The sequence below is a fragment of the Falco punctatus genome, assembly GCF_963210335.1.
Source record: "Falco punctatus genome assembly, chromosome: 8".
Taxonomy (NCBI): Eukaryota; Metazoa; Chordata; class Aves; order Falconiformes; family Falconidae; genus Falco; species Falco punctatus.
Genome location: NC_137588.1, coordinates 44597612 through 45096206, shown reverse-complemented (window position 1 = coordinate 45096206; position 498595 = coordinate 44597612). Strand labels below are relative to the sequence as shown.

Genomic DNA, 498595 nt, shown 5'->3' with positions numbered 1-498595 from the left:
TTTTCTTGTCCTGTTGTGAATTTTTCCGTTTGGGGGAAGAAAATTTAAAAGGCCACGTGTATAGCTCTGGTCTAAGAAAGCAGAATAACCCTTACTAGTTACATTTTCATTCACAGAAGTTCCTGCTCTTGCATCTCCATACTTGAGGGGCTAAACAGGGGAAAGTGCAAAGCCACACCGAGTCTTTCATGGATCCAAAGAATGGTTTGGGATGGAAGGGACCTTTCAAGTTCACCTAGCCCAGCCCTGTGCCATGGACAGGGACCTCCTTCACTAAGTCAGGTTGCTCAAAATCCCGCCTAACCTGTCTGTAAACTCTTCCAAGCATGGCACATCCACAACATATTTTGAAAACCTGTTCCAGTGTCTCACCACCCTATTTATAGAATGTTTCTTCTTTCTGTCTAATCAGAAACATCCATCTTTCAGTACAAAACCATTGCCTTTTGCCCTTTCACAACAGCTCCTCGTAAAAAGTCTCTCTCCATCTATATTATAAGCCCCATTTATACATTGAAAAGGAACAGTAAGGTCTCCCAAGAGCCTTCTTTTCTATAGGCTGCAGAATCTCTAACTCCTTTAGCCCTTCCTCAACAGCAGAGATAAATGGCCAAAAGAAAAGAGGCAAAGAGGCACGGTCATCTTACAGAGCCTGGGTCATCACATGTTCTAGCCCTTTGACAATTCATTTGACTTTCTCTGGACCTTATGTAACTGGCCCATATCTTTTATGACTGTGGGCCCCAGAGTTGAGCGCAGTCCTACACCTGGGGTCTCATGACAGCAGAGTAGAGGGGGAGAACCACCTCCCTCAGCCTGCTGGCCACGCTACTTCTTATGCAGCCCAGGATGTGTGATTGGCTTTCTGGGCACAAAGCCCACTTGGCTTTGCTGAACTTCTAGCCTGCAAAACTGTCTCCGGATTCCATCCCTTCCCTTGAGTAAGTCAACTCACCTTCAAGTCATCTCCAAATATGCTGTCATTGATCCAAATTGCACTATGAACTTTATAAAAGAGTACTCATCCAGGTACAGACTGTTGAGGGACACCACATGTTACTGGCTTCAACTTGGACATTGAGCCATTGACTTGAACTCTTGAGACAGGGCCATCCAGCCAATGATCTAACAGTCCCATATTTCTCCAGTTTAGCAGGCAACGTATTTTGGGGGACTGTATGGAGGATACCCTGCACATCATCTCCTACTATCACTGGGTGTTCAAACCTTGCTTCGGCTGGATTACCACTCTGCACTTTGAGGACTGCAGTAGGGATGGTCTTCCTCTTTCTCACTACAGACAAGTGCGCCTCTGGGAGCACACGTATGCCTAGGAAAGCCTTCCTCTTTACAGCTCTCAACATCAAAGGGGTGTATGCGATCTGAGCCTGCACTCAGGGAATTGCAAGGGAACTGACCTTCCCTATGTCATCAGGCACACTGACGTCAAACTCTAGCTTGTGACAACAAGCAAGGCAAGAGTCAGAAACATGCAGGAATGAAAGCATCACAGGGAATAGCATTTCTTAGGCCACACTGTCTGAGAAGCAGGAAACCCAGTTGCACACATGGTACACCGTCAGGCACACAGCTGTGTTAACTATGACAAGGAAAGAAAATGACCATCTGTTCTTCTACAATCTCACACACACAGCTCCCCTCTCTTCTCTCCAACGGTACACAACTGGTGGGTTTGCTTCTGGCCTTCTCAGAGTTGAAAAAGACATACCGTGCTAATACAATGCGCTACAATCTCACCAAGGGTGGAGTTATGTTTCCTCGCCACAAGTCTGAGAACAAACATAAGGATTATAAAGCACATCATTGAAAAAAGGACAAAATAAAAGAGGAACATCCCTCCAACAGAGTCAGGGTCATCACACTGTCTGCTGAGGTGGAATCTCCTCCCCTCTTTTAACATACGCACTATTCCACAGAAATGTGGCTTCCACTATGGTCGTGTTTAAAGAGATTCCTCCCAACAAACACAAAGATACTCTGACATCTCCTGTCTTTCACACTTGCTGTAGCATGGACAAGAGGCACTAACACGTGACACATTGCTAAACCAAGCTCTGCTGATAATGACAAGTAAACCTACATGCACAGGAAACCAAGAAAAAAAACCCATAAATCAACAGAGCAAGGCAAGGAAGCATCAGAAGACAAAGTGTTGTCAGAGAAACGCACCAGGAAGTCTTCTTGGTCTTCACTTCAGGCATTGAAATTCCTCCCTGACAGCACCTGGAAGTCACACAGATCTTAATCTGTCAGTGTGGCCCTGAAGTCTCACTCTGGACTGCATAGTACTAGGGGGGTCATTTTAAGAAATAGTCATCAGCTCCCAGAAACCTTTTTTTCTACTGAGTGGCCCGTTCATCTCCCACAAATATGAAGCAATAAGTGTAAACACCTTATCATCGATCTCTTTCTCATGCTTATTCTCCTGGGCTACTACAGCAGACTCTCTTAGCTTCTGCTTGCTTTTCCTCACAGGCAAAAGTCTGTCTTTGGTGGCTGAAGGAAGTATTTGCTGCAAAATGCCACGCACAGTTTCAAATGTAAAAGCACTCTGCAGAAAGGGGGGAAATGAACCACGACCTTCCAGGACACAAAGGCCTGAAAGACAGTGTCATTACAACTATAAAGAAACTCCACATCGCAGTGTTACAGGGACAGACAGATGGGCAATGCAGTTTCACAGAGGAATTGAAGCAGTTCTTCCCGTGCATGATTGTGCAACACAAGCAGTTCCTGTGCAAACTGCTAGAGGACCGACATTCCCTTTCAGGACAGGGCAACCAGGACCACTGCCTGAATGGCACAGGCCTTGGCAAAAGGCACAAAATCAGACCGTTGCTTCAGCCAGAACCACGTTGACCCACCAATTTCCCTGGCTCCAAGCTGCCCTCCCACCCTCCTGGCTCTGCGCTCACAGCCTTCAGTCGCACCACGGACAGTAACCAGTGTTTTGGCCACGTGTCAGCCACAGGCTAAAGAGCATGTCATTTGGTGGCACCTTAGGGAAACAGAAGGGCATCAAAGTCTTTGCCTTGGCACCTGTACACCTTCACGGTATGGATGGGAAGTGCTTTGCCAGCCCAACAACTAGAAGAGACCTTTAAATGTTGTAAGGGTCACCAGACGCAATGACGCCCAGCTTTAGGCCTGGACAACCAACAAGGAAAGAACGAGACATCTGCTGCAGAGAAGGAATCACAGCTTCACAGTTCAGCCCCTGCCAACTGCAGAAGCTATGCAAGAAGGGTATCTAGTTGGTAATAAGCACGTGAGTGGCTCTCACCAAAGACCACAGCCACATTTCCTCAATGGAATGTCTTTGCAGAGTAGAAGAGGGAAAATGCATGGAACCACAGCTGTGGGCTCCCTGTAACAACTAGGACAAACTGAACTTTTACAGCACCATTACATCTTCCAGACATTTCAGATGTCAGGCACAGTAACCTTTTTCACCTGCCCGGTCCCTGGACAGGAAGAACTTTTCACCCTGCCCAAATATTACACAACGGGAAGGCTACCTCTGCAGACAGACAACACTGAAAGAAAAGTTGCACACCAACTTCTCCTTACTGAAGAACAAGGATCACAACACAGATGCATGCAAAGGGATTTCTCCGCTCATCACACTGCTTCTGAGAAATTTCTCAAGTCCATAAGCGATATGCAGCTCCGATAGAGACCCAGTCATCCAAGGATCACCTCAAAGATACAACAGTCCTACTACAGCACATGGGCACCTTGGAAGATAGACGATTCCCAAACCATGACATAAAGTGTACGTCAATGCTCCATAACTGCCATGTACAGCACACATCACTCAACAGGAAGAATAAATCGATGAATGCAGTATAGCCTGTGAAGTAACATAACACTTCTGTTGTTTGTGACAACTAAAAGCATTTCCTCCAGTAACATTTTATGGAAACACAGCTATGATTGTCTTCCTCTTTACAGCAGTGACCATCAAAGCCAGGTATGTGACAGTCAGAGAAATGTAGCAGATCTGATCTTGCACACGTTATCAGACATGATGACCCACCTCCAGATCATCACAACGAGCATGGCAAGAAATTAACCCGTGCTGAACTGAAGGGATCATGGTATTCTCTTCTTAGAGCACGGCACTTAGGGTCAGGAATTAATTCAGGTATTTAGTAGGGAATGAATATTCAGTTGGCTCCTCCCAAATCTCTTGTAATGGCTCTTGCCGTAAGCACATAATTAAGCCATTTGTTAAAAACACTGCGACAATGGGCGACCACACAGAAAGGACCTCCCAGGGCTCGCAGTGCAGTTGGAATAACATTCCTTTGGCCAAACGATGTGTCTTTTGCCCTTCTACAGCCCCTCAAGGACAGTTCCCAGGACGCTCATCAACAGCCCCTCACAAGTCACATAGTGTTCTTGGACCCTCCTAATGCGCCAGCACCTCTTACCAAACTGCCAGTCCCCCAGGCCATTTCTCTGTGACATAAGCCATTATCACGCCTGGGAGCATTCCAAGAAGGGAGGCGTATGCTCTGCAAGGCTCTCTAGAGGAGCCTCGGGGCGGAAGCCGAGAAGCAGGAGTCCCGAGCCCTCCTTCAAGGCCATGCACCTCCACACACCCCCGCGCCTGTCCTGCTGCGGTCGTGCCTACGCCTCCTCCCCCCGCCAGCCCCGCGAGAGAGCGCCAGGGACCCTCACCGCCCCTGCCTGCCACCGCAGCCGGAGCGCCGGATGAGCCAGCCGGGCACGGGCCCCGCGGGAACGAGAGGCAGGAGCGCACCGAGGCCCTGTGCCCGCAGCTGCGCCGGCCTTGCCTGCGCGCGCAGAGGGAAGGCAAGGGGCAGCGAGAAACTCCAGAGCGGCAGGAAGGAAAGGCAGCCAAGCGCGGGCAGAGGCACTCACCGGGGGCGCGGCGGGGTCGTCGCCGAGCAGCGGCGCGGGCTCGTCGGGCGGCGGCCGGGCCGGCAGGGTGTCGCAGCAGCTGCCGGCCGACAAGCGGAGCTGGCTCTTGCGCGAGTCGGCGGTGAGCGACACCTCGTGCGAGTAGGAGTGCAGGAAGGCGCGGACGCCGTCGATGCCCACGAAGTGCGAGGCCGGGACGCCGCGCGCGGCGCCGCTGCCCGCCGCCAGCAGCTGCGAGCGGCGCCAGCGCCGCAGGCGCAGCGCCAGCAGCAGCAGCAGGAAGGCGAGGAAGAGGCAGGACACGGCCGCCACGGCCACCACCAGCCAGCGCGTCAGGCTGCCGGCCGGCTCGCCCGGCGCCGCCGCCGCGCTGCCCAGCTCCGAGAGCAGCTCGGCCACGCTCTCGGCCAGCACCACCGTCAGCGTGGCCGTGGCCGACAGCGCCGGCCGCCCGTGGTCCTTCACCACCACCACCAGGCTCTGCCGCGCCGCGTCGCGGGCCAGCGGGAAGCGCGCCGTGCGCACCTCGCCGCTGTGCAGCCCCACGCGGAACAGCCCCGGCTCCGTCGCCTTGGCCAGCTCGTACGACAGCCACGCGTTCTGCCCCGCGTCCGCGTCCACCGCCACCACCTTGGCCACCAGCGCCCCGGGCTCCGCCGAGCGCGGCGCCAGCTCCACGCCCGCCCAGCCCGCGCCCGGCGCCGCCGGCGGGTACAGCACCTGCGGCGCGTTGTCGTTCTCGTCCACGATCACGAGCCGCACTGACACGTTGCTGCTCAGCGCCGGCGCGCCGCCGTCCTCCGCCCGCACCCACAGCCCCACCTCGCGCACCTCCTCGTAGTCGAAGGAGCGCAGCGCGTACAGCGCGCCCGTCTCCGCCTGCACCGACACGTAGGACGAGAGCGGCGCGCCGCGCACCCGCCCCTCCGACAGCCGGTACCGCACGCGCGCGTTCTGACCCCAGTCCGCGTCCGCCGCCCGCACCGTCAGCACCAGCGCGCCCGCCGCGTTGTTCTCGGGCAGCCGGGCGCTGTAGCGCGCCTCCGCGAACACCGGCGCGTTGTCGTTCACGTCCAGCACCCGCAGCGCCAGCACCGCGCCGCTCCACAGCGACGGCGACCCGCCGTCCGCCGCCCGCACCGTCACGTTGTACTCCGCCACCTCCTCCCGGTCCAGCTCCCTCGCCGTCACCACGCGGTAGTAGCCCTCAAAGGACTTCTCCAGCCGGAACGGCAGCCCCTCGCCGACGCTGCACCGCACCTCGCCGTTCGCCCCCGAGTCCCGGTCCTGCACGTGTAGCAGGGCCACCACCGTCCCCGACGGCGCGTCCTCGGAGATCGCGCTCAGCGCCGACCGCACAGAAATCTCGGGCGCATTGTCGTTCACGTCTGTCACGCTGATCGCTACTTTGGCAGTGTCGGAGAGACCTCCGCCGTCCCGTGCCTGCACCTCCAGTTCGTACGACTCGGCTTCCTCGAAGTCCAGGCTCCGCACCACCGTGACCGCTCCCGTTTCGAAGTTCAAATCGAAAATCTTCGAGGATTTCAATGAAGCTGTTTGATACGAATACTTCACGTGCCCGTTCAGCCCCTCGTCGGCGTCGGCGGCCGTGACGGTGAGGAGGACGGAGCCCACGGGCACGTCCTCCGGCACACGCACCGTGTACTCGGCCTGGCTGAACTGGGGCGCGTTGTCGTTCGCGTCCAGCACGGCCACGCGGATCCGCGCCGTGCCTGTCCGTGCCGGGTCGCCGCCGTCGCTCGCCCTCAGCACCAGCTCGTGGAACGCCGCCTCCTCCCGGTCCAGCGCCTTGGCCAGCACCAGCTCGGGGCGCTGGTCCCCGCCGGGGCCCGCCTGCACGGCCAGCGAGAAGTGCTCGTCGCCGCTCAGCTCGTAGCTCTGCAGGGAATTCGCTTCCGCGTCCGGGTCGTGAGCCCTGGCCAGGGGAAACCGCGACCCCGGCGCTGTCGTCTCGCTCATTCTCTCTTCCACCTCAATTTCCTTGAAGCTTGGCGCGTTGTCGTTAATGTCCGTGATCTCCACATCGACGCCGTAAACCTTCATTTCCCCGTCCACTATCACCTCACAGCGCAGCACGCATTGCTGCAGACCCTCGCAGAGCTGCTCTCTGTCTATCCTCTCCGCCGTCACCAAATGTCCCGTTTTCCCGTGCAGGGCGAAATACTGCGCCTTACCTTCGCAGACAAAGCTCACGCCGCGGTCGGGGAGCGCGGGCAGCTGCAGCGCCAGGTCCTTGGCCACGTCGCCCACGAACGAGCCCTTCGGCACCTCCTCGGGAACCGAGTAGCGCAGCTGCCCCCACGCCGCCTCCCACGCCGCCAGCAGGACGCACCAGAGCAGGGCTCGCTCCCGCCGGCCCCAGCGCCTCCCCGCCGCGCACATCTCCGCCGCGATACCGCCAGCAGATCCCCGCCGCGGCACGCCGATACGAGCACGGGTACGGGCACGGGCACGGCTCGCTTATCTGGGCCGCTGCCTCCGGCCCCTCTTCCTCGCTGCAGAGCGGCTCCGCACCGCGGGGACGCTCGCACACCGCCCGGCCGCCGAGCCAGCCAGCGAGCGAGAGAGCGAGCGAGCCGGGCCGCAGCGGGCGGGGCTGCCTGCAGCGCTCCGGCCTTCCTCTCGCTCCTCCTCGGTCAACAGCGGCGCCCGCAGCCTCCTCCCGGCACTGCAGGCACCGAGCGCTGCCGAGCGCGGCCCGCCCGGCCTCCCCACGGGCAGCTCGCTGGGACGCGGCACTCGCCGCGGAGGCAGCGGGTCCCATCCAGCGGGGATCTCCGCCGTCGCCTTCTCTCCCGCCCGCCCCTGCCTGGCTCCCCGAGACCATCCCGGCCAGGGAGACAGAGCGCGCCTCCTGCGGCTCGCCTGATGCTACCACAGGGCGATGATGACTTCCTAACGGGTATGGATGCAGAGGAACATCTATTTTTCTCGAAATACGGCGCTCAGACTATTAGTCCAAAAGCACAACCCCCACCACTGGCTTCTGTAGCCGATTACCCTGGAACGACCGGTACAAGGACAGCAAGAGCAAACAGGCTCTGCAACACAAAACGCAATGTCCAGAGCGTCCCCCGGGAGCCAGAGGGATCAGGCTCATTCACCCAGCCGCCAGGAACACGCCCCAGATTAAACACTCCGCCACAGCTGACGGTCATTAGGCAGTTAAAGGCTAAAGGGGGTGGCGGCCATCAACACAGAACCTCAGCGCCCCACCCCCGCCCAGCCAGCCCCTGACGAGGGGGGCTACTCGGGCACCTGCACCCGCTCTGGGATTTCTCCTCGCAAGACCTAGGACAGCTTATGTACATTCACATTTATCCAAGACATTCGATAATTCGATACTGATAATTCTATAATCGGTTTCAACGACGGCGCAGCGGCTTTCATCTTCTCAAAAATCACGGTGTAAGAGCTGGATGCGTGGCAGGAAAACACTCGTCTAGTTCGTGAATCTTCCCGGCCGTGGGACACACCTTTCCCACTAAATGCTGTAGGAAGCAGAAGAAGACAAGGATGGCTGCAAACCCTAAGCCACGTGGACGAGGCGCAAGTGTGCAAATGCACTTTAGTCGAGTGCCCAAGTGGTGTCGTTTTGCGTACCTGATTGTAGTCTTAGGTATGTTCTCAGGATGGGAAGATAGGCTCTGAAACACAAGAGGCGACTTTTTTCGCTTTCTTTTTTGCCGTTCTACACCTGCGCTTGTCTCAGACAAACACACAGACAGACGAGGGCCAGTAAGGAGGAGGGAAATACTAGCCAGGAATAAGAGAGAAGAAATAATAGCGCACAGAACTCGGGAAAATCACGCCCTGATGAAATTTATCTGCCCCACGAGTGCAGCCGTTCCTGCAGCCTTCTCCAGAAGATGGGAGGGCACCTGGTGGGAGGAGGGAACGGCTCCCTGGCGGGGAACAAGCGCCGGAGTAACTGCCCCGGTCACGGCGCCACGCGCACCTTCCTGTGGGAAAGAGCATCAAGGGGCAGGCGGAGAGCCCGTGCGTGCCTCCGTTCCCTGGCGGGGACACGGCCCAGCGCTGCCCCTGCACCCCCCCGCGGGAAGCCCCGGGGAACAGCGGTCGGCGGCTCGGAAAGGCTCGAGGGGAGGAGCGCGAGCGCGCGGGCTTACCGACCTGCGGTGCGTCGGCGTCCACGGTCGGCTCTCCCGCGCCGGCGCTGCTGCTCGGGCACGGCTTCCCGCAGGGCTCCCCGCCGAGCAGCTCCTCCGCGGGCAGGCTGGGCAGCGGCGGCGGCAGCCAAGCGCCCTCGGCGACGGCGCGGCCCGGCGCCACGCACAGGTTGTAGGAGTAGGGCAAGGTGCCCTCGCAGAAGTCGGCCGGGAAGGCGGCGCCGGCCACGGAGAAGCGCTGCGCGCCCAGGCAGCGCAGGACGGCGGGCGGCCCGGCGCCGCGCACCCGCGCCACCACGGCCAGCGCCACGCTCAGCAGGAACAGCGCGGACAGCAGCGCCAGCGCCAGCACCAGGTAGAACTGCAGCTCCGCCGGCGCGTCGGCGCCCGCCGCCCGCTCGCTCAGCTCCGGCAGCGCCTCCTGCAAGCTCTCGGCCAGCACCACGTGCAGCGTGGCCGTGGCCGACAGCGCCGGCTGCCCGTGGTCCTTCACCACGGCCACCAGCCGCTGCTTGGCCGCGTCCCTCTCCGACACGGCCCGCGCCGTGCGCACCTCGCCGCTGTGCAGCCCCACGCGGAACAGCGCCGGCTCCGGCGCCTGCACCAGCTCGTACGACAGCCACGCGTTGCGCCCCGCGTCCGCGTCCACCGCCACCACCTTGGCCACCAGGTACCCGGCCTCGGCCGAGCGCGGCACCACCTCGAACGGCCCCGCGCCCGCCGCCGCCTCCGCCCCCGCGCCCGCCGCCGGCCACAGCACGCGCGGCGCGTTGTCGTTGCGGTCCAGCACGAAGACGCGCACCGTCGCCGTGGAGCTCCGCGCCGGCGCCCCGCCGTCCTGCGCCCGCACCGCCACCGCGAACTCGCGGCACTGCTCGTAGTCGAAGGAGCGCTGCGCGTACACCGCGCCGCTCCGCGCCTCCACCGACACGTACGGCGCCGCGCCCGCGCTGCCGCCCGCCAGCCAGTAGCTCACGCGCCCGTTGGCGCCCGCGTCCGCGTCCCGCGCGCGCACGCGCAGCACCGGCGCGCCCGCCGCGTTGTTCTCCGCCACGTAGGCGCTGTAGGCGGCCTCCTCGAACACCGGCGCGTTGTCGTTCACGTCCGACACCTCCAGCACCAGCACCGTGCGGCTGGACAGCGCCGGGCTGCCGCCGTCCCTGGCCACCACCGTCACCCGGTGCTCGGCCGCCTGCTCCCGGTCCAGCGCGCTCGCCGTCACCACCTTGTACGAGCCGCCCGACGACGCCACGATCGACAGCGGCGCCTCCCCCGACAGCTCGCATGACACCTGACCGTTCTCCCCGGAGTCCGCGTCGTTCACGTTCAGCAGGGCCACCACCGTGCCGGCCGGCGCGTCCTCGGGCACCGGGCTCGACACCGACAGCACCGTGATTTCGGGTGCGTTGTCGTTCACGTCCAGCACCTCCACCTCCACCTTGCAGTGCGCTACCAGCCCCCCACCGTCCCTCGCCTCCACCAGCAGCGTGTAGCTTCGTGTGTCCTCGAAGTCCAGCGGCTCCTGCAGCGCAAGCCGCCCGCTCTCCACGTCTAATACGAACTTCGCAAGCACCTTGGCCGGCAGCTTCCCGAAGCTGTAGGAGATTTGGGCGTTAGTGCCGGCGTCGGGATCCGAGGCGGAGACGTTCAGCACTGTCGACCCAAGCGACGCGTCCTCGCGCAGACTCGCGTGGTACCGCTCGTGCGTAAACAAGGGGGGGTTGTCGTTGACGTCGGTGACGTTGATCCAGAGCTGGGCGGTGCCGCTCCGGGGCGGTTCTCCACCGTCGAGCGCTGTCAGCACCAGCCGCAGGCTCTGCTCACGCTCTCGGTCCAGTGCGCGGCGCAGCACCAGCTCCGCGAACTTGCTGCCGTCCTGGCTCTCCTTCACCTCCACCGCGAAGTACTCGTTGGCCTCCAGCTCGTAGCCCTGCAGCGAATTGCTGCCCACGTCCGCGTCCTCAGCCATGCCCACGGCAAAGCGAGCGCCGGGGGGAGTGAGCTCGTTGATCTCCAGCTGGAAACTGTCTTGCAAGAATCGCGGCGCGTTGTCGTTGACGTCGTGGATGGCGACGTCGACGTGGAAGACGTTGAGCGGGTTCTGCACCAGCGCCTCGAAGCTGACGGCGCAGGACGGCGACTCGCCGCACATCTGCTCCCGGTCCAGCCTCTCGCTCACGTACAGGTTCCCGTTCTCCCCGCTCACGCTGAAGTATTTCAGCTGCCTCTTAGCGGCAGACGCCACCCGCAGCTTGCGTGCCGGCAGCTCGGCCGGGCTCAGCCCCAGGTCCCGCGCCAGCGGCCCCACCAGCGAGCCTCTGCCCAGCTCCTCGGGGATGGCGTAGCGGATCCGCTCCGGCGCCGCCCGGCAGCACAAGCACAGCAGCACGGCGGGCAGCAGCGCTCGCCCGGCCGCTCGCCGCCGGCTCGGCCCCGGCCTGCCCGCCATTCTCGCCAGCGCTCGCCGCGCTCCTCCCTCCTGCCGCTGCCCTCCCTCCCTTGCAGCCCCGCTCCGCCACGAGCGCGGGGGTCGCCGGAGAGCAGCGATCTCGGCGCCGGCTCGGACGCCGCTGCTCCCCACGCCGCCTCTCGCCGCTGCTGCCCGTGCCGCTGCCGCTCTGGCCGGCGCCGTGCGAGCCAGCAGCCCGTGGGGGCAGGACGCTGCGGCGGCTGCGGCTGCAGAGCTGATCCGCGTCGGCCAACAGCGGCACCCGGAGGCGCCACGACGCCACCGCAGCCGGCTGATGGCTGCGCTCCGCGGGGCGCGGCGGCTGCGCCGGCCCCGGGGGCGTTCAACGCTCTGGCAAGGCACGCTGCCAGGGGCTTTCGGGTCACCTCCCCCATCCTGAGAGTGCTCAGCACCCGATACGCGCGGCAGAGCAGAACACAAAGGAACTCTGCCGCTCTTGGTGAAATCGGCGGCAACGAGAAGAGCAACACACCGTTTGATAGCTGTGGAAGACTTCATTCTCCGTTCTGCTTTCCTTACCTGGGACGAGTACCATCAAGGAATATTTCGTGCTGGAGTACTCAATGAGGCATCAGAAACAGAATGAAGCAAAACCTTCTGCAGTCCTGTCATGGTAGACCTGCAAGAGGTCTCCTTTGTTTTGTTGTTAATTCTTCTCTTAGGAAGAAGAACAATTACCCCGAGAAACATATCACAGAAAGGCCACGTGTATAGCTCTGGTCTAAGAGAGCAGAATAACACTTACTAGTTTCATTTTGATTCACAGAAGTTCCTGCTCTTATATCTCTGAACTTGAGGGGTTGAGCAGGGGATAGTGCAAAGCCATACCGAGTCTTTCATGGAACTGAAGAATGGTTTGGGTTGGAAGGGACCTTTCAAGTTCACCTAGCCCAGCCCTGTGCCATGGACAGGGACCTCCTTCACTAGGTTAGGTTGCTCAAAGCCCCGTCTAACCTGATCAAGCACCACCCTCATTGTAAAACATTTCTTCTTTCTCTCTCATTAAAACCAACCCTCTTTCAGTAGAAAACCATTGTCTCTTGCCCTGTCACAGCAGCCCCTTATAAAAAGTCTCTCTCTGTCTTTATTATAAGCCCCATTTATACATTGAAAAGGAACAATATGGTCTCCTTCTCTTCTCCAGGCTGCAGAATCTCAACTGCTTCAGGCCTTCCGCAAAGAAGAGATAAATGACCAAAAGAAAAGAGGTGCAGTCATCTTACAGAGCCTGGGTCATCACATGTTCCAGCCCTTTGACCATTTAGGTTGTTCTTCTCTGGACCTAATGTAACTGGCCCATGTCTGTGGTGACTGTGGGCCCCAGAGCTGAGCGCAATCCTGAAGCTGGGGTATCATGAAGGCAGAGCAGAAGGAGAGGACCACCTCCCTCAGCCTGCTGGCCACGCTACTTCTTCTGCAGCCCGGTATGTGAGCGGCTTTCTTGGCACCAAGCCCACATTGCCAGCTCATGTCCCATTTGTCACTGTCCTGGTTTCAGCTGGGATGGATTTAACTGTCTTCTTAGTAGCTAGTACAGTGCTGTGTTGTGGCTGTGATGTGAGAACTATGTTGATAATGCACTGATGTTTTCAGTTGTTGCTGGGTATTTTTTATGCTACGTCAAGAATTTTTCAGTTTCTTGGGACTTGCCAGCCAGAGTGCTGGAGGGGTGGTCACAAGAGAGTGTCAATGGACACAGACAGGTCAGCTGACCTGAACCAGCCAAAGAGGTATTCCATTCCATGGGATGTCATGCTTGGTATATAAACTTGGAGGGGGAGGTGCGGGGGGAGTCATTGCTCAGGGACTGGCTGGGCATCGGTCAGCGGGTGTTGAGCAGTTGTACTGTGCATCACTTGCTTTCCTTTCTCCCTTTTCCTTTGGATTTTATCCTTTTCCCAACCTTCTTGTGACGACTTCTGTTATAATATTATCATTACTATTATTGTTAACTTTTTAAAATTCTGTGTAAATTATTAAACTGTTCATATCTCAACCTCGAGGTTTCCATTTCTTTCAGACTCTCGTCCCCACCTCTCTGGGTGGGAGGCAGCGAGAAAACAACTGTATGGTTACCAGCTGGGATAAACCTGCAACAGCCACCCACCAGTACCCAAAAGTTGTTCTCAATCCACCCTTCCCCCAGTCTGTATTGAAACTGGGAATTGCCCAGACCCAGTTGCAGCACCTTGCACTTGGCTTTGCTGAACTTCTAGCCTGCAAAGCTGTCTCCGGATTCCATCCCTTCCCTTGAGTAAGTCAACTCACCTTCAAGTCATATCCAAATATGCTGTCACTGATCCAAACTGCACTATGAATATACAAAATAGTACTCATCCAGGTACAGACTGTTGAGGGACACCACATGTTACTGGCTTCCACTTGGATGTTGAGCCATTGACTAGAACTCTTGGGACGGGGTCATCCAGCCAATGATCCCATATTTCTCCAATTTAGCAGCCAATGTATTTTGGGGGACTGTTTTGAGGATACCCTGCACAGTCTTCCAACGATGCACATTTTCTCCCACAGGCCCCAGGTGTGCTCATGGAAATTTACTTGGGCTGGGTCGGAACTCTGCACTTTGAGGACTGCAGTAGGGATGGTCTTCCTCTTTCTCACTACAGACAAGTGCGCCTCTGGGAGCACACGTATGCCTAGGAAAGCCTTCCTCTTTACAGCTCTCAATATCAAAGGGGTGTATGTGATCTGAGCCTGCACTCAGGGAATTGCAAGGGAACTGACCTTCCCTATGTCATCAGGCACACTGACGTCAAACTCTAGCTTGTGACAACAAGCAAGGCAAGAGTCAGAAACATGCAGGAATGAAAGCATCACAGGGAATAGCATTTCTTAGGCCACACTGTCTGAGAAGCAGGAAACCCAGTTGCACACATGGTACACCGTCAGGCACACAGCTGTGTTAACTATGACAAGGAAAGAAAATGACCATCTGTTCTTCTACAATCTCACACACACAGCTCCCCTCTCTTCTCTCCAATGGTACACAACTGGTTGATTTGCTACTTGCCTTCTCAGAGTTGGAAAAGACATACCGTGCTAATACAATGCACTACGATCTCACCAAAAGGGGAGTTACATTCCCTCACAAGTCTGAGAACAAACAGAAGGATTGTCTCCAAGCCCACCATTGATAAAAGGACAAAACAAAAGAGGAGAAGCCACCCAACAGAGTCAAGGTGATCACACTGTTCGCTGAGGAGGAAACTCCCCCCTTCTTTTAGCACACATACTCTTCCATAGAGATGTTACTTCCACTAGGGTCATGTTTAAAGAGATTCCTCCCAACAATAACAGAACACAAAGATATTCTGACATCTCCTGCCTTTCACACGCACTGTAGCATGGGCAAGAGGTGCTAACACGTGACACATTGCTAAACAAAGCTCTGCTGATAATGACAAGTAAACCTACATGCACAGGAAACCAAGAAAAAAACCACATAAATCAACAGAGCAAGGCAAGGAAGCATCAGAAGACAAAGTGTTGTCAGAGAAACTCACCGGGAAGTCTTCTTGGTCTTCACTTCAGGCATTGAAATTCCTCCCTGAGAGCACCTGGAAGTCACACAGATCTCAATCTGCCAGTGTGGCCCTGAAGTCTCACCCTGGACTGCATAGTACTAGGGGGGTCATTTTAAGAAATAGTCATCAGCTCCCAGAAACCTTTTTTTCTACTGTGTGGCCTGTTCATCTCCCACAAATATGAAGCAATAAGTATAAACACCTTATCATCGGTATCTTTCTCATGCTCATTCTCCTGGGCTACTACAGCAGACTCTTTTAGCTTCTGCTTGCTTTTCCTCACAGGCAAAAGTCTGTCTTTGGTGGCTGAAGGAAGTATTTGCTGCAAAATGCCACGCACAGTTTCAAATGTAAAAGCACTCTGCAGAAAGGGGGGAAATGAACCACGACCTTCCAGGACACAAAGGCCTGAAAGACAGTGTCATTACAACTATGAAGAACTCCACATCGCAGTGTTACAGGGACAGACAGATGGGCAATGCAGTTTCACAGAGGAATTGAAGCCGTTCTTCCCGTGCATCATTGTCCAACACAAACAGTTCCTGCGCAAACTGCTAGAGGACCGACATTCCCTTTCAGGACAGGGCAACCAGGACCACTGCCTGAATGGCACAGGCCTTGGCAAAAGGCACAAAATCAGACCATTGCTTCAGCCAGAACCACGTTGACCCACCAATTTCCCTGGCTCCAAGCCGCCCTCCCACCCTCCTGGCTCTGCGCTCACAGCCTTCAGTCGCACCACGGACAGTAACCAGTGTTTTGGCCACGTGTCAGCCACAGGCTAAAGAGCATGTCATTTGGTGGCACCTTAGGGAAACAGAAGGGCATCAAAGTCTTTGCCTTGGCACCTGTACACCTTCACGGTATGGATGGGAAGTGCTTTGCCAGCCCAACAACTAGAAGAGACCTTTAAATGTTGTAAGGGTCACCAGACGCAATGACGCCCAGCTTTAGGCCTGGACAACCAACAAGGAAAGAACGAGACATCTGCTGCAGAGAAGGAATCACAGCTTCACAGTTCAGCCCCTGCCAACTGCAGAAGCTATGCAAGAAGGGTATCTAGTTGGTAATAAGCACGTGAGTGGCTCTCACCAAAGACCACAGCCACATTTCCTCAATGGAATGTCTTTGCAGAGTAGAAGAGGGAAAATGCATGGAACCACAGCTGTGGGCTCCCTGTAACAACTAGGACAAACTGAACTTTTACAGCACCATTACATCTTCCAGACATTTCAGATGTCAGGCACAGTAACCTTTTTCACCTGCCCGGTCCCTGGACAGGAAGAACTTTTCACCCTGCCCAAATATTACACAACGGGAAGGCTACCTCTGCAGACAGACAACACTGAAAGAAAAATTGCACACCAACTTCTCCTTACTGAAGAACAAGGATCACAACACAGATGCATGCAAAGGGATTTCTCCGCTCGTCACACTGCTTCTGAGAAATTTCTCAAGTGCATAAGCGATAAGCAGCTCCGATAGAGACCCAGTCATCCAAGGATCACCTCAAAGATACAACAGTCCTACTACAGCACATGGGCACCTTGGAAGATAGACGATTCCCAAACCATGACATAAAGTGTACGTCAATGCTCCATAACTGCCATGTACAGCACACATCACTCAACAGGAAGAATGAATCGATGAATGCAGTATAGCCTGTGAAGTAACATAACACTTCTGTTGTTTGTGACAACTAAAAGCATTTCCTCCAGTAACATTTTATGGAAACACAGCTATGATTGTCTTCCTCTTTACAGCAGTGACCATCAAAGCCAGGTATGTGACAGTCAGAGAAATGTAGCAGATCTGATCTTGCACACGTTATCAGACATGATGACCCACCTCCAGATCATCACAACGAGCATGGCAAGAAATTAACCCGTGCTGAACTGAAGGGATCATGGTATTCTCTTCTTAGAGCACGGCACTTAGGGTCAGGAATTAATTCAGGTATTTAGTAGGGAATGAATATTCAGTTGGCTCCTCCCAAATCTCTTGTAATGGCTCTTGCCGTAAGCACATAATTAAGCCATTTGTTAAAAACACTGTGACAATGGGCGAACACACAGGAAGGACCTCCCAGGGCTCGCAGCACAGTTGGAATAACATTCCTTTGGCCAAACGATGTGTCTTTTGCCCTTCTACAGCCCCTCAAGGACAGCTCCCAGGACGCTCATCAACAGCCCTTCATAAGTCGCGTGTTATTCTTGGACCCTCCTAAATGCCAGCACCTCTCACCAATGGGCCAGTCTCCCAGGCCATTTCTCTGTGACATACACAATTATCAGGCCTGGAAGCATTCCAAGAAGAGAAGCGCCTTCTCTGCAAGGTTCACCCAAGCAAAGCAGGTGAACTTCCTTCAAGGCCATGCACCCCCCCACACCCCCGCGCCTGTCCTGCTGCGGTCGTGCCTACGCCTCCTCCCCCCGCCAGCCCCGCGAGAGAGCGCCAGGGACCCTCACCGCCCCTGCCTGCCACCGCAGCCGGAGCGCCGGATGAGCCAGCCGGGCACGGGCCCCGCGGGAACGAGAGGCAGGAGCGCACCGAGGCCCTGTGCCCGCAGCTGCGCCGGCCTTGCCTGCGCGCGCAGAGGGAAGGCAAGGGGCAGCGAGAAACTCCAGAGCGGCAGGAAGGAAAGGCAGCCAAGCGCGGGCAGAGGCACTCACCGGGGGCGCGGCGGGGTCGTCGCCGAGCAGCGGCGCGGGCTCGTCGGGCGGCGGCCGGGCCGGCAGGGTGTCGCAGCAGCTGCCGGCCGACAAGCGGAGCTGGCTCTTGCGCGAGTCGGCGGTGAGCGACACCTCGTGCGAGTAGGAGTGCAGGAAGGCGCGGACGCCGTCGATGCCCACGAAGTGCGAGGCCGGGACGCCGCGCGCGGCGCCGCTGCCCGCCGCCAGCAGCTGCGAGCGGCGCCAGCGCCGCAGGCGCAGCGCCAGCAGCAGCAGCAGGAAGGCGAGGAAGAGGCAGGACACGGCCGCCACGGCCACCACCAGCCAGCGCGTCAGGCTGCCGGCCGGCTCGCCCGGCGCCGCCGCCGCGCTGCCCAGCTCCGAGAGCAGCTCGGCCACGCTCTCGGCCAGCACCACCGTCAGCGTGGCCGTGGCCGACAGCGCCGGCCGCCCGTGGTCCTTCACCACCACCACCAGGCTCTGCCGCGCCGCGTCGCGGGCCAGCGGGAAGCGCGCCGTGCGCACCTCGCCGCTGTGCAGCCCCACGCGGAACAGCCCCGGCTCCGGCGCCTTGGCCAGCTCGTACGACAGCCACGCGTTCTGCCCCGCGTCCGCGTCCACCGCCACCACCTTGGCCACCAGCGCCCCGGGCTCCGCCGAGCGCGGCGCCAGCTCCACGCCCGCCCAGCCCGCGCCCGGCGCCGCCGGCGGGTACAGCACCTGCGGCGCGTTGTCGTTCTCGTCCACGATCACGAGCCGCACTGACACGTTGCTGCTCAGCGCCGGCGCGCCGCCGTCCTCCGCCCGCACCCACAGCCCCACCTCGCGCACCTCCTCGTAGTCGAAGGAGCGCAGCGCGTACAGCGCGCCCGTCTCCGCCTGCACCGACACGTAGGACGAGAGCGGCGCGCCGCGCACCCGCCCCTCCGACAGCCGGTACCGCACGCGCGCGTTCTGACCCCAGTCCGCGTCCGCCGCCCGCACCGTCAGCACCAGCGCGCCCGCCGCGTTGTTCTCGGGCAGCCGGGCGCTGTAGCGCGCCTCCGCGAACACCGGCGCGTTGTCGTTCACGTCCAGCACCCGCAGCGCCAGCACCGCGCCGCTCCACAGCGACGGCGACCCGCCGTCCGCCGCCCGCACCGTCACGTTGTACTCCGCCACCTCCTCCCGGTCCAGCTCCCTCGCCGTCACCACGCGGTAGTAGCCCTCAAAGGACTTCTCCAGCCGGAACGGCAGCCCCTCGCCGATGCTGCACCGCACCTCGCCGTTCGCCCCCGAGTCCCGGTCCTGCACGTGCAGCAGGGCCACCACCGTCCCCGACGGCGCGTCCTCGGAGATCGCGCTCAGCGCCGACGATACTGTCAGTTCGGGCGCGTTGTCGTTCACGTCTGTCACGCTGATCGCGACTTTGGCCGTGTCGGAGAGACCTCCGCCGTCATATGCCTGAACCTCCATTTGATGTGAGGACATGTCCTCGAAGTCCAAATCCTCCTTAACGGATATTTCCCCTGTCTCAGGGTCTAGGTAAAAAAGTTCTGACGCTCTGTCTGAAATTCTTTTAAAACTGTATTTCACGTGCCCGTTCAGCCCCTCGTCGGCGTCGGCGGCCGTGACGGTGAGGAGGACGGAGCCCACGGGCACGTCCTCCGGCACACGCACCGTGTACTCGGCCTGGCTGAACTGGGGCGCGTTGTCGTTCGCGTCCAGCACGGCCACGCGGATCCGCGCCGTGCCCGTCCGTGCCGGGTCGCCGCCGTCGCTCGCCCTCAGCACCAGCTCGTGGAACGCCGCCTCCTCCCGGTCCAGCGCCTTGGCCAGCACCAGCTCGGGGCGCTGGTCCCCGCCGGGGCCCGCCTGCACGGCCAGCGAGAAGTGCTCGTCGCCGCTCAGCTCGTAGCTCTGCAGGGAATTCGCTCCCGCGTCCGGGTCATGAGCCTCGGCCAGGGGAAACCGCGACCCCGGCGCTGTCGTCTCGCTTATTCGCAGTTCTTTTTCTGCCTCTCGGAAGCTGGGCGCGTTGTCGTTAATGTCCGTGATCTCCACGTCGATGCCGTAAACCTTCATTTCCCCGTCCACTATCACCTCACAGCGCAGCACGCATTTCTCCACCAGCCGGCAGAGCTGCTCTCTGTCTATCCTCTCCGCAGTCACCAAGTGTCCCGTTTTCCCGTGCAGGGCGAAATACTGCGCCCTACCTCTGTCTATGATGCGCACACCGCGGTCGGGGAGCGCGGGCAGCTGCAGCGCCAGGTCCTTGGCCACGTCGCCCACGAACGAGCCCTTCGGCATCTCCTCGGGAACCGAGTAGCGCAGCTGCCCCCACGCCGCCTCCCACGCCGTCAGCAGGACGCACCAGAGCAGGGCTCGCTCCCGCCGGCCCCAACGCCTCACCGTCGCGCACATCTCCACTGAGGCACCGCCGGCAGTTCCCCGCCGCTACCCGCCGACACGGGCACGGGTACTGCTCGCCTTTTCGGGCCCCTCCGCCTCGGTGCAGCAAGGCTCCGTACCGCGGGGACGCTCGCAGACCGCCCGGCCGCCGAGCCAGCCAGCGAGCGAGAGAGCGAGCGAGCCGGGCCGCAGCGGGCGGGGCTGCCTGCAGCGCTCCGGCCTTCCCCTCGCTCCTCCTCGGTCAACAGCGGCGCCCGCAGCCTCCTCCCGGCACTGCAGGCACCGAGCGCTGCCGAGCGCGGCCCGCCCGGCCTCCCCACGGGCAGCTCGCCGGGACGCGGCACTCGCCGCGGAGGCAGCGGGTCCCGTCCAGCGGGGATCTCCGCCGTCGCCTTCTCTCCCGCCCGCCCCTGCCTGGCTCCCCGAGACCATCCCGGCCAGGGAGACAGAGCGCGCCTCCCGCGGCTCGCCTGATGCTACCGCACGGCAATGATGACTGCCTAACGGCCATGGATGCAGCGGATCGTTGCAGGAAAAAGTAATTTTTCTCGTAATACGATGCTCAGACTAGTAGTCCAAAACCACAAACGACTATCACGCTGGAACGACCGGTACAAAGACAGCAAGAGCAAACAGGCTCTGCAACACAAAACGCGACGTCCAGAGCGTCCCCCGGGAGCCAGAGGGATCAGGCTCATTCACCCAGCCGCCAGGAACACGCCCCAGATTAAACACTCCGCCACAGCTGACGGTCATTGGGCAGTTAAAGGCTAAAGGGGGTGGCGGCCATCAACACAGAACCTCAGCGCCCCACCCCCGCCCAGCCAGCCCCTGACGAGGGGCGTTGCTCGGGCACTTGCACCCGCTCTGGGATTTCTCCCCGCAAGACCTAGGATAGTTTATGCACATTCACATTTTCCAAGTCATTTGATAATTCGATACTGATAATTCTATATTCGCTTTCAACGACCGCGCAGCGGCTTTCATCTTCTCAAAAATCACGGTGTAAGAGCTTGATGCGTGGCAGGAAAACACTCGTCTAGTTCGTGAATCTTCCCGGCCGTGGGACACACCTTTCCCACTAAATGCTGTAGGAAGCGGCAGAAGACAAGGACGGCTGCAAACCCTAAGCCACGTGGACGAGGCGCAAATGTGCAAACGCACTTTATTCGAGTGTGCAAGTGGTGTCGTTTTTCGTACCTCATTGTAGCCTTAGGTATGTTCTCAGGATGGGGAGACAGGCTCTGAAACACAAGAGGCGACTTTTTTTGCTTTACTTTTTGCCGTTCTACACCTGCGCTTGTCTCAGACAAACAGACAGACAGACGAGGGCCAGTAAGGAGGAGGGAAATACCACCCAGGAAAAAGAGAGGAGAAATAATAGCGCACAGAACTCGGGAAAATCACGCCCTGATGAAATTTATCTGCCCCACGAGTGCAGCCGTTCCTGCAGCCTTCTCCAGAAGATGGGAGGGCACCTGGTGGAAGGAGGGAACCGCTCCCTAGCGGGGAACAAGCGCCGGAGTAACTGCCCCGGTCACGGCGCCACGCGCACCTTCCTGTGGGAAAGAGCATCAAGGGGCAGGCGGAGAGCCCGTGCGTGCCTCCGTTCCCTGGCGGGGACACGGCCCAGCGCTGCCCCTGCACCCCCCCGCGGGAAGCCCCGGGGAACAGCGGTCGGCGGCTCGGAAAGGCTCGAGGGGAGGAGCGCGAGCGCGCGGGCTTACCGACCTGCGGTGCGTCGGCGTCCACGGTCGGCTCTCCCGCGCCGGCGCTGCTGCTCGGGCACGGCTTCCCGCAGGGCTCCCCGCCGAGCAGCTCCTCCGCGGGCAGGCTGGGCAGCGGCGGCGGCAGCCAAGCGCCCTCGGCGACGGCGCGGCCCGGCGTCACGCACAGGTTGTAGGAGTAGGGCAAGGTGCCCTCGCAGAAGTCGGCCGGGAAGGCGGCGCCGGCCACGGAGAAGCGCTGCGCGCCCAGGCAGCGCAGGACGGCGGGCGGCCCGGCGCCGCGCACCCGCGCCACCACGGCCAGCGCCACGCTCAGCAGGAACAGCGCGGACAGCAGCGCCAGCGCCAGCACCAGGTAGAACTGCAGCTCCGCCGGCGCGTCGGCGCCCGCCGCCCGCTCGCTCAGCTCCGGCAGCGCCTCCTGCAAGCTCTCGGCCAGCACCACGTGCAGCGTGGCCGTGGCCGACAGCGCCGGCTGCCCGTGGTCCTTCACCACGGCCACCAGCCGCTGCTTGGCCGCGTCCCTCTCCGACACGGCCCGCGCCGTGCGCACCTCGCCGCTGTGCAGCCCCACGCGGAACAGCGCCGGCTCCGGCGCCTGCACCAGCTCGTACGACAGCCACGCGTTGCGCCCCGCGTCCGCGTCCACCGCCACCACCTTGGCCACCAGGTACCCGGCCTCGGCCGAGCGCGGCACCACCTCGAACGGCCCCGCGCCCGCCGCCGCCTCCGCCCCCGCGCCCGCCGCCGGCCACAGCACGCGCGGCGCGTTGTCGTTGCGGTCCAGCACGAAGACGCGCACCGTCGCCGTGGAGCTCCGCGCCGGCGCCCCGCCGTCCTGCGCCCGCACCGCCACCGCGAACTCGCGGCACTGCTCGTAGTCGAAGGAGCGCTGCGCGTACACCGCGCCGCTCCGCGCCTCCACCGACACGTACGGCGCCGCGCCCGCGCTGCCGCCCGCCAGCCAGTAGCTCACGCGCCCGTTGGCGCCCGCGTCCGCGTCCCGCGCGCGCACGCGCAGCACCGGCGCGCCCGCCGCGTTGTTCTCCGCCACGTAGGCGCTGTAGGCGGCCTCCTCGAACACCGGCGCGTTGTCGTTCACGTCCGACACCTCCAGCACCAGCGCCGTGCGGCTGGACAGCGCCGGGCTGCCGCCGTCCCTGGCCACCACCGTCACCCGGTGCTCGGCCGCCTGCTCCCGGTCCAGCGCGCTCGCCGTCACCACCTTGTACGAGCCGCCCGACGATGCCACGATCGACAGCGGCGCCTCGCCCAACAGCTCGCACGACACCTGACCGTTCTCCCCGGAGTCCCGGTCCCGCACTTTCACCACGGCCACCACCGTGCCGGCCGGCGCGTCCTCGGGCACCGGGCTCGACACCGACAGCACCGTGATTTCGGGCGCGTTGTCGTTCTCGTCGGTGATCTCTAGCTGCACCCTGCAGTGTGCCGTCAGCCCGCCGCCGTCCCTCGCCTCCAGGCCGAAGCTGTATTTACTCCTCTCCTCGAAATCGAGGGGACCCGCCGTCCTGACCTCACCGCTTTCGCTGTCCACGCTGAACAACGCGCGGACGCCGTCGGGGACGTTGCCGAAGGAGTAGGAGACCCGCGCGTTGGAGCCCACGTCCTCATCCGTGGCCCGCACCCGCAGCACCGGCGACCCCGGCGGCAGATTCTCCCGCACTCGCGCCTCGTAGACGCTTTTACTGAACGCGGGCGGGTTGTCGTTGGCGTCCGTCACGTTGACGCGAACCTGCACGGTTCCGGACCTGGCGGGGTCCCCGCCATCCACCGCCGTCAGCACCAGCTCGAAGGAGCTCTGCTTCTCACGGTCCAACGCGCGCTCTAGCACTAATTCCGGCTGCTTGCTTCCATCCCGGCTCTCCTTGACGGCCAGGCTGAAGGACGGGTTGCTGCTGAGCTGGTACGTCAGCTGCGAGTTGCTGCCCATGTCCACGTCTCGGGCCATCTCCAGCGGAAAACGAGCTCCGGGAAGCGTCCATTCACCGATGTCGAGGTGGAGAGCAGCCTTGCTGAAAGCCGGCGCGTTGTCGTTGACGTCGTGGATGGCGACGTCGACGTGGAAGACGTTGAGCGGGTTCTGCACCAGCGCCTCGAAGCTGACGGCACAGGACGGCGACTCGCCGCACATCTGCTCCCGGTCCAGCCTCTCGCTCACGTACAGGTTCCCGTTCTCCCCGCTCACGCTGAAGTATTGCTTGTCGGCGCTGAGCCGCAGCTTGCGTGCCGGCAGCTCGGCCGGGCTCAGCCCCAGGTCCCGCGCCAGCGGCCCCACCAGCGAGCCTCTGCCCAGCTCCTCGGGGATGGCGTAGCGGATCCGCTCCGGCGCCGCCCGGCAGCACAAGCACAGCAGCACGGCGGGCAGCAGCGCTCGCCCGGCCGCTCGCCGCCGGCTCGGCCCCGGCCTGCCCGCCATTCTCGCCAGCGCCCGCCGCGCTCCTCCCTCCTGCCGCTGCCCTCCCTCCCTTGCAGCCCCGCTCCGCCACGAGCGCGGGGGCCGCCGGAGAGCAGCGATCTCGGCGCCGGCTCTGACGCCGCTGCTCCCCGCGCCGCCTCTCGCCGCTGCTGCCCGTGCCGCTGCCGCTCTGGCCGGCGCCGTGCGAGCCAGCAGCCCGTGGGGGCAGGACGCTGCGGCGGCTGCGGCTGATGGCTGCGACTCCGGCTCCATCGCCGCTCCGCGTCGGCCAACAGCGGCACCCGGAGGCGCCACGACGCCACCGCAGCCGGCTGATGGCTGCGCTCCGCGGGGCGCGGCGGCTGCGCCGGCCCCGGGGGCGTTCAACGCTCAGGCACGGTGCCAGGGACTTTCGGTCACCTCCCCCATCGCAGGGAGTGATCAGCGCCCGATTCGCGCGGCAGAGCAGAACACAAAGGAACTCAGCCGGTCTTGGTGAAATCGGCGGCAACGAGAAGAGCAACACACCGTTTGATAGCTGTGGAAGACTTCATTCTCCGTTCTGCTTTCCTTACCTGGGACGAGTACCATCAAAGAAAAATTCGTGTTGGAGTACTCAATGAGGCATCAGAAACAGAATGAAGCAAAATCCTCTGCAGTCCTGTCATGGTAGACCTGCAAGGGGTCTCCTTTGTTTTTTTGTTAATTTTTTCTTCTCCTTTTGTATTTTTCCATTTGGGGGAAGAAAATTTGAATGGCCACGTGTATAGCTCTTTCCTAAGAAAGCAGAATAACCCTTACTAGTTTCATTTTTATTCACAGAAGTTCCTGCTCTTATATCTCTGAACTTGAGGGGTTGAGCAGGGGATAGTGCAAAGCCATACCGAGTCTTTCATGGAACTAAAGAATGGTTTGGGTTGGAAGGGACCTTTCAAGTTCACCTAGCCCAGCCCTGTGCCATGGACAGGGACCTCCTTCACTAGGTCAGGTTGCTCAAAGCCCCGTCTAACCTGACCATGAACCCTTCCAAGGATGGCGCATGCACACCTTATCTGTGGCAACCTCTTCCACTCTCTCACCACCCTCATCGTAAAATGTTTCTTTCCGTCTCATCAACACCAACCCTCTTCCAGTACAAAACCATTGCCTCTTGCCTGGTCACAACAGCCTGGGTCATCACATATTCCAGCCCTTTGACCATTTAGCTGGTCCTTCTCTGGACCTAATGTAACTGGCCCACGTCTGTTGTGACTGTGAACCCCAGAGCTGAGCGCAGTCCTGCAGCTGGGGTATCATGAAAGCAGAGTAGAAGGGGAGAACCACCTCACTTGGCCTGCTGGCCACGCTACTTCTTATGCAGCCCAGGATGTGAGTGGCTTTCTGGGCACTAAGCCCACATTGCCAGCTCATGTCCCATTCGTCACTGTCCTGGTTTCAGCTGGGATGGATTTAACTGTCTTCTTAGTAGCTAGTACAGTGCTGTGTTGTGGCTGTGATGTGAGAACTATGTTGATAATGCACTGATGTTTTCAGCTGTTGCTGGGTAATGTTTATGCTACGTCGAAGAATTTTTCAGTTTCTTGGGACTTGCCAGCCAGAGTGCTAGAGGGGCACAAGAGAGTGTCAATGGACACAGACAGGTCAGATGACCTGAACCAGCCAAAGAGGTATTCCATTCCATGGGACGTCATTGCTCAGGGACTGGCTGGGCATCGGTCAGTGGATGTTGAGCAGTTGTACTGTGCATCACTTGCTTTCCTTTCTCCCTTTGGATTTTATCCTTTTACCCACCTTCTCATGATGACTGCTGTTATTAATATTATCATCATTATTATTATTGTAGTTCTTAACTTTTTAAATTCTGTTTAGAGTTATTAAATTTTTCTTATCTCAAACCTAGAGTTTAACATTCCTTTCAGATTCTCCTCCCCAGTGGGGGGGAGTGAGGAAATGGCTTTATGGTTACCAGCTGGTGTAAACACACAACAGTCACACACCATAACATTCCTTTGGCCAAACGATGTGTCTTATACCCATCTGCAGCCCCTCAAGGACAGCTCCCAGGACGCTCGTCAACAGCCCCTCACAAGTCCCGTGGTGTTCTTGGACCCTCCTAATGTGCCAGCACCTCTTACCAAACTGCCAGTCCCCCAGGCCATTTCTCTGTGACATAAGCCATTATCACGCCTGGGAGCATTCCAAGAAGGGAGGCGTATGCTCTGCAAGGCTCTCCAGCAGAGCCTGGAGCCGAAGCCGAGCAAAGCAGGAGTCCCGAGCGCTCCCTCCAGTCCATGAACCCCCCCACACCCCCGCGCCTGTCCTGCTGCGGTCGTGCCTACGCCTCCTCCCCCCGCCAGCCCCGCGAGAGAGCGCCAGGGACCCTCACCGCCCCTGCCTGCCACCGCAGCCGGAGCGCCGGATGAGCCAGCCAGGCACGGGCCCCGCGGGAACGAGAGGCAGGAGCGCACCGAGGCCCTGTGCCCGCAGCTGCGCCGGCCTTGCCTGCGCGCACGGAGGGAAGGCAAGGGGCAGCGAGAAACTCCAGAGCGGCAGGAAGGAAAGGCAGCCAAGCGCGGGCAGAGGCACTCACCGGGGGCGCGGCGGGGTCGTCGCCGAGCAGCGGCGCGGGCTCGTCGGGCGGCGGCCGGGCCGGCAGGGTGTCGCAGCAGCTGCCGGCCGACAAGCGGAGCTGGCTCTTGCGCGAGTCGGCGGTGAGCGACACCTCGTGCGAGTAGGAGTGCAGGAAGGCGCGGACGCCGTCGATGCCCACGAAGTGCGAGGCCGGGACGCCGCGCGCGGCGCCGCTGCCCGCCGCCAGCAGCTGCGAGCGGCGCCAGCGCCGTAGGCGCAGCGCCAGCAGCAGCAGCAGGAAGGCGAGGAAGAGGCAGGACACGGCCGCCACGGCCACCACCAGCCAGCGCGTCAGGCTGCCGGCCGGCTCGCCCGGCGCCGCCGCCGCGCTGCCCAGCTCCGAGAGCAGCTCGGCCACGCTCTCGGCCAGCACCACCGTCAGCGTGGCCGTGGCCGACAGCGCCGGCCGCCCGTGGTCCTTCACCACCACCACCAGGCTCTGCCGCGCCGCGTCGCGGGCCAGCGGGAAGCGCGCCGTGCGCACCTCGCCGCTGTGCAGCCCCACGCGGAACAGCCCCGGCTCCGTCGCCTTGGCCAGCTCGTACGACAGCCACGCGTTCTGCCCCGCGTCCGCGTCCACCGCCACCACCTTGGCCACCAGCGCCCCGGGCTCCGCCGAGCGCGGCGCCAGCTCCACGCCCGCCCAGCCCGCGCCCGGCGCCGCCGGCGGGTACAGCACCTGCGGCGCGTTGTCGTTCTCGTCCACGATCACGAGCCGCACCGACACGTTGCTGCTCAGCGCCGGCGCGCCGCCGTCCTCCGCCCGCACCCACAGCCCCACCTCGCGCACCTCCTCGTAGTCGAAGGAGCGCAGCGCGTACAGCGCGCCCGTCTCCGCCTGCACCGACACGTAGGACGAGAGCGGCGCGCCGCGCACCCGCCCCTCCGACAGCCGGTACCGCACGCGCGCGTTCTGACCCCAGTCCGCGTCCGCCGCCCGCACCGTCAGCACCAGCGCGCCCGCCGCGTTGTTCTCGGGCAGCCGGGCGCTGTAGCGCGCCTCCGCGAACACCGGCGCGTTGTCGTTCACGTCCAGCACCCGCAGCGCCAGCACCGCGCCGCTCCACAGCGACGGCGACCCGCCGTCCGCCGCCCGCACCGTCACGTTGTACTCCGCCACCTCCTCCCGGTCCAGCTCCCTCGCCGTCACCACGCGGTAGTAGCCCTCAAAGGACTTCTCCAGCCGGAACGGCAGCCCCTCGCCGATGCTGCACCGCACCTCGCCGTTCGCCCCCGAGTCCCGGTCCTGCACGTGCAGCAGGGCCACCACCGTCCCCGACGGCGCGTCCTCGGAGATCGCGCTCAGCGCCGATGATACTGTCAGTTCGGGCGCGTTGTCGTTCACGTCTGTCACGCTGATCGCGACTTTGGCCGTGTCGAAAAGGGCCCCACCATCATGCGTCTGCACTTCTAGTTCGTAAAACTCGGCTTCCTCGAAGTCCAGGCTCCGCACCACCGTGATCGATCCCGTCTCAGCGTCCAGGTGGAAAACCTGCGGTGCCAGGTCCTTCGTTTTCTTCACTGAGTATTTCACGTGCCCGTTCAGCCCCTCGTCGGCGTCGGCGGCCGTGACGGTGAGGAGGACGGAGCCCACGGGCACGTCCTCCGGCACACGCACCGTATACTCGGCCTGGCTGAACTGGGGCGCGTTGTCGTTCGCGTCCAGCACGGCCACGCGGATCCGCGCCGTGCCCGTCCGTGCCGGGTCGCCGCCGTCGCTCGCCCTCAGCACCAGCTCGTGGAACGCCGCCTCCTCCCGGTCCAGCGCCTTGGCCAGCACCAGCTCGGGGCGCTGGTCCCCGCCGGGGCCCGCCTGCACGGCCAGCGAGAAGTGCTCGTCGCCGCTCAGCTCGTAGCTCTGCAGGGAATTCGCTCCCGCGTCCGGGTCGTGAGCCTCGGCCAGGGGAAACCGCGACCCCGGCGCTGTCGTCTCGCTCATTCTCAGCTCCGTTTCTGTGTCTTGGAAGCTTGGCGCGTTGTCGTTAATGTCCGTGATCTCCACGTCGACGCCGTAAACCTTCATTTCCCCGTCCACAATCACCTCACAGCGCAGCACGCATTTCTCCACCAGCCGGCAGAGCTGCTCTCTGTCTAACCTCTCCGCCGTCACCAAGTGTCCCGTTTTCCCGTGCAGGGCGAAATACTGCGCCCTACCTCTGTCTATGATGCGCACGCCGCGGTCGGGGAGCGCGGGCAGCTGCAGCGCCAGGTCCTTGGCCACGTCGCCCACGAACGAGCCCTTCGGCATCTCCTCGGGAACCGAGTAGCGCAGCTGCCCCCACGCCGCCTCCCACGCCGCCAGCAGGACGCACCAGAGCAGGGCTCGCTCCCTCCGGCCCCAGCGCTCTTTCCCCTCCGCCATTCTAAATCCTGGCAGCAGCCGCCTGCTCGACCCTCCGCCCTCCGGAGCCGGCCTGCGGTTCAGCTCTGCCGCCGCGCTGCTCCCGCCCAGCCTTTCCTGCGAGCAGTCCGGCTCGGCTCGTTCCCCTCGCTGCATGGGCTGGGGCAGTGTAGTCCTGCCGCTCGCTCGCTGCTGCTGCGGCCGCCGCCCATCTTCGGACACATCACGAGCCGACAGCGACACTCGCAGTCGCAGGCAGAAATTGCCGCGCTCTGGCGCAGGAGCCGCCCTCCGCCCTCCCGGCTTCTCGCTCCGGTTCAGCCCGTAGCACCTGCTGCAGCCCCGCGCTTGCGAGCATCCCTGATAGCAGTGGGAACACATTCACGGGACATGCACGCATTCAGGAGAGTCTCTCTGACAGGCCCTCTCCACCGGATTGCTTCACAGAATCATTGAAGGATAGAAAAGAATAGAATGATAGAATATAGCATCATAGATTTGTAGATTCATAGAACCAGAGAATCACAGTCTGTGTTCGAAGGCACCTTTAAAGATCACATAGCCTACCCCACACCATCCCACACCCCCCCGCAATGAGCAGGGATATATTCAACTAGATCAGGTGACCCAGAGCCCCGTCCACAGAGTCACAGATTGTTCGGGGTTGGAAGGCACAACTGGAGATCATCTAGTCCAACCTCCTGGTAAATCAGGTTCATCTAGGCCAGGTGTCACAAAATTGCAACCAGGTGGGTTTGAATGTCTCTAGAAGAGACTCCACAACCTCTCTGGGTAGCCTTTTCCAGTGCTCTGTTACCCTTAAATTAAAGATGTTTTTCCTCATATTCAGATGGAACTTCCTGTGTTCATGCCCATTGCCCCTTGTCCTGTACTTGGCTCCACTGAAAAGAGCCTGTCGCCATCCTCTTGACACCCGCCCTTTAAATATTTGTATACACTGACTAGATCCCCTCCCAGTCTCCAGGATAAACAGTCCCAGCTTTCTCAGCCTTTTCTCATAAGGGAGATGCTCCAGTCCCCTCATCATCCTTGTACCCCTGCACTGGAGCCTTTATCCCGATCTTGAATGTTTTCAGAGATGGGGCGCCTACAGCTTCTTAGGCAACCTCTTCCGGTGTTTTGCTGCCCTCATTGTAAAACATTTCTTCCATCTATTCTGAACCTACCCTCTTTTAGTTTCAGACTATTACCCCTTGTCCTATTGCTGCAGTCCCTATTAAAAAGTCTGCCCTTGTCTTTCTTAGAAGCCTCTTTTAAGTACTGAAAGGCCACAAAAAGGTGTCTTCAGAGCCTTGTCTTCTCCAGGCTAAACAACCTCAACTCTCTCAGCCTTTCCTCATAAGAGAAGTGTTTCATCCCTCTGATCATTTTTGTGGCCCTCCTCTGGACCCACTCTAACAGGTCCATGTGTTTCCTGTGCTGAAGACCCCAGAACTAGATTCAGTACTCCAGGTGGGGACTCACCAGAGAAGAGCAGAGGGGCAGAATCACCTCCCTCAACCTCCTGGCCACACTTGTTTTGATGCAGCCCAGGGCATGTTTGGCCTTCTTGGCTGTGAGTGCACGTTGTTGACTCATGTCCAGTTTTTCATCCATCAGTACCTCCAAGTCCTTCTCCGCAGGGCTGCTTTCAGTAACTGTATTGCCCTGGCAGTGGTGTAGGACCTTGCACGTGGCCTTGTTAAACTTCATGAAGTTTCTGTGTGCCCATTTTTTAAGCTTGTCCAGGTCCCTCTGAATGGCATCCCATCCCTCAAGCATGTCAACTGCACCACTCAGCTTGGTGTCACCTGCAAATGTCTACTGTCTATGTCACTGATTAAGATATTAAATAGTACTGGTCCCCATACAGACCCCAGAGGGACAGCACTCATCACTGGTCTCCATCCAGACACTGAGCCATTGACCACCACTTTCTGGATGCGACCACCCAGCCAATTACATACCCAGCAAATAGTCCATCCATCAAATCCATCTGTCTCCAATTTAGAGAGGAGATCATGTCAAAGGCCTTACAGAAGTCCAAATAGATGACACCTGTAGCTCTTCCCTTGTCCACTGATGTAGTCATGCCACCATAGAAGGCCACTAGGTTGGTCAGACAAGACTTGCCCTTGGTGAAGCCAGACTGGCTCTCAAAACACCTCCATGTCCTCCATGTCCCTTAGCATAACTTCTAGGAGGATCTGTTCCATGATCTTCCCAGGCACAGAGGTGAGGCTGACAGGTCACTAGTCCCAAGGTCCTCCTTTCTTCCCTTTTAATAAATGGGTGCAATCTTCCCCTTTTTCCGGTCACCAGGGACTTTACCGGACTGACATGACTTTGGAAATATGGAGAGTGGCTTAGCAACTACATCAGCCAATTCTGTCAGGACCTTGAGATGCATCTCGTCAGGTGTCATAGACTTCTGTATGTTCAGGTTCCTCAGGTGGTCTCAAACTTGATCTTCTCTTACAGTGGGAGGGACTTTGCTCCCCCAGTCCCTGCCTTCAGGTCCATCCACTTGAAAGGTGTGGGAAGAGAGATTGCCAGTGAAGACCGAGGCAAAAAAGTTGTTGTGTACATCAGCCACCTTCTCCTCTGTTGTTACCAGTTTGCCAGTCATGTACATTGGTGGAGATACTCTTTCTTTGACCTTCCTTTTCTGGCTGACACACCCATAGAAGCCTTTCTTACTATTCTTTGCATCCCTTGCCAAGGTCAGCTCCAGCAACACCTTGGCCTTCCTGATCCCACCCCCACACAACCGGGCAATGTCCCCATACTCTTCCCAGGACACCTGTCCTTGCTTCCGCTGCCTGTGCATTTCCTTTTACTCAGCCAGGCCAGTCTCTTGCGCTCCTTTCCTGATTTCTTACATGTGGAGATCTAGAGCTCTCATGCTCTGTGGGAAGTATCTTTAGAGATCTACCAGCTTTGTTCTGCTCCTTTGTCTCTGATGGCAGTTTCCAAGAAGGTCCCATTGACCAACCCCTTGAACAACTGTAAGTTTGCTTTCCTAAAATTCAGGGACCTGACTTTACCTGGCCCATATCCCATAGGACAGACAACTCCACCAGTGCATGATCACTGTAGCCCAGGCTGCCTCTAAGCCTGAAGCCTCTGATTAGCACACTTGCGTTGGTGACCAACGGGCCCAGAAACACATGCCCTCCGGTAGGGCTGTCTATTACCTAGCCTGAGAAGTTATCTTTACTAAAGGGCATCTCCAAAAAGCCCCTTGGGAAAGCTCAGCAGTGTGTTCAGGCCCTCCAATACAGGAAACAGCTTCCCCCTCTCACAGGGTAAAAAACTTAATAAACCATCTAGTTAACTGCATCAGACACACAAACCCTCAAGGTGGAACGACCCGAGAAGCAGCAGTTTTACACCCAGATGGGCTGGTTCCTTGTGATCTCAGTAAGGGACACATGCCGACTATCTCAGATGTCATCCACGACCCTGTTTATTATAGCTCACCCTATTGGAAGAGATTAGCATAGATAATCCTATGTCCCTTTAGATGCAGAGAACCCTCGGAAGAGCAGCTTCAAACATGACCCCAGCCATTCACAGTATGCCATGCAGACTGTGGTCATAGAAAAGAATAGTGTGCCCCTGTTTCAGTCATTCAAGTCATTACAGCACTTTCCTGCAACAAAGCAATTCTATTCATCATTTCTACTGTGCCAGTAAAAGAAGTTCCCATGCAGTCTTCTTGCTCACAGGTGCCTTTCTCACCACTAACAACTGGGAGCCGCCTGCAGGTTCTTTGGTTACAATGAGCTGACTGAGTTTATACTGCTGACCAGGGATTGATGCAGTACAACACAGCACAGCACAGCACAGGTGTGTCTCTTCCTAGATTAATGGGATACTGGATCACTCAGTCCTCGATGCACAATGGTTTTCAGTTAGAATCATTACACCAGCCTGTCCCCAGGACTTACCTTTTTCTCAGAATCTTTGCAGAAGGGATGGCTGTAGTTCTCTGCATTTCCAAGAGTGAATCCTCTCCCTGGAAGTAGTTTTCACCCTCCAATTAACCACCTCAAGCTGCTACCCCAAACACCTCTCCAGAGGAACACATATGCTTTGTGAAATCCATCCTCCAAAACCTTCAGAATAAAAATACTTTGTGCTCAAATGATTTACAGTTCCTAACAGCAGCTGGAGCCATTCGGACAGTGGGAAATGTCACTTTCCCCATCTCATTGCTTAGGGTAGGGGCCAGTTTCCCTGGGCCTGGAACTAACTGAGCCAAGTCACAAACAAAAGCTCAGAAGACCCGCTCCCAATAATTTCCCTGCATGCTTTATCAGCTGCATCCCCAGACTGAGGAAGTGTCCCCACTCAACTCTGCCTCAGCCAAGGGACACAGCAAGAACACCACTCCCAGCCTCTTGAAGAACTTTGACAGAGCTTTCCAGAAAGAACCTCTCCCAAAGACTGTCTCCGTACAAGGCATTCAGGCTTTCTCTTTATTTCACTATTACACACAAGGGTGTCCCTGTTTATAACAGAACAGTGTAATAACTGCAACACAACACAGCGTGAGGGTTTCCAAATATTCCGTGCCGCATTGCCATCATTCAAACAATCTGTTACTGTACATGGGGCAACGGTATTTCTGAAGAGGAACAGGCAGGACAACGCTCAAGCACAGTTCACAGGGAAGAAGGAGAAAGGGCAAAAAGGAGAATGCAAATGCTCTAACAAAAACCTAGAAAAAACATATCGGGACGGCTGTCCACTCCCACCAAGAAGCCTCTGATTTCAGGAACAACAAAGATGAGACCAGACTCAATGGCCCCTTTCCCTGTTCATCTTGATTCTACCATCAAAGTCCTCTGATGTAACTGGAGGCGTTTCCTTACAATGCACCCAAAAACAATGAGCATGCTTTCCCAGCTCTGTACAGTTACAGTCTATACCAACACCATTTGTGCTGCAATCCCAAGGAAACAGCCCACCCACCTCCCTCTTAGGGGCCCAGGGAAGTCCTTGTGGTGTGTTTTTGCTGCTCTGCCCTGGAGAAGAGGAGACTTCTGAACTCGAAGGATCAAAATAATGTTCTTGCTTGCTGAACTGTAATGATGCACATTGCGATGGTAAGATTCACCAGCCAGCCTTTGTGCAGCATGTGCAGACACACAACAGCTGTCCAGACAGACACCGTGGCAGAGCCCACAGGTCTCACAGACAGACATCCAGAATGCAGAGAAGAGCCCAGTGCTGGCACCACTGTGGTGCTCACCACCTCCTTGCCTCCCTGACCCGGGAGGAGGGCTACATGCATTTCAGCAAGCACCTGATTTTTGTGCCTGGCCATGCCAATGCATTACAGCACAGGATTAGAGGCCCACAGTAATGCCTGAGAGCAGGTTAGACAAGAACTTAGCTGAGGACCCTGGACCCCACTCTTGAAGCATTTCAGAAACGGCTGTAACAGGGCTGAAACATATGATTACCAGATTGAGGGAGATTTTAGTTCCTCTTATTTCTACTTTTGGAGGGGGAGACAATCTTTCTTACTTAGAATTTGCAGGAAATTGGTGATGCCTGTTGCAAAGGCAGATTTACTCTGGAGGAAGCATTGCAGATGTTGTAGCCCTGGTCTCTTCCTTTTGCAAGGCATGAAGCCCCTGGCTGTGCTGACTCCATGCTAGTTAGAGGAAAGACTACGGGGCTGTTCGGCAGAGAACATCCCAGGATTGCCTGGCACCACCTCCTCCGCAGTGGCAGGGCCTCGGGAGAAATCTTGTTCATCATGGGTGCCCCCTCCCAGGGCATGGTGCTGCGGAGGCAGGCTGGGGAGGATGGGCTTCAGGAATTTGAACTCACTGTTGCCCGAGCCCGTTGTGAGGCTGATCTCATAGCAATAGGCATGGGGCAGGGTCCCCGCAGTGGCCGCATCAGCCAGGTCGCTCTGCAAGTTGCCAGTGCCGTAAAGCACATGCCCATCCTTCAGCTCCTTTCTCTTGCACACCTTATGAGTGATGAAGGCTGCTGTGGACACAAGGAACAGGAGTGAGATGAAGACCAAGGAAATGATTAAGTATGTTGTCAGGGAGCCATCCTCATCCTCCGTGGCCTGGCTGCTGTGTGGTAGGCCCACATCTGAGAAGTCACTGAGCAGGAGCACGCTCAGTGCCGCTGTGGCTGACAGTGCTGGCTGCCCATTGTCTCGCACCAGGACAACGAGCTTCTGCTTCACGGCGTCTCGCTCGGTCACCGGCCTCCTCAGTCGCACCTCCCCGCTTTGGGCACCCACCACAAACAGCCCGGGGTCAGTGGCCCTCAGCAGGTGGTACGAGAGCCACGAGTTCTGCCCCGAGTCCGCATCGACAGCCACCACTTTGGTGATGAGGTACCCCGCCTCAGCCGAAACAGGCACCAGCTCATTGGATGGAGGGCTGCTGTCCTGCGAGGGGTACAGCACCAGTGGTGCATTATCATTTTCATCCACCACTACAAGGCGGACAGTGACATTGGAACTGAGGCGAGGAGAGCCTGCATCGGAGGCGCTCACCAACACCTCAATCTGCCTCACCTGCTCATAGTCCAGAGGCCGCAGCACAAATACATGCCCGTTCTCGGAGTTCATAGAGATGCAGGAGCAGGGAGGCTGCTCTGCAGAGCGGTGCGGTGCCAGGAAATAGGTCACCTTGGCATTGGGCCCCAAGTCGGCATCAGCAGCACTGACAGCTCCAACGAGCACTGTGGGGACATTGTTCTCATGCACATACATGGTATACGATGTCTGGTTAAAGACAGGTGCGTTGTCGTTGACATCAGAGATGTCCACCGTGAAGGTCTGGGTGGTTGTCAGAGGAGGTGACCCTGCGTCTGCTGCTATGACAGTGAGGATGTATCGAGCCATCTCCTCCCGATCCAATGTGCTCACAGTTACCAACTCATAGTAGTTCTTATAGGCTGGCCGCAGGGAGAATGATAGCTGGTCCTCAAGGGCACAGGAGATCTTGCCGTTGGCACCAGCATCCCGGTCCCTGACAGTGAAGAGGGCGACCACTGTCCCAGGTAATGCATTCTCAGGGAGGGGGCTGCTGAAGGAGCTGACCACCAGCTCTGGTGCGTTGTCATTCACATCCAGCACCTCCACCAACACCTTGCAGATTGCTGAGAGGCCCCCGCCATCTGTGGCCCGCACACTGAGCTCATGGTTCTTTGCCACCTCAAAGTCCAGAGGCTTTGTGAGTTTGATTTCTCCGCTCGTCAGGTCAATTGCAAATGCTGAGTCACTCTGGCCCACTGTTTGGCTGAACTTATAGGAGATGGCCCCATTAACTCCCACATCCTGATCAGTTGCCACCACATTGAGAACCACAGAGCCCTCCGGCGCATTTTCCAAAACCTTCACAACGTACCTCTCCTGTGTGAAGACAGGAGCGTTGTCGTTTACATCTAGAACGACAACGTGGATTTGGGTGGTCCCACTCCTGGGCGGAGAGCCTCCGTCCACAGCAATGACACTGAAATGCACCTCTGCCTGCTCCTCTCTGTCTAGCGGCTTTTCCAAGACCAGTTCCACGTATTTGTTGCCCTCACTCCGGCTCCCAAAGGAGACACTGAAGTGCTCGTTCTCGGGGGTGATGCTGTAAGCCTGGACGCTGTTACTGCCCACATCCAGGTCCCGAGCCCCCTCCAGCGGGAATCGTGAGCCCGGGTCACTCGTTTCCAGGATCTTAAAAGTGAGCGATTCCTCCGGGAAAACGGGCGCGTGGTCGTTGACGTCCTCCAGGGTCACCTCGACCCGGAGGAACTGCAGGGGGTTTGCCAGCAGGAGCTCGAAGGGCAGCGTGCAGGTAGCAGACTGCCCGCACAGCTCCTCCCGGTCCAGTCTCTCTGCCACTACGAGGCGGCCGGTGCCGCGGTCTAGGCGAAAGCGCTGCCGGCCGTCCTCCGAGGCCAGGCGGGCGCGGCGAGCCACCAGCTGCGCCGGGGCCAGCCCCGCGTCCTCCGCCACGTTGGCGACCACGGAGCCGCTCTCCCGCTCCTCGGCTACGGAGTAGCGGATGGGCTCGCAGCACGCGTGCGGCAGAGAGAGGAAAGCAGAGAGACAAAGCACTTGCCTGGCGATCGCCATGTCGGGCCGGCGGGCAGCCTCCGTCTCGCGGATCGCCGGTGCCGGGCGGGCGCGCTCCCTCTCGCCGAGTCCGGCTGGCGGCCCGGCAGCGGATTGCGCGGACCCCACTCGCCGCCGCTCGCCGCGGCTGCCCGGTTGCGCTGGGCAGGGCCGTGCTCGGCCGCCTCCCCGCCCTCCGCCGCTTTGCGCCGCCTTGGCCGGGAGCACCACCCTGCGGCCCGCGCCGGGACTGCGCCCGCCGCCCCCACCGCCCGCCGCCGGCTCGCCCCGGCACACTGCCCCGTGCGCACACGCCGCTCCCGCTCGCCCGCGTGGGGGCCCCGCGGCAGCACGCCGCGCCGCGGAGGGAGGCGCCGGGAAGGCGTGCCGGGAGCCCCGCGCGGCCGCCGCCGCAGCCCGAGCGCACGGACAGCGCCGGCAGCTGCCCCGCGCCTTCCGCCGCCTCCCGGGGCCCGCGGGCAGGCGGGCGTGCTCGGCTGCCGGGAGGCCGGGCCGGGCACTCCGAGAGGCGCGGCGGAGAGGCGAGCTCGGGGCGCTTCCCACGTCGCCGTGGGGCGGGGGCTCAGGCCGCGGGGACTGAGCCGCCTTCCCCGGCCGGAGGAGCCGGGCGAGAGCCTCCGCAGGGGCAGCGCGCCGGGCACGGCACGGCACTGCTGAGCGCGGGGAGCGGAGGCGGCTCCCAGCGAGCCTCAGGCATGGACGCGCCCGGCGGCCGGCCAGCCCGGTGGCGGGACGGCAGGAGGGGCCGCGCTCCCCGGGCTGCCTTCCCTCTCGCCAGCCAGCTGCGAGCAGCACGGCCCTTCCCCCTCCTGGCCAGCTCCACTTTCAGCGCTGCGTTTCAGGCAGGGCAAGACGGGCCTCAGGAACTGGAATTCGCTCCTCCCCGAGCCGGTGGTCAGGCACACTTCGTAGCGGTAAGCCGGCGACAGTGTCCCCGTGCCGGTCACGTCCACGCCGTCGGCGGCGAAGTCGCCGTCACCGTAGCTGGGGGCAGAAGGGGGCGACAGGCGTGCTCGGAGGCGGGCCTTGCAGAGCTTGGCCGCCGAAAAGGTGAGGACGGAGAGGAGGAAGAGCGACGAGACGCAGGCCAGGGAGGCGATAAGGTAGGTGGTAAGCAGATCCTCCTCGGGCGCCTGCGGCTGCTGCCTCCCCGCAGGACCATGGGAGAGCTGGAGGAAGGCGTCGGAGAAGCCGTCCACCAGGGCGATGCCGAGGGTGGCGGTGGCGGAGCGCGGCGGCTGCCCGCGGTCTCGCACTAGCACGACGAGCCTCTGCCGGGCCGCGTCCCTCTCCGACACGGCCCGCGCCGTGCGCACCTCGCCGCTGTGCAGCCCCACGCGGAACAGCCCCGGCTCCGTCGCCTTGGCCAGCTCGTACGACAGCCACGCGTTCTGCCCCGCGTCCGCGTCCACCGCCACCACCTTGGCCACCAGGTAGTCCGCCCGCGCCCAGCGCGGTACCAGCTCGCCCGCCGCCGCGCTGCTGTCGGGGGGTGGGTGCAGCACGACGGGTGCGTTGTCGTTCTCGTCCCGCACCACCACGCGTAGCACCGCCTGGGCGCTGAGCGGCGGCGAGCCGCCGTCGGCTGCGCGCACCGTCACCTCAAAGGCGCGCACCTCCTCGTAGTCCAGCGGGCGCAGTGCCCGCACGGTTCCGCTCTCCGCGTCCACGGACACGAATGATGCTGCGGAGGTTGCGCCCGGCGGGGGCGGGTCCAGCGCGTATCTCACGCGAGCGTTTTTTCCTGCGTCGGCGTCCGTCGCGGTCAGGCGACCCAGGCTCTTCCCCGCCGGCTCATTTTCGCTAAGCATCACAGTGTAAACGGCCTGGGCGAAGGTAGGCGCGTTGTCGTTCACGTCTATGAGCCGCACGAGCAGCGTTTTGGACGCCGTGAGCGCGGGGGAGCCCTGGTCGCGGGCCCGCACAGTCACGTTGTACTCTGCCACCTCCTCCCGGTCCAGCTCCTCCGACGTCACCAGCGCGTAAGCATCGGCCGGCAACAGCGTGATGCTGAAAGGCTGCTTACCCGGCAGCTCGCAGCTCACCCTGCCGTTGTCCCCTGAGTCCCGGTCCCGCACGTTGAAGAGGGCCACCACGGTGTTCGGCGGGGCGGCTTCCGAGAGGGTGCTGGTGAGGGAGGTGATGATCACCTCGGGGGCGTTGTCGTTCACGTCCTGCACCTGCACCTGCACCTTGCAGTGCGCAGATAGCCCCCCTCCGTCTGTTGCCTGGACGTCTATCTCGTAGGTCTTTGTTTCTTCATAATCCACCGACTTTTTGAGTCGAATCTGCCCTGACTCTGGATTTATTTTAAACGTGTGGCGATTTTCCTCTGAATTTTGCACTATGGAATAGGCTATTTCCCCGTTCGTTCCTGAGTCTAAATCTCTAGCGGACACTGCCACCACTAAGGTATCCTGGGAGCTATTTTCTAATAGCGGGACTTTATACAGACTCCGGCTAAATACCGGGGTGTTGTCATTTACATCCAGGACTACCACGCGGATTAAGGCTGTACCAGAGCGCGGTGGAGACCCGCCATCTACAGCCGTGATGGTGAACGCGATTTCAGCCTGCTGCTCCCGGTCCAGGGCTCGGTCCAACACCAGCTCGGCGTACCTCCTGCCGTCACTCCGCCTCCGGGTGTAGATACGGAAATACTCGTTCGAGCTGATACTGTAATGCTGCAGACTGTTGTTCCCCACATCTGGATCCTGAGCGCTTTCCAACAAAAATCGAGCCTCTGGCACTGCACTTTCCGGGATCTTTAAAACTATCTCTTTATTTAAGAACACAGGAGAATGATCATTGATGTCTGTGAGGCTTACCTCAGCTCGGAAGGACTGCAGGGGGCTCTCCAGCAGCACCTCGAAACGCACCAGGCAGGGCTCGTTCTGCCCGCACAGCTCCTCCCGGTCCATCCGCTCTCGCACCACCAAATCCCCGCTGTGCTGGTTCAGCTGTAAATACTGCTTTTCTCCTTCAGGAACGAGCCGAACTCGTCGAGCCGATAATTCTTCACTGGTCAGTCCCAAATCCTTAGCGATATTCGCCACAAAGGAGCCTCTCTCCGCCTCCTCGGGCGCAGAGTACCGGGCGGTTTCTGCCCTCATCCCTGACACGCAGAGGAGCAGGACCAGAGCCGCTGCTGGCCCTAGGAGCGGTTCCTCCCTCTTCGTCAGCTCCATTCCCTCTCAGCGAACCGATTTCTTCCCCCTGTGAGCTGGATGGAGCTGCCGAGCCAGCCTGCCGAGCTCTGAGCAGCGCAGCCCGGATGGTGCCGCCCCACCCGCCCGAGCCCCGGCGCGGTGGAGCCGGGAGCTGCGCGGAGCCTCCGCGGTCGGCAGCGGCACCAGGCGGCCAACCTGCGGAAAGACACGGAGATCTCCCAGCGCGGAGCCTGCGGGAGGGACACAGACCGTTCGATTTCTCTCTTACGAGGTCAAGGCATAAGGATTTAGCTGTCCATACAACCCTGTTCAAAGTATGGCCTCCGCTTGAGTGAGCAATGCTTCTCTTTACCTTTTATTTGAAAAGGAGATTTATTTAAAGCTTTTTTTTTTTTTATGTGTCCCCCCTATAACGGTTTGAACTGTTTATACACAGTGAAGAAATGAGTTTTAGCCCGTTTAGCTAAAAAAAAAAAAAGCTGTGTATGGCTACAGATGGCCGGCATCCAGAGTGAGCTGGTCCATGAACCACGCATGGCAGCGATGGCCATGTAGTAATTCTCGGTGGGTTTCTGGAAGGGACCGAGATTGTTCCCCCAGTTCACGACCTCTCACGGCTGGGAGCCCTCGCAAAGAGGCCGGAGGCAGCATCTCTCAAACCTCATCTTGGCTCAGAAAAGGCCCCTCCACCTTACTCTGGCTTCTGAGAGCAGCCTACTTTCCAGATCGCTCTGATTTCCCCTGCATAAATTCCATCCCAAATGCAGGGATTTATTCCCGAAATCCTGCTCTTTGGGGTGGCTATTTCCTCAGCGATGACTGTGAGAAGTGTTTTTCGAGACCGCACACTCACCTGAGGGACTTTCAAGTAGGTTTTATTGTTTTCTGTCTTCAGGCATTTGGCTCTAAAAAATGTGTGAGCGACGGGAAATACCACATTACTTTATAGAACAATACTGATTAATGGAAGAAAACCTGAAAGCTTATTGACGCCCTATATTCTACTATACCTTAAGTTTATTGTAAATGGTTTAGCCTACTTTACTGTAAAACTACAGACAGTATTTTTAATTCTCTACTACTGTATACCCCAAAATTCTGAAATGTTAATTTCAACTTCACGTTATGAAGGGAAAAAAAATACATTGCTCAAAGCCCACTCTGCAGTGTGGAGAACCTGTAAACTCTTGATCAAATACACAAAGTGTGCCACTGTCAGCCGTTTGTAATGTAATCAGCTTCTGCTTGTTATTAAGAAATTTTTTTGCAAGCACCACTTAATTTTGCTTAATATTGTTTGGTATTGAACAGGCTGCAGGAAATTAAGACATTATTACAGATCCCTCTGCATAAGAAAAAACACAGAAAAGGTGATGTAGAAAAAAGTTATCTTGAAGATCTGCTTCCAGTTCTCAGTACTTCCCTTAACATTTAGAAGCGGTAGCACTCTCACAATCACACACGAGGTCTAAGTGTAATCAACATGCAACACAGTCCTCGTCTTCCATCCATATCACAATTACAAAATACCTACATGAATAAAGTACTGCTCAAGAGGAGAGTGTTTTTGCTCTCTCACAGAGAAGCTTTGTATCTCCCTGGTACTTTTTTTGGTGGGTGTTTGGTCTCTTCGTTCACTTTTCCCCGTGAGCATGTTAGCCAGTGAGGACAGAGATGCTTGTTTTTCTCTTCACTTACTGATGGCTGACCCAAGGGTTTTGATCAGAATTGATATTTAGCTCCACCCCCTTGTTTGCAGAGCAAGCTGCTTCCGCAGGTCTGGGACCCGTGTCTTCGGGGAGGGGAGCTCTGCCCTGCAAAGAACAGAGAGTGGAGGTTGTCATTTGGGCGCTGAAGGTAAACAGGCATCAGCGAGAATCTTGGAGGTCACATCTTACACTACTGCATGAGTGACACCAGACTCTTCCCTATCCAGAGCCAAATAAAAGGTTGGACTAGGTGGTGGGTCTCTGACCTGAACAGGGAAAATCTAAAGCCAGAAACCATCCTCCACTGTGGACATCACAAAGGCACTAATGAAACCTTTTATGAATCTGAGGAAGTAATTTAAGGTGGTAAGAGCCCGAAATAAAACCACTTTCTCACAAACAGGAAATGTGATATATCAAGATGTGTCCTTGTCTACACTGAGGCCACTGCGACTGCGGTTCTGAGAACCGGCAGTAAAGTTAGTCCAAGTCATCAGTGGCGATGAAATACGAAAACTTTAAGGGGTAAGAAGGTGTGGGTAGGTCTTCAGCCTCATATATGTTCATCGTCTAGACTCCTGTGAAGTGCTAGATGGATCCCCAGAACTGGTAACCCCGTGTTTTAGAAGTCCCACTTGGACCCAGTGAGAGAGTGAGGGGAGAAGAAACTGTTTCACTGATCACTCCTTGCCTCTCCCATGCTCTTTGAAGCTGGAGGTTGACGGACGCCTCAGCTATGACTCTGAGTTCACAGCAGGACTGAAAAGAAAGGTGCTGGTACTGCCTGGGAAAGCCCGCCTGGGCCAGGAAAGGACTAGGAAAGCGCATTGTAAAGTCAGATAGCCACATTTTCCTGGCTGATACTGTTCATGCAAGCCACAAAAATATATGGGAATTTAATGGCAGAGAGCCCCGCCTCCATAGACTCCAGGAACTTGTAAGGCAGCTTGAGTTCAGCACCGCAACCACCCTGATGAACGGCACCTGGCAGCGCCGGGCACAGGCTCCTAACAGCACTGCAGGGGACACCGTGAGTGATGTGACTGCGCTTTGCACCATTGTCCCCACAGCCCCAGCTGACGCTGAATAGAACTCACTACATTCCCGGTGCTGCAGCCCCCGGGAGGAGCGGTGTCGCTCCTGCTCTGGGTCCCTACGGGCTCCACACAATGCATGGACAGGACCCGCTGTGTGGATCACACTTCTACACCTCTACTTCTCATCTTCTCATGGTCCAGCTGCCCCTCTTTGTGGTGAAGCCAAAGACTTGATCTAACGCGGACACTCAGAGCATACAGCTGGATGCAGAGAGGTGCGGTTAGTCAGAACTTAGGGAACAGCTGAGTCGTGCCGGATCCTCCTGGGAGGCCCCCGCCAGCGGCTCTGGGACCCTCTCTACCCTCTCCTCCCTCCCCAGTAGCTCCTCCACCACGATCTCCGCAACATCGATAGTCCTTTCTGCCAGGGATGACGCCCCACCCCCACCTCCGCACTACTCACTCCCTGCTTTCCCCATCGCCTCGGCACGGCCACGTCCCTCACCTGTGCAGCCCAGTCACCTTCTCCCCTGGGGCTGGCTGCCTCTTGTGAGCACACCGAGCTCCGCTGCTCGCCCGGGCCGGGGGGCAGCCCGGCGGGGAAACAGGGGAAGAGGGGCCTGAGGAACCGAAATTCGCTGTTGACTGTCCCGGCGGCGAAGCAGACGTCGTATACGTAGTTGCGGGGAAGGGAGCCCGCGTTGCTCTCCGTGGCAGCCTTCGGGAACGTGGGCAAGGGCTCCGCCTGGCTCCGCCTGGCCCGCCGCACCTTCACCACCACGGCTGCCACCGCGGTGGCCAGGAACAGCGACGAGACGCAGGCCAGGGAGGCGATGAGGTACAGGGTCAGTGGCCCGTCGGGCTCGGCGGCCGGCGCCTCCTCACTCACCCGCACATGGGCGTCGGAGAAGCCGTCCACCAGGGCGATGCCGAGGGTGGCAGTGGCGGAGCGCGGCGGCTGCCCGCGGTCTCGCACTAGCACGACGAGCCTCTGCCGGGCCGCGTCCCTCTCCGACACGGCCCGCGCCGTGCGCACCTCGCCGCTGTGCAGCCCCACGCGGAACAGCCCCGGCTCCGTCGCCTTGGCCAGCTCGTACGACAGCCACGCGTTCTGCCCCGCGTCCGCGTCCACCGCCACCACCTTGGCCACCAGGTAGTCCGCCCGCGCCCAGCGCGGTACCAGCTCGCCCGCCGCCGCGCTGCTGTCGGGGGGTGGGTGCAGCACGACGGGTGCGTTGTCGTTCTCGTCCCGCACCACCACGCGTAGCACCGCCTGGGCGCTGAGCGGCGGCGAGCCGCCGTCGGCTGCGCGCACCGTCACCTCTAAGGCGCGCACCTCCTCATAGTCCAGCGGGCGGAGGATATAAACATCCCCGTTTTCAGAGTTGACCGACACGTCGGGCTGCACCTTGCCTTCCTGCGGCACCAGCGTGTAGTTTACGCGAGCGTTTTTTCCTGCGTCGGCGTCCGTCGCGTTCACCCTGCCGATCCGGAGCATGGGGCTGCTGTTCTCCGCGACCGACATGGTGTAAACCTCCTGGGTGAACTCTGGGGGATTATCGTTCACGTCCGATATCTGCACGAATATGCTTTCCTGAGTGCTCAGCCGCGTCATGCCCCAGTCTGTGGCTGTGATGGTGATGTTATACAACGCCGTCCTCTCCCTGTCCAGCGCCTGGTTTGTTCTCAGTTCGTAGTAATTATCGAAAGTGGGGGTGAGGCTAAAGGGCAAGTCCCCATCTATCGAGCACTCTGTCCTGCCGTTGTCTCCGGAGTCCTTGTCCCGCACACTGAACAGGGCCACCACGGTGCGGGGCGGGGCGTCCTCGGGAACGGAGGCTGTGAGGGAGGTGAGCACTATCTCCGGGGCGTTGTCATTCATGTCCAGGACCTCCACCTGCACTTTGCAATGCGCAGACAGCCCCCCGCCGTCCGTGGCTTTCACCACCATCTTGTGCATTTTCGCTTCCTCGAAATCCAAGTTGCCCGCGACCCGTATCTCCCCAGTGGCAGGGTTCAGCTCGAAGAGCTGCCGGGACCTCTCCAATGTCTGCGTGAAGGCGTACCGCACTTTCCCGTAGGACCCTTCGTCGGGATCCGCAGCCGCCACTCTGACTACCAGCTGCTCCGGGGGGCTGTTCTCGGGCAGGCGCACCTCGTAGACCTCCTGACGGAAGACCGGGATGTTGTCATTGGCATCCACCACCACGATCCGGACCTGGGCCGTGCCCGATCTGGGTGGCGAGCCCCCATCGGTGGCGGTGAGAAGTAAATTCAGTTCTCGCTGCTCTTCACGGTCCAGCTGGCGCTGTAGGACGAGCTCCACGTATCTCAGTCCATCTTTCCCTGTTTCGAGAGCGAGGGAGAAATGCGAATTGGATTCGAGGCTGTAGTTCTGTAAACCGTTACTGCCCACGTCCTTGTCCTGGGCACTTTCCAGATGGAAACGGGACCCAGGAGATGCCGTTTCCAGGATCTCTAAAACCATCTCCTTCTCCGGGAACACGGGGGAGTTGTCGTTCACATCGAGAACCTCCACCTCCCCTCGGATCAGCTGAAACGGATTTTCAAAGAATATCTTAAAAAAGAGTGTGCAAGTATCGCTCTGCGGACAGATTTCGTCTCGGTCCAGCGACTCCTTTGCCGTCAGGGCTCCGGTGTTTTGATTGAGGCGGAAAAGCTGCTCGTTCCCCTCGGACACAATGCGGGCCTTGCGAGCCGCCAGCTGGCTCGGAGAAACCCCCAGGTCCTTTGCAATATTGGCGACAAAGGAGTCCCTCTCCATTTCCTCCGCCAGAGAATAGCGGAGGCTTTCGGCCCCGCTCTGACACACGCAAACGCACAGAATAAAGAAGATCACTTGCCTCTTGCTGTTTCGGCTCCATCCCACACACGCCATTACTCTCCAGAAAAGCCATCCACCGTCCTCCGTGCCTCCCAGCATTTTTAAGCAGGGTCCGAGGCAGAGCGGTGCTTGTCCGGAATCCGCAGGTAAGGGGGTCTGAAGCCTCCGAGCACCCCGACCCGTGCCCGCCGCGCTCCCCAGCAGCTCACACGGGTTTTTTGTTTCTCTGCGCCTGCAGACGCGGCGGGCAGAGCCACCGGCCGGTCCGTGGCCAATATCCCCACCCAGCGTCGCAAGGGGGAATAGTTCCCTCCGCACTCGGCGCATTGCTGCGGATTCGGAGTTTGCTGTTTGAATCTGCACTCTCCATGCCAAACCGAAGGCAAAAGGCGCAGTGTAAATGCGCTTCTCGCTTGGAAGCGGGCTCCCTCCCCCATCTAGAGCGCTGCTCTGGGCGTCTCTTCCCAGCTCGCAACCGCGAGCTTTTTATACACAACTTTTGGTTTTCCTCTGTGTTGTGTGGTCATTGCAAGATCTGCCACTTCCACAGGATGCACTGCAGGGTTTGCCTTCTCTTCTCCACTTGTTACTGAGCACAGGGCAGTTAGCAAGTGGGGCGAGTTAGAGAAGCACCGCTGTTGAATATGAGATCTGGTGCCAGAGAGCTTACAGGAGAAAAGGCCCCGTAAATAAATGCTTCACCATCACGCTAGCTCGCCACCATCCTAGAACGATAATGCTATTCTAGGACACATCACTCTAATGCTGTTTTCTTCACATTGTGTATCACACCCCACCCAAAGGACACACAGCTTTAACAGTTTTCTGTGTGAAAAGCGGATTTTTCCTTATTTGACAGGAATATTCTCCCCTCCTGCCTGTGACCCTTGTACCCATAAGATGTATCACTGTATAACACATGCTTGAAAAATGTCCCCAGCCACACACAAACGTCAAAATGCTGCAACCTGTTCTCATATTTTGGAGGTATACTGTCCTTCCTCCCCTAATGTTACCACACAGGCTTAGAAATACTTTAGAAGTTCCTGTGCTCAGAGGTCAAACCTCAGCTCCTATACCTGTGTAAGGATATATGGCCAACAGCTATTTAATACAGAAGGCAAGGAAACAAGCAGGAGAGCTCGTAAATTAACACCCCAGATACGAGCCGGAGCTGATGAAGCCAATAGAAAGACCAGGGATCTAACGACGCCGATCGATAGGCCATTAAAGCAACTACTGAAGTGTACACTCCAAGAGATACAACCAGAAATTCTGTAAACAAGAAGGGGGGCGGGGGGAGGGAAGTATTATCAGAAAGGGTCTAACAGGGAAGAGCAAACTGCTTACGAGATGTTTGAGGGGGGTTCTAGGAATATGCAAAGCACATTACGGGATTATTAGAGGCAGAATCAAACTCGGTAAAAGGGAGAGGTCAGGAGTGGATTCGGGAGGAACAACCGTGGGGACATGGAGGTGGGACGGGAAAGCGAGGAGTCCTAAGCAAGGCCGTGGTAGTGCGAACCAGGATGGGTGCCGGGGACCTGACAAAACCCCCAGGGTCAGGCACTCACCGCCGGCCCTGGGGATTGATTTAGACCGCGACTGCGACTGCAGATGCAGCGGTGAGCGCCGTCAGATCGCACGCGATATACTGGTGCTTCCAAGAGCAGTCTTCCTCTTGCAGAACAAAACAAAACAAAACAAAACAAAACAAAACAAACAAACAAAAAAAAACCTGGAGAAAACAAAATACAGCTTGTGCTACTTATTTTTGGTTCCAGCAATTTAAATTCAGCTTGTACTTTAAAAGGAACCACGGTATTTATATATATATATATATATATATATATATTTATATATATTTATATATATTTATATATATATATATAAAGTTTCCTAACCTCCTTGATTTTGACAGTTTTCCTTTAATTTCTTTGACGTTTTCTCCATATTTTTGTTTGCTGAGGGAGCTGACTATCAAATAATACTCACCAGGTGAAGTCCTACAAATTCGCTGATGCCTTGATTTGTTTTAAAATAAAAGCTTCATGACTGTATCAGTAGGAGACAGTAACAACCAGAATTGACTTTAAGATTCCCCAGAATTGTAGCTACTAGAGGACTTTGCGTGGATGCAGCCATTTTTGGTGATTTCTTCTTTTCGTCCTTTGACTTGGAAGCATGACAGAATGTAGAAGACTAACTTCCATCAAAGGGCAGGTCAGCTCTTTCTTCCTTTCTCCCTTTCCAGGGATGTGGCCATCTGCTGTTATCATCACCAACGCAGAAGTTTGATGTAAAACCAACCATAGGCTGAGTAAACCAGTTGATGCGCTGGGAACACCGTTTCTTTCCTCACCCGTGCCATGCAAAAATAACAGTGACACCTGAAATCCATCTGCTTTGTGCCTTTGCCAGTGCTCCTGCTCAGCTCTCGGCATCTCCGAGAGAGGAAGGTGTGTTTGCTTCTACATAACCTAATCTTTGGCACCCCTAGGCAGCAGGGAACAGACACAAGCTGAGAAATGCTTCCATAGACACTTCCCACCCTGGCTGCAGTAACCCGGTAGTTGTTACTCCCCTCATCTCAGAAGGGAAACAGTGTCCTTCAGCTTCAGGTGTAGAAGGGTGCAAGAGGAACGGTGACCCTTAACGAAGCTCTTGGCTGTAATAGTATCTTGGCACATCAGAAGAAGCTGCTTTTAGACTGAAGCTCGTTTTCTTTCAGATTTTAGAGAAACGCGAAATGAAGAGGCTCACTTACTGTGCACCACTGGATAGCTAACTAATGCTGGTGTTTGCTGTTGGGTCAAAATAACAAAATGAATATGTACGAGTAGAAAAAAGAATATGTATACTGCCAGATGAAGGCATACTATGTTTTAGGACAGACTAAGTAACTATAGCCACAATAAGATAAATGTGTCAGAGAATTCATGCATCTGCTTGAGCGCGTAGTGATGTCGCAGGCTTCCTCATTTTTTGGTTTAGTGATGACATCTTTATCCTAACAAGGTAGGTTAAAACGACTGAAAATCGGTTCTCCTCTTTACTCTGAAATTTACACCTTAACGCTAGAAAAGAGATAAAGCAACATGTTCTGCTCAGTTCCTGGTATGTCTCCATATTTCAGAACATAGTGTTCCTAAAAGAAGATTCTGCCCGCACTTCTACAGCCTGAGCAAGTTCAGTTTCCAAAATTCCCTTCTTGGTCTTCCAGCTAGGAATTCAGATCCACCGAGTGAAGCCTCAGAGGCCCCATGCCGCGTTTTGTTGCCCCCTTGGATATAGACTTCTTCCCCACCCCTGGAACCACTGCCCATCCACTCCAGCACACCCTAAGGGTAACAAGCACACCTTAACGAAGGAGCAGGTGCCTGCAGATCAAAAGCACAGATGCTTCCCCCAGTCACTGTGGTTTCCATGCTCTAATGCAAAGAGGGACTGACGTTCCTGTCCTCTCATTCCCAGCCAGCTCCCAGGACGGATTTCTTCTCTCACCTCTAGCACTGAGACAGCACCTGCATTCCTAGCTCTCCCGAGAAACTTCTGCCCTGAGATCTCAGCTGGCTGCAACCGTGAGGGAGGCTGAGAAGATCGTTCCAACATTGTAGCTCTCTGTTATACTGTAAATATCACTGGTACACGTCCTGTTTGTGGTTCATCTTCCAAGAGAGATACCGGCCTCCTCTTTCTGCCTGCATTCAGTCCAGTTAACGCTTTCCCCACCGCTCCGTTAAATGTAAAGCATTCCTTTTTTGAGGTATTAAGTCGGTGCTTACCAACCAACGGGCTCTGCCTGAGTCACCCCAGACCTGCGGCGAAATCCTCCCACATCCCTAGGGGCGGACATGGGACACCGTCTCCCTCCTTCACCTTCTCGGTTCTGCTTTGTGCTCTTGGAGTTTCCAGGCGTTTCTCCATGCGGAATTCCCAGCACGTCCCTTGGAAGGGCTTTGAATTTGAGCGTATTTCAGTGCAACCGAGACATTTCGGCTGGGCTCTCAGCTGATGTCAGCCATGCAGCATCTGACTTTGTGCTCACTGGGCTCTCCCTGCTTGGGAGCTGCCCGCCCAGCAGCACCAGTACACGCTGGCCAACAGCGGCACTGGGCGTCCAATGCAAGAACTGCACATGGACGTCTACCCGCACGCCTCAGCACACATCTCCTCCGTTAGGTTCTGGTTATTGCTACCGCAAATTATGAAACACATTTCCCACCTGATGTCTTTGTCAAATAAACTCACTTTCTTAGTACTTATTGAGACATTTGGTTTAGCACTAATAACACAGGGAAGTATGAAACGTCTAGAAGGCATCCTATACAAACCTTCTGTTAAATGTGCTTAATAAAGATGCAAGCTATGGGCAAACGTAGCAAGTATCGCTCACGTGTTGTGCACATCTTCCAGAAGTCAGAGACAATCGAGGCGCTTTCAAGCAGAGGCTGGTTGTGGAAGGCTCAGAGTTTTGAGTATTTTCTGTTTCAGAAGGAGAGCTCCAACTGTTGTACATCGTCTCCTGAAGTAATCTGAAGTTAGGAACCAATTCAGTATTAATAGCAGCACGAACCTCCATCGCCCCGTGGATCAGCTGCAAAGAATTTTCAAAGAATATCTTACAGAAGAGAGTGCAGGTATCGCTCTGCAGACAGATCTCAGATTGCTCCTTGATCCAGTGACCTTTACTGTCAGAACTCCAGTGTTTTGATTGAAACAGAAATGTTACTTATTCTCCTCAGACACAACGGGGGACACATATCTTCCTAGGTAGCAGTCCTTCCTGTCTACTAACATCAGTTTGTGAGGCTATCTGTTCTAAAATCTCCCCTGTATATCTACCAGCTTTGAAGAATAAAGGGAAATTCTCTGCTTCAAAAGTCTGAGTTCATATACCTTCTCAGAGACCTTCTGCACTCTCCAGTCTCCAAAGATAACGCTGGACAGAAGGTACCTGCTGGATGTTTACCCAGACCATTTCCATCCTACATCCTTCGAAGGCAATGAATTCTTGCTCCCTTCTCTATAGCCATGATAATCTCAGCACTTCTTGATAGAAAATAGATCCTCTGAGCTTCAACACTTCGCTACTACAAATGCCTTTTGAAGCCAAGTAATTATTTTCATCTTCACGAACATTGTGCTTATGGGATACAACTTTTCCATCCTCAACCTACTCCTATGTCCTGGTTTCAGCTGGGACAGAGTTAATTTTCTTCTTAGTAGCTGGTGCAGTGCTGTGTTTTGGATTTGGTGTGAGAACAATGTTGATAGCACACTGATGTTTTTAGTTGTTGCTGAGTGATGTTTATACTAAGTCGAGGAATTTTTGGTTTCTTGGATCCTGCCAGCGAGAGGGCTGGAGTGGCACAGATATTGGGAGGGGACACAGTCAGGACTGGTGACCCAAACTGGCCAAAGATGTATTCCATGCCATATGACATCATGCTGAATATATAAACTGAGGGTAGAAGAAGGAAGGGGGGGGACATTTGGCATTATGGCATTTGTCTTCCCGTGTAACCATTACGTGTGATGGAGCTCTGCCTTCCTGGGGATGGCTGAACACCTGCCTGCCGATGGGAAGTGGTGAATGAATTCCTTGCTTTGCTTGTGCCCATGGCTTTTTGCTTTCCCTATTAAATTGTTCTTATCTCAAGCCTTGAGTTTTACACTCCTTTCTAATTCTCCTCTCTATCCCTCCAGGTGAGGGGGAGTGAGCAAGCTACTGCATGGTACTTGGTTGCCAGCCAGGGTTAAACCATGACAAATACGCAGCAATTTTCTTCATAAATCCCTAGACACGTGTGTTTTCCTGCATCCTGAGGTCTCAAAAAGGCCTCAAATAGTATTTTTATTTCTAGCTCTATGTATTCTGGGGGAAAATGTAATCTACTAAGGGTTTTTTTCAAGTTCTTGTGTCCAGTTCCTGTATGACTCCTTCCACAGTTTACTGCAGCAGCTGTTTCTGTTGACTAGGAGGAGGGAGATTCAAATGGAAAGTCACATGATGAACAGTCAAGTAGCACAAGGTTGTCAGGCAATTTAAGTCCACAGTGTGAATACTCTTGGCTTTCTGTGTGCTTTTCATGAAGCAACAGAAAACAACATTATTTTTTCAGTGAGAAAAGAGACTTCAGGGACAGAAGTGCCACACAGGCATGTCATGAACAAGGACAAGAAACTCCCAGCTTGTGAGAAATGTTTCTACAACTGGCTACCTGGAGATAGTGACTAGAAGTGATTGAAGGAAAACAGTCAGCAATAAAGTAAGAAAGTGAGAAATAGCTAGACTGTATGCTGTTGTGGGCACAGAAATAATATATTTTCTCTTTGACAGGCAGGCCAGGAAGGAAAGGGTATGAGGAGGGTTTGGCCTTAGACAGGCTAATGTTGAAAATCTAACTGGTCATCTGAGGACAGAAATGGGGATTCAGCTGAGAAGCAGATTGGAAGTGAAGAAGAGAAAGGGAGGGCAAAAGGAGGGATAGCAATGGTTAGAGGAAGGAAAGATGCTATGCAAGAGGGGACAAGAGAGGACAAGCACAAACCTGTTCAGTTGACAAGGCTGATCAAAGAGGGTAAGGACCGAGAAACACATGTAGGATCCATCCTGAAAGCAGCTTAGGAAGAGCTTCCTGGTGTAGCACCTTTAAGAAAAGACTCACAATGGGCATTGATAAGGGGAAAGTGAGGTCCAATCACCAGAGTGAAAAGGGTACATGGAATTCTGGAGAAAAAAGGAAGGACAGTAGATGAACTTTGAAGTCAAAGCAGGTGTATGGACAAGAAGGAAGCCAAAACGGAAATAAAGAAGGAAGAAACAGAACAGTTAGGCAGGAGGAAAGGCAGAGATATGGTTCTTTAGGCTTGTGCCTGTCCTTTCCCCATTCTCAGTGTCTGGTTTAGGACCTAGATTTCCTTTTCTCCATCTTTCTCCCTCAGAATACCTCTCTCTCCACTTGGGGAGCAAGAAAATGATCACAAGGTAGTAGCAAACCAAAGGAAACCCTAGTACCAGCCAGTTTAACAGGATTAAATGCCCAGAGAAAGCAAGCATCAGTGCCCATCTTTCCAGCATAAAGACACAGGCTTGGCTCATCTTCAAGCCAAGTTCCCAATCCTGCAACCCTTGGATGGCCTGAACACATTGAAAAGGTGTCTCCAGTGCTGTGGACCAGTGCTACCTAAAGGGGAGGTCAGTGAAGAAGTGATTCAAGCACAACTTCAGGGACAATGCCGTCACTACCTAGAAGGAAAACAGAGCTTCTGAACTGAGGCTTTCAAAGCAGCCAGAGGTCAAGGGAGTTGTTACGTTTACTCATGTCACAGGTGAACAGAGAGATGGCTCAACATGAAGGGATTATCCCCCACTGCATGTCTAGTGCTTCTCAAGCCACAGTGACCAGTCCAGCAGTTAACTAAGTGGCCAGCACTGTAAACCAAATCGCTAAATGGTAAGGGCCATATAACTCCAGCAGAAGATAAATCTGGCCTATGCTTTACAAAAGCAGCAGAAATGTCTTACTTTGGTAGGATACTTGGGAAAACAAGGGCTTCTTATGCCCTCTGTTTAACATCCCCTGCCCTCAGCTGCAGATCCTTTCCTCTCACATTGTAGTTCCAGCAGCAACTGTAGACCAGGCACCTTCTGGGATCAAAGCATGGCCCTTGTGACTCTGATACAATTAAACTATTCCCAGAAATACAGTGTGACCAGTGAACTTCCTGGGACATCTTTTACACAAAGTAGTGAAGTTTAGGCTCTCAGTATCCTAACATGCCCTTGCATCATGACTATTTTGTTTTTTAATACCTGTTGTATCTTGTCAAAGCTGAACTGTGAAAAACCATCTTTCTGTCGGACAATGCTTTGACATACTCAGTACTGCTGAGCAACGACATGTAGATACTCCAAAGGAAAGGAGACTTATAGAACAGAAAGCATCCATCCTGTGGAGAGAAATCCAGAAAGGGTTTATTAAATGTTTAGGCAGCAGATATAGACTCATACCAGTATCACATAACGGAATGGACACACTGGCAATGAAAAACTGAATAGCAACTTAAAGATAGATGCACACACAGAGTTTCTAGTGAGTAATTATCAAGTAAACAGCTATGAAAGCAGCACATTTACCAAGTACTGCTGAAGGTGTATGATAGCTAGTTTACTTTCCAAAGAGTTTATACCTGGACAGGTACATCACACCTCTGGTGTCAAGATTCTTCTACTGCTGGGCTCAAATCTGAGGAAAAAAAAAGAAAAAATAAAGTAATCTCTTTCTGTATTAAAGATACTGGTTTCCATCAATGACGGGGAGGGCTAATGGAAAATGGCCTGTAGTTCCTGGGCACTGTCACATATAGAAATATTATCCGCTTAACCCCATCCAAGAAAGCGATGAGACTTGGGCACACTTTGGGATCACTTAAATGCAGTTTTTGTCCCTCAGCAAGTCGGCCCCTGGCCCAAGCTCTGCCCAGTAGGAGCAGAGGCAGCAGCGGTCGGGGGGACCAGGCGGCTGCAGTCCCCGCTGGCTGCCGGCAGAGGGCAGCCGCCACCAGGGAAAAACCGGGCGGCCGGCCCCCCCCCCCCCCCCCCCCTACGGCACGGCACGGCGCGGCACGGCGCGGCACGGCGCGGCGCGGCACGGCGCGGCGCGGGGAGCAGGAAACGGCCGAGCTCGGCAACCCCCGGCTTCGGCTAGGGCAAGGGAGAGTCCACCGCAGAGAGGCAGGTCTCTTTATTATCTGTCTATCTAATCTGTCTATCTATCTATCTAATCTATCTATGCATCCATCCATGTCTATTCCTTTATCTGTCTGTCTACCCGTCTAGTTACCTACCTACCCATCTGTCCATCACCTACCTATCTATCCATCCACCTATTAGCATCCTTGTCCACCGACGCTGGCTCCTGTTGTGCTGCTCAGCGCACTGGGGAAAGCAGCACACACTCTGATGCAGGGAAATGAGCTCAGACTGAGAGTTTTAGACTCAAAGCAGGAGGCTGGAGAAAAGGGACAGCTATGAGATCATTAGTGAGGCGGTGAGATTGTTAGGGGGGACCCGGCACTCTGGACTGAATTGGGTTTGGGAGGGGATGTAGGTCATGGAGCAAACATAGGGATCGTTTTATCCCTTGGGGTCCCTAAAGCTGGTGTTCTGCCCTTGCCACAGATCAAAACTGAAATTGCAGTAAGTATTGAGCAGTGCGCTGGTTACCCCCAGAACTGGGACTACAGGGCAAGTGAGGACAGCAGCTGGCTTAAACCCTGGGAATCAGGGATTGTTGTAGGAGACACCAGGGCTGAATAATCTCTTAACTTCTCTGTCAGGCCAGAGTATCTCTAATGCAGAAAATATTTCTACAATTTTAAATATGCTTAAATAATTGTGTTTACATTTGTTACTACATGCTTGTCTTCTGTTTTCATCTTTACAGAAGACAAAGAAAAGGGATACAGACACCTATTTAGAGAGACAGTTGTCAGGAATTAAAATACATATAGTATTACTAATCACACACGTGAATTTATAGTGAAATTCACAGATTTGTACATGACTGACTGATTAATTTAAAATACTTTAAAGAAAACACACTTTAAAAAGTTTAAGCCAGTATTTTAAAATAAAATTAGTGATGTGGAGGTATTCAATACCAAGAAGTTTCAGCCCAGGCCCAGAGAGCAAATCTGATTTTCAAGAAATAAGTATATTGTGCAGTACGGTAAGTCTCCCATTTAGATCCTTTAGGTACAAGCAGAATAATTTGCCTCTTGCAAATGAATGTCTAGTTTAAATTTCAAGTGTCTTTGCCTAACAAGTAGTGTGTTCTGTATTGTGTTAGAGGAAAATGAGTTTATATATGTCAAATTAGGCAGGTTCATAATATTTCCAGTATTGAAGAAAATTACAAGTATAGAAAACATGTATTTTACTCGACTTCACCAATCATCATCTGTGGGGTTAGGACTAGCCCTGAAGGCCCAGATGATGAGAGACTATTTAAAATAGATCTTAACTGGAAATTAATTACAAATTTCTTGAAGTGTAATCCTGAAAGCCCTGCTCTGTCTGTCCTGAATTTGGAGATACATTGCTGAAGAGCATTAGCTCTTTAACTGTAGAGTTCTGTAAGCCCACAAAATCCTGCTTCTGCATGTGCAGATGTGTCCTGACGTTACTAAGCAACTTGGTTGTTTCTTTAAGTGCCCTGGTGGGGTCCAGAAATTTGTGGTACAAAGTCTGTCTTCCAGAAGGGATTTGCTTCATTTGGCATTGAAAGAACAGACTTTGTGCAGAGCCTATGCAAAATGCAGTGCTTCTGTGCAAAGTACAGTGCTTTCTTTTAAAACTCTAAAATAGAGCATAATATAGTATGGGCCCCTTTTTCTCTAATACCATTCTATGTGTAAGGTTTCAAAGTCAAATTTTTGCTAAAAGGGTTCAAACTCATGTCTGGATATTGGATGATAGGAGCTTTGGCATAGGACTGGAGTGATTTTTAGCCTTCCTCTCAAAACATACATTATATTCATTAGCAGGTGGTAGTTAATGCCTAGATCAGTATCTCTTTACTCCCTCATTTTTTCCTTCATCTACCTCATTCTATTTCTTCCTATATTAATCAAGGTAGCTAAAGAAAGAAATGCTCAAAAAAACCCCTCCCAAACCTGGTACAAAGTCATGGGTGACTCCGAGAAATGTTAAGAATTAATACCAGTTGCTGCTGTGAATAAGAAGCCTGTCCCTTAAACTGAATTTTAAAATCCTAATCCCAAGTTTAAATGTGTATCCTTTTGAACATATGGAAAAAACATATGCACAATCATCTGCCATTCTGAGGGTAAAACCAAGGTATTGGATACAGTAACAGGAACAGATAAATGTTCATTACATTGGTGTTCAGTAGATGGAGTATGAGTTACTTTTACATAAAAATACTAAACCAAGAGACTCCTAGCTACCCAGTGCCTTTACTTATTGATACTTCCCACTAAATGTACATTAAAAAAACATCAGAGAAACTATTCGGCAAAACCTTTAAGCTGAACAGAAGAAATCTGTGCAGTGATACTTGCTTCGTACGTAACTTTTACTTAATTATGCACATGCCTCATGAGCAAAACATCAGAAAAATCAAGATAGATGTTGAACTGCACAGACAATTGAGTTCCAGCATTACTAGGATACAGCAAAAATTTTCTTCAAAGCAGTGTTGTTTAAAGGCAAACTATGGGGGGTAGGGGGGTGGGGGAAAACAAATATGGTAGTAGCCTTTTAATTTACGTAGCATTCAGACAAGTCAATTGATGTTGCCTCTGAGAATCTAAGATTTTTAACTTGCTCGCTTTCCTCCTTACCTCATTGATGGCTCAAATGCACTCCACCTTCAGCACAGTGAGACTCAGCTGGCTGAAAATACAGCTTCCATAATGAAATACCTGATATGTTCCAGGGTGTTGCAAAGGAGAAAGCCAGCAAGGCCTAGTAATGACAATAAAAAGTGGATTAGAGCAGCAGCTTATGTGATAAGACTGGAAAACTGATTTATTATCTTTCAAAACAACGGAAAATAGGCTTGTTTGTAGTTGAGGGGAAAAGTAAGAAATTCTGAGGAACACAAAATTGTCATACAAGTCTATTAATACTGGCAGCATCTGTTAGGCAACTTCTAACTTACAGTGTTCTTAGATAAGAACAGGTAACTACTTCAGGAAAAAGAGATCAGATTCTGAAACATGCTACTGCTTTCTGCTGTTACATAGAAGCCATCCATCTGTTGTCAAGTTTGTTAATAGTTTGAAATCCAGCTGTTATGTTACCACAATGAACATATGGCATATAGCATATGGGAGCAGTTAGCATGATACTGGGCACTAATTTTAGTCAGAGGTACATGAGCTATCACGACCCCATCACAAAGGTCAAGATCAGTAAGTACAGTCTACTTAAATAATCCCTGAATGGAAGATGCATCACATAATGTATCTTTCTGCATGTGTTGTAGGTTATTTCTAAAGCTCCCAAAGCTTTAGAGAGAGCTTTGCTTTGTACTAAGATGATGATTATATGAGGTATAATGAAATGCTGTCCAACAAAGAGAAGACACTTATAAATGCCAGGGGGATAACAATCAATGGGTCCTCAAGAGAAGTAAGAAGGAAGTGTAAGAGATTCTTAGAACTGGGTTATCATAGCTGAATCAGTTAAAACCCTAAAGTTTCCCCTGGAAATAAACTGTTGTGAGCTGACAGCAAATGGTGAAATCATAAAACCTTTTTCCCCCAAAAAAAGAGCCTCAAACAAAAAAAATCCCAAGCTGGTATAACTACCAATCCACTTGAATATCCAAATTACAGACTTCATACGAATGGACAAATGAATTCCTTTAAAAAGCCAAAGTACTGTTCTAATAAAAGCTCTTCATGCATCAATTGAATTTTCACATCAAATTTGGGGGGGACATGGGGGACACACACGGATGGGGCAGGACACGACACAAAACCCCTTCCTATCAGACAGACATTTGCACTTACCTCTGAAGGAAATATGTGCGACAATACACATAGTTAAGAATAAGATCAAGCTTGGAAAGCCATTCTTCTGTCAGCTAATGAAACAGTGGAAGACCCTGAGGACATTTCAGAGGACTGCAGGTACTGGTTTCTTGACCCATGGGAACAAAACCCTAAGAATATTCTGAAGCTTTCTGAATTAACACTGTAAACTTCCTTAAATGTATTGATCTAGATATGATATAACCAGAGCAGAAAAGGTATGCATAAGACTTTTTTTTTGAACTTTTCAGGGAAACTGGAAATGGCATTTCTTAGTGAAACAGTAATTTCCTAAATTCTTAGGACCCTTTAGCTTCTTAGGACTTTGTTTATCTACTTTTTCTCTGTTTGTTTCTTTCTTCTTTGTTTTGTTATCTGAACGAATGGAAAAGATAAGACAGAACGCAGGAAAACCTCTGAAAGAAAATTAAGGGAGACCACTGTACATTCCCATGTCGCTCATTACACCTTACATACAGACATACCTTCACCAGAATAAAAGTAAGATAGAAATTCTTAGATTTTGCTCAAGTGAGTGATATTCTGAACAAGGCCTCTAAAGGCACTCCTCTGCCAGAATAGATGATCCCACTGTGAGTCTTCTGTTCTTCACCAGTTACAATGGCTGTTGAGGGGCAAGACATTTAGCCAAATATTTAACCAAAACAGGTAACAGATTACAACTTGGCTCTTAGCTTTGTAACTAAGTAGATGAACATTATGAAAGGCCAAATTTTGCAGACATTCAATGACCATAACCATGTGATCTATTATTTTAAAAATGTTGTGGAAGTATATGTCAGTTTAAACATGATATTTTGGTAGTTAAGCAAAAAATGATTATAATTTTTTGGAAAAATATGCATGAAAGTAGTAAGATGGCCATGCTGGCAAAGACGACATATTTCACAGCAAAAGCATGCCATATTGTGGGCTTCACTTGCAGCTTCATGAAGTACTTCTCTAATAATCTTAAAATACTTAGGTGGTGGCTGTGTCAATGCCGAGGACCACCCTGACCTTGCCTCTACTGCTCCTGTCCTGCCAGTGCCTTAGATATTTCCTGGCTCTTGTCATGGATCCCTGTAATCCCTATGCAGAGATCCAGCAACAAATTTACCATTGCGTTGCTCCAACCTTTCTTGCAGGGCTCTGAGGCCTCCCACTACAGGTATTATGGGATTGCATGATCAGAATCAGATTTCTAAAGGAGATCCTGAATAGAAAGCATGTCAGGAGGTTCAGATGGTGTGGCCCTTACCACCCTTTCCAGAGGGTCAGCATCCATTCCATGTGGATGCTACCAGGTCATCCAAAGGGCAGAATGGGACCCCTTGGTGGAAGCTGTGAGGTCCAGTCACCTCTGAAATGGCACCTTCAACATGCCAGCTTAGTCATACTAAGACAGTGATTCAGATCTTGAAGATACTGCTGGGGCACAATTACAGGACAGAGTGAGCCTGCTGAGTGACATTCAGTGCCTAAATAGAGGCCCCTAGTGCTATTCAAGGCAAAATACATCACTGTACCTAGTATATATGTACATAGTATATAGGATGCCTGACTTTTTCTTCAGTGCCAGAAGTACATGTGTCTCCTGTAGAGGCAGTATTTCATCTTCCAGTGGAAGATCTGTTCTCTGTGGATATACCAGTTACTATTGCATGTGGTACTGGCTGCTAAGCAGCAGGTAATCTGACCTGTTCTTTCTAAAACACAATTACAGGACTTGGACAAAAGGGTAAACACATAGCAAAAGTCAGAAACAAGGGGCAAGAAGTGCTTTCAGACACCAGGAAGAAGAAGAAGTGAACAAGTTGCTGCCCAATTGCTACTGTATTATACCTTGTTTATTATTTCTTCTATATACTTCTCTCATCGTGTGGCAACAGCTTAAGCTCTCATCACAAATCTAATGAGGAGAGTGCAGCTTAATGGAAAGCAGATTATGTCAGAGAGATTTGATACCTTTCTCTGACAAGATTACAAATATGAATAATAATGGAGACTGTACTGCTGATATAATATAATTAGACTTTTTTTAAGACTTCTGTCTCTATGCCTCTAATATTCAGGTATAAAATGAAAGCAAGAGCATCATGGAAAATCAGAATGGCACATACTGAATCTAATTAAATTTGTCAAGTTGATAGTCACACTGAAATGAATGTGGATGCATCAAATAATTGCAATTAGACTAGTAGTGTCCTATAAAGACTCTCTTGTGCTCTTATAATCTTCTGCAGTGATATAGAGATATAATGATAGTGTAAACATACATTTATTCTTGGAAAGTTTTCAGGTTAATTGAATATTGGGATGGTGATAAACTAGAAAGCCAACGAGCAGTACACAGAGCTGTGGAATGCTTGGTATGGCACACCAATACACTTTACAGAACAATAAACCACAATGTCACTCCATCAGGAACAAAGAATCATATGCAGTGACCTGCCTCTGGACAGTGGTCCAGAAACCATTGGCTCTGGACAGACTGAAAATTTCTATAGGCAATCTCTTGAACACCACTGGAAAGGGTAACACTTTGATTATTACAAAAGAACGCTGACTAGAATTACAGTGTTTCTTTGATAGAAACCATTGTAACACAGCCTCCTTGTGTGCACAGTGAGAGTGATAACTGGTCTAGGACACGGAGACTGAAAGAGCTCCAGTCTCCAACTTATCATTGTGAAGTTATAGCTGATTTGATCAGACCCTGATGAACAGATACCTATTAGATGACTCTAACCTAGCAAGGACATCTGACATGTCCCTGCTATGATCTGGAAGTTAAAAGAAATGAAAATGGAATAAAGCACAATCTATCACAACAAGAGGACATGTCCGAGGCATACAGTATATTACCTCTCATTTGATACCTTCAAGCCAATAGGCAGGTTCTAAAGAGAGCTTTTAATTCTGTCACAAGTCAGTGATCTTGTTGCAGGGAGCAGGGGATATGAATAAATGGTGTATGCCCTGTACAGAGCAGATTAGATGATCACAAACATAATCTTGCATCTGTGAAATATATTAATTCGTATCTAACATGCTCCAGGTCATATATCAGTCTTCTGTGTTTAGTGTCTCCACATTTGATTCCCAAATACCATGTAACTTAGCTTTCAAAATCATCTAATATTTTAATTAACACTCAGGAATGTAAGTAAGGAATTCCCCAGGACTACATTTTTAAACAACAGAATGAACAAAATCCAGCTTTTACTTTGCTTTGTGCCCCTAATAGAGATAAAGGGAACTAGAGATCTTCAGAAAAGTTACTGAAACAAAGGTAAAACAAACTTCAAACTTCATACCTTTGGAAACACACACAAAGGGACTTGGGTTCCTTTGCTTCTGGTCAAGACATATGTGAGCATCAGATGTTGCTTCCTGTGAGTCCATTTCCCATAGGATTCTTGCAAAAGACAGACTGATCTCTGTGCTATTCCTCAGGGACTGCACACGTGTATTAGGTAGAATCAGTTGGCATGTTTTCTTTGGTTTTTACTATTTTGTCATTTTGGAAATGCTCATTTTGAATTCTAATTGTCTTCTGAAAGAGTAGATACCCTGCTGATTCCCTAGCTATATTTGGTTCTGCTATTTTTAATTTTTTTCCCTTTGAGATCTGTTGAGCCAGTTCTGCTCTGCCTGTTCAGTAGTGTAAATATGAACTGAAGTGTTAATGAAGATGCATCTGCAGAGCCAGATGCTGGCCTTAGTAATGGCTGTACCCAGTTACTTTGCTGTCTGTCATTGTATATTCTGAAATCCTTCAGAAGATAAAAATCAATATGTGTGTTATATATTTTATTTCCTATTGCACCTATCCACCAGACAGTGCAAACAGTTTGTCTCTAACCAGAAATGGTGTTTCCTGGCAATAGAAAATGTACTTCCTCATATTAGGAACATGTTTGATCTGTGTTCAGCCAGACAGCAAAAATGGGATTCTTGAGTCCTGCATTTACATCATTGATTTTTAAAGTAAAATATGAATTTAATTTGCCTTAGCTGGGCTAGGAAAGCCTTTGACATGTCCTTTGTCACTACAGCACCTGCCCCACTGAGCAGTGGGCCCCTGTTTTCCTTAGCCACTTTTTTCCTGTCAGAGTAGTACTAGGAGCTTTTCTGTTGCCATGATATCACTCCATGGTTCCCGCTCCAGCTCAGCTTCAGCCACATTGATTTGACCTCAGCACAGCCAAGTCAGGTTCCTATATTCCTTTCGAGCAGTATCTCCCCACTTTCAAAGAGTAACTCCTTTTTGTATTTGAGCTTAGTCAAATAAAGAGAAGACCAATTTCACTTTATAGAACAAATCAGAAACGTTTCAAAGATCTTCTGTTTTCTGCCAGCTAGTAGAAGTTCTTAAGGGACCCGAGTATAAATTTGGGACTGGCAGAGTGCAGCAGTGGTCTACTTTTATTATTCCCTACTAGCAGTAACTGGAAGCTTACATCAGCCTTATATTTTGCAGTGATTTCCCCACAGCAGTGGTTCCTCTTAGTTCAACACAGATCAGTAAAGCAGGACCTTTCCCAATCCCTCCTTCAAACTCTGAGTCAGTTTTGCTTATAGGTAACTTCATACTAGAATCTTTCACTTGTCAAATGATCTTCACTTGTTGATGATCTTCTGACCATTGACAAAGAGAGTACTTACTTTGTTTTTTTTACTAATACCACTGACCACAAGACAATATTGAACCATTTGGACACCTGGGCAGGAGAGGTGGAGGTCCATTTTTTACTTGAGGAGGAACTGAGCAACAACAATCCATGAACACTTGTTAATTTTGATGACTCTATTCAAACAATTTCCACAGAGGCTTTCTACCTTTATTACAATGTCATTTTCTCCCCTTCTAACAATAGTTGGTCTAGTCCCTCAGGAAGAATCTACTGTCTCCAAATACTAGCCACTAATCAAGTGTGTCCGTACCAAACCCGGTCACCTCTCTGTGCTCCAAAGGCTCCTCAGAGTCCCTTGCTTATTATATTCTCCTCCAAGCCTGAACAGTATGTAGCTGTCATGTACTGTGCTGGATGACACTGGGGAGTAGAGTGAGCTATGAACTTCATACACTTACTCTACATTTAAATTACTTCTAACCTCCCCAAAGAGGGTTTCTGGAAAGATCATGAAAATCACCAGAAACTGATAAAACAAGTAGAAAGGATCTGTAGGAAGACAGCTCTTTTGCTCAAATTTGATTTCCTAGTGAGCTTCATTCTAATATTCAGGGACCTTTCATGCTCCAAGATATCATGCATAGCTCGCTTACACCAGGAGGTATTATCTACCAGTCCCAGGTGTTGTGAGTGACACTTAGCAGCCTAGAAGAAAACCTCTCCAAAGCAGCCTCCTCCAAACCCTAGGCTGTGCAAGTCCCTCTGTTTCTAAAAAGTCAGGAGTTCGACACAGTGACAGTGTGATTGTTCCAGTGTGGCTTGACAGAATTTAATAAGGTAAATTGATTGCATTTGTAGATGAAAAGTTCCAGAAGATGTGAAAGAGCACACAATGAAGGTAGCAGACCTTTGGACACGTACCTGGAAACAAGAATGTCTTGGGCAGAAATCCTGTTTGAGAAATCCATAGAGTGGTTCACAAGGAGGATGTGAGACAAAACCAGCTGATGCTCAGGAGATGTTTCCTTGCCTAAAGTTTTGGAAGTCACATTTATTATGCTGAAAGGCACTTTGAGATTTGATAACTCACAGATTAAGGGAAACATATCAGTGAGGATAGACAAACTTCAAGTGTTGTTAGTTACTACTTGGAATTTCAGCTGATTGGTCAGCTGGTCATATTTTGTTTGTACCAACCTAGGTCTGTATGACCTTAGCCCCAGAATAAGCTTTCTGGGTAAATTCTTCTACCATAACATAGTTATTTATGCTAATAATTACTGGTTTGTCCAGTCCAAAGGAAATGCAAATCTATAAACCATTTTTCATTGTAATATAGAATCCATATAATTGTTATTTCTAGTTTGGGCAACATCTTTATTTATCATGCTGGTTCTGCAAATGCTGATTGTGTAAAACATTTCTGAAATATCCTGAAAACTAGTGTGTCATCTGGGCTGTTACCTTGGGTTTAGCCGGTGTAATCTAAGGTAAAAGGCAATGTACCCTGCAAGTCAACTGTGTATTCTTACATCATCACTTGCTACTTTTTTCATATATTTCTTTCTACTATCCACTATAAAAAGATAGACAGTTCAAATATACCTCTGCATCTCTGTACTTTGTTTAGTACAATGGATTTCCACTAAACTTCCTATTTTCTAAACAGCAAACATGAAGCTTTTGCAGTATTTTTAATTAACTACAGTTCCTAGGTCCATGTGTAATTCTGACAGATTTATATTCTCTCTGTTTCTATAATATCCGTTTTATAATAAACAGATGGCCACATTGCACAGGATAGCTCAAATGCAACATGTTCATAAACTTAGCCAATCCAAAGAAATATTATCAACTGATAAAAGGTTTCAAGGAAATTAAATGTGAGGAAAGAGAGTTTAAAACGTATAGCTTAGGGAGAAATAGATGAGGAGGTGAGATATAAGGCTACAAAAATCAAAAGTGTGTCAAAATGAAGCAAGAAATAGTGGAGGCACAGGGATACAAAACTAAGCATGTGCACAAAATGGCTTAGGGGAAGATGTAAACTGAATGCTAAGGAACTACTGAGTTTATTTACATATAGATCCCTGCAAGTCCAAACATAATCTCCATATAAAAGCACAACCTAAAATTGATTATAGCAGATCTTTTGTGAATATTCTGGAGTAAAGCTGAGAAAGAGAGAGCCTGAAAAAGAACAATCCCTTTCCCTGACCTACTTGATCATATGCCTTCTAATACCTTTGCTCCAACTGCAAATTGTATGAGAAAAATACTAGGTTTATAGGGAAGTATCTAAAACTTAAGAGGAAGTAGTTACTGAAACAGATTAGCATTCCTATTATCAAAATTCCATGTATAACCTCAGCTTTAAATTTATCCAGCTGTACAAAGATAAGGAAAGGTATGAGTAAAAGTTATGTTTTATCTCTGCCTTATAGTTACACCTTGTATTATATGTATCACTTGTTAAATGGTCATCATGATGCAAGGGAAGTTTGTGTTGCCACCTTATTTTTATTACCAGCAAAAATATAATATTTTTGAACAAGTTTGGTTCTGACCACACTGCATACATTTTTGACAAAAAGCCCATGCCCTGACTGTTCAGGAACCATGATATCAGCATAACTGACAACAGCATTTCAGCCACATGAGAAACAAGAACACCCATGGAAATTACTGAAAAATATATAACCATTAAAGTAAGCCACTTTCCCCAGGAACAGATGTTATTATTCTAAAAAACAAAACCTGCTGAAGAAAACTGGATTTTTGCCAGATCTGGTACATAAAAAGAAAGCAAGAAAGAAAGGAGAAAAAAAAAAGTATAAAAGAAAAAGAAAAAAAATAGAGCATTTGAAGATTATGCAACTGTGCAAAATGAGAAAGCCTCCTTCACTGAATCCTGAGGCAAGTACCAGAAGAACTGGGCCAATATTAGCATATGTATCCAATACACTTCTGGAAGTGAGAAGTTTAGAAAGATTCAAGTGTAACACCTGTCTTTTATACCAAGGAAAATTCAAGAATTAAAGAATGCAGGAAGGGTAACAGAGGACACCATTAAGCCAAGATGGAGCAGGCTAGCTGAACTGTTATAATTTAATTAAGGAGAGTTTGACTCACTGGGATTCACACATGGGAGATTATTCCTATAAAATCTGACATTCTATTTCACAGTGGTAACAAATATTACAGAGGGAAAGTGTGGACATAAAATGATTTGACGTACTGCATATTGTTACATCAGAAAGTTAATGATTAGGGTATATATAGCATGAAAAGCTTGCAAAAGGAAAAAAGCTGGCTTTGAATTGAGATATATGAAATAAAACTAAAGTGTAGACAATTTTAGTTTACTCAGCTTCATCACACTAAATATATCTGCCTACTCCTACTATCTTTTGATCAACTAACTATAGAGGCATAATACACCATTTTCAGCAAAGCATGGTTTCCCATCTTCTACCTAAACATGCATATATTGTATATTTTCTAAGCATGACCAATTCTTTCTTTGATTCTGGACTTGTCTTCTCTTCCTGGGAGCTCACTGTCATGATGCTTTATCAGGAATCAGTTTTCCTATCATTCACAGAGCCACAGAACAGCTGAAGTCAGAATTTACCCTGTGGAGATCATCTAGTGCAACCCCTGCCCCAAAGCTGGGTAAGCTAAAGCAGGTTGCTCAGGATCTCGGCCAGCTGGGGGGTTAATACCTCCAGGAATGGAGATGCAACAAACCCTCTGGGTGACCTGTTCCAGTGGTCAACCACCATTAAGAGTATGAAAGATTTTTCCTTCTGTTTAGAACTGAGTTTCATGTATTTCCATTCAGATGGTCTGCTTCGGTCTGCTTTACTCCCTCCCATCAGGTATTTGATTGATAACATCCACCACCACCACCACCCCACCACCCCCCCCAATCCTTCTCTCTTGCAGGGTGAGCCCTACCAACATTCCGAGCATTTCCTCATAATACTGACTGATCTCCAACTGGACGTCCTACCTCTAGTTACAGTTCTTTGAGCCTGACAGTTTGGCCAGTTTTTCACTTCAGCGCCCACTTATCTAGGTCATACTTTATCAGTTTGTCTGTGGGAATGTTACAGGAGACAGTACTGAAAGCCTTGTTAAAGTCAAGATAAACCACAACCACTGCTCTTCCCTCATCCAGTCGTCTAGCCATCTCATTGTAGAAAGATATCAGGTTGATCAAACACACTTCCCCCTTCATAAATCTATGCTTACTACTCCCAATCACCTTCTTTTCCTTCATATGTCTCAAAATGGTTTCCAGGATTCTTTGCTCACCATCTTCCCAGGGACTGAGGTGAATCTGATGGGCTGTAGTTCTGCAGATCCTCCTTCTTGCCAGTTTTCAGGAACCTCCCTCAAACACTTTTCAAAGACTGAGTGGCCTTGCAGCAGCATCAGCCAGGTCATTTAGCACTTGTGGCTGTATCCCATCAGTTGCCATAGACTTACATATATTCAGTTTGTTTAAATGTTCTCCAGCTCACCCTCTGCCACTAAGGGTAAGTCTTTATTGCTCCAAACTTCCCAACTGCTTTCAGAGACCTGGGAATCCTGAATGCAGATTTTACTTGTAAAGACCAAGGCAAAGGCGGCATCAAGTCCCTTGATCATCCATGCAGGCTTTCTGCCACCTTGGTTTTACTTACTACACATTGAGGTGGACCATTCTGGAGCTTGGAGTAGGTAACACTTTGAAATGTCCCGAAGGCCTCCCCAGGACCATCTCCTATGGGATTCTTACTAGCATGTCCCTGAATGGGCCAAAGCCTACTCTGCTGAAACCTAGGGTGGGGAGGCTGCTATCTGCCCAGTTCCCTCCTCCCAGAATCCTTAACTCCACCACTGTGTAGACCCTAAAACCAAGGCTGCCCCAACCTTCACACCCCAGACCAGTCCTTGCTTGGTTGTAAGTATCAGGTCTAGCAAGAAACTTCCTCTCCTTGATTCCTCAGTCACTTGTATCAGGGATTTATCACTCCAGAAACTTCCTGGCTTGCTTGTGTCCCACTCCACAGCCCTTTCAGCAAATATCAGGGTGGATAAAGGCTCTGAAAAATCTGTGAGCTTTTTCTGGCCATTGTTCCTTATGCTGTAGTTGTGTGATAACTGTCCCAGCTGGAGTGAAAGGACATGCAATGGTGCATAACTATACTGAGAATAAACTAGCAGATAATTAAGTAGGCACTAATTCTTCAGGAAACCCCCAGCCAACGAAGAGCCTTTCTATTGCTTTATCTTCACAGTGCTTTCTATGGCACAGAAAGGAAATTACTCAGCAGCTTCTCTTTATTTTTTAGAGTAGTTAATATGCTAGGGCTTAACAGGAGGGAGCACACCCTATGTTCAGCTGAATGCAAGGACTTAATTATAACCTAAAAGACCAGTAATTTTCTCTTTAAAACTCTCTGGTGGACTGTATCACTAGTCCTAGAACTACTACCCAGAAAGCAGTTCTAGCGGAACTCCAGGTCACTGCTTGTTGAAAAACTTCTTTAATGAATGCTCCTTAGCTCTAAAACTCATCTCCCTACTTGACTTAAAAGAAACAAAGTTTGGTGACTTTGGCCCCCAAACTGTACTTTAGTTACCACTGAACTTATTTGCACAAGTCCAAAATGTTTCTAGATAAAAGTTTGTTAAGGTTGAAAGCAGTCACTCTAGATAATATCAAGCAAATAACAAAGAATGTTAAAGAATTACTCATTTCTTTTACCAACAGTAATGTTTATAGCAATGTAATCTGTTAGAAAGACCATTTCAAAATAGCCTAATATTTGGAAGGAAATTAAATGCAAGCTTTGACCGTTATCTGTTCTGAAGATCAGAGCTGGGACCACACATATTGATTCTCTGTAATAACATTTTGAGTTCAGTTTGCAGACTCTCAGAGCTCTCAGTTTGGCAGCAAGAAGCAACACATTAATCTCTGCCTGACTGACACTGTGGTCATTTCATAGATGAAAAGGAAGATAGTGTGTTCCTTACTAAGAAAATGTAGTAACAATGTACATACATTAAGTAATGCTTGAAAAGTTTAGTTCTGTAGTTTCAAATACTTTGTAATACATTTTAAAACCCACATGCTAGCATGGCATTTAACTATATACTTTGTAGGATACATGGGTGAAAGCTGCATTGCATGACATGGCTATATCGTACAAGCCTGTGCCGGTATTTTTCCTCAGGGAAGAAGACAAATAAATCTCCTTTCTGGGGTGACATGTGAATAGAGGGAGGAAGCCAGAGGAGGAATGCTTCCATGTCACAGAGTTGTGGTGCACTTCTATACTGCAAATGCCTCCAGATGATTAGTGCTTGACTATGTGTATGGAAGTATGGCTATTGCTGAACAGACCTGAGAAGGGGATTGTGCAGAACTGAGTGAAGATCAAAACCTAAATCCCAGAACTGACTGTTGCCAAAGATGCCAAACCAGACACGTTTTCCTTTATGGCTACCATGGACCATACCACCCAACCCATCTGGGGCACCAGTGATTCAAAGCTTTCTAGTTGCACTGGCTCATCAAACCTGAGTCCTGAGTTCTGAAAGGAACTGAGGATCAGGAAGGGGCTAGATTGGACATAGGCTGTGAGCATAAAGCAAACTGGATTCCCCTGCTGCCCTAATCCCTATAAGAAAACTTCATCTCGTATCTAGATAGTGCACTGCCTCTCAGTACTGCTGCTATCCCAGTATCTCCGAGCACTATAAAAGCTGCCCCACTCAGTGTCTTACTGTAGCATATGTTGTTCTCAGAACTTCCTGGAGCATGGACATAGCCCAGTTAGCACTGGAATAGTTTTGCCAAGCCAGGCTAGGACTTTCCTGGGGACCTACTTCAGGCTATCTTCAGGAGGTCAAATGAGTTAGCATTAGCATTACCTCATCCCAAAGTTGTACCATTTGTTGTCTACTCAGAAATATACAGCTCTTCAGAACCTCACTGTTCCTGCGCTCCCCCCCTTACTGCTCTTCACGACATCTGTGTTGTGATGTATGCCATGGAGTCAAAATGCAAATGTGGAAAAACATATTTTGGTGCCTGACCATCTCCCCTAGAATAGTCCCTCTTTTTCCTCAAATCTCATCTACCTGATACCCCTCATACTGATCTCTACTGCAGCCTATGCCCAGAGTAATAGCAGGAAAAGCTTTCCACTTGTCCAAAATATCTTGATGTCTCAGCAGACACCTAGAACATTTATAAAGCCACCTCCTTATTTTCCTATACTTAAAGAAGGCTGTGTGCCTTTGCATATGTGGCTGATGAGCATTGACGTTTCTTACACCTGGTCACTTATCATACATGGAGACTGAGTTTATGCTGACTGGTGCCCCTGAAAGCAGATAAAGACAACCTAAAGGTAGGCTTCAGTGATTTGAAATTGAGATTCAACCCTTAAACATAAATTAACTACTGTGAAGCATCAAAAAGAAGGAAGATGTAGGCTGCTTTAAGTAAGAACAAAATGCCCTTGAGCAACAAAACAATGCAGAGTGAAGGAAGCATGAGCAGAACAGAATGATTCACATGAGAGACATTGTGAACTGTGAAGTAAAAGCTGCTTATTGTGCACAGGAGCATCCAGTTGCATGGGCACCAGTGGGTTTGGCTTACCCCACTGTGCTGTCACCCTTAATTACAAGGAACTTAAGTGACAGTAAATCCCAGACTGCTCTGACAGAGAAAGATGGTGCATAAAGGAGGGACCTAAAACATGAAAAGTGGCTACCTAATAAGCTTTCTGTCCTTTGCACAGAAGTACAATTCCCAGTATACCTTCCATTGGCAGTGATCCTGATTGGGCTTTTGACACTGACAATTAGTAGACAAAAATGGGAAATCTAATACAGTTTCATCAAGGGTTAAAGTCCTTAAAATCTCTCTCTGGTTTAGCAAATCAGCTTTGAAAATGTCTATGCAACTTAAAGCTTGCACTGTGCATAATCCATCTCAACTGCCATGCTTGCTATGGCGAGTGACATCTTTTTTGGAGAAGGTAAACAGGTATCCTACTGCTCTTTCCCATCATCTGGTTGTTCCTCTGTCATCCACATTTTCAATCTCCTACTACAAATTCCTTTGTCATAGTACTGAGGTTTCTGGCCTGTTTTCTCTGTTCCTCTTTTGTCCCAAAGGGAGTTTTTCCATAAGCAGGAGTTGGGGTCTATTTCCCAAACACACTTCTGCTGCTTTTTTCTCATTAAACACATGAGATGGTGTTTAGCAATTCTGCAAGAAGTCTTTTGCCTACAGTATGTCTTTGTTAACTGCTAATATTCCTCTGTTCCTCTTCCTTCAGAAAACTTTTGTGAATCTTTATGCCTGGTCTCATGACCTTTCTCTCTAGTAAGTTTTCTGTTCCCAATGCCATGTAGACCAACAGTCATGTTTTAATGACCTGTTACTCTGGCTTCTTCCTTCCCCCCTCTTTAACCTTCAACCTAACACTTAACTTTTACGTGCTTGAGTTTGCAGGTAAACTTCAAAAAGAAACCTGGCTACACCCTAGAAATGGTTTAGATTAAATCACTGTAAGGTTTATAAGTAATTGACTCTGAAAAAATTTAAGTGTTTAAACTACAGTTTACTGTCAGTCTGTAATGACATTTCATGTATACTCCTAAAGGAGTCTGTCATGCATCCAACTCTACAAAAACTGTTTTACTAGCACCTTACATGTTACTGTAATGCACACAAAATCTTAGCTGCTGCCAAATGGGGACAGAGAAAAAGGAAGCTTTTTGGAATTCAAAAGAACCTTGTCAGTTTGGGAAGCACAATCTGAAATAAGACAAAATTTCGTAATAACACATTCAAAAAGGTACAGTCAGGAAGGTCAGAACAAATAGAGCAAAATGGGGAATTAAGTGAGTGAGCAGTACTGCAGAAAATAACTAGGGTTATAGTGGTTCACAGATTATGAGATGACACTTTCAAAAACCAGAAAATCTCATTCTGGGGTATATTATCAGAAGTGCTGTATGTAAGACAAGGGAGGTAATTATTCTGCTCTACTTGTTACTAGTGAGAGCGTGGTTCCTGCTTTGAGCAATGCATTTAAAGAAGCATGGACATAGGGAATATCCAACAGAGTGAGAAAAATAAGGTTTTTCCAAAACCACGGTCTTTAAAGAAGAACTGTTTATATGGGAAATAAGGAGGTTGAGGCAAGGTGAGAAGTCTTCAAATTTGTCAAAGGTTATAACAATTAAGACAGTCATCAATTGTTCTCTGTGTCCTCCCGAGGAGGGTAGCAAGTAATCTGTTTAATTTGCAGCTAAGAGGATTTAGGTTACACACTAGAAAAAAATTGCTACTATAAGAGTAGTTAAGCTCTGGGACAGGCTGAATGGAGAGGTAGTAGGGTCCCTTCAACAACAAATTTTAAGAACAATTTTGGCTGATGTACCAGGGACAGGAGCTGCATGAATTTAGTGTTTCAAATGAGGTAGAAGACCATTTGGTCATCTCTTGCATCTGTGATGTAATGTTACCACTGCATTTACACATATTCTATACGTAATGATACTGGACCAGGCTGTGCAATTGACCTCACAGCGATGAGCATCTTGACTGCAGAGTTAGCAGGAATTTTGTGAGAAGCTTGCTAAAGCTTTGGTAAATGATATCACTGAGTATATTCCAGCCATCTTTGATATAATTGGCTATCACATGCTGACAAGGGTCATTAGCAGCACTATTTGATGATGGGTTCCATTACAAACCAGAAAAAAGCATGAAAATGATATATTACAGGGCAGACACTACTAGAGCTGTCTGACTTTGTCTACAGGTTACTACAGTATTTTTGACACTGGACTTTCTCTAAATTCCAAAATTCTTATATGTCAAATAATACCCACAGAGAGTACATCATACTTCTATTTTGAAGTGCAATGTTTTTACAATCGTGAATTTTAACCTATTGATTTTTATCTATAAAGCTCGATTATTTCTGCCTTGCCTACCTTAGCAGTCTTTTTTCTCTGCATGTGACAGTAAATGAACTGGTTTTGTACGTAACAACCTTTTCAAATGGGAGAAAACTGTTTTGGATATTGTTTTGTTGTTTGGGGTTTTTCTGTGACCTGCACATTGAATTCACCTCCTTCCTAGATATGACAAGACACAATGTTAGTCTCTCAGCATGTAATGTGGTTAGTGGATTTTAGTACACTGGACTTAGGAGCCTTAAACTTTGCAGAGGAATAATGAATTTTGTAGTTTTTTAAGGACACTAAGTTTGCTGGATTTTTATGTTTCAAAAAGATTTCTAACAGTGTCTAGTGATCCAAGGCAAGTGCATTGAGTAAATTAAATGTAAATAAACAGATAAATAATGCTTATACTGAGCTGTGATAATGACTTTGTCATCTATAATTTTCCTAATCTTTCACTTGCCTATTTGTGGGATTTTTATTGTTATGCCAGTAGCAAGCAGAGTTGTTAGAATTTTAAAAAATGATTACATGCTCTCTTTCCCAAGGATTAATAATTGCTTCAGCAGCTCCTTTCAAAACCCCAGTTCTCACTTTTGTGCATTGCCGTTCCCTTATTTTAAAAAGCAACCAGCGATGCACACAGCTAAGTGAGAGAACTGTACTTTCAACTGACATGTGATCCTGCAACCACAAGACAAAAGCTGGGACATGATGGACAAGTAAGAATGTCTGCCAAATATTACAACAGGATAGAAATTCAATAAAAGATTGTCCATCCAGATTTAATTAGATAACTACTTATCCTAAGACAGATCTGTCAAAAAGCCACCCCAAAAAGCCCAAGAATTACAAAGCAAAGCAGTCTGAACAGAAGGTGCACAAGACATCCTAGAACAGGCTGGCCTAAACAGAAGCCAGCTCAATTCCTGCAGTAATTAATGACTGAGGAGCTTAGAAGTTTATATATTGAACTCCATTGTTTTAAGTTTGTGAAAAGTCTATCCCATCATGTGCTCTCAAAGACCTCAGGTACCTGGCAGCAGAAAGTAAGTCAAAATGCTTTCTCCCTATCAACTGTAGCAAAAAACCCCAAACCTGATAGTGCAAAGAGCACCAGCAAATATAAGCTGTTTTTAAACAGTTTTAGGAGCATCTGTGCTTTGCTCTGAGACTAGATAGGAAAGGATTCCTTTTAAATGCTGAATTGCCAGTCCCTTTATAACATCAAAAAACAACCGCTCTGTTCCAATCTAAAAGTTTTCAGCTTTCTCTAGTATTTGAAGGTATTCAGAGAAAAACCAGCAGCAGCTCAGGAATAACGATGGGACAGGTTGGGAGACATGCACTTGACTCTCTTGCATGACAATAGGACTGAGTTCCACTGTATTTGTATGGTAGGACCAGAAGCACACACTAAGGTCTGCACAGGCCACAATGGATCTACCTCATGAGCCCTGGAAAGGACACACTGGGATTCTAGGCTTCAGAAGCTGGAATTGTTCAGAGAATCCAAAGGCACACTACTAGCCTGGTGGCAGAGAGGGAAAGAAAAGGGGGCAGAAAATGTTCTGACAATATTTGTAGTCTTTCATTAGCTATATCTTAATGTAATATTTACCATAATTTAGATTTTAAGCCAAAGAAGGCATATTGCATCACATTCCCAAGTTGTACAACAGGTCAGGGAAAGAGTGATGGAACTGAAATATATGCAAAAGAGTGTACCTTTTTTTCATTGAATCAGCAACCACCTGTGTTTACTCCATGCCTTTAACCACTCTGCATTCTGTTCAAGAACACTTCCCTAGAGTCTTTCCTAGTCCTTGAATTCTACCAGCTGTCACTTTAAATTTATTTCTTCCTTTGTCTGAAAGCTATTTTAGTGCAAATGCAAGCACAAGTTCTCTGAGCAAGTCTCCTAAGAGCAACCAGCATGACAGGTATGATCCTACATATGTGTATTGTCTTCTTTCAACAGGCTAGAAACTAGTGGCAGATGATTTGCTTTTTAATATATTTTTTGTTAATCAATAGCCTGTTGCAGTGTTCCTTTTCCCCACTGCTTCTGGAACCATCCCCTGTGGCATAAAGTGTTGGTCACAGCAGCTTGGTAGAGGTTAAGGTGGTACTGGGCTCACAGACCCTGGGGAATTTGCAGCACAAGGACCTGTGCTAGGAATCTTGTGCACAAGGACCTATCACAGGTCTCCTCTACTGCAGTCTTGCATGTCTGCATCTCTTGAGCTCCAACTTTCTCAGTCAGCAATCGCTTTTCAATCACAAGAAAATTAAATCTCTTAGGTTCGGGAGTCACACTGCCTCATTTCTGGCCTTCTCACTGCTCCCCAAATGCGTTGTAGTTTCTTGCCTCCCCTTATAGTGCAGACAATTACCCCCACAGCCACTTCTCAAGCACTATCTCTTTCTTTGCCTATTTGTCCTATATTATGAGCTAGTGACCTCTAGAAGAGCCTGAATTTCGTTCCATTAGTCATCCTCTCTTTTTACCCAGTATTGTTAAATGCATTGCCATCATGCCTTGCTCCCCAGAATAATAACCTATTAACCTTTTCATCAACATAGAAACATGCATTCCTCCTACACTCCCAGCAATACTCTGATGGGAGTGAAACCAGGGAGGAGGGGAGAGACCTAAGGAGAAGCAGAAACTGGGAGCACCGATTTAAGCAGAAAAAAAAGAAGAAAATAAAGGAAAAAATATTGCATAACACACCTACTCTGGACTTATTAATAACTAATCGAAATGTACTTGACCCCAAAAAATTGATTGCTTGGAGAAAGTTAAGAATAGCAAACAAGAGTAATCCAGCTGGACTTTCTCTGTCTAAAAAGAGGTTATATTAGCTTCCCCTGTGAAGAGACAGAAGAGGAACTCCGGCTAGAGGAGCTTCCAGGAGCAGACATCTCTAATAGCCAAAGGGTGAGATTCCCCTGTCAAAATGGAGACGTTTGGTGCACACTGTCGCCTTGGAGCCCATTGTCTGGCTTTCTTTACAAAGAGACAGAGATAGGCCTTTCAAGGGTCACCTCATCTCACTTGAAGATAGGACAAATGACTACAATTTCAGGAGACTTTATTTTGCTCCATTGAATATGAAAGGAAACACAAAGATTAGATCAGATGCAGATATCTATGCTGCAGACTTCTCAGATCAGGTGAGATGAGTCCCACTAGGTTTTCTAAATCTTTCCCACATGTCCTATTTGTCCTATGCAATATGAAATACATAAATACTATATATATATTACTATTAGATATTCTGTTCCTTCACTACTGAGAAAAAAACCTACTTAGTAGACCCCTTACCATGCTGTAACTGAGTACAGCTACACTAATTAGGGAAATAGAGATTGGCACATTTAGAAGACAGATAGACAAGGGCAGCTTTAAACTCTAAAGTCAACCCCACTGGACTCCGTGATATTAACAATACACATAGCTAACGTTTGTTGGTACTTATTAATAACTATTACCATGTATTCAATAAGTTGTAACAATCTTATTCTAGTTTAGCTGTAAGTGTACAGTACCATCGAAAGGCTGCTGTAGTCAGGGCCAAGGGCTCCTGTTCTCTATGATCTCAGTCCATGAGATGAAGGTGACCAGTTTTGAGAAAGGGGAAGCTGGAATCAAAAGGAAAATTCTTTCTTTACAACTCCTAAATTCAATTTTTCTGATTTTCTTTTTTCTCTCCTTTCGTAACTGTTTCAGTTTCCAGACAGTTCTTAGCTATTCATTTGTGCACTGCAGTGTGCTGGCGGTGTTGCTTTCCCAGGCTGCTACATGTGTCTTGGCCTGCTGCTTGGTTTTCATTTTGTGCTGGGATTTTGTGTGTGTGTTTTTCTTTCTTAACCTTTTGACAAGCTGCTGTTGTTGCTACCCTCCTCTCCCCCACCCCTGCTTTACAGCCAAAGCAGTCTTTCTCCAGCTTTCCAGGGTGTGCCTTTGTAATCACCACTGGCTGATCTCCAATGATCAACTCATTGCTGACTCATAGTTCTGGGGTCTCTGTTTCAACAGGTGCCCATATTCTCGAGGCCTTCTATCCTATGTTGAAATTGTTTGTATAGCTGAAGAGAATACTTCAAGCTCAAGTTCACACATAAAGTTCTTGCAAGTAGCTGCTAACAAACCTAACAGACAGGGACTGGAGTCTGACACAGTCAGTATGAAGCCCAAGACCTGTTTCTAGCAATGACAACACTACTTTTACTAGGGCACCAGGTACAAAAATGCTTATAGGCTGTTCAATAGTTACAGAGTATGAGTGTGCTTGTGTCTGAATTCAAAGCAAGCTGATATTAATTATATCCTGCTTATGGAGCTCCTACTTCCAAGAGTGTAAAAGGCCTCTGATTTGGTTACAGCCACCTTCAAGACCCAGAATTTTGGAAAGCCTCATCTTCTCTAGAAAGAGCTATCAGTCTCAAGTGCCTCACTCATACATACAAGTACTCATCACACTAAAGAAGAAACAGTAGCTTTATTGCCAGTTTACAAGACTTCATCCTTCAAGCTGCTCTGTTTGAATTCATGGTTGACACTATTGGTTTTTCAGTGAGAGGTCTATGTTTGCTTTTTTTTTCTTAAGGGCATAAAAAACTTAAGCAGCGGTTTAAAAAATGTTACAGAAAAGAAGAAAGAGTAATCTGGGAAGTCTGAAAACAGCTAACTGAATATAGCAGTCTTCAACAGCATAGTTTCACACCTATTATCTAAAGTGAAATTGTTTAGAGCAATTTGCAACGCTGGGGACTAAGTAAGCAAGCATAAAATTTCATGTATTTGGAAAGGAGGTACTTTCTTTTAGAATGAGTATTCAAAAATAACAAAGACTTCTTACCTGGTGCTGGTCATAAAAAAGAACTCAAAAAGCAGTGTTCAAACTCTAAATGAATGTCTAGCTATGTAAGGTCCCAGCTTAGAAATGCCCTTCTGAAATTTTTCACAGCAAGAGAAAACAACTAATTTCTTGAATGAAATAACTTCTGCATAATGAGGACCATAATCAACACCAAATACTACTTGAAACTTTTTTTCTGTAGTACAGAGCTGGTACTCTGTTGGTAACAATTTCCTGATTCTAATGCACTGAATTATCTACTTAGTCTTGTGACTTCACATAATTCCTCACACTTCTTTGATATGGTCTTTTAAAATGTATTTTCTTAAATTCAGAACTATTATCACCATCGTGGAGCTGGGTATAATTTTTTAAAACATCAAAAGCTATCTGGAAAAGCTTTGTCCTGTGTCTCTTCCCTTTTTCAAGAATCATTTTGGTTGGAAAAGACCTTTACGATTACCAAGTCCAACCATTAACCCAGCACTGCCAAGCCCACCACTAAACATGTCCCCAAGCACCACATCTACACGATTTTTAAACACTTCCAGGGATGGCAATTCCCCCACCTCCCTGGGCACCCTGTTCCAGTGCTTGATCACCTTTTCAGTGAAGAAATTTTACCCAATATCCAATCTAAGCCTCCCCTGGTGCAGCTTGAGGCCATTTCCCTTTGCCCTGTCGCTTGTTACCTGGGAGAAGGGACCGACCCCACCCCCCACCCTCTTCTTGCAGCCTCCTGTCAGAAGGATTAAGTTTCCCCCTGAGACAGTTGGTTACTTGATCTGAAGTAATCCTCCACACACACCCTCCCTTCTGAAAAGGGAAAGAAAAAGGACTTTGAACTTTCAGAAGAGAAGAAAGACCATCTCCAGGCCAGGACCCGCCCGCCGGCAGCGCTGCTCTTCCCCGCCGCTGCAGAGGCAGCCCGGCCAAGTGGCTTCAAATAAACAAAAAAAGCAGCTTTGAATAACTATGCCACTTTAAGATGCCTACAATTAGAAAGAAGAAATCCACGCTTTCACAGAGTCATACTTCTATAATTATTTTTAATTATAGGAACCACCAGGCTTTTTTTATTGCTTACCATGCCCACCTAATGCCTGGTTTCTTTTTGAGGCAGGAGTACTGGCAGATTTTGAAACAACATTTTGAGATTACACAGAAACAAAATTGTATCCTCTTTTTTGAAGGAACCATTACCCGTGAAAACTACAGACAGCTTGGTGGCTTTATTATTCTTAAAACTGAAGTTTCTCTCCTTTCCTCAGATTCCATTAAGTCATTCAGGGACGGGAACAAGCAACTCTTACCTTTCTCAGGCCGGATCCAACATGCTGTTTCCAAGCCTGACAGAAACATAGTGACTACTTGGTGTCAGTTCCGAGCACATGTTGCTCAGCTGTTTATCCCACCGTCTTTGCAGCTGCCCTCCCAGGCCACCTGCTCCTTGATGTGATGTGTTTTCTCTGCAATATTGCTACCAGACTTAAGGAGAATAAGCAAAAATAAATGACTCGTTTTCTTCAAATCTAAGATTCTATAAGTTTAGGCGAAAGTACTTTCTTCTTATTTTAAATTCTTTTTCCCCCTAGACAAAATACAGACTTCAAATGCAAAACCAGTTCTCCCCTGTTGCAGTCAAGAGCTGCTTCTTGCCAAAAAGCAAGAGCAAAGGCGGAGGTACAGCTCCAGCTCTCCTTGCCTTGCAGCATGAAATGCACAGCCTGTTCAGGACTGAGATTGCAAGGCAAGGTCTGTAAGTGGCTGATGCTCACCGATTCACCCTTCCTGAAATCATGTTTTTCTCTGACACTGCTAGTCTGGAATGGTAACTAGGGAGATGGCTATCACAGGATAAATTTTATTTTCTTCCTTCTCTCTCTTCCAAACAGCGACTGCAGAACCTAAATGATTACAAGCACTTGTGTCTTCTAAAAAAGGAGCAAACAAATTAATGTGATTCCTTTCTTTACCAGGAAGAGGGGAATAGGAAGGAAGATATTTAAGCATCTTCCTAATATTTAATACTAGAGCAACCCACCCACCCCAACACTTAACAAAAAATTAGGAATTTATCCTTGTAGCACAGCAAACAAGGAAGCAGGCTTACACGCACACAGATTTACTCAAAAGACCCACAGCTGACAGCACACGTCAGCTCTAATAGAAAAAGTCATCACTGGGTGAAAGTGAATTAAAAAAAAAATGAAAAAAAAAAAAAAAGGCAGAAAGAACAGAAAAGGAAAGCTCTCCTAGGCACAGAAAGAGCATCTCCCATGCAACAAGGAAACCCCAAGTACTTTCCCAGCTGTAACAGCATGGTTTCAGCAGGCCCCTCTCAGTCTCTCCATTGTCATTGTTTGGCTAATGGTGTTGATTGAAGCAGGCTTTGATGAGGTGCAGATGTTGCAGTCCTAATTGCCCATTAGGCTTTGTGCTGTCAATCACTGAGTAATGTTTATTAGTTTTTTGTTATGACGGATGACTCCTATCCTTATCTGCTGAGCAATGTGGTCCCTAAGTAGTTTCAGATAAAAGCTACAAAGCAGGAGGGGGAAAAGAAATTAACCCTTCAGTATCCCACCACAAATCCAAGCTATCAGACCTGACAGGTATTTATGGTGCCTAGTGCAAGATCTGGAGGGTTAGAGGACTTTAGGCGCAGAGGCCAAAGGACTGTCCCGGAGGCTGCAAGGCCATGCAGGAAAGGCTTCAGATCGCAAATATTAGGAAGTTCCTATTGCACAGGTAAAAGCACTGTGAGCAAATCTGCTATCTTTGTTTGGTTTGGAGACTAGCAATGTCTGAAGTTCAGCCTCCCATTAGGAGAACTACAAATAGGTATCTTGTGACTCAGGACAGTCTCTCTCATTAGAGGACATCTTATTTATTCACTCACCTTTCGGGTTTTGAGTGTTAGAAGTAGATCTTCACGTGTTTGAAAAATCGTTCTCCCAGGATTCAAAAATCTAACAAACTAGTTTCAAGTTCATAGCCATAAATATTGCTATCCTACACATAAATACTAAAATTTGAGCTACTACATTTTTAAGATGTGGAACCTCCAAACACTATCCGGTAGGTGTTTTCTTCTTTCTCTATTTTTTTTTTTTTGGTCCGAATTATTCTTTTACATTTTTGTTAAAAGCATTTTTTCCACTTTATCTATCCTTAGGGTTTTGACATGGAATAACCTTCTTTCCTAGTCTGAAATATATTAAGCTGTATAAGAAGATCAGCTGTCTGATAAATGGCAAAAATAATTTTTAAAATTATATGTTATCTGTTAAAAACTGTAATCTGTTAAAAAATTTACATGCCAAGAAGTGCATTAGATAAAGCATTAAAGGCTCGAATTTTAAAGTCATAAAAAGAAGAAACAAGGTTAGTAAAATACGTAAGATTTCTAACCTGAATCAAAATCAAAAGAATAAGCTCAGCTGAGCAATTCTTTTGCTCTCAGTGGTATTTGATTTCCAGATCAGTTGTGGGTTTTTTTGGGGTTTGGGTGTGGGTTTTTTTGGGGGTGTGTGTGTGTGACAAAAACAAAAAAAATCATTAAATGTGTATAAAAATGTGTTTCATTGTTCAGGGTGGGATCTCCCACCTTTGAGAAGGTATGCTCAGTGGGACTACTAGATATTTTCCAACAGTACTGAACTTTTTAAGCAGGCAACTACCTAAAATTGCCAGTTCTGGACCATTTCTTTAACAGTAGTATGTCCGTGCAGCAGCTTATGCACTCGTTTCTTTGTAGGATCTGTGTGGTCATTGCCCACAGCAGGAACATAGGAAGAACAGACGCTTTGTTATTAACGTTGTTCGGGTGGAAGGTGCCTCGGGTCTACACGTACCTTGTCTTAGCCGTATTCATAATGAGTCACGACGCTCTTATGTTACTAGGGGAAAAAAAGCACTGATGTGATCACAGTGACCTTGCTAGATGTATTTGAGAAAGAAGCCTATATATGCAACTGTAACAGAAAATGTCTTGTACTGACTGAGGAAAGCAGTGTATGTAATAATGCACTGTTTTCAAAACATGCCAGCAAAGGTAAACCTGCTCCCAGCTTTTATCCTGCTATGTTACATTTTGTTACATTAAAAGCTAGAGGCTGATGAAAGACCGTGTGCTGTTTGCCCACTGCATGATCAAATTCCTATTTTATTTCTGTTATTTCATGCTTGTCCTTTTCATACAGAAGATGATCTTGACAGCACATCTAAATGTTGAAGGGATTGTCCTCAGTCACCAGTCAGAGAAATGTGAACTGCCACATCTTAAAGAGCTGAAAATGGTGAAATGAAACATTCATAGTTAAAAAATCAGCATCTTTAACTCTTTCATTTCTCTTCATATTTAGAGAAAAGCTCCCTTATCTACTACTCCCTCTCACATTTTTTCATGTGTCAAAAGCTTCAATTCTTCTCTAATGATTTTTGATGCTTTCTATGAGACTGTTTACTGAGAATAGCACAGTCAGGGCTCTTGAGAAAAAAAGGAGAACTGTGTCTTGTATGTAGTTTCATATTAAAGCAAACAGCTCAGAACAACTGTACTGATTATGTGAACAATTGTAAATGAAAACACTGCAAAATTTCTGGTCTTTTGCACCAGGGACTGGGAAATGAGATACTTGAAAGTAGGAATTGGGACTCAGTTTGCAGCAGCACATAGCTGGCCTTGGCAATCAGATTTGTGACATTTCCCTCTCCTTCACTAAACTGCGTTTGGCAGAGGCATTATATTGAATATCACACTGTGACCCAAGTAAAAAAATTCATTAGAATCCTAGCTTCAGTCCACCACACCGTCAATATAAGGGTAACTATTTATGAGATAAGAAAAAAGCCCTGAGAAGCTGTGAGAGCTTCATTCTACAGGGCCTTGAAGGCAATGAGAAATTGCTAGATAAGGATCTGCCAAAAATGACTGTAAGATATGAGAACATTTCTGGACAGGTTTCTTATGTGCATGGATTTTCACTAGCAATTGCTATTTTATTGAAGTATTGGCTCAGAAGCTTCACCTGAAATTGTTGTTCTGCTATGTTAAGTATAAAATAAACCTCTGCTATGATAAGATGACAGCCAAAACAAATAAAAAACTATGAAGTGCAACAAGTGAGCATCTCTTTACATGTATTACATTTTTGCACGTGTAAGTGAACCTGGAGCTGATGGCAGATGAGATAGATGCCTTCTTCATTCAAGAACACTACAAGAACTGACTTCAGTGATTGATTATTTTAACACCTCTTGGAGCTCTGGAGAGAGACCAGTGAATGAGGCCAAATGGCAAGAGTTAGAAAATTATAGGGCAAAGGGCCCGAGATTTATGCCAGCAAAATTTAAGGAAAGACTGGTACAGTACGCAAACAGTAAAGACTGAAACTATGGTTTTATGCAAAATGGGTCTTGTCAAACAAATAGATCATCATTTTTTAACAGATCATTGGCCTGATTTATAGAGAAAACTGCTAACAAAGAAAGAGATCAATTTATGTGCCTTAGTTTTACAGTGATCATATATATTAAATCTGTAAACTGGCTACTAAATGTGTTGCAGCAGATAGAATGCAGCAAGTGTTTCTTTCTCTGGGATCTTCTGTGCATCTCAAGGGGATTTCTTCTCCACCAAATGTTGCTAAATTAATAATGTAGAAGAGGACATAGAATTATTTAAGGAAAAACATGCAGATGGCATGTGCTATTGGAATAGAAAATGAGACAGGTCAGTTATACAGACTAACCTGAACTGGTTGGGAGGTGGAGAGCAGATGAGACATGTATACTTTATCACATCAGAAGGCATTATTTTATATGATCAAGAATGTAGGTCACGTCTGACTAAAGGAATTGTATACATAAGAGCCGTGTATCAAAAAGGGCTTTGGACTAGTCAGCAAACCAGTTCCATTGAGAGCTTATGCTCAGTGTGTCAGCTGGGATTGTCCTTGGATATGTAAAGTTGCTCATGTATGCCAGGGAAGGGTTGGGACACTGGTTGATGGAGGTTGGGGATGTTAGCTGCCTTGATCTCTGTCAGCCCTTGGCAGCTCAAATTTACAAATGGCTAAAAGCTGTGAGCCATCAGTTACCAGAAAGGAAGGTAGATGGCTTTTCAAAACATTTTAAACAGTTTTCTGAAACAAAGCTTGGGGTAGGTGGATGGGTAGGCGAGCAGAAGAGAAGCAGACATGATAGCCTTAGATAGGAAGCATTTGGACAGTCTCTTCATTTTGAACATGTGTCTGGACATGGGCACAAATCCAGTCTTGCCAAACTTGCCCAGTTTTGCATTTTAAGACAAGTTTTGGGAGGAGGCTAGGGGAGCTGGACTAGGGCAGGAAAAGGTAGTACATGGTTTTCACCATGTTTTGACAGTGCATAGAAAATACAAGAAGGTGTAATAGCCTCCCCCGCCCTGCATTTAAAAAAGGACATAGGACTTGTGGTTGAGCTAATTTATCAGAGAGGAATGACCTCACCCAGCTGCACAGACATGAAGAGACCTTGGGAGCTTTCAAAATCAGTTCAAAAAAAAGCACTCTTTGCCATGTGAGTGATTGAGCAGCAGGGCATCTGTCCCATTTGCTGCCATAATCCCACCATTGATTGACTTGTATGGATTTGGTAGTCAGCCCTATACCTTTGACAGAGCATGTTCCAGCGGCCCAAAGCCCATTGTCAGCTACAGTCAACAATATAGATATGTATGGTGGAGCATATACATGACCTTGCAGACTGAGGTCAGGGAGCATGGACAAGAGCCTCTGGGGTTATAAGTTTTTAGTACATACCTCTGTGTTGAGGAGGGACAAGACTTAGCATAACATAAAACTTTTCCAGAGTCTAACCTGTGGAGTGTGCAGCCCATGCTTACACCTGCAGTTTGCCTGTGACCTATTTATTATCTTACACAGCTACATGATTCTGGTCGACACTGTGACAGTGAGCGCTTCACCACAAAACTCACTTGCTGTAGGGGTTTCACTTTTAAGTTAATCAATGAAGAACTAACTGCACCATCAATATTGATCAGGCTGTGAAGGCTTTGGCATTATAGCACTGCAATATCCTGCTGCTTTCCATTAGCTGTGTGCATACTGTGTGCCAGCACCTACGCAGCTTGACGGGTTAACAGGGGGCACCCAGCACTACACAATAAAGGCTTAAGCAAAGATAATTGATAGGATTTTTTATTTTTTCTTAGGTACAAACAACGGGAGCAATATAACTTACAGGTCAGCAGTTCCTGCTGTCAGCCAAACAGCGTATTTGGCAGCTTTGCAGATGATACGGGCTGTCCGTTTGTGAAAGCTTGCTTGACCTAGCGAGCCATTAGCAAGAACTGTAGGCAGAATAGTCCCTCCCTCTGACTGCAAGTGAGTGCATTTAGTGCCCTGGGTTGACTTGTCACACTTTGAATCTCTGATACCTTCTAATGTGGAAGATTTCTCCTACCACTTCTGGCTAATAAATGTCTCCTTGTTTGTGCTGCTGGCCAGCATCTGACCCTAGGTGGTCAGCTGAGACCTTCCTGTGCAAAAGGAGATTAAGGATAAAACTGGTTTCACGTTTTTGTGCCATTTACTCCCTGAGAGCAGAGGGAGGTACTTGTGCCTTCCAGTTCCCAGTGCAGTCACCCTTCAGGTAAGATGCAGCTCATCTTCACGATTGCAATTACACTGCAGCTGCACTTTGTGATGCTTAGTGGCAGCTTAAATTCAGTCCTACAAAGAACTTTCTGAGTGTATAGGTAGCTGGTCTAACGGAATTTACATACCCTTGGGGTTAGGCAGCTCCTTTTTATCAGGTAAACACCCATAAGCAGATTTGTGGTTCACTTTCTTGAATGTCAGTACCTAAATGTTGCATAATCCCCCTTTAGGCATCTAAGACAAACAGAATGTCATGGGTTTAGGCTAGTCCCTTATCTAACATGCATCCTGGTAATTTCCACACTGCAAGGTAGGGAGTTGAGAGCAAGTTCAACAAGGTTAAGGCCCTTCATCCTGTCCCCATGCAGCCCCGGTGCCAGCTGAAGCTGCCCACAGCTGGGGTTCAGCATCTGGGAAGGGCCAGGTTGGCACGGTGGATCTAGGCAGGGCCTGAGCCTCCTGTGCCAGCCCCCAGTACGTCTTGGGTCCTCACTGAGCCTAAGGCTGTTTGCACCACAGGTGATAAAGAGGAAGGGAGACAGCAGTCAGTAATAGCTTTGACAGTGTATATATCTGAGGGTGGGCGGTGGAGATGTTTGAAAAGCCACAGGCTCTGGGGTACAGAATTTATTTGATTCATAATTGCTTAGCACAACGTTTCACAGGTAGAGAAACTGCAGGTAAGATTCTTTAAAGACTGGTGGAAGTAAGTTCTTCTAGGCAGAGGATGATTCATGTCTTCCTAAAGGAGGGCTATGATATAATGGGGGCTTATTTAGAACATGGGATTATTTTTCAGTCCATTTTTCCTCAGAATTACATGCATTTTTCTACCGAGGCTGCACTGAGTGGAATTTAAGTCTCAGAAAAGTTGAAGGATTTATCTAACAGGAAAACTATTGCAGGATTAAAAGTCTAGGGTAGCTGTGATTGATGTGTTTTACCAATTACTATGTCTTGTCAGGCTTCTTGTATGGTGCCATTCCCATAATTAATGGGCAAGGACTTTCTAATTTTCCTTGGTACTGCTCAAATGGTGTCAAGACACTTGAAGTGTCCATAAAGTACCACCAAAGCAGCTGAAACAGGGCTGCCAGGGGCATCTCTAATATTATCCCATGTCAGTGCTAAAGCCTGTAATCATGTGTAACGCCCCAGCACTGATGCAACACCCACTGCTGATCCCATAGGGCAGCCCTTCGGGGCCTCACATTTGCTAGAAGATTCAGATATTACTCCTGGAATGGTGGATTCATGACATGGGCTTTCACATAGGTGTACCCAACACGCCATTTATGTGCCTTATTGCAATGGTAAGCCTATAGGATAACATTTCCCACCTGACAGTGTACATGGCATTATCTCTTCATGACATGTCCCACTCCTCACCCCCCCACCCCCCATAAAAGAGCTCATTATGTTGAGGAACAAGTGAGTTGAGTGGTGGGAGTGATAAGACTTATGATTGCTCTACTTGGTATGAAGGTCAGTTTAATACCTCCAACTCTTTGTCAGGGTCCTGATTTTAAAATCTAGCAAGCCTAGCATGTCCTATACTTCCCAGAGCACATATTTGCTTCATGCAGGTTAAACTATGTGTGATGATATCAAAAGGTTGTTCAGCTGTCCACTAATTTCCTCTTCAGAGACACATGAAGGAAGAAACCAAAGGACTTCAGTGTTCACTTATTCATCAAAACCAAACTTCTGATCAAAGTGAAACTTCTGCACGTTTACAGGAGCCTTAACAGAACGTGGGACCCTTGGCACTGTGTTTAAAAAGTTTCTGTGTCAAGGAACAGCCAGTAGTTTCCAGCAATTAAATAACAGCGAGATTGAGGAACCTACTTGTTCTTTAGGACTCAAATGAAGATAATGACTCAGCTCCTTCCTGAATGGATCCTAAATGGGATCCACAAAACTTGTTTCTAGGGTCAACTAGGATAAGGAAGGAAGACTGCACATGGTTTATTTTACTCAGTGGTTCACACACAAGCTTGGCTACAATTTGAATTAAAATGTGAGGCCAATTGTGTAAAAGAAAGCAGTATTTGGCTTTACATTTTAAGAATGTAATTAGAGTTTGAGAACAGCTCATTTTAGAAACACAGAAAACTCTGACTGAAGTGTGTGGTGGAATGATCCAGGAAGAAGCATGGACTCATTTTGTACCTAAATATTTTACATATAGATTAGGGAGCTAATAAAATGAGATTTCCTGGAGGAAATCTGTTTATTAGACCCTTGAGACTGTTATGCCCCAGAATGGGCAGGCCTAAGTTCTTGACCAGCCAACATGAGTAATATATGCTATAGAAATTGTACTAATAAGCACTGTTCTATAAAGGTAGCTTATGCACATTTCTCCTGGGGAGAAAGTCAATTAACCATGTAATGGCTTTTTCAAAAAATGGAAGCACATCAAATGAGAGAAGAAGGGGAAATGAAAGATGACCCTAAAAAATATCAAAGCTGGCTGCAATTAATTTCAGAATGGATTTTCATATATGAAATTTGGGAAATGCATTTTGGGTTCTGTGTTTTTCTCCTTATGTAAGATCATTGGAGAACTTTAATTCAATCCCCTCCTGTGATGTGCAATGACCCAAATACTGAACAGAAAGAAACTGCACAAGACTAAGTCTTAGAAACCTAATGTAAAATGAGATATCTTTTTAATGACAGGATGCAATTAATATACAACATAACTCTGGCTTAGTTGTTATAAAAGCCGAATAGTTTTGGCCACTGATCTTATACGTATAAAAACCAGACTTCCAAAGACAACATGCTCACAGAAAATATATGGATTATGAGAGAAATCAATTGTTCAACTGGTAAAAAGCCCCAAAATTGTAAATCCTTGTTAACAAATTCTGCAGAGTATTTTGTCTTGCTCGTTTCACTGTCAGCAAGATGATAAAAGAAACTTTTGTTTTTTTGAGTCTTGTTGGCTTTGGCCACCTCTGATTTCCATTTTTGTGTGGTATTTAAACAGTAACCTCCAAAGCTGTAGCAGAATGTGCAAACTCTGCCCCCTGCCCTGCACCCCCCTCCCCCAGTCCTCCACAAATACTTCATGCCAAGAGGTTCTCCTCCTCCTCCACATCCAAAATCAAAGATGTCAATGGTATAAGTTGTACCCCAGCTTTGAAATAGCCAAATTTCACTAAAGACATCTCAGCATTCCAGCTGTACTGGAGGGTTCAAATAAGGAAAAGTCTTCCAAAAATCTGGTGAGGTGCCTGATGCAGTGAAAACATAGTGAGTCTGTATAATGTCTATTCTATAAGTGCAATCCAGCCTCTATTTAAATAATTTCAGCAAGAGCATCTCTTCTGCTCCGAGAGTTTTTTCTGTTTTATCAGATCTCCATACTGGAATGCTTATCCTCAGATATTCTGCTTCTGTCTACCAAGTCATGTAAGCGTACAGTCCTTCTGCAGCAACGCGTTAAAACTTTGTGTTTAAACAGGCCAGTCAGAGACATGCTACAACTCCTGGTTCATGCTGTCTTGGAAGACCAGCTGTGTATGACCACTAATGAGAAATGAATTAATATGATTGGCCTGTATAGAGGAAATGCAGGCACTCAAAAGAAAAAAGAATTAAATTAAAATCTAAAAATAACCAAATGTTAAAGATTTCTGTAAGAATTAAATCTTTGTGATGAATTTTTGCCAGCAGCATTGAGGAGGACTACTTTATGATGAGTACAAAAGAACATTATCAGCCTGTTTAAGTTACCAGTTTATGAACATTTAAGGAACACCTGGATTACTCACCAAATAAAAAAGTAAGTCTAAATGTACTTGCATAGCACACCTGCGCAGAAGAACAGCTCCCTCCCCAAATCTTACAGTTTTTCTTCTTGACTAGTCTTTAAACCTGAATCAAGGATTCTCTTTCTCAAGTAGCATCTTTTTAACGGCCAGTAAAACAAGACTGGTAGAAAAAGAAAACTCTGAATAGACCACATGAGGCCATTGGTTGTTCATGCTTTGAGATATGAATTCTTTTATTAGAGTTCTACCTTCTGTGATGTTTTAAGCCTTGCTGCAGGTTCTTAAAAATGAATAGGAATTGTCCTATTCTGAACTGTCAGCAGTTTGGAAATTTAAAACATCCAGGACATGTCTCAAGAAATCCAGTTGTTCTCTTTGATCCTAGATTAAAGGGACTGTTAGAAATTTTAGAGCTATGTAGTTTCTTACAAAGTTCCAATTAATCCAACACTTGAGCTTTATTCTGTGAATGTACAATTATGTAGAAAACTCCTTGGAATTCCCTCATCAGCTACTCTATTTAAAGATACATGTATTGGTTTCATATCAACATCCTCAACCACTCCATTTATACCCTTAGGTTTAGTAATTCACAAAGCTTTAGCTTCACAGATTCTTACCAATAAATCCCAAAATGCATGCATGGCTTGGTTTAAGAAAGATATTTTACTTGTGTTTCATACACAAAAAACTGATAATCAACAGTGGCTTAAAAAATTAACACTACTCCACTTTTTCACAAGTGTACAAAAAAGAAATAATGAATTTACATTCAACAGTAAAGCTTAATGTCCACTCTAATAATAGCTGCATTGACATTCACATACACAAGCACAGAATAAATATTTCAGGATTCTTATAAGAGCATACAGCATACATACAGTACTTGAATTTTACATAATTAGTGTTAGTAGGGTCAGAAATTCATAATCTCATAGAAAAGTAAAACTAAAATCAGAAAAGGTGTGGGAGGTAACACCAAGGTACTGCACAGAGCTAGCAGGTTAGTAAATCCATTTCTGTGAGGAGTTTGCTTCTGCTTCTTCATATTAGGACAGTTTGTTTGCAAAGGTGTATTCAAAGTGCAGAGTAATGCAAAAAAAAGAGAAGATATTCTTGTATTTATTAATACATGCAAGAGGCAGCCCCCAAGTCACCCGACAGAATAAAGCTGTTATTGGCAAGTGGCCGATATAATACAGATGTTTCAGGCAATTTTTCTAAAGCACTTTAATAGCAGCAATTGTAAGTTATAATGGCTCTAGATTGACTTCTGTTTGGGTTAAAGGGCATCATATTTCTTTAACATTTACAGCTATATTTCTTTATAAATAAATATCTCAAATAACAAATAGCATAGTTAATGTTTCTTTTTTCTCTCTTTTGCATAAGTGTCGTGGAAAAACTCTGACCTTTTCAGAGATATAATGTGCAAAATAATGTTAGAGTGGAAATAGTGACACAGAGCATCACAGTCAGTTACATTCCTGGAATGTCAGCCCAGCCCTTCTTACACTCTGAGGGCTAGCCTTGCCAGGGTAATGCAGGGCTTTAAGGGACAATTTTCCCAATGGCTTGCTTGGTAAGAGATAAAATTTATGGTATCTTAAAGAGCTGTAAATGTGAGGTTTTATTTGCAGGAGTGTGTACAACACATCATATATAGGGCATATGTTTCCACGCAGTGACTTCTCAAGATTTGAAAAGTCTGGTCATCTCCTTTCAGACATTTCCTCCCCAGCCTGAACATCTCTGAACGTTTATATTCATTAGGTGTTTCTCCTGTTGCGTATTTACCAGCTCTTCTTGCAGTTTATAATCTGATCTTGTATCACCTAGCTGACACCTGCACACAAATATTTCCAATCAGATAGAGGGTGCACAACATTAAAACTTTTAAACCTGTCCTGTAAGTGTCATCAAGACAGGAGCACAGGAACCACAGTGCAGAGTCCAACCTCTCACTGGCTGTACTGTGAAGATTCTCCTTTTCGGCGTAGGAGAAAGGAAACTTGTGTCTGCTTTTTAGATTCTGAAAACAAGCCAGAGTGGAGAAAAAGAGTTAACACCAGACTTAATAAAGCTTTTAAGACAAAACCTGTTAAGCAATTTAGACAGACACTGTGAATTTCCTGCAGATTTTGTCAAGTCTGTACATACAGGAAATTTGTTAACAGTAGGAAGAAGTTGGGAGTTGCTACATAGGAGAAATCTGCCATTATTACAAAAACTGGCTAAGTGGCTTCTTTCAGTATAAACCCCTCACTGGTCACTGTTCTCAGTGGTGCTGTTGCCCTTTTCTTTTTTCTCCTGAGTCTTGTTTCCCTTCTTCTTTTTCTTCTTTTTCTTGGTCTCTTCCTTCTTGCCAAAGGTTATGAAGTCACTTTTGTCAATTTGGCTGTTTGGTGGCTCCTGCCGGATGGAGATGATTGCAGGAGATCCTGGGATAATGAATTTGTCTGGCAACTCACCAGGACCACCTTGTTTGGGATTGCCCGGTCCAAATTTAAAGGTCCAGCTGTTGCTGTTCACACCAGCTCCCACTGGGGGGGACACCTCTCCCGCCTCAGGTTCTGAAAAAGTCAAAACAGCAAGAAAAGCTTAAAGCACCATTAATTACAAGCACTCAGTAACAACTTCTTACTTGAAAACTATGGTTTTAGCCTGGCTCTGCACTGACTTTCAGTTGCCTGGCTGTTCATCTGGGAGTTATGGACTGGTTATGGTCTAGGCTGCTCAACACATACAACAGTATGCACGTACTCACTCCACATACTGGTGGCCTCAATATGCTCTGGATCCCATGCTGTGCCTTGAAATACAGTTGTTCTCTATTTCTCTTTTGAAGTGCATGGAATAAGAGATTGCTGTAATGCAGCCCACTGTAGTGTTTTATAGCATGAAACACAAGCATGTGTATCGTGTGGCACAAGGGCATGTTTGAGCATGTCAAGTCTTTTGGGATAGGGTTAGAGGAGTGTCCAGGGCAGGGGCAGTCAGCCTTGGCAGCATGCACATCCATTCTGTCAGCTGTGTCCAGGATTCCTTGTGCAGGCAATGAGGTGGTGCATCTCAGAGATGAACCTGAGAGCCAACCAGCATGTAGGTTTGTATGTACATGTGTATGCAATGTGGCAGACACAGACCTAGTATAAAAACAGAGGCAAACTGAATTGCCTGGGTAGAGATGCTGCATGACTCCATCAGTCAGATCTGGTCTCAGCAATATTCATAGTCTTCTTCACAGTGAGGCTCTAACAACCTGCTCCCTTTTTCCAGGAAATGGGATGACTCTTGTAAGAAAGTTGTAAAGTTTTTCTAAACTATGAACTTATGAGCACAATGGGAAATCAGAAAGAGTTGGTGCCAAATTTGTGGTAAGCTGTCAAGAACTGTTCAGAAGTTAATAATATTGCAGTGAGTTCTCACACTGGGAAAGTCCTCACTATTATGTTTCTTTTTTCTTATTGTAGTATCACAACACAAAGACTGGAAAACACCAGACTGGTGACTAACTCTTGGTTCTGTGAATTGATATGGTAGAATATAATATTTTAAACAGGCACATATGAAGTGAAGTTCTGTCCCAGCTTTAGGCTTGCAGTATGAAGCAAGTTTTGATTTTATTTCCATGATTTTGACATGATTGAGCTAATCAGATTGAAATGTTTATGTATGTTGCCCTGACAAGGACAATTTTTGAGCATAATCAGATGCAACACAGATTAGGTTCTTCTATGAGAAAAAATCCTAAAATCTGGCTGTTTTCTTTTTTCTTAAACTTTGAAAATTCTTTGTAATTTCTGTAACTCCCAATTCTGAATAGGAATAGCATATCCATTTTGTGTATCATTTTAAGCACTTAAAGGATTGTGATCAAGGGAAAGCTCACTGCTTATGTATTGATGCTAAAGCCCTCAAATCTGATGGAAACATTCTTATGTACATTCTAAAACTGCTGTATCACAAACATAGAACCTGTCACACTTGTGACGCTCCTAGCCGCACACAAATTCTTGCAATACTGCAAAAACAATGCCAATACCACTGATGTGATTAAGTCTCAGCATTGTGTATTCTGCATCAGAGCTGTCCATTGAATAGGTAAAGATGTTCAGGGTAAAGAAGGAGGTGAGACCTGCATTGCTACAAGGAAGGGTTGGAAAACCAGCTCCATATCCCTTGGAAGAGGAGGCAAGGGCACAGAAAGAAGAAGAAACAGAGAAGTCCTAGGTCTCCTGCAGGTGAAAGAGGGCAGGAAAACAAAGTAGACAGCCTAGAAGGAAATTGCCAACAATTTGACAGCCCAGACTGCTCCATACCCCTGTAGCGATAATGAAGAGTACTGCATTTACTTTAGCAGCCATTTCAGGAAATTAACAGCATCTCCTGTACTTCTTATTGTTTTATGACTCTTCATCTGCTGTGATGTTGTTCTTACAATTTTCTAATAAAATGTATGTCACACATATCGACATAATGCTCTCCTGGTTCAAAAGCTGAAGAACACATTCTGCTGCTTGACAATCTTTCTCTTGCCTGGCAGCAAAATAAACACCACTGGAAAGCATGATTCCTTTTTAAGCTTTTCCATACTTACGCAGTATGTCCATGTTACAGAACCAAAGAAATGTGTATATATGACACATCAGAACTGTCTCTGAGACCATCTGTGTAATAGGTTTTGCACAGGAAACTTTGTAAAGGAGGTGATATGACTGCTTTTATAATGTGATGTTTAATCAAGAATAAGAAGAGCCTGTATGCTTCTTTACCCCCAAGACTGTATTTAATGATGATGAAGATTTGACTTTGAGTTTATGGTCTTTGCAGGGATCTTCCCTTGCATCAAATACCTTTTTTGAAGTTGTTATTAAAGTGGAATTTCCTCTGTTTTATCAGTTGTAGCTTTTCTGTAAATTTTCTACGGTCTTAAACATCAGCTTCAGATTTTTCACACATCTGCCGCTGGTAATAGTAATGTCCTAGCAAGCTCTTTCATACTAAATTCATTAATATGAACCAGCTTTAAGTTCTGCTTAATAAAGTATTTTGGTCAGGTACCTTTTATACTGCTTTTCTTTCTTTGAGATGACAAATTACAAAGGTGAATGTTGTGTGTCTTGGCCTTTTCCCAAATTATTAATGAATTGTCTCCCTCTAAGAATACAAAAATGTGAGCTTTCATATTGTACATAATAAATTAAGCCCTATTTGACAAATAAATTATTTCCCCTTCCCAACAAGCCCATGCAACATTCATTCCCAACACCACTGGCCCACAAGCAATGCTCTTTTCCTGTTCTTGGCAGGAAAAAAACAGCTGAAGGTGACCCCAAACCATGGTTGAAGCTTCCTTGCTCTGACTGGGGAGAGCCCTGTAGCAGTGAATAGTCCAAAACCTGCTCTGAAGTGTACAGGGTTACAACACCGTCTGGAGTGCAGTGCCACCGCAGCACAGCTGAAACATCACGGTGTGTTCATGCCATTTTGGTACGAGCACAACGACAGTGACTTTGTATTTTCCATTTTAGCACACAAATACAGTAACATGCAAGAATAGAGGGTGTCCTTGAGGTACAGGATCTCTTGCATGGAAACTCCTTGCCAGTCTAACAGGGTATACATATATGTCTACATCCTTGAAATCTAATTCAGAACAGGATTTTGACCCTTTAATCTAGTTCTGCCTAAACAAATCTACTCACTCAATGATGTCAATAACATTTGTCCCAAATCCACCTGACACAATGTATCCAAACACAACAAACCCATCCTAATCTACCCTGGGATCAGGATTCTGCCAACTTAAAGACTTAGGGGGTTTACTTGCATTTCTGCATGTTCTTCCAGCCCCTGATGATGTTTGTTGTCCACACAAACTAAGCATTTTAATACTTGTTAATACTCACTAAGCCAAAGGACACTAATTATCCTTACAGCTGTGTGGAGAGCTCACATACAAAAAGACAGAGATGAACAGAACTTAATGAGTTAATAGCCAGCATTTCCTATGACTGGGGGTTCAACAATCTCAGAAAATCTCCCTTCTGTGCGGTTTGCCTGGTATCATGTGTGTTTATCTGTATTGGCAGGCTGGAAGGTCACAGTTCAGCTGTACTAACAATATTGTATGTTTAGGCATTTCAGATCAAGGATAAATGTCATCGCCTAGTTTCCAAAGCTTCCTTAAACAACTCTTCTGTTTCTTACCAGCAGGAACTTAACAACAAAAACTTTCCACTTAGATGCTGTTTTACATTTAACAGGATTAGTTGTACTTCTCTTGCATATTTTCTGGGTCTTATCGAATGCTTTACAGTTGTTTATTAAACTTAGAGGAAAATCTAAATAAAACAAGTCTACAAGCTATATTCATAACACTTAATTTAAAGCATTACACTTCTCATCTTTCTACAGCTACACAGGAGGTTTTTGCCAGGGTTCTTACATAAAAGCGCAGTCTGGCCGTTTCCTGGTGTAACTCAGAGGATTACTTTGGAGACTGTCCCTTTGCTTTACGCTCAATAAATATGGTGATCTTCATGTTCAATGACCAAATGATTTCTTTTTAAAATGCATGCATGCATCCAAAATCGAGGCTGCACCTGCAGCTCCTGATGCTGCTTCGCTTGTGTGTCTGTGTGCTAAAATGGGAAATGAACTTTTCACCCCTTCCATTTCCTCGTACTCCCACCAAAACACAAGTGTCTCAGTAGACTTTAAATGGAACCTAGAGCAACAGAGACTCTGCATTCAAGTACATCATATATTTAGTTGGGAGGAAAGGACCTCTAGGTTGTCTTTCAAAATAATTATTTTTCTATCCAGTGACTGTTGTCTGAAAATACATACATACAATAAAAATTACATACAAAACCCTCCACATCCTAAAATCACCTATCTGAAACTGGAAGCAGTAGGGTATGGTGCCCAGCTACCTTTTTATCTTCCAGAGGCATTTACGTGTCATATGCTGTAGCCCTCTACTTCTCACAGGACTTGAAAACCATATAAAGCTCTGTCAATAGGCACTTGTTCAGCAAGTCATAATTGCTTTGAAAGCACACGATTTCCTACACACTGTCAGATAGAAAGTGCCATGTGGATATCATAGGCTCCAAGATCCCAGAAAGGAAGCAGATTGCAGGGGAGCTGCGTCACCTCACTACACACCAAGCTTCTCGCTTGCATGCTCCGGGCACTCCTGATCTCAGCGCTGGGGCTTTGCAGAGGTACCTGACTCCTGCTGTGTTCTGTGCAGGGAGCCCAGGCACCTACTACAAAGAACAGGGTGACTAAATTTAAAATATAGTAGGTGTAGGCACCTAAATTTTTCTTTCTTAGATGTCATCCGCAGAGTAAGATATCACTTTTTCTGAATTCAGCCACCAAACAAGTATGCATTCAATCTGAACTGTCTAATTTAGTCCTTGCTACAGTCTATAGAGACTCTCAGAAGGCAATTCAGCCCACATAGCTTAAATGTCTAGTTTTAGATGCATTGAATTTTCTTTGTTCCTCTCCTTTCTCTGCTGGAGCTGTATTACCTTTGCTTCTTTAACTACAGATAAAGCCCAGACAGCCAGTTTAAACTAGACAGCTAACTTTTGGGGGACTAGTACAAAAGGAGTTGAATTCTGCCTTCAGGAGCAAGCTAAGCAGCATCACGGCTTGGGGGATGTTGTACCAATAACCATGCCAGAGTATTAAAAAAAAAATAAAAAGTTTGAAATTAATATGTTTAACAGTGACAGCCACAAAAATCCTGTACAACTATTTGCAAGATGAAGACACTTTCTCAGCCTTAATCCCTTCATGGGGGCATCTTCTGTTAAGAAACACCTGAGAAAGTTCAGTCAGGTTGTTACAGTTGCACCATTTTCACCCCTTAAAAGGCCACATTTTAGTTATGACAGCAATGACACCAGTACAGTTTAGGTCTTGAGAGATCTTCTGCTGCAAAACTCCAAAGCACAGGTCTCTCACTGAGATTTACAGAGTTGTCTTTTCAGATGCAGCATTTGTGAATTCACTCGATGGGTTGGCTTTCATCAGCTTGTAAAACCATCAGAGCTGTATGTAATACTGAGTGATGGGTACAAAAAGATTGAAACTGAGATGTCTTCTAAATTTGGGGCAAAATGCCTGCTCACAGAACATGTCATCACTCAGCCTACAAACTGATAGCCCATCAGTTCTGTGTTAAGACTGCAGTTTCTACCTCACTGATATTTTCCTCTCTTTTGGGGAGGCCACGTGTTTCTTTCCTGTCCCTGTATAGCCCCACAGCTCCAATCTGGTGTTTACTAGGAACAGGTGGTGATCACTTCCCATAATGCGAGCTGGCCATATATTCTAAGTGTCATGTACATCGCCTCTACCTCCTATGCTTCTGCTGCTTTCTTAAAGAACCTTTGTCAGAAGAAGGCTAACTTGTGTTAGAACAGATGTGTCCCTGCTCAAGGGGGAGAAGAGGAAACCATTTCTGTGCAGCTTTGTTTCCCTGCAGAGACATTTTTGACTGTGTGACATGCTCAGCCAAGACAGCAGCTTGCTTTCACTCTCTCCCTCCCCTTCACCCCTCCCTACTCAATGCTTTGTCCCTGTCTTTAAAAATTTGGTGGCTCAAGGACCCAGGATATCATTCAGTTAAAAGCTTTCAACTAAATAATCTATTATTATTAAGTTTAAAGGAAATATTTTTCAATGTTTTTTTTTTCTAGACACCAGAACATGCTGACTGAAGTCACTGTGAGACTAGAAATACCCCATCATTAGTCACAGACCCTTCTGTCCGCAGGTCAGAGTAGCAAAACACATTAATTAAATGAATTTATTTAAAACTGAGATCATGCAATAAGCAGGAGGCAAATCACAGAGAAAGCTAGTCATTAACCTGATTTCTCTCTTCCCTTCCTCCTCCACTGATGCTGTACTGACTGCAGCTTCTGCCTCTGGCAGGCTTAATGAATATTCACTGTTACAAAGAGTCTGACATTCTGCACTGATTCTGAAACAGCACATCAAATGCAAAGAGCATGCACTGAAAAAACCTCTCTGTGTCATCTGGAAGATCTCTGCAGACATTCTGGCTTTACTGATCATCCCTAAGCCTTTTTGAGATTAAAACACCCATTTAATCGTTTTTTAAAAAACAAATCAGAACAAAAAAAAACCCCAAAACCCACCCCAGAACAAAACCACAGCCAATAACACAACAAAGCAAGCAAATAAAAATCCATCATCAGCATGATAAAATGACAGATACTGAATTGAAAGAGAGAAATTATTCATTAGAACAAAGCTGAACCATTTTAACTACCAGTTTGCCAAACAATCCCAACCATCTCTAAGGACTATATTAATGTGGAGTCTTAAAGAGAAAAGAAATAATTCTCACTCTTTGCCCTTCCATCTGTTTAACCTGTTCCGCAGTAATGATTCAGAGATAGGAGGAATGACCAAAATGAAAACTTCTCTCCACCAGCAAGCCTGTAGCTTTAATCCATTGCTGGGATTTAAAGTCAGTAATGTTGAACGGGGTAATTATAGCACATATGTTGTGGGAGATCCGTAACCCCCCACTGCTCCAACATCCAGACACAAAGCAGGGTAAAGGCATGGAGGTCACTTCCAGCTCAGTCTCAGGTTACTGTCCATGCTGACATCAAAATTTAATTTAAACAGAGATTATTTATCTCATTATAAGAAAAACAATCTTACATGGCTCTGTAGTAAAGCAATTGTCTCAGCTCTGTCAGCATACTCTGAGAAACATGAAAGCAAAAATTGATTTGCTTGCTACCACAACCTGCTGTGGCTAGAGCACAACACAGGGTAAATGGCTTCTCGCAGTTGCTAAAGAAGCAAACAGAGCATGGTGGCGGCAGCTCCTCTCACTCTTTTCACTAAAAGAGGCTTTTCGTCCCACAAGAACATGAACTTTCTCAGGTAACATCCTTCCAGTGCTGTACTTGTGCCCAGTCCTGCTCCCACCAGTAAAATTTGTCTTGGAAAGCACCTGCTAGTACTCGGTCAGCACAAGCTTTAACCTTTTCTTCACTGAACTGAGGATTAATCTGCTGCATCACTGAGACAGCAAGTGCACACATCCAGGATGCTTTGTATCATCTTTCCAGCTCTAATCAGATGCTGGACCTGGGGGGTGCAGCATATGAATGTTTGCATTGCACAGAGCTTGTTAGGGAGAGACTACTCCTGCAATATAAGGTAGATGGATTTTTATTTGGGTATTTCACCATGTCTGCAGGCCCACAGAGACCATTCTCAAGAGTTCATATTTGAAAACAGCAAAAAAAAAACCCCAAACCCCAGATGATTTTCATCGTATAAATGCATTGTTAATATAGTGTGGGCAGCTAGAGCAGCAGTTGTTCTGCCCTTGCTTGGGGACTGCAGTGTCCCTCAGTACCTGGGAATGGAGAGGGGAGAGGTGGTGTGGGCAGCAGCTGGGGACAATGTTCCCCTGAGGCCCCCCCCGAGGTGGTTTGGCCCATCTGCCCCTCCACCAAAGAAAAGGCTTTTCTTTGCCTTCACGTCCAACCAGGTGCTATGCAGCCTCCTTTAGTGCTCTAAACTGAGCAGGCTGGAGGTGGCACACAGCCACCCAGGCCTCTGCCGAGGGCTGGTTTTAGGGTTGCCAGGTGACACATCCCAAAAATGTGGACTTTGAGACAAATATATAAAAACTGGGATGTCTGGTTTGTGGCTCAAATCTTCCTCTGGATGTGACCAGGAGGGAGGTGGCATTCTAACTGCTTTCAGCTGACCGGTGCTGTGTGTGGGTGCTGCCTCTATTATATAAAGACATGAAATATTGCAAAGAGAGCAAAAGCCATTGCAGAAGACAAAGCTCTGAATGTCAGGAGGATGGGAACAGATCTGTGCATTGCTTAGTCTATATTATGGGAAGCCAATTCTGGTTGCTGTGTTCTGTTAAATCTAAATTAAAAAAATATTTAATTCTTAGATATAAGCACTTCTATGTGAAAGACAACAGGCTCACAGACCATCATAAATCCTGCTGTGAAGATGAAAAGGAGGAAGCATTTCATGGCAGCTGTTGCAGCCTATAACATCACTCTGCAGCCAGCCAGCCCTCCCACCCCTTGCTCTCTGCTAGATGAGCTACTGAACTGAGGCCAAGAGCGCAGACGTGCTATCTGTCCGGTCCCCTCCTGCCACTGGAGGACAGTCTGCTTCCGTGGGGTGATCACAGGACTAGCAGCTTGGACTCCTATGCACAGCCACTGCAGCCACCTTCTGCCTCAGCCCCTATCTCAATGGCTGGCTGTGACTGATTCCCCAAATCAGGAAAAATTTAGGTCGGGGATTTCAGGTCACCTGAAGGGATGAAAGAAGCAGGATTTGATGTTCTTCTAGCACTGGATATCCTGGACAGGACTAGCTTGTTTTCATTTGGGTCCACCTTGGACAGTGAACACTCCTAAGAAAATTCAGTTAAATTCAGTCCCTTCTGCTTACCCTCAACAAAACTGGTTACCAAGTACCAGCCTCTACAGTCCATATTACAGCTGGTGCATAAAGAGGAAAGAGCCCAGCTTGGCTGCCAAAACCCAGTGCTGGTAGGCAAAAGAGAATCCCCTCATTTTAACTGAGCACAATCAATAGAAACACAGTAACTATGGAAACTTGGAGCACCAATTTTAATCTTTCGAAGCAGAACCTAATTTTAACCAACTAATTGGATGCTTGAAGAGGTAGTGAAAGAAAAAGGGCCACATTTATTTCCATGCTTTTAGAGGCATCTATTTTAAGCATGAATGGATGTGTGAGCTTCACCACTTAGAAATGATGGCATAGTAATGGATCACAGACAACTAAGGAATGGTCTTAAAAGATGTTTTTTGCTTTCTTCATCTACGCTTAGCTTACAGGCTTCAACCATCCCTCTTGTATATGGCTCCCATCCTAGAAGCCCAAACCATTGTAATCACCAGGCCAGAGGACCACAGTGTGAGGCATCCTGCTTGGATCTTCCTTTCAATGAACACACAAAGCTTTGCAGCGTGGAAAATGTAGTGCCTTGTCTCTCGGAGTTTGAAGGTGGCTCCATGCCCTGAACCTCAGAGCTTGAACCAGTTCCCTGGCTTCCTCTGGCTCAGATCACAATTAAAGGGATAATTTTACTGGTATTTTATGGATGAAAGCTGAAACTGGCCTTTTCTCTATCTGGACCCACAAAGGGAAAGAAAGGGTTCTATTACTGCCTTAGTTTAGTTTGGTTTTATTATTCTCAAGGGATTTCTTAATTTTAAAAGCAAACTATACCATACAGTTATATAAAATTAATTTAGACCTACAAAATCCTTTAGCTGACCTACTCTGACTAGTTTATGACTGAACCTCTGCAAACTTCTCCCTCCTCCAAAAGCCAATTAACTAAATACTAACCAATGTCTATTTTGATCCTCACTGACATGGCTGTTAGCCAGCAACGTGCCCTGAAAGAGGCATGTTACTTTAATACCTTCCTTGGGAAGGGGCTGTAAAACTGAAGACAATGCAGGCCTCAAACTATTTGGACTCTGTCAGTCACAGCACTCTTTCCCTTCCACAATATGTACGTCACATTAGCAGCTTCCTGACATCTCCTGTTAGGATCACATGCCATTATTATTCCTTTTTACTGATATGGGATGAATAGACCCAATAATATTTCATACCAGCTAAAAAGGAATTTTAATTAAATGTGATGAGTAACTGCTAATACAATATGATAAGCCCCCTGGATAAGCACGCTACACAATTTCTCTATTTTTTAGAATCCTTCAAACATCCTCTGAGGAGAAAATGGAGATGACCTTGCAATGACTCCCCACATCCATTCTCCTGCTACAGAAATCGCTTTGCTCTTTTGGGTGGTTGTGAGGTCCACACTTGGGGGACCTTTTCTTAGGTTGTAGGTAAATCCAGATATTATGATCATTTAGCGTCATCTTGATCTTTAACCTTTTAAAGCAGATTATTTTGGTACTAATGAGATGAACCAGACTGACTGACCTGGAAGTCTGGACCTACTGCACCATGGCACCAAGCCTTCTACCTGTTTGTCCTTCCCTGTGGCTAAGGGTGTTCTCTCTAAACTGAGAGGACAGTACCTGCTTGAACCGTATGATGAAAAGTTCACATTAGGTTTTCAACAGATGTGTATCTGTGTAGTTTTGCTGAATTTAATAGATCTGCATGCAGTTCTGCTCTGGCTGGCTGTTAAAAGCCAATTTAAATGTGCTGATGAACCTCCTAACTTGCTCAGTGCTTTATTCTATTTATTTGTGTAAACTGAAATCACAAACTGCTAGGTGATGTACTGTAAAGGCCATAAAACACTAAACCAAAATAAGTTTAATAAAGAGATTCCTTGAGGAGGGATAATACACAATTATGGAATATTAAGTATGGTTATCTAAAGATAAACTCAAAGTTGGCAGTTGCTTGAAATGGATGGCACCACATTGCAACAGCCATTTTAACAAAGCTGCAGATGTCTTTTGTGCTTTGTCTGTAGGAATACACTTTCTTAAATATTCATCAGAAAGTAAGTCTTGGAGGCTTAATACTTCTGCAAAAAGTGGGTAGAGCCATCTCTCTTAATTTTTGATCACTGTAACCTTTTCAGAATAGAGTCCTCATAATTCCAGTTTAAGAGTTGGTAGATGACCTATTCTATATTTCAATTATTTTAATTTTATAGCCCCAGTCATGCTTTCAGCCAAGAATTGTCCTCTCAATGGAACAACTGGAGAAACAGCTCAGACTTGTCCTTCCACGTAAAATGCTTTACATTATACCCAGGAACTGCTCATTTGCTAATGAACTCTCTTTCAAGAAAGGCATTGCTCAAACAGTTGCTGTAACATATCAGAAAGTGAGTTATATAATATGCCTGCCACTTCACTTCTCTGAAGGAAATGCTAAAAATGGAAGAACTGGCTTGAAATGAACAGAAAGATCAAATCTAGGAAATGAATTATTACGCATAAAGTGTAATGGACATAAAATGGATGTCTGAGAGCAAAGTAATGAAAATTAACTTCATTTCTACATCACTGCTTAATAGAGGCTGACTTAGGAAAAAAATCCTATCCTTTAAGTATTAGAAAATTCATATTTCTTGTAGCTGTGATCCCTTTAAATGAAAAGGCAGGGAGAAAATCAAGGACAGACTGTATCTGGATTGATAGCATAGTTATTTTTCTTCCAGGAAATGTGTCATATGCCCAGGTAACTAGGACAAGCTGTCAAAGAATACAGACGTTTAAAAGATCGTAGTGTTTATGAAAGCTAAAAAGTGATGTTATTGCTTCTTGAATTCTTCACTTCAAAAGGAATTTTGAGTTACTATCTGGTGGGTTTTACAGGTAGAATATTTAAAAAATACTTTAACACTGAATTAAACTTTAAACTTTTGTTTTCTTGTTGTAAGTGTGTGTATATACCTATATGGTAATATACAATTGGCTCATTTGTTTTTTATTTCTGTGATTGTTGAGGAGGTGACTGGCTTCTTAATTGTTACAGAGATGCTTTACGGGTAAGTGCACTCAGAATGATGCTGAGGGCAACTCCTGACAGCAGCAGGAAGTGGCATGGACACGAACCCAAACATGGACACTTCTCTGAACTGCAGCAGCCGGGGGCTGTGCAAGGCACTTTTTTAGCAGAAAGGAAAACAGTGGCAGAGGTGCATGCATTGCTATGTTCTTTGCATATATTGTAGCCTGCTAATAACTGCAGTAGCCCTTCCACAGAGGTGGACACGCATACTGTAAAGACAAAGTTTCTTTCAGAAACTGTAGGCCAAATCAGATGCTTACACCGCAGGAACACTTTAAAGATTGAGTTGGAAATATGAGGTAAGACCATATTACCTGCAATTCCATCAACGCCATATGCAACCAGGGTCTCCTGAACCAGTCTTTGTGCTTCCCAGCATAAGCCAAGCCCTCTCTCACCTCAAAGAACACCCCATTTCAGATTCTGCTTTCCCAGAATCTTTCCTCAGTCACAATGCTACCAATTCAGGTCATGGAGGAAAGAGCTTGTTACATTACTCACTCTGTGTCTGGAATAGTATCTTAATGGGTATTGTGTCCTGGTCCATTTTAATCCATGCAGACCACTGAAGTTCACCGAGTGCTGATGTGTGGTGTAGGAGCTCACATATGTCAGATCATATAATCATAAATGCATATTGCTGCCATACCAGGGAACACTGTTCTCCCACTTGGGATGCCAGGTGCCAGGCAAACCAACTGACCCACCAGCTCTCCAGATCTCTCTGCTGACTGCATTTGGCGTATGAGTTGGCAAACAGTAGCAATTCTTCATTGCAAAGGTGTGAGAGCAGCATGTGTCAGCAGGGGAGCCAAAAGAGCTTCATCTTCAGACTGTAAAACCTGACAGTTCCATAAAGTGGGATTTCTGCAGCTATTGCAATGTATTCCCTCACTGGAAAGTGTGTGTGTGTGTGTGGGGGAAGGCAACTTCTGCAGCAACATGCCAGTTGCCTGGACAGCTGGACAGCAGCAAGAGCAGCCATTCATATGCTTTCTCCCAGTAAGCACTAGGTGTAAATGGCTCCAGTCCTTAAATTGCTTCATATTCTCTCTATGATCCATGTACTGAACTGAACTTGGACGTATTCTCTTTGCACCAGACTTGAAGAAATAGCTTGGGGTAGCCAGTAGAAGCACAGCTCATGACAAGGAGAAAAAAAAGCTCTATTTATATCTCTCCCTGCTGACACATGGAATAACACACACTTCATTCAAGCATACATACAGCTGCTTAGCAGCTGGAATTTCTGCACTGGCTTAGAGACTGGAGGAAGTGCAGTCAAGGCACATATACTGTGTATTGCGGAGAAAAGGCAGCAAAAGGATGCTTCAAAATGCTGTGCTTGATCTAGCTCATTCTACTCACCAGAGAGGCACACAATTCTGTATTTTATATTCAAAAATGTGTGTGCATATTTACTGAAACTAGCACTAACATTTAATACCTCTTCCTGTAAAAACAGTATAATCATACATGTAGATCTTCGACAAGCAGCTATTGACAAATTTTGCATCAGCAATTATCCAATTTGCATCACTAGTGAAACAACTCAGTGAACAAACAGATTTGTATCTCTGTGGATGAGCAAATCTGCCAGTTGCTTAGAGCTAATGTGTCAGTCTTCAGGAGGGGACAATACCTGGAAAGAGGACAAATATTTAGGCTCAATAGCAAATGCTGATGTGAGCCGTATAGCCTTGCCTATAGTATCTGAGAGAAACAAATAGAAGAAATGAATTATGATGAATTTACTGTTTTTTTGCAGGGGCCAGAGCTTTCCCTTTGGCACATAAATATTATTTAGAGATACAGACACAATTTGAATAAAAAAAAAGTGACTGAGGAGTCAGCAATACACCAACAAAACAACTGTTTCATATAAATAGTATAAATTTCAGTATAAATACTGAAAATAACTGTTAATTGCTCAGCTGCTGCTCTCTTCAGGGCTCAGTCATTCACCAAAGTATACCAAATCATAGAATCATAGATTCATAGAATCGTTTAGCTTGGAAAAGACCTTTAAGATCATCAAGTCTAACTGTTAACTGCCCAGTCCACCACTAAACTACATTCCTAAGTGTCACATGTACACATCTTTTAAATACCACCAGGGATGGAGACACAACCACTTCCCTGGACAGCCCATTGCAATGCTTAACCATCCTTTTGGTGAAGAATTTTTTCCTAATATCCAACCTAAACCTCCCCTGGGGCAATTTGAGGCTATTTCCTCTTGTCCTATCCCTCATTTCTTGGGAGAAAATACCGACAGGCACCTCCCTACAACCTCCTTTTGGGTAGTTATAGAGAGCCAGGTGGGATAACTTTCCCCCTACGGAAGAAGCTGAGATAAACTCATTGACCCAAGGCTACACTAGGACCCAAAGTCATCTGTTTGGACAACTATGTCTGCAACTGCACCCAAACCTGCAGAGCTTTCTTAAGGCAAAACCCACTATTTTTCCCTTCTGTAAATAACTTAGGGATCAGTTCATACTCCTCCCAAATATCTTTCCTCCTTCTCCCTGCAGCTTTGATTTAGTGCTTGTCTTCAGAAACCAGAGTGAATCACTCATTTCCTTCCTCCTAATCTTCAACTATCACAAGCCTTTCTGCAGTTTTTCTGCTGTTTCTTCAGGTAATTCTGCTTTGGGCTCAGTACAAAAGCTGCATTAGGAAAGAAAAATGCTGAGCAGGTGGCACTGCCACAGTCTAACACACACCGAATGGAATCAAGTTTGTTCCCCTGGGGCTATTGTATTTTAATCACAACTAAATAATGAAAGAGCATAAACTACAGTCTGAATTTTCTCATGTAGCTTTTTCTACCCATGTGGGATTTTTGTGTCTCTCATCTTTGCACTGTGGGATCATATCATGCCCATTCATCCTGGCAATTGCCAGAATATTTGTCACTTTACTTTAGTATCAGTAGTTCTGTGATTTTGTGAGAATCTCAGGTTGCACACGGGGAAAAAAAGAAGTTGCTTTGGCTGCTAATGCACTAGAAAGCAAATGAAAGGAACCCATTCTTTGTTAAAAAAAATAATCATAATTTTTAAAACAACCTCCACTTGAGGCTTAAGTTTTGAGGGTTTGGGTTTGGCAGTATAGGACTGACCCAATGCAATGCCATGGTCTGCTTACCCATCCTGTTCTCTACAGCAGCTTGTATTTAATAACAGGTGCTTTGCCTTACCCAGGCATCTGCAACAAACAGAACATGCCGTGCATGCCGCAGAGAAAGCAACTGCCTTCATAAATCTAATTCCAGCCAATGAAGAGCTCATGTCTGAGAATCACAGAGCTGAGTAATCAATAATGATGGTCTGCAAGGCAGAAAAATATCTTCTGATGGCTTCCTTCAAAGCTGTGCATTGGTTTCTGGATTCTTTTTCAGTGCTCCAATATTACACTGCTTCCCTAAAGGCTGTGTGGACCAAACACTGTTATCCTGCATAACTGTATCTGGCACTTGACCTGAATATGTTTCTCCCGATTAGGCAGTGACATTCTCATCCGGAAACTCTGTTTATACATTCAAACTGTTGTCTCAGCATAAAGGCGTACCCAAGGTATTCTGAAAACCCAGCTGAATGTTTGCTAGGATGTACTCAGAACCTTGAGTGAATACTATGATTTGGAAGCTTTCACCCCCAGATTCCAGTATGTGCTGCAACTTGCACCTCCCTGCCTATGTGTATGAAGCGATGGGTCTCTGTCAAGTGGTGGGAGGGACAAGTCTCCACACCACAAATAACAGTTACAACACCTTTTTCCCTAACTGCCAACCTCAGCAAAGAAATAAAAGAATGATAAATAAGAAACAGCCAGCAGCTACTAGCTTTTATTCTTCCAGGTCAAAAATGAAACACAAGCAGGTCTGCAAAGGAGGTAGAAATTTTGCCCAGCACCTCTCCTCTGCAGTACATGGGAAACCTCACTGCCAGGTGCAACAATTTGCCTTCTTTCACCAATAACAAAATTATCTCAACAACCAAATATTTCCCTTACCTTAATCCATGTTGTATATTTTTCATATTTACCATCAGCATTGCACCGTCTCAGACCACATGCTCTGTATGAAAAGACCCTGTAACACTTGTTACTCTTCAGAGTGAATAAAGGCCATTCAAAACACAAACAGTCCTCTCTTGTCTCTTCAGTTACCTTGTGAAAGCAGAAGACTTTGTATACAGCCCAAAAGGCCAAAACCTCAGTATCTGGCAGAGCAGAAAGCAAGCTCTGCTCTACCTTTCTATTCTATATCTATCTATATCTATATCTATTCACCAGTTCCAAGAGTAATGCTTTCAGCATCTGCGCTTATCTTAACTGCTAACCCAATGTAGGAAGGGAGCAATTGTGCATCCAAAAGTCAGAAACAAGGATATCTAAAAATTATAGCTCATCAACACTATATGTTGAACATTGTCTTGACTAGTGTGCCAAAACTTTGTGGAAAAGTGTATTTTTATATTAATAAAAATTAATACCATGGCATTAATGCAGCTCCACTTTTTACCAGTAATTATTTTAAAGTGCAAAATGGCCAATCCTCTCATTTTATGCATGCTACATGATGGCTGCTAGACTTTTTGAAGGCTCAAATGCTGCTGCTCCAGCACTGTATAATCTCAGAATTACACAAACTCAAATCTATAATCCCTGTGGCTTTAGGAAAAGCTGATCTGTGTGTGTGTGAAGAGAAAAGAAAAAAGAATGATAACTGATGATGTAGAAAACCCAAGAAGTTAAATTTTTTAAAATCAGTGATCTTTGGATGTTTGATTGCTGTGCTCTGTACGTGGGACTGGTAATAATTAGCTTTCAAGTAACTTCTAAAGTATAACATTCTGTACGGCTCAAAGGAAAGGTTATTGCTGTGAAGCTGAAACAGTAAATATTTAATTACTATTTTCTCCAATTCCCAGCCTGTACCTGAAAAGTAGATGTGCAATAAGTACATGCAATCTTGTCCACTTTTCCCAGAATCCATCAGCATATTATCCAAATGCCAGGCAGCAGTATCAAAGACTGCTGAAATGTTTGGGTTAAAATAGTTTGGCCTTCCAGGCACTGTGAATCTTTAAGGGAAGGTATCAATTAAAACTGAGTTCATATCAAATAAAATTTATATCATAAATGAGCTAAAAAAAATTTAAAATATACAGATAATTAGGAGTCTCTAGTTAGGAATCTCCTCACCACAGCCCCAGCATTTTAGCTCTTCAACGGGAGCAGATAGAGGTACGGAGACAACTGATCAGCCCACGCAAGAGAACAGCCACTTGCTTGAGCAGTACAGAGCCTCACTTCCCATAGAAGGCACAGGCTAAACATGCATGTAAGATTTTCACTCATTTCCAGGATTCAGAGGAAAATCTGGGGCTCTCCCACAACCAGATAACCTGTTAATTTCAGTGCAAACAGAAACCAATGAAATTTCACAGAATTGCACGAGTCCAGGTCTCACTCGTTTTGGTCTAGGACTGCTCCTAGAGCATGAGATGCAGTGGTAAGTCTATGCAGTGCATGAACCACAATGGTTCAAAGACGCCATGAGGAAGAGTGTGCCAATGCAGGGCTGAGACTCCTAGCCATGAGCATAGCTATTCATCTCTCCAGGGGGAATGAAAGCTCCTGTCCTTGGAAAGGAATCCCCAGTGGCAACAAGGCAGCTCTTGCTTGGGGAGGACAAGCAGCACAAGCTGTGGTTCAAAGAGAACAAAATCTAAATACCATGATTTCTGTTCCCCTGTCAGATCTTCTGCCCCCTCTTTCAAGGAAGTGGCACAGATGGTAAAAGAATAGCTCAGAGCATTAAAATAATGCCGATTACCTAAAAGTGAGATACAAGTGCATGTAAATAGCACTGGCACTTCAACAGGACAGGAAAGAAAGAGGAAACTAGAGTAAGATACTACACATGTGGATTACAGAAAAAAAATCATGGCTATGTAGATGAAGAATTCACTAGAAGTGAAGGATCAATACACAAGGATTTCCTCTATACTGACAAATGATCAGAAAACCTACAGCTAAAAGGGTTAATAGCATAGGAAGTAGAGTGGTTACATGCAGGAACTCTGAATCATCAATGGGGTTTTTACTCTTTCAAGTATCTGGTCATGTTGCATTATTGCAAGTCAACAATCTGAAGGGCTTCCTGGATACTGATAGGGAAGTACAGAATTTGGAAAGGCAGTTGGTGACACTATAAAGGGTTACATCCTTCTATCCTGTGGTCTGGGCTTGTCTACTCAGGGGCTCAGTTTCCTGAGGACTACTGGAGTTTTCAGATGTTAGCATTATTCAGTATAGGATTTCTTCTGCCTTTTTCATCTTCAGCTTGTCTGCCTGGCCAAATCTTCCTGTCTTGGAGCACCTAGATACACTGTAAAGCTGAGTCTGCAATGAAAGGGAGATAGCTGGCTATATCCTTCCTACATTCATTTCTAGAGGCATATCTAGGGTATGATTTGGGGATTTTTCTCTAGGCTTTATTTCTTTTTTGTGAAAATGGTAATTCAGTGCAATTTCTTTAAATGGGTGCCATTCCTTTGTCTTGGAGTTCCTTTATTGTCTGCATATATCAATACTAAAGATCTTTCAATCCCTAATGCCCTTAAGCATTTAGTCTCAGAAATGTGTACCAGAAGCTGAGACAAAGGCAGTCAGCCAGTCTGACCAGTTCTCTCATTTTGTCTGGTAGAACACAGTCCTTGCACCACAATCAGAAAAGAACACTTTGGGCAGATCAGTTTGTCCTCAAATGGTAGAAATAGCTGATTTTTTTTCAATAAGTTGTTAATGCTGATTCTCAGTTTACCTGCAAGTTTGTAAATAATTATTTGGCTGTTGATCTGCTTTTCTAATTTTAGTGGCTATAACAATTTCTTTTTTTCACAGACTGTTCTTGCTACAGTGGTATTACTACATCTGATAGCTGCAGTACATCTACATCTGATAGAAGATACTACATCTACATTTCAAGTAGTTTCATGAATGTCACAGTGGATTCTGTTTTGACTTCAGCTTGCTCTTAGAAACATCCTTAGAGGGTGTGGGAAGGACAGGAAGAACTTACAATGAGTTTTCAGTTCTCCCTTATGAATACATATGCTCATGCAACACTGCAACCACATGCAAGTCTTACTCAGCCTGCTATGATGAACTCCAAGCAATAGTGTCTCATGGTTAGTGGGTTTCTTCTCAACAGCCTGCAATTGCCCACTAGCCATCAAATAGTTCTGTTAATGCAACACAAGCATTTGGTCATTTTCTCTAATACAATACTGCTGCTTATCAGTATTGCTGATTATATTGCAGCTGGCAGCACAGTCCACCTGAAATGGAATTGGTCATTGATCAAATAGACTGGCTGCACATATGGCAGCTGAATGCCTGGCAGGTCTTTCTGACTAGCTATCTACGGAGAATGTCGGTCTGCTACAATGGTACCATAGGTCTCCTCTTCATCCTAAATTTCCACATTACCAGGTGGATTCTTGTACCTAGTTTTAATTAGGTTGGATGGATACAGTATCCAGACTTAGAACAATTTTTTTCCATACACAGTGTCATTGCCTGTCTTTCCCAGCACAGGGCAGAGGTTATAGTCTTATCTAAGAACACAGAAGTTATGTATTTTGGCCTGTATCTACAGAACAGATGCCAGCATTTCCAGTAGTCATGATAAGCCTATCATTTCACTCAAATAATAGTGAAAAAGGAACTTGATGAACATAATTCAGCTGACCTGTTTCAGTTACCTGCTCTAGAAAGCGACAAACTAAATGTAACATGTCATTTCTCTCCACCAGAATTTGCTTGAGCCTAAAAGTTTGTGTGACCAACTGGGATGCTATCATTTACACCACAGGTCACTAAAGTTAAAACAAAACCCCATCCTGTTTTTTTTCCTGATTCTGTTTCTTACATGTTGACCTGGTACATTTGTCTTGTGTTCAGAGCAATCAAATGGTGATTTGTCTCCTAAAGACCTCAGCATTTCTCTGATGTTGTATCTGGTTGGTTGGGTTGGGGTTTTTTTTGAGTGGCCCCAAAGCCAGATTCACTGACTGATGCGATAGTTACCTACACCTGAGGCTCTGCATAAGCAAACAAGGCAGAACAAATGGGAGAAGTGCTCAGTATTTTTGCAAGTTCACTGCAATATGGAGGAGTCACGCATGCTGAGTGTAGCCTAAACTGTTGCTATAGTGTAGCTGTAACCCTCATCTCTAATTTCAGAAATCACTGTCTCCAGTGCTGGAGTTCTATGTTCTTCATGCAGATATCTATTCAATATTCTACTTCAATAATAACATATTTTAGAAGAATTAATTCTGTCAGGGGATTACTATAGTTCTCAACCCTCTTATCAAATGCTTCATTATTCTTGGACATAGTATCTCTCATTGTTTGTGTTCTTGCTCAGTTAATGAAAGTCCTTATCTTCCTTTTCTCTTCATTATCTGTTACAATCAACTCTACAACAAGATCATTTGTTGCCTCTTTCTGCCACCATGTTCTCACAAGGTTGATTCTCTACAAGCACAACAGCCCTTGTTCTGAAGATGCAGTACCAGCATTTAGTCTGTTGTATCCCTGCCCCTTTTTGTGCCAGCATTAGTTCTCATTAGCAGCTAATTGAGTTGAAAATTAAGTCTACGAAAGCCTTTTTAGGCGGATCAGCTCCCTGAACCAGCTAGTTCCATAGTCCGAGGTGAAACAATGCTGATTTGAGAGAGGACTGGAAAGTATGGCAAGAACTAGAAGAAAAAGCAAACCCCAAAATGCCAGATTTAGACTGGTGTGAGTTGACACGGAACAACACAAAGCCCATCCATCTATTTAGTCCACACAGGCTCCCTGAAATGCAGGCAAGCTCTTCCCTTCTACAAGCCTCACTATCTCCCCTGCCAGCTGCCCCCATGTTTCTTGGAATACAACCTAGGGAACAGCAGGGAAATGTCCCATTGTCTTAAAGCTGAAAAGTAACTCTTTTTTAAAATCAAAATTACTTGCAGTAAGCCTGTAACACAGGTAGTACTCCAGACATCAGGAAGAGATCAGCTTCCTAGTGCTTCCTCCAGACTGCTTTGTGCAGCCTCTCTTCTTTCATCCTCCACAACCTTGCTTAACCATCACCAAAACAAAAAACCACCACCACCAAAAAAAGAGGCATAGCAGCAAAAGTCTGTCAAGTTCATGATATTACTGTGCTTTACAAAGTAGGGATCTGGGGTTTGGATTTTTAGTTAGGTTTCCCAGCAACTCTGTGGTTTTGTACTGACCGCTAGTTAACATAGGGTTCTTGCAGACCTTCTCAAAGAGACACTTTAGAGTTTTTAACTGCCTCTTTCTGTCCTTTAATGCACAAGTGGAGTGCTCTCTAAGGCTGCCTGGAAGACAAGTACGAAGAGCAGGAAGAAACACCTACATTTTACTTTGACCTACATTTCATCCTCTGATGATTTTTTACTCCACATGAAGGAAATGTGAAAAGCTCTTTAACTAGTATTTATTTCAAATTAATCAGGGGGAATGAACAAATGGAAAGGAGAATCTGCAGATTAAAGTTATCACCAAAGATCTCCAACCAGGGCTGACCTCACAGCAAAGCTATGAAGGACGCAGATGCAGCTTCTACAATGTCTATTACAAACACTTGCCATCTGGGAATGGTAAAAAGATAAATACCAGGCAAGAATGAGGTTAATTGCAAACCCTGATGAGGATTACACTTTAAAAATTATATTTGTCATACAACTCAAAGATTCATAAAAATCCATCAAGAAATAAACACTTATAGCATCAGTAGTCATGTCTGGGGTTATACTTTCCACTGAGAACAGCTACAAAGCTGGCAGAAATGCTCTGAGCTTCCCATCATGCTGTCTAGCCCACATGCCTCAGAAAAGATGAGAAGCTGACCTGCATGGATTTAGTCTGCACGACCCACTGGCCTCCCTGCTGGAGCTGCCAATTAGTTTCAGTTGTGGTAGTGTTTGCTCCAATGTGGGAAATTGCCAGTGGGGAACTGGGTTAGGATCACCAAATTATTTTGCCTGTCAGCCCAGAAGTAGTTCTCTTTCCCAATAATGGGTCTTCTAGATAGGTTTAGCTGCAGTTTAAAGCCTGTACACTGAGATGAATATACTGCTTTACAGTGTGGAACACCAGAATTGTACTTTGTTCTGTCTCCAAACTTCACTGTTGAAAATAGTTCACTATATAACTGCACCTGCACTCCTCAGAGCGGTAAGGACAGGGATCCAGAGTGGGCCATAGCATGTGTGGTCTTTGTGAAACTCTGTAACCTTTCTTGCCCCACAAGAAATAAGCTCAATGAAAAGCAAAAGGTGATGTTCATCATGATGCTTTATTTCTCCAACTGGAGTAAAGCCTGGGAATAACTGAGGTAGATAATCTGACACTAATGTTATTAATTTATTTTAATTCTTCTGTTTCCAGCTACACATGTGGGATACTCTGCTACCTACTTAGCATAAATTTGCAGCACAATAATAATCTACCCAGAACAGGTAGTTTTTGCCACAAAGAGATGACATTATACATGGTAACTAGAGGGAACAAATACCTTGGAAAGCTAATGAGTAATGTGGTGCTAGCACACTCCTGCTGATAGTCTATGCATGCCGCAGTTGCAGGTTACGTCTGTGGGTCAGCTTATCCTCTATATGTGACTGAACACATTTGACTCCGGGCGTTTGGAAAGGACACTGCTTACCATTACAGTCTGTCTGCTTATACTGAGATGACAAGATGACAACAGGAGCAGTTCAAAATGTTACAGTGAACAAGGAAGACAAAGTATTCAGTTACTGTAGCTATTAATTATGACCACTTAAACACCACTATAGGCAAGCAAGTTGATTTACCCCCAAAATGACAGCCTCTTGCTCCTGGGAGCATGCAGGATCATGGAAAACTAATATAGCACATGATAGTGAAAAACTGAGAGCAGGAGGGAGGAGAATGTAACTTGCAACTGCAGATCCTGAGATGTGTTTGATTTGTACTGTTCCTTGGTACTAAAAATCCAGTTTGGATTTTGTGTCTTAAAAGCAATGTTGTAAGGCCTGCAGGCAGAGTTTGATGGAAACATGGGGGAAGGAATTATTCATTCTGCATTTTTCATTATTATTATATTTTTAATACTGGGTTTTGCCATTTTTCACTCATTGCTTTTGTTTCAAACCCCCTCAGATTTTATTCTCTTACAACATTCTGTTCTCCCTTTAAGCCCAGCTGCTATATTCAAGTGATTATGTCCAACAAAAATATCAGAAAATTGAATCAAGATAACTAAAGACGGTTCAGGACTTCCCTGTTTGTTTTTAAGTTCAGTTGATGGTTTCTTGGTTTCCAAGTGCTTTCCAGTGTATTAAAAATCTGAATTTGAAAATCTGCTGAAATTACTCAAAGATCAGAGCTTGCCTCTTGGAAATAACTAGGTATTTCTTTTTCAAGGTTTTAAAAACCTAGCTAGAATAAACTATCCATAGGATGAGGCACTAGGCCAAGGAGGTGTGACCCAAGTAGGTATAACCTAAGACAAAATACCTCAGCCAGCTCTAGTAACCACAGGGACAAATCCAGAGCAGGAAGGGCAGAGGACCTCTCTTGCCACTGATTGTCTAAGTGAGCCTAAGGAGATTAGCTGCACAATTAGGTATTTAATCAGTGCCACTCCCAGCCGGGGCAGCAGGCTGTCTTGTGTGTGCTTCAGTATTATATGCCTGAGGTCTGACCTTTATGTGGAGATTGAACTCCCTTTGCAGCCCCTCAAATCCCACCCCACATATGCAACAGGATAGCACACAAGCCCCTATAGAGCCTGTGAATCCATCAGCACAGGATTTACTTGCCAGCCAAAAAATTACTTGTTTTTTCAACGGTTCTTTTTCCTAACAGTCAAAAAACAAGCCATGGGATGTCAGCACAAAACAGAACTGGGCCACTAACGACAGCAAATGAAGCACTTGCTCTGTTCCTAGTAACCAACTCAATCAAAACATAAGCAATTTAATTTCATCACATTCAAACCAACACCAATGAATTCTGTTCTAGCTCCAGTCTCCTTGATGGTGTTTGTTGTGGGATGGGATGAACTGCTGATGTTAACTGTTTTGCTCTGGTTGCCTCTTGGTGTCTGATGCCAGCACTGCATGCTGAGAGCTGGGGCAAGCAGGCTCTGCACAAGGTCCTGCAGGCTGCACCAAGTCTCCCCTGCTTTCTCTAAACCTGCCTACCTGTGCAAGCAGAAGCAGCAGACCGTTTTTCTCAGCATAAACACATAGCAACAATTTCCACAAGACCACAAAGGGTTTGTGGTATTTTTTTTTCTTCCTAATCAACTCATTTATTTTGCTAGCTGTGTGTGCATGCTAAGAGGGGATGCTTTTAAGTATGGGTGACACTAATTATACACGACAAGAGCAGAGAAGCTGCATCCAGATTCATTCCCTCTACAGCCAGAGCCTTGATTTTCTGCGAATTAAATCCCCATGATGAAGGGGATGCCTTTGCATGCTGCTATTACTGTTTTACATCTCTCATTACACCCTGTGAGTGCACAGAAGTAATGACCGAATGCGTTCAGAGTTTAGCTCTCAAAGTAAATTCAGTACCTCTAGGTCAATGTTACATAAATACTCAGAATGTGTGCTGGAAAAATATACACAGTATTGGAGTATTGTTGTCCCTGCTTTGTGCAGCCCAGTTCCCTGGCAGTCCCACCGAAGCAAGAATACAGCAAATAGATCAGAGAGGTGTGAAAGAGAGAAACATAATGGCCAAAAGGAATGTGAAGCAGCCCCTACCTGCCTCTTTAAAAGCAGGGCTTGTGAGCTGCTAAAGGTCTGGCATAGCAGGTAAAGGGTCTGTAAGCACCGCAGTGAGACATGAAGGCTGAAACAATGATCACGGAGTGCTCAGGAAGCCCTGACCCAGCTGGCTCGCGGTGGCTCAGCAGGCTGCAGAAGAGCAGAGAAGGGTGGCCCAAAGCAGGCTCCCAGCTCCTGTTCTCTGCTCACTCCAGCTGCAGGGAGAGTTGACCCTCACCACCACCACAGAGCACTCAGTGATAAGAATAATTTTAATTTTTCTGCACCTTTTTTCTCCCTTTTTAAAACAAGCTAATGATCATGTCCTTTGCCTTGCGCTCCCAGACTTCGTCTGCTCTGCTCATATAAGTCATTAAGTTCCTTAAGGCAAGACTTGTCTTTTGCTATTTGTACAGGTTTTGTGTAGCACCGTCTGAGCTGAGAGGCACTGCCACACTGCAACACTGGTGACAGATGCTGAAGCAATGCCTGGTTACAAAAATAAACACATGAAAAATACATTCATGACCCTGTGCACAGCAAAGTGCTGCATACAGGCAGACATCCATTAGGGGAAGATGTAATATCACAGAGTGGTCTGCACTTCCTCAACCTCTTTGTCTCCTTCTACTGCTTGCAATATAAATACATTTCAAATCAAGATTTCTTAGAATTGCTTAGAACCTTCCTTATTTTATCCAGCTGTTTTCTATCAGATAGTGAATTGTATATTGCAAGAGATAACAGGGTTGAAAATCCTTTAGGATCATGAATATCATAGGCTGTTTCAATATTAACATGAGTGTATTTTCTTTTTAAAAAGTCTAAAATTAATAAAATTAAGACCACAGCAGTAGAGAAAGAGAAAAAAACAAACCCAAACCACACACACAAAAGGGAGGCACAACAGGGAGAAAATCAAGCAGCTGTAACCTCATGTGGAATTAGTTTGATTACCATCAGTTCCCTGAAGTACTGACCAGATAAACACTTGTTTAGCTTATAAATTCTGACAAGTTCTGACAAGACCACAACCCAAGGTAGTATAGCTGCAAATCAGTGATTTTCCTATATATTTATTAAAACCTCTGAGAAAATTAATAACAATGGGAATCAAAATCCATGTCTTCTGCAGAGCTACAGAATGCCACCAGCAGGCATGCAAGACAAACTCACTGGATTACCAAGATCACAAAGAAGAACATGCCTAGAGCAATGGGCAAGCAAAAAGTTGCTTAGGCTTGATAATCTGATTATTTTTTACAAAGTATTTCCTACCATATGTCTAGGAACTAATCACATCACTGGGCAGATCTATTTTTTCGTAAGAAGCATTGTGTCATGTTCTCCCACTTTTTGCTCTTACGGAGATGGTAGGTTAATCAGGGTGGGAAACCTGATAAACTAGCTGGAGTTTTTGGTCTTTGATTCAAAAGAGTTAAATGATTGGCTGTTACAGATGTAACAAAATTAACCACAATCAGAATCAAGTACTTGTCAAGAGAAGTTACTTTGTTCTTAAAACAAAAAGTAGATTTAGTAACAGCTATCAAATGAGAAACATTTTTTAGGTGCAGCTGTAACTTCCATTTTGAGGAACAAAGAAATTATTATAGGAAAGGATGAGTTAAGCAGATAAGGAGTTATTGTCATTAAACTTTCTCCTAGCACCTAAATATAGAAATCATAGCCAGCTAGCCAACTAAGCTGCTTGTGTAATATCTCTTACTTTATCATTCCTTAAAATGACAAAGGCTTGAGCTGCAGCAGCTTTTGTCCACAGTTTGGGAAGACCTGCTTCTTATTATTCAGCTACAGAAAACCACTAGCCTTTCACCCCCATTACTTTACTTTTTCCTGGTTTTAGAAATTTTGTTATTAGTATCTCAGCTGGAGCTATCAGTCTTAAAAGAACCTTCAAGAAATCTGCATTGGAACAGTAACTCCATGCAGAGGTCAGAAGCTGGACATGGTCACCTCCACTTCAGCAAATTCAACAACTGGCTCCAGTCAGGGACAAATGTGGCCCTAATCTAAATGGAAGGCCTGCACATGCACAGGGGTGTGACTAAATAACAAGATGCACAAATGTGTTGCCTGGAGCTAATGAGAAAGGTTGATCCTCCTCACAAATCTTTGCAGCTGGTGGAATCAAGAATTATTCTCCACAGTATATGAAGACATAAACTCTTCCAAGACCATTCTCTTGCATAATCAAAATGGGGGGGGGGGGGGGGGGGAAGCTGCCTCATTCAAATATATCAAGACAAACAGACCACACAACTTTGAAGTTTCCAGCACTAGCCTTTTTTCAAATTCTGATGAGTCTTTTTTTTCCCCCTTACACTAAGTCTTCAAGGACAAAGGTATCACACACTATTAAATCTCTCATCCACATCATCTAATTTACTTGGTACACTCCACTGAAAAATAATGGACCCCGTGATAAAGATCACAAATGCTATTTCAGGTCAGTCATGGGTTTTTTTGCAGCTAAGAGGAAAATAATAAAATAACAGAAAGTAAATTTAACATTAGCCAAGTCATGACTGCAATTCCTGTATAATATAATGTATCTTCCTCTCCTCTCTTTGCCTGCTCAGCTGAACAGAAATCTAAAACTAACCTATTCATTTACCTAGTCCTGGCTGCAAATACTGAAAGCCCAAACTGCTGGCTCAGCTATAGTTTGCATGCAGTAAGGCTGACAAGATCCTGGTCAGGACAGTCAACAGCTTCCAAAAAATAGTAATCAGTATGTCAAACTGCATCTGCCTAAAATTATTTCTTGTTTTGACATGTTTTTTGAAAAATCTTTCTGATTTCAAAATGCTTTTCTCCTGCCCATCTGAAATTCTCAGTTCTCTCCAGTTTCCACCAGGCTGTCAGAAATGAAAAGCATTTATCACAGAAAATTCTTAGTCCCATGTGAAATATCGAAACGGTGATGTGTGGCCAAGCCAGTGATCTACCTTTGAGCATTCCTGGAACAATTATGCAGAGGGGAGACATAGTGGACAGATGAGCAGGAAGAGACCTGTGTCATTAGATGAAAGCAATAAACAAGCTTCGAAAAGAAATAGGGAAGCGAGGTGCATACTTGGCAAATTGGATTGGTAACAGGAAAGGGGTGAAAATGGAGGAAACAGAAGTGGAAAGGCAAACAGCAGGAAGTATATAAGGAGTATCCTAGGAATACAGAACACTGGGAGTAGGGGCAAAACTGAGGACTATGCATCACACTGAAAGTTTTGACAACCAGATGGAATTGAAAATTCAATGACCAAGGTCAAAACATGAGATAAAAGAAAGGGATTTAGTCTTACATGCTGCTTGCAGATTATTTCTATTTCCGTATGGTGACATTGCTCTGCATCTGCATGAGAAAGCAGGCAGAATTTCCTGCTCCAGACTCTACGAGCTGGTAGAGACACTGCAGCTTTAAATAATTATTTTAGTGTGCTTTATGGGGATGATTTTTTCCATGATTACAAGAGGCTGTGAACCAAATCTCTATGATACTTTACCACATAGGTATAGGAACTAGTTATGACCTTCATGTTGGGGATTTATTAAATCACTGATTTAAAGACTAGCTTTTGTGAGAAGCATGAATAACTTGACTGTTCTGTATTTTCCCTATTTTCTCCTTTAAAATATTACACATATTATCACTGTGCTTCTTAGACCACTTAGAGTATTCTGTTTTTGAAAGTTGGAGTTATGAAATTCCATAGAAAATCGGTTATTAATTAAAATATAAAGAGAGGATATACATGTGCACAGCTGCATTTTCTAGCTCCTTCTATTTTAGACAGCTGCAGCATTCTACAACAAACCAAGATCCCAGTTTTGTATTCTGGGTTGCTAATTAATTATCTTTTATAGCTTTAATCAATGAACAGCTAAAGCTAAGCCAGACCAGTGTTCTCTGCTGTTATTTGTAAATTAACCTTTAAGAGTCTCAAAGAAGCAGCCCTTCCAGCGCCTGCACATTCTTTGCAACAACTGCTTTAGGAGTCTTAATTAGACTGATTTTCTGTAGATGAGAAAGGTCATTTGAAGAAAGCGAGTAGAAATCACTGACATTTAGGAAGAAAATGTTCTCCCTTTACAGCCACAATGTAAAGCTACATTGTATGAAATACACTATACCTCAGGTCTCATAACCCTCAGAGTTATTTTCTTAGGTTCTTTCTCTTTAAACTGAACTTGTAGAAAAATGCTTCAGAGGCCAAGAGCCTTGTGACAGTACTGTGACCCTCTCTGAGATTTTACTGGAGTGTTACGCCTGCTGAATTTCAAGAACAGTGTCTGTTGCAACAGCGAAAGAGCCAACCTGGGGGAAAAAAAAATCATTCATTCCTTCTGTGCTGATGTTAAATGGACTCAAAGACACATATAGATCAAATGATTATTCCATGAAAAGAACAACTAACTGCAGTGTGGCTTTCTGTCCCCCTTCATCACAGTCTATTGCCCAGTCTCAGTGTGCCAATCTTCTTTCCAGTGACCTATGCTCAGTAGTCACTTAAGAGCCTACACTGTGCCATTCCCAATGCTATCTGCCTCCTGTAGACCTTCTAGCACCCTTTTCCAATTGTTTACCTCTACCAAATCATCTGTGCTCACCCTCCTGTTCCAAGATTTTTACTGGTGTCCCCCCTCATCTTCTTAGATTTCTCTGCTCAGCTCTCTCCTGCTTACACTAATGTCCTATCTCTCATCTGGGCCCTTCTCACACTGCTCCACTGGAAGAAAGTATCTCTTTCTGACAGACTGTTCTTATTCAAGTAGGATTTACTTGTTTGACATACAAGTTTGTGAAACAAAGTATACACCAGGACTTACATTAGATAATGACGATAACAATAACAGTAATAACAACAATAATAATAATAATAATTTCTTCTCCTATCAAGGCATTCTTAGACATTTTTATTAAAATCCACACAAGCATCCCCTTTCCTTTCTTCACAGGTTTCCCACAGTCATTCCACTCACAACACTATATCCCAAACCAGCAGCACAAAACCTACTGGGAAGACTGACTTTACCTTTCAGATAACTTGGTTTATTTGCCATATTTATAGTTGCTTCTCATTTAATTTTCAGTATTCATCACTTATTCTACAGCCCATGCCCCTTCAATGGACCCCTTTGGCATTCCAGCTGACCACAGCAGGAACCATCCTCTGAGAGCAATGTAAATCTATTCCAGAACAACTGCAGTTCCCAGCGTAAATCCAGGACAATCTGAAAGTATATGGGCATGGCATACTCCTAGCCCACAGGGCATATGTAAAAAGGTCACCGAGTTAGGTGGGAGGCAATAAACAGCACGAATAACTGAATAATGAGAGGAAAGCTGTGAGAAATGATCTTCAGAGGACAAAAATTGTAAGGGTCAGAACTGGGGTGACAGGACACAAGGAGCTATGCATCTTTGTATAAAGGTTTTATGTATATACAAACCTATCTATATATGAAAAATAATACGTACATACACACATACATATATATATAGCACATACAGTTCTCTTCAGACCTAGAGTTGATCTCTGGGTTTCTTGGTTAAAATATTCCCCTGATTTTTTAAGTAGCTATGAAACCCACAGCTAACCTGTCTCTCCTGCTTATATCCCTAAAGGAACAGCAGCCAATATTACTACTGCTGTTTATTTGGCTAGTTCAAGAGATAAAGACATGCACCAATAATGTCAAGCATGGACGACTGCCCATGTTGAGGTCAGTACATTATCACACAATATAATTGCCTTTTTCATGAGTGGTTTAAAAAAACACAGCTACCACCTCTCTTCCCCAGATAATTACCCGTGAAAATGCAAAAAAAAAACCAAACCCAAAAGACAGATATACTTAGAAGAATTTTACCACCGCAAAATCAGAAGTGTAAAATTAGCGTATTTTAGGATGGCATTTGCCTGTGCAACCTTAATTCAGTCCCTTGTGCATATTTGTAAGGCTAGACACTGAAATCCTAGCTTCTTGAAGGCAGAAGGCCATGCGCTTCAGAGATGCCAGTATTTCACCCACAGTCTTCACCTATGGGCTTACAAATTTCAGATGCAGATTTTTTCATTAGGTCCTTTTCTCTTTTGTTTACAGAGCTGTCTGAATGGAAGTATTTTTTCCCCCTCTGTATATTTGGTGTGTGGCCCAGTGCCTTATTTACTGTACACATATAAAGCCTACATTTAATACAGGATTTTAAATTCTGTAATTCATCACAAAACCTCATCATTCTCCCGAGTCTTACACAAGCTATGAAAGCATCTTTAGACTGTTTTTGTGAAGCACTTGCATTATTCATTGCATTTTGTAGAATGGAACCAGGAGCACAGAGAAATACACATAGATTTGTCTAATGCCCACTAATTCTAAGCTCTGAATTATGCATAGATCTAATTTATTCAGAAATCTTAGGTGTTGTATGTTTAGAGCAAAGCTTCTCTTCACCTTAGTTTCTATTACGAGCTCCCACCATTTCTGCAAATCAAGCTCCATTTATTCAAAGCTAGGCATCCAAAAAAGTTCACTCAGATTAGTGATCACCTATAGAAAGCCTGATATAATTGGACATAGAGCAGAAACCAGAAATTTGTCTGCATTTACTGGACTCACTATATAGCATATGGAGGACAAATGAGATGCCCCCAAGAGCTAAACCCAATGCTGTCCTCCACCCAGAGGGAGTTTGAGCCTTCTCGTCCCACCTCAGCTGGAAGTATCCTGATTACAAACCTACAATTATTGGACTGGTGCATAAGAAAATGCAAAGAGAATTAAAAAATGCCAGAGCCGAGATTCACTGTCCCCTGCATAGGTGAAATATGCAGTAAAGTCAATAGGAGTGCTGTCAGACAAATGAGGACCAGGTTTTGCTTGGGCAATACGTATTTGCTGAAGCATCATTTGGTGTTCAAGTACAGCTATGCATTAGGAATTAAGGATTTACTGATTTAACACTTGACTTGTTCATCCTTCTTAAAGTGTCCCTATGACATCATCTTTGAATGCTCTCATTGATTAACTCTCTGAATCTTTGTGAGGCATCTTACCGGTGGCTTTTGTGGATTGTTAAATTAAATGAATGGTTTAGTGACAAACTGATTGAGATTAATCAATTGACTAAAACAACTGTATGGGGAATGTATGCACAGAGCAGGCTTGGAAGTGTTTTCTAGTAATCAGAAGCATAGATCTGCAGCCACCACAGTCTGCTGATGATAACAGAAAGAACAAATAGCTTATCTAGGAGTTTATCTGGACCCAGGTGCATACCATTCATATGCAAATGTTATGTTAGAGGCAAATGCATTTGTTGATTCAATCGACTGCAATTGACCATAATGAGTTGAATCTCTTCTGAAAAGCATCAGTTGTGCATGTTAACCTGATGAAAAATTACAGGTATTGAACTTTAGCCAGAAAAAGAAATAAGCATTGAAATAGATATTTGTGGGAAACTGCAGATAGGATTCTAAAATAATGGTAGTAAATTGCTGAAAATGTGATGCATAGTGATGTTCTTAAGCTATGAAAATTAACACAATCATTAATCCTTGATATTTCTCTATGAATTGCTTGTTTGCTATGAAGGACCAGGGATATCTGTAGCTTTTGCTTACAAAGAGTGAAGAATACCTGAAACTCACTAAAAAAAGGTCTAATTAATGTTACATCAGAGTCACTAATCCCTTGGGAGTGGACAAAGACAAAACAAATTAGTCTTTGTTATGCAGGAAAAAATATTCATTTACATGGAACCTGATTCACAAAGATTGAATTTAAAGGTAGCTATAACTAGTGTGGATATTCCATAATACAATTTTAATTAGTCACATTTTTCTGTATGGCAGAAAAAATTCCTATTGCTGAAGGTATTTCTTACAACCTGTTTGAATACATTACCTAGAAGTAAAAACCACAGAGAAACAAGTGATCTACAATGCTCAGTCCAAGGGCCAGAGTATAAAGCCTTGGTACTTGGACTCTCCAGCTGCCCAGCTCCACAGGGCCCCCTGCCAGCTCCTCTCACTATGCCCTACCGTTTTCTCCACCCTACATAGCCATCAACACACAGAGTGACATGCGTGACAGGGATGCATTCATTGTACAAGTACCTCGTTGCATGGTCATAGAGGGAAAGAGCAGTAACAGTCAAGGGTTACTGCTGCTTCTCAAACAAAGAGATGTTCATGTTCCCAAAGTGAGTATTAAAATGATAAGACCCAACAAGAATAGCAGGGAGGAGTCCAGCTAGCAGAACACAGCTCTGGGACACAAATGCTAATGGACATCCTCAGAAGACAGGACCATCCTAGCTTTGCATTTACATTCAGGTACTTAGAAATCTACATTACCAACCAGTAAGTAAACATCTGGGTGCAGATTTGCATCCACATTGAACTTGCTACAAGGTGATATACTAAATATTCAGTCAAGGATGATTAGTGCAGCTGAAAGCCTGAGGGGATCCCTTGCAAAGGTTAGAGTGTACTTGTGATATTTTCAAATGTAAGCTCAACAGTTACGCACCCTTCATTACATGCACAGGCTGTAAAGATTTCCTGCAAAGCTTTCAACAGAAAAGAGCACACAAACCCCAGGTAATTATAGCCCAGGGACCTATTATATTAATTTCCAAATCTGTTTCTGCAAACAAACAAACAAAAACCCCTTCTGGAACACCAGTGCAGGTTTTGCTGGGCATCATTAATTCATGGATATGTTGTAACTGTGACTGCAAATCCTAAAGTTGCTCCTCAGCCCCTATGTTCAGGTAAAATTCCCATTTAAGACAAGGGAAAGTTTTGCACCAAAAAAGTATTAAATAAAGCAGCTCTCACATCTTTGCTCCTCGAAGACCCCACTTCTTAGCCTTTGCCCTGCCTCTGTGATATGAGCATCACTCCTCATTTGAATTTCTGGAGGACTCAGAATGTTCACCGAGCTGTCATGCAGTGCTCACAACCCTACACAGGGCATCCACTAAGCTGACAGTTTGGTTTGGATGTGACTGAAGGCTGCTGCACTGCATCTCTAAATTATTCCTGCTCCAACATAAAAAGTGAGAACATTTCATTGCCTGCACTGCAAAAGATACAGGTGATTTTTATTTTTTTTTAATTAACTCATTGAGAACCTTTGGCCAATTCTTATTGACTGATGTGAAGTCATCAGTCAGTGACTGACTAAATGAAGCTACATTCCAAAATGTTCAGTTTCCATCATCGAGTACTAGTGAACAAAAATAACTAGCAAAAAGAAATAGGTCTGATTTCACCACAGCAAATGAGCAGAGACATTCAAGGAGACTTACTGGGTTTGTAAAAATAACAAAGGGAGAACTGATAAGCTCCTACCCTAGTTATACTGTTCTTTTGAAATGCAGGGCAGATCAGCCCTAGACTCAAGCATTTTGAATCTGAATATAAATGCATCAGAACTTAAGCCATTCCATTATTTCATTACACAAAGCAATAAACTCCAAAAGCATGGTGAAAGCTGGGACCAAGGACCCTTATCTCCAGTGCTCATCTGAAATTGAGTAAAGAAAAAGATGTATTTTATACTTTATTATTCCACTCTGTTTAGATACCACAGATTAATTTACAAGAACTTCACTCAGAGACCCAAAACAGAAGAAAAACTAAGATGGAAGCATTAGGAGATCTACTTCAGGTAACATTAGGTCCTCACATATATTCTGGATTTTCACACTCTTACCTGGAGTAGCACTGGAGACTGTTGGCCACTGCTGATCAGGCCCTCCTGGTCCTCCACGTAGGACTCCTGCCTCTTCCATATGCACAGCACTGAGTAAGTATATATCATAGTTAGATTATACAGTTCCCCTCTGCCCTGGGCTTTATAACATTTCCCTTTCTTGCTACTCGTCAAAGGTCACACCTGTTTGTCGCTGTGCAACTATTACTATAGTATTGCATGATACTCATAAATTTCTGCTGGAGCATTGGATAACTAGCTGTCTTGACTTGCAAAAAATAATAGCTTTATTTACTAAAACACAGTTGTGGCATAATGTATAAACCAAACACATGTGCAGGACATTTTCCTTTCACTAATTAGAAGGCACTAACAAGGAAGTTACACACCTTTGCTGTTACGATGTATTAGCATTAAAGCAAATGAGAAAAAGTTGGTGGAGTTCGTTCTGAGCTTCTGTCATGCTACTTCAACAGTTCCCACCTTCCCAGGTTACAGTACGCTTCTCGTGAACAATTCAGAAAGAGAAATACATTTTCTCAACTGCAGAAACTAACACAGCGGATTTTACAGTGTCACATCACACTTGGCCTTGAAAGCATCAATTTGGATATTAGCCAGCACCTTACGTGGAAGGAAAAGAAAAAAATCTGCCACTTTTAATGCAAAGCTAGGCACATATTAGTGTGCAGTTCCTTACAGAAACAGGATTCTGTGGCTGTGTCCCTGTCTCTGCTCACCTGCTACTCAGCTCCCTTCTACACTCCCAGTTAAACTTAATGGGCAGGTTCAACCAAATGTAGCAGATGTCAAGGGTCCTATGGATACCAAATTTCTACAAGTTTTATGATGAAAATCATCAGCTGGGCAAGTCACACAGGCTCAGAATCTAAGATTTCAAGTAAGGATAGGGGCTCCTGATGCGAGAGAATAGAGGAACACATACAACTTCCCACAAAGGCTTCAGTAGCTCCCCTGCTTGTGAGATGAATTGCTTTAAATGAGCTCTGACTTCTCATTCATTGTTCAAGTAACTTGAGGCAACATCTTGAACTCTGCATAAAAAGGAATATGGATCCACAGGATCCAGTTGGGAATACACAAGAGTGTGCCTGACTCTGTAGACCAGTACTTAAGAAGCTCAGGTAGGCAGAAGAATTCCTGCTTCAGGATCCTGCTCCCAGACTGTTTATCCATTTTGCAGTAAGCAGTCAGGGATTACAAAGTAACCAACAAAACAGCAGGAAAATAAAAGAAAGAAACCAGTTTGCCTAACAGGCCACAGAAACAAGCGTGCTCTTTCTTTCTGTCCTTCTGGTGCCTTGAAGTTTAAGTTCGTTTTTATACAGCAGCCCAAAGCCAGCTGGAGCAGCACACTGCCTTCACACACATGGAGCACAGTCTCAGGGACAGACAGTGTGAATCTGAGTTTTGGTCTTCAATCTAATGAAGACTCCTTAGCCTTATGGATAATGGATAAGACGATGACGATGACTACAGTTCCCTTGGACCAACAACTGTGGGAAAATCATACCATCCTGCACTTTTGTAGTGCCACTAGGAACTACTGCAGCCTTGTAATTCCATCTAAACCTGTAAGGTAGCCTTATGACTTACATCAGATTATACCTGAAAATAAAACCAGATTTCTAACCTGCTCAGGAAGGAAGAGAAAAAAATGTAGTTTTGTTTAGGCTCTACAAAAACAAATTTAGTATAATTCTCTTTTTCCATGTGTACTGATAGCAAATTATAGCAGCAGAGACTGCTTGCGATTTTAGGCAGAGGACTTTCAAAGATGTATATAGAGATTTGGACAGAGCCTCATTTTTCCTTCTTTGAAAATCCATCTCATATCTTCAAAATATCCTTTAAACTGTATTAATCATCTTGATTGCACCATGTAGTTAATAGACTGACTACAGGAGCAGCATATTTTTATGGTAATGAGAGACAACAAGATGGAAAACACATCAATGCTACAGACAGTCTATTGAAACCTATCAGCATTGATGATTACAGGGAGCTTTAAAGCAAACAAAAAGTGTGTAATCACAGTTAAATAATTCAACAATTGTAGGAATTATGCCTTGACAATCAATGTATACAAAGGCAGTAGGTAAACACAAAAACCCCACAGATGTACAGTAGTACCGGTAATAGCATTAAGATGCAGTCGGACTGCATCTGTAACACTAGGAGATAGGCAGTGACAGCAACAGAACTCAGGTGCTTTCCATCTCAGCGTACAGATATCATCAGTCTTCAGAGGAGCCAGACAACTTTGTCCTTTTCACAGAGGACAAAGACAGAATTCCCCTTCATGTGGGGAAACAACATACATACCTTTGCATTCCTGCCCTTAGGGATGCAGAGTAGCGCCAGTCAGGATTGGGGTGTTTTGGCTGTAGAAACAAAAGCCCAGGGTAATGTTAATGTATGTTAAACGTGCTGAAAAGCATATACATCTGGCTAATTTTGTCAGAAGGGTCTATATGGAGCTACTCAATTTTTGTGAGCATTCAGAACCGCCAAATCTTTCTGCAAATCTAAAGAAATTTTCAAATGGACACACAGAGAGTGTCTGTAATAAAGTTGTTTGTATGGCCTTTGGCTAGAGGTGACCTCTATGGAACGACATTTGATGCTGGAAACCTAAGGACAGTTATTTCATACATCCACCAGCATTCTGGGCACAGGAAAAAAACCGCATCATAAATCCATAAAACATACTGTTTGTTTACCTGTTAAGGCCAGGAGAGACTCGAGCTCCTGCATGGAAGAGCATCTGCCTGAGGACATGTCAAATACAGACCCCTGCGAAGGGGAAGGGGCGTGTGGGGTAGCCTGTCTGCTGTGAGGTTTCTGCTGGCATTCAGCAAACTGCAGAGGACTGAGCTAGACTGAAGCAGATTTGCAGGCTGCTGCAAGTCTTTTACCAAAGGCAGACATGTTCTTTCATACAAACTGCTATGTTCTCTATATTCCTGAGAGGGCATCAGAGGTGGAATAGGAAAACAGCTAGCAATACCCTTTGACCAACAAACCTCAATATATGCTGATGTGCTGCAGAATGGCTTGCTAAATAAGGAGATAATTAAGAAATTCTCTGTTGCTCAAAAATTGCTCCAGAAAATCTATTTTGCATTGTCAGGGGACAATCACAGTGATTTTCACCTACAGCCAATGAATGCAAGTTCAGGTTCTTTAAAATTAGGCCCTAAGCATATATCAAGGTTATTTCTCACTATTCTCACGACATTCTGTAGGTGGTATCACAGCCAGTGCTTAACTGCAAGCACTGGAATTCAAAGACATAACTTGTGTCCAGAAGCATAATGGACTATACTAATTCCTAGTGTGTCTTGTACAGTGCTAAGCACACAAATAATACATGACAGTAATGGTTTAATTCTTTTCAAGCTATTGGAGGCAGATCAGAAATTAATTTGGCCCCATTGTTTTGAAGAGAAAAAGAAAGTGTTGAATGCTCTGAATTATTTAAATCCAACTGTCTTTCCTCTTGAGGTTGGGGTATGCTTTTCCCTGGATCAATAGGTTATATTAAAAAAAAAAAAAAAAAAAGGAACAATTACAACTTACACTAGCTCTCTACCACCATTCCGGGTCCAGCATCACTCAAGAGTGAGATGCTCTTGGATGATGTGCATCCTAGTAGTCTTTATGGTCTGAGTTACACAAAAGGGCGGAGAGGCTGCTATTTGCAACCACATATTAAACATCTATGCTAGCAATTTCCTTCCCATTTAGCCCCTAGTTCTCTGGCATGCTCAGGTTCTGCTGAGTTTAGCAGAATGCAGCGTGAAAAGGGGCCCATTATACATGGTTCCAGTATTTTCTGATTCATTCCATTTTGGCCCCAGTCCCAGGGATGTCAAAGCAACTCTAAGGTCAACCATGTAGTAACAGTCAGTGAAAGCAGGTAGAAAGTAATACACACTGATGAGACCCACTTCTGAGTTTGCCTTTCTTGATGTATGAAGGGTGCCAACACCCCAAGTTTTGGCTTTTACTCCGCTGGAGATTTTCTTATAGCAGGGGAACTACTGGACTGAGGGTGGGGAAAAAGCCTCTTTGCTCTTTTTTGCAATGGGAGAAGTGCATGTTCCCAATTTGTACAGGCTTATAGGCAGTGTGAGGAGGAGGAATCTTACTGCAGTTCCAGGAAAATACAGAGGAAGTGAAATTATATCAAAGAGCTGGAAAAGTCTGACACAAGTTGGGTAGGAGTGAGAAAAGGGGAAAACGGCCACTTGCTTGCAGTATATAGATTTTTGTTTTCTAGACGAGAGCTGGAAAGCTCTCAGCTGAGAAACAAAAATCTATGTTCTGTTGCAGTGGGAACTTTCAGGCACCAGATCATAACTGGGTGATGATGGCAGCAGAAACTCATCAGTTAGAAATTCATCATTTATTCACTTCACATGCACAGACCAACATTCATCACATCAACATAACAAACAGCTGCAACTAGGAGGTTGTGGTATTTTCAAAGGTTACTACTCAGAAGCTGTGGCATCTTATGGCTACTCCCAAACAGTTCACTGTTTGCTATTACTCTTTAGGCAGTGCTGTAGTGCTGCTCCTGCAGAAGCAGAAAAAGGAAGATGACAAGATTGGGAAAATATACTCTGGAGATGGAAAGATCTACTGCCACAGTTGATCTTCAGATCTTTCAGGGACTGTTTTTTTCAGGGGCTCAGTTTTTAACTGTGAAAAAGTCAGCGTCTGGGACTTCTCTACTTTCTGATGTCTTCGCAGGAAGAACAGGCAGTTGGGCAGCAGCTTGACTTTGTCCAGACCTATTCTCACCCAGTTTTACTATGTGGACACTGCTTGACTGGGAATTTTTAGACCTCAGCAAAGCTGAGAAGCACATTTGCCCCACACTTGTGTTATCACAGGACAATGTCCTGCAACTGGCAAAACTGGTGAAATTCCAATTCTGTAAGCATGGCTGGCTTCTCCTTTTGTCCTGCTAGAGACTGAAATTCTTAAGATCCTCTGGTCACCAGAGAAAAGTTATTTCAATATATCTTTAAATGAGATTGGGAAATGAGGAGCAAGAAAAGCAAAAAAGCATGACCAATAATAGAAGTGACCGCATAACAGGAGAAGGAAACCTGTTCAGTAATATCTTTCCCCAGATCAGATGCAGCAGCATTGCTTATAGAGCCACCAGGCACTCACTGTCTGCATGCTTGGGTTGGCTTACATCTCTGGTTACCAACAGTCCACCTTTACCAGACCACCCACTGAAACCTGCCACATTGACAGGTGCTGTCACACAGCATGCAGTCACTGTGCCATGACACAATATGGCCCATCTCAAAGAGAGATGTGTCTTCAGCACAGTCCCAGGGGACAGAAGTCTGCACAGCAGCTCTCAGTGGGCTCCTCGCAAAGCCCCATCACAGGCTTTGCTGTGAGAAGTGTAGCTGTGTCATAAATCACCACCACCAGGACAAGGTACAGCTGCCAGGAAGCACGAGTACAGAGAGGAATCACAAAGAGGAATACAGACTCTGAAGAGGTCCATTTGCTTCCTGGTTGTACATCCCCCTACTCTCACTACATCACACAATGCTGACAAAGATAATGTTGTTCCTTTTATCTCCCCAGCTCCCAATATTACAAGACCTGTTTCTCACATGCCAGCTCATTCTACGAACTTTAACATAATCTTAGCCTCACATTTCCCTCAGAGATTTGTGGAGGCCATGTATCTCCTTCCCACTCAATCAGTGGAGATGAGAAAAGTCACACAATACGGCACAGAAGTAACCAACTATTCCCTGTTTCTCCCATCACCTGCTTTTTCTGATTTAGTAACAGTGCACGTCATCATAGTTGTGCGATGAGTCAAAACCTATCCAGGTGCCTACAGAAGTGGTTGTCATTGCATCAGGTAAACACCTCATGGCAACAGTTTGCTCCTGCCGGTTCTTCCAGGCACCAGAGTTGCATTCTACCAATCACATAACCACAAGCATTAATGTGCCCAGTCATAAAACATCCAACCCTATTGGAAAGTCTGATAAGCAAAGTGAATGTATAATATACAATGGAATCATCTTAGCAGCAAAAAAGCTCATGCAAAATTCCACACAGTTGTTCTTAAATTGCACAGCATGGGTTAATTTAAGAATAATTTCACTGTTCATGGAAAATAAATTCAGTTGAAAATACATTGTTATGAACATTTTGCTAAGTTATCTTTGTTTTAGCTAATACTTCAACACAGGAAGTTTCCCTGGGATAGAAGGAAATTCCAAATATTTTTAATGTTGTCCTAATCCTGTATTCATGAAAATCAGTGCAAAGGCTACCATTCACTTCAGTGACTGTTAGAACAGGGCCTGCCTGAGGCAGAGTAGTGTGAATCAAACATTTACAAAGAGTTACCAGGTGATGAGACTGCTAAAAACTTCCCACTCCATTCCTATTTCCATATAAATGCACGACAGAATGACAAGGTATACTATCAAATACATCCGCTTTGAAGCAATAATAAAAGGCGTTTTAAAACCCCTGACCGCATACAGCTCTGCTTATTTTCCAGTGAGACAATGCTGACAGATGTGGTGAAACAGAGGCTTCTATTCCTGGTTTTCTTCTGTAAATGTTTAGAATTAATTCTATGTGGAGAACAAACTATTTATAGACTGAACATGTGTTTATCATACAAGAAATCAGAATGGAAACTGGAAAAGAGTGTAATTCAGAAGCCCAAAGATTTTCTTCCTGGAGTGTTCATTTGCATTCCTCACTCTAAGAAAACTAAGGTGAAGGGAACGGGCAAGTGCTTCTGTAAAGTATATTTAATTAATTCCAAGAGAAGGAAAACACTTCTGCTTAATATTGAATGCAAATTTCTGCTGGCACAGCAGTAAGCATCGAACCAAGAGTCTGACTGCACGGAAGCACAGAGCACTGACCCTGCTTAACAGAATAGGTTCAGATACTGCTACTAAACAAAAGAACAAACATTTATAGTTAACCTTTAAAATGTCAGTGGGACTGGAGAAATTCTTAAAGGCTTAAGTTCTTGAAACGAGATTGTAAGATATTCCACCATTAATACCTTTAAAGCCTCTGAGAAATCTCTTGGAAAGACTGCTCCAGACAATGCTGCGGGTTTACTAGATTTAGACACTTCAAAACATGCTTTCATTTTAAAGCAGTATCAAGATGTGTTCAACTCAAGTGTTGTTTGGGTTTTTTTCTGTGTGTTAGCAAGCTGGTTTTGAAGTGCAAAATGCAGAGAAAGAGCCAGAAGCAAAGCAAACAACCATAAAACTGCAGTGAAACCCTGCGTTTTACCATCACTAATATGCAGCTTTTGTTTCACTTTCTGAAAAGTGTCCATAGAGTACCATTCAGATTTTTTTCTGAACATCACATGAAACATCATATTTTGTCAGCCACGTGTCACCACACAAAAAGGGGTACAAGGCAATGCATAACAAGAACAGTTTTCATCTAGTTCTATCAAGTATCCAGACTGTCCACTCATCATTAGGAATGTGCCAGGCTGCCTTCTGGAGCTGAAATCTGCTGTTAAAACATATGTTGGTTTGATTGTTATTCCCTGCATTGAAGGGAAAAAGTTGTCATGAGATGCAAGACATAATGAATGAACTTATCCACATAGAATGTAAGAACAAGACGGCAGAGATGACAAGGACCAAACACAACCCAGACATTACTCAGCATCTTCACAGGCCTATAAGGAAGGGGACTCCAGACTAAAGCACTGAAACCTTTCCTGAAAATGATGGATCATCGCTACAGCAGTGCTTGGTAACTAAATCACATCTCCACACACCCCCTTCACAGCTGTGGGCACCCTCTTTTCGGAAGGCAGGAATCCAGGCTGCCCGTAACCTCACACAGCACCAGCAATGAAGCCACAGTATTTTGGTGTCCCTATATTCTGCCTGTGCTGCCTGCCTGGTCACCCTGCAGCAGCCACCTGGCCGATGAGAGAGCAATACCCATTAACCCCGCATTTGGATCCTTATTACCAGGCTCCTGCCAGCAATAACTGTTTCTAAGGTTTTCAGTGCAGCTGTAAGCATTAGTACCTTTCTTCTTTTACAAAACACACTTGGTTTGAAATATTCTTAAGAACCTATAAAGCAGGGGTCCTCAAACTTTTTAACCAGGGGGCTGGCATGTGGATGAAGTGGCAGGCAGTCATCTGCGGCTGCTTGGTTTCCCCCCCAGCCCCCAGCAGGGTGTGGGTGGGGGTGTGGGTGGGGGTAGGTGGGGGTGTGGGTGGGGGTGTGTGGGGGTGGGGTGTGGGGTGTGTGTGGGGGGGTGGGGTGTGTGTGTGTGGGGGTGTGTGTGTGTGTGCGTGCGTGTGTGTGCAAATCCCGTGGGTCATAGTTTGAGGACCCCTGCTATAAAGGACCATATAGGCAAACAAGGTGAATGCAGAAGCACCGGCTGTCTTGGAGACACCCTCAGAACACTAGCAGTACAAGTCAGAACACTCACACAGGTATCAGCACTTCAACAGAGACAAAGATTTCCCTACCTAACCTTAATACACAGAGCTTTCTCTTCCATTGCATTGTTCTAATTGCCCAAGGAAATCAGTCACCACTTAGTGTAAAGTAATTAACATCTTTGACCTTACAAGGAAATATGAAAAGGACCTTATTGCATCAAGAATTAGGGATATTTATCCCAAATAATTTTGAAATATTTTTCCTCTCACTGTAAAAGTATTTGCAAAATATTAGTATTTGTGAAACCCTATGTACGATACGCACTCATAGAAAGCCCATTCATCTGGCCCCATCCTTATCACTTAACAGCTATTAGAAGATCAATTTCCAAAAACTGAAAAAAAAAAGTTCATATGATCCAAAAGTAACATATACATCAGAGATTGATTATGTAAACCAATGCAAGGACAACGATGCCTGTTGTTATGCTTCACAGGTGAAGGCATGGGCTTTTAAAGACTAATTAGAAGTTCCCTTTAACTGAAAAGAGGAAGAGTTCTCTGAAGATCTAAGAATACAAAGATCATTACCCTTATAAAGTAGAATTCAGTGTTGCTAAGCAATGGATGGCGTCTCCAGTGCATATGCTGAGTTTGAAACAAGGGAAAGACATGGTTTTATAGTATGTAATTAGCTAGGAACTAGTAATTAGTGAATGCCATTACATTCACCCACTTTCTCATGTATACCTGGCATCGATACATCTTCATAGTATGTACTACCATGGACAGTTTAAGAAGCAGAGACCCAAGAAAAGAACTTGTGATGAGTAGAACTTGTCAGAATGTCACTTCGGTTTAAATCATACAGAACTATTTGAATAATTGATTCCTCTTTTGGATCATAGCTGCTCACAGACAGGCATTCATTAGTCTGTTCTATACATCTCTTTATTTTTATATCCCAAGTTCGGGCTGGCTTTGCTGCCACTGCCCGATATACACTGGTGTTCAAAAATTGCTAATTCATTGCATTCAATGGATTGATTCCCAAAATGTGATGGGAATCTGTCTGTTACACTAATTTACTACTGTCCTTGCTTCCAAAGCAAAGCCATTTTCAGCTATTGCTTCTCTTCCCCCTCCCCCAAAAATCAGATGTGAAGTGTTTATTTCACTCTGATTCTTCAGCATACATGCTTATAGAGTATGTCTCAGGTTCCCTCCTGTATCAGAGACTCCAGGCATTTTATTATACTCAGAAAGATTTTAACGTACAAAAACTGTGCAGAAAGAGAAAAAATACTTCCCCCATACCCTGCCACTGTGATTTACAAAAACCTCACTGCATTAATTTTAAATGGCTTAATTTTGAATGGATGATAATTACTCTCTAGAAGCATTTTAATGGAAGATTTGCTAGCCCTTAAGATTTGTGCATCTTTGTGCAACAAAACAACAGTTGCAAAAGATGCCAACATCTTTATATGTGAATAAGTGTAAGGAAATAAATTATATTTCTGTGGCAAGAACACACAAGTCAGGCTCCTTTCTATCCCACCACAGTTACTCCTCCAGCTTTCCCATGTCTTGAGGCATAGCACACATTAATGCATGAACTGATCTTATGCCTGTCACAACTACAGGATACAAGCAACACACAGTAATGGCAAAATTTTCCTTTTGTAAATGAGAATTAGTTTCTCCTGTGTGTGCTTCTGGGTTTAGCTTCAACATATGCAGAAAGGAAATTACAGAGCGTGTAAACCACACACTAACTGCAGAGTGCCTGTGTGCTACCATAAAGCAACCATTAATTCTTCACTGTGGGAAATATTGAAAAGGTTAATACACTGCTGATCAAACCATAGGTATTAAACAATTTTCAGTAGCAACCCAGCAGGTTAGAAGTTATCACATTGTAACATAATGATGGTAACTTGCTGTAATTCTCTACAAAGATGTCACTGGATTTTCACTGTCCAGGAAGCATGAAATGCAGAATTGGGTTGAACAAACATTATCAAAGGAGGTAATGCAGTTTTCAGACAACTAAAACACGCCCACATTAGTAAGCAAAGCATATTATTGCAATGATCTACATTCAACAGCTTTGCCTAGGTATAAAGTCAATGAAGTAGCAAACATCTATAACTGCCATAAAGTTAGCTATTGATTTCCAGGATAATAACTTTTTTTTAAATTACTTTTTCCTGCAATACTAGTTTTAGCATTAAAAATTTAAGACCACATGTGTCATTCCCTAGCACCCTGTGGCAGGAGGCAATTTTAGATCTGTAAGAGAAAAGGGGAAGAAGCAATACTCTATACAGCATACACTGCAAAAATGATGTGAATCCAAACAACAAATGCATGTACTGAACTTACCAAGCAGACCCTGAAAGTCCAAATATTTACCTAGAAACAAAACGCATCGCACAGATTAGATTCATTAGAACCATGTTTCCTAGCTGTATGTCAGTGAGCCCAAAAGGGAATATGCTTAATCTTTGAACCTCTGCTTAAGTACAGATTTGCTCAGAGCACTGTGCTGACCATTTATCAACGTAGCCTCACCTCGTTAGGAGTAATGGAGTCATTTTTTAGTATGATCAGGTTTTGTGCACTCTGCCCACTCTGTCCTGTCAGATGCCTCTCAGTCACCACTGCAGAGGGACCAGTAGTTCCTGTTGGGCCACAGGTATTGTAAAACATAAAAGTGTCACTTCCTGATCCTGCAGTTAGGCATGCCTTATAGCAGTAGGTCTTAGTGAGAGACCCATTGCCCCTCACTTCAATGAAATGTGGTTGTACTTTTAAACCGTGGGGCAACCTAGCATCGATGTTGTTGTTGGCCTGCTTGTACAATTCAGCAGGGCACCGTTCTCTGACCCCACAGAACCCTGCACAGCAGGAGTCCCCATACAGACTGTATCTGTAGCACTTGATAACAGTAAGCCCAATGATCGTGAAAAGGAAAACGAAGGAGATAGCGCTCAACGCGATAATGAGATAAAGAGTGATCTCTGAGTAATTGCTCGGACTTCTAAAGTGCCTTCTTGTATCAGGGATGATTTTTGAAACTCTGTCCACCACAGCAACAGTGATGGCTACTAATGAGGACATTGGTGGCTCTCCATTGTCTCTCACCTCCACCGTCAGGTTGAAAGTAGGCATGGTGTCCTCCCCCAGTCTGCGAGTAGTCCTAATCTCCCCAGTATGTAGCTCCACCCTGAACAAACCTGGATCTGAGGTTTGCACCAAGTAGAAGAACAACCAGGCATTTTGTCCTGAGTCCCCATCAATGGCTATAATTTTGGTGACCAAATATCCAGCATATGCCGAGCGTGGGATCATCTCCAGGGCTGTTGAAGTGTTGGTTGAGGTAGGATACAGTATCTGTGGAGCATGGTCATTCTCGTCCATCACATAGATGTGGACAGTGACAGTGCTGCTCAGTGGTGGGATCCCGGCATCCTGTGCCTGGACAATCACCTGGAACTCCCTTAATGTCTCATAGTCAAAGGACCTGACAGCATACATGTTGCCGCTATCGGATTTAATAGAGACATAGGAGGCGACAGGTAGCCCTTCAATCTTCCCATCTATTAAAGAGTAAGACACATGGGCATTTTCGGCGACATCTGGGTCGGTAGCTTTGATGGTGCACAGCAAGGCTCCAAGGGGGTTGTTCTCAGGGATGTAAACCGAGTACACAGGTTCCTCAAAGTGTGGAGGATTATCATTGATGTCAGAGATCTCGACATGGATCACCTTCTGGGAGGAGAGAGGGGGGCTTCCAGAGTCGGTAGCTGTAACTGTGATGTTGTACGCTGCTGCTTTCTCATGGTCCAGTTTGCCCTGGGTGATCAAGGTGTAGGAGTTCTTGAAAGAGTTGAGCGTGAAGGGGAGGCCAGGGGGAATACGCAGACTCACTTGCTTGTTCAGCCCTGAGTCCTGGTCAGTGACGCTCATCAGGGCCACCACAGTTCCTGCTTTTGCATCCTCTGGCACTGGGCTGTACAGGGAGGTCAGGACCACCTCAGGAACATTATCATTAGCATCCACAATGTTGACCAGCACCTTGCAGTGCCCAGCCATAGAGACAGGGCCCTGATCAGTGGCTTGCACATAGATCTCATAGGAGGATGCCTCTTCATAGTCCAAGGTACCATTAACACGCACCTCCCCTGAGTGTGGGTCCACACTAAAGAGCTGCCTCACCTTCTGTGGGGTGTAGCTGCCAAAGGAGTAGATCACATCCCCGTTGGAGCCCTCATCAGGGTCTGAGGCATTGAGCTTGACCACTAGGGTGCCAGGTGGGGCATTCTCCAGAAGGCTCACGGTGTAGGTGGAACGGTCAAAGGCAGGTGGGTTGTCATTGGTATCCACAACTCGCACAGAGATCTGGGCCGTACCGGACTTGGGGGGGTCCCCACCATCCACAGCAGTGAGCACCAGCTGCTGCAGGGCACTCTGCTCCCGGTCCAGCGGCTGCTGCAGCACCAGCTCCAGGAGCTTGCTGCCACTCTGGAAGCCTTTAAGGTCCAGGGCAAAGTGGCGGCTGGGGCTGAGCTGGTAGCTCTGCACAGAGTTGGTGCCCACATCAGGGTCCTGGGCGCTCTCGATGTGGAAGCGGGCCCCGGGCACAGCAGACTCACTGATCTCCAGCCGGTAATCCTGGCGGGGGAAGCACGGCGCGTTGTCATTTATGTCCAGCACCTCCACCTCCACGTTGTGCACCTCAATGGGCTGCTCGATGACCAGCTCCAGGCTGAGGAAGCAGGCGGGGCTCAGCTCGCAGAGCGCTTCGCGGTCCATGCGCTCCCGCACCAGCAGCGCGCCGCGGCCCAGCTCCAGCTCCAGGTACTGCCGGCCGCTGCCCGAGGTCAGCCGCGCTCCCCGCGCCGCCAGTCGCCGCGGATCCACGCCCAGGTCGCTCGCCACGCTGCCCACGAACGCACCGAGCGGCAGCTCCTCCGGCACGGAGTAGCGGAGCGGCCCGCCCGCCGCCCGCCCGGCGCACAGCCCCAGCAGCGGCAGCAGCCCCAGCGGCAGCAGCCCCAGCGGCAGGCCCAGCACCGCCGCCCCGCCGCGGCTCCGCCGGGCAGCCGCCGCCATGGCCGGGGCAGGGGGGGAGCTGCCGGAGCCCGGAGCCGCCTCGCCCGGCCCTGGCCCGGCCTCACTCTCCGCCGCCCAGCCGCCTCATGCAAGCGGCGAGCAGCAGCCGCCCGCCGCCTCCAGCGCCGCCGCCGCCCGGTCCATGCTCGCCGGTTGCTCCGAGGAGGAGGCGGAGGAGGAGGGAGGAGGGACCGGGGCTCGCCGGATCCGCTTTCTGCTGCTCCAGCTGCCGCGCGGGAGGAGGCGGGGGAGGACGTTAAGCCGCGGCCGGCTCCGGCTCAGCACCTGGGCCGGGAACGCCGCCCCGGCGGCCGCGGAGCCAACCCCCGCCCCGGTCTCACCCACGTGCTGCGGCCCCTGCGCGGGCCGGACCCCCGCTGCCGCCGGCCGCGGGCTCCGTGCGCCGAGCCGGCCGGGGTGAGCTCCCTGCCGCCGCCCCTCGCCGCCGCCCCAGCTTCGCTGCTGAAGCTTCGGGGCGCGGGGAGGAAAGGGGGTGGGGTGGGGTGGGGGTGGGCGCGGGGAGGGGAGCGCCGCAAACCGCCCGCACTCCCGGACCTGCTGCTGCAGTGCTGAAGTACATCCGCTTGGGAGGGTTAAATCAGCGCAGGGCTCCGGAAAAAAACGGGCCTCCAGCCAGGTCTGGTGCCGTCTGTGTGTTGCTGCAGTGTGTTTGACGACCTCCTTCTTGGAGACCTGCCCCCCTGCTCCCTCGGAGATTCATCCTTGCTGCAGCACCGTCCCTTGCCCAGCCTCCGCGGAGCCCCCCAGCCCCGCTTCCACCCTCCTCCCGCTGGGCTGGCAGAATTCTGCAAGTCACACCCACGAGTTATGAGCATTTAAGGTGGGCTCCAGTTTCTCATCCAATGCAATACACAGGCTCAAGAGGGATCAAGTGAGCTGGAGAGAAGATGGAACGCAATCAGTTCTCCAGTTACAGTTTTTTCCTCCTCTACCCTTGTGATGGAGGACTGACAAAAGACAGGGCTGTGAAATTAAACTAGCGCAGCAGTGGGGGTGAGATTGTTGCAGCTGCTATGAGTTGTACCCCAATGCCACAAACTTCAGCAAAGACAGACTTAAGCATTCATTCATACAACATCTAAATTACTAAGCTGACATATTCAATGAGACAAACCACAGGACATAATCCTCCAGGCAGGCAACTGTTACATCTACTACCCAGTGCAGAAACTGCTTCCCTGCTAGTATTTCTCTCCCTGTTGTTTTTTTCCTTGCTGATGCCACAAAGTCTTCTGGAATGTCCAGTGAATCCTCTCTGGATCAGGCTGGTCTATCAAGGGAGAGGGTGACCTCAACATTCAGCTAAAACCTATTTTGTTGCCTTTTGTGGACCTGGGCACCCCTCATCATGTGGGATGACTTTTGAGAGCACAACCATACGCTATAAATCCTGAAAGTTTTTACTATAATACCTGATGCACAAACCCCAGAAAGCAATTGCCCTAACTCTGACCCTTAGCACTGCTAAGAACAATTGCCCATCCACCAGCTTTTATCAGTGGCCACCATTATCAGAAGAGACAATATTAAGAGCAGGATTACCTGACGCGTATTTTGGCTGATGAGTTCATTTACTTCTCAGCTCACTTTTGTGGCCCAAATATTTGCCCTCACATCTATTCTAATGTGACCAGTACCCCAGTGTCTGCAAATACTGCTGTGTATTTGAATAAAAAAAACCCCAAACCTGTTTATCTTTCCAAGTATGATAAATGTAGGTCTGTGTGCAGACCAAGAAGGGCAGATAGAGATGCCAAGTGCCTAGAACATCTGGAAAATTGCCCATTTCATCCAGTTGTCTAAACAGGAGCCAAACACTTTAAAAAAAAAAAATCAGCTTCAAATTTTTGGCTACCCACCCACCTTTAAGATCACAATATTCACAGATTTAGAACAAAATGCCCTGACAGTCTCACAAAAATAAAAGCCAAAACAAACAAAAAAAAACCCAAAACAAAACCTACACCCTGCTAAAAGCTATAAAAAAGCTACAGCAGCAGTAACGTACATGGATTATGTGACTGTGTGCCAAAACAACTTGCAGTCATCAGGTAAAGCAAAAGCCTGAAGGGTCACACCCTCAGTGTTCCAGACAAACAAACAGTGGTTTCATCCACAGTCCACGGATCATTTCTGCCTCACACCTCCTATGTGTACAGCCAGAAAGTCCTCTAAGAAACATACAGCACACCAATAAAAGACCAAAAGCCACAGCAACACTGGCAACATCTAAGGCCCTGCCTTAAGGAACACGTTTGTAGAAACTCTCCTGGGAACAGAAAATGCCCATTCTAAGAGGTGGTGGGTGCTAAGAACAAGAATCCTCTCGGTAGGCAATGCCTTTCTAGCCACAAGTTAATTTTATTCACAGTGTGTGAATGAAACACACCAACCACATCCAGGGGCTTTTAATACCAGCGAGGGATCTTTCACACTGTTCCTAGACCCCAGTCAGTTACTGTTAAGAGTGTTACATGTTATATGTTATAGACATTCAGGCTCTGTTCCAGTACATTCCAGCAGGTCCCCCAGCAAGGAAGGGCTGATGAACACTCAAATCCTGGCCCACTTCAGCATTTACATGCTACCTAGGTCCATCTTTCGTCACGTCCTGTCTCTCTGTGGACAGCTAAGACTGTGTATATCAGAAGTTTTGCAAAACACCACAGAATGTAAAACTGAACAGAGATATCATACACACATGTAACCAAGCCATTCTAGAACATATTCCATAATATTTACATTCCCATCAAACATGGTTCTAAGCCTCAGGTTCTTAGAAAATTTTCCTAATTTCAGAATCATAACTCCTGGCTCCTTGCATTTTTGTAAGTTTTCTAGCACCAATAAAATAGGTACTCTGATTTTCATTTTACAGACTAATACTGTAACTTGGCTTATTTACAGTACCACTGTACAAATGTAATAGCCTTTCTCAAAATGTTAGCTTTATACAGTTTTTCTGGCTATGCAGTTTATAAGTGATATACTGAAACTGATTAAATGTTCCCCAAGTCCCTTTAAAACTGTACAAACATTCATTGATGGCCACAATAATTTTAGTTATTTCCATCAGCTTTAATGGTAATTCTGAGTCAGTTCTGCAGGACTCAATTTTCAATTCAGGAAAAACTGCCATTGAGAAAACATTTCAGGATCTGGTCTGTAGTAATATTGATTTTTCTAAGTGAAAGGAAAAAATTGAAACATAGAAAAACATAATTTTAGTTTCAATTGAATTGAGGCTTAGGGGCACTCTAGTTTTCTTTTCCCCAGAGTTTTGTTTTCCAGTAGTTTCTTGAAATTTCATGTAAGCATCAGATTTTGAAACACCTTCAAGGCTCACCAAATAAATATGTACCCAGTGGGTTCAGATTAGTGCATGTGAGCAAGAGAATAAGAATCTGTCCCTGCAGCAAAAACAGTTGATAAAACATACCAGGTCCAAATATCCATTTGCTGATAAATCTGATAACGCCTGACGTGACTGGATACTCTCTGTGTGCAGTATCTATACATACACAGGCCTATTGGGCTTTGCTGACATACAAAAATTGCACCACTTTAATTAGCTTGGTTAAATTAAATGGTATGAGTCCTTTAACATGAGCATAAATGTATGGGTGTAGCAAAGAATACACTGATTTTATCAAGTCCTGCAGAAGAAAATTGAATATATATCAAAATAGTAATACACCGATACATACCTATACCAGAGGTTGTAGTAATATACAACTATTTTAGTATGAAAAGTCCTCACATTCCTATGTAAGCCCTTCTTGAAACAGTCTGACCTATAGGTATGCCTGAATTAGTAGCAGTGTAACAGTGTCACAGAAATATTCCTGTACTGATATTTCTCTTGGTAGCAATACAATTACACACAGATAGAGTTCTGTAGGTATTTAGGGCCTTGAAAAGCTCATCCATTTCAAATACCACCTGTACAAGGAATGCTTTTATATAACAGTGTAACTATAATCACTAAGTTTGCCTGAGCAGCAATAAATCTGTGTTCAATTTGCTTCATTGCATAACACTATGCAGGGTCCTTCCTCTGGCTATTTTTGAGTGTCACAAAACAAAAGGAGAGAGAAAGACATATTAGAAAACAGGAATGTGAAAATACAACATGTTAACTGAAGAACTCTAAGCTATTTCAACATCTGAGACTACATTTCACTTCTTTGTAAATAATTTCACCCACGGTAACTCCCATCCCTCAAACATAATAACCAATGACTCAGTGTCATGATGTAGCTCCTTCCTGAACTGGTGAGAAGTCACCAGCTCCAAGGACCAGGCCCTAGATTTTGCAGGTAGTCTTGTCAGCATGTTGTTTTTTAGCAACAATAAGATTGCTGGCATACTATATAAATGCACACACAATTTCTGCCTACTGATAAAACAGTGTGCAAAAGAATATGGAGACAAATCTAGAGAACCCATATAGTTTAGTCATTAACAAGCAGGTAAGCAGTGTCATTCTCTAGAAAAACCTAGTTCCTCTATGTGCCTGCTTAGATGTGGCGCCTGCTTACATGTGTGCCTACAATTTGTCTGCCTTACCTAGAATTAAATCAAGTCTAGAGGAAAGGAGCATCCATCAGTCACAGGCCAGGTTACATCAACCACATTGGAAAACAATACCCGCAAACTGTAAGGGAATGATTCAGATTTGTGAAGTTTCTTATATATAGTTTTTGCCAGTGAGACGGTGGACTGTAGCACCATCTTCTAGACCACAGGTACTCATGAGATCTACAGAAAAACCATCATGATAATTTCAGGGGATGCTCACACCATTTCTTCAGTCCAACCCATCTTTCACTTCACTCTCTTGGGATTCCTGCATTCTTCCAAACTCTGCTTACTTCAGTCATGCCCCCTCTCCGCTCTTCTCTGAAGGAGAATATGTACAAGGTTGTTTCTGGTGATTTCCCATGTCTCAAGTACTATCTCAAGAAGATACTACCTAGAGATGATAAGGCAATGTAAAGGCACAAGTTAAAGGGACCTGTACTCTACAGCAGCTCCCTGCCTGACAAGCCTCCATCAGTCTCAGTTTAGCAATGTGAGCTCAGAGATCCCAAAATATGACAGTAAGTTTTGCAGTCAGAACAAAGCCAACGAGCAACCTCTTAAATAAGGCCCTGCAACTGAACCAGATCTCTTCCAGTATATGGTTTGCATTCTCTGTGTGGGATTTTCTGGGGACATGGGATTCTCCTCCTTCCTAAAAATACTGCAAAATGCCCAACTGCATAATGTAAAACCTACTGTTTCTATACACAGCTGCTTTGCTCCTATGTTCGAGTCACCTTCCACATTTGAATTATTTGTTGACAAGTCATCTTTTCATATGCAACTTGCCTCCTCCAGTGTTTGAAACAGGCCTGGTGCCAAATTGCTCAGTTTGATTGGCTCTATTCTTTCATATCTTTCCCTAAATCAGTTTTTCACATTGGTATGAATTAAACTGGTAAGAATTTTTTAATATTTTTTTTTTTGTACCACAAACTTCTGAAGGCAGACTCTTTAAAACATTGCTGTTATGGGAACCAAAGCTGCTAAACATCCAGAAAAAATCCTGTTTGTATTTAGGTCACAATTTCTTTGCAGTATACTACTACTTATTCTAGAAAATAGTATGTTCAGAAAAAAATGGTGGTGAGTTGGGGTATGGAGAAGGGTCTGTGTTATAAATCTGAATTCAAATAAACCACATATAACAAAGATACATAGAAAATACATTTCTTATTCTTCTGGTCACCAGTGTACATTCAATTACTTCTCACTACCAGCCTACAAGTTAGGGATGGATATGTCTCTGACTCATTCTGTTTGTCTTTGGCTATATTTTTATGATGACTTAAAAATCCTTTCAGTAATTTATTGACCATAATGTCACATACTGTGCCTTTCTAAATGGAAGGACATTAACAACTTGGACATTGAGAAAATAACTTTCATCTTTCTAAACTCACCACAAAGCCTGTAAGTGCTATTTCTAGTGCCAAAAGCTTTCTTGAAGGTTTTGGTTGGTGTGCTTTCCTTTACCACCATTGTCTCTCTTCAGAGCTGCAGTCTTTGCCATCCTTCTATGTGGGCTGTGATTCTTCAGCTCAAGCAATTACCACTAAATTTCAGCTCAATTAACTAGTTGAGAGACACATTCTAGTCACACAAATCTCTTCCAGACAATTATAACTGAATTTGTTTCCCTACCTCTGGCCTACTGCCTTACCCCATGCTTATATTCATGTGTTGCACACCCCTCTTTAGAGTTTGAGAACTGGGATGAAGTTACAAGGTAGCTGCACCCCTCTTGAAACTGTGAATGTGTCAGAGCAGTTGCACAGAAACTGAAGACTCAGTTTCATTTTCTGCTTTAAGAAGTTCAAACTTCTTTCCTCACCTCCCTAGAAAGGGCCTTCATCAGATGCCACAGGATGGCCTCTACCTCCATATGGAAACATGGCAAAAACTTATGCCATGCTAGGTCAAAGAGAACAGCAAGACAAGAAGCACGATCCTGCATTCTATACTGAGGTACTCACTGGAAAGGAAGAACAGATGGTAGAAACCTGTTTGTGCTTGAAGTTTTATTAACTTCATACTAAAACACCTTGGGATGATATAATTCACAGTAGAACTAATTCCAGCCTTTTATAACTTTTGTTGCTTCTTATACACACATATCTGGGTTTGTTAGTGATGATAAACTATCTTCGCAGCATTGAGTCCTCCCACTTCAGGCTCATTGTATCAGAACCCGATGACAGTGTCATAGATAATGCATAACCAGTATCATTACATGTGCAATAGCACCCTTTATTCTTTGCTATGTTTTTAATCTTTTGTTTCATACATAAATGTCGAGTTCTATGGTTGTAATTTAGTTTTACTTATGTCATCTTTTTTCCTACCCTATCCACAAAATTTAATTATTAGTCAGATGGTCCTTGATCTGTTTTTTGGGGACCCTCATTCATACCTGCAGATGAAGCTTTTCATACATATTATTATCATATTAGTATTTATGTATCTCAGGCATATTAGTATTCTGTTAACTTTACACTTCCTATGTGAAGATCTCAAATCTGAAGGGTCTATTTTCCACCTGTTTCTCTTGAAACCATTTCTTCTGGAAGATTTTCTAACTTGTCCAATGTCATGCAGGTATCTGCCAGTAAGTCATATTTCTGAGGAATAGGTACATTCTGGCACAAGGTTACTGCAAAGACTGCTTTGTTTATCCTGTTAAACAAGATCTTCTACTAACTTGCATGGTCCTGTCTGTTCAAGTCTCTACTAATGGCTCCTGAGCTCTCCTAAATGGATATCCAAGTTGGACTGGCAGCTCTAAAACTGACAGTGTTGTCAACTTGCTCAGTCTGATTCTTAAATCCATCCTTTCTTCTTTTCCTTTTTATATTATCTTTTTTAAATATTCATTCCATACGTGGTTTTCTTTCCTATTACTAGCCACAGCTTAACTTCAACTTTCCATCTTTTATTTATACTATCCTCCCCTTTTTTCATTTTGCTCTCTATACATTTCTCTATCTTGCCTCTTTCTACCGAATATTCTCTTCTTTCCTTTCCATCTTCCACCTCTAGTCCATTCAGTTATTTTCTACTCCATTTTCAGTCAGTCCTCCTACCTTTTTCACTCTTGCCTGGGGTCATCCACTCACTTTCTCTCTTTATGTTGATCTTCCATATTTCTTTCCCCTCAATGTTCTAGGACTTTTACATTTGTCCTTCTGGATATACAAGAAATTTACTGTGTTCCAAAATGGTGCTGATAAGGGATGCTGGTGTCTCCTTTTCCCTTCGTTTTTGTCTACACAACTCAGATAAAGTAGGAAGCTAAGCACCAAACAGTGGCACAGAACCAATGGAAATAGATACCTAGGTATAAAAATAGACAACAAGAATCAAAGTACATGCAAGGACTAATATGAGGACCAGTCACCTTCTTCACTGCTGAGAAAGACTGACAGCATTTTCCTTAGAGCCTGTCAGTGCCTCTCTTTTAATAGGCAAAAGAGGTCATGTCTGCATTATAAAAGCTATACAAGTACCCAAGTACTGTGCATTCACTCTCTTGAAAGCATATACTGAGTTATATCTATTAACTTAATTTCTGCTCCCTGTTTCCTGCCAAGTGTCTCTTAGAAGTTAACCACCTAAACCTGAAACCACCTAGTCTGCATCTGAAAAGGAGCTGGCGATCACATAGCTTTGTTATCACACTGTTTTAATGATGACCTACGTTTGCCTTTGAGAGTGTTAGAAGTATTGACTGTCAATGCCCTAACTATAACCTGTACATCTTGTGCTATATCAGATTTTGCTTTTTGGAAGGTTGTGCTTTCTCCTCCTTCACTGGCACTTTTCTTTCTTGCTCTGCTGTTCACCTAAAGACTATCCCAGGTTTGTTGCATTTCCTAATAGAATCTCCATGAACTCTTTTAATTCATGAAAGCACATCAAGTTAGAAAATTATGAATTAAAGACACAAAAGCCTATCTTAAGCTTTAATTTCAATGTTTAATTTATTGAGCCCTGTACCTGGGCAATCATGTCCAATTCAGAGCCACAAAACTGCACAAAAAGACATTGCGAAGATCTTTTCTCAGCAGAGTTGCCCTGCTACAATACTAACAGGATTACCACTTGTACTAAATGGTTAACTCGTGCTTTTGTTATTGAAAGATTCTTTCACTGCACCTTTCTTTTACAAGTCTGCCTAATCCATCCTTGACACATCTCCAAGTTAACTAAAATGTTGCAGACCTTCCGCTGACTAAAGAAAAAAAATAAAAAGAAAAGAAAGAAAAAAAACCCCAGACTCACCTGTCTCACACCTGCTGTCACTCTGCTTCCTGGTATTTTCAAAAAATACACACCACCAGGTGAAGCATGCATTAACCTATCACACTGGGTGGCTAACACCAAGTGCATTTTCTCAGCAAAGAAAACCTACGTGCAACTTCAGTCCTGTGTGACATCTTAAATGCAACTTAAGGTTTTGTGTTTATTTCCTGTACAGGAATGCATTCCAATATTCCTTTGTTCACCACAACAAAGCCAGGTTGGGTACAAGTTATATTCAGCATACCTGCTGTGACAGAAGAGCCAGATATGGTGTGGAGTGAATCTCTGCACATCTGGTTCCAGCCTTTCACAGCATTCTCAGGATTAGTCACTATTTAGACTTGCAGTTCTCTATATGGTGGGAAGAAACTTCACACCAAGAACAAATGATTGAGGAAAGTCTCCATCCCAGAACCTACCCAGCTTTTAGCACAAATGGGAAAGACTTTATGCAGCAACACAGACAAACACCAAACAACCTCTAGTCCTACCACCCATGCGTTGCACTTTCGGCTGCAGGTCTTTGCCTACAGTTCTGATACAGGTGCCATGATCTCAAGTATACAGGCAGAAAATGAAAACCCTTCAACTGTTTTAAATAGCAGCTGAGAGCTATAAAGGGGGCAGGAATGTATTAGAGCACAGGCCCCCAAACCCATAATGAGTCTGTGAGGATTTTTTATGAGACCAGTATGCTGCTCCACAGCTTTCTGTATTTCATATATCTGCACAGGAATGGCTGAGCAGGGAAAATAGGGCAGGAAAATATTTCGGTTTGTCTGCTAATTCTCAGCAAGCATTTCTGCTCTTAGAAGATTTTTACCTCAAACCCTACTACAAAAAAAAAAAATTCCATCTGCCCACACTGTGCTGTGCTTGGACTATTTTTAACCTATAACCACATATATGATGGGCAAAATGTTGATTCTGCAGATTCTGCTGACATTATCTGACCTCAGGGCAAGTCCCATTGATTTTCTTACTCAGCAGAACCAGAAACAGCATTTGACCCTGACTTAAGACTCTCTGGCAATGATTTTGTTTTACATTTGTGTTTCTCTTCAGGGTCCTGGCACACAGTGGGATCCCCCATCCTCCTTGACCCCCAACTCCCTCCTAAAGAGACATGTAAAACTTGCTCTTTTTTCTCTGTTGACTTGTAATCTACGTTTCAGCCATTTAACGCCCTTTACTGTACTTACACAATCTCAGTCATATTTTCCCTTTAAAAAGGTTATCAGAACAGCACAGAGACTTGGATTCTAACTGTGCACTTACAAGTAGTACCTGATAGCATGCCAAAAGATTGTCTGCCAGTAATTCCATGAAACAAAACAACTAGCAATGATTATGTTCTCTCACTGCTTGTTAAATACTTTATCAATAGTTGGAGTTCATTACCCATAACTAATTCGAATTCTTCCTTTCTGTAATCCATGGTATTTCACCTGTGCCCATTTGTTACCTTTCCTTTCACATGTAGAGATTTGCAAAGTATATCTTTAAAGCTAGTATGAATGAAGTATAAATAAGAGTGTGTGCACATGTGAAACACACAAAGAAATACAAAATAAGCATTAACAGAAAAAGTATGCATTAATTGCTACAGAGCACCCTATATGGGGATTTAATCCAACTTAATGAAGAGCAAAAAAATGACTTAAAATAAGGTGTCAAGAAGAATGGAGAAGTGAACTGGAGCCTTAAAATGCTCAGCCAAGGAATACAAGAGAACTGTGAAATTAAAGAATTTTACCTAAGACTAAGAGGAATGAGACAAAATAATGACAAAAAAGGCCCCAAACAGCAACCAATTCTAAAAGGAAACCATGGCAAGTCTTAGATCAGTCTATTATCACCAATGAATGAGAATCTGTGAGCCAGTGACCCTTGTCTTCTGCACTGCACACAAGTGATCCTGGTCACCAGTGACCATCAGGCACATGAGGTGCTGCATGTGAGTACATGGGTGAGTGAGCAAAATCTGTGAGAACAAGAATGGAAACTAGAGATTTTGCAGAATAACTTTTTTCCACAAGATCTTGCATTCCGTTCTGTTATACTAATTCCCTACACGATTCCAGATTCTTCTGTGCAAGACTCATATTTGTACACAAGTTCAGATCCTGACAGGGTAAGGGTTCAGTCAGAAATGATGAGACGTAGCAATAGCCAGAAGATGCTGTGAGGAACAAAAAGAAAACAAAACCAGACAACACTATGTGAAGGGCCCGGCCCAGAGAAGAAAAAGCAACGATAAATTTTACAACTCAGAGACACTTTAAGAAAGAGTTGAGGGCAGAGCTGTATTAACTTTCTGTTCCAGGTTCACTTCCCCACCTACATACAGACATCAGCACCAGCTCCTCCATTCTTCTTCACAGTTCCTCACAGCCTCTAGCACTCACTGCTGCTATTGCTGCTGGAGAACAGGACTGACTCCAGGCAGCTGAAGGGGCTGTGAGGAGGAGAGAAGTCAGCAGCATCTCTCAGCTCACTACCTGGATGGGGACAACAGCAGAGAATGAGGCAGTAGTGAACAGACCTTCATAAATATAGGAACTGTAATGATGCCCACAGTATTAAAAAAGGATTAGGCAGCACAGCATGAAAAAAGCCCTGTGTCATGCAGGCTGACAGGCACACATCTGGGGGAAACAGTGGTAAGTTATTAAGAAGATGACAGAAAGCCACTGATGACAGCTGTCTGGTTCAGCGCCTGTATGCCCATCTGACACAGCTCTATTCAGATTCACCAGTGCAACAAGTTCATCTCTGAATTACAGCACATAAGAGCATCTGACAGTACTTGAAAGGGGAAGCAAAGAAAATGGGAGATGCAATGTATGTGGTGAGGCAGGAAAGGACCAAGGAGAAATGGCTCTCATGCAGTAACAAGAAGGGGACGAGAATTCCCTGGAGCTAAGTTGGGGCTTTCAAAAACGGGACAAGACAAAAGCAAGATGGTGACAGAAGCAGTTGATCATGTCATAAAATCAGGAAGTCAGAACTGGGTTCTGTTCACGTTACATCAAGGGCTTCATGATTTTTGGCAAGTATCTTCATTGGTTGCTAAGATGTCAGCATTATCTGGGCTCAAACGGCCACTGCAAGGCTTAAAGCACTACTGTAAATGATACTTGGATATTTTCAAGGGAAAAGGAACATATACATATGCATAATTTATTTTGTTTTGAATGCTGAAGGGAGAGATCAGTTTGGCTTTTTTAAAGTATACATTAAGCAAATCTGCTTTCAAACTTCTCTTCAGAATTCTTAAAACCTCAGCAACACAAAATATCTATGGTTTGAATTTAGTAAGAGTTTAATATTTCTTTCCTTGAGCACAAAAGTTCTTATTAAATAGGTCAGAGTCACTGACCTAATACAATATTCTTTTAAAAGCTAGACTATATCCAGTGTTTAGCATTAGTACTATAGTATTAATGCAGATTTACTTTATGTATTTTGTATGGATCGTACACATGGCAAACTCATTCTTCAGTACTGAGGGAAACCCACATTGTGTGTGCCTGCTGCTGCAGTAGCTGGCAATGGCTCCGTGATGCAGAGGGCAGGGTATACTGCTGGTCCTCAGCTGCTCTTTCAGAAGGGCACAGATCTCCCACAGGTCATATCTGCCAACCTTACAGAGGTACACCTGTTAGGCCTGATATACTTCAAATGACACCGGCCTTGGAGCTTTTAACAACTCAGCTGAGCTCAGTGTATTTCTTCCATCCTTGAACAGAGAAACCACAGCAGGACATGTGAGACTGACTGATAAGCTGTGATGATGATATCAAATGTACCCACTGAAATAAATCCCTCTCCTTGTACTAATCAAAACATTGTCCTCCACAACCAGATAGACCAGCAAAATCTCAGTGTGATTCTTCTCATTTAATATTCTTTTTCAACTGTCCTGTTTGGAGACAGATTTCAGGATTAAGCATTTGGAATAAAAACTACTGCTGGCCACGTGGTTAGGAAAAAACTTAAATAATATCCAGCAGCAGCACCAGTGTTCCTCCTCTGTTTCTTTACCATGCTGAACAGTGGCTGAGGGCACAGAGTTTAGAGGCCTTCAAGTCCAGTCCACTGTGAAGGCAGGCATATCCTCCCAAACCATTACCACAGTGGTCAGGGGAGGCATTCCTGTAGAAACAGGGAAAGTCTTTAGCCAACAAAGTCAAGGTTCATGAAATCAGAAAATGTAGCCTGGTTCTATGTCCTGGAAAGAATGCAGTAGGAACAGGAGACTGGGTCAGGTCCCTCTCTCAGGGGGTTATATATTTTAAATCAGAGAACAGTCTGAAAACATTTCTGCAAGTAGGAACTAGATTTCAGAAGAAGGTGAGGAAAGAAGGACAAGCACTGGGGAGGACAAAATGAAAGCACAGAGTCAAAAAGAGGTCTGGAAGGACAGAAAGGCACAACCCAGTCAGTCTTCCTATCCTTTGGATACTTGGTCCTGCAACCATGAACACCATAGTTATCTTCCTGCTGTATGTACACCAGGAGCAATCTTGATATTGTATTTTCATCAAAGACTTTTAGTTCTTTTTTAGTCCTTCGTTCAAGAATTCTGGCACATAAAATCACCCACAATAGGAACTCTGCCAAATGTTAATACTGCTGAGTTATTTTCTGGGGTTTATACTGCTGTAATACAAAAGCCTTTACACTTTGCAGTCTTGCTAGAATCTCTCTGAAACAAAGCATCTGCAATCCAGGTAAAAAATACTAAAAGAAAGAAGCTATTAGATTCCTGAGGTATCAAACATTTTATCTATTATCTTCTATTGTGATACTTCTGTTTAATTACAATACTGTTGCATCATGCAATGACTTATTCAGGCTCTGTTTATTTCTTCTCATCTTTGATACTTCTGACGTGTTCAGTTCTCTACTCTTAGTTTCTTACACTCCTTTACTGTGTTTTTAGTGATATTGTGAAACTAGTCCCCCACATGAAGCTTCATATGGCCTACTTGTTAAAGAAGTAAGGTCACATTTTCTACTGATGAATACCCACCATGTGGTAACTGACCCTCAATACTTACAAGCCTCTAAAGTTTTGAACCAATTTTTCCTCCTAAGATAGATTTAAAAAATAATTGTCCTTGTCAAGCCAAAACACATATCCAGTCATTGGAAGACACAGAGGACAACAGTGTAGTAAGTATTCAGTTAATCTAATTAAGTATTAGTTACACTACTGTCCTCCATTTGTATATTCCTAAGGATTAGATTTTTGGTTAGCAATTAATCTAAACCTCAAGCACTGCATGACCCAAATACATATTTCTAATATATTTTTATACCTTATAAAAGTAACCCATTAGAAAAAAATACAGGAAACAAATCTTAGAAATTAATGCCAAACTCTGCAAAGGTGGAGAACAGGACAGTCCTAAGATCGAGGACTCTTTTTTTCCATATGAGCTCAACTCTCTTCTACATGCAATAGGACTGTAAGACTAGAGGGAGAGGTTGGGCCTTTTGACACTTTCTCCTGAGATACCAGGTACCACTTTGTATGATGCTTTTCCTACCTCAGGTTTACACCCTTATCAGCTGCAAAGTCCCAGTTTGCCTGCAGTTTCTTGATAGCACATCAGTTAATGGGACTGACGAGGTTTGATTCTGTTACTGGTTTTGTTATGCTTAATGGTCATGCTTTATATCTCCGTGTGTTTGCCTCCCACCCTTTCCTTATCATCCCAATATAGCAAGGTCCTTAGTCACATAATCCTGCTGGAAACACTCCACATATTCTTATCAATTAGAGTGACTGACCAGATTTGTTCTTATCAGTACCTCCCTTATCATTTGTCTGTCAGGTTTGTCTCTGTAGGTTCTTGTTTATGGGTCCTTGGACCAGGTACCTTCGAGGTGCTCTCCTTCCACATTTCACTTGAATCCTCCAGACTGTGTACTCCTTTCCTGTGTGCCAGCACTCCTCTCTAGAAACAGCATCTTCTATACTTCTGTATTGGATAAACCATACTTTTTACTTTTTCTCTTGTGAACTTTCATAAGGATCTACTTTAGAAAAAAAATCCCTCTGGACAATTTCCTCTCTAGTAAAAGTCTCTGGTATTTAAAGTCAGTTTATTTCTCTGTTCATCATTATCATCTCTAGCTTCTCTAATAGTTTCCCATGTAGCACTTGATAAAGTTGTTCACTAGTGTCCACATAAATGGCTCTTTTTGTAAAGTTCTACACACCACTACTACTGACTACTGCAGTCAGTCAATGAAATCTTCATAAAGCCTCTTCCTTCCACTCCATAAGAAGACAATATAACAGCTCTCCACGTATACATACTACTCTGGATTTAATGAAACTTTTAACATAACTAGCTATTGGATTTGGATTCTCATGTGTCTTCTTTCTTTCTTTCTTTTTTTTTCTGCCTCCTGTTCCACATTGTTCTTTCCTCCCTTCAGCAGTTTCTTTGTTAGCATCTCCAAGTCATCTCCCAGCTTTCTCTCTTCCTCCTGCCAGTTCTCATCAGACTTCCCTGAAACACGTAATATTCACCAACACTTAGCTTCTGTTTGGTACTTCACTTTGGAACATCTCAAAGGACTTCACAAAGGAAGGAGTCAGCACAACTGACATAAATTTACAACAGGGAAAATGACTCACAGTGGTAGAAGGACATGTCAAGACTGTGCAGCAGAACCAAGACCAGATCCTGTCTGTCTCCCACAACCCAGTTCAGTGCTCTGTTCATGGGATCACTCTGTCTCCTCCTGCGCAATCCAATTCTACACCTTCTGAACTGAAAATATGGACCTTCCACTTCCTTGCATTGTTGGGTCATGGGGTTTTTTTGCTCCCAGTCTTCCTGTTCTCAGCTCCAACCCAGCCCCAGCTTTGGTCTGGGCCACAATCATACAACTGCAATCATAGGAAAGTCCTGCCAGGTCTAGGGCTCTATGCTGACAGGACTCAAAGGGAACTGAGCTTTCCAGCTCTTACAAGTGTCCATCAAGTACAGCAAGCAAGAATTTCTCAGAAGCTTGTAATTCAGCCAGCCTTAGCAGATCTTAATGGCTAACAAACATGGCACAAAAACTACTTCATAAAAATATCAAGTCCTTTTTCCAAAATATACTTCAGCAAGACTTTTAAAGGAAAGATCAGACACATTTTCATTATAGGCAAAAAGAATATTTTTTACTACCCTCCATCTGAGGAATGACAAAACTGTTCAGTTGAAGTTGTCTAACAGGCAATCCACAGTTCACACCTATCATCACCCTGAGAGACTAGAAGGGGTTTTATAATGAATAGCATCAGACCTAGTAAACAGTGGTATGAACACAGCCTGAAACGTTGAAAGGTTTTCATTCATTCAATAATGGACAGACCTGGAAATATAGAAGCCCATAGCTCCAAGACAATCAATTATGATTGCATTCATTTAGCAAAAAATAATTTGAAAATTGCTCATGCTGCTGAATTTCCTTCTAGCTGTCACTGAGGGGACACACTTCTCTTCAGATGGCACATCAACCTATCCTTTCGTTTAAGCAAAATATCCCCCATGTAAACAATATAGGTTTGCTACTAGAAGCAAATTCAGTTTGAACACAAGATGCTGCTATATACAGTAGTTACAACTGTCCAGTTTCTCTCTGTGAAAATATTTTAGAAAATATTCTTTTTGGAAGAATTAATATTAAATTTAAAATGCACGATATTAAGTGACTCAACACTACTTATAATAGTAACTAAAAAGTGTCTTTCAGGCAGAACACTTTTATATATAAAAGTCTTTACTGGAAGCAAACCAGGCTTGAGCATTAACAGCAGCCAAATATATGCTTGGAACAGTCTAATTGTACAGCATCATGGCACCAGAAGGATAATATTGCTACATTCGTTGAGATGGCTGGAAGCCCTTGGTATAGGGAGATGAAATATATTTTGAGATAATGTATTATACATTCATTTAGGATTTTTAATGTGTTTTAAGTAGCCACAAGTGATGGAGATTTTCCAGAGCACACATGAAAAACACGCCAAGACTATGATTTCTTTAGAGCCATTTTTTCGTTGTTGTTACAAATGAGAAAAAAAAAACCATGGCAATGCTTTCAGGAAACAAACAATCCACAACAAAGCCATAGCTATTGTCACTTCATTCTTCAGCTACTTCTGTTCTACAGAATCAGGAGGGAAAAGGGACAGTTAGAGATATCTATGACTTTTTCAATGTTTTGGACTACCATGAGATGAATCCAGGACTCCCCAGAGTCCTCCAATGTCAGAAGTAAGTGTGGTCTCATTAAACAAATTATCATCTCCCTTCCCAAATGACAGAACGGCATCAATTGTAGTCCTGAAAATCTTCAATCTGTCTAATCTTGAATACTAGATCCAATGTTAAAAGTTAAACTTCTCCGTGAGTCTTACAATAGCATAATCTCAGATAAGAACTGGGTTCCTTAGGCCCTTTGTCCAGTCAAGCTTTGAATATTTCCAAGAATGGAGATCCCAACACCTCTCTGGGTGCTGTCCCTGGGTTGCAACACTCTCAGGACACTCCTCATGTCCAGCAAGAATTTCTCTTGTAACCATTTCCTCTCTTTCCAGCAGTGCAATGCCCGTTAAGGTAGTGGAAAACTACTGTTAATTCCACACACAATTTTTTGGGGGGAGTGGTTTTTGATTTTTTGGTGGTGGATTTTTGCAGGGAAGTGGGGGGGGCAGTTGCTTTTTGTTTGTTTTTTCCAACCAAGTTAACTTAAATATTGGCTGTTTTCTTAGAAGCTAAATTATGTTTACTAAGAAGCTAAATTACCTGCATTAAAGAACACTGGCCGCATATCCTAGGTGATAACGCAAACAATTAATGCAAAAAAATGCAAACAAAAAGAGAACCACCTGGTGATGAACTACTGATTTATACAATGATGACCTATAGCTCCAGGCCTCAATGGTTCAATTCAGATTTTATCCAAAAACATCTGGATCATCTTTGAGCAGCTTGAGTGAAGAAAAGCTTTTTCATGAAACATAACATTACAATAGTAAAGGGCCACATTAAGAGCTACGAAATGATAATATTCTTCAGTGCAGATTTCTATTTTACACCTATGTTCTGACCAGGATCAAACTGGCATCTTTCCATGTTCTGTGTTAGCTTGGGTTAATTTTTCTTGTATTTTTTTGAATAAGGTGAGATGCATGAAATAGATTGAATGCATTGTAAGAGGAGCATGATGTTGTAATAGAGAAGACAGGAACTCTCTAATTCTAATCCCTAGACAAATATATAATAAGATTAAAACAAAGATGAAAGTGCAAATATCATCCCTAAACCAACAAACCAAAATCCTTTGAAGGTATTCCAGCTGGCAACTCAGATTAGACAATTCATTTGCCAGGGTGTTTTTACTTCAATGGCTCAAAAAAGGTGAGACAAGGTGGCAGTTATAACTCGCCTGCCTGGAAGGAAGAAATCACCGATATTATATTGAAAACAGCTTTAGAGTTCGATTATCTTCAGGGTATTCATAATTGCCCAACCAAAAACCAGCACACCTTCCCTCCCTAATAAAAACACACATTCAACAACCCTTCCCCACAAAAAAAAACCCTAAAAATACCCACAACTCCAAATAAGAATTCACTTGAAGGAACATATATAGACAATAGAATTTATACAGGCCATGCTCCATGAGACTAGGATTCTACAAAGAAGAAAACCAAGACAACAGAAGGAAACACATTTACAGCATCACATTTTAATGATTCCTGAAGTATTCCAAATTTTTCTCATGAGGTAAACCTATTGGAGATAAATAGCAGGCTGACAGAGCGGAATTAAGATGACTTGAATAAATTTGGCTAGACTTTCTTCTTCCTTTTTTGGGGACTGGAGGTGTGACAGGTACAGGGAGAATGGGTAATGCAAGCAAATGGGCTTCTGCCTACAAACCTGAAAACCTAAAAAACCCCAACAACCAACCACCAAACCACAAGACAAAAATCCCAAATGCCTCAGACTGCATTGTTGCAGGGATCATAGTTCTGTTTCAGCACCTTTAGCATTCTTGTGCTCTTTGCAAGACCCATGCCCTTTCACAAGATTTAGTCACTGAACATTCAACTCAGCAGTTACTCTGAGTAGTGCTTCTACTGGCATTTATCAATATTCCTAAATTTTGCATTTTCAACTAAACAAAACTCAAATTCTGCAGTTCTTTTATGACTAAACAGGTGTTTTGAGCCCTTGGTATCTTAAGACAAGTGAAAATGAAATCCACAGAAAAGGGCTTCCTGAGCAAATATGTAATTGAAGGTTTGGGGTTGTTTTGTTAGGGCTTTTTCCCTTTTCTGTAAAAAAAAAAAAAAAAAAGATTCTCCAAAGTAAATGCAAACAAAAATTGACTCATTGAAATCTATGGAGTGTGATGTTTCACACAGAAATTCCATGGCACCACAGATCCTATGGATAGGTCTTCCTCTCACAGAATACCTAGGTGCCTAAACCTTTATTACATTAACCTGTTCTCCCCACTTCTCCCAATCTCCACTGCACTAATTTTGACTGGGCAATAAATGTCCAGGAACATTGCTTTTTATAGACCAGCACACCTGGTCCATGTTGTAAGCACACACGTTAAATCCAATAGTTTTCTAAATCCTGCAACTTTTAAATGGCTTAATTTAGTTATTACCATCTCAATTACGATAAACCAACAGCTTAAACTTGTTAAATATATTTTTAAAAAAATATAAATCTCTGCAATGTCTCTCTGAAATCCTCAAGCATTTACCTTAGCAACATCTATCTCACATTTTTAACCCAGCACCACCCTCTCCCCTAGGAACTGCCTGTGACTAATTTATCCCATGGAAATCTACTAGAGGATATACTTTGCAAGCTGCACTCCATCATCATCACAGAGCTCAGTAAGGTAGGGCACACTCAGCACACTCCTCCATTAAGGACAACACAGAATTACAGACTGGTCAAGACTGGAAGGGACCTCTGGAGATCATTTTGTCCAATCCCACTATTTAAGCAGGCCCAACTAAAGCAGGTTGTCCAAGACCATGTCCAGACAGCTTCTGAATACCTCCAAAGATGGAGACTCCACGACCCCTTAGGTAATCTGTGCCAGTGTTCAGCATACTTTCAGTAAGAAAAAAACCCAGCAGTTTCCTTACACTTACTTAGAATCTCCTTTTTTTTCTCTCACTGGGCACCACTGAAAAAAGCCTGGCTTTGTCTTCTTTATACCTTTCTTTCAGTTATTTACATACATTAATGAGATTTCCTTCCCGCCACACTGAGCCTTCTTTTCTCTGGGCAAAACAGTCCCAGCTCTCTCAGCCTCTCCTCATATGAGACATGCTCCAGTCCCTTAGTTATCTTACCAGCCCTGCGCTGGACTGTCTCCAGTAGCTCTGTATCTCTCTTGTACTGGGATTCACAGAGTGTCACAAAGTTAGACTGAAATCAGACTTACATTGAAATGTCTGATCACAACCCTGTGAATTTAATAGCATGCAATAAGAAGTGCTGTAACCATAAAGATATTGCACCAATCTCCTCATAACTACTGGCTAGAAAGAAAAACCTAAAAGCTGTCTAAAATAGATTCCCAAGACACATAGGAAAGAGCTATGTAGTTCAAAAGATGAAGAGCCCATTCAGACATAAAACTTCATTGCTTGGCTTCTGCCCACTACAAAGGAATTGGGAAAGGTTAAGGAAAAACAGCACAGAAATTTTGGAACCAACAGCCTCAGGTTTCATGAAAGAACATCATAAATTTTGCAGACCAATTGTACAAAGATGTTTGACTTCGGGAAGACAGCTTTTGCAGCATAGGAAAGAAATTAAGAGCCACTAAATGAGGTGTCAAGACCAATCAGGCTGGGACAAGCCCAGGGGGAGATGGAAGAACTAATAGATCAAAATATAAAAATCATTCCTTTGGAGAAGAAAGAATCCAAAGATCAAAATGTGCTCATTTTCCTTAGAGAGAGTACTCAAAGACTAGAGACTACAGACCTCTTCTTTATTTCTTAATGTACCTTCTTTCTCTGATAATTAATTTCTACTTGCCATATTTGTCAAATTTGCTTTTATTCTTCAAATGTCTCCAGTAGAACCAAATCTTTGAGCTGTTGCACTGCCCTTTTCTTTGCCTTACAAATCTCAACTGAGTTATCTTAATTCCCCATGTATCTACTTGCCTCCCTTTTCAGTTCTGGTGTTGGATTTTGTTGCTACTCTTTTGATGAATCATGATTTTAAACAGTCCTCAGCAAGCTGCACTCTTCACAGAATTCCTTTCCTTACATTAAAACAAGGTAACTGTAATCCAAAAAAATACATAGCATGAGTACAGTTATATTGGGCTACATTAAACATCCAGCAACCTCTCTCCAACAGGGTACCGAGGTTTCACAAGCCAATAGTATGAAAATATGGCACATGTGGAGCAATCAGCCTCTTGAGACACCATCCCATCTCACGACAGCGAATCCGTTATTTTCCTCTATTTTCTGTATCTTGAGTGTGATGTTGACTATGTGACAAATAACTCTGAGGGAACAGAAACTGCTATCACCAAGGCAGATATTAAAATGTTGGGAGTTCACATCCTCAAATCCCCACTACCTGATTTCCATCACAGATTTTTAAAAGAACCGACAAATAAAAGCAGATTGAGGAGGGTTTGGTTTGGGTTGGGTTTTTTTTGTTGTTGTTTTTGTTGGTTGGTTGGTTGGTGGTGTTGTTTTAAGATAAACCTGTCAAGCTTGGAGTAGAATAATCAGATTGGAGAAAAGCAACTGCAGTGCCAGTAATTTAGAATGGTAAAATGCATCCAGTGTGACCACAAACCCACTACTCTGCCTGTTTGGATAAAAATTTGGTGGAAGGAATAGATGAGAAATGAAGGTACACTGAAAAGGAAGAAAATTCTCAGATTCATCAAAGACAACTATTTGCTAGACTGGTTTTCAATTCTCTTCAATGAAAACATAAACTGAAATTCATCTAATCTATTCCAATTTCAGTAAAACATTCAGTACAGCTCTACATCAAAAAGTTTAACAATGGCACAATAAGTTGGGCTATTTAATAACAGTCGCAGAAAACAAGCACATGGCATCATTCACTGCAGGAACAACTTGATGCCTGTCACAGAAATGGCCAACATCTAATAACCCAAAGTGCAGACTCCCATAAGGTACTACTAATAACTAGTTTCAGTTATTTAAAAGTTGTGCACCTAGTCTCAGCGCTGTTTGTAGACTATGTCTAAACTCTTATGTCTAAGATGAACAGGATGACTTGCTCTCAGCAGGTGGCTATGATTTTTTAACATCTGAGGTTCAAACATCAAGCATTTAGATGAATGAAGTTAGGCAGAAAAACCACCATCCTGGGAACCAACCTTCCCGAATCCACCTCTACCCCAAAGAAGTGCTGCAATAATACTTCCGTGACTGATCATTCAAGATATTACAACGATGGAGAAGGCAACTGCCATGCCAAGAATTATCAGGTGATGTATTCCCTACCTCCTGGATCACAAAGTATTCCTATCACTGTATAGAAGGCCCTTTGAAATACTATACATAATTTTGGTCACATATTTGCAAGATATCCACAAAGGAAGAACAGATGTAGAGAAGGGACAGTAGCATGATCAGACAAGTGCAGAGGTGACCGTAGAAAAAAAAGACTGAAAGAGACTGACTTGTTTAGCTGAATCAAACAAAGGCTAAGAAAAGATGTGATTGCCCTCTAAACTGTGAAGAAAGTAAGCCCCAAAGAGGGAAAAGAACTACTTGACTAAAAGGACATTGCTGGCACAAGAACAAATGTCTACAAATTCATAGCAAATAACTGTTGACAGAATGTCAGAAGGGGGTTTCAAAGCCTTAGAGGAATAACTTTCCAATAGGAATAATCAGCACAACCTTATGAATCTTACAATTTAAATTAGTATTTTTACAATTTAAATTTAAATCTTTGAATTTGAAGATTTAAGATTAAATGGTGGCTGATAGAGGAAAGGACTGGACTTGATTCATATGTTTTCATACAAGAATTACTATGCACGTCTACTTTCCCTCAGCCCAGGTCACCACCCCATCTCATCCTTCTCTGCCCATCATTGCCTTTGCCTTATGCATCTCCAAAACCAGTCACATTACTTTCCACATACACTCAAACCCTTTGTCTCAAGCTACTCCTTCTGTCACTTTCCCTTCCACTACCTCTAAAAGTAATACTCCAGGGCAGATCAGACAAGCAAAGTTTCAGTCAGGCATTTGTAGCCTTTCCTGGACAGTGTTCTTTTGTTGAGGTTGGGTTGGGGTTTTTTTTTTTAAGATTTGTTGGGATGCATTGGAGCTGTATCTTTCTATTTGGAGTGGCCAGAAAGAGGGAAAGCTACAGCAGTTTCCCTTGCAATTTTATTTTTTTTTTATCATCTCTCTTTCTAGGAGTTTCTTGGCCTGACCTCAGGAGTAACTTCTGTAGCCAAGAAATCTGCCTACACAACTGAATTCTTACAATGTGGGCATAAGACCGCTGGTTCTGGGCACATTGTTATCAGCACACACAGAAGAAATTGGGAAGGTGTTTCACCCTTATATTTGGCTATGTGGTGGGGCATGACCCCATCAGAACAAGATGCAGGGAGGGCTTACTCACATGGCTGGTCTTTACTTCTGCGAGTAAGCTACTGATGCTTAGCCTGAGGCAGTTCAGCCTAAATTGCATGCCACTGTCTCAGTGTAAGTGCATCCATTTTAGTCAGTGGAAAAGCATGCCATGTTGTGTAAAATTATTCCACTCTTACTACAGTTTAGCAAAAACGTTCTCCATATCTAGGTTCATGTCTATTTTTGGATGTAACCTAAATATTGAATGTCAAGTCACAGAGAGGTCATTATACTCTGAATGTAGATATAACTTACAGATCTTGTAAGCACAATGGACAACACAAGCAAATGAAAGAACTGCAGCAATGCATGGCCACATCCAAATCCCAGAAATACTCAGTGTACTGCTGCTTACTTTAATAACCCCAGTAGTACCTTTGTCTCTAATCAGCACAGTAGCATAGCTGTGTAACATGCTTGTCACTTATGCTACATTGCAGAAAGACACAGCAAAATACTGAAAGAGATACAATTACAGTTTACTGTATCCCTATTATGGCCATACATAGTTCTATTTTTAGCTCTAACCTAAATAGAAAATGTAAAAGCACAAAAGGGTCTCATTAATCTGCATATGTAAAAATCATTCAAGCCTATCATTTAATTCAGTAGCAAAAAACAATCAAGAATAAAGAAATGAATGTACTTTTTGAAAATACATTTGATTTCTGGAATATCAATTAACTTCTGATACATGTAGACTTTTTCTATCTTTCACGTACCAAAACCTGCAATCTCCCCCTCAATTAAAAAAGGTAAATAAAAATCAGGGATATTTAAGTTCTGCTAAAATTGTAATTTTGGAGTAATATCCAGTCCCTTGAATTACAACTATGAAGTTGCTCACAGTGCCTTTTAAATATTTGATGCTTTCTTTTCATTACATTTATATTCTTAGGGAGCAATACAATGATCCCTCCTCTAAAGTTCAAAGGGTAACTCATGTTTATATTTTTAACTCCAAATGTGTCAGTCAAAAAGCACTTAAAGACAAAATTTAGTCAACACCCAAACTTAAATTTTATGTTTCACTGAAAATTCTATTGGCAAACACTGAAAAAATATAACGCGCTCATTTTAATATAAAATGAATGAAAATATTCTTCACTAATAGTGACTGTGATCTTTCTGCGTAACAATCACTAAGTTCGTAGGGATTTGGATTTAAGCAGTAGTTTTCAAGAATGAGTGACAAATCTCTTTCCCAGCTCAGATGACTAGAAACTATCTTCCAAGCATCTCTTTAACATAATTATACTTTTATTTTAAATCTTGGTGAATCTAAAGCATGTATACATGAAAGTACAGAATCTGCAGCTTCTGCCCACTCCTGATTATTTGAATAAGAATGTCACTTTAATAACTTACAAATTTTGCAAGAAATATGTAAATTGTATATATACGCATGTATGTGTGATACATATGTAGTTGATTCTCCAGTACACTAGCCACTGGAATCATCAGCACCAGATTAATAACAACTGGCATCATTTTATAAGGGTAGACAAGTTTTCACAGTCTCTGCCTCTGCTCCCCTACTCAGCCTAATTAATGCATAGCCTTTGGACTTTCCACATAGGTCACATCTATGGTTACCCATCTCTGCATATTGGGAGCTAAAGAAATAAAATTGCCAAAGATGACATCTGGGATTTATTTTGCCCGCTATCAAAAGCTCCTAAGAAGGTGTCTCATATTTCAAGTTTAAAAAATCACCTGAATGACTGATATACAGTGAGATGTAACAAGATACATTTTAGTTGCTCTCACTATAGAGATTAGGGATACTTGTGCATTTTCATTATTATTCAGTCCATTAATATGTTGGTAATCTGAGTTTCAAGATATTGCTTAATAGGAACACAGAAATTAGTTGTGCCAGGGTTTTTTTTAAATCACTGTTGTTATGGAAGCTTTGTGTTTAGGAAAGGGGGGTGGGGGGGGTGGGGGGGGCTGGGAACAACCCACAAACCCATTTCACATTGCCAACAGGTAAATAAGAGAAGGCATGATAAACTAAATGCATAGTCAAGAGCAAATTAGGGATCTTTTCTAGAACAAGGGAAAACTTACTAAAAATCACTACTTGGAAATTCCAGTTATAAAAGGAAGTGCTATATAGCTGAATATGTATTTTATTATCCAAAGAAGTTGCTGAAGCTACCCTTACATCAAGGTTCAAAAAGAGGCTGGCCATTTACATGTATTTAAAAATACAATAATGATTTCAAAATTGAAAATAAATATAATGGTTACAGACTTAGGACAACCTCTAACAATTTTAAATTAGGATAAAAACAACTGCAGGAAGCAGATTACACCATGTCTGTCTAAGATGGGCTCTCATATTTTCCTTAGAAGCATTCGAAGTAGCTCTTACTACAGACTACTGGCCTGGACAGAGCCAACAGTCGTTAGTTACTGTTATGTACACTAAGGAAATTTGACAGTTTGCAGGCAAAACATCTCAAAACTTCATAAAAATATAAAGATGACTCACAGCACATATTAAAATACAACCAGTGTTATTCTGCATATAAGAAAACTGAATCTTGGACAAGCGACACAGCAACACCCGGTAAATCAGACCTGCAGACGTATCCCACTTGTAGCCCTACGCTGTGATCAAAAAAAGGTATTATCTCCTGCAAAGTCACCCATCTCACTACTGATAAGAAACCAGCTTGGCTGGAGGCTCAGAAGATAAATATTTTATATTCACAAGACCTGTGGATTGCTTGGAAAGAGAGATGAGCACTACAAATCACATTTCTGAAAGAGGTGCTGGATATTGAATTCCTGCTGTTCCACTACAGGCTTACCCTGGGCACTGTAAACCTGTATCTCAGCTCAGCAAACTACTCACCACTCAGTGAAATGATCTCAGTAATGAGGCGGTGGTGGGGATAAAAAGATATTTTAAAAAATAAATCACAGTCTCCATTCAGTGTACATTAGAATCACCCATGGATTAGACACTTAAATGGACTCTTATCATGCCCCTACTTCACCATCTGAAGACAATGGCATGGCTTGCAAGATAGTTTTCACTTACATCTTCTTTACCTTCAGTTATGTCTGAAGGTCATAAATATTCATGAAGAAAAAAGTATTTTGTCATCCCATGACTATATTTCACTCAAAAAGATATAAAAGAAACTGCAATTTCCTTCAGGTGCCATGAAATGATGCCTGCTCTCCTGCAAGTACCCTCTTCTGCACTGACAGCAACCCAGTGTAGACAGAAGGCTATGTGCCTGGGAGGAAAAAAGTGAAAGGAAGATGTACTTACCACAAGGACAGCACTCAACCGATCACTTTGAACCCGCTGCACTTGGATGCAGGGTCCTGGCACTTGTAACCTTGAGCCACTGGGAACATTCCCAGCATCACCATTTGGGATGCTGCTGTTACTAGGCCCAAGACCTACAGATGCCCTGTACAAGTAGGTATGAGTCAGTTTACCCATGCCAGTGACCTCCAGCATGTCCGGTGGGAGGTGGGAGCTAGGAAGCATGTGCACGCTATAGCAATACTTTTCATACTCATCAGCTGGGCGGCAGCAACTGCTGCAGCAGCAAGTCCGGCAATGGCACAGCCGCACAATGGCAAGAAAGAGGAGGAACGCTGCAAAGATGCAAGAGACACAGGCAAGGGAAACAATCAAGTAGATGTTTGTAGTGTTGAGCAGTGGTGGTGGCTCCCCGCTGTCATCAAAGTCTGGCAGTGCCTGGGGCAGGGTGTCAGCCAGCAGGATGCCCACTGTCACAGTAGAGGAAAGTGGTGGATCCCCATGGTCCCGCACCACCACAACCACCTTGTGTTTGAGGAAGTCAGTGGAGCGCATGGAGCGCATGGTGCGTAGCTCACCAGAGTGCGGTGCCAAGTGGAACAGAGTGGAGTCAGAGGAGTGGGCAAGGTGATAGGAAAGCCAGGCATTCTGCGCATTGTCCTCATCATCTGCCACCACTTTGGTCACCAGGTAGTCCTCATCAGCCAGGCGGGGCACAACTTCCACAGCTACTGAGCCATTCTGGCTGGTGGGGTACAGGATAGCTGGGGCATTGTCATTCTGGTCCAAGATGTAAACATTTACAGTTATGGCAGCACTCAGAGCTGGTGACCCATTGTCTTTGGCTTCCACTTGAAAGCAGAAGCTCCTAAGCTGCTCAAAGTCAAAGGCATGTTTTGCATAGATGCTCCCATTGGCCAAGCTCACAGACAAAAAGCTGGCCAGGGCACTGCCTGCAACTGTGGCATTCCTGAGCATGTAGGAGACGCGGCCATTCTCCCCCATATCACGGTCAGATGCTGAGACCTGGTAGAGGAAAGCACCAAGTGGATTGTTCTCCTCCATGAACACATCAAATGTGTCAGCGCTGAAGACAGGGGGGTTATCATTCACGTCAGAAATCTGTACCCAAAGGGTCTTCTGAGTGGTGATGGGTGGAGAGCCCAAGTCTGTGGCTGTAATGGTGATGTTGTACCCACTGATCAGCTCTCGGTCCAGAAGCCCACTGGTGATCAGGCTGTAGTAATTTTCAAAGGAAGGCTTTAACTGGAAGGGAAGGTTATCAGGGATCTGGCAGGTTACTTTCCCATTCTCCCCAGGGTCCTTATCCAAAATACTCAGCAGAGCTATCACTGTGCCAGGCACAGCATCCTCAGGAACAGGACTGGAAAGGGATGTAATTGTTATCTCTGGGCCATGATTGTTCACATCAGTGATTTCCACCAGCAACTTAGCTGTGCTGGACAAGCCAAATGCCCCGTTATCCCTTGCCTCAATAAGCATCTCAAGGAATGATCTCTGAACAGCTAAAACACCATTGACTGTCACCTCCCCAGTGTGCGGGTGAATTAAGAACATTTGCTGGAGATCAGCAGAAGTAGCATTGCTAAATGAATACCTGATCTCTCCATTTGGACCTTCATCCAAGTCCGTGGCATGCACTTGCACTACCAAAGTGCCACTGGGGGAGTTTTCCAAAATACTCGCCCTGTAGACAGAGTGCTCAAATTTTGGTGCATTGTCATTGGTATCCAGCACAGTCACAATGACTGGGACATCACTGGACTTTAGAGGATCCCCACCATCCTTGGCTGTAAGGACAAGTCTGTGAGTAGCTTGCTGCTCCCTGTCTAAGGCTTTCTTCAACACCAATTCAGGATATTTACTCCCGTCCCCACGTGTCTGCATTTCCAAATGGAAATATTCATCAGGGCTCAGAGTATAGTTCTGGACACTGTTCGTCCCTTCGTCAAGATCTTGGGCGCTGGGGAGTGTAAACCGTGCCCCCGGTGACAGGAACTCAGGCACATTTATATGATATTCACTTAAGGGAAAGCTGGGGGAGTTGTCATTTATGTCCAAGACTTTAAATTCCATCCTATAAAGCTCTAGAGGGTTTTCTAACACGAGTTCATAATTCAGAAGACAGACAGACTTTAATTCACAAAGCTGCTCTCTGTCTATGCGCTCACTAACAGACAAAGCCCCCGTGCTTGCATTTATATTAAAATATTGCTTACTTGAACCGGTGATCATGCGAAATTTCCGAGCTGAAAGTGTAGCTGCGTTTATTCCTAAATCCTTCTCTATGTTCCCAACAGACGCTCCACGCTCTGTTTCTTCGGCGATGGAATACACTACTTTCCCATTCGCGGTGCAGCAGATAAGGCAGAAGACCATTAAATAGACCCGCATTCTTCCTCCCCGGCTCAACTCCCTGCAGACCGGCTCAGCAGGAACATAATCCAGAATTTCAGCAAACACCCGAAGTTCCCAGCGCGACGCGAACGGGCAGCACCGGGGCGCGCCGGCGGCAAGGTGACAAGTTCGCTGCCGGCGCGGGAGGCGGCCCGGCGGTTCCGCCGGCGCAGTGCGGGGAGAGGCGGCAGGTCTCTGCCCGGCGCTGGCGCTGCCCGGCGCTGGCTCTGGCGCTGCCCGGTGCTGGCCCTGCACGGCGCTGGCCCTGGCGCTGCCCGGCGCCACCCAGAGGCCGCCACCTACGCCGCCGGGGAGGGGCTGCGCTCCCCCCGCCGCTGCCGCCCCGCCGGCCAGCGGCTGCTCCCGACGGCTTTTTTTTTTTTTTCTTTTTTTTTTTTTTTAACGCTCCGACGGAGATGCGGGGGGACCCCGGGTGGCCGAGTTGGCAGCATGGATGCGCTCCCGCGAAGGGGAGATGCAGAGCTGAGCCCCCTCCCTCCCTCCACTCCTTGCAGGAGAGGATGCGCTGCCGCACGCTGTCAGTGTACCGCGGCGGAAGAGAAACACGTATGAGAAGTGACAGGCATCGGCTAAACATGGGTCAGCACAGTCCAGGCATGCTCCGGCTGGGCATAACGTTTCCCCAGCGGGGTTTTAAGAGCACAATTAAAGGAGGCAGTCGACTCTGCCCCTGTTAAACTTTAAAGAAAGAAAAAAAAAAAAAAAAAAGGAAGAGAGAAGTTGGGGGGGGGGGGCGGGGAAGGAAAAGAAACAGTCTCTTTCCTGCTTCCCCTTCTGGACAAGGTAAATTAACACGAATTATTGGAGAGCAGGATCTCTCCTCTGACAGCTCCCAATCGGTTCACCCGCAGCCACAGACGAGCTCCCATCCAGCCCACCAAAGCAGGATGGGGATGGCTCCGGTGGGGGGGAGAAAGTGGGAGAAAGCAGAAAGCATTTCAAAATGTCCTGCTGGAAAACCTTCCTGAAATGACCTTCGGCAGCAATTTACACAGATGGGCCTCAAGCCCTGACAACCCCTCCAGTCTCCTCTGTTTCCAGTTTACTTCTGTGAGAGTTTATTATCATGAGATCCTGATCAGTCAAAAGCAATAGGCTACAAATGTGTGACAAGGACAGATCTTAACCCTTCTTGTGCTCATTGTGTTTCTTTATGCTGCTGAGAGTTTCCAGGCAAGTGAAAAAGAACATTTCAATTATACATAGTATCAGGGCTTTTAAAATTGGAGAAAATCAGGAGCACATCCAAAAGTTTTGCATTTCCCTACCTGTAAAATCGATACATCAGTCTTTATCCTCACAACTCAGCAAAACCTCCCAGTGAGGTTTGTATCCTGCCCACACCAGAGCAAGCCTTGGTCAGCCCTAGCACCAATATCAATGGATATTATGATTTTTTTAAACTCCAAGTGTCCCTGGCAGTACCTGAATGTTGCATTTCATTTCTACTGCATTGACGTTGCCACATCCATGGGGGGGGGGGGGGGGGGGGGGGGCGGGGGGCAGGGGGCTGAATGCAGGAACTGTAGAGGGGGTGTGCACCTACCTTAATTCACACACTACGTAAATTTGTACCGTTGCACACAGTATGCAATATAAGTATTTATAGTATGCTGTTTTTCTTTCTTGTTAACTGCAGAAATCCCCAGTTCCCCCTGAGTCAGCATAAAATTGTCATCCAGACTCCCCCTACTCCAAATTTGCCCTGGACTCCTGCCAAAATATGATGTCATCTACAATACATGATTAAGTTCCTAGTTTTACTGTTCTGTAGTGATGCACAGTCATTTTAAACACACTGAACAATGCAGTGACACCTATTAAAGTCACAGCAAAGACTGATAAATTTCCCCGAATGTTGGCCTACAGCAAACATAAATCCATCTGTCTGGGAAAGTTCAGCCAGCTAGGTGTTGTGTCCCAGGTGCACACACAGATTCTACTCACCCATCTAGGACTGGGTTTGCATTGAAGAAACTCGAGAATTTTGGGCCTAAGATCCTCCTTCTGAACAGGTAAACCAACTCAAAGGCAGATTTTCTTTAAATCTTAGTATTAGAATAACAATCTAGGGATATGCATACAGGTGCCTGAAATACCAGCACTGCTAGCAGAAAATTGTTAGAAAATTGTTAGTGAACAATTTTCAGAAATATCTGGCAGCCTACACTGATGTTGTCTTTAATTCTCTCATTTACTACCCATTTACTATCAAAATAACTTCTTCAGCTTTCTGCTACATCTCTTTAATTCTGTAGTATTGCCTACTGTTTGTTTACATGGCTCTAAAGGGACTTACCTTCAATTCTCTTCCTTTTTATCAACATTTTTAAACCTTCCACAACACTGCTTCAGTATTTTAGCATTCCTTGTCCTATTGTCCTTTTCCACACTCTGCAGTCAGCTTCACCCACAAGAACATGTGTTGCTGGCATCATCTCAACACCCATCTCCTACTGCACTGCATGAGTGCCTGATCCACACACTGCTCAGGTAGACAGCTCTGGGCACAGTCAAAATCCAGTGCTTAGTAATATTAAATATCCAGGGCCAGTCACACCACAGCCACTCCTGCTGTGAAGGCAGTAACACCATTGTGCCGTGGGGGAAGAATCCAGTCTTGTCCTTTGTGTGAAGCCACTGCTCTGCTCAGCAGAGTCCCAGGCCTGTTCCTCTCTACCTGTTCATGCTCTGCCTCCCACATCCATCTCCCCTGGGAGTCTCAAGGGTACCTTGCAATGCAGTTTCTCCACTTTCATTCTTGCTTGGTTGGTGTTCCACCCAGCTCCTCTTTTCAGGGTCTCCAATCTCAAAGGTCTCCTCTCCACCTGAAGTCACCTACTCTAATTATGTTATTTGCACATCAGTCATATTAAATGCCTTTAATGCAGACACGTCCCTTGGTATCACAGCGGACAAGGTAACCGCTGTTTAAAACCCCACCTCTTTGATCTCATATTTGCTTTCACTTTACCAGACTGTTCCTTCCCTTGGCTTCACCCATTCTTAAAGCCGTTTGGATCCGAGTTGCTGAGGAATTCATCTTTTCGCAATCCAGAGAGCACGGTCCAGGACCTCCGTGGTCTCACTCACCGTTACACAACCCCTCTCCAGCATGCCTCTCTCCACAATGTGCTCACAAAGAGCTTCCTCCACATCCCTCTGCCCTACAGGCCGTTGCGGTGCTGCATTTATACCTCCTCAGAACCCCGAGCATCCCTTAGGTACTCTTTCTGCCACCCCGTCTTATATTTTCAGTCAATCATCTGGCAATAAGACGGCATTAGTCCAGCCATGCAGTCGTGGTCGCAGCATTGGTAGTGGCCAGAAGAAACTGTTAAGCCAGCAAAGGCAAAAAAATAAAGGTGAATAGTAAACGGGGTTATTTCGGAGCTGTGAAGCACACAGCTGCACCACACGAAGGACCGCTCGTGTTTGAACAGCATCATCTACGCCAGCGATGACTCTGAGGCGCCGCTCCCGCGGGCGAGGCCAGCGCAGACGCGGAGCGGTGCCTGCCGCGGAGGTCGGCGGACACGTCCCGCCCCGTACGAAGACTGGGAAAGCCCCACGGGCGCCCACCAACCACGAGGGGACGCCCACTGGTGCTCGGTTAGGACACGGCGCTTCAGCGGGGGACGGCAGAAGGGACTGAATCCGTGCGGAGGAGCAGACTGAGCGACAGCCCTGCGGTTTCTCCTCCGATGGGAGCCGATGAGCTCTCCACGGCGGCAGCTGTCCCCGGAGCGATGGGCAGCCTCAGCCCTCATCTCCGGCTGCAGGGAGCCCGTGGAAAGCTCGTACACTGAAGGGAGCCCGACAGTGGAATGAGGAAGACCAGAGCTCCTCCTCGGAACGAGCCCAAATCGCCAGCACGGAGCAGCCGACGGAGGTGCAGGGACCTTGCGATCGCCTTTCGCACGTGGACTCCTCCGGGCAGGGATGAGCGCAAGGACGGTGGCACCCCCAGTGACCCGAAACACCGGGCTCTTCCCGCTGGGGACCCGGCGTGGCAGCCAGCCCGCGCTATCCCATGTGGAGCCCCCCCGGGACACCCCCCTCCGCGGGCTCACCCTCAGCCCCGCGTCTCCTCCAGCGAGAGGAGCGGGCAGAGCAGCTCTGCTGTCGCCCGCGGGGCCAGGCTGATCCGCTGTTCCCGCACTCTCCCCGCCGCTCCCCGCAGAGGCAGGCTGTGCCTGCTGACAGAGCAGGCAGTGCTGTCAAGATGCCCTTCAATAAGCCACGAGAGCTCGCAGTTGCTATGTGGGGACAGCGAGAGCGGAGGTGACTAAAAGGAGCCCGGAAAAACGATATCGTCCACAGAGGATTTCTAGATTTCAGCGAATCCCGAGAAAATCGTCATTGCCCACATCAAGCCACAGACATACGGATTCACAACGTGCTATTCAGTATATCGCAGGCACGAACTCATCGTTTGAACGCGGGGGCATTGATTGGTCTATTTAGCCCCGGTCAGAGATCATCGGTCATGACAAGATGCGGAGGCAGGACACCAGCAGGTACAGAGAACCAGTCCCGCTCGTGCGGCAGAGCAGCTCCGAGCTGAATACGGCGTCTCCCGCAGCTCCTGCTGCCACGTCGGGCATTTCCCTGCCTGTAAAATCCCCGGTTCTGAGGCTGCAAAACAGCTCCCGGCCACCGCGGCGCTGCGGGCGCTGCTCCGCCGCTCCCGGAGCCGCTCCCGGAGCCGCCCCGCAGCGCGCCTGGCTGCAAGCCCTGCCTCACCTAGTTCTGTGGATCAGCGGGAGATAAACCACAACTAGGATTGTTTCAAAACACACACGGAGTTTTCAACTTTCTTTACTGGTTTTCAGTACACCTGAAAGCATGAGAAAGAAAAAATACAGAAGTACTGCTTGTTCTTACTACTCCTGCATCCCTACAGTTTTCGGTTTTAGGCTATAATGAAAATTAAACCAGATATAAGAGATCTTCGCTTTTCCCTGTACAAGTTGTATCCAGTTTCTAACATCAAACAAGGAACTCTAAACGTGACCCTAACAGCTCATCTCAAAGAGTGCTCTGGAGCTGATCTCGGTGAAAAGAAAGTCGACTCAAAGCCATCAGTGCAGGGACAGGATCAGTTCCTTCGATAACGCTGTTCAAACAGCGGGGCAAGTAAGGAACCACACCCCACACAGGGAAATCAGTGTGGAAACCAGTATCGAAATCCTCGTTCCAGCTGAACTTCTGTTTCCCTGCTCCTTCTACTCTATTGTTGGGAGAACCAAAAGTTTTAAACGTACCATATTTAGACTATTCAATACTGCATATAGAAGCTCTGCCTTCTATTTTTCCCTTAAACCCTCTTCCTCCCTCTCTCGACTCTCACCGACTTTCCACAACACGTTTCTGGGGTGGATGGGGTAGACCGGACGCGACAACACTACGAAGAGAGAGGGACCGGGTCATAGAGAAGCACAATGACATCGAGGAGGGATCCTCCCTCAAACAGTTATAAACTTTTCCATGAAGCATCCTGTATCTCACTCCACTTTCCCCCACACTTTCACCGGACTTCCAGAGGCAGAACAGTACTCCTGACCTCCGCTAACGTTTCTCCTCACCACACCCCACACTGTCACATCACGTCTTTCAGTTTCTGATAACTGGCGACACCCACCAATAGGCGAGCTACTCAATCAATAAAACCCGAGCAAGATTTTGCGTACATGAACACGGTAGTCATCAAAACAAACTTAACCACACCTCGTTTCAGAGATAAGTAGTACCCTAATTACAGTCATCCTGAGGGAGCTACAAATCTCCTGGATACACGCCGGCTGTTTTCACGAGTTTTGTGACACTAAAAAAAGGGAAATAAAAGATGCGTCAACACCTACTAATGCCACTTGAGGCTAAGTGTGTGCAAGGGTAGTATCTTACAACGCTAAGAATAAGTTTAACCATAACGTCCTAAGCAAGAACAAAGAAAAGGAGATATGAAAATTTTGTGAGACATCCAGGTATTCAAACAATTAAATTCCTAGGGCGCACACACGAGTCTAACATGGCTAGATCCACCAGAGGTAAAAGACTAAGGCTTCCTTGTACAATCATAACCACATTATTTAAAAAAGGCGCATTAATAAACGGATGATCCGTGACAAGAATCAGGAAAACACAACTACCAAAGAGAGAGGGGGGAAACACTTCCGAATGCACTTACCATGCCAGAAGCAAATAGGGAGACAGACGGCTCCTTCCCGGCACAACCGCTTTCTGATGCGGGGCCGGGCGGCGGCGGGAAGTTGGGGCTGAAAACCATCAGGTCGCTCTTGCCCGCGCCGTCCGTCACGCACAGGCTCCGGCTCTGGCGCTGCGAGTACGACCAGCTCCCCACCTCGCTGGCGCACACCAGCGTCGCCGGCCCGGGACCCGACAGCACGGCCGCCCGCGGCGCCCACCGCGACGCCCCGTACAGCACCACGGCCAGCAGGAACAGGCTCGACACCGCGCAGATGGCCACCACCAGCCACACGTTCGTCGCCGCCGACGCCGACGCGTCGCCCTCCGCGCCCGCCACCGCACGCAGCCCCGGCCCCGAAGACGACGAGCCCGAGGCCGCCAGGGCCGCCTCGGCGCCCTCCACCAGCGACACGCTCAGCGTGGCCGTGACCGAGCGCGCCGGCTCCCCGTGGTCCCGCACCACGATGACCAGCCGCTGCCGCGGGCCGTCCGCCTCCTCCAGCGCCCGCGCCGTGCTCACCTCGCCGCTGTACAGCCCCACGCGGAACGGGCCCTTGCCCCGCGGCTCCCACAGCTCGTAGCGCAGCCACGCGTTGTAGCCCGAGTCCGCGTCCACCGCGCGGATCTTCGCCACCACCTGCCCCGCCGGCGCCCCCCACGCCGCCCACGCCCACAGCGCCCCCGAGCCCGGCCCCGACGCCGCCTCGCCCGCGGCCCCGGGGCCCGGCCCGCCGCCGGCAGGAGGCAGCAGCGCCGGCGCGTTGTCGTTCTCGTCCACCACGAAGAGCTGCACCGTCGCGTTGCCGCACAGCGGCGGCTCCCCCGCGTCCACCGCCCGCACCTCGAACTGCAGCACCTGCAGCTCCTCGTAGTCCAGCGGCTGCAGCGCCCACAGACGACCGCTCTCCGCGTCCACCGACACGTAGCTCGACGCCGACCGCCACGCCCCGCCCGACACCGCGCCGCCGCCGCCCTCCGCCACCGAGTAGCTCACGCGCCCGTTGCCCGCCTCGTCCGGGTCCCGCGCCCACAGCCGCGCCAGCTCCGCGCCCGCCGCGTTGTTCTCCCGCGCCAGCACCGTGTACACGGCCTGCGCGAACGCCGGCGCGTTGTCGTTCACGTCCGACACCGGCACGCGCAACCCGCGGCTGGCGCGCAGCGGCGGCGCCCCGCCGTCCTCCGCCCGCACCTCCACCTCGTACTCCGACACCCGCTCGCGGTCCAGCGCCTCCCGCAGCACCAGCGAGTACGAGCCCGCGAACGTCGCCACCAGCCCGAACGGCGACGCCGGCCACACCGCGCACCGCACGCGACCGTTCGCCCCCGAGTCCCGGTCCGACACGCTCAGCAGCGCCACCACCGTCCCCACCGCCGCGTCCTCCGGCACCGGCACCGACAGCGACGTCACCCACACCTCCGGCGCGTTGTCGTTCACGTCCAGAACCTCCACCACCACCTTGCAGTGACCCGACAGCGGGGGGGAGCCTTTGTCTCTCGCTTCTACCGTTATCTCGTAACGATCCATTTCTTCGTAGTCTAATTTTCCTCGAAGTCTGATTTCTCCTCTGTTTTCGTCGATAGCGAGCATTTCTTTAACTTTTGTCGTGACGTGCCTACCAAATAAATACATAATATTACTATTGAACCCTTCGTCCAAATCCGTGGCACTGAGCGTGAGTAACACAGAACCAGGTTCTGAACCCTCTAAGACTTCCACTTTATATACCGAATGGTTGAACTGGGGCGCGTTGTCATTCACGTCCAGCACCGAGATCACCAGCTCCACCGTGCCCGTCAGCGGCGGCCGGCCCCCGTCACTCGCCGTCAGCACCAGACGGTGTACAGCCACCGACTCGCGGTCCAGCGGTTTCGTTAAAACAAGAGCCAGAGACGCGCTCTGGTCCTTATTCCCCTGATGTTCAAGAGAGAAGTGCTCGTTGGGGCTGAGCGCATAGGAGAGCTGCGCGTTGGCTCCGGTATCTGCATCCGACGCGCCCTCCAGCGGGAACCGGGACCCCGGCACCGAAGATTCCGCGATGTTAAGGGCTTCTTCGTTGACAGGGAAGAGCGGGGCGTTGTCGTTGATGTCGGTGACCTCCAGCTCCACGTGGAAGACGCGCAGCGGCCGCTCCACCAGCACCTCCAGGCGCAGGGCGCACGGCGCGCTCTTCCCGCACAGCTCCTCCCGGTCCAGCCGCGAGCTCACCACCAGCGCCCCGCTCGCCCCGCTCACCTCCACGCTCGCCCGCCGGCCCTGCGCCACCAGCCGCAGACGCCGCGCCTCCGCCTCGCCCGCCTCCAGGCCCAGGTCCTGCGCCAGGCGGCCCACCACCGTCCCGGCCTTGGCTTCCTCCGGCACCGAGTAGCGCACCTGCCCGCCGCCCAGCGCCCAGGCCGCCTGCAGCACCAGCACCCGCACCGCGGGCGCCCACCACACGCCCATCGCACCCGCCGCCCTTCCCGCACGGGCCCCGCACGGCTCCCCGCCGCCGCCCGGCTGCACGCCTTAAGGCCTCCCCAGCAGGCGCGGGGCGCTGCAGCCGCTCTCCGCCGCACCGTGCCGGGCAGCCTGCCGCACCGTGCCTCCCGCTAACGGCAGCTGTCACAGCAGCTCGGGGCGGAGCTGCCGCCCTCCCGCCGACTCGCGGCCAACAGCGACATCTGGTGTCCGAGCGCGGCCCGCAGCGGCGCTCCGCGGCTGGAAGGCCGGAGCGTGGCTTCGCCCGCTCGACCGACAGGCTCCGCCATTCCCCTTCAAAATAGTCCCCTTCGTCGGAAACGGTGGTAGGCCCTTCTCTTCTCTCGCCGTTTTTTTCCCTCTCTCTTCTCTCTTTTCTCTCCTGTCTGTGCCTCGCTTCGTTTTTCACCCTTTTCTCCCATCTCGCTTTGCTTATCTCTGTCTTCTGTGTCCTCTTCCTTTTATTTCTTCTCTCCTTTCCCTTCTCATTTCGCTTTTATATCTCTCTTATCTCTCTCTCCTTCTTTTCTTTCCTCTCCCTTCTGCTTTGCTTTTCTCTCTCTTCTCTCTCCTTTCGCTTCACTTTTCTCTTCTTCCTTCTCTCTCATAAAGGCACTTTAGTAAATATGTATTTCCCAAAACATTTCCAAATACCTACATTAACCCACACCTGGGCAAGGTCTTCACCAAAAAAAGCCTGCCCCACTTCCGATCTTCTGACTTCGTCTTCCTTACACGTTGATGAGAAGGCAATAACTCAGTTTCTTAATTTATTTCTTTCTTTGCAAAGAGAGTTCAGATGCTTTCACTGGAGATGGTCTTGAGATTCGCTAGAGATCATTTGATCTTCCATCCATGGAAAGTACTCGGGTCTCCAGAAGACATAGATTCACACGGAATTTCTTGTGCCTAGTGCAGCAGTTTGCTAAATTTCCTACTTTTTCATGGCTTTGTCACAGTGATGTTGCTGAGCAATCACACACATTCTCCTCGGGTTTGATAAAGTTAATAATAGAATGAGGCCAGAATGGTTTTGCCTTTTGAAGTACAGGTCCAACCTGAGAAACCATCGATGCATATAAATTCCAAAGATTTTCAATTCATCAGTGACTCCCTAACTCTACGTGTCAGTCTAAACATAATTCACATGGCACAAATCCTCTCTGAAGGGTGAAATAGCTCAGGGAACCTGCGCACTCTAGCAGTCTTTTTGTGTCTTGGTAAAGTATTTCTAGTATGTTTTATTCCTCACTCATACCTGCACAATGAATGACATGTTCTTTCTTACCTTTTCGGGCAGGTAGGCACTCACAGGACAGCAAAACAAAGTTCCCACTACTGATGGAGATGAGTCACTGCAGGATACAGTACAGTCATCCACCCATGATATAACTGAAGCCAAAACAAAAGTGTTGCACCACTGCTCTGGCAAGGTACAGTCTTACATGTTCCCAGGCTCCACCTCCATCCACTGACATAAACAGATCAGGGACCCTTCTCTACACAACTACAGGCACTTGCTGTTACCCTGTCATGCAGGCCAGGCAGCAACACAAACCAGATGATTTCACACAGTAGTGAGTTGCTGGTTCTACCACAGAAGCATCAATGATGCAACAGGATGTCAAAACAAAATTAAGATACCAAATACTAAAAAAATCTAGGTAGGTCTGTTGACAGGTCATCTTTAATCACACATGATGCTATTTTAACAGTTGTCTTGATTTATTTCCAGGTCTCCGTTGTCAGGGCCGAGCTCAAGGATCACTATTCACCATGTCAGGGAAGCAGGGCTGGAAAAACAAATAGTTTTTGTCCAGCCTCTCAGATCCCTCCTGTATTGCCAGCATTTCTCTTTCAACTTCTATGAAGATGGAAACAGAAATTGCACCTGAAGCCTCACAGCATTCTCTCGAGGTAAACCTCATCTTAAGTGACTATAAGATAGTGAACCACAGTGATCGCAAGATCCAAAAAAAGTCTGAAATCAAATAGTCAACACTATTTGGTTGCATGACTCTTGCTCACAATTACTGATATATCTCCTGAGAAAGGCAAGCTAAGCCACGCTATCCACAGGGGACTCAGGAGTTTCAGGTATCATCCCAGTTCATGGTCACATGAGCATCATAAAGCATATACAACATGAGACACAAAGTAACAGTTTATTTTAAAAAGCACTCTCAGGAAGGGGCGGGGGAGGGGTGTGGAGAAAAAGAAAGAAATGCAAAGCTACCACTGCAAGGTACATAGAAGTAGCAGAGTCAGGAATTGTAGGTGAGGTGCCTCGACAAATATATTTGCCCACTAAAAAGAAGTCCTTTAGCAACACATCTTGCCTAATATAGCACTATGGCTGCACGATTTTCACACCTACCTTGGTTCATGCTCTTCTGCTATTAAGTACTTTGTGTTAGAAACTACATTTACATCATACTCAGAACGAGGCGACATGAAATGCTTCTACTATCTTTTCCATGTCCATAGTAATTCTGTAGAACTTCACAAACAACAACAAAAAAATATATACCACACCAGGTGAAGAGAGAAGAACATGGAGTACCAACTGTGAGACCTTGATGGATCTCCCTTTCAAAGGAATATAAAAAAGAAGGACAGATTTCTGATTAAGGAAAGAATGGAAACCAGCACTTCAATGCAGGCAAAAGCAAAGAGTTCACTACAACTGTCCTTCGTGCAAGATAGGAAAACGCACAAAACTGAAGACAGTCGATACAAAATGAAAAAAGGGTGAGAGAGGCACTTAGAGTTGTGATTAACTACACAGATGGCACGAAAACTAAACCTGATAATATCAGCAACATCATAAGGTCAACACTGCAGTCGGTCAGAGATCTTTGCCAGGAGCCACACCATTTAATAACTCATTAAAACATCACAAAAAAAGTAATGGAGAGTGATGTAACAAAGGCTACAGGAGACATTACCCTACCGAGCAGAGTTCAAATACAGGTCTGTGGGACTAACTGCAGAAAGAGTTGATGACCTCGAAGAACTAGGTGGGAAAATGGCAAAAGACTTTTCATACAGCACACTGCAAAACTGAGCAAGTGAGGGAAAAAATGCAGCTTCAACAGAGACAATGACTGACTCTGAAATGATGCATTTGGCAGAGGGAAGACAGTGACATCAATGTATCAGCTCCATTCTTGTGCCAATCAAAAGGGTAAGACTGTGAAACCACAGAAAAAAACTTCATTTCATCGAGCTTAGTGGAAACAAAAGGTTCACCAACACGTTGAGTATTTATTGTAGGTCCTCCCCTTCTCAAGACAGTGAGAAGAAGACAGGACACCAGGAAGAGTTTCAGAGGTGGCCAGCAGGATAAACAAAAATTTAGGACAGCTTCTGTTTGATGAGCATTTTATCATGTTAAAAAATATAAAACTATAAGGGAATTCAACAGAGAGCTTCAAAGCAGAAGAATGTACTATGAAGTACTATGAAGTATGACAGGGAATAAAGACATGAAAAACTAGATGGGATAACACAGCAAGAAAACCCACCCAATAGCAAGATGTCCACTTGTGAGGATGAGTTTGGACTGGATAGTTCCACACATCCTTTAAACCACAACTTCTGTTCTCATCTCCTTATTCAAGTAAGGCTTCCCTACAAAAAGATACGAGGTGCCAACGAAAAGAGCAACCTACCCTGTCACACCACAGACACATATGAAAGAGTAAATGTTCATGTGAAGCTACTAGCACTGAGAACGTGACGCTATAGAAAAGAGCTGCAGAACGACTCCAAGCAGTTCTGATCCTCAGGAAAAGCAAAAAGAGACGTAAAAAAACCTGTAGTGGTGTAAAAATTACAGAACTAAGAAAACAGCAGTGAAACTGCAGTCCGAAGTTACAGAGTAAAGACCGCCTAGTACCGATTGCGCTCAGGCACCGGGGACTGAGCACGGCCACCGCCACCGCCGGCCAGGGGGGCGGGCGACAAGGGCGACAGAGGGGCAGGGGCGTCGCGGGAAGGGGCGGGGAAGGGGGGGGCACTGACCGTGTCCAGCAGAGCGGGCGGCTCCGGCTGCGTCTCCTTCGCCGCGGGGCCGGGCGGCGGCGGGAAGTTGGGGCTGAAAACCATCAGGTCGCTCTTGCCCGCGCCGTCCGTCACGCACAGGCTCCGGCTCTGGCGCTGCGAGTACGACCAGCTCCCCACCTCGCTGGCGCACACCAGCGTCGCCGGCCCGGGACCCGACAGCACGGCCGCCCGCGGCGCCCACCGCGACGCCCCGTACAGCACCACGGCCAGCAGGAACAGGCTCGACACCGCGCAGATGGCCACCACCAGCCACACGTTCGTCGCCGCCGACGCCGACGCGTCGCCCTCCGCGCCCGCCACCGCACGCAGCCCCGGCCCCGAAGACGACGAGCCCGAGGCCGCCAGGGCCGCCTCGGCGCCCTCCACCAGCGACACGCTCAGCGTGGCCGTGACCGAGCGCGCCGGCTCCCCGTGGTCCCGCACCACGATGACCAGCCGCTGCCGCGGGCCGTCCGCCTCCTCCAGCGCCCGCGCCGTGCTCACCTCGCCGCTGTACAGCCCCACGCGGAACGGGCCCTTGCCCCGCGGCTCCCACAGCTCGTAGCGCAGCCACGCGTTGTAGCCCGAGTCCGCGTCCACCGCGCGGATCTTCGCCACCACCTGCCCCGCCGGCGCCCCCCACGCCGCCCACGCCCACAGCGCCCCCGAGCCCGGCCCCGACGCCGCCTCGCCCGCGGCCCCGGGGCCCGGCCCGCCGCCGGCAGGAGGCAGCAGCGCCGGCGCGTTGTCGTTCTCGTCCACCACGAAGAGCTGCACCGTCGCGTTGCCGCACAGCGGCGGCTCCCCCGCGTCCACCGCCCGCACCTCGAACTGCAGCACCTGCAGCTCCTCGTAGTCCAGCGGCTGCAGCGCCCACAGACGACCGCTCTCCGCGTCCACCGACACGTAGCTCGACGCCGACCGCCACGCCCCGCCCGACACCGCGCCGCCGCCGCCCTCCGCCACCGAGTAGCTCACGCGCCCGTTGCCCGCCTCGTCCGGGTCCCGCGCCCACAGCCGCGCCAGCTCCGCGCCCGCCACGTTGTTCTCCCGCGCCAGCACCGTGTACACGGCCTGCGCGAACGCCGGCGCGTTGTCGTTCACGTCCGACACCGGCACGCGCAACCCGCGGCTGGCGCGCAGCGGCGGCGCCCCGCCGTCCTCCGCCCGCACCTCCACCTCGTACTCCGACACCCGCTCGCGGTCCAGCGCCTCCCGCAGCACCAGCGAGTACGAGCCCGCGAACGTCGCCACCAGCCCGAACGGCGACGCCGGCCACACCGCGCACCGCACGCGACCGTTCGCCCCCGAGTCCCGGTCCGACACGCTCAGCACTGCCACCACCGTCCCCACCGCCGCGTCCTCCGGCACCGGCACCGACAGCGATGTCACCCACACCTCCGGCGCGTTGTCGTTTATGTCCAGCACCTCCACCACCACCTTGCAGTGACCCGACAGCGGAGGGTTGCCCTGATCTGTCGCATCCACTTGCAGGCGATACAGACCAACATCCTCAAAGTCTAAGTCACCTCTAACATGGATCTCTCCGCTGTTTCTGTCGATCCCGAAAACCTCTCTTCCATCTTGAGGGAACAGAGTCCGGAGATAATACCAGACGTTCCTGTTCGTACCCTCGTCCAAATCGACGGCATACAGCTTGATCAATGAAGTTCCGCTTTCAGTGTTTTCCGGCAGCTGCACTTTATACACCGACTGGTTGAACTGGGGCGCGTTGTCGTTGGCGTCCAGCACCGAAATCACCAGCTCCACCGTGCCCGTCAGCGGCGGCCGGCCCCCGTCACTCGCCGTCAGCACCAGACGGTGCACTGCCACCGCCTCCCGGTCCAGCGGTTTCCTGAGTACCAGGAACAGGGACTCACCGTCCTCATCGGCTTTTTGCAATTCCACAGCGAAGTGCTCGTTGGGGCTGAGCGCATAGGAGAGCTGCGCGTTGGCTCCGATATCTGCATCCGACGCGCCCTCCAGCGGGAACCGGGACCCCGGCAGCGTGGTGAATTCCGCGATGCTGAGGTTTTTGCGGGCGGCGGGGAAGAGCGGGGCGTTGTCGTTGATGTCGGTGACCTCCAGCTCCACGTGGAAGACGCGCAGCGGCCGCTCCACCAGCACCTCCAGGCGCAGGGCGCACGGCGCGCTCTTCCCGCACAGCTCCTCCCGGTCCAGCCGCGAGCTCACCACCAGCGCCCCGCTCGCCCCGCTCACCTCCACGCTCGCCCGCCGGCCCTGCGCCACCAGCCGCAGACGCCGCGCCTCCGCCTCGCCCGCCTCCAGGCCCAGGTCCTGCGCCAGGCGGCCCACCACCGTCCCGGCCTTGGCTTCCTCCGGCACCGAGTAGCGCACCTGCCCGCCGCCCAGCGCCCAGGCCGCCTGCAGCACCAGCACCCGCACCGCGGGCGCCCACCACACGCCCATCGCACCCGCCGCCCTTCCCGCACGGGCCCCGCACGGCTCCCCGCCGCCGCCCGGACGCGCCGGCTCTGCCGACCGCCCCGCGCCGCGCCGCCCCCCCCGCGCTCACAGCCGGGCTCTCCGCCGCACCGGGGCGGAGCCGACGCGCCGCTCCGCCGCCGTTCCTGAGCCTGCAGCGACACCGTGTGCTGCTCCGCCGCCTCGCACGCTCCCCGACAGCGACCGCGGACCCGCGCCGGCCAGCTCCCCGCTCGCTCGGCTGCTCCTCCCGCCTCTTCCTCTTGCTGTCCGTCTCCTCACTGCCTGCCTTTGGCTTGCATGCCTGCCTTCCTCCCCTTCCTCCTCTTTCTGACGTTTCATTTCCTACGTTCCCCTTCGTTCTCCCCACAATTCCTTTTCTTCCCTTCTCTTGTCTCGTTCCTTTCTTCTCTTTCTGCTCTTTTCTCCTTCCGACTGTTCCGCCTCCTCCTTCCCTCCCTTATCCTTTTCGTTCTTGCCTTCCGTGACCTTTCCTTTACGCCCCTTTCCCTTCTTTTTCCACCATGCCCCCTCCTTTACCCCACGCTGGCACATCGCCAGTCCCCTCACCGCCGCGGCGGTGGCCCTCAGTGCCGGGGCCATCCGCGCTAATTGCGGACCATCAGCGCTAATTACCGAGCACCGGTGCCGGAGAGAGGGACACTAACCAAGGCGGAGGCTGTTAGGGACCGAAGCCGTGCAGCGTCTACAGGTGATGTCGTCCCGTGCTGGACATCTTCTCATCAGCCCTTCCTTTCTTCCTTGCTTTTTACTCCCATTGTTTCCTTCCTTCTCTTTCACCTTCCTTCTGCGATACTCCTGCAAGGTAACATCGGCGCGTCCTGGTCATCTGCTTTATGCTTTCTTCATCATTCCCGTCTTTGTCATCTTTCTTCCTTCCTTCCTTGCTTCTTCTCTTCCTCTCTTTCTTCCTTTCGTTATCTCTCCCTGTATGTCCCTCCCCGCCTTTCCGTGTATAGGAATCCATAGCGATCGGGCATGCTAATAAACTCATCCATCTTATCATCCTTTATCTTCTTTCTCTCTGTTGCTTGCTTCGTTCTGGTTTCCTTCACTTCTCTACATTTTTCCTTCCTTCCTGCTCTTCTTACTCCTTCTCGTCCCTGTCCTCTCTTTGCCTCTTCCTTTGCTCCTTCACCAACATATTTTCTAGATGCCTACATCACCCTCACCCCATGCAGCACGGACATGCCCTCTCAGGTATGAGCTCCCATTCCTCTTCCTCACCACCTTTCATCAAGCCTTGCACAGCGCCTTGGAGCACCCAGGATGCCGAGCTCCTCACCTCCATTCGGCATGCAGAGATAACGGTGGTGATGCTGGTCATCTCCCATATCATCTCTTCCTTCTTTCCATTCTTTCTCTTCTTTCATACATGCTTGCTTCTTCCTTTCATACAGTCCTCTCAAGGATCCAGCGAACAACACAGCAAGGCCATCACATGGCAAAGAACAGCACTGCCACATCAGAGCAGAATCCACCGCCATCAGAGACAAAAGCCCAAGGCTCAGGTCCTCAGACCTCCATGAAACAGGCTCCAAAGAGTTCAGGAAATCCAGGGCAGTCTTCCCTTCGGGAAATCCAGCCCAGCAACCAATCCTCCAAGAAGGCTGAAAAAGCATGGCACAACCACAGCTCCCAAGCACTCTCCCTGCACCTCGATGAAGAGCTGTTTTTTCCAGCTGCTCACCACGTGTTAACCCTTGCTTCTTCTTGCAGGCAGGCACGCACTGCCAGAACAACACTCCAAGAACCTTGGTACCCATGAACTCCATCATTAATGTGAGCCATGCGACACTTTAGCCAAACAAACGCCACAAAGGGAAGACCACAGAGGTTTGGATATGAAATCCCCTCTATGCTAAACACATCCACTCCCAGAAATGCACTGGGGTCCTCCCCATCTGTCCTTCTGCCATCAGCTCATGCTGTTCCTGCAAGCAGCAGAAGCAGGAACAAAAGCAGGTGGTGGTGCTTTGCTGTCCAAACTTATAGGCATTATGATCCAAGACACATTTGGTTGACCCAACATGAAGGTACCACGGCTGAATGGGAACAAAAGTACAAGATCTCAAACACAGCCTCTTTAGGTACAAGAAACTCACCTGTAGAATTCGTGGTTCCTTCTTCTGGAAAAGAAACACTTTCAGGACAGGCCAGCTGGCTCTGAGAGACATTTTACCTTACAGTTAACAGTGATTTCTGTCAAGAAAGAAACTACTATGGTTCTCCAAATGCTTTGAAACCACTGAACAGTGCGTAGTGCTCCATTATGTACTGCTATCACAGCGGAAGCAAGAGGGAGATGTGAAAGCCAAGGACATTCTGTGAATGTCAACCTCGGCTCCAGAGAGTGGGAAAAGCAACATCTTACACTGATGCCCAACCACCCAAATATCTGCAACCTGACTGACAGCTGCAGAACTCAGCAGGCTGCATCTCACTAACCATTACCAACACACTGCCAATGACAGAGAAGACAAACACAAAAGGGTGGGAGGTTTTGGTAAGAGCAGAGAAGAAAACCAAAGGAACCCATTTCACCGTACTGAAACCCAAGGACTGCCAACATCTTGAATAGAGAGAGAACTTCTTCTCCTGCCTAGCAAGACTCAGAGCAGAAAGATAACACAGAGACATTCGGTGAAGGGTGGCTCCGTGACCACAATGTGCAAAATTTTCCTTTTGAGCAGTAACATTCCATGTCAAAAGAAAGGAACTAAAGGCATGTCTATCATGTGACTTAACAATCAGTAATACCACAAAGATCACCAGTGCCTTACCATATGTGGAACTTCTGGAGGTCCCGAGAAGGTTGTGGGAAAGTAGCAGTGTGCGCTGGGAGTCTTCTCAAGGATTTCTACTGGAATATACTCTGTCCTGTGCCATGGCAAATGTCATCTCCAGGGCTGAGCAGACATTCTCCAGTCCTTCCACAATGACACAGGCCGTGTTCAACCCAGCATCTCCAATCCCCCCAGGCAACCCTCTTCCCCACTCAACGTCACCCTCACCCTTAATACATGACCAGGCCCTACTTGGTGCCACTAGCAGGATCACAACTACAAGACCCAGATACTGCTCTAACCCAACAACACGCCCCAGCTCTAAACCCCACTCTGAGCACAACTCAGGCCTTTGCACATCCTCACCTTCCCTCACAACTGGCAGAAAGAAACTATGGAGCCATGCAAAGCCACACAGTGCCTGGCAGACTTTTCCAAGACACATGAACTGCACTCGAAAGCCTTTTGCCTTCTCAGAAATATCCAATGGGAACACCACAGAGCTGCACGTTTTTGGAGTGTCTGTGATTACAGCTGGGACACCTCAGATCCCACTCTGCAGGGATTTTATTCCTTGAGAGAACCACACCAAAGGCTGAAACGCAAGCACACCCAAAATAGCAGTTGGGTGGGAGAATTTCCACGACACAACACCAGAGCTGTGCTGCTGTGCAGGGTTTCGTGTCTATGTGCACGTATCAGAATGAGTCAACACTGGCAAGAGGACACACCATCTCTGCTGAGACCAGATGAGCAGGGAAAGTTGAGCACCCAAAGGTCACACACACCTCCTTACATCCCTGTTAAAATCCTGCCTGAGGAGGATCGAGGAACCAACACGGCAACATCAATGGCAGTGGAAACTCGTGTAGATGCTCACTATTACACAAGGACAGCAGACAGAATCTGCCTGGATGCTTTGTGCTTTTTCAGCAATTTCATATAGAAATGGAGTTCTTAAGGATTCTGTGATCAGAGCTCTGACACCTCTGATCCCACTCCACACAGATCTTATTCTTGGACAGAACCACACCAGATGCTGAAGTGCAAGCAATCTCACCATGTCAACCGGGTGGGGGAATTTGTGCCACCCAAAACCAGAGCTGGGCTGCTCTGCAGGCTTTTCTCTGAACATGCACACATCAGAATGAGCCATGCGTGCAATGGCACACCACACACACACGTTCCTACCAAACCCAATGTGCAACTGCACAAGCAGGGGAAGTCAAGACCACAAAGGTTACATCCACCTCATCACGTGCCCTTACAAATCCTGACTGAGGATGACCGCGGAACCATCATGGCAGCATCAGCGGTGCGGAAGCTACTAGAGATGCCAAACAGCACACAAGGACAGCAGGTTGAAGCACTAACCTCCCACAGCACCCTTCCCAAGACAGCAGTGAAAATGTTCATCAGACAACATTCAGCAGTCTGCATTTCATCACCTCTTACCAACACTTTGCCTATGTCAGGCAGGCAGCAGCACCAGGGACACTGTGGTGTGACATCTTCAGAACCTCAGACAACTCTATTGGGTCTGGCTGAGCCTCACAGCAGCCCTTGTAATGCTGTGCTTCTGTTGGTAGATAGAAAGGCAGTGGTAAAACACCACTGTTCTGACTACTGCTGAGCAGTGCTTCCACAGCACCAAAGCTGTCTCTCCAACCTTTCCCCACAGTCTCACCAGAAGGCTACAGGTGGGCTAGATCTTGTGAGGGGACATATCCAGGGCACGTGACCCAAAGTGACCAGTGGCATATTCCATACCATATGATGCTTGCTCAGATATAAAAGCTAAAAGAAAGGAGGACAATGGTGGGGTATTAGTTAGTTATGATACTTCTCTTACAGAGCAACCACTACTCCGAATGAGGGCCTGCTTCCTCGGAAGTGGTTGAACGTCACCTGCTGACTGGAGGTAGAAAATAACACCTTTTGCTTTCCTTGGATTCCACATGTGCGACTTTTGATATTGACAAGGACAGGCCCTACTCAGTGCCACTGCCACATTCACTTCTGGGACATGAAACAGTTTCCTTTCTCACCTCAAGGCTCAAACTTACATTTGCTTACCCTTTCCATCAATGACAGCAACTTTAAGAACATATGAAGGCATCACACACATACAGTCTCAGGCAGATAGTTGCTGCTGACTCCTTATCTTGGACCTCAAGTGGGGTTTTTTCAGCTCATTTTGTCCCTGTGTTTGACTGTACATAGGAATGACACAGTATTTGGAGGAGGCACCTGGCATCCAACCAAGGGCAACACACCACAAGGACATTGTGGGCATCTCAGTAACACACACTGTCTCAAGATCCAGATGGCCTCCATCTCCAGGCCCTTGGAGCCTGGGAAACAATCATCTTTAAAAGAATCCTTTATGGCCATCCTGCCCCATGCTTTCCTCTAGCCATACTACATTCCTCTCCTCTGGCACATAGATGATCAAGACAAATACATCATCTCCCATACTTACCATATTAGGACATGGCCTATGGTCTTCCCAAGGATTACTAGCTCCTGCAGGCAAGTCTTACCACAGCTTAAAGTCATCTTTCACATCACGACATGGTCCAGGCCCTACTCATGCCACTACCACATTCATCTCTGGGACATGACACAGCTTCCTTTCCCACCTCAGGGCTCAAACCTACTTTGGCTGGCTTACCCTTCCCATCAATGACAGCAACATAAAGAACACAGAAAGGCATCACACACAATATCGGGCAGACGCTCTACTGCGGACTCTTCATGCTCGGCAATGCCTCAGCCAGCTCAGATGGAAATGGGGCAGCCCTGGGAGCAATACTCTTCCTAAAGGTCATGTCGCAACAGCTCTAAACAGCAATGGCGTTCATTCCAGCCTCTGACAGAAAAACCCAAACGCTGATGAGCAAACCTCAGCTGTGGACAAGAACTGCTGCAGGGTGCGGCCAGATCTTCATTCCTCCCGTACCCCAAGAGTCAAGGGGCTCCGGCAAGGACACAAAGGCAGGTGCAACGGTCCCGTCAGGAGCCTCCAGCACCTGCCCAGCGACCACCACCCTCGGGCATCGGGGGCTGAGCACGGCCACCGCCACCGCCGGCCAGGGGGGCGGGCAACAGGGGGGCAGGGGCGTCGCGGGAAGGGGCGGGGAAGGGGGGGGCACTGACCGTGTCCAGCAGAGCGGGCGGCTCCGGCTGCGTCTCCTTCGCCGCGGGGCCGGGCGGCGGCGGGAAGTTGGGGCTGAAAACCATCAGGTCGCTCTTGCCCGCGCCGTCCGTCACGCACAGGCTCCGGCTCTGGCGCTGAGAGTACGACCAGCTCCCCACCTCGCTGGCGCACACCAGCGTCGCCGGCCCGGGACCCGACAGCACGGCCGCCCGCGGCGCCCACCGCGATGCCCCGTACAGCACCACGGCCAGCAGGAACAGGCTCGACACCGCGCAGATGGCCACCACCAGCCACACGTTCGTCGACTCTGACGCCGACGCGTCGCCCTCCGCGCCCGCCGCCGCACGCAGCCCCGGCCCCGAAGACGACGAGCCCGCGGCCGCCAGAGCCGCCTCGGCGCCCTCCACCAGCAACACGCTCAGCGTGGCCGTGACCGAGCGCGCCGGCTCCCCGTGGTCCCGCACCACGATGACCAGCCGCTGCCGCGGGCCGTCCGCCTCCTCCAGCGCCCGCGCCGTGCTCACCTCGCCGCTGTACAGCCCCACGCGGAACGGGCCCTTCCCCCGCGGCTCCCACAGCTCGTACCGCAGCCACGCGTTGTAGCCCGAGTCCGCGTCCACCGCGCGGATCTTCGCCACCACCTGCCCCGCCGGCGCCCCCCACGCCGCCCACGCCCACAGCGCCCCCGAGCCCGGCCCCGACGCCGCCTCGCCCGCGGCCCCGGGGCCCGGCCCGCCGCCGGCAGGAGGCAGCAGCGCCGGCGCGTTGTCGTTCTCGTCCACCACGAAGAGCTGCACCGTCGCGTTGCCGCACAGCGGCGGCTCCCCCGCGTCCACCGCCCGCACCTCGAACTGCAGCACCTGCAGCTCCTCGTAGTCCAGCGGCTGCAGCGCCCACAGACGACCGCTCTCCGCGTCCACCGACACGTAGCTCGACGCCGACCGCCACGCCCCGCCCGACACCGCGCCGCCGCCGCCCTCCGCCACCGAGTAGCTCACGCGCCCGTTGCCCGCCTCGTCCGGGTCCCGCGCCCACAGCCGCGCCAGCTCCGCGCCCGCCGCGTTGTTCTCCCGCGCCAGCACCGTGTACACGGCCTGCGCGAACGCCGGCGCGTTGTCGTTCACGTCCGACACCGGCACGCGCAACCCGCGGCTGGCGCGCAGCGGCGGCGCCCCGCCGTCCTCCGCCCGCACCTCCACCTCGTACTCCGACACCCGCTCGCGGTCCAGCGCCTCCCGCAGCACCAGCGAGTACGAGCCCGCGAACGTCGCCACCAGCCCGAACGGCGACGCCGGCCACACCGCGCACCGCACGCGACCGTTCGCCCCCGAGTCCCGGTCCGACACGCTCAGCAGCGCCACCACCGTCCCCACCGCCGCGTCCTCCGGCACCGGCACCGACAGCGACGTCACCCACACCTCCGGCGCGTTGTCGTTCTCGTCCAGCACCTCCAGCTCCACGCTGCAGTGACCCGACAGCGGCGGCCAGCCTTTGTCTCTCGCTTCAATACGGAAATCAAATACACTGACGTCTTCAAAGTCCAGGGCGCCCGTCAGACGGATCTCCCCTGTGATCGGATTCACGGTAATCACATCTCTTCCACTCGAGGGAATGAAATTGGTCGCAGTATATGTCACCTCACTGTTAACTCCCTCGTCCGGATCCGTGGCGTTCACCCGCGCCACCAGCGTCCCCTCGGCAGCGCTCTCTGGCAGCTGCGCTTTATACACCGACTGGTTGAACTGGGGCGCGTTGTCGTTGGCGTCCAGCACCGAAATCACCAGCTCCACCGTGCCCGTCAGCGGCGGCCGGCCCCCGTCACTCGCCGTCAGCACCAGACGGTGCACAGCCACCGACTCCCGGTCCAGCGGTTTCGTTAAAAGCAGATCGGGTACCACATTTCGATCATTCGATTTTTGTAAATCCAGGGCGAAGTGCTCGTTGGGGCTGAGCGCATAGGAGAGCTGCGCGTTGGCTCCGATATCTGCATCCGACGCGCCCTCCAGCGGGAACCGGGACCCCGGCAGCGTGGTGAATTCCGCGATGCTGAGGTTTTTGCGGGCGGCGGGGAAGAGCGGGGCGTTGTCGTTGATGTCGGTGACCTCCAGCTCCACGTGGAAGACGCGCAGCGGCCGCTCCACCAGCACCTCCAGGCGCAGGGCGCACGGCGCGCTCTTCCCGCACAGCTCCTCCCGGTCCAGCCGCGAGCTCACCACCAGCGCCCCGCTCGCCCCGCTCACCTCCACGCTCGCCCGCCGGCCCTGCGCCACCAGCCGCAGACGCCGCGCCTCCGCCTCGCCCGCCTCCAGGCCCAGGTCCTGCGCCAGGCGGCCCACCACCGTCCCGGCCTTGGCTTCCTCCGGCACCGAGTAGCGCACCTGCCCGCCGCCCAGCGCCCAGGCCGCCTGCAGCACCAGCACCCGCACCGCGGGCGCCCACCACACGCCCATCGCACCCGCCGCCCTTCCCGCACGGGCCCCGCACGGCTCCCCGCCGCCGCCCGGACGCGCCGGCTCTGCTGACCGCCCCGCGCCGCGCCGCCCCCCCCGCGCTCACAGCCGGGCTCTCCGCCGCACCGGGGCGGAGCCGACGCGCCGCTCCGCCGCCGTTCCTGAGCCTGCAGCGACACCGTGTGCTGCTCCGCCGCCTCGCACGCTCCCCGACAGCGACCGCGGACTCGCGCCGGCCACCTCCCCGCTCGCTCGGCTGCTCCTCCCGCCTCTTCCTCTTGCTGTCCGTCTCCTCACTGCCTGCCTTTGGCTTGCATGCCTGCCTTCCTCCCCTTCCTCCTCTTCCTGACGTTTCATTTCGTCCGTTCCCCTTCTTTCTTCCCACAATTCCTTTTCTTCCCTTCTCTTGTCTCGTTCCTTTCTTCTCTTTCTGCTCTTTTCTCCTTCCGCCTGTTCCGCCTCCTCCTTCCCTCCCTTATCCTTTTCGTTCTTACCTTCCGTGCCCTTTCCTTTACGCCCCTTTCCCTTCTTTTTCCACCATGCCCCCTCCTTTACCCCACGCTGGCACATCGCCAGTCCCCTCACCGCCGCGGCGGTGGCCCTCAATGCCGGGGCCATCAGCGCTAATTGCGGACCATCAGCGCTAATTACCGGCCACCGGTGCCGGAGAGAGGGACACTAACCAAGGCGGAGGCTGTTAGGGACCGAAGCTGTTTCTGCGTCTACAGATGATGTCGTCCCGTGCTGGACATCTTCTCATCAGCCCTTCCTTTCTTCCTTGCTTTTTACTCCCATTGTTTCCTTCCTTCTCTTTCACCTTCCTTCTGCGATACTCCTGCAAGGTAACATCGGCGCGTCCTGGTCATCTGCTTTATGGTTACCTCATCACTCTCTTCTTTGTCATCTTTCTTCCTTCCTTCCTTACTTCTTCTCTTCCGCTCTTTCCTTCTTTCGTTATATCTCCCTGTATGTCCCTCCCCGCCTTTCTGTGTATAGGAATCCAGAGCTATCGGGCATGCTAATAAACTCATCCATCTTATCATCCTTTATCTTCTTTCTCTCTGTTGCTTGCTTCGTTCTGGTTTCCTTCACTTTCTCTACATTTTTCCTTCCTTCCTGCTCTTCTTACTCCTTCTCGTCCCTGTCCTCTCTTTGTCTCTTCCTTGGCTCCTTCACCAACATATTTTCTAGATGCCTACATCACCCTCACCCCATGCAGCACGGACATGCCCTCTCAGGTATGAGCTCCCATTCCTCTTCCTCACCACCTTTCATCAAGCCTTGCACAGCGCCTTGGAGCACCCAGGATGCCGAGCTCCTCATTCGGCATGCAGAGATAAGGGCGGTGATGCTGGTCATCTCCCATACCATCTCTTCCTTCTTTCCATTCTTTTCTTCTTTCTCTCTTTACATGCTTGCTTCTTCCCTGCATACAGTCCTTCCTCTCCCTCCTTTCTCACTTCCTCTCTCTTCATCTTTCTTTTTCGTCTGCTTTTCCATCCCCTCCCGTTTCTTTTTTTTTACCTGACCTGCCCTACCCTTGCTTCCACATTGCTGCTTCCATATTTGTTTTTCTTTTCATTTTGGCTTTAATAAAATGTTTTCTACATGCCTACACCGCGCTCGATATCAAGGACGAACATGATTTTTCACAAGAGCTCTCATGACTCTTCCCTTCTGCCTGTCAGCCATCCGGGTGAGGAACGTCATTCCTGCTTTCCTCCAGTCTACGCAAGACAGGGGCGCTTCCCCTTCACACCCTCTCACCTTCAGGAAGGAGGACACACTCTGCAGCCCCCACTCCTCTCAAGGAACTAGCAAACAACATAGCAAGGCCATCACATGGCAAAGAACAGCTCTGCCACATCAGAAAAGAATCCACCGCCATCAGAGACAAAAGCCCAAGGCCCAGGTCCTCAGACCTCCATGAAACAGGCTCCAAAGAGTTCAGGAAATCCAGGGCACTCTTCCCTTTGGGAAATCCAGCCCAGCAACTAATCCTCCAAGAAAGCTGAAAAGGCATGGCACAACCACAGCTCCCAAGCACTCTCCCTGCACCTCGATGAAGAGCTGTTTTTTCCAGTTGCTCACCACGTGTCAAGCCCTTGCCTCTTCTTGCAGGCAGGCACGCACTGCCAGAACAACACTCCAAGAACCTTGGTACCCATGAACTCCATCATTAATGTGAGCCATGCGACACTTTAGCCAAACAAACGCCACAAAGGGAAGACCACAGAGGTTTGGATATGAAATCCCCTCTATGCTAAACACATCCACTCCCAGAAATGCACTGGGGTCCTCCCCATCTGTCCTTCTGCCATCAGCTCATGCTGTTCCTGCAAGCAGCAGAAGCAGGAACAAAAGCAGGTGGTGGTGCTTTGCTGTCCAAACTTATAGGCATTATGATCCAAGACACATTTGGTTGACCCAACATGAAGGTACCACGGCTGAATGGGAACAAAAGTACAAGATCTCAAACACAGCCTCTTTAGGTACAAGAAACTCACCTGTAGAATTCGTGGTTCCTTCTTCTGGAAAAGAAACACTTTCAGGACAGGCCAGCTGGCTCTGAGAGACATTTTACCTTACAGTTAACAGTGATTTCTGTCAAGAAAGAAACTACTATGGTTCTCCAAATGCTTTGAAACCACTGAACAGTGCGTAGTGCTCCATTATGTACTGCTATCACAGCGGAAGCAAGAGGGAGACGTGAAAGCCAAGGACATTCTGTGAATGTCAACCTCGGCTCCAGAGAGTGGGAAAAGCAACATCTTACACTGATGCCCAACCACCCAAATATCTGCAACCTGACTGACAGCTGCAGAACTCAGCAGGCTGCATCTCACCAACCATTACCAACACACTGACAATGAGAGAGAAGAAAAACACAAACGGGTGGGAGGTTTTGGTAAGAGCAGAGAAGGAAACCAAAGGGACCCATTTCACTGTACTGAAACCCAAGGACTGCCAACATCTTGAATAGAGAGAGAACTTCTTCTCCTGCCTAGCAAGACTCAGAGCAGAAAGATAACAAGGAGACATTTGGTGAAGGGTGGCACCATGACCAAAATGTGCAAAATTTTCCTTTTGAGCAGTAACATTCCATGTCAAAAGAAAGGAACTAAAGGCGTGTCTGTCATGTGACTTAACAATCAGTAATACCACAAAGATCACCAGTGCCTTACCATATGTGGAACTTCTGGAGGTCCCGAGAAGGTTGTGGGAAAGTCGCAGTGTGCGCTGGGAGTCTTCTCAAGGATTTCCACTGGAATATACTCTGTCCTGTGCCATGGCAAATGTCATCTCCAGGGCTGAGCAGACATTCTCCAGTCCTTCCACAATGACACAGGCCGTGTTCAACCCAGCATCTCCATTCCTCCCAGGCAACCCTCTTCCCCACTCAACGTCACCCTCACCCTTAATACATGACCAGGCCCTACTTGGTGCCACTAGCAGGATCACAACTACAAGACCCAGATACTGCTCTAACCCAACAACACGCCCCAGCTCTAAACCCCACTCTGAGCACAACTCAGGCCTTTGCACATCCTCACCTTCCCTCACAACTGGCAGAAAGAAACTATGGAGCCATGCAAAGCCACACAGTGCCTGGCAGACTCTTCCCAGACACATGAACTGCACCCGGAAGCCTTTTGCCCCTTCTCAGCAATCTCCAATGGAAACACCACAGAGCTGCACGTTTTTGGAGTGTCTGCGATTACAGCTGGGACACCTCAGATCCCACTCTGCAGGGATTTTATTCCTTGAGAGAACCACACCAAAGGCTGAAACGCAAGCACACCCAAAATAGCAGTTGGGTGGGAGAATTTCCACGACACAAGACCAGAGCTGTGCTGCTGTGCAGGGTTTCGTGTCTATGTGCATGTATCAGTATAAGTCAACACTGGCAAGAGGACACACCATCTCTGCTGAGACCAGACGAGCAGGGAAAGTTGAGCACCCAAAGGTCACACACACCTCCTTACCTCCCTGTTAAAATCCTGCCTGAGGAGGATCGAGGAACCAACATGGCAACATCAATGGCTGTGGAAACTCCTGTAGATGCACACTATTACACAAGGACAGCAGACGGAATCTGCCTGGATGCTTTGTGCTTTTTCAGCAATTTCATATAGAAATGGAGTTCTTAAGGATTCTGTGATCAGAGCTCTGACACCTCTGATCCCACTCCACACAGATCTTATTCTTGGATAGAGCAACACCAGATGCCGAAGCGCAAGTGATCTTACCATGTCAACTGGGTGGGGGAATTTGTGCCACCTAAACCTAGAGCTGGGCCACTCTGCAGGCTTTTCTCTGAACATGCACACATCAGAATGAGCCGTGCATGAATGGCACACCACACACACATGTTCCTACCAAAGCCAATGTGCAACTGCACAAGCAGGGGAAGTCAAAACCACAAAGGTTACATCCACCTCATCATGTGCCCTTACAAATCCTGACTAAGGATGACCGTGGAACCACGATGGCAGCGGTGCGGGATCTACTTATAGATGAAAAACAGCACACAAGGACAGCAGGTTGAAGCACTAACCTCCCACAGCACCCTTCCCAAGACAGCAGTGAAAATGTTCATCAGACAACATCCAGCAGTCTGCATTTCATCGCCTCTTACCAACACTTTGCCTATGTCAGGCAGGCAGCAGCACCAGGGACACTGTGGTGTGACATCTTCAGAACCTCAGACAACTCTATTGGGTCTGGCTGAGCCTCACAGCAGCCCTTGTAATGCTGTGCTTCTGTTGGTAGATAGAAAGGCAGTGGTAAAACACCACTGTTTTGACTACTAGTGCTTGCACAGCACCAAAGCTGTCTCTCCAACCTTTCCCCACAGTCTCACCAGAAGGCTACAGGTGGGCTAGATCTTGTGAGGGGACATATCCAGGGCACTTATACCCAAAGTGACCAGTGGCATATTCCATACCATATGATGCTTGCTCAGATATAAAAGCTAAAAGAAAGGAGGACGATGGTGGGGCATTAGTTAGTTATGATACTTCTCTTACAGAGCAACCACTACTGCGACTGAGGGCCTGATTCCTGAGAAGTGCCTGAACATCCCCTGCTGACTGGAGGTAGAAAATAACTCCTTTTGCTTTCCTTTGATTCCACATGTGCGACTTTTGATATTGACAAGGACAGGCCCTACTCAGTGCCACTGCCACATTCATTTCTGGGACATGAAAGAGTTTCCTTTCTCACCTCAAGGCTCAAACTTACTTTTGTTTACCCTTCCCATCAAGGACAGCAACATTAAGAACATATGAAGGCATCACACACACACAGTGTCAGGCAGATACTTTACTGATGACTCCTTATCTTGGACCTCAAGTGGGGTTTTTTCAGCGCATTTTGTCCCTGTGTTTGACTGTAGATAGGAATGACACAGTATTTGGAGGAGGCACCTGGCATCCAGCCAAGGACAACACACCACAAGGACATTGTGGGCATCTCAGTAACACACACTGTCTCAAGATCCAGATGGCCTCCATCTCCAGGCCCTTGGAGCCTGGGAAACAATCATCTTTAAAAAAATCCATTATGGCCATCCCGCCCCATGCTTTCCTCTAGGCATCCTACATTCCCCACTCTGGGAAATGCATAAAGGACACAGAAAGGCATCACACACACAATATCGGGCAGATGCTCTACTGTGGACTCTTCATGCTCGGCAATGCCTCAGCCAGCTCAGATGGAAATGGGGCAGCCCTGGGAGCAATACTCTTCCTAAAGGTCATGTCGCAACAGCTCTAAACAGCAATGGCGTTCATTCCAGCCTCTGACAGAAAAACCCAAACGCTGATGAGCAAACCTCAGCTGTGGACAAGAACTGCTGCAGGGTGCGGCCAGATCTTCATTCCTCCCGTACCCCAAGAGTCAAGGGGCTCCGGCAAGGACACAAAGGCAGGTGCAACGGTCCCGTCAGGAGCCTCCAGCACCTGCCCAGCGACCACCACCCTCGGGCATCGGGGGCTGAGCACGGCCACCGCCACCGCCGGCCAGGGAGGCGGGCGACAAGGGCGACAGGGGGGCAGGGGCGTCGCGGGAAGGGGCGGGGAAGGGGGGGGGGCACTGACCGTGTCCAGCAGAGCGGGCGGCTCCGGCTGCGTCTCCTTCGCCGCGGGGCCGGGCGGCGGCGGGAAGTTGGGGCTGAAAACCATCAGGTCGCTCTTGCCCGCGCCGTCCGTCACGCACAGGCTCCGGCTCTGGCGCTGCGAGTACGACCAGCTCCCCACCTCGCTGGCGCACACCAGCGTCGCCGGCCCGGGACCCGACAGCACGGCCGCCCGCGGCGCCCACCGCGACGCCCCGTACAGCACCACGGCCAGCAGGAACAGGCTCGACACCGCGCAGATGGCCACCACCAGCCACACGTTCGTCGACTCTGACGCCGACGCGTCGCCCTCCGCGCCCGCCGCCGCACGCAGCCCCGGCCCCGAAGACGACGAGCCCGCGGCCGCCAGAGCCGCCTCGGCGCCCTCCACCAGCGACACGCTCAGCGTGGCCGTGACCGAGCGCGCCGGCTCCCCGTGGTCCCGCACCACGATGACCAGCCGCTGCCGCGGGCCGTCCGCCTCCTCCAGCGCCCGCGCCGTGCTCACCTCGCCGCTGTACAGCCCCACGCGGAACGGGCCCTTCCCCCGCGGCTCCCACAGCTCGTAGCGCAGCCACGCGTTGTAGCCCGAGTCCGCGTCCACCGCGCGGATCTTCGCCACCACCTGCCCCGCCGGCGCCCCCCACGCCGCCCACGCCCACAGCGCCCCCGAGCCCGGCCCCGACGCCGCCTCGCCCGCGGCCCCGGGGCCCGGCCCGCCGCCGGCAGGAGGCAGCAGCGCCGGCGCGTTGTCGTTCTCGTCCACCACGAAGAGCTGCACCGTCGCGTTGCCGCACAGCGGCGGCTCCCCCGCGTCCACCGCCCGCACCTCGAACTGCAGCACCTGCAGCTCCTCGTAGTCCAGCGGCTGCAGCGCCCACAGCCGACCGCTCTCCGCGTCCACCGACACGTAGCTCGACGCCGACCGCCACGCCCCGCCCGACACCGCGCCGCCGCCGCCCTCCGCCACCGAGTAGCTCACGCGCCCGTTGCCCGCCTCGTCCGGGTCCCGCGCCCACAGCCGCGCCAGCTCCGCGCCCGCCGCGTTGTTCTCCCGCGCCAGCACCGTGTACACGGCCTGCGCGAACGCCGGCGCGTTGTCGTTCACGTCCGACACCGGCACGCGCAACCCGCGGCTGGCGCGCAGCGGCGGCGCCCCGCCGTCCTCCGCCCGCACCTCCACCTCGTACTCCGACACCCGCTCGCGGTCCAGCGCCTCCCGCAGCACCAGCGAGTACGAGCCCGCGAACGTCGCCACCAGCCCGAACGGCGACGCCGGCCACACCGCGCACCGCACGCGACCGTTCGCCTCCGAGTCCCGGTCCGACACGCTCAGCAGCGCCACCACCGTCCCCACCGCCGCGTCCTCCGGCACCGGCACCGACAGCGACGTCACCCACACCTCCGGCGCGTTGTCGTTCACGTCCAGAACCTCCACCACCACCTTGCAGTGACCCGACAGCGGCGGCCAGCCTTTGTCTGTTGCTTCAACCTGGATCTCGTATGAACGGACGTCTTCAAAGTCCAGGGCGCCCGTTAGACGGATCTCACCCGACTTCGGATTTAAAATAAAAAAATTTATCCCCTTTAGGGGAAAAACATTGTTTGATGTAAACGTCATTTCTCTGTTGCTTCCCTCGTCCGGATCCGTGGCGTTCACCCGCGCCACCAGCGTCCCCTCGGCAGCGCTCTCCGGCAGCTGCACTTTATACACCGACTGGTTGAACTGGGGCGCGTTGTCGTTGGCGTCCAGCACCGAAATCACAAGCTCCACGGTGCCCGTCAGCGGCGGCCGGCCCCCGTCACTCGCCGTCAGCACCAGACGGTGCACAGCCACCGACTCCCGGTCCAGCGGTTTCACAAGAACCAGGAAAAGGGATTCTCGGTACTCTTCACTGCGATGCAAATCCAGAGCGAAATGCTCGCTGGGGCTGAGCGCATAGGAGAGCTGCGCGTTGGCTCCGATATCTGCATCCGACGCGCCCTCCAGCGGGAACCGGGACCCCGGCAGCGTGGTGAATTCCGCGATGCTGAGGTTTTTGCGGGCGGCGGGGAAGAGCGGGGCGTTGTCGTTGATGTCGGTGACCTCCAGCTCCACGTGGAAGACGCGCAGCGGCCGCTCCACCAACACCTCCAGGCGCAGGGCGCACGGCGCGCTCTTCCCGCACAGCTCCTCCCGGTCCAGCCGCGAGCTCACCACCAGCGCCCCGCTCGCCCCGCTCACCTCCACGCTCGCCCGCCGGCCCTGCGCCACCAGCCGCAGACGCCGCGCCTCCGCCTCGCCCGCCTCCAGGCCCAGGTCCTGCGCCAGGCGGCCCACCACCGTCCCGGCCTTGGCTTCCTCCGGCACCGAGTAGCGCACCTGCCCGCCGCCCAGCGCCCAGGCCGCCTGCAGCACCAGCACCCGCACCGCGGGCGCCCACCACACGCCCATCGCACCCGCCGCCCTTCCCGCACGGGCCCCGCACGGCTCCCCGCCGCCGCCCGGACGCGCCGGCTCTGCTGACCGCCCCGCGCCGCGCCGCCCCCCCCGCGCTCACAGCCGGGCTCTCCGCCGCACCGGGGCGGAGCCGACGCGCCGCTCCGCCGCCGTTCCTGAGCCTGCAGCGACACCGTGTGCTGCTCCGCCGCCTCGCACGCTCCCCGACAGCGACCGCGGACCCGCGCCGGCCACCTCCCCGCTCGCTCGGCTGCTCCTCCCGCCTCTTCCTCTTGCTGTCCGTCTCCTCACTGCCTGCCTTTGGCTTGCATGCCTGCCTTCCTCCCCTTCCTCCTCTTTCTGACGTTTCATTTCGTACGTTCCCCTTCGTTCTCCCCACAATTCCTTTTCTTCCCTTCTCTTGCCTCGTTCCTTTCTTCTTTTTCTGCTCTTTTCTCCTTCCGCCTGTTCCGCCTCCTCCTTCCCTCCCTTATCCTTTTCGTTCTTGCCTTCCGTGCCCTTTCCTTTACGCCCCTTTCCCTTCTTTTTCCACCATGCCCCCTCCTTTACCCCACGCTGGCACATCGCCAGTCCCCTCAACGCCGCGGCGGTGGCCCTCAATGCCGGGGCCATCAGCGCTAATTGCGGACCATCAGCGCTAATTACCGGCCACCGGTGCCGGAGAGAGGGACACTAACCAAGGCGGAGGCTGTTAGGGACCAGCTCCGTCGGAGTCTACAGGGAAGGTCGGTGCGTGCTAGTCATCTACTTTATCGGTTCTTTCTTTCTTTCTTTCTCCTCCTTGTCATCTTCCTTCCTCAATTACTGCCTTGTTCCATTTCTTCCTTGCATCTTCCTTTATTTCTTTCTGGTTTTCACTTCCTCACTCCTTCTTCCTTTCCTCCTTTCTCTGCTCAGCACATTTCTGGGCACAGCAATAGCCTTGGTGCCATGTTAATAAACTCGCTAATCCTTTCCTCCTTACTCCCGCTCTTCTTTCCTTTGCATGCTTGGCTATTGCTTGCTCTTCTTGCTTGGCACTGTTCCTTCCTTCCTTCCTTCCACTCTTTTCTGTTTGTCTTCTTTTTGTTGTCCTGACCCTTCCTCCCTTCTCTTCTCCTTCTCTCTTTGACTCTTCTTTGCCTCCTTAACCAACAAGTTTCCTGTATGATTACACCACCCTCCATATCAAGCACGGACTTGACCTTTGGCATGAGCTCTCACTCCTCTTCCCTGACGACTTCCACCTCTCCAGACCAGAACAACCTTCCTGCTTTCTTCCAGTCTCCTGAAGACAGACTGCCCCTGCACCTCCCCTTCTGGAAGAAGGCCGCACTCCACAGCCCCTGTCCTCTCATGGAAGAGAATCCACCACCATCTGAAGCACAAGCTCAACGCCCAGGTACTTCGACATCTCTGCAGAAAGGCTCCAGTGAGCCCAAACAACCCGGGGGACACTCTCCCTCGGCAACTCAAACCCATCAGAGCCCAGTATACTAATTCTCCAAGAAAGCTGAAAAAGCATGGGGCAAACACGGCTCCCAAGCATTCTTCATACACCTTGATGAAATCTGTTCTTCTGGCCTCATTTTCCACATCCACGCTGAAAGTCAAGCTCTTGCTTCTCCTTTCAGGCAGGCATGCTCTGCCAGCACAACACAGCAAGAACCTCGGCACCCAGGGGCATTAGTCCCCATGGAATACCTCTCACTCACTTTTGACCCACCTGTCAAAAGCCACAAAGTTAAAACCATGGCATTTTCATTAGAACATCCCTTCGATGCCCAACACATCCACTCCGAGAAACGCTTTAAGGTCACTCCTCCATCTGTACTCTCTGTCACTTGCTCACACTGTGTCCAGAACCAGCAAGAAAGGAATGACAGTAGGCAGTGCTGCTTTGCTGCTCCAATCAAAGCAATCACCGAGTCCAGCTCCCAATCCATCCAATATGAAGATACCATGCCTATACAGGAACAGAAGTACAGCTGTCTCTCAAACTCACGAGTGACTTACCTGTAGCATCACTGGTTGCTTCTTCAGAAAAGAAACATGTTTAGGGGAGAGGAACTGGTTCTAAGGGGCACTTTGGCTTAACATCATGAGAGATTTCTCTGGAAGGTGGATGGGACATAACGAGCCACATTCTGCAAAAGCCTTGGAATCACTGGGCAGTGCACAGTGCTCCCTTATGCACTGTGATCACAGGGGAAGTAGGAGGGACACCAGAAAGCTAAGGCTATTTTCCTAAAGTTAGTTTCAGCTCAAAGACTGGGAAACCACCCTCCACACTGACACCCAAGTGCCTGAAACTTTGCCACCTGACAGCTGCCAAAATTCAGCATTTCATCTCCTCCACTGTTACCAACATATTGTCAATGCGAGAGAAGAAAATAAGGGACATATAATTTTCGATGAGAGGAGAAGAGAACCATAGGATCCCATTCCAATGTATTGAAATGCAAGTGTTGCTGATTTCTTGAGTACGTAGGGCACTTCTGTTCCCTGGCAAGACTGAGAGCAGAGAGGTTGTGACATATGAAGGCATGGTCTTAGACTGTGGTGCAACCAGAGACACTTTATTGTGCAGAGAAGGTCATACTTATATCTTTGAGCCCAGATACAAATTCCAGCTCTATGTACCACCAGGCTCAGGTCGTTCATGCAGTTATATAGCTATATATCATTACAAGCATGTAAACACCTTTTGGCTAGATATCCATGTTTATCTTTCTTAATTTCCTTTGTAAGACCCAGTTGTTCTCATCTCCTGTCAGATCAGACATTCTCCATCCTCCTCACAAACATCTCTTTTCAGACATTCTCCACTCTCCTCTCCCATGTCTCCACCTTTTTTGATTGTTAACTGCAACAAGGCAAAGGTTGTGTGTAGCTGGGTAAGCATGACCTGATTTGTGTTACAGTTAACTAAACGCTGAATACAGGAAAAAAGGCATGGGAGACAGAAGCCAAACATCAATAAGACAGTTAAGGCAATTATAATAAATTCTGCATTACTTTTGATCCACTGCCTGAAGTTTCCCAGTCATGAGAAGAGACCAAAGGCATCCCACCCCTTGCTCTGCTGCAGATTTTTGTTTAGACTTCTAAGTTTTGTATGCTTTGGTGAGTTGATTCAGAGTGGTCACTCAGATTCATGCAACACATCCCATCAAAGTCTTCACGCCCATGTCTCTGTGCTAACAATAAAAAAATCAATAGCAGCTCGGTTCTATAGCGACACATGATGGACAGAATCAACATCTGTTAATAAGCCAGAAAAGCAGTGCTTGTAATATTACTTTCTTGAGCAAGCCAGCAGCCTAACTTATTGAGTTAAGAGTGTGTGCTGTACCTACAGAAGAGATTAGAGAAGCAAAAATATGCTGCATTCCAGAACTCAACCTGAGAATTACAGTCTGCTGTGAAGTCTGTGTTAGGAACACTTGACACATGGTGGGGTTGTTTAACATGTCCTGCGGTCCCTATATTTTGACATGATCTTATCATGTCTGATAGCATAGGGTTGTGATTGCGAAGGGGCTGCAATGCCCATTTGCAGTCTTCATTGGCATTATCATATGCTAGTTGCTTTCAAAGTAAGCCTCGAGCTTCCTCATTCTCGACTTGTTGTTGCAAAATATTTTGAAGCCGATCAATAAAGGTAGTGTATGACTCTCTAGGACCCTGCAAGACTGTGGCAAATGACTCACTAGAGGTATACCCAGATTCCGGTATTTTCCAGACTGCCTTAATAGCCACCTCCTTAATTTGCCAATAGGTGTCCCTGGGATACCCTGCCTGAGTCACAAAAGCGGCATAATTATTTTCTCCAGCCAACTGCTCATAGCTAACAGCAATTCCCCGATTTAGGTTTTCAATCAAGGCCACTACACACAGCTCACAAAAATCAGATAACCACATCATATACTGTGTCAGAGTTAGTACCATATGAAGCAATGACCTCCAATCATGCGGCGCGAGTGTATAAGACTCTGCCATCGCTTCAAGAAGGGACATAGCGAATGTACTATGAAGCCCCCCTTCCTGCACTGCTTTTCTTAACTCTTTAAAGCCTCATATTGCACAGGCTGCCAATCTGGAGACTGATTTGGCCGATAAAATTCGGGACATGCCATTGTGACTCTCAAATCCCCTCGCTTAATCGCTTCCCGCTTGCATTTAGGCCACTGATCCCCTGGACACCCTTTCACCCTCCCCAAAAACACAGTCCACTCGTGGCGGGGGTGGGTGGACGAAAAAGGTCTGGTTCCTTTTCCGCATCTACAGGATCTGGATCAAAAGGTTTCATAGTGTCAATGGAATCGTTGTCTGAGTTGTCCTGTTCCTGCACTTGGTACTGTGCTGTGAGGGTCACTGCAACTGGCGATGGTAGCTTTGGGGGCAGGGGAGGTGTGGACAGAGTCGCCATCACTGACAGTGTGTTGAGTCACGCTGTCAGTGGAGTTTACAGCTTGCCCTGGTTTAGCACTATTAGTAGAATTAGTCAACACTTGGTGAAGAGTAGTCAGGATTTGCCACCAAGTTGATAAATGCTTTCCCGTCACAGAGTCCCCCTCTGCAGCAGCAGCATACAGTCCTCTGCCGACTGCTTGTCAGGCAGTAATTTGCAAAGTGCCGTCAGGCAGAAAGTCTGGCACTTTGTGACGGATCCATCCTAACAGAGTCACTATCTGCGGACCCATCACAGCTCATTTCTGAGCTGCCGTTGCAATAGGTCCAGGCTGTGCTGCTGATCTCAGAATAACATCCCTCCCATGGTTCCTGACAGCTCACCTTCACTGTAGGTCACGGGTGCATAAAGTTAAAATTTCCATGGATGCTGGTTCAGTCAGGCCACGCCACTGGTTCCGGCTCCATGAGTCTCCTACTCAAACCCCATTCTGGGGGCAAATATTTTGGCATGTGAATGCACAGACTCAGGTGAACCAGAGACACTTTATTGTGCAGAGAAGGTCATACTTATATCTTTGAGCCCAGATACAAATTCCAGCTCTATGTACCACCAGGCTCAGGGTGGAAACCATTAATGCATTTCCATAGCTATACATCATTACAAGCATGTAAACACCTTTTAGCTAGATATCCATGTTTATCTTTCTTACTTTCCTTTGTAAGACCCAGTTGCTCTCTTACCTCCTGTCAGATCAGACATTCTCCATCCTCCTCACATACATCTCTCTTCAGACATTCTCTATCCTTCTCTCATATTCTTATCTCCTGTCAGGACTGATCAGACATTCTCCATCCTCTTCTCCCACAAGAGGTAACTAAAGAGAGGTTCGGAGAAGGCTGGCCAAATCTGATCAAATTTGAAAAAGCTTCTGCTTGACCAACACCGTTCCCCATTAAAAGCAAGTGACCAAAGCTGCATATGGCAGATGACTTCTCACCTGTCAGGAACAGCATGGAGAACATCAAATTTCCAGTTCCCTCAGGCAAGTCTTCCCACTGCTCAAGATCACCCTTCGCATCAGGAGACGCCCAGGCCCCACTCAGCACCACTGCCACAGTCACGGCCACAAACATGCCAGTTTCCTTTCAGCCCAGCTTTGCAGACCCTTTTTGTAAGTGAGAGTACCATGGAAAAGCATACAGACGGTGTCATATACACCGTGTCCAGCAGACTCTCTGCACCTTGCCCTTTGTGTTTCGCAATGCTTTAGCAGTCTCAGATGGAAATCTTACACACCTCCAAGCAATACTATTTCCAAAGATGATCATAGAATCATTTGTGTTGCAAAAGACCCTAGACACCACCGAGTCAAATCATTAACCTAACACTGCCAAGTCCAGCACTAAACCATGTCTCTAAGCACCACATCTTTTAGATACTTCCAGGGACAGTGACACAACCACTCCCCTGGGCAGCCTGTTCCAATGCTTGACCAACTCTTAGGAGAAGAACTGTTTCCTAATATGCAATCTAAACCTCCTCTGGCACCACTTAAGGCCATTTACTCTCATCCTATCACTTGCTGCTTGAGAAAAAGAGACCCACACTCAGCTTGCTACAACCTCCTCTCGGGTAGTTGTAGAGGTCTCCCAAGCCACCTTCTCTCCAAACCAAACAATGCCAGTTCCCTCAGCCGCTCCTCATAAGACTTGGGCTTGACCCTTCCCCAGCTTCATTGCTCTTCTTCGGACTCACTCTGGCACCTCAATGTCATTCTCACAGTGAGGGGCCCAAAACTGAACACCGTTATTCAAGCTGCAGCCTCATCAGTGCCGAGTACAGGGGCGCAATCATTTCCCTTGTCCTGATGGCCACACTATTTCTGATACAAGCCAGGATGCTAGGGCCCTTCTGGGCCACCTGGGCACACTGCCAGTTCATATACAGCTGGCCGTCAAACAACGCTCCCAGGTTCTTTTCCTCTGGGCTGCTTTGCAGCCACTCTTCCCACAGCCTGCAGTGTTGCGAGGGTTGTTGTGACCCAAGTGCAGGACTTGGCACTGAGCCTTGTTGAACCCCATACACCGGGCCTCAGCCCACTGGCCCAACCTGTCTGGATCCCTCTGCAGAGCCTTCCTACCCTCAACCAGATACACACTTTTGCCCAGCTTGCTGTCATCTGCAAACTTAACCTGATCCTGTCACACAGACCACTGATAAAGGGGTTAAACAGAACTGCCCCCCTCCCAGTACTGAACCCTGGGGAACACCACTTGTGACAAGCCCCCCAACTCATTTTAAATCCATTCAACACCCTTCTTTGGGCTTGGCCAGACAGCCAGCCTTTTACCCAGCAAAGAGTACACCCACCCAAGCCACGAGCAGCCAGTTTCTCCAGGAGAATGCTGTGGGAAACAAGATCAAAGGCTTTACTAAAGCCCAGGTAGACAACACCCACAGCCTTTGCCTCACCCACTAGGCAGGACATGTTGTCAGAGAAGGAGATCAGGTCAGTCAAGCGGGACCTGCCTTTCATAAACCCTTGATATCGGGACAGCTCTAATGGCAGTGGGTATTGACTTCATGCAGTAAGAGAGCAACCAAAATGCTGAACAAGCACAGCACTGTGATGGATGTTCTCGAAGGGAGTAGGACAGTCTGGGGATGTTTATTTTTTTGGTTGAAAACTAGGTTTACATGGGTTCTTTAAGGTTGCCACTGCTGATCAAACGTTGAAAGAACATCATAACGGGCCACAGTATGGCACGACATTTCACCAGCCAGCAATGCAGTCCACAACCTGGCAGAAAGGGGCAGCAGGAAAAGAAAATGCCCGTTTCTAACACCTGTCTTGGGTCACACGCCTCTGCCTGAACACTTTGCACCACAAACTACAGTAACAACATACTTGGAAGAAAACCATAGCAAAAGCCCATATTTCCTTTCTGACTTTTAAAATTACCCTGGAGAGCCAAACAAAATCAAGAAATTACACCACCGGGAGAGAAAACCTGGAAGGCCCAGCTGTCACCCTGCATCATGTCTCTTGCAACGCAGAATGAAAGAGGAGGAGCACAGAGTGTTTCATAAGAAAGACAGGCCCTTCTCAGTGTCACTGCCACATGCACCTCTGTGACATGCCACTGTTTGTTTCCCACCCCAAGGTTCAGTCCAACTTTTGCTTCCCCTTCCCATCAATGACAGCACCATAAATGGCATACAAATGTATCACATACACTGTGTCCAGCAAACTCTCTGCAGCAGGCCCTTCAGGACTGGCAATGCTTTGGCAATTTCAGATGGAAATGTTACACACCTGAGAGCAACAGTCTTTGTTGAGGTCATGTTGGGACAGTTCTAATAGCAAAGGACTTTGATTTCATGCTGAGAGAGACCAACGCACATGTTGAGGAGCTCACCAATAAAGCAAATGATATCTACTGCATAGGAGAATTTGGTTGAGGAGGTTGATGTGTGTGCCACGCCACTTCTCCAGCCAGGAACACAGATCTGCAACCGTTCCCAGCCAATGGAAGCACCATAAAAACCATAGCAATGATATCATATACACAGTGCAAGGCACACTCGGCCACTGAGCTTTCATGTTTTGTAATACTTCAGCCTCACAGATGGAAACTTCACATACCTGGGAGATGACACCTGGCATCACCTCCCTTGCAAAGGCGAAACAAAGAGGAGGAGGACAGAGTTTTCCACAAGAAACCACAGCTGTTACCAGCATGATCAGCTGCCAACAAAAGAAATAAGGACTAAATACTGCCTGGGGAACCATCACCACCAGAGGTCAGCAAGACCTCAGGAGAGGACAAAGCCAGGGCAGCTGACCAGAAGTGATCAAAGGCATATTCCATACCATATGATGTTTGCTCAGATATAAAACCTAACAGAAAGGAGGACGATGGTGGGGTATTCGTTCCTTACAACAATTGTCTTACAGAGCAACCACTACCCCTACTGGAGGGCCTGCTTCCTGAGAAGTGGCTGAACATTTCCTGCTGACTGGAGGTAGAAAATAACTCCTTTTGCTTTCCTTTGATTCCACAAGTGCAACTTCTGACACGGACAGAGACAGGCCCTACTCAGTGCCACTGCCACATTCACCTCTGGGACATGACACCGTTTCCTTTCCCACCTCAAGGCTCAAACCTACTTTTACTTACCCTTCCCATCAACGACAGCAACATTAAGAACATATGAAGGCATCACACACACACAGTGTCAGGCAGATACTTTACTGATGACTCCTTATCTTGGACCACAAGTGGGGTTTTTTCAGCTCATTTTCTCCCTGTGTTTGACTGTGGATAGGAATGACACAGTAGTTCGAGGAGGCACCTGGCATCCAGCCAAGGACAACACACCACAAGGATATTGTGGGCATCTCAGTAACACACACTGTCTCAAGATCCAGATGGCCTCCATCTCCAGTCCCTTGGAGCCTGGGAAACAATCATCGTTAAAAGAATCCTTTATGGCCATCCTGCCCCATGCTTTCCTCTAGGCATACTACATTCCTCTCCTCTGGCACATAGATGATCAAGACAAATACATCATCTCCCATACTTACCATATTAGGACATGGCCTATGGTCTTCCCAAGGATTACTAGTTCCTGCAGACAAGTCTTACCACAGCTTAAAGTCATCTTTCACATCACGACATGGTCCAGGCCCTACTCATGCCACTACCACATTCATCTCTGGGACATGACACAGCTTCCTTTCCCACCTCAGGGCTCAAACCTACTTTGGCTTACCCTTCCCATCAATGACAGCAACATAAAGAACACAGAAAGGCATCACACACACAATATCAGGCAGATGCTCTACTGCGGACTCTTCATGCTCGGCAATGCCTCAACCAGCTCAGATGGAAATGGGGCAGCCCTGGGAGCAATACTCTTCCTAAAGGTCATGTCGCAACAGCTCTAAACAGCAATGGCGTTCATTCCAGCCTCTGACAGAAAAACCCAAACGCTGATAAGCAAACCTCAGCTGTGGACAAGAACTGCTGCAGGGTGCGGCCAGATCTTCATTCCTCCCGTACCCCAAGAGTCAAGGGGCTCCGGCAAGGACACAAAGGCAGGTGCAACGGTCCCGTCAGGAGCCTCCAGCACCTGCCCAGCGACCACCACCCTCGGGCATCGGGGGCTGAGCACGGCCACCGCCACCGCCGGCCAGGGGGGCGGGCGAAAAGGGCGACAGAGGGGCAGGGGCGTCGCGGGAAGGGGCGGGGAAGGGGGGGCACTGACCGTGTCCAGCAGAGCGGGCGGCTCCGGCTGCGTCTCCTTCGCCGCGGGGCCGGGCGGCGGTGGGAAGTTGGGGCTGAAAACCATCAGGTCGCTCTTGCCCGCGCCGTCCGTCACGCACAGGCTCCGGCTCTGGCGCTGCGAGTACGACCAGCTCCCCACCTCGCTGGCGCACACCAGCGTCGCCGGCCCGGGACCCGACAGCACGGCCGCCCGCGGCGCCCACCGCGACGCCCCGTACAGCACCACGGCCAGCAGGAACAGGCTCGACACCGCGCAGATGGCCACCACCAGCCACACGTTCGTCGCCGCCGACGCCGACGCGTCGCCCTCCGCGCCCGGCGCCGCACGCAGCCCCGGCCCCGAAGACGACGAGCCCGCGGCCGCCAGAGCCGCCTCGGCGCCCTCCACCAGCGACACGCTCAGCGTGGCCGTGACCGAGCGCGCCGGCTCCCCGTGGTCCCGCACCACGATGACCAGCCGCTGCCGCGGGCCGTCTGCCTCCTCCAGCGCCCGCGCCGTGCTCACCTCGCCGCTGTACAGCCCCACGCGGAACGGGCCCTTCCCCCGCGGCTCCCACAGCTCGTACCGCAGCCACGCGTTGTAGCCCGAGTCCGCGTCCACCGCGCGGATCTTCGCCACCACCTGCCCCGCCGGCGCCCCCCACGCCGCCCACGCCCACAGCGCCCCCGAGCCCGGCCCCGACGCCGCCTCGCCCGCGGCCCCGGGGCCCGGCCCGCCGCCGGCAGGAGGCAGCAGCGCCGGCGCGTTGTCGTTCTCGTCCACCACGAAGAGCTGCACCGTCGCGTTGCCGCACAGCGGCGGCTCCCCCGCGTCCACCGCCCGCACCTCGAACTGCAGCACCTGCAGCTCCTCGTAGTCCAGCGGCTGCAGCGCCCACAGCCGACCGCTCTCCGCGTCCACCGACACGTAGCTCGACGCCGACCGCCACGCCCCGCCCGACACCGCGCCGCCGCCGCCCTCCGCCACCGAGTAGCTCACGCGCCCGTTGCCCGCCTCGTCCGGGTCCCGCGCCCACAGCCGCGCCAGCTCCGCGCCCGCCGCGTTGTTCTCCCGCGCCAGCACCGTGTACACGGCCTGCGCGAACGCCGGCGCGTTGTCGTTCACGTCCGACACCGGCACGCGCACCCCGCGGCTGGCGCGCAGCGGCGGCGCCCCGCCGTCCTCCGCCCGCACCTCCACCTCGTACTCCGACACCCGCTCGCGGTCCAGCGCCTCCCGCAGCACCAGCGAGTACGAGCCCGCGAACGTCGCCACCAGCCCGAACGGCGACACCGGCCACACCGCGCACCGCACGCGACCGTTCGCCCCCGAGTCCCGGTCCGACACGCTCAGCACTGCCACCACCGTCCCCACCGCCGCGTCCTCCGGCACCGGCACCGACAGCGACGTCACCCACACCTCCGGCGCGTTGTCGTTCACGTCCAGCACCTCCAGCTCCACGCTGCAGTGACCCGACAGCGGGGGGGAGCCTTTGTCTCTCGCTTCGATTTGTATCTCGTGTAACTGCACGTCTTCAAAGTCCAGGGCGCCCGTCAGACGGATCTCACCCGTCTTAGGATCAATGGTGAAAAGGGCTCTGTTACCGGCAGGATCCAAACTGACGATGCTGTAAGAAAAGTCCTTATTGACTCCCTCGTCCGGATCCGTGGCATTCACCCGCGCCACCAGCGTCCCCTCGGCAGCGCTCTCCGGCAGCTGCGCTTTATACACCGACTGGTTGAACTGGGGCGCGTTGTCGTTGGCATCCAGCACCGAAATCACCAGCTCCACCGTGCCCGTCAGCGGCGGCCGGCCCCCGTCACTCGCCGTCAGCACCAGACGGTGCACTGCCACCGACTCGCGGTCCAGCGGTTTCGCAAGAACCAGGAAAAGGGATTTCCTATTTTCATCAGATGACTTAACATCGAGCGTAAAGTGCTCATTGGGGCTGAGCGCATAGGAGAGCTGCGCGTTGGCTCCGATATCTGCATCCGACGCGCCCTCCAGCGGGAACCGGGACCCCGGCAGCGTGGTGAATTCCGCGATGCTGAGGTTTTTGCGGGCGGCGGGGAAGAGCGGGGCGTTGTCGTTGATGTCGGTGACCTCCAGCTCCACGTGGAAGACGCGCAGCGGCCGCTCCACCAGCACCTCCAGGCGCAGGGCGCACGGCGCGCTCTTCCCGCACAGCTCCTCCCGGTCCAGCCGCGAGCTCACCACCAGCGCCCCGCTCGCCCCGCTCACCTCCACGCTCGCCCGCCGGCCCTGCGCCACCAGCCGCAGACGCCGCGCCTCCGCCTCGCCCGCCTCCAGGCCCAGGTCCTGCGCCAGGCGGCCCACCACCGTCCCGGCCTTGGCTTCCTCCGGCACCGAGTAGCGCACCTGCCCGCCGCCCAGCGCCCAGGCCGCCTGCAGCACCAGCACCCGCAACGCGGGCGCCCACCACACGCCCATCGCACCTGCCGCCCTTCCCGCACGGGCCCCGCACGGCTCCCCGCCGCCGCCCGGACGCGCCGGCTCTGCTGACCGCCCCGCGCCGCGCCGCCCCCCCCGCGCTCACAGCCGGGCTCTCCGCCGCACCGGGGCGGAGCCGACGCGCCGCTCCGCCGCCGTTCCTGAGCCTGCAGCGACACCGTGTGCTGCTCCGCCGCCTCGCACGCTCCCCGATAGCGACCGCGGACCCGCGCCGGCCACCTCCCCGCTCGCTCGGCTGCTCCTCCCGCCTCTTCCTCTTGCTGTCCGTCTCCTCACTGCCTGCCTTTGGCTTGCATGCCTGCCTTCCTCCCCTTCCTCCTCTTTCTGACGTTTCATTTCCTACGTTCCCCTTCTTTCTTCCCACAATTCCTTTTCTTCCCTTCTCTTGCCTCGTTCCTTTCTTCTCTTTCTGCTCTTTTCTCCTTCCGCCTGTTCCGCCTCCTTCTCTCCCTTATCCTTTTCGTTCTTGCCTGCCGTGACCTTTCCTTTACGCCCCTTTCCCTTCTTTTTCCACCATGCCCCCTCCTTTACCCCACGCTGGCACATCGCCAGTCCCCTCACCGCCGCGGCGGTGGCCCTCAATGCCGGGGCCATCCGCGCTAATTGCGGACCATCAGCGCTAATTACCGGCCACCGGTGCCGGAGAGAAGGACATTAACCAAGGCGGAGGCTGTTAGGGACCGAAGCCGTGCAGCGTCTACAGGTGATGTCGTCCCGTGCTGGACATCTTCTCATCAGCCCTTCTTTTCGTCCTTGCTTTTTACTCCCATAGTTTCCTTCCTTCTCTTTCACCTTCCTTCTGCGATACTCCTGCAAGGTAACATCGGCGCGCCCTGGTCATCTGCTTTATGCTTTCATCACTCTCTTCTTTGTCATCTTTCTTGCTTCCTTCCTTACTTCTTCTCTTCCTCTCTTTCTTCCTTTCGTTATCTCTCCCTGTATGTCCCTCCCCGCCTTTCTGTGTATAGGAATCCATAGCGATCGGGCATGCTAATAAACTCATCCATCTTATCATCCTTTATCTTCTTTCTCTCTGTTGCTTGCTTCGTTCTGGTTTCCTTCACTTTCTCTACATTTTTCCTTCCATCCTGCTCTTCTTCCACCTTCTCGTCCCTGTCCTCTCTTTGTCTCTTCCTTGGCTCCTTCACCAACATCTTTTCTAGATGACTACATCACCCTCACCCCATGCAGCACGGACATGCCCTCTCAGGCATGAGCTCCCATTCCTCTTCCTCACCACCTTTCATCAAGCCTTGCACAGCGCCTTGGAGCACCCAGGATGCCGAGCTCCTCATTCGGCATGCAGAGATAAGGGCGGTGATGCTGGTCATCTCCCATATCATCTCTTCCTTATTTCCATTCTTTCTCTCTTACATGCTTGCTTCTTCCTTGCATACAGTCCTCTCAAGGATCCAGCGAACAACACAGCAAGGCCATCACATGGCAAAGAACAGCTCTGCCACATCAGAACAGAATCCACCGCCATCAGAGACAAAAGCCCAAGGTCTAGGTCCTCAGACCTCCATGAAACAGGCTCCAAAGAGTTCAGGAAATCCAGGGCAGTCTTCCCTTCGGGAAATCCAGCCCAGCAACCAATCCTCCAAGAAAGCTGAAAAGGCATGGCACAACCACAGCTCCCAAGCACTCTCCCTGCACCTCGATGAAGAGCTGTTTTTTCCAGCTGCTCACCACGTGTCAAGCCCTTGCCTCTTCTTGCAGGCAGGCACGCACTGCCAGAACAACACTCCAAGAACCTTGGTACCCATGAACTCCATCATTAATGTGAGCCATGCGTCACTCAGCCAAACAAACGCCACAAAGGGAAGACCACAGAGGTTTGGATATGAAATCCCCTCTATGCTAAACACATCCACTCCCAGAAACGCACTGGGGTCCTCCCCATCTGTCCTTCTGCCATCAGCTCATGCTGTTCCTGCAAGCAGCAGAAGCAGGAACAAAAGCAGGTGGCGGTGCTTTGCTGTCCAAACCTATAGGCATTACGATCCAAGACACATTTGGTTGACCCAACATGAAGGTACCACGGCTGAATGGGAACAAAAGTACAAGATCTCAAACACAGCCTCTTTAGGTACAAGAAACTCACCTGTAGAATTCGTGGTTGCTTCTTCTGGAAAAGAAACACTTTCAGGACAGGCCAGCTGGCTCTGAGAGACATTTTACCTTACAGTTAACAGTGATTTCTGTCAAGAAAGAAACTACTATGGTTCTCCAAAAGCTTTGAAACCACTGAACAGTGCGTAGTGCTCCATTATGTACTGCTATCACAGCAGAAGCAAGAGGGAGACGTGAAAGCCAAGGACATTCTGTGAATGTCAACCTCAGCTCCAGAGAGTGGGAAAAGCAACATCTTACACTGATGGCCAACCACCCAAATATCTGCAACCTGACTGACAGCTGCAGAACTCAGCAGGCTGCATCTCACCAACCATTACCAACACACTGCCAATGAGAGAGAAGAAAAACACAAAAGGGTGGGAGGTTTTGGTAAGAGCAGAGAAGAAAACCAAAGGAACCCATTTCACCGTACTGAAACCCAAGGACTGCCAACATCTTGAACAGAGAGAGAACTTCTTCTCCTGCCTAGCAAGACTCAGAGCAGAAAGATAACATAGAGACATTCGGTGAAGGGTAGCTCCGTGACCAAAATGTGCAAAATTTTCCTTTTGAGCAGTAACATTCCATGTCAAAAGAAAGGAACTAAAGGCATGTCTATCATGTGACTTAACAATCAGTAATACCACAAAGATCACCAGTGCCTTACCATATGTGGAACTTCTGGAGGTCCCGAGAAGGTTGTGGGAAAGTAGCAGTGTGTGCTAGGAGTCTTCTCAAGGATTTCTACTGCAATATACTCTGTCCCGTGCCATGGCAAATGTCATGTCCAGGGCTGAGCAGACATTCTCCAGTCCTTCCACAATGACACAGGCCGTGTTCAACAGCATCTCCAATCCCCCCAGGCAACCCTCTTCCCCGCTCAACGTCACCCTCACCCTTAACACACGACCAGGCCCACCTCAGTACCACTAGCAGGATCACAACTACAAGACCCAGATACTGCTCTAACCCAACAACACGCCCCAGCTCTAAACCCCACTCTGAGCACAACCCAGGCCTTTGCACATCCTCACCTTCCCTCACAACTGGCAGAAAGAAACTATGGAGCCATGCAAAGCCACACAGTGCCTGGCAGACTTTTCCCAGACACATGAACTGCACCCGGAAGCCTATTGCCCCTTCTCAGCAATCTCCAATGGAAAAACCACAGAGCTGCACGTTTTTAGAGTGTCTGCGATTACAGCTGGGACACCTCAGATCCCACTCTGCAGGGATTTTATTCCTTGAGAGAACCACACCAAAGGCTGAAACGCAAGCACACCCAAAATAGCAGTTGGGTGGGAGAATTTCCACGACACAAGACCAGAGCTGTGCTGCTGTACAGGGTTTCGTGTCTATGTGCACGTATCAGAATGAGTCAACACTGGCAAGAGGACACACCATCTCTGCTGAGACCAGACGAGCAGGGAAAGTTGAGCACCCAAAGGTCACACACACCTCCTTACCTCCCTGTTAAAATCCTGCCTGAGGAGGATCGAGGAACCAACACAGCAACATCAATGGCTGTGGAAACTCCTGTAGATGCCCACTATTACACAAGGACAGCAGACGGAATCTGCCTGGATGCTTTGTGCCTTTTGAGCAATTTTATATAGAAATGGAGTTCTTAAGGATTCTGTGATCAGAGCTCTGACACCTCTGATCCCACTCCACACAGATCTTATTCTTGGACAGAACCACACCAGATGCTGAAACGCAAGCAATCTCACCATGTCAACCGGGTGGGGGAATTTGTGCCACCTAAAACCAGAGCTGGGCTAATCTGCAGGCTTTTCTCTGAACATGCACACATCAGAATGAACTGTGTGTGCAGTGGCACATCGAAAACACACGTTCCTACCAAAGCCAACTGTGCAACTGCACAAGCAGGGAAAGTCAAGACCACAAAGGTTACATCCACCTCATCATGTGCCCTTACAAATCCTGACTGAGGATGACCGCAAAACCATCCTGGCAGCATCAGCGGCTGTGGAAGCTACTATAGATGCCAAACAGCACACAAGGACAGCAGGTTGAAGCACTAACCTCCCACAACACCCTTCCCAAGACAGCAGTGAAAATGTTAATCAGACAACATTCAGCAGTCTGCATTTCACCATCTCTTACCAACACTTTGCCTATGTCAGGCAGGCAGCAGCACCAGGGACACTATGGTGTGGCATCTTCAGAACCTCAGACAACTCTATTGGGTCTGTCTGAGCCTCACAGCAGCCCTTATAATGCTGTGCTTCTGTTGGTAGATAGAAAGGCAGTGGTAAAACACCACTGTTTTGACTACTGCTGAGCAGTGCTTGCACAGCACCAAAGCTGTCTCTCCAGCCTTTCCCCACACTCTCACCAGAAGGCTACAGGTGGGCTAGATATCAGGAGGGGACATATCCAGGGCACGTGACCCAATGTGACCAATGGCATGTTCCATATCATATGATGCTTGCTCAGATATAAAAGCTAACAGAAAGGAGGACGACGGTGGGGTATTAGTTAGTTATGATATTTCTCTTACAGAGCAACCACTACTCCGAATGAGGGCCTGCTTCCTGGGAAGTGGCTGAACGTCCCCTGCTGACTGGAGGTAGAAAATAACTCCTTTTGCTTTCCTTTGATTCCACATGTGCGACTTTTGATATTGACAAGGACAGGCCCTACTCAGTGCCACTGCAACATTCATTTCTGGGACATGAAAGAGTTTCCTTTCCCACCTCAAGGCTCAAACTCACTTTTGCTTACCCTTCCCATCAACGACAGCAACATTAAGAACATATGAAGGCATCACACACACACAGTGTCAGGCAGATACTTTACTGCTGACTCCTTATCTTGGACCACAAGTGGGGTTTTTTCAGCTTATTTTCTCCCTGTGTTTGACTGTAGATAGGAATGACACAGTAGTTCGATGATGCACCTGGCATCCAGCCAAGGACAACACACCACAAGGACATCTCAGTAACACACACTGTCTCAAGATCCAGATGGCCTCCATCTCCAGGCTCTTGGAGCCTGGGAAACAATCATTAAAAAAATCCTTTATGGCCATTCCCCCCCGTGCTTTCCTCTAGGCATCCTACATTCCCCACTCTGGGAAATGCATAAAGAACACAGAAAGGCATCACACACACAATATCGGGCAGATGCTCTACTGCGGACTCTTCGTGCTCGGCAATGCCTCAGCCAGCTCAGATGGAAATGGGGCAGCCCTGGGAGCAATACTCTTCCTAAAGGTCATGTCGCAACAGCTCTAAACAGCAATGGCGTTCATTCCAGCCTCTGACAGAAAAACCCAAACGCTGATGAGCAAACCTCAGCTGTGGAAAAGAACTGCTGCAGGGTGCGGCCAGATCTTCATTCCTCCCGTACCCCAAGAGTCAAGGGGCTCCGGCAAGGACACAAAGGCAGGTGCAACGGTCCCGTCAGGAGCCTCCAGCACCTGCCCAGCGACCACCACCCTCGGGCATCGGGGGCTGAGCACGGCCACCGCCACCGCCGGCCAGGGGGGCGGGCGAAAAGGGCGACAGAGGGGCAGGGGCGTCGCGGGAAGGGGCGGGGAAGGGGGGGGCACTGACCGTGTCCAGCAGAGCGGGCGGCTCCGGCTGCGTCTCCTTCGCCGCGGGGCCGGGCGGCGGCGGGAAGTTGGGGCTGAAAACCATCAGGTCGCTCTTGCCCGCGCCGTCCGTCACGCACAGGCTCCGGCTCTGGCGCTGCGAGTACGACCAGCTCCCCACCTCGCTGGCGCACACCAGCGTCGCCGGCCCGGGACCCGACAGCACGGCCGCCCGCGGCGCCCACCGCGACGCCCCGTACAGCACCACGGCCAGCAGGAACAGGCTCGACACCGCGCAGATGGCCACCACCAGCCACACGTTCGTCGCCGCCGACGCCGACGCGTCGCCCTCCGCCGCACGCAGCCCCGGCCCCGAAGACGACGAGCCCGCGGCCGCCAGAGCCGCCTCGGCGCCCTCCACCAGCGACACGCTCAGCGTGGCCGTGACCGAGCGCGCCGGCTCCCCGTGGTCCCGCACCACGATGACCAGCCGCTGCCGCGGGCCGTCCGCCTCCTCCAGCGCCCGCGCCGTGCTCACCTCGCCGCTGTACAGCCCCACGCGGAACGGGCCCTTCCCCCGCGGCTCCCACAGCTCGTACCGCAGCCACGCGTTGTAGCCCGAGTCCGCGTCCACCGCGCGGATCTTCGCCACCACCTGCCCCGCCGGCGCCCCCCACGCCGCCCACGCCCACAGCGCCCCCGAGCCCGGCCCCGACGCCGCCTCGCCCGCGGCCCCGGGGCCCGGCCCGCCGCCGGCAGGAGGCAGCAGCGCCGGCGCGTTGTCGTTCTCGTCCACCACGAAGAGCTGCACCGTCGCGTTGCCGCACAGCGGCGGCTCCCCCGCGTCCACCGCCCGCACCTCGAACTGCAGCACCTGCAGCTCCTCGTAGTCCAGCGGCTGCAGCGCCCACAGCCGACCGCTCTCCGCGTCCACCGACACGTAGCTCGACGCCGACCGCCACGCCCCGCCCGACACCGCGCCGCCGCCGCCCTCCGCCACCGAGTAGCTCACGCGCCCGTTGCCCGCCTCGTCCGGGTCCCGCGCCCACAGCCGCGCCAGCTCCGCGCCCGCCGCGTTGTTCTCCCGCGCCAGCACCGTGTACACGGCCTGCGCGAACGCCGGCGCGTTGTCGTTCACGTCCAACACCGGCACGCGCACCCCGCGGCTGGCGCGCAGCGACGGCGCCCCGCCGTCCTCCGCCCGCACCTCCACCTCGTACTCCGACACCCGCTCGCGGTCCAGCGCCTCCCGCAGCACCAGCGAGTACGAGCCCGCGAACGTCGCCACCAGCCCGAACGGCGACGCCGGCCACACCGCGCACCGCACGCGACCGTTCGCCCCCGAGTCCCGGTCCGACACGCTCAGCAGCGCCACCACCGTCCCCACCGCCGCGTCCTCCGGCACCGGCACCGACAGCGACGTCACCCACACCTCCGGCGCGTTGTCGTTCACGTCCAGAACCTCCAGCTCCACGCTGCAGTGACCCGACAGCGGCGGCCAGCCTTTGTCTCTCGCTTCAATACGGAAATCAAATACACTGACGTCTTCAAAGTCCAGGGCGCCCGTCAGACGGATCTCCCCTGTGGTCGGATTCACGGTAATCACATCTCTTCCACTCGGGGGAATGAAATTCGTCGCAGTATATGTCACCTCACTGTTAACTCCCTCGTCCGGATCCGTGGCGTTCACCCGCGCCACAAGCGTCCCCTCGGTAGCGCTCTCCGGTAGCTGCACTTTATACACCGACTGGTTGAACTGGGGCGCGTTGTCGTTGGTGTCCAGCACGGAGATAACCAGCTCCACAGTCCCCGTCAGCGGCGGCCGGCCCCCGTCACTCGCCGTCAGCACCAGACGGTGCACTGCCACCGACTCGCGGTCCAGCGGTTTCGTTAAAAGCAGATCGGGTACCACATTTCGATCATTCGATTTTTGTAAATCCAGGGCGAAGTGCTCGTTGGGGCTGAGCGCATAGGAGAGCTGCGCGTTGGCTCCGATATCTGCATCCGACGCGCCCTCCAGCGGGAACCGGGAACCGGCAGGGGAGTTCTCCGATATACTGAGGTTTTTGCGGGCGGCGGGGAAGAGCGGGGCGTTGTCGTTGATGTCGGTGACCTCCAGCTCCACGTGGAAGACGCGCAGCGGCCGCTCCACCAACACCTCCAGGCGCAGGGCGCACGGCGCGCTCTTCCCGCACAGCTCCTCCCGGTCCAGCCGCGAGCTCACCACCAGCGCCCCGCTCGCCCCGCTCACCTCCACGCTCGCCCGCCGGCCCTGCGCCACCAGCCGCAGACGCCGCGCCTCCGCCTCGCCCGCCTCCAGGCCCAGGTCCTGCGCCAGGCGGCCCACCACCGTCCCGGCCTTGGCTTCCTCCGGCACCGAGTAGCGCACCTGCCCGCCGCCCAGCGCCCAGGCCACCTGCAGCACCAGCACCCGCACCGCGGGCGCCCACCACACGCCCATCGCACCCGCCGCCCTTCCCGCACGGGCCCCGCACGGCTCCCCGCCGCCGCCCGGACGCGCCGGCTCTGCTGACCGCCCCGCGCCGCGCCGCCCCCCCCGCGCTCACAGCCGGGCTCTCCGCCGCACCGGGGCGGAGCCGACGCGCCGCTCCGCCGCCGTTCCTGAGCCTGCAGCGACACCGTGTGCTGCTCCGCCGCCTCGCACGCTCCCCGACAGCGACCGCGGACCCGCGCCGGCCACCTCCCCGCTCGCTCGGCTGCTCCTCCCGCCTCTTCCTCTTGCTGTCCGTCTCCTCACTGCCTGCCTTTGGCTTGCATGCCTGCCTTCCTCCCCTTCCTCCTCTTTCTGACGTTTCATTTCCTACGTTCCCCTTCTTTCTTCCCACAATTCCTTTTCTTCCCTTCTCTTGCCTCGTTCCTTTCTTCTCTTTCTGCTCTTTTCTCCTTCCGCCTGTTCCGCCTCCTCCTTCTCTCCCTTATCCTTTTCGTTCTTGCCTTCCGTGACCTTTTCTTTACGCCCCTTTCCCTTCTTTTTCCACCATGCCCCCTCCTTTACCCCACCCTGGCACATCGCCGGTCCCCTCACCGCCGCGGCGGTGGCCCTCAATGCCGGGGCCATCAGCGCTAATTGGGGACCATCAGCGCTAATTAGCAGTCACCGGTGCCGGAGAGAGGGACAGTAACCAAGGCGGAGGCTGTTAGGGACTAACTCCGTCGGAGTCTACAGGGAAGGTCGGTGCGTGCTAGTCATCTACTTTATTGGTTCTTACTTTCTTTCTCCTCCTTGCCATCTTCCTTCCTCAATTACTGCCTTGTTCCATTTCTTCCTAGCATCTTCCTTTATTTCTTTCTGGTTTCCACTTCTCACTCCTTCTTCCTTTCCTCCTTTCTCTGTTTAACAGATTTCTGGGCACAGCAATAGCCTTGGTGACATGTTAATAAACTCGCTAATCCTTTCCTCCTTACTCCCGCTCTTCTTTCCTTTGCATGCTTGGCTATTGCTTGCTCTTCTTGCTTGGCACTGTTCCTTCCTTCCTTCCACTCTTTTCTACTTGTCTTCTTTTTGTTGTCCTGACCCTCCCTCCCTTCTCTTCTCCTTCTCTCTTTGACTCTGCTTTGCCTCCTTAACCATCAAGTTTCCTGTATGATTACACCACCCTCCACATCGAGCACGGACTTGACCTTTGGCATGAGCTCTCACTCCTCTTCCCTGACGACTTCCACCTCTCCAGACCAGAACAACCTTCCTGCTTTCTTCCAGTCTCCTGAAGACAGACTGCTCCTGCACCTCCCCTTCTGGAAGAAGGCCACACTCCACAGCCCCTGTCCTCTCATGGAAGAGAATCCACCACCATCTGAAGCACAAGCTCAACGCCCAGGTAATTCAACATCTCTGCAGAAAGGCTCCAGTGAGCCCAAACAACCCGGGGGACACTCTCCCTCGGCAACTCAAACCCATCAGAGCCCAGTATACTAATTCTCCAAGAAAGCTGAAAAAGCATGGGGCAAACACGGCTCCCAAGCATTCTTCATACACCTTGATGAAGAGCTGTTCTTCTGGCCTCTTTTTCCACATCCACGCTGAAAGTCAAGCTCTTGCTTCTCCTTTCAGGCAGGCATGCTCTGCCAGCACAACACAGCAAGAACCTCGGCACCCAGGGGCATTAGTCCCCAAGGAATCCCTCTCACTCATATAGCACGACCCACCTGTCAAAAGCCACAAAGTTAAAACCATGGCATTTTCATTAGAACATCCCTTCGATGCCCAACACATCCACTCCGAGAAACGCTTTATGGTCGCTCCTCCATCTGTACTCTCTGTCACTTGCTCACACTGTGCCCAGAACCAGCAAGAAAGGAATGACAGTAGGTGGTGCTGCTTTGCTGCTCCAATCAAAGCAATCACCGAGTCCAGCTCCCAATCCAGGCAACATTCAGTCCATCCAACATGAAGATACCATGCCTATACAGGAACAGAAGTACAGCTGTCTCTCAAACTCACGAGTGACTTACCTGTAGCATCACTGGTTGCTTCTTCAGAAAAGAAACATGTTTAGGGGAGAGGAACTGGTTCTAAGGGGTACTTTGGCTTAACATCATGAGAGATTTCTCTGGAAGGTGGATGGGACATAACGAGCCACATTCTGCAAAAGCCTTGAAATCACTGGGCAGTGCACAGTGCTCCCTTATGCACTGTGATCACAGGGGAAGTAGGAGGGACACCAGAAAGCTACAGACATTCTCCTAGCATCAAGCTCAGCTCAGGGGATTGAAAAAGCCGTTCTTGGCACTGATGGAAAATTACCCAAGTATCTGCCACCATCTGACAGCTGCTAGAATTCAGCATTTCATCTCCACTGTTACCAATACGCTGCCAATGTGAGAGACAGAAAAACAAAAGGGTGAAAGTTCCTGATAACAGCAGAGAAGAGAACCAAAGAATCCCATTCCACTGTATTGATACACAAGAGGAGAACAACAGGGCACAAGGATATGCAGAACACCTGGGGGCCCTGAGAAGCTCCCAGGCAATTAGCACTGACTGCAAAACATCTTATTGATGTTTTCTACTGTCATCTTCTGTCTCAGGCCCTGGGAAATGGGTTCTTCACCTAAGCAAACATTCTCAATACTTTCCCCAATGGCACAGTTTATGGTCCTCCCAGCGACTCCATTTCCCTCAAGCAAAACTCTTCCCTGTCTAAGGTCACCCTCATACTGATGCATGCCCAGCCCCTACCTGGTGCCACTCACAGAATCACTGCCACAATACCACACACCCTCCTATATGCATGACGCAGGCCTTAGCACATCCTCACCTTCCCTCACGACTGCCACAAAGAACCAAGTGATGCAAAGCCCCTCACTGCTGGCAGACTCTTCCCAGCTGCGTAAGCTTCATCCTGAATGCTCAGTGCCTTTTCAGCAATCTCACATGGAGACAGCACAGAGCAGGACATAAGAACTGAGTCTTACGGATTCTGTCATTAGAGTTGTGACAGCTCTCATCCCAGTCTGCATGGACTTCATTCTTTGAAAGAACAACACACAACGCTGTAGTGCAAGTGCGCTCACAATGTGAACTTGGGGAAGAGTTTGTACTACAGAAAACCAGAGCTGGGCTGCTCTGCAGGGTTTAGCGTGCATGTCCCAGACATCAGAATGAGCCGTGCGTGACAACAGGACACACCATCTCTACCGAGGTCAGGTGTGTGAGTGCACAAGTAGGCAAAGTCAAGAGCACAAAGATTACACCCACATCCTCACATGCCCTTTACAAATCCTGCACGAGGAGGGCGAAGGAACCATTACAGCAACATCAAAGCCTGTGGAAGGTCCTGTAGATGCCCACCATTACACAATGACAGCAGATTGAAGAGTTACCCTCTCAAAATACATTCCCCAAAACTGCAATCAAGAAGCTCAGCAGAAAATATTCAGCAGCCTGCATGTCACCCCCTCTTTAACAACACATTGCCTACCTCAGGCGGGCAGCAGCACAAGGGACTGTGTCTGCTGGGAGATACTCATCAACTCAAAGGACCCTGTGGACACTTCAATACCACACACTACCTCATGATCAGTAAGGCCTCCAACTCCAGACCTTTACAGCCTGGGAAAGGATCCCGGCCCAGAACACTCTGCTCACTTTCTACCCCTCTAGGCATCCTCCATTCCCCACTCTGGGGCACGTGTTCCCAAGACAAGCACTTCACATCCCACTCTCTCTTACAACGTGGCCCACGGTCTTCCCAAGGATTTCCAATTCAGGCAAGTCTTCCCACTGCTCAAGATTACCCTACACATCAGGACATGGCCAGGCCCTACTCAACGCCACTGCCACATTCACCTCCACCACATGCCACACGCTCCTGTGGCTTCACCAATCACAGAAAGAGGCATTATGTACCTGGGAGCAATACTAGTTATAGAGGTGATCTAAGAAGAACTCTAAAGGCCAAGGGCATTGATTTTGTGCTGTGAAAGAGCAACCCAAATGCTGATGAACACATCAGTGTCACCAATGAGATCTACTGCACTGGAAAAATTTGTGTTGGGTATGGATTGGCTTGTTTTTTGTTTTTCTCTAAAAAAGAGGATTTCCAGGGGTTTTGTAAGGATATGGCTGCTGGTGGAAACATTAAAGTAAGATCAAAGCAGGCCAGTGTATGGTCACACTACCTGCCTGGCCGAGAACACAAGCCCACAATCCAGTTCAGAAGGGCAGGAAAAGAAAAAGGAAACACCTTCCTTCATCACATTCCTCTTCCTAAACACTTTATACTACCAGGCAGAGTAACAACATACTTGGATAAAGAACATCGTAAAAGTCCCCAATACCTTCCCTATTTTCGCAGTGATGTGGGTGGGCCAACCAAAAGAGACAACATTGACGTCCCAGTTGTCATCTTGCATCACAGCTCTTGCAGAAGAGAATCAAAGAAGAGGACAGAGTTTTTGATAAGAAACCACACATGACACCAGCATGATCAGCAGTCAGCAATGCTAATAGGGCAGTAAATAGTGACTAGGGGACCACTGCAAGACATGGCCCATGGTATTCCCAAGGATTTCCAATTCCCTCAGTCATGTCTTCCCATTTCTCAAGGTCAGCCTTCACAGCAAGGGATGACCAGGCCCTACACTGGACCACTGCCACATTCCCCTCTGCAACATGCCACTGTTTCTTTTTACCACTCCAGGGCTCATACCAGATATTGTAGACCTTTCCCAGCAATGGGAGCAACATAAAACCCCCATACAGATATTATCAGAGACACCAAGTCCAGCAGTCTCTGCCCTACCAAAGGTGATGTTGGAACCACTCTAAATGGCAACGGTAAGACTTCATAACACTGATACAACCAACCACATGCTGACAAGCACTCCCCTGTAACGGATCACATTGCTTCCATAGGAGAATTCCAGTTTGGGTGTTTGTTATTAGAGGTTCTGTTTCTTTCTCTGCTGGCTGTGGGGTCTTGTTGAAAAGAAGGTTTCCAGGGCTTCTGTATACATGTGGCTGCTGATGTAAAAATGTAAAGAACACCATTAACAAGCCAGTGTATGTCATTCCACTTCATCAGCCAGGAATGCACATCCACAACCATTCGTATCAATGAAAGCACCATAAAACCCATACACATGGTATCATATACCCGGGGTTCAGGCGACTCTCTATAAGTGACCCTTCATGTCTGGCAATGCTTCACCCATCTCAGATGCATCACACACCTGGGAGATACCAACTGGCATCACCTCTCCTGCAAAGGAGAGACAAAGAAGAAAAGGGCAAAGTTTTCCAAAACAAACCACAACTGCTATCAGCATCAGCAGCAGTCAACAAAGGCCATAATCATCAAACACCTTTTGACTAGATAACCATGTTTATCTTTCTTACTTTCCTTTGTAAGTCCCAGTTGCTCTCTTACCTCCTGTCAGATCAGACATTCTCCATCCTCCTCACATACATCTCTCTTCAGACATTCTCTATCCTCCTCTCATACGTCTCTCTCATCTCCCGTGAGGACTGATCAGACATTCTCCATCCTCTTCTCCCACAAGAGGTAACCAAAGAGAGGTTCGGAGAAGGCTGGCCAAATCTGATCAAATTTGAAAAAGCTTCTGCTTGACCAACACCGTTCCCCATTAAAAGCAAGTGACCAAAGCTGCATATGGCAGATGACTTCTCACCTGTCAGGAACAGCATGGAGAACATCAAATTTCCAGTTCCCTCAGGCAAGTCTTCCCACTGCTCAAGATCACCCTTCGCATCAGGAGACGCCCAGGCCCCACTCAGCACCACTGCCACAGTCACGGCCACAAACATGCCAGTTTCCTTTCAGCCCAGCTTTGCAGACCCTTTTTGTAAGTGAGAGTACCATGGAAAAGCATACAGACAGTGTCATATGCACCGTGTCCAGCACACTCTCTGCAGCTTGCCCTTCGTGTTTCGCAATGCTTTAGCAGTCTCAGATGGAAATCTTACACACCTCCAAGCAATACTATTTCCAAAGATGATCATAGAATCATTTGTGTTGCAAAAGACCCTAGACACCACCGAGTCAAATCATTAACCTAACACTGCCAAGTCCAGCACTAAACCATGTCTCTAAGCACCACATCTTTTAGATACTTCCAGGGACAGTGACACAACCACTCCCCTGGGCAGCCTGTTCCAATGCTTGACCAACTCTTAGGAGAAGAACTGTTTCCTAATATGCAATCTAAACCTCCTCTGGCACCACTTAAGGCCATTTACTCTCATCCTATCACTTGCTGCTTGAGAAAAAGAGACCCACACTCAGCTTGCTACAACCTCCTCTCAGGTAGTTGTAGAGGTCTCCCAAGCCACCTTTTCTCCAAACCAAACAATGCCAGTTCCCTCAACCGCTCCTCATAAGACTTGGGCTTGACCCTTCCCCAGCTTCATTGCTCTTCTTCGGACTCACTCTGGCACCTCAATGTCATTCTCACAGTGAGGGGCCCAAAACTGAACACCGTTATTCAAGCTGCAGCCTCATCAGTGCCGAGTACAGGGGCGCAATCATTTCCCTTGTCCTGATGGCCACACTATTTCTGATACAAGCCAGGATGCTAGGGCCCTTATGGGCCACCTGGGCACACTGCCAGTTCATATACAGCCGGCCGTCAAACAACGCTCCCAGGTTTTTTTCCTCTGGGCTGCTTTGCAGCCACTCTTCCCACAGCCTGCAGTGTTGCGAGGGTTGTTGTGACCCAAGTGCAGGACTTGGTACAGAGCCTTGTTGAACCCCATACACCGGGCCTCAGCCCACTGGCCCAACCTGTCTGGATCCCTCTGCAGAGCCTTCCTACCCTCAACCAGATACACACTTTTGCCCAGCTTGCTGTCATTTGCAAACTTAACCTGATCCTGTCACACAGACCACTGATAAAGAGGTTAAACAGAACTGCCCCCCTCCCAGTACTGAACCCTGGGGAACACCACTTGTGACAAGCCCCCAACTCGTTTTAAATCCATTCAACACCCCTCTTTGGGCTTGGCCAGACAGACAGCCTTTTACCCAGCAAAGAGTACACCCACCCAAGCCACGAGCAGCCAGTTTCTCCAGGAGAATGCTGTGGGAAACAAGATCAAAGGCTTTACTAAAGCCCAGGTAGACAACACCCACAGCCTTTGCCTCACCCACTAGGCAGGACATGTTGTCAGAGAAGGAGATCAGGTCAGTCAAGCGGGACCTGCCTTTCATAAACCCTTGATATCGGGACAGCTCTAATGGCAGTGGGTATTGACTTCATGCAGTAAGAGAGCAACCAAAATGCTGAACAAGCACAGCACTGTGATGGATGTTCTCGAAGGGAGTAGGACAGTCTGGGGATGTTTATTTTTTTGGTTGAAAACTAGGTTTACATGGGTTCTTTAAGGTTGCCACTGCTGATCAAACGTTGAAAGAACATCATAACGGGCCACAGTATGGCACGACATTTCACCGGCCAGCAATGCAGTCCACAACCTGGCAGAAAGGGGCAGCAGGAAAAGAAAATGCCCGTTTCTAACACCTGTCTTGGGTCACACGCCTCTGCCTGAACACTTTGCACCACAAACTACAGTAACAACATATTTGGAAGAAAACCATAGCAAAAGCCTGTATTTCCTTTCTGACTTTTAAAATTACCCTGGAGAGCCAAACAAAATCAAGAAATTACACCACCGGGAGAGAAAACCTGGAAGGCCCAGCTGTCACCCTGCATCATGTCTCTTGCAACGCAGAATGAAAGAGGAGGAGCACAGAGTGTTTCATAAGAAAGACAGGCCCTTCTCAGTGTCACCGCCACATGCACCTCTGTGACATGCCACTGTTTGTTTCCCACCCCAAGGTTCAGTCCAACTTTTGCTTCCCCTTCCCATCAATGACAGCACCATAAAAGGCATACAAATGTATCACATACACTGTGTCCAGCAAACTCTCTGCAGCAGGCCCTTCAGGACTGGCAATGCTTTGGCAATTTCAGATGGAAATGTTACACACCTGAGAGCAACAGTCTTTGTTGAGGTCATGTTGGGACAGTTCTAATAGCAAAGGACTTTGATTTCATGCTGAGAGAGACCAACGCACATGTTGAGGAGCTCACCAATAAAGCAAATGATATCTACTGCACAGGAGAATTTGGTTGAGGAGGTTGATGTGTGTGCCACACCACTTCTCCAGCCAGGAACACAGATCTGCAACCGTTCCCACCAATGGAAGCACCATAAAAACCATAGCAATGATATCATATACACAGTGCAAGGCACACTCGGCCACTGAGCTCTCATGTTTTGTAATACTTCAGCCTCACAGATGGAAACTTCACATACCTGGGAGATGACACCTGGCATCACCTCCCTTGCAAAGGCGAAACAAAGAGGAGGAGGACAGAGTTTTCCACAAGAAACCACAGCTGTTACCAGCATGATCAGCTGCCAACAAAAGAAATAAGGACTAAATACTGCCTGGGGAACCATCACCACCAGAGGTCAGCAAGACCTCAGGAGAGGACAAAGCCAGGGCAGCTGACCAGAAGTGATCAAAGGCATATTCCATACCATATGATGTTTGCTCAGATATAAAACCTAACAGAAAGGAGGACGATGGTGGGGCATTCGTTCCTTAAAACAATTGTCTTACAGAGCAACCACTACCCCTACTGGAGGGCCTGCTTCCTGGGAACGGCTGAACATCACTTGCTGACTGGAGATAGAGAATCACTCCTTTTGCTTTCCTTTGATTCCACAAGTGCAACTTCTGACACGGACAGAGACAGGCCCTACTCAGTGCCACTGCCACATTCACCTCTGGGACATGACACCGTTTCCTTTCCCACCTCAAGGCTCAAACCTACTTTTACTTACCCTTCCCATCAACGACAGCAACATTAAGAACATATGAAGGCATCACACACACACAGTGTCAGGCAGATACTTTACTGATGACTCCTTATCTTGGACCACAAGTGGGGTTTTTTCAGCTCATTTTCTCCCTGTGTTTGACTGTGGATAGGAATGACACAGTAGTTCGAGGAGGCACCTGGCATCCAGCCAAGGACAACACACCACAAGGACATAGTGGGCATCTCAGTAACACACACTGTCTCAAGATCCAGATGGCCTCCATCTCCAGTCCCTTGGAGCCTGGGAAACAATCATCGTTAAAAGAATCCTTTATGGCCATCCTGCCCCATGCTTTCCTCTAGGCATACTACATTCCTCTCCTCTGGCACATAGATGATCAAGACAAATACATCATCTCCCATACTTACCATATTAGGACATGGCCTATGGACTTCCCAAGGATTACTAGTTCCTGCAGGCAAGTCTTACCACAGCTTAAAGTCATCTTTCACATCACGACATGGTCCAGGCCCTACTCATGCCACTACCACATTCATCTCTGGGACATGACACAGCTTCCTTTCCCACCTCAGGGCTCAAACCTACTTTGGCTTACCCTTCCCATCAATGACAGCAACATAAAGAACACAGAAAGGCATCACACACACAATATCAGGCAGATGCTCTACTGCGGACTCTTCGTGCTCGGCAATGCCTCAGCCAGCTCAGATGGAAATGGGGCAGCCCTGGGAGCAATACTCTTCCTAAAGGTCATGTCGCAACAGCTCTAAACAGCAATGGCGTTCATTCCAGCCTCTGACAGAAAAACCCAAACGCTGATGAGCAAACCTCAGCTGTGGACAAGAACTGCTGCAGGGTGCGGCCAGTTCTTCATTCCTCCCGTACCCCAAGAGTCAAGGGGCTCCGGCAAGGACACAAAGGCAGGTGCAACGGTCCCGTCAGGAGCCTCCAGCACCTGCCCAGCGACCACCACCCTCGGGCATCGGGGGGCTGAGCACGGCCACCGCCACCGCCGGCCAGGGGGGCGGGCGAAAAGGGCGACAGAGGGGCAGGGGCGTCGCGGGAAGGGGCGGGGAAGGGGGGGGCACTGACCGTGTCCAGCAGAGCGGGCGGCTCCGGCTGCGTCTCCTTCGCCGCGGGGCCGGGCGGCGGCGGGAAGTTGGGGCTGAAAACCATCAGGTCGCTCTTGCCCGCGCCGTCCGTCACGCACAGGCTCCGGCTCTGGCGCTGCGAGTACGACCAGCTCCCCACCTCGCTGGCGCACACCAGCGTCGCCGGCCCGGGACCCGACAGCACGGCCGCCCGCGGCGCCCACCGCGACGCCCCGTACAGCACCACGGCCAGCAGGAACAGGCTCGACACCGCGCAGATGGCCACCACCAGCCACACGTTCGTCGCCGCCGACGCCGACGCGTCGCCCTCCGCCGCACGCAGCCCCGGCCCCGAAGACGACGAGCCCGCGGCCGCCAGAGCCGCCTCGGCGCCCTCCACCAGCGACACGCTCAGCGTGGCCGTGACCGAGCGCGCCGGCTCCCCGTGGTCCCGCACCACGATGACCAGCCGCTGCCGCGGGCCGTCCGCCTCCTCCAGCGCCCGCGCCGTGCTCACCTCGCCGCTGTACAGCCCCACGCGGAACGGGCCCTTCCCCCGCGGCTCCCACAGCTCGTACCGCAGCCACGCGTTGTAGCCCGAGTCCGCGTCCACCGCGCGGATCTTCGCCACCACCTGCCCCGCCGGCGCCCCCCACGCCGCCCACGCCCACAGCGCCCCCGAGCCCGGCCCCGACGCCGCCTCGCCCGCGGCCCCGGGGCCCGGCCCGCCGCCGGCAGGAGGCAGCAGCGCCGGCGCGTTGTCGTTCTCGTCCACCACGAAGAGCTGCACCGTCGCGTTGCCGCACAGCGGCGGCTCCCCCGCGTCCACCGCCCGCACCTCGAACTGCAGCACCTGCAGCTCCTCGTAGTCCAGCGGCTGCAGCGCCCACAGCCGACCGCTCTCCGCGTCCACCGACACGTAGCTCGACGCCGACCGCCACGCCCCGCCCGACACCGCGCCGCCGCCGCCCTCCGCCACCGAGTAGCTCACGCGCCCGTTGCCCGCCTCGTCCGGGTCCCGCGCCCACAGCCGCGCCAGCTCCGCGCCCGCCGCGTTGTTCTCCCGCGCCAGCACCGTGTACACGGCCTGCGCGAACGCCGGCGCGTTGTCGTTCACGTCCGACACCGGCACGCGCACCCCGCGGCTGGCGCGCAGCGGCGGCGCCCCGCCGTCCTCCGCCCGCACCTCCACCTCGTACTCCGACACCCGCTCGCGGTCCAGCGCCTCCCGCAGCACCAGCGAGTACGAGCCCGCGAACGTCGCCACCAACCCGAACGGCGACGCCGGCCACACCGCGCACCGCACGCGACCGTTCGCCCCCGAGTCCCGGTCCGACACGCTCAGCAGCGCCACCACCGTCCCCACCGCCGCGTCCTCCGGCACCGGCACCGACAGCGACGTCACCCACACCTCCGGCGCGTTGTCGTTCACGTCCAGCACCTCCAGCTCCACGCTGCAGTGACCCGACAGCGGCGGCCAGCCTTTGTCTCTCGCTTCGATCTCCAGGTCATACGACTGAACGTCCTCGAAATCCAGGGCACGAGCAGTCCGTATAACCCCCTCTTTTCTATCAATTATAAAAGTGTCCTGAATTCTGGAAGAAATCGCATCGCTAAACGAATAATATATCTCTCCATTTATCCCCTCATCCTTGTCTGTCGCCGTTAGCTTGAAAAACACAGTTCCCGGAGCAGCGCTCTCCGGCAGCTGCGCTTTATACACCGACTGGTTGAACTGGGGCGCGTTGTCGTTGGCATCCAGCACCGAAATCACCAGCTCCACCGTGCCCGTCAGCGGCGGCCGGCCCCCGTCACTCGCCGTCAGCACCAGACGGTGCACTGCCACCGACTCGCGGTCCAGCGGTTTCGTTAATACGAGGATAACAGAGATCTTCTTTTCGTCTTTGGATTTCACTTCCAGGGCGAAGTGCTCGTTGGGGCTGAGCGCATAGGAGAGCTGCGCGTTGGCTCCGATATCTGCATCCGACGCGCCCTCCAGCGGGAACCGGGACCCGGCAGGGGAGTTCTCCGACAAACTGAGGTTTTTGCGGGCGGCGGGGAAGAGCGGGGCGTTGTCGTTGATGTCGGTGACCTCCAGCTCCACGTGGAAGACGCGCAGCGGCCGCTCCACCAGCACCTCCAGGCGCAGGGCGCACGGCGCGCTCTTCCCGCACAGCTCCTCCCGGTCCAGCCGCGAGCTCACCACCAGCGCCCCGCTCGCCCCGCTCACCTCCACGCTCGCCCGCCGGCCCTGCGCCACCAGCCGCAGACGCCGCGCCTCCGCCTCGCCCGCCTCCAGGCCCAGGTCCTGCGCCAGGCGGCCCACCACCGTCCCGGCCTTGGCTTCCTCCGGCACCGAGTAGCGCACCTGCCCGCCGCCCAGCGCCCAGGCCGCCTGCAGCACCAGCACCCGCAACGCGGGCGCCCACCACACGCCCATCGCACCCGCCGCCCTTCCCGCACGGGCCCCGCACGGCTCCCCGCCGCCGCCCGGACGCGCCGGCTCTGCTGACCGCCCCGCGCCGCGCCGCCCCCCCCGCGCTCACAGCCGGGCTCTCCGCCGCACCGGGGCGGAGCCGACGCGCCGCTCCGCCGCCGTTCCTGAGCCTGCAGCGACACCGTGTGCTGCTCCGCCGCCTCGCACGCTCCCCGACAGCGACCGCGGACCCGCGCCGGCCACCTCCCCGCTCGCTCGGCTGCTCCTCCCGCCTCTTCCTCTTGCTGTCCGTCTCCTCACTGCCTGCCTTTGGCTTGCATGCCTGCCTTCCTCCCCTTCCTCCTCTTTCTGACGTTTCATTTCCTACGTTCCCCTTCTTTCTTCCCACAATTCCTTTTCTTCCCTTCTCTTGCCTCGTTCCTTTCTTCTTTTTCTGCTCTTTTCTCCTTCCGCCTGTTCCGCCTCCTCCTTCTCTCCCTTATCCTTTTCGTTCTTACCTTCCGTGTCCTTTCCTTTACGCCCCTTTCCCTTCTTTTTCCACCATGCCCCCTCCTTTACCCCACGCTGGCACATCGCCAGTCCCCTCACCGCCGCGGCGGTGGCCCTCAATGCCGGGGCCATCCGCGCTAATTGCGGACCATCAGCGCTAATTACCGGCCACAGGTGCCGGAGAGAGGGACACTAACCAAGGCGGAGGGTGTTAGGGACCGAAGCCGTGCAGCGTCTACAGGCGATGTCGTCCCGTGCTGGACATCTTCTCATCAGCCCTTCCTTTCTTCCTTGCTTTTTACTCCCATAGTTTCCTTCCTTCTCTTTCACCTTCCTTCTGCGATACTCCTGCAAGGTAACATCGGCGCGTCCTGGTCATCTGCTTTATGGTTACCTCATCACTCTCGTCTTTGTCATCTTCCTTCCTTACTCACTTCCTCTCTTCCGGTCTTTCCTTCTTTCGTTATCTCTCCCTGTATGTCCCTCCCCGCCTTTCCGTGTATAGGAATCCATAGCGATCGGGCATGCTAATAAACTCATCCATCTTATCATCCTTTATCTTCTTTCTTTCTCTCTGTTGCTTGCTTCGTTCTGGTTTCCTTTACTTTCTCTACATTTTTCCTTCCTTCCTGCTCTTCTTCCACCTTCTCGTCCCTGTCCTCTCTTTGTCTCTTCCTTGGCTCCTTCACCAACATCTTTTCTAGATGACTACATCACCCTCACCCCATGCAGCACGGACATGCCCTCAGGCATGAGTTCCCATTCCTCTTCCTCACCACCTTTCATCAAGCCTTGCACAGCGCCTTGGAGCACCCAGGATGCCGAGCTCCTCATTCGGCATGCAGAGATAAGGGCGGTGATGCTGGTCATCTCCCATACCATCTCTTCCTTCTTTCCATTCTTTTCTTCTTTCTCTCTTTACATGCTTGCTTCTTCCTTGCAGACAGTCCTTCCTCTCCCTCCTTTCTCACTTCCTCTCTCTTCATCTTTTTTCTTTTTCGTCTGCTTTTCCATCCCCTCCTGTTTCTTTTTTTTTACCTGACCTGCCCTACCCTTGCTTCCACATTGCTGCTTCCATATTTGTTTTTCTTTTCATTTTGGCTTTAATAAAATGTTTTCTACATGCCTACACCGCGCTCGATATCAAGGATGAACATGCCTTTTCAACAGAGCTCTCATGACTCTTCCCTTCCGCCTGCCAGCCATCCGGGTGGGGAACGTCATTCCTGCTTTCCTCCAGTCTACGCAAGACAGGGGCGCTTCCCCTTCACCACCTCTCATCTTCAGGAAGGAGGACACTCTCTGCAGCCCCCAGTCCTCTCAAGGAACCAGCAAACAACACAGCAAGGCCATCACATGGCAAAGAACAGCTCTGCCACATCAGAACAGAATCCACCGCCATCAGAGACAAAAGCCCAAGGTCCAGGTCCTCAGACCTCCATGAAACAGGCTCCAAAGAGTTCAGGAAATCCAGGGCAGTCTTCCCTTCGGGAAATCCAGCCCAGCAACCAATCCTCCAAGAAGGCTGAAAAAGCATGGCGCAACCACAGCTCCCAAGCACTCTCCCTGCACCTCGATGAAGAGCTGTTTTTTCCAGCTGCTCACCACGTGTCAAGCCCTTGCCTCTTCTTGCAGGCAGGCACGCACTGCCAGAACAACACTCCAAGAACCTTGGTACCCATGAACTCCATCATTAATGCGAGCCATGCGTCACTCAGCCAAACAAACGCCACAAAGGGAAGACCACAGAGGTTTGGATGTGAAATCCCATCTATGCTAAACACATCCACTCCCAGAAATGCACTGGGGTCCTCCCCATCTGTCCTTCTGCCATCAGCTCATGCTGTTCCTGCAAGCAGCAGAAGCAGGAACAAAAGCAGGTGGTGGTGCTTTGCTGTCCAAACCTATAGGCATTACGATCCAGGACACATTTGGTTGACCCAACATGAAGGTACCACGGCTGAATGGGAACAAAAGTACAAGATCTCAAACACAGCCTCTTTAGGTACAAGAAACTCACCTGTAGAATTCGTGGTTGCTTCTTCTGGAAAAGAAACACTTTCAGGACAGGCCAGCTGGCTCTGAGAGACATTTTACTTTACAATTAACAGTGATTTCTGTCAAGAAAGAAACTACTATGGTTCTCCAAAAGCTTTGAAACAACTGAAAAGTGCGTAGTGCTCCATTATGTACTGCTATCACAGCGGAAGCAAGAGGGAGACATGAAAGCCAAGGACATTCTGTGAATGTCAACCTCGGCTCCAGAGAGTGGGAAAAGCAACATCTTACACTGATGCCCAACCACCCAAATATCTGCAACCTGACTGACAGCTGCAGAACTCAGCAGGCTGCATCTCACCAACCATTACCAACACACTGCCAATGAGAGAGAAGAAAAACACAAAAGGGTGGGAGGTTTTGGTAAGAGCAGAGAAGAAAACCAAAGGAACCCATTTCACCGTACTGAAACCCAAGGACTGCCAACATCTTGAATAGAGAGGGAACTTCTTCTCCTGCCTAGCAAGACTCAGAGCAGAAAGATAACACAGAGACATTCGGTGAAGGGTGGCTCCGTGACCAAAATGTGCAAAATTTTCCATTTGAGCAGTAACATTCCATGTCAAAAGAAAGGAACTAAAGGCATGTCTATCATGTGACTTAACAATCAGTAATACCACAAAGATCACCAGTGCCTTACCATATGTGGAACTTCTGGAGGTCCCGAGAAGGTTGTGGGAAAGTAGTAGTGTGCGCTGGGAGTCTTCTCAAGGATTTCTACTGGAATATACTCTGTCCCGTGCCATGGCAAATGTCATGTCCAGGGCTGAGCAGACATTCTCCAGTCCTTCCACAATGACACAGGCCGTGTTCAACCCAGCATCTCCAATCCCCCCAGGCAACCCTCTTCCCCGCTCAATGTCACCCTCACCCTTAACACATGACCAGGCCCTACTCGGTACCACTAGCAGGATCACAACTACAAGACCCAGATACTGCTCTAACCCAACAACACGCCCCAGCTCTAAACCCCACTCTGAGCACAACCCAGGCCTTTGCACATCCTCACCTTCCCTCACAACTGGCAGAAAGAAACTATGGAGGAATGCAAAGCCACACAGTGCCTGGCAGACTCTTCCCAGACACATGAACTGCACCCGGAAGCCTTTTGCCCCTTCTCAGCAATCTCCAATGGAAACACCACAGAGCTGCACGTTTTTGGAGTGTCTGCGATTACAGCTGGGACACCTCAGATCCCACTCTGCAGGGATTTTATTCCTTGAGAGAACCACACCAAAGGCTGAAATGCAAGCACACCCAAAATAGCAGTTGGGTGGGAGAATTTCCACCACACAACACCAGAGCTGTGCTGCTGTGCAGGGTTTCGTGTTTATGTGCACGTATCAGAATGAGTCAACACTGGCAAGAGGACACACCATCTCTGCTGAGACCAGACGAGCAGGGAAAGTTGAGCACCCAAAGGTCACACACACCTCCTTACATCCCTGTTAAAATCCTGCCTGAGGAGGATCGAGGAACCAACACAGCAACATCAATGGCTGTGGAAACTCCTGTAGATGCCCACTATTACACAAGGACAGCAGACGGAATCTGCCTGGATGCTTTGTGCTTTTTCAGCAATTTTATATAGAAATGGAGTTCTTAAGGATTCTGTGATCAGAGCTCTGACACCTCTGATCCCACTCCACACAGATCTTATTCTTGGACAGAACAACACCAGATGCCGAAGCGCAAGTGATCTTACCATGTCAACCGGGTGGGGGAATTTGTGCCACCTAAAACTAGAGCTGGGCCGCTCTGCAGGCTTTTCTCTGAACATGCACACATCAGAATGAGCCGTGCATGCAATGGCACACCACACACACATGTTCCTACCAAACCCAATGTGCAACTGCACAAGCAGGGGAAGTCAAGACCACAAAGGTTACATCCACCTCATCACGTGCCCTTACAAATCTTGAATGAGGATGACCACGGAACCATCATGGCAGCATCAGTGGTGCGGAAGCTACTATAGATGCCAAACAGCACACAAGGACAGCAGGTTGAAGCACTAACCGCCCACAACACCCTTTCCAAGACAGCAGTGAAAATGTTAATCAGACAACATTCAGCAGTCTGCATTTCACCATCTCTTACCAACACTTTGCCTATGTCAGGCAGGCAGCAGCACCAGGGATACTGTGGCGTGACATCTTCAGAACCTCAGACAACTCTATTGGGTCTGTCTGAGCCTCACAGCAGCCCTTATAATGCTGTGCTTCTGTTGGTAGATAGAAAGGCAGTGGTAAAACACCACTGTTTTGACTACTGCTGAGCAGTGCTTGCACAGCACCAAAGCTGTCTCTCCAGCCTTTCCCCACACTCTCACCAGAAGGCTACAGGTGGGCAAGATCTTGTGAGGGGACATATCCAGGGCACATGACCCAAAGTGACCAATGGCATGTTCCATACCATATGATGCTTGCTCAGATATAAAAGCTAACAGAAAGGAGGACGATGGTGGGGTATTAGTTAGTTATGATATTTCTCTTACAGAGCAACCACTACTCCGAATGAGGGCCTGCTTCCTGGGAAGTGGCTGAACGTCCCCTGCTGACTGGAGGTAGAAAATAACACCTTTTGCTTTCCTTGGATTCCACATGTGCGACTTTTGATATTGAAAAGGACAGGCCCTACTCAGTGCCACTGCAACATTCATTTCTGGGACATGAAAGAGTTTCCTTTCTCACCTCAAGGCTCAAACTTGCTTTTACTTACCCTTCCCATCAATGACAGCAACATTAAGAACATATGAAGGCACCAAACTCCCAGTGTCAGGCAGATACTTTACTGCTGACTCCTTATCTTGGACCACAAGTGGGGTTTATTCAGCTTCTTTTGTCCCCGTGTTTGACTGTGGATAGGAGTGACACAATAGTTCGAAGAGGCACCTGGCATCCAGCCAAGGACAACACACCACAAGGACATTGTGGGCATCTCAGTAACACACACTGTCTCAAGATCCAGATGGCCTCCATCTCCAGGCTCTTGGAGCCTGGGAAACAATCATCTTTAAAAAAATCCATTATGGCCATCCCGCCCCATGCTTTCCTCTAGGCATCCTACATTCCCCACTCTGGGAAATGCATAAAGAACACAGAAAGGCATCACACACACAATATCAGGCAGATGCTCTACTGCGGACTCTTCGTGCTCGGCAATGCCTCAGCCAGCTCAGATGGAAATGGGGCAGCCCTGGGAGCAATACTCTTCCTAAAGGTCATGTCGCAACAGCTCTAAACAGCAATGGCGTTCATTCCAGCCTCTGACAGAAAAACCCAAACGCTGATGAGCAAACCTCAGCTGTGGACAAGAACTGCTGCAGGGTGCGGCCAGATCTTCATTCCTCCCGTACCCCAAGAGTCAAGGGGCTCTGGCAAGGACACAAAGGCAGGTGCAACGGTCCCGTCAGGAGCCTCCAGCACCTGCCCAGCAACCACCACCCTCGGGCATCGGGGGCTGAGCACGGCCACCGCCACCACCGGCCAGGGGGGTGGGCAACAAGGGCGACAGGGGGGCAGGGGCGTCGCGGGAAGGGGCGGGAAAGGGGGGGGGGGGCACTGACCGTGTCCAGCAGAGCGGGCGGCTCCGGCTGCGTCTCCTTCGCCGCGGGGCCGGGCGGCGGTGGGAAGTTGGGGCTGAAAACCATCAGGTCGCTCTTGCCCGCGCCGTCCGTCACGCACAGGCTCCGGCTCTGGCGCTGCGAGTACGACCAGCTCCCCACCTCGCTGGCGCACACCAGCGTCGCCGGCCCGGGACCCGACAGCACGGCCGCCCGCGGCGCCCACCGCGACGCCCCGTACAGCACCACGGCCAGCAGGAACAGGCTCGACACCGCGCAGATGGCCACCACCAGCCACACGTTCGTCGCCGCCGACGCCGATGCGTCGCCCTCCGCGCCCGCCGCCGCACGCAGCCCCGGCCCCGAAGACGACGAGCCCGCGGCCGCCAGAGCCGCCTCGGCGCCCTCCACCAGCGACACGCTCAGCGTGGCCGTGACCGAGCGCGCCGGCTCCCCGTGGTCCCGCACCACGATGACCAGCCGCTGCCGCGGGCCGTCCGCCTCCTCCAGCGCCCGCGCCGTGCTCACCTCGCCGCTGTACAGCCCCACGCGGAACGGGCCCTTCCCCCGCGGCTCCCACAGCTCGTACCGCAGCCACGCGTTGTAGCCCGAGTCCGCGTCCACCGCGCGGATCTTCGCCACCACCTGCCCCGCCGGCGCCCCCCACGCCGCCCACGCCCACAGCGCCCCCGAGCCCGGCCCCGACACCGCCTCGCCCGCGGCCCCGGGGCCCGGCCCGCCGCCGGCAGGAGGCAGCAGCGCCGGCGCGTTGTCGTTCTCGTCCACCACGAAGAGCTGCACCGTCGCGTTGCCGCACAGCGGCGGCTCCCCCGCGTCCACCGCCCGCACCTCGAACTGCAGCACCTGCAGCTCCTCGTAGTCCAGCGGCTGCAGCGCCCACAGCCGACCGCTCTCCGCGTCCACCGACACGTAGCTCGACGCCGACCGCCACGCCCCGCCCGACACCGCGCCGCCGCCGCCCTCCGCCACCGAGTAGCTCACGCGCCCGTTGCCCGCCTCGTCCGGGTCCCGCGCCCACAGCCGCGCCAGCTCCGCGCCCGCCACGTTGTTCTCCCGCGCCAGCACCGTGTACACGGCCTGCGCGAACGCCGGCGCGTTGTCGTTCACGTCCGACACCGGCACGCGCACCCCGCGGCTGGCGCGCAGCGGCGGCGCCCCACCGTCCTCCGCCCGCACCTCCACCTCGTACTCCGACACCCGCTCGCGGTCCAGCGCCTCCCGCAGCACCAGCGAGTACGAGCCCGCGAACGTCGCCACCAACCCGAACGGCGACGCCGGCCACACCGCGCACCGCACGCGACCGTTCGCCCCCGAGTCCCGGTCCGACACGCTCAGCAGCGCCACCACCGTCCCCACCGCCGCGTCCTCCGGCACCGGCACCGACAGCGACGTCACCCACACCTCCGGCGCGTTGTCGTTCACGTCCAGCACCTCCAGCTCCACGCTGCAGTGACCCGACAGCGGCGGCCAGCCTTTGTCTCTCGCTTCGATTTGTATCTCGTGTAACTGCACATCTTCAAAGTCCAGGGCGCCCGTCAGACGGATCTCGCCCGTCTTCGGATCAATGGTGAAAACGGCTCTGTTACCGGCAGGACCCAAAGTGACGATGCTGTAAGAAAAGTCTTTATTGATTCCCTCGTCCGGATCCGTGGCGTTCACCCGCGCCACCAGCGTCCCCTCGGCAGCGCTCTCCGGCAGCTGCGCTTTATACACCGACTGGTTGAACTGGGGCGCGTTGTCGTTGGCGTCCAGCACCGAAATCACCAGCTCCACCGTGCCCGTCAGCGGCGGCCGGCCCCCGTCACTCGCCGTCAGCACCAGACGGTGCACTGCCACCGACTCGCGGTCCAGCGGTTTCGCAAGAACCAGGAAAAGGGATTTCCTATTTTCATCAGAGGACTTAACATCGAGCGTAAAGTGCTCGTTGGGGCTGAGCGCATAGGAGAGCTGCGCGTTGGCTCCGATATCTGCATCCGACGCGCCCTCCAGCGGGAACCGGGACCCGGCAGGGGAGTTCTCCGACAAACTGAGGTTTTTGCGGGCGGCGGGGAAGAGCGGGGCGTTGTCGTTGATGTCGGTGACCTCCAGCTCCACGTGGAAGACGCGCAGCGGCCGCTCCACCAGCACCTCCAGGCGCAGGGCGCACGGCGCGCTCTTCCCGCACAGCTCCTCCCGGTCCAGCCGCGAGCTCACCACCAGCGCCCCGCTCGCCCCGCTCACCTCCACGCTCGCCCGCCGGCCCTGCGCCACCAGCCGCAGACGCCGCGCCTCCGCCTCGCCCGCCTCCAGGCCCAGGTCCTGCGCCAGGCGGCCCACCACCGTCCCGGCCTTGGCTTCCTCCGGCACCGAGTAGCGCACCTGCCCGCCGCCCAGCGCCCAGGCCGCCTGCAGCACCAGCACCCGCAACGCGGGCGCCCACCACACGCCCATCGCACCCGCCGCCCTTCCCGCACGGGCCCCGCACGGCTCCCCGCCGCCGCCCGGACGCGCCGGCTCTGCTGACCGCCCCGCGCCGCGCCGCCCCCCCCGCGCTCACAGCCGGGCTCTCCGCCGCACCGGGGCGGAGCCGACGCGCCGCTCCGCCGCCGTTCCTGAGCCTGCAGCGACACCGTGTGCTGCTCCGCCGCCTCGCACGCTCCCCGACAGCGACTGCGGACCCGCGCCGGCCAGCTCCCCGCTCGCTCGGCTGCTCCTCCCGCCTCTTCCTCTTGCTGTCCGTCTCCTCACTGCCTGCCTTTGGCTTGCATGCCTGCCTTCCTCCCCTTCCTCCTCTTTCTGACGTTTCATTTCCTACGTTCCCCTTCTTTCTTCCCACAATTCCTTTTCTTCCCTTCTCTTGCCTCGTTCCTTTCTTCTCTTTCTGCTCTTTTCTCCTTCCGCCTGTTCCGCCTCCTCCTTCTCTCCCTTATCCTTTTCGTTCTTGCCTTCCGTGACCTTTCCTTTACGCCCCTTTCCCTTCTTTTTCCACCATGCCCCCTCCTTTACCCCACGCTGGCACATCGCCAGTCCCCTCACCGCCGCGGCGGTGGCCCTCAATGCCGGGGCCATCCGCGCTAATTGCGGACCATCAGCGCTAATTACCGGCCACCGGTGCCGGAGAGAAGGACACTAACCAAGGCGGAGGCTGTTAGGGACCGAAGCCGTGCAGCGTCTACAGGTGATGTCGTCCCGTGCTGGACATCTTCTCATCAGCCCTTCTTTTCGTCCTTGCTTTTTACTCCCATAGTTTCCTTCCTTCTCTTTCACCTTCCTTCTGCGATACTCCTGCAAGGTAACATCGGCGCGCCCTGGTCATCTGCTTAAATGGTTTCCTCATCATTCCCGTCTTTGGCATCTATCTTCCTCCCTTACTCACTTCCTCTCTTCCGGTCTTTCCTTCTTTCGTTATCTCTCCCTGTATGTCCCTCCCCGCCTTTCCGTGTATAGGAATCCATAGCGATCGGGCATGCTAATAAACTCATCCATCTTATCATCCTTTATCTTCTTTCTTTCTGTTGCTTGCTTCGTTCTGGTTTCCTTCACTTTCTCTACATTTTTCCTTCCTTCCTGCTCTTCTTCCACCTTCTCGTCCCTGTCCTCTCTTTGTCTCTTCCTTGGCTCCTTCACCAACATCTTTTCTAGATGACTACATCACCCTCACCCCATGCAGCACGGACATGCCCTCTCAGGCATGAGCTCCCATTCCTCTTCCTCACCACCTTTCATCAAGCCTTGCACAGCGCCTTGGAGCACCCAGGATGCCGAGCTCCTCATTCGGCATGCAGAGATAAGGGCGGTGATGCTGGTCATCTCCCATACCATCTCTTCCTTCTTTCCATTCTTTTCTTCTTTCTCTCTTTACATGCTTGCTTCTTCCTTGCAGACAGTCCTTCCTCTCCCTCCTTTCTCACTTCCTCTCTCTTCATCTTTTTTCTTTTTCGTCTGCTTTTCCATCCCCTCCTGTTTCTTTTTTTTTACCTGACCTGCCCTACCCTTGCTTCCACATTGCTGCTTCCATATTTGTTTTTCTTTTCATTTTGGCTTTAATAAAATGTTTTCTACATGCCTACACCGCGCTCGATATCAAGGATGAACATGCCTTTTCAACAGAGCTCTCATGACTCTTCCCTTCCGCCTGCCAGCCATCCGGGTGGGGAACGTCATTCCTGCTTTCCTCCAGTCTACGCAAGACAGGGGCGCTTCCCCTTCACCACCTCTCATCTTCAGGAAGGAGGACACTCTCTGCAGCCCCCAGTCCTCTCAAGGAACCAGCAAACAACACAGCAAGGCCATCACATGGCAAAGAACAGCTCTGCCACATCAGAACAGAATCCACCGCCATCAGAGACAAAAGCCCAAGGTCCAGGTCCTCAGACCTCCATGAAACAGGCTCCAAAGAGTTCAGGAAATCCAGGGCAGTCTTCCCTTCGGGAAATCCAGCCCAGCAACCAATCCTCCAAGAAGGCTGAAAAGGCATGGCGCAACCACAGCTCCCAAGCACTCTCCCTGCACCTCGATGAAGAGCTATTTTTTCCAGCTGCTCACCACGTGTCAAGCCCTTGCCTTTTCTTGCAGGCAGGCACGCACTGCCAGAACAACACTCCAAGAACCTTGGTACCCATGAACTCCATCATTAATGCGAGCCATGCGTCACTCAGCCAAACAAACGCCACAAAGGGAAGACCACAGAGGTTTGGATATGAAATCCCATCTATGCTAAACACATCCACTCCCAGAAATGCACTGGGGTCCTCCCCATCTGTCCTTCTGCCATCAGCTCATGCTGTTCCTGCAAGCAGCAGAAGCAGGAACAAAAGCAGGTAGCGGTGCTTTGCCGTCCAAACCTATAGGCATTACGATCCAGGACACATTTGGTTGACCCAACATGAAGGTACCACGGCTGAATGGGAACAAAAGTACAAGATCTCAAACACAGCCTCTTTAGGTACAAGAAACTCACCTGTAGAATTCGTGGTTGCTTCTTCTGGAAAAGAAACACTTTCAGGACAGGCCAGCTGGCTCTGAGAGACATTTTACCTTACAATTAACAGTGATTTCTGTCAAGAAAGAAACTACTATGGTTCTCCAAAAGCCTTGAAACCACTCAGCGGTGGGTAGTGCTCCATTATGTACTGCTATCACAGCGGAAGCAAGAGGGAGACGTGAAAGCCAAGGACATTCTGTGAATGTCAACCTCGGCTCCAGAGAGTGGGAAAAGCAACATCTTACACTGATGGCCAACCACCCAAATATCTGCAACCTGACTGACAGCTGCAGAACTCAGCAGGCTGCATCTCACCAACCATTACCAACACACTGCCAATGAGAGAGAAGAAAAACACAAAAGGGTGGGAGGTTTTGGTAAGAGCAGAGAAGAAAACCAAAGGAACCCATTTCACCGTACTGAAACCCAAGGACTGCCAACATCTTGAATAGAGAGGGAACTTCTTCTCCTGCCTAGCAAGACTCAGAGCAGAAAGATAACACAGAGACATTCGGTGAAGGGTGGCTCCGTGACCAAAATGTGCAAAATTTTCCATTTGAGCAGTAACATTCCATGTCAAAAGAAAGGAACTAAAGGCATGTCTATCATGTGACTTAACAATCAGTAATACCACAAAGATCACCAGTGCCTTACCATATGTGGAACTTCTGGAGGTCCCGAGAAGGTTGTGGGAAAGTAGTAGTGTGCGCTGGGAGTCTTCTCAAGGATTTCTACTGGAATATACTCTGTCCCGTGCCATGGCAAATGTCATGTCCAGGGCTGAGCAGACATTCTCCAGTCCTTCCACAATGACACAGGCCGTGTTCAACCCAGCATCTCCAATCCCCCCAGGCAACCCTCTTCCCCGCTCAATGTCACCCTCACCCTTAACACATGACCAGGCCCTACTCGGTACCACTAGCAGGATCACAACTACAAGACCCAGATACTGCTCTAACCCAACAACACGCCCCAGCTCTAAACCCCACTCTGAGCACAACCCAGGCCTTTGCACATCCTCACCTTCCCTCACAACTGGCAGAAAGAAACTATGGAGGAATGCAAAGCCACACAGTGCCTGGCAGACTCTTCCCAGACACATGAACTGCACCCGGAAGCCTTTTGCCCCTACTCAGCAATCTCCAATGGAAACACCACAGAGCTGCACGTTTTTGGAGTGTCTGCGATTACAGCTGGGACACCTCAGATCCCACTCTGCAGGGATTTTATTCCTTGAGAGAACCACACCAAAGGCTGAAATGCAAGCACACCCAAAATAGCAGTTGGGTGGGAGAATTTCCACCACACAACACCAGAGCTGTGCTGCTGTGCAGGGTTTCGTGTCTATGTGCACGTATCAGAATGAGTCAACACTGGCAAGAGGACACACCATCTCTGCTGAGACCAGACGAGCAGGGAAAGTTGAGCACCCAAAGGTCACACACACCTCCTTACCTCCCTGTTAAAATCCTGCCTGAGGAGGATCGAGGAACCAACACAGCAACATCAATGGCTGTGGAAACTCCTGTAGATGCCCACTATTACACAAGGACAGCAGACGGAATCTGCCTGGATGCTTTGTGCTTTTTCAGCAATTTCATATAGAAATGGAGTTCTTAAGGATTCTGTGATCAGAGCTCTGACACCTCTGATCCCACTCCACACAGATCTTATTCTTGGACAGAACAACACCAGATGCCGAAGCGCAAGTGATCTTACCATGTCAACCGGGTGGGGGAATTTGTGCCACCTAAAACTAGAGCTGGGCCGCTCTGCAGGCTTTTCTCTGAACATGCACACATCAGAATGAGCCGTGCATGCAATGGCACACCACACACACATGTTCCTACCAAACCCAATGTGCAACTGCACAAGCAGGGGAAGTCAAGACCACAAAGGTTACATCCACCTCATCACGTGCCCTTACAAATCTTGAATGAGGATGACCATGGAACCATCATGGCAGCATCAGTGGTGCGGAAGCTACTATAGATGCCAAACAGCACACAAGGACAGCAGGTTGAAGCACTAACCGCCCACAACACCCTTTCCAAGACAGCAGTGAAAATGTTAATCAGACAACATTCAGCAGTCTGCATTTCACCATCTCTTACCAACACTTTGCCTATGTCAGGCAGGCAGCAGCACCAGGGACACTGTGGCATGACATCTTCAGAACCTCAGACAACTCTATTGGGTCTGTCTGAGCCTCACAGCAGCCCTTATAATGCTGTGCTTCTGTTGGTAGATAGAAAGGCAGTGGTAAAACACCACTGTTTTGACTACTGCTGAGCAGTGCTTGCACAGCACCAAAGCTGTCTCTCCAGCCTTTCCCCACACTCTCACCAGAAGGCTACAGGTGGGCTAGATATCAGGAGGGGACATATCCAGGGCACGTGACCCAATGTGACCAATGGCATGTTCCATATCATATGATGCTTGCTCAGATATAAAAGCTAACAGAAAGGAGGACGATGGTGGGGTATTAGTTATTTATGATATTTCTCTTACAGAGCAACCACTACTCCGAATGAGGGCCTGCTTCCTGGGAAGTGGCTGAACGTCCCCTGCTGACTGGAGGTAGAAAATAACACCTTTTGCTTTCCTTGGATTCCACATGTGCGACTTTTGATATTGAAAAGGACAGGCCCTACTCAGTGCCACTGCAACATTCATTTCTGGGACATGAAAGAGTTTCCTTTCTCACCTCAAGGCTCAAACTTGCTTTTACTTACCCTTCCCATCAATGACAGCAACATTAAGAACATATGAAGGCACCAAACTCCCAGTGTCAGGCAGATACTTTACTGCTGACTCCTTATCTTGGACCACAAGTGGGGTTTATTCAGCTTCTTTTGTCCCCGTGTTTGACTGTGGATAGGAGTGACACAATAGTTCGAAGAGGCACCTGGCATCCAGCCAAGGACAACACACCACAAGGACATTGTGGGCATCTCAGTAACACACACTGTCTCAAGATCCAGATGGCCTCCATCTCCAGGCCCTTGGAGCCTGGGAAACAATCATCTTTAAAAAAATCCATTATGGCCATCCCGCCCCATGCTTTCCTCTAGGCATCCTACATTCCCCACTCTGGGAAATGCATAAAGAACACAGAAAGGCATCACACACACAATATCAGGCAGATGCTCTACTGCGGACTCTTCGTGCTCGGCAATGCCTCAGCCAGCTCAGATGGAAATGGGGCAGCCCTGGGAGCAATACTCTTCCTAAAGGTCATGTCGCAACAGCTCTAAACAGCAATGGCGTTCATTCCAGCCTCTGACAGAAAAACCCAAACGCTGATGAGCAAACCTCAGCTGTGGACAAGAACTGCTGCAGGGTGCGGCCAGATCTTCATTCCTCCCGTACCCCAAGAGTCAAGGGGCTCTGGCAAGGACACAAAGGCAGGTGCAACAGTCCCGTCAGGAGCCTCCAGCACCTGCCCAGCGACCACCACCCTCGGGCATCGGGGGCTGAGCACGGCCACCGCCACCACCGGCCAGGGGGGTGGGCAACAAGGGTGACAGGGGGGCAGGGGCGTCGCGGGAAGGGGCGGGAAAGGGGGGGGGGGGCACTGACCGTGTCCAGCAGAGCGGGCGGCTCCGGCTGCGTCTCCTTCGCCGCGGGGCCGGGCGGCGGCGGGAAGTTGGGGCTGAAAACCATCAGGTCGCTCTTGCCCGCGCCGTCCGTCACGCACAGGCTCCGGCTCTGGCGCTGCGAGTACGACCAGCTCCCCACCTCGCTGGCGCACACCAGCGTCGCCGGCCCGGGACCCGACAGCACGGCCGCCCGCGGCGCCCACCGCGACGCCCCGTACAGCACCACGGCCAGCAGGAACAGGCTCGACACCGCGCAGATGGCCACCACCAGCCACACGTTCGTCGCCGCCGACGCCGACGCGTCGCCCTCCGCCGCACGCAGCCCCGGCCCCGAAGACGACGAGCCCGCGGCCGCCAGAGCCGCCTCGGCGCCCTCCACCAGCGACACGCTCAGCGTGGCCGTGACCGAGCGCGCCGGCTCCCCGTGGTCCCGCACCACGATGACCAGCCGCTGCCGCGGGCCGTCCGCCTCCTCCAGCGCCCGCGCCGTGCTCACCTCGCCGCTGTACAGCCCCACGCGGAACGGGCCCTTCCCCCGCGGCTCCCACAGCTCGTACCGCAGCCACGCGTTGTAGCCCGAGTCCGCGTCCACCGCGCGGATCTTCGCCACCACCTGCCCCGCCGGCGCCCCCCACGCCGCCCACACCCACAGCGCCCCCGAGCCCGGCCCCGACGCCGCCTCGCCCGCGGCCCCGGGGCCCGGCCCGCCGCCGGCAGGAGGCAGCAGCGCCGGCGCGTTGTCGTTCTCGTCCACCACGAAGAGCTGCACCGTCGCGTTGCCGCACAGCGGCGGCTCCCCCGCGTCCACCGCCCGCACCTCGAACTGCAGCACCTGCAGCTCCTCGTAGTCCAGCGGCTGCAGCGCCCACAGCCGACCGCTCTCCGCGTCCACCGACACGTAGCTCGACGCCGACCGCCACGCCCCGCCCGACACCGCGCCGCCGCCGCCCTCCGCCACCGAGTAGCTCACGCGCCCGTTGCCCGCCTCGTCCGGGTCCCGCGCCCACAGCCGCGCCAGCTCCGCGCCCGCCGCGTTGTTCTCCCGCGCCAGCACCGTGTACACGGCCTGCGCGAACGCCGGCGCGTTGTCGTTCACGTCCGACACCGGCACGCGCACCCCGCGGCTGGCGCGCAGCGGCGGCGCCCCGCCGTCCTCCGCCCGCACCTCCACCTCGTACTCCGACACCCGCTCGCGGTCCAGCGCCTCCCGCAGCACCAGCGAGTACGAGCCCGCGAACGTCGCCACCAGCCCGAACGGCGACACCGGCCACACCGCGCACCGCACGCGACCGTTCGCCCCCGAGTCCCGGTCCGACACGCTCAGCACTGCCACCACCGTCCCCACCGCCGCGTCCTCCGGCACCGGCACCGACAGCGATGTCACCCACACCTCCGGCGCGTTGTCGTTCACGTCCAGCACCTCCACCACCACCTTGCAGTGACCCGACAGCGGCGGCCAGCCTTTGTCTGTTGCTTCAACCTGGATCTCGTATGAACGGACGTCTTCAAAGTCCAGGGCGCCCGTCAGACGGATCTCACCCGACTTCGGATTTAAAATAAAAAAATTTAACCCCTTTAGGGGAAAAACATTGTTTGATGTAAACGTCATTTCTCTGTTGCTTCCCTCGTCCGGATCCGTGGCGTTCACCCGCGCCACCAGCGTCCCCTCGGCAGCGCTCTCCGGCAGCTGCACTTTATACACCGACTGGTTGAACTGGGGCGCGTTGTCGTTGGCGTCCAGCACCGAAATCACCAGCTCCACCGTGCCCGTCAGCGGCGGCCGGCCCCCGTCACTCGCCGTCAGCACCAGACGGTGCACAGCCACCGACTCGCGGTCCAGCGGTTTCGCAAGAACCAGGAACAGGGATTCTCGGTACTCTTCACTGCGATGCAAATCCAGAGCGAAATGCTCGCTGGGGCTGAGCGCATAGGAGAGCTGCGCGTTGGCTCCGATATCTGCATCCGACGCGCCCTCCAGCGGGAACCGGGACCCGGCAGGGGAGTTCTCCGACAAACTGAGGTTTTTGCGGGCGGCGGGGAAGAGCGGGGCGTTGTCGTTGATGTCGGTGACCTCCAGCTCCACGTGGAAGACGCGCAGCGGCCGCTCCACCAGCACCTCCAGGCGCAGGGCGCACGGCGCGCTCTTCCCGCACAGCTCCTCCCGGTCCAGCCGCGAGCTCACCACCAGCGCCCCGCTCGCCCCGCTCACCTCCACGCTCGCCCGCCGGCCCTGCGCCACCAGCCGCAGACGCCGCGCCTCCGCCTCGCCCGCCTCCAGGCCCAGGTCCTGCGCCAGGCGGCCCACCACCGTCCCGGCCTTGGCTTCCTCCGGCACCGAGTAGCGCACCTGCCCGCCGCCCAGCGCCCAGGCCGCCTGCAGCACCAGCACCCGCAACGCGGGCGCCCACCACACGCCCATCGCACCCGCCGCCCTTCCCGCACGGGCCCCGCACGGCTCCCCGCCGCCGCCCGGACGCGCCGGCTCTGCTGACCGCCCCGCGCCGCGCCGCCCCCCCCGCGCTCACAGCCGGGCTCTCCGCCGCACCGGGGCGGAGCCGACGCGCCGCTCCGCCGCCGTTCCTGAGCCTGCAGCGACACCGTGTGCTGCTCCGCCGCCTCGCACGCTCCCCGACAGCAACCGCGGACCCGCTCGTGTACTCTTCTCTCTTTCCCCGCCCCCTTTCTTTTTCATTATTTGCTCTTTCCTTCTTCCTTTTTCTCGTTTTTTCCCCTTCTTTTCTCATTCTTTCTTCCTTCCGTTATTTCTTTTTGTCTCGTTCTTCCTTTCTTTCCTACTTTATTTCTTTGTTCTTATCTTCCATTCTTCTCTCTTTTTTCTTTCCAACTTATGCTTTCTTCTCTCCTCCTCTTTCTTTGCCTTCTCTCCCTTCTTTTTTTTTCTTGTCGTCCTGCCGTGCCCTGTTCTTTATGCCCCTTTTTCTTCTCTTTTCTTCGCACATCGCAAGTTGCCTCCGGCGTCGCGGCGGCAATTGTTTAAGTCGGAGCCATCAGGGTAATTAGAGGACAGGAGCTCCAGAGTGCGGTACTCTAACCAACAGGTAGGCTATTAGGTACCAGCTCCGTTTTGTGTCTAGAGGCGACATATTTGCGTTATGTAAATCCGGTCTATCGCCTCTTCCTTCCCTGGTTTCTCATTGCATACAGTCCTTCTTTGCCTTTTTCTTTTCTGGATCTCCCGGATCCTTCGATAAGATTATCTGGTGCATCCTGTTCATCTCCTTCATGGTTTCTTCCTTTTTTCCTCTTGTCATCTTCTCTCCTTCCTTTCCTCCTTTCTCTCCCCCACCACATTTCTGTGTGCAGCAATAGCATTGGTGACATGCTAGTAAACGAATTTTTTTCTTTTCTCTCTCTTCTTTCTATTGCTTTACTTTGGTTTCGTTTGCTTTTTTCTCTGCACTATTCCTTCATTCCTTCTCTTCTTTCCTCTCTCTGTGTCTCCTCTTCCCTGTTCTGCTTCCTCTTCTGTTCTGCTCCTCTCTTCGACTCTGCTTTGTCTGCTTAACCAACAAGTTTTCTGTATGACTACATCACTCTCACCATGAAGCACGGACGTGCCCTTTGGCATGAGCTCTCATTCCTATTCCCTAGTCTTGTTCCACTTCCATCTCTTCAGACAAGGAACACCCTTCCTGATTCCCTACAGTCTATTTCCATCTGCATGATCCACGTAAGGTTCCTGCTTCTTTCAGTCAGGCATGCTCTTTCAGCACAACACAGCAAGAACCTCAGTACATGGGCGCATTAGTCCCCACATAATACCTCTTACCCCTCAGCATGCAAAATTCACAACGGAGTTAAAACCATGGCACTACCACTGAGAACATCCCCTTGACTCTCAACACAACCACTCCAAGAAACGCATTAGGGTCCTTCCTCTATCCATACTCTCTGCCACTTGTTCACACTGTGCCTGGGAGCGGCAAGAAAGGAATGACAGCAGGCAGTGCTGTTTTCCTGCTCCAATCATAGAGTATCTTAAGTTGTAAGGGTCCCAATAAGGATTATCGAGTCCAACTCCCAATCCAGGCAACATTCAGTCCGTCCAAGATAAAGATACCATAATGAAACAGGAACAAAAGTACAGCCGTCTCTCAAATTCATGAGCGGCTTACCTGTAGCATCACTGGTTGCTTCTTCAGAAAAGATTTTCAGGAGAAGGGAAGTGGTTCTGATTCTAAAAAGGACAATTCCCCTTTGTGTTATCAGTGCTTTCTGGGGAAGATGGATGGGAAAAAATGATCCACGTTCTGCTAAAGCCTTGGTATCACTGGACAGTGCACAGTGGTCCCTTATGCACTTTATCACAAGGGAAGCAGGAGTGACACCTGAAAACTACGGACATTCTTTCAGTGTCAACCTCAGCACAGAAGACTGGAAAAGCCATCTCCCACATTGGAAGCCAGTTCTTCATAACAGGAGAGAGAATAACCTAAGGATCCCATTCTGCCATACTGAAACACAAGTTTTGCCAAAGTGCGAGGATATGCAGGACTTCTGGAAGTCCTGAGAGGATCCCGGGTAAACAATCTTGTGCGCCAGGCACCATCCCAAGTTTTTCTACTTTAATCATCTATCCCAAGCACTGGAAAATGAGGTCTCCAGCTAAACAGACATTCTCCAGTTCACTAATGACACAGTCCATGTTCTACACAGCATCTTCACTTCCTCAGGGAAGACTCTTCCCTACTCAAACTCACCCTTCCCATGGTAGGTGCCCCAAGCTCTACTCCATGCCACTCAGAAGTTCGCTGCCACAGTACCCAGACAGGTCTCCACCACAACAGTAATACTTTTTTTTTTTAAAGAAGAAAAAGTTACCATCTCCCACCTTAGCAAAGCCAGGTGCATGGCTGTGGGAGGATTTCAAAAACTATTTGAACCTTCAGGGCAAAATCCACCACCTGCCCACAGAGCTCTCATCCACCCTCATTCACATTCACCATCACCTGCCCCGAACTCCCGCAGGCAGCCAGGTGCAGCACACCAAGTCTTGCAGCCACCACATTTCCCACAGCTGGGTTAAGGATGAGAGTAACTTCTGCCGTTACCTCTGCAGCTCATGTACACAGACCACGATTCAGAAGATTATTGAACATGATTGTGCCTACTGACCTTTTTGTATTCCTGCTGCCTGATCTCCACAGTGCTGCTGGTTTATATGGAAATCTGTTGCTGAAGGTAGTCAGGCTTTCTATTGACAGCAATGACGTCTTGATTCCAGATCCATCCTTGATGCCATTTTTATATGGCCTATGCCATCAAAACACAAAGATGAACTCTTCCTACTGCGTCTTTGTAACTTACCTGCATTTCCTCATCTCAACCAGTGACAGTGTTTTCTCCCCAAGGAAGACAGACTGATCATATTTCATATCCCAAATCCTTGTGGAAGTTTAGCCTTTGAAGAGTTGCCTTTCCCTCCACCACTGCTCTTGAGCAGAGCAACCCACAGTAAACAGCAGAAAGGACCTTTGGCAGACACTGCTGCTGCTGGGGACTGACTTATTAAGGCCATTAGCACATCTCTATTGCATTCGTAACACCCACAACACCCACACAGGTTTTGTCCTGTTGTTTAGGTCTCCACAGGGATTTTCTGCAGTCTCACAGAATTATTACTATAGACCACATGTAAATGGACAGAAACAAATCTATCCTACCAAGCAGAACACCATTCGTTAACTTTTTCCAGGTGCACACAACAGAATTGATATTTTTGATAACAGAGGATGGAAAAGTAAGATTCTACAAAGCACAATTTTTGCCAAGTTAATCTGGAGACAAGTTTCTGGCTTCTGAGTTTCCTCGAGTTTTCCATCAGTTTGTTTTAATTCGTGTAGCTGAAGAAAATAAAGGTTTGGGTAGAGATCACTATCTTGACTTTTGCATAGGAAGAGATGCTGGAACATCTTCCATCAATAAATTCATCATGCTCACTCCATGTGCATCCAGGATGAGAAGTGTTTAATCAGAATAGGTTTTGGTTTTGTTCCACACGCACACCCACTCTCCACTTACCAGCTTGCTAAGTTAATCCACTTACCTAGAATAAGTACATCTTCACTGGAGAAATATTTCATGCCATATTAATAGGGATGAAAGTATAATGTTGATGTCAGTAAAAAGAGCACCATTTTATTTTCAAGTATCTTAGGGCTGTGCTAGGATCTAAGTTAAGTTTGCTGTAAAATGTATTAGAATGTTTTAAATCAGTAAAAAAGCTGTTAACGAGATGACAAGCACTGATGTCAAGCATACAGGACACAGTGTCCTTTTTCCTGTGGTCTGAACACTTGTCAGCATCGTTTCTATCTCCACCAAGCAGAAGCTTGAATAAATGGTCCGTGATCTGAGCTTTAGTGAAGAATCAAAGTGTTTCTACATGTAAAAAAATAAAGAATCCGATATAACCTACATGTTGGAAGAGTTGTTTCTTGCTTACTCAAATCCAGTGCATGCGAGATTCTCGCATTCTGATGAAATCCAGCTACTACCCGAGTAACAGTAGGATAGTGGGTGGCATTGGCAAATCCTTAAGCACTTTAATGCTATCACAGATGTACAACTAAGATGTCTTTTATAACACCTGCATTTATAGCAAGAAGCTACAAAGGTCATAAGAAAAAGCTGAGATGATCCTGAAAAAAGCTCCAGGTTTGTGGAAGGCTTAGTTTAGCTACTCCAATTTTGGTCAGTCTCAGAGTATTCCCTGTGCCTCTCACTAAGCAGTAAGACATGAGGAGTGGTGATCCACATCAAGAAAGAATCTGTACAGAAAAATCAGTAAGAACTACTCACCTTTACACCTTGAAAGCTCATCAACTGTCTGAGCATTACCCTGAGCCTTTTTCCTTAGACAGGATGGATTGGAAGCCTAGTTAAACTGCTGCAAAAAAATCCCACGAGTTTCGACATCCCAAGTTCAGTTTATCCATCAGAGCTCATGAAGTCAACACTGGATTCCTAGATAAACACGTACAGCCGAATGGCAAACACCAGCCGAAAGGTTCACTTTTTCTGCCGTTCTTTAGACAGTAGAGACGGGCAAGACTTTTCCTGGCATATTTGGAAAGCTCTAGTTCGGCGTCCACTGAACTCAAAGCATGACTTCAGTTACACTTTGAGACAAGTAGAGGAGAATCGTCAAGAAACAGAAAAGCAGCAGCTCCGGCAGAATCGCTCCCGTGACACAGGACGCTTCCAGCTTTAACCATCCTCGAGATGGAAAGTGCTGCACTGCAGCTCCAGATCATCCCGCTCAGGGCGACTGTCCCCATCGACAGGGATGCGGAAAGAAGAGCCCGTCTCCGCCTGAGAGGCAAGCGAGCTCCGAGCTCACGCTGTCGAGTTTGGTTTCCTGCGAAGCGGGTCCTTCACGTCTCTAACGCAGTTCAGCTGTTAAAGCAGGGCACAGAAAAGCCGAGGTCTGGTTTCAAAGCCTTCCTGAGACCGAGAGCTTTTAGACCAGCCTCCCCCACCATTCAGTAGTGCCCTAATCACCGGGAGAGGGACCGCCCGTACGGAGTCCCACCGGTCCTTCAGCGGGGCGCTCCGCCCTAGGCGATGCCGGCGGAGAGGCCGGGAAGGGGGGGTCACCTGGTCGCTCAGCGGCCGGAGCACGCACCGCCGCGGGGTTCAGTCCCCGCTTCTGCACATCCCCTTCGGCAGCCGCCGAATATAAGGGGGGCAGGCTCGGAGAGCTGGGAAAGGACACCAAATCCGCCCGTTTCCACCTCTGTCCTTCAGGACACTGGCAGAGCGGGAGCCTCCGTCCCCTGGCCCCTCTCAGAAAGCTGCCGGCGGTGCCCGCTGCCGTGTGTCGTTCCCCCCCACCCCCACCCCCCGCTGCCCAGGCGGTGACAGGAGCCGCGGCGGGGTCAGGGGGAGCCCCCCGCAGGCCTCCTGCTGCCCGGCTCTCCCCGCCAAGCCCAGCGCCTCCTGCGGGCCCAGCACCCTGAGCCAGGCGCTGCTCGCCCGGGGAACGGCTCGGCTCGGCGCAGCCCTCCCGCCGCCCTCCGCGGGAAGCGAATAGCCGTCCCACTCGGAAAGCGCATTAAAAAAATATAATAAACAGTAAAACCCCCAGCCACTTCCAAACCGCTCCCAAGGCAGCGCGCCCGTCCCTGGCAGGGCACGGAGCCACCGGCCGACCGCGGGGCACTTCCCTTCCGCCCCGCCGCCGGAAGTACCGGCGGTCTTTTGCTGCTGCTGCTGCCGCCGCGGCGGTGCGGGCCGGAGCCGCAGCGGGGCGGCCGGTCCGGGGCTGGGCTCCCCCGCAGCAGCCGTCGCGCCGCGCGGGCCTGGCCCCTCACTCGTCCCCGTCGATGGGGGAAGCGCCGGGCTTGCCCGTTCCCAGCCGCGGCCGGGAGGGGCTGTGAGGAGTCAGGCCCTCGCCCTCCCCGCCGCCGCTCCGTGCTTCACCCCCAGCTGCCCAGGTTGTCGGCCGGGGTTACTCCCAGCGGGGTTTATGGGCCGTCTGGGCTTTCTCACGTCTTCAGTGTTTCAGGGGTACGGTGCCCCCGGGCTGCCCGACCCCGGGTTCCTCCGCTACGGCAAGGCGCGTGTGCTCACACACAGACACCAACACACCCCCCGAGGGCGGGCAGGGGGAGACGCCCTCCTGCAATACCCGTTTTTGCTATTCAACCCGTGACGAGGCTCGTTGACAACCCCTCCGCGCCCCCCCCCCCCCCGCCCTCAATTAACGCAGCTGACAGCGAGGTGTCCGCAGCACCCCACAAGGCCGTTTTCCCGGGTGATAGCGGGCACCGAGGCCCGTCGGCGGGCTGAACGGTAGCGGCCCCGCCCGCACCGCTGCGGAGCCCCACAAGCAGCTGCGCTGTTACAGCCAGCCCGCCCCCTCGGCTGCCCGGCCCTGGGAGGGGCTGAGCTGGGAATGCTCGCCAGCTGCTCCGGGAAAACACACCAGGTACCGTTAGAGGTGCAGGATAAAACGTGGAGAGTAATATTTATGGGCGGCAGTTAGCACCGACCCAGGGGAAAGGTGGGCGAGATCAGCTTCCTCCCCCCCGGGGGTGGGGGATCTCGAAGGCAGGCGCAAGTTCCCCGGGAGCTGGCCGAGCCTGCGGGGCTAGAGAGATGGTGCCCATACCCGGCCTGAATCCCAGTTTTCCGCACATCCGTGCGAGATCCTGTCCCGGGGCGGGGGGGGAGCCCCCATGTTGTACCCCCCTGGAAGAATTGTGCGGAGACCAGGCATCCCGGGGAGCTCGGCTGCCCGATCCCATCGCCTTTCATTTGCTAAGTTCTTTCCCCAGACACCATTAGAGCTCCCGCTTGGGAGCAGATGGTTCGCCTCTGTCCCGAGGTTCATCCCGGACAGATTGCATACAATTTATTAATAACGCAACAGATGCTCGGGCACTTTCCATCTCAGATTATATTTCCTGATTGCTCAAATCCCGATGTGGGTGAGCTGCTCTCTTATCTTCCACGGCCCCTTTTTGTGCTTTACCAGCACCGACCTGACAAGGAGGGAAAGGCTGAAGCCCGTCCTTCGCCCCGCACCGCCCCCCACTCCGATCCTGCCTATAAGCGTACAGGAGCCGAACCAGGTCTGGTGCTAGCCCGGGTTCGGTCCTCCCAGCCCCGTGTCCCGGAGGGAACCGGCGCTGCGTGCTGCCGGGGCCGCCCCGCTCCCCGCGGGCACAGCACAGACGAGCCGTCGGGGCCCTCCGATGCTGCTCCCCACGGCGGGGCTGGAAGCCACCTCGCCCGTTAGCAGTCCGCCGCGTGGGTGCCTGGCAGGGAGCGACATGTTGTGACTCCTAGTAAAACAGCAGGAGTTGGAACTTAAACCCTTTATTTCCAAGGGTTATGCTAACTGGGTGGCGGAGATCCAGGTTCTCCCTCCCGGAGCTGCTTTCTGAATTGTGGGAATCGCTGTATGGAGGCAAAATTAAAAGAACCCCATGAAGAAAAGCAATACTGCCCTTGACACGAATCTCCCCCAGCCTCGGGCAGTACGGGCAGCAAGACAGGCAGAGCTGAGGGCCAGTGACCCCACACCTTCCTCCCTGACACAGGGTCTTAAGAGAGGAAGGGGATGTACAGGGAAAAACTGCTTACGCCCTGTGAGTCCTGTCCTGGAACTAATGACGATGCTTTAAGCTCCAGAAAAAGCCATCACAGACCTTTCAGCAACACCGCGTTCAATTTTAATGTATAAAATGGGCTTTTCTTTGCTCTGTAGGGAGAAGCACAAAGGCAACAGGTTGTTTATACTACTGAATAAACTAAATGCAGGTCTCTGAGGGATCTTACACAAACCACTTACCTTGAAACACAACCCCACGGGAAGGTGAACTATGAAGGGATGCATGGTTAATGTTTTACATCTTCAGAGCAGCATCCAAGTGGCTGGCTCAGCACAGCTAGCATTAGGTACCACAAAAGGTAGGGGCTGTGGTTATAATCTGGAATGTAGAAATAACTTGTAAGGTATAAGCAGCTGGACATTTGGTGCTGCAGTTTAGTGGAGCATGATATAAAGGTTAACCCTAAAGGCTAAGGGCTTAAATTAAGTCTTGAAGCTAAAGGTTAATTGTTAGAGTCTGAAGGGAAAGTGCATTTATTATTAGGATGCATGCCATAGTGTGGTTTTAAAAAAAAAATAGGAAGCATGGCAATCTTTTCTGCTCAGTGGCAGCTGGGCTCAGTAAAAGGCACTTCTGTGAATGCAGGTGAGAGACACTCTCAGCAATAACAGCAGAAGAATATTAAAGTCTGTTACATTTTTCATAGCTCCTGACATTTGCAATATAATTCCACTTCCTTGCATTCACCATGCTTCCCATGCCCAACAGATTTAGTGCAGGGGTGAGTTTTCTTCATTTCAGCCTCTGTAAATAAAGTAAGACAATTATGCACTTGCAGGAAAAAGAATTCTTTCTTCCTTGCTCTGCAGTAGGGAGAGTTGTGTGAAATGATGGCTTGCCACAGAAAGGAGAATCAGGTTGTAAAAGCGGGGGATGTTGTGTTAAGATGGCCAGTGAGCATAATGTGAGGGGGGTGTGTGTGGGCTATCAGAGATGGAGGTCTTTGTAATTTCAGGCAGAAACAGTGTAAAACCTCACACCCTGCTCCCCCAGCAATTTTCTTTCCTACCCATAGGTTCCCCTAATAACACAGATTTCCTGAAATGTCCACCAGAAAGGGAATGAAGGGAAATTCCAACACTGGTACAGGGTTCCTGGTCAGATAGTGGCTGTTTTATCCAGTTTTCAGTGTTCTGCCCATCTTTCTTCCTTCTTTCTGTAACAACAACTACAAATATCCCACAGCAGAAATTCTTACAGACCGTTACATTGGACAAATTTCTCACCATACACTGTAGTTTTTTCTTTCACTTTCCTTTCCTGCACATCTGCTGTGCAGGTCCTGAAGGCCATCTTCTTTTTTCTTTCACAGACCTCCCAGATACATATGTCCTCAATGAGTTTCCTAGGCCAGGTCACAGAATAAAGCAGAGAATGAGGAAAACCCACAACAGCAACAAAATTGTTTTCTGCGCTGATAAGTGTTCTTCAATTACTTATCACTTTGTACCCCTGACAAATTGTCACCACAGTGAGTAAATCTTTTAAAATAACACACACATTTTAAAGGAATGTGTAATTAAATGATCTGTTGCTGTTTTGCTAATTTTCAGTGATGACCTCCTCATTAACAAACTCAAAAAAAGGGAAATATAAGGCATATCCAAAATAACAAACTTGCAAAGTAGAACCTTCTAACAAAATAAGCAAAGCCAGAAGGATTAACTTCCTACATTTTTTTCCCTTATTCCACCATAATTGCCTTTAGAGTGAAAGGCTCAGCTGTACTGTTCATCACTTGGAGGACACATCCATAAAGACACAATGGAAGCATGCTCTGAAAGATCAGCCAGATATACATGCAGATGAGAACTCAGCCCTCCCCAGAGCAAAGGCATGTAGAAGTGTTTGGGGAAGAGAGAAAGAGGTGGGGAATCAGGACGGAGGGAGCCGCTATTCAAAGCAGGAAAAAAAAGTTCATTACCCGCATGCAGACTCTGCTTCTGCTGGTACAGATTTTTAAGCAGGTACTGGTAGTGATGAGGATGCAGGGTTAGGCACTGGGGGTTGTCCTTGTACAATTTGACAGGAAGGCACAAGCTTTCTCTAAGCTGCAAATCCAGTACAAACCTCTGCCCACATTGCCAGCAGAAAGAGGTGAATTGTCATCAGTGATTCCCAAAGGCCTGGGCAGTTTGGAAAACTGATAGGACCAGCTGGTCCTCTTCCACCTCTCCTAGGTCATACCACAGTCTTAGCAAAAACTTAGCAAAAAACTCTTCTCAATGCCTTATATTCCCCAGACTTCTGATGTTTAAGGTTAGATGAATGATCCTGGGCATTGTCAGGGAAAGACACTTCTGCTCAAGCAGTACCAAAATTACAAGGTTGCCTATGTTTGACGTGGGAGTCCAAAAAGCTGGGGCAGTCAGCAGAGCCTGGCTGGTGTGCAACCAGTAGCAAGGCATGGTTAGTACAGGGTACATCCAGGCCTTGCTAGGCTCCTGGAATCTCGGTTCCAAATGAGTGAAACAAACTGGTTTTCTTGATAGCTGTGCAGAATATTGCATTGGGCTATATGTTGTAAGCAAATGTAATGCAAAAAGGAAAATGTCCAAATTGTCTCTTTTCTCTCTGTGGCCACAGCAACATGTCCATCTCTTTTAGGTTAAAGAAAGGAAAAAGCTGTAATCACAGAATAGTTGCATTCGGAAGACATCTCTGGACAACATCTAGTCCACTCCCCTCAGCTCAAAGCAGGTTGCCCAGGACTGTGTCCTATAACTGATTTTACTCCCCATGTTTGATTCTTTGGGATCAGCTTTCAGCATTTGCAAGCTGAAAAAGTGGATTTGTTTGAAGAGTTTTGCTTGGTTTGTTTTCTTAGAGATGTATCTGCATCATTCTTCTTTTGGAAGTCTTTTTATGTACATGAGCTTAAAAACATTCTCTGTCTTTGTCAAGCCTGCTGTTCTCTACTCATCTTTAAGGCAACAACCAGCAGTATGCATACCAAAAGATTTTACTGAAAAAAATCCACTGTAAACGAGCAAGCAATCCAGTTAAGCCAATGAATGACAGCCCCACAACCCCAACCTAGAAAACACTAAAAGCTGCATCTAGATTGAGACATAATTTGCCACCAAAATTAAATAAACAAACAAATAAATAAATAAATCAGGCCTTAAGCACCATGACCTTCATGAGGAAAACAAAAGCTAGTGCAGATTAGCAGCCTCTTCACTTGGAACTGGTGTTAAAAAAACCCAAAAAAAACCCCCAAAAAAACCCCAGAAGCCTGACTCTCAGTCTCAGCCCTTGTAACAAATCCAGATAACACACAGTCCACTGTGTTTTGCCAACTGCAAGATACCAGGAACTGCAAATTTCCATCAGCCACCCTGGTGGCAGCATGCACACCTTTCCCTGGTCTCTAATTTTTTTCCTTTCCTCAACATTTTGGTCTCTTTTGGGCCGGTGGACACTCAGGCCTGCTCCACATGAAAACACACGCTTATGAGATCTGCTGTCTCTGGTTGCTGCCCAAGGCCTTAGTTTGGCCAAAGGGCTTACTAGAAAGCTCTAGATTGAGGGATTCTGCAGCTGCTTTATTTGTTCCCAAGGATGTCAGGCAAATGCTGTTCTCCCAGTTTTTTGCTAACATAGTCTCCTAGTCCACTGCCTTGTTTACCATTTCTTGGCTTTTCCACTGAATTCCAGAAAGAAACCAGACACAATCCTAATGAAAAGCTCGGCATGTAAAGGGAGAATTTATATTTCATTTCTTTCCTTTGTTATTGGTTTTACAAGTGATTGCTCATCAGAAACCAATTACCCCAGAAAGGCTTGGGTTTGGGTCCCTACTGATGTTAGCAGGATGAATAGCCTCATTTACAATCTCTCAACTGGAAAACAAAAAGTAATGATAATAATAATAATAAAAAAAGTCTTTCCTAATTCTCTCTGCCTCTGCTGTAATTCACAAGAAAATTAAACTAATAACTCTCTTCTGTGAGCATGTTATGCAGATGCCAGGAGTCAGGGATAAATGGATGAAACTATCCCAGGCAAAGTCCCTGGGGAAGTAACCTCTGAGCAGACAACTGTTATGCCTTGCAAGATTCAGAACTTCTCCAGAAATGCAATCTATACAGAGAGGAGGCTGTTTCATTTTTCTTTCTTCTTCCCCGCCCCCCCCCCCCCCCCTTTTTCACTTGAATTCCACCTTCAGACAACAAAAACTTCCACTATTTTTTTGCTGGACTCATTTCCCACTCCACCTCCATTTACTGTATGCATATAGATGTTCTTTGTGAGGACAATTTTCAATGCCAACAGAATCAAGCTTTTCACAAGTGGCTGCCAGAGTGGTCTTCCTTCTTAATTCCTTTAGCAGACAGACAGTGCTTTACTAGATAAGGAAGATTGAGGGAAGACAGGACTGTCCCCATTTTGTTCCCAGGCTCTGTGCTGTGATTTGTCCCTGCAGCTCAGATCCAAGTTTTAATATTTTTTTCATCTTTTAAAAGACGATGTAACATTAAACCAAAGTCTGTAACTCATCCCTGATGGTCTCCAAGACAGAAGGAGCAGGCATGATCTTCTAATTCCTCCCTTGCAAGACTGGAAGTGTCTTGCTGGTCAGCTGGGATATCAGGTGTAAATTCACCCTGGTTTTCAGACACCACAACACTGCACACAAAATGGCTCAGTAGACACAAGCAGCAGCAGATAGGATGGTTTCATCCCAGCTGAGTGCTGGTGGTGCTATGCAGCATGTGGGTAACATGGACAGGGCACAGTTTTTACTGGGGATTTGGCAGTTTGCAGCATGGGATCTTCATTGTTTCACAAGATGACTGAGGCTGAAAGGGATGCCTGGAAGTGACTGGGTCTGCTTTCTGTTCACAGCAGGGTCAGATTTGATCCATCCTCACCAGTAAACTATAACAGATATAAAACTTGAGCCAAAAGAGTGGCAGAAAAGAGGGCATGAGGGTGGACCCTGCAACTACAGTAGGAGCATGCTGAAGTCTGTTCAGATATCAAAGGAATACAACCGTCATGGTAAGTGTCATCTGACAGGCACTGGGGAAGTCAAGTGGCTCATGTCATGTGGCACAACCAGACCAGAGGACTCTTGGGGAACATGGGAAAAAGTTGAACCCCAGCTGTAGATCTCCTTACATACTGGGACAACTACCAGATTATTTTGCACGGGGAAACTAAGGGGAAGAAAAGATGGTTTAGGTAAGCAAAATGAATATAACATTGCATTTCCTGGCAATAGAAAAATTAAGCTTTAGTTTCAGGGACTGGTTTCAGGATTACATTCCTGAGTTTGGTCTTCTAGAGGAGACTCAAAGCAAATACCAAATATGTTCCTCTGGTCTCTGATAAAATGCCACTGACAGACAGGTGCTGGGCACATAGGGCTTTATCTCCACTTCTGGTAAATGATATTAAAGAAAGATCAAGAAGGAGATTGGGGACAACAGGGATCCTACAGATGGGATTCGGCCTCAGGTCAAACTCCTTACATTTAGATACCTGGGTGGAGTATCTGTACTTAGGGGAACTTTGGAGATTTAGTCAATACAGACTGAAAAACTGCAGCACAAGAGCAGTGATAAACCGGGTGCAAAAGAGCAGCAGCTCTTTAACAGAAAAATAAAGCCTAGAGCCCTCAGCTCTCACCCTTGTCAGTATGAAAAATATTTGCTTTTAGTTAAAACACCAGCAAATATGAACATGGACTTAAGAGGAGACTCATCAGACTAGTCAGGCTTCCCTGTGATGCTAGACTCTAACCTCTGAATTTCAGATAGACTTGGGCTGAAAAAATCCCTGTAGAGATCTGTCTTTGCGCCACAATGATTTCCAGTGCTTTTTAGGGAAAGATTTGGATAGAGAAATTCAGTGACTCATTGCAATGGAACAGAACAAATTCAGACAGCTCCTCTTTTCTCTGGGTTCACATAGCAATTTAACCCCAATTTTTCCATTTCACGTGCAGTCTGCTATCACAGAGTCTCTGCATCCCAGTCTATCATAAATCCTACTAATGCTCGTAATAATTTTCTTGATTGATGGTTGCTTTTCCCACTTCTTTTTAGGTAAGCAAAAAGTATAAGTATGATCTATTTTCTGTGCAGGCAAAATGTACGATAAGACATTTCTGGAGCTATTTAATGATATTTTCTGTTGTAGACATTATTGAAATGAGCGGATTTAATATGAAGACCTTAGTGAACCTTCTGGGAATCTTTGTGCTCTCTTCATTTCTTCTGATGCGTTGTTTCACCTGTTGTTGCAGATATTCCTAGCAATGAATTAAAATAAATATCTTATCACAAATGCCTGCAGTTCCTCTGGATGTATTTCTGATGGTTGACTGCACAAATGTTTTATTTTTCAATCCGTTTAACATGAACTTGTTTGCCCTGCTTCCTGGCATTGGAGAAACACTTTGAATTCCGAATGCTGAAATAAAAATCACTGCTATTGTTTAAAACATGCAAAAATGTATCATTTATTCAAATGTAAGATTTGTAAATCATTAAATTTCATAGGAGGCAAATCATTAGTCAAAGTGCAGACTGCACTAGAGGTCATATTTAATTTATTTTCAAAGCCTTCATTCGTGCTTTTTGGTCCAGTATGTCGTAAGTTATTCAATGCACAAAGGTGTCTACTTATGTCTCACAATAATTAAGCTGATTAAGTCATATTATCACTAACAGGAAGCATTAATTTCACTTGAGTGAACACTGCAAACAGAGTCAGTGACATTTCCACCACTTAGATTGAAAACACATTATAGGCAAACCAGGGAGGCAAAAGCTTCACTTAGCCCCAGCCTGTTTCTTCATCTGATCTCTGTGGAGGAGTTGGCAACTGATGTTTTCAGAGCAGTAAGAAAAGAAGAGGTGCAAAGGAGCAGGCAAAATCAGCACGTGACAACCATGCAGACCATTTTTCAGTGTGGCAGAGGCTAAATTATTATGACAAAAGCTAAAGGATATTTATTTCTACAAAATATCTACTGAGCTCAAAAAGGAAGCAGGAGGAGGGGATCCAGCCAAGAACAGCAGGCAGTTCTGTACAGTGAGTGCAGGGAGGTATTTAAGACACTGAGGCAATTTGAAAAGAAATCAGGATGGACCTTGACCCGTCTCGGCTAAATTAAGGTGTGTTCGTTCTGGCATCATCTGCAAGTGAGAAGAGAAGAAAACAAAGCCCTGCCATCTTTGGAGACTGTAATTAGCCACTAAGTGCCACAGACTTCAGGCTGGAATCAGGACTCTCCAAGGTCAATGAGCAGACTCCAGTGGTCCCCATGGATTTTAGCACTGTCCTGCTGATACTGACCACTCTGGGGAGCTGAAACTGCCTGTATCCCTGGCTCTACCCAGCCTAACCTGACTGTGTGCCAGTGCTGTGTCCCTGCTAAGGTTTCTGGGAGCTTCACCAGCTGCTACTTGACTTCATGCATGGCAGACCGAAGTAGAGCTGAGCACCAGCCCCTCTAGGTCTTCCTCTTTGTCCTCTTTTCTCTCTACCTCTGGATTAATTTTGTCTCTCTGGTACATATTTTCAAGTCATTACAGAGAGATAAGTCTATCCAAAGAGTCTCTTCAACAATAGCAAGAGCATGAAAAAACCCTATTTGTGCTGGTGCCCAGAAGCACTATGTGCCTGCCTAGCATGGCCTGCAGCGTTTTTCAGCCAAGTGCACCACATGGCAGCTTTCCCGTTGTTGTAGAAGCAAATCTCACACTGGCTGGCAGGTCCCTGAAAGCCAGATTTGCCTCTGGATCTCTGAGAGAGCTGGAATATATGAGAGGGGCATACAGAGAGTGTTCTGTTTAGTATGTCTCCAAAGCAGCTCTCATGCCCAGTGCATTACCACACTACAGAACCTTGCTAATGCTCATGAACTGTGCAGGACTGTAAGCACAGGAAGAGTTGTAAAAATAACTGGTTATAGGGCAAAGACCTTGCATTTTTAATGACACCCTGTACCTATGGGAGTTCTTCAAAAGAGATCTCATCTATTAGATGGACGATTCTGACCAGGCATGCCCTTTGAAGAAAGGATAGTAGTGTGGCTGAATTAGGTTTAAGCAAATCCTCTCTCCGCTAAAGCAAGCTCTTTTTTATTTTCCTTTTTATCAATGTGTTGATTGAGAAAAAAGATTGAAACTGAGCTCTTGTCAGCCCAGGATTTCCTTCAACTAAGTAAAAGGAGATCATCAGGGAACGTGGGGTGTCAGGACACTAGGTGGGCTCTGTATTGACCCTCAAATCTCTTTTGGAAAAGGCCTGACCTGAACATGCAAATCTGGGGATCAGCAAGAGGCACAGACGTGTGCGTATCTATCTCATCTCTTGTGCTGGGGATGGCCAGGAGTAATGGAGAGGAGAGGGAGGCAATTTACTGGACATCAGTTGAGCCGTGGTAGTAGGGGTTAAAAAAATGCCAAGAAAATACACTGGAGAGTGACACACTTGTGGGGAGGTGGCAAAAGCTGGTTGCTTGGTTGCTCCACCCCAAGAATTTCCGAAGACAAAAATGTAAAGCATCACTTTCAAATACCTGTGGCTTTGGGGATCAATTTTGAGACCAATTTCCCTATGGGACGCCACACTTGGGAATCTGATACAAAATGCCAGATCCATGTGTTCATTTAGCTCCTGGACACCATGAAGCACATGTACCAGGTGCTTTTGCTCTGTAAGCTAAAATATAGCTAATGGCTTGGCCCTGCTGCAAAGGGGCTGTGGCTGAACGGCTGAGGGCTCACAGGAGGGGTGCTGCAGTCCTCTCCTAACGCCTGACCAGCTTCACCTGAAAATGGCAGGGAAGATATCGCCAGAGATAATCCAGGAGAGGGAGCTGCTTGCTGCCCCACAGGGAATCTGATCCATTTAACGCTTTTGTTACTTCTTGAAGGCTATTATTAATTTTATTATATCACTTTGCATAACTCTCTTGTTCTTTTGAAGGAGTAAAACAGGCTAATGCTCTACAGAGGTCTCAGGCAGTGGCTGTCTGGTTTTGGTTTTTTTTTTACCCTCTGCAGAGGCTATTGAAGAATGCACTCAGCATAAGATCCCTCATCCTACCAACTAATTTGGACAGGGAATATTTCATCTACTCACAGCCAGGCACATGTGAGCTGGGACTGAAGTCACCAGAAGCAGCCAGGTCCCTTTCATGTCCGAAGACACTATCCTCCTGAGTCGCTGGCTCCCAGGGGACTGCTTTGAGTGCTCCCTGCCTCCTGCTTCCACTAAAGAGCACAAGCACGTTGCCCACTTGTAGACAAGGGCTTTTCTGGGTTAATCCCAAAAGCCGCATTGCAGCCTCCCCAAGCCAGTTGCTGAGTAAGCAGGGGGTAAGAGAAGGACAGCCATGGTGTGGCCATCTCAGGACTTCACCCAAAGCTGAACCACTTCCCACATCAAGTTGAGAGCCATCCCACCAGCTGATACTGACTTGCCTGTTCCCAGGCAGGGTCCCTACACCTGGCACACATCCAGATTATCTCTGTGACTCCCAAGACAAGCTGGTGGGTGGAGAGCATCCAGGGGAAAGCTTAAGTGAACCATAGAAAGCAATGCACAATAGCAACAGCAAGCCATTACTGCCAGATCCAGCCCCTCTCCCCAGCAGTTCAAAGCTCCTTATGCCCATACCTTGCTGCTAATCCCTGCAGAGTCTCTGCCCAAGCTGGAGCATAGACCAAGGAGCTGCGTGACATCTCCAGCACACAGCTTCTCCTGGACAGGACCCTAAAGTTCTCTCGCATCCAGGGAAAGAGGGAAGGGGACCTTGAGCCCCCAGTATCCAGGTGAAGTGAATAAAGTGAGCTCTTCTGGGATGCTCCAACAACTAAGGAGGCCAGAGGGGGACACATCTCCTGGAGCCAAGAGCTCTGCTCCAAGAGCTGACAGCAATTCCTGCTGTCATGTGCAGCTCAGGGACAGCCAGCAGCCAGGGTGAGCTATTAAAATACAATTTATTGGTACAAATCAGACATCATGAAACAAACCTGGTTTAGAAAAAGCTGTCATGTTCTGCACAGATGGATTGGAAATGAACTGTCCCATGACAGGAGCAATTGGCAATGGTGGCAAACAGACTGGGTGGACAGGTGTAGGCTGGGCAGGGTAGGGGAGAGACTGTTCTGGGGCTGGAGTTCTGCCCTGGAGGGCTCTTGACAGCCAGCTTAAAGTCCTCAAAGAGAAGCAGGGCACAGCAGGAGGTATCTGTCCTGTGCAGGTGTGTCCCTCAGTGCAGGGGTTCCCCAGGTGTTCAGGACTTGGGGAAAACAGAGATCCAGGTGAGGGCAGGGGGAGGAAGGAGGAGGACTGTCACCTGCACTGGGGCCCTCTCCAATGGCTTGAAACTGTCTTGTTCAGATGATGTTGCCTTGAACTAAGAGAGTTATCCAGCAGGGCCTCACCTTGTTCATCTCTCAGCTGCTTAAGCTTTCAGCTCTTCTGGCCATCCAGCCTGTGTGTCCTCCAGCCCATGCTGTTCCTGGAGCAAAGACTGGTCCTGTATTCTAGGCTTTGGGTCTCCAGCCCTGCAAGTGTTGGGTCATGGTTTGAAGGGCAGCACCCAAAATGGCTGGGGTTCGCACTCATTTCCTGGAGAAGACAGACACCAATGGCTGCTCTGGTCATGCAACACATCCCACTGGATCTCAGGGACAGAGAAACGGTCTCTGTCCCAGTACATAAGGTCAGGCTTGACTGAACCAGGCTTGGTCTGCATACATTTTCCATGCCTATTGGGACAGAAATACAGGCATGCAGCTCAATACATTCACACAGCCAAACAAGACAAAGAAGTGACAATGTTTACAGAGATGGACAACCCCTAAGGGGACATGGGAATAGGTAAACTCAAGGCAGATTTGCTTAAATCTGGTTATATGACTCCCCATAGCACTTGCTGCCAACATAGCTCTGCAGAATGAGATGGGAGTAATGCCCTCCGGCCCCCCCGCCCCACTCCCCCACCCACCCCCACCCCCCCCCGCCAATCACTTTTCAGTCTTTTGTCCTTAAATCCTTTCCCCACACTCTGGTGAGCCACTATCCCAGCAGCCCCACACAGTCCGGAGTGGTCCATACATGGAGTGTGCTGTGGGTGGACCTAGCAGCTGAAATAATGCGAATGATTCCCTGGGCTTTGGGCAGAGCCACCCAGGCCCAGTGCTGGTCACTATTTCAGGTCATTGTTGATAACCACACTGTCATGCATGTCACTGTAAGTTGTCATCTTTTTCCTCTTGCCAAAGGTAGAGAAGCTGTTCTTGTTCTCCCGGCCCAGGAAGAGGGGCCCGTCTTTACTGGAGAGTAGGGTGGGCGTGCCAGGGATATAGACATTGTGCTGATAATCCAGGGCTTCGATGTGCCCTGGGTACAAGGGGCTGTACTGGGGTGTCCAGATGCTGTTGGTGCCTGTTGAAGCCTTCTGAAACTCTGGAGGAAAGATGAGCATAAGACTGGCTCAGGGGAGGTCACACCCATAGCTCAGTGAGACAGTAACATCCATGTCCCAGCATGCAAGCCTGTGCCCATATGTCACTGACCTCCCCTCTGAGCCTGGACACCCTTTCCACCCCACAAACCTCTACCGCTGCTAGTAACAGGGATGTGTTCCCCCCACAGCACCTCCACCAAGTGACAAGAAGGTCTGGTTTTCCCAGCCCCGGTGCCCCAATACTGACCAGAGACAGGGGTCACCAGTGTGCACAGCCTCTCATGCTCCTTCTGGAGGGCTCTGCGGATTTCCCCCATGTCCTCCAGGCTCTGGGAGCTAAAGAGAAGAGACCAACTCAAAGCTGCATCAGAGATAACATCCCTGTCCCCACAGCCCCCTTCCACCTGCTCCCTCTGTTCCTGCAGTGCTGGATTTGGTACCTCTTCAGGGCAGGTTGCTGTGTGCTTGGAGGCAGCCAGTCCGTGTTGGGCTGCTTGATCTGGAAAACACAGGGAAAGGCAAGGGTGGTTATTGGGACCCTCTGTTAAGCAGCCCAGACCTGCCAGCACAAGGCTTCAGTAGCCAGGGATGCAGGACCCCATTGCCTCTTTCTCCATGCCCTTTGTGGAGAAGCAAGCAACATGTTCTGATTTTAAGGAAACTGAGGCAGTGTTGAACCAGCCTCAGTTCTGGACCTTCCTCACCCTCCTGAGATATTGGGGCATCTGGGAGTTTAAATGTCAAAGTCTGTCCTTCCAGGGAGGGAGAGGGGCTTCTCCTATTTCTGTTAATTTTAAAAAGCCTTTTTTGCAGGTGTGAGCCCAGGTCTCAGGCACCAAAGGGTGAGAGGTACGGAATTTGGCTGCATACCCGATGTCCCAGGGGGACTGCAAACAACTAGGGGGAAATCCCATTAACATATTAGAGAAGTGAGTCCAGCAGTTCGAGGAGACATATGTGGGGAGAGCCTCTTGGCAGCGAATCTTGGGCTCTCCTTGGAAGGGCTGTTTTATTAAAGTCAAACGTAAGTGGATTAGACGCCTCATCACTCTCCATCCTTGTAATCGTGTTTCAATGAAAGAGTCTTTCATCGGGAAAATTAGGCATTCCTCATTTCAATACCTAACAAATGTTGACATCAAAATCCCACCCCAAAGACCCCACCCCCCTCCCTGGCAGCACAGGCCAGGCCTAGGTGCCAGAACTGGGGACATGAGCAGTGCTGCCAAGACTAGGAGCAGCTCCCGGCTGAAACAGCGGGACACTGCAATCAGGCTTTTGCAGTGTGAACTGCTCACCCACACAAAGGAGATGCCACCCCCACCACCCCACCTGCTCCCCAGAGCACTGCAGCACCTCCATTGCCTATGATGGGTGCAAAAGGTGGCGGGAAGGGATTTCCTCTCGCCTCAGCTAGCCCTGTCAGGAAGTGGTGGAGTTTCCCACTGCCTGACAGCTCCTAATTCCCTCATTGATCAAAGGCACGAGTTATTCTCTGGGAAAATCCGTGCCTGGTTTCTCTCATGGCAGAGGCTGAGGGAAGGGTCTGGGGGGACCCGCAGAGTGCCGATAAACACTGCCAGGCACAGTGTTACCTGCTTGGAGACCTGAAGCTGGTGGCCCAGCTGGGACCGTTTACTGGGGTCCTTCTCGTTGTTCCGTGGGGGGCTGCAGGGTTTGAGGAACATGAAGTCACTCTGGGCAGACTCAGGACCAAGGCAGACCTTGTAGCAGTAGCCTGGGGGGCCAGTCCCAGGCACATCAAGGCAGGTGGCAGCTGCGGTCCCTGCAGGGGGCTGCACCATCAGGTTGGATGTCTTCAGGCCATCAGAGGAGGATCTGGACCTGGGGCAGCAGTGGCAGCGGGACAGTGAGCAGCTGTCACCTTGGCAGGAGTGCTGCTCTCTGCGGCACCGAATGGCTGTGAGGATGAGGATGGCAAGGAGGAAGGTGAAAGAGATGGAGCCCAGGGAGACAAGGAGGTAGAGAGTGACTGGGGAGGATGAGGAGGCCTCAGGGGGGAGGCTGAACTCGCTGAAGTCGGAGAGAGTCTGAGGCATGGTCTCCACCACAGAAAGCAGGAGGGACACGGTGGCAGAGAGAGCTGGCTGCCCACCATCCCGCACCTGCACCACCAGCCGCTGCTGGGTTGCATCCTGTTCCAGAAAAGAGCGGAGGGTGCGCAGCTCGCCAGTGTCTGGTGCCACACTGAAGAGGGTGAAGTCAGTGGCCTGGAGGAGCTGGTAGGAGAGGCGGGAGTTCAGCCCTGCATCTGCATCCACTGCGGACACCGTGCCCACAAGGTAGCCAGGCCTGGCTGATCGCGGCACCAGCTCGGTGGCCACGGAACCATTGCGTGGCATAGGGGAAATGATGACTGGAGCGTTGTCGTTCTGGTCCAGCACAAAGATGTGGACGGTGACATTGGCACTGAGTGGGGGGAAACCCGCATCCTGTGCTTGCACCTGGATCTGGAAGCTGCGGATCTGCTCATAATCGAGGGAGCGCAGGGCATACATGTGCCCACTGTCTGAGTTGATGGACACATAGGTGCCCACAGGCATGCCATGGATGTGCTCATCAGCAATGGAGTAGGACAGATAGGCGTTTTGTTGGCAGTCAGGGTCCAGTGCACTGACAGAGCAGATGGAGGCACCTGGTGCGTTGTTCTCCATCACGTAGACGCTGTAGGAAGGCTGTAGGAAGCGTGGGGCATTGTCGTTCACATCGGACACTGGGACGGTGAGGGTGCTGCGTGTCAGCAGCGCTGGAGAGCCCATGTCCCGTGCTGTGATGCTTACATTATACTCAGGCACAACCTCCCTATCCAGTGCCTGTGTGGTGACCAGCGTGTAGTAGTTGCGAAAGGAAGAACGGAGCTCAAATGGTACATCAGGGCTGACCTCACAGCTCACACGCCCATTGTCCCCAGAGTCCCGGTCCAGAACGCTGATGACAGCAATGACAGTGCCTGGTGGGGCATCCTCTAGCACGGGTGTGGACACAGAGGTGAGGGTCACCTCTGGTGCATTGTCATTCACATCAAGGAGGTGCACAAGTACCCGGCAGTGCACGGCCACAGCTGAGGGACCACGGTCCTTGGCTTGTACGTAGAGCTCATGAAGGCTTGCCCGCTCATAGTCCAGAGGGCCCTTCAGCAGCACCTGCCCACTCTGGGGCTCTATGTGGAAGAGCTCCCGGACGCGCGGGGGTGCATGCCCACTGAAGGAGTACTCGATCTCCCCGTTGGGGCCCTCATCCAGGTCAGTGGCGTTGAGCTGGATGACCAGGGTTCCAGCAGGGGCATCCTCAGGAAGACTCACACTATAGGAGGGCTGGTCAAAGGCAGGCACATTGTCATTTGCATCCAGCACCATGACGAGGATATGAGCTGTGCCTGAGCGCTCTGGGACACCGCCATCGAGAGCAGTGAGCAGCACCCGGTGCGCAGGTTGCTGCTCGCGGTCAAGGGCACGCTCCAGCACCAGCTCTGCAAACTTGCTGGCATCACTGCGTGTCTGCACCTCAAGCGAAAAGAAACTGTTGGGGCTGAGCCGATAGGTGTGCACCGAATTGGTACCCACATCAGGATCCTGGGCACTCTCCAGTGGGAAGCGGGCACCAAGCACAGCGGATTCAGCCACCTCCAGCACATACTCTTGCCAGGGGAAGGTGGGCGCATGGTCATTGATGTCCAGCACCTCCACCTCGATGCGGTACAGCTCCAGAGGGCTTTCAACGAGGAGCTGCAGGTGGAGCAGGCAGGTCCCCCCCGCCTCGCACACCTCCTCCCGGTCAATCCTCTCGTTCACAAAGAGGATCCCGTTCTCCAGGTTCACCTCCAGGTGCTGCCTGGCCCCGGCCCGTGACACGATGCGGAACCGCCGCGCTGACAGGGTGGACACGTCCAGCCCCAGGTCCTCACCCAGGTTGGCCACGAAGGCTCCGTGCTCCAGCTCCTCCGGCACGGTGTAGCGCAGCTGCCCACCCGCCGGGCGCGGTGCCGGGGCCCCGGCCAGCAGGAGGAACAGGAGGCAGCGGAGGAAAAGCTGCCCCCGCCCGGAGCCTGCCCAGGCACCCATGGCCCCGCAGCGCTGTCGGGGGCGCGGGGTCCCACCCGCGCCCCCGCGTCCCCCCCCCTTCGCTCGCCCCTCGCACTTCCAAGGAGTTTCGGGCCCCCGGGGGCGGCGGAGTGGGGGCCCTGCCTGGAGCAGGGGGACCGAGCCGCGGCCACCGGCGGCCGCTTAACCCTTTCCCTGCTGGCCTGCTGGGCGCAGGGAGGGGATGCAATCCGGGCCGCGGTGCCACACCAGAATAGCCAGAATAGGTCTACCGGAGACGGACGCACCTGGGGAGGGGGCTCGCTCCGGGGAGGTCCCGTTAACGGCGGTGGAAGCTCCCGTGAGACCGATCGCTGCCGAGGGCACCGGTATAACCCCGCAGATGCTGCGCTCGTCCCCGCGGTAGATTAAGAGGAGCCCGGATCGCGGCGGCTGCCAAATCCCCCGGCCACGTCCCCCGCCGCGCTGGTCCTAACCTTTACCAGATGGTTAAGCCCCTCCAGACTTGATTACATTTCCCTGCACACCGTTTTCCTTGTAATGCGGAGTTTTTAATTACCGGAGCAAGGGGGGATTACAGCCCTGGATAAAGCTGAGCCCATCAGTGCGGAGGCACAGAAAGACCCCCTCCCTTCCCCTCCTTCCCCGCCTGCTCCCACCCCCGACACCCCGCCTGCCCACAGCACCGCGCCGCTAATCCCGCTCCCCCACCGGACAGCCCGCTGTCAGCCCCCTCGTGCTCTCGGGGCACGATCCCGCCGGAGACCCGAGGACCTGTTCCCCCCACCCCCCAGCTCCCCCCACGGGCACAAACTTTCCGACCCCCACGGAAGACGAGGTGGGGGCGGGCTCGGACCGAGCCTCCGGTTCCCCACCGGCCCCCGCAGGGCGGCAGACGGAGCCCCTTGCGCCCCCCCTCCGCCCCGGCCCGGTACCGATCGCGGTCCCTCCGCTGGCCGATCCGTTCTCCCCGCAGACCCGTCTCCAGCCGCCGTCGTGCCCGGGCAGCTCCGCGCGGCGCCTCCCACCGGCGCCGTCCCCGGGGGCGCTCGGTAACGGGACGGGGCGGCCGCCTCCCCCCCCGCCCCGCGGCTGCTTAGGGCGCGGATAATCCTCTAACGATCTAGTTAAGGGCTCGGCGGGGCTCGGAGCGGCTTTAGCTGTGCAGTGATATTTCACCGCCTTTGTCTCTGCCTCACGGTCCCCGGTGAGAAGGGACCCGCCGGCGGAGGCAGGCTGCAGGGGCGACCAGAGGACGCGAGAGGCGGCGAGGCTGGAGGGGCTTGTCGGGCTGCGGAAAGGGGGTTTGGTCCCTGGGAGGGCAGCACGACCCACGAGGGACGTGCCGCGCTCGTGGGGCGGCCGCTTAGCGGGGGGGGCGCGGGTAGGGGCGGGGGGCGCCGCGGGAGGGAGCGGTGCGGACGGGTCACGCGTGGGCCCGGCCGCTCGCAGGTGGAATCGGGACGGCTCCCGGTAAGTGACGCCCGGGGTGCGTGGGAAGCGCCGATCACGGCCGGCCCGGCCCCCGCACCGTCTCCCACGCCAGGGCCACCCCTGGCGGCGTCGTAGTCATCCCCCCCTCGTTTCTTTCTCATGCCACCCCCCCCACCCCCGATCTGACCCCCCCGCGCCCTGCCTCACCGCCCAGCCCTACCCGGGGCTGGGACCCCGGAGGTGGGAAGGCTGGGACAGGGCTGCTCCGGGAGCCCCCCGAGGGCTGGCCAGGCCAGAGGGAGGATCGGGGGTGGGGGCGCGGGGGTGGAGGAACGAATGAACGAACCACACTGGACACAGAGATTTTTGGGGGTTTCGTTTCCCTTCAGTCCTCCCCCGTCCCTGATGAAGAGCGTTGTGGGAAATCCTCAGAGAGACTCTCGCCCTTTTGTTTGATTCAGATAAAATATTCATGCCCCCCGCCCCCCAACAGGTGCAACCTATTCCGGCAGGATCCGTGCCCCCCGCCCCCCGCCCGGTCCTGCCTGCCCTTTTCCTGCTTGGCGGCCCCTGCTCTACTCCCCCTGCCCAGCTCTCCATGGCTGCTTGCTTCCTTGGGGGGAGATCCATCCTCGTGTTCCCCCCTCACCTGCTTCCCCCCACCCCAAGGGACGTCACAGGATAGTCCCATCCTGTTCCTTTTCCTGCGTCCCCCAACCCTGGGGTCCATTCCTGCCTCCCCCCAGCCCCCACAATTCCAGGGGACCAAGGTCAAAAGTGGGGGGCTTGAGAGTGGGTACAGGCTTGTTTTGAGGATCCCTTCCCTGAAGGAAATAGCACAGGCTGGGGGTGGTTGGGGGTGCTGCAGAGGGATGTGGGATGCAAAAAAGAGCCTTGTTTGGAGCGACATAGCAGAGGAGGGTGAACAGCAGGATGGGGGAGATGACATGGGGACAGTCTAGCATTCCAGCTAGCACCCCACTTTATGTCCTGCAGTTCTTAAGTCCCCTCTTGTGATGCAGGGGAGTGTTCAGCTGCCAGCCCTGTTCTCTCGGGATAAGGAATCAGGACGCAGCTAGAAGCTTGTTTTTGGAAGACGTTGGAAGCTAGAAGAAGGAGGGGTGTGTGTGTGTCTCTGAGATGTCTTGGCATAGGCAGGCGGGTGGCCGGTTGCCGCAGGTCAGCGCTGATGTGCCTTGGCAAGGCCAGCCAGAGAGATCAGGGTGGGATGTAGCAGGAGATGCCGCAGGTTGAGCCGCCTTGGAAAAGCCACGCAGAGAGCAAAGGGTTGGGGGACTCACCCAGCTGCCTGCAGGCAATAAACCTTGCCCAGCCACCACCATCACTCCATTTTCCTGTCCACTGCATTCTGGGGCAGCAGAAGGGTCGGTAAGAAAAGCTGTCCCTGCCAGAACACACGTCCCTTCCCCCACCTCCCCAAGGCGCCCGTCTGCCCAGCCGTGCATGTGGGTTTGCTGCTCCTTTCTTGCTTAAAGCAAGAGCAGTTATAGTTTGCAGTGCCCAAGAGGGCAACCACAGTGGGAGGCGGGGGTCTCCTGAGTGAAGATGAGAGCAGCCCTGGCCCCGCGGCTGGTAAGTCAGTCCCTGGTTGCTTGTGCGGGGTCAGGTGCTAGGGGCTCTCTCTTTGAAGCTGCAAAGCTCTGTGCAGCAGGATGCCCTGATCAGTGCTCCTTCCCTTCTGAAGCTCTGGCTGTCTTCCCTTGGGAGGACAAAGTGGTGCCCTGAAAGGGATAGTGGCCGTCTTGGTGTGTTTTATCAGGGCTGGTGGGGCACTCTGCCTGCCCTTGGGTGCTGGGATGCAAAACATGAAACATGCCCCATCTCCTTTCAGAGGAGCACAGGTACACGATGAGAAGCTACGAACAAGAGTTGGAGAAGGGAAATTCTTATTAGGCATTAGGGAAAAAATCTTCACTGCAAGGCTGGTAAAACACTGGTGCAGGGACCAGACTGTGGCAGGAATTGTCATCCTTGGAGATCCTCCTGAGCATCCCGATCTACTGGCCTTGCTCTGAGCAGGGATGCACCAGGGACCTCCAGAGGTCCTGACTGATTAAAAACTTTGTGTGATTTGGAAAGCCCCAATCTGTAGCAACCCAAACTAAGCAGAGGGGAAGTGGTCACCAAGATGAGGGAGTTCACTGCCTGGAGAGCCTTGGTTTCAAGAGATTGTGGGTCCTGCACTTGTCAAGGAGCCATTTCTTTTCACAGACGCCTTGTCCAGAGGTGGGGTATGGAGCAATGAAGGATGCTGGAGCTCCATGTGCACTGGAAGTCTTGGTCCATGAGCTCTGTCCTGCAAGGTGCTTGAGTTGCTCAGCACCCTTGTATTCCCTTGGTAGCAGTGCAGGTAGACCTTTTGCACCAGGCAGGTTTAGACTCAGAGTATGTCAGTAAAGTTTTCCTGAAGTCCCATGTGGTTTGTAGGTGAGAAGAAGATGTGGTGACCAATGCAAGGGCCAATACTGGTACAGTACACTGGACTCCTCTGGCCAGCAACACATGGGAACAAGTGCACAACCCCTCTGCCTGGGACAGATGGAGGCTGAGACACAGGCTCAGCTCTGAGCAGACCCTCTGTAGCCATCGTCTATGTCTGAGCATTTTCAGGACATGGGAGGGCCAGTCCTGCTCAGCTTCTATGTGAGCCAGTTCTGGCTCCCTGTAGGACACAAACTTCACTAGCAGCTCCAGCAGCCAAGGTCTCTGCTCCTGTTTCAGTCAGGGTTGTTTTTTTTTTTTCAAACTCAAGCCTGCAAAGGGAGCTGCTTTCACAGCTGGTGGCTTGTCCTTCTTGAAGAAAGAGACCCTGGACTCAAAGCAGAAGAAGAGCTGTCCCCCCATTATCCTAAGAGCTGGGCCTCATGCTGCCGTGGGCATCCTTTTAGAGACTCTCCCCTAAGATGTCCTGTGGGAATGCCTCCTTTCCTCCGTGAAGGACTGAGAAGAAAGGGGGTCACTAAGCAGGAAAGTAAAGGTGGGCAATGGTGTGTTGCTTGCATGGGGGGAAAAGCAGAGGCCTTGGAAGAGAGGAGGTAACACCTCGCCTCTGTCAGGCACCAGTGTGACTGATCTTGGAATATTGTGCACAGCGCCTGCGCCTGAAGTTTTGAAAGAAGATTAAAAAACTGATTTAAGGCTTGGAAAAATATGTTACAGGGAGAAGTGTAAGTGAAACTGTCTGAACTCTGTGCAAAAAGAAGCTGGAGGAGGTTTGACGGTAGAGCCAGGGAGGTGTCACAAGGATGACAGGACAGTTAAAGGCTTGCAGACCCATGGCTTGAGCCAGCTTCACACACTGGGCAGTGAGAGCGGATCAAGGTGTCAGAACTGTTGATGGTGTCTATGTCTTTTGGTGTTTGCAGATCCTTGTGGAACAGATGATGTGTTTGTCAAGCCCAAGTTCCCCAGTGTATCTTGATGAAGTGGGAAGACTGGCTCTGGCGAGAGGGATTCCAGTTCACCTCACCTCCTCCAGCAGAGAAATCACTGCAGCTGTCCCCTCCATGTGGGTGGTCCTACAAGAAATGTGACCAATGTGACCTGCTCCTTCCTATAAGAAGGTCCTGTAATCACAAGGGAGTACCTTGTCAGCTTCCACAGAGCTCCAGGGAAGGGGCTATAACCCTAACATAACCCAAACACAAGGCTAAGAGCTTCCCTTGGCCTCTCCTCTCCTCTCCTCTAGCAATGTGCTAAACAGCAGGGGGAAATGTTGGAGTTGAGACCCCAGCCAAGAGGCCAAGCGGCAGGAGCTGGGGTGGATGTTTCCTCTCCCCACATGCATCTCTTTGCAACAACACCCAAACAGCAAATGGATGCCCACATTTCATTTTGAAGTCCCACATCCCTGGGCTAGGTTGGTGGTTTCAGAAGGAAAAGGTAGAAAAAGGCACATTCTCCTTTGTCCCCGTTTCTGGGGTTTAGCCATCTGCTAGTATGGAGCCATCCTGTATCTCTGGGGATGCATTTCTGGAGAAGAAATTCCAATTCTTCTAGTCCTGGAAAGATATGGGGATGTTTTCTGCTTCTCTGTCCCCCACATCACTTTATTTCTCTTTCCCCATTCCCAAGAAGGGACCACCTTTACCTTCCCACCCTCCCCTAGACCCTGCTGGGGATTGTGTGGCCCCCTGAGACACCCCCCAACATCCCCACCTGCTCCCGGGAGCTTTGTAGATCCTCCAGGTCTCCCTTTTCTCCCCCACCAGCCCTACTTCTTTCCTCTCCGTCTGGGAGATCAGTCATCGAGGGTGTCGACACGCACACACCCGACTCCCCCGGGAGGATGGGGAGCGTGAAGCTGGGGGTGGTGTTCTGTTGCGAGAAGGCAAAGCTGCCATCAGCAGGCGCTTTGATCTACAGACAATTACAGACGAGTGTAGGACCTCGCTCTGCTCAGCCAATAAATAATGGAATTTGTGTGTTGACACAGACAGATTTCCCCCAAACTGTCAGAGAAGGGGAGACGAGAGTGAGTGAACGGGAGCCTGAGTGGCTGGAGGGAAGAGGAGAGGAGCGGGCAGGGGAAGGGGTGAGAAGGGCCTGTGGGAAAACAGGGAGAGGGGGCAAGGGAGGAAAAAAAGACCATGTTTGGGGAGGCAGTGCTGATGGGGGGAGCTGGGCAGGGAGGAGGAGAAGAAGCCCTAAGGAACACATATTTGTAGAGGGGAAGGAAAATCAAGACAGGAACTGTGGGTGGAAAGGGGGAGGGAGTGCTGCATACACAGCAGGCTGGAAACAGTGGGGAAAAAAAATCTGAAGGTGGAAAAGAAAGAGAGGGAGGAACAAAGCCATGGCAGTGCCCCCGGGGCTCCCGGGCTGCCTGGCAGATCACAAGCTCTCCGCTCTCTCTCTCGAGCAGGGACCATATTCCCACAGCCCTCCACAGAGTGGCCCTGACCTCCCCAGGCGCTCTGCACCACGAAGCTGGTGACGGGGAGGCAGGCACAAGTTGGTGAAATGGTGCCACTGGTATGCAGCAAACAGTAGAAATTTGCTCAGAGATCACAAGTCCCCAAAAAACCTCCTGTGATGCCCTGTCCCTGTGCTCCCTCTGCTCTTCCCCATCACCCTCTCCATCTCGTCCTCTCCCTGATCCTTCTGCAGCCTGGAGCTGTTTATTCTGTGGCTGATAATGTTTTTTTATTTTACTTGTGACAAAGAAATACCTCCCCTTTGCTCAGGAGCCCAACCACCGAGCCCAGCAGAAACCATCCACTCTTCCAGCAACTCTCCAGCCCAATGTGGCTGTGGCAGCAGTTCCAACAGGGATGGGGGGAGCCACTGGGGCTGTCTCCTTCCTCCCAGTTTGGAACACTCAAAAGCACTGTTTGTTCCCTCCTGCCTCATCTGTGGCCTGACCTGGCTCAGCCCTGAATGAATGAATGAAGATGCCCTTGCTGAGTTCTCCAGGCCAGGCACCACTTCACTGTAGGTGCCCCCACTCCCTCCTTGGCCCTTCTTGAAAAATGGGTGTCCATGTTTCCCATCCAAGCTCCAGATGGGATGCAAACACCTCCCAGCCCAGGGACAACACCCCCCCCCCCCCCCCCCCCCCAAGTCTTTACCTTCCCCTAACCCAGCCTCCCATCCCTTCCCAGCTCCAACCAGCCCTTGCACAGATCAGGCTCTCCCCTGCAGCCACCTTGTCCCTCGGCATGAGCACAGATTACGGGTTGGGCCAAGGCTTGACTGACTGGGGTGGCACTTAGTAAACTGGGTGTCTGCAGAGCTGGGGGCAGCAGCAGTGCTGGCTCCAGGGCTGTGTGGGATGGTGCTGCAGCAGCAGGTCATCTGACAGGCTTGGGGGACCCAGGAGCCTCACAGCCCATCCCCAGTGGAGTGGGGCTTTGGTGGTACATCCCCCGGCACTGCTGTACCAGGTCAGAGCGAAGCAGAAGCAGGGGCTTCTGGGGATATCGCCTATGGATGTTTCTTAGCTTAATGACGGCAAATGGCAAGAGTGGCTGCCTAAGTGGGGCAACGGTAGCTTATGGCCTCAGCAGTGGGAGGACTGGAGCTCCTGCCAAGCTCTTAAACCTCTCTTTTGGGAGGGAGGGATGTAAAGCTGGTGTAAATTGCTAAAAAGCTGGGTCTTTTTGCTAATAAAGTCACTGAAGCAGGTAATGATTCAGCTGGCCAAGGCAGAGTAACACACAGGCCCAGGCTGGGACCCCTTCTCCAGAATTGCTCCAGGTCCCTGATCTCAGCCATTTTACCAGGACAGTGGGCTGGATCCAGCTGCTGCTGCTCTAGTCCACAGCAGGACCTGAAGAGAGTGAGGAAGGTGGGCCAGCAGGAGAGGGCAAGGCTGCAGGTTGCCCAAGAGCCTCCCTGGTCCCTCTGAAGGAAGGAAAGGGGAAAAGCAGCTGGATGTTTGTGCTCAGTACCCCCCTCCATAAGGCTTCAGCCCTCCCTCCCAGGATGAGGCCAGGGAAGACAGCAGCTGGGAGTGAAGTGGTGGGGGAGAGAAGTGGTGGGAACAAGAGAGATTTCTGTTTGCTCTAGGGTCTGCTGTGCCACCCAAGTGCTTCTCCAAAGCATTGCCATCAATGTTCAATGGGAAGGGGCTGTAGCAGGCCAGCTCAGGCTGAGCATGGTCCCCAGCCCAGCTGGGACAGACGGGGTGCAGGCAGGTCTGCTGAACTGGGAGATGCCTCCTACAGGTCCTCCAAGCTGCACACAGTGAGGAACTGCACTGTGACAGGGGCAGAGTCCTCCCTCTGCCCAGGCACTGAGAACAATGACCAAGCTAGCTCCAGGCACCTCAAAACACTTTCACGGTGAGACCAGGCAGGATACCCCAGCCTTGATGTGGGAACCATGAGAAACACCCCTCCTTACCCGACCAGATGCCAGTTTTAACTCGTGGAAGGGCTGCATCCCCTTTAGGCAAGAGGCACAGAGCACCCCAGCCCTGTTTGCTGGTGGGGGAAAGCAAGGAGAGCTGCAGGGCTGGGGCTCCCTCTCTCCAATTAAATCCCCAAGCCCTGACCCACACGGGCACATTCAGCACCAACAGCCTTTACAACTCAGCATGGAGATGGCAAGTGCTAGTGAAGACTCATGGAGAACCACTGCCCCAGCGTTGGGGGCCATGAGCAAAGGGTTAACACCCCACAGCAGCACTAAGCAGCGGTGGAAGCAAAGGGTTAATGCGGTGGGTGCAGGGAATGTTATCTGTCTCTTCTCTAAATACTATTTCCTCCCATGAAACCAGCTTTTCATCCTTGGCTAGAGGCAGCTCCCGCTGCTTGGAGTCCAGCAAGAGCTTGTATCTGCTGCCGCACACACCACTGCTCCCAGCAAGCCGCCGAGACAAAGAGTTGCACTCCCCAGTGCTGGGCCCAGGCAGCAGCAGCGTGGAGATGCTGGGGCTGGGGCTTAAGCCCAGAGGATGCAGATGGCCTCCAGATGGAGTGCAGGTACGACAGGCTTTTTACCAAAGAGGAATCTCGGTAATAAAAGCCCTCTCCCACCCTGCTGTATGGCAGAGGGGTTTCCTCCCCATCTTGCAGGGACCAAGAGCAGCAGGCCCTGGGAAAGCGGGCACAGGCCTGGGCAGGCTCCAGCCAGCAGCGAGAGGCTGCACAAACAGAGCCACCTACCCAGGAAGGTTTTTCGGGTGCTGCCCATTTCAAACCTCACCCCTCAGATGCACCAGAATGGACAAGAATGGCAGGATGCTCTGTGGGGAAACCAAGGCAGCATCCACTGGCTCCAAGGTCACAATCCGGGACAGAGGGAGGGTGCAGGGCAGCCTCTGCCCCTTCCCCAGCAGCGCAAACCAAATTCAGGCTGCAGCAAGGCTCTGGTTGTCTGCAGAGCTGGTGGCTGGGATAAAATGGCTGCTGCTAAATCTTCTCTGAAACGTCCTAAACTTTTAATGCATATGAAACCACGGCAGCATCCCTTTCGCACCCCGGAGGGCACAAAGGCACAAGCGTCTCCTCTCTCCCATTCAGCCAGAGCCACGTGCTGCAGTCTGAACAGCGCTAGGTACGTGGCTGGAATTAAAGTTGCCCTTGCAGCTCATGTGCTCAGAGAGCGTTTGCCGAAGTCAAAGGATTGCCAAGTTAAAAGGGTCAAACCTCCAAGGACAGTTGTATCTGACTGGCTATATATCATTTCAATAGCATCTTCAACGGGGATTATAATCTGAATTGAAGCGGAAAGACCTGAGGCAATGAAGCTGTCAGCAGTCTAAGATTAAGGAATTAAAACAGCAGCACAACATTACAGGATTTGTTCTAGATGTATTAGAAAGAGCAGGCTAAACACACTGCAGCCTTCCTTGGGTTGGAAATTTCATACAAGTACAGAGAAGGGCAAGAGCAAGGATTTCATCAATATACATAAACAGAGAGGAGAGTGAGACAGAGCTATGAAAACCCAGCCACGCAAGATATAAATCCTAACTGTAGACGGAAATGAGTCACACAAGGTTTGACTGAGGCAAATAAAAGCAGAAATGAAGTGGATTTAGGGAAGGGCAGAGGTGAAAAGACACTGATAGCCAGTAGACAGGAAAAAAATGGCCCTTAATATACTAAAGCTGGTAAAATCTGGAATGCAGCCCAGCCTGCTTTTGGATCACTTGCTGGAAATGCAGGTCCCCAGTGCTGTCCTCCCTTTCCCTTCCCCTTTCCACATTCTTACAGCCATCTCCATAATTACTTAAAAAAGCCAAGAATGATGTCAACTGTCTGCATAGGGCAACTGGCAGAGCCATGACAGAGGGGGGCAACAAACCTTGCCTTTGCCACCACCAGCTCTGCACAGCCTGGGAGGTGGGAAGCAGAAGCTCTCGAAACAAAGAAGGAATCAAACTCTCACCAAAGGACCCATTAAAATGATCCATTTATTTCTGGAAAATTGCACACACCTTTCTTTCATTCGCTTTATCCTAGATCAGTTGTGGGGAGGAATTTCTCCCCTGCCTTAAAGATACCAAAGTTATGGGATGAAACACAAAGAAAAGCGGGGAGGTATCCCTTGCAGATAAAATACACAGAAAAGTTTCGGCAACCCAGACTCCATGCAGCCACCAGCTCTGATCAGCACAAGCCATAAAGATGCAGTTGTACCACTCAACACCGCTTGTTGTGGCACATTTCCTTCAGTTATGTGATCCAAAAAGAAACTGAATCACTCCATGTCTCAAACACACAGCCCAACTGACAACTAGAAAAACTAGGGCCCAGAACAACAATGCCTGGTTGACAACTAGATTAATCCTGAACCAGGCCACCTGTAAAGAACTGTTGCACTTTATTGACACACAAACGTACCCAGCAGAACACTTCCCTGCATGCACAAGGCCACAGAGCAGTGATGAGCAGCCAGATCTAGGACACAGAAGGAGATAGGAAGCTAATGACAGGTGGAGCTCGTTCTGTAGCACAGGTAGAGCATGGAATCGCTTTTTGACTCCTCCAGCCAACTTCTACTGGGAGATTTACATATAAGTCCTCAATCAAGTCTTTTTAAGAGTTATCCAGAGTCCCCTGGTAAAAACAATCTGTTTCAAGAAAGAGGAGAGTCCAGAGCTGCTCAGTGATTCTTTTTGGTTGAACCAAAACCAGAGAAACCCATCACAGCTGCCATTTCATCATCCTCTTCAAATGTCAAATCTTCCTCTGCCCGCCTTTTCTTCTCTCTCTGCTTCTCCTTCTTGTAGGCTTTGGCTTTCTCCTCCTGCAGCAAGGGACAGAACAGCAAAACAATTTGAACCTCTGGAGCCAAGTAAGCTTTTGAGACACCTGGCACAGCACAGTTAACCCAAGTCCTACCAACAGCACCCAAGCCGTGTCTGAGGAAATAAAATAGCCAGCAGAAATCCTGGTCTGCAGTCTCTGAGGAGGAGGCTTCCCACTGTTTCCAGACCACTCTACCTACCAACCCAAGAGCAGAGTCACACACACAAAATGTAGCCAAAAATAAGCGTTAAGGAATGCTCTCTTCCAAACAAACTTCAGAAGTTTCGTCTGGAGTCAACACTGAGGCAAGAAGGAGCTGTTTTTAAAGCAGCAGGCCTTTCCCTCATACAATGCCCCATTCCAGTGACTGTGATGCTGGATGTTGCTGTCTGTTGGCTTTCAGCTTGGCAGAGTGACAGCTGCTCACTGGAACAGAAGCTGAAGCTCTGAGCAGCTTTGGGGGGTTTTGGCATCAAAGAGTTTGTGCTGCTCTAATCAAAGTGTTTTGCTCTGCAAGGATCACAAGCCCTGGAACAGCGCCAGGCTTGTACCGGGCGACACAGAAGCATGGCTTCGGCTCCCAACTTAGCAACTGCTCCTGCCATTCCCATCACCGCCCGCTGCACTGCAGCTACCGAAGACAGCCATGCCCTGCAGAAAGCTACACCTAAAGTTGCTGCTGCTTTCTTTGTTGCCATACATCGACTAGCAGTAACTTTTCAACCCACAGCACTCCCTGCCCTGCCAAGGCACCCGTCTTCTGCCTCCCCCAAACAGATCAGGCTCAGCAGCACCAAAGATTGCTCGAGAGCAGAGCACAGGGCTGCTCTGTGTGCACCCCAACAGAGCACCTCTGCAGTGAAACAAAGCTTAGGGCTTGAGCAGAGACACTCAAACAGGCCCCAATATTTAACATTTCATTGTTATGCGACTGCTGATGGAGGAGAAGCACCCACAGAAGCTCCTCAACTGTCAGAACTTTGTCAGGTTTTCAAATAAACTTGATCTTCATGTCAGGGAGTTGACACTTAAGCCCAGGTTTGAGAGGAATCTGCTGTCTTTCACTGCCTCTATGCCCATCTCACACCACAGCACAATGCTCACGAAGTCCTTCCACATTCAGGGAGGCTACAGAGAAGCAATGTGCCATGTGGAGAAGGATCACAGCAATCCTAAGAACGATAAAAGATAAGGGACAAAGACACAGGTCTGTTTATCAGAGCACACAAGCTCAAACACAGCCAACAGGAGACAAAAAATGGGTCCATTGTCAGGTTTGTGCTGCTCTCAGTGGAAACCTGAAGCATCAGAAGTTATCCTCACACAGAAATAGGGGAAAAGGGTTTCCAGGGACAGCAGCAGCAAACTTTTTAAAAAGCAAACAATGAAGAAACAAAACCCACTCACAGCAGCAGATAAGCCCATGATACCAACAACAAGGCTTCCGTGGAACAAGATTAGGAACCAGGGTTGATTTTCTCACAAAAAATGTTTCCGGGGAGCTTTGCTTCATCAGTCATTGCCCAGACTCACCTCCTCGCGGAGTTCCTTCATCCTCTCCTCAAAGTCATAATCTTTCTGCTTCTCCTCCATCTTCTTCTTGTTCACCTCAAAGCGTTTCTTCACCTGATCCAGTGTGGAACGCTCCACCCGCATGGACATGCCCAGATTTCTCTGGTCTAGAAAACAGGAGTGGAATCAGCCATGTGCAGCAATACTTGGAGCCTTTGACAGTCTGCACATAGTCCCTGTCCCCGATGCCAATTTAAGCATTTCAGTACAGCAGCATCTTCCTGCCCATAATCCATCCTCTCAAAGCAGCTTCCAGGCCAGACTACACTCACGCACATGGCCATACGCCCACAAGGCTCAGTGCTCCAACCTGACCTAACTGCACTGACTCGCGGGCTGCCCACCACTCCAAGTGCAGGGAGCAGCACTGTCCCCCCATACTCCCGAGTGGCAGAGCCTGGTATAGCCCAGCCCTCAGAGACTCCACACCACATCTCACCACGAACGTGCCAGGTAACCCAGAGCCAGCCCGGGGAGTGTGACACAGCAGTGCCTCCTCTCACAGAGAGGCACACACTTTGTGTCCTTGTCTGATCCCATATTCCTATGCAGACTGGGATTTCTTATGTCAGAGTGGATGGGCTTTAAAGAGACAACATAACCTAAACAAGCCAGTGACTACAACAATCCGTGCATTACTTGTAACAAGAAGGAGAATGCAGCCTATTCTTTTAAGGTTCCTTGTTAGGATGCTCCCTATCATGTTGATGTTCTGACACTTCAGGAAATTTAATCTTAGACTGGGGGAAAAAAAGGGTTGGAGTGTGGAAAGAGGAGCCGGAATAAAACTGACAGGCTGGCATCACTCAGCTGTGGGAGAAGCTAAACAAGTCATCAGTGGCACTCACTTAGAGATCCTGATTACACAGGACATTTCTAGCTAAAGCAGAGACATGAAATCTTAAGCCAGGCCTCTGATTCAGTGGCTCTTTAGAGCAGATTCCCAGGTTACTGCTCATGAGTAAGCCTAGGTTGAAGGCCCCCCCCCCCCTGCAATGTGTCCAGCCCGCACTGCCTGGTGAATCCAAACAGGCTGTTGACTCCAGCAGCCATGCACATTGTCCCAGGGATGCATCAGCACTTGGAAGCTCAACCTACACACCAAGAACTAGTAAGAGAGCTACCAAGAACAAGCAGGTTTCAGCCAAATTTACAGACTGGATCAAAAGCTCCCAAACTTATTCTGTAAATTATATTACACTGAAGCCACTTTCCAACCCCAGCTTAACTCTTCATCTCAGGCCCATGCACAAAGTCATGCCAGGATTTTTGATTCCAGATGCTCTCATACGGACTTACTACTGATCTCCCAACATGGCAAACAAGGCATTTCAGCATCCTCCTCCCATTCACATAAAAGCACAGGGCTTTAACACGTTGGCTTTTCTTTTCCTAGCTACAGAAAACTGGCCCTCAGGTTCTCTTCTCACACACACACACACACACACACATTTCTTAACGGTTCAAACAGCCAAGTGTGCAGGTCTGGTTTGCCTTTTTGTAAAAGGGCCATTCCTTGACTTCCACAGGGAGCCAAATCACCTTCAGGAGCGGAACATCGCAGGAGTGTGTCAGTGCGCCCTGCTGCTCCTTTACTTTCTCCACTTTCCCCACTGTCTGAACATGTCAAGGAGAAGCAGCACCCACATTTGTGAAATGAGAGTCAGCTCAACGAGGGTACAGTCCTCTTTTTCAAGTTAAACACAGTAATGGAACAGACTGATAAACCAGGAATTATTTTCTCTTGCCTTTATCTTGGCCTAGGTTGACTGCATCATTACAGCAATGGAGAGAAGAACCACAGATAGGTACAGGACAGTAACATCACCACACTGCTAAACTCCAGGGTCAAACTGCCCCACTCCTATTCCCACTCATTCTCATCCTCAGCAAACCACAGCCTCCATCCTTGTCAACTCTGATCCGTACTCTGGAGCTCAGGGGCTAGCTAGTTTTGAGCTTCATACTCAAATTCTACAAAGAGAAGCTTCCAATCCAAAAATGGGCTAGTCCCATACCTTTTACTTATCTAAGAACTTCTTTAAAGCCTTGGTGCTGCGAAAAAAAGCCTCTTTCCAGATTTGCAGAGGAGACATCAGGATTTGCTGACTCTGGGCTTCTTGCAGCACAGGCACTCTGAGAGGGAAAAACATGACCAACCTAACCAGAGTCACTGATCACTGTTTCTTCTGGGCTTATTCCATAAAAATGGTCCAGCAACCTGGAAGGTGCCAGGAGATAAAGGCAGCACCTCCACAGCTCTCACGAGCAAACACTGCCTACATCCTGATCTCCAAAGCACACTTTCATACATGTATAAGCATCCAGCCCTCAGGCACTGGTGATGCACAGAGGGAACAGCCCACAGCACTGCAGCAGCCCTCCAACAAGGCAGAAAAATTCTCCTTACGTTTTTTGCCATTGATGTGATCCAAGAAGTTAATGGAGTCTTTCACCACGCAGTCGCATACATTACAGTAGTATCTGGCAGGAGAGAGAGAAAAAATTAACTCCAAAGCATGAGACAAACCTCATCTCACAGAACAACTATTTGAGATAATCGACAATGTGTAATCTGCATATTGCTTGGGATATGGGTCCTTTCTCCACATCAAGAGGGAAGCTACTTCCATTATGGAGAGCTCCAGTGAAAAGAAATGTGCAAGAGCACACCTGACTGACAGAGCTGCCTGGGTTAACCCTGGAGGTACCAACTCTTATGCTGACAACACTCTGACAGATGACAGAAACCAAATTATGAGCTGATCTGTAATAAATGTGTGAGCCGCAGCATCTTCCCCTTCCAGTCCAAAACCGACAGGGTGGGATGGACTCTGTGACATTGCAGGGCTCGACTGCCCTCCTCCAAGGCAGCACTGGCCATGCAGCCCTGGTTTCTGGACTGCAGCCTACTGAAGGCTCTCACCTGGTTGAAAGGTGAGTCCTCCTGGCCCTATCACCTCACAGGAACAACTCCCTGATTTATATAGCAGGGCTTTCTGCCCATCTTAAGAGCTGTTGCAAAAATCCAGCCAGGGTCTGCACTTCCATCCCTGGATGCTGTTCAGGGCTGTGCATCTTCCTGGCACTGCTGGCTATTAGGCTACGACAGTGAGACACTAACAGGCTTACCCTTGAGATGACACAAACTCAGTGCATTCTTTTCAAGCTCTTGACGGCTTAGGGTGAGCTAAGAATCCTTTCAGCCTTTGGTCAAACGCAATCCACACAAACAGTGGCCAAACACCATTCCTAAGGACAGGTATCTGGATGTTTCTCCCATTCCCAGCACACATATATCCAGATCAGAAACTCAAATCAACAGCAGATAGGCTCTCACTGCAAGCAGGCCTTCTGGCTAAAAAAACTCAAGGGGGCAGCACAGATCTGCCTCAGTTGTTTCTACAGCTGGGCAACACCAATATCAAGAAATAATGTCAGAAGGAGCTCAGCCAGCTGCATCTCTTCTATATGTTACCCGAGAAGACCCAGTTTAGGTGTAATACAGTGCAGCACCACTGCACCAGGCTCAAAACACGAGGAAATCCACCTGGTGCACTGTAAGGGCTCCCTGCTGTGTAACAGACCCCCAGTCCCACCACCAAAATTCTGAGACTAACAAAAAGACCACAACCTACCCTCCCATCTCTGACTGAGGGGTAGTTTTGGTGATAACAATGGTTTTCCCCAGCTTCGACTCCAGGTCCACTTTGTAGTCTCGGTGCCGCAGAAGTTCCCTTTTGACAGGCTGAGCTGGTTTGCCTAAAATATAACCAAAAAAGCAAAGCATTTACCAAAAGATGGTCAAGTTCGACATGTTGGATTTCATGTTGCCCTTGAAGAGGGACCTGCCAGGACCTGGGAATTACTTGATTCATGCAGAAAGTGCACTTTTTTTTTTTTCGTAAGTCAGTAAAGGATATAATTTCCTCCTCACTATTTCCTGGTTCCTATTAGAACCAGGTAGGTCTGTGAGCTATCTCCAGCTCTGACTTGGGTCATATTCTGAGAGGTCCTTGTTTCCAAGGGCTGATTGCTCCTCTTCCTTCCCAAAGAACAGGCAGATAGAGGAAAAGGTTCTCAGTAATTACTTTTGACAAAAACATATATTCAGTGGCAAGTGGAGGAAAAAGGATGGGAGGAAGCAGCCTTGAACTGCTGCTATTTCCCTTCAGGATTTCACTTCTAGCTGTTCTCTTCCTCTCAGACTCAAAGGGTTTGGGTGACTTGTTGCCAAATGAGCAAAGTTTGCCTGGAGTCAGTACACTACGCACCATCTTTCTTTTCTCTCTCTTCTGTGAGCCGCTTTTCTGCAAGTTTCTCATATTCATCTTTGTCCCACTTTCGGCGGAAGTCCAAGTTCTTAGTCTGAGAAGGAAACAAAGTGTATTAACATTTATAATATAGTTTCACTACCTCTGAGGGGAGACTGGGGCAAGAGGTGGAATCACTTGGCCTGTGCATCCACAGCAGTAAATTAGGGGCACTGCATTATATCCCTATATCCTCTGTTTTCATACCTAGGAATTAAAGATGCAGCTTAAGATAATAACACTCAGCAGGCCTACACCTACTTCTTCTAGAAGGATTTCAAAGTACTGAGAAAAGTAATGAGTTTATCTTAATAGTTCCTGAGATGATCACCCAGGCTTTTTGTTTAAAAATCAGATACAAATGGCATTTAAATTGATTGATCTAAGACCTCAGAAGTGCCACCTGGCAAACACAGCACAGTCATTAGCAGATCACACATACTTCTTCCAAAAGTCAGTTAAACCCAAGTTGCAAATATCAGATGAGGAAGCTGTGAAACACAACACCAGCTATAAAGAGTTTGATTAAAACGCAGGAGCACGGAAGGCTGTGTATGCCTACTCTCAGCAGCATGTCTACACATTGCAGGAATCAAAGCGCCAAGTTTGCTATGAAATCATAGGAACTAGTATGGGTTTTTCAAGTGAGACACGTGTACAAGCAATTCAGAAAAAAACCTCTGAAACTCCATCTGTCAAGGCAGGGTGTGGAGATATCAGGGAAGCACCTGCACCAAATGCAAGGTAAGCTGTCCTGCTCCTGCAGCTTCATGCTGTTGACATGCAGAGAAGGGAAGAAACACCTCTGAGGCAGACCGGCCCTTCGGCAGCTCCCTGCAGCACTCTACACTAGCAGCAACAGGATAAATTGCATGAAGAGGAGCTGAATTCAGGTGAAGCTGGCACTATAGACACAAAAGACTATTCTTTTCAGGGGGATTTTTACCTAGTCACCAACACTGAGGGCAGAGGTCACAGGACAAGAATCCCACTTCCTTCCATGTCTACTCTCACCAAATGAGCACAGCCTCTTCCCAGTGTCTGCCCCATCTGCAGTTAAGGCCCCTGCACCTGGTATCGGTCACAGCTTGTAACTCAGACACTTGTTACTTTCTTGAGAAGATAACTCTCCTGTGGTTAGAAGCTGCATTTAACTTGGCACTGCAGTGAGAGGCTCTCAGTTTCATATCAGAAAAAGCACGGATGTGTTTTAAAACACCTCTGGGAAAGAAGGAACCCCCTCACACCTCACTGCTTTCTCCGTTCAGCCAAATCAAGAATCCAATCACAATCCAAAGGAAATAAATCCCATTTGAAGCTATAGCAGCAGCAATCATTTAATGTTTTCTCCTCTGGCAATCCTTCAAATGGAACGAACAACTACTGATAGGAATGAAAAAGCCCTAGGGAGGTATAGAAAAATTCTCATTTATTCCCAGAGCTTCTTAAGCACTTTAAGCATGTCATAACAGGTTTTATTAACCACCCTGAGCCAAAGAAAAGAAAATATCACCGACTGTAAATTAACATTTGGGGGTATTTTCCAGAATCTAGACATTCCTGCATACCAGTGTATTATCACAAATCATAGCTGGTGAGAGTCTGGAGAGGAAGCAATTTACTTGCTGCTTCACTCTTCTGTTGTAATAAAAGGAAATGTCTTTTGCTGCTCTTTTACCAACCTCTCTTGTCCAGGCACAGGCAAAGAAATCAAACCCAACTGTGTAACAAGACCCTGGCTAGAAATTATCTGAAGGAACTCTTCTTAATTGGTCTGGTGGAGGCAGGGGTGGCAGTAAGCCCTAAAATCTTTATCTAAAAACTGCTTTGGGTGACAGAAAGTATTGATGAAAGAAGTAAAAATAATTAAAAGCCAGAAGTGCCCCAAAGCTTCCTGTTCCCTCCAGAGTCAGACAACAAGTGATTTGCCCCATATGAGCATCAAAGCTCACCAAAGGACTCTCAAATCTGGCTCAATCTAACAGGAACACAACCACCAGCAGCTGAGAATGAACCACAGGCCCCATCTCACGTCCAGGCAGATAATCTGCTCTTGACCCCTCTCAGCACTGCTCACTTCTCAGCCGGCGGCTTCAAGTGAAGGAAAGACTGGCCAAGAAAGGCAGGAAAACACAGCCTCCCCCAGTGCTGACAGCTGCCTGAGGTATTACTGGAGGTGTTTAAACCAGTCTGGCTCTCCAGTCAGGCTACACCAATGGCATCCATCCCACTTATCTGATCTCAGCATTCCTAACAGCAAATCCTGTGGGATCCATAAAGGCAGAAAGACCTCATTGCCACACTACACAAACCAGCAACGCCAATAAAATAACCAAGTTACAGAGGAACCACTGGAGATTTCAGAATCAGTGTCACAGAAAGGGCAGTTTCTCCATGCAGAGCAGTCAGCAACAACTCCAGCAGGACAGCGTGAGAGCCAGGCAGGAAACAGGCAACCCTTTCCCAGAGGAGCCGAGAAGCAACAGGGCAGGTCAAGAGAGGGAACAGGAGCAGGAGGCTGCCTGCACGAGCTATTGCCCAGCCCCAGGGGACTGCTGCGATGGGCTGATCCCCCCGGGAAACTGAAGGTAGGTGGGCACCCCCACTCTGGGGATTGGGGCAGGTTCGGATCTAGTCACGCCACCCGGCTGGAACAGGGGCTCCCACGGGGGAGGCCTGGCCTCAGCAAGGGAAGATCGGCGCGAGGTCCCCCCCCTCCTAGCCCTGAAGGAATCGGGGCCTCTCGGCGAGTCCCAGAACTCCCACCGCCCACACACGGAGAGCTCAGCAGTGCAAAAATCAGGGACGTGGCCTCCCCACATGCTCCTGCCCACCCGGGCATACCCAACCCCACTCCGTCCCCAGTCGAGGGGTCCCTCACCCCACGGCCTAGCAAGCAGGTCCCGAGCGCGGCCCAGCCCCAGCGGCGCGGCCCTTCCCGCCGCCTGCCCCTCCCGAGCGGCCCCAGCCGTCGCGGTTCCAGCCTCGGCACGGCCCAGGGCCTACCGAGCAAAAGAAAGCGACAGGGGCGGCCCAGCTGCCGCCAGCACCTACCCCGCTGCCCGACGCCATGTCGAGGGTGAGGGCGACAAGGGAACAGAAACTGTCGCGCGATGGCGCCCGGGCCGTAAAGCGAGGCAGTCCGCCCAAGTACCAACGAGTGCCCGCCGCTCTGGCTTAGAGTGCCGCGAGGCGGCGGCGCTGGGCGATCACGTGGCCCGCCCGCTGCCACGCTCCCCGCGACCGGCTATGCTGCGGCTGGGGCCGCTCGCCGCTGCTGGGCGCTGGCTGCCCGCGGGCCCTCGCCTCGGGCTGCTGTGTCTCGCTGCGGGCCCGGTGAGCTTCTCCCCGTCCTGGCCGCCCCGTCCGGTCGGTGACTGCGGCCTGCTGCACCGGGAGGTGCGGCCGGCGGCGGGCTCGGCCACCGGCGGTCGGGGCCTGGCTCTGAAAACGCCCAAGGTAACGGCGGGAGTGGGGGCTGTGTCGGCGGTTACCGGCCGCTCTCCCCTTTCACCCGCCCCGCCTTTGACGGCTGCTCTCCGTCCCGGGCCAGGGCACCCGCGACCACTCCCCCGCCCACACGGCGCTCCGCGACCGGCTGCTCGCCGCCGTGGTGGCATGCTTCAAGCGGCACGGGGCGGCCGCCATCGACACTCCTGTGCTGGAGCTGCGGGTGAGGTGGCGCCGGGACATACCTCCCCCTCTCCCCCTCCTCTGCGAGACTGGGGAGCGTCCCTTTTCCCTGGGGCTGAAGGGGCAGGGCTGGGAGGTCCCCCCGTGTGGGTCATGGCGGGGCGCACGGGCAGGTGTGACCAGTCCCTCTTGGGTCCCCACGGCGTGGGGGGACGTGAATGTGGACCCTGCTTTTGCCCCATGTCAGAGGGAGCTGGAGGGGGGATGTGTGTCATGCCCTCCCTGGCGATCTCTGCTCGACTCCTGGGATGGGGTGGGGGGCCAGACTCCATGCTCTGTCCCCCATCCCAAGGGACCCTGTGCCCCAGAGCCACCCTGCTCCTTTGCTGCCCCGCCAGCCCCTTCCCCTCTCACCAGGAGACACTGATGGGGAAGTACGGAGAGGACGCCAAGCTCATCTACAAGCTGCAAGACCAGGGAGGGGAGCTGCTGGCCCTGCGCTATGACCTGACTGTATCCTGCACTTGTCCCAGCAGCTCTGGTGGAGGGGAAGGTGGCATGCCCTGGTCCTACCACCTCTGCCTTGTTGGGTTGCTCTTGCCCTGCCCTGCCTGCAAATCCCATCAGGGCAATGGAAACCCCCTTCCCACCGAGCAGTGGGCACCCAGCCACTGTGGCTGTTGTTGGTGTGACCTCACCTCAAACCACCACACAGCCAGTCCAGAATCTGCAACAAAGCAGCCTGTTCTTCCATGAGTAGTGGATATGCACTAGTATGCGCCACTGTACTGGTTTTGCCTCCTCCCAGTTACAGTCCCCACCTCTGCGTTCCTGTCCTGCCCATCCCACCTTTCCAGTACCTTGGTAGCTCTGAGAGCAGTCCTGTTTGCTGTGGGTGTGCAGCAGGTGTCCGTTGCAGGTCATCTCCGTCTCCATGTCTCACTAAAGAGCTCTTCTCTTTAATGTCCATATGCCTGTGCTGTGTGTTGAATTCTCTCTGATTGCACCTTAAGAGGGAAAAATGACCTAGCAAAGGTTGGTGTTTGCAAGGTGTTGATGTACTGTGGTTCAGAAGAAGGAAAATGGGGTTGTCCTGGTGTCGGAGGAGCACAGCGTGGTTCATCGTCAGCCTGGGCTGATGATCTCCCTGGAGATTGTGGAGTGGCTGGCAAAGAGAAAGGGAGACTGGGAGCTTTGAGGTTTAGCTTTCTGCAGCGCAGGGATTTTCCACGTTCTTGTCCTTAACTCCTTGGCCCTCCAGGTGCCTTTCGCTCGATATTTGGCTATGAACAAGATCACCAACATGAAGCGTTACCACATCGCTAAGGTGTACAGGCGGGACAACCCAGCAACGACCAGGGGCCGCTACAGGGAGTTCTACCAGTGCGTGAGTGTTGTGGCTGTTGCCACGCGAGGGGCCAAGACCATGTGGAGCGCTGCGACTGTTCTCAGCTGCTGCAGGGCTGTGTGGCGTGCCTTGCGGAGCTGAAGCGCCTCAGCTGTGCCAGGAGCCTCTGCTGCTTCTTTCCCCAGGATTTTGACATCGCTGGGCAATTCGACCCAATGATTCCCGATGCCGAGTGCCTAAAGATTGTGCACGAGATCCTGAGTGACCTGCAACTTGGGGACTTTCTCATTAAGGTGAGATCAGAGCCAAGTGGGTTTCATACCTGTGTGCCTTCGCCTCCCATGGGTTTGAGGCACTGGTGAAAAGGCACCAGGGAACGCCAACAGCTGCAGCGTCCCACACCTCTGGGACAAGAAGAAACGGTGTTGCAGTGGGCGTCCCCTGAGCTAAGTGTGCCTCTCCCAACCCAGGTCAATGATCGTCGGATTTTGAATGGTGTGTTTGCTGTCTGTGGCATCCCAGAGAGCAAGTTTTTAACTACGTGCTCTACTGTGGACAAGCTGGACAGAGTAAGTATTGTGCTCATGGGGAGATCACTTCCAGTCTTAAGAGGTGGGTATCTTGGGCTGGGCAGTATTGTGGCTATTCTTATCATAAAAAGGTTCACAGCAGCTAAGCCACTAGTGTTTGTAAAGGATTTGGGGAGCTCTTGCTCTTGGGCGTGGTTAAGGGTAAAGCCTGGTGTTTCCAGTGGTTTCTGTTAACAGTTCCTGTGAGAGAGACGTGGATCATTAATGAGATTGCTGACTGCTGTCTTCCTGCACCTGTTGTGAATACATGGGCTGGTGGAGACAGTGGGTGATGAGAATGTCCTGCAGGAATACATATTCTTCCCCTCACAGATGCCGTGGGAAGAAGTGAGGAGCGAGATGGTAGGAGAGAAGGGGCTCTCTCCCGAGGCTGCAGATCGCATCGGGGAATATGTCCAGCTTCACGGTGAGCGCTGTGGGTTGGAGCCCTTGGCCTTGTTCTTCCAGGCCAGGCAGGGAGGGCCAGCGGCAGAGCGGTGCGAGGCGCGCGCAAGGCTGGCCAGGCCCATCGCTGCGGGTGATGTGTCACTGGCAGATGTGAGGCACAGCTCGTTCCCACAGGTGGCCTGGACCTGATCGAGCGGCTTCTCCAGGACCCCAAGTTGTCACAGAACAAGCTGGCCAAGGAGGGGCTGGGGGACATGAAGCTGCTGTTTGAGTACCTGACCCTGTTTGGCATCACAGGGCAGGTGAGGGGGTGCAGAGGCAGGAGGGGGGGCTGCCCTCGTGGCTGGGCAGCCTGGGCCCCCCGAGTGCACGCCGTGACGGGGCTTCCCTTGTGTCCTACAGATCTCTTTTGACCTGAGCCTGGCGCGGGGTCTGGACTATTACACGGGGGTGATCTTTGAGGCCGTCCTGCTGCAGCAGGAGAATGACCATGTGGAGGAGCCAGTCAGCGTTGGGAGCGTGGCTGGAGGTGGTCGCTACGACGGGCTGGTGGGGATGTTTGATCCCAAGGGACGGAAGGTGCCCTGCGTGGGAGTCAGCATTGGGATTGAGCGGATCTTCTCCATCCTAGAGCAGAGAGTGCAGGTAGGTGCTGCAGGCAGTGCATGGGAGAGGGCTCTAGGAGCCAGCTATTGCCTATTATAGAGCTCTACAGCTCCAGTGTTTGAGGGAAAAGAATTTTGGGGGTAGAATGTGGTTCCTCTCATGGCTGAATGTCCATGCACAGGAGACAGAGCCCTTTCTTGCAGCCCATAAGGATGCAGGTATGGGCAGGTGAGGCCAGCATTTCATAGCAGACACCAAGGAAGTATTAAAGACAGCCCCAGAGCTCTGGTACTGGCTCTGAACTTTGTGCTCCAGTCACTTTGTTCTTGTCTCTCACCTGTGAAGTTTTCTGTCCCTGAGATTGTGATTTCTGTCCCTGGGATTGGTAACAGCTGTGGCACTTGTTCCGTACTGAGTACCCTAGGAAGGCCTGTGAGGAAATTAATCACTCTGTGTATAGTTCTGAGCTTGTGATTCATAGCAAGTGGGGTTGAGGCAATGTGTTTGTACCTAAGGAATCAAAGGAGACATTGGAAAGCTGTCCAGGTCCCACCTGGGATGGAGGAAGGCCAAGGTCCCACGGGAACAGCAGGACACAACAAAGTAGCATGTCACAAGGCATATTCTCTGGAGCAGTCATTAAATGTGCCCAGGTTGTCTTATCTGCGCACACTTTTAGCTTCTGGAAGGTTGGCCTTGCTGAGTAACATTCAGTGAATGGTCATGGTTAGCTTTTAAGTATACTTGTTTTGGGGAGCTAAGTTGAGATCTGAAGACGAACTTCTGTTGTGAGCTGCAGATTCCCTTAGAGCCAGTCACTCCCATGAGTGTGTCTGTCCCTGCAGGCTTCTGGGGAGAAAGTTCGAACAACTGAGACACAAGTGCTGGTGGCTACACCTCAGAAACACTTACTTGCTGCAAGACTGAAGCTCATCTGCGAGCTGTGGGATGCAGGGATCAAGGTAAAGTAAGGACATGGGCTTGGCACTGCTATGGGTGAGGAAGGGAGAGCCTGAAGGGAGCTGTAGCACAGCAAGGCCAACTCCATTAGTTGTTTGTCTCCTCAAGATCTGGGCCTGTCTGAGATTGCACAGGTAGAGAGGGGGAACAGCTGAAAACACTAAAGGCAACTGCTTGCTGCAGGTTTTGGTGTTGGCTGTTTTGTTCCAAGATCCATCAGAGCAAATTTTGCATTAATGATTCACCCTTTCCACTCCCTCCTAGGCAGAGATGCTGTACAAGAAGGATCCTAAACTGCTGAAGCAGCTGCAGTATTGTGAGGACACAGGGATCCCCCTTGCTGTGATTGTAGGAGAGCAAGAGCTGACAGATGGAGTCATCAAGCTGCGAAATGTCGCAACAAGAGAGGAGGTGAGAATGCATTTTTACACCAGGTTTCAAAAGTGCTTCCAAAAATCTAGATTACCGAAAGGTTTTCCCTCAGTGATGTTGTTCCTTTGGGGAACTGTAGCACAGATCTGTCAGGTGACTGCTCTAGAAAGCCAGTCACAAGCTGTGTTGGTATCCACAGCAAACCCCTAGGGCCAGATTGAGCCATGCTCTGCTCAGGGTTCCAGTGCTGTTATTTCCTCCTCTCTGTTTGCTTTGTAGGTTGATATCCCAAGAGAAAAGCTTGTTGACGAGATCAGGAGGCGGCTGGAGCCCTAGGACTTTTCTGGCTAGTGCTGCTTGGTTGAACTGCTGTACAACCAGGACCCCACAGCACCCTTAGCTATTCACTTTCCACTGGTCTGGTGACCATCTTAACCAGAGGCTCATCTGCCTGGGCTGAGGCAGTGTTAACAGAGTATCTGCTTGGAAAGGATATGGACAGTGCAGTCACCAGGTTAACCTTCTAGTTAACTGCTCTGCAGGATGGGTCAACCTTGTGGGTTCCTAATACTGCAGTACCTGTAGCTGTACGGCCACTTCCATCCACCGCAGGGGACGGCACGGGCACGATGGATGTGGCGCAGCTCAAGCAGGATCAGGCTGAGCAGTGGCGGCCGGGGGGGAAGCCGTGGTGTGCCGGGTGCCCGCAGGCTCAGAACAGGGAGGGTGGCAGCCGAAGGCCACCCGCGCCCTCTGCAGCCTGCACGGGGCTGCCCCACAGCCGGGCTCGGGGCTGCTGCCGGGGTGCGGCCTGCGGGCTGGCGCAGCTGCGCGGCCAGGCTCCGGCTGGGCGAGCGCGGGGAGGGGGGGGCCTCTATATTTTTATATATTAAAAAAGCAAAACAAAACGCAAAAACCCATCCTCGGGCCCTTATTTTGGCTTCGCGGTGCGGCAGGGCGCGGGCGTTGCTGTGGCAATAGGTGGGCGGCGCGCAGGCGCAGCGGCGCGCAGGCGCAGCGGCAGCGCAGACGCCGTAGGGCGAGGCGCAGCGCGCAGGCGCGGGCCGGCAATGGCGGAGGAGGCGGCGGTGCGGGCGCAGGCGGAGGCGGTGCGGCGGCTCAAGCAGGACAAGGCCGATCCCGACGAGGTGCGGGGGGCCCCGGCGTCGGGTGCGGGGCTGGGGAGGGGTTGGGGGCCGTCGGGTGCGGGGCTGGGGAGGGGTTGGGGGCCGTCGGGTGCGGGGCTGGGGCGGCGCGGCGCGGGGGTGCCTGGGGGCGGGGTGCTGGGGTAGGGCCGAGAGCGGCGGGCTGGTGTGACTGGGGCGGGGGGAGCCGGCCTGGGGAGAGGCGAGTGGGGCGCGGGGGGCGTTAGGATGGGGAAGCAGAGGTTGGGGGGAACTGGGGGTACTGGTGTAGCGGTTGCAGAAGTGATCGGGGTGCGGTTGGGGTTGCTGTGCTTAGGGGGAAGGTGCTGTGGGGAACTGGGAGTACTGATAAAGGGGTTGCTGGGCTAGGGGCAGTGGCACTGGGAGGAGTGTGGCGGGGGATGGGAGTGCTGGGCGGGAGGGTGAGGTGCCTGGGGAGAGGCTGTGGGAAAGGAAGTGGGAACTGGCGATACTGGTGGTAGATTGGAGAGAAGGATGCTGGAGGCTTCTGATGCTGGGGCATGCGTGGCAGGAGCTGGGGGTGCTGGGCCTGAGGCGGTGCACAGGGTGAGAGGTGTGGGGGCTGGGGAGGCAGGTGCTGAGGGCAGTGGAGGTTGTGGAAGCCAGAGAATGGGGGGCTGTTGGGGGTGCTGAGATTGGGGTGCTTGGCCAAACTGGTGAGTCCTGGAGAGGAGCAGGGAGTGCTCCTCTTGTTGCTGTGCAAGACTGGGGATAGTGGATGTATTGAGGTTGAGAAGTCTGGATGTACTGGCTGAAGTAATGCTGAGGCTGAAGGTATTGGGGAAAGCTTACGGGCTGGACTTGGCAGGTAAGCTTACCCTCAGCTCCCTCCCCGGTTCCTCCCTAGATCGCGAAGGAGGTGGCAAAACTGCTGGAGATGAAGGCGCAGCTAGGAGGAGATGAGGGGAAACAGAAGTTTGTGCTCAAGACCCCAAAGGTAAGGTCCCCCAGCACACGCACTTGCATGCCCCTCTGTACACACAGCCCACTCTTGTGCATACACAGAGCCTGCCCCACGCACCGCTGTGTGCAGAGGCTCAGCACAGACTCACCTGTCTGTTCTCATTTCTGTTTCCCTTTTTGCTTTTAGCAGCAGGGGGGAGAGGGGTGAAGATGTCTGTGGCGGCATCTAACCCAGATACCCTGCTAACTTAAAGGCTTTTTTGTGCTTTTGTGGCAAGCCACCCATTAGCTGCTGTGGTCAGGAAATTAAATTCCGTTTTGGTCAAGCTTTATCGTAGCTGCCCAGCATGAGAGGTCTCCTGTATTCTTGGATTGCAGTATTTGAAGTAAGGTCGTGACTTCCATTGCCCCGATGAGTTTAGGGCTAGGGCTTTTCAGCTTTTATAGCACTGACCCCACTAGTACCTGCAGACATTGTCTCTCATGGATTGAGGATCCTCTGACTGGTCCTGTTCCCTGTTGACCCGGACAGGGTGGCTGAAGCTGCCTGGTAGGCTGGGTGAGCACGGAGTCCTGGGAAGCGCAGCTCTGATGGTGCAAGGCCCATTGTGGAGAAGCTGCAAAGCAGAAGCCAGCCAGAGAAACCCAGAGGCCCAGCAGTGTTTGCCAGGAACGTTCAGCACATGTTGAAATGTGGGGAGCAAGAAAGGTCTCGTGGCTTTTGATCTTTCCTTAGCCTGTGGGGGTGGGTAATCCCATTTACTGAGCAGGTCTGGCCAGCAGCTGACATTTCTGTTCTCTTGCAGAAGGACCCTTCCTTCAGGGGTAGCTTTTTAGTCTCCAGGCATTTGAGAATAGTGTCCGTAATGCAATTTATGCTGAATTTTTTTGTAACCTGAATGCTTCATCACTAGCAGCTGACCGGAGACCAGCTGTGCTTCCATGCTGGGTGGGGGAGACAGCTGTGAACGTTGCTGACAAATAAAACAGGTTATGTTAATGCCACTGACTAGGAAATGTCTCAAAACTCTCCCTTATCCATTTCCTTTATTGTATGTTTTGGTAAATGTAATTGTGGTGTGAGGTCTGGAAAGTGGAAGGGTTTTTCACTGTTTAAAGATGTGGAGAGAGGATTTTGGAGCTCTGTGAGTGCCAGGGAAATGGCTTGGGTGTCCAGCCTGTTTCAGCCATGTCAGCGTACTGTTGAAAGCTGCTCTTTTCTGTGCGACCTGCACGTGGGGTGTCACGAAGTGCCAGCTCCCTGCTTCTTCCTGCCTAACTGCCAGTCCCTAGAAAATGAAAGTGGAAGGTCTAGTTAATTAACAGTGATTGTTGAGAGCCTAAAGCTAAATTTCAATTATGTCATCAAAATAATTCAGTGACTCTTAACAGCAAAGAAATTAAAAGGGAGCACATCCCAGTGAACAGTAGATGGGCACTTCACAGGTATTGCACTTTGAGAAGATGATATCTCTTTATGTATGTTTAGACATAGTAGAGCTGCTGGCTGTTCCACAGCTTCAAAGTGTACCTTTCCTCTGATTCCACCTCTCAGGGTGGCTCGTTGTGCAGAGGTCTGGCTAATATGTCTGAATCAGAGCTGTGGACGGATCCTGGCTGTGCTGTCATGCTCAGAAGCACTGAACTCGCTGACTGTTGGATCTGTGTCGGCTCCTTTGTCTCCTGTATTGTAAAACTCCTGACTTAAATTTACCTCTGCTGACCGTGGCAGATTGAGCTGTGTCCTGATGTATTCTAGTGGTTTTTGGTGCTGCTTTTTACTGCCTCTCCCGATATCTGGAGTCTGGACCTGATCTCTGTTTTTGCTAGCAATATGATAGCTTCACATTGCCTCTCACGTCTGTCTCTACTGTGTGCCTCTAACTCAATGTGTCCTTTTGTGGTGAATGAAGAGACAGGACGTAGCTTGATGCAAGCAAGATGTGGATTTATTAGTGATTCTCTTATATTTATATACGTTTCTACCTTCTGCATGTTACACACTGATTGGTTAAATCTTAAGGGTGAACTACACTGATTGGTTATCTTCTAAGACACATCATTTAAACAATAGGTACTGATAAGTTTATCTTATCCTAGCAACATTCTCTATTCTAAGATTAGGGGTTTTTTTTTTTCCTAGTGACTTTTGTGAATAACAAAGTTCCTCATCAGCACTACCCATTCCCTTATCTTGCTGTTTGTTCTTCTTTGTCTGTCTGGTTGTCATCTCAACCGCTATGGCTCAAGAGCCTGCGGTTAACTGGTTCCTTTGTTCCCAGGGCTTATGCCCTACAAGTTCTAACAGGCTCCATTCATCAGGCTAACAGTGCTCGGACTCTTGTCCTTGAGGCCTTGCCCTACATCCTTTGCTGCTCTTCTCCTTATCCCAGGAATCTTTTTATCTTTTCCTATTCCCAGGGCACACGGGACTACAGTCCCAAGCAAATGGCCATTCGCGAGAGAGTCTTCAATGTGATCATCACTTGCTTCAAGCGCCATGGAGCAGAAGTCATTGATACGCCGGTGTTTGAGTTGAAGGTGAGTGAGGACACAGCAAGTTGGCTGAGCTGAGGAAGATACTGCAGTTGAAAGCCTGTGATGTGTTGAGAGCTGAGTTTTCATCTTACACCTCCTAGTGTCCTCCCTTTCTCTCCTTGTTTTCTGTGTGCTCTAGGGCTGATCCCCTGTCACTGAAGATGCTGTTTGTTCGTGTGTCCTTTTGTTGTAGGAGACACTGACAGGGAAGTACGGTGAAGACTCGAAGCTCATTTACGATCTGAAAGATCAAGGAGGGGAGCTGCTGTCTCTGCGCTACGACCTGACAGTATCCTGCCACAGCCAGCACTGAGGGGTCTTGTCACCTTTGCTGCCCTCCTTCTGGGGCGGTGCTGTCCAGAGGGTGAGGGAAGAGGAGGGAGGACAGTCTCTTGGCTCTGACCCTGTACCGACAGGGAGGGCATGAGCAGGCAGTGTGGTTCAGTGGGTGCAGAACCCCCACTCAGTTATTTACTGTACAGTGCTTCTGTTCAGTGAAGTAACACTTGTACGTGGAGGTAAGGAAGATCTGTGTTGAGTGGGGTTTCTCTTACAGCAGGGTACCCACGCTAGGCTGCTGTGGTACACAGCCCACGTGAAACTTGAGATTCAGCCAAAGGTGGTGCTGGAAGATGCCTGTGGGGACGCTTAATGGCAGCATGTATGGGCCATGTCTTGGACAGTTGTGGAGACCCTGGGGAGCTGTGGTGAGCCCAGCTATCTCTTGGCAGCTGCTTCGCCCCAGGGGTGTGCACCACACTGTGCTGGGTGTTGGGGAGATAGTAGGGACCCAGCGCTGCTGGTGACTGATAATGGGGTGGGGTGATCCAAATTCGTTTCCATCCTTGACCCTACTGTCTCAGGTGCCCTTTGCTCGCTATTTGGCAATGAACAAGATCACCAATATTAAGCGTTACCACATCGCTAAGGTGTACAGACGAGACAACCCAGCCATGACCAGGGGCCGCTACAGGGAGTTCTACCAGTGTGTGAGTTTGGCCACTGACAGGGATGCTGCTGAATGAGGTTGTAGGCTGGGCAGCACCTGTGGGGACATAACACCATGAAAACATAGGAGCAAGGCTGTGTTACCCTGCAGCAGCCTTCCCTGGGCTGTGGAAAGCTCAGGAGGATCCTCTAATCTCCCTAGCATCCCCTTATGGATATGAAAACCATTTTGAGAGTGGGAGAGTGAGGACAGTGGCTGTGACACAGGCTGCTGGTGTGTCAAGAGAACTTTGTGATACAGCTCCCAGGTGCCTAGGTATGTGGCCTGCTGTGCACTGTGGAGAAGGGCAGCTCCTTGCTCCATCCCACAGTGCTTGTGAGCCTGGTGGAGGGTAAGAATTTCCTTCTGATCCCAAATTGCAACTGTTGAACTCCTGGAAGTGTCAGCAGGACACATGAACCAGGTGAGCATGTGACTCAGCTGTAGCATATGGTACTTCTGTCCCATGCATAGTCAGTCTTTATTTCAAAGGAAGGGGAAAACCCAGAGGTCAAATTATAGAAGAGGTAAGAAAGCAATTTCCTTTGTGGCTTTCTCAGATGAGTGTGGTAGCCCGGAGGAATGGTTTATGTTCCGCTGTACTAACACAGTTCCCAGGCCTCATATTGCAAACAAATTCCTGTTTGAGAACATTCCTGTTTTATCACACAACCCCTATGGATACCTGCCAGCTCTAGCTTGGTGAATTCCCATTTCCAGACAGCTTGGGGTCTTTGCCTGCTGTCTCTCCTGAAAGACTTACTCAAGATCTTACTCCTAGGATAGCTAGAAATAGTCTTCTAATATCCAGGCTAAACTTACTTCTGTCTGATTATTTACTTCACCTTGTGCCAGTGCAGCTCTTTTAAATGGTAGCCGTCATCCCTTGTTTTGGATTCTTCCCCTTTGTCAGATAAATATTTGTGAAATACTTAAAAGAAATCTTCCCCTCAGGCCACATAAATAAAGCTCTGTTACCTTCTCTCCTGGGAGATGCTTTGCCTCTTTGCTCCGCCTAGTAGCTTTTTCTGCGTCTTTTCTCAAATATAATTCACCGGTCCCTATTTCACCTGTGCCACATAGAGTGGTAGCAGCACTTTCCTGATTGTACCAGACCTTGCTCAACTTCCATGAGGATTGCATCAGCCTTTCTTGCATTCAGCTAATGGGATTATTTGATGTGATCTTTTTCCTAATCCATTGCACCAATTTATTTTAGAAGCTTGGTGAAGCCTTGTTGAAATCTATCCACTTAATTAAAATTGTTTTGTGCTCAAAATCTCATTAAAAGGCCTTGCATTTGGGATTCATAAATGGGAGTCAAATAAGAGGTCTCTTGTTACTTCTGTGTTTTATTTTTCTCTGAACATTGATATTATCTTTGTTATTTTCCAGTCATGAGGTACCAGCCTATCAAAACATCTTGCTGTTGGGCTTTAGTTCTGTGTGCTAGTTCATCTGGTAGTCTCTGGTGGAGACCACTCAGGCTTTCCGATTTCTTTGTCTGTCTTGGCAGTTGAAGCTTCGGTTTGCCTCCACTGAGATCACTTCTCTTGTCTTCTTCCCTGATCATTAACTTGGTTGGCATGTGTATTAAGAAAAGGAACACTAATTCCTAAGAATCAAGGTGAAACATTTGGCATTTAGGTCGTACCAAATAATAAGCAGTTTTCTCCTCCTTTCCTGGTTCCTTTGTTCTATTTATTTACTGTTTGATTGCTCTGCTGTCTCCTCTTTATTGTTTTCAAAGATCGCTGTTTCAAAGTGTATCACATAGTAAACTGCTGTGTCAGAGGCAGGGAGCAGGTCATGCAGCTCCAGAAGCAGAAAGCAGGGAGAAGCAGAACGGTGTCTTGCAAACTGTCTGTGCTGGCCACAATGCAGTATACAAACTCTTTGCAATGCAGTGGACATGAGCACACTACTACCTTTGCTAAAAGAGGGTCATAACCCACATTCCATCCTTTCTGCATCCTATTGGCAAGGGCTAGTGCTCCCTTATGTCAGGTTACTGATGCTTTTTGTAAAGAAACCTGTTGGCAGAGTTGAAGCTGTATTGCTGCAGCCGTGCCAGTGGTGCTTAATTGCTTTTTCCTGTGCCCCAGGATTTTGACATCGCCGGCCAGTTTGACCCCATGATTCCCGATGCTGAGTGCCTGAAGATCGTGCACGAGATCCTGAGGGACCTGCAGCTTGGGGACTTTCTCATTAAGGTGAGACTGGGTGGGTCTCTGTGCCGTGGTGGGAAGCAGTGGTCATTGTTTCTGCAGTTTTATCCAGCAGCACCTGTTGCTACTCAGTGCCCGCTAAGGTCTGATCCAGAAGTTCTTCCCGGCTCCTCATGGTGTATATGCTAAAAGGCTGGACCTCAGCTCAGATTTGCCTTTAGCTGGGAATGCAAGGAGGTTTCCTGAGGCTGCAGTTAGCAGAGTTCTCTCTAGGACTAACTACAGTCCCCTGCAAAATGTCCAGCAGCCGGGTCATGTTCCCTGCCTGCAGTAAAACACAGGCGCTGGCCCAGGATCCCTGCCCTTGCCCCAGCTCTCCCTTAGTAGGGACAGTCACTCAGTATGTGCGCTGTAGTGTTCACAGACTTCTGCCTTCCCCCCGGGTCCTTTCTGGGGCTGAGGCCTTTTGCAGAAGGGTCATGCCCTACTATAGGTTGAACTTGCTATTTGCTTGAAAATGTCTGTTACCTTGGCGTGGCTGTGAATGGTGCTGGATGTGCAGATTAGGCAGGATGGGGAAGGGTCTACACCAGTAGGAGAGTGATGGGTAGGAGTGCCCAGTGTGCCGGAGGGTGGTGGGGTCTTTGAGGGGGACCCAGAGCCGAGTTGTTGCTGGGCTCTGCAGGGGAGCTGAGCAGTGCAAGCTCGGTGTTGCATTCCTGTGTGCAGCCCCCACTGGTTAGCGGGGCAGTTGAACCTTGAACTTGTCTGGGATGAGCTGAAGAGCTGTGCACAGGAACAGCCTGCCCAGCTACCGTGTGTCTGGGCTGTGGTGAAAGCGGATGCCTTTGAGAATGAGAACACACCCTTGCAGTGGGGAACAGCAGAATAACCTGCTTGCAGTTATTCTTGTCTTCCGTGAGCCACTGTCTGTTTCATGTTGATGCTGGAAGATTACAAGCTCCCAAGCATATTTTGTTTCTGTCTAACTTAATTGTAAATGTTCTCCAAATGTTGAATCCAGGTGAGCCTTTGGCCTCAGTTACCTACTATTACAAAGCATAATTAAACTATGGAATTCACTATACTATAACAAAATAAATCATTCCTTACTGATGTTTTAACATAACCAGATGTCCTTTTGTTCTTACAGTGAGAGAGCAGGGTAATGCACTGATTTAATCTCCTTTGTCTGTGATCTTTTCCTGAGCTGTATTTACATGTCCGCATGAGAGGACTCATAGACCTTGATGTTTTTTCTTCTGTTGCATGGAGGTGTCTGTAGCTCTAGAAGGAGAATGTGATAGTTCTACCTAGGCTTTGTAGGAGTCAGTTGTGGTAGCTGGTCTGCTGTGGGCAGAGAGACAGCTTAGCTCCACAGGAATGGGAAGAGACAGAAACTGCAAACAACAAAAAATCTTGGCAGTTATCTGCTAGTTTCACTTTCATGCTTAAAACTACAGATGAGAGAAACTACACAGCTGAAGCATCTATTCGAGTTCATAGTTAATGACTTGGTCCCTCTCCCTCAGGTCAACGATCGGCGCATCCTTGATGGGATGTTTGCAGTTTGCGGTGTCCCAGACAGCAAGTTCCGAACGATCTGCTCCAGTGTTGACAAACTGGATAAGGTACGGGCTGGAGCCCTGGGCTGCAACTGCTGCTGCTGGAGTTTCAGTGAGTCTCTGTCCCTCTGGGCTGCTCTTACCATGGTCCATGAGAACTGGCTGGAAAATGCTGGTAAACTTTGAGTTCTGATTTCTGTCTTTCTCTGGAGGTGAGGCACATAGGGCACAGTCACATAGGCAAACTGGATTCTGTGCTTTCTTCTCCAGTATCCCATGAGGTCCTGACAAATGGAAAGGAGGGAAGGAAAAAAGCTTTTCATGTGGGAGCCTTCACATCCCAAACCTTAGCCTTCTTAAGGTGCTGCTGCTTATGAACCAGGATCATGAAAGCCTGCCCCCAGACTGGGCCAGCAGATTGAAAAGCCTTTTAAAATATATCAGGTTCAGTTGGGTGCTGTGAGGAATCACAGTTGTGTCCTGGAATCATAAAGCAGCCCAGTTTGGAAGGGATTTCAAAAGATCATCTGGTTCAGCTGCATGGCAAACATGACATAAACAGTAAATCTCTGTGGTAATGCAGGAGTAGAGAAGTGCAATCATAAATGATAGTCTGTAAGACGGTTGGCTTGCAGGTGACAGAGTGGAGTTAAATGGAAATCCACAGGTGAGTAGGCTGCTAGAGTTGTTGTGTTGTCCAGGACCCTATTCTTAAATACTGTCCTGCAAGCTGGTGCTGTTCATGATCATGCCACAGACTCTACAGCATGTGCATGTTGCTGGCCAGGCTGTTTCAGCATGATCAGGGCAACAAGGCAGCAGGTACCCATGGGACTGCGCTCAGCAAGCTGTCTCAAGAGCACTGGCTGTTGTGAAGATCTGTAAGGGATTCAGGCCCTTATATGGCCCCTTGGGAAGAGGGAAAGGTGCCTGGGTTAGGTACAGCTTTTTCTTTGCAGCTGATTGTCTTGACTGTAGGCCCTAGTCAGATATAAAGATGCTGGAGATCAGTATATACATGTATATATAGTCCTCCGCTAAATGGCTAGGGGAGAGGAACCTTAAAATTAAGTGTAATTTAAAAATTCACTTTTCTTCACTCAGGATTCACAGTAGAATTTGGAGGTGAATTTCTGTGTATGTTCAATCATGTGGGGGACACTGTGGGCTGACTCCTTAAAGGAGCGCTCCTAACCTTCCTGTAAAACCCTTAACAAAGCACCCTTGTACCTTGTCTTGTATTTGTGTTGCTTTGTTCAAGGATGAACAGCATTTTCCTTTGGAGGCCTCGTGTGATGATTGAATGAAATCAGCTAGAGGAAGGGCTCACTTACAGTCCTGTTAGTAGTGACAACTATTGCAAAGGCATGACCAAAGTGTAGGTTTTGGGGCTGTGTGTGCATGGAAAAGCAATAGGAAGGGAGGATTTGATTTTTTTAGAATGGGATAATTGCCTTGGTTTCATATGGAAATACTGTGATTTATCTTGGTGCAGCTGCATGTGATCAAGACTCTACTTCTCTTTGACCCTTCTGTCAGTGAGAAAACTGCAGTGTGTTCTGCTTACATTGGGCTTTTGCATGTCCTCACACCTTTCCAGGTGGTAGCCATGACCAGCAACACTTTCTTGACTAGTATTTATGATTAGAGTACCTAACCAGGGAAACCACAGCAGCAAGACATCTCTCAAACTTGGTGCTTTTACAGTATGGATGTTCAGTTCTGGCCAGAAATCAAAACCAAAGTATTTGGCCTGGGGGACGGCTTTGCTGACTGCAGCGTTGGGGGTACAAGCAGACTGTGCAGAGGTACAAGAAATGGAGCTGTGACTATATATATGGCCGTGGTCTGAGAGCATTTGATATGCTGCTTCTCTCATGCACCTCTTAACCATGCTGACACTGATGGGGTTCTGCTGTGTAGAGATCTGTTCAGGGCAGATGTTCACCTGTATTGGGCAGAACCAGCAGAGACCTTCCCCAGGAGAGACCACATCCCTGGAGCAGTGGCTGATGTTCATCTCTCCCCTCACAGATGCCGTGGGAAGAAGTGAGGAGCGAGATGGTAGGAGAGAAGGGGCTCTCTCCCGAGGCTGCAGATCGCATCGGGGAATATGTCCAGCTTCACGGTGAGCGCTGTGGGTTGGAGCCCTTGGCCTTGTTCTTCCAGGCCAGGCAGGGAGGGCCAGCGGCAGAGCGGTGCGAGGCACGCGCAAGGCTGGCCAGGCCCATCGCTGCGGGTGATGTGTCACTGGCAGATGTGAGGCACAGCTCGTTCCCACAGGTGGCCTGGACCTGATCGAGCGGCTTCTCCAGGACCCCAAGTTGTCACAGAACAAGCTGGCCAAGGAGGGGCTGGGGGACATGAAGCTGCTGTTTGAGTACCTGACCCTGTTTGGCATCACAGGGCAGGTGAGGGGGTGCAGAGGCAGGAGGGGGGGCTGCCCTCGTGGCTGGGCAGCCTGGGCCCCCCGAGTGCACGCCGTGACGGGGCTTCCCTTGTGTCCTACAGATCTCTTTTGACCTGAGCCTGGCGCGGGGTCTGGACTATTACACGGGGGTGATCTTTGAGGCCGTCCTGCTGCAGCAGGAGAATGACCATGTGGAGGAGCCAGTCAGCGTTGGGAGCGTGGCTGGAGGTGGTCGCTACGACGGGCTGGTGGGGATGTTTGATCCCAAGGGACGGAAGGTGCCCTGCGTGGGAGTCAGCATTGGGATTGAGCGGATCTTCTCCATCCTAGAGCAGAGAGTGCAGGTAGGTGCCTTTGGTCCTCAACTAAGCATGGAGAAAGAGCAAGAATTTACATCTTCCCCATGTACCCCCCAGTCCAGCAGATGCTGGTGAGTTTTCCTTGCTGCAGTCTTTGATGGAGAAGCCAGCTGGGCCTCTACTGTGCTCTGCAGCAGGAGTCAGAACCAGGATATAAGCTCCAATTTTCTCTGGCTTGGGAGGATGGTCTCTGTGACTCGCACTGGAGACAAGACCCTTCTTCCAGCAGCCCTCAGACACGGCTTGTTCAGCTGCAGCTGGAGGGGGCACTTTAATCCTCAGCAGTGCCAGATAACCAGGTCAGGTGCCTTAGTGTTCCCCACTGCATTAGGCATGGCGTGACGCCACATGCTCCTTGGCAAGGCAGCTCTGCTCTGCAAGGCTGGCGAGGTGGCAGCCCCCCCCACCTAGTCTTCCTGCCCAAGGTGCTACAGAGACCAGACGGGGAACAAATGTTCAAAGTGTCCCAGATCCTTTTGATTGTTTTGTTTTTTTTCTCCTGTTCCTCCCTCCTTAGGGTTGCTGTACCAATGTGTTGTCCTCTGTCCCATTCAATTGATGTTAAATAGGTCTCTGTAGGCTTGCAAAACACTGCTGCATGTTTCTGTCCCCCAGAGACCTGTTGTGTGGAGTTCTCTCTTAGCATCTAGACACAGCTGGGATTTCTAAATGGAGAATGTATTCTTCCCTACCACCTGCAGTTCTGGCTAGGTTTGTTTCTCTGCAGGTGACCTTTTAAAGGCTTCTCCCTTCAGCAAAAGGGGCGGCAGGAAAATGCTGCTTTGAATATCCAGCATCTACCATGGGAGCAGGTAGCTCCTGACAGTGCTGCAGTATCTCAGCTTGCTGCTGTTAATCTAACCCACAGTTGCTAGCTCAGCTGTACAGTAGGCAACTGCCTCTATCCAGCTTTTTGGATCTGCTTGGAGCAGATCTCTGGGAGACCCCTGGTATGGAGGGACAGCCTCCAGGAAGAAGCTGGAAGGGAAATTGCTCATTCTCAGCGTGTCTTCATCTGCACATACCTGCAGCACAGGAGGGAGGCTCTGTTAATCCCCTGTCATAGAACAGCTGCAGAAGATGATTCTGCTTCAATGGGGGGGGGGGGCCTCCCTGACTCTACTGAGTTTATGCTGTTAATCCCACTGAGCCTGGTCTTCACCGCTAAATTGATGGCCCTGGGGTGGTGACCCATCCTGCTTGTATGGTATCGGATATCTCTGTTATGTCCATGGCATCTTTTGAGTCTTGTCCCCTCTTTAGGCCTCTGAGGAAAAGATCAGGACAACAGAGACACAGGTGCTGGTGGCCTCTGCCCAGAAGAAGCTCCTTGAAGAGCGGCTGAAGCTCATCTCTGAGCTGTGGGATGCTGGAATCAAGGTATGACCAGGTGATAGTGAAGTCAGGGGCTGCCTGGCCTGCACTGTGTGCAAGGAATGGATGAGATCTGGCTTTGCTTTGGGAGGAAGGAGTCACGGGGAGAAGGTGGGCAGCAGACTGCCCTCCTGAATGGAGCCTGCCTTTTCTCAGTGTCCCGAGTCAGGTGTTTTCCAGGAAGGGCTGGGCAGCATGGCTTGGTTATCTCTGTAACACTGCAGTGGCTACTCTGTTATCTCAGGACAGATTCCCAAAGCAGGCAACACTCCAGCCCCTGCTGCGTGGCACCAGGGATACCATGCCACTTCCAATAAAAAGCAAAAAAAACCTATGGAGCCTTTCAAGGAGGGGAGAGTGAGGCCAGGGAGGAGCCTGGGCTGTTTTCTGCAGGCTGAAGGCAAGCTGTGTGGCAGGGCCCTGCTCCCTGCCTGCTGCGGGCAGACTCCCGTGATGGCTGAATGGAGGAGAGTGCCTGGGTGCTCTGCCGGGCTCCTGACCCTGTAGGGACACCACAGATGTTTGGCCCTGGTCTGACATGGACTAGAACTAATGACCTGCTATTTCCTGAGGATAAGCAGTGGCTTGTGAGTATCTTTGAGCTGAGTTGCATTACTTATTAGCTGTAATGCCCAGCCTTCCTCATTAGCCCATCTTCTCCTCCACCATGAACCACCACGCTCACCAGATGGCAGTTTGCACTCCCCCAACCAGGCATTGCTGGGCCAGTCTGCTGAGAAACAGGTCATTGCTGATCATGGTGGTATGCTCTGGTTCTCTTCCAGGCAGAGGTGCTGTACAAGAAGAATCCCAAGCTGCTGAATCAGCTGCAGTACTGTGAGGACACGGGCATCCCTCTTGTGGCCATTGTGGGTGAGCAGGAGCTCAAGGATGGAGTTGTCAAGCTGCGGGTCGTGGCAACCAGGGAGGAGGTGAGGCTCATCATGGCGTGAGGGGAATTGGCTACTTGATCCCAGCCCTCCAGACCCATCTGTGCTCTGCTCTGCAGCAGTGCCATCAGGGTGTGCACAGCAAGGTGGCTTTGCTGGCCCACATTTTCAGTGTAGTGCCCAAAGGGGAGATCAGAGGAGTAAGGCACTTCCACCTGATGTGAAAAGCCTCCAAGGCATAACAAAGCTGCTCATACAGAAGGTGTGGCATAGGGAAAGCTCTCCATGCTGTAGGCAGAGAGGTACAAACCAGGGCTGACAGACTTGAGGTGAAGCCTGTAGACTGATGGTGGTGGCCTTGTGGGTGCACTTTTGGAGACTGGGTGAGGCGAGTTTCCTCAGGCCATCTTGACTTGCTGTGGAGCACGTGCCCTCATGTCAGCCTGCCACCGAGACCCCTTATAACAGGTTCTCAGTATGGCTTGCTCATTGATCTTTTCAAGCAGTGGTCTCCTCAGGAACTTCTGTAACAGCTCATGTTCCGGTTCCTTACACCATGTGGTTTCCTGGAGCCATGAAGCATGGTTGTCTCCAGTTCTGGAGAGTTTCCAATTGTGTGGCCTCCTTGAATCCCTAGCTATTCCTCAGTTCAGGAGCCTGGAACATGGAGGGGCAATTCAGTGGGCTGTATGGCTGCTTGTGCTTTCCATCCAGGGTGCAGGACCAGCACTGATCTACATACTGGTCCTGGCTCTGGAACCAGTAGGAAACAGTGGGAAGAGTATTATTCATGATGATTGGGCAGGAGAGGGCTTGGCAGGGTTGCAGGCAGGTTCTTGCGCTCACAGGTTCAGCTCCACAAGTGCTGCAGCCCACTCAGTCCTCACAGAGGGACTGCTGCCAGCACTGCTGTGATCTCCCGAGAGACAGGGCCACAAACGTGCAGGCCATCCCTTGGGCATCAGAGAAGGTTGTGCTATGTCAAGCTGCTTGTGTTGTATTGAAGCAACTTTGTGCTCCCCCTGTGCAGGTCAACGTTCGCAGGGAGAGCCTGGTTGAGGAGATCAGGATGCGAACGAGCCAGCCTTAAATCCCTTCTGGACACGTCTGCTCGTTTGTTGGATTCTGGATGACAGATATCCTTCTGTAAATGCCTTCACCAGGCCACGCAGCAGTGGGCACGGGGTTGGGGGGGCTTTTGAAAGTTGTATTTATTCTTGTCTCATTCCCCTCCTTTCCCGGTGGGAGCAGAGAGGCAGCACCAAGCCCTGGGACATGCCCTGACTCTCTAGTACATCGCTGCAAAGATGTTTTGCAAGTGGCTCTGGCAAATGCTGACCTCCCATCCGCTGTCACTGTGGTGACACATGGAGCCCCGTGCTGTCGGCAGGCCCCGGGGTCTTGGCCACAGCTTCTTGTTCCCGTCGCTTTGAATAATCATCCCGCCCCATCTCTCTGCTCTGGCTGCGGGGAGGTGACCTTATACAAAGTAAAATGTAAAGGCACTGCTCCCAGAAACACAATAAATCTGTCCCTCCCAGGCCGTGGCTCCTGTCCCTACTTCCCACCCGGGGCAGGGGTTTGCTCGGCTGCTCGTGGGGCGAGAGCTGCCCTGGAGGGGGCGGGGGGACGTTTCTTCAGCTGCGATGCGCCCCCCTCGCTGCCGGCCCCTGCGCCCTGGGCAGAGCAGAGACCCGCCAGCCAGCGAGGCCGCCCGGGGGCGACTTGGGCCGGCCCCCCCCACCCCCCGGTCCCTCTCCCCAGAGGCGGCAGCTTTAAGCCCGGGGCTCCCTCCCGTGGCCGGGCGGCGGGAGCGGGGCGGGCGCTGCCGGCGGGTCCCTCCCGCGCTGCCCGGGGCGGGGCAGCCGTGGCGTGGGGGGCGGAGCGGCGGCGCTGGAACCTTCCAGAGCCGCGGGCCGGGCGGCGAGGAGGAGCAGCGGCGGTGGAGGCGATGGAGACGGTGGAGACGGTGGAGACGGTGAGCGCCCTTGGGGGGCGGCGCGGGGAGCCGCGGTGCGGGGCACGGCTCCCCTCGGTGCTGTCGGGCGGGGGCCGGAGCCCCCGAGCCCCGGCTGTGGGACCCGCGGGCGGGTGGTGCGGCCCCCAGCCCGGTCCGGCCCCTCGCCCGCCGCGGTGGCCCGGGGCAGCCCGTGCCGCTTGGAGACCAGGCGGGTGTTGGCACCGCATCGGTGGGGCCTGAGCTGGGCTCGGCTCTGTCATGCCTCCCCCAGAGCCCTGGCGCCCCCCGCAGCCCCCGGTACCGGGGGGGCAGGTAGTGCCCTGTGCTGGGACCCGGCCCTGGGAGCCCAGGGCCGTGGCGGGGGACGCTGTTGGCCTTCCTGCTCCTCACAGCAAGATTGCCTCGGTTTGACCCCCACTGTCATCCAGAGGTGGGTTTTTTGTCTTCAGGAAAGTTGAAACCCCTTGGAGAGGGAGAGGTGCCACCCACCGCCGGGCGATGCGGGGTGATGGGCGAGGTGAAGGCACGGGTTCACAGGCCCTAATGAGACCTCAGTGAGCTAAACCCTGATGGCATTGGCACACAGATGGTGTCTCCAAACCCTCTGTGATGGCCTCAGAAGCTTGAGGAGATGCTGGTAGAAGAGACTTGGCTGTCTTGGGGTCCCAGCCTGTGTGGGATTTCACGGCCTGATGGTCACCTTGGCTCCATGCTCCAGCCCCTTCTTGCAGCACCAGTGAGCAGCCATCTGGGCCTTGGCTCTCAGAGCCCTTGCAGGCAGCCACAGGGGAGCTGCTGGTGTCCTTGTGCTCTGCTGAAGTTGCTGGACTTGGTCACGTGGAGCAGGCTTGGGCAGTGGGCATGGTACTCCTTGGATGTGCAGTGTTGAGAGGCTCCTCAGGTTTCCTTGGGGCGGAGGGGTTCAGTGTTTGCTTCTCCACATGCCGGTCGGTGCTAGGCCTTGCAGTTGCTTCGTGGGTTTGGGATGCCCCTAGTTGGGAGGCTGAAAACTCTTTGCCCCAGCAAGCCCCAGCATCATCTCCCTCTTCAGGCATGGATTACCAGTGTTAATAAGGCCAACAAGATGGCCCTGCTTGCCTGGGCGAAAGAAACTGGCATCAACCTGGTGCAGACCAACGGGCAGAGGCGGTATGGTGGCCCCCCTCCAGGTATGTGAGAAGAGTATCTCAGCACCATGGTGCCCTGGGAGCACAGCACGTAGGGTGCCTGGCGGGCACGGAGGTCAGGTGGGCCTCACCCACGTGCACTGTGTTGCTGTGTGCCTGCAGGCTGGGTGGGCGACGCGCCACCAGCGGGCACGGAAGTGTTCATTGGGAAGCTGCCGCAGGACATATATGAGAACACACTGATCCCACTCTTCCAGAGCGTGGGGAAGCTCTACGAGTTCCGCCTCATGATGACCTTCAGTGGGCTGAACCGGGGCTTTGCCTACGCCAAGTACAGCAGCCGGCGCAGCGCCAAAGAGGCCATCGCTGCCCTCAACAACTTTGAGGTGCGGGAGGGCTGTGCCATCATGGTGTGCAGGAGCACGGATAAGTGCGAGCTGAGCATGGATGGCCTGGCCACCTCGGTGAGCCGGAAGGAGGTGGAGGCCATGCTGCGGCAGGTCACGGAGGGGGTTCTCAAGGTCACCCTGCATACCAGCCCCTGCCAGAAATGGGCACAGCTTGCTGTGCTGAAATACAGCTCACACCAGGCTGCTGCCATGGCCAAGAAAACCCTGATGGAAGGTAAGTGGGAGGTTGGGGTGCTGTGGGATGCTGCTTGGGATGCTGGTCTTCCTGGTATCTCTAAGGAAGGACCGATCCCACCTCCAGACTTGGCTGTGAGGTGATTTCAGCCCTGAGACATCCCCTGTTTTCTCCCTGTGTCCCATGGGAGGCCTGTTGTCCTCAGTGGGTCTGATCCCCGGCAGCCCTTTTGCAGACCAAGTGGTGCTGAGGTAAAGGGGCTGCTGGAGGTCATCAGGCAGCTGCCTGCTCAGAGCAGGAGCATCACCAATACCAGCCCAGTGCATGCAGAGTGTTGACCAAGTTATTAAACCCTTCTCGGGGATACGCGCTACCCCTCAGTGCCCCGTCGTGCAGTTGCACAGCCCTGTGATGGGACGTGTTTCCCAGACAGAACCAGAACCTCCAGAGTCCTGGTTTGTACCTGGTTCTGCCCCAGCAGAGAAGTGCTTGGCTTTGACGTCTTTGCACCTGTCCCTAAAAGCAGGCTGCCCCTAAAATTCCCTGAGCTTTGCAGCCCCAAGGCCACCTTGGCAGCAGCCAGAGGTGGAGAAGCAACCATCCTGCGGCTGTGTGAGTGGTTGTGCAGGCAGGGGAAGGGGTCCTGTGCAGTTCATACAGTGTGGGTCGGTGCCAGACCACCCGTGGGCACAGTGTCGCTGTGCCAAGTGGTGGGGGACAGGACAGGGTGGGGGTGGGTGGTGCTGGATGGCTAGTGTCTGAACATCTGCCAGCTGCTGCCCATCTCTCCTAGGGAACAGGCTCAGTGGCCCAGGTGTGAGGGTGGATTGGCTGAACCCCGACCTGAAGAAGAAACTGCAGTCATGCAGGGAGAAGCCATCATTCAGCCAGGTCCAAGGGGACAAGTGCCTGGGAGTCCCCACGCAGGCACCCCTGTCTCCGCTGCTGTGCAGCGCAGTGGACTGCCTGAACATGCTGTGCTGGAGGCAGTACCGGGGGACCCCCATGTTCCTCACCAAGTGTGTCCAGGCAGACCCCAGTGGGTGGCTGAGGTTCTGGTGCCAAGTGGTGATCCCAGGGTGTTCTGTGCCCTTCAGTGGGTTCACGTGGGTCTGGCAGAATGGGCCAGGCAGGAGCAGGCACGAGGAGGCGAAGGCTGCAGCGGCGCTGCGCGTTCTTCAGATGTTAGGTGAGTCTTTGAGCGGTGCCAGTGCCAACCCCCTGCCTTTCCCAAAGTCCTGGAGTGTCTCTGGGAGTGTGGAGCTATGGTGCTTCTAGTGCATGGGGGGAGCCAGCGTGGTGGGCAGGGCTGAAGGAGTCACTCCTTTGCTGGATGTGACCCCAGTGGCTCTGAGCTCCGGGTGGGATTTGTGGCTGGCAGCAGGGGATACAAGGGGAGGGGGTTTTGGGGTGCTGCTCCCTGCAGCACTGCACAGAGCCTGATGCTTTCTTCTCCGCTGCAGAGAGCCAGCTGACATAGGCAGCTGTGTCCTGCCCGAACCAGGAGCTGAACCTGAGCTGCCAGCCTCAGTGTCGCCAGCCGCAGGAGCGGTGTGTGAGCCCTGCTGGGGACCCGGTCCTGTTCCAGGCTTTCAGTTTGTTTGAGTTTGTTTTGAGAGCTGGGTGTGGAGGATGGGCCTGCTGCTCTGGTCTGTGACAGCTGCCTGTCCCCTGCCAGCCTTTGGGGTTAGTTCTGTTTTTTGGGGACAAAGGTTTACCTGCCCAGTTTGGCTTTTACATTGGTTTGTGTTGTTCTGCTGTGGTGGAGACAGGCCTGGTGCAGGTCTTGGGAGAAGGAGAAGCTGCTAGGAAAGACTGCCAGCAGTGGCTAGGGAGAGGGGACAGTGGGGGCCACCTGGGCATCCCTGGGGGGCCATCTCACCTCTGCTGGCATGCCTGGTTCCTGAGGAACAGCCTCAGGTGAGGACAAGGCCACACGTGAGGACTGTCCTGGTGGACAGGGGACATTCCGTGGGCTGATGGAGCTGTTTCTAATGAGGGGAGTGCCTGCAGGCTCTGGGGGGCGCAGGGCTCTTTGGGCTGCGGGGAAGTAGCTGTGGGGTTACTGGCTGCACATGAATGATGCCGTGAGACCAGGAGGTCCGGCCGCATGCTGTTCACTTGGTATTAAAGTAGCCTGGAAGGGACTGGCTGTGTTGTGTTGTCTTCTGCTCCCACGTCCTTGGCTCCCTGCCTCTCCAGCACCTGCTCAATGCTCTTCCCCCACACCAGGCAGCCTGTCTTCTCCAGTGGCAGGAGAAGGGACAGTGTGGGACTTGGATCCATCCTGCAGCCTCCAGGCTCTGGAGCCAAAGCCTGCTGGGCCCCTGGAAGCAGCGGTCACTCCTGTAGGAAGCAGCAGCCCTTGGCACCCAGAGCTTTGTGTCCCCAGCTTCTCACTGGGGTCATGGGAGTCTTTCTGCCTGCCTTTTGGTGTGCCCCAGGCTCCTCCAGGCCCCCCTTGATGATGCCCCAGTGGTCTTTGGGGGTGCACCTCTGGGACATCATAACACCGTCATGCTTTTCTTTGGGGTGTCCAAGCACTTTTCAGTGTGCCCAGTGATGTAAAAGTGATTTCTGATGAGCTCTGGGGGGCTTCCAAGTGTGTTTCAGGGCATACCTGGATGCCTCCTGAGCGCAGAGCTCTGGTAGTCCTTTCTGTGCAAAAGACCTGGGTGCATTGCTGTTTGCCACCAGTGGTCTCCAAGGGCCTTTTTTGGGCTTGTTATGGTCCCAGGTGCCTTCTGATGCACTTAAGGGACTCCACATGTCTTTCTATGCTGCCCAGGTGCCTTGCACTGCAGCACAACAGACTCTGCAGTGCCTTCAGGTGTCCTCCAACAGTCATTCTGCACTCAACACTGATGAACCAGTGCTGTTTGCAGTGCCCAAGTGCTTCCCAGAGCTTTGGGATGTGGCCCATGGGGCTCAGTCCATTTGGTGCAACTTGCATGGCCTGCACACCTATCTGTGCTTCCCAGAGCGCTACCAGTACCTTCTGGCACACACCTGGACCCACCAAGTCCCTTTGGCAGCACCTAAGTGCCATCCTTATTGCTTTTGGTGATCCCCAGAGAGGATTGAGTGCCTTTTGATGCACCTCCAGGTGCTGCCAGGTGCTTTTTTTCTACTTCCCAGAGATCTGGCTGTCCCTCCTGATGCACACCAGTACCCTCACCATCTCTGTCTGTGCACCTGCAAGAGCCTCCAAGTGAATTTTGGTGTCTTCAGAGAGTTTCTTGTTGCACTGCAGGAGCTTCAGTGTGCCTTTTCTGGTGACACCTTCGTGTGGGACCTCCATGTGAGTGTCTGTGCCCCCCAAAGATCTACCAGTGCCATCTGAGGTACCCCAAAGACCTCAGGGGCTATGCTGGCCCTGGGGACGTGTCCTAGCTCGGGGCAACATGGGAGGCTGTGAGTGCCCAGGAGCAGGGCTGGAAGAAGGGTCACCCCAGCTCCCGAAGCAGCCAGGTCTTTCCCTCCCACCAAGGTCCCCCTTGCTCTCTAAACACGTTTCTCAGAGGAGTGTGGGTGCAGCTGATCTGTCCTAGTAATAGACTTGGTCAATAGTTCAGGTCTAAAGGATTATGCCTGCAGCCGTTGACCAGAGTCAGAGATTTGTAGATTTCACACAAGACAATGCAATACTAACAATAACAATCAGTATGATAAACATTAATGCATGCAGGATTAGATTCTGAATCCATCCACTAATTCTAATCCAGGCCAACTGAAAACCTTTGAAATCCATCCAGTCTGCTGCCACTGTCCTGTCTCGGTTTCATCTGCTCAGGGAGCTCCTGGGTCTGAGCTGCAATTTTTCTCATTTGGTTTGTGGCATGATACAAGGTAGCAGCCACATTCGGAATTGACACACAACAGGTTTCCTTGGGATGGGTGGTATTCAGCCACCCACAAAGACCTTGTCTATTTCATAATACCATATCTAGTGTTAATTTATTCTGTAAAACTATTTTAGCAGTCCCTTGCAATTGTGCATCTATTGCACTTACAAATATTCTTGTTCAGTTTGACAAAGATTCCACTTGCCCTGTCAAATTCTGTCTATATAGTTGATTCTAAACTATCTGTATCCAAAACCCCCCAAATGATTTCACTGCTGAATTTACTTCCATTTCTGGGGTATAATAACTTAGCCATGGCACAGGAGACAGTACGCTGCTCTTGGTTTCTGTGCCCTGCTCTATCAGCTAACCCTTGAACATAATCAAAAGCATATAAAGGGCATAAACTAGGGAGTCCTAAAGTACAGTAAGTTATCCCAGAAGAGCTCAATATAGTCACAGGTTCTGCCGTCAGAGCAAGCCCAAACAGTGGTGCAGGAATCAGAACTGAACTACACATGGCATTAAAAGTTCCCACACTCCAGTGGCCACGATGATAATGATTCAGTGGGAAGTGACATTTTTGTCCATTCCGTATCGCCCACGTACCTACAGAGGTCTGGTTGAGAGAGGGGTTGCAGCTGGGCTGGTTGCATTTACTGGGAATGGGGGCACTACAGTTACAGCATAAACAGATTGTCCTTAGAGCACAATATTTGCCAGCAGCCATCCACGCCCAGGGGTGTTCGTTTATGTTGGTGCCATTTAGAACAACTGTGCAGTTCCAACTCTCAACGGGAGTCGGAGCCCAGGTATTCAGAGGGCTCTTGAGCCATTTGGCATTTTGTTTTCATGCAGCTGAAGACCAAACGCAAGAGGCCTCTTTGCTGCCGATGGGACAACCTGTACCACATCTTGCAGGGAACTCCAAGCACCATTCCGCGTTAATGGCACCAAAGTGTTTGAAAGTAATCGGAGTTCCCCAGTGTGGTCTATGATCTAGATTGGTCATCCATGGAATGAGGGTACACGATACATGGATTGGTGAATTGTTCATGGTTGCGGAGTACACAGAGCAATTTTTATGCCATATATCTTCATATGTCAAATTGGTGGGCCATCAGTAAAGGAGAGCAGGCACCACAGGGATCACACTAACTTCCCTTACAGTGCGATTTGTTTCCCATAGTTTTAAAAGGGCTTCTGATATGTTTAATGGAATTACAAAAATAGGAATTTCTTCCTCAGGTAGTTGGCATTGACATGCAAGGCATGCGTTGTCTCCAACTCATCATTTTACGAAATCCCTGTATCACGGCATAGGTCGTATTATTACTGGTAGCAGGGATACCCTTTTTATTTTTCAAAAATCTGTCATTATGATTATTTCTTGCAACTATTATTATTACCACACATATACATGCTAAACTTACATGTATCTTCCTGAAACTACTCACACATAATAGGCTCATGTTGATCAGAACTCCAGTTGTGACTTAACAATCAATAGTACAAACAGAACAACAGCAGCAAGTACAGTTAAGCCTGGAATAAGTTTCAAATCAACATCTTAATACACACAAGTTACTTCAGCTATGGCCCCAAACAATATCACAGGTTTCTTAGCTGTGGCCATATTACATTTTGGGTTCCAGAGAAGTATGAGGATTAGAAATAGAAATGCCCAACAAACAAAATTCAGCAGTCCTTGGGGCACTCCAGAGTGGTCTAGGGGAGTCCTTGATCTCGGGTGCGATCTGGCATTTGGAGTACCTGCAGACACAAAAGCCTTTGCCTTTACCTCTTTTAATGTTTTGCTCTGCTCACTTCTACATTGTTCTGTCTGCCCTACCACTTTGGCCCTCCTCAGCTTTCCAGTATTTTTGGGCCCATTCTATCCCCACTTGGGATGGTGTACACTGAAGTTTTTGCAGCAGTTTATCCACGGCAACCCTGTCCATGATGACAGTTTACTGTCAGTACAGGTATGAGTCTGATGCATGGCTAAGGGGGGGAGAAGCCGTACCATTGAGTCACAAGATTCAGAAAGGACCCCCTTGCTTTCTAATGCCTTCTCAGAGAGGAGCCTGGGTGCAGCTGGATCCAATCCTAGTCCCAGAGTGGGTCAACAGTTTAGGTCTAAAGGATTACGTGCACGGCCACTGACCAAAGTCAATGGTTGCCTGTCAGCCCTCTCAAGGACTTTTACTGAGACAGCTTCACCAAGTCAAAGAGATAGATGATTAAGGCAAGATATAAAAAAATTTGGAACTGCTGTAAAAAAATACACTTACTGCAAAAATGGAGCTCGAGTTAAACAGTTCAGCCCTTTTGTTAATGATACTTTCCCAGGTAACATCCGATGTAGTCAGAAGCGTGAGTCTTAACTGAAGCAGCATCCCTGCCTGGGGAGGAAGGAAGCCCAGGGCTGCCCACCCGCCCGGTGGCTGGAGCTCTCATCCTCAGAACGGATGATTCTAAATGCCACTTCTATACCCCTGGCGAGGTGGGACTGTCAGCTACTGTGTGCTGGCTGGCCCTTTGCAAGGCTTCTCAGTTCTGGAAGGCTGGCAGGGCCCGATGGCTCAGCATGGGCAGGGAGTGCGGTGCAGACATATGGGGGGGGGCTCTTTCTGGTTTTGCTGCAGCCATGTGGGGCTGTGAGGTCCCTGCCTAATCCCGGGCATCATTCAGTCAATATCAGCGTTAGATCACAACCCATCATGGCTATTTTGCAAGATAAGCACAGTGTTCAAGTCAAACCCTGCTGCTTGCCACTGACTTCTATATTCGGCACCAACAAGCCCGGACAAATGTGGTCCCTTGGCCCCCTGGCAGCTTTCTCACTCCCCCCACCGTGATGGGAGACAGAATTGGAAAAAGCGAGAAAACTTGTGGTTTGAGATAAAAGCAGTTGAATAGGTAAAGCAAAAACCGTACGAGCAAGCAAAGCAACCGTACACGCAAACAAAGCAAAGCAAGGAATTAATTCCCCACTCCCCACGCAGGCAGGTGCTCAGCCATCCCCAGGACAGCAGGGCTCTTGTCACGTGTGACAGGGATGTGGGAAGACAAACACCATCACTCCAAACATTCCCCCTTCCTTCTAGTTCCCCACCTTTATATGCTGAGCTTGACACCATATGGTCTGGGATATCCCCTGGCTCAGTTGGGGTCAGCTGTCCCAGCCGTGTCCCCTCCCAGCTCCTTGTGTCCCCCCAGCCTGCTCGCTGTGCGGTGGGTGAACAGCAGAAAAGCCCTTGGCTCCGTGCAAGCGCTGCTCAGCAGTAACTATAACATCCCTGTGTTACCAACTCTGTTTTTAGCACAAATCCAAAGCACGGCCTCGTACTAAGTACTACTGCAGCCCAGCCACAACCAGCACAGCAATGCTGGGGGTTTCAGTGGGCTTTTGCCACTCAGGTGCCTCATTGCCACCAAGGATACAGTCAGGGGTCCCCAGGCCAAGGTGGCCATGCCCTCAGCCAGGACTGACAGGCTGTGGGAGGTACAAGCCAGCGTGGAACGCTGCAGCCCTGCGTGCCCGCGCCCCTTTCTCCTGGTCCGTGCTGCCTGTCAGCCAGCAGTGAGACACATGGGCCACCCTCTGCCACCCCCTAACCCGTGGTCTCCCAGGGTCCCTGCCTCACGCCAGGACAGGTTGGGCTTGGTGTTGGCATTGAAATGCCGCTGGCTGCTCTCACTGCTCACACTAGCACCATGCTCTTCCCCACGTGTGCCAGACCCTTGCAGGGTTGAGGTCAATGCCACTGAGGGGTGGGCTGTGAGGGAAGGGGGGGGAGGGCAGGAGAGCTGGGTGCTGGCAGTGACCCCCTCGCTGGAGGTGCCTGGAGATGCCCAACTGCTGGGCACATGTGGTTCCCCTGCCCAGGGCACTGCTCGAAGGTAGCACGGTGCTGTGCCAAGGGGCTGTGGGGAAAGTGCTGCATCTGGCCGAGGCCACACCGTGGGCACAGATGTCACCCAGCCCACAGGCTTCCCCATGGCAGTGGGAGGGGGTGTCAGGCCCCTGCCCTGGTCCATGCTGCCTGCAGCCTGTCCCAGGCCACCAGCCACCCAGCCCAGCAGGGATCAGCCAGCGCTGGCTGTTCTGCCCACAGCCAGGCTGGGCATCCCCCACCACCTGGGCAAGAGCCCTGGCTCCCTCCCAACGCCAGCCACAAGTCACAACACCCCAGTGCAGGGTGCTCTCCCCTCTGCCCCCCCCCCATCCCCAGTGCCCTGCACGGTCCTGGACATGCCCAGGCGTGCCAGGGAAGTGGGAATGAGCCAAAGCATCGGCACAAGGCGCTAGGAACTGAAAGGCACTGGGTTTATTTGTAATAGAGCTGATGTCTAAAGTAATTAACAAAGGCTAATTGATGCACCGGTTTGGACAGCGGTGCAGGCACAGCAGGGGCCAGGCAGGCCCTCAGGAAGGGATGAAGACCCGTTTGCCCAGGCCAGGCACCCCAGAAGCCCATGTCACACCCCCTACCCCCTAAGCAACGCCCTGCCTTGTCTCCTCCCCAGCCCAGCACCCCCAAATACACCAGCAAACCCCAGCTGTAGCCACACACACACATTCCCCCGCCCCCCAGCTCTATCCCCAGCAGGGTTCCCCAGCCATGTCCTCCCGATAACCCAGAGCCGCCCCGACCCCCCCCCCGCCATGTCTCCCCTGTACCTCAGAGCCCCCCTGCCCCCAGGTACCCAGATATCTCAGCCCCCTCCCAGCCACCAGGGATCCTCAGTCATGACGCCCCCCAAACCCCTCCACAAGGGACCCTCAGTCACATGCCCCCATCCCTGGGCCCCCTCCACCCCAAGGACCCTCAGCCACGACCCCCTGCCAGTGCCTCTCACCAGGAACCCCCAGCCAAGTCCTCCCACCAAGGACCTCCCACATACTGGGGTCTCCCCTATGTCAGAAACAGCCCTCCCTCCCCTGGGACCCTCAGCCACACCGTTCCCAGCCTGCCCCCCATCCTGGGGCCACCCCCGCATTCTTTCCCCCCAGGCGTCCGACACCCCGTATGTGCTGCCCACCCTGGTGGTACCAGGGACCCACGGTGGGGCAACCCCCCCACCTGCAGACAGTGGTGGCAGCACCCACCTACACGGGTGTGGCCCTGCTCCCAGGGCATCCCCGGCCCCTCAGTCACTGTCACCGTCACTGTCGGTCCCTGCTGCTGCTGCCTCTGGCCCGGCCTCATCCTGCAGGTCGGCAAAGAAGTCCTCCCCGCCACCCACCGCTTTGCTGCTGAGGGCCCGCAGCGGCCCTCCCTTCTTCTTCTTCTTTCGGTAGTCGTCCACCACCAGCCCTCCCAGGGCTGAGACGTCCCAGAACTTGACCTTCTGGTCATGGGCGCAGCTGGCCAGGAGCTGCCCACCCGGGGCCACCGCCAGCTGCTCGATGGGCTCCCCCAGGTGCTGCCCAACACAGCCCAGCACCCGGTTCGGCAGGATGTTCACTGCCCTGGGGACAGGGGGGCTGGTGGGGACCCTGCAGGGCCTGCTCCACCACCAGCCCATCTGCCCATGTCAGAAGGGAAGGGGTCCCTTAGCCCTAACCAGGCTGATGTCATCCCACCCCCTCCACACCCCCCACCCCCTGACCTGATGACTCCATCCAGAGACCCCACGCAGACGATGCTGTCTGTGATTGGGACCATGCAGTCAACAGACTCGGCCCTCAGAGCGAAGCGGTCACTGGCAGCCCCAAAGCCATCCCAGTTGAAGAGGTAGATGGTGCCTTCACTGGAGCCACATGCCACTTTCTTCCCCCTCTAAGCAAGCCGGAGGGCAGTAAGGCAGAGGCACAGCAGGGAATCCAGCTCGCTCGTGGAGAGGGATCCGCTGGACCCTGCTCTGCAGCAGCGCCAGGTGCCAACCTTCAGCAGCACGACAGATGTCAGGTCCCCATTCTGTGGCTCTGAGAGCAGCTCAAAGCGCCGCCTCTTCACGTTGAAGACGCCCAGGGTGCCATCACCGCTGCGGGGGATGGAATGGGCACGCTGTGAGCAAGGGGCACGGCACGGTGTGCCTCCCCCAGCTCTAAGGGGAGGCCCACACGGGCATGGCAGAGCTCGGCCCCAGAGCTCCAAGTACCTGGCGGTCAGCAGGATCTTCCCATTCCCATCCACAGCCATGGCGCTGATGTACTCCTCCTGCTGACGGGCCTCCAAGATGGCATCCCCCTTGCGCAGGTCCCACACCTTCAGCATGCCACCATCATCACCCGTGGCAAAGACGTGGTTATCAATGGGCAGCACGCAGTTGAGGGCCGAGCTGCAGAGACCCCAGCCCCACGCCGGCACAGTCATGGCTCACATCGCAAGTGAACGGCCCCCAGACGATGCTCCGGCCTCCACCCGCATGGCTGTGGCCGGAGAGGGATGGGGACAGAACCGGGACGAGCCACCCGTGCTGACCTACCCGTGGGCTTTGGGGAAGCGTGTTTCCAGCCGTCCTTCCTCCACCGTCAGCATGTGGATGGACTTGTCCTTGGACACGGTGAAAAGCTCTGGAAAGCCGTGTCAGCCGGCCGGCCCCGGCGCCCCCCGCTGCCACCCCCCGCCCCCCGCACTCACTCTGCCCGTCCTGGGAGAAGGCCACGTCGCGGCACGACTTGAGGTGATGCCCCGAAGACCAGAGCTGCCGGTTCTCCCCCTCGGTGCAGGAGTACGAGTACCTGCGGGGCCGGGCCGGGCTCGCAGGGAGCCTCGACGGCCGGTGCCCCGCGGCTCCCATCGCCGGGACCCGCCCCCAGCCCCGGCTGGGCCCCCACGGCCCCACTCACAGGTAGACGTCGCCGTCCACGTCCCCCGCCGCCAGCAGAGGCCGGGCCGGGTGCAGGGCGATGGCGTTGGCCGTCGCCTCGAAGCAGATGTCCTCGGGGGTGTCCCGCAGCCGCGGCTCCCGCCCCGCCGGCCCCAGGCCGCCCTGCGGGGAAGCGGGGCACTGGGCCCGGGCCGCGCTAACGCCGCCCGCGCTACCCTCTCCCGGCGCCGCCATGGCGGCTTGGGCCTGCGCGCCGCGTGCTCCGCGTGGCCCCGCCCCCCGCGTGCTCCGCCCCTCTCCGGCGCACGGCCCCGCCCCGCCGCGTCACGCGTGGGCGTCACCGCGCGGCGCCACCGGCCGCCAGGGGCTCGATCCCGCGGGCCCCCGTGGCCCGTACCGCCGGGACTCGCCCGGCAGCTCCTCCTGCTCTCCCCGCAGGCTCCTCCGCTTCCCGCCCCGGCTGCCCGGCACTGCTCCGGTGGTTTTAGGACCTCGGGTGGGCAGGGCCCCGCGACGTCCTGCCCCCGGCCCCCGCCCAGCCAGGGGCCACCCCCAACGTCCCCGTCCGGACCCACAGGGGCTGGTCCATGTCCCCAGACCCTGGCGACGAGCTCTGCTGGCCGCCAGCCCCACGCTGCCCCCGGCCGCGGCAAGTCTGAGGCACGGGCTGTGGAGCGGGCTCATTCCCCTCAAACAGGCCCATTTGCAAATTTTATCCAGGTCTTGACAGAGGCTGCTGCCCCCCACCCCAGAACGCTCCCCCAATAAACGACCCAAGGTGGGGGCGGGGGGGCTCAGGAGGTGGCACCTCTGCTAATCAGAACCCAGCTTCCTCTCCTTCCACACAAATGGGTATTTATGCAAATTTAATGCAGTTGTATTACAGCTACAACATTTACACGTCACAGGCTATACAACCACCACTGGAGGAGAGCGCCTCGGCACACCCCACAGCACGAGGCTGGGGGTGCTGTGCTGCCCCGCCCAGAGCAGAGAGGGGACAGCGTGGGGGACAAGGGCAGCACGCCAGCCAGCTCGGGGAAAACAGACCAGGCTTCCAGGAACTGCATCAGTACTTGGGACGTTTCACCTCAACCCTGGAAGACACAGAGGGGCAGGACAACGGTGAGGATACAGGGCAGACAGCTCTGTCACCCTCCCATCCAGAGCTCGACCCTGAGCTCCACAGTTTCACCCCACAGACCATTGTGGGGTGGCCCCCCAACAGCTCCTTGGGACACCCAGCCAGCTGGGGCAGAACCACCTGACCAAGGGAGAGCCCCAAGACGGTCCTGGGGTCTGCTCAGCACCCACCACCTATGGCCCAGGGGAGAGGTGCCCAGCAGGTTTAGCTGAACAGAGCAGGACAGGAGCACCCCCACGGGACCAAGTGTTCTCCACTCCCAGCCCCTCTGCCAAGGGCTGGCAGGGAGGTCCCTGCCCCCTGCAGCCCCTGCGGGAGGTGGCAGGAGACAGCCAGGCCCCAGTACCACCCTGCAGCTCTGCCAAGAGCAGAAATGTCACTAACCCATCAGCCTCCAACTTCTTCCTCTTCTCGATGATCTGCAGAGAAAGCACAAAGTTCAGTTACCCTCGGGGTACCTGGCTGCCCATAATCGCAGCAGAGGGTCTGTAGGGTGCAAGATACACCCAGGGAGAGCTGTAGCCATGCCAGAGCAAGCTAAGGTGAGTTACAGTTGTCCACAAACTGCCCAAAGTCTGGAGAAGCTTGGCCTCTTCCTCCTTTGCTCCATTTTGGCCACCAAAGACCATTTCTTCTCACCTTCCCCTAGCCCATCCCATACCACCGGGGTGCCCATGGCCAGCTCACCCTGCCAGGACAACCCCCAGCTCTGCTGGTTATAAAACAGGAAACCACTAAATATGCCTTGTCCCTCCCAGCCTCTTTAGATGGCTCTGAGCTGTCAGCTTTGGACACGCTCATCTGCTGCAGAGCTCAGAGCAAAAAGCCCCTGATGGGGACTGCTCCCAAGGCAACAGCTCCAAATGCAGCTCCAGATGCCTCTGCAGTCCTGAAGCCCCGAGTATTCAGCCAATGTTCTTGCAAGGAGCCTCTTCTAGAGAGCCAGCCCTGGTGCATATGCACACCAGCGGTGCCCAGCTGCCAGGACACAGGCTGAGCTGAAAAGCTGTGACCAGGACAGCAAGGGAAGGATAAGGTGGGAGCTCTCCTGGGCTATGCTGTCAGCTCAGAGCCTAAACAGACAACACCCCAGTACCAGCACTCACCGCACTGATCTTCTTCCACTGTCGGTCCAGTTCTGCCTTGTCATTTGTCTCCTTGAAACGACGGGTTTTGCGTCCCTCAGACATCTTGATCCCATACTGGAAGGCTGCCCTGGGGAAGGAACACAACAGAGCTCAGTGCTTGCTGGGGATCCACGGCCTGCCGGGGGAACGGACACATCTGCCCCAGCCATAAGCCCGTACTCCAGCATTGGCTCAGGCCCCTGAAAGGAGCAGCTGAGCAGGAGTCCTCAAGAGTGATACTAAGAGCAAAGACCCAGGATCCACAGCTCCTCTTCGGGTCCTCATCAGGCAACCCCCAGGGTGCACGTTTGGCCAGCATGGCCACCCACACACAGAATCCTTGCTCAGCCCTTCGTAAGGGCCGCACTCACTTGGGCAGAGCCTCTTTGTTGTTCATGTATTCACTGTACTCCTCCTGGGTGTCAAAGTCCCAGCGGCCCAGAGGTCCTTTCTTGTTACCCTGCAGCAAAAAGAACCCAGAGCAGCTCCTTAGCTGACACTGGCCAGGGCTTCTCATGCAGCCCTGTGCACCCAGCCAAGATCTGTCTCTCCATCAGCCCCCAGTATAGCCTTGGCTCAGAAATCCCCTCCCCGAGAAGCCCCAGACAGGAGATTCTGTGGAAGAGGGAGCTGAGACAGACTAGCACACCTCCCCAGCACCTCTTGGTCAAGTGCCAGTTGCACGTTTTCTCCCTGTGATGATGGATCCCATCCAGCCCCAGGCACAGAGCAGATGAGCAAACTCCGAAACACATTCAACACCCAGCCCCGGGGCACACAACCCCTCTGCACAAGCCTGCTTCTCTCCAGTGGGATCCTCTCAGCCTGCACCAATGTCTACTTCACTGGCCGGTCCTAAAAGCTGGTGATGGCATACCTGATCCATTTTGCTGTAGTCCACCTCTTCATCACTGTCCACAGCCATATCATCCATTCTGTAAAGAAAAGCAAGCAAAGAGTGCGTCCATGGGACACGGCCTTGGAGCCAGGCTGGCAGGAGCCACCTCTTGTGGCCTCAGACTGAAAACACTCAGTTCCTGGACCAGAGAGAAGTTCCTCCAGCTGCAAGGCCTGCAGGTGAGCTGTACCACAAGGGCATCCAAGGCTGCAAATGTTTACAAGATGATGGCAGGCTGAAAGCTGTTCCTGTTCTGCCAAGGGACTACTTTGTGGCCAGAGCTCAACAAGCACATGAATTACCAGGGAACACGGCAGACTCCCAGCCCGCTCACCCTCTCCCCTAGCATTGAGGGGTAGCTGACTCCAGGTAGCCATTTATAGCAGAGACCAGCTAAGAAAAAGGCAGGTCTGGTCTGTCAGAATCAAGGACTTGGGAGAGCACTGTAACAGTAGGATGCAACCCCAAAGTCAGGCCCACTCCTTCCAACAAGTAGTGGGACTGACGTTCACGTTCTTGCTGCCAGAGAACAGCTCTTGTGCTCCTTTGCACACCCTACTCCCAACCCACAGCTTCTTGCGGCTTCCTTACGTAGCAGGGTAGCACTCGGCGTAGCTGTTTGACATGCCAAAGAAGTCCCCCAGCTGCTTCTTGTCTTCTGGCTTCTTCAATGTGACAATGGTCAAGGAAAGCACTACCATGTAGCCTTACAGCTAAGGGCTGAGCACAGCCAGCCAAAGAGCCATCTCCTGCCTCAGCACAACCGAACTGGATGCTGCAGAGCTTACGTTCTGCATATGATCTGCATGGTTTGGGCGGCATTTCTCTGCTACAGGAGGAAGAGCCCTCCCAAGTGAGGGAGGACAGCCACATGGCCATGCTTGGGCAAGGCCTGCCTGCAAGGGAAGCCCATCCTTGCAATCAACCAAGCTGGCACAGACAGTAACAAGGATATGACTCTGCTCCTTCCCAGCCAGCAGCTCCAGCAAACTTCTCGTTGATGGACTTGATGAGTTCCTTGGCTGAGCCGGGTCCTGGAGTAGAGAGTGCAGCAAGTTGAGTTTTGGGGTAGGAACAGATCACCGCAATACACACTGGGATGGGCAGAGCCCCCTTCTGCAGGACCCATTCATTGGGATGGGGTAACAAGCAGAAGGATGGGCTGCATATGAGGTAGAAGAGGAGGAGCCAGGAGAACACTGAGGAGCAGCAAAACAGTTCAAGCAGAAAAGGCAGGCTGATCCTATGAGACCCTGAATCCTCCTCCATTTACAGCCAGCATAAGGTTGTCTGAACTACTCTGCTGCCAGGGAAAGATCTGCATACACACTCAACCCAGGCTGGCACGCAGCTGCCTGTATGTGCAAGACTCTTCACCCCAAAACCCTCACAGCAAGCAATTCACCCTGTCACAGCAGTCTCTAGAGCACGCGACTCATGCAGGACAGCAAGCCAAGCAGTTTTGAAATCTGCAACCCTGTACAGCCTCACCCAAACATCCAGCCTCATTCAAGTGTCCAAACCACCTGACTCACCTTTGTCGATGTCTGCAGGCTGCAAAGAAGAGGGAGAGATACCATGTCACCAGGAGGGCTGAAAGCAGGCAAGTGACAGTGCTGCATGACTCGCAGCTCCACTTTAAGACTCTTTGTGGCAAGCACACAGGGATGAACCATAAAAACTACTGGCTTGTGCTAGTCCTGCCTTACTTGCTAAAGGAGAGGACAAGCACAGAGCCACCTACCAGCCCCTGGCTGGAGGGACAAAGCTGAGCAAGAGCTGAACACTAGTATGTGTGGGAGCATGACCAGAGATCCCCAAAGCCACCAGTGTGACCCCACCAACCCAACAGCTGCATTCCCCAAAGGGAAGAGATCAGGTGGGGCAGTCCAGGCTTCACAAACCAAGGCTCACCTCATCATCAGCCTTGGGCTTCTCAAAGTAGCTGTGCCTCTTCTTTTCCTCCTCCCGCTCCCGGTCCCGCTCCCTGTCCCTCTCTCGCTCCCTGTCACGTTCTCGGTCTCTGTCACGCTCCCGGTCCCTGTCACGCTCCCTCTCGCGGTACCTCTCCCGCTCCTTCTCCCGCGGCATCTTTGCGGTAGAGGGCACATAATCCCCAATGTCTTCAAAGATACTAGAAGAAGGAAAGAACCTGCAGTTACGGGTCCTTCAAGAAAAGAGACTGCAACCACCTCCCTTTGAACTGGAATCTGATAAAGGGTCATGCAGTGCCAACACAGAGAGCTAAGGATGCCCACTAGAACTGGCTTCCACATCTGTCAGAAGTACCACTGCCTTTCGGCTCTCTTCTGCTGCCTGGACCGGCTCCTTGTGGTCCAGAACAACAGAAAACCCTTGCCTGCCTCAATCCTGAAGTCAAAATCAGAGCTTGCCTCCAGCCTTGTCCCACAAACCACAGGTCCAAAGGCAGCTCGCTCCAGAAGCACTAAACCCAGCCCTCTCCAAATGTGGTGGGCCAGAAAGACATTCCTCAAGGCAGACAGCTGTGATCCCATAGCCTAGGCAGGGAGGCACTTACTTCATATCAGCTTCAGGGGGCTTCTTCTCATCCAGCTTCCCTGCAAGGACACAACAGCAGTGAGAGGCACTTCATCCACTCTGCTTCCTGCATTGTTCCCTGTCCATAATCTGGTCTCCAAGCCCCAAGAGTGGCAGGCTTGGAGGATGTCTTGACTTCCTCTTTGGTTACCACATCACGTCTAGCCCCCTCAGGAAGCCATTTTATCCCTCCCTAACAGGGGACATTTCCCCAAGAAACTGAGCCTTAACCAGGAAGAGTAGAGCAGCACAAGGCACCCCTTGCAGCCAGTCCCCTGTGGTCCTGCCACAGAACAGCCTGCCTTCAGGACACTGCTTGAGAAGCTGTCCTCATGGCACAGGGGAATGCAGCAAATCAAAACGCATCTCTTTCTCTCTGGATATCTTCAAGCATTAAGTCCTACCACTTGGCTCCCTTCAGCTCCTACCTTTGTCTTTCTTCTTGAGCTTCTTGTTGCGGGTCCCTTGCCTGAGATAGGAGAGGATCTGCGTCAGTTTGCTGATGACAATGTCATTGGTGGTCAGTGTGGTCTGCGCCTGAAAGAGAAGTCCCCAAGGAATTGTCTGACTCCCTCCTGGCAAGACTCGCTCTCGCCAATTCAGACCAATGTGGTCAAGCAACCTGGACACTGTCTGGGTACCTCCATGGTGGGGCAGTCAGCCTTGCTCCGGATCAGAGTGGTTGGGATGTCGGTGTCAGCATACTCATCATCCAGATCTACCACATAGGCCATCCTCCCTGGCAGGAACAGCTCATTCCGCTCATAGGCCTTGTTCTTGAACAGAATGCGGTAGATGTTGCGACCTGGAGGGGAAGTAAATGCATGGGAGAGCTGCTTTTACAAAAGCAATGGACACACCCATAGAGAAGCATATTTGGTTTATCAGAAACATCAAAACCACCACGTAAGAGACACGCTTCCTCCTGCCCTCAAATTCAGAATGCCTACACTTCAGACTCTCCCCCCCCCAATGACTAAAGGTTTTCATTCCTCCATTCACCCTCCAGGATCTCTCCCACATTCACAGCACAACACAAGGTAGGGAATAGCCACATCCACACAGTCTTACCCAGCCGGGTCTTAAATTCTATTTTGTTTTCAGGATCTTCGTCTTTCCTGAACAGAAACAGAAAAGAAACAGAAGCATTATGCTAAGTGCCTGCATCCTCTGCACGCCCCTTCCTGGGAGGCAGCTGTACACAGGAGAGTGCAAAATCCTCAACCACTCACTTCGTTTCTTTCTGGGGCTTCTCCATCATTTCCTCCTCTTCCTTCTCCTTGCTGGCAATCTCAGCCCGTACCTGGCCACAGAGTAAATCCATGCATTACAGACCAGACCAATCTGTGCCACTGTTGCCCATGAGAACCAGTACACCCACTTTCACCAGCTCCCCAGTCCTTAATAAATCTTTCCCAGAGAGAAACCCATGCTGACAAGACAGAAGCGCCCTTTAAGTGACAGCTACTACCCTCTGCCCACCCTCTCTACCTGGGCGAGCAGATAGGGTAGAAGAGCAGCAGCACAGTGACATCTGTGCTCACCTTCTGCAACAGCGCAAAGTCCAGACCCTTCACCAAGTGAGTGTGCTCCATGTCACCACCCAAGAACTTGGACTCCTGGATCAACTGTCTTCTCTTCTCTGCAGCAGATTTATCCCTGCGCAACAAAAACGGAGCCAGTTACAGGACAGTCCCTCTGGAGCAGGCTGGCAAGACAAGGCCATGCTGCAGGTTCACATACGCCTCTGCTGTTGGACCCACAGCCCTGTAGTTGGCAGTTGTGCTGATCAGCTCCGTTTCCTCGTAGTCCTTGTTCACACCATCTCTCCTCTCCTTGGCTCGATCCCTGTACTTCTCAGCCAACTCCCTCTCACGTTCTATCTCCTGCTGGCGCAGCTTTGCATAATAGCTGGGGTTGGAAAAACAGCTCAGTGTTAGCATGACACGTCCACACTTTTGATGCACTGGTCAAATAACAGCCCCTGAGGCCCCACACATACCTGTCCTGGTCCCAACCCCTTCCCCAAAAATGTAATAAAGCACCATGGGATACAACATGCCTGGAGGACACCAGACAAGATGAAACTGCTGTAATGAGGTTAAGTAAAGAGGAGCTCAGTCTTCCCTTCCAAGGGGAAGAGGTCAAGCGCAGTCCTGCTGTGCAGATGTGCCCCAAAAGACAGTCACCCATGCAGATGTCCCAGCACTGCCCTGCTCTGCCAGACACCTGCAGAGCCTCTCCTGCTTCTTTCAGAGGTGAAGCTTCACCCCCACAACCTGCTGCCACCCTCCCACATCTGTTCCCACAAGCAGTGACAGTCACTCAGTCTGAATCTTCCTCAGTCTGCTCAGCTTCAAACCCCCCAAATAATCCAGGCCCCTCAGGGTCCTCTTTGGTAGCCCAGGAGCTCAGCAGCTGCTTCAATGGGAGGGACAAGATTTATGAAGACAATCCCTGATGCATCGCTTTTTCTATTTACCTTTTCTTCTTCCTCCTGCGAGCAGCTGGGTCTTCATCTTCATTGTACTCCCGGGGCATCCTAGAAAAGAGCAAGAAACCACATGTAGAGTCATGAAAACACAGGCAGCTAGACAGAACAGTCCCCCAGACACACAGCAGGACACACAGATGCTCAAAGATGGGAACAGTACAGGCCCATTTGTCCCTAGTTCCACTCTATCAGCCAGGAAAGGAAGGAAAAGCACTGATATTCACAGGATAAAACCTGCCTCCTGCACAAAGTGTCTTAACAACCATGCAAGACTTGCTCTACTGTTTACAGCAGTCCTGACCCACTTGATTCTCCTCTTAACACACACATATATAGCTTACATGGAGCCAAGCACAAAGCAAGGCCAAGGTCTGCTCCTCAGGCCCTGTTTGCATGCTCACTAGCAAAAGCCCCTTTAGATAAACCCACTGCAAAGCACAGGAGGAGAGACAGAAAGTCAGGTAGGAACAGAGCCCCAGAGGGAAAGCGGACATGCTTTGTCCCACAGTGCTGTGAAACAGAGTCCTACTCACTCATGGTGGCGAGATTTGGATGGTGGCGCAGATGTTGGCGCAGCCCGCGGGGTCATGAGAAGCTTTCTGAAGTCTTCATTGGTTAGCTTAGACCTGCAAGGAAGAGAGGAAACAGAAACAATCCCCCAACAAACTTTGACAGCCCGATGGCTTCCGAAGAGACAGAGGGTTTTCCAGCAATGGAGCTAGACACAGGGTCCCCATGGAGGGAGCCCAAAGGCTGCATTACACCAGTCACTCCCAGCCTCTAGATGGGGGAACCAGCCTTGGGCCCCACAGTCCTGCTCCAGTTCTGCCCCTGCACCCCACTTTCATACTCACTGGTGGAAGGAGTGCGAGTCATCCACATCGTGGCCATCAGGGGCCAGGGGGTTGGAGAACGGTTCATCTGGGGGACAGGAGAAAAGAAAGCCCTCAGAGCCTGCCTGCCGTGGGTTCAGCCCCTCTCTGACCTCCACAATCCTCCCAGCCCCCATCCCTGCTCAAAACCAGGGATGGGAGCAGCAGTCACCCACCACCCTGCTCCTCTGCCAAGCCCAGGCTGCTAACACCCTGGGGTGGCCTTGCCAGGGCACATGGCATGAACGGGTCCTGGTGTCGCTGCCCACCACAAGACTGTGCCACCCCCTAGCCCGACTCCGCAGCCTCTAGGTGGATGTTCTGCTTCCCCCAGGACGCGGCCTCCGTACCTCCTCGGGGGTGTCCCGTCCCCTACAAGCCCCAGGATTGACTGTACATCCCCTCCGCTCCCAGAAATGTCCCACTGCCCTGAGCGTACCCTAGGGTAAGCCCCCGCGCAGTCCCCCGAGCATCACCCCTCCCGCCGGGCTGTCCCGGGGTCCCCTCCCAGGATGTCCCCCGCCTCAGCCTCTTAAGGCCGTCACCGCACGCCTTCCCCGCGCCGGGCTGCTCCCGTCACCAGGCTGGGGATGTGCCCGTGCCCCTCCAAGGGACCCCCCGCTTCCCCGCCCCTGCTCGCTACCCCAAGGCCAAGGTGGGCCTACACTGCCGCCCCTCCCCCGCCAGGGCCGCTGCCCTGCGTACCGCGGCACCCCCCGCCCGAGGGCCCGATGCCCTGTCCCCCGGCATATCCCGGAGCCCCCCGATGTCCCGCAGCCCCCCCGCCCCGCTCACTGTCACGCTCCGGCATCGCGCCCCGCTCCGCCGCCCAACCCCGCTCCTCGGCCGCGCTCCGCTCCGCCGCCCCACGTCACCGCCGCTCCCTTCCCAGAACCCCCGAGCCGGGCGCTGTGATTGGCGGAGGTGGCGACCAGCGGGCACCGCGATTGGCGGGCGCCGCAACCACGCCCCCATGTTGTTGTCAGGGTCAGAGAGAAGATGGCGGCGGCGGCGGCAGTGAGGGGCATCGGGGGCGGGCTGGGCCGCAGCCTGCGGGAACTCCGCATCCACCTCTGCCAGAGCTCCGCGGGCAGCCGCGGCGTCAGGTGAGCCAGCGGCACCGGGAGTCAGGCACCGGCCCGCCCCCAGCCAGCCCCATCCCGGCGGGGATCTGCCGTTCCTTCCTCTCTCCGTAGGGAGTTCATCGAGCAGCACTACGTGGCGCTGAAGAAAGCGAACCCCGACTTCCCCATCCTGATCCGCGAGTGCTCCGGCGTCCAGCCCAAGCTCTGGGCCCGGTACGGTGAGTAGGGGGCCCGCCGGGCAGCAGCGGCAGGGGGCGAGCACCAGGCCTCGCGGCCCGCAGCGGGGAGCCAGGTGGGGACACAAGCGGGGACAGCGGCGGAGGCAGGCGGCTGCCCCGGGGGCAAGGTGGGGGCTGACTCCGGAGAGCATTACGGCTGCGTGACCCGGTGGAAGGCAAAAAAAGGGACCCGCAGTTCAGAAGGTGGCTTGCCAGCTTGTGGCTGTCATCTCCCACCCCCGGAGGATGCCCATACAGAAATACATTTCTGGTTTTAGCTTGTTTTTACGGCATCTTTAGCAAAATGCCAAAAAGGGAGAAGAAAAAGCTCCCCTGTAAAGGCCTTGTTTTCTTCCTGAAGCCACCTGGCCTGGACAAAAAAAATTCAGAAACTTTTTGTCAAAGAGATTAAATGACTCTTTAAGCACAAGTTTCCCAGTGCAAGCACACAGGCCAGTAGAGCAGTTGGTATAGTGCTTGTCTTCTATCTGTATGTTGCAGGGAAATACACCCCTGCGTAGGGGCTGCTGTAGGAATAGGCAGTTTTTCAGCATTATTTTACTGAAGTGTTGGTTAGCATCTTGATGTGAGCAGGCTGAAAGCCACCAGCTTGCTTTGGAATGTGGCCATGGCCTCTGTCCAGCTGCTGTGCAGCAGAAGTTAATAAAAAGAGGCAAGGAAACGTGGTAGGCTACATTGGTTTATTTCCAGTGGAAAGGCTGAGAATAAAGAGAAGGTGGAAACAGTAGCTTAGGCACAGGGAGGCTCACTGGGGAACGGTGGATGCAAAAGGGTGGTGATGGGAGCCTGGGCTGTGGGTGCCAGTGCCACCTGGGAAACCTGAAGTAGAGCTTTGAGTTGTCCTTGCACCAGAAAAAGACTGAGGCACCTGACCCTTCTCTTACCCTCTATCTTTCCTGCAGAGTTTGGCAAGGAGAAAAGTGTGCCGCTGAACAACCTTACTGTGGATGAAGTGGCCAAGGCCTTGGAGAACATTGTGAAAAGCAAGGTGTAAAGACAGTAAACACGCATGCGCTGAAGACTTGACTAATAATCTTTAATGTAAAATGTGTATCTTTAACTTATCAATTGCATAAATGCAAAGTGCTTACCCTGAGCTTCACATGTTGAGTATAAAGCCAAAAGGAGATGCTGGGGGTAACAGCCGATCCATCAGCATTTATGCATCACCTCTTTGCACCAAGAGCCCATCTGGCTGGGTTGCAGCTCAGCTCTGCCCCTGCGCCAAGTTCTGGGGAGGCACAGGGCAGCCTGCTGGTAGCTATGAGGTGGTGAAAAGGACTGAAACAGCTGTATCTTGGCCAAGGACCAGCATCCCCGTGCAGCTAGCGCTGGGGCGTAACTGGCAGTTAGACCCCTAATTAGCCCTTGGGAAAGCAGGGCACAGGGTGAACAATGTTTACTACTCCTTGGAGTGCAGGGAAGGGAGGTGGTGTGGCCTAGGAGAAGGCAGACAGTGTGGCATGGCAGGGACTGAAGGCAGAGGCTCCCAGGGGCTGCCCGATCATGTCCAGCAGCGCTCGTGCCCGCTCCTGAAGTTCTGGGGTGCTCTGGTGCTGCTCAAGGGCATGGTGTCCCCCTTGCCTGAGGAAGTCGGCAGCAGCCTGGGTGACAGGAGAGGGGTGAGAGCTGGCTGGCTGCCACCTGAGTAGCTGCTACAGCTTGTCGTGTACACCACTGTACAGCCCAGGGAACGAGGTTGAAGAAACTCCCCAGAGCACTATCAGACACTAAAGTCCCAAGCCAGGTAAATCCAGCCTGCCGGCTGGGAGTACACACAATTTGAAGTACAACTGAACTAAAAGAATCCCTGCATAATAACCTCAAAAGGATACAAACAACCTGCCCAAAAAACACTCACTATCAATGAAAACGAACTCCCCAGAGACCTAAGAAGGGCTTCTACCCTCTGCATCACACAAGTGGCTCCCTACAGGCATGTGTCTGGTGCTGAGGGGTAGGGGACTAGCCTGCCAATGACTGAAGGCAGTATTATTTAAGCAATAATAGTAATCATCCCCATCACCAGCTTTAAAATCTCATGCTTGATTCTGGGGCAGGCACTCCCCTCTCTTACCTCTGGCCAGTGCAGGAAGAGGAGGTGCAGCAGCTCAAGGCACTGCCCCACCACTTCAGGGTCGGGCAGTGTGAGGGTAGGCAGCAGCAGGGGCAGGGCAGGCTGCCAGTGCAGCTGCTGGCAGTAGGCTGGCCCCTTCTCTGCTATATTGCACAGAACTGTCAGGACCTGGATGGAAAAGCCATGAGAGGGGAGTGAGCAATGAACACTTTGTTAGTGGGCCGATTCCTGACAGGCTTAGGAGAGCTCCACAGAACTCCCCACATCCTCCATGGATGTCCTGCCAGGCGCTTCCCCAAAGCTATGTGCCCACCAGCTGGCTGGATTTTGAGTGCTCTTTAAAAGCCACCTCCATCCCCACCCCAAGGTGCTGGTCATCCCTGTGCCAAGCAAACACAGCTGTACCATGCACCCCTTGTCAAAGCATCCCCCCAGGACCCCCTAAAACTTTGGGGTCTTCCCTAAAGGTGGCAGCAGCCTCCCCAGGCCTGCTCCAGGTGCCAGCAGGCCTGGTCCCAAGTTAACATCTACCTTGGGACCCCTCTTCTGCCAGGACAAGACTCTGTCAAGGGTAAATACAGACATAGCGACTTGAGGGGAGGTGGATGTTGACACTACCACAACACAAGACCTTCCACCAAGCTGTTGCTACTGCCCCAAGTCATCCTCCAGCTTTATCACTGGGGGTGGGGGGGTGGGATTCGTGTTCCTGGTAAGTCCAGTGCTTCCCCTCAACCTTGGGGCACGAGGTGAGATCTTACCAACACACTGGCCATCTGGGAGCAGGGCAGGAGCTGCAGCAGGGCTGGGAGCAAGTCCAGGGAAAGCAGAGCAGAGCAGAAGAAGGGCTTGTCCGCTAGGGTGGGCAGAGAAGGAATGTGTCAATAAAACCAGTTTCAGAGGTCTCTATAGACAAGACATCACAAGTCTGGCAGCCATCAAGGCAGGTCCCAGCAGTAGCTCTGCCTCTGCTGACAGCCCCACAGGACACTCACCCGTGAGGTTGTTCAGCAGCCACAGACACTCCTGTACGATGAACGGGTGCTGCTGGAGGAAGCACTGAAGGATGAGGAAGAGGGCGATGAGCAGGCGCTCGTCCTGGATCTGGACCTCATAGCCCGTCTCCTCTGCGAGCAGATTGCTGAGACACCGCAGCACTGGACAGACGAGCTGCAACGATGGGAAACAGCCCTCTAACCAGACCGCATCTCCACAGCAATGCGAAGAATGGCTAGCACCCTGCCCACATCTTACCAGCTCCAGGCCCTCAGGAGCATCTTGGGGGATTTCAGAAGCCAGGTCGAACAAGAGTGAGGTGAGGGCTGGCAAGGCCCCCAGCGACAGCAGCACCGCATTGGCTGCATGGCTGCAAAAGGAAGGGACAGCATGCTTGCTCTTGGCACTCAGAGAGGGAAAACTGCTGCAGCCCCTGCCAAACAATGGGGCCTGGAAATTCAGAGCGCTCTCCTGAACCACCATAGGGCTTGTTTCATGTTTAACTAGCAGCTTGTTTCTGAGCAGACAAGTTTAAAAGCCCATAGAAAACAGATCTGCTGGAATTATCTCTGCAGGTCTGGAAGTAACAGCCCTGAATCCTTCTTTGGTACCCACACGTTTCTTTCTGCTGGGGCTACTGAAAGAGCACTGCACTGCACTGCAGCAGCCACACCAAGGCAGGCAGATTGTTGACAGCAGCCAGCCCTGCCAGGTGTCACTGGGCCAACCCCAGAAGCATGAGGATTGAGGGAACTTGCCTTCAGCAGTGTGGCGGACAACTCCAGATATGGGGAGGCAACTGGGGGGGTTCAGAGGACTAGGAACTCCCTCCTCAGGTTCATAACCTGTTATTACCCTGTAAAGGATCTCAGTGATGCTGCAAACAGCATGTGTGTGCTCAGATACAAGAGTGGGAATGCCCAGGATAGCAGGGAAATTGCTTGCCCAAGGGAAAGGGGCAACGGAGGCAATCCAGGTCCCCTCACAGGACCCTGAGCCTTTGTGCCTTTCTGTTTGGCTGCCCCAAGGGAACTCAAAATGAGGAGAAAAGTTTGTTTACCTACAAACGATGTAGTGGAGGCACCATGCAAACTCCACAGCCACTCCTACCCCAGCCTTGAGGCCAGAGCAAACCAGTCGAAGCATGTACTGGGGGAGAACAGAGTCCAGAACCAAGCTAGGGTCAGAACAGCAGAGTTAATGGAGGCACAGGCCAGAGCACAAGCAGGACAGACAAGTGACAGGGAGACACTAGCCCTGGTCACTGAGCAGGGAGCTGCTCTCCCCTGTTGTGGGGGCTGTGTGCTTCAAAAACGCACCTTGAAGAGACTATTAAAAGGCTACAGTCTCAGGCCCCACTAAGGCCTAGCACAAGCTCTGTCTGTGGCAGGGCCTGGGGACACTCAGGCCACCTTGGCTGGGGTCACATTTTTGGCACTAGGGACTGTCAAGCTGATTTTTTCCTTCGCAGGAGTAATACAGTCAGAATTTCCCTGTAAGCCTACCCTGCTCAGCACTGTCCTTTACTGAAATACCACAGCTGTCTGTTCAGATGAGGCTGAGGGAAAAGAGTAAAGTCCTGCACCCTGATCTGCAACAAAACCTCTGTAGCTCTGGTAGGATTCTGCTCTGAACTATTAGTATCACAGGGATGGGATAGGCGTTGTTGTCCCTGGCATGCAAATACCACGCCAGACCCCAGGGCCTATCCTGATGCAGGGTTAAGAGGCTTGGACTCACGGTATGATCTCTGTGGGGGCTTCCTTGGCTTGGAGGAGCTGCGAGAGGACGTAGCCCAAACCTTCCAACACAGCCTCGTGTGGGGACTGCAATCAAACAGAACAAAGCTAATCCCACATGACAGAGCCAGGGGACGCCAGGGTGCCAGCCGCTGTGCTGGTGAGAGGGGTGATACCTCTTTGTAAGACCCAACCAAGCAGCTGCGTGGCGCAGTCTCTCCATGCCTGGAGAAGAGGGGACACAGCAGCAGACTGGCAGTGATACAGCAACCTGTGGCCACACCAAAGCTGAGCTGTCCCCCCTCCCCACACTCACATGGGCTGCAGCTGTAGGGATCCAGGAGCCCAAACGCAGCAGCAGTGCAGCTTTGAGCATTCAGATCTGCAAACAACAGCTCTGCTCACTGCATTGGCCTCGTATGCTTGCTGGACCCAAGCTGGGCAGAGGGGAGAAGCCTGCAGCTCCCCATGTTACAGACCACTTATCAGCAAGCCGCAGTTACAGATGTGAGGGATTCAGGTGGAGGAGAGCACAAGGTGGTGACCTGAGCCCCAAAAATGGAGTGCAGGAGCATCCATGAGAGACCCTCACTCTCAAGGGAAGAGCACTCTGCAGAGGGTCTCTGCCTGTGGCCACAGCTGGAAGGAAGGCTGATAACTCAAGTGCTGTCAGCCAGTGTCTTAAAGGGCATAAGAAAAGGCGCCTTTCTGGGGCAGAGCAGGGGAAGAATATGGCTGAGCTATTTCACCCACCTGGATGCAGGATGTCAGCACTGGAATGATGCCCTGAGGCAGAATCTGCTTCCTCACAGCTTCACTTTCTACTACCAGGTTCCCCAGTGTGTACAAACACAGCTCCTGAAATACATCCGAGAGAGGAGGTCACCTCTTCCGCACTCCACAGCAGGACTCTGGCCAGCCTGGGCAGCCAGCAAGGCCTCTAGACCCTTGCACTCCAGGGACTGGGGCACACACTTCCCCTGAGCAGGGCATAAGCTGTTCTTCAGAGGGGCAAACATGGATGGATACTGCTGGACACTCCAGCTACCCCCATTCCAGCTGTATCAGCTTCAATTTACCCTTTTTCTATCTGGCTGAGGCTGGGATCTGATCACTTCTGCTTTGGAGGTTTTTCAGTCTTCTAATTATTGCTATGACACTTCCCTGAGACCACTCTAATTCCACAGTATTCTGGAGACTCTCTTCGTGCTACATTAAAATGTGATCATCACCTTGGGATTACTCCCCATCTTGTTCCTGAGTTCTGATCCTGTCTGCTTCTCAAAGGTGCACAGTGTGCTGCACAAGTCGAGACACACAGGCGTTCCAGAGCTACTCCAACTGTTCGCTCATTTGCCCGGATCAAACTGCACAGCTTGGAGCCACAAGTGCTCTTCCTTCCAGCCTGGATGAAAGCCTGCCTGCTTGTTGCTTGTTGAAAGTAAGCTGACAAAGTACCTGTTCCTGCATCCCAGCCTGCAGCTGCCCATTTCTTTCACCTCTCCAAGATCTTTTAAAACACTTAAACTGACCTGCATCTAGTATTTCTGCTTTACTCACCACACAGACACCAAGGCACCCCCTTGTGCAGGCCCATCTGGTGCTGAGAGGCTGGACCACACATCTGATGATGGAGGACAACTGCCACAGCCTGCAATCCCCACTTCCCCAAAGAGAGCATGGAGCTGAAGAGGAAGCACCCATTACAAATGGGGCAAACCACCGCATCCTAGGCTGCAGCAGGAGGGTTTGCTCTGGCCCAGGTGAGCTTTGGCAGCATTTAAGAGCAACATGAAGCTACCTGGAAAGAGGTGCAAACACAATGGAGCCAAATTTCTCTTGGTGTCAGGACAGGGCACAGCGAAAGGGCTCCCTGTATTTGCAAAACCTGACAAGACAAAGCCTCACTGCGTCTCGCCACCCTGGGCTAGCACTGGGGACAGTTCTGCTCCAAGGGGAAGGTTGGACTAGAGCCTTCCAGAGGGCCCCTTCCCACCAGCACTCCTATGCAAGCCATGTTAGCCTAAGACTAGCCAAAAGAGATCAACACCCAACTACTACAGAAGTATAAGCCCCGGCAAACGCAAGCACGGATCTTACTGTGAACTCAACACTGTGTCCAGAGAGGTAGGTAAGGAGATAGGAGGTCACTGGCAGACATGTCTCAGCCACATCAGGGTCACTGGAGTGGGACAGCTCATGGAGACAGCGGGCTGCCTCCATCTGCATGTCAGCCAGGCTGCTGGTGAAGAGCCCGATGAGTGTCCGGATGCTGCCATCCAGCCTGGTGGAATCCAAAGGGCACTGTCACCTCCTGCCTCCCCACCCCTGGCCACACACCCGCTCACCCACATGACTGGGCCACAGGGCCACTCTGGACATGCACTTGATAACAGCCATGCAGTGCCAGACTTGGGCTGACCTGACAAACTTCTGCTGAGTCTCCTTGTTCTGCAGAGCCCAGCGGAGGCGGCTGAGCGATTTTTTCCTGTCCTCTGAGCCCCTCTGCACATCTCTGAGCAGCTCAAGAACCTATCCAAAAATTAAAAGATGAGTGAACATAAAGCCACGTTATAATTTCATCTCGTTAATCCTGGAGGCAAAGAAACCCAGGGTGCAAAGATGGTCACAAAGAACCTTATTGCTTCTCACCGTGCCTGGCAGCAACTCAGAAAACATTCCCAAACCCACCTCCACCCAGGCTCCTCTGCATGCCCCAGAGGCTGGGGAAGACTCCAGGGACCTCCATCACCATGGAGAACAACATCCCACTCTTCACCTCATCCACTGAGAGAGGGTCCGGCACAACCACCGCTCCATCCTGTCCACCCTCCTCTGCTGCAACGTCCTCCCGCAGAAGCCGCTTGCTGACCAGCTGCTCCTGCCGCCGGGCTTTCCTGAGAGCTGCGATTGAATCGGTCCCCATCACCGCCTGCCTGGGTCAAAACGCTTTTCCACCCCACCACAGAGCCCTGACAGGGGAACTGCCAGACCCCCAGCGAGCCAGCGAGGGCGGCAGCGGCCGCAGGGCTGCGGGTCGGGTACGCAGGGAGCCACGGCCGTGCCAGCCGGCGGGGCGGGGGCCGGGGCGGCCCCGCGGGCGGGCGTCAAGCCTGGTTCTGCATAGGCGAGACCCCGGAGACCCCAAAGCACAGGGAGGCGGCCGAGGACACGGGGCAGCCAGGGCGGGATCCCCAGCCGGGCTGCAAACAAAGGGGCCGTAACGGGGCTCCCCGAGCGCGCCGGGAGCCCGCAGGTGCCGGGGCCCGTTCGGGCCCCGCTGTGGGGCGGCCGCGGCCGCCATGGGGGCTCCCACCTGGGGCCCCGCCACCCATGAACCCGCCCGGCCCCGAGACCTGGGCCCAGGGCCCGGGCCCGCCGCGGACCTGCCTCTCGCTCCCGCCGCCGGGCCCGCAGCTCCTCCGCACCGCGGCCGCTCGGCCCGGCCCCGCGCCGCCGCCAGCCCCACATGGCGGCGGCAGGAGGAGGAGGAGGCCGGGGAGAGCCGGGGCGGGGCGGGGGGAGGCCGGGCCCGGGGCGGGGCGGCGGGCCGGATCGCGGGGGCGGAGAGCAGCCCCGTGCAGCGAGGCCCGGGGCGTGCTGTGCCCCACAGGGCCCGGCCGGCGTGTCCGCCCGGGGGGCCTCGGGGCCGGTCCCCCCCACTCGCAGCGCAGGAGGAGCGGGACCAGCCCTCGGTGGGGCAGGGGCTGTGCCGGGCACCCCACGCCGCGCTGCCGCCGCAGCTGCAGGGGAGCGCGGCCGGGGCAGGCCGAGCTGCCGGCTGGGTGGCCGGAGCACACGGTGACACCCGCCGTGGGCACCGGCCCTGGCGGGGCTGCAGCACCGGGGCGCGGGGCCTGCGCGCAGCGACACAAACCGGGCAGGGGATAAACCCAGAGCCAGCGGCCGCCGGGCTCGGGCAAGGCTCAGCCCCCCGGGCTGGCCTGCTTGTCTGTGGAAGCCGAAAAAGGCCAGAGACTCCCAGAAACGTCAAGACAACAGGTCTCGGTATCCTGGGATCTTCCATGGTGGCGATGAGAACAAGAAAGTCATCACCTGAAAGATCATTCCAAAACCACGTGGCTTTGAAGTGGGGTGCGGCTGGCTGAAGAGCTTGCTTCTCCGCAGAAAGACATTTTGGGGAATTTACTGGTGATGGCCAGGAATGAGCAATCAAAAGGCACCAGGCCCAGACAGGGCCACCGGCCTCACCAAAAGGAGTGGTGAGGAGAACTCGGAAAGCTGATTCCTCCACTGTACACACAGCAGCAGTTTTGTGTAACCCGAGGATGGAGGCGATGAATCACGGAATTGCTGAAACCCTCTGCACAAGAAATTGCTTAAGGAAAGGCAGCAAAGCAGTGCAGCATGCCACCTGAGACACCAGGAACAAGAAAATGAGCTGTAGTAGATGTAACGACCAGAAGGAGACCTTCCCTTCACCCAGCCTGGCAGCAGTGTGCCAGGGTGCGGGGGACAGGCAGCTCCAGCCCCAGCTGTTGTCACACTGATAGTGTCTCTCTGTGATGCTGCATTAACATCCACAAACTGGGAGTTGCATCTTCTAGCCATACAGTTTCATTGCCTTTCTGAAACCCTCCCTGAAATTCAACACAGGCAGAGAAATCCCCAGGGAAGAAAAAAATCCCTGACAGATCTTTCCAAATGCCTGGTACTTTCCACTTGCTGACAGGGAGGGTTACTATTTTGGTGTAGGCACAGCCACCACCTGCCAAAGGAGCACAGGGCAAGTGATGTGAGTTCCTTGGCCAGGCAAACTAGCCAGCTTGCCAAGGAAGCTGACCTTGGGTGAAAAAGTGCCTTTTGCAGCTTTGGGCTGAGCACACACTGGATGGGAATTTGTCCTGTCCCCATCCTAAATGGGGCACAGGCATCTTGGGGTGGTCTGGATACCAGTATGACAGTCTTGTACCCCTCTGCATTACTTCCTGCAGGGTGCTCAGCACCCAGTCAGCTCTGAGGCACAACAAGCCCGGAGCATCTGGAAGCAAAGGTGTGTTTAGGCTGGTCCTGAGGGTGCATTTAGGGCCCTGTCTTACACTGTCTTATCTCATCCTTCCTAGGAAAGTGAGCAGCATTGCTACTTAGACCAAAATCCTTCCCAGCCTGCAGCCACAGGCAGCCGCAAGAGCCCTTGCTGCAGAGAAGCCAAGCAGAAGTGACTTGGGTGGTTGCTGCGTGGCATGCTGCTTCCTGTGGCACAGCCAGCCCCGTGCTGCTCGGGAAGTCACGCAGTGGGAGCAAGGCAGTGCCTGGGAGCCTGCCTCCAGGTCCCCACTAGCCCCGACCCCGTCGATCTAATAAGCAGAAGCAGGACGGGCTGCAGAAGCTCCAACGGCAGCTGTAAGACACCTGCAGGCACCGAAGTCTTCCCCCAGCTGGAGGCAGGAGAGGATCAGGCGCAGGAGAGAGCTGAGCACTTGCATAGCCTTTGGCACCTAAGCCCTGGATTTGGCAGCAGCTAGAGGAAGCAGCTTTGGGGCGAGGAAACATTTTGGTGTGAGCTGGCTGGTGAGTCACTGGACAAACGCACCCCTGCTTTGTGCTGCCACCCCCGGGAGAGGAACTTTGTGCAAGTGCTGGAGATGAGCTTCTCCCTGGGAGCGTGGTGCAGCCCCGTGACGGTACAGAGAGGTAGGGAGACCTCTGTCCCCACAGATTTCTGAGGTGAGGCCAGAAAGAGCTGTGGCTGATCAGGGCTACCGCTGGCAACAGACCTGCTCGAAGCAGGAGGCTGGGCTGTAGACCCCCAAAGACTCCTCACCGCTGCCCTGCCTGGGTGCTCAGGCAGAGTTGAGTCAGCACATTCTTAGAAGCCTTTAATTTTTGCTTGCTGCTTTTTTGCAATCTGGTGATAGACTCTCCCATCAGCTGGACAGCAAAGCAGTACTTGGTGTTGACAGGAATGCTTACAGACCCTCAGAAATTATTTTCTACTGTCCCTTTGGAGGCTGGTAATGAATCATGTCACTGGCTGAGAAAAAGGAAAATATGAAGCCCTCTGTTGCTATTTCCTGTCCCAGATTACAGAGCAAGCTGCACAGAGAATCAGAGCTGTGGCTCTCACATCCTGTGGTCAGACGGATATATCAGGCTTACTGTCTGCAACTCAACATTTCTAGTTTCTCCTCATCTGTGGGATTTCCTGGTTGCTTAGGAGTGGGAGTCTGCAGCAAGGCAGCACGGGCAGGAAAGCGCAGAGCCCAGCGGCTGCTGCCTCAGGAGGAGCCACCCTGCCTTGCTGAAGCCCTACTTTTGGGGTGGGGAAACACCAGTGCCACCGGCTCTGTGCCGAGGAGCAGTGACAGGTGTAGCTCTGGGGTGTTTCACTGCTGATTTGGACTTTGTCCTGAGTCAGGGCTGAGTAGCCAGGCAGGTGCCGATGGTGTGCGTTGAACCCACACGAAGGGCAGCTGGACAGGAGGGATGAGGGCAGCACTGTGTCCCTGAGGGGTGGCTCTCCAGGGCTGAACCTGCCCAAACCAGCCCTCCAGCTGGCTAGATCTGAACGGTCCACTCAGCTTCCACAACAGTTCTGCCTTTCACCGTTGCTCTCCTTTTTAGGTTGTTCACCATGAAAGTGGCTGTTCTCCCTGTCCTGTGGCTGTGGCTGTTGGAGGCAGAAGGCAGGTGCTTCTTCAATCGCACTCAGGAGCACTGTGTGTGCTACAGCCTGTCCCAGGAAAGCCTAAGCAGCATCATCCGGTGCCTCCCAGCCTCTGTCGTGGAGTTTTACGGGGGAGAGCTGAAGACATATGTAGACTTCCCCATCAGAAACCTGAACCCCTCCGCCATTGACATGCTGGGCTCCCTTGTCATCAGGAAAATAATTGTTGGTGATCTCCTGGTGCCTGAGGTGCTCCTTGCCCAAGTCCTGAGGTTCTTCTCCTACACCCAGGTGCAGGAACTGGTGTTTGAGAACTGCATTTTCGATGGGAGAGGCAACTGGGATAAAATGGATGGCCAGAACTTGCCCATATTGTCCCTGCACTTCCACAACGTGACATCTGCCCCACTGACAGGCCGTGAGCAGGACTTCTCTAGTCTGAGCAGCTGGCTGGAGACCCTACAGGAGCTGGCTGTCACTGGCTCCCATGTCACCAGCCTGCCCTGTGGCATCGGAAGGGTGTTCAGAGCTCTGCGGTACCTGAACATGGCACAAAACAGCCTTGGGGATGAGAGCTTGATGCCCGCCTTCTGTAAAGGGGCTTTCCCTCAGCTCCAGGTACTGAGTCTGCAACGCAATAACCTAACGTCCTACCATGGTGTGTGCAGAAGCATTCAACTGCTGCATGAGCTCCAGCATCTAGATCTCAGCCAGAACCAGCTCATAGCAGACCTGTCTGCCTCTTGTCAGTGGCCAGTGTCCCTCCAAATTTTTAACTTGTCCAACACTGGCTTGGATGAAGTCCTCACACCTCTGCCTCCCAGTCTAGAAGTGTTGGACATGAGCTGCAACCACCTCCATGCTGTAGACATCTCCCTCAGCTCCCTGAAGAAGCTATTCCTGAACCAAAACATGCTGCAGGCTGCCCCCTCCATCAGGAATTGCCCCATGTTGGACACCCTCCACCTAGACAATAACTCGATTAGAGAGCTGCCATGGGATGAGGTGAAGCTCTTGGGACAGCTGCGGGATGTGGCTGTGGCTAACAATCCCTACAACTGCTCATGCTCCGGGGCCGGGGGGCTCCAGGCACTGGTGAGCATGGGGCACCTTGGGCAGGGCTGGCCCCAGGACTACACGTGTCACTCCCCACCTCACTACCAGGGCAGGCTGGTGAAGGACGTGCAAGTCTCGGTGCTGCAGTGTAACAGTGCTGCAGTGATTGCCCCTGTATGCATTGCCCTTGCCCTGTTTGGTGTGGCTGGGGTCATCTGCTTGCTCAGATCCAGGCCCAGGCTCATCCGGCCCTGATGCAGAGTGTGAAGGGGACATGTGACCATTCCCACCAGGGCTTCCCCACAGGGGCTCAGCTCCAGGGGCTGCAAGGCCAGGAGTTCCATGGGAAGTCTCACAAGACCCCTCAAGTGCTGGTGGGGAGCTCTCTCAGTCCCCTCAGCCCAGACTCCCCTGTGGTGCAGGACTGTCTCCCAGCATTATCCCATGGTGGATGTGGCTTTGCCCATCCAAGTTTTGGGGAAACCCCCAAGCAAAGCCCCTTGCCATGCTCTGTCCCATGACTGCACCCTCCCAGAGGGTTTTTCCTTATGGCCATCCATGACTCCTCAAGCCTGAACACGCACCTATTGCCCCTGTGAATCATCTGCCCTGGACAGGGGGAGTTCAGCTCTATCATATTTGCACCACTGCAGGCAGCACTCAGATGCCCCAAGCCTGACTGGGGTCTGGTGGTCCCCATCCAGAGCACCCCGCAGCCTTGTATCCCTGTGCCCCCAAGCCCAGACACCCTTGCAGCCTCCACAGCCTCTCTGCTGACCCTCCACCTATCTTCACCTGGGGCCATGGGTGGGGAGGATGTCTGGTTTGCAAGGTTTGCCTAACAGCTATTCAGCATAAGAGAAAACCCACAAAAGACAGGAACATGAATAAATGAAACACCCCCGTACACAAATGCTAATGAGCGGGAGGTAACAGAGGCAGCAACCAAGACCTGAGCTCTCAAGGCACTGGCGGATGAACTCCCCAAGTGTGACCTTGAAGAGGTTTAGCTAGAAACTTCTTAAGTGATAAGAAGAAAAGGTTTTTTTGCATTTCAGGTGATTCAGAAAATGTCTCATAGGAAAGAGAGCATTGATTATGCGATGCTGAGGGAGATCGGGGGCATGCAAACCTTACTGGGGAATGCTTACGGGAAGGATCAAAGGGAGGATCACAGTGGGTGGGTGGGGAAGGAACAAGCATGGGAAAACAGGGATGGGGGAGAAGGGGGCTGGTCATAGGTAGGCAATGCTTGCCTGGCCAAGCCCTGCACTTTGTCCCCATGGTCTGTCCTGCCTTCTCATTAAAATCTATTCCTGGGTATTTTCTGTGTCAGCTCACTCTCTGTTCTGTTTGTGCACGTGTGCCTGTCACCTGAGAGCAAACACCGGCTGGGCTAGCTGGTGGGTGAGAAACCAGAGTGTGGAAAGACCCAAGGCTGGAGCTGGAGAGTGGCTAAACAGGGCCCAGGGTCCAGCTGTGGATCTGTGATGGCATTGGGGTCTGCCATGCGTTCGAGGGCACACGTGTGTGCACCTGCCTGTGGGCCAAGGCTGGGGCTGTGGGGCTGTGCTCCCCGTGACCTAAAGGTCTCCCCAGTGTGTCCTTGCTTGGCACAGGAGTAATGCCAGCCCCTGTCAGCAGCCTGGGCCCTGCCCTTTGGCCTCAGGATGCTGCCAGAGACCTGCCAAGCTCCACACAGGGTTTGGGTGTTTTCCAACCAAGCTGGGAGCTGACCTTGAGATCTCTCCCTTCTCAGGCCTTACTTATAGATAGCTATGAGCAATCTGGGTCCCTGGTGAGCGTGGGATGCCAGCAGCCCCCTCTTTCTGCCCCCCTGCTTAATACAGCCCTGTTCCAGGTCTGTGCCCATGACACAGCCTGGGACCTGCTCCATCCTGATGGACGAGCCCTGCAAGTGTTGGATGTCACAGCCCTGGGCCTGTAGGTACTTGATGCCCCATGGTTGGGCTGGTACTCCTAGGGGGCTGGTACCCCAATGTCAAGTGTGAGGCTGGGCAGGGAGCATGGTGCCCAGCCAGGGAGCCCAGGCATGCAGGAGGTGGTTGGACATGGTCCTCCCTTGTCTCCCTCTGCTTCCAGGATAGTGGAGGAGGCAACAGAAATTGCCATGCCTGATGCCCAAGCTGCCACCGGGTGTCCACAACTGGTGCTATCCCAGCACTGTTCCAGGGGTGTGTGCAGCAGCCCCCTGCAGATGGGCACTCAGCCATGCAGGGGTGAGGGATTCAGCAGATATCCTGCAGGGTCGGGAAGGGTTGGCCCATGGAGTGCTGGGGCTGCTTCCAGGCACCGCTGCAACCCAACTCCTGCGCTGGCCTCTCCCCAGCACTGGCAGCCTCTTCACTCTTACCGTGGAGTGGGAGCTGGAGGGTGGCAGGTACCAGCGCTCAGCCTTCAGGATCCTGGCATCCCCTGGGGCCACCGGGCTCTGCCCCAAGCTGTACGTACCAGAGCTCTGGCTCTGAGCTGGGACCGAGCCATGTCACCTCTTTGGCACCCCCATAGTGCCTGCTGTGGAGTTGGGGGGACTCAGTACCCAGAGGCGAAGCAGGAGGGACCCTGACACCCCAGTGGGAGCCCATGGCTGGGAGCCAAGGGGTTGCCACCACCCCTTGGGAATGTGGGTTTGATCCTAGCATGGCCAACCCGTCCTCGAGCTCCTGTGGATTGGGGCTCAGCTGCCTGGCACGTGGGTCCCAGCCCCATCCTTCTCCTGGGCTGTCTCTCACCCCATGCCCAAGGGCACCAGCCACCGGCCACCCGCTGACACTGGCTGCCTGCCCTGGATTGTCAAGCGGCTACTGGAGGGGAACAGCCTGATATTCCTGCTGCCGTGTGTGGCGCTGCCAGGTAGCACCAGGGATGGGGACACTGCTTCTGGGTGCCCCCTCCCTGAGGTTTTCCCCCATCCCACCCCCTGCCTGGCATTTGGTCCCTGGCTGCTGCCCAGGGATACTTGCAGTCACTGGAGGCTGGACACCAGCTCCACTCATCCCCATCAGCCCTGACCCTGGGCCAGGCACCGGCATGTCCCTGTGCTGGTGGACCCCTGTGGCCCCTGCCCAGGGCTTGCTGCTCTCCCAGACACCTCCAGAGAAGAGATCCTGGCGGCCCTGGGGTTGGCTGAGCGGGTGAAGGGGCTGGCTAAGACCATCTCAGCCACATTCTGGGACCCTGTGCAAGAGGTGGCAGCACGCTGGAGGGAGATCTGAGGGCTACGGCTAGAGCTGGCCTCCCTGAGCAGAAGGTGGCCGTGGCCCAGCTGTGGAGAGCCCTGCAGGAGCTGCAGGTGGGAGAATGCCCCTGGCCACCAGATGGGACCAGGATGGCACAGATATCCCCCAGTCAGATCAGTTCTGGGCTCTGTCCTGGTGTTAGAGCTCCTGTACAGCACTGAGGGCAGGTGTTGGGGGCTGTCTGCTGGCAGATGAGATCATGAGGGTGGGATGTGTCCCTGGAGCTGTGCTATGCCTGGAGGTCTCAATCAGCCCAGCAAGGACCCCTAGCCCCCTTTTCCAGGTGCTAAAAAGCCAAAGGCGGGAGAAGAAGCAGGCAGCGGCAGAGGTGCTCAGGACAAGCCAGATGCATCAACCCAGTACCAAGGTGGGCACAGGTCAGGCCATGGACCCCTCATCCAGGGGCAACCCAGGTGAAGAAGCCTTGAATCCTGGTTGCATCCCTATAACATCTCCTTCTCCCACAGGACTGGGTCTCTGCAGGGAATACAGTGCCGGGCCAGCAACCTGGGACCCAAAAGCCCCTGATCACTGCCAGCCTGGAGCCAGCAGGTCTGGAGCATGGGGACAGGCATGCGCTCCACACCTGGGTGGCTGATATGTGGGCACAGAGCATCACTTCACATGTTGGGGAAAGGCTTCCCTTGGGCTAGAAGAGGCCTCAGTCCTTTGTTTAAACTGCTTTTTTCAGCCACACCACGTCATGATCATTCCCCTTCCCTCCCCCCCCACAGGACAGCGTCCCAGTGAGAGCAGCCAGGGCGGGGGGCAGCTGAGCCCTGACGAGCACAGGGCAGGGTCTGCTGGCAGAGCCCTCGGCAAGCGAAGCGCCACAGCCACTGGTGAGTGGGGGCTCACTGGGTTCCTGCCTGCTGCTCCTGGGCGAGAGCAGTGCCCAGGGCCTGCAGCCCTCTGCACCATGTCCCTGGATGCTGTCTGAGCCCACTCTGCTCCCTGCCAGACTGGGAGCCTGTGCCAGCTGTGCCCATCGCTGGATGCCCAGTACGCCCTGCCCAAGGCACAGAAGCAGCAGCTGCAGGCTCAGCGCTGCCTGCTCCTCCAGTGAGAGCTCAGGTACTGGGCAGTGTCGGGCCAGGAGATGAGTGGAGAGGTGGGCACAGGAAAAGAGCCCATCATTGTGGGCTTCAGGTTCCCCTCCTTCCCTGGCACTGCTCTCCATAGGTAGGACACCCCAGGGAGCAGAGACAGCCCAGAGCTGCCCTTTCCTCGTCCTTGTTCCCTGCAGTGGGATGCAGCTCACTGCCAACGAACGGGAGGTGGCTGTGCTTGGCCAGAGCCTGGAGGCAGTGCAGAGGAAGTGGGAGGAGGACAAGTGGGACCAGAAGTCCTTGCTGCAGGGTCACCAGCAGAAGATGCAGGCCTGCAGGCAGCACCTGCTGCAGGCGGTAGGGGAGGGCTGGGGACTCATTTCCAAGCTGCTGGGGCCATGCCAGGCATCCCCACAGGTGCTTCGGGACCAGCAGTGCCTGGCAGAGAAGCAGAGGGATGCCCTGGACTGCAGGCCCAGGCTGCTGCTGCAGGACATTGCAGACCTTGCTGCACACAACCAGCAGCTGCAGGATGCCCAACAGCTGGGCTTGGCTAATGCTGCCTCACAGACACGCTGAGCCAGCATCCCAGGGTGGTGGGGACAGCTGCCCTAGCAGGCAGGCTGGGATCCCTGCAGAACCCTGCCACCTCAACCCCCACTCCTGGAGTGAGCCACTAGCCCCAGCCCTGATGTCAGGGGACCAGCCAGGCCCAGCTACAGCAGTTACACAGGGCAGGGCCTCCCACCCTGCCTGCTGAGAGCTGATCCCTGCAGAAATCTGGCCCCAGGGAGGGGGCTTGCTATCAGAAGAGAGGGGAGCACTTCACCCCTCTGCTCCCACAGGAAAAACCACGCTCTGCTGCTGGGCACCTGCCTGCAGGAGCATAGGTTCAGGTACAGCCCTGCAGGAGCAGCAAGATGGGCACAGTGGGAGGGCTGGTGGCCCCCAGCTGCTGCCATGTGGAATAAAGCAGGTGCCTCTCACCAATATGTGTTGTCAGTCTCAGATGTGCCCCTGGCCCCCAAACCTCTGTCAAGTGCAACAGATGCCTTCCTGCAGGGAGGACAGACACACACACATGCTGTTGAACCGTAACTTTAATAACCCTGGCCAGAACCAGCAGTGACTTCTGCCTGCCAGGAGCTCACCAGCTCAGCATCAGTACAAATTTGGGTGCCATTTCCCAGTGAAACAATTCCCACATCCCCCCATTCCCCATCTGCTCCACACAGGGCAATGACACCATGCCCAAGAAGGGGAAACAGAGCCTGAAGACAGTAGCCCTTCAGCCAGAGGCTGCAGCAAGGAGAGGGCTAGAAAACTGCAGAGGTGGGAGAGAGTCCTGGACACAGTGCGAGGGTCTCCAGGCGGCAGCACCTGGCCTCGTGCAGACAGTGGGGGGAAGCACCATCCACAAGAGCCAAAAAGGTGTCAGACCAATGCAGGGCTGCCTGCACACAGATGAGCCTGTAGCACAGTGGAGCTAACCGCTGCTGGAGCATTTACAGCCACAAGAGCAGGTGCACTCTGGTGTGGGGAAGAGGGGGGAAACAACCTGAGAATGTAACACGCCATATGAACAAGGGGCTCAGGACCCACCCTTGAGACTGGGCACAAAGCCTGGCTGGGCTGGGGCAGGGCCCAGCTTACCCCCTGGAAACAGGGCCAGGGCACCCCCTCCTCAGCCCTCCTCCTCTGGGAGGTCCCTGCTAGTTGTGCGTGCACCCACCAGTAATGGTTCCCCATGAACACCAGTGTGGGGAGGCCGGTGGCCTGGGCACCACCCTGCTTCTAACACCAGCCCCAGCACAAACACTAAACACCCCTGAGGAACAAGTAAAGGCTGCCCTGGAGCATGCAGGGGCAGGAAGGCAGCAGCTACGTCACTCCATAGTACAAGTGAACAGCAAGGCCAATGCATGAGACAGCAACGAAGAAGAGGAGGGTGAGCTGCAGATTGAAGAGGGTGACAGACAGGAGGGCATTGACCAGGATAGAGCAGGAGATCACGAAGAGCCTGGTGATGTTACTGCTGTGCTTCATAACCACGGACATGATCAAACCGTTCAAGGCCTGGCTGACCACAATCACCAGCACCCAGGAGGAAAAGCCCTCCAAGAAACTGCCCTCTGTGCTGCTCCAGAAGTAGCCGATTAAGTTGAGTAGGACCCCAAAGAAGTAAAGGAAGAGGTTCTGAAGGCTGAGAGGCAGTGCCTGGGTTTTCAGGATGGCTTCCGTGTAGACAGCAGACAAGCCCGATATCAGGCAGTACACCAAGATCAGCAGCAAACCCACCAGCGTGATGTGCAGCTGCATCTTGGAGGGGCTGCCAGGATCCTGCAGGCCACCACAGCTGTAGCTCACCCCAGCAGCCACCAGCAGGAAAAGAGCCAGCCATTTGCGCATGCTCAGTCTTTGTCGCAGGAAAAGACTGTAGAGGAGCGCAGTACTGACGATCTTTAAGTTACTCAAGATCTGGTAGGTGCTGGGATCCATGAAGAGCTGCATATGAACCACCAGGTTGTTGTTGGCAGCATAGAGCAGGGCAGAGAGGGCGAAGGGGGCAACATGGTGCCATGACACAGTAACTCCTAGCAGCTCCCGGTCCCAGGTCAGCAGGAACACGAGGGAGAACACCAGCTTTGTCAGCTCAACGAGAACCACAACGGATGTGGAGCTGAAGGGGATCCTCCCGTCCACCTTGCATCGGGTCAGGAGGGGAGCATGAGAGCCATATATGGCTATGGATGAGACCAGCATCAGTCCCCACAGCCCCCTCCGCAGCACCCAGTTTGTAGAGCCAGCAGCATTACCAAACATCACCATTTTCAGGCAGTAGCCAGCAAGGGTGAGCTGCTATCAGTGCAGAGGAAGCCAGACAGACTTGCACCCTAGAACATTCAAGGAGAGACCAAATACCATGAATTTAATGAGCCTGATTAAAACAGGATGTCACCTGCTACATTTATGATGCTGCAGAAGAGAACGGTTTTGTCTTTCATTAGGAAGAGAACTACAAGCCTCCCCAGGAAGCCACACAAAGCATGTTCCTAAGGCAAAGCACGCACTTGGCGGAAGGGCGTACAGGTGGTGAGCATGATGGCATGTCCCAGGCATGTCCTTTCAGTCTGCAGCGGCACAGGGAGAGAGATGAGGGGAAAAGGCAGCTGGCAAACTGTCAGCCACCAGTGCTTCCAAGCCACTGTGAGTTAGCAGAGTAATCCACTGCCACGATGCTCTAATAAATACCCATAACCAGACCCACTGGTGTCTCACAACGAAGTGGTGGAAAGCCCTTTTCCAGTGGAAAAGAACACTGTACGTGACGTGCCTCTGAAAGCCCTAGGAACCTTCCGCACCTGTTAACTAAGGAGTACCATTCCTACAATCGCTGCTGCCGAAGGGCTTCTCACTAGTCCCGACCCTTTTTCAGTGAATTGAAATAGTCCCGGACTGTCTTTTCAACATTGGGAACGCTGTAGTTCTGAGCAGCGTATATCCCGGTGCAGGTCCCAGCCACAAATCCCAGGACAGCCGAGAAGCGAAGTCTGGCTACCAGGTAGCCCGCCAGGAAGCCTTTGAGAAAGGGCGAGGCCAGCAGGGAACCATCCTGAGGAGAAGAGCAGAGTGAGGAGGCTGCTGGGCAGGGCGGGCCTGTGCGGGGCACGCACAGCGCGGGGGGTTTTACCGAGCCCCCTCACGCCGGGGGGCCGGGCCGAGCGGCAGGAGCCGCGCGTTACCTGCCCCACACCAGCGTGGACCTCGTCCTCCACCCTGCGCTGCAAGCTCTCCAGCTGGTCCTTCAGGAAGGCGAGGTCCTTCAGCTTGGGCAGCGGGTCCTGGGGAAGACACGCAGGCTGCGCCCGGTCTCGCCTCGGCAGCACCCCGGCACCGGGGACCCACCCGGCGCCCCCTCAGCCCCTGGCCCGGCCCCTCCCGCCGCACCGCTGCCCCGCTCACCTTATCGTCCGCCATCTTCGCCGCGCAGGCGCCGCTGATTGGGCGGTGGGCGGTCACCTGACACTGCCGCACCCCTCACCGCCGCCATCTTGAGGCGGGGCGGGGGCGGGTGGGTTGCCGCCATCACGGTGGGGGTTGCCGCCTTCCTCCCGAGGCCCGGCCCTGGCCCCCGGGCCGCTGCCGGGCTTCGCAGAGCATCAGAACCCCCGCGAGCTTCACGGCCGCGGTCTGGGCTCCTCAGGGCCCGGCTGCCTTCCCGCCGTGTGGGGTGGCTCTGGCTGCTGCTAGTGTTGCCCCACGGAGTGGTGGCTGGTGGTGGGGAAGGAGACCCCAAGGGCACCGCTGGGCCCCGCGTGCGCGGGAGGAACCGGCCTCAGTGGCCCTGGAGTGGGGTTGGGGGCAGCTGCTTGTGCCTGTGGCCCAGCTGTGCCCTGAGCAGCAGGTGGGAGGCACAGGGGGTGCGTGGCCTGGCCTAGCTGGGGCACAGGGGCCTTCGGCCTGGGTGGGTGCGCACGTGCATGCCCGTTCTCAGAGGGATCGCTCCACGTGACTCCCACTGCCAGGGCCTGTGGGTCAGGCCGGCGCTCGCCCTGGCCAGCACAGGGTGTGCTCCTTGCCCTGGGCCAGCAGGCTGGCAGAGGGGACCCCAGTGACTTGCCTGAGCTGGGCTCGGTGTTTGGGAGCTCCCTCGGTTCTGTCCCAGGGGGTGCTGCCGTGGTGCTGGGGTTTGGCTGCGGCACTGGGGCAGCCCCACGTACTGTTGCACTTCGGATTACCCCACCTGCCCCTTCTCCCCACCCAGGCAAAGCTCTGCCTTGGGGTGCCAGTCACACCCTAGTGGGAGCGACATACCCTGACGCTGAGTTTGTTCAGGTCTGAGGAGGGAGCAGCAGAAGATGAGCGGGGGCGGGGCCTGTGAGGGGTGCAAGAAAGAACTGATGATGGGATGCTGCTGCCTTGGGGACAAGCTGCAGCATGGTGTGGGAACAGCCTTCTGCGAGCCCTACAGGGACAGTTCTGGCAAGCAGAGGTTGCTGCAGGAACGTTTTTATCTGCTGCACAGAGGGCCAGGAGCGGGCTGAGCCCAGCCTTAGGGCCACTGCCTTTCATTTGTTCCTGCTTCCTGAACTGAAGAGGGAAGCAATGGGGGGTCCCTGATGGTGGAAACTTTAGTCTTCCTCTGCCCTTGTGCTTCATGCCTGTGAGTGCTTTGCTGTGGCTTTTCAGCGTAGCTCAGAAGCTAGCTGAGGTGACAGCAAGTTGTACAGGGCTGTGGCTGAGGGAATCCCTTGCTGGTCTGTTTGCCTCTACCTACAGCCTCCCAAAGATGCTGTCATCTGCTTGTGGGCAGGGGCTGCTGTCAGAAGAGGGGATATGTGAAGAAAAATGCCAGGGAACCACATGGAGTGAAGGCACTTGAGTGAGAGAGAAAGTCCAGAGCTGCGGTTCAAAGGAAGCACTGTCAAGGCTGGCAGGGCCCAGCTGTGCCCCCAGGCTGCTGGGACTTGCCACTCCGCAGGAATTGTGACAAATGCATGTTTCAGATGCTTGGGTAACAATTTTGTTAAAAATTGGGATGTTGGGTTTTATGTACATGGTACCCCCATGGATGCTGCACCTTTAGGTGTGAATTTTCAGAGCTGTGCACTAAAACAGGAAGCATGCAAGAGCATCAAGACAGACCTGTGAAGGCTTCTGGGCTGTTGGGCTGCTGGCTCTCAAAATTAATTTAGACACATTCCCCATTTATATTATACTGCTCCCACTGAGAAGAGGAAATGAAAGGGACTGTGCAGTCAGTAGCAGGTGCAGCATGAAGCAGAGGCAGTTAATTAATAGCCAGTTTAAGTAAGAGATGTGAGCATCCCACCGTCACTGGTTTCCTTGCTTTGCAGGATGCCAAGATTTAACCATAGATAAGCGTGAACTTCGTGAACCTGCCGTTTTCCTCAGTCACTTTAAACAAGCCCACTTTCAAGCAGGTGTTTTACTGCATGAAAGGAAAAAATAAATAAATTGGTGTGATTGCAAGGGTCTGTCTTGGAGCACAACCACAAAACTTGGGAAGTGCAGGCTGGCTTCGTAAATGTGAATGGTGCTAAAAAGCAACACTTGAGGGCAGCGTAGCACTATTGAACAGTCGTTGCTGCTCAGCTGTAGCTATTTCCTCGGGGAAAGTGCCAACCTCACAAGCACTTTTCTGCAGCAAGGCCATGTCCGGATTTTTCTCCATTGAGGCGCGCAACCCTGCCTGGCTGGCATGCACGCCTGTTTGCCGATAATTTGGTTTAGTTCAGCCTCATGAAGTGACCACCGTTGCACAAGTCTGTTGTAAAGCATCATCATGCTCAAAGTATTCTGCACAGTTAACCGGACTGACTTGCTCTTTGGGAATTACATGGATACAAGATTTACAGATACAAATAAAAGTAAGTCCTGATAAATCTTTCTAGCTCTTGTCAAGCTTCTGATGAGCTGAATGATGGTGCCTGCTGCCACTGTCATTTACAGGGACAGGCTTTTGGTAATTATATAGACACTAACCTCTCAACCCCAAAATGCAGCAGTAAAACAGAGGAACTCTCCTTTAGCCTTAAACCCAGAGTCACAAAGATGTCAGCATCAGCAGGGAGTTATGTGCAAAAGAGGTAGGATCAAAAAAAAACCACCAAAGAACACCTGGGAAAGGCAACTCCTTAGAGCTGCTGCCCTGCTTTTGGCAGACTGCAGCCTCATGGGCAATGTGTTTGCCCTCCCAAAGGATGCTCATGTGCCTGATGCCAGGCTGGTGGTGAGCGCCCACACTCCTGCTGACTTCTGCCATCCACCATGCCCCTGTGGGATGGAAATGGCTCCTAAGCCAAAAACATTTCTCATCCTAAACCTAGCAAAGGCAAGGCAGCTTTCAGCTCCATTCTCTTCTTTAAATATTGGTCCATGTAGCTGAAGTCAGCCTGAAAATTTCTGGGACTTCCAGTAGTGATACACACATCCATCCAGAGAGATTTTGGGCTGTAATAGAAATGCAAGTTCCATAAAAAGAATTCCTAAACCAAAAGGCTAGAATTTGGGAGCACTCTCTCCATCCTCCCCATCCATCTGACCCAGACAATTGCTGTATTTGTGCAGTGCGTCAGACTGCACTGGTGTCTTTTCATTCCAGGTAAAGAAGATGTACAAGAGCAGGGGTAAAGACACTGTTGTAACAGGCACATGCATCTTCTGCAGAAGAACTGAAGATCAGTTTTTCTAAGTTCATGGTAAAAGCCCAAGCACCTGCTCTGCAGTGGGTCTTTGAGACAACTCACATACCAGCCACCCTGAGGTCAAAAAATGTCTGCTGTATGAAGCAGGATGGATGCATTACTACAGGCAGTGATAGTGTTTTCTGGTCGCTTGGAAGGAGAAAAGACCAATGTGTGCCTCAGAAAGGACCGCTGACCTGCCTAGGTCTGTAGTTGCAATGAACAGGAGCTGGGCTTGTTTACATCCAAATGGCACTAACAAAAGCTGATGGGCAGAGAGCTGAGATGTGAGGAACTGCTGTGAGAAGCCTCCTTCTTGCTACATCCCAGCTCAGCCCTGGCCCCAGGCCTGGTTGGAGGGAGGGCACAGCCATGCTGTGGCTGGCTCTCTGCCTTGCTCACCTGGACCCTGACTGTGAACATACCTCCCTGCTTGAGCTTGGACCTACCTCATTGTCACTGCATGGTGGTGGACCTTGGACCTGCTCAGCTCACCTTACTGAGGTATGGTGGCATTGCTGCTCTCTGTGGCTCACATATGGATATGCTGCTCCCTAACGCCTCTGCTACATCCTGAGGGCAGGGGAGAGCTTCTCAGGCTCTGGAGCAGTCTGAGTGTTGGGGAAAAATGTTCAGCAAGACCACCCTGCTGTTGATGGGACTGATGGCTGTGGCTAGCTTTGTTTTTAGCCCTTTGAGGCCTGGAACCCATCAATCCCACTGCAGAGCTGGCTGCAAAGCTCAGCTCCTCATCCCTTACATCTTCCCTGAGTGGAGGAGCAGTGGAGGGAAGGAAAGGTAGGGCAAGAGCAGTGCCACCTCTCACTGCTAAGGGTGCCCTCTGTGGCTCTGTGCTTGCCTTAGCGGTGAGCAATAGCTGGGGGTTGTAGCACTGTGTCAGGCGTCACACATGTGACATGGCTTGGGGCCATGCTGCTGTCCCCCACAGCTTGTGCTCCAGGGGCCCGTGTTGAAGATGCCCTTTAAATCTGCTTATCACCCCTCATGGGCCTGGCGGTCCCTGCACACTGGGCTCCAGATTGGGGTAGTGCCCGTGTCACTTGCACACCCCTGGCTCCTGCTGGCAGCCGTGGCACTGGAGCATTGCTGAAGCAAGGCTGTGCCTGAGCACTGTGTGATGGCCAGGGACATCCAGGGCATTTGCCCGCTCATGGCAGTGGGCATGGGGCTGCGGGAGGGACGCCACTGCCCTGCTGGTGCATGCCAGCAGTGGGCCAGGCTGCACCTGTGCTGCTGACACCCTGCGGCACCTTCAATTGCCCCAGAAGCTGGAGAGTCCTAAGTCACGTCTCATGTAGGATGCTGCAGTTAGTGCAAAAACTGAGCTTATGTGTGCTGTTGGGGGACCTCAAGGGGAATCTGGTTATCCTGTTTGCTAGCTTGGGTGACAAGCTTCAACTTGTTCTGAGGCTTGACTTTCCTGCCTCTGATTCAGCTCTGCCTGCATTTCACTCTGCTAGCAAAGGCTTTCACCTTGCTGTTTGCTCGGCCCTGGCTCTGCCCTTGACCAGTGGCAGGAGTTAAGCCTTTGGCTGGCAGCACAGTTTCTGCTGGAACAAGGTTGTGCTGTCAGGTTTCCACTGGGTTTGTGCCGGTCTTTCTACTTGTCCAGTGCTAATATAAGCTGAACTTATCAGCCTTCTTCAGCCAAACCTGAGTGAAGGTGGTGATGGGCAAGATAAGGACTCACATGGGAAGGGAGCAGGGGGCCAGGAAGGAGGTGTTTGTGCCCCATGAGGATCTCCGGTGGATTTGGAGGCGGAAGCCCTCAGGGACTACAGGGGAATTGGCTTTGCTGCTCATGCAGCTGCTTCTGGCTGTTCCATATTGCTGAGCTCAGCCCTGATGCCATACATTTACCTTGAATCTCAGCAGTGCCTGCAGTGTTTGCTCGGTGCCCTTGGGAACACTGCTCCAAAGCACGAGGTGGGTGATCGGGAACCACATCCACTTGCCCGTGCCCCAGGGCCAGATCCCTCGGGCGCAGTGCTTGGCTCCCTGCACCCAGGGGTATGCATCTCCTACCATGAGCAGGAGGTCCCTCACCTACAGCAGCACAGCTCTCCCCGCTCTAGCCAGTGCAGCACCAGGCACTCAGCACATCCTGGAGGCCTCAGCAAAGAACCCTGACACCTCTGCAAACCAGCAGCCTGAGAGGAGTTGGCTCTTTCTAGTGGCCTTTGCTGTCACAAACCCTCCCTTAACAGCCCTTTCATCTACTGTTTTTGTCTTTTGCGCAGATGCAGTACTCAGAGATTAGGCTGCAGATTAAGGTTTTACTGAATCCCGAAATGGGTTCCAACTCCCAGTCCCAGCGGGACAAATGTACAGCCAAATCTCTGAAATCCTGCTGGGCTAGAGCTGGGGAAAGGCATTTCCCACTCTGTTCTCCATATACACAAAAGATGGAGCCCTGATACTTGCCCTGGGGTGCTTTGCCACTTAACAGCAATTTTATGCTGGGAAGGAAAGCTTGGGAGAGACGCAAGGAACTGGAGCTGTTTCATGGGTGACTTTAGTTAAATGAGAGGAATAAGCTATAGCTGATCCCTCTTTACTCGGGTCACACTGAGGGCAGAAGGTCTCATCACAGAGAGCATTTCCAGTCCAGGAGAGTGGTACCAGCCCGTGAGGGCCAGCAAATGCTGTCCTACAGGCCTCTCAGGCATCCCTGGAGCCTTGCTACATTGGCACTGTGTGAGAGGAAGGACATCTGGGTGCTGGCTGGCCCTGGGCTGCCTATTGCCTGGGCGTCTGAGCAGGTCCTCAGGGCCTTTTGAATCCCAGAGGCTTCAAAAGGTGGTTGAGGAGCTGGGTCATAGGCTGTCTGTGCCTCAGTGTGCCAGCTGAGCTGTCGGGTCTCCTTGGGTGGCTGGGGAGCACTGGGCTCCGCAGGCTTCACGTGGCTGAGCCACTGGTGGCCTGTGGTGGCTGACTATAGGGTGAGGGTTTTCCAGGCTGCCTTCCTTCCAACAGAAACTGCAGTCAGCCAAGCTTTCATCCCACTGTTCAAAACAGCATACCCAGATTTTTCTTCTTCCACTCAGAGGGGGATACTGGGTGGTGTGGCTGGGCTTCTGAGATGAGCTCAGGGAGTTCCCTGTGGAACAAATAAGGCTGAAGCAGTGCTGTCGTATTGGCCATGCTGAGCTGCACCACAGCAAAGCTCTGCCACAGTCTCTGGTAACCTGGCAAGCAACAACCCCTGTGGTCACCATCCTGCCCCATGGCACACACTGTGTCACTCATGCTGGGTTGCCTGAGGGATTGGCTGGCTTTCTGGCCCTGTGGCTGGCCCAGGTCATACAGGGCACCTTTGGGTTTTTGCTGCCTTCCTGGCTGGGAAGGCTCCTGGCAGCAGCCCACCAAGGGACCGTATTCCTTAGCCACTTCCTTGGCCCTGGTAGCCCCTTGGGAGCAGGTTCCATCCTCTTGAAAGCTGGGTCTCTTCAGCAAGTGTGGCCTTGTGTGGGGTGCCCAGGCATTGGGCTGGCCCGGGAACGGCCTCTTTTTCAGCCTAGGCATCTCCAGGCAGATCCTGGAGGAGCAGGTAGGTGGGCAGAGCCAAGAAATCATACATCTCCGAGCCATGCTGAGCAGACTCGCTGCACATCCTCTGCCCTGCTTCTGCCTGACCGCAAGGGGCCCAAGTAGGCAGGAAGGGCCTGGCTTGCTGGGCTGGCTGGGGGTACCTCACCCCCAGGCATGGAGGGCTGAGCAGCCCAACATGTGATGTCTTGTGTTGAAAACCCCATGCAAGTTGTCCCAGGACTGCTCCCTGCCCCTTTCTCAGAGCTGCAGGCAGTCCGGCACGTTCTTTGGGGCTGGAGAAACACTTCTGCAGAGTGCTTGGGAGGAATGTGAGCATGAAGGGCATCAGCAGGCAACGCAGGTGGCTCAGTGTGAAATTACTGGATGGAGCAAAGGCGGGGAGGTTTCTTGCAGTGTGGGACCACTGAACGCCCAGGCCTGACCTCTCCTTCCACCTCTGCATCCCGAATGGTTGGAAAGTGAGGATGTTTGTGTATGACTGTGCAGTGGGTCCATCAAGCTGGAGGGTACCCTGGAGGTCCTGCACACACTCCTTGTGCCTGCAGAAGCCACTGGGTTAGTCAGGCCACACTGTCTGGGTGCGTTGGACCAGGCACACACATACAAAGTTGTGGCTGGGATTTCCAAAGCCCCATCCAACACCACAGGATGTCCAAGGGCAGACAGCACATCGTGCCCAAGATTCAGGATAATGCAACTTGCCCCAGAGGAAGATGCTTTATATGACATAAATTGAAGCAGATAAAAAGAACCCAGACACCCACTGGTTAATATTTGATATACATGACAAAGAAAATGGGAAGCATGTCACAGGACTGTGGTTTGAGTCAGCTGCTTTTTCCAGTAAATATAATGCACAGGAGGTTTTGATGGGCAGTTCCTGCTGGAGGTTGAGGATTGCTGCTGCAGGAGGAGGGGGCTTGGTGAAGGGGTCTGGAGCACCTCGGGGGTGGAGGTGCAGGGCTGGGCAGTGCTGGTGCTTTAGAAGCAGTCACTTCGCAGAGGCTGTGGCAGGTCTGGCTCACTTATCTGGAGGCTGAGCTCTGTTGAGTTGAGGGTCGTGGATGCAGCATGCAGGTGGTTTCCCTTGTACACAGCATATTCCTCGTGACGCTGTTGCTGGAGGTGCCAGAGGATCTCTCTGGACAAGAAGTGGGTCTCTGCTTCTCCTGACTCTGGAACAGAACACAGATAAAACCCACCTTCACTGGTCCGGCCTGAGGCAGGGGTCTGGGCAGGAAGAAAACTCTGGGAGATGCCCCAAATTATGCAGAATTTCCCAAGAAGTCAAAATATGGTTCGTTCTTCCCCCCTTCAGCATGCCATAAGAAAGAAATTAAAGCACACAGTGCAGGAAGGAGAGTAAAATACAGGCACTATGTGCTGGGTTCCCAGCAGTGCTTGTTGTGATGAGAACTACCTCAATGGATAGAAATGCTTCTCCCCATCAGGGAGAGCACTGAATTTCCTCTGTAAAACAATGAGATTTGTTTCGGCCAGCATCAGCAAGCTGTTTTCAAGCCCTGCTGCTCTGGTGGAGGTGAGGAGAAGGGAAATGAAAGGAAGATGGGAAGAAGGGAAAGCCTCTCTCCTTCCCATCCCATCAGGAGGAATGCCACTGAGCCAGCACACACCTGTACCCCCATCCCACTGCTGGGGAGTCTTGGCAGCCCCAGCCACAAAGGGAGCTGTTCCTTCCCCTGGAAAGCCCATCGTTATACTTAATCCCTGAGGGAGCATTCTGGCTGCCCATGTGGAAGACTGCTTGTCTGAAGTGCCTTTGGGGACTTCAACAGAGACCACCTCTGCTAGCATCCTCCCTGCTCCTCTGAGACGCACAGCAAAAGGTCCTTCTGTGTCAGGAGGCAGCCCCTTCCGCTGCAGCAGGGACTCCCATGGCCATCTGAGTGGGCATATCAGCCAAGTGCTGCACAGATCCTGCCGACTTCCCCTCGTTTGCCCTGATCTGAGGCCACTCAAGAAGCTGGGAGCGTACAGCTGCCATGCTACCCTCTTGTCCTCCTCACTCACCCTTGTATGTCATGAGCTGGTAGGCACCCGCACACTCCTTGGAGCCTTTCAGGATCTCCTCCAAGGTCCTGTAGAAAAGCTTGGCCTGCTGCAGGCGGTCCTCCCGGCTGAAGGCAGCACACTCATCCTGGGACATGGCGTAGAGGGTCTACTGTGGGGTGGCATACTCCACTGCACAGTGCCAGAGCTGCAGGGATGGGAGTAAAAGACATGGGGGCAGGAGGGCTGAACACCCGGCAAAGGGCTGCCGGGGAACCCTGGCACTGGGCAGAGCCCTCAAGACCCGTTGGTGGCTCCTTGGCCTGCCCTGCACTGGTGCTGTGTGCTAGGCCACCAGGACAGGAGCACCAGTTCTGGCCCCAGCATCCCCCCACGCTGTGTTGAGCAGGAAAGGAGCAGCAGCACTGGCTGGTACAGCCGTGCCCCGTGTGCCGGGTGGGCTCGGGGAGCTGCTTTCCCCCTGTGGGGCCCCAGGCTTTGCCAGCGCCCCGCCTGGGGGTAATTTTCTCTATGGAATTTGGTCTCCTATGGAGACACACCTTGCCGGTGTCTGATCACACCTTGGTGGCTTTTCTGCTAGACAAGGGGAAGGAAGTCTGAGCATTCTTATGGGCAGTGGAACAGAGAAGAGGATAAACGCTGGCAAGATGAACGCATAGCTAGGAGGAGGCTGATCAAACAAATGAGGGATTTGTTAAGTCCTTAAAAATTCCAAGGAGGAGCAGCGTTGCCAGTAAGTCTTATACTGGGTAAACTGGAAAGCTTGCTAAAGCGTATTAGCAGGAAGAGGGATGGGATCCCTGGGTAAATGTGGAGCAGCAGCAAGAGCTACCAGCCTTGGCAGGCAGTTGCCACAATGACCCAGAGCAGATGCCAAGGACGGGAGCTGGCATCGCTGCCATGCACGTGTTCACTAGCAACTGGGCAGCAAGCTGAGGGACAGATTTTACTGATAAGATGCAGGGGGTCTGGACAGGTCCAGGTTGCAGAGCTGCCGGAGCTCACTTGGTGGTGAGTGACTCAGCAGGAGACTGGCAGGTGAAACACAGCATCAGTGCATGCATCGTAGTGGGAAAAACCTGATGCTGACTGTCTTCCCCAGCAGCAGGGCCAGGAAAGAGTCTCTGGAGTCCCTGTAGACAGGGCTTTAAAAGCAGCAGCTCAGCCCTAAGCCACCATCAAAAGGCAAATTAGGCGGATCCAGGTGAGAAGCATTGCTCTGCTGATGCCTTCTTCCACAGCCATGTTGGCAGGACCAGTGTGTTCCCTCCTCCAAGGGTGCAGGGGCAGGAGCCCATCTGTCTGGAGATGTGGAAGGAGATGGATGCAATGTGAGATGGAGAGATTTAGGGCTCATCAGCCCAGAGAAGAGGTGATTGGGGGAATGCAAGAGTCAATTTATATAGTGACACACAGACATTTTCAAGCACCTCTTCCCAACAGAAGGAAATATTCACTCGTCTCATGGGAAGTGATGGGAAGGTCTTGTACCCCACATATGCTTTGTTTTTCTGCTGAGTTTTCTGCTGTTTTCTGGACTTAAATCAACTCCAGGAGCGGTTAAGTGAGCCCAGCATCCCTGCAAGGGCTGAGCCTGGGAGGAGGCAGCAAAGAGGAAGGGGTGCAGTTGGCTGCCACGAATAGGACCTCTCCATCTTGTGGAAGCCTGCTGTAAGCTGGGAGTATCTCACAGGAGAAGGGACACTGTCCTGCCCTTATGGCCATTTCTCGGCCAGGGTGTGAGGCCGGGAAGACCTTTGGGCTGAGGCATGCCAACTGCTCCTCTGACTCTGCACTCAGTATACCTTGTTGTCTTCATCCCTGACTGTGTAGAGGCTGTGTTTGTAGACCCAGTTCTTGGTGCCAGCTTGGGTCAGGGTGGTTTCAGTGAGGTCTGTCAGGTACTGGATATTGCTGTCAGCTTTCTCCAGGTCATCACAGATTTCACAGCTCAGAGGGACCAATATGTGGAGCTTCCAGGTCTTCCTGCATGCTGGCATGTTGCAGTTGGCCTTGTTGAATTCCTCCATTGACTCTTTCACCCCTGGTGGAAGAGAGCATTGGGCAGAGGTGCCTGGCGTGAGTAGAGCTGCTTTCTACCTTGCTCCCCATTTCCCTGCAAACACTGTAAAAGTGGGAGGATTGTTATTAGGAGCTATTTCTAGCTGTAGGCACGATAATGCAGGGGAGCAGCTACGTACGTGGCAGGACTATTTTTAGGTACCCAATGTAATAAGACCAGGCAAGCCCATGAGCAACATTCTGCTTGGACCTCTCAGACATCTCGGACATTTCCACTGCTGAGGACTTCTGCAGAGGGAAGGAAAGACAGACCAGTAGGGATGAAAGCAGCCACCTGGGCTCTTCTGCAGCAGTCAGTTCTCTACAGGGACTGCAGAGCAGCTGCCCTCTCTGAAGAGATCTGGACAGTGAGCAACCCTGCTGCTGCCCCCTCACACCACCGTGTCAGGCAGCAGGGCTCCTGTGGATAAGGAAGCTGATGCTGGGGCAAGCTAGGCACTTCTCTGGCTGCACCCTCCTTTGGGATTGCATGTCCCTGTGCAACTTGTGCATCTGCCCAGCGCTGCAAACATGTGGGAGGAGACATCCCTGCACCTGATGGTGGAATTTCCAGGGTCACCAGTGGCTCTGTGTGTTCACTTATATGGAAATGGGTGTTCAGTCCCCAGAGGCACCTGATGGCTGCCCTCCCCAAAGCCTGCATGACCCCTCTCCCCTTCCAGCTCTGCTGGGGTAAAGCAGAGCCCTTCCAGTGTTGCAGAGGTACCTAGAGCTTGGCTCTGCCTCCCACAGCACGCCTGATAATTAACCCTTTGTAGACCACATAGGCTACCCTTTTCCCTCAAGCATCAGCCTGGCTGACAGATTTAAAAATAGCTGGTTTTTGTGTCAGCGGGGCTCTGGCTATGGCGGGGCTGCTGCCAGAACCCCAGGGTGTCTGTGCTCATTAAAAGGCAGCCTGGCCCTCCTGCCGAGTGTGGCAATGTGGGGCTGAGGAGATCAGCTCTTCAGGGCTGAGCTAAGGAGAGCATTTCTCCCGCTGCGGGGCTGCGTGTGGATGGGCTGTACTGCAGGGGCCGTGCAAAGCCGGGCCACGTGCCCAGGGCTGAAGTGCTCCTCAGGAAGCTGGCCAGGTTAGAGGTGTTGGTGTCTTACATGGAGCCCCAGAGCAAGGACAAGGAGATGGTACAGGCCGGCCAGGCTGAAGTGGAGGCTGAGCTGCTGCCCGTCTCCATTGAGAAGAGCCATGCAGGCTGAGCCACAGATGAGCAGCATGGGCCCATGCCAGTGCAGGGGAAGGCAGGCACTCAGGGCCCTCCAGAGGCTCCGCGGTACCTGGATGGGCGAGGGAGACAAGCAAAAGGCTGGCAGCCACCCACCCACTATCTGCAGCCCACAGGGCACTGGTCAGCCCACCTCCCTTCCGGTGCCACTGACTTTCTAGAGCAGTACAGAGCCATGGAGCAATGTGGGACCCTGCTCAGTGCACCCTGGGTGCCCTCAGCCAGGAGAGGACTTGGGTCTCTTGCAGCACCCATGGACATCAGAGGGGAGCAGATGCAATGTCACCCTGGACAGCAAGGGGAGGCTGTCTCCAACACCCTGTGCTGCAGAGGACAGGGTGGGAGTAGAGAAAAGGAGCAGATCCCCGCCCCCCCCAACACCCAGAGGTTGCTGTGTCCTTGTCCCCAGGGTGGTCCCAGGAGCCCGAGAGACAGCCACCACCGCTCTAGCTCACCTGGACTGGAGATGAAAAATCTCCTCAGCCAGGTTGCAGGTGCCCTTGAGCAGCTCCTTGATCTCCAGAGCCACAAAGTGGAAGGTGAAGACATGGGTGTTGGGCACAAGGGGCTCCTCAGCAAGGTACAGCACTGTGGCATTCAGAGCCAGGAGCAGGTACATGGCACACTGCGCTCGCCTTCCCTGGGCCTTGGGGATGAGCAAGGCAGTGGAGTGGCTTGGCTGCCATGATTCTTGACAGATCTGTGGCAGAGAGAGTGGGTCAGCAGCAGCTATTGTCCCCAGAGACCACAGTAGGGAGTGGAGAAGTGGGGCACACATGCACACACAGTGCTCACTGAGCACCCTAAAGCACACAACAGAGCCGCTCCTTTGCAAGTTCCTGAAATGCAGCCACTTCTGAGGTGGCACCCTTGTGTGCTGCCCAGGACACCTCGGGGCTGCCCCCCGTGCCCAAATGGGCTTGGCAAGACAGAGCCTGGCTGGCCACCCCACCCCCAAATCGATGTCAACCCTACGCCAGCCCCCGCTGCTCTGCAGCCACAGGGCCATCGCTTTTCCCGACTTACTCACCAGAGCAGTTACCAGCTGTGAGATTGGATGCTGCCTGGGTCTCCTGTGCTGCGGTTAATGGGCTCTGTGCCCCAGCCCAGGCAGCCACAGCTCTTTTTGGAGGCTGCTGCCACAGACAGAGACTGGAGCCTCTGCACTGCATAAGCTTTTTGTGCCACGGATGGAGCGGCACAGTTCCCAGCACCAAGGAAAACAAAAATGAAAATGAAAGTAGCTGTCAAAGCTGCAGGCGGCTTGCAGAAGGCACTAAAGCCCTCCCACACAGGGCACCCATGAGGTCTCTCAGCCCACAGGAAATCCAGGCACTGGGCAGTAGTGGGTGGACGTGGCAGGTTTCAACATCCATGAGCTCACACCCCTGGAAAGCCCCAAGGTATCTTCAGGTCATAGTGGGGTGGAGTCGAGCTGGAATGAGGAAGGAAACCAGAATATATTGAGATTTATTTTTTTAATTGCAGCAGTTTTCCAGGGGCAAAACAGAAGCAATTCCTTCTAGCAAAGAGGGTGACTCACAGCACTGTGGATCCCCCCACCCCATGCAGCTCTGGGAGATGCTGGCTCAGGAGGCAGTGCCCATGGGCACTGGCAACACAGCAGCGGCTTCCTGCAGCTGGGCTTTTGCTGGCCAGTAAGGCCCTCAAGCCTCTCAGAGCCCTGGTCCTAGTGACCACAGAGCCAGAGCCACCAAGGTACTCAAAGCTTTCTTTGACTCTTATTGCTGAGGTTTGCCCTCAAGCCTCCCAGGGCCCTTGTCCTAGCAGCAGAGTGCAGCAGTGAGGTATTACCCACCCTGGGGGAAGATTGTCTTAGGCTACACATACCCAAGCCCATGGGTCCGGGTGGGATGCACTTGAAGATGCTGGGGGAGGTGGCCGGTGCCACAGCAAGGCTCTTCTCTCATCATTTTGGAAGATTGTAGCAGTCGGGAAGTTCCTGGTTTGTGGGAGAAGGCAAACATCACACAGCTTCCAGCAGGGGAAGAAGGAGGGCTTGGTGAACTACAGCCTGCCCAGTGTCACCTCTGTCCCTGGGAAAATGATGCAGCAAATCCTCCCAGCAACCACTGTCAAGCACCTGAAGGACAAGCAGGGAACAGCCAGCAGGGACTTACAAAGGGCATATCACACCTGACCAGCCTGGGTGCCATACAGGAGAAGGTAACTGGCCACGTGGATGAAGGGAGAACCTTCCCTTCAGCAGAGCTTTCACCATGGTCTTCTACAGCCTCCATGTAGAGCCAGACTGGGTAAGGGGGTAGCTGTCCAGAAGGGGCTCTGATTCAAATTTCTTTCTGTCCAGGAATGTTTGTGGATGCAGGGAGGTTGCCAAGAGACCCTCACAGTCCCCCCAGACCCACAGGCATCTTGCTGGGAGTCTCTGCAGGCTGCAGCAGGCACACAGTATAAGGATCTTGATTCAGATGTGCCCACAGGTCACATTTAATTCATGCGTTTGCAAACCCAGAGGGTGGAAGGGCTAGATGCCCATAGAGACTGGCAGTGTGCTAGCTCGTCTCAAGGTTGTCAGAGTTTGTTTCAGTGGTATCTTAGAAACCCCAGAAAACCCACTTTACAGGGCATCCGACCTGTGTTCCTAGCCTGTGTGTGTGGATATAGCAAACAGAGTTGTTTGTTTCTTCAAAACAAAGGTTGGCTACAACTTCAAGTGAATCACTTCCTCCTCCTGCACTGGGTTGTCCCTGCCAGCGAGCTTCACTGACCAGCTCTGGCTGGCTCCTGTGGTGCAGTGGCAGAAGATGCCTGGCTCCCCAGCCCTGTTCTTGCGGGTCCCCGAGCAGCTGGGTGGCCCTGCTGCCCATGCAGCCTGGCCTCTTGCTTTCAGTTCTACCTTCAGCACACTAACACCTGGGGTATTTCTGTCTCACTTCTGCTCTGAGCCAGCCTTTGCCCCACAGCCCCAGACCTGCCTCATACACAGCTGTTGTTGCCAGGGTGCTAACTGCAATAAAAAAGCAGCATGGAAGAGCCATTTTGTCTGCCAGAGCCTGCAGAAGCAGAAGACAAGGCTGGAGGGAGGTGAGGATTGAAGCAAAGAGGAATTGCATCTGCAGCTTGCAGGCCAGCTGCAGATGGGGACAAAATGAGAGTTCTCATGCTCTCATCCATGTCACATCACTTTCACACCACTTTGCTCTTGAACAATCCTCCCAGCCACCCCGCAACCTTTGCAGGTTCCCTGCCATGCTGCAGATGGGACTGGGCTTGTGGTACACAGCTCGGAGCAGAGCTGTGGTGCCCTGTCCAAGAGCTAAACCTAAACTCCAGGAATGGGATTTGAGTGTTTCCAGCAGAGGCTGGGCATCTGCAACACCTGAACTCACGTGGGATCAGAGAGTGAAGTTCTGCCTGGCACCTCTGCACAGCCAGTAAGAAGCAGCAGCACCAAAACTGCCTGCATTGTCCTCCCTGGCCTTCTGCTCTAGCCAACAATTTGCATTTCCAGGTCCTTGATTGAAGTCCCCTCTTTCCCTGCTTGTGGAGGGAACAAGAAGTCATGGATGACACCAAAAGATTTTGGATGCATAAAAAACACCTGGCAAGCAACCTTCCCAGACCAGTGCCATGGCACTTCCAACCAGGTAGTGCTGACACACCTCTCTGAGATTCATTTGGGCAAAGAAATCACACACATTCAAAGAGCACACCTACACCACAGACCTCACTGAGATTAGTAGTTTCTCACCATAGAGGTTTTTAAACCACCAGTGTGGCAGGCAGTGTAAACCCCTCATGCACCATGTGCCGTGGCCTTTTACTAACCACAGAGCAGCGTGTGCATCAGCCGGTGCTTACTGGATGCACAGGGCATACTCACCTTCCCCACACTCCATGTCTCAGCCCATGCATTGTCCTAGGGCGATGTCCTGGCAACACACCCTTGGGACACTCCTGATGCAGGCAAATCACAGCAAAACCATCTCATTGTGTTATTTGAGATGTCCCTGGTCACTTGCTGGATAACTGACTTATCAAACTGTTTAGCACTAACCTCCCAGCCCAGCCTGGCCTTGCTGGTTTCCCCATTGCTGCTGTGCTGCTCTGAGTGGAGACAGGCCAGGGCCGGGGCAACTCTGTGGCTGGGTGTTACTTGGGTGCCTGATCTTGGCTGGTCTCTGCAGCCTGCTCTGCCTCACCTTTCTGGGCACCTGGAGGATCCTACAGCATCCCTCTGAGCAGCTGCTCTCTTTGTATACATCTGGGCAGAGATGTAAGAGCTTGTGGTCCAAGCTCACTGTCCAAGCTATCCATGGTTTAGTCACTGTCCAAACACAGCAAGAACGAAGCTGCCTGCTGAGCTGGCAGAGATGCTTAAAAAGGCAAGGAAAGACAACTTCCACTCTTGGGAGCATCCAAAAGAGCTGAGCTGGCCCATAACACAACACAGGCTGGTTTCTAGAAGGGCCTTGCTGTACTGGTTGGGGCTGGGGAAGGGATTTCTCCTGAGACCCAGATGGCCATGGGTGGAGTGGACAGCTGTAGCCAGAACTTGGTTTAGACAGGGAAGAGTCTCAGTGAAATGTCTGAGAATTTGAAGTAACCTAGAAAAAGAATGTAAAAATCCCACAGTGATAGGAGGTAAGATTCTCTGGAGGTAGCCAGATGCTGTGAATTTGCTTGAAGTCTCCCCTGACCTCTGGAGACCCACTGGCTGCTCTGTATGAGGTGCTTTAGGTGGACTATCCCAGGAGTTGGGCCTGGCCACTGGCCCTGTGCAAAGCTGGAGGTGGTTAGGAGCAGGTGCTGGATTGGCGTGGCATGTCCTCAACCAAAAGCCAGCCCAGGAAAATGGTGCTTTCCCTGGTATCTCCTGGATAAGGACTGCTCCTGGTGAGCAGGCAGGTAGCAGGTGTAACAGAGCCTGCTCCTGCTGCAGGATGGGCACTGCATCAGTGCTTGCTTACTCCCCTGATTTTTGTGTTGTGTGCTGTTGCCCTGCAAAAGGCAGTAGAGCTGCTGGCTGCAGCCAAAAGGCAGGCAGCCCAGTAACAGCTTTACACCAGGGATGCCTGCGGGGATAGGGTTCGGATGCCAGGCTGGTGTTAAAAGTGGCTTTGTTCCCTTGGCTAAAAAGTGCTGCAGTTGGTGGTTTTAGTGCTGTAGTTGCATCACTCAGGTGCACTGACAGGGCTTGCTTTGTTGCCCACCCCAGCAAAAATCAAATGCTTTGCAATATTCTGTGTTTCACTGGGCTGTGTGAACTGGATCGGTCTCTCTGGTGTAGTGAGGAGCCATCTGTGTGCTAGGTAAGACCTTATGGAAGCAGGCCACCTGCTTCTTCCAGCTCTCAAGCACATGTTGTCTCTCACTCGTTCAGCAAAGCAGTTCCATTGTGGGACGAAAGAGGTGATAGTCAGGGGAGCCAGGGAGGTGTCCTGTCCAAAGGATTTGGTAATTGCCCCGCTCTGTCTCAGGATTATGCAAGGCCCTGATCTTCACTCACAAAGTCCAAATGCAGATGGAATGCCTTTCCAGGGATGTGCCCACTTTGGGAGATTCTTTGCCTCACCTTGACCCCAGGCTGTGACCCCTCAGCAACAATGAATTTAAAATCCTTACGGCAGCAGGCACCACCCCTCCATCCCTGACTGTGAGGCTGCTCCGAGCACTGCATGTCCCTTATCCATTAAGGTTCTTCCTTCCTTTGTGGCACCAGAACTTCCTGCCTAAGAGAGAGGGGTTTTGTCCATTTAATAAACGTCAGTGGATCCATGTGTGATTTACACAGTCTTCAACTGATCCCCTGTAAACTGTCAGCACCTGCAGTATCCTGTGTCACTGAGTCCCCAATTACACATTGGGTGGAGAAGTCATTTTGCTTGTTTTGAAGCTGTCACAGGCTAGCGTTGTTTGGGGTGCCGCTGTTCTTGTGCTGGGAGAGACAAGAACAACCAGCCCTTTCCTGCTCCCCAGATCACTGGTGGCTTCAGATGTCAGCCATGTCTTTTCCAGGCTGGAGCATCTCAGATACTCTGTTGTTGTTTAAAAAAAAAAAAAAAAAGCTATTTTCTACTTGATTGTGCTGGTCAAAATGCTTTGAATAGCTCCTCCAGGTCCCTTCCAGGTCTGACTCTTTCAGGTTACATGTGTTGAGCTGCTCAGGTCTCAGCACAGATCCCTGGGGGGTTCCTGGTGGGACCCCTCCCCTCGCGCTCATGTGTACCTCTTGCCCTCTGTCCTCTAACAGTCATGTACTTTACTGCCCTTTGTCACCCTGGCACTGAGACTGAGGAAAGGGAAGTGGCTGTGTCACCTCTGGCCTCCCATCTTGTGTCCCCTGGGGACCTGACCAGGCTGAGCTGAGAACAAGTGAAATTACAACTGAATAAATGGCTGTGCATGCGTACATGTTTTGGTCGCTTTTGGGTTTTTTTACAGGTATCTTACAGCCTGCAGGACTGGCAAAGCTGGCTTTGGGGATGAAGCCACCAAAAGCTTGCTGACAGCAAGTGGCTAGTCAGTGCTGCAGTCCCAGGGACCTCTGGAAAGCTGCTCGTGCCCTAATGCAGCCTGACTTCCAGCTCTGCAGCAAGGGAGGGGACAGTCTTTGCAAGGGCAGGATTCCATGAACGGGAGTCATGGGAGCCAGCAGCGCATCTTCTGAAGTCAGTGTGAGACCTCGAGGAAAACGCTGCTCCTCACCTGAACCTGCTTTTCAGTGACAGTGTTCCTCCTTCCTCTGCAGCAGCGGGCTTGCAGCTTTACCAGGATTGTCCTGTGCAACAGGGCAGCACAGAAACCCCAAGCGAGGCCAGATCCCCCTGGGGCAGTGCTACAAAGGCACAGAAGACCTGGCAGCTGACCCTAGAAAACTACCATTCATACAGCTGAGGAGGATGAAAGGGAGATAAAACAACTTGGGGATGAAAAGAGGAGAAGGTGAGCGTGTGGTATGGAGGTAAATTGTCACTCTGAAAAAAGTACTTGGGGAATTAAGAGTGGCAGGGAGCAGAATGAACACTGTGCCTGCAGCTGCCAGGGCTCTCTTCTGTGAGCTCCCACGCAGAAGGAGGCAGCCACGGCAGGGTTGTACACACATGAGGAGGTGCAGGGGTGAGCAGGGACCCCCAGCACAGCAGTGCCTGGCCGGCACTGGGAGGGCAGCAGGCATGCAGCAGGACTGAGCAGGGCAGCCCGTGGCGTTGGAGCAAGGAGCAATGGCTGGGTGGAAAATGGAGCCAGACCCAGGTGCCAGGATTTCTCTTTCCATGCAAGCAGGTGTAATGACATGTGTGAATATCCTAATTCTTTCCTTGTTCCTCCTCTCTCAGCCACTTACAGGAAATATATGTTGCCTTCTTGGTCAGGAAATGCATCCAAGGGAGATTTATTGGTGCTCTCAAGGCCAGAGGAGAGATTCACAGGAGCCCATCCTCGCTGCACTGACAGGTAAACCCAGGGCATAACATGGAAGTCTCTGATTTACTGTGGCAAATGATGGAGATATGACCAGGCTGACTAGCACGGCTAGGGTGCTCACTCAAATACCCATGGAAGCCCAAACTGCCCAAGAAGGCATTTAGCAAGCTGGGAACATGGCAAGGAACAATTTGGGGCCTACCTATGGCTGTCAGCATGGCCTGGATTTCTGCCCAAAAAACTCCTGTTGTTTCTCTTTGACTGTGTAACCATTCCACAACTGGCCAGTCATTGTCGTCAATATCCCATAGAGAGCTCTGCAATGCTGGCGGAGCTCAGCAGCTTCCCAGCCTAGAACTGAGCTTGAAGGTCTGGGTCTACCCCTTTCTTTTATTTTCTGCCTCTGATGCGAATCCCACAGCCTCCTGCTGAGATCAGCATGGCCAATGAGCCTGAAGTGCGCAAGACGCTGAGATTGTTCACTCCAGAAACGTGCCTCAGGGAGGGGAGTTGGGGAAGATGAGTCTGATGGGTGATGGAGGAGCTTTTGACCATTTTGGTCAAGTGGTCTTGGTATTCAAGTTTGTCTCCTGCATTCCACATGGTGGTGGTGGCAGGCTGAGGTTCTCAGTGTGACACCCCACCCCCACCCCCCCACCCCCCGGCTCATAGCTATGTGGTCAGCTACATTTACATTTGCACCAAAACCAGCAAAAGCCTTCAAAAGAAAAATTGGAGTATGAGAGAAGATGGGGTGGTAAATACCAAAGGAAAGCCACATCAGCAAAACAGCAAGATGACCTTTGCGAATCTGTAAAACCTGCCAATACTTTTTTCAGGGTTTGATCTTTTTACACTGAAATGTCCATTAATACCTTTATTTCCTGTAGAAAAATCCATTAAGTTTAAAGTAAAAAAATCAAACCCCCAATTCTGGCTTTATTTAAAGAATAACAGTTTTTCAGACTAAGTTGGTTTTAAACACATCTAACTGAGAACAAGAGCAAGTCACTTTAAAAGTTACTTCTCTGAGGTTTTGAAATTGTGACAATCCTGGACTTGATTCATTCAGCACAGGGCAAAGGACCCCAGAAATGGAAGATCTCTTTGAAGTGGGGGCACGTGACACTGTGGGGTTTGTTAGAGACCCTCGAACTTGTTTGGCCACTGCTGGACTTCTGCAGCTAGGGTCCCTCTGCAAATCCAGCCCCTCTGCACACCTCTGCGGCAGAGAAAAATGCTGGATTTGTGTGAGGAGCTCTAGCAGCTACTTTGGGCATCTGCCACCCAGACAGTCAAAGAGGGGCAAGAAGGTGGGGAGGAGATGCTCCACAAACCCCAGCAGAGTCTGCTGCTGCCAGGCAGCTTCAGAAGGGGCAGGTGACAATGTGGTGAGTGGGTAAAGAGGCCCAAACAGAGACTGAGAGTATGAGAAAAGGCACAGTAAAAGCTAATGGGGGGCAACAAGAGAGGAAGGAAGGAAGTGTACCTCAAGGAGATGTCAGACCTGGCAGAGCTGGTGAGGAGGAATATGGCTCAGCTCTGAGAACACTCCTGGGTGTGTGAGCATGTGCTGCAGGCAGAGGAGGTGGGCTCAGCACCAGGGGACTCTGGGGCCTGGCTGTTAGCTCTGCCTTCACAAAGCAGACTTTGCTGGTGAATGGCAGGTTTGAGAACATTCTCTGAGATGCCTCCAAGCAGCCTGAAATGCAACTTAGGAAGTTCCTCAGTGCTCCTCTTTGCATTGTGTGAATTTCCAGGCAAGGCTGACAGTGAAAGAGATGGTTTTGTCCTCTGCTGTGGGGCTTACTCCAGCCTGTTTCTTTGCATTGGCATGAGTGATTTCAAAGAGAACCAGATCAAATCACAGCCCTAGAAGCCAAGTAACGCTGGGTGAAGGTAGAAATTACTTTTCGATCACGTGATCCAGCTTAAGCACAACTGCATGTCAGAGAACAGCTAGTCATTTTCTTGTGAGTCTAGGGCAGGACTGCTGCTTTCGGCAATGGTTTGTAGTTAGATCATTTAAAGCCATTTGTGAATTTGTATCTTCTGCCTCCAATGCCAGAGGCTACAGTGCATAATAGTACTCAAGGAGAGGGGTTCTGTCCTGCTAGGAGAAGCTTGTTACAACAGGTCTGGGATATCCAGAGTCATGAGAGAGCTAGAGATGGACACCATGCCTCTTCTGTGACACCAGTGGAAGTACCACTGAGATTTACAGTTATGATACATTCAGCCCACGGCAGTGCATTGCCTGCGGAAATTTTCTCGTGGACAAGGTGGTGGTGGTAGCTTGTGGATTTTGCTGTGTAGTTGTTTCTGTTTGTTTGCCTTTTCTGAAGTTTAAGACTTCAGGTTGTTGTGCAGCAGGATGCTAGACTGTAAGAGTTTATATTGATGTGTTATATGAAATCCTATCTTCTGTATTCCTACACTTGGCAATCTTTTGGTCATGTTCAAGCCTGGGATAACTGCTGCCACAGGACAGATGACCTTGCCACTCTGTTGCCTCAGTGAGTGATGGAAAGGGTACATCTGTTGGGCTCAGGTGGCCAGTTTCACCTTCCTGCCATATACCATCAGAAACTCGGGGCTCCCTCACTCTTCCCAAGGTCCTATTTTCAGTTTTGATTTGGAGAACAATTTTGAGAGGAGTAAGACTCATCTGCGGATTTCAAAACTAATATGGGAATAATTCCACATATTTTCTTCCTGGTTGTGATCTGCCATGTTCCACTGATACACAGTCATGGACACATACTCTGCAGGACTGGACCAAGACTAAAAAGAGCATTTCTAGAGCTCTTCACCTGGGCTGAAAACCTGCATATCAGCTTGATAACTGTTGCTGTGGATACTGATCTGGCTGGTCTCTTAATGGAGAGAACAACAGAGGAACAATGCTATGGCTGACTTACAGGTTGCCCTGGCATCTGAGTACGGACAAGCCTAGGATTTGCAGCAGGAGACAGAAAAGGTGTGTTTCTATGTGACATAAACAACAATTTATGTATATAAGTTCAGTCCAGAAGGTTTTGTTTTTTTAGAAACACTTTGAACTGAGGTGCTGAAGAATCCCATCTGAGACTGAAAGGCTTTTTTTTCAACTGCTAGCCTGGCTGGCACCCCAGGATCTGCAAGCTTCTGCACTGGAATTACCATAGTTTCTGCTTCTATGGATAACTATGAACCAGATTGGACCTCAGCTCACTCTCATTGGTAAATGACTCTGCAGAGTATAACGCAGGGAAGAATTCATGTGAAATTGTACATTTGAGTGGTACTGCTGGGCAGAGTACTTGTGGGACAGGAGCTGTGCTGCCTACAGCTGAGAGCAGCCTTTGCTGCACTAACTCTTCTGCCTGCAGGTCAGCAGTCAGGGCTTCAGCTGCTCCTGAAGACACCAATGAACAAGGGGGAAAGGTGGCCTCTGTGTCTGTTTTTTAGACACAAAGGATTTAGCAGCTATGGAGACACACAGTTCTCCTCAGTTCATAGCTGCAGGTCCTCTGCTGTTTGCCAAGGGGCAGAGGCAGAGCTTTCTTCTCCCTAACCCTTCACTTCACTTTCTCCACTGCTCCAGGTCTGTTTTTCTGGGAGCTATTTTCTTTGAGGCTTGCCCACTGGTGTGCGCCAAACCTTGTTAAAAGTGTGGGGTTTTCCTTTTTCCAGTTGTGTCTTCAGAGCTGTCCTCCTTTACAGCTGTCCTTTTTTCACCTTCTAACAAAGGGCTCACTGGTTACCAAAGCCTAGAAAAATCAGATTTAGCCAGCTAGGCTGGGAAGTTTGCACTTCTTTAAATTTTTGTGCCTTTGCCTAAGCATGTCTAGCTTTTTTCCCCTAATACAGCACTGCAACCTGACCCTGTTGAGCAGAGCTGATCAGAGGAAGATGGTGAAGGAAAGGTACATGGAGGCAGGAGTCATGCAAGGATAAGGCAGGACTCAGCTAACTCTTCCAGTGATGCTCTGCTATTTTGTAGCGGGTGATGTTGGCACGGGATGATGTTGGCAGGCACTGACAGCAGATCTCTCAGTGTGTCTCTGGAACAGAAGTGAAGAGCACAGCAGTGCCCTTGGGATGAGAGACCACAGTACCCCACGGTGCCCCGGGTCTGCAGGACCAGCTATCTCCTTGAGAGAGAGAAGGCAGGCAGCTGCAGGTGGGACACTCCTAAAATGCTGTGGTGGGGTGCTGCATGAGGGTCCAGCAGCAACTGGCAGGGTGAGACAGCATCTGCCTAACAAGGAATGCTTTCTTTGTAGCAGGGCTACCACGGAGGGGGACCAGCCATGAATTTTCATAGCAGATGTAGCCCAAAGCATCTTCTCTGGTGCTGGTGAGCAGCACACATCCTTTTGGAGAACAGGGCCAGGATATGATCTCATGCCAGGTACAGAAAAGTGCACATGGGTCAATCCCACTGTCTCCATGTTTGGGCAGGGGTGGGGAGAGACCGAAACCTGCAGGACAGCTGCAGAAGCTGCAGGTGATGTGGCAGAGAAGTGATAAAAAATGCAACGGGATAAGAAAGTCCTAACTAGAGAAAGTAGAAATCAAGAGACAGCAGGGAGATGGGCGGTGATAAAGTGCTGCAGCCAGGACCATGAAGGACAAATGTAAACAAAAAACCTGAGCAAAGAGAGAAAGCAAAGACGAAGGGAATGCAAAGGACACGAAAACCATAGTGTGATGGAGTGAAATGCCGGGAGGGGAAATCCTGAGCTCGAGCTCAACAGGGCCAGGTATTCCCTTGCTCTACTCCCTGTGATCTTACGTTAATGTTTATTTGTGCCTGATCTTTCTTGCACCTCATGGCATTTTTAGACGTGTTTGAGCCTCAGTGGAAAGCTACTTAATCTACTACCACATCAGACAAAGACCTAACCGTGAATCTTGAGGAAAATACCTTCTGGATAAGACACGTCCTAACCTTCAATTTCCTGCAGCCTACGCCAAGTTAACATCAATCCATTTACAGCTACAGAAGTTGCAACTGAGATTTGCCTTTCAGCAATTCTAAGAGGACTGACCTTGTGATTAACAACAATGAACATCACTTTTCTGCTTCCACTTATCTCTTAAAGAAATTCACATCCATCCGGTAAGAAATAGCAGATCATAGTTATCACTGGTACTAAAACCACAACAAAACTATTTTCCTATCTTTTTATGTTCAAAATTGTTTGTTCTCTGGATTGAGTTTTACAATGCTGTACTACTCAGAGAGAACTTTTCAAAGCTCGACAAGGAAAAAGTAGAATCCGGGCTGTTTCTGTTGCTACTGTGAACCAAAAATAATTTTCCAATTTGGGGACAAACTCCAGCATTTTTCCTGAGAATACTGGAAAAAGATTAATCTTGGCTGATGTGCAGACCTCTGAGAAGTGAAGTCCTTAGAGGCTGTGACTTGAAGGTTTTTGGGGAACGGCCCCATAAACATGAGAAGGTTGCGTCCGGAGATGCCTGAGCAGAAGGAAGCCCTTTGTGTCCCCGGCAGTCACCAGTAGGACTGCAGCTCCAGCCCTGTCCAAAGCTATCATGGCTGTACTGCAGGGACCAAGGGAGCACCTCCTAGTAAAGAGGAATTTGCGATGTCACTTCTAGTAAGCAGGAATTTAGACTGCCTGACCCCGGTCAGACAGCCTGACCCCCCTGACTGATCCCACATTGGCTGGGCAATAAGAGAGGAAAACAGAAAATGCTGGAAGAAAAGGACTTTTGCCTCTGCCCCAGGACTGGGGGGAGCCTTAAAGGCCAGGACTACTTGGGAGTAGTATTTGAGCTTTTCTGGCTCCCCGTGCTGGTGGAGACTGGTGTGGCAAGGAAGGGCTGCAGGCTCCCTGGTGGCAGAGCAATGGTTGTTGTCTGCTCTTCTGCAACTGAAGGATGTCCAGCAACCCAAAAGGCACCAAAAAAGAGGGAAAAGTGCAAGAAGCCACAAAATGAACCAAAATAGTTGACCCCCCGCCCCAACGTCACGAAACCATTTTTATGAATCCGTGATTTATTTTCTCCATACCAAATGTGGAAGAGGAAAGAGAAATTAATTCAAAACACACCCTATGCTAAAGCCACCAGAAAAGAAACCTTGAATTGTTGCAGAAAGGCTGGCAGCAAAGTCAGCATGAGAACGGACCACAGCTATTGCTGGGAGGCAGCAGTCCCCAGGCTCCTGTGAGGCCAGGGTGGGAGTATCAGAGATCCTCACCTCCGCCCTGAGCAGCAGATATGCAGGCAGGAGGGAAGAGCAGGTGGTTTGAGAGGAACAGGCATGAGTTCATCATCACCAACACATCAGAAGTAGTGTGGGGTTTCCAAACCTTGCCCACTCAAAATCAGCAAGCAAATTAATCCTGCAGGTAGCTCTGCTGGCTACAGGGACTAGATGGCAGAAGGGTGCTTTAACAAAGGGACAGTCTGACCCCAGGGGACATTTTGGAGCTGAGCACCAGGCACAGAACTGTTTGTCACTGCTTGGAGTTGAGTATTTTACTTACCTCTAAAGTTTCCTGTTTAACCCTTTCATTGCTCTCTGCCGAGAGATGCACAGGAGGTATGGGATTGCTGAGAACTGTGGAAAACAACCCTGATGAGTATTAGGTAAGGAGAAGACAGAGAGGCAATAACAGAAAATCATAATTCACTAAAAATTAGAGAAATCCATATGAAACCAGGCTTTCCTGGAAAGGAACAGAAACTGACACCTTCTCAGAAAATCTTATGACTTCCAAACTGATTAAAAAAATGCTCTTGGCATTTTTCTTACTCAACTCTGTAGCAGGACTGCCAGCTTGGAAGGGTCCAGACAGCACAAGGTGCTGGGCACCACAAGCCCAAGACAGAGGGTCAAGCATCCAGTTCCAATTCATGATGCAAAGCAGACAATGGGAAGAGAAGCAGGACCAACAGAAAAGGCTCCAATTTGATGTAGATGTTAAAATGTCTTAGTCTTACAAGATGTCCCATGGGAATATGTACAGGCGGGCAGTTTGGTTGTCAGGCTGAACTCCCCTCCAGAGGTACCTTGTTTGAACATGCGCACAAAGTCCTTGTCCTGAGCAGCGCCCTGTTCCCAGTTTCGTTCACTCAGTTGCTGATGATTCAGACGTGAAGGGAAGTTGCCCTTTTGTTTCAGCTGGCTGTTTACGGCGATTACCCATTTGTGCTTTCATCTTGCAATTGCACAAACAGGACGTGGTTACAGGGCTTGGTTCACTGATGCTGTGCAGAACCCTTCAGCTTGTCGGTAACCATCAGCAGGATTATTTGATGAACTTTTATTGATACAAGCTGCTCAGTCATCTAAGAACAATCATTATTTTCACCTGTATTGGTGTTCTCCATGGGGAAGCTGGATGGAAATTTCTTCCATCTCTGGCCACAGGGGCTGTGGATGCTGTCGCTGCTGGAGTCTTTGCCTCCCTCCATGCTGCTGGCCTGCTGGGTGCCAAGCCCTCGGTCACTTCCCTCGTGTTCTTCACTGAAGGCTGTGGTACACACATTGAAGGTTTTGGTACACTCAGTAAGCCTGGTATTTGAGATACTCTGCTATGCAAATAAAAGGCTGTTTGATGGTTCAAACCTTTATTATGCAGCCACTCTGCAATCTACTTGGTATACTTTGTCTGTGTGCCCTCCCAGGCCTAAAAATGAATTACGGTGTCCCAGCCCCGTGCCAGTACCCGCGGCGAAGGGAGCTGAGCCAAGCTGCCCGCCACCGCGCCAGGCACGAGGTGTCACAACATCGCTCTTAGCGCCACTTAACACGTCCCCACAGGGCCTCCGCCTGTCCCGGGTGCTCTCCCAGCCTCCCGGGGGGGGGGGGTTGGCCGCCGGCGGCCCTCCTCCCCGATGCGGCCTCGGGCTCCCTACGGCCTCAGCCCGGACACCGACTCCCAGGCCGGGGAGCGCCGCAGAGGCAGCGGCAGCAGCAGCTCCCGCCTCGGCCGCAGGGTCCCGCCCGGCCTCAGCTCCGGCCCCGGCGCCTCAGGCCCGGCCCCACAGCGGCGGCGCGGCCGGTACTCGTTCCCATCCCGCTTTCTCGCGAGATCACTCCGTCACGCGCGCCGCCGTATCCTTCCGCGCTCTCCCCCTCCCCCTTCTGGAGAGTTCTGCACGGCGGCCGCAGGACAAATAGTCCTCCTCCGTCCTCCCTCTCCCCCACCCGGCCGCCTCCGCTCTCCTCCAGCCCGCCCTCGGCTCCCCGCTTCCCGCGCCGTCGCAGCGGCCGCCTCCGTGCCGCCAAGCGCGGGCCGTCGTCGGGCGGCGGAGCGCGGCGGGGGCAGGGGAGCCGCGGCGGAGTGATACGCGGAAGGCCGGCGAGGAGGCGCCAGCGCATAAAGCGGCGGCGGAGGGATGCGGTAGGAGCTGCGGCAGCGAGCTCTAGCTCAGCGGCGCCGCCGGGCAGCACCGCCAGGCCGGCTCGCCGCCGGCCGCCGCTGCCGCCTTCAGGGGGGGCCCCCCTTCCCTTCCTCCTTCCCTCCCCCCCTTCTCTCTCCTTCCCCTCCCCCCTTCTCCTCCCCCCCCCCTCTTCCGCGCCGCCACCTCCGCGCTCCTCCTCCCCCCCTCCCCCTCGGAAAATAGTCCCCGCGGGCTGCCCCCTCCCCGCCCGCTCCTCCTCGCCGCCTCGCGCACACAATGGCGCTGAAGAGAATCCACAAGGTAAGGGCAGGGCCCCGCCGCCCCGGCCCGGCCCCGGCTCGCCTTACATAACCCGCGCGGGCCGCTGCCGCCGCCCGGGCCTGGCGCGGGGGGGGGAGGCTGGGCCGGGGCCGCCCCGGCTGCGCGGGGTCCCCGGCCCCCCCGTACCCCCCCCCCCCCCCCCCCCCGGGTCCGCGGACGCCACTCCCCGCCCGCGCTGAGGGGCCGGTGGCGGCCGGACGCGGGCAGGCGGCGGCGAAGTTCCCCCGGCGGGGCGGGCCCGGGGGCTGAGGCCTGCCGGGCCGCTTTGTTTGCTCCGCCGACCGGGAGGGTCCCGCCGCGGCGGGGCCGGGGGCCGCTCTCTGCGGCGGGCGGGCCCCTCGGAGGCCGGGCCCGGGGGCCGCGAGGGGGCGCCGGCGGCGGGGCACGGCGGCGGGCCCGGGGGTGGCAGCGGCCGCCGCCGCTTGGCGGGTGCCGGAGCCGCACCGGGCGTGGAGCGGGGCAGCGTGGGCCCGGCGGCCCTGCGCGGGAAGCGCTGGCGGCGCCCTCCGGGAGTGGCGAGCGGCCCCGCTGCGCCCTCGGGGGCCGCGTGTTCGGTGCCGGGTGCTGAAGCGTGAGCCAAGCGTAGTAAACTTGTCATGTTAGACTAGTCAAAATAGTGTGATTTGTGGTTTTAAAGGAGCTGGTGCTGTTGGAACATCCTGAGTCATCTAGTAGACTTGTAGGGGAAGCCACGCGAGGTGCCTTATCCCGGAGCAGGAGCTGCACCGCACTTGGTGTCCCAGCATTTTAGAAGAACGCTGCTGCTGAACCCCCTGTAGTCTTAGAACTATGCTTTGCTGGATTGGCACAGTATCTTATACCAGGAGGCAAAAAAAAACCCAAACAACGGATTATGGAAGTATACTTTTACTACATTGGTGAGTCGAATCAGGCAGGGAATTTCTGTCCTTTTTCCCTGCAAAACCTGTAACTGTCAGTTTGGAGTCCCCATGCAAGGTTCAGGTGTAGAAGCCAGTCCCTCCTGTAGAGTTTCTGGTCTCTGTTACTATGTAAATGTAGTTTTTGTCCCAAACCAGATTTGAACCAGCTACCTTATATTCAGCATTGGTTTGCTGCCTCTGTTTTGTTGTGTGGTGTGTCAGGTTTGGCTTATGTGTTAACATCTCTGCTTTGATTGTAGGTTATCTTGAAGTTTTTGTGAAGCTTCATGTGTAATACTGATCGAATTAAAGATAAGGTGGAGAAGAAAATTGGAGAGCTTATGTATGCTTGTGGAATAAATAGAGCTTGAAAGGAAAGGATTTTAATTTTAGTGTATTGAAATCTCCAGATAAGTGTAGGTAGGGGGTTACATAAGGAAGTTGGCCTGCAGCTGGGTATTGCTTGTCTGCAACATTCTGTCACGTTAGTGATACTCAGTACACTGTGAGGACTGCTCTGTGGCATGTGTGTGGCCTTGCAGGTGTTTTGAAAGAGCATGTGTCCTCCTTGGGAGTGGGACTTGTGCTTGCCATCGGAATAGACCTAGGAGACACGGCAGCGAGTGCTGCACAGGGTAAATGTGACTGCTGTGGGTGGGGGACACGTGCAGATAGCACAGGGCTTTTGTGGGGAGGGTATATCTTCTATTGGGTAACTTGTGAAGCAGGGAAAGCTGCTTTGTTGTAGTTTAGTGCGTGGTGAGGTTCAAGATTCAACACTCGGCGCTTCTGTTGCTGGCCGGTGGTTTTTGACAGGAGAGAAGCCAAATGTGTTTGGCCTTTGTTAATGCTAGGTGCTTGTGGACTGACTCTTCGTGCTGCTTTTAATGCTAGGTGTTGTGGACTGACTCTTCGTGCTGCTTTTCAAAGATAAAAGAATCCTGAGGGATAATGGGGGCTGTGTAAAGTTACAAAGCATATGAAGGGAAATGAATCAGCTTGTTCTAGCAGTCCAGATGCTTTAAAAGTTATATGGGAGTTAAACTACAGTCTGGGAAGGAGGAGCACTCTTAACTTGAGTTACTGTGGCTGTCTCACTTAAGTAGTAATCACTGCTTGTTTACACTCCTGCTATTAAACCCTATGGAGAGTGTTCCTATCTTCATCTTTTTATTCTTATTTCTGGGAAAAGCAGTGGTATCTTAAGCATAGTGACCATCCCTGTCAAGGTAATGAGGAAACAGCCAAGTTTCTGACCTTTGCTGTTGCACCTTGTGGCAAGAACAAAAGCCTGCGGAATGTGGATCAAGTAGAAATAATCCCAATAGACTTGAGCACAAAGGATGGGAAGGAAAGCTGCTGCTTAGGCATTTTTAGAGAGTTTTATCAGTCTTGATACATCTGGGTTCAGGTCTCAGTCTTGCCACTGGCTCTTGTGCTTGGTGGTTTTGTTCTTGACCACGAGCTGTGAGGCTTTCTCCAAAATTTTTGTGTCCTTGGATAATACAAGGATGGGAACTCTGAAGCAAGCAGAAAATCCCGAGAGTAAACCTTAGATACAGTGTTACTGAAATGGCCTCTTGCATGTTGAACTCTTCTGGGCTGGAAGAGGGGTAAACAAGAAGTTTTTTGCAGCTGGGTAAGTAGTGTTGTCACTGATGTGTGAGGTAGTGCCAGAGCCTGTGCGTTTCATCCGAGGGTGTCTGGTGATGCAGTTCCTCTTGGGGTTGTGCAGAGGCTCAAGCTGGGATAAGTGTGCATGAAGCAGCAGCTGTTCTTTAAGCAGATGCTCTGAAAGAGCTCAGACTTAAGACCCACTATCAGATTGCTGCTTGTATTATTTGCTACGATCTTTGAGGCAGTGGTGGACTTGATTCTTGCTTAGGTGCTTGCTGGCTTGCAAATCTAAAACTTGGAACTTTTTTTTTCCCCTTGTGAGAAATGTTTGATGTGTAAGAAATCATGCCAGCCAGAGTCCCCATGAAGTGTGGGGACAGCAATGAAGTGTAACAATTTCATTGTTAATTTTTTATATATATAAAACTGATCTATTTTATCATGGATATATTTTAGAAGAAATGGATTGTGAAGATATCCAGAGGTAGGATGGGAGTGATACTGGAGGCCTGTAATGAATAGTTTCCATTTTAACATTTAAGCTGAAGTACTTTGGATTCAGCCGCATCCTCATCTGTTGCTTATCTTTAGGAAATGCATTACCTGAAAGTGAATAACGAGGGCACTGTTTGTAGTGGTTTGAGTGGGAGAGCAAGTAAAAAGTTCATTGTCTTTTATGGGTTCCCCCATGTTAACTGCTTGATGGACCCTGCAGTGGGGGGCAGTTGGATGCTGTGCTTCAGCCCTGCTGAAGTAAAACATTTTCTTACAGCAGAGGAATGGTGGCTTATTACTGCTTATAACGTGGAGGCCCAAAAAACAGGTAATGCTTTGCAGAACTAAACTGCATATTCCACAGCTATTTCCCTGTTAAGGTGCAGAAGACAATGGGCTTGCCAGTAGTCCAGAGCTGCTTGACCTCCTGAGATGCTCAAGTATCACTTCTGCCAAAATGAACCTAGTGGTGGATGGGATGTGTTGGATAGATTGGCTAGGTGAATAATGTTCACAGAATTGTATGCATGCCACCTGTGCTGGAGCAAACTTTGTGTTATTTTTGTGCTACCAGTTCTGCTTTACAACAGCCAGTGGGAACAACTTGGTTCTTCCGTTACGGCCTCTTGCTGTGTTTGTGGAGCTGCCAGCGCAGCCCATCTGTGTTAAATATCTTGTGTGTTGCTAGTACAGAGACTACTGGTTAAGCTTCTGTTGGCTAGTTTGGCTTTTTAATACTTGGATTCCACACCAGGAGGAAGTTATACATCACTCTGGTGATCTTGATGTTTGGGCTTTTAAAAAAGTGAGTTACATCAGAGCTTGTTTGTAACTTGTGCTTTGGTTATTCCTGTATTTAATGCAGCTTGACTCTTCTCATGCTACTCACTTAACTGCTTGCCTTCTGACTTTTGCAGAGCCTTGTAAGAAGTCAAAGTCAGTGGATCTGAGCCACTTCAAGCATTGAGAAAGGAGATTCTGTCAAAGGGAAAGGATTAAAATATTTCTGAAGATTAAAATGCTCTGTTAATAGGGGTAGCAGCCTTAGAACGGCAGATGCTCTGGAATCACAGAAGTCCTGTAGACTGGGAGAGCACCGACAGATGCTGTAGGGAATTGGTGATCTGACCATGGTGCGCATGTGTGAGTGCTACCTTGTACGGAGGTACTGTTTGGCAAGTAGGGAGCAGCTGATGAAATGCATGATGGATGTATGCTCTTGCACCTCACCTGACACAGTACCTTCAGCAACAGGTAAAGGTAGAACCTGCTGGCCCAGGGAGTGTGCAGCAGGGTCTGGCCTAACCTAATGTCTGCATCAGACCTGCACAGGTAGCTGGCAGCTGCTTGTCTGCGCCATGGTCTTGCTGCTGAGGTAAGGCAGAATGCTATCGATTTGGCTTTGGCCCTGATTCTGTACTGCTTGGCAGTGCTCTGGTGAAAGCTGCTAGCAGTTCATGGTTGAGTGGCTGAAAGTTGTTTTTTGGTTGGGTAAGTCACGATTTTGTAACATGGCCCTAGACTGCCTGTCACAGAAGGGTTCAGGCAAATAAACTTGCTGAAGTTTAATTAAAAGTTTGCTTTGCTTATAGCAGCAACCTGAAGCAAAAATTAGGCTTATGATCAAGCTAATGATGTGGTCCCTGAGTAAATTAGCTTTTGAAAACAGCTCAAACCGTAGTAGAGAGGAAAGATCATGGAGTCCAACCTAAAAGGACTTTGACTGTTTGTAGGCATATACAAAGTGTTTTGGAGTGTATTTGAGAAACTGTGCTGTGTACCAAAGCATTAAAATTGCTGGAAATGACTGGCTTTTTACTTGCTTGATGTTGCTAGTTACGTTGATGGTTCTTACTAAAGGCTGTATTGGCATTAACTTAATCCTTAAAACCAGCCTTATTCTGGCCAGACCAGCTTTTACCAGTACTATGTTAGACTGGGGAGGGAATTGTTGTCTAGAGGAATAATTCGAACTGCAACAAATGTCTTTAGAGTTTACAGTTACAACTAATTATAACTTTAAACATGTGCGGGGTTAAACTTTAAGGTAAGACTTTAAACACTTGCGTGTGGTAGTGCTTTAAAAACTTCCTGTGCAATGCGTGAAATGCTTGATCAAGACATGTTTGAGATGCAGTGTACTGGCTGCTGGGAAATAGACTGTGGGGAGGAGGGTGGTGTGGGCCTGAGTGAGACTTGAGGCACTGACTTCCCTGTGTGCCCTGAGGCCTCGCTAGGTGCTGATGCTTTTCATGGTTTGGGAAGTGCAGCTTGGGATTCAGTGGCGTAAGCACACTCCCATCTTCCTTAAAATGCTCTCCTGGAACCCCTGGGTAGTTTGTAGTGTTGGGAGCTTAGGAGCACAATAAAATCTACTTTTGGAGCTTAAATGTCAGTTCCATGTGTGAGTTTGGTAGCTTTTGGGATATCTAGTTTATGCATGCAACAGTAGTTTCATTCAGCTTGGCCTTGGGCAGGACACTTGGAACCTTTGTGCCATGCTTCCACTTCATTTTTTTGCTGAGGAACTAATACTTCTAGCTGTGAGATGGGTCAAGTTAATGGCATGATCTGCAGCAGTGGGCCCAACCTCAAGGGTATTTTGCTGTAGGGGAGATGGCAAAAACTTTAAATTCTGTAAGTTGGCTTTCTAGCTGAAGGCAGCTTGTGAGGTGGCCTCCTGGAAGCTGAGTAACTCAAACTGAAACTTCATCCGAAGGCTGCTTGAATCCTCACTTTTAAGTTCCTAAAGCAAAATGTTCTGCATGTGCTTAAGTATCAGAAACTGTCTCAAATGGTAACCAGCTATGGCTTTCTTCAGGTTTTGGTTCAAAATCAGTGCTGCCAAGGTCAGACTGGATCATTGACCAGCAACCTTCCCAGATTGCAGGGAAACACAGCAGACCTTGCAGCTTAGGATCAGATTCATGCAGTAATGGCTGGCTTGTAGATGATACTAAGCTGTAGTTGAATCCTCCATGTATTGCGAGTTCCAGTTTTATGTGAACTCCGGAGTAATTTGTTCTGAGTTACAACCAGCTGTTTGTCAGTCTCCTTCTGCAGCATCTGGAAGCAAAGACCTCACTAGGTCTGGTGTTGGGCTAGCAGTACCTTGGAAGACTGCACAGAAGTTTTCAAAAGGCAAAGTAACCTCTCTAATAGATGTAAAGGCTTGGCACTGTGCTGCAGCAGTAGATGCTCCCCTCCATTTGTACCTGGATAAATGCAGCTCTCTATAGCTACCATTCCTGTTTTTAAATGTGGCTCTGCAGGTCTGACAAGCGCATAGTGGGAGTATTACTAGTGTGTCAGCAGCTTGGAGAGAATGGCTTGTTAAAGTGATCATCTGTGCCCTCCAGGAAATCTGGTAATGTGTTAGCCTCTCTGGTGGGCAGAGGCAACTGCCAGTCTACTGCAGCTAGTGGCTGTGCTCCAGAGATGTCTTGTGGAGGTTATGCTCCCTCATTGTTACCTGAGCTATTGTTCTGCATGGGCTTGAGTTGAGAATAGTTGCTAGACTTTTCCAAGTGTGAGGAGCGTATATGTTGCTTTTTACATGGTACTTTTAATCTGTGATGTTTCATTCTGAATTTATAGAGCAGAACATGAAATGCTGCTTTGGGTGAGAACTGTATCGCTGAGACAAGTGGTATGAGTGTTCACTGTAAGTCATCTCTTCCCAGTAAGATACTACACATGGCCTCAGAACACTGAAGTATTCCTTCTAGCTGGAACTGAAGATTGAAAAGAAATAGTATTTTGATGAGAAACAGGGTCGCTACTAACTGAACTTCATAGTTGCCTCTGCATATGTTGTGAGATTTACACTGTGCTGTCACTGAAGGTGTGGGTTTCATCCAGTTCAGTTAAGTGGCACTTTTTAGCAGTGGGACATAAGGTAAATGTCAGGGCAGCTTTAGAGCTGTGTATCTACTAGATCAGGGGTCCTCAAACTACAGCCCGCAGGCTGGATACAGCCCCCCAGGGTCCTCAGTCCGGCCCTCATTATTTACAGAACCCCCCTGCCAGGGGTTGGGGGGGAAACCAAGCAGCCGCAGATGACTGCCTGCCACTTCATCCACATGCCAGCCCCCTGGTTAAAAAGTTTGAGGACCCCTGTACTAGATGGTAGAGTATGGGCTCATGCTGCAGCCTGTGTTTTTAACTATTTCTCCTTTGTAGGAAGGAAGGTGTGTACCAGGTTCTTAAATACGGTTCATAGTAGCTTGTGGTCTTGCACAGAAAACATGGGTTCTTACAATTGTGCTTCTTCAGGATCTAGTGTTGTTGCATCGTATTTAGGCGTAAAACAGGAGTGAAGGGGATGAGAAATGGTAAGGAAGAGAGGTTTCAATATATGGTGTTTTTTAACAGATGTTTGGGGTTTTGAGTACCGTAGCATTGAATTATTTTTTTCAGAGGAGTTCAATAGCATTTAGAAGTCGGCCATACTCTATACACCTTTAGAAAGAGTGGGTATATTCCTGTTTTTAAGTTTTCATGCCCATGCTTCTGGATTTGTGCATGTGGAGACTCACTTCATTCTTTTTAGCTGTGACTAGACTGATTACGAAGGTGTGGCCTTCAAGTGCCAGTGAAGTTGTGTGTAAGTGGCTGCATGTTCCTTCACTGCACTGATGGCTCAGGGTGTCTCTTGGTTTGCTGATGCTGAAGTAGAACACAGTGGTGTCTGCTACTCTGTATTTTTCAGACTGTTGCCATCTGAGAACTTTGTAGTACATGCACTTCTCTAGGTTAGAGCAGTATTCTTCATTGCTCAGGATGCTCCTTGACACATTTAATGTTCTGGAGTTAAAACAGAGGTGTACAGCAGGTGGTGCGAAGTGTGCTGGTGGGGAGTGAGTGCATTACTGATCTTTGTTTTAGCTGATGGTTGCAACCAGGAAGTAAGGAGGGAGTCCTCAGGTGGATGAGGTTGGCTGCTCTGAGTTGACATGCGTAACTGACAACTGTGAAGGGCTTTCCTCCTTCAGAGGGTATCTGGGAGGTACTCCTCACCTTCAGGAGGGAGTAGGCTCTTGAGCGAGTGCTGCATGCTCAGTACCTACTCCTGCCGAAGTTCGTGCTGAACCACAAAGTATGGGGGCAAGGTTTGCTTGGGTCAGCAAAGAAGCTTGGTAGGAGCACTAGCAGAGTGTCAGGAGACTTTCAGCTGGGTTCTTTAGAAGTTGGGAGCTACTGTTGCAAGCAAAACCAAACTTGCATATGCTTTACAGTACTCGGGGTATGTGAAGCTTTATTTCCACTGCCAGGCTTCTGGAGGCGTGCATACTGACTGGAAAATCCCGAGATTCACCTGTTTGATGTAAGGCAGTGTTCTTGTGTTGTAGAAGAGGGTTTGGTTAGTGGTGGCCTCCCAGTCCATGGGAAGTAGAAGCTGGAACTCCTAGAGATCATCTATTCAAGAACTTAAATATTGCCTGTAAATAACAAAAGGCTGTTAAGTGGCAAGCTTTTTCCATTCCTGCAGTCAGCTTGTCTTGATCATTGTACTTAAGTGTTTTGTCTATCAAAACTTCAGATAAGTCTGGTATCTGAGAGTCCACTGTGGACTGTGGCTTGCAACCCTTGCAAGCTGTGAGGTGAAAAGCTGAACGTGCAGAGGGCCAGGGACAGCATAGGATGTTGTTTCCTGAATGCTAGATTTAGTTGTCCGTGTAATGGTTGTCTGGTGTTTGTTTAGCTTTCTAGACTGAGCTAGCACAGAAAAAAGTTGGTATGTTTGGGTCCATCATGCAAAGCAGGTCAGTGGCTGAGCCAGAAATAGAGCAGACGAAGTTTGACTTTAAAGTTATACTCTATTTGCACTTGCCACTAAACGTCCACTTCCTGAGCAGATTGCCCATGTGAGTTACTGGTGACAGTGTGTGGCCTCTCTGATCTGGGCTGAGATTTTGCTTCAAATTGAAACTTGGTATATAGTTCAGAAATACTCTGAATGACTCAACCTGTCCAGTCAGAGCAATTGAGACTCATAATAGGATTTTTTCAGAGGAAAACTTGACTTGACACTTGACTTAACCACCTGTATCCACAGATGCACACATCTGGAAACGGAACAACCACAGGCTATTGAAGTTTTGCATACTGCATAAAGGCTACTGCAGGCTTGGATGATAAACTAGATTACTATAGCTGGAGCAGCCTGGGAGCCCTTACAATGCAGGGGATGAAATACGGCTGATATTGAGAATTGCTGGATTGAGGCCATTTTAGCTCTCTGACCTGGAGATAGTGGAATATGTATTCACCTTGGTAGTGCTTGGGATTTCTTAAGTTCTGTTATCAAAGAATTTAAATCTGAAAAGATTGGGGATTGCTGTTACTTAATCCTCTGTGGAAACCTAGAGGGGTAACTAGTGCATATGCCAAATGTGTTTCCTGAATTTAAGATGCAACTTTGCTTTCTGAGGTCCTGGCTATTAGTCTTGTACTGTTGCCATTCTTGTGGCTTCAGGAAACTGATAGGAGCATTCTGTTTGTGAGCAAGAATGATGGCCAAAGTGCCACCAACAGGGTTTGGGTTTTTTTAGCAATAGTGTGATTGGTTTTGAAATTATATAAACTGTTCATGTTTTTCAGGAGTTGAATGATCTGGCACGTGATCCTCCAGCACAGTGTTCAGCAGGGCCTGTTGGTGATGACAGTAAGTATGCTGCTATCAGGCACCTGCAGTCTCTTAACTTTTTTCCTTTTTTCTTCTAAAACGGGATGTCCAGCTCCTTAGCAAGGAGAACCGTTCTGTTTCTTTATAGACTACTAGATGCTACTCCACATACTAACCATAAATTTGTTGCCCTTCTGTATATATTACAGAATACCTGCCTTATGTATCATTGAAGATTTGTGTTACTCCCATTTTATTGATTGAGCAACTCTAAACTGGAGACATGCCAAGTTAACCTTTTGAATTAACTGTTCTCGTAGGGTGTGAAGTTATAAACTCTGTAGGTCTGTGGCCAAACCAGCCAGCAGCTGCATACAGCTTTCTGAACTGTATATGATGTGGTCACATGGTCCTGTAGAAGCAAAACAGTCTGTTCCTAATACTAGATGCTAGCACAGCAAAATCAGGGCTGACTGTATTTTGCACAGGAGTGAGTTAACACTTTAAGAGTGTTACATGCAGTCTTTGGGGATAAGAGGTTAAAAAGTGAACAGAGGAAAAAGTAGTTGGTAAACTAAAGTTTAAATCATAAAGTAATGTTAGTTTTCTTAATTTTTAGGCAGGATTTCACACAGTTTGGAATACTGCTTGTGGCTTTCTCAGTAAGCAAAATCAAAATGTCTAAATCCTGCTTCTGGTTTGATTTGGACATAGCTGGACATAGTATGAGATAGGAAGTGCAGGCAGAGCATCCTTAAATCACATAGTACTGTTATGTTTGAAAGCTGTACTCAAGTCAGTTGGCCCTGCCAGGTTCCATGTAAGGCAGCCTGTAGGACAGTCTCTTTGGCTGAAACATCAGCTGGTCATGTTTCCTATGCAAAATTGTTCACCTGGTGCATGGTTTGGAGTTCTTATTTTGTCCTTTTGAAGCTCAAGGAGCTGTGTTAAAGCAGAAAAAAGCAGTTACTTTAAAGTCCTACCCTGAATTTTTTTGTATAACATAATTTTATAGTAAGAAGATGTATTGTCACCTTGTGCATGCATTTTTGCCTAGGGAGGAGGGCAAGATACATTGTGTGATTTGACTTAATGGTGTTTACCTATAACCAAGACAAAGAAGTATCCATACAATGTTCCCCAGTCTGCTTTGATTAGCTGTGAATGAGGCAATGTAATTGTTGCCCTGTACATTACGGTGGCTTTCTGTGAGAGGCCTTTAAACTGCAATGGTTTTGCAAGCTATACGGTCTTACCTGTATTGACTAGGATTTTACACTTTCTGGTGAACTGCTTTTTTTGTAGCAGCATTAAACTCTTGGTTAGGTGAGCAAGATCAGTAGGATATTAGCAATGAGACAAGAACACTTGCAAATTCACCACCTGCTTTATAACTTTACCATGGGCCCTGGGGTAAATTCAGGTACTTGCATTATAAAATGCTTGAGATGAGGCCATGTGTTTACACTCTTTGTAGCAGTTCTGCTGTGTAGAGAAGGCTATGTAAGAAGCCTTCTGCGTAAGAACTCTCTACTCTTCTACGTAAGAACTCTTTACACGGTTCTGCTGTGTAGAGAAGGCTACTTGGAGGCATTGACTGGCATGCCCATTAAATAGCATGCATTGAACTTGCTGTGCAGTGTGGTCTCTCTGACAAGTGTGCTGTTCAGCAAAGCATCCAAGCTTGTGAGAGTAGGGGGATATGTAGGTAGGGAAACCCTCAATCTACGTGCTAAGAGCTCTAAGCTTAGGTATACTTTCTAAAAGGAAAAAAATTACCTGCCAAGGTCTTCCTGAATCATTTGTGAACTATGCAGAAATGCTGAAATGTACAGAAATGTATGTTCCTTTGGAAATCTAGGACTAGATTAAAAAAAAGCACTTGAAACCTGAGAATGAAGATACTGAAAGTAGTGGAGATCTTACTGTTCAGCAATGTTTTCCAACAAGTGAAAGCTGTGTTTTGTTTTGAGGGTTTTCAACAGCAGCATTAAGCTTCTAGCTATTCCACATCTTATTTCTGCTTTGGAAATAGTATTTTGGAGAAGGTTGTAGTTTCATGGAAGAGTAATTACTAGGGCATAGAGCCAGCTGAGGCTTTTTTCCCTTAAATTAGCAAGTGTGATTTGTGCCATGATAAACTACTTTGTAGTTTCCAAAGACTATCAAAGGTGGAGATTGTCTGGTGGTGAAGTTGGTAATGTAAGTTTGAGTGCTCACAATGGAAAGTTACTACTGAATACAGAAAGCTTTAAAGTAATACTCAATTCTTCTCTGCCACCTTTCTGAAAGCCCTCTGATGAAAGACACTGTTGAGACCAGCCCTTTGGGTGTATGTAAGTGGATAGCAGTGGCAGCAATGGAAATGTGCCTTCTCTGAGATACCTGTGTTCTAGGTCTGCCTTAATTGTCTTGAGAGAAAGACATTTCTGAAAGCTCAGAACATACTGTGCTTGCAGAGTGGCATCTTGTGGTTAGTCCAGCTGATGTAAACTGTCCCCAGTTATAAGCTTCTCATCCCCATAGTTCATAAACTTTGGAAAGTGAGGAGCCATTCCTGCCTTGCTAACTGTGGGGACAGGATTTTCTTTCTCTTAATAATACAGTTTTAGCCCTCTTCCACCCACCTCTGGCCTTTGTTTTGGAAATATGCTTGGGACTGCAGAATGCTATGCAGTAGCTTAGCTCAAATCCAAACGTACACCTGTGCTTAGCTACTGAAAGTTAGCAATCCTCTTACTTTGTAAATAACTTTGAGTGGCAGATTTCAAAGTAAAGAATCAATTTTAAAAAGCCCTCCATGACAAATCCATCTCTTAGTTCATCAGACTTGTCCTGGATATTGTGAGAATTTGAAGCTTAGTATAAACAAGCACTTTCCTTGAGTCTGAGTGGGCGTGAAGGGCAGGGGATGGATCCAGACAACTAAATGGCCCTTCTAGCTTGTAAAATGTTAAGATCTACTATGAAGGCGTTCTTCTTTTCTGGGGTTTTCTTGGGTTTAAGACTATATGTGGTTGTATCAGCTTCTCTTTTCAGTGTGCAGAGGTATTTGGGTTAAGGTCCATTGCAGTCACAGTGAACCTTATCAGCATCCTACTGATGCCTAGGGAATTCATGGTGGCTTTTTTGTGGTGACCTGCCATCTCCACTGCAGGGTTTCTGCTGTTCCTTTGTCCTCTTGCTCTAGGTTTCTCAGTGTCTTGCTATGGGTGATAGACTCCTGTGAGGCTGTCTGAACCCTTTTAAAATGAGTGAATGCTACATATGAGCACATGAACCGCTCTCTCTATTCCCTGATTCTGCACTGAATGTAGTGCAGTAGTAGTAGTACCAGCTGCAGTACCCTTTGTAACAAACATGTTGCTCTAACCAAACATTCTTCTCCCCTTACCTTGGCAGGGCTGTTCCTAGCTGTAATGCCTGTACCACAGGTAGTTAAAAACTGCTCATGCTAGATTAGAACAGGTAGCCCACTGTGGGCCAGGATTGCTTTTGACCCAGGTAGTCCTGCAAGCTGTAGGCACCAGCTGCAAGTGAAGTATGCAGCTGCAGGTGGCTTCAGCTTCTGTGTCTTGAAGCAACAACAGGAGTCTTCTGTACAGTTTCCCAGTTCTGAAGATACTATGTAGCTGACATGCATACAGAGGGAAACTTCCTATGGTACTGTTTCACAGATAATTTGTTAAGCTAGTACTCTTTGCAGGGACTAGCAGTAGGGCCTTTAGAGAACACAAGCCCCAAGAACTTCCTAACATGCATTATACAGAGTAACAGCTTTGTTTTCCTTGTGTTCTGCAGCATAAAGACATTCTTTGTGAATCTTCTGTATTACCAGATGTTCTCTTGGACAGATGCATATGAGTGAGACTCCATTTAACCTAAAGTGTGTACTAGCACATCCTGGCTCCAAGTATTGAGCAGACAGACTCTTGTCATTCTTGCATTCTCTTAAGACTTATATTGCTTTCTGCTGCTTTAATGAAATCTTGAGGCGTCTGTGGAGATTAAGCTTAAACGTTCAGTCAAGATACTACTGGTTTTACCTCTTTACATATGGTGTATGCAAACTTTAGGCTTACTCTCCATTTGACTAAGGATCTGTGTAGGAGAGATCCTACCTAGGAAAGGTATGACTTCATACTGTACTTTTGTTGTAGCTTGTTCCAAGAGGGCAGTCATCGGAGACTGGACTTTAATTCAGGTGCTTCACTGGAAACAACAAAGCTGAAGTAACAATTTGTTGGGTCTAAAAAGCTGACTATAACTGTCTAGATTTCATTGTAGTGGGATTTTTTTGCAGGGCACATGTGGGGTACCACAGCAATCCCAAAGTGTGGACCAAGTGATTGTGGAGTGTTGAGTACTTTGCTCTGTGTCTGTTTAATTTGTTGGCTGGCTTCCCTGCAGCCTTTCAGAAGGCTTTGTTTTTAAAATAGACTTCTCTGCTGCTTTGTCTGGAAGAAAGTAGTTCATTACTTGAGCTTCTACAAACTGAAGTAAATCTTTCTCTTTTTCAGTGTTCCACTGGCAAGCTACAATAATGGGACCAGTAAGTATGAGGGAATTGATGTTCATAGCTTTTTATGACTAGTCTTCTTGTAGTAACTTCTCAAACTGCAATGATTCTTTCTCATTAACAGAATGACAGTCCCTATCAAGGTGGAGTATTTTTCTTGACAATTCACTTCCCAACAGATTATCCCTTCAAACCACCTAAGGTGAGTGGCTGGTACCATACATCACATGGTAATGAATAGATTTAATGTGTATCCTATACTGAAATTTTCTTTCTTCTGCAGGTTGCATTTACAACAAGAATCTATCATCCAAATATTAACAGTAATGGCAGCATTTGTCTTGATATTCTACGATCACAGTGGTCCCCAGCACTAACTATTTCAAAAGGTACCTCCAAATGCTCATTTAATTTTTACTCTGCTAAAATGAATTACTGATATTTGGATTTGGAATGTAAAAACTACTGCATTCCCGCTGTCAACCATTTCTGTGCTCACTGCTTCAGTCTTGTGACTCTACATCTAGCTTGCAGCCAATTCATGAACACAGGATGCTTTGGACATCCAGTTTCCCTGCGGCCATAGGGACACTGTTCAACTCTACTCAGTGTAGTACAACTTCTCTGATCCACTGGAACACAGTTGTGCCACTTCACCTCAGACTCTGAACACTTTAACTAAAAAAAAATAAAAATGTAGTGTGTGAAAATGGAAGACTTCAATGTTCAAAATACACACCAAGTAAAATACATAGGGGAACAGTTGCAGCTTTTTCAATGGTCAAGCTGCTTTGATTCTGTCATCTTCCAAAAAAAGTCCCTCTTTCAAGGGAACATCAGAACTCCATTTTGGTCATTTTTAACAAAATCTTTGAATGACAACTTAAGAAGGACATGAACCTGTTGAAGCAAGTCCAGAGGGGGCCACGAAGGTGATCAGAGGGCTGGAGCCCCTCTCCTACGCAGACGGGCTGAGAGGGCTGGGGTTCTTCAGCCTGGAGAAGAGAAGGCGCTGGGGAGACCTTATAGCAGCTTCTAGTACCTAAAGGGGCTGGCCACAAAGCTGGAGAGGGTCTTTATACAGGGGCATGCAGTGATAGGACAAGGGGTAATGGCTTTAAGCTTGAAGAGGGTAGATTTGGATTATATGTTAGGAAGAAATCCTTTCCTGTGAGGGTGGTGAGGCACTGGCACTGGTTGCCTATAGAAGTTGTGGGTGCCCCGTCCCTGGCAGTGCTCAGGGCCAGGTTGGACTGGGCTTTGAGCAGCCTCGTCTAATGGAAAGTGTCCCCGCCCATGGCAGGGGGTTGGAACTAGATGATCTTTAAGGTCCCTTCTAACCCAGACTGCTCTAGGATTTTATGACATGGACTAAAATATGTTTTGAAACTTAACTAGCTTGCACTATCTTAAGTTTGGGGTTTTTTTTGCTTGGCTAAAAACATCTGTGCGTGAACTGTGTTAGGTTGTGGGGCACTGGAATATATCCTTTGCCTGGTAAAGCAGTATTCATGTTTAAAGCCTACTATTTACATTAAACACCTTGAAAGAAGACTCGGGTTTGAATTTTGATTTTTTTCTGGCTATTGAAACTGTAGATCTGCAGTTTGTAGATGTAGCCATGGCTATAAGGAATATTTTGGGTCTCTTCTATGCCTGGACCATGTTCTTGACCATTCTATTTTGTAGCTTCGCACAGTCTTTGTAATTAAAGCTGCAGTTATCACATATTTAACTACAGTATCTTCCACATCATGTCCCACCTCTATGAGGCTATCCTGTTGCCTGTAATTCTTCTCTTCAACTGCCTGTGGTGTTCCTGGATACTTTTGGGTTCAGCAGCTGACTCTTGGTACGCTTCCCTTGGACATCGTAATTGCCTCCCTTCTACTGAACTCACAAAAGTTCCTACCTTCTCTGTCCAGCTAAAGGTTTCTGCCTTGGTAGAAACAGTTGGAAAGGCAAAACAATGTGTTGGCTTGCCTCTTGACAGAAGTGAATTTGCTAGTGCAGGAAGCTGGAAGTCTTCACTGTGAGTTGAAAGATCTGAAGAAATGGTGTAAGTAAAGGGAAAACGATTGTCAGGTTGATGCAGCTTTCATTACAAATTCTTTCAGTTGAGTACTGGCAACTGTTAAAGCACTAAGTTAGTGTAAGTACTGACACCTGCTATGTTTTGATTAAATTGCTTTATAACTGGTTAGAATGTTGTATTGGAGAATGTGTATCTTTTCTTTTAGAGAGCCTAAAATTACCATATAGGCAGTGGAGTGATAGCCTGCAATTAGGATAGTGGGAAAAAGATTGGGCAAGAATGTAAGAGGTTAGTTAAGGGCATCGGTAAACTTGTCTATTAATGGTAGTCAGCTTTAATCACTCCTATATCCTCATTAACTTTGCAACCCAAATACTGTTGCAGTATGCTTTTAACATCTCTTATCTCCTGTTTTCTGCCTTGAACTTCTTACCTTCTCCAAACTGCATCCTTGTGGCTTAGCTGGACTAAGTCATGGGATCAATGTGGCCATTCTGTGCTACTTAGCCCATTCTGTTGCTCCATCTCCCTCCCAGATTATGCTCCCTGAGATGAGGTGTCCTTATACTGCTGATCGTTTTTCACTCGTTGCAGAAGAGCTTGTGTGAATACATAAACTCCTACTTATAGCACAAAACATACAGATCTAACCAGTGAGAAAACAATCTTACCTTGTCTGAGTTCCCTTGGTGTTCATTTCATTAAGGGAATTAAAGGCAGCAAAAGAAATTCTTTGAGATGACTCCATAGGAATTCAGAATACTCCTCAGAAATAATAGGGATGGCTTGCCAGAAAGCAGACCTCAACTTAAGAAGAGAGAGCTGATGCTTATAAGAAGCATTCCCATCTTGAACAAGTGTAAATAAATTCCATGAAGGCAACCTGAATCTTTTAGGGTGGAAACCTTGTTTTTAGTCAGGTTAAAACTGTGTCATTAGAGAGCCTGAAACAGCAGCAAAGTCTATAGTTAACTCTTTGATTAGCCTTATCAAAGAGTAAATGTGTTGCTAGTAGGAAAAGATGTTGGATTAGGTAACTTAAAGTGAATAACAAGACTTAAGACATGAGTTATTCAGCATGAAGCTTACATCACTTCCAAAGCAGGAATTTAGTATTTGTTACGTAAATTTCTTAAGAGTATTTCCTAAATTATGCTACCTTTTAAAAGGGGATGCTATTGGGAGCAAACTGTTTGAATTTAAAATCTGTAAGCAGATAATAAGTACACTTTTTTAATAGCTGTGTTCTATCTACTGATAATCAGGGAAGAGTAGAAATGGCCCTTCTAGGAAACAGCTTATCCTACACAGCTTCCTGCTCCGGAGGCATCTGGTAGGCACCCTTGTCAGCAGCTTGCATGGGCTAGATGTTTATGTTGCAATTAACATGCAGTACATGAATGTGTTTTTCACCCTGACCTGCAAGAAGAAAGGTGGAGGGGTATCCTTTTATCTGTAGTGCTACTTCTTGGTGGAAAGGCTATGAAAAATCATGTCACTACTACTTTGTCATCCCAGTTAAGTAGTAAAGGTAGGGGTCTTGGCTCCTCATGCTCTGTAGGATGGTAGGTGGCCGCTCGCGGGGGCACTAGGAGTATCTGGCTTGGGAGCTTGTCCCTACCCTGTTGGCTGGGTAAAATAGTGTGGGGGCTATTGGGGCAGTTTTATTTCAGACTGCTGAATAGATAAGGAAGTTTTCCTCTCTGTAAGCAACTTGATAAAATGATCTTGGCTACAATAATAGAGGTGACTAGCATCTTGGACTTTGTGTCTTTCTAAATGTTTGTCCCTCCTAGACCTGTTAAAACAGGTTCTGAAGAATTGGGAGAACAGCACTGTCTCAGTAGAATAGCTAACTTGCTTGTATTGGTAATTCTGAAGTAAGTGTTCCTTAAAGAATGCATGTTGTTGTATTTTGAAATGGTTTATTCAGTCTTAAACACACCTTGGTGGTTAACTTAAACTCCAAAGCTTAAGCAGAATGTGTAGGATTAAATTGAAAATGTAATCTCAGCTTGCATAAATAAGAATCCCTGTTACCTTAGAATAAAGTGTTTTAACATAATTATAACTGTTCTCAGCCATTTTTGGGAAAATCGTGCTTTCTCTTGAATTTAGCGAGTGGATATGCAAGAGTTAATACTAAACTGAAGTACTACTTCACTGAAAGTCAGGCTAACTTGCACAGTCCTGTCCCTCTTCTCCTTGCTGTGTTTTATAGCTAATGAACCATGGAGCTTGTGAAGTGTATTGGAAGACCCTGCCTGGTGAGTGGTAGTGAGTAACTTCAGTCTCATTCATTCATGAGTTTAGCTCGCACTGTTCAAACCCTTATGGAGCCCAGTACAGTGTGGATTTGTTGTGGTGCTGCTCTTACAGATGTTCAAGAGTCACTTTACCAAGACTTAGTGGGTAGGAATTCCCAAGTACCCAGCAACCTAAATAAACTTGATCTTCACAGTGCAGTTTTCAAAATTGGGAGGTTGTTTCTGATCATCCTTCTGGCTTTTAATTTCCCTCTTGTAATGCCTACCCAGATAACTGGGGCAGGGGCATGACTTTGTCACACAGCATGGATTAGTCTCTCCATGTGTGCTGAGTTAAGGTTCTAAGGGAAACTTTCATTCTTGCATTGCAACTTTAATGCAGCTCTCTGTGTGGTTTTGCCCGTGCTGCAAAGAAGGCTGCGCTAGGAGTGAGTGTTGCCCACAGGTCAGGGGAGGTGGCCCTACCCTCTGCTTGGCAATGGGGAGGCCACACCTGGAGTATGTGTCTAGTGCTGGGCTCCCCAGAATGAGAAAGGTGTTTAGGTACAGGAGAGAGTCCAGTGAAGGGTCGTGAACATGGTGAAGGAACAGGAGCATCTCCTATTATGAAGACTGGCCAAGATAGCTGGGGCTCTTCAGCCTGGAGAAGAGGAGGCTCAGGGGGAATCTTACCAATGTATACAAACACTTAAAAGGAGGGTGTAGAGATGAGAGGGCCAGACTTTTCTCAGTGGTGCCCAGTGACAGGACAAGAGGCAGTGGATACAAACTGAAACACAGGAGGGTTCCTCTGAACATCAGGAAACACTTTTTTTTTCTTTCTCTCTTTTTTTTTTTTCCCCTCTCCTGTGATGAATTGAGCACTGGCACAGGTTCCCTTGGGAGGTTGTGGAATCTCCCACAGTGGAGATTTCAAAAGCTATCTGGATGTGGTCATGAGGAACCTATTCTAGGTGGCCCTGTTTGAGCAGAGGGGTTGGACAAGATCATGTGCAGTGATCCCTTTGAACCTCAACCAGCATGTGATACACTGAGCAAAACTTAACTTTTCTTCTCTTGTTACCAGAAATTGTTGAACTGACTTAGCAGGAGTTCAAGTTGCTTTGAAGCAAGAAGTTTAAACTGCTCAGATTTAAAGGTACACTTCCTGTAAGACTCTCGTAAGATTGCTGGAAGAGTTTGAAATGGGACTATGGTTAAGAAACAGGATGTAACTTGAGCAGAGTCTGGAGTTCCTTTAACTTACTCAGATGCATCTTGCCCATTCTGTCAGAAGCCAGTCATTTGGTAGTTAGTGCTTGAACTTGGCAGACAGTGGTGTTTTAAGTTGTGTTTTCATGTTACAAGCTTAACATTTGTCAGACAGATGAAATTTTTGACAACTGTATGCCTCAAAGGTTTCAAGGGTCTGGGGCCTCATACTCAAAAGTAGTGATTGTATAAGCAAAGACTCCTTCCAGGAGTCAGATTTCTTCCTATTTTTGAGGAACAGATCTAAGTAGTGGACTTTGATGTGTAGGCTTTAGCTGTCAGGCTGATGATTAGCAAAGGAGGAACCCTAGCTGGTGTAAGAAGTAGGACAGCTGGATAAAGCCTCTGAAATGGAATTAAAAATTCCTTAGCAGTATTGTGTCCAAAGCTCAAATTTATGCTAGTAGAGATGTTTCTTAATCTCCTGAGTACCAGGCTCAATTAAGCCTGAGATGACAAACTTTGTTACTTTCATATTCAGAAAGTTGGCTGGATGAGCTGGATCAAAAAGCACAGCACTAGCACTGTCTGTCAGAGTCTGTGGCCTGGTCTCTAGGAGGGCGACAAATTGTGTTCCTTGGAAAGAACTGACTAGCACAGTATTTGTCATTCACCTGGAACAGAACAGGCAGGATGGGCTACTTCCTTTACTGTGAGCTCATGATACTGGCATGGTGTCCAAGAATTTAGACTTCCCGGTTTTACCTGACCGCATCCTGTCAGTGCGTGAGCTTTTTGATTATATGGTGGTCTTGACACTACTGTGCAATTTCAGCCAGGACTGATAACTGGGTAAGTATTGTCCTGCGTCCTGACAATCTGCCATACAAAGTAACTCATCACCTTCTCAGTACTTCCAACAAACATTCTGTTGGTGCAGTCTTCATGCTTGCTCAGAAATGGGCCTTCCTTTGGTGGGAGAAGACTGGCTTAGGGTCTGCTGAAGCCTTTTGCCCCATGCAGGAGTTTTGCTTACAGGAATAACGTTTATTTTTTTTTAAAAAGCTACTTGTCTCTCCTTCTCATGCTACTGATAGTGGTGTGCTCTTTGCCTTTAATATAAAAGTTGGGTGGCAGGGACCTTCAAGGAGAGAGCTAAGGCTTTCGCTCATTTGCTTTTGACCTAAGCTGCTTGGTGCCCAAGAATACCCTTTACTCCTAAATGAATTCTAAATTGGCTCCTCTTCTTTAGAGAGCAACAACTGCACCAAACAACGGTTTGAATAGGAACACACCAGATAAGATGTTTCTTCTGGGTAGCTCATTACCTTGGAAGAATTGATGCTTGCTTTTTATCTCCCTGCTGTAATTCAGCTGGAGGTTCCATTGCTCCCATAGAGGAGTGCTTTATTGGGGCAAGTTTTGTTTGCAATTCCAGCTAGACTTAAATAATAGTGCCTGTAGTGGCTAGTACCCTATGTTAAGGGGACAGCTGGAAGTGATGGATATTAGAGCTGTTCAGGTTTTGCAAACAAAGGGAATGACTTGAGTTTTGCATTTGGAAGATGACTTCTGCGTTGAGAAGGTGGAAATAATAAGCAGCTGCTTTTGCCACTCTTTTGGAAGTCTGTGCTTTACCAGTCATGTCTCAGGCTTCTATGTGAAAAGCATTTACACTTCTTGGTTAACTGGGGTCACTGTCTTGGTACAGGGTGAAAGGGCAGAACCAATCACTTGCCTTTATAGTGCTGATATCAAAAGAAACCAGACGGTGTAGCTTTTGGGTCTTAGGTCATGCCCTAACAAAGCTTAAATAGTTTTTTCAGTGATAACCTGGACTGTTGAGCTTCTGTAGGAATCAACCCAAATGACTTGAACATCAACACAACGTGTGTAAAGATGTGTTAAACACAGTGGCTTGTACACAACTGCTTCTGGCTCCTAAAGACCACTTTGAGCTGCAGCTACGTGTTCTGGACATACCAGGGTGTGTCATAGTTGCATGATGCACTTGGTTATAAAGTCATCCCTAACATCAAGAGAAGCTAATTGCCATGTATAAATTGCTAGGCACCTTTGACTTCCTTCCCCTGATGACAGTATAGGGAAGATGTCTTGTCTTCTGGCTGTGGAGCTTATTCTCTCCACATGGAGCTGGAGTCTAGTGGCTTTTAAATGAGTCTATTCACTTCTCAGTTCCAGGAGCTTTGATGAGCATCTTAGATTAGTGTGAGCCAATAGATGTTCAAGTAGACAGGTGGGAGTTTAAACTGTTTTCTGTATTGCCCATTTGGCTAGTGGTGGAGAGCTGACTTCATGAGTTGTCCTGACTAATGATCGAGCTGCTTCATAGCAAAACAAACACAGGCATGGCGTTTACACATTGAATTTGCATTTACCTGCACATTCAGTCTGGGGTGTGGCAAACCCAGGAAGATTAAATTGCTCATCAGAAATAGCAGATTACTCTTAGTGGTGTAAGAACACAGCACAGAAGCCTACTGAGAAGATGAGTTTGATGGTGTGGTGGTAAACTGTAGCTAAACTTGTTGACAGCTGTAAATTACATGATGCTCTGTATGGAGGAGCCTCAAAAGATTGTCCTTGTATTTTGAGGTGGTATGAGCTCTGCAAAAGGAAGTCTTGCAGTGGAAGCAGACTTGTGCTCTGTTACACTGGTAGACTTCATTTTGCTTCAAAGAGTATGTTGCTGGAGTATTCTTAATTTTAAGTGTTAAGTGATCGTTCTGCTTGATGAGAATGCATTTGTATCACTGCTCTATGGGGAAGCTAAACTTGTAGAAACACTTTGCTAGCAATCTTTTTGCTTGATAAGTTTGGTTCACCCAGTTCCTTGGTTATTGTAAAGTACTTGGTCCATGCTGGTCCACAGCAGTAGGAAGCCTGCTATAGGATAAGTTGATTTTGTTGTCTGCAGGAGGTAGATGGGGATCACAGTTGAAGTATTGGAGTTAAGTAGGCTGCGTAGTTGCTGAAATAAAAGAAAGAACCAATTTTTGAATGAAAGGGAGTTAGAAACTGACAGTGTTTTGAGTTGCTTAATGTTTTGTTGCAGACTAGACTGCTTTAACTGAAGATATGAGAAAAAACTGTATGTGAACCCCTTGAATCAATGGGAAGTACAATTCATCTATTCTGCTTTTACTGACAAAAATCCAAACTTAAATTCTGAAGAGTACACACTGGTACTACTATATCTCTTTTAGTGAAAGACTCAAGAAGGGGTGCTGTCAAACTGATACCACTAGAGCAGCTTCGGCTTTTGTCATGCAGGATGAGAACAAGGTGCAAAACAATGTCACTTACCTGTCTTGTGTAGTTATCCAACCTGATTCTGTGACTACAGAACTTGATTTTTTGTGAACTATTTTGTCTTCTAATGTGGTTGTCATTTGACTAGTAAATATCAAGGCTTTGCTATGAAATTTATTGCAATAATACTTGATTGCAGGAGAAGGTGGTCTGGTGATTCTCTCTGTACCCCACATTATTGGTTTAATTAGTTACTCTGATGCATCAAAGGACTATACACAACTGACCTTTTAAAGGATTACTTCCTCTTCCCTCACGTGCTTGGCTCTTTAAACTTTATGAGAAGGTACCTTTTTCCAAGGGGTGTGTTGTAGTAGTCTGGAGACTGGTTATGTTGGTTGCTTTAAAACATGTGCGTATATGCAATCTTTTGGTGGAAAACCTCAAGAGACAAACTTCCTGAATTTATTTTTGGACAAATAACTGGGTTCAGCAGGCTATTAAAATTAAACCAGTTTAGGTAACTGAGTTCATGTTTTTCCTGCTGAGGCTATACAGCTAAAAAGGGGAAGATGTGAAGTTACCAGCAAGAGCAAGCATAATGGAGAATAGTTTTGATTAATGAAGAATTACAAAAATAAAACAAAGCAGCTGAATGTGGCAGTATGGCTTGAAGTAGAGTAATTGTGTTCACTTTTATTCAGTGTTTTTGGAGTGATGCTTACAAAAGTAGTGAACTGCTGAGGAATGAAATCTAGAAATTTGTTTCAAGTAGCTAGTTTGACATAATTCAGCATGTGAAGATTGAGTTATAAGCCCATTTTTAGTAAAGAGTATTAGTGGCATGTGATTTTTTTTTTTTTTTTTAATGGCCAGCAAGTAGCAATGATACACTTGTGTTGATAGCCTGTAAACCAAGAACTAAAACTCCTGGACTGGGACAGAGGTTAACTCTCCCTTTCAGCAAAGGAGGTCCTGTTCAAAGCAGACCTGCGTCTTGCCAGACAAAACTGACTTGAGGGCAGTGTCAGTCTGGCTGATGTTGCTCTGCAACACCCTGGTTATCCTGGTGCCCATGCTGACCAGCAGCTGAACACCACCTTTGTCTGGTCTGGTGCTTAGAGCAGATGGTGATGGTTTTGCAAGGTTGATGTGATGTGTGCAAGAAGGAACTTGCACCGGGGACCATGAGTGTTGGGGTCATTATGGTGGTTGGAGAAGGTAGGCAGAGGGAACTGGGCAAACCAGCAGCTTGGTTCTGCTGACAAAGACTGAGCTATCTTGTTGAGGTAAGTCCTTGGTTAAAGAACTGTGTTAAGATAAAACTTGAAGGAGTAGTTATAATAGCTGACCAGAAAACTTTGAGTTTCCTGTGGCTTCTGTTAAAGAAAGGGGATAGATGTTATCTATTCTACTCATCCCTACCACCTGAAGACACCAGTGGAGTCAGAATATAAAGAAACAAACTACAGGAAAATAGCTGGAGAAATTACTGTTTTAAAGCTAAATGGACTGGCACTAGCTGGGTGTGAGGTGGCAGAGACACTTCCATTAGTGAACACTAATGTGAGTTTTACTTGGTGTACATGGTGGGGGAAAAAAGTGCTGAAGCTGTTGGAAAGCCCTACAGGTACTAAATAAACCTGCTGTGTCCCTTGCAAAGGGACAGCAGTTCAGGACTAGTGGTCTGTGTGCCACCTGCAGGAAATCAAAGTCTTCATGCTCTGAAGCTGTATTCTGAAAGGTGGGCGAATAAATGGTCTGAGTGTCAGTTGATGGTAGAGAATAATTAAGCTCTTAACTCCTTCACAAGTCTAAGTAGAAAATCAGGAGAAGGAGGAAGAGGTTGTTCTTTACTCTGGAACAAGAAATATGTTCACTTAAATCAAGAACATTTTATTACTAAACCTGTTCTAGGAGCTTTTAACTTGAAATTGATAATTCATTAGTGAAAGGTCTACAGAAGTAGGTAGGAAAACTGAGCTAACTGGGTTTCTTGGTGCTCTCATCATGGAGCCACTAGCTCAGTTAACACCTAGTAAAGTTTTTACTTTTGTCCCACTTCAAAAATCCTCTGCAATTCCAGTGTATTATCAGATCTGTTCACCTGCTTCTCTTTGGCTTGATCTAGCTGTTCTTTGTTTTGTGGCCTCTGTTTTAACCTATCTTAACATCAAAAGAGGGTTTTGGAAGGCATGCTGTTCTCTTTTGTTTTTCAGCTGCTGTCTTTTTGGTGTGGTAGCTCTGCCTCCTGCTCCACAGCACAGTAGCAACCGATGGAAGTTTGAACAGATTTGTGTTTAGTGCTTTCAGACTTCAAACTGCTGTCATCTCCAACTTGCTTGGAGGATGCACTGTGACAACTCTGCTGTTGCTGCCATTGGCGAAGGGACATATGGAGTGGCGCTGTTTGATTAAAACAGGCTGAGAGAAAGCAATAGAAAGGAATGTTTAGCATTTCTTGGGAGGGGGTGGGGGGGGGGCAAGATGCCCCTGACATACCTCATGTAGTGTTGTCCCAATGTGCTTTGCTTATTACTTAGTGCCTTCTCATCTCTTCTACTTTGGTGTGAACGTAGGAATGTGCATGTGCTATTTGTAGCTTTGCAGGCAGCCTCCTGACTCCTTATATGGACGAAGGTTGATGCTATGCCGAGTGGCATCATATGAGCGGGATGTGGCTTCTGGAATATATACAGTATATATTTATAGTGAAACTTTAAAGTTTGGGGCCTTGTGGTTGGTATAAGTGCAGTAAGCTATTCTTTCTTGATTCATTTTGAGTACTATTCTACATTTAATCAATCTCAACCTTCCTTATGCTCAGAAAATAATTGGATAAAACCTCTTAATTCTCTGCAAGACTAGCATTTTTAAAAACAGCTCTTAAGTAACTGTGAGCAGCTTGTTCTTCCTTCATCTGTTGGACCTGTCTGCTGTTTGACTTCTTATGAGTGCTTCTGCAAGTCATTAACAATGAGGCTGTCCAGTTTAGGGAAAAGCTGAATTTCAAGTGCAAAATCAAGGATGTTTTCTGAGAAGGCTTTTGGGTACTATTTCAGACAACACTTCTGCCTTATGATTTAAGGCAGTAATCAGATACAGCTATCCAGGAGATAACAAGTTTTTAAATATCACAATGGGTAGTCATGCAAAGTTGCGTTACTAAATGGTAAGGATTTCTGTTCAAAATCACTTGGTTGAAGTATGTGGGATTGCTGCTCCTTGGCATTTATTTATTTTTTAAATTGATGCTAATACTAATGGCTAGAGGGGAAGCAAGTGTGCGGGCTGACTTCTATGGGTGTCTTCAGCTGCACTTAAACTCTAATTCAATTTTTTTTCTCTCCCTAGTACTTTTGTCCATCTGTTCTCTGTTGTGTGATCCCAATCCAGATGATCCATTAGTGCCTGAGATTGCACGGATCTACAAAACAGATAGAGAAAAGTGAGTATGGAAGCCAAAAAACTTCAAACATTCCTGACAGGGCAGAATCCACACTTAAATAGTAAAGGGGAGGTGAAAGGACCTGCTTCTTGGAAAAGTGTGGAATTTGATTTGCCTTTTTCGCTCTGGTCTTTTTACAGATTTCTTTTCCTGGGTTCTGTAATATCACTATCTTAACAGCACTGCATTGTTGTAGGAAAAAGGTATATATGCCAGTAGAAGTGAAGGATGTAGAAGCCTTGTACATCTGTGATTTTATTACTGCATTTTCATTCCATACAATGGTCTTTCGTTAGTGTTGTAGCTGTTAATTACATGTTTGCTTGATTTAATGAAAATGTGAACAAAGTGAATTTGTTTCATAAGGAGCTCTTTAAGTTGAATGTGACCAGCTCTTCGGAGCCTTCGCTGCTGCCTGCTTTAATTCGACATAACCAGCAGAGGGAGAACAAGTTACTCTAGTTGGGAGAACATTGCCATACTAGCTGTTGGTGATGGATCATACAAGGAAAGAAATAACAAAAATACCCCCTTCATTTGAGGGAAGAACAAGTGGTGTAGAGGTGGGGTGGGAGGACTTCAAGCTTCTATGAAGTAAACAGCAAGACCAGAGAGAACTGTAGTGCTAATGAGCACTTTAAAAGCAACAGCTTAATGACAGTTGTAAACACTTTTCTACCTTGCTGTTCCCTTCCAGATCTGATCAGTAGTGTTAATTTCTGAAGCTACATGGTCATCTGATGAGAACAAGATAGGAAGGGAAAATGATCCACAAACTTGCTTACTCTACATACTCTTGCATACTTGAGAAGCAGTGTTAGAGAAGTTCATGCATCCTGCTTTTAATGAGAGCTGCAAGAGTAGCAGTACGTATTTCAAAACGCAGCTAACATTGACTGTTCCACAAAATAGGGAAATAAATTTTGTGCTTAAACATAACCGGATTTGCTTCTTGAGTAGACTGAACAGTGGCGTGAAGGCAAGTGGATTGTCAGTTTCTTCAAGCTAAAGAACACTATCTACAGACTAAATTCCAGCACGAGAACCTAGTTGGTATATATAACTAGGGAACTTCTTGCTACGTGTCTTATGCTTTTTTCTACAAGTTCTGTAGAATAAGAACAACTTGCCTTCTGTTGTCAGAAATAAGCTTTTAACAGTACTATTAGTCACGACTGCTTTGTTTTACATAAGTATCCTGAGCTTCCTCTAGCAGTGGCTCTGACTATAAAGGGTATTTGGGTGCAAAAGCTGCAGGTGGCTTGGGAAACAGCATATTGTGCCTTCAGGATAAAAAAAATCCTGGTGGAGAAATAGTTGTGCCCAGTCATAGAAATAGCCAAATGCAATGTGTAGCAAGAAACGAGTCTGTATCAGGGTTTGGCAGCCTGGTAGATAACAGGTATACTAAACTTTCTAAGGGAACAAGAGTAATGAGGTGGGAGGGATGTATTAATCTGTTTTCTTTTCAAGAATACCAAAATGAAAACCTGCACTAATAGTTTTCTCAGGGATGCAGCAGTTGGGGGCAGGGGGAGGTGCAGGTAAAGACTTCCTGAAAATACTTTTCCCTCAGACATGTTCTAGCTCTGTTTTGTGGTTTGAATCAAAGATCTATTACTGTTGTAAATACAACTAGTTAACTACTTTTCCATGAATAACTGTGGGCTTTCTACTTTCCTCTGATTGCCTGAAATTTCAGTTTGCTCTTAAATTTTACATACTCATGTTACTACTGGACAGAGTGTAAGGTCATGCCATGTGTAGACTAGGCTGTTGGAGATGAAATACTGTTCAGATGCTATGTTAAGTAAATCCTCTTTTTATACATACAGGTACAACAGAATAGCTCGGGAATGGACTCAGAAGTATGCGATGTAATTAAAGAAATTATTGGATAACCTCTACAAATAAAGATAGGGGAACTCTGAAAGAGAAAGTCCTTTTGATTTCCATTTGACTGCTTTCTATGAGCCCACGCCTCATCTTCCCCTGTGCACATGTTTACCTGATACAGCAGTGCTGCGTGTTGTACATACTTGGAACAACAAAATAGAAATACTGTATTTCCCCGTACCAACATTGACTCCTAGCAGAGAAGTGTGTGTGTGAAAAGCTGGTTCTTCAGTCATAACTTTGTGAGCCTAAAAGCATTCCTTGTTGATTTAAATTGGGTAATAAAATGTGAATGGGAGAGTTACAGTGGATTTCATAGTTCTAGGGACAGTGGTGGTGATCCATGAAGGATTTTAAGTGGAATCCTTTTAAACTCATAACAGTTATGAAAAGCAAGGTGAAGAACTTGAAGCTGTTTCTGTATTCATTTTATTCTGAAGGACCTACACCTTAGGTAAATGTTATGACCAATGAGAGAAACTGTACCCACATCCTGTGTTTAAGGTCTAAGTTGAACCGGTCAACATATAAATGGATTGGAGCTATTAGTGCATCAAGTGATGTTGATTTGTTTCAACTCTCCCTTCCTTCATACTTCTTTTGGTTTGTATGTGGTTTCTCAGTTAATACATAGCTAATAGCTCTTATTTTTCTTAAGTTTTTTAACTGCTTAGGTCTTTCTGGATGTAAGGGTAAAAATCCATTTGACAGAAAACTTGTGTGTATTTAAAGACCCAGCTGCTCCCCTGGAGCTTGTACGTTCAAGAATGATTAATCTGTGTAATAAACTGATTACTACAGTCATTACATATAACTTCGTGTGAATAGGCTTTTAATTTTAAGAGCAATTTGTTACAGGCTAAAACTAATGGTGGATTTCTCTAAGACTTTTGCGTTCATGAATGGTTGCATTTGGAAGTCATGAAGCAGTTTGGTTTGCATCACACAAGGCTATGCACCTGAACAGGACAAACGTAAGCTTAAGCACTTACATGAAATCAGGATGTGTGGTGTGCCAGGAACTTGACTGTTAAACCAAATAAGCAGTTTACTAAATGAGAATCTTGAGTGACGTTTTACAAAGCCTAATGGTATTACTCCCACTTGCATGGGACCTAACACAATGCATATGTACTGTAGGTAAGTGAAACCTTATGTAACTAAAATAATGGATGTAAAAGGGTAAAAAAAAAAAAAAAAAAAAAACAAAAACAACAACAAACAACCTACCAAACACATCAGCACAAACTTTCATAAAATGTAGCTTTTACATAATTACTTTGCACTAAACATTTGCAAATGTTCATACAGTTTTAAATTGTACTTGTATGTGTCTTTTTTTGAACAAAGTCTTCACTTGAATCTAGTGAAAAAATGTAGTTTGAAACTTTTCTTTGTATACAAGTGTATTTGCCAGCATCCTTGGTGTGACAATAGGTGAGTCTACAAGTTTATCTCCTCTTAGTAGAATCGTAAACAAAGCCATCTGAAGGAGAGGCTGTAGCCTCCAGCTTTCCAGCCACAGGGGTCTGTCCCATCCATTTTCAAATGCATCTTTACACTCTTGCACAAATGAGGAATAAATGTCCACTGCTTTTGGTCTAAATTTGTTCCACTTGTCTCATCTCTCAATGTCCTTCTGTATGCACCGCTGGATGTAAATGTTAGCAGTGTTTCTTGGAGTCCTCTTGCAGCAAGCTATAGGCGAAAGCCAGGTATGTGTGCATCTCCAGCAGGCACGAAGACCCCTGCTCTAGCAGGGTGACACTGCTGGTTGGGGAAGAAGCAGCTCTAAAGCAGTGGAGCAGAGCTTCACTTGAAATGGAGCATGTGGGGGTGTTTCCTGGCTGAGTGCCAATGCAGGGATGACGGGTACGGGGGAGGGGGAGCGACATGGCGGGCAGGAGTATGGGCCTGGGTATTGGGTCATCCTGAGCTCTTGGCACTCTCATTCCACAAGGTGTTGGTGTTCTTCCTGGTTTAGAAAGCACTGTGTAGCCCTGGATAAAAGCTTGTTGCGTTGCTCAAACTAGAGTGTAAGCTAGTGGCTGCTTGTGTATCCTGGCTTTGTGTTAACCTTTAACCACGTCTGGCCTTACCTTCTGCTAAGCTTTCTAACGCACAGGCTGACACTCCTGCTAGACCCTGTGTGACCAAGGGAGACAACGTGCATCAGTGATGGTGGAATTGGCCTCCTGCGTTTTGCAGTGGGGTAACCACGTACTCGCTCTGAGGACAGGGAGGGTGGGTTGGAATGATTGCAAACCTTGCAGCATGCTTTTTTGGAGGTGGGGTGGGGAGGGATTCCCCTTAATTGCTTTACAGGTGAGCCGCCTGAGAATTATTTTTGTGGCACGCTTGGCTTGGTTGTGGCATTGGTAGTTACTGGAAGAGATTGAAGGGTCTGTACAGGAGAGAGAGAAAGGAGCAGTGACGCATGTGGAGGTTGAGGGTACGTGGTGTTTGTCCTTTCTGGTGGGGCAGAAGTTGGGCGCGCTAGGTGACAGGGGTAATACAGCCATATGTGAATTGAAACAGTAGAGTCCTGAGTGTTGCAACAGCTTCAGTTTGGGTGATATGTTAACACACCTGCCTGTGTTGGGATGATTCTCATTCTTGCAGTGAAGTGTTTGTAAACAGTTCAGACTTCCTTGCTGATGGTGTGACAGAAAGTTGTGGCATAATAAAAGCAAGTCTGGAGATCTTTAAGTAGGGAGTACATATGCTGTCCCTTGCGAGTTGACTATTTGTTGTTGAGGGTTGTACTGTGAATTAGATGAAGGAACCTTTTTTTCTAGGTTTTAACTTAAAACCTGGTCCAGCTTAGCCTTTTTTGGGGACTAGAAACTTGTTCTTTTGAAACTGTGTATTGTGCATGCTCTAATGTAAAACAGCACAAGAAGCCAGGGGCTCTGATTGTCTTTCTAGGAACTCTGAGCTTTGTCAAGTCATGAATTTTTTCAGTCCCTGTCTTAAAGTATTAAATCAAGTAAAAGGAGAAGAAAAAAAGTAACTACTTCACTTCGCATGGCTTTCTTTGCACTGGGACTTTTATGGATACAGCTTGTACCTGCAGTTCCCCCCCCCCCCCCTTTTTTTTTCATGTCATGTGCTAAGCAAATGTGTTTTATTTAAAAAAAAAAACAACAAACAACACATATATAAAAAATGCTGGACTGCTTAGATTCCTCCAGCTCTGGCAGTGCTGTAAAGCTGAAATGCTGTGCCTGGATGTGTTGCTGGTGTTCATCAGCACCCATCCAATGCAGAGTGAACCAGAGGACAAATAACTCCAAGTTCAGTGAGCCGTGCCACCTGTAACTGTTCTATGACCACTGCCTCCACCGAGCAGCTGGCATTACTGAACGGTACATGCACCTACTGTATTGTGCATTGCCTGTAACCCAGGTTTTCAGGGGGAGTTTGTGTATGTGTGCTGTGCTTGCATACAAGAGAACATGATCCAGTGTGTTTCAGAAACTCCTCTAGCTCAGTACTGAGTAGCCACTCATGAGTGTACAGGTGTTGCCAGTTAGATGTTACTGTGGCTCAGTCTGACATCCCTGGACCTACAGACTGGGGTGGAGCCGATTCTGGGCAGTAGTGGTGACCTGATTGCTTGGAGTGTGCTGCTACTTTTCTTTGATAGCTTTTTGGCAGTGCAAGAGTGACTTATTTTTTTTGTTTAATTGTGTTTTTTCCTTTTCTTTTGTATTACTACCTTGCTGTACGGATGCTTTCAAGCTGGCTGCCTACTGAAGTGTCTATGGACTCTTCTGTTCACTCTGCACACATAGAATGATGGGGAGAAAACAGTGGGACTAAGCTAGATACGATCTTATGTCCCTAGTGTGCTCAGTAAAGCAAACTGTAGCCTGTCCCTTGCCACTGAAGGCCCAAGGCTTTCGTAGCTTTTAGTAGCTGCAGTTGCTGACAGAAATGCCTGGCTGTATTTTCTGACAGTCTTAGTCATCTTGCTATTCACAGCAGCAAAACAGCTCTGGAGCTGTTCTTGTTCCCAGTTCTGATGTACAGTAGAAGATCAGAAGCCTAAAGGAAGGATGATGGGAAGTGCTTTGCCCAGTTAAAGAGGGATTTCCTTGTGCCCTGAGCAGCTCTTGCTGGGGAGTGCATGGCAGGAGCCCTGGGCATGTGGGAGGTGCAGGAGAAAACGACTGCTCAAAGCAGTTAAAACTTACTGATATGTCACCTTGCTCTAATGAGCCAGGATAACAACAAAACATCTCTGAGGGTGCTCAGCATGTCCACACTAGGTGGAGGAGCCCTGGGCTCAAGCTCAGGCTCCAGGCATGCCTGCTTGCCCAGGCAGGGCTTGGAAGCTGCTGCCAGCAAGAATAAAAGCCCCACTGTATACTTGAGTAGAAGGAAGGCTGTCCTCTACAAATAACCTTGGGGCAGTTCGCTCTCATCCTTTCAGCGTTGGGGAAGCCTACCTCTGTTTCCTACAGATAACTAGAAAAGAATTTCATCCCCCCCCAGTTATTGTTTCCTTCCATTCCTTGGCTCCTTTGTGTAGACTTAGAGCAGGTCTGTGATCAGAGTTGGAAGCCGTAGTTGTTTTGGGGGTTGGCAGAAGCTGTTTTCCTACAGGAAATGCACAGGGACAAGAGGTGCATTGAGGGCATCTGATAGAGGGTTGAAAATGGGGACAAAACCTGCTGTCCAGCTTTCTGGATGTGTGGAGACCAGCCCCTGCATGAGTAACAGCGAGGCTTCAGGAGGGATTCCTGCAGCCATTGCCTCCCTGCCCTCACCTGGAAGTGTGTGTGACTAGGTCTATGCTAACACTACCTGTACTGTTGTAATGTGTTGCAATTTCATCACCATTAAATAATTCCCTTAAACTTACTGTGGCTTGATTGCTTTTTTTGCTTTACCTGTGCCTTTTACACATTTAAATTATTGGTTTTGGCTGGTTTTGTTTTCTTTCGTCGTGGCTACTGTCTCCCTTCTCCCTGATGATCCAGTTCTGTGCTGTCCTCAGCTCAGCTGTCTCCAGTCACCTTCATCTTGTTTTTTTTTAACTTCCTGCAAAGCCTGGCTTGCTCTCAGAACGTGGGTGGTGCATTGCAGGCACTGTTGTGTGGCCTTGGTGGTCTTCTGCCTACTTTTTGGTGCAGAAATGCGTGTGCTCTCGCCAAGCCCACGGCTGTCATCCTGCTTGTTGGAAGTTGTGACTTAATAGCAGGCTTATTGGTGTGCTGATTCCATAGTGCTACTGCCAGCACCTGTGTTCTTGATTCCGTGGTCTTGCTGTTCTGCAAAGCTGGGGTCAGCTCTGGTGCAAGAGCAGAAGGCACGTGTGGCATTGGGGGAGGCCAGAGCCATCTTGGCTGCTCGGGGGTTCCCACAACTCAGGACTTGCCCTTGTGGCTTCTCGGTGTCCCCTTCCTGTGTGGCAGTATTCAATTCTTTGTCATACAGTTCAAAAGTCAAAACATCTCGGGTTGAGTGGGGATTGGATGTATTTATAGTTCTTGTCCTTTCATGAATAAATGTATTTATAATGAATACTAGTCTTAAGGATAAATCTCTTGCCCAGTTGCTAGGTGAGAGCTTTATTGGCAGGTTGCTCAGCTGTATGCGCTTCTTCCTTGCTCCCAGCTGTGGTGAAGTCAGTCAGCTCCCATTGATGAAGGCTTTTGCTGGTGTCAAGCTTCTTGTAGATGGCCACTGAGCCTGCAGAGCAGATTCAGAATGGAACTGTGCAGGACTGTGTTGGAAGACCATGTCACAGGGATTAGATGCAAGTGGGTGTTTTGAATAAGCTGGGAACTTGAGTTCATTTGGTCACCACATGCCCTAGTGTTCTCAGCTCTGCCCGGCCTGCCTGCCTAAGAGAAACCATGTTTATCAGCACTGGAAGTCCACCTGGATGCTGTTCTTTCTCCAACTCCAACAGTGACCAAAATACAGGTGTGTGTGCGAAGATGGGAACAGAATGGGCAGCTGTGATGCTTGATCTGCACTTGTTTCCTGCTGAAGAGTTTCCTGAAGGGAGGTGTGGGCTCTATAACCTCTCTGGTTATCTTGAGTAGACTTCTGTGACTGTGTTCTCTCTGTCCTTACATTTGTGTAACCTTTTCTTTTTTATCCCAAATTGATCTTGTCAATCCAAAGTAGTTGATGCTGAGGTGGTGCTGATGCAGGGTTTGGGGGCAGCGGGGCTTCTCTGAAGTGGTCAGCCAGGAACAGTCAGATGGAGGGAACTTGAGTGACTTGGAATAGCATCGTTGGTCAGAGCTGACATAAGAATTGCTGTTAACTTCTACCCTAGAAAACTGCTGGTGTGTGATGCCCATGATAGAAAAGTATTTTTTCCTTAATGGAAGGTAAACACAGAAGGAACAGCTGCCATAGCCTGGTGGCAGGCAGGCAGTGCCATGGTGGCCCTGCCCTGACGTGAGACCCTGCTTTGCTTCACCTCCTTTTTGGTCTTGACAACAGTGGATTTACAGTCTGCAAAATTTTGTAGGGCTTTTTTCTTGCTGTTCTTTGACATCTATTTTTTTTTTTTTTTTTTTTCAGAAGACAACCTAGTTTGGGGATTTTTTTTATTTGGTTTGGGTTTTGTTTTTAAATAGTGATTTATGCAATATCATTCGTAAGTTGGTACTGATAAGAGGGCTGAGCAGACCAAGGGGAGCTGTGTACCTGTGTACTCTCAGGCTGTTGTTACAAGATCAATATGAAAAGCATCATGTTAGAGTAGTTAGGGAATACCTTCCCCTGAGAGCAAAGCTGGAAGAGAGTATGAAGCAGAGTAACCAGGACTGAATTACAGAAATCAGTCTTAAACTTGGACCAGCTCATGGAATGAAGGAAGGTGGCAGGGTGTGAAGCTACGGGCATGGTCATCTGTGTCCATGCTGCAGGGATTTGCCTGTTTCAGCAGTGGCTGCTGGGGAGTGTGAGCTCTTCCTCCAAGCGTGTTTTCCAGGTTCCTGTGATACCAAGATGAGAGGTGCCCTGAAGCCATGAACACCATGCATGTAACTTCCCTCTTACCTGCATACATGGTCACACCAGCCCCGGCTGCTGGAGGTGACTCAGGAGATGGCTCCAGCTCCAGCAGGCAGTGTCTTGTTCTCTGCTCTCAGTGGTGGAGGAGGCACCTGGGCTGATCAGGCTGGGGGAGAGGAACAAGCTGGCCTTGAGACACTGTAGCTGGTGGCAAGATGGGGAAAAAGTGCCAGTGTTGGTGTTCTAGATGGGGAGAGCATTAATTTTTTGGTCTGATGGAGCAAAGATGAACCTGGAGTTGTCATGCAGAAGTTTCTGGCCTCCTTTCCCTTAAAAATGGTGTTTTGTGTCTAAATCCTCTCCTTGCTCAGCTCCTGAGGCACCCTCAGTAGTTGTGCTTCTTGGGACACTTGATTTCCCTGCCTTGTGTCTCCTCTAGAGCCAGCATTCGGCATTTTATTAAAACTTGTTCAGCTTGGGAGCGTGACCCCGCTCCCTTAATCTTGACCTAGAGCTTTGTGAATTGATGCAGTGACACCGTCATCGGTTCTTCGTGAGGTCTTCGTATTGCCAGTTCAATGTGGGGCTCAGTAAGATTGCAGTTCTGCAGGGCATCATGTATGTCCTCACTCTGTGCTTGGGAGCAGCCCAGGAAATTCAGCAGTCCTGTTGTGAGTCATGTTGAGCAGACAAATAACTCTGTCATCAGAGCTTCCAGAAAAACAACATTGTACCTTATGACTTAGCCTTGGCTGTCGCATGGCTGCCTTATGTTGACCTGACCCTGCTCAGCTGGGGAAAGGGTGCTCTGAAATGTCTGATCCGCTGTCCTCTTGTTAATTCTGTGTGTGGTTTCCCTGATTTGCCCCCTTTTCTTTTTATCGGCCGTGGCTGACACCTTGCAGGATAACAGCTCGGATCTTCAGGAAAACAAATGGAATGGGGCAGAACGGTTGGTGAAGATGGGTGAGCAGGGTGATGCAGGATGGTGTTGTGACAGCCTGCTTCTGGACATACTCGGGCTGTTTGCTGTAACTAAGCAGGTGCAAGTGGCAACTCGGCTGCAGAGATAAAGGTTGCATGCATAGCCCAGACATGGCACCTTGGTCCCTGGTGAGCTGTCAGCAGCATGTGCTGCATGTTGATCTTGTTGAGTTAGTGACTAGGATTGACCCTGTTGGATTTATCACTTGTGTAAAGCTCTGTGTATTTTTTTTTCCTGTTGTAACTCTAAATACCAGCATGAAGTACTTGGTGTTTCAACTTGCAATCCTTTCTTGGAAAATGCTGATGAAAAAACTGTAGGAACTTCTCCATTTCAATGTTGGATGCCTCACTGGAGAAAAGGCTTTTGCCAGGCAGACTTTGAGTTCGTTGTGGGGTAACTTTTCAAATGCTGTAGTCTGAGATCACGTACAACAAGTAAGTATCAACACTCTGTATGTAAATGCTAAAATCTTCTCTCGAGTCAAATCTTGCCTTGGTCAAGTAACTCAGCTCACAAAAGACACTGGCCTCTAAGGCACCCACAAGGAAAACCATATTCCTTGTTCAGAGGCTTATTTATGAGACTCCCCTGTGTCGGTGCCGCCTCTAGAGAAGAGGTGGCCATGGCTGGGTGTCTGGGAGTTGATGGTGCCCTAGCTCAGCCCCATGGAGGAGCTGGTGGGGCAGACCTGGGAGCACCTTCTGCCAGCAGCTCCTCGAGCCCCATGCTAAGGGCACGTGCCCGGCACAGAGATGACATGGGCCAAGGCTGCATAATGGCAATGCGCTGGGCTGGCTAGGTGGTGAGTGCAAACCCGAGGCCGCTGCTCTGGTTGTAGCTAATGGAACCTGTCTGGGCGTGAGGTGCATGTGGGGAAGGCGTGGGAGCAGTGGTTGCAGGCGTGGGAAGGTGCCACTTTGCTTTTGCCATGGGTTTGCAGACCAGCTGTAAGCTGGGCATGGAGGGTGAAATACCCTGCCCCTGCCTGGACACGGCTCCTGTGTCCTTCCTAGGAAGGCAGGTGTGCTGAATGCCTGGAGGAGGGGCATGGCCCGCAGGCAATCCAGCCCTCTGATGGGGGAGCCTGGTCCTTTCCTCCTCATAAAGTTGAGCTGATGACTGCAGAGGGTCCCTTGGCTTCGCTTGTGGGAAGGCAGCTGGCAAAGGCTATGGGACCGGTTTCCATGATAGATTGGCATTATAGGATGGGGCTGGTGGGGAGCTGGAAGCCTCCCGGGGCTGTCCAGCCACCGAGGGAAAATCTGCTTGTCCAACTGCTGTAAAAATGGTCCAGTGTTTCTAGGTTTGGTGGGTTTTGTTTGTGAGCGTTTTTGTGGTGTGGTGTGTTTTTTTTTTTTTTTTCCTAGCTCTGCCTTTCAGCCTGTGCCTATGAGACTTACTGCAATTTTGTTTGCTGGGAGAGGAGCTGGAGCTGGTGGTGAGGCCAGGAGTCCTCAAACTTCTGGTATAAATAGGGCATCTGCTGAATTCATGCCCCTTTCCTGGCTTCCAAGCTAAACCTACCCCTGAAGTGAAATGACCCAGACCGAGCCTTTACACAAGGGAAGAAACCTACCCCAGAAACTGTTCCCAAAGAGAAACCATCCATCCTGCCCTGAGACTGCCTGTCTATGGGTACCGCTGCTGGAAGCTTAAGGTCTTCTCCAGGAAGGACCAAGAATGGGCCCACCTCCTCCCTGGGTTGGGGGCTGAGGCTGATCTGGTGCTGCCTTTGCTGAGCTGCTTGGTGGGCTGCGGCTGAGGTTGCACAAGTCCCTGCCCCGTGCTGGCCCTGGGGCTTGCAGCCCTCCCCAGTTCCCTCAGGGGCCCGTCAGTGTCACATCCCTGCTGCCTGGAGGTTTCCCAGGAGAAGGGGGGATGCAGTGGTGCCTGCTCCTGGGCAGATGCCTGCAGTGGGGAGGCCAGGGCTGCGGCTCCAAGCAGGGATGTATCACCCTGGGTGGATGTCGCACCTTTGCCAAGGGCCCGGGGATGCTGCAGGCAACCCCCTCGAGGGCCGGGGGGTCGTGGGGCAGAAGCTTCCCCTGCAGCTGCACTGCAGGGAAAGCAAGGGCGGGTTGGGGCGGTGGCGGTGGTGGGGTGGGTGCAGCCTCACCCCCGTGGGAACGGGCCGTTTATCATTTAGGTGGGGTTTGTCGGGGCGGATTTGGTCTTTCCAGCTGCTGGGCGTGTGGGGGCCGGGGTAAGAGGGAGGTGAGGACAAGGCGGAGGGGGCTGGGGGACAGTAGCGTAGCTGGCGACCCTCCACCCTACTGGTGAGCCCATTGCATCGCTCGATCTGGGTGGAAAAAAAAATACAGCAGAAAATAGGAATTATCCCCCCAGCAGGGTCAAAAATAGAAAATATCCCCTAGTAAGGGCGGGTTATCGCCGCCCCCTCCTCCGCCCGGCAGCGGGGCTGGGCTGGGGCGGGACCCCGCGTCCCTGCGCCCGCGGGGGGGCCGCGCCGATGCGCCGCGCTGCCGGGGGGTGGCAGCAGAGGCCGGGGGACGGGGACGGCGCGGGCCGGGCACCGGGGGCCTCGGGTGTGGGACGCTGCTTTCGTTAGGGTTGTTGTTGTTATTATTAGTTAATTATCGCTGTTGTTATTATTTGTTAATTATTGTTCGTTATTATTATAAAAAGCAAGCTTCCCCCTCCCTAAATGAGCAGATGCGCTCTGCGATGCTCCAGTGCCCCAAATCCCCACCCCCCAAGGTGTCTTCTGGAGGTGTGGAGCACTTGTCCTGCTGCTGCGACAGCTCAGCACCTCCTGGGAAACCCACTGAGCCATACAGGGGAGGCCATGGTGTGCTCCACACAGAGGACAGGAGACATCACCTTACTGCAGCATTCACTTGCAGAGACAAGACCAGGATGGGGATGCTGGACCTGCTCACCACCCCCAGCACCGCCCCACACCCTGGCCTCCAGCAGCCATCCTGGCAGCCTGGTCGTGAGGGGTGGCTTGGGCAGACCAGCACCAGCCATCTGCCACTGGCATGAGGCACCTCAGGGCTCCACAGCACCAGGCTGGGTGCAGCTGGGGCTGGTGCATCATCCTGGGGCCCTCGCAGCCCTGCTGAGGAGCTGGTGGCTCCTGACACATGGGGTGGCTTGGCCCTGGTTGCCCGCATGCCCCACGGATGGGTTGTGGCTTAGGGTGCCACCATGGCGCCAGCTCCCCCCTCCCCGGCCTGGCTTGGTCCGTGTCCTGCCATCTTGTGCCTGTGAATAATTCACCGCCTCTGTCCCCGTTGTTTCCTTGCAGGTATTTATAGCCTGTGATCACGTCTCCTTGGAGGCAGCTTGCTTCGCGACGGTGTAAATTTAGCTCCCACCGTCTCTCACATGTCATGCCCTCCAGTCCTTGCAGGAGCCCTTCTGTGCAGCTCCTCACTATCGGGGACTGGAGCCCTCACGTCCCTGCTCTGCTGCTGCGGCCCCCTTGCTCCCCCCCCATGGCTGCCTGCTGCCCACCCTGGCCCATGGGCAGCGCTCCTAGGGCAGGGAGATGCTGTGCTGTGCGTGCTATGCCATGCCATGTATCCTCCTCTTGGCTGCCCGGCCCAGGGCAGCTCAGCTTGCCTCCGGCAGCTGCACGAGGCCACCGAGCCGTTCAGCTGCTGTGGCATGGGGGATGCTTTGAAATTCCTGGGCTGCCATCTGTGCTATGCAAATCCCCCAATCTGACGGTTGTGTGTGGACCCGCTTCCGGACCCAGTGCTGGGAGCTGTTATTATCTTGCTCCTCCTCCCTTCCAGCACCCAGCGGCAGATTTGGAGCAGCAGAAACATCACCCTTCCCCACGGAAAGAAGCCTGACATCCTTTGACAAAAGGTCTTTACTCTGCCCAAGTTGGCCCACAGAGTCAGGATTGATCTGGTCAGCTGTGGGGGCTCAGGTTGTGCCACTGGGTCACCAGTCACCTTGGGGCTCCAGGGTGCTGGGTCAGGCTGCCGGTATCACAGTACCCTGTGAGCATCTGTCCTCCCCAGGCACGAGTTATGAGGCCAGGGCTGAGGAGGAGAGGCAGCAGGCTCGGCACCTGGGGACAGACCTGGGCTTGTGGCTGCATGGCTTGGCTGTGCTGTGGGCTCAGAGCGTGGGGACTGGTGGGAACTGAGGCACAGTTAGCTGCTGGAGCAGCTGACACAGCCGGTGGGGCAGGGTCCTCTGCACTGGGAACTGGCCAGAAGGCAAGTGCAGCCCCTGGAGCAGCACGGATGTCCTGAGTGCAGGGTGAGTGCCAGCTGGCCGGGTGGGTGCCACTCAGGACTGAGCTGTTCCCATAGCACACCCTGCTCCCCCACACCAGGGACCCTGTCCCCCAGCCCGGGGTCTGCCTGAGCTACATGCAGATGCAAAAAAAGCAGAACCGAGCCCTGTCCTCCCCTGCTCCTTTCCTCACTATGGAGCTGATGTGCAAATACCTCCGTGAGCTGCCCCAGCTCACCCCAAGCTGTGTCAGGACCAGACCGTACCGGAGGGTGCCGAGATGGCAGCAAAGGGCTACCTTCACCAGCACAGCCCCCTGCTATGTACTCTTTAAATGCTGAGCCGGTGGGAAGGCAGCAGTTCCCCCGCTCAGGGTCGGAGCAGCAGCAGCTCTCCGGGGTAGCGAGGGAAGCGGGGGGCAGGTTTGCTAGCACCGAGCGCAGAAGGTAATTAATGAGCATCCTGCACTGCTCCCCGCTGTGCCTCCATCCCCCGGGGACCCCTCGGCCGGCAGCGCGGGTACTGCCTGCTCCTGCCGGCGTTGGGGGCCAGGGGACCTGGCGGCACGGGGCCTCGTTAATATTTTAGGAGCTCTTTTGTCCGCAGGGGATGGGGAGGCTCGCTCGCAATCGCCTTTCATCTCTGTGAGGCCTCAGCACGGGCTCCAGCCTCTTATCTGCCGCCTCCTCGCCGCTTCGCTACAGCCAGCTTGTTATGGGGCTTGGTTGTTTTTTTTTCTGGCCAGGGCTGGAAAAAAACCTTGGCTGCTGCTGGCCAAAGGGCATCCGCTAGCCATGCTGGCGGCAGCTGCTGGAGCATCCCTGCACGCCTCCTGCCTGCCTTGCTGCTGCTCCTGGGTTGGGGCCCCTGCCCAGGCAGGGCTCTGCCAAGGGGCTGGATGAGTCCACAGGGCCCTGGGGAGGGCTTGGAGGTGGCTGTTGAGCCTGGGCACATCTGGGTCCCTGTGGTGGCAAGGAAAGGGATGAGGGGAAGGTGTGTGCACTGCCTGCCAGGTCTCTGGCCATGAGTGAAGCTGGGGTAGGATGTGCCAGGGGCCGGCTGCATCCCTAGGGCTGTGCCGATGAGTGCATTTAAACCCTGTCCCCTGTGGGGATGCTCAGTGTGGCGGTGGAACACCAGCTCTGGTGCTTCCCAGCTGGCTGGAATGGGGCAGAGCCAAGGGACGGAGCTGGGCTGGTGCGAGGAGGAACAGCGTAATGAAGGAGCAAGTGACTAGAAGAGGAAATTAGCTGCATTTCTGTTCCCCTGAGCTGGAGAGAGCAAGCAAAGATAGGGGAGCGGCATGTGCCCTGGGAACAGCTCTGGCTCAGCCCTGGGGCTTTTTCCAGCCATGCCCTAAGGTGGCCCTCTTCTTGGTCCTCTCCCTGGTCCTCTCCCTGCCTTGGCTGATGGCTGGCTGTCCCCTGTTCCCACACTCCCAGGCTTGGCCCTCCGGCTTCCCCAGTCAGTGTTGCTCATGGTTATCCTTTCGTCGGTGCTGGTCCCAAATCACTGAGAGGTGTGGGCTGCTTGGGGTCCATGGGGACTCTCCAGGTGACCTCCACACACATATTGGCTCTGCTGAGGACAGTGTTGCATTGCTCTTGCTGACTCTGTCTATCACCTGTGTCACAGAGGAATGATGCAGCAGGACTCAGCTTGCCCTGGGAGAAACCCAGCCCATATCCCTGGCCGTCTCCAAGTGTGGGGAATGGCCCTGGCAAGGATAAGAAGTGGCTGCCCATGTATCTGTCCCACCAGATCCGAACCCCCTTGGCCCAAGCAAGAACTTGGGTCCCAGGGGGAGATCTGGCTAAAGACCTTCAGGTGACTTTGCCGGCCGTGTCCTGCCAGGGCTGATGGGTTCTTCCCACGGGAAGGTCCTTCACCACCACCCAGTGATGCATCGTGGGGTTCAAAGCTCCTCCATCCCACACCAGCACCAGCTGCAGGCACACTGGCGGGGACTGCTGCCAGCCCCCAGGGAGGTGGGCAACCTTCCCAGCACTGGCACCACTGCCTGGACGCCACAGCCAGCAGGCCAGGCTCTGGGACCACAGGGATGGCTGGCGCCTGCGCTCAGGAAAGCAGTGAGCTCACGGGTTTAATTTTCTCAAGGCTTCGTTCGGCTCTGACATGTGATCCTCCTTACAGGAAGGACGCGGCAAACGTGTCGTCCCCCGGGGCTGGCTGGCTCGACCTTGTGGGGAGAGGTAAGAGCACATCACAGCTTTTCCGCCCCGCTGGTGTTGCTTCCAACAGCAATTTAATATCTCACTGATAACCCAGGCTGAGTTTCAGGCACCGTCAAAAAAAATAAAGAAGCATCTGCTGACAAAAGTACACATCCTCAGTTGATGTCCCTAGGTGTGGGTGTATGTGGCTGGCCCCTCTGTGCTGTGGCTAGCCAGTGCTGCCCACTGCCAGCCCCCCTTGTCCTTGTCCTCTGGCAGGGAGTGGGTTCCTCCAGCCAGGGACCTGATGCCCTCTCAGAGAAGCAAGCAGGACCATGGGGGCTCATGGTGTGGCTCCCCGCTGTCACCCCTGGGCTCCATGCCCAGTGGAGAGGGAATGGCCGCCAGCCCCATCTAGGACAAGGTGGGAGCTATTGCAGCTCCAACCCATCCCATGCTCAAGCTGCTGTTGCTCCTCCTGGCATCCCAGCTGTCCCCATGTGATCCCGCCCAGCCCTCAACCCTGGGGCAAGTGCCTGGGGGCTTTCCTCACACCTAGAGCAGCTGCAGGGGAAGGGCTGGGGTGCTCCCATTGGTTTTGCACAGCACTGAGCACAGCCACTGACCACACTGGTGGACCAGCATGGGCAGCGGGGATGGGGCTCATCTTTGGATGAAGCAGGACTGGAGATGGGCTCATCTGCCTGGGTATGGCCCTCCAGGCTTGGCTCTCCAGGGCTGGTCTGGCCATGCATGTCTCCCCAGGTCCAGGTCTCTGATCACGGCTCCATGGGCTCAGTCCCCCAGGCTCAGCTTGTTGAACTCGGTTCTCTAGACTCAGTTTCCCTGGCTCCTTCCCTTGGGCTGTCCCTCTGTGCTCACCTCTGTGCGGTTCCCTGGGGATGGCTTGCTGGACATGGCTCTCCAGGCCTGACTCCCAGGTTATGGCTCTCCAGGCTTAACTCTCCAGGCACAGCTTCTGGAGGTGGCTCTCCAGGCTTGATGCATCCATTGTGGTTCACCAGCTGGCTCTTGGGGACAGGCTCCCCGGCCAGCCCAGTGCCAGTAGAGGGCCTCCCTTACTAAACAGAGCACCACGCCAGCACAAAATTATAAAACACATTATCTATTTGGCAAAACTTTGTGCAAGGACCAGGAAATGGGCTGGAGTTTATTCTCCTCCAGAAGACTGGAGACAACGTGTCCCCCCCTGCTTCATTTTTTAATGCCAGCACTCAAGATGCATTAAAGCCGTGGGAGCGTTCATCATTAAAATGGCAATTGCGAAGCCAGGCAATAAATTTAGCATCATAAAAGGCACTGGGAGGGTCTCGCTCATCTGTTGCTCTTCAAAGAAAAGTGTTAGTTGCTTCTGAAAAAAAACAATTGGGAAGAAACAGGTGAGAGGGAAAGGGGTGGCAGCTCTCCCTTGCGATGGGGGTGCCACAGGGGAGCTGGTGGGGTGGCTTTGGCTGGGGAGACGTGACCCTTCGGGCTGCCCACCCTGGGCTGGGGCTGCTGGAGGAGGGAGCGCTCGGGCTGTGGCTCTGTGCAGGTGACGGAGAAGGCGGCTGCGTCGGCCCAGCCGGGTTTTCCTCTTGGCTCTGCGGGCAGCGCTGGGGGACGAGCGGGGGAGCGGGGCTGCTGTGAGCATCTCCGTCCGCTGGGCGAGGGGGCTCTGTCCTTCGCCCCGGCTGGCCAGCAGCAAGGGGATGCGAAAACCCAGCAGGGAGGGTGAAAATCAGGCAGGGACCCCTGCTCTTCCCTGCACTGCTGCGGCGCCGCTGGGACCCCCCGGCGGGCGGGAGCTGCCCTGGGCTGGGACCACCCGGCTCCCACCGCCAGCGCCCGCCGCGCCGGCCCTCGCCGATAGCCATCTCCCGAGCCAGGCTCCGGCAGCCGGCGTCTGCCAGCAGAATTAGCTGTCGTATTGGAACTGTTTGCTAAATAATTCAGGAGATTACTTTTTTTTTTTTTTTTGGAGAAAGCTGTTTTCTTTTCTTTCTTTTTTTTTTTTTTTTCCTTAAGGTCGTAGAATTTTCCAAGCTGGGTTTCAAGCAGGGGGGCACAGACACGCTCAGGCAATACTGCCATGTGTTTACAGCTCAGCTCCCGGCGTTATTTAGGGATTGTAAAACCACAGCAGCTCGCTCGCTCCCCCTCTCTCGCCGCAGCCGATTTTTTTCCTCCATGCGGCTCTCACTGCAGCGGCAAAGGTCAACCCTGCTCCTTTGAAAGCAGCACCCCCCCCTCTGTTATCAGATTTAGGAATCCTAGGGGGAGGCTGAAGCTGAAATGCAGGCGAAACCAGCTGGCCGTGGCCCGGCAAGCAGGGGTGCTGGGTGCTGGCTGGGGGGGACAGTCGGGCTGGAGGGTGGGCTGGAGGTGGCTGCTGTGGGAGATGGAGGGCGGCAGGATAGGGTGCAGTGCGGGGGGCAGCAGGGCTGGGAGGGCCGACAGCAGCGAGCGTGTGAATAATGGGGACGAAGATAATATAGCTGATTAGAGGCAGCTATGGCGAGGAGATGCTGAGCTGGTCTTGGTGGTGGGAGTTATGCTGCGAGGATAAAAATCTCTGCCGGGGGAAGTGAGCGTGGCTTGAAGGCGGTGTGCAGGGTGGATGGGTGAGCCCCACAGCAGAGGGATGGGGGTTGTGCAGAGGGTTGAGCCCTACAGAAGAGGGCTGGGGGTCACGGTGATGGGATGAGCCTCATGGAAGAGGGTTGCGGGGGTCACAGCAATGGTATGAGCCATGTGGAAGAGGATTAGGAGTCACCGCAACAGGGTGAGCCCATGGAAGAGGGGTGAGGATTGTGGCAGAGGGGTGAGCCCATGGAAGAGGACTGGGGGGGTCATAGTGATGGGATAAACCCTGTGGCAGGGGGATGGGGGTCACAGTGGAGGGATAGGGCCTGTCGCAAAGTGCTGGGGCCTGTTGGAGAGGGCTGGGGGCGGGTGCTCCCCTGGGGTGCCCTGCTCTGGAGTGCCCAGCAGTGCCCCAGTGAGGCTGGACATGGGGAGGGCTCCCCATGGGGGCATGGCCATCGATGGGGTGACCAGGGCATGGCAGAGCAGTGGCTCTGGGGTCCCTGGGAAGAGGTAATGAGGCAAGAGGCAGCAGAGGAAGGGGTGAGGGAAGAGCCCAGGTGTGGGGCAGACCCTGGCATGGGGCAGACCCAGGCATGAGGCAGACCCTGGTGTGGGACAGGAGGTCCTGGCAGTGCTGCAGGCAGCCAGCGGTCCTGGTGCCGGTCGCTCTCCCGGAGCCATTCCCTGCTGGCCTTGTCCTAGCCCAGGCACCGCTCACGCCTTACAACTTTGCCAGCGGATGGTTTTTAATTAAAACCAGAAGATGCTGCTCTGCACCCTGGCCCTTCAGGGATGACCACGGCTCACATCCTCTGCCTTTGGTCTTCCTGGCTGCACAGCTTGATGTGGGGAGATGAAAGTCGCCCCCCCCTGCCAAAAAAGCACTAGAAAAAAGGCAGTCATAAAATCACACCACCGAGACGTCCCCAGCTGAGGGTCCGAGGTACTGGCTACCAGGAGCCGTGGCCAGAGCCGAGCAGCAGCCTGGGGAGTGGGGCCGTCACTTTCAGCCCTTCTAAAAATAACAGCTCAGAGCGTGGCGAGTGCTGGGCGCCTAACTGGAACCAGCTTCCCAAACTCCCAGCTGGAAGCGGCTTTCGAAGCCTACACCAGCCTTTCTGGGAAAAAGCAATTAAAAATAGTGAAGAACTGAAAGCACCGTCCCTGCTGCCTGTCCTGCTCCTGCCCAGGGAACATACGGAGAGCCAGGTTTGGAGGGCAGGTGTTTCCCCTTGCTCGGCTTGGAAAGACCAGCAGGGTCGGGAGCAACGAAGGCAGGGCAGGAGGAGTGTCATGGGGAGGAATTCAGCCTCCCGGGTCCTGGAAGAAGGGGGGCAGTGGGCCTAAAGCCCCCCAGGGAGAGCCGCTGGGGCTATTCCACCATTTTCCCCAGCCAGTTGCCAGCACTCTTGAGCTGGAACTGGCATGCAGCTGGGGCTGCGTCCAGGCTGGATCCCAGAAGGGCAAAGGCCAGGCTGTCCCTGGGGGGGCTTGGGTAGAGCAATGTCCTACAGTCTCCCTCCAGCTGGCCATGATGGGAGGATGGCTCTGGGGCCAGGTGGGGGGCTCTGAGCAACCCACAAGGTTTCCAGTCCATTTTCTTTGGGGCTCAGCCCTACCACCCTGAAGGTGCCCATGGCTGGGAAAGGTGCTGGACCCCCGCCCGTGCTGAGGCTGGAGGTGGCCCCGTGCAGGTCTAGCCAGCAGCACCCACCCAATACCCTGTGCCAAGCCTGTCACCTCTCTGATCAACCCTCCATCGCGCCGGCATGGAGCCTGCGAGCCCAAGTGCTGCTGCCCGCTGTGCCCACTCCTGCTGCACCTGCAGCTGCACACTCGTTCGCCTTCCCCGCCAGCAGCCTCGTGGCTCAGCCCTTCCCCAGCCACGGCTGGCTCAGCCCGTTGGGCGGCTCGGCTGGCCTTTGGCTGGGCGTGCTCCCAGGGGCACAGGGCTGCTCCAGGTATCCCTGCTGTCTCGCTTTCCCCAGGTTGTGGGTTGCTTGCCAGAGTCTGCCTGTGTTTCCTTCCACCTCCCTAATGAGAGCAAACGGGGCCAGGGCAGAGCCCCTGAAACTCCCCCAGCAGCAGCTCCCCTGGCATTTGTTTCCTCTCCACTGCATTCATCTCGTTACGTTCTAATTCCCTAACGAAGGGCCATGAGAGAGGAAGTCTTGCGGAAGCCCATCCTGGCAGCAGTCTTCCTGCTACCAACTCACACATCGGCTCCGGCAGATTTCCTTGGGATTGGACAAGACCGAGTTCATGTGTTTGGATGGGCATAAGCCACTCAGCTCTCCATCCCCTCTTGATTGAACAGGACCCCACTCACTCTTCTTCCCATTTACCAAGATTGCAAACAAGGCCGTCCCATGCCCTCCTTTAAAATACTGGCAAAATGCTCTTTTTTTCCCATGCCATCTCATGCAGTGGATTTCAAGGTGCCTCTGAGCATCCCAAGTGCTCCCTGTGTGCCAGCAGCCACCAGCTGAGTGGCTGCCACCAGTACCTGCAGCTAGACGAAGTCCTGCTGGTGCCTGTGGGGGTGGTGGTGTTTTGGCACCATCCTGGGATATCAACTGCCCTGTCCCAGCAGAGTTTCTGAACACAAATGTAAATATCCACCATCACTCGTTCTCCTTAGCAATGCCCCTGATCACCTCTTCTTTATGGCTGCTAGGGAGAAACGGTCACCCTTTCCCTTTTTTCTGTGGTCCAGGGAACTCCTGCATCCCTTGGCTTCCCTCACCAACTTCTTCCAGCTCCTGCGAACTCTTTATCATCCCTCATCACCCAATAACAACCTTCAGATCTGTGACAAATGGGGCAACTGTCCATGTGTGGAGCTGTGCAAGCCCCCTGGGACTGGGCAGGGGGGCAGGGGAGCAGTGGACACCACCGAGGTTGTGCAATTGTTGTGGAGCAGATCTACCACCACTTGGTGTGGTGCTCAGCCTGGCTGCCTGCTAGCCACCCCTGCCGGCTCAAACGATGGATGTGCTGCCACTTCTCAGTAATAACTCTTCCTCCACATACATGTATGCACAATCAATGGCTTTTATTGAGTTTTTTGTTTTCTTTTAGAGCCAGCCACGTCCACATGGTGACACTGGAGACACTGGGCAGACAGAGCAGCATAGGCAAGTCTTCTCTGCTGCTGCCGCAGGACCACAGCGTCTCAGCAGGGACGGATGCAGACGTGAGTGGACACAGTTGGGCTGCATGTAGGTAATGAGTTTACAGGTCTAGAAGTCTCCTCCAAAGGAGGAGGAGGAAAAAGGAAAGCCTTGCAAGGTGGCAAACACTGGGGTGTCAGCTGGCTGGGACGCAACCGTGTGATGCTCGTGGCTCACTGCTCAGCCAGCTGGGGAAGCCCAGCAAAGCACAGAGTTCTGCCCTTGCACCCTTTCCTGAGGAAGTTTTGCTCCTGTAAAGAGCCAAGGGAAACCCCAGGGTAGGGGGGCTCAGCTGAGCAGTGGATGCCCTGGAGGGGATGCCCACAGCATCGATGTCCCTGCACTGGTGGTTCACTGGGAAGAGGGGCAGCTCATGAGGTGCTCCACCAGATAAGTGAAGACCCGCCATGGAGATGGCAGTGATCAAAAAGGGAGACGGGGCTTCTCCTCCCGCTTCTGCGCTTGCTGCCTTCCCGAGCTCAGCTCAGCCCTGCCAGGTGAAAGCAGGAAGGCGGCAGGCAGCCGAGCAGGCTGTGCCGGCAGGAGCACAGCAGGGGCGGTGGGAGTAGCATGGTGGGGGGCCCAGCTGGTGCGTGGGCCCACAGAGAGGCTGCACAGAGGAAGGAGAAATGGGAAAATGGTTTCTTTAAATCCCCGGGCTCCAGGTGCTTGGGGAGGCAGGAGTAGGGCAAGGCAGGGAGGGCAGAGCCCAAGGGGAGCTCGGCCTCTGGCCCTGGTGGGGCAGTGGGGCAGTGTCCTGACAGGGAGCTGGGTGGGAAGAAGGCAGAGCCCATGGGGCTGGACAGGCTCCAGCAGCTGAGCTCCACCAGTGACCACAGGCATTGCCAATGCGGCTGCTGGTCTTGGAGCAAGATTTTCCCAGTAACACACAAACCCCACTGAAGCTTGGTCCCCACGAGCCACCAACACATAGGCTAAGCCACCGCACCCCCACCCCAGCCCAGGTCCTGGGGGGCAAGGTGCAGACAGGAGCCCTTTCTCCTGAAGCTGCCATCCTGCCCTGCCCAGGGAGGTGCTGGGACCTGCCCAAGGGAACAGGCTCCCACTCCAGTATTTTCAGACCTTCTGGGCTTAGATCCTGACTCACGACAGACCTTCTGGCTCAGGGGGGGCAGAGCTCCAGCTGTGCAGGGCTGCAGTGGGACATCTCTTCCAGACAGTTGGGTACATGCTGGGGTGATACATGTATGGCCCAGAGAGGCGGAGCATGTTGCTAATCTGGATCTGTTCTTCTATACATGTCTTCTATGTCCACCTGTGCATCCTTCCTCTCCTGTTTGGCACCAGTTGTTTCCCTGATTGAAGGTGATGGCTAGTGACAGACTCGTCCACTGTCCCATGAGTGCTGATACCCATTCCCAAGGGATTGGGAGCACCCATGAGGAAGCATGGCCAGCTGCTTTCTGGTGACCACAAGAGCTTGGCTCTGCCCGGGAAGCATCTCTCTGGCTGTCTCAGAAGCAAAGCCAGAAGCCCAGGGAAGCCTGGGAGCACCTCACCATAAGATGGTGGTCAACAGCTGGAGCTGGCCCTGCAGCAGCTCCATTTTGTGTTGAGAAATGTGAATCCAGCACTGAGAAGACATTTGGTGTACTTGGGACATGGAGAGAGTCCCTCTACGAGATGCCCACTTGGTAATACCTTCATGTCTTCAGTGTTGGCAGCTCAACTCTTCAAGCGTGTCACCTCATCTGCCTGGCTTCAAGGGTTTCTCTGTCCTGACACCACAAGGAGTAGGACCCTGCCACCTCCCACCATTGGGGCCACCTACATGGCTTTCTGCCCACGTAGGAGTTGGTCCCCAGGGACAGCTACCCCCAAGAGCTGCTGAAATGCCATGAGTAAGGTCATGGCATGGGCAACCACTTCTCAGAACAGCATCTCCTGGGGGCAACAGCTGATGGAGAGTGGACTGCGACCAAACTGTGAGCTGGGCTTGACCAAAAGGGATCATTTCAATGAGGTGCAGGGAAAAATGAGCCGGGGCAGGAGCCCTTCAACCATGGGAGACAGCAGGAGACGGCTGTAGAGGAGCGTCAAGGGAGGAGGTGGCATCCTGAGAGAAGCCTGCGTTGGTGGGAGGTTGGAGGGGTGAAGATGCAACAAGGTGTGTTTAATTCCCTGGATGGCTTTAGCAAAGGACTCCCTAGCAGCATGGCACAGTTTCTCCCAGCTGTGCTTGTCTGCAATACAGCCATCCCTGCTTCCCCAAAATACTTGGGAGGGCTGGAGTAGGCCAACTCCACCACCCTCATCGATGCTGCAGGGAGCCTATTTTAAGCCTTGCTAACGTAGGAGGATTAAATTTGGCTGGCTGAGACACGTCCTGCTCCCAGCTGTCCCCCAGCCTCCCCTGAGGTTGGCAGCTCTGCTGCAGGCACAGCTCTCATGATGCAGGAGGCTGCCCTGGACCTCCAGGGCCGGCTGTCCTGCACAAGGGGAAGCCAAAATGGGGGCATCTTCTCAGCCACAGAGGCACCCGGCTCATGTTGACAGCGAAAACTCTTCCAAGCATTGGCATCAATGGATTGGCCTGCAGGAACCTGGTGGGAAGCACCATGGGATGAATCCCCGTGGTATGGATGCGTTTGAAGCAAGTTGAGGTCTCTAGCCCCACAGTTTCCTATTCAGTGCCCTTACAGGGAGGAGCTGAGTGATGAGGGAACCCATGCCTTCCCCAGCCAGGGCACTGCCAGGGCCAGGGCAGAAAGCCAGCCCTGGGGCCACCTGCCCCTGCCCTGCCTGCCAAGGGTGCAGGTGTCCGGGGAGCCCTGCCAAGCCCAACTTGGTGATCCACCTCCACAGGCGTCAGGCTCCCCGCTTGCTTGTTCCTCCAGACCCCTGCATACCCTGTGCATTCCTGGTGAACCATGTTGTTTTATTAATTGATGGAGTGCTTGTTATTGGAGACCTTGCAGAAGAGCCTCATGGAAAATTGCATTTTGCCTGCGTAGATTTATCTGCCCAGAGCCTGCAGTGTGTATATTTAAGCGAGCATCACACCCAGCCATTGCTGGCTGCATTACCAAACGCCGTCTGGAGGCTGGGCAGCGAGGGACAAACGTTTGGCCGGAGGAAATGAGGCAAGCAGTGGAGGGGAGAGCACCGATTTACACCCAGTGGGGCAGACCACCACCTCCTCCCGAGCACTGTACCAGCCTTCATCGCTGATTCCTGCTGCCACCAGGAACGTCATTTGATGGCTCTTCCTCCGTTTGCTCTGCTCATTTGGAAGACGGGGGTAATAATACCCATCACCTATTTGCGAGGCTGTTGTGAATTTTCATGAGCTACCATCTGAACAGGGCTTTGAGCAGGAAAACTGCTGTATCAGCTCTAGGCAATGATAAACAATACTCAGCATTTACATATTCAAAGCACTTTGATTAACTCTTGGGGTTTAAGGACTTGAGTCAATTCCCACCTGACCATACTGGCAGCTGGACAGGGTTAGGGGTGGCGATGGCTGCGAGCTGGGGGGAGAGCTGGGGCTTCACCCCACTGGGCAGGGCCAAGGGAACCCCCCTGCCGAAGTCATGCAAAGCCCCTCCTGCCTAAATCCCTGCCTGGTAAAGGAGAAATAAATAAGTCTCATCCCCACCTGCAGGAAGGGGTGAGAGCCCACGATGCAAAGCAGGTGCAGAGAGTGGAGTATCATCGGTTCTGCTGCAAAAGCTGTAACCAGGTGTTAAATAGCTGTGAAATTCTAACTTGATTCATGCAGGAGTTGCCAAATAAAGGGATTTTTCTTTTCCTTTAAAAAAAAAAAAAATTAGGCAAAGATGGGCCTGTGCCTCCCCTGATGCAAAGCGCCGTAGATACGGTGTGACCTCCTCCCCAGCCAGCCTGCTAGTGCCGCAGGGGCAAAAAGCAGAGGAGACCAAACCCAGGAGCACGATTCATCATTTTATTCAGCAGGTTTTCTTCTTTCTTACCAAGTCTTTTCAGTCCCCTAGCTTTAAATGTCCCCACCCCACCAGCGGAAAATCAGCCTCTCCCGGTGTGCCTGCTGCAAGGGGATCCCGCGGCATTATTATTAAAATCACTGTCAGACAAGAACCAGAGCCGGTGAAACTTTGGTCCCGTCGTCACCCAGCGAGGGGCTGCCTGCCCAGGGCAGGGGGTGCCGGCGGGGCTGCCTGCTCCCAGGCTGACACCCTCCCTGAGTGCTGCCCAGCCGCCCCGTCGGCTCCTTCTGCCATTAATTACAGGCACTCTTGGAAAAAGTAGCTCTCCCTGCTCCAGCGCTCGGGGACAGCCGTCACCGCGCACCGCGCGATGTGGGCTCATCCCCCCGCCCCGAGGCAGCCAGGGTGATGCTGCTGCCGTGCCCGGTGCCGCCGTTCCGCCCTGCTGCGTGTCCCTGGCCCCGAACACCCGGCGCTGGCTGGCAAAGGCAAAGTGCAGGGACACAGCCATCCCTGCGGGCTGCGCTGGCTGCGGCGCATGTGCGCTGCCCGCAGCCGCCCCGCTTCCCTGTGCGAGGAAGGGTTTCCCTGCCGCCAGGCAGGAAACTTTGGGCAACATCCCCTGCGCAGCAGCCTGGAAGCAGCAGCCTGGAAGCAGCAGCCGGAGCTGAGCCCCCGCCAGCTCCGGGGACGGCAGATGCTCGGAGCTGGCAGGGACGGGCCGAGCGTGGGGGTCTGCGGGGGCGCAGCCCTTCTGGGTCTGGTCCCCGCGCCGGTGGCCGGTCGTGGAGCTCTTTGTAGCCCGTGGTGGAGACACCTGCAAGGAGCTGCGAGGCCCAGGGTCACAGACCGAGACCGGCGGGAGGGCCGGGTCCAGCCGCCGTGTCTGAAACGGCTCCGCGAACTGGGGAAGGGCAAATGGGAGCAAAACTGGAGCAAAACGTCCCGGCTGATGCCTTCCGCGGTAGGAAGGACCCGGGCGGGCAAGGGGACGGCCCGAGCTGCGTGGGGGGGGCAGGGCTGAGCCCACCTGTCCGGCGTCCCACCGGGTCACAAGGACACGGGTGACAGGGCAGCATCACCGCGGCAAAACTCGCTGCCGGCTCCCGCAACCCCGGGGGCCCGTGTGCCCCCACAACTCCCAGCCCCCCAGGGGGTCCTCCCGGGCCTGGCAGGACACTCCCGGAGCTGAGCTATCGGCGTTAAGCTCCCTGCCCGGTCCCGGGGGCCGCGCATCCCCCGCTGCCCCCCCCGCGCCCTTAGCGCGGCCCCTCCCGCGGGGCGCCGGGGGAGGACGCGGGCGGGCTCGGAGGAGCCCCCGCGGGCTGCGGGGCGACGCGGAGCGGGGGGTCCCGGGGAGCCGGGGGCCGTGCCGAGCCGAGCCGTGCCGTGCCGAGCCGTGCCAAGCTGTGCCGTGACGTGCCGCGGTGCCGCCCGCGCCGCGATCGATCCGCATCGACCGTCCCCGCCGCGCTGCTCCACTTTCCAGCCAATGTCAGGCGGCGGCGGCGACGGCCCGGGGAGCCCCGCCGGTGGCACCGCACACCCCGCCTGGCGCGCCGCCCGCGCCGCGCTGCCCCGAAGAGCCGGCCTGGACTACGCCGCGGAGCCGCACCGGCAGCGGCGGGACGCGCCCCGCACACCGCGCACCGGGCGGGCACGCAGCCGGGCCGGGCGCCGCGCCGGGTACTGGACCGGGCAGAGGGCCGGGCACCGAGCTAGGCACTGAACTGAGGACCGGACCGGGCAAACAATTGGGCGCTGGAGCAGGCAGAGAACCAGGCATGGAATCAGGCAGAGAACCAGGCACCAAACTATGCACGGAACTGGGGACCAGTCTGGGCAAACAGCTGGGCACCAGAGCAAGCACAGAACTGGGCATCAGCCCAGGCACTGTGCCAGGTACTGGCCAAGGCACTGAGCTAGGCGCTCAACTGGGCACCGGACTGAGCAAACAACTGGGCACTGGAGCAGGCACAGAACCGGGCATGGAATCAGGCAACAGGCCAGGCATTGCACAGAACCCAGCACTGTGCCAGGTACCACTGCAGTCAGCACTGAACCAGGTATCAAACCACGTGCTGCAGCACCGGGTACTGAACTGGGGACCAAACTGGGCATCACTGTGGCCACTGTGCTGCACCAGGCATGTATCCACCACATTGGTTACTGGGTGCTGTGCTGCAGAGGGCACCATAGTGGGCATTGCTGCAGCAGGTACTACACTGCTGCCCTACACTACACCACTGTCCTGCAGCATCACCCTACACCAACACTCTACACCCCTACTTGACACTGCACCCCTCCTCCAGTCCCACCCCAGCACCCCACCCTGCCGCCTAGTGTGACACTGTGCCAGGTCCCCACCCTGCACGCTGCTTCCTGTCATACTTGCTCCCTCTGCCAGCAGACCCCGGGGAAGGTGCATGTATGACCCCTGGACACTGACACCACAGCTCTGTCCTCTTAGCACCTGTGAGGGACTGCACCTGCACCCGCCCAGCACTGCTGCCCTGAGAGCCTGTCCCAAGGGTGCAAGTGACACTGACCACCCACAGTTAACTGGGTGCTGCTGCAACAGGTCTGCTGCTCCTGGGCTACCAGAGTGGGCGAAGCAGTACCCCGCTGCCCTTAATGCCTTTTGGATTTCAGGGAGGAGATTGACCCGCAGAGCTGGGGGCTTTGCCCAGCTTTTACCCCAACAGCCCCCACAACACGACCAGGCCTGTGGTCCCCCCAAGAGCCTGCAGCACTGGGAGGGTGCCACGGCCATCGTGCAGCTGCAGGAGGATTGCCGGCTTGCATTGTTTCCGTGATAGCGCCAAAATATGTCCAAACACTGCCTCCATTATCTCCTTCTCGGTTCTCGGCACAAGCGGGAGAGCAACCCGAGCATGTTTTGAAACGCAGCCTTTGCGCTAGGTACACAAACCGGCGACTTTTGCTTACCACGGAAACGCTCACCACCTACTTAATAGAGCAGCTTTTGATTGTGTGGGTAATGCTTTCGAAACCCTCCCGCTGCTCGCCTCAACCGCTTTACAACTGGCAATGCAAACAGTTGAAAAACAAGGCTGGCCAGAGCCTGATTTGGAATAAGTGCCTAATAAAGGTCCCACCAGAGGAGCTGCGCTTCAAACCATACCTTAAGATGAAAGCACTGGCAAGGTGTTTTTTCAGGCATCCTTTGTGAAAAAGCTGGGGAAAGGGGATTTTTAGGTATCTAATGCAGCGGCACTAAGAACTTCAAAAGACGGTTTTAAGAAGCAGTGAGTAGCTGGAGGGACAAGGAGAGGGACAAGGGTTGAGAGTGGCAGGAAAGGTGGCACAAAGCTGGAGGCTCCCAGGGTAGGTTCAGAGCCATGGAGCACCTGTCCCCACTGACAGACCTTGACCCTGGGTTGGCAACACCCATCTCCTGCTGGGATGCCCTGTGCCCCTCCAGTCCTCAGCAGGTTGAACAGGCTGGCTTAGGTTGATTTCCCATGCGGGATCATGCCAGCACCCTGGCAGCGTGGGGAGGTCCTGTAGATCATATAGTCTGTTGGGTAAGTGCTGCGTGCAACCAGTCTTCTCAGCAAGAAAGCAATGGATGACAGGCAAAGCAGGCAGTGATGGGGGCTGCCAGGTCCCAAGGGTGGGTCGAAGCACCCCACATGTGCCATTGTCACATGTGGCTGGTGCCAGTGGAGGTGAAGCCAGGACCTTGGAGTAGCTTGGGGAGGTGACTCAGTTTCCCCTGCACTGATGCTGGCAGGGGGGCTGGCTGCCCCTGCCTACTCTCTGGGAGGCTGGTGGCAGTGGTGGCAGCGATGGTGGCCGTTGGGCTGGCAGGCGGGCGGTTGCAGAGGCTTCCTGTTTCTGCAGGATCCGGCTGGCATTGTGCCGCACAGCGAGGGGGGCAGAGCCTCTTCTTGCACCTGCCCAGAGCATCTGCTAGGGAGAAAATCTCCATGGCAACTCTGCCGGTTCCTCCATCCCTGTTCCACGGGGGACAGGGGGCTCTGCCTCTGCCCCCACCCCCCACCCCCCCACCCCCCACCCCACGCAGCTGGGATGTCCCCATGGTGGGGACGGGCCCCTGGTGCCCTGGGAGATCAGCTTCTGGGAAAGGAAGGCTTTGCCACAGGGCAGTCCCTTGCCATCGAAGCCTGCTGATCCCTCCCTGTGATGGCTCCAAATTTAGCGGGCGGTTCCCCACTTTGTTTCCAGTTTCAGGGAGGGCAGATGGGTTTCCCATCTTCCCTGACACATCCCATCAGGACACACTGAACCTCCCTGTGCCTCAGCTGGAGTTGAGACCTTTGTCCTTTCCAAAGCAGGGGGTGGGGGTGGAATTTTGGGAAGACGACATGAAGTGTAATGAGGCCCGGGCTCCTGAGCCCCTGTAGCCTGGCTACAGGGTGCAAAGTCCACACTGCTCATCTGGGCACCCTTCCCTGGGACTCCTGATGGATGTTGCTGACTGTCATGTGGAGCCCCAGCATCTCCCCCTGGCCTTGTACAGGTGCAGGGGAAGAGATGGGAGATGCTCTCTTGGGCATGTAGGTCTCTGCATGTCTGGTGTCCCTTGGGAAGATGAGCAGTGTGAGTACCCTCAGCCAGCTCCCATGAACCCTGAGCACCCATCATCTTGCTCTGCCTTTGCTGCAGGGGCTCTCCAAAGGACCATGGGTCTGGGCTCCATGAGCTGTGGGCACTGGAAAGGGCCATGGAGGATGCGAGAGGAGATGGTTTTCTGCCAAGACTGGAGAGGAAAGGGAAGGAAATGAAACTGAAGCAGCGTTTGTGAGGCTATTAGTACTGTCCTTGCATCATCTGGCCCTGCCATTTATAAAGGTACAGATGTACCGAGGGAAATGCTGGTTGTTTTTGGGGGTTTTTTTTTTGAAGGGCTGGAGTGACTCAGTGCCTTAAAAATGCTCTCCTGGTTCCAGGAGCAACTGGGATGCTGCAGGGTAACCCCACTTCTCCAAAGGCCACCAGTCCCTCTGGGCACCTGCCACCCCTGCAGCCCTAGCCTGGCTGGCAGTGCGTTTTCCCCTCCTTCCTGCAACAGCCTCCATCCTTTGCCTCCTTGCTGAGCCCCTTTCCCAAATCAGGACATTTAGGCAATCCCTCAGCTGTTGGAAACCCACAGTCCATGCAGTGCCAAGCAATCGCATGGGGGAAGCCCAGCCCCCACTCTGGATGAGAGTAGGACCATTTCTCAAGTGCAGACAGATTGCCACACTACAATGGGATGCCCGAAGGCTCCATTCCTGCAGCCAGGATGTTGCCAGTCCCCACAACAAGAGGCAGCCTCTGCCCCAGAGGGTTTGCAAGGGGATGCTAAAGAGTGGGACAGCTAATGAAATGGCCTCTCTGTTTTATAAAGGTGGGAGACTGAGGAAGATTTAGGGACTCAGACAAGCCATGTATGACATGGGTGGTAACTGATGTCAAATGCAGATGGCCTGGATCCCAGGCTCTTTTCTGAATCGCTGCTGAATTTTTCCAGAGGCAAAAAATAGCAATTTTTGATTGCTTCTGAAGCACCCATTGAGGATGCTGAGCCCTCAGGAAGGAGGGAGCAGTTAGTGGAAAGTCTCTCAGGGCAGCACCAACCCAAACACAAGGAGATGGATGTTCCAGCCAGGGGGGAGCAGGGGACAGAGATGGTGTCCTCCTCAGGATCATTTTGGAGAGAAGTATTTGGGATCATCTGTGAACTGGAGCGAGTGTCAGCAGCCAGATCTCTACGGAACATCTGCTAGGGCACACGGCAGTCCCCTTACAGGAGGTCATTCATGCCTGGAGAGCTCGGGGCAGCTTGTACAACTTGCGAGTGCCATGTATAGATAGGGTCCTTGTTGTGACAGTCTCTGTGCCCACCCCTAGACTGGCCCAGGAGTGTGCAGTGGCCAAAGCAGCACCAAAGCACCACTCCTGGGATGAGGACTCAGCTGCTATGGGACTCATAAATCTGACCTCATAGCCGCAGCATTGCTTGAAGGAACCTGTTTTCCAGCTCCAGGCAGTGTTCGTCCCTTCCTGGGGACCTTGCTGGTGGGCTCGAGCCAAGTGCTGGGCACCGGGTGTCCCTTTTCCCGGCTGATTGTGGAACACGTGTGCATTCAGCCTGGCTTTGCCCTCATCCCAGCTTACGTGCCAGGTTGTGGAAGTTTGGCCTTTGCTGCAGGCAGAGCGAAGCACTTGTTGAGAACTGCCCATGTGTGAAGATAAAACAAAGGGAATGTCACGTCCTGGTGCTGCGTCTCCAGGAGTGGCCAAGGGGGGTGGGACACACTGGTGGAGGTCAGTGCCACTGGTACCCAAGAAGCATGAGGAGCTGCAATGGGCCAAGCTCACTGGCTTCACCCCTCTCAGACATCATCTGCGTGGTTCATGCAGAGCAAAAGCAGCTCAGGACCTCCCCAGGGGTGTTGAAGCCCCAGACCCTCTCAACTGCCTGGCTGTGGAAGGTTGTGTCCCTCCTGTCCTGCTGTGCCTGGACCCTAGTGGGGGTCCCCAGCTAGCTGTGGAGGGTCTCATCCTGACCAGGTGCTGGACTTTTCAAGTGGGTCTGAGGTGGGGAGAAGTGCTCTTGAAAGCAAGAGGTTTCACAAGCTACCCCATGGTCAGGTGGCATGGGCACCCATGGTGTGGCCGGTGTCCCTGCCCCGAGCCATGACAGTGCTCCTGGCTGCAAGGAGCTCGGATGCTTGGGGACCAGGGCAAGGGCTGGACAAAATGTGCTCATCACCCTGATTTGGACCAGAATCTTCTATTTTCGTTGCTGTGACCTAATGCTCCGTAGGTGCCTTTGAAAATAGCTGGAGGACGGTCGCAGGGGCTGGGTTTCAGCAGCACTCCTGAACCTGAGCTGCCATGGCACAGCACCACAGTCCAGCAAAACAGGGAAATTCAATGGGGAAACCCTGAGGAACTGAAATTGCTGAATGCGGAGCAAGGGTAAACATTTGATCCAGGTAATGCTAGAGCACTGGATCGTTGCACAATGAGAACAGGAAAAGATGGCAGAGTCCAAGGGAGCAATGCTGAAGTCATCTGCATTACAAACGGCTCCAAAATCAGCCTTTTCCTGTGAAATAATTTGGCTGGAATTAAATTGTTTTTCCTGATGGCAGCCAGCGCCTTTAGGGGTTAACTGCAGCCCTGTCTAGAGAACTGTAAAAGGTGTTTCCGAAAGGTATTTCCACCACTGGCTTGTTTTTTCAGCCAGGAAAGGCAGGGCAGGCCCGCCCGGGCAGGAGGGTGCTGCCGGCTGGCCATGCAGATGGAAACCAGCTTCAGGAGAGCAAATGAGAATTTCAGGCTGGGCATTGGGAAAGTCACCCAGTGGCTGGGGTGGATGCGGGAAGAGACCCCCACTACTGAGGCACCCCAGATGGCTAATGGTGGTGACTGATGGTCCTCCCTGGCTTGAGGGACAGTGCAGGGCTGGGGGGGCAGATGTGTTGGGGTCAGCTCTGGCCAGTCGCTTTCAAGAAGGGTTATGGAGGGTCCAGGGAGCCTGTGGGTGGGGTTGGTTTTTGAAGGATTGTGGAGTCACATTCAGCCTAATTCTCCCACCCTTGCCCAGTGCTGATGGCTGAGAGACCTTCGTGAGTCTCAAACAGAAGGTATAGAGGTACTGCATTCTGCTAATGGTGGATCTCAAAGTCGAAGTGGGTAGGGGCACAGAAGTTTGCAGATCTGAAGGCCACAGAGGATGTGATGCTACCTGGGTGCTCTCCTCCATGTGCTCTGGGCTGTTAACTCCTTCGGTGTGCCCTTGGGTCGGGCTTGGACAAGTGTGGGAGGCAAAGCCCTGAGGGACACAGAGAGTGCTGGCCATTGGCATGCTGGACACCCCAAAATTCACCCCGAAAGGTGTGTTGCAGAGAACATGGCCAGCAGGCAAGCTTTGCTGTGGCCCATGCTGAGCACCTAGGAGGTTCCCTCCTGCCTGATCCCTCCTTTCAGCCACCTGCAGCACTGGTGCCTGTGCTGCACTTGCTCCCTCCTGCTCCCTCCTGCACAAACCTTGGCTGCCCCTCTTCCCTGGGCTTTCAGGCCAGAGAGGTTTCCAAGTGCTTTACGCTTAAGCTCAGGCCCAGAAATTTATGTCCAGGCTGCGGCAAAGAAGCAGCAGCCAAGTTTGATTTGGGCAAAAAGTATATTGAATTCCCTGACTTGTGCAGCACGGGACATGAACCAGGAAGACAGCTGAGGAGATGCCTCTCCAAAGCATCCCTGTCTTTGCAGGGGGGACCTGGGGCAGCCCAGCTGCGATGGTGGCCGGATAGGGGAGTGCAGGCTCCGGGCACTGCTGTACTTGGAAGGCGCATCCTGGGCTTAAGGATAAATGAAGAAAAGACATGATGTCTTTTAATGGGATTTTTGCAGACATGTGGCTCATGGCTGGGGGCTGGCTTGCAACCATGTATGTAGCTGGCCGGCCAGAGAAAGGACTCAGTGGCCAGGCTGGCCGAGTTGAGAGGAATTTTAATTTTTGCTCTGTGCCTTTTCTCACTCTCAGAAGTAATGAAATGCAGGAGCCAGCATTAATGCACCATTAAGACTGCAAATTTCAGCACACAGCCATCAGGAAATGCAAATACTTGGGTCTACTGTCAGCTCTACTTCTGCTGTGATAGTGGAGGAAGGGGCTGGCACGTGGTTGACCTTTGCTACTATGATGAAATCCCTGGTGATGCTCAGCTTCTGGCTCTCACCTCCCTCCCCAAACCCTTCATCTTTCCCCACCCACATTTGGGAACACCCTCCCCCTGCAGCACTGAGGGGCGCAAGGGGGAAGGTTGTGGCACAAGGTCATGTTTGGGCTCATCTGTGCCTGTCTGTGGAGGGTCTCCCTGGCTCCTGCCTGTGTCTTGGGGCACTCCTGGGGGGCTGGGGGTCCTGACGAAGCAGGATGGGGGGAGGCAAGTTGTGCTGCAAGTGTTTTGTCTGTGCAGGGATGTGTCTGTCCTCAGGCCACTGAGGGTGACAGCCTGAGGAAGAGAAGGGCTGTCAGTGGAGGAGGCTGCAGGAGCCCTTTCTGCAGCCAGCAAGCACTGCCCGTTCTACCTCGCAATTGTACTGTGCTTCGCTGGCAGGGACCTGCTTTTCCATAAATTTGGGTGGAAGGGAGAGTTTGGCAGAGCCCTGGGCTGCAGGGAAGGATTTATGGCTGCTGCTCTGTGTTCTCCTTGCAGGGCTGGGGCTCCAGCAGAAATGCCCTGGGGGAGGAGAAGGAGGAGGAAGAGGAGGAGGAGGAGATGGAGGAGGGAGCCTGTGCTGGCATCCATCCAGGGAATGGGGTCCCTGCCAGATCAGGGGAACATGGGCCTGGAGGGGACAGGATGGAGGGACATCCTTGGTCTACCTGCAGGTCTGCAGCAACCATGGGGCTGGGAGCACCAGAGAAGGGATGGGACCCCCACGCCGGGCTGGGGGTGGATGATGCAATCCAACAGGGGCACAGCTAGACACCAAGTCTCCCAGCAATGGGGAGGTGGTGGGGAGGTACCTTGTCCAGATCCAGCAAGCCAGTGACATCTCCCAGCTCCAGCCTGGCCACGTGCCACAGGTCTCCGGAGCATCTCAGGGCACCCAGAACACCTCACCCCCTGGAACCCCTCAGCCAAGGCCACTGGCTGCTGCTGGTTCCAGTGGTGAGCACTGTCCCCCTTAAGCAGGCAACAGCATTCTTCTAGGAGCACATTTGCTGACAAATGACAGGTTTCCATCACCAGTCCATTGCCTTCTCCCTGGCTGGCAGCCTGGAGGGTGGTCCCGAGTGCTCTCCCCAGCTCGGCCAGTGCACGTCTGTGCATCCCTCCTGGAAGACACCAAGCCCAGGGAGCATCTGGGGCTGGGTCACAAGGATGAAAACACACTCTGATAGCTCCAGCTGGCTCTGGACTATCAGAGGCGCTGAGCTGTGCTTCCCCAGACTTCTGGGAAAGGACATTTTTCCCTCTTCCCACTAAGATTTGAGTTTTCCAGGCAGCCTGAAGCAGCGCTGGAGCTTTCCCCATGGAGCCTTGTGGCTCTTCATTCTTCCCATTTTTCCTGCCCACTCTCGTTAACTCGCAACAAGAGTTGCCCGAGGAGGGAGACACATCTGAAATGTCCCTTTTCTCTCTTTTGTGGTGAGCACAAAATAGGTATCGGCCACATTTCCAGATGGGAATGTGAGGCCTAAGGATGGATAAAGAGTTTTCCAAGGCTTTGGAGCAAGGTGTGGACAGCGCTGAGAATAGCATCGCGAAATCTCAACTGCCAAGCCCTTAGCCTAACCAGAAGGTTATTCTTCTTCCCTTATGCTCATACATATCCATTAGGATGAGACCATATGTGTGAGATGTAGATGAATTTCTTTCCTCTTGACAAGTCCAGTTGGTCTTCCTAGGTAAGGAGATGATGGTCTGTTCCCATCCAACTCTAGGCTGGCTCTTTGCCGTGATTTCTTGGGTTGTGTCTGCCCTGGAAGAAATGGAGCTACAAGTCAGAGCTTCAGGCCCAGCTCTTCTCTGGTCACTGGGGCTTTCGATACGAGACAACCCTGGGAGCTGTAGAGGTCTCCCACTCAGTGCAGGGAGCAGCTGACAGCAGAGGAGAACAGCAAGGTGGGATGGGGTGGTGGGGAGGAGCTGCTGACCCATGTTCCTAGCCAGGTCAGATAGGACTTCCTGGTGAGGAGGCAGCTTCTCCAACAGCAGGAGCAGTGTGTGAGTGCACCCCAATGCTCCTGCTGTTCAGGTGGCTGCACAAGGGGTCTCCCAGAAGACCTTGACAGGACCTTAGTGCATCTTAGCTTGCCCAAGAAGTTGGTGCTGCCCTTGCAATTGAACTCTGATGTTGAAGGGCTCATTGAAAATGAAGTGAGAAGAGGTATCTTGGAGTTTCTTAAGTGGTTAAGTATGTGATGTGAGAGACATGCAGTTATTGCTCAGCGTCTAAGCTTCCCTTCTGGAGGAAGAGTTGTCTGGATGTAACAGGTCCTTTTGACATCCTCCAATCCATTACAGGCTGCAGATCAGCACAGAGGTGGCATCAGCCTGGATGATGGATAGTGTTTAGATGATCAAGGGGGACAGCGTCCTATACCCATAGAGTCAGATTTGTCAGCTTCTTTCAATAACATTGATCACGTGTTGCTGCTGACGTCTTTTACGGGCAGTAAATGGGAGCAGAGAGGAGTGGGGTGGCTTCAGCGCACTGCTCCAGCATGTAGGAGTTTGGGGGTTACTGCTCCTCAAGTCTGAGACTGTGGAGCTGGGCAAAGGAGACTAGAGAAGGTAAGGTTTGAGAGCCCTTTCTGCAAGGATGGGTGTGCTTGGCTTACAGCCACAGCCCCTCTGGCAACACGGTCTCAGTCAAGGCTCAGCTGCAGCGGCATTGCTGGGAAGAGGGGCTGTGAAATGGGGGGGAAATGTGTCCAGGCAGGATCTCACAGCGGAGGGACCCACTGCGTGCCTTTTCTTAGAGGCCTTGTGGCTGTGGGAGGTGACAGAGCATCCTTTGTCTGCCAGACTGTCTCAGCCTCACTCAGGCTTTCTCGCTGCTGAACACGGTGCAGCCTGGGCACTCAGTGGGGTGACCTGACCTGCCTCCGCAGGGATGCGGCGGGCAGTGGGGGTTTTCATGGGGAGCCTCAGAACCCACAGGGTTAAACTCTGCTCGGAGGTTACTCTGCTTCTGGGGCTCCCGAGAGATTAACTTCTTCAGAATGTCCCCCCAGGTTGGTGTCCTCGCTGGCAAGGGCCTCTGCTCCCATGGCTCCTCATGGGCCAGCTCACCCAAACTGGGCCCTGCCATGGTGCAGTGGGTTCCCTGTAAAATGGGGCTGGTCCCCTGCTTAGATAGCCCAAGGATCATCTCTTCCTGCACCCATGGACACTGCTGGCTGCTGGCTCATGTACACCAACATGCTGCCGTGAACCAGGTCTTACACCACAAGCTCCAGGCCATTGCTTCTCTGTGGTCTTCAGGAAAACACAGATGAGACTAACCATCATCCTCAGGAACCCAGATTCCTGCTGCCTGCTGAGGCTGCCTGCTGGCAAGGTGTGTGGGCAAGACCTGGGATGCAGTCAGCATGGAGGTTAGCGTGCTGGGCAGAAGGTGATGTCCTGGCTGCCATATGGGTGAGGAGGAGGCCAGCACAGTTTTCATGGTGCTTTCTCCATAGCTTCTGACTTAAGGGTGCCCAGATTAGCTCTTGCCATAAGTAATTTCAATATTTCCCAGGAAAATCATTTAACTTGCATGTCTGTTTCTAAGATCACAGTTGCCTTGACCCTTCGCTGTTTGCTTGTTCGGGTGGATGGCTGCAGCAGGCAGAAGCGGTTTGGAAAGTGCTGTCTGGCCCCACAGCCCCGGCCGTGGGGGCTTGCAAGAAGGGACCATTCTGGGAAGGTGTCGTCTCATCCCGTGTGATGAGGCTGAAGGATCCTGTCCTACCATGAGACTGATGCTGAATTTGACATGGTAACACAGGGCTGGCCAGGAGACAAAACAAGGGAGGACATGAGCTGAGCAGGAATAATTCCTGCCCCGAGTCTGGCTTGCTCTGCGTTTCAGCTCCCACCTGAAGAGCAACCACCCTGGTCTGAGAACGGGCATTTTCATGCCACTAGTGTCTTTCCAGACCTGGCTGCTGAGCAGCAGCTTGGGGCAAACCAAAAAATCTGCAGGCGTTGGGAAAGCTCCCATGTTAATGTGACCTGGGACCAGTGTCCCCTGCCTGGCCGTGCATCACAGCACTTGCCTGTCCCTCTCTTGTTGGCAGGGCTACCCTGTCAGCCCCCAGCAGCAAAGGCAGGCAGCAGGAGCCACCAGGAAGGAATCTGAGCCATGCCGGCGTGCCCCAGCCCTGCGGCTGCCTGCCCTGCCTGCGCAGGCAGATGGCTTTTGCAGGGCGCTCCGGATGTTGGAGCGAGGATATTTTGGACCACGTGGGCGTCTGAATTCCAGGCGAATCCCCGGCTCAAAAAAACCGAACACAAAACCCAACAAAACCCCCCAATGCCTGCCAGGGTCCCCGGAGGTGGAAACGCTGCATCTTGAGTGTCCCCGTGGCTCTCCTGCTGCCTGGCACGTAGGCGTGCCTGCAGCTATGCCTGCTTGCTGGGCAGCCCACCCAGCCCCCGGCTCGTGACAGGGACCCACTGTGCCTGCTCGCCCTTCTCCTGGCAAGGGCTGCATGCCCGGGGCACCCGGATGGCTGTGGTGTCCCTTGGCACCATATAAACAGCTCCTCAGACCCCGGAAAGGGCTGATTTGAGTGGGGGTCTTGCCTTGCCTCCTTGCTGAGGGCTGGGGGATGCTCACCAGGCCCTGCAGCTCTCTCTGCCGCACTCCCCCCTCGCTCCCCGGGCTGGGTGGGAGAGGGCAGAGGGAAACGGGCTTCCTCCCTTCTCCCAGCCGCCGGCGCAGCGTCTGTTTGCTTTGAGGCCCGGGTCCCTCCTGCCAGGACATTCCCGGACAGCGGCTGCTGCCGTTTGCAGAGGAGCCGGGGGGACAGCCTGGAGTGCAGCCCCCCCCATTTGCAAAGGCACCCATGTCCCCCTCCCTGAGCCCCCCTGGGGACACAGGCTGGGCTCCCATGAGGGACATGAACCATTCATCAACCCCGTGGGCAGCAGGGGTTCATGCCCCCCCCCCCCAGCCCTTTCCAGGAAGGGATGGCCAGTCCCTGTGCAGCGGAGCGGCTGCAGCATGTCCCCTGGAAGTGAGGCCAGCATGAGCCGCTGCGGCCAGTGCCCGCCATGTGGGAGACAGCTGGGGTTAAAAATTAACACAGACAGAGCCTCAATTAACGGGCAGCTGGGGCCAGCGGAGGGCTACGTGCTGCTTGCTGCTCAGGGCACCCCTTTTTTCTGGGACTCAAGGCTTTTGCAGCCAGGAAGGTGGGGGCTCCCATGGACCCTCAGCCGTGGGACAAGGGGGTTCGGTGTCCCCCATGCTTGGCTGGGCACAGGCAGAGCCCTGTGCCCCCAGGCAGCCAGCCCAGCACAATGGTGGGTCACTCTGACCCCAGGCGTGGTGGGCATGTGGGGGTCGGTACCCAGAATATGCCGGCTGCTCCAGCTCCACTTTCTGGCACCATCAGGGCCAAGGAGAGCAAATTGATTTCTAAAAAATATAAGGGGTTTGTGCCAGCCTGACACCAGCTTGCTGGGTAGGGGCTGTCCCAGCACAGCATCCGGAGGAGCTTGTCCAGCTTCCCAGTGCTGGGTCCCACCAGGTGCCCCCACCATGGCAGCTGAAGACATCCAGCCCCCTCCAAAACCAGGGATGTCACCAAGGCCTGGGGCTCCTGGCACAGAATCTGGCTGGATTTGGGTCCCCTCTGCCAGAAGCCGCCCTGCACCCGGTGCAGAGGAGGTGACAAGCAAGTGCCAGCTCTGTAACCCACTTGGATGGCAGCGGCCAGGCTGTGGGGGTTTCAGGTTGGATTTGGGTATTTTGGAGCATGTTTATGCTCCTGAGGCTGTTGGGATGTGTCTCCTGCTCATGTAGCCTTGGCAGCCCTCCAGCTGCTATCCCATAGTGCCCCACTGCCACCCCAGTGTGGATCTGTGTGACCCCCCACTCACTGCTGCAGGGTCAGGCTGCCCAGCACCACCTCAACATCCAGTGTGCCCCTCCGAGTTATTCCCAGCCCCGTGCCTCCCCTGAAGCCAGGCAGGGGTCCTGAACCCCACCATGGGAGCCCAGTCCCAATGTGGCAGGAGAGGTTTTGGCACTGGTTCTGGCAGGCGGAGGCAGGAAGCAGCACTGCTGTTTGCAGGCAGGCTTTCCACCCTGTCCCCTTGCCATCTGTCCCTGTCCCATGTGCCTCCCACTCCTGTGCCCTATGGACTCCATCCCCAGCCCTGTCATCCTTATCCCCCTCCCTTTCCCTCTCCAGCTTTGTCCCCCTCGACCGTCATCCCTGTCCTCCTTGCCCTCCATCGCCATCCCCCTGAACTTTCATCCCCAAACCCGTCATCCTCTGCCCCCGTCCCATCACTCTCCATCCTTGTCCCATTTGCCCTCCACCCTCATTCCCATCATCCTCCATCCCTGGCCCTCTCCCTCTCCATCACTGTCGCTGTCATCTTCCATCCTTCTTCCCCTCATCCTCCTCCCCTCCGTCCCTGTCTTCTTTGCCAGCCATTCCCATCCTCCTGTCCCCCATGGCCCCCAGCACACAGCGGGAGAAAGGTCCAGTAGCAGGATGGAGGCTTGTGGGCTGCATCCCTGGGTGGATGTCCTTATGCCATGTGGATGAGCCAATCTGGGGACACTGGGGGACCTCATTTCCATCAGGGCTGGAGTGCTGAGTGCCAGGCAGTGGGTACCAACAGGGAGATGCTGGGGAGCCTGGAAGGTTTCTGGGGAGTGCTGGGCTGGGGCCCACTTGGCTCTGTGACTCATTTTTCCCTCTCTTAGACTACTGCAGCCCTCAATAAAGGTGATTTTTTTTCTCATGTGAGCTTTCCAAATATGCTGAGCAGTAAAATCCAGCTGCAGGTGGTAGAGGACCTTTGGTGGGTGGGAAACTCCAGGTGCAGCCGCTGTGGGCCCAGCCTTTGCAAGGGGGACATCAGAGCCCTGCAGCTCCTGGTGGCACCAGGGGGTTGGGTCAGGTCCTTAAAAATAGCAAAAACAGGGCAAAGGAAATGCCCTTGGTGAAGCCCACCCGGACGAGAAGGTGTTGAATGCTGAGCCCAATTGCTGACATCACTGTGGCAGGGCTGTGGCAGCTGGGGTGTGGCACTGGTGGGATGCTGTCCCTCTTCCCATGTCACTGGTGCCACCCGCATCCCACACGCCTGGCACGAGGCTGTTGCACTGCTGCCTTTTTAGGGGGGCAGAGGCTGAAGAGTGGAGGCAGGCAGGCGAGGAGCGTGCCGGGGCGGGCAAGCAGAGGAGTTGAGGGTGGCAAGCCAGGGTTGGCGGCGATGCCAGCCTGGGACCAGGCACAAGGGGTGCCCAGGAGGACAGGGCACTGCCCCCTCCTTCACTGCCACCTGGGAGAGGGGGTTTTGGGAAGCCAGAGCATTGTCACAGCGCCTGCGTTTGAAAATCCCAGTTGCTAAATATGCAAAAGGCGCATAATTAACGAGACATGGATCAAATACAAACGGCGCATCCATGCTGCTCGCCCCCCCCCGCCCCTCAGATTTTTTGTTTCATTTTGAGGCGGGAGCAGGGTGGGAAGTGATTTCGCATTCCTGTGAAAAAAAAAAAAAATCAACGGCAACACAAACCCAGTTTCATTTTTGTCAGGGTTTCTGCTTTTGGGAGGTTTTGGGTATTTTGCTGGCAACTGAAAAGGCTGCAGGAATTGGGGGTGGTGGGGTTTTTTTTGGGCTGTTTGTCCCTGGAAAGCTGCTCTCGGCTGAGGAGTGGGGATTTAATGAATTTTTTAAACTTCCAAATTTTCAGTGCCCACCCTTCAACGGGGGAAAAAAATCTCCCCCTTAGCAGCATAAAAATCTGCCAAAAAGTTGAGCAGGAAACTTCTGGGCCAAGTGTGTCCCCCCACGGGGCCAAACCTCGGTGGGGATTTGCCCCCTCCCTCCCGGTGACTTATTGGCTGCCATCGATTATTTGCTCTGTATCCCGGGGGAATTGGTCCCACGCGCTGCCCTGGGGGCCGGCGAGGTCCCTCCCGGTGACAGGCTCAGGGCTCAGGGGCTCCGCGGCTGGGGTTACACACTCCCGCACCAGTGCAACGCTCCCTGCGAACCCAGGCATGGCAGTGGGATGGGGGGGGCTCCGCACCCCGGGATTCCCCCCTCTGCACCCTGGGCACACGGTGGTGACCCTCACTTCTGTGCCTTTCTTCCAGCCGAACCCCACGGGGACACACAGAGGGGTGGGGTACATGTGGTGCAGCACCCCACAGAGGGGACAGAGGGGTGGGGTACCCATGGGGGAGACACAGAGGGATGGGCACCCCAAAGACACAGAGGGATGGGGTACTCATGGGGTGACACCTCACAGAGGGGACAGAGGGGTGGGGAACACTCTGGGGTCACCCCACGGTGGGGGACATGGAAGGATGGGGGCCACCTACCAAGGTGAGGCTTCATGGGGTGGACGGGGCTGAAGGAGCACCCTGGGGTGACACCCCCTGGCACACACTGAGGGTGGGGCACAGGGTGACACCCATGGGGCTGGACAGGGGACAGGCCACGTGGTGGGTGGGATGAGGGGGTCATGGGAATGCACATGGGGATGTCACCCCTCAGGGTGGTGCGGGGTGGGGGTCTGGGGAAGGCACGGCAGGGTGACACCCCACAGGAGGGATGGGGAAGGATGCTGGGGTGACACTCATCAGGGATGGGTGCAGACTGGGGGGGCACGGTAGGTTGACACCCGTGGGGGCAGATGGGACACGATGGGTACACCACAATGGCATCCGGGGGGGGGGGGGGGGGGGGATGGGACACAGGGTGCACAGGTGGGTGACACTCGTGGGGGTGGAGGGGGGCACACTGCAACGACATTCGTGGAGGTGACCAGGACTGGAGGGGGGGCACACCACAGCCACACCTGTGGAGGATGGATGACCCATGGGAGGACACAGTGGGGTGGCACCTGTGCGGGCAGGTGGGACACCAAGGGGCACACCATGGTGACACCCATGGGTGTGGCTGGAACACGGGGTGGGAGGAACACCCTGGTAGGGGGGGGCAGATAAGACACGGGGGTCACAGCAGGGTGACAGCTGTGTGGGGTAGAAAGGTCACAGGGAGCACCTGTGGGAGTGGACGGCACATGGTGGGGCACAGCGTGGAGACACCCGTGGGGGTGGCTGGGACACGGGGTGGGGGGAACACTGCGGTGACACCCGGGGGGGAGCAGGTAAGACACGGGGGGCGCAGCGGGGTGGGGGCGCCCAGGACCCGTGTGTGCGCGCGGCGCGGCGGGGCCCGGGGGGCGCGGGGGTGTGCGGCGGGCGGCGCGCGCGTGGGGCGGCGGGGGGCGCGCGCGGCGCGGCGTGGCTGGGCGCGCGGGGCGGTCCGGTCCGGTCCGGGTTTTGCCGGCAGCCGCGGGCAGCGGCGGCAGCGCCGTGCAGCGCGATTCGGGGGCTGTGCACTCCCAGAGCGAGCGGCGATGTGGAGGTGGGTGTGCGGCGGTGGCGAGGCACCGTGCCCGCCTCGGCTCCCCTCTCGCCGGGCCCCCCTTTCCTGGCGCGGGGCAGGTGCTGACCCCCCCCCCCCCCTTCCCTCCCCCCGGTCCCCGGGCAGCCCCCGGCAGCGCTGCCCGCAGCGGCGGCGGCTCCCGGACCGCCGGTAGGTGCCGGCCCCCGGGGCCGGTCCGGCGGGCGACGGCGGAGTTGGAGTGGGGGGTGTGTGTGGGAGGTGGTGGAGGAAGGGGAGGGGGGAGAAGAAAAAGTTTGGCGGGGGGCGCCTGCGGCTCGCCCCGCTCCGCCCGGCGCCGTTACCGGGCTGCCCGCGGCGTCGGCGGGGCGCGGAGCTGGCCGCCTGCCCGCGCCGGGGCCCGGCCGGTGCTGCCTGCGCGGCTCCCGGGCGGCCCCGCTGCTTCCCGCGGGGGGGCGGCGGGGTAACGAGCAAAGTTTTTCTCGGTGCAGCTGAACCTCCCCCCCGCTCCACTTCTCTCGTCCTCTTCCCCGGTACCGTGCAGCTCGGCGGGGATGCGCTGGGAGCCGCGGCGTGAGGAAGGGGGGAAGGGGGGGGGGGCAGGGATGGGGCGACAACCCCCCCCGCCGCCCCGGGCCGCCGCGGCATCGCCGGGTGGTTTCCCCGGTGACAATGGTGGCGGCAGGGCCGGGGCCGGCGGGGGCGGCCGCTCCGGCAGCGCCGCGGCGCCGGGGGGCGGCGGCGCGCCCCGGGCAGCGGGCAGCGCGCGCGGCCGGCCGCTGCCACCCGCGGCGGAGCTCGCGTAGGGGGGGCGGCGGGGGGGAGCCTCCACCCAGCGCCTGTCGCGGCCCCTCCGCGCTCGGGTTCACCCGCGTGGGCTGCTCGCCTCTGCCGGGGCTGCGCCGGGCTTCGGCGGCAGTTCGGCTCCCCCGCCGGTGACCGGCAGCGGGGTGGCCGTGGGAGCGGCGCCGCTCACCATCGCCCAGCCATGTGCAACAACTAACCCAACTTTATTATTACCCCCTCCCTTCCCAAGTAATTTCCTCCCCCGCTTTGCCGTCAGATGGGATGCCCACACCCCGCGCCCGGCGGGGAGGGCACCCAGCGCACCCCGACACCCCGAGATGCGGCCGATCGCAGCGCCCACCGTGTCACAACCCTTGGACGCGCCCGGCGTGGGTGCTGCTGGCCCCCCAGCCGTCGTGGTCTGTGTGGATTGTGCCTGAGCCCTGGCATTATGGCACCAAACTCCACCGAATCGCGGCCCCACAGGCCCCGTGGTGTTGGTGGTTCCCCCCCCCCTCTTATTTTATTTTTATTATCACTATTTTATGGGTTTTTTTCACCGCATCCCACAGCCGGCGACGTCCTTCTTGCGGGCCCGCGTTTGCTTTGGGTCGGTTTATTCTTTGCCGGGATGATTGATCGGAGAGAGAAGGAGGGGGGTGGGATGGGGATGGAGGGGGGGCGAAGCGCCGCCGCCCGCCCCGCTCCGCGTCCCACGCATAAACAAAGCTGCGCACACATCCTGCGATAACGGGTCACATGTGTGCGCGCGCCGTCGCCCCTGACCCCGGCCGGGCAACCTTTACCCCCCGCCGCCCGCCCGCTCGGTGCGAGCGACCCCGGGGCCGGGGGGGGGGGGGGGGGCGGGCTGGGGCGCTGCGGGGCCGGGGAGGGCTGAGGCAGGGTTTGGGGAAGGGGGGGATGCACAAGCCCGGCTACCTGGGGTGTGGGGCCGGAGCCGGCGGAAGTTTTGTTTCTCTGGAAACGGGCCCTTGCTGTGTCAGCAGCCCCTTTGTGCCGCTTTGTCCGCTCCCCCCCCCCGGCCCCCGCGCCCGGCGGCGGGGCCGCACCTGGGGCTGCGGAGGGACGGACCCCCGCTCTGCTCCCCAGCCCCTCGCTGCTCCCCGGGGGGCCAGTTGCATCCCCCTCCCCGGGAGGGCAGCGGGGTTGAGGTGAGGAGGGGTCGGGTGGGAAGGTGAGGGGGGGCGAGGTGGGGTGACCCCCCAGAGGTACCGCTCAGCGGGAGCACTTGTAGGCATGGAAACCCTTCTCCGTCCGTCTGTCCGTCCATCCGTCTCTCCTCTCCTTCAAATTTCTATCCGGAGAAGCTTTGCAGAACCATCCTCTCTAGCAGCATGCCTGTTCCCGGCACCCGAGCCCAGCGGGGATGCCAGCGCTCGCCTCCCTGGCGCAGCCGGTGGCTCTCGCCACCACGTCTAATTCAAATTGGTCGCGGTGTCACGTGGGCTGAGCCTCGAACCCAAAAAGTGTCACCACGCGTGGTGGCTCCAGCTCCCAGCGGATGCCCACTGAAGGCCCAGCAAACCCGCGATGCTGGTACCGGTGTCGCCCCGATGATGCTGCCTGGTGAGCTGGCAGATGTCGCACTCTGACCTCGGAGCTGGCGTTGGGGCTGTGTGTGTGTGTGGGGACACACGACACACGGTGATGGGACGATGGGGATTGGGACGCGCCAGCCTGTGACAACAAAAGCAAAGTAACAAAGGACCCGCCGGTGACGCACAGAAGTTCGTCCCGGCCCCCTGCTGCGGCCATCCAGTGCTGTCCTGGGATTTGGTGGCCTCACAGGCAGGGAGGGGGTTTTGCCTGTTTGCCGGCTTCGAGGGTGCAGGCAGGGATTGGGGGGTGGTATGTGTGTACTGGGTGCCGTGCATGCCCCCCATCTCCGCCTTGGTGGGAAGAAGGCAGGAGGCAGCCGAATTGTCCTTGACGTGGATTTTGTGGCAGAGATGCGGGCAGCCAGCGCTGCACTGCCAGGAGCCTGGCTGTACCTCCTGCCCCTGGCGCTGAGTGGGTAGGCAGGGGAGAGGGGCTCTGGGTGCTGTGCCCCGAAATTCAGCCTGCCCCTCTTCCTCCTCCTCGGCAAAGGTGGGTGGTGGGTGAGATGCGGTGGGCATACAGGGCAGCCAGTGTTTTGAGGATCCACCACCCCAGGAGTCCTTTGCCCACCGGCATCCCCTGGTGTCACTGGGGCGGTTCCAGGCTGGGGATGGGCGGGTGACAGTGGTGCAGGTGCTGCTTGCCCAGGCCTTGGGGATGGTGCAGGACTTGGGGGTGGTGTTCTCTCCCCAAAATTGTCCCCTCTTGCCAAATCTCCCGTTTGGGGGGGCCAGGGGCAGGGCCAGATCCTGGGCGCTTGGCCCTTGGAGCTAGCATCCCCTGACATGTCCTGCTGTGGCTGTTTAGGTCTCAGCTGAGGCTGGATCCGGCCCTGGCTGGTCCCAGACCGTCCGCCTCTGACCCCCCCAGCAGGGACATTCCCCGGGGTGGCGGGAGCGGGTTCCGCTGCTCCCCTGCCCCTCCTTGCCCTGCCGGTGCATTTGTTTTCCCAAACCCTGGCCGTAGGAACAACCTCTTGATTAAGTGTATTAATAGTTAAACTTTCAGCTCATAGCTTAAACTCACCAGACCACGAAAAGCTCCCTCCTTTACTCATGCTCTGTTGCTCAACTAAAATATTGCACTCAAAAGGGTTGGTTGGGTTTTTTTTTTTTCTTTCCCCCTCCTTTTCCCCTGACTCGACTTTGACTCCTGGGAGCGTGGGGGGTCTTGCAGGGCCCCCTGCATGGGGGAGCCCTCCAGCGGTCCCCAGTGCCCCTCTGTGAAGAGGCTGGGCCTGGAGGTTGGGGGTCTTGGCTGGCGCTGTGTGTCCCCTCAGTGAATGGGGCTCTTGAAACTGAGCCAGACTGGGGAAGAGGATGGGAACCACCATCCTGGGAAAAGGGTGGCACCCCACCCAACTGCGGACATGTGGACAGGCTGCGGTGGCTGGGGAAGGGATGGGGATGCTGGTGTGTGGCTGTTTTCTGCCACGTGGGTGATGGGGCAGGAGGAAGGGTGGGAGGTTCAAGCATACTGAGTGCAAGGTCCTGCACTGGGGTGGGGGCAACCCCCAGTCCCAGCACAGCACGGGGATGGGTGGGTTGGGAGCAGCCCTGTGGAGAAGGACTGGGGGATATTGGTGGGTGACAGATGGGACGTGAGCTGGCAATGTGCGCTCACAGCCCAGAAAGCCAAGCGCCTCCTGGGCTGCATCACCAGCATTGTGGCCAGCAAGGTGAGAGCGGAGATGTTACCCTGGTGAAACCCTCCAGAGTGCTGCATCCAGCTCTGGGGTCCCCAGCACAGGACAGATACAGATCTGTGAGAGCGGGGTGGCGGGGGCCGGGGAGCACATTGAAATGGCCTGGGGGTTGGAAAAGCTCTGCCGTGGAGAGAGGCTGGGGGAGTTGGAGGTGTTCAGCCTGGAGAAGGCTTTGGGGAGACCTTAGTGCAGCCTGGCAATGCTTAAAAGGGGCTTCTAAGAGAGATGGAGAGACTTTTTACAGGGCCTGTCGTCGCAGGACAAGTGGCAACGGTTTTAAATTGAAAGAGGGCAGGCTTAGATGGGACATAGGGAAAAAATGTACAGTGAGGGTGGCGAGACACTGGCATAGGTTGCCCAGAGCAGCTGTGGATGTCTCATCCTTGGAAGTGTTCAAGGCCAGGTTGGATGGGGCTCAGATCAACCTGATCTAGTGGAAGATGTCACTGGCCATGGCACGGGGGTGGACTGGATGGTCTTTGGAGGTTCCTTCAGATCCAGACCCTTCTGTAACTTGATGGAGGGGGGCAGTGGTGTAGGAGGGGCAGGAGGGAAGAGGTGTTGGAGCAAAGGGGTGGCTGGAGGAGGAACCACTTCCAGCAGGAACCATCTGGGAAATCCTAGCCCTAGGCCAGTGGGGAGGAGAAGCGGGTTTGCTCCTGCCCATTGGTGGCTTTGCCCTGGGGAGCAGGGCAGGATCAGGGCTGCAGCAGACTGCCTTCACCAGCGAGTGGCTGAGGGGGACTGGTGGATCCCATCACCTTTTGGGGAGTCCGAGGGACACGTTTTACCCTGGCCACTGGCCCTCATGTGCCTGAAGACCAGAGGCAGAAGAAGCTTTTGGGTCCCTCAGCATCTCAGTGCTGACGGTACAAATGTGCCATGGAGCAGGCCCAATAGTCTCTCCTTTTGGAGTGTTGTGGGGCTGGGGAGGTGCATTGATAATGTCTTTGGAGTAGTTTCATCCCAGCTTGTCTTTTTGCATGGCTTGCAAGCAGGTGGAGGGTATTGACGGTCTGAGATGACAGCCCTTGACGCACATGGGTGGCAGCCTGTTATTATGTAGATAAAAGGATTTTTAAGGTCAGAAGGTTTTTGAGAGACTGCCTTGGTGTCTCTGGTTTCTACCCATCCGTTGTTATGGCACGGAAAAGGGACCTGAAAAACGGCCCTGCTGTGGTCACCTTGTGAAGGCTTGGCTCCCAGGCTGTGGTCTTGCCTTGGGATTTGTGGGTCTGGCTCTATGTCATCATCCTCAAACAGTGTTGCTTGTACCAAAGCATCTTCCATTGCGTGAACTTGGACATCCTTTGTACTGGGAGGATGAGGACCCATTGCCTCCTCTGAGTGATGCATACATGTTGGTGCCCCAGCGTGGGAAGGTATGTGTTAGCCCCAACCTTGGAGCTCATGGCAAAGAAAGAAAATGCCATTTTCTGATTTTCCAAGCAGGATGTGCTTTTCTATCTCCATGCTCCCAGCTCAGAGAGGTGGGAGATGGAAAAGAGCTTAGGTCACTGGCTCTGCCCCATGTCAATGCTGTGATACAGTTCTACAGCAGGGGCACAGTGTGGGTGATGAATGCGACCTGCACCAGTGTGAGGCGTAGCCTGTAATTTCTGGGTCACTTCTGAGATAGGCCTTATTCCCAGGGTCCGATTGTCACCTTTGTGGCACCAGACCCTGGGTGGGAGCACAGGCTGGGGAGCAGTGTCATCTTGGTCTCGTAGGCTACAAGGTGCTTCTGGGTGATTCCAGTGGGTTCTGGGTGGCTGCTGCCACCCATGAGACCCCCCCCCAGTTGACCCTGGCATACATTTACTCAGCACTTGCTGAGCATCCTGGGGATGGTCGAGGCTTGAGCAAGGGTTGTGTTTGTGCTCTGGTATAATAAGGTTGGGTCCATTCTCCTCCGGTGTCCTCTACTGCTGCCGCCTCTGGTCATCTCTTGGTTCATGGGTGGTTGCCCACTACTGGAGGTAGCCCTCGTCTCGCCTGCGGCTGTGGTTTGATGGAGGTTTCATTTTTGCCTTTGCAAACCTGCCTTGAGTTCATGCCTGTGCTCCAGGTGTTCATAGGGATGTCTGGGCAATATCTACCTCCCAAGGTCTTCCTTATGAGAGTCTTTGGCTTTGCCCAAATGAGCACCATGGCTCCATCCACTTGAACTCCAGGTGGTCTCTTGGTGTCCCCAGGGGTCCTGGTGTCATCGATTCTCACTTCTTCTTGCTGGAACCTGCCCTTGTGGCTTTTGTGCCTCTTTCTGTCCCTCAAAGGCTGGCTGAGAAAAGCAGTTTGGGGTCCAGATCAGAGTCCTGAGTCTCTGACTTCAACATCCCACAGGCAGAGGGGTTCTGACTTGAACATGCCAGCCCTGAAGGGTCTCAAGGGTCTGCAGATCCATGTGGTCTCAGCTCTGGTTCCTCCATGCCCTGTAGGCTCTTTTCTTCTGCACCTGCTTGTGGCTCAGAGGCAGGTTCCTGCTCTCCAGCCTCTCCTGGAGCTGGACCGTGGCCCACGGAGGGCCATTCATGTGCAAGGAGCGTTGATGCCTTGGGAATGGCTTGAAACTCTTTGGCGCTGGTGCAAAGCCTGATGGAGGGGGGTCTACACCCATAGGAGATGCAGACCAGTGCTCTGCTGTCTGCTTTGCAGGAGCCTGTCTTTGGGTGTGGGTCCAGGTCAAGGGAGAGCAAACGCGCTGTGCCTGCAGGCATTCCTTGGAGGCTGTGTGGGGTCTTGCCTCGTTTTACAGACTCATATAATGGTTTGGGTTGGAAGGTACTGCTGAAGATAATCTAGTTCACCCCCACCTCTGGAAGATCTAGGGACATCTTTCACTAGATCAGGTTGCTCAAGGCTCCGTCCCGTCTGAACCTGAACACTTCCATGGGTGGGCATCCACAGCTTCCCAGGGCAACCTGTTTCAGTGTCTCGCCACCCTCATTGTACAACATTTTTTCCTTATGTCCAATCTAACCCTGCCCCCTTTCAGTTTAAAACCCTTGCCCCTTGTCCTGTCATGACAGGCCCTGGTAAAAAGTCTCCCACTGTTTTTCCTATAAGTTCCCTTTATATGTTTCAAAGTCTTTCAGTAGTCCAGGTCTCACCTGGGCCATTAGGGAGGTGAGGGTGGGAGTGGCTGAGACATGGCAGCAGGGTTGCGGACAGCCTGTGTGGCTGAACCTGGAGCTGCGAGTGCTGGGCTGTCCGTCCCCACCTTCCCCTCCTGCACCCATGCCGTGTCCAGCTGGGATCACAGCAGGGAAGTAGATTCCAGCACCCATCGCTCCTGGGGTCCCCAGGGCTGCTGCCTCTCCCTGTGCCCCGCTGCCAACTGCAGACATTTCCCCCAGTTCCCGCAGCCCGTGGGAGTGAGCGCTGAGGATCGCTGGCTCAGGGAGCACTCCTCTTGCCCTCTGCTTTACCTTCTGCATCTTGCTAATCTGATGACCGGAGGTATGCGAAGCATTTCAAATATGGCCTCGTTAGCTGGCTCCGGACAGAGCACGCAAGAGCCGTTCCTTCACACTCCTATTCCAGCTGGCTGTTGCCGTTCCCTCCTCCCACGGGCATCCCGCTGCCATTTGCCCTGCGCTGGCTGGGATCAGCACGGCCGGTCAAGCCCATGCTGCCTGGCCGTGGGATGGATGTGCCCCTTTGCAGGTCGGCTCTTGGCTGCGCCGGTGGCTGTGGGTGGGCGTCGGGTCCTGAGAGCATCATTGGGCATGTGGACAAGGGGCAAGTGCATGCCAGTGCTGGGGAGTGGGATGTCCCGTCTGTCCCCAGCCTTGGCAGGTGCTCGAGCCTCCTGCAGTGTGCCCAGCCTGCTGGAGAGACCTGGAGGGGCAGCTCAGGGTAATGCGTGATGGGTGGCCCTGGGGGTGCTCCCAGGGTGCTCTCTGAAAGGCAGTGGGGTCAGGGACATGGGATGGCAGGTTCCGGCCCTGGTGGGAAGCACCCAGCATGGGAAGTACCCAGCGTGGGAAGCGGACCCGGGTGTGTGTGTGTGTGTGCGCGCCATGATGTCGCTCTGGGTACAGGGGAGGGGGGTCCCTGGGATCCCCAGGGAATGGGTGCTCCCCAGGGGGACTGCAGCCTGTCTCCAGCCTGCTCTCCAGGGTGGTCCTCGTGGTGCTGTGCCTGTGAGGGTGCTGTGGCACCCACCTTGGGGCCGTCTGCTTCCGCCTGACCCACCCCCCTGGGTTTGGTGGGTGGAGCATCCCATCCATCTGTCCATCCGTGTCCGTCTGTCCCCCCCATCCCCGCCGCGCCCCGGTGCACATCACTGAACCGGCACACTGGGCTGCCCGCTGGAAGGGGCCCCATCCCGGCAGCACAGCCGTGATTCTGCCTGGCCGGTGCCACCAGCCCCCGCGCCGGCGCTGGCGGGGACCTCTGCGTTCTGCGTCCCCTGTCTTGCTGTGGCGGCAGCGGGAGCCCGGCAGCGTCTCCCCGCTCTGCTGAAGGAGCTATTTAAAGCTGGGGCAGGGGGGGAGAAAAATAAATGTAGAAGATGAAGATGATTATGGGGGCTCTGGCCACCCTGGGGGCAGCTGTCCCAGCATTGGCATCCCTGAGGAGGGGATGCCGTGGCACGGCCCGGCCCGGCCCCAGCAGGGCTGGGAGCTGGACGCCAGGCGTTTGCGCTTTAATGCATCAGGACAGCTTGCAAATTCCAGCCTGGCGCGGCAAGGTGCCGGCCGCGGTCGAGCGTGCGCTGTCTTGCGGCCGAGAGGGCCGTGCTGCCATAACTGGTTAGCTCGCCGGGCGAGGGCCCACGGGGGGGCTGGGGGCTGGGGCAGTGCTGCGGGCAGCCCCTGCCTCCTGCCATGCTGGGGAGGGCTCTGCGCAGCCCCCGGCTGCAGCAGGGGCGGGGGCCAGCTGCGGAGCGGTGGTGGTACAGCGGGAGGTGAGGCCTGGGAAGGCCAGTTCTGCAGGGACCCTTGTCCTCCCCATCTGCAGGGACCCCCGTTCTGCCATCTGCAGACGCCCCTGTCTCCCCTGGCTGCAAAGCCTCCCATGTGCAAAGCTCCCTGCTCCCCCTGCCTTCTGCAGAGCCCGGTCCCCCCACAAGTACAGGGGTCCCTGCCCCCCCCATCCACAGGAACCCTTCTCCCTTATCTGCAGCCCCCTGTTGTCTGCCTGCAGAGCCCTGGGATGATTCCCAGGCATCCCCCTCCCCCAGCACCAGTGATGAGTTGGAGGTGGTTCAAGGGCAGCCTGTGCCGTCTGAATCCCTGGGGAGCGGGGGGTGACCTGTCATCTCTCCACATGGGGGAACTGAGTCAGGGGCCATCAGAGCTGCTGCCCACACCCCAGCAGCTGCCATGGTCCAGGGCCCCATGTGTCTGGCAGGCTGGGGGCCAGTGCTCGGGGATGCTCCTGGGGGTCCCTGTGCACCTTGGCCGTGGGGGGTGCAAACTGGCAGTGGATGTTTTTTCACTGAATCCTTCCTAAGAGGCCGTTTCTTATCCTTTCCCTAAATATTTCTTAAATGTTGGAGCCTGTCAGTTGAGCCGAGACCCGCAGGCTTCGCTTCCGTCGCCTGACATGCTTGCATCTCGCCACCACTGTATCACCTCCCTTCTCCCCATCCTCACATTTGAGCTCCTTAAATAAAAAGGCTTTTAAAAACATATATTGGCCACCTTGCTGGGAAAAAACAAGAGTCGCCTCAAGTGATAAACCCACAGCACCCAGGGGCCTCAGCACATGTTCCCCGGTGCCACTTCTGCCGGGTGCTGCTGATGGTTGCCACATCTCGGGCTGGTGGAGGACAGGGATTTTTTCTTTGTGAAGGCATTGGGGGATTAGCAAGAGGATTAGTAAATATGACCCCAGGTAAAGATTAAGACCCCCAGAAAAAAGGAAAAAAGGTGTTGTTTTTTTCCTCCCATGCTGATGCACTGTGAAGATTAAAATGGGATGCATTCATGCCATGGCTGGCAGTTCATTTAGGGGTGGAGGGTGGCAGGGTTGGATGGGGAGGATGGGGTGGTGATGGGGGCTGTCTCTGTGGGTCCAGAGATACCAGAGCCAGGGAGGGATGGGGACCCTGGGGGGCCAGCAGCAGGTCCCCAGTGATGCTGAGGGGCCAGGCTGCCGGTGGCTGGTTCTGGCTGCAGGCAGCCACAACTGGCATTGGGTGATGGGGAGGAGGTTTGTGGGGGGGACATATTGATAACCGCTGCCAGCCTGATCCTGGAAATAACTGGCACTGGGTTGTGGGGTGATGGCTTCAGCAGCTTGTCCCAGAGGCTGATAGCTTGACAGACAGGGCTGGGAAACATGACTGGCAACAGGGAATAAGTCCCCCCGCCACCCACAGCTGCCTGTGTTAGAGGTGGGACGTGCTCTCCTCCCACCCAAGCTCCCTGGCCCGCATCCCACAGACTGTCCTGCCATGCGGCTGCTTCCAAGGATAACTGGGGATCCGGTGCTGAAAATTCGGGTAATAAATCTCCTTGCCTTTGGCTGGACCCCCCTCCCTTGGTGGCTTTCGGGCTGTAGGGCTGAGGAGGCTCCCGGCAGAGCCTCCACAATCTTGGCTTTCCCAGTGGCAATGCTCCTCTGGGAAGCACTAGGAGGAGGGGACAAGGGGGTCCACTCCAGGACATGGAGGGTCCACACCGCACTGGGGATGTGCCCCCTCCCGCAGGCAAGAGAGAGGGCTGGGAGGGGACCAACTTCCCTGCCATGGTGCTCCTGCATCCCTTTGGTGATGGAGGGGGAAGCTGCTGAGACCTGGGGAGACCCCCTCTGGGCTGTCTGGCCTTTCTGAAAGATAATGTAACCAGTATGTGTACTGGGAGGAAACTGGAGTGGCCATCTCTGGGGAGGATGGGCAGCGGTGACCCCGGCACAGCCATGTCCTTGTCCCTTCTCCTCCCTGCCTGCCCAGGGCAGGGCTGGCCCCGGGGGAATTCCTCTCCCCAGAGCGGACCTCTCCCCTGGGTCCCTTCCTGCTTTGTGGGGGTGAAGCAGTGCAGTCCTTTCTTCAGGCACGTCCTGGCAGGGTTGACCCCTCCACTGGGGCTGAGCCTTTTTGGGGGGCTGAGCACTGGCTTGGTGATCAAACACTGTTTGGAGGGCTAAGCACTTGTTTGGGGGGTCAGGCATTGTTTTGGGGGGCTGAACACTGTCCCAGAGGTCAAGCATGGGTCTGGGGTGCTAAGCATCCGCTCAGGGGTTCAGTGCCGGCTTGTGGGGGCTTCGCACTGGTTTAGGGGTTGAGCGCTATTTTGGGGAGCTGAGCACTAGTTTGGGCATTGAACATTGTTTGGGGGTATAAGCACTGTTGCAGGGGCTTGAGAACTGGCTCAGGGGTTGAGCAGTGTTTGGGGGGAGCTAAGCACTGGTTTTGGGGTCAAGCCCTGGTTTGAGGGGCTGAGCACGAGCTTGGGAGTCAGATGGTGGCTTGAGGGGCTGAGTGCTGGCACCACAGCTGGGTAGGCAGCTACTACACTGGGGTGATGTGGGCAGGTCCGGCCACCAATTGCTTGGGCATTTCGCAGCCTGGGGGTTTGGATTCAGCAGTGGCATCTACCAACAGGCTGCCAGGGGCTGCAAGCATCCTGAGAGTGCTGGGGGGGCATACCGCTTGTGCTCCTGCCTTGCACCTAGTGCTGTGAGGCTGGGGCTGATGGTGCTGGGTGGCAATTGTACCTGCTCTCTCTTTGCTCCCTGTCCTCCTCCATGTGTCCTCATGCTGCGGTGGCAGTAGGATGGGGGGGAAGAGCTTGCTCTGGGTCCATTTGCTGACACCAAATGCATGGGCGCATCCTGGCCCTTCCCTCCTTCAGTTTTCCTCCTGCAGTGGACTTCTTCCACGGGTCTCCCCCACTGCATCCTGTTTGGCTGCTCTCCCACTGGGCTGCCATGGGGCATCCCTGCGGCAGGAATGGGAAGTAACACCTCATCTCCATGCCCTGCAGCAGGGTGCTGGTACACAGGGCGATGCTGAGCATCCATCTGACTATTCCCCTGGGAGGTGGGGTGTGCTGGGGTGTGCTGGCAAGCCTCACCTGGCCAGCTCCGTGTCGGAGCCTGAGCCTGCTCTTCCAGCAGTCCTGGCAGCTGTTGCCAGCCAGGAACTGAATCCACCAGGACCTTCTCCTGGAGCAGAGGTGGCCCTTGGACTGGTAGCCATGCCTGTGCTGTGGTACTGGCGTGCGAGCGGGTGTGTGCATGCGTGCAGGGAGCATCATCCCGTTCCGGCTGAGCTGCTGCTGTTGGAGGCAGGGAGAACTGCATAGTCTCCTTCCCCCGGGGGTCTGCAGGTCCAGGGCAGCATGAAGAGGTGGTAAAGAGGAGCCCAAGGTGTCTCCCAGCCATGGGGCAAGGAAGGGTGCAAGCTCAGTTGTGCTTCACAGGTCATCTTGAACCCTGTCGGTCCTGGGGACTCATCTGTCACCCTGCCTGTGCCTGGGTGGCAGCAGCTGTACCTTCCCCTCTGCCCCAGGGGAGGCTGGGGCACACAGGCCAGGCTTTTCCTGGCACCAGGGCTATGCTGTGTCCTGGGACTTGTCCCTCATGCCATCCCTACCGCAGCACCTGCTCTGGACTGTCGGGCTCCTCGCGGCATTTCCTTTCCTTCTGTGGGATGCAGCCCTCCTCCTCCTCAGGGATGTCCCCTCTCCTCCCGAGGGGTGGGGGACAGATCCAGTCCAGGAGGAGGATGCCTGTGGCTGCATGTTCAGCATCTGCATCAGCAGTGCCTCCCTGCTGTGGGGCTGGGCTCTCTCTGCATCCTGCCATGGGGGTCATGCCCATGCCATGTACCATGGGCTTCCTGGGATGTGGTGGCACTGGCAGCTGGGCAGGGTGTGATGTGGGTAGAAGGTCCCCTTGAAGGATAGGGAGGAGTGACACCACTGGGGACACTGGTCTGGCCGAGTCCCATCTTGGAGGACAAAATCCTCCTTTTCCCCCCACCAGCTGGCTTTGCCCTGGGACACTGCTACCGGCTGCATCCCCAGCTGGCCCCAAAGCTCTCCTGGCGGGTGACCATGGCATGAGGGGCCAGGGGTCTCCCTGCACCCCTCACAAACTTGCACAGAGACCCCATACTGGAGCTGGAGTCAGTGTCTCGCAGAAGGGAGCTGCTCCTGGGTCCCTCAGGAGCAGGTGCAGCCTGCTTGGCCCCGCTGCCCCTGAGCACCTGACATAATTTATTTTATCAGGTGGACATAAAAGCAATTGAGAAGAAACTTGGAAGTTTGAGAGGGGCCTAGGGCTGCCTGCAGACTTTGAAGACATGGGTGGGTGCCAGGGGGGCAGAGGCTGGAGCATGGACAGGCACTGCATAACACCGCCGGCTATTTTCCTGGATGCAGCACCCCTCTGTGCACGCTCGTGCTGGAGTGGCCATGGGATGGAGACTAGCATGAAAAGCCGAGTCTGGGTTGCTTAGCATGGGCACATCCCTGCCCTTTCCTTGCTTCAGTTTCCCTCCAGCAACACAACTCTCCCAGGAGTTTCCCAGCTGCCTCCTGCCCGTAGGGGTTTGGTTCCAGCTGCCCTCCTGCTGGGATGCCATGGGGCATCCTGCCCAGGCAGGCAGGGACGGGCAGGAACATGGTGCCCTGTGGCAGGGTGGTGGGTACTTGGGGTGATGTGGGGTGCTGAGAGCATCGCTCTGAGTATTCCCCTGCAAGTCTGACCATGAATGTGAGCAGGGGGGGCCAGGTGCTCCATAAGACACAACCCCCCAGTGCCCTCCAGGCTGAGGCTGCCCCAAACTCATCTCACAGGTGGAAATAGCTGCAGAGCAAGGAGGATGCTTGGCCACATCCCTGCCCAGCTCGCCTTCAGCCGCATCCTGGCTATAGGGCTGTCTTGCTCTGGAGGGACCCTGCAGCGGGGGCCCCCGGCCAGGCTTTGTGGCGGCGGGGGGGGGGGGGGGGGGGGGGGGGGGCTGCAGCGTGTAGGAAATCACGTGGTTTGGGGACCTGGGGCTTTACGGGAAGTGAGGGTTGAGGCGAGGGCGGAGGGACCCCCGCTGGGCAGCTCGCATCCCGCCTGGGGGGCAGCTTTGCCGATGTTAAGCTCAGAATTGGGCCCCCAAACCAGCTGCCCCGCGGCGGCTTGCCGGCAGCGCGGGGTGAAGGGCGGCGGGGGGGCGATGAGCCGCCATCCCTCCCTGGAGCAGATGGTCCCTCGGCAGCAAGCTGCCCCTTCCGCATCGATTACCCGGCTTGGCCGTTTAACGATTGCTTTCCGGGGTTAATTAAACTCTCCTCGCCGAGGGCTGCCGTGCGGTGGGGCCCTACCTGCCTGCAGCTTTGACAGACAGACACACCCCCCCCCCCCCGACAGCCCCCCGACAGCCCCCCGACACCCCCCAAAAAAGGGGGGCTGAGCCTCTGGCTGGAGCTGGGGTTTGCTTCCAAGCTAAACCTCGCCCTTGCTATCCATCCACCCTGGAGCACGGCAGGCGTGCCAGGAGGATCGCTGCCGGCGGCTGCGCTTCTCTCCAGGGCATCCGGAGCAAGGTCAGCTGCCGAGCCCAGCCACGTCCCTCCCCGGGCAGCCCGGGGTGCTGTCGGAGAGGCAGCCGAGCACCTTCCCCCCTGACACACTGTTTTTTCAGCGGTGGTCCCTGCAAGCTTGCTCCTGTACAGTTTGGGCTGCAACTGACTGCTTCTCTATTTGCAATGATTTTGGAGAAAGGCGTCGAATATTTGGCAGGCAGACAGACGGTCACTGTGGAGCAGCGTGGTTTGCAGAGCAGGTCGCCAGCCCTGCAATTGTTGGGAGTTGCTGCTACTTGCATATCTAAATATGCCCTTTCAGCGGGCGCTCTCAGTCGAAACTGCCATCTTTTGCCTCATTGTCAACCTCGGCGAGGTTACGCATCGTTTGCTGACTCACAGCCTCCTGCTCTAATTACTCGTCTCCCCTCCCTGGAGCCGCTCGGCCAGTCCCGGCACATTGCGGCTCACTGCCCGGCTGTGCTGCTTGCTGTGGGGGCTGGAGCTGGGGCACCCCGGGCAAACCCCCTCCCCGCACCCATCCCTGCCCACTGGCATCGCAGCTCCAGTCCCTGAGTGCAGCCGCAAGCAGCTCTCCTGGTCGCCTGGTCCGGTATCCCACTGCTTGCGCCCCCCCCCGAGATGGTTTTGGGGTGCAGCTGGGGGGGCTGGTGGGCACGCACATGGTGTTACCCGACCCATCATCCAGGCGCAGTGCTAGGGAGGTTTCAGGGCTGGCTGCCTTACCGGGCATCCTGCCAGGCATCACCCTACCGAGGGGTGTTCGATCCTGCATGCACCCTCTGGGGTCCCTTCGAGCATCCTGGCCACACAGCCCCCAACCCACCCCTACCCCCACCCCCTTGGTGAGCCGGAGCCTGGCCTCCCCCTCGGCAGCAGTGGTGGCTGGGACGAGCCATGCACTAAACCCGTTAGCTGAGCCTCTTTGATCCCCATCTGATATGATCAGCCGGCCAGTAAGCTCTCAGCTGGGCCCAGCGTGATTTCCAGTGTCGCAGCTATTCGAACAGACGCCGCGATTACTGCCAGTGTCGGGCTGGTCCCACTTCTTGTCCTGCTCCTCTGCGCTGGCCGGGGCTCCTCTCTGCCCAGAAACAAAGCTGCAAAGGAAAGATCCAGCTCTGCCCTTAATAGCAACAACAACAACAATTTAATATTTATTATTTATATTTTTATATTAATACTAATAAATATTTATTATTTAAATATCCCCTCCCCCATCCTGGGCTTGCCATCACGGTGTTGTGCTGGTGGGAAGAGCCTGCTCTGTGCCCCAGCAGCTCGCTTCTGGGAGATTAGCACCTTCCAAGAAGAGGCGACCCAAACCCACCCATCCCAGCAAGCCAGATGGGTACAGGGGCTGAAGTTGGCTTTAATTAATTTAATTTTTATCTCCCTCCACGTTTGGGCAGTAATATTGGGGTGGAAACAACATCCCTGCAAATCCATCTTGCTAACAGAGGTGAAACCAAGCCGGGTAATCCGGTGGTAACAGCAGCACTTCAAGCCGGGTAATGCAGTTGCGCTCGCCGTGGAAGAGAAGATATTTTATTTATTTATATATCAAGAGAAAAAAAAACATATATGTGTTTGCACAGGCTTCTGTCTGTCACAGAATGGTACAACCACGCATCTTATCTCGTAAAGCCATATTTTGGCCCTTTTTTTTCCCCCAAGAAAGTGAATTTTAAGCACCGGGAGACAGTGATGGTTTCTTTGGAGCTGTTACGATCTGCCATGTACAATAAATCCATCTTAGTTTGTGGATTATTGGCCCAATAGACCGTAACAGCTCTGTCAGCCCCTCCTGGCATGCTGTGTCCAGCAAGCTCAGCCTTCTGTGGGTTTTCCTTTCTTTTTTTTTTTTTTTTTTGATTTTTTAGCAGAAATTTGCTAAGGATTTTTCCATGCTGTGTGCATGTACAGCAGCTGATATGGAAATCACAGGAGCTCAGTTGCGTGCCCGGGTTTTGGGGTTTTGAGTTTTTTATGCTTTTTAAAAAATGTATTTCCCCCTCTGAAAATACCCAAAGGCACGAACTTGCACGCTGGAGTTCAAGCCCCCAAAATACGATGAAGCAGGAAGGCAGATCTGTCCCTGCCAGAGCGCAGCAGGCTGGTGAGGGGCTGCCTTGGGTCGGGCTTGTTGGGGATGGGGTTTTGCTGCTTTCCAGCAGGATTTTCCCTGGACAGCCCCGCTCCTGCCAGCCGTCCGTTCCTGGTCCCCTGTGCTTGATCCAAGCCTGGAAAAACAGGATTTCCCAGGGATGGTGTGGGATGATGTGCTGGCCCCTCCCTCTTCACCAGGCAAGGTGCTGTGTGGCACATGCTCCTGTCACCCCCAGCCTGAATTTGAGTGGGGTCTGAGTCCTCTGGAGAGGGGGGAACCTGCAGCTGGTCCTGCCCTGATCCTGCCCCAAACCCACGCTCCCCTGGTCGTGCAGTGTGGGCTTAGCACGGCCCTGGGTGATGCAGTGGGGTGAGATGTGGGGTGAAAAGTGGGGTGCAGGCATAGGGTGAGCCGTGGAGGGGAGGCACAGGATGCCAGTGTGGGGCACAGGTGTGGGGCACAGGTGCAGACATGGGGTTCAGGCACAAGGCACAGGCATGGGGTGCTGGTGCAGGCATGGGGCACAGGTGTGGGGTGAAGTTTGGGGTGCAGGTGTTGGGCACAGGCATGGTGTGAAGTATAGAGTGCCAGTTACAGGTGCAGGCATGGGGTGCAGGTGTGGGGTGCCAGTGCAGGCGCAGGTGCAGGCATGGGGGTGTGGGTGCTGGCACAGGCAGCAGCGGGTGTGCTGGTTTGCTCTCTGCCACCAGCTTGCCTGTGCCCCTCTCTCTCCCTGGGCCATTCCCCTCTTGCCCAGTACCTGTGGGCTCTGCTCTCCCTGGAGGTTGCCAGCAGCCGGTGGCATGGGTTGGGGACACTGGATCTGCTGTGGGGCTGGGGGACACACACGTCCGCCTCTGTCCTTGAGGCTGAGCAGGGGACACCTGCCTGGAGGAGGGCACATGGGATTTGGGATGGAGCAGGCTGAGCGCTCGGTGCCGTCAGCGATAGCTCATCAGGACAGGGCTGGCAGGTAGTCCCCACCGTGCCAGGGATGGCTGGTGTTGGTGGTGCCACGGGGGGCTGCTGGCCAGCGGTGCCTTTTAAGTCCCCCCAGCCGCTGTGCTGGGGGAGCAGCTCTGGTCCCAGCAGCTCTGTAAGCCCATTAAGAGCTCAGGGAGCCTTACACCTCAGGGGTCTGCAGGAGGGACTTGCACTAGTTCAGCTTAAACCCCTTGAGCTGAAGCAGGGCTGCCTGCTGCGGGGACATGAGGACGTCCATGGCCATCCTCCAGAGACACCCGTCCTGAATCCCCTGTGGGTACCGGCTGCTTCCCTTGGCCACGAGGGATGGTGCAATCTTCAGCCCTGGGAGTTCCCTGCTGTGGGGTTTTGGCTTTGATGCATTGTTAAAATGCACTGTTGGGGTAAAAAAGTACCTCTTTCTCTGCAAAATCCTTAAAGGAGGATCTTCCTTCTCTGGGTGCTGTGGTTCAGCTTCGTGGTGTGTAGGGAAAAGATGTGGGGAGGGCATGTGGGTCCATCCAGGGTGCACAAGGGTGGGGAAGCCACACTGGTCAAGGGGAACCTGGTCAGGAATTTCTGGGGAATTTTTTCTACCTTTACCTGGATGTGCCCTATCTTAAATGTGTCAGAAACTACCAAAAGAGGAAAAAACCTCCAAGGATGGGTTCTTTGTGAAGCCCTTGGGATGGAAATGTGCGTTCCTTGGCTTTGTGAGCACAGCATTGCCCACAGCCTGCCCTCAGTCACACCTTGGGTTTGTTGATCACTTGCCAGAAGACCAAGGAAGGCATTGTGGACAGTCCCTAAAATGCTGGTAGCTCATCCGAGCCGCAGGCACAGGTTTCTTTTTGCATGATGCACCGCCTGCATGGCCAAGTTCCCCAGTGCTCCTGCTCACTGGGGGATGGAGATGGCAGGGGCTCCTTGCCCAGCTTGACCCCACAGCCCCTGCTCATCCCCCGGGCTGGCTCGGGCTCATCCACCATGGAGCATGTCACTGAGGGCAAGGTGCAGGACTCCCTGGCATGGCAGTGCCAGCATGGGGAAGAGGGAGGAGATGAAGCAGGCTGGAGAAAGCAGCAGGTGGAGGAGGATGTCCATTGTGGAAGTTAAGAGCAGGCGGTGGGGACACCAACCCTCTGGGTTGGTGGCTCATGCACTGGTGACCCTTTTCCTCCCATCTTGGGGGCTTGCCAGTACTGTGGCAGGAGGTCCTGTCTGGAGATGGGGATGTGGGTGCTGGGTTTCAGGAGGGCATGGGATCAAACCCTTCCTCATGGGTGAAGGAAGACGTTTCTCTTTAAGGGGGTTCACAGTCTAACAGGCAGGTCCCTGGAGGAGGCTGGGGGCTCTGATCCCACCCTAGGCTGGCTGGAGAAGGAGTGGACCACCACGGTGCAGGCACCAACTGTGACAACCACATCCAGCTTGTTCCTTGCCATTCCAGCTTGGCACCTGGTTCCTCAGCTTTTGAGGAAGTGAGTAAAGGCAGAAGCATTGATACCTAACTCAGAGCTTGGGGCCAAGAAGGACCAGTGAGTCCAGGAGGATGCTTGCACCCTGTAACCGGGTCCCTTCAAAGCACATCTCCAGTGCGATTAGCTCATCACATCAGGACCTTTCCAGCTCCCGCCATGCAGTGTTTCCTTTATGCTCAAGGCTCGATCTTGTGGCTGTTCCCTACCTTTTTCTGTGTTGTGACAACTTTTAGACAGGTTTTTCCATGTTGTGGTCATGTGTAGAGTGAACCCCTCTGTTTCTTACTGTGTGTCCTGCAGCTCTTTCATCTGAGGGTCCCCCTGTCCTGACCCATGTCATGGATGACGGTGACACCTTCCCGCTTCCCAGGGCCTGAACTCTGCTTGTTGGCTGTCTTGTGGCTGGTTCTTTGAGATCTGCGAGCTTCACCATCACACTTGTGCTTTTTTTGGTAGGGCACAGTGCGTGTAGTTGAATTACTGCAGAATCAGAGAATGGGTTGGGTTGGAAGAAATCTTCAAAGATCATCCAGTCCAGCCCCACTGCCATGGGGGGCATGGCTCTGTCCAACCTGGCCTTGCACACTCCCAGGGATGGGGCATGCACGCTTCTCTGGGCAACCTGTGCCAGTGGCTCACCACCCTCATTGTTAAACATTTCTTCCTTATGTCCAACCTAACCCTACTCCTCTTCCAGTTTAAAATCATTGCCCCTTGTCCTGTCACAACAGGCCTTGGTGAAAAGTCTCTTTCCACCTTTCTTATACACCCCCGTCGTACATGGAAAGGCCACAGTAAGGGCTTGCAGCTGTGTGTGAGACACCCACTGAAAATCTAAGCGTTGTGTAGCACAGTCTGAATGCTTTCTGCAGCCAGGCTGGTAGCTGATCAAAGACAGGAGCTGGGTCTTGATACGACCCCTCCCTGCCATGCCACCGCATCCCTGTGGCAGGACTTCTTGTCCCAACAGTTTCCTGGGAACTGTTTTCCTAATGCCCTTTCCCATCAGGTTGCCCAGGATTGCTGTTCTTCCACTTTCTGTTGGCATGCTGCAGGGAAGGAAGGCACCCTTCCTCTTGGGCTGATTCTTGAAGGAGCATCAAGACCCAAGAGGGCTGTTACCTCCTCCAAAGGAGACCTTGTCTTGGGTAGGTGCATTGCCTGTGCTTCTCTGGCCTCAGACATGTTTGCCCATCTGCAAGCATGGTGTGCGTGGGCGCAGGTCTCCTTCCCAGCTGTGGTCCTGGCTGACGGTAAAACTTGGAGCTTATGCCATCATGGGTGGTGACCACTGAAGCTGGTGTCATGACATCTTGCCACAACAGCCAGGGCAGGGCACCCCAGGAGTGCCCCAGTGCGAGGGCTTACCGAGACGTGGTGCAAACCATCCCTGCAGCTGTGACAAGCTGGTTGCTCCCTGGGTTCCAGCAGGTATGAAAGGGAGGAGCATCACTGGGTGTAGTGCTATGACTACCTGTCATGGAAAAGCCAAAGGGGAGGAGGAGGGCAATGAGAGTCGCAGGAGACCTGAAGACTGCTGAATCCAGCGTCTGAGGTGTTCCCTGGAGTAAGCCAAAATGATAGAGCATCTGCAGAGCCTCACAGTCACTGAAGGTGTCGGCAGCAAGTGGCCCCATCCACTGATACCCACTGGCCTTCTGGCAGAAGGCTTTTCTCCACCCAGGTCTCCAGCACCATCCTCTTGCTCAGCATCTCCCAGCCCACCACGCAGAGCCCAGCAGGTCCCACTCAGCTCACCTGTGGTGCCTTGAGTTGTCCTGGGCTCTCTGGTTCCACCCCTACCACCTCTGGCAGGATCCAGCTCAGTGCTGGGGTCACGGGTGTCCTCTTGGTTGCTCCAGGGATGGGGAAGCTCCCGGGGTGCATGGGTGAGCTTGGGTGAGTGCTTGTGTCCGAGCTAGAGCACGTCAGGGTTTGCTCTCTATTATTCTGGATCTAAAAGGAAAAAAAGTGATTGCTTTTCCCAGTTCCTGCATTTCCTGAGAGCAGCCTAGTTCCTAGCTTATCTTCAGACAGCCTCAGGGGTATTCCCTTGGAGTTTGGGAGTTTAATCAGGCATTGCTGGGGCATGTGAACTCTGTGTCGAGTTGCTGTTCCCATGGAGGGGAGCGCTTCTTGCAGATATTTGGGTTGGCGTGCCTGGGCTGGGGGCTGGGCTGGCTGGGAACACGCTGCTCCTTTTTCTGGGGATGTGATGGGGAATGGCCGGGGGTTGATGACCCGCCTGGCCAGGGGTGGCTTGTGGGCAGGATGCTGGCAGAGGCTGTGGGCAGGGCGGCTTCCCAAGGACAACCCCGCAGTGGGGCTGGCTGTGCTTGGATGCGCTGGTTTGGCAGCACTGGGAGGGAGCTTTCGTCCCCTCCAGCCCTGCCTCTGCCACCTGCCTCTTTTCTGAACCCATGGATTTTCCTTGTAGCATCCTGGGCGGGGTCCACTGGTCCCCACCATCCATCCTGACCTTGTGCCCTACTCCTGGCCCTGGGGCTGCTCTGGCCCCTTCAGCCCTGACCCAACTCTGCCACTTGTTTTATTTCTGGTGATTCTGAATTCAGCAGAGAATCAGGACCCGGGTGGAAATGCCCGATGCCGGGCTCTGCTTCACCAGTGAAATCAAGGGCTTTTGTTGCTGGCTCTTCAGCAGGCAGTATTTCTTTTTTTGGGGGCTGGATATATTCCTGGCAAGTAAAATGACGGATGCTCTGTTCCGTTTCCAGTGGCAGTGTTTCAGATTCCTTGCTCCAGGGCAGGAGCCGAGCGAACTCCGATTCCGGAGCAGCTCTGGTACCTTGGCAGCTTAAAGGCCATGGGGTTTGCTTGAATGACAAGTGCCGCTGAGCACGGGGAAAGCTCGGGAGAGGTGGTTTTGTGTGGTGTGCCCTCCATCTCTTGCAGGAGAAAAAGCCCACCGAGCAGGGAGGCAGCTTTTTATTGTCTTCATATTTCGCAGGCAGCCCAGGCGGTGGTGGAAAGGTGATGCACAGGAGGCTGGTGAGCCCTGCGTTGCTGGCGAGTGGGGATGCTCCCTGAGGCATTGCCGGGGAGGCGAGGAGAGGTGCAAAGACTTGGGGCATGGCTGTGTGTCTTCAACCTAGGAGCTCTTGGATGCCTCTTACCCCGGCTCTGCCCGCACCTCCTGCTGTACCCGGCTTGGAGGGATGGGTGTGGATCCTGGCAGCTGGCTGAGCTGCATCCTGCAGCACTGGCGAGCCTGAGCCATCGGGGAGGACGGGATCTGCCAGCAGGGCGTGCCTGCTGGGAAGCCGCAGTGCTGGGGATGAAGCATGAGGGAAGGGGGTCCACAGCCTGGTGGGGGTCAGGGCAGGTCAGAGACCTGCCTTCATGAGGCTCGCCAGCCTTTTTTTGGCCCATCGGGATGGACCTGAGGCATGTGAGGGTCTGTAGGCAGGGCTTGGGATGGTGCTGGCAGCGGGCAGGGTTTTCTCATCCCTGTCAGAGCTGCCCTGTGCTTTCTTTTGCTGCTGGAGGTGACCCTGACTGCTGCCTGCTCAGGAGGGTGCTGACAGCTGGGCAGCAAGGCCTGCCCCCCAAAACCTCTCAAGCCTCACTGGTCCACTGGGCTTATGGAGTTTACTGGGAGGGATTCCCCTGGGCAGCCGGGGAGGCTGTGATGTGTAGGCTGGCCAGCCCCATCACTGCGGCAAGTTTTGTCTGTGCTGAGCAAGGCTGTGGGGCTGAAAGGAGACCGACCTGGACTCCCCAAGGTCTACAGGGTGCACCACTGCCCCCTCCCAAAGCTGAGCTGGTCTTCTTCCCTCTGCCAAGCCCCTTTCTCTTCTTCCTCCTATTTCCCTCCTGCCAGCAAGGCCAAGGAAAATGCATTGCTGACCAAAAATAACAACTGCCGGCAGATCCAGACAATGGATAAACCCCCAGTGAGGGTGAGGGCGACCCGAATCCTCCCAGAGGAAGACGGGATTATTTGCCGTCCTCTTAGACATCTGTCAATAGCTGTCATTGGCGGACCCGGATGGCTTTCCGACGGTGCCACCGCCTTTCTGGCAGTAAAAGCAATTCCTCCAAAGCAGTCGCCCTGAGGAGTGGGTGCTCGCTGGGGGCTTGGGTGGAATTGCATGCCTTAATTCCACTGGCACATAGGCAGCAGGGACGCAGCCCTCCAGGGTGTTTCTGGTGTCAGCAGCAGAGATGCCTTCTGGATGCCAATGTCTTCTTGAGACTGCAGAGCGGTGGCTGGCTGGGCTGCATGCTCACTGCACCCTTGCTTGTGCGTCTCCTGCCCTGCTTCCCTGCACTGTCTTTGTCCATGGGGTGCAGGCACTGAGGTGTTAGCCTTGACCTGCCACCCTGGAGGTCTTATGACTAAATTCCCCACCACTCATTAATAACCAAACTCAAATGCACTGAGCTGGCTCCGGTGCTCTCGAGTGTGTGCTTCTGCTGCCAGCATGCTTCTTGCCCACCAGTGGTGACAGTGACACAGGTGCTGGCATGGGTGAATTGGCCTTTCCCACCGCCAGCTCTCCTGGGATCTGGAGCAGACCCTTGGTTTGTGCTGTGCCACCACGGAGCTGCCTAGTGGGATGTGGAGGGGTGATGTTTTGAGAGAGTAGGGAGCACAAGGGGACCTCTCCAGGCTGGGGCTGCTCTTAGAGGTGGCACTTATGGATTTGGGCACCACTGGAAGTGGCACTGATGGATTTGGGGCTCTTCACCATCAAATATTCCCATGTGACAGTGCCTACAACTTTTTTCTTATTTTTAATTAACTTCTTGGAGCTCTGTGCCTGCTGATCAGTCTCTCTGTGACCTGGTTATCGGTTAGACCCCAAGTAATTTATGCTGTAATCGCTCCATCTGTTAACGGGAACAATTCACACGTCTTAGCTTGGCCTTGGTGGGCTGTGTGCGGGCCTGCTGGGGGCGAAGCCTTGTCTGGGATCCTGCAGCCCCTTGTGGTGGCTCTTGGGGCTTCTGCCAGGATGCCCGTTTTTGCTGGCATCTGCCCCTGGGCAGTACCTGCCCCCTATCCACCTGGCCCCAACACCCTAGGGTCATTCAGCCTGGTCTTCTGAACTTCAGAGCTGTGACATCACCTTGGAGACTTCCTTTGATGGAGGGGACACTGGGGACTAGCTGGACCAAAGAGCTGGGGGTCCCTCCAGGAGGGTCTGGGAGGGCTTTGCAGAGGGCACGGGGGTCTTGCTGGGCTGGGAGTGATGCCACATCTCCAGAATGGCAATGTTAGGCAAGGCGATGCCAAGCTGGGGGGAGTGGGCGAGCAGCAGAGAGCCGTGCCATGGCGCGTGAATGTCAGCTGCTGCTTGGCTGTGAGCTGGGCTCGTGCGAGCTTGGATCTGTTCAATCCCATTTGGAGGGGGGGCACAAGCCGGGGGGGGCCTTCCCGAGGCTCAATCTGGTAGGTTTTAGTTACAGTCATTTTAGGATTTGGGCAGCAAATTGGTGCAGCTTTGGCACTGGGGGGAGAAATGGATGAGCGCCGCGGAAGTGAGGCTGCCAAGACTCCCTCATCCCCCCGAATTGGGGAAGGGGGGGGTCGTGCAGGTGGGTGCAGCCCTCGGGCTGAGCAGTGTGGCCGTCACCCGGCTCTCTGGGTAGCAGCTGGGTGAGCGGAGGAGGGGAGGAGGTGCTTGGTGTTGTCCGCAGGGCACCCGCAGCCCTGCAATGCTCGGGTGGACGCTTCAAATCGCGTTATCTCCATAACCGCCCGGCTCTGGCCGCTCCGAGTGGCAGCGGAGATAAGTGGATTTCCAGGGAGCGCCTGGTCGTCTGACATTTAAGACTCCTTAATCCGTAACCACCACCCTGCGGAGGCAGGACGCAGCCACGTTTCCTGGCCGGGCGGTGTGGGGCTGCCCTGGGCGCAGGTCGGTCCCTGCAGCGGTGGCTCTGGCTGTGCTGGCACCGCAGCTCACCAGGGTGGCGTGGTGTGCTCGGGGCTGGCCGCAGGGTGAGGTTCAAGGATGGGCATGGAAGCAGCAGTGTCCCTGGGGACATCCTTGTCCTCTCCGCAGTGGTAACCTCCTTGGAAGTCCAGGGCATGTTGGTGATCGTTTCTGCCTTTCTTGGGTGCAAGCTGGGCATCCCTGCATGGCTGTGCCATACAGGATTGTGTGCCAGTGCATTGGGCAGCCCACAGCAGCCATGGGGTTATGTGGGGAAGCCCACCACCAGTGGGGGAAAAATATGTCTTGGATGGAGCGCTAGCATAGGGAGCCCACCTGGCGAGGTGACATCACCTCCTGCCTGCTCAGCTGGGCACCTGCAGGACAGTGGCATGGCCTCACCTCACGGTGCCTGGAGGATGTGCTTGGCAGGGCACGTGTCTGGCCCTTGGTGGCCGGGCTGTGCGTGCATCCAGGGCTGCTCTTGGGAGGCATCACCGCAGCAGAGTGGCTGCCTGCAAGGAAGAGACGGGTGAAAGCCACTCTGTGCACCATGATGATTTGCCATCTGCTTCCAGGGCTAACTCCAGATGCTGGATTTAATCTTCCATAGCCTTTTTAATTCAGGAGTTGGCTTCTTAACATCCCTCAGTGCCACCTCAGCAGCAGAGATGAGCAGAGTGGCTGCCACAACTGGCCCTTCGAAGGATGTCCTGGAGCACGGGAGATGAACTATATCCATGCGAGTTGCCCATCTGGCAATCCGTCGTACCTCTGGCTTGTTAACCTACAAACACCCAGGGCGAGGCTTAGCATTTATAACACCACTCAAACCTCTACCAGGCCTTGGTGTCCTCTCCTGATGTCTGGATAAAATTTAGTGGGTGATGGTAACTTCCATGGTGCATCCAGGAGTCGATCTTCTGGCTGGACCAGTTTTTGGGAGGATGAACTGGAAGAGCAGAGCTTGGAGGCTGTTGGGTTGATGGAGGCAATGGCCTGCAAACAACAAAATGAAGGACATCCTTTGCCTCAGGGTACCTGGTTACCAGGCACAGCGTTCTTCCTGAATGGGTGTCCCAGAGGGATGTTCAGCCTTGGGAGATCACAGCTTGATTTCTCTCTTCATTCACCTAATTTCCCCATGTGGCTTTCATAGAAGCAGCAGCCCAGAGGTGATGGTGCCATGGGTCTCTGCCCTGCCAGCAGTCCCAGTGGCCAGTTCTTCCCTGGCTGAGTTTCTGGAAGCTCAAGACTTGATGGTGCTTCCTAGTGTGGTTGGAGAGGTCCAGTAGCCCTTTGGTCTGGTGCCTGCTGCCTGACTTGTGGTCGATGAGGCTGTGATGAGACGTCACTGCTGGCTTTCAGTTGACCTGTGTCACCTGGTGGAAAGACCAGCAGGTCTGACTGCTGTGGAAACTGGGTACCTGGGAGCTGAGTCAGGTGTTGTGGTGCTGGGATTGGAGGAGCTTTGAATCTTCTTCTGGTGGTGCTCGTTCTCCTGAACCTTTGACCTGGGTTGCAGCTAGACCCTCTGACCCTACAGGGTGCTACAGGGTGGTGGTCCTGTTCTACCTGCTGGCTTTGCTCATCCTAGGGTGTGTTTCAGACACCAGGAGCCTCAAGGGTGTCTTAGGATGCCCCATGCATTGCTCCCACCACCCATGGCTCCGCAGTCCTGCCCATCCCTCGGTTTTGTCCATGACTGTTGGCCAGGGTGGTTGGGGAGCACGGCCTCTGGAGCAGTAGCTCTAGCTGGGATGGTGCCTTCAGCTGCAGCATCCCTCAACCTACATCCTTCTTGGGATGCCTTGGAGAGGGGCAAGTGATAGTAGTGGATGTCCTCCTTAGGGCTGCCTGTGGTGCAGCTGAGTCTGTCCATTTGTCCATCCATCACCAGGGCTTTGCTAGGGAGGTGGGCACTGCTCTGGGCAGACAGCTGCATGGGGAGGGGAAGGAAGCAGGGACAAAAACCTGGTGGAGGGGACAATTACTGCCTTTCTCAAGGCTGAAAAGATGCCGGGGTCCCTTCCGTCCTCATCCTCCGTCTGCTTCGGCTGGACAAAGCCACCGCCCCCAGTGCCCACCCAGCGCCCAGGGATTAGAAAAAAGCCGAATTTTTATATTCTCCCTTTGTCTCTGGAGCCCGGGAGCAGCTCGGCTCTGGCTTTGCTGCTTTCTTCTCTCTTTACAGCCGTGTCTATGCACGGCTGACGGCACGGCTGACCAACTGGCAGCTTTTCCAGGAGGAGGTTGATTTATTTAAAATTAAAGGAAAGCAGAAGTTCTTTCTTGAAGACGAAGACTTTTTACATCGCAGGAGCTGATGGCTTTCCAGCGATGCAGTGAAATAACACAGGAGAGCGGGCTGGAAATCGCAGCTTGTCATTTTTTTGTGAGAAGCAAAGCTCCTCTCCTGCTCCCGTCTGACGGTAAATGGTGCCCGCAATCAGGGATACTCTTAGTCCATCAGCTGGTGATGGTTTCTCTGGATGCTGAACTACCAGAGATCCTTTTGCAACCTTTATTTTTCCTGGCGCTGCTAGGACTATTACAGCACGGTCCTATGAGGTCGGCCTGTGTGTCAGGATGGAGGGAGCCCCGGGGCAAAGCGAAGAGGGGCTGTGGAGTGGTGCTGGGCTGAGCTTTGGGGGGAAGCCCTGGGCTGAGCTGCTGGGACACTCTCTGACCCTCTGGGCTCAGGCTGTACTTGGCAGGGAAGTTGTGGAGGGCGGGGAGCAGGGGCTTGCGAAGGGCTGGGAAGCTCCTGAGTGCGGGCTGGGGCCTCCCGACCTTGGTGGTGTCCCCTTGAACCTTGGCGTCCCTCCAGGTTGCTAAGCTGCCCGGTGCAAAGACCCGGGCGAGGGAGCCCATCACGTGCCCCTTAATGCCACGGCTGGGACTAAGCACCTTCTGACAGGGACCCAGATGACGCTGCCCGGCGCCTTCCCCGGGGGATGGGGACCAGAAAAGGGGCAGAAACGGGACAGGGGGGCCCTCACGGTCTTTGCTTGGGTCAATCATAAAGAAGGGATTAAGATCATTAATTCCTCCCCCTGCTGCAGTTAACAACCTGCCTGGGCAGAGGCTGGCGAGGAGCAGCTGAGATGTCTGCTGCGCTGGGTGGTCCTGCAGTGTTGGGCTGTGAGGGAGACATCCCCTTCGTGCAAATTAGCCAGGCACCCCACAGTCCTGGGGTCCCTGGAGAGGGGACTGGCCTGTGCCACCTGGCATGGCAGTGGTGCCCGGTGCCTGCCGCTGCGGAGGAGTGCGGCCCTGGGGGGCTGGAGGGCAGCGCCGGGCAGTTGCAGATGGCGGGAGCTGGCGGAGGCAGAGCAGCAGCCAGGACAATGGTGGGATTGTGTGGTGGCGCCACTCAGCATGGCTCGGCACGGCTCGGCATGGCTCAGCACAGCTCAGCGTAGCACCCTGTGCCAGCAGCTGAGCACCGTCTTGCGTCACTGGGGCTGGGAGGGGACATGGTGGTGTGCCCCTTGTCCCCACAGGCAGCAGAGGACCTGCATCTGGTGGGCTGGGCTGGCTTCGTCCTGCAGGGTCACCTGCTGCGGCAGTGGGTGCTTGGGGAGCCCGTGCTCCAGGCTCTGCAGCCGTCAGCCCCAGTCGGAGGAGGCTGCGACTGGTGGGGGCTTGGAGCTGTTGGCACCCAGTTTATGCAGCAGGGTGGGACTGGCGGGCAGCTGCCTGCTAGTGCCAACTGGGAAAGGCTGACTGTGGAGGAAGATGTGAAGTGATGGAGATGGCGACCATGGCATGCCTCCATCCCATGTCTTCTCCACTTGAGCACCTGGACCCTGCTGCCCTGTGCCATGGGGTAAGGGGGACCCCTCGGTGTGGCAGCAAGATCCACGTGGGCACGACTTGGAATTTTTATCTGAGTGATGTGGGACGTGCCCCTGGAGAGCCCCGGTAAATGCTACAGCAGCACCACAGCTCGGTGGTTGCGGTGCTGCCAGGCAAGCAGGCAGGCTGGTAAATCCTGGGCAGATCCGTCCTGGCACTGGGCTCCCACGCTGAGCGGGCTGCGGCACCGCGGGCGGAAGAGGCGCAGGGCCGCAGGAAAGGCAGCTGCGGGCAGGCGCAAGATAACACTGCCGCGTGGCTTTATCTCATATCCTCCTGTCCGGTGCTTTTCCTGCTCCGCTCCCTGCTCCGGCCCCAGCACCCGTTGCTTTCAACGTTAAGGTGTGACCCATCCTAACGCCTCCAGGGATGGGACCGCACCTCCCTGGCAGAGGGGCACAGCAGCAGCTCACCCACGCTCCCAGCACCCATTTTGGGTGCACCCCAGCCTCGCCGTCCCCTGGCATCCCCCTGCCCAGAGTGCAGCGCAGTGCCTGGGGAAGGGCTGCTTCCTGCTGCCACAGCCCTCCCTCTCCACATGGCCTGGCCAGCTCCAGGCTGGAACTCAAGCCCTGCATCGATCCGCGCTGCATCTTAAATCAGCTGAAGCAAGCGGTTTTTAGTGTGAGGGTGGGGGGGCTTCTCCGCAGGCAAGCCAGCTCTGGCACTGGGGTGAGACGGCTGCCTTCGTCTGCCAGTACCGTGGTGCTTGGCGCGGTGACCTTGCCCCTGTCAGCGTTTTAATGGTGATGCCTGCAGCTCAGCTGCAGAACTGTGTCCGTAGGGAAGGGCCTGGGCTGTAGCAGGGTTGCGGGGGTTGCATTGCAGCTCGGCTGTGGTGAAGGGGACACGAAGGGTGATGGATGAGCAGGGTGCAAGGGGTGCAGGGATGCCCCTCACTCTGCTGCATCACCCCTGGGCAGGAGCAAGGGTCCCAGTAGGGCTTTCTGCACATGGCCACATCCTTGCCCAGGCTCCAGAGAGGAAGCTGACGGGATAGCTGGGATAGAGGGTTGGGGTAGGCGAGTGGCCTCCTCCTGGTGCTGCCCTCCCCCAGCTGCTGCTGGGGTGGGGACGTGGGTTCCTGCTCTGCTAAGCCCTGCAGCTTTTCTCCTCTAAAGCCTGATTACTCTGGCGGTGCCTGTGCGTGCGTGCATGTGTGCTCGGGAGGGGAGGAGGAGGAATTTCACAACAACAAGTGTTCACAGGCACACTGGGCCCAGCTGCCCCAGAGCTGCCCCAGGGACGGTGGCATTGTCCCCGCACTGGGGAACGGTGCTGAGAGGAGGCTTTTGCTGTTGCTGCCAAGCCCCTGCCGCCGCCAGAGTGACTGCGTGGCTGTGGTGGGCATGCGGGCAGGGCACGCAGGGCCATGGCCAAAGGTCAGCACTGGGGCATGGAGGTGGCTGTTGTGGCTCCCCGTGGGGTTTGAAGGGGACACCGTGGTTGCCCATGGGGTTTGGTGGTAGATGCCACAGGGGTTTGGAGGCAGATGCTGCAGCTCCTTATGGGCTTTGGAGGTGGCACTGCAGGGGCTTGGAATGGGACGCCGCTTCATCTCTTTCGTGGAGTTTGGAGGTGAAGCTGTAGCTCCCCATGTGGCTTCCTTTCCTTGCCTGGTGTGCAGTGCTGGCCTGGGGACCAGGGTCGAAGGGGTGGAAGAGAAGGAGGAGAAGGGTGAGAGGCTCAGCATGATCTGAGCTGGGTGAGCAGCAGATGTGGAGGGGCAGGGGAGCTGGGGTGCAGCCCTGCAACCTGCTGCCTCTGTGGCACCTGGCCAGGGGGTGCGGGCAACTGCTGGGTGGGGACTGGGGGCCCCTTGCATGGTCTCTGGCTGCCAGCGCAGGGACATCCTGTGAACACCCGCGGTCCTATCCGGCACAGGGGCTGCATGTCGCTGGAGCGGAGTAGGGGATGAGCCCCGTGACTTCCCTGGGGCTGCAGTCCCTGGGGGAGGAGAGCTGGGCACAGAAAGCCTTTAAGCACTGGAGTGCCATTGCTACCACGCCAGGACTTCCCCTGTGACCCCCCATTTCTGTCTGGACGGTGACCCTTTTAAAGAGCAGTGGAACGGATCTCCACCGAGGTCCGTTCCCTGGAGTTTCTTTGTTTGCGGCACTGAGACTTTCATGGCAGGGGGAGGAAGAGCTGCTTTGAAAAGCCTGTTGGCTCTTGCCAGTGCTAACTCTCTTTTCTTTTCTACTTCCAGAGCCGCATGTTGTGTACCAGAGCCGCAGAGTATGTTTTTGCACTGAGATCGGCCTGAAGTACTCTGCAGCCGACGCCAGAGGAGACGCCCCATTGATGAGCGTTCCCGTCTGAGCTTTCCCTGGTGGCTGGCGGGCTGGTGCTACTAGAAGGGCTTTGGGGGTCTTTCGCTTTGGCATTGGGGGTGGGGTTTTGGTGTTTGGCTGTTTTTTTTTTTTTTTTTTTTAATTTTGGGTTTGGTTTTGTTGTGCTCTGGGCACCATGTCAAATTTGGGCTCCCATCAAGACACTGGGAACAAGCCAGAGACGGAAAAAAATAACCAAGATGACTCTCAACCCCCCGTCAACTCCGAGAGGAGGAACAAAAGTGGAATAATAAGTGAACCTTTGAACAAAAGTCTTAAGAAGTCCCGTCCACTCTCCCACTATTCCACCTTTGGTAGCAGCAGCTCGGTAAGCGAACATTCAGAGAAAGGCAACCCCTTAGCTAATGGCAATGAAGCGACTGTGGATAAAAGTCATTCTACCTCAAAGCACAAAAACATCTCTAGTATGCTGAGCAAATTAGACCGGGTGTCGGAGATCTCCTCAGAAGGACAGACCGCCCTACAACAGTTTGCTCAGTCGACAGAAATGCTCAAAAGAGTGGTACAGGAGCATCTTCCTCTAGCAAGCGACCACGGGACTGGTATCTCTGACATGGAGGCAGTCTCAGCTGCAGAGACAATGAACGGCCCCTCTGATTTTCCTTACCTGGGGGCTTTTCCCATCAACCCAGGCCTTTTCATTATGACCCCTGCCGGCGTGTTTCTGGCAGAGAGCGCGCTCCATATGGCTGGCTTGGCAGAGTATCCCATGCAGAATGAGTTGGCATCTGCCATCAATTCGGGGAAAAAGAAACGGAAAAGATGCGGCATGTGCCCGCCCTGCCGAAGACGGATAAACTGCGAGCAGTGCAGCAGTTGTAGGAATCGCAAAACTGGCCACCAGATTTGCAAATTCCGAAAATGTGAAGAACTCAAAAAGAAGCCTTCTGCAGCACTGGAGGTAACCGGCCCCTCTCAGGCACCCTAACCCCTCCTCGGGCTGCACTCCTGGGTTCGGATCTTGCCCTAGATAATAAAACACCTGGTACTTCTTACTTTCTTATTTTTCCCTTTTCCATTAACAGTTGTCACCATGAGATGTGTGCTCTGCCCCGTGCCCCCAGTTCCTGCCCTCCTTGACGCACTGGAGTTGATCGGCTTAGGGGGGAGGGCTGGGGCCTCTCCCTGGGGTCCCCGGCCACGTGGGGAGTAGCTCTCCCCTTTGCAGGCGTGGGCAGCAGTGGGTCTCTGCTTGACTTTCAGCGTTGGCATCCCTTGTCCCCAGTGGGCTGCAGCTTCCAAAGCCAGGGAGTGGCTCCTGACCTGGCAGTCGGGTTAGAGGATGGGGAGGCAGGAGGCGGCTTTTTGGATTGTGAGTAATCGGTGATAGTGATGCCTGTGGCCATGTTGCAGCTGGAGCCCAGACCCTTAGCTCACCCTTTGCTCTGAGCAGAAGCACGGTGGTCTGTGGGTGGTAAACAACTGCAGCGTGTGCTGAGCAGTGTCTCCCATGCTGTGGCCATGCCAGGTCTCCCTGGGCCAGCATGTCTGGGGCGGTCAGGATGAGTCCACAAGGTACCAGCTGGGTTTTCCAGTGGTGGCTGAGCTGTGGTCCCTGCAGGCAGCGTGCCTGCTTTGGCATCTGGAGGAGCAGGATGCCCGGATCCTCCTGATGTGAGCCTTTGGGGCGGTACTTGGGCTGTCACTGCCCACCACAGTCTGCTTATGGACGTTGCCCTTGGCCTCAGAGGGGAGCTGCTGTAAGCTACTGCTGGGTTGGGGTGCCACCTTGTCAATTCTGCCAGGGAGGTACGATACTCACATGGGGAGCACAGGATGAGTCCGGTGACTTGGGTCATCACACGGGTCTGAAATGCAGGCAGGGCTGTGGGCAGCTGCTGGTGGCATGGTGTGGCGTGGGTGAGGGCTGGGTGCCGGCAGCACTGGGATGCAATGCAGAGGTGGTGTGTGTGCACGCTGCTCTGGCAGAGCCTGCCTCTTGCCGCACCCCTGTGGGCGCTCTGGGCCAAGACCTGTCTTCTGGGTCCCCCACGTGCTGTGCTTAGGCCAGGTTTGATATTTGTGGGAGGCAATCCCACCGTCAGCTGTGCTGGCATGCTGCTTCCTGCCAGTGAGCGCATTCCTGGAGCCAGCAAAGGCTAAGAAGTCACCCGGGCATCAGCTGGATCGCATATCCTGGCATGAGGGCATTGCCCATCCTCTGTCCTAAAGAGACAACAGACCATTTTCTTAGCCACATTCTACGTTTTTCAATTAGCATCAGCTCTGAATGAATAGTGAAGGGGAAAAAAAAATTCTGTTTGGGCGGTGGGGATGAGGAGAGGGGGACTGTGTCTTTCAAAAACCGCTGTATTGCTAAATTATATTCTTGTTCTAATTTGCTGAGTCAGTGATCTGGAAAAAGGGAAAAAGGGAGAAAAAAAAAAAAGTTCATCTCTTCCAAAGAGTCCTAAAGCGGGTCAATAGACTCAGAGCTTGCAGAAGCTGGAGGAGTTGCTTCCTTCTCCCAGCACTGCACTGGGTCTGGGGATGATAAATAGCACTGGGAGCCTGTGAAACGGTCACCCCCTTGACTGGTTTCCCCATCCTGTGGCTGGTTGAGAAACTGGAGCCACTGAAATAGGACTCTTCATGTGACAGAGTTAGGCTCCACCAGAGATGGGTTCCCATCCCTCCTGGGCACGACCGTGGGTGTGTTGAGGCTGAAAAGAGATGTGCTGGTGGGGATGGATGCCTGGGAGATGTGGGTCACTCCAGGGCATCCCTGTCCCCTTTTCAGAGCAGATCTTCCTCTCTCGCAGGGTATCCACTTGCGCCGTGTGTTGACCTTGGTAGGGTTGAACGAGATTGTGGCTGTGTGTGGCTGGGACAGGGATGCTAGGGCCCTGGTTGATGTCCAAAGGTCACCTGCATCAGTGGCTGGGTTGTTAAACCTCACCCTATGTAACCAGCCCTGGCAATGCGTTGTGTTGGGCCAGCCGTAAGGCAGCTACTGGCACCTGCCTTGCGGAGACCTATCTGGAGGTGACGGTGGCCAGGATGCAGAGCTGCTGCCAGTTTGGCGGCTCCAAGGACTGCTGGTCCTGATGGGGTGCCATCACACTGTAGTGCTTAATACCAGGACAGGAGCGGCCAGTCAGTGGCCCTTTATATGGGGCTGAAAAATTCACAGGGCTTTGTGAAGCATCATGTGGGGGAGTTGTGCCATTGCCCGGGAGAAGAGCAGCCAGCAGTGGCTCTAGTCTGGCAGCCCAGTGCATCCAGAGGAGTGTCCTTGGAGAGCCTGGACAGGGGCCGCAGCTGTGATTAAACATTGATCTAAAATCAAGCAGTAAAAAAAATAGAATTAAACCTTTATGGTGGCATAAAAAAACGGGCTAAATCCCTCTGCCGCCGTTAAGCTTTATCTGCACATCTACAGAGCCCGAATAACCGGTTGCTGCTGGTGTCCCAGTGGTGGCTGGCTGAGGCTCGAAGACCAGTGAGGCAAGGTGGATGCTTGGAGCAGGCAGCAGCATGTCCCTGCACTGACCAGGCTCCTCCGGGCTCTGCCAGTCCCAGCAACCCCAGGTAATGCCATGAGGGCTGGTGGCCATGCCTGGGCAGGTCACCCTGGGCTTGTCTCTGGAGCTGTAGGTCACATAAAGGCCACAGATAGTCAGGATATGACTGAGCAGAGGTATTCTCCATCCTGAGAAGCCTTGGTGAAGTGCCTTGGTGCCTCAGCTAGTGCTGGTGTGAGGGTCACTGCCACCCTCACATGGGTCTCACAGACAAGAGACTTCTCACCAAGGCCATCATGACAGGACAAGGGGCAGCAGTTTTAAACTGGAAGAGGGCAGGGTTAGGTTGGACATAAGGAAAAAATGCTTTATGATGTGGGCAGTGAGGCACTGAACACGACACCCAGAGAAGCTGTGGATGCCCCATCACTGGAAGGGTTCAAGGTTAGGTTGGACAAGGCTTTGAGGAACCTGATCTAGTGAAAGAGCTGCACACAGCAGGGGGGTTGGACTGGATGGTCTGTGAAGGTCCCTTCCAACTCAGGTAATTCTGTGATTCTGTGATCGTGGAGATGAGGGGGTGAGCTATCCTGGGCATCCACATTAGAGCTAGCTGTCCATCTTCCTTTAATAACAAAGGAGCATAGGTGTTCAAGGTGATCTGTATCTCCTTCCAGACCCATTAGGAGCTCCCTCTCCCCTTACTCCTCTCTCCTGGGATGATGTATCTGAGTTGGTGGCCCTTGCTGGCAAGTCCGCTATGCTCTGCCCTGCCAGGTCCAGGTCTGGTGCCTTGGGCAGCATCCAATGTGGGCAGCATGCTGTGCCGCAGCCCCGTGCATCATCGGCCAGAGGCACTTGTATCTTCCCCAGATGCCTGATTACATATTGCAGAGACCTTTGGGGAAGCGGTGATGCCTGCAGCTCCTTGCTCACTGACTGCCCAAGCTGGGTTTGCCCAGAGGACCAGGCACAGGCTGGAAGCAGGAAGAAGGAGCTGGGCACCACCAGCTCCTGCCCATTATTGCCATTTGCCCCCCTCCCCTTGCGCAAGCCCCATGTTTATCTCATGGTGCCGATGGAAGTGAGCATGTTGGGGTCCGTCCCACAGGTGCGGGGGGAGATGCTGTCCTGGTTACTCATTGAGGTTTGGTGAGTGTCTTGATCAGAGAGAAGGATCCAATGAGAGCCGTCTGGCTCCTGCGTGGAGTTAGGGACTGAACTGTGGCATGGTTTTGACTCTTGGGACAACACATGGGGTGTCCCTAGCCCTGCACAGGGGCCCGACACTGGGAGTGGGGCTGGGGCTGGCTGTCACCCACACCACCCTGTGGCAGCCCAGCCTGCAGCCCTGTGCCCATCACTGCAGCCTGTGGCTTCTTTTCCATTGGTGTCCCTTGCTTGTTTGAAGGGGCAGGAGCCCAAGGGCCCTCTGAGGCATGTGCTCTTGGTGACGATGTCCTATGTGCTGGCTAGCATAACTTGGCCTTCCTTGGGGGCTGTTGGCATTGAGACGTTGTGGCCCTTGCATACTCCACCCATGGTCTCATGAATGCTGAAGAGGCTTCCAACCCCATCCAGCTGGGAAACATGCTGGGCTCTTCTTCCAGAGGATGGCAGAGCTGTTTGGGCTATTGCCCCACACCGCTTCTCCTGGAGGTGGCTTCAGAGGGGTCTCATCTGTTGTTGGGTGCTTTGTTGTGTGTGGGATTGAGCCTGGTAGGACTCATCCCTCTTCCCCTGCGAGATGCTGAGAGGTCCTTGCTGGTGCCGCTCTGTTGGGGACAAGGTTGTTCAGCGTGGCTGGGTGGCAGCAGGGTGCTTCCCATGTGTCCTGAGCAGCTCCCAGGCCCTGTGGCCCCAGGCAGCTCACTCCCTGACCCATCTGCTGGCCGGGCTCCTGTCCGCTGGGCGTCTGCCCACCCACAGCAGGGACGGTGGGGGCTGGCAGCGAGGGCCACGATGTGCTGGGCCGTGCCAGCTCACCGCGGCCCGGCCATTGTGCTCGGTGCTGGCTGCAGGGGAAGTTGGGGGCCGCGCCATTGTGCCGGCCGTGGCGTGGGGACGCGGGAACAATGGCCGAGCTGCTCTGCCAGGGAGGGGGGGCCAGCAGCAGGGGGACCCCGTCTCCCTCCTTCTGGCATCCCAGCATTTGCCGGCAGGCTGGAAACCTTGGGATGTGTGGCGGCAACGGGGGATGCTGAGCCTGGGCTGGATCTGTCCCGAGGCCAGTGACCAGGATGCAGGGCAGGGGTGGGAGCGGGGGGTGTGGGCATGCAGCCCTGGTGCCGCGCGGCTGTGCCGGACCCGACCTAACGTCTTGTCCCTTCTTCTTCTATCCCCCTCCCTGTCTCTCTTCCTTTCCAGAAGGTGATGCTTCCTACAGGAGCCGCGTTCAGATGGTTCCAGTAGGAATGGGAATCCCAAAGCTCTGTCATCCAAGTGCAATGTCACTGCTTGCTTGTGTTGTCTCAGGCAAGGGATTTTTGGCTGAAATGAATGGATGCACCTGTGTCTCTTTAGAACCAAAAATATTTTCTCGCAAATCTCATTCCTGTTTTTATAATTTTTTTTTGCGTTCGTTTTAACATCTTCGAGTCCTAGTCAGACATTTAACTGCTTTTCAAATAAAAATAATTAAAAGAAAAAAACAATGGATCTGTAAAGTACCAAGACTTAATAGACAGAGTATGGACAATCAGTTTCTTTCTGTGTTTTGGTGTTGATGTTGTTTATGTGTGAAAGATGCAGTACTTGTGTAGGGAATGTAAATTTACAGTAACCTTTTAAAATCTAGTTACTAATAAGCACTACTGTAATTTAGCACAGTTGTTTAATTGCACCCTCATTTATACTTTTTATTTGATTCTTTCCCATCATACAATAGAGTGGATAGTTTATAGAATGCCTCAACTTCATGTTTATAAATGAGAATATGTTTAAAGCGATGTAGTATCCCTTTTCCTAGCCATTCACCTATGTAAGTTTAACCCGCAAGAGGTTCGGTATAAAAGGTGGAAGAAAACAACTGCTACACAACTGGCAGTCTTTGAAAAAGGAAAAAATAATTAAAAACAAAAAAGAAAAAAATGTCAATGTTAGTTTATTAATATAGAACAAGAAACACTGCATACAGAAAAACCTCCTAATTGCAACGGTTTACTCCTAGAAGTAATTTTTGTAAACTTACTGAAGTTAAAATCAAAATAAAAATAATACTGCAGGACCTGTGCTGAAGCAGTTACAAAAAGTGATATTTCTCTCCTGTTCAAATCCCCGTCTCCCCAGCTCTCTCTACATCATTAAATTGAAATGCTGTTTGTAATGTTTTAGCGATCCAGGCTGTTTTTGTGAATAAAATGAATGCATGTTTTGTGTCATGATTTACAGCTTTGTTATTTCTCTCCCACCCCTTTTTCCAGCCATCCAGGCCCCCCAGTGCCGATGGCAGCTGGTCCCCCCGCCAGCCTTTGCCTGCCCGTACCCCGTCCCACCACCGCTGCCTGCCAACTGCAGGGGACCTTGCTGGTGCCGGAGCATGGCGGCGGCTGGCCCGGGTGGGACAGCGTGATGTGCTGAGCTGGAGTCACCCCGGCTGCTAAATCCGCACGGTTAATCCTGGCAGCGGCTGGGCTAAGCCAGCCCCAGCTCTTCCTGGGGATATTTCCCAGTTTGACCTGCCGGGAGTTTTACCAGGTAGCATGTCGCCGTTTGTTTTGGTAAGACGGTATCAACAACGCACCCTTGAGAATCATGGTGAGGCTCATTTTATCAGGACAAGTCCAAAACGAGCTCCTGAAGGTGGGTGAGCTCAGCAGGCTGAGTGCCCGATGCTTTCCAGCTGGGCCCGGTGCCTGTGTGGTGTCAGCGGGAGCCACTTGGGGTGGGGGGAACGTTGGACGGGCTCAGCTGTGGACAAGCTGGAGGGGTTGTGGCTGGTGCTAAGGGTGCTATGCTCAGCATTGCACTGGGCATATGGGCTGTGTGCCCCCTGCCAGCCCCCGCGAGGGGCTTCTGGACACATGGGCAAGGCCATCCCAGCTTATGGGTAGAGGCAGATCTGCCTGGAGCCAGCAGTGCCAGCTCTGCCTTCCTGGGGTGAGGTAGCGAGAGCCTTTGTCCCTGGCTCCAGCCAGCGTTTGGGCCAGCATCTGTTGACCAGATGTGCGCCCGGAGGAGAGGGGGAGTGACGGCGGTGCGTGGGCTCCGTCCCTGCTGGGCAGCGACCTGCCAGGACTGAGCAGAAAGTCCTTGGGGAAAACCACCCCAAATGCCTTTTGCAGCAGCCTCACACCCACCCGCCCCAGTGGCTCCTGGGCATTTGGAACCTGGCCTGGGCACCTGGGACATGCCAGCGGCCAAGCCCGGTGGTGCCTGTGGGAACGACTGGAGCTCACAGTGATGGTGGTGCAGCTGGACCAGCATGGTGAAGGACAAAGCTCAAGGCCTGCAGGGACGGGTGGACCCTGCTCACACCCCAGGAGTGCTCTGGTGTGTGTCATGCCCAGCCTGTGCACCGACGGGTGGCACTGGCAAGGGGCTGTGGGGAGCTGGTTCCCAGTTTGTGCTGCTCAGGCAACAGCCGAAATCACTTAGCAGGAATGTGGCGGTGGGGGGGTGTTATGGGAAAAAGGAGTCTGGCTGGTATTTTTATGACTGTGGCTAATGGTTGGGGCTGTGTGAACACACAGTACTGGCACCTGGGGGGGAAGCAGCCCCTGACCCACACTGGGAGAGCGTCCTGGGGAGTGGCACACAGACCCCCTCCCCAGGGCTTTCCAGCCCCAACGCCCTGCAGGAGCTGCATGGCGGGGTGCTGCTTCATCCCACCAGCCCCCACAGGGCTGTTACCCCCAGTCTGGCCACACCACCCCCAACAGGGCTGTGCTGGACGCTGTGTGTGCAGCATGAGGGGCTGCTGTTGGTACAGGCTGGTGCTTGGTGAAGTGCCATCGGGGCAACTGCAGACGTGGCAAACCCTGCTGTGCCACACTGCTTCTCTGCTGTCTGTTCCTTCAAGGGACAGCAGTGTCCCCAACTCTGCTTTTCCCCCAGGAAGCCACAAGGCACAGGGCATGTGTCCCCCATCACCCCCATGGGCATCACATCTGCTCGGCACATTGTGGCAGCCCAAATGCTCCCAGGAGCAGCGTGGGGCAGCACCCAGCCCCTGTGGGCAGGGACGTGCGGCTGCTGAGTGCGGTGCTGCTGCCTGTACAGACAGGGTCAGAAGCCATGCCCTGCCACAGCCCCTGCCTTCACTACCACACCAAGCACAGTGCTGCCAGCACCTGCATGCTCCTCCAGCCAGGGCATCAGCAGGGACCAAGGGCAATGGCAGGGACTGTGGGCTCCTGTGTGGACCATGGGCATTAGCAGGGAAGGTGGGCACCGGCAGGGGAGGGGAGTGATAGTGGGGTGTGTGGTGCTTGCAGGGATGACGTGGGCATTAG

At 51.6% G+C, this 498595-nt stretch overlaps 27 protein-coding genes and 2 long non-coding RNA genes across 50 annotated transcripts; 8 read left to right on the top strand and 21 right to left on the bottom strand.

Annotated features, from left to right (window-relative positions):
- Window positions 1-4595: 4595 nt before the first annotated feature.
- On the bottom strand, window positions 4596-12890 carry LOC308068530 (uncharacterized protein). The gene is given in 5 exon segments (XM_080399316.1): window positions 4596-7392; window positions 7396-7479; window positions 7481-7882; window positions 8278-8423; window positions 8694-12890. Coding segments are annotated over 5 exon segments (6705 nt in total). The 5' UTR covers window positions 12031-12890; the 3' UTR covers window positions 4596-4656.
- Window positions 12891-13398: 508 nt separating this feature from the next.
- On the bottom strand, window positions 13399-33542 carry LOC308068595 (protocadherin gamma-A10-like). The gene is made up of 2 exons (XM_080399471.1): window positions 26075-33542; window positions 13399-13435 (listed from the first exon to the last, which is right to left on the bottom strand). The coding sequence occupies exon 1, from the start codon at window positions 29634-29636 to the stop codon at window positions 26619-26621; it is 3018 nt and encodes a 1005-aa protein (XP_080255597.1). The 5' UTR covers window positions 29637-33542; the 3' UTR covers window positions 13399-13435; window positions 26075-26618.
- Window positions 17457-25968, bottom strand: LOC308068529 (uncharacterized protein). The gene is given in 4 exon segments (XM_080399315.1): window positions 17457-20187; window positions 20190-20292; window positions 20294-20707; window positions 21449-25968. Coding segments are annotated over 4 exon segments (6318 nt in total). The 5' UTR covers window positions 24557-25968; the 3' UTR covers window positions 17457-17494.
- Window positions 33543-33548: 6 nt separating the features above from the next.
- LOC308068618 (uncharacterized protein) lies at window positions 33549-54715 on the bottom strand. The gene is given in 3 exon segments (XM_080399519.1): window positions 33549-38130; window positions 38133-40730; window positions 53946-54715. Coding segments are annotated over 2 exon segments (5628 nt in total). The 5' UTR covers window positions 40554-40730; window positions 53946-54715; the 3' UTR covers window positions 33549-34923.
- LOC308068598 (protocadherin beta-16-like) lies at window positions 41533-47993 on the bottom strand. The gene is made up of 3 exons (XM_080399476.1): window positions 47701-47993; window positions 43787-46791; window positions 41533-42349 (listed from the first exon to the last, which is right to left on the bottom strand). The coding sequence occupies exons 2-3, from the start codon at window positions 46451-46453 to the stop codon at window positions 42230-42232; spliced, it is 2787 nt and encodes a 928-aa protein (XP_080255602.1). The 5' UTR covers window positions 46454-46791; window positions 47701-47993; the 3' UTR covers window positions 41533-42229.
- Window positions 54716-77922: 23207 nt separating the features above from the next.
- Window positions 77923-187435, bottom strand: LOC308068528 (protocadherin alpha-8-like). Its single transcript, XM_080399314.1, has 6 exons — window positions 182512-187435; window positions 182109-182303; window positions 176008-178524; window positions 129210-129268; window positions 126864-126952; window positions 77923-92219 (listed from the first exon to the last, which is right to left on the bottom strand). The coding sequence occupies exons 1-6, from the start codon at window positions 184960-184962 to the stop codon at window positions 91909-91911; spliced, it is 5622 nt and encodes a 1873-aa protein (XP_080255440.1). The 5' UTR covers window positions 184963-187435; the 3' UTR covers window positions 77923-91908.
- A 3053-nt stretch (window positions 187436-190488) lies between these two features.
- Window positions 190489-196420, bottom strand: LOC308068600 (protocadherin alpha-8-like). Its single transcript, XM_080399478.1, has one exon. It carries the CDS (start codon window positions 193392-193394, stop codon window positions 190800-190802), a length of 2595 nt encoding a protein of 864 aa, XP_080255604.1. The 5' UTR covers window positions 193395-196420; the 3' UTR covers window positions 190489-190799.
- Window positions 196421-197302: 882 nt separating this feature from the next.
- LOC308068599 (protocadherin alpha-3-like) lies at window positions 197303-202335 on the bottom strand. Its single transcript, XM_080399477.1, has one exon. It carries the CDS (start codon window positions 201944-201946, stop codon window positions 199232-199234), a length of 2715 nt encoding a protein of 904 aa, XP_080255603.1. The 5' UTR covers window positions 201947-202335; the 3' UTR covers window positions 197303-199231.
- Window positions 202336-210372: 8037 nt separating this feature from the next.
- On the bottom strand, window positions 210373-214070 carry LOC308068527 (protocadherin alpha-3-like; the record flags this gene model as incomplete). The annotated part of the gene is made up of 1 exon (XM_080399313.1): window positions 210373-214070. One exon carries the CDS (start codon window positions 214068-214070, stop codon window positions 211359-211361), a length of 2712 nt encoding a protein of 903 aa, XP_080255439.1. The 3' UTR covers window positions 210373-211358.
- Window positions 214071-217088: 3018 nt separating this feature from the next.
- LOC308068601 (protocadherin alpha-13-like) lies at window positions 217089-232082 on the bottom strand. The gene has a single exon (XM_080399479.1). It carries the CDS (start codon window positions 222224-222226, stop codon window positions 219635-219637), a length of 2592 nt encoding a protein of 863 aa, XP_080255605.1. The 5' UTR covers window positions 222227-232082; the 3' UTR covers window positions 217089-219634.
- On the bottom strand, window positions 231971-249204 carry LOC308068526 (uncharacterized protein; the record flags this gene model as incomplete). The annotated part of the gene is made up of 2 exons (XM_080399312.1): window positions 240740-249204; window positions 231971-234732 (listed from the first exon to the last, which is right to left on the bottom strand). Exons 1-2 carry the CDS (start codon window positions 243189-243191, stop codon window positions 231971-231973), a joined length of 5214 nt encoding a protein of 1737 aa, XP_080255438.1. The 5' UTR covers window positions 243192-249204.
- On the bottom strand, window positions 249082-256142 carry LOC308068525 (protocadherin alpha-2-like; the record flags this gene model as incomplete). The annotated part of the gene is made up of 1 exon (XM_080399311.1): window positions 249082-256142. Exon 1 carries the CDS (start codon window positions 251743-251745, stop codon window positions 249082-249084), a length of 2664 nt encoding a protein of 887 aa, XP_080255437.1. The 5' UTR covers window positions 251746-256142.
- A 13272-nt stretch (window positions 256143-269414) lies between these two features.
- Window positions 269415-276190, bottom strand: LOC308068597 (protocadherin-10-like). Of its 3 annotated transcripts, none has more exons than XM_080399473.1 (6): window positions 275905-276190; window positions 272504-275551; window positions 271313-271407; window positions 271156-271244; window positions 270447-270907; window positions 269415-270414 (listed from the first exon to the last, which is right to left on the bottom strand). In XM_080399473.1, exons 2-5 carry the CDS (start codon window positions 274988-274990, stop codon window positions 270648-270650), a joined length of 2931 nt encoding a protein of 976 aa, XP_080255599.1. In that variant the 5' UTR covers window positions 274991-275551; window positions 275905-276190; the 3' UTR covers window positions 269415-270414; window positions 270447-270647. The 3 variants fall into 3 exon arrangements, with proteins under 3 accessions (XP_080255599.1, XP_080255600.1, XP_080255601.1); XM_080399474.1 differs by having other exon boundaries at window positions 272504-275445; XM_080399475.1 differs by lacking the exon at window positions 275905-276190 and having other exon boundaries at window positions 271349-271407; window positions 272504-275893.
- Window positions 276190-285622, top strand: LOC308068620. The gene is made up of 2 exons (XR_013930025.1): window positions 276190-276442; window positions 279790-285622. It is a non-coding gene; the product is annotated as an uncharacterized lncRNA (long non-coding RNA).
- ZMAT2 (zinc finger matrin-type 2) lies at window positions 285270-295198 on the bottom strand. The gene is made up of 6 exons (XM_080399515.1): window positions 295065-295198; window positions 291972-292065; window positions 291336-291459; window positions 290108-290181; window positions 287659-287804; window positions 285270-286123 (listed from the first exon to the last, which is right to left on the bottom strand). Exons 1-6 carry the CDS (start codon window positions 295080-295082, stop codon window positions 285980-285982), a joined length of 600 nt encoding a protein of 199 aa, XP_080255641.1. The 5' UTR covers window positions 295083-295198; the 3' UTR covers window positions 285270-285979.
- A 61-nt stretch (window positions 295199-295259) lies between these two features.
- Window positions 295260-300754, top strand: LOC308068606 (histidine--tRNA ligase, cytoplasmic-like; the record flags this gene model as incomplete). Of its 2 annotated transcripts, XM_080399493.1 has the most annotated exons (12): window positions 295260-295469; window positions 295564-295683; window positions 296061-296156; window positions 296905-297030; window positions 297177-297284; window positions 297462-297560; window positions 297894-297987; window positions 298143-298270; window positions 298371-298613; window positions 299420-299536; window positions 299799-299945; window positions 300186-300754. In XM_080399493.1, 12 exons carry the CDS (start codon window positions 295260-295262, stop codon window positions 300240-300242), a joined length of 1545 nt encoding a protein of 514 aa, XP_080255619.1. In that variant the 3' UTR covers window positions 300243-300754. The 2 variants fall into 2 exon arrangements, with proteins under 2 accessions (XP_080255619.1, XP_080255618.1); XM_080399492.1 differs by having other exon boundaries at window positions 295260-296156; window positions 300186-300749.
- Window positions 300755-300893: 139 nt separating this feature from the next.
- HARS1 (histidyl-tRNA synthetase 1) lies at window positions 300894-315808 on the top strand. 2 transcript variants are annotated; one of them, XM_080399494.1, is made up of 13 exons: window positions 300894-301054; window positions 301920-302009; window positions 304397-304516; window positions 304707-304802; window positions 305377-305502; window positions 307607-307714; window positions 309202-309300; window positions 311269-311362; window positions 311518-311645; window positions 311746-311988; window positions 313267-313383; window positions 314163-314309; window positions 315298-315808. In XM_080399494.1, the coding sequence occupies exons 1-13, from the start codon at window positions 300977-300979 to the stop codon at window positions 315355-315357; spliced, it is 1506 nt and encodes a 501-aa protein (XP_080255620.1). In that variant the 5' UTR covers window positions 300894-300976; the 3' UTR covers window positions 315358-315808. The 2 variants fall into 2 exon arrangements, with proteins under 2 accessions (XP_080255620.1, XP_080255621.1); XM_080399495.1 differs by lacking the exons at window positions 313267-313383; window positions 314163-314309; window positions 315298-315808 and adding an exon at window positions 312138-313260.
- A 97-nt stretch (window positions 315809-315905) lies between these two features.
- DND1 (DND microRNA-mediated repression inhibitor 1) lies at window positions 315906-320086 on the top strand. Of its 4 annotated transcripts, none has more exons than XM_080399501.1 (5): window positions 315906-316236; window positions 317279-317396; window positions 317612-317978; window positions 318733-319128; window positions 319403-320086. In XM_080399501.1, the coding sequence occupies exons 1-5, from the start codon at window positions 315914-315916 to the stop codon at window positions 319417-319419; spliced, it is 1221 nt and encodes a 406-aa protein (XP_080255627.1). In that variant the 5' UTR covers window positions 315906-315913; the 3' UTR covers window positions 319420-320086. The 4 variants fall into 4 exon arrangements, with proteins under 4 accessions (XP_080255627.1, XP_080255626.1, XP_080255628.1 ...); XM_080399500.1 differs by having other exon boundaries at window positions 315906-316245; XM_080399503.1 differs by having other exon boundaries at window positions 316152-316236; window positions 317517-317978.
- A 6017-nt stretch (window positions 320087-326103) lies between these two features.
- WDR55 (WD repeat domain 55) lies at window positions 326104-328880 on the bottom strand. Of its 2 annotated transcripts, none has more exons than XM_080399504.1 (7): window positions 328587-328880; window positions 328378-328478; window positions 328223-328310; window positions 327896-328075; window positions 327679-327778; window positions 327404-327573; window positions 326104-327299 (listed from the first exon to the last, which is right to left on the bottom strand). In XM_080399504.1, exons 1-7 carry the CDS (start codon window positions 328799-328801, stop codon window positions 326942-326944), a joined length of 1212 nt encoding a protein of 403 aa, XP_080255630.1. In that variant the 5' UTR covers window positions 328802-328880; the 3' UTR covers window positions 326104-326941. The 2 variants fall into 2 exon arrangements, with proteins under 2 accessions (XP_080255630.1, XP_080255631.1); XM_080399505.1 differs by having other exon boundaries at window positions 326104-327263; window positions 328587-328873.
- Window positions 328881-329418: 538 nt separating this feature from the next.
- On the bottom strand, window positions 329419-338567 carry IK (IK cytokine). The gene is made up of 20 exons (XM_080399491.1): window positions 338457-338567; window positions 337644-337710; window positions 337323-337415; window positions 336778-336837; window positions 336039-336206; window positions 335840-335954; window positions 335528-335598; window positions 335367-335413; window positions 334937-335100; window positions 334724-334832; window positions 334276-334315; window positions 333651-333870; window positions 333272-333290; window positions 332693-332770; window positions 332328-332409; window positions 331716-331773; window positions 331210-331298; window positions 330818-330926; window positions 330096-330130; window positions 329419-329664 (listed from the first exon to the last, which is right to left on the bottom strand). Exons 1-20 carry the CDS (start codon window positions 338470-338472, stop codon window positions 329637-329639), a joined length of 1668 nt encoding a protein of 555 aa, XP_080255617.1. The 5' UTR covers window positions 338473-338567; the 3' UTR covers window positions 329419-329636.
- A 42-nt stretch (window positions 338568-338609) lies between these two features.
- On the top strand, window positions 338610-340081 carry NDUFA2 (NADH:ubiquinone oxidoreductase subunit A2). 2 transcript variants are annotated; one of them, XM_080399518.1, is made up of 3 exons: window positions 338610-338767; window positions 338858-338959; window positions 339888-340081. In XM_080399518.1, exons 1-3 carry the CDS (start codon window positions 338661-338663, stop codon window positions 339934-339936), a joined length of 258 nt encoding a protein of 85 aa, XP_080255644.1. In that variant the 5' UTR covers window positions 338610-338660; the 3' UTR covers window positions 339937-340081. The 2 variants fall into 2 exon arrangements, with proteins under 2 accessions (XP_080255644.1, XP_080255643.1); XM_080399517.1 differs by having other exon boundaries at window positions 338858-338964.
- Window positions 339999-347973, bottom strand: TMCO6 (transmembrane and coiled-coil domains 6). 3 transcript variants are annotated; one of them, XM_080399480.1, is made up of 12 exons: window positions 347188-347973; window positions 346577-346701; window positions 346220-346329; window positions 345898-346081; window positions 344551-344655; window positions 343799-343884; window positions 343119-343235; window positions 342317-342428; window positions 342058-342232; window positions 341824-341918; window positions 341063-341230; window positions 339999-340589 (listed from the first exon to the last, which is right to left on the bottom strand). In XM_080399480.1, exons 1-12 carry the CDS (start codon window positions 347822-347824, stop codon window positions 340425-340427), a joined length of 2079 nt encoding a protein of 692 aa, XP_080255606.1. In that variant the 5' UTR covers window positions 347825-347973; the 3' UTR covers window positions 339999-340424. The 3 variants fall into 3 exon arrangements, with proteins under 3 accessions (XP_080255606.1, XP_080255608.1, XP_080255607.1); XM_080399482.1 differs by having other exon boundaries at window positions 347184-347326; XM_080399481.1 differs by lacking the exon at window positions 343119-343235.
- A 692-nt stretch (window positions 347974-348665) lies between these two features.
- CD14 (CD14 molecule) lies at window positions 348666-352804 on the top strand. 3 transcript variants are annotated; one of them, XM_080399498.1, is made up of 2 exons: window positions 348666-349485; window positions 350383-352804. In XM_080399498.1, the coding sequence occupies exon 2, from the start codon at window positions 350393-350395 to the stop codon at window positions 351734-351736; it is 1344 nt and encodes a 447-aa protein (XP_080255624.1). In that variant the 5' UTR covers window positions 348666-349485; window positions 350383-350392; the 3' UTR covers window positions 351737-352804. The 3 variants fall into 3 exon arrangements, with proteins under 3 accessions (XP_080255624.1, XP_080255623.1, XP_080255622.1); XM_080399497.1 differs by having other exon boundaries at window positions 348667-349452; XM_080399496.1 differs by having other exon boundaries at window positions 348678-349329.
- Window positions 352805-356872: 4068 nt separating this feature from the next.
- Window positions 356873-358619, bottom strand: SLC35A4 (solute carrier family 35 member A4; the record flags this gene model as incomplete). Its single annotated transcript, XM_080397970.1, has 1 exon — window positions 356873-358619. One exon carries the CDS (start codon window positions 358617-358619, stop codon window positions 357672-357674), a length of 948 nt encoding a protein of 315 aa, XP_080254096.1. The 3' UTR covers window positions 356873-357671.
- A 73-nt stretch (window positions 358620-358692) lies between these two features.
- Window positions 358693-359883, bottom strand: LOC308068064 (SLC35A4 upstream microprotein). Its single transcript, XM_080397980.1, has 3 exons — window positions 359754-359883; window positions 359534-359632; window positions 358693-359403 (listed from the first exon to the last, which is right to left on the bottom strand). The coding sequence occupies exons 1-3, from the start codon at window positions 359766-359768 to the stop codon at window positions 359206-359208; spliced, it is 312 nt and encodes a 103-aa protein (XP_080254106.1). The 5' UTR covers window positions 359769-359883; the 3' UTR covers window positions 358693-359205.
- A 7390-nt stretch (window positions 359884-367273) lies between these two features.
- Window positions 367274-372916, bottom strand: STING1 (stimulator of interferon response cGAMP interactor 1; the record flags this gene model as incomplete). The annotated part of the gene is given in 9 exon segments (XM_080399310.1): window positions 367274-367746; window positions 368603-368750; window positions 368754-368789; window positions 370408-370646; window positions 370804-370912; window positions 371780-371946; window positions 371949-371959; window positions 372363-372607; window positions 372860-372916. Coding segments are annotated over 9 exon segments (1206 nt in total). The 3' UTR covers window positions 367274-367552.
- Window positions 372917-386237: 13321 nt separating this feature from the next.
- Window positions 386238-417066, top strand: UBE2D2 (ubiquitin conjugating enzyme E2 D2). 5 transcript variants are annotated; one of them, XM_080397976.1, is made up of 7 exons: window positions 386281-386842; window positions 397599-397662; window positions 402144-402175; window positions 402267-402344; window positions 402426-402531; window positions 414263-414356; window positions 414497-416246. In XM_080397976.1, the coding sequence occupies exons 1-7, from the start codon at window positions 386663-386665 to the stop codon at window positions 414531-414533; spliced, it is 591 nt and encodes a 196-aa protein (XP_080254102.1). In that variant the 5' UTR covers window positions 386281-386662; the 3' UTR covers window positions 414534-416246. The 5 variants fall into 5 exon arrangements, with proteins under 5 accessions (XP_080254103.1, XP_080254102.1, XP_080254101.1 ...); XM_080397975.1 differs by having other exon boundaries at window positions 386403-386842; window positions 416192-417066; XM_080397979.1 differs by lacking the exon at window positions 386281-386842 and adding an exon at window positions 387432-387680 and having other exon boundaries at window positions 416192-417066.
- A 23094-nt stretch (window positions 417067-440160) lies between these two features.
- On the bottom strand, window positions 440161-457763 carry LOC308068065. Its single transcript, XR_013929831.1, has 2 exons — window positions 441338-457763; window positions 440161-441211 (listed from the first exon to the last, which is right to left on the bottom strand). It is a non-coding gene; the product is annotated as an uncharacterized lncRNA (long non-coding RNA).
- Window positions 457764-458312: 549 nt separating this feature from the next.
- CXXC5 (CXXC finger protein 5) lies at window positions 458313-496517 on the top strand. Of its 5 annotated transcripts, none has more exons than XR_013929830.1 (3): window positions 458313-458420; window positions 489534-490663; window positions 495510-496517. XR_013929830.1 is itself a non-coding variant. In XM_080397971.1 (3 exons), exons 2-3 carry the CDS (start codon window positions 489794-489796, stop codon window positions 495552-495554), a joined length of 831 nt encoding a protein of 276 aa, XP_080254097.1. In that variant the 5' UTR covers window positions 458315-458420; window positions 489534-489793; the 3' UTR covers window positions 495555-496517. The 5 variants fall into 5 exon arrangements, 4 of the variants coding, with proteins under 4 accessions (XP_080254097.1, XP_080254098.1, XP_080254099.1 ...); XM_080397971.1 differs by having other exon boundaries at window positions 458315-458420; window positions 489534-490579; XM_080397972.1 differs by lacking the exon at window positions 458313-458420 and adding an exon at window positions 458428-458591 and having other exon boundaries at window positions 489534-490579.
- Window positions 496518-498595: the final 2078 nt, after the last annotated feature.

Coding starts and splice junctions, on each gene's coding strand:
- UBE2D2 (XM_080397975.1), top strand. CDS start 386,663: ATGGGGAAGCTGGATGGAAATTTCTTCCATCTCTGGCCACAGGGGCTG. Junction 397,663..402,143: donor AGGGCCTGTTGGTGATGACA/GTAAGTATGCTG, acceptor TCTCTTTTTCAG/TGTTCCACTGGCAAGCTACA. Junction 414,357..416,191: donor TACAAAACAGATAGAGAAAA/GTGAGTATGGAA, acceptor TTATACATACAG/GTACAACAGAATAGCTCGGG.
- LOC308068595 (XM_080399471.1), bottom strand. CDS start 29,636: ATGTGTTCCCACTGCTATCAGGGATGCTCGCAAGCGCGGGGCTGCAGC.
- LOC308068599 (XM_080399477.1), bottom strand. CDS start 201,946: ATGGGCGTGTGGTGGGCGCCCGCGGTGCGGGTGCTGGTGCTGCAGGCG.
- LOC308068528 (XM_080399314.1), bottom strand. CDS start 184,962: ATGGGCGTGTGGTGGGCGCCCGCGGTGCGGGTGCTGGTGCTGCAGGCG. Junction 182,304..182,511: donor CGCCCGCTCTGCTGGACACG/GTCAGTGCCCCC, acceptor ACACCACTACAG/GTTTTTTTACGTCTCTTTTT. Junction 178,525..182,108: donor CTTTTTGTAGGGAAGCCTTA/CTTGAATAAGGA, acceptor TAAGGCGTGCAG/CCGGGCGGCGGCGGGGAGCC.
- IK (XM_080399491.1), bottom strand. Junction 335,599..335,839: donor ACTTTGCGCTGTTGCAGAAG/GTGAGCACAGAT, acceptor CTCTGTGGCCAG/GTACGGGCTGAGATTGCCAG. Junction 335,101..335,366: donor AGAATTTAAGACCCGGCTGG/GTAAGACTGTGT, acceptor CTTCCCCTCCAG/GTCGCAACATCTACCGCATT.
- LOC308068600 (XM_080399478.1), bottom strand. CDS start 193,394: ATGGGCGTGTGGTGGGCGCCCGCGGTGCGGGTGCTGGTGCTGCAGGCG.
- CD14 (XM_080399498.1), top strand. CDS start 350,393: ATGAAAGTGGCTGTTCTCCCTGTCCTGTGGCTGTGGCTGTTGGAGGCA.
- ZMAT2 (XM_080399515.1), bottom strand. Junction 287,805..290,107: donor TCACATCAATGGCAAAAAAC/GTAAGGAGAATT, acceptor CCTGTTTTCTAG/ACCAGAGAAATCTGGGCATG. Junction 286,124..287,658: donor TGAAGGAACTCCGCGAGGAG/GTGAGTCTGGGC, acceptor CCCTTGCTGCAG/GAGGAGAAAGCCAAAGCCTA.
- TMCO6 (XM_080399480.1), bottom strand. CDS start 347,824: ATGGAAGATCCCAGGATACCGAGACCTGTTGTCTTGACGTTTCTGGGA. Junction 343,236..343,798: donor GCCCCCACAGAGATCATACC/GTGAGTCCAAGC, acceptor TTCTGACCCTAG/CTTGGTTCTGGACTCTGTTC. Junction 342,233..342,316: donor CTCCTGAGGGCCTGGAGCTG/GTAAGATGTGGG, acceptor CCATCGTTGCAG/CTCGTCTGTCCAGTGCTGCG.
- LOC308068064 (XM_080397980.1), bottom strand. Junction 359,404..359,533: donor TCCACGCTGGTGTGGGGCAG/GTAACGCGCGGC, acceptor TCTTCTCCTCAG/GATGGTTCCCTGCTGGCCTC.
- NDUFA2 (XM_080399517.1), top strand. CDS start 338,661: ATGGCGGCGGCGGCGGCAGTGAGGGGCATCGGGGGCGGGCTGGGCCGC. Junction 338,768..338,857: donor GCGGGCAGCCGCGGCGTCAG/GTGAGCCAGCGG, acceptor CTCTCTCCGTAG/GGAGTTCATCGAGCAGCACT. Junction 338,965..339,887: donor CAAGCTCTGGGCCCGGTACG/GTGAGTAGGGGG, acceptor TCTTTCCTGCAG/AGTTTGGCAAGGAGAAAAGT.
- DND1 (XM_080399500.1), top strand. CDS start 315,914: ATGCGCCCCCCTCGCTGCCGGCCCCTGCGCCCTGGGCAGAGCAGAGAC. Junction 317,397..317,611: donor GTATGGTGGCCCCCCTCCAG/GTATGTGAGAAG, acceptor CCACTCTTCCAG/AGCGTGGGGAAGCTCTACGA. Junction 317,979..318,732: donor CAAGAAAACCCTGATGGAAG/GTAAGTGGGAGG, acceptor CATCTCTCCTAG/GGAACAGGCTCAGTGGCCCA.
- LOC308068597 (XM_080399473.1), bottom strand. CDS start 274,990: ATGGGTGCCTGGGCAGGCTCCGGGCGGGGGCAGCTTTTCCTCCGCTGC. Junction 271,408..272,503: donor AGCTTCAGGTCTCCAAGCAG/GTAACACTGTGC, acceptor TGTGTTTTCCAG/ATCAAGCAGCCCAACACGGA. Junction 271,245..271,312: donor TGCAGGAACAGAGGGAGCAG/GTGGAAGGGGGC, acceptor TCTTCTCTTTAG/CTCCCAGAGCCTGGAGGACA.
- WDR55 (XM_080399504.1), bottom strand. CDS start 328,801: ATGGCGGCGCCGGGAGAGGGTAGCGCGGGCGGCGTTAGCGCGGCCCGG. Junction 327,779..327,895: donor AAGATCCTGCTGACCGCCAG/GTACTTGGAGCT, acceptor CATCCCCCGCAG/CGGTGATGGCACCCTGGGCG. Junction 327,300..327,403: donor TCTCTGGATGGAGTCATCAG/GTCAGGGGGTGG, acceptor GTGGTGGAGCAG/GCCCTGCAGGGTCCCCACCA.
- LOC308068598 (XM_080399476.1), bottom strand. CDS start 46,453: ATGCGCCGAGTGCGGAGGGAACTATTCCCCCTTGCGACGCTGGGTGGG. Junction 42,350..43,786: donor AAGGTGACTGGGCTGCACAG/GTGAGGGACGTG, acceptor TGTTCTTTGCAG/GGCAGAGCTCCCCTCCCCGA.
- HARS1 (XM_080399494.1), top strand. CDS start 300,977: ATGGCGGAGGAGGCGGCGGTGCGGGCGCAGGCGGAGGCGGTGCGGCGG. Junction 311,363..311,517: donor GGAATATGTCCAGCTTCACG/GTGAGCGCTGTG, acceptor TCGTTCCCACAG/GTGGCCTGGACCTGATCGAG. Junction 311,646..311,745: donor TGTTTGGCATCACAGGGCAG/GTGAGGGGGTGC, acceptor TGTGTCCTACAG/ATCTCTTTTGACCTGAGCCT.
- CXXC5 (XM_080397971.1), top strand. CDS start 489,794: ATGTCAAATTTGGGCTCCCATCAAGACACTGGGAACAAGCCAGAGACG. Junction 490,580..495,509: donor AGCCTTCTGCAGCACTGGAG/GTAACCGGCCCC, acceptor CTTCCTTTCCAG/AAGGTGATGCTTCCTACAGG.
- LOC308068601 (XM_080399479.1), bottom strand. CDS start 222,226: ATGGGCGTGTGGTGGGCGCCCGCGGTGCGGGTGCTGGTGCTGCAGGTG.